We start from the raw sequence: 576716 nt of genomic DNA on the forward strand, positions 1-576716 counted from the left end.
ATGCTGGAGATCAGAGCTGAAAATGTGTTGCTGGAAAAGCACAGCAGATCAGGCAGCATCCAAGGAACAGGAAATTCGACGTTTCGGGCATAAGCCCTTCTTCAGGAATCTGCTGAAGAAGGGCTAAAACTGCTGAGTGAGCTTCTCACCAGGACAATTACTGGCGGCTATTAATATCCTATTAATGAAGACAACTTAGCATCTGAATTCCTGCTGTTGCCAGTGTCAGCAAAGTTGTTGACATAGTGGAAAAAGTGGTGGAATGTGCAGTGAAAATGCCAGTGGTTATAGAAGACACAGGTTAAACCTCAGCTGCAGCAATATGTACAGATCTGAGCATCACACCTCAGGAAAGAGAGATGAATGTCATGGAGAGGGAGTGCAGAAGAGGTTTCCAATAATAGTTCCAAAGATTTGAAACTTCAGCTATGAGGATAGATTGAAGAGGTTGGGTGTATTTTTTCCTCAGAGAGAAGAAGATAAAGAGGAGATTTGATAGCAGTTTTCAAAATCAGTTCACATTCTCCCCCTGTCTGCATGGGTTTCCTTGGGGGCTCCAGTTTCCTTCCACAATCCAAAGATGTGCACGTGAGGTGAATTGGCCATGCTAAATTGCCCATAGCATTCAGGGATGTGTAGGCTAGGGGCGTTAGTCAGGAATAAATGTAGGGGAATGAATCTGGGTGGGTTACTCTTCAAAGGGTCGGTGTGCACTTGTTGGGTTAAATGACCTGTTTCCACACTGTAGGGATTGTAAAAAAGAGATGTCCAGACAGAGAAGATAGGGAGAAACTGTTCTTAGTCATAAATGGATTGAAATTGTTTGCAAAAGAAGCAAATGTTAAATAAGAGAAAACTTTCACACAAGCTACAGTTAGGGTATGGAATGCACTGTATGTGTTTGTTACAGTAGTCTGACAAAAATGGACCTGAAAATCCTGAATGCCAAGAATTATGCAAAATGATGTTACTCATCCCAAGCAAATGGATGCATTAAAATAGACAGTTAATAGAAATACTTCACTGCTCAAAGCTAACAGTTCTGTGTGCAGTTCCAAAGAAGAGTCTGTTTCTCTCTCTACATGATGTGGGAAGTGCCGGTGTTGGACTGGAATAGACAAAGTTAAAAATCACACAACGCCAGGTTATAGTCCAACAGATTTATTTGGGAACACTAGCTTTCAGAGCTAGTGTTTGTGGAGGTGGTTGTGGACACAGAAGTTAAAGCAAAAGTTTGCAGTGTGATGCAACTGAAATGGTATATTGAAAAAGATCTGGACTGCTTGATAAGCCTCTCATCTTTTAGAATGATCATGTTGGCTTCAGTTCTTTCATATGTAAATCACAAAACTTTTTTTAAAGTTACATTCTCAAGTGAACTTTAACTCTCTTTTTCTCTACAAGACTTAAGTTTCATTAACATTGTTCTGTTTTATTTGAGTTGTGTGTGATTAATGCTTAAAGGTAAGTAAGAACTGTATAATGGTCATCAGTGTTAGTTATCACTGAATATTTTTTTCTCTAGGGAAATATCTTCATTATAACAAACATGGAAAATATAACAGATGATCTAACTCATGAGTGAAGTAATTTCTGCTTCAGTTATTGTGGTGTAATATTTCGAAAGAGTGGAAGATTTGTAGGAAACAAACTGCAGCCAAGTTGAGAAGATTACTACAAACAAACCATTCTGTGACCGACAGAGTTCAAATCAAGGACTAGATGGGAAAAATCACGGGTAAAGTCAATGGACCTGAATGTGGATCTTCTGATTCACAGGTAGGAGCAATACCACCACAGCACAAAACCCTGTTGATCATGCATGTTATGCTTTTGAAAAAGGGTAAAACAAGAGGTAAAACAAAAGATCTGGCATAGGTTAGAGGAGAGATGAAATGACAAAGATGTCAGAAAACAAAAGACAAAGTGTGAAATGGTTGCAACAAAGAAACAGAGCATTAGTCTTGAATAGGTGTTAATGGCAGAGTAAAGGACACGCTGTCTGAAAGTAAGCATGTGAAGGCTCAACGCACATTCGAACTTGACAAAGAAAAATAACCAAAATTGAGGAAAGACTTTCCATTGTTGAACTCCATATTGAAAACAAAGGTTGTACTATGGGAAAGAAGGTGCTGTTCTTCCAGGTTGCATTGGACATCAAAGGAACACTGTAATAGACTGAGCACAGAAATATGAGTGCCAGAGCTAGATGGCGAACTAAAATGGGAAGCAACTAGAAGATTAGGGTCTTGTGTGCAGACTGAGTGGAGGTGTTCTACAAAGTGGAGCAAGGTGTTGTGGAGGGACCACAAACTCCAAATTGCTGAGAGGGGAGGAGGAGGGGAGATGCACCCAGTGGGGTGGTGTCATGTTGGTGGTGACTGAAGTTTTCAAGGATTTGAATGTGGAGGGTGTTGGGGTGAAAATTGGACAAGGTGAACCCTATCACAGTTCTGCAAGAGGAGAATGGAATGAGGGAAGAAATGCTGGAAATTGATCTGACATGGTTAATGGTTTTGACTGACAAGAGCTGAAAATGTGTTGCTGGAAAAGCGCAGCAGGTCAGGCAGCATCCAAGGAGCAGAAGAATCGACGTTTCGGGCATGAGCCCTTCTTCAGGAATGAGGAAAGTGTGTCCAGCAGGCTGAGATAAAAGGTAGGGAGGGGGGACTTGGGGGAGGGGCGTTAGAAATGCGATAGGTGGACAAGAGTCAGAATAATTGGGTTCTTTTTTAGGACGGTAAACTGTAGATGATAGAGTCCTCGAGTAATACATGTTGGAGCTTCAGTTATTTAAAATCCATATTCATGACTTAGGATAATAGGACAGAGTGCATTGCAGCCAATTTTCAGACAGCACAAAAGCAGAAAAACACTATGTACGACAACATAGAATCTGCAAAGTGCTTTAGACAAAGTGGGTGAACAGAAGTTGGAATATGTCGTATGATATGGGATAATCTGAGGTTGTCCATTTTGGTAGGAAAAATAGAAAGACAGACTATTGTTTTAATGGAGAGAGACTCCAAAATGCAGTGATACTGAGTAAACTGAATGCCCTTGCACATGAAACAGAAATTGTTAGTAGTCAGGTACAACAAGTAATTGTAGACAAATGGACTGTTGGCCTTTTTGGCAAAGGAGCAAAGGTATATAAACACAGGGATGGCTTCTTACAATTTCTTACAGGCAATGGTGAGGCCACACCTAGAGTTCTATGTGCTGTTTTGATTTTGCTATTTAACGAAGGGTATACATGCCTTAAAGTTAATTCAAAGAGGGTTTATTTGGTTGATTCCTGGGATGAAGTGGTTATATCATATGGAAAGATTGTGCAAGTTGGGCCTGTCAATGGAATTTAAAAGAATGAGAAGTGATTTTAATGAAACATATGAGATTCTGAGGTGGCTTAACAGGGTAGATGGAGGATATTTTCACTCATGGGGAAATCATGTTTTAAATAGAAATTAGGAGAAATTTCTTCACTCAGAGGATCATTAATCAATAAAATTTATCCCAACAGTAGTGGAGGATGGTTGTTAAATATATACTAAGGGCTGTAGTAAGCACACTTTTTGCTTTAGCAGAGAGTCAAGAGTCATGATGGAACAAACTTGAGGAACTAAGTGGGCTACTCTTGTTCCTATTTCTAATGATTTGCAAACGTGTAGCTGTCGTTAGTCGTTCACTGGATGTGGGTGTGGCTGGCTAGCCCATCCTTAACTGTCCTTTTGAACTAAGTGGCTTGCTAGGTCATTTCATAGGGTAATTACAAAATAATCGTATGCCAGCCAGACCAAAAAAGGATGACAAATAACATCCTTAATGGGACATTAGTGAACAGATGGGCATTTATAAAAATTAGCAACAATTACATGGTCACCTTTAGATCAGCTCTTTAATGAATTCAAGTTTCATCATCTGTTCTGGTGGAAATTGAACACAGTTCGGTGGAATATTACTCTAGAATTCTGGATCAGTAAACCAGTGACATTACCACAACTCCATCTGGTAAGTGGAGTAAAATTATCACTTTTTTGGAAATTGAGGATTTCAATGAAGTAGAGCTACCAACATCTTTGAGCAATACAAATTTATATTTATTTCAAAGTAACAATAATAAAAATACGACGTGCTGGAAATACACAGCAGGTCAGGCAGCATCTGGAAAGTGAAAAACATAGGTCATCCTACAGACTGATGAGCTTTTAACAGGTTTGCATTAAAAGTACCAACATAGATTAACACAGCCATAAAAAGGTAAATAAAGGACTGGAGTTCGAGAGGAAAATAGCTAAACAACAGAAAGCTTATTTGAAGCTTTAGAACAAACATGTCTAGAAGTTACAAAGTGGGAAAAATATGCTAAGTGATACCTAAATGAAAGCCTAAGGCAGAAGCAAAGATCATAGAGATTTTCAGAGATTTTCTTTATTACAGAAGAGATTATTAAAAGCAAGTGAATAGAAACGTTGAAACTATGAAAGGAAGAATTGTTCCAACTTTCCCAAGCTCATTGTGAGGTAATATATAGTTACCAATTCTGCAAATTGTAAATAATTGCTACTCTGTTCTAACTGAATTTGCTGGATCCTGTCCTTAAGAGCATTGCTGGGAGCTGATGAAAGTCAGCCAATTTACACATGGGGAATGGCAAGAATAATATACTTCCTGGATCAAAAAGTTCGAAAGATTTTGGTGGGGAGCTAAAACAGCTCCAAAAAAGCTGATAACCCTTCACCAAGTCGACCTTTATTTACATGTGGAATGGCCTTGACATTGATCCAGCTCCCTCAGAGCCTGCTCTCAGAGTGAACAGAACCTCTGACACTCCTAATTATATCTGTCAGTTAGGGCTCCCTGATTGGACCAGATTGACAGGCCCAATCAGGGAACTCATATTCTATGAGGCTCACCTGGCTGACTTGGTCACAATCACTCCAGAAGCTAATTAAGTACTTATTAAGCACTTCAGAAATGGTCACTAAAATATGTATTTTTAATGAACCATTTAACAATCTCTGTCGACTCTCAGATATTAAAGGTATATTAAACATTGCTGTATGCTAGCTAAATCTGTTAGATAAATGGTTGCCAGAACTTGTGCAAGCAAAATTATAAATATGAATATAATAAGCACATATTTTTGCAGATTACCCAATTTCAAACAAGCAAACATATCATCATTTCAGGCTTGTCTATCAATTATCCATCTTCTCGATTATCCAGCGTAATTTTCAAGAGGCAGCTAATCTATATTATGGAACAAACATCTACAGGCAGAAATTGCTTCATAATTTTGTTGGTGAAAGATGGTAATTGAGTTTTTATGCTCACCTTTGATATTGCAATATGTTTGCTCTACAAATTTCTAGGGTCTTGATTAGAATACAGTACAAGGACAGTACAGTAATGTTGAATGTTGTGTCCAATGCTTTATCACTGCAACTATTGAAAGATTAAAGAAACAGAGCCAATGAAAGGTAAGGAAATAAACACTGAATTAGAGTCAATGAAGAAGTAACACATTCAGAGATGAGAACAAATTTATAGAAAAGAAAGTTTTATAAAAACGTTAGAAAGAACAAATAGAAGGCTAATAACAAAGAGCTTGCTGTAGTAATGACAATGAAGGTGATAGTATCTGCTGTAACTCCCAACTGCCACTTCTAGCATCTATAAATCTTCAGTTAAAGGTAGAAATCTCGAAGTTGTTTCAGGAATATTGCTGTCTTAGTGATTCAATCCACTTAGTTATTGGTGATTTGATATTTCACACTATAAATCCATGGTAACATTGTTGGTTTGCAACTGAGGGCTGAGTTTTACCAGAAAGCAGCTAAGTGTCAGGTTAGGCAAGTTTTTCTCTGTGAGATTGATAATGCCATTTTCTGAATATAGCCTAATCACCTCGGCACCATGCCCCTATGATACCCTGCTTGTTGTGCTTTCTCTGTCACCACAGGTGGACAGGCTGCTGGAACATCCTGGATTTCTGGTGCTAATACCATCTTTATAGCCCAACCATGCACCAGGTCAAAGTTGCCAGGAGTTGTCATTCACCCTAATCACAGGACATGTAGGTGTCACAGCTGACACTTCATTGCAAATGCAAGTGCACATTCATAAATCTGTTGCTATTCAAGAACCAGACTACATGGCTTACCCATCTTTGGTGTCAATTCATCTTCCCATCTTGTATAAGGAAGTGCTACTCATTCCCCAAAATATTCTCATTGTTCAGTGCAGGACCATTACATACAGGAAAATCTTCAAATGGTTGAAAACATTCATGTTATTCAGCAACAGCAAAAGTAAACAAAAAATGAACACCATGCAGAAGCTGCTTTTGCCTTTGGGAACAGCCAAGGACTGCTTGCCCTATGAGCTGCAGCAAATTTCATTTCTATCTGTGACCCACAGACAGACCAACTCACTAACTTATCTTACTTAAGTCTGAGGGAAAAAATCTGAGTTTTCCACTTCCTTTAACTATTTTAAGGCTATTAAATACCAGATTCACTGAATGAATCTTTTCCACTGAACTGCTTCAGACTTCTGGCTTCTTCACTGACTCTCTGGAATGCATATCCTAATTTAGTAAACACTATAGCCATTAATTAGCTTACTAGATTAGCTTACTTACAGTGTGGAAACAGGCCCTTCGGCCCAACAAGTCCACACCAACCCGCCGAAGCGCAACCCACCCATACCCCTACATTTACCCCTTACCTAAGACTACGGGCAATTTAGCATGGCCAATTCACCTGACCCGCACATCTTTGGACTGTGGGAGGAAACCGGAGCACCATGAGGAAACCCACGCAGACACGGGGAGAACGTGCAAACTCCACACAGTCAGTCGCCTGAGGCGGGAATTGAACCCGGGTCTCAGGTGCTGTGAAACAGCAGTGTTAACCACTGTGCCACCGTGCCGCCCACTAATCTCACCAGGTAGTTTATTTCATCATTTAGCTTTTTGTACATAATGTTTTGACCCAATGCTAAAAAAAGTCAGCCTCTGACTTTTTAAAAAAAACTTACCTTCACAGATTGTGAACACAGATTATGGTTAGTTAGTTTGCAGATGACACCAAAATTGGAAGTGTAGTTGACGGCAAAGAAAGTTACCTCAGATTACAACAGGACCTTGATCAGATGGGCCAATGGGCTGAGGAGTGGCAGATAGAGTTTAATTTAGATAAATGTGAGATTCTGCATTTCGGAAAGGCAAATCAGGACAGGGCTTATAGACTTAATGGTAAAGCCCTGGGGAGTGTTGCTGAACATAGAGACTTGGAGCACAGGTTGACAGTTCCTTGAAAGTAGAGGCGCAAGTAGATAGGATAGTGAAGAAGGCGTTTAGTATGTTTGCCTTTATTGGTCAGTGCATTGAGTATAGGAGTTGGGAGGTCATATTGCAGGACATTGGTTAGGCCACCTTTGGAATACTGTGTGCAATTCTGGTCTCCCCGCTATAGAAAAAATGTTGTGAAACTTGAAAGTGCTCAGAATAGATATACAAGGCTTTTGCCAGGGTTAGACGGTTTGAGCTAGAGGGAGAGGCTGAATAGACTGGGGCTTTTTCCCTGGAGGCTGAGGGGTGACCTTATAGAGGTGTAGAAAATCATAAGGGGCATGGATAGGGTGAACAGCCAATGTCCTTTCCATGGAGTGGTGAGTCCAGAACTAAAGGACATAGGTTTAAAGTAAGAGGGGAAAAATTTAAAAGGGACCTAAGGGGCAAACTTTTCATGCAGAAGGTGGTCGGTGTATGGAATGATCTACCAGACGAAGTGTGGAAAGGCTGGTTAGTTACAACATTGAAAAGGTTTCTGGATGGATATATGATTAGAGGGTTTAGAGGGATATGGATCAAATGCTGGCAAAAACTAATTAGATTTATTTAGGATATCTGGTCAGCATGGATGGGTTGGACCGAAGGTTCAAATTCCATGCTGTACATCTCTATGACTCTATGGCTCTATAACTAATAACTAAAACCCATTTACCTCCAATTTAGAGCCCAAGTTCCCAAATAATTGTAACATATTAGAGACTTTCATCATAACACTGAAAGCTTCTAAAATTAGTAAAGGCACACCTCCCCAATTCAGACCAGGCCCTGAGTTACTGGAAGAGATGTCTAAATATTATACAAAAGTGGAGCCAAACTACAAACCACCCTATTCCTCCAGACAACCACAGGCCCAGTACTGGACATCATTTGTCTTTCAAAATCATTCAAAATAATTCCCACCATCTCCCTGGGTGCATTGCAATGAATTGATTGCTGAACTCTCTTCCAAGTGGATGAGAAACTTTCTCATGCCTAATCTAACAACTCATCAACCCTCCTTGGTACCTCAACAAAACATTCAAACTGGTCAGAAACAACCTGCCCTGAACAGCTCTGTACTGACTGCCCTCAATTGACCTGTGCTTTTTAAACTAAGATTTATACTATCCCTCAATAACTTTCTCATGACCACCTAAGGCTGACTGGCTAACTTGATCTATCTCTTTTGCTTTTTCCAAAAAAGAAGCTACAACATTAGCAGTCTTTCGGTCTTCCAGCACCAAGCTTGCATGCTGTGAATATTAAAAAATTATATCACAACCTACCTTTTCTTTCCTTGATTGTCTTAATAGTATCAGATAAAATTCTTCCAAGTCTCATAGTGTGTCCATTTTCAAGGATGCTAAATACTTTACTCTTTCCTCGCTACTGTGTTTATCACCTCTGATGATCCTTAAAGGGAGAAGAGATTTTTATGACTGGGATAGGGACCATTGATTTCAGGGTCACAGAAATTGAGCAGGATGGGCTGAGGCCATGAGGGGTTTTGACAGCATTATGAAACGTAATAAACATAGAAATTCAAGATATTGATAAACTCTGTGTTATATAGGCCAACGAGAGCAAAGGTGATCAGAGAACGGGGCCTGATGCAAGTTAGGTAACAGAGTGTGTGGATGGATATCAAATAGAAAGTTAGCCCAGAGAATATTGGAATAGTTGAGACTTGAAATAAGAAAAGCCATGGATGAGGATCTGCGCAGCTGAGCTGAGGCAGAGGTAGAGACCGATGTTAAAATGAAGTATGTGATCTTAGACATTTGGGGTTGTAAGAGGTCTCAGGTTGAAAAAGGGTGCCAAAATTATAAACAGTATGCCTAAGTCTCAGACAGGAACCAGGCAGTAGGATGGGATCAGTAGTTAGGATACAAAGTGACGGGTGGTAGCAATGGCCAGATTTTCTTATGGAGCTCGCGAAGTGTGTTGGGCCATTTCTCAACTTTGGAAACATGAGCTCAAAACCTCTGCCACAGCCGCATATTTTTGTCTCCTGGAGAAGTGAACTGGCAGTGTTTGGGTTTCCCAACTCCTGAGTTGATGTCAGAGGAGTGAGAGTACTGAAGGAGGCTGGTTAGAAGGCCCACGTCAGGTAACTGGGTCATTACCATAGCTGTCCAAAATAGTTCTTAGGAACCCCCAAACCTTACCATTCAACTTTCTCCCATTCCACTCACACCTATGTGTCCAAAGATGTGCAGCGGGTGGATTGGCTATGCTAAATTGTCCATAGTGTCCAGAGATGTACAGGCTAGATGGATCAGTTATGGGAAATGCAGAGTTATGGGGTAGGGTATAGGTTGGCTCTGGTTGGGATGCTGTTCGGAGGGTCAGTGTGGACTCGATGGGCCAAATGGCCTGATTCCTGACTATACGGATTCTATGACCTGTCACCCCTCTTTATTCCCTCACTTTCTTAATGCACCATAACCATTCACCAAGTATCTGCTATGTACAGTCCTCAAGAATCACATGATGACAATAGAAATGCTTTGTCGAAGAGTTTGGTGCTGGAAAAGCACAGCAGGTTAGGCAGCATCTGAGGACCAGGAGAATCGACATGTCAGGAGTAAACCTTTCATCAGCAATGAGACTTGTGGACTGGGCAGAGCTGAGAGATAAATGGGAAAGGGGTGGGGCTGGGGGAAGGCAGCTGGGAATATAAGGTGGCGCAGAAGATGATAGGTCGGAGAGGAGGGTGGAGTGAATAGATGGGAAAGATGATAGACTGGCCAAGAGGGTGGTGCCGAGTTGAACGCTTGGGATTAGGATAAGGTTGGGGTGGGGAAATAAGGAAATTCGTGAAATCCACATTAATCCTTGTGTTTGTAGGTTCCCAAGGTGGAAGATGAGGCATTCTCCCTCCAGGCATCGGGTAGTTTGGCGATGGAGGAAGCTCAGGAGCTGCATGTCCTTGGTGGAGTGGTGGGGGGGTAGTTAAAGTGTTCAGGCACAGGGTGGTGGGGTAGTTTGGTGCAGCTGTCCCAGAGATGTTCTCTGAAATGATTCACAAGTTGGCAACCTGTCTCCCTGATATAGAGGAGACCACACCGGGTGCAACTGATACAGTAGATGACATTAATGGAAGTACAGGTAAATTTCTGTCAGATGTGGAAGGATCCTATGGGGCCTTGGATGGAGGTGAGGGGTTGGGTATGGACATAGGTTTTGCACTTCTGGTGGTGACAGGAGAAGGTGCTAGGAGTGGGGTGTGGGCTGGTTGGGGTTGTGGACCTGACAAGGGAGTCGCAGAAGGAATGGTCTCTCTGAAACACTGATAGGGGTGGGGAGGGAAATAGATTCCTAGTGGTGGGGTCTGTTTGTAGGTGGCAGATGTGGGGGAGGATGATGCGATGTATACAGAGATTGGTGGGGTAGAAGGTGAGGACCGGGGTGGGGGGGGGGGGTTCTATACTTGTTGTGTTGGGAGAGGTGGGGCTCAAGGGAGGAAGTGCAGGAAGTGGAGGAGGTGCACTGGAGGGCATCATTGACCATCAACCACATGAGAAGGAGGTCATCTAGGATGTTCTATGGTGGAATTGGCCATCCTGGGAACAGATGTGGTGAAGGTGGAGGAATTGGGAATAAAAGAATGGCATTTTTACAGGAGGGAGGGTGGGAGGAGGTGTGGTTCAGATAGCTGTGGGAATCGGTGGGTTTTTAGTTATTGCCCATGGTTAGTCTGTCACCAGAGATGGAGATGGAGAGATCCAGGAAGGGGCAGGAGGTGTCTGGGATGGTCCAGGTGAATTTGAGGTTGGGGTGAAAGGTGTTAGTGAAGTTGATGAACTGTTCAACCTCCTCATGGGAGCACGAGGTGGCGCTGATCCAGTCATTGATGTAGCGGAGGAAAAGATGGGGAATGGTGCCGGTGTAGCTGGGAAGATGGACTGTTCTATGTACCTGATGAAGAGGCAGACATAGCTGGGGCCCATACAGGTGCCCATGCCTGCCTCTTCGGTTTGGAGGAAGTGGGATGATTGGAAGGTGAAGTTGTTTAGGGTGAGGACCAGTTCAGCCAGGCGGATGAGGGTGTCAGTGGAAGGGTACTCGTTAGGGCAGCATGAGAGTAAGAAACAAAGTGCTTGGAGGCCTTCATCATGAGGACAGATGTGTATAGGGACCGGATGTCCATGGTGAAGATAAGGCGTAGGGGCCGGAGAAATGCAAGTCTTGGAAGAGGTGAAGGCTGTTGGTGGTGTCCCAAATGTAGGTGGGGAGTTCTTGGATTAAGGCAGAACAGGACGATGTCAATGTATGCAGAGATGAGTTCCGTGGGACAGGAGCAGACTGAGACATTGGGTCGATGGGAGAAGACAGATTTGTGAATCTTTGGTAGAAAGTAGAATAGGGCGGTGCGGGGTTCTCAGACTGTGAGGTTGGAGGCTGTGGGTGGGAGAGCCCCAGAGGTGATGAGGTTCTGGATGGTCTGGGAGATAATGGTTTGGTGATGGTTGGTGAGGTCGTGGTCGACAGGGCAGTAGGAGGACGTGTCTTCAAGTTGGTGCCTGGCTTCAGCAGTGTAATGGTCAGTGCGCCAACCTATCACAGGGCCTTCCTCTGCCTGCTGGTTTGATATTTTGGTGCTGCCGCAGCATCTTCTGCCATCAGTGATATCACTCGCCAGAACTCATTCGGTGGCGTCGCTGATGTCATGGACCAACCTAATAGAAATGCTTTGAAATGGATATAAAAAGCAGACGTCTAACAATCTAATTGAGTTGTCAGTAAGACAAATCCTGACCTAATTAATAAAATGTGAATCCCTTCAAGTGGTTATTCACTTGCAAAAAAAAATGAACTTCTGTTCATGACCCATATCAAATGCAGGTACTTCTTTAATAACCCTTCAAAATTGTCACACTGTCAACACAGCTCCCAGTTGATATATGTGGCCCTGTAGCTTTTTAAACTCTTCTGTAACTTTTTAAACACATTCATAATAGCCCCAGCTGTTAGAGTCATAGAGTCATAGAGATGTACAGCATGGAAACAGACCCTTCGGTCCAACCTGTCCATGCCAACCAGATATCCCAACCCAATCTAGTCCCACCTGCCAGCACGTGGCTCATATCCCTCTAAACCTTTCCTATTCATATGCCCAACCAGATGCCTTTTAAGTGTTGCAATTGTACCAGCCTCTACCACTTCATTTGGCAGCTCATTCCATACACACACCACCCTTTACATGAAAAAGTTGCCCCTTAGGTCCCTTTTAAAATTCTCCCCTCTCACCTAAACCTATGCTTTCTAGTTCTGTACTCCCCCACCCAAGGAAAAGATTTTATCTAATTACTCTATCCATGCCCCTTATGAATTTATAAACCTCTACGAGGCCACCCCTCAGCTTCCAACGCTCCAGGGAAGACAGCCCCAGCCTATTCAGCCTCTCCCTGTAGCTCAAATCCTCCAACCCTGGCAACATCCTTGTAAATCTTTTCTGAACCCTTTCAAGTTTCACAACATCTTTCCAGTAGGAAGGAGACCAGAATTGCATGCAATATTCCAACAGTGGCCTAACCAATGACCTGTACAGCTGCAACATGACCTCCCAACTCCTGTACTCAATACTCTCACCAATAAAGTAAAGCATACTGAACGCCTTCTTCACTATCCTATCTACCTGCAACTCCACTTTCAAGGAACTATGAACCTGCACTCCAAGGTCCCTTTGTTCAGCAGCACTCCCTAGGACCTTACCATTAAGTGGAGAAGTCCTGCCTGATTTGCCTTTGCAAAATGCAGCTCCTCACATTTATTGAAATTAAACTCCATCTGCCACTCCTCAGCCCATTGGTCCATCTGATCAAGATCCCATTGTACTCTGAGGTAACCTTCTTTGCTATGTGCTACACTTCCAATAAAGCAGACCATTAGAAATACAAAAATTGGTGACTTCAAAATAAAGGTGGTTATGTTATTTTTCCCCAAGCTACTCCTGATGTCTATCAATTAGCAGAAGCAGTGCCTGTTTTTTACTCTATGGGAAAACTACAAATCAAATTCTTCCTTCCAAATTTAAATGGGTGTGGCTACAAATCACTTCAGATCAGCATTACAGAGTTTTTAAGCACTGTTCTCTTCTGTGCTGAATGCATTATAGCCTTTTTCAAAAGGGTTAAGCAGTCCAATACATCCCAAAATGTACAATATGCTGTTCAATGTAGTGGTTAACTTATCTTGCAAGGCAGGGCTCGATAACTAATCACTGCAATAAAAATGTTTCTAATATGAAATGCACCCACCTGACAATGCCAGTTTCTTTGTCACCCAAGGTGACCTCGGCCTGTATCACCATTGCACATCTCAGAGTGAATCATGTGAAGCACAGTTGCTCAATGAGGACATTAAGCAGGTCCTCAGGGCACAATAAGGAGTACGTGATAGAGGGTATGAACAGTCTCCTTCCAGCAGCAAACCCATCAAAAGTGATGGCCCAATGGCAGTAAATGAACAAGGTGAGTGCACTGATGGTGGCTAGGTTCTGTGTTTCTGCACTGATATCCACCTCAGCCCTGGCCATTCTCATTGCCCGAGGCTGTAAATCAAATAGCTCACCACAATGTGCACTCGGCTTCATGCTTCAGGAGAGAAGTGGAAAATGAATTTAATAAATTGCTGGGATGACAGTGTTAGTAGGAAACTAGGTACTTAGAATGAGATGAAATGATGTGGAGGTGCCGATGTTGGACTGGGATGGACAAAGTTAGAAATCCCACAACACCAGGTTATTATCTAACAGGTTTATTTGAAATCACTAGTTTTCAGAGCCTAGCCCCTTCATCAGGTGGTCAGAGGGAAGCATACAGAACACAAAATTTATGGGCAGAAAGATCAAGGACAGAGAGGTCAAAAGATCACACAAACAGTGTGAGTGGAGTGTCAAATAACAAGGCTCTGCATGTACCAAGGTTGTTAGACAGTGTGTGTAGTGTCCATACCTGGATAACAACCAAAGCGATGTCCTGTAATCTGATTAAATCAGGCAGAGAGATAATTACAAAAAATTATAAATAAAGGGGATGCTGGAGACAAGCTAAATGGCTAGAATAACATAGAACAAAACAAGAAGCCGCTGGAAAAGCCCAACAGATCCGGCAGCATCCGTGAAATAAAACCAGAGGAAGGGTCACAGATTTTTCTGATTTTTCCTCACAGGTGTCACCAGACCCACTGAGCTCCCCCATCCCTCCCCAGCATCTCCTGCATGTGCAGCTCTTTCAGTTTCCATTTGACTGGAATAATATGTTGGGTAGAAGAGTCGCATGCCAAGGGTCTATTCAAAGTAATAAGTAATCCAAAACTGTACAAACTACTGAAGGTAGAGAGATCAAGGTGATGCTGACAAAACAGTTAAGGAAAAGTTTACAGATACAGAGCAGTGTGGTGGGGTCACATGTAGCGCAACATGACCCCGAGATGACGGTTGAGGCCATTTTCATGGGTATAGAACATGGCTATCAGTTTCTGCTCAGCGATTCCTAGTTGTTGTGAACCTCAAAGGCCACCTTGGAGGACACCTTGGAGGATCAGATGAAATGACAACAGCATCCCCTGATGGCAATGCGGTGAGATAGCGGACCATGTTGATAATTTCTTTACCTACAAATATTGTTCATTGACACTTATCGTGTGCCAATTTCAGAATGTTTGATAGATTAATTAGTATTTCAACAAGTAGTTTTCATTATCTGGCTAAGCTATGTTTTTAACACACAAGCACTGCTGGGTTCAGATTCCACTTCAATCACTGGACTCTTCATCTGAGTCACAAGTTTAAATATTTTGTTTTGTAGGATTAGATAAAAATAATCCTGAGCTGTTTTGATTTGAGCTTTTAGAAATGTAACCACCACCCTATCTCTCTTAAATATTTATGATTCTAAGCATTTTGTTTTTAAGGCAGTGTACATTTGTAAAACCTTTTGAAAATTTCCGTTAATAGAATATGTACACAAGAGACACAGGGTACAATTATCTCACCATGACTGGACGTAATGCTGCAGGATGTCTTTAATCTTGGAAAATACTTACTGGTTAAAGCCAAAGAATCCCTCCCAAAATTGGTCATGAAATCTGCAAAAGCCTGGAATACTGAAGTTACAAGACGATAAGTGTAAACCTCAGGTCTCTGCTATTTCGGAGAAGTCTGTAAGATCAAGAATAAGTCACCAAAATTAAAACATATGGACAATAAGCTGGACTTCCAAAACTTTTAAAGAGGAGAGACAGTTGAACTGAGTCTAAGGGAAATACACAACACAACCAGCAGGCCTGAAAATGGAGATTGCTATCTGGCACTATTGTTCAGCCTTGAATCCCAATTTACACCTCCTCTTTAAAAGAGCAATTGACTGAAACCAACCCGAGTCAAACAGTGCGGTGCTGGAAAAGCACACCTGGTCAGGCAGCAACTGAGGAGCAGGAGAGTTGATGATTCGAGCATAAGCTCTTCATCAGGGGTTGGGGGGGGGGGGGGGGGGGGGCGCGGTGTGGGGTTGTACGGCAGGGCCCCAAGGGGGCCGAGAGATAAACGGGAGGGGAGTCGGGCTTGGGGGAAGGTAGCTGTGAATGCGCTTGGTGGATGAAGGTAGAGGGTGATGATGATAGGTCAGAGTAGAGGGTGGTGCGGGTAGGTGGGAAGGAAGATGGACAGGTAGGAGAGTTCAAGAGGATGATGCTGAGTTGAAAGTTTGGATCTGGGATAAGGTGAGGGGAGGGGTGATGTGGAAACTGGAGAAATCAACATTGATTCCATGTGGTTGGAGGATCGCAAGACGGAAGATGAGGTGTTCTTCCTTCAGTCGTTGGGTGGCTAGGACTTGGTCTAGCCACCAACACTAGCCCAAGACACTTTTAACACCTCAGGCTACACAGTGCAGACAGTATGGGGTCTGCAGAGATAATGGACATTCAACCTCATGAAAACCCGTTCACATTTACGTTACCATCAGAAAGCCAATTAACTTCAGAAGAGAACATTAAGACCACAATGAAAACGACAGATTTGAACAGCAATAACAGGGCCCACAATAACTGCCAGCCCCAATCTCACCCTAATGGGTTGCCTTTTTCAAAAAACCAGCTACTGCACAAATAGCTTGCCGACAGGCTTCCACCCCCAACAAGCAGCTTCTGAACCAAGAACTGTGAAGCGAGAATGGGGAAGCCAAACTAAAGTTCTCACTGGAACAAAAGATATCCGAGAGGACTGAGCAAACCAGTGCCAGCTGAACAAGAGCTTCTGAACATGGGCCATTTTGAACCAAGAGCATGACAGCAAAAACCTCCACTACATACCATGACCATCAGATCTAACTCAGAGCACCAACCAACTCAACCAACACCACAAAGCCTCAGACACAACGTGAGGTAAAGACCAGGCTCACCAAAGCAGCAGAAAGTAAAGAAAACCACACTTATCTGATAGATCCAAAATGCACCTTACCATATCAGTGGACTCAACCTAAACTGAAGAACGTACTCTGTCCAAAGTCTTCATTCAGGCTCCAGGTACAGCAAGCCAGAACGGCCAGGAGCACTTCCAAACCGTGATCTGAGAGGTAAGCATAAACTCGAGACCCCAAAATTCAGACATAGCCAGCAGGGAAGGGAAGGGAAGTAATGCCAGTGCATTGGGACCTCCAAGGTAGCAATTCTGATTAAAGTGTCAGAAATTAAACATTGTTGCTTTCTGTGTGTAAGTAGGATAGTGTTCTAATAGTGTTATTCTAGTTGATAGTGCATTTAAAATACTACTATTTTCCTCTGTATTGATTGTGTTAATTTCCTTGATTTATTGCATTGTCTATTTTCTTGAATTATAAACCGATAATTACTATAAACCGACTGACTCCCACAGCTATCTGGACTACACCTCCTCCCACCCTGCCCCCTGTAAAAACTCCATCCCATATTCCCAATTCCTTCGTCTCCGCCGCATCTGCTCCCAGGAGGACCAGTTCCGATACCGTACAGCCCAGATGGCCTCCTTCTTCAAGGACCGCAGATTCCCACCAGACGTGATCGACGATGCCCTCCACTGCATCTCCTCCACTTCCCACTCCTCCGCCCTTGAGTCCCGCCCCTCCAACCGCCACCAAGACAGAACCCCACTGGTTCTCACCTACCACACCACCAACCTCCGTATACAGCGTATCATCCGCCGTCATTTCCGCCAACTCCAAACGGACCCCACCACCAGGGATATATTTCCCTCCCCTCCCCTATCAGCGTTCCACAAAGACCACTCCCTTCGTGACTCCCTCGTCAGGTCCACCCCCCCCACCAACCCAACCTCCACTCCCGGCACCTTCCCCTGCAACCGCAGGAAATGCAAAACTTGCGCCCATACCTCCTCCCTTACTTCTCTCCAAGGCCCCAAGGGATCCTTCCATATCCGCCACAAATTCACCTGCACCCCCACACACACCATCTATTGCATCCGCTGCACCCGATGTGGCCTCCTCTATATTGGGGAGACAGGCCGCCTACTTGCAGAACGCTTCAGGGAACACCTCTGGGACGCCCGAACCAACCAACCCAACCACCCCGTGGCTCAACACTTTAACTCCCCCTCCCACTCCACCGAGGACATGCAGGTCCTTGGACTCCTCCATCGCCAGAACATAACAACACGACGGTTGGAGGAAGAGCGCCTCATCTTCCGCCTGGGAACCCTCCAGCCACAAGGAATGAACTCGGATTTCTCCAGTTTCCTCATTTCCCCTCCCCCCACCTTGTCTCAGTCGATTCCCTTGAACTCAGCACCGCCCTCCTAACCTGCAATCCTCTTCCTGACCTCTCCGCCCCCCACCCCACTCCGGTCTATCACCCTCACCTTGACCTCCTTCCACCTATCACATCTCCATCGCCCCTCCCCCAAGTCCCTCCTCCCTACCTTTTATCTTAGCTTGCCTGGCACCCTCTCCTCATTCCTGATGAAGGGCTCTGGCCCGAAACGTCGAATTTCCTGTTCCTTGGATGCTGCCTGACCTGCTGTGCTTTAACCAGCAACACATTTTCAGCTCTTTCTTGAATTATAGTTAGCTTTAAGAACCTTAAATAAATGAATCTGATGATGCTTAAAGACAAATGGCTTGGATTTTTGTTGACTAGAAATTGTTGTTGTGTTTATATCTGTATGTGTTTGTTTCTTTTTGTGTGTGCCAGACATAATTTCAGGCACATTATAATTTTTGAAATTATTTTCATAGAAATCATAGAATCCCTACAGTGTGGAAACAGGCTATTTGGCCCAACAAGTTCACATCAACCATCTGAAGAGTAACCCACCCAGACCCATTCCCCTACCTATTACTCTACATTTACATCTGGCCAACGCGCCTAGTCCACACATCCCTGACCGCTGTGGAGAAAGTGAGGACTGCAGATGCTGGAGATCAGAGTCAAAAAGTGTGCTGCTGGAAAAACACAGCAGGTCAGGCAGCATCCAAGGAACAGGAAAATCGACTAGAGGTGTAAAACCCATGCCCAAATCTTCTCCCTCACCTTCATCCAAGACCCCAAAGGATCCTTCTACATCCAGCAGAGATGTTCCTGCACCTCCAAACACTTCATCTGTTGTGTCCGTTGCTCTCGATGTGGTCTCCTCTACATTGTCGAGACAGGATGCCAACTTGCAGAATTGTTCAGAGAACATCTCCAGGACACATGCATTAAACAATCCCACTGCCCTGAGGCTGATCACTTCAACTTCCCCTCCCACATGCAAGTCCTGGGCCTCCTTCATTCCAAATCCAAGCCACCTGATGCCTCATCTTCCGCCTTGGCACCCTCCACCCACATGGCATCAATGTTGATTTCACCAGTTTCCTCATCTCCCCTTCCCCTACCTTATCCCAGATCCGATCCTTCAGCTTGGCAACCCCTTTCTTGAACTATCTTACCTGTCCATCTTCCTTCCCACTGATCCACTCCAACCTATCACCATCACCATCCAACTGCATCTACCTATTGCATTCCTAGCTACCTTCCCCCCAGCCCCACCCACCTCCCATTTATCTCTCAGCCCCCTTGGTCACAACCCTCACTCCCCAATATTCCTGATGAAGGGCTTATGCCTGAAATGTCAACTCTCCTGCTCCTCAGATGCTGCCTGACCAGCTGTGCTTTTCCAGCGCCACCATTTTTGACACTCAACTGATGTGCTAATTGACTGAAGTCCAGTTTCTTGCATGCAGGACATACCTGAGCAAATTTCCATGCATGCATTGAGGTGTGGGTGTAAAGAGTATTTGGGATTGACAAAGGTGTGGACCAGGGTATCACAGAGGGAATGTTCCTGCAGAATGTTGACAGTGAAGGGAGAGGAAAATGTGTTTGGTGGTGCTATCTATTGGAGGTGGCAAAAATGATAGAGGATGATCCTTTGAATGTGGAGACTGGTGGGATGGAAGATAAAGACAAGGGTAATCTTATTGTTCTGGGAGGAAGGGGAAAGGGTAAGTCCAGAAGTCAGGAAATGTATTGGACACAGCTGAGGGCTACATCAACCAGTGGCAGGGAGGGGGTCTTTAGTTGGGCAAAATGGAGAACATGTCAGCAGCACATTGAGGAAGGTGACATCATTAGAACACATACAACAGTGTTGGAGAAAGTAGGAGGAAGACCTTGCTGGAAGCAGGGTATGAGGATTACATCCATGTTCTATTCATTGCGGGAGGGAGTTCCACATTCCTAACACACTCTGAATAAAAGAGGCTCACTTGAAATGTCTGTTCAATTTAATAATGATTGTTTATGCCCCTTAGTTGTGGTTTCACCTTTAAGCAGCATTCTTCTCCATGCCTACTACATTCAAACTCCTTTGCATTTTGGAAAATCTCCATTTAGTCCTTACTTTAGGAAATAAGGCGCTGTTGAGTCTGTCCAGGAAGTTATAGCTTCCCAGTTCGAGAAACATCTTTGTAATTTGTTTTGCACTCTCTGAGGTGCTCTGATATTATTTTGTTAATATGGGGAGCAGGATTCAGAAAAGATTTACCAGGATGTTGCCAGGACTGAAGGATTTGGGTTATAAAGAGAGGCTAGGATTTATTTATGTAGGAAGCTGAGAGGTGACCTTGTAGAAGTTTATAAAATTCTGAGGGGCTTGGATAAGGTGAATAGCACAGGTCTTTTCTCTAGGGTAGAAAATGTAAAACTAGACGGCATATTTTTAAGGTGAGGGGAGAAAGATTTGAAAGGGACCTGAGGGGCAATGTTTTCACACAGAGAGAGGTTTGTATGTGGAATGAACTGTCAGAGGAGGTGATAGATGCAGATACAACATTTAGAAGGCATTTGGACAGGTACATGAATAGGATAGGTTTAGGGGGATATGGGTAAAACACAGGCAAATTGGACTAGTTTAGATTGGAAAACTAGGTTGGCATGGGAGAGTTGGACTGAAAGGTCTGTTTCTGTGCTGTATGACTCGACGACTTCATATGTGCCCAATAAGTTCTACACATTGTTTTCTGAGTTGTAACCAGCTTGTCAACCTGGTCTGCCATTTAGATTAGATTCCCTACAGTGTGGAAACATGACCTTCGGCCCAATTCCTCCGAAGAGTAACCCACCCATACCCATTTACCCCTGACTAATGCACCTAACACTACGGGCAATTTAACAAGGCCAATTCACCTAACCTGCACATCTTTGGATTGTGGAAGGAAACCGGAGCACCCGAAGGAAACTCACGCAGACACGGGGAGAATGTGCAAACTCCACAGACAGTCGCCCGAGGCTGGAATCGAACCCGGGTCCCAGGTGCTGTGAGGCAGCGGTGCTAGCCACTGAGCCACCGTGCTGCCCCTGACTCTATTTGTTTTGACCTTAGTCATGGTTCCACAGTGATATAAAATCTTTTGCAAATCCAAATACTGCAACTCCACTGTATTTATCCTTTTCTAACCTTTCTGTTACTTCTCTGAAGTATCCAACATGATAGTGAAGTATGACCTACACTATTGACGATTATTCCTGATTATAGTTTAAATTTCTAAACTTTCTGTTCCATCTTTGAGGCAGGGTTCTCATATTCAATGCTTCATTAGCCCTACCACAAGCCGATAGCTAATTGGTCTCTAGTTCTTTGGGCAAAAGTGAGGACTGCAGATGCTAGAAAAGCACAGCAGGTCAGACAGCATCCAAGGAGCAGGATAATTGACATTTTGGCCAAAAGCCCTTCATCCTGATGAAGGACTTTTGCCCGAAACATCGATTTGCTACTCTTTGGATGCTGCATGATCTGCTGTGCTTTTCCAGCACCACTCTAGTTCTTTGGGCCTACTCAAGCTCCATCCCTTTTAAAACAAAATCACATCCATTGTCCACCAGTCCTCTGCATCACCTACTTTTATAGATATGGAATAATGCTTCTGCTAACTCTTTCCTACTTTATCCAAAAAAGGATTTAATTCTTTACAAGCTTAACAGCCAGCAGGCTATCCATTTTGCTATATGCCTCCGAATCTGATCTTAATGGAGAAGCATAAAGATTTATACACAAAAGAAAGCAATTTAACCCATCATATCTGTGTTGAAAATTTTGTCATGAGTCAAATGCCATATTTATAAGTAGCTTATTCATTATCCTTCTTTTTCTATTTTACATGTCTATGTTTCATTTTGAATGTCTTTTAATGCCATGACCATCAATGTCCATTAAATGTCCCCTTTAAAATCGAGTCAAAGACATTATTTAACGTTACTGTTATTTATGAAAGAATTTTCAATAATTGTATTCAATATGCTCAGCACACACATAGACAACATGCTTAGGCACAAACATATAAACTGTTTCTCCAAAAGCATAAAAAGCACCTCAGACATTTCAAAATATCAGTTTTTTCAAACAGAAGGTTCTCCTCAGCTGCATTTGAAAGTGTACAAAATTATTCCAGATTACTGACCTGCAGATGCAAGCATATCAGTTGGAGTTCCACCAGTCATCGGGAACAAGTGCAAGTCCTGTGTCTGCGCAGGGTTTGCTGGGGCTGATGGGTGATTTTGCCAATGGTGGTCAACTAAGATGCCTCCTCTGGGACAACTGTCTTATTAAAAATGTGGCTGGCCTCTCCAAGCTGTTGGTTTGATCAAGAGCAATGTCAACAGTAAAATGATCACTGGTGAGGCTGCAAGAAGCATATAGGGTATTTCAAACGAAGTGTCCTTCAGATTTTTTTTCACAAGTAATGGTGCCACTTAGGCAGGCCCTGATAATTGGAGGTGTGAATCATCCAGCAGTTGCTTTGGGTTTGGCTCAGGACAATCTGGAATGGCAGTCAATCTTGGGAAGCTGCTGGGTGGCTGACCTGGTGAAATTCATATATCTGGGAGACTCTACTGGGTTTATAGAATTACAGCAGCCTGGTAAAATAACTACTAACCAGCCAAATAATTAGCTGAATTGGCCACCTTCATCTGGCCCCCTATCCCATTCATGCCATTTTCACATTTGTCTACATTGTACACCATTTGCCTGGTCTTTGTCTCCTGTGAGGTAAGAATAACAGCCCTTGACACCAATGCCACATTTGACTAAGTGTGCCATCAGGGGCCTTAGCAAAGCTAGAATCAATGGATTTTGGGGCAAATGCTCTATTGGTTGGAGTCTACCTGGCATGTAGGAAGATGGTCGTGATTGTTGGAGGCCAGTCGTCACAGACTTCTGTGTTGGAGTCAATAGATGTGAAGCTGAAAGAGCACAGCAGGTCAGACAGCATCTGAGGAGCAGCACAGTCAATGTTTCAGTCCAAAATGTTGACTTTCCTGCTCTTCTGATGCTGTCTGACGTGCTGTGCTCTTCCAGCTTCACATCTATTGACTCTGACTTCCAACATCCGCAGTCCTTACTGTCTCCCACATCCATGTAGGAGTTCCTCAGGGTAGTATTCTAGGCCTAACCACCTTCAGCTGCTTAATCAACGTCCTTCCATGATTAATGATCATAAAATCAGAAATGGGGATGTTCACCAATGGTTGCACAATGTTCAGCATCACTTATGACTCCTCAGATACTGAAGCAGCTTATGTTCAAATGTAACACCATCTGGAAAATATCTCGGCTTGGGCTGGCAAGTGACAAGTAACTTTCATGCCAACACAAATGCCAGGCTATGACCATTTCCAATAACTACTACTCCTTGACATTTAACTGAATGCCCACCATCAACATCCTTGGGGTTACCATTGACCAGAAACTCAGCTGGAGTTTCCATATAAACACAGTGGCTACAAGAGCAGGTCAGAGGCTAGGAATATTGCAGTGAATAATTCAACTCCTTGCTCCCCAAAGTGTGTTCACCATCTCTAGGGCACAAGGCAGACTATGATTGAATACTCCCCACTTGCCTGGATGGGTGCAGATCCAACAACACTCCAGAAGCTTGACACCATCAAGGACAAAACAGCCCGCTTGAATGGCACCACAACCACTCCCTCTACCGCTGACGTTCACTAATGACAGTGTATACTATCTACTAGATGCACTGCAAATATTCATCAAAGTCCCGAGACAATACTTTCCAAATCCAGAACCACTTCATCTAAAAGGTCAAGGGCAGCAGATCGATGGAAATATCGCCACCTGTGAGTTCCCCTCCAAGCCACTTACCACTTGACTTGGAAATATATCAGTGTTCCTTCACAGTCGCTGGGTCAAAATCCTGGAATTCCCTCCCTAACAGCATTGTGGGTCAACCAACAGCAGGTGGACTACAGCAGTTCAAGAAAGCAGTTCACCACCACCTTCTCAAGGGCAACTAGGGGTGGGCAATAAATGTTGGCCAGCCAGTGACGCCCATGTCCCAGGAGTGAATTTTAAAAAAACCTTACTTATCCTATCTGTATCTTTTTGTAACCTGATTATGTTTTTTTCCACACCTTATTTCCCAAACTATTGTTGTACTATCTGCGAAATTGGCAAGCAATCCTTCAACTTGTTCATCTGTGTCATTTACATAAACTGGAAACAGTTGAGGAGCCAACTCTAATCCGTGTTGCACAACATTCTTGACATCATGCCTGAAAAAGATTTAATTGGACTTAACTCTGCTCTCTGATCAACAGCCATGTCAATAACCTTCCCAGCTTTTGTTTGAAGGAGAAAGAACAAAAGCAAATTAGTAAAATAGTGTGAGATTACAGAACTAAAGTACAGCGAGATCTGGGTGTCTGAGCAGTAAAGCAAATAATTAGGAAGGCTAATATAGTGGACTAGAACTTACTTCCTGATGGCATTATGTGTCTACCTACAATACGTAGACTGCAGCAATTCAACCTTCTCAAGGCAACTCAAGTTGTGCAATAAATGCTGGCCCAGTCTGTGATATATACTTTTCTTTTACAAAATGCTCCTCTTTATTTTGAGAGATATTGAGTACAATAGTAGGGATGTTATGCTTCAGCTATATAGAACACTGAGACTTCAACTGGAGTACTGTGTACAGTTTTGGTCACTTTATTTAAGGAAGGGTGTAAGTGCAAATTGAAGCATGTTAGAGTGGGCTGCTACAATCATAATGGAATGAACGGTTTGTCTTATGGGGAAAGGTTGGATGGCTAGGTTTGTGTCCACTCATGATTACAAGTGTAAGAGACAACTTGATTGAAAGATAAACAATCCTGGGGGTTCTTGGCAGGTTGGATGTGAAGAGGACATGTCCTCTTATTGGGGAATCTAGAGCTGGGGGACACAGTTTAAAAATATTCAATCATCCACTTAATCAGAAATGACTCGTCTTTTCTCTCAGTGGGTTGTTAGTCACAGAGTCATAGAATCATTTAACCATACAGCACGGAAATGGATCCTTCGGTTCAACCAGTCCACGCCGACCATGTTCCAACACTAAACTAGTCCCACCTGCCTGAGTCTGGTCCATACCTCTCCAAACCTTTCCTATTCATTCAGTTTAGGACTTAGAATGTGCTGATGGATAGACTGGATTCACACACCATTCCAGTGAAGATGCTACCAGTCTGCTATTGATGCACACACAGGACTTTTAAACATTGTAACTGTATCTCCAACACTTCCCTCGGGCAGTTCATTCCACACACGAACTTCTGTCCATGTATAAAGGTTGCCCCTCATGTCCTTTTTAAAACTTTTTTCTCTCACCTAAAAAATATGTCCTCTAGTTTTGAACTCCCCACCCTAGGGAAAAGATCTTTTAAAGGCCCCTTATATCCCTTTTAAATCTTTCCCCTCTCACCCTTAACCTATGCCTTTGAGTTCCAGACTCGCCCACCCCAGGGAAAAGACCTTGTTTATTTATCCTATCCATGCCCCTCATGATTTTGTAAACCTCTATAAGGTCACCCCGCAGCTTCTGACGCTCCAGGGAAAACAGCCCCAGCCTATCCAGTCTATTTTTGTAACTCAAACCCTTCATTTCCAGCAACATTCTGGTAAATCTTTTCTGAACCCTCTCCAGTTTAATAATATCCTTCCTAAAACAGGGAGATGAGAACTGTACACAGTACTCCAGAAGACTTTGGACATTTCTATGACTCTATGACTCTATAAATCTCTACCTGGGAAGGTGAAAGAAGCAAAATCTTTGAATATTTTTAAAGCAAGTTGATATTTGATATGCAAGGAAATAGGGGTAGGTGGGAATTTGGATTTGATTGTTACTAACAGAATAGTTAAATGGTGGAGCAGGCTTAATGGGCCGAATGTCCTCCTGCTCTTTGTTCATATGTTCGGGTATTCATATGCTGTCCTTAAAGGGTACCCTGACATGTATTCAGTCCTTGCCAGTCAACATCAACACTCTGGGTCTCAAGCTGCATCAAAAGCTGCTGGTCCCTGCCTCCCCCCCTCTTCCACTACTGTCTTGCTATTCAGCATGACTCCGTGAAGACAAATGTGCAGTCAGGTTTCTCTGCAGGTTCTCCTCCAATCCATCTGGGGGAGGAGGGGAAGGGCGCGGAATCTTGTTTCCTAGGAATGGCAGCCTTGCATCAGACCAAGGCAGTTTGGGTGGAGTTGGCAGGACAGCTCAGTGTTAGTGGGGATGCCACAAGAAGGTATAATCCTGCGTATAGTTCTCCTACAATCTGCTGGGCTGCGATCCCCAGGGATTTGTGCCACTGTGAAATAGCTGCAAAGTGACACTCCTCAGGTGATATAAGTATGTGAGTGCAGAAGGATTCAGGCAAGAATAACATGCGCAGGCTTCAGCTGCTGATGGAACATGTGGAATGAACTTGCAGAAGCTACTTTATCCATGAAGGACTAAATTGGGTTGGTGTATCTAGTCGGCATGTTTTCATGCTGTACATCTCTATGATTCTACGAATACACCCATCGCAATGACACTCCATCCCTCTGTCTGCCTATACGGCAACTACAACATGAGAATCCTCATCTTCTTAGAGGAGGAGACCAACAAACATAGTGGGGAGGACGAGGACTTAGAATGTGCTGATGGATAGACTGGATTCACACATCATTCTAGTGAAGATGCTACCAGTCTGCTATTGATGCACACATAGGACTCATGCCTGAAATGCTGCTGAGAAAAGAGATTGTGTAAAACCTTCTAGTACTTTGACAAAGGGTCAGTTAGACTCGAAATGTCAGCTCTTTTCTCTCCTTACAGATGCTGCCAGACCTGCTGAGGTTTTCCAGCATTTTCTCTTTTGGTTTCAGATTCCAGCATCCGCAGTAATTTGCTTTTATCTTCTAATACTTTTGATTGTCTGTAGCAGTTCCTTGCAGCAAGTCCAAAACTATGAAGAGAAAATAAATAATGATCTCTTGAAACAGTCAACATTACAGAAGAGTGATGCTGGGGGTCTTAAAATGCATGAAGGTAGATGCCTGGGTCCTTGTCAAGTGCATCCCAGAACTTTGTGGAAAGCTAGGGAAGAAATTATTGGGCCCCTTGCTGAGATATTTGTATCCTCAACAGCCACAGGCGAAATGCCGGAGAACTGGAGGATGGTTAATATGGTGCCATTATTTAACAAAGGCTATAAAGATATACCAGAGAACTGCAGACCAGTTGGTCTGATGTTAGTGTTTCATAAACTTGATTGAGTTTTTGAAAAAAGTACCAAGAAGATAGATGAGGGCAGGCCAATGGACATTGTCTATATGGGCGTTAGCAAGTCCTTCGACAATGTTCCAGATGATAGGTTGGTTAGCAAGGTTCAATCACATGGGATCCAGGGGGAGCTAGTCAAATCGATACAAAATTGGCTTGGTGGTAGGAGATATATGGTGGTGGAGAAACAGATGTTTTTCAGAATGGAAGCCTATGACTAGTAAAAAATGAGGTCTGCAGATGCTGGAGATCACAGCTGCAAATGTGTTGCTGGTCAAAGCACAGCAGGTTAGGCAGCATCTCAGGAATAGAGAATTCGACGTTTCGAGCATAAGCCCTTCATTGGTACTGGGTCCATTGTTGTTCATCATTTATATAAACGATTTGGATGAGAATATAGGAAGCATGGTTAGTAAGTTGGCAGATGACACCAAAATTGGTAGTGTAGAGGATAATGAATAAGATTGTCTAAGCACAATAGGATCTTGGTCAAGTAGGCCAGTGGGCTTAGGAGTGGCAGAGTGAGTTTAATTTAGCTAAGAGAGCAGGCAATGATGCAGAGACAGACAGGAGATGATCAGGCAGAAATGCTGGATGCCATGCACAAAATATGGTGAGGTGCATCCAAGTGTTGGCAGGACAGCACTTTGCAGTCTTTATGGAAACAATGGCAACTATCATGAAGACCCAGCTCCAGCAGAACACATGGTGGATGTTGAAATTGTGCACAGACCATCACTCCACACCTATGAGTGTTGTGAGTCAATGGTTAGGCAAGAGGTTGCCTCATTACCTCAGGTCAAAACAGTGGATCTGTAGCTATGCCAGTGCCCTCCAGGCCTCAGACCACCAGGGGGTTGCTGCCAGTTCAATGTCAACAGGGCACAGCAGTCAGCAGACGGCCTCTTAGCACCACTGTAGATGTCAGTGCTACTTCTCGATATAGTGGGAGTAAAGTAACAATCAAGAATTTCAAAGATGCAAAAGTGGAAAAGTTTAATTACTCTGTTGAAGAAACACATTTATAAATGTTTAATTCTGTTTTATTGTTGCACTTTCTCTTTGTTACTAGTCATTGAAATGGTTGCTCATATTTAAGAGAGTTAAGCCTCATTTCCAGTCAGCACAAGCTGAAAAATTGGGTAATATTTGCGTAGTCAGGGCTTTTAATATATTTGACAACCCATCATATCATGTTCACCTGAATCTCATCTCTCTGTGGTTGCAGTTCCAATCTGGTTCTCCAGAGAGCATTGCTCTCTGTCAGAGAATGAGCTTGTGATATCTGAGTGGATCAGTGCCAAATTACCAGTGCATGTGGCATCCGATGTAACATGTGATTGGGACTACAGTGGGTCTTCCTTCCAGGTGGTGAAGAATGTGGGAATGTGTTGCATTATCCTGCAGCTATAGTCGTTATGCAGCATGAGTTGGAGTGGTATTACTTCGGATTGATCCATATACAGGATCACAATACTGATAGTGTTAATTTGAAATGTAATATCTAATTTAGCCACCAGAAGAATGCAATGAAACAAAAATGCCTGTGCTCATGAAAGAAACCAGAGCGCCGAGCCAACAGGATAGGACCAGGATAATGGACATAGAGATATTTCAGGGTTAAGCAGACCATAATAATCCTGGACAATTCTTCTGGAGAGTAATGAATTGCTCCAGTTGTACGGTCCAACAATGGAATCTCATCTTTAGTAGCCCAAAAGTCTGCTTCATTATTGTCTTTATTGAGGCATTGATGGCATTGTATCTCTCTTCAGACATGCACTGTGGGTTCTGTACTGGGGTCATTAACCTGGTTAGTATTGCCTGTCACCAGTGAGCCAACTCTGCGTCATTATGGTAGAGCAAACACTTGCGACATTTGTGAATGAATGAGGATGTAGGTATCATGAGATTTCCTATGATGGCTGAAGGATTTGCTTCCTGTAATCACAGAGGATCTGCACATTCAGAGAGTGAAACACCTCTCAGTTTGCGGAGTTCTCAGTGCAATGTGTGCGGTCAACTGCTCCTTGCACTTGTAGGATCCTGCAATGGTAACAAATTCCACATTGATTGTGGGCGTTCAGGTGACAGTCTGGCTCCTTTCTCCTTGCCCCGTTGAGCTGCCCCCACCTGATCATCTATGAATCCCTGCTTAAGCAATGCTCCTCAAAGAGGGCATGGCGGCACAGTGGTTAGCACTGCTGCCTCACAGCGCCAGTGACCTGGGTTCAATTCCCGCCTCAGGCGATTGACTGTGTGGAGTTTGCACGTTCTCCCCGTGTCTGCGTGGGTTTCCTCCGGGTACTCCGGTTTCCTCCCACAGTCCAAAGATGTACGGGTCAGGTGAATTGGCCATGCTAAATTGCCCATAGTGTTAGGTAAGGGGTAAATGTAGGGGTATGTGTGGGTTGCGCTTCGGTGGGTCGGTATGGATTTGTTCGGCCGAAAGGTCTGTTTCCACACTGTAAGTAATCTAATCTAAGCAGTGAATTCTCACACTAAATCCAACCAGGGCAGTACCTCACCTGATGCATGCCTCTTATATCTCATCAGGAATCTGGAGGCATGATTGTTCGCTCATGAATAACTTAATTCGCGAAGGCAAATTAATTTGTTAATGAGCATATGATTAGGGCGGCATGGTGGCTCAGTGGTTAGCATTGCTGCCTCACAGCACCAGGGTCCCAGATCCAATTCCAGCCACAGGCAACTCTCTGTGTGGAGTTTGCAAATTCTCTCTGTGTCTGCGTGGGTTTCCTTTGGGTGCTCCGGTTTCCTCCCACAATCCAAAGATGTGCCGGTTAGGTGAATTGGCCATGCTAAATTGCCCATAGTGTTAGGTGCGTTACCAGAGGGAAATGGTTCTGGGTAGGTTACTCTTCAGAGGGTTGATATGGACTGGTTGGGCCGAAGGGCCTGTTTCCACACTGTAGGGAATCTTATCTAATCTAATCATATGTAACTTAATGCATGCTGAAGGACTTCCTACCTCTTGATGTCAGGACGTTAATCCATCTTTAAAATTCAGGGAAATGAATTCCTCAGTTTCATCCTACCTTCAGGACACTGAATGATGTTCTACTGTAGAATGAAATTATCCAACCCATTGATTCCAGCTCCCAGGAGCATCATAAGATGCCACCTTCTCTGTGTCCAATTCCTCTCCTGGGCTCAGACAATGGTATCTTTTCCTATATTCTTCTGGATATATGGGAAATCATGACAATTTGTATTATTTATCCATTCCTTGTTGACCTGAAAACGTGATGGTGACCTTGTCTGTAGTTCACTGTAGTCTTTGAGATAGTGGCACTCCACAGTATGACAGAAGGAACCTCAGGATCATTAATTGAGTGAAATTTCAATATTGATTTTCATCAAGTTAAGCAATCATTGTGTTATATCTTACTGAGGGACTGCTGTGCTGGTACATAATCATGAAGAGTAGTGTATATTATAATACAAACTAGCAGTTCAGAGGGAATCCCAAGTTTAACAGCTCCTCAGTGGATTCGATATCTCTGATGAGCCTAGGGGGATTAACATTTTCAACTTGAGAGGAGTATTTCCAAACTGTCCATTCAGGATTAATGTAACAACATCCCCTCCTGCAATTAATAAAATTATATCCATTGAATTTCAGCAGTTGGAGCTTAGTCAACATAAGAACACAGTACCCTTTTGTTCTAGTGTAGATTTACTGTATGATATAAGTGGTGCATGTATTATTAATGGACTGGCCCCATACTTCGTGTAATAGTCTCTGATTATTTTACTCTTCATCCATGTGCATGTAACTGAACGGATGAGAGGTTTTGCTTTCCTGGATGTAAATACACTGTATAATAAACCTCACCATTACGTTGCCTCCTTATTTCACACATTTTGCAAGTCAGCAACTTTTTCTAGCACCTCATCTCAGCCACAGCAGATCTTTCAGACTGTCTTCAGTTGTGTCAATGGCCTGTGATGTATAAGCTACTCGGTATATTGAACAACTTTTTCAAATGCCCCCAACTCAGAGATGGTATTCTTTCAGGCCAGTTTTCCTAATCAACCTGTTCAAAGAGGTTATTACACACCTCTGGAGCAGGTGGAACTTAAACTCTGGTCTCTTAGTCCAGGAGGTAGGGACACTACTTCTGTGCCAGAGCACTGTATAGCCAGTGAATATCGAAAGGGCTGTAGACTGGTTCTAATCTTGCTTTGATGATTTCCTTCACTCATAAAAACTCCATACACAATTCCTAAAAACTTTGCAAAGGTAGATTCTGAAACTAAAATAGAGAAAAAATGCTTCCATATTCATAAACTCTCAAAATTGAAATTAGTTATAGTAAATGTAATGGGTAAAGTCGCATAGTGATTCTATCATTGGACTAATAATCTAATGGTCAGGACCAGTTATCCAGAAACATGCAGATAGATTCAGAGCACTTTGAGAATTTTAATTTGGTTTTGATAGTCACCTGATAGAGAGGAGCAACATTACAAAATAAAGTAAGTTATGGTAAGTTCACACTGGTCAGCAAACCAGTTAGCGAGAGGGGACAGAAATAAGATCATTACAACAGTAATTAAAGTTTAACTTGCTAGGTTTTAAAAAAAATAATATCTGCTTTCAATGTGAAATTGTTAGGCATATAACGTAAAGACTATAATATATTTTTCTGAATTTTCAACTGGGGATTGAAATGGGAAAAAAGGACTGTTTCTTACCAAGGATTGTGGAAGGGATTGCTGTATTTTTTTCAAACCAGGTTATTAATAACCAATGTAAATGGTGCTTACTCTGCTGTTTTGTTCTACCAGTAGGAGAGTATAGTTGCAGATGGACTGACCTCAGGTTGTGTACAAAGTGAGATTCAGCCAGTGACAAGTAGCTGATTGGTTTGTGGAGTTTTGACCAGCTGGGAGATAATGAAGGCCATCTGCCTGCCATCAATATTGCGGCTGGCTCCTGGGTAGCTGTACAGCTTATGGGTGGGAGCGTTACTGCCAGAAGCCTTTGGACCTTCATAGGGAAGATGGTGTGTTTTTCTGCAGTACAAGCTACCTGAAACCTTAAGAAAGCCAATTTGCTTCCCCATACCAGTTATTGTAGTTTATCGCTTTTCAGCAATAAGGAATTTGTCAACCAGTAGCTCTATGCCTCTTGCAAGGAAATGAAAAATACCGAGAGAAGAGAGATTAAATAAAAGTCCTGGCAAGCAACAAGATCATCTCTGTGAATCCAATAAGCAGGGGCCATTGAACTGCCTTCCCAGGTTTTCCCTCTAGCCATAATACTAATCTTGTTTATCTATCTATAAGTGGTGTCATGAGAGTTTTACAACAGGGGCGAGATTAATATTTTAACTAACACGCACAAATATTCACATATTACACTTATCTGCTCCTCCCATTCCCTGGATATTTCAAAAAGAACAAGGCATCACAAAGTTCAAACTTGCTAAAAGCTCCATTGTTAATAATGCACAGCCAACGTTCATATTATCATGGGCCATTAAAAAGGAAACAAGTAAATGCCTCATTACCTTATGCTTAAGATCCTATTGCTACATGAGAGATTAACCAGTGATATGTGCAGCGGCATGCTGCCTCAGTGGTTAGCACTGCTGCTTTACAGTGTCAGGGATTCAGGTTTGATTCCACCCTTGGGTAACTGTCTATATGCAAGTTGCACATTCTCCCTGCGTTTGTATGGGTTTCTTCCAGTTGTTTCAATTCCTCCCACAGTCCAAAGATGTGTAGATTAGGTGGAATCAGCATGGGAAATGCAAGGTTGTGGAGATAAGGTTGTGGATGCTCTTTGGAGGATTGGTGTGGACTTGATGGGTTGAATGGCCTACTTCCACTCTGTTGGATTCTATGATTCAACTCTCAATGCCTATACCTTTTCATCCACCACCCAATCACAAATCCTTTCAACATCATCATAAAACACCAGGTAAGCTCCACCAGGGAGTACATTTCCCATTCCTAAGGCATGCCTTCATTGATGAGTGCTACCTCACCCACAGGGCAATTACAACAAGTTCCCACCATGATCAGATCAGGATTCTCACTTTGATTTGATGGATGGCCTGTTCTATCTACCCACTGCCAATCTAAAGTACATGACACATGAAAATCTAAAATAAAAACTAGTGTCTGCGTAACACAGCCGGTAGCACCTTCAAGTCAAACATTCATGGGTTAAAATTTCACATTAATAAGTTGGGCACAAAAATCTAGGCAGATGCTTATGGCTGTATTTGAGGGAGCACCACACTATCAGAGACATTGTCACAGATGAAATATCAAACCGAGGTCCTGTCTACTCTGAAAGGTGGATATAAACAATTTAATGGTACTACTTCAAAGAAAAGTGGGAAATTTATTGCTTCTGCCTGGCCAAAATTCACCCCTCAAATCAACACCAGAAGGCAAATGATCCATTTGGTAATTATCTCATTGCTGCTTGGATGAGCTCACTTTGAGCACATTGGCATTTCCTACTGTGCAAAAATGGCTTCACTTTAAAAGTATTTCATTGACTGTAAACTGCTAATAATATAATGGAAGGTGGTGCTATATAAATACAAGTCAATATTTTGGGACTCCCATCTTTGAAAAGGAGAAAACCAAGGTACTGAGGGGAATATCACGAACAGATGCTAAGGATTCAGTGTCTCTAGTACTAATTGGTCTTGGAAGGAGTTGAAGCAGATATTCTGGGTGGCGGGGTGGGGGGCACCTAGACAACATTGACTTCAGGTGAAATTGGGATTGCTTTCAACAGCCTTGTACAATGTTGCTGATGGTTTAACAATCGAAAATTGAAATCAACAGAACTTAGTCAAGTTGCTCTGCCTGGAATAATATCTGCTTCCAGAGCAAGCAGCTGCAGCAGTGTTATGGCTGAATGAATACAATACTTGGGAAGATATTTAGATGAACCAAAGACGTTTACATGAGTCCAGATGTGGCATCATATGTTTCATTTCACTCCTAAACAGCAAATGTGTCTGAAAAATATGAGGGCGGTAAAAAAAACTTCAGAAACTCTTAATCTTTTGTGATAGATATTGAGTGAGAAGATAAGGACCCATATTTTCTAGGCCTGTGGAATTGGGAGTGATAGGGGGTGATAGGGGGGGTGACCATACTCTTATTAAAGAAAGATACTGATGCTGTCAACTTTTCCAACTTCAATGTTATTTTCAGGGCTACCTCTCTGGTCACTGAAGGTTCTGTTTAAGTGCAATTATTTAAGATTTCAGATGTTAATACCAGTGCAATCTGTTGGTTGAGGGATTGCGAAGCTTGCAATGGCAATAATAAATTCTCAGGTTCATTCTAGCAATGTTGAGCACCCAGAAATGATGGATATCACTGGCATTCACAGTTACAGAGAAAGGAAAAAAGAAAAAGAATTTGAATTACATTGCACTTTTCAGTGTTCCAGAAGCAAGGTAAGAAAGTGTCGAGGCAGATCACGCCCATGACCAATGACATGGCTTTTTTTTCGCTCATGTCTGCCATCAACATTAGTTCTATATTTACACAGAACATAGAACATAGAACAATACAGCGCAGAACAGGCCCTTCGGCCCTCGATGTTGCGCTGACCTGTGAACTATTCTCAGCTCGTCCCCCTACACTATCCCATCATCATCCATGTGCTTATCTAAGGATTGTTTAAATCTTCCTAATGTGGCTGAGTTGACTACATTGGCAGGTAGAGCATTCCACGCCCTTACCACTCTCTGCATAAAGAACCTGCCTCTGACATCTATCTTAAATCTATCACCCCTCAATTTGTAGTTATGCCCCCTCGTACACACTGATGTCATCATCCTAGGATAAAGTCTTTCTCTGTCTACCCTATCTATTCCTCTGATCATCCTGTATGTCTCTATCAAATCCCCCCTCAACCTTCTTCTTTTCAATGAGAAAAGACCCAAGTCTCTCAGCCTTTCCTCATAAGACCTTTCCTCCAGACCAGGCAACATCATGGTAAATCTCCTCTGCACCTTTTCCAATGCTTCCACATCCTTCCTGAAATATGGGGACCTGAACTGTACACAATATTCCAAGTGTGGCTGCACCAGCATTTTGTATAGTTGCAGCATGATATTGCAACTCCAGAACTCAATCCCTCTACGAATGAAACCTAACACACCATATGCCTTCTTAACAGCACTATCGACCTGGGTGGCAACTTTCAGGGATCTATGTACATGGGCTCCAAGATCCCTCTGCACATCCACACTACCAAGAATCTTTCCTGTTATTCTTCCCAAAGTGCATCACCTCACATTTAGCTGCATTGAACTCCATTTACCCCCCACCTCCCTCCCCACACTGTAGCCCCATCTCTGTCCCCATCCTTATCCACCAGAAGTCCTGGAAATCTCCCGATAGGGTAAAGGATACTTGGTGTCGTGAATATCTACTCCCCCCTTTCCCTTTGTTTTGTTCCTGTCATCTCAACACTTTCCAGAAAATCACCCCATGAATGTGAATATGGCCATTGCAATTTATGTCAAAAAAGTAGGTGAACAAACAAGACTAAACTAAAGAAAAATACTTCTGTGCAATGCCTTTATGTTTTTGACTTTGTTTTGACTGTACTGACACATAGCTTCACAGCACACAGCTGGGCAGCTCAGTTAGTTGAGTGATTCAGATTAGGTAATATGCAGGTTCAACCACTCCATTTATCACTGCATGGGTGACCACAGAGGATCAGCATGTTTGTGAGGTTCACCATGTACACTCCTGATCAACTAACCACAATTTTAAATCATTTGGCACAACCTCCAGAAACTGTCCACTTGATTTGGCACCAATCACAGCTTCTTGATGTTCTCCAGCTCTGTTCTTTATCAAGATACAAAAGTTTGAAAATGCATACAAATAGATTCAAGAGCAGCTTTTTCCCCACTGGTATCAAACTTATGAACATACTTCTCATATTAAAATTGATATGTCAATGCATCTTCTCTGTTACTGTAACACTATATTCTGAATTCTGTTCTATCACCCTGATGTACTTATGTAAGGTATCATTTGTCTGATTAGCATGCAAAATCAATATTTTTTACTGTATCTTGATACATGTGACAATACCAAATCAAATGCCCTTTAAATTATTTGGATTGATATTTGTAACTGCTTCAACATTTGTCTGCATACTTCAGATATGCGTTCAATATTCAACATGCTTGAACTACCTTTTCTGTGTGGATGATATTCAAGGATTCTGACAAGTTGTTATCACTTTTCACTTGTTTTCACTTGATAATTGCATCGGTTCAACATCTTTCACATACTCAGGATTCTTTAAAGTGCTTTGCAGGCGTTTAAGTACTTTTAAAATGTTGCAATGCGTGAAATGTAATGCTAGGAAATCTCTCTTCTGCATCAATGACAACTCCTGTAGGCAGACTTGATATTGTTTAAAATTCAGAATATGTCTCTCCATTTATCTGATATCTCGGAGTAAACAGCAAGCAATGGGATTCAACAGAGAGAGAACTGTTTCCATTCAATTTCTCCCACTGGAAGTGGTGCGACATGTTGACCTGTTCATCCTTAGATCAGACACATACTACATTTGAACAAGTCCCAGACTTGAAACCACATCAAACAGGTTTATAAACAAGTAAATGCGTTATTTATATTTTATCAAATGTTAAAACAACAAGCTTCTCCCACACTTCCTGTCAACATAAAGTTGATATGAGACGCAGACATATTTCATACCAGACAGTATGATGCCACTAGAGGCCCCGATCTAATCCAATGTCTTTGTTCAAGGTGACCAATTACCTGAGTTGAGCACAGATCAGAATTGCGAACTCCTGCCCAGATGTCCAGGAATTGAATACATGGAATCTTTGTTGCCGGACCAAGCCACATTGAAAACTCCCCAGGTGTTAATCGTATAAACTATTTGAAATTAAATGATTGCTTTGATTTCTGAGAAAAGTTTGCATAATGCGACCAAATCAAGCTGTCCCGAGTAAAGGGTTTCAAGCTAAATACAACTTGTTTTGCCAGAGATGCAACTATTAACTTGGCTGTGACATAACTTCTAAAGCGGTCAAAAGATTTTATAACTGTAACCATGTATTCAAAAACAATGATAAAAATATTTACTTTTTGCCATGTAGAATTCTTGGGAATGCTGTCCAAGTGTTACTTATCTGTTTAATACATCTATATCTATCTGACAGTGCTTTGGTTAGCTCAGTTGGTTGGAAGGCTGGTTTGCAAAATTTGATAAAGTGTGACACTGGAAAAAAACACAGCAGATCAGGCAGCATCTGAGGAGTAAGAGACATTTTGGGCTTAACCTTTCATCAGAACTGGGGAGGGGGAGTGTGAAAAGGGCAGAGAAATAAATAGGGGGTGAGGCTAGAAGAAAAGTAGGAAATGAGTGGGCAAAGGTAGGAGGTAATTGTGATAGGTTGGTGGGAAGTGTGGAGCAGATAGATGGGAAGGAAGATGGACAGGTAGTTCAGGTCAAGAGGGTGGAGCCCAGTCAGTGGATTGGATCTGGGATAGGGTGAGGGGAGAGGAGTTTTGGAAACTGTTGAATTCAATGTTGAGGCCATGTGTTTGTAGGCTCCCAAGGTGGAAGAAGAGGTGTTCTTCCTCTAGTTTGTGAATGACCTTGTGTAGGTAGTGGAGGAGGCCCAGAATAGATATGTCATGGGGGTAGTGGGAGAGGGAGCTGAAATGGATGGCTACAGGAAGATGGGGTTGGTTGGTGCATATGGACCAGAGGTGTTCCCTGAACTGTTTCATGAATTTGCACTCGAACTCTCCAATGTAGAGGAGATCACATTGAGAGCAACGGATGCAGTAAATGAGGTTCAAGGATGTGCAAATAAATCTCTGCTGGATTTATAATGACCCTTTGGGGCCTTGGATGGAGGTGAAGGGAGTGGTGTGGGCACAGGTTTTGCCAATCTTGCAGCGGCAAGGGAAGATGCAGGGTGTGGAGGGGGGTTGGTGGGGAGTGTGAAGAGTGTGCAGAGTGAGGTAACAGTGTGGGTTTAATTCCTGTACTGGTTAATGTATACATGAAGGACTCTCCATCGCAAACTTGCCCCTCACCTGAGGCATGGTGACCCTTAGATTAAACTGCAACCAGTCATCTATGTCCTTGTAATGAGAGAACAGCCCTATGGCCCTCTGACTATCTTGAATATAAATCAGCTGTACTGTAAGGGAAAGGAAAGAAAGATGTGGAAATCAGTGGTTGAGGAAAGTAGACCGTTGCTGCAATTGCCAGCATATTCCAACATAACTAGGTATTGTGCAGCCTGAATGGTGCATGGCCAGTGCCCCTCAACAGTTTATTTTCCAGAAATCTTCCATCCTTGGCTCATGCCAAAGCATGAATCACCAATTGAATGCACTTAAAAATAACAGATAAGCTTAGAAAAATCTGCACAAAGTAATCATATCAACAATTTGGAACTAATTGATGATTATTGCTGGCTCCAGTGGTGCTCAGTTTCAAACTGAAGCAAACGTCCACTTGATTCTCACCAAGGATTGGATTTCTCCATTTAGGGCAGACACTTGTTTTATCATTTCACTTGCAGGCCAGAAATTCCAGCATGTAATCAAACTGTCAAATTATAGACCAATTACTTGTTGCTAAGGTATGGTTAAGAAATCCACTCAAGTAAAATGAGTATGGCCCAATTAAATTTTGGAAATTTTATTAAAATTTCAGGAGGAAGCCTTGGTTTATGTATTTTTTTTGGCTCTTTTGCCTCCTGGATTTTCTTTTCAGCACCATTAGTGCCTGGGCCTAGGCCACAACGTTCTTTCAAAATATCTCCATCTCACTACATCTTCTTTCTCCTCAAAGTCATTCCCTAAAACCTCTTTTTCCAAGCTTCTGGTCACTTATTCTAATACTGGCTTATAGAAACACGGGAACTAGGAGCATGAGTCAGCCATTCAGCCCTGCAACCTTCTCCACCATTTAATTCTATCGTGGTTAATCCTCTATCTCAATGCCATATTCCCTCTTTCTCTTCATAACCTTTGATGCCTTGAGTATCTAAAAACTGATCAATTTCTGACTTGAAAATGTTTGGTGACGTGGTCACTACAGTCTTCTGTAGCAGCGAATTCCGCAGGTTAAGTATCATTTGAATGAAGAATTCTCTCCTCATCTCAGTCCTAAATGGCCTACTCCCTATCCTGAAACTGTGATCCTTTGTTTTAAACTCTACAACCGTAGGAAATATCTTCCCTGCATCTAGTCTGTCTAGTCTTGATAGAATTTTGTATGTTTCAATCAGATATCCTCAGACTTTTCCAAATTGTCATCATACAGGCCCCATTCAACCAATGTCTCCTCATAGGACAGTTCTGCATTTCCTGGTGTCAGCCTAATGAACCTTCGCTGCATACTCTATTTGGCAAGTATATCCTTTTTTAGATAGTGTAAACAAAATCACACACAATATTCCAAGGCCCTGTTTAATTGCAGTAGAGTATCCCTACTTCTGAACTCAAAACCTTTTGCAATGATGCTGAAAATGTATTGCTGGAAAAGCGCAGCAGGTCAGGCAGCATCCAAGGAACTTTCTCCTCAAAGATTTTAACCTACTGCAAATCCTCTTGCAAGGATGCCTTCCTTGAAGAAGCTCTCTTCCTCCCCACTTTCTCCTTTTGCAATGATGGCCAATATACCATTTGCCTCCCTAATTATTTGTTGCACAAACTCCATTTACTTTCATTGACTGGAATACAAGGACAGGAGTACAGTTCCCCCAGTATACTATTTAAATAGTACACTGCACACTGAAATGTTTAATTTCACATTGATCCACATAATACACCATCTGTTATATGTTTGCCATGCACTCAACTTGTCTAAATAAACCTGAAGCCTCACTGCAGCCCCCTCACAACTCACAATTTCACCTAATTATGTGCCATTAATAAACTTGGAAATATTGCATTTCATTCTCTCGCTTGAGTCATTTCTATATATACATATATATATATAAAAATGAATAGATGATCCCTGCGGTAAACTACTAGTCATTGCTTATCATCTTATTCTCACTTTCTGCTTCCAATCTGTCAACTAATTCTCAATCCATACCGGAATATTACTCCCAATCCAATTTAATTTTGCCTACTAGCTTTTTATGTGGGACCTCATCAATTGCCTTCCAAAAATCCAAATATGTCACAACGTGTCTATTCCATTAGTTACATCCTCACAAAACTTAAGAAGATTAGTTATGCATGATTTCCCTTTCCTACACCAATGCTGACTTTGTCTAATCCTACAAATGCTTGCCAGATATTCTGTGATCACATCCCAGTACTGATGTGAGGCTAACTGGTCTGTAATTCAATTTCTTCTCTTCCTCCTTTTTTAAGTAGTGGGATTTTATGTGCCACTCTCAAATCAGTATGAATTACTCCAGAGCCTATAGAAGTTTGAAAGATGACTGCCAATGCATCCAATATTTTCAGGGTCACTTCCTTTAGTACTCTAGAATGCAGATTATCGGGCCCTGGTGATGTGTTAGCCTTTAACCCCCATTAATTTCTCAGCACCGTTTTCTTAGTAATACGTTTTTTCTTCAATTCCTCCCTCTCACAACAGGTTTGGTTCCCCAGCATTTCTAGGAAATAATTGGTATCCTCTTTTGTGCAGATCAAAATATGTGTTCGCTTCTTCATCCATTTTGTTTTGTTCCCGTTATAAGTTCCCCCATTTCTGGTTGTAAGGGACCTACATTTGACTTCACTGGTCTTTTTTCTCTTCACATTCTTATATCGTACAAATAGAATATTAAGTTATTTGTATAATATATCTTTATATACAATAGCATTGGAGATTCAACAGTGCATTCAACAATGCAACTCACCACTATCTTCCCAGTGATGGGCAATGTCAGCAACATCTATATTCCATGAATGAATTAAAAAATTCACAAGGGATGCATTCCTTTCAGCAAGTATGAGGGACAAGCTGTTCTCGTAACAGGGAATAGAATCGGGTGTGAGGGATATCATGGGAGGGGGTTAAGTATTTAATGAGACATGTTTAAAACGATATGGTGAGAAATCTCATTGGTCCTTGCACAATAATCCCTCCAAAAAGCTCCAACTCTGGGTGCTAGCAGCCAGCTGGGCAGCAAGTGAGACGAAAAGAAACAGGACAATAAAAAGAGTTTCTCTCAGCCTGACTCCTGAATTTCAGGTACTGTCGAAATGAATCAGAACAATAGAATCTTAACCAACCTACAAGACTGAGAATCTTGAAATCGACTCTTCAGCTACCAAGGCCAATGTTGCCAGCAGCCTACACTGAAACAGTCAGAACGTTCTGTACAACTTAGAGACGGATCTGTATTTTTTTTTAAATGGTTCGCCTTTTGGACTTTGCTCTTCTTTCCAAATTTGGTGCATATGTGTTTTGTAAGTAATCTTTCTTGCATTTACTCATTAATAGGAGAAAGTGAGGACTGCAGATGCTGGAGATCAGAGCTGAAAATGTGTTGCTGGAAAAGCGCAGCAGGTCAGGCAGCATCCAAGGAGCAGGAGAATCAACGTTTCGGGCATAAGCCTTCCTGAAGAAGGGCTCATGCCCGAAATGTCGATTCTCCTGCTCCTTAGATGCTGCCTGATCTGCTGTGCTTTTCCAGCAACACATTTTCAGCTTTACTCATTAATAAACTCATTCTTTGTTAAGTTACGAAAGTCTGGTTAAATTAATTTGCTTTAAAATGTAGGTTAATTTAGATCTAGGAGAATAGAGTCCACAGGGGAAGGGATCTCCTTTTAATGTAACCTTATTGCAATCGATTGAGGGGACAGGTGAATAAAGAGAGGGATTCTGTTCATTCCTCCTTACCAGAATTCCCAAATTCTGGAAAGCTGAGAAAAAAAAGTGTTGTTGTGGTTCTGTTCGCCGAGCCGGGAGTTTTTGTTGCAAACGTTTCGTCCCCTTTCTAGGTGACATCTAGAAAGGGGACGAAACGTTTGCAACAAAAACTCCCAGCTCGGCGAACAGAACCACAACAACAAGCACCCGAGCTACAAATCTTCTCACAAACTTTTTAAAAAAAGTGTTTTGTGATTGTGCAGCACAGTTGTTGTAACTCGATATCTTTATGGCTAAAAAAATGCAAACGCATAAGGAGTCTGGGAAAAAGCTGTGTAAATGTTTACTTAACTAAATCAGCAATAAATTCAAACTGTTCAATGAAGTATTTCTCATAATATTGCTGCCAAGCTAGGCTTTAATGAACTCAATGACTTTCCTAGAGTACAAGTATTTTTTTAACGTCCCAAGCCAATTCACCCTGACCCATCTGTCTGTGTATCACATTGTCAGGAGTTGCACCAAATAACTTGTGTATTAATTAAATTAATTTCCTTCAAAACAGACCTCCTTGAGAAACAAAAGCCTGGCATTTGCCTTGGCAATTCATGTCATTTCTAATATAAGTACAAAAAGTGAGGATTGTATGCAAAGTGTTCCTGGATTAATAACTTTGGGAGCAGCAATGACTGTAGTTGCCACACAGCCCTGTTGTCAACAATTGAATGAACCATTATGCGTCTACATTGGTGATTAGGTGACAGGCAAAATAGATGGGTTACTGTTGATAATATAGTTGTTAAGGTGGTGAAAGCAAAGTGTTCCTGGATTAATAACTTTGGGAGCAGCAATGACTGTAGTTGCCACACAGCCCTGTTGTCAACAATTGAATGAACCATTATGCGTCTACATTGGTGATTAGGTGACAGGCAAAATAGATGGGTTACTGTTGATAATATAGTTGTTAAGGTGGTGAAAGCATAGTCTTCAATGCTAATTGGAGACTATATTCCTTGCATCACTGCAATGACTATCCAGAATCATAGGAGGTCATTCAGCCCATCACATCTGCAGCTTTTACTCAATGTTAAAAATCACACAACACCAGGTTATAGCCTAACAGCCTTATTTGGAAGTACAAGCTTTCGGAGCTCTTCTCCTTCATCAGGTAGCTAGTATATCTTATAGTCAAATGAGCGTCATTGTCTATTGCCAATTTCTTGCTTTTCTCCCATACCCTTTCACAATATGTCTATCTAAATAATCTTCCTTCTCCCTCTTTGAGTGCGTCAATTGAACCTGCCTCCACTACATTTCCAGGCAGCACATTCCACACCCAACTACTTGTATGAAAAGGTCTTTCTCACATAACAGTTGCTTCATTTGCAAATCAGTTTAAATTTGCAACCTTTAATTCTTGTTTTTTGTAGGTTAGACCAGCTTCTGCCAACTGTTCCATAAATATCTGCTCATGATTTTGAAAACCTCCCTCAGATCTTATCTTAGCCTACTTCTTTCCCAGGAGAACAATCTCCAATTAACCTCATAACTAAAATTTCTCATTCCTAGAACCATTCTTGCATTTTCTCCTTCCCATGATATGGTATCAAGACTGTTTACAAAATTTAAACTAAGGTCTAACAAGTGCAGAACCTAAGTAAAGAATCTAACTATGTAGATAAGCTGACTAGAGGAGAGGCCATATTGGATTTGGCGTTTGGCAACGAACTAGGTCAGGTGGCAGATATCTCAATGGGATAGCATTTTGGTGATAGTGATCGCAACTCCCTGACCTTTACTATAGTCATAGAGAGGGATAGGAGCAGATGGTGTGGGAAAGTATTTAATTGGGGGAGGGGGAATTAGAAAGCTTTTTAGCAGGAACTGTGGAACATAAATTGGGAACAGATATTCTCAGAGAAATGCACGACAGAAATGTGGAAATTGTTTAGGGAGTACTTGCTGCGAGTGCTGGATAGGTTTGTCCCACTTGAGCTGAGAATGTGTTGCTGGTTAAAGCACAGCAGGTCAGGCAGCATCCAAGGAACAGGAAATTTGACGTTTCGGGCCAGAGCCCTTCATCGGGAATCATTTCTGATGAAGGGCTCTGGCCCGAAACGTCGAATTTCCTGTTCCTTGGATGCTGCCTGACCTGCTGTGCTTTAACCAGCAACACATTCTCAGCTCTGATCTCCAGCATCTGCAGACCTCACTTTTTACTTGTCCCACTTGAGGCAAGGAAGGGATGGTAGGGTGAAAGAACTTTGGATGACAAGAGATGTGGAACATCTAGTCAAGAGGAAGAAGGAAGTTTACTTAAAGTTGAGGAAGCAAGGATCAGACAGGGCTCTAGAGGGTTACAAGGTAGCCAGAAAAGAACCGAAGAAGGGATATGGGAGAGCTAAAAGGAGACATGAAAAAGCCTTGATGGGTAGGATTAAGGAAAACCTCAAGGCTTTCTAACTTATATGAGGAATGAGAGGATGGCCAGAGTGAGGGTAGGGCTGATCAGGGATAGTGGAGGGAACTTGTGCTTGGAGTCAGAGGAGGTAGGGCAGGTTGTTAATGAATACTTTGCTTTGATATTCACTAATGATAAGGACATTGTTGTTTGTGAGGACAGTGTGAAACAGGCTGATACACTCACACATGTTGATGTCAAGTGGGAGGATGTACTGGAAAGTTTGAAAAACATGAGGATAGCTAAGTCCCCTGGGCCAGACGGGATATAACCAAGGTTACTACAAGGAGTGAGGGAAGAGGTTGCTGCGCCTTTGGCAATGATCTTTGTGTCCTCACTGTCCACTGGAGTAGTACCAGATGATTGGAGGTGGCAAATGTATTCCCTTGTTAATGAAATCGAAGAGGGATAAGCTGGGAATTACAAAGCAGTTAGTCTTACATCAGTGGTGGGCAAATTATTGGAGAGGATTCTGAGAGATAGGATTTATGACTATTTGGAAAAGCATAGCTTGATTAGAGATTGTCAGCATGGCTTTGAGAGGGGTAGATCATGCCTCATAAGCCTTATTGAATTCTTTGAGGATGTGACAAAACACATTGGTGAATGTGGTGTGTATGGATTTTAGCAAGGTGTTTGATAAGGTTCCCCATGGTAGGCTCATTCAGAAAATAAGGAGGCATAAGATATGGGAAATTTGGCTGCGTGGATACAGAATTGGCTGCCCATATATGATAGAGCATAGTAATACATGGAAAGTAGTTAGTCTGGAACATGGTGACCAGTGGTGTTCCACAGGGCTCTGTTCTGGGATCTCAGCTCTTTGTGATTTTTATAAATGACTTAGATGAGGAAGTGGAAGAGTGGGTTAGTAAGTTTGCCAATGACACAAAGGTTGGTGGAGTTTGGATATTGTAGAGGGCTGTTGTAGGCTGCAATGGGACATTGACAGGATACACAACAGGGCTGAGAAGTGGCAGATGGAGTTGAACTTGGAAAAGTGTGAAGTGATTTGGAAGGTTGAATTTGAATGCAGATTACAGGGTTAAAGGCTGGATTCTTGGCAGTGTGGAGGAACAGAGGGATCTTGGGGTCCACATATATACGTCCCTCAATGTTGTCATGGCTAAGTTGAAATGGCTGTTAAGAAGGCGTATGGTGTATTGGCTTTCATTAGCAGGGAGATTATGTTGCAGTTCTATAAAGGCCTGATTAGTCCTCATTTGGAATATTCAGTGTTCAGTTCTGGTTGTCTCATTATAGGAAGGATGTGGACGCCTTAGAGAGGAGATTTACAAGGGTGCTGCCTGGACTGGAGAGCATTTTCCTATGAAGAAAGGTTAAGGGAGCTAGGCCTTTCTCATTGAACCTAACAAGGATGAGAGGTGACTTGGTAGTGGCGTAAAAGATGATGAGAAGCATAGATAGAGTGGAAAGCTGGAGACCTTTTCCCAGGGCAGAAATGGCTGTCATGAGGGGGCATAATTTTAAGGTGATTGGAATAAGGTTTAGGAGAGATGTCAGAGGTAGGTTCTTTCCACAGAGTGGTGGGTGTGTGGAATGCACTGCCAGTGTTAATAGTACATTAGGGATACATTAGGGATATCTAAGTGACTCTTGGATAGGCACATGGATGAAAGTAAAATGAAGGGTATGTCGGTTAGTTTGATCTTAGAATAGGATAAGAGGTCAACGCAACATCAAGGATTGAAGGGCCTGTATTGTGCTGTACTGTTTTATATTCTATGTTTAAGTATCTTATACATGTGCAACATCACCTCTTTATCCTTGAATTATATTATACCCATCTGCTTAATTTACTTCATTATAATTAGGCTCCTCTTAGTCTTACTTAAAAAAGTGCCCAACTTGGGAGCCGTCTTCCTTGGGGCATTTACCTTCCTTCACCTTGTATTTGTTACTTTGGCAGTGGCATGGTGGGCTTGGGGCGTTGCTCCTGGTGATGTGGTGGTGGTAGTGGCCCTGAAAGGGGACTCCTGGAATGGACAGAGAGGGGAAAGCAGAGGAGATCAAGCCTTTGTAGGAAGTGTGGTCCCATCATGGTTAAGCTTTTAGAAAGAATACAATGTTTGAACATTTAGCTTTATATTTTTCTACTTAATACTAAGAAGGTGTGTTATGTTTAACTTTTAACTTTATTTCAACAATTTTTAATGCTATACTAAGAATGACAGTAATGTTTAAATTTTAACTTTGTTCTTTATTTCCTTCCACTTTCTTCTTAAGATTATGCCCCTAGGTACTTGTACCTAAGATGCCACACTGTGTGGCGACATTGTACACTTTTCACAGTGCTCCTGTACTTTTGTACCTGAGAATAAAGTCAAAATCTAAATCTAAAATTTGCTAGTGTCCATTCCTGATGAAGGGCTTATGCTTGAAACGTCGAATTCTCTAATCCTGAGATGCTGCCTGGCCTGCTGTGCTTTGACCAGCAACACATTTGCAGCTGTGATCTCCAGCATCTGCAGACCTCATTTTTTACTCAGTATTACATTGCCCATTATTCATATGAAGCTCAGAGCAAGCAAGGTTAGCCGGCCAAGTATAGGTCTGTCAACACGACAGCAAGGTGGGGAATTCAAGTAGCACATCACTGGAAACTTGGAGCCTTCGTGCTGCAGACTGGGTAGAGGCACTTCCATAAGATGGTCACCAAATCTGTGTTTGGTCTCAAAATCAGAAATTGCTGGATAACCTCAGCAAGCCTGGCAGTATCTGTGGACAGAAAGCAGAGTTAACATTTCAGGTCCAGTGACCCTTCTTCAGAACTGGCTTCAGAATCACAGATGCAGCCTGACCAGCTGAGTTTTTCCAGCAGTTTCTAATTTTGTTTATGATTTCTAGCATCTGCAGTTCTTTGATGATTTTTGTTTCTGTGTTTGGTCTTAACAGCGTAGAGGGGCACACATTGTGAGTGGCAAATAGAATCGATCAAATTAAGGAGAATATATGCAAATTGCTGCTTCACCTGGAAGAAGACGGAGGACGGGAAGAAAGTGTAACTGTAAGAGCTGCTCCTTTTTTGAGGTATTTTCAGTGGTGGAGCTGATTTCCTCACATTCTAGGAGTAGTAATTACTATTTTATAAACTGTTACATTATTTTGGAAACTGAAAGAACTGTGGAGGCTCTGAATCAGATACAAAACAGACGTTGCTGGAAAAGGTCAGCAGGCCTGGCAGCATGTGAAGAGAAATCAGAATTAACATTTTAGGACAAGTGACCCTTCCTGATGGTAGCTAGGAAAAAAAAGTCTATATGCAGAAGATGGGGTGGGTGTTTAAAGAGTAAGTGATAGGTGAGGATAGGACCCAGAGAGAAACAGAGTTGGACAGTCAAGGGAGTGGATAATGGTTTGTTTGGGAGGGTGAATAGCTGTTAGCGGAGACTGTTAGTGAAAAATGACAGGTAGTGTAAAAATGTGTGGTGCTGGAAAAGCACAGCAGGTCAAGCAGCATCCGAGGAGCAGGAAAGTCTAATTTTAGACATAAGACCTTCATCAGGAAAAGCCCTTAACAGCAGTTAGTCTGTAATGGCAGAGTATGTGATAACAAGGTTTGATGTGTGGGTTAGGAGGTTAGGACATGGGAGATTTCAGGCCCTAAAATTATTGAACTGGATATTGAGTCTGGAGGTCTGCATGGTCTCCAAGTAGAAAATGTGATCTTGTTCTTCCGGCTTGTGCTGAGCTTCGCTGGAATACTGGAGAAAGCCTGAGACAGTGAGTTTAGCCAGGGTACAGGGTGGTGTGTTGAAACAGCAGGCAAATTAAGCTTCCAGTTGCCTACATGGACTTTAATAAGGCATTCAACAAGGTTCCTCATGTTAGACTGGTTAGCAAGGTTAAATCGCGTGCAGTACAGGGAGAATAGCCATTTGGATACAAGAACTGGCTCAAAAGTAGAAGACAGAGCGTGGTGGTGGAGGCCTGTGACCATAGTGTGCCACCCAAGATTGGTGCTAGGCTCACTGCTTTTCATCAGTTTATATAAGTGATTTAGATGTAAACATAGGAGGTTTAGTAAGTTTGCAGATGACATCAAAATTGAGATGTACTGGACAGCAAAGAAGGTTACATGAGAATACAATGAGATCTTGATTAAATGGGTCAGTGGGCCAAGGGGTGGCAGATGGAGTTTAATTTAGTTAAATGTATGATGTGATCAGGGCAGGACTTATATACTTAATAATAACTTCCTGGGGAATTATGCTGAACAAAGAGACCTTGGAGTGCAGGTTCATAGTTCCTTGAAAGTGGAGTCTCATGTAGATAGTACAGTGAAAAAGGCATTTGGTATGCTTTCCTTTATTGTTCAGAGCATTGAGCATAAGAGTTGGGAGGTCATGTCGCGGCTGTACAGGACATTGTTTAGGTCACTTTTGGAATATTGTGTGCAATTCTGGTCTTCCTCCTATGGGAAGGATATTATGAAATTTGAAAGGATTCAGAAAAGATTTACAAGGATGTTGCCAGGGTTGGATGGTTTGAGCTATAGGGAGAGGCTGAATAGGGTGGGGCTGTTTTCCCTGGAGCATCAGAATCTGAGGGCTTTTGAGGTTTTTTAAAATCATGATGAGCATGGATAGGATAAATAGACAAGGTCTTTTCCCTGGAGTTGGCGAGTTCAGAACTCAAGGGCATAGATATAGGGTGAGAGGGGAAAGATATAAAAGGGACCGAAGGGGCGACATTTTCACACAGAGGGCACTGCGTGTATGGAAGGAGCTGCCAGAGGAAGTGGTGGAGGCTGGTACAATTGCAACATTTAAAAGGCATCTGGAAGAGTATATGAATAGGAAAAGTTTAGAGGGATATGGCCCAAGTGCTGGCAAATGGGACTAGATTAATTTAGGATATCTGGTCAGTGTGGACAATTTGGACCGAGGGGTCTGTTTCCATGCTGTACATCTCTATAAAAGGTATCTGTGAAACAATTTATGAGTGTTTGATGCTGAAGTGAACAAATCATATTTAGACAATGATGTGGTACATCTGTTCCTCATTGCACCTATGTGATTTGGACATCCACTAATACAATGAATACTGTTTAACTCACAAAGCATTTAAAGGAATTAGATTTTATCAATAGTGTTTAAAATCTGATTGAAGATTTGTAGCTCGGGTATCCGTTGTTGTGGTTCTGCTCGCCGAGCTGGAAGTTTTTGCTGCAAACGTTTCGTTCCCTGGCTAGGGAACATCATCAGTGCGGTGGGAGCCTCGTGTGAAGCGCTGCTTTGATGTTTCTTCCGGTATTTATATTGGTTTGTTCTTGCCGCTTCCGGGTGTCAGTTTCAGCTGCAGTGATTTGTATGTGGGGTCCAGGTCGATGTGTCTGTTGATGGATGTTCTTGCCGTTTCCGGGTGTCAGTTTCAGCTGTAGTGGTTTGTATATGGTGTCCAGGTCAATGTGTCTATTGATGGAGTTTGGGGATGAATGCCATGCTTCTAGGAATTCTCTGGCTGTTCTCTGTCTGGCTTGTCCTATGATAGTGGTGTTTTCCCAGTCAAATTCATGTTGCTGGTTGTCTGAGTGTATGGCTACTAGAGATAGCTGGTCATGTCGTTTTGTGGCTAGCTGATGTTAGTGGATGCGGATTGTTAGCTGTCTTCCTGTTTGTCCTATATAGTGTTTTGTGCAGTCCTTGCATGGTATTTTGTAAACTACGTTAGTTTGGCTCATGCTGGGTATTGGGTCCTTTGTTCTAGTGAGTTGTTGTCTGAGCGTGGATGTTGGCTTGTGTGCTGTTATGAGTCCTAAGGGTCGCAGTAGTCTGGCTGTCAGTTCTGAGACACTCCTGACGTATGGTAGAGTGGCTAGTCCTTTTGGTTGTGGCATGTCCTCGTTCCGTGGTCTATCTCTTAGGCATCTGGTGATAAAGTTGCGTGGGTATCCGTTTTTGGCGAATACCTTGTATAGATGTTCCTCTTCCTCTTTTCGCAGTTCTGGTGTACTGCAGTGTGTTGTGGCCCTTTTGAATAGTGTCCTGATGCAGCTTCGTTTGTGTGTGTTGGGGTGGTTACTTTCATAGTTTAAGACTTGGTCTGTGTGTGTTGGTTTCCTGTGTATCCTTGTGGTGAATTCTCCGTTGGGTGTTCTCTCTATTAACACGTCTAGGAATGGGAGTTGGCTATCCTTTTCTTCTTCTCGTGTGAATCGGATTCCTGTGAGTGTGGCGTTGATGATTCGGTGTGTTTTTTCTATATCTGTGTTTTTGATGATTACAAAGGTGTCATCAACATATCTGATCCAGAATTTGGGTTGGATTTGTGGTATGGCTGTATGTTCTAATCTTTGCATAACTGCCTCTGCTATGAGTCCCGAGATTGGTGATCCCATGGGTGTTCCGTTGATTTGTTCGTATATCTGATTGTTGAATGTAAAGTGTGTGGTGAGGCACAGGTCCAGTAGTTTAAGTATGCCGTCCTTGTTGATAGGTTCGGCCTCCTGTGTTCTGTTATGTATGTCCAGTAGGTTGGCTATTGTTTCTCTGGCTAGGGTTTTGTCAATTGAAGTGAACAGTGCCGTCACGTCGAATGATACCATGGTTTCTTCTTTGTCTATGTGTGTCTTCCTGATGACGTCCAAGAATTCCTGTGTTGATTGTATGGAGTGTTTGGATCCGCTGACTAGGTGTTTCAGTTTTTGTTGTAGTTCTTTGGCCAGTTTGTATGCTGGTGTCCCTGGTAGTGATACTATGGGTCTGAGTGGGATGTCTGGTTTGTGTACTTTGGGTAGTCCATAGAATCTGGGGGTGTTGTTGCTTTCAGGTTTCATTCTTTGCTGGTCCGCTTTGGTTATCTGTCCGTTTTTTTGTAGATTCCTTAGTGTGTTGATTATTCTATTGGTGAGTTGTGGTGTGGGGTCGGAATCCTTCATTTGGTAGGTGTTGGTGTCTGCGAGTAGTTGTTGTGCTTTACTGATGTAGTCAGATTTATCTAGGATGACCGTCATTCTGCCTTTATCTGCCGGTAGTATGATTATGTTTTTGTCATTTTTCAGTGCTTTCAGTGCTTCCCTCTCCTTGGTGTTGAGGTTATGTGTTTGTCGTTTTCTTATCATCATGGGTACTACCGTTTGTCTCACTGTTTGTTGTGTCTCTTCTGTCAGTCCATTGTTCCTGAGTGTGCTTTCTAGTGCTGCTAGGAAGTCTGCTGTGTTGGCATCCCTGTGGTTGTATTTGAGTCCCTTGGCCAGTATAATTCTTTCCATGTCTGTGAGCTGTCTGTGGGAGAGGTTTTTAACCCAGTTGTGTGTTGTAGTGTCCTCCTTTTTGTGTGTTAGTTTGTCCATTTTTTCTCTTAGTGCTGTTTTTTTGCGGAGTGTTGTCCTGTTCTGTCCTATAGTGATAGCCTGTTCTATGGTCCGGGTCCATTCCTGATTAGTGGTTTTTGAAATTAACGACTTTTGGCGCGCAATTTCTTGCTTGTATCTGTGCAGTCGGTTGTGAGCGTCTGTGATCATTACCTGGACCATCCTGAATCCGTTCTTCTTGGCTGTTTCCCTGGCTTGTGGGTTATTTACTGGAGGTCTGTACTTGACACATTGTGGAAGGATTTGATTTTTTCGGCATTCGTGGAGGAACCGGAGTTGTTCATATGTTGCGCTGAGGCGGTTAGTGCAGGATTCCCATCTCCTGGCTTGTTTCAGCGTTTCTCGCCCGTAAGTGTTTAAAATCTGATTGAAGATTTGTTCACTTCAATTGACAAAACCCTAGCCAGAGAAACAATAGCCAACCTACTGGACATACATAACAGAACACAGGAGGCCGAACCTATCAACAAGGACGGCATACTTAAACTACTGGACCTGTGCCTCACCACACACTTTACATTCAACAATCAGATATACGAACAAATCAACGGAACACCCATGGGATCACCAATCTCGGGACTCATAGCAGAGGCAGTTATGCAAAGATTAGAACATACAGCCATACCACAAATCCAACCCAAATTCTGGATCAGATATGTTGATGACACCTTTGTAATCATCAAAAACACAGATATAGAAAAAACACACCGAATCATCAACGCCACACTCACAGGAATCCGATTCACACGAGAAGAAGAAAAGGATAGCCAACTCCCATTCCTAGACGTGTTAATAGAGAGAACACCCAACGGAGAATTCACCACAAGGATACACAGGAAACCAACACACACAGACCAAGTCTTAAACTATGAAAGTAACCACCCCAACACACACAAACGAAGCTGCATCAGGACACTATTCAAAAGGGCCACAACACACTGCAGTACACCAGAACTGCGAAAAGAGGAAGAGGAACATCTATACAAGGTATTCGCCAAAAACGGATACCCACGCAACTTTATCACCAGATGCCTAAGAGATAGACCACGGAACGAGGACATGCCACAACCAAAAGGATTAGCCACTCTACCATACGTCAGGAGTGTCTCAGAACTGACAGCCAGACTACTGCGACCCTTAGGACTCATAACAGCACACAAGCCAACATCCACGCTCAGACAACAACTCACTAGAACAAAGGACCCAATACCCAGCATGAGCCAAACTAACGTAGTTTACAAAATACCATGCAAGGACTGCACAAAACACTATATAGGACAAACAGGAAGACAGCTAACAATCCGCATCCACTAACATCAGCTAGCCACAAAACGACACGACCAGCTATCTCTAGTAGCCATACACTCAGACAACCAGCAACATGAATTTGACTGGGAAAACACCACTATCATAGGACAAGCCAGACAGAGAACAGCCAGAGAATTCCTAGAAGCATGGCATTCATCCCCAAACTCCATCAATAGACACATTGACCTGGACACCATATACAAACCACTACAGCTGAAACTGACACCCGGAAACGGCAAGAACATCCATCAACAGACACATCGACCTGGACCCCACATACAAATCACTGCAGCTGAAACTGACACCCGGAAGCGGCAAGAACAAACCAATATAAATACCGGAAGAAACATCAAAGCAGCGCTTCACACGAGGCTCCCACCGCACTGATGATGTTCCCTAGCCAGGGAACGAAACGTTTGCAGCAAAAACTTTTATCAATAGAAATGTTTTCAATTTCTGCAATTCAGTGGCAGCTACAACACTGACATCAAAATTGGAAAGTTGCCCACAGGTATGTTGCATTAAAAAAAAGCAGAAAAAATCCAACCCAAGCAATCACCTCCCCATCAGTGTACTCTTGACCCACACAGTTACTAATGAGAGGTGTTAGCAACAGTGTTGTCAAGGTTAGCAATAACCTGCTCACTGGTGCATATTTTGGGATCCACAAAGGCCATTCAATTCCTGATCTCTTTACAGCCTTTGTGCAAACATGAGCAAAACAGCTGAATTTTGGAGGTGAGGTGATAGTAACTGACCTTGACATCAAGGCCACATTCGACTGAGTGTGACATTGAGGAGCTCTTGCAAACTAGAGTCAATGGAAATCAGGGCAAAATCTCTCTGCTAGTTGGAGTCATACTCAGCACAAAGGAAAACGGTTATGGTTATTGGAAGTCTGTTATCTCATCTCCAAGCCATCTCTGCAGGAGTTTCTCAGAGTAGTGTCCACAGCCCAACCATCTTCAACTGCTTCAACAGCAGTAGCACTTCAGAACAGTAGACACTTTACGGGTGCTCCTGTGGTGTGGTGGTAGTGTCCCTCTTTTGAGTCAAAAGTGTGGTGCTGGAAAAGCACAGCAGGTCAAGCAGCATCCGAGGAGCAGGAAAATCGACGGTTCAGGCAAAAGCCCCTCATCACGAATGAGTCTGGGAGCCTCGGGGCTGGAGAGACAAAAGGATGGGCGGTGCGGCTCAGGAGAAGGTAGCTGAGAATGCCTCTTTTGAATCAGGACACCCAGGTTCAAGTCCCAAATGCTCCAAATCTTTAAGGTAACTTGTGGATCTACTAGAGACAGGCAATAAATGCTGCCCATCCAGCAATATCTATGTTCCATAAGTGATTCTTTTTCTAAAAAATGTAGGTATCAGCCGTGGCTTTCTACTCCTGGCACATTTGCTGGTTGCTTTTAGCTTCCATCATTTCTGAAGAATAGAAAGGGAACAACTAGGGATTTTCAACTGCGACAGTAGTCATAAAACTAGAATTGAACTCAAGCATGAGAACAATCTATAATCCCAGTGAAGATTTTATGGTTGAACCCACAAGAACAAGGTTAATCACACTGAGCATCCCAATGCAATGAAGTCATTTGGAACATTAGGCTCATGCAGCAATCTCATCCTTCATTCACTTAGTCAAATGCTGTTTCTTTTTCCTTCCATTAAGAACAGAAATGAGAGCTCATATTTATCTCATATTTGGCTGCAAAAACTTTTAAATGGGCAAATTTCCTTTGCCCTGCTCCAAAATAGCAGCCAAAAATAACAGTTTAATAATTGGACAAATGTACCCAATTGAATTTACCCAGTTCTATGGCCAAATAACTCTGGACCCAAATTTCTTCTGTGACTTTTCAGAAGTGACAGTATTTGAAAGGGATTTTAAAATTATGAGAAATGATTGTCTCTGCGTACTAATTTCCTCTAACAGTTTCAGCTCAGATCAGGAACCACCTGTCCCTGTAATAATCCTGAGCATATTGTTCCTGATATGGACATATCTCTCCTAAAGGAAAGCTTTGGAAATGAAACAGTGAATTCTAGTTGCATCAAAAACGCACTAATAGCAACTCCATACTGCGATCACTTTCGTTTTTCCAGACAAATATTACAATCTTTTTTTCAGAAACATCTTCAATTCAGGCTTCTTCCTGCATCAGTTCCTGCATCTTCAAACAATTCCTGCATCTATAGCCATCATACTGCAGACATTTAAATCCCATAAATAAAGCCTGCCTTCCAGTTCTACAGACAAGTTTCTTTTCCCACAGCAGAATAACACAATACTCTTTTGCAAATCCAGTTAGTAAAATCTGCGTGAAATGCTTTGTTAAATCACTCATCTATCTTCCTCTTTTGTCTTGATGTTGCCAAAAGATTCTGAGTTTAATCTTTTCATAACTTTCCAGTCAACAAATTCTATTTACATAATAATAGTTATGCTCAAAGCTGTTGGATAAGCAATAAAAGTCATGAACTTAATCAGGAAATATCAAAACAGTTCCTTTCTCGGATGACTATCTGTGTGGAGTTTGCACATTCTCCCCCTGTCTGTGTGGTGCTCTGGGTGCTCTGGTTTCCTTCCACAGTCCAAAGATGTGCAGATTAGGTGGATTGGCCATGCTAAATTGCCCATGTTGTCCAGTGATGAGTAAATTTACTGGATTAGCTGTGGGAAATGCAAGGTTACAGGGACAGGATAGGGGGGAGGGTTTGGGTGGAATACTCTTCAGAAGGTCGGTGTGAACGTCTTGGGCCAAATGGCCTGTTTCCATACTTTAGGGATTGTATTCCATCCTTAAACATTCTGCCAATTCCAACTAGACCCCACCACCAAGGACATCTTCCCCTCCTCACCCCTCTATGCCTTCCGCAAGGTCCATTCCCTTTGACAGTCCTTGGTTTGCGCCACTCTCCCCACCAACCCCCTCAAACAACCAGGTACCTTCCCTTGCAACCGGAAGAGATGCAAAACTTGCTGGCACACCCCCCACCCCCCCATCCCACTCACCTCCATCCAGGGCCCCAAACAGTCCTTCCAGGTGAGACAGATGTTCACCTGCCTCTGTTCCAACCTAGTTTACTGCATCAGGTGCTTTCGATGTGGTCTCTACATAGGGGAGACCAAACATAAATGATGGGAACATTTCACTGAGCATCTCAGCTGGGCTGACAGGAGCTGACTGGACCACCCAGTCACCGCCCATTTTAATCCCCCTTCCCACTCTCTCTCCGACATGAGCATCCTTGGCCTCCTCCATTGCCACAACGATTCAAACCACAAATTGGAGGGACAACATCTCATAGAAGCTAGAATCCCTCCAGTATGGAAACAGGCCATTTGGCCCACAAATCCATACTGCCCCTCCAAAGAGTAACCCACCCAAACTCATTCCCTTCCCCTACTACTCTACGTTTCCCTTGACTAATGCACCTAACTTACAAATCCCTGAACACCAAAGGCAATTAAGAATGGCCAATTCACCTAACCTGCACATCTTTGGATATGAGAGGAAACTGGAGCACCCGGTGGAAACCTGCACAGGCATGGGGAGAATGTGCAAACACAACACAGATAGTTGCCCAGGGTTGGAATCGAACCCTGCTCTCTGGCACTTTAAAGCAGCAGTGCTAACCATTGAGCCACAGTGCTGCCCCATCTGCCGCCTGGTCAGCTTACAGCCCGGAAGACTCAACACTGAGTTCTCCAATTTCAAATAACCTCCCTTCTCATCACCCGACTCCCTTTGCAGCCCTTCCCTTCCATTTCTCTCAGCCACCAACCAGATTCATCCCTCCCATTAACCAATCAGGTCGTACCCTCCACCTGCCTTCACCTATCCCCACCTTACTATCCTGCCCCCCTACTCCCTTTATCAGCAGCTCCCCCTACACCCAGCCCAATACCTGAAGAAGGGTTACACCCAAAATGTCAACTTCTCCACCTCCTGATGCTTCCTAGCTTGCTGTGTTCTTCTAGCCTCCTGCTTGTCAACATTGTATTCCAGCACCTGCAGTTTTTTTTTGTCTCTATCCAAACAAATGTTGGCAGAATAAAGATGTTCCTCTCCAAGTCACTCTGTATCCTGACTTGGAAACATATTGATGTGCCTTCAGTGTCACTGAACTGTTCTGTGCCCAGGAACTCTGAATTCTGATTCTGAATGATGTTATTATCATGGGTATTTTACTGTGAGAATTACAGTAAAATACAGCGAAAAGCTTTCATATTTTACTAAAATACAGTGGCATTTTGATGTAAGAAAAACAGAAAAATAAAAAGAACTAATTTAAAGAGAAGTCCATCTAGCTATTATATATAAATCCCTACAGTGTGGAAGCAGGCCATTCAGCCCAACAAGTCAGTAAGGAGAAGCCAGGGAACTATAGACAGCGAGCCTGACGTCGGTGATGGGCAGGTTGTTGGAGGGAATCCTGAGGGACAGGATGTACATGTATTTGGAAAGGCAAGAACTAACTAGGGATAGTCAACAGGACTTTATGCATGGGAAATCATGTCTCATAAACTTGATTGAATTTTTTGAAGAAGAAACAAAGAGGATTGATGAGGATAGAGTGGTAGACGTGATCTATATGGACTTCAGTAAGGCATTCAACAAGGTTCCCCATGGGATGCTGGTTAGCAAGGTTAGATCTCATGGAATATGGGGAGAACTAGCCATTTGAATACAGAACTGGCACTTAGGTAGAATATAGAACATAGAACTATACAGCGCAGAACAGGCCCTTTGGCCCTTGATGTTGCGTCGACCTGTGAACTATTCTCAACTCGTCAGGAGTTTATGTTGTGGCTGTACAGGACATTGATCAGGTCACTTTTGGAAGATTGCATGCAATTCTGATCCCTTTCCTATCAGAAGGATATTGTGAAACTTGAAAGGGTCCAGAAAAGATTTACAAGGATGTTGCCAGGATTAGAGGATTTGAGCTACAGGGAGAGGCTGAATCGGCTAGGGATGTTTTCCCTGGAGCGTCAGAAGCTGAGTGGTGATCTTAGAGAAGTTTATAAAATCATGAATGGCATAGATAGGATAAATAGACACGGTCTTTTCCCTGGAGTCGGGGAGTCCAGAACTAGAGGGCATAGGGAGGGGAAAGATATAAAAGAAACCGAAGGGGATCTTTTTCACACAGAGGGTGGTTTGTATATGGAATGAGCTGCTAGAGGAAGTGGTGGAGTCTAGTATAACTGCAACATTTTAAAGACATCTGGATGGGTATATGAATAGGGAGGGTTTGGAGGGATATGAGGCGGGTGCTGCACGTGGGACAAGATTGGGTTGAGATATCTGGTCGGCATGGACAAGTTGGACCGAAGGGTCTGTTTCTGCGCTGTACATCTCTGTGACTTTATGACTCTAAGTCCACATCCACCCTCTGAACAGCATCCCACCCACACCCGTAATTCTACAATTCCCCATGGCTAACACACTTAAACACCACATTCCATAACACTATGGGCAATTTAGCTTGTCAAATCTACCTAAATTGCTCATCTTTGGACTGTGGGAGGAAACCAGAGTACCCAGTAGAAACCCAAACTTACACGGCGAGAATGTGTAAACTCCACGCAGTCAACCAAGGCTGGAATCAAACCCAGGTCACTGATTGTGTGAGGCAGCAGTGCTAATGAGTGAGCCACTGTTAACTCTGCCAACAACCTCTTTTCTAGCCTTTTTCAAACAACATTAAACAGATCATACAGACCTTGATGGGGCACAGTAAGGAAAAAAGAAATCAAAAGGTCAACTGAAATGTACAAAGGAAATTCAGAAAACTCAAATTAGCATGTTATTGCCAGAGGTAATGATGCACCCCAATCCTTGGGATGTCCATGGGTCCCTGATGGCCTTAATCTTAGATATATTCTAATTAACCTGTTCATAAAGATAATTACACACGTCTGGAGCAGGCAGGACTTGGACCCAGGTCTCTTGGCTTAGATGAGACACTGCCACTATGCATCACCAACGAGGATGCATAGTGGGAGCTTGGGTGAATTTCTGCAGTACATCATAGTTTTCTTCATTCACTTTATTCTACTCTGTGTGCTATTTGACATCCAAAAACATCAGGGTTTGTGAGTCCCACCATTTACCTGTATGATAACATATTTGTTTTGAACCCTCCTTAGTTTCTTTTGATGTTTCCCATTAGTCTGACACTTGTTTGCATCGAAGAAGCTGTACCAACTTCACTTTGGCCAAATCACATCTTGACTTATTAAAACTGGACTGTCTCCAACTTAAAACGTTTACTCTTGGTCTATCTTTATCTATTTTTATAGCTACTCTAAATGTTACTGAACTGTGATCACTCCAGTATTTGCTTTGTCAGGAAGAAGAGAAGGTTTTGCTGAAAACCTGATGACAAGTAGTGTCAACACCACAGGTGAAGGAGTGCACATTGTCAGTGAGGGAAATGTGTTTGGAAGTCTGGGATTTTTAAGAGTGCCTGAGCTGCAGCTACATGATATGCTGCAGACTGATTCAGACCCATAGTGCAGGCGGGGTTGCCATCATCTGTCAAGGCCTTGGATTAATTGCCTTGAAGGGGAGTTGTGGGAATGGCTGGAGAGTGTGATGGTTCCTGGAGACAGTACATGACATCTGCAGGAAAAGCCAGTCAGCAGTTCATCAAAATCATACGATATGTTGGCAAAGCTGTGAAATTCCTCACCTCTTCTGTAGCTGCAGTGAGAAGGAACCACAGATATTAGGTTTCTTCCAAGTGGCCCCTTTTCAAAATTCCATGGAAACCTGCAGGAAATCATGCTTCACTGCAGAGAAATGTTAAATTTGTAAACAGGAAGGGCTTTGCCTTTGTCATCTGGTAGCTGGTGTACAACTAGCAGAATCAGACTATACATGAGAATGCCAAGGTTGCTGCCAGTACACAGAATGCTTTATTCTTAGCCATTGATAACCCAGTCTTTATTAAATACTCGTCAAGTGAATGGTTTGCTCCTGGAGTATTTGGTGGCAGTGAATGCTCATTATCCCACTGCACTATTCTTAAACTCCCACATAATAGTGTGCATCTCTCTTCTGATTCTACAACAGAGAATACAACAGATATTCAGAAGCAGTGGCTCCAGCGCTTGTTGATTTTCCAATGATCAGCAAAGGTTTCCATGATGTGGAGGTGCTGGTGTTGGACTGGGGTGGACAAAGTCAGAGATCACACGACACCAGGTTATTGTCCAACAGGTTTATTTGAAAACAAAAACTTTCAGAGCGTAGCCCCTCCGTCAGGTGCACACAGAATATCGAGTTTCTGGGCAGAGAGATCAAGGGCAGAGAGATCAAAAGATCATACAAATGGTGTGAGTTGAAGTTGAATAATAAATTTCTGTGGATGACTAAGGGTGTTAGACAGTGTGAGTAAAGTGTCAAAAAGGGTGGCGCTGGAAAAGCACAGCTGGTCAGGCAGTATCTGAGGAGCAGGAGAATCAACGTTTTGAGCATAAGTTCGCATTCCCAATGAAGAGCTTATGCTCAAAACATCGACTCTCCTGCTCCTTGGATCTGCCTGACCTGCTGTGCTTTCCCAGCTCCACACTTTTTGACTCTGACCTCCAGTATCTGCAGTCCTCACTTTCTCCCAGTGTCAGTCAAGTGTCAATACCTGAATAACAACTGAAGGGATGTCCTGGAATCTGAATAAATGAGGCAGAGAGATAATTACAAAAAATCAAAAATCAAGTGCTGCTGGAGACAAGCCAAATGACTGGAACAAAAACAGAAGCCGCTGGAAAAACCCAACAGGGTTGGCAGCATCTGTGAAGAAAAACCAGAGGAAGGGCCACTGGACCCGAAATGTTAACTCTGACTTTGAATCACAGATGCTGCCAGACCCACTGAGCCCCAGCAACCCCCCAAGGCCAAAACATCCAAGATTAACTGCCCCTTTTCCAATCAAATTGAGGTCAAATCCAGGCCAATTACCCAGGGTTATGAAGTGTTGGCAAATTTCACCTATTAGATAAATAGGTAAATAATTGGTCCTGACATTCAGCTGCCAAACAGAACTTTACCAAAAGTGTAATATCTCTGGGCATTGGCTGGCAGATTGGTCACAGAGTTCTGAGTGTATGTACAACATTTCAATAATCTGCACTCAGTGTGATCTTGACCTATGTGCTTGAGACTGCATCGAAAGGAACGTTAGCTGAGGCTACAAGTTCAACAATATCCAATAGAGTAATGAAGACAATACTGGACAGCATGAACATTCAATGAAGAGTGAACAAAATAAAAGCACAAAACTGTATTTAACTCTGACATAACCATTGGTGTGTGTCAACAGTAAGATGTGCCAGTATATTTAGCACTCTGAGCTGGTTACAACAAACAATAGTGATGCACATATTAATAAAATGAAACCAATGAATCCTGAAATATTCATAAATTAAATTAAATTTTGAAAGCCACTGCATACCACTTTTGTGCTGTCAAGTCCTGAGTTAATAACAATGGAGACGAGTAATTTGGCCAAGGTACAGACTTCCCTTTTTGACCACAAAGCTCTTCAGTAGCCCCCTTATATCCACTGTGTTGTCAGCTGACGGTACTTATAACCATTGACGAGCTTTTGTAACTGCGGATTCACATTATCTTCTCTGCATATTGTAGCACTTTAAATTTTAATTACAATCTCCTGGAAAATGGAAAATCGGTGTGAAAGTGGCATACACTTCCAGTTATACCAGCAGGAGCTCACACTCTGCTAACTCCCTTAAGTTGCTATTGTCAGAGTGTGGGAGATGAGTTAAAGATGCTTGAGGGTTAAAAAAACCTGTCAGAAGACTGTGGGAAATATGACTGCTGCTTATGATTCTTCCCTTATTAACTCAAAAGTAATTCTTAGCAAGTGTGTTAATAGAATCAGGAATGAGAGTAGCTAAGAATAGTTTTTTTTTTCGGGTGTGCTGACATTTAATTTCTCACCCGAATTTCTTCACTTTTCTCCCCTGCTTCTGCTATTTCCTGTTTAAAGCAAGGAGGTCACTTGCGCCAAGTTTTGAAAAAAATCATAAGTTGCTGAAGTGCGAGTGAGATGAGGCTATTGACAGACTCCTTCTAATATTATTCTTCACGTGGAGTTACCAATAAAATGGTTTTTAAAAAGTACCTCTCTTTTCTGCAACTACCATCAAGAAGAATGACAGTGGAAAAGTTTTGGGATCATCGTCACCCTTACTTATCCCTCAATGATACATACTATTCTGACTTTGACATAGATCATTCTGACCCTATACAATGAAAGCATAACTTCCAAGGCCATAAAAGGAGAAGGGAACAACAACCACATCTCAAGAGAAACATGAAGAAGCTTTGGTATTATATTTCTATATACACATGAGTCACTCAGTTTCCCACACAATTACTATTAAAACAACAAGATATTGAATACCTTTTGATTTTCAATGTTCAAACCATCTGGTTTAAGTGCTTTTTGGAATTTGTGCTTAATTGTCTGAATAATCTGTTATTATCTATATCTATATTATATATATGTGTTAATATTTGTAAAATTCCTAACATTTAGTAAAGAATTTGATTTAATTAAAATCATCAGTATGTGAACAAGCTTGTTTTACTAGTTTAACTCATTTTGGACAGTTTCTGGCATCTAAAATGACCTAAATTAGCTTTGACTACAATTCTGAGTTCTAACAGAGAGAGACTCACTGAGATCCTTGTAGAGGGAGGAGGAAACTTTCTTCAAGATAGGCATCCTTGGAAGAGGCTTCACAGTAAGTTTACATCAACTAGGAAAAAGTGACAACTGCACATGCTGCATATCAGAGTTTGAAGTGTGTGGTGTTCAGAAAGCAAAGCCGGTCAGGGTTCATTACCCAACCCTCATTGCCCATGAGAAAGCAGTGATGACCCAGCTTCTTCAACAGCTGCAGTTCATGTGCTGTGAGCAGATCCACAACACAATTAGGGAGTTTAGGATTTTGACCCAATGACACTGAAGGAACAGTGATGCATTTCCAAGTCTGGATGGTGAGTAGCTTAGAGGGGAACTTACAGATGGTAGGGTTCCCACGTATCTGCTGCCCTTGTGCTTCTAGATGGTACTAGTCATGGGTTTAGAATGTGCTAAGGAGCCATATCATTAAACAAGTCTAGGTCGCTGATTTCATAAAATATATCAGATTTTATTCAGCATAATCAAGTGAGATGTGCAACTAAAATTAAAAAGAGTACCTATCCAGTTGCAGATGGGTCAATCTTTCCTTAATGGGTCTCCTGGCCCAATCAGAGGGCCTCTCAAAGTGTTACCTACCAGATTCCTCTCACCAGCATCTTCTTCATGGGGTAACTTCCTTTTTCTGTGTAGTAGTCACTCTCCTACTGGGCAGACCCCCCTTCCCATGGGGAACCAGGAGAAGAATGGGACCAGGAGGAGTCATGGTCCCCATTAATTCAGTCCCTCTCTCCACAGGAGCAACCTGATCTGCTAAGCAATTCTAGCACTTCTGACTTAATTTGTAATATAAAGAATCAGCAGAATTTTGGTTCTGTCATATCTTCGCATAATGTGTAGTTAATTGTTTTCATTGTGATTCCTGAGGTGTAGTGAACAGCGAAGAAGGTTACTTCAGATTACAACAGGATCTTGACCAGATTGGCCAATGGGCTGAGGATTGGCAAATAGAGTTTAATTCAGATAAATGTGAGGTTGATAAGCATACTGATATTCAACAAAAAATAGAGAGAAAATGATAAATGTGTTACCATCTCTGTCCTGATCAGCTTATTGAATTTACCGTGTACCTACACTGCGGGGGGTGAAGGTTGGGAGTGGCGTGAGATTTTTTTGAATTCTGCAGAAGGGTCACTGGACCCAAAACATTAACTCTGATTTAGAGTCATAGAGATGTACAACATGGAAACAGACCCTTTGATCCAACTCGTCCATGCCAACCAGATATCCCAACCCAATCCAGTCCCTGCCAGCACCCCATATCCCTCCAAACCCTTCCTATTCATATACCCATTCAGATGTCTCTTAAATGTTGCAATCGTACAAGCCTCCACCACATCCTCTGGCAGCACATTCTACGCATACACCATCCTGTGCGTGAAAAAGTTGTCTCTTAGGTCTCTTTTATATCTTTCCCCTCTCAACCTAAACCTACACCCTCCATTTCTGGACTCACCCACCCAAGGAAAAAGACTTTGTCTATTTATCCTATCCATGCCCCTCATGATTTTATAAACCTCTATAAGGTCACTCCTCTGCCTCCAACATTCCAGGAAAAACATCCCCAGCCTATTCAGCCTCTCCCTGTAGCTCAAATTCTCCAATCCTGGCAACATCCTTGCAAATATTTTCTGAACCCTCTCAAGTTTCACAATATCCTTCCGATAGGAAGGAGACCAGAATTGCATGCAATCTTCCAAAAGTGGCCTAACCAATGTCCTCTACAGCCGCAACATGACCTCCCAACCCATGTATTCAGTACTTGACCAATAAAGGAAAGCATACCAAACGCTTTCTTCACTATCCTATCTACCTGTGACTCCACTTTCAAGGAGCTATGAACCTGCACTCCAAGGTCTCTTTGTTCAACAACACTCCCTAGGACCTTACCATTAAGTGTATAAGTCCTGCTAGGATTTGTTTTCCCAAAATGCAGCACCTCACATTTATCTGAATTAAACTCCATTTGCCAATCCTCAGCCCATTGGTCCATCTGGTCAAGATCCTGTTGTAATCTGAAGTAACCTTCTTCGCTGTTCACTACACCTCAATTTTGGTGTCATCTGCAAACTTACTAACAATACTTCTTAAGCTCACATCCAAATCATTTATGTAAATGTTGAAAAGTAGTGGACCCACCACCAATCCTTATGTCACTCCAGTGGTCACAGGCATCCAATCTGAAAAACAACCCTCCACCCCACCCTCTGTCTTACATCTTTGAGTCACGTCTGTATCCAACTGGCTAGTGCTCCCTATATTCCATGAGATCTAACCTTGCTAACCAGTCTCCCATGGGGATCCTTGTTGAATGCCTTACTGAAGTCTATAGAGATCAAGTCTACCACGCTGCCGTCATCAATCCTCTTTGTTACTTCTTCAAAAATTTCAATTATGTTGGTGAGATGATTTCCCATGGATGATGCCATGTTGACTATCCCCAATCTGTCCTTGCCTTTCCAAATACATGTACAGTTACCGACTCCGCCCCCAACTCCGAGTTCCATACCCACACCAGGTCCCAGCTCCCAGCCCTGCTGAGTTTACACCATGCCTCCAGACCTCCCCCTCACCTTCATCCCCCTCCATCCACGCATCAATGAATTTAATACACGCCGTGACATCGAACACTTCTTCGGCCGCGTCCGCCTCCGAGCTTATTTTCACAATCAGGATTCCTGCCCACCTTCCAAGGACCCCTTCGCCCACCTCCAACACATTGCATCCACCTGGACACCTCGCGCTGGCCTTTTTCCTGCCCTCGACCTCTTCATTTCCAACTGCCACCGGGACATTAACCGCCTCACAATGCGCAGCCCTCCAATCCCTCTGCTCCAATTCCAACCTCATCATCAAGCCAACGGATAAAGGGGGTGCAGTGGTAGTCTGGCGCACTGACCTCTACACAGCTGAAGCCAAACGCCAACTCGAGGACACCTCTTCCTACCACCCCCTTGACCATGACCCCACCCCCTATCACCAACCATCATCTCCCAGACCATATAGAACCTCATCACCTCAGGAGATCTCACACCCACAGCTTCCGACCTCATAGTCTGGGAACCCTGCACTGCCCGGTTCTACCTTCTTCCCAAGATCCACAAGCTTGACCATCCTGGCCGACCCATTGTCTCAGCATGCTCTTGCCCCACTGAACTCATTTCTACCTACATTGACACTGTCCTATCCCTCCCTAGTCCAGGAACTCCCCACATACATTTGAGACACTACCCATGCCCTCCATCACCTCCAAGACTTCCGTTTCCCTGGCCCCCAACGCCTCATCTTCACCATGGATATCCAATCCCTCTACACCTCCATCCACCATGACTAAGGCCTCCAAGCCGTCCTTTTTTTTCCTCTCCCGACATCCCCAAAAGTACCCTATGCCTGTCTCTTTGTTGGCTACGTAGAACAGTTGATCTTCCGTAATTACACCGGCACCACTCCCCATCTCTTCCTCCGCTACATTGATGACTGCATTGGCACCACCTCGTGCTCCCGCGAGGAGGTTGAGCAATTCATCAACTTCACCAACACATTCCACCCTGACCTTAAATTTACCTGGACCATCTCTGACACCTCTCTCCCCTTCCTGGACCTCTCCACCTCCATTAATGACGACCGACTTGACACTGACATTTTTTACAAACCCACTGACACCCATAGCTACCTGGATTACACCTCTTCCCATCCTACCTCTTGCAAAAATGCCATCCCGTATTCCCAATTCCTCCGCCTCCGCCGTATCTGCTCCCAGGAGGACCAGTTCCATACAGAACACACCAGGTGGCCTCTTTCTTTAGAGACGTGGTTAAAGATGCCCTCCAATGCATCTCGTTCACATCCCGCACCTCTGCCCTCAGACCTCACCCCTCCAACTGTAACAAGGACAGAACGCCCCTGGTGCTCACCTTCCACCCTACCAACCTTCGCATAAACCAAATCATCCGCCGACATTTCCGCCACCTCCAAAAAGACCCCACCACCAGGGATATATTTCCCTCCCCACCCCTTTCCGCCTTCCGCAAAGACCGTTCCCTCCGTGACTACCTGGTCAGGTCCACGCATCCCCTACAACCCACCCTCCCATCCTGGCACCTTCCCCTGCCACCGCCTGAATTGCAAAACCTGCGCCCACACCTCCTCTCTTACCTCCATCATAGGCTCTAAAGGAGCCTTCCACATCCACCAATATCATTTATTGTATCCGTTGTACCCGATGTGGTCTCCTCTACATTGGGGAGACTGGACGCCTCCTAGTAGAGCGCTTTAGGGAACATCTCCGGGACACCCGCACCAATCAACCACACCACCCTGTGGCCCAAAATTTCAATTCTCCCTCCCACTCTGCTGAGGACATGGAGGTCCTGGACCTCCTTCACCGCCGCTCCCTCACCGCCAGACGCCTGGAGGAAGAATGCCTCATCTTCCGTCTCAGAACACTTCAACCCCAGGGCACCAATGTGGACTTCAACAGTTTCCTCATTTCCCCTTCCCCAACCTCACCCTAGTTCCAAACTTACAGCTCAGCACTGTCCCCATGACTTGTCCTACCTGCCTATCTTCTTTTCCACCTATCCACTCCACCCTCCTCCCTGACCTATCACCTTCATCCCCTCCCCCACTCACCTGTTGTACTCCATGCTACTTTCTCCCCACCCCAGCCTCCTCTCACTTATCTCTCCACCCTTCAGGCTCTCTGCCTTTATTCCTGATGAAGGGCTTTTGCCTGAAACGTCAATTTTACTGCTCCTCGGATGCTGCCTGAACTGCTGTGCTCTTCTAGCACCACTAATCCAAATACATGTACATCCTGTACCTCATGATTCCCTTTAACTTGCCCACCACCGATGTCAGGCTCACTGGGCTATAGTTCCTTGGCTTGTCCTTACCACCTTTCTCTGCACAGATGCTGCCAGACCTGCTGAGATTTTCTAGCCATTTTGTTTTGATTTGGAGATGCTGGTATTGGACTGGGGTGTACAAAGTTAAAAATCACCAGGTTAAGTCCAAAGGTTTATTTAGAAGCACTAGATTTCAGAGCGCAGCAGTGTTCCAAAAGCTCGTGCTTCCAAATAAACCTGTTGGATTACCACCTGGTGTTGTGTGATTTTTAACTCTGTTTTTGTTTGACATTCTTTAAGATTTCCTTCCAAGAAATCTTAGGAACCCTTCTCTGGTCAAATTCTACGAGATCCACACATTGACGTGGAGATTTTTTTTCTTCCTTCTCGCATTGTGTTTGACTTTTTTTTTGGCTCACGTCTCCAGATTCTCCAGTAAACAACAATGAAAAATATGACAGTCACACTCAAGCCATCTGACAGTTACATGATGGGGAGTTCTGTAAGTAAAACACTTTCTTATTTGTTTGCTGTTCTTCAACTCATTCAAATTTGGCCTTTTTGAATCTAATTTTATCGAATTCTTAAGATTCACTGTTTTATACGGAATTTGCATTAGAGATCTTCCAACGATGAGCAAGTAAGTCAAACCATGCTGTCTGGATTACTGAACTCTGTTAGACATTGGCAGAACTACAAAGATGAAAATCAGGTGCAACAATATGTGTAATATTTCTACACATTGCTAACCACTAGCTAAAGTGAGCAAACTTCCCTCAATTACATAAAATGAAGGGAGGAACTTCAAATTGAGAGGATTAACCGGTTGTTTAAATACAGCAAAGGAGGACTAAGAAACTGATAAGGAATAGAATGTGAATGTTAATTTAGCAAACAGGAGACAAAATGGACTTTAAAAGGTTTTCCATTACATGGAAATAGAGATTGTGGTGCTGGAAAAGCACAGCAGGTCAGGCAGCATCCAAGGAGCAGGAATGAGACTCCGATGAAGGGCTTATGTCTGAAACATCAATTCTCCTGCTCCTCGGATGCTGCCTGACCTGCTGTGTTTTTCCAGCACCACCCTCTCAACTCTGATCTCCAGTCCTCACTTTTTCCAAACAGAATGGTAACCCTTGTCACAAGAGGACTGCAGTATTGGATAATGAAGTCTCAACTCATTTGTGTAGGCATTTGGTGAGAATACATCTGGAGTTTGAGTACTTTTTGGCTCCTTGACTCAGAAAAAAATATTATTGCTTAGACGGTTAGTAACTAAGGTTCATCAGACTTGTTCTTAGGATGGTAAGACTCTCCTGTGAAGAGAGATTAAGCAAACTGAGCTTGTATTCTCTAGAGTTTAAGAACGAGAGGTGACTTCATTGAAACCTTCAAAACACAACAGGATAGAAAGGGTAGATGCAAAATCAACTTTTTCCATGGTTGGGGAGTCTAGAACCATGGGTACAAGTTAAAAATAAAGAGGGATGACATTTAGAGTCATGCAGTATAGAAACAGACTCATCGGCCCACCATGTTTATGCTAAAATGAAACCACACAAATCCCGTTTACCAGTACTTGGTTGATACTATGCTCTGGCATTTTAAGAGAGGGAGATGAGAAGAACTTAGTTTCCTCAGATTGGTGAATGTTTGGAATTCTCTGCCCCACAATGCTGTGGAAGCTGTCTTTGAATATATTTGGAATAGAGATTCATAGATTTCTTGTTACCATAAAGGGTTACGGCAATAGTGTAGACATACGGCTTTGAAATGCTTGATCAGCCAAGATCATAATAAATGTTAGAGCAGACTCAAGAAACTGAATGGCCTATTCCTGTTCAGATGATCTATTTCTGTTTCTACTAATCAAATGTGGTTAATAAATTCTAACAGAAATCCCAGTGTAGATTTCCAGTTTATTATTTGAATTTTATGACAGTTTGCACGTAAGTTTCAGCTGATATTGGCTCTACTGTTGGCAACATTTGGAATATGGGGAAGAGAAAGGAAATAACATCCACCCTCTGGACGTTCACATGCATTTACTAGAAGATGCTGGGCAGTAATGACAGGTATCAGAGTCTATAATCCACCCCCTTCTCAGAAGGATAATGTAAGGAGCAAGACAGCCCAAAAATGGGTAGGAGAAGGAAAATGTATAATAAAATAACATTTATATTTTATTTCAGTTGTGTACATTACAATGCAGCACAATAGAATTATTGCACCAATAAAACAAAATCATTGGCAATTTATTTTCTATCACTGTTTCATATAGTAATAATACATCATGTTATGTAAGGCACAGTTTAAAGTTTGCTTACCAATTGTGAGCATAAGAGATGATATGGATAACAGATCTAGAATAAATGCAACAGTTTTTTTTAAAAAAAATCTCAGTTACGGCTAATGTTTTCTAACACACTTTGGCAAGTAAAAGGGGGAAAAAGTGATTGTTATAAACTTTGAAACTAAAAAAGGAATTTCACAATGCATTAGTCAGTGTCAGTATTACATTCAGAAGTCCAACTGTGTCCTCAATCTGTACAGGCTATAGCAACAAAAAGGGTACTTCTCCTGCACGCAAACAGAAAGTCCAGGTCAAACTGGGGAGGCATCGTGGAAATGTCACCAGGTTAGTAATCTAGACGGCTAGGCTAATGTTTTTAGTAACAAAAGATCAAAATCCCACTACTGCAGGTGCTGCAATTTAAATTTATGATAAAATCTGGAATTAGAAGCTGGTCTCAGTAAAGGTGACCAAGAAACAATCACTGATTGTCGTAAAAATACCAATGAACAAATGTCCTTTACAGAAGGAAATCTGCTTTCCTTCCCTGGTCTGGCCTGTATGTGATGTCAGATCCATAAGCAAACTCTGATCAATGGAAATTCAGGATGGGCTTCAAATGCCAAGGGCATCCACATTCCACAAAATGGTAAGAAAAGTTCTTTCCGTTCAGGAATAAGTTTTGAAAGCTACAAGTTAATGAGATGTAGGTGTTCTAATTAGAGGGATATGTGGACAAAATTTGTTAAATCATGGACTGCTGCATGAAATGAAATGCTATTAAGTGATGAGTCACTGCTTTATTGTTAGAAATTTGATTTTCAGAAAAAGTGCTGGGATGCTTTACAATATCACCACTACAACATAGTTAATTATCATTCTTTTTCAAGTGTCACAGACAGTTTCCCTTTTCCAGGATCTTACAAAGAATGATAGATATACAAATACAATAATAAGGACAATAGCCTCTTGTGTTGCAGTTATTACAACACTATTTACAATATAACCCAAGGCTGTGAGTGCAGCAGCAAGATTTATGTTAGAACATGGAACCTGCAGATTTTCTGATATTCTTCAATATCTGTAGAAATCATATCATGGAATTGCACAATTAAATGATGTTACTCCAGCTATCAACACCCAGAAAAGATAATGAAATAGCAACATGAACACAGCATAAAAAAAAGCTGCTTGCACTTAATTTCCATGGCCAATTTACCATTCTGCAAATAGATCAGAATTTAATACTTCAGTGTTTTCACATTGTGGTCTATACTGTAGAGAGAAGTGATGTTGGTGATGAATGTTGCATAATTTAAATCTGGAAAGCAGACATTTAGTAAGCCTCGTCTTTAATACTTTAACAATCTCAAAGACATTGCAGGGCAAAAAGTCAAGGCATTCCAAAAACAATTCCACCTGCAATTTGGGGAGTACCATAAATTCCAGTAAATGAGTAAAGGATAGGGTAGGTAAGAATGGGGTGGGAGTTGAAAGGATAAGGGGTTTGCTATCCATCCATTCTAAAATGAAGAGTGGCCCTAGGAATTCAACTCCTTATGCTCTCATTTCTTATAAGAGCTTCCACAAACCAATAACATATTGTGAAAAACAGCAGCCTTTTTGTATTTGGCCTAGCAAAACCACATTGGCCCAGGGCAGCTCTACTCCCATTTTCATCCATTCTGGGTATGTACAGGACCCAGTGTCCAGTTATGCAGTCTCTGACATGGGGTTTCAGGCAGACAAATACTCTACTCCATTGCACTGCATTTATGTAACAGAATGGGACCAGAAAATCCATAGACTCGATATAAAAAGCAGCAACTCTCCTAAGTGCTTGCTCATTAAAATGCCTTGAGCGGTGATGAGTGATCAGTCTCAGGCACTAGTCCAAGTTTGCGCCAAAATAGTTGATCAGCCTGTGCTGCAGAGAGAGCGAGAGAGAAACATAGCACCAAATGATGATCAAGTTATCTGCTGAAAAATGTTTGACGGCAGATATCAGGTATTAATGTAAAACCTTCTCTAAATTAACACGATTTTTAAAAAATGGGTAATTCATTTTTCAAATATTGTACAATTAGAAAAATATGGCCCCAGATGAACATAAGATTGGCCTCAACTGTGATTCCTTATGTGATGAAATAACTGTCTGACAGTCACTGTTTGGATTTGTATCCAAAGAACACATCGAGGGAGGGTATTTAGCACTCGTGTGATTAGAGTCCCATCATGACCTGCTCCTTTAAGAAAACAAAAAATAGGGAAAGTCAATTTTAAAAAGATAAGTAGCCTAGATTGGTTTTGCAACTTTTACAAAGATTAAGGGAAACAAAATTAAATTCCCAACAGCAAACAAATATTCTAGGGATTAGAAGTGAGAGATTTAAAAAATACTGTTTTACATTAGCAGATTTCAATAAATCTACTGATGCTTGAAGTAAACTCCCAGTGGTGACCACAGTTTTGGCATTCCCCAGCAGTTAATCATGTACTCAAGTCTCAGATTTGCCTACCACAGTGTAATTAATTTAGTTATTTTTGGCTCAATGAAGAAGCTTTTGGTTGGGAAAGAAACAGGAAATGAAACATTGATCAGGCCATATTTTTCGCATTAGGCAATCACAACTATGCTGTACTTGGAAGATAAGTGTATATAATCAATCAATTATTTATCGAAAATAACTTATTCTTTTTCATCAACTAAGGCTTTTTACAGGAAGCCTATTCCACAATCCTTCGATCAAAAAGCCAAAATGTTGCTATGAGTTCCCCTCTTACTCCTAACTTCCTCGTTTTAATCTTGCGTCCTTGGTTATTTAAGAAATTCTAGATCAGTTAGCCTAACATCTTGTTAAAGAGGGAGCAGCCAATCAAGCAGAGTCATTGTGGCTTTATGAAAACGGAATTTTTTAGGGGTGCAACAAGTAAAATAGGGGACTGATGCAAGTTGTAAATTTGAATATTCAAAAGATACTTTAAGTTGCAATATGAAAGGTGGATACATAAAGTAGGAACTTGTGATTTTGAGGGCAAAAATGTAAGCAATGGACAAAGGAATAGCTAACTAATAGTTAAGAGCCTGAAGAGGATACACAGTCGGTAAAGCACAGATTGGTTAACTGGATGACAGAAAATTTGGCTGAAAAAGTAGAATATGGAAAACTGAGAAGTTTTCAACCTTTGTAGGAAAATAGAAAAGGAAAGTATTATTGAAATGGAGAGAGCTTGCAGAAAGCTGCAATACAGAGGCATCTAGGTGTGCAAGTACATCAATTATAAAGGTTAGAAGGCAGATACATCAAATAATTAGCAAGTTAAATGGAATGTTAGCCTTTACTTTAAAGAGAATGGAATACAAATGCAGGGACATCTTGATAAAAATATATAGTTGAGACCTCATGAAGAGCATTGCATACAGTTTTGGTCTTTTTTATTTAAGGAGAGACGTTCTGGCATTGGAAGCAATTCAGACAATATTCCATGGGCTGATTCTTGGGATGAAAAGATTGGCTCATGAGGTATGAGGCAAGGTAGAGCATTGGAGTTGAGAAGAATGAGAGGTGATCTTATAGAAACATTGTGGTTTGATCAAGTAGATCCCAGGAGATTGCTCCCCCCTTTGAAGAAATCAGAATTAGGGACAACGTTTCAGAATAAGAGATTATTTATGTAAGAATGATTTAATTCATTGAATTTATTCGCAACTGAAATGGACAGATTTTTGAACTGTAGCAGAAGCCAAGAATTACAAGGAACAGGCAGGAAAGTGGCACTAAGGCCAAGATAAATTGTAATTTTATTCAAAAGGAGAGCAGACCTGGGAGATGTACGTGGTCTAATCTTGCTTTTATTGCTAATGCTAGTAATTTCTTGGCTATGTAAAGTGAATGATTTCAATTGATTCCCACAAACATGTCTTCTACTGTCGAACCATCTGTGCTCTAAACCAGTATAAATCAGCTGAAGAAGATTTTCTGAAACTTAAAGGCCTTAGGGAAACTAGAAAAAAATACAAATTTTAGCCAACAAATTTTTGTGCGATTAATTTCTTTGGTATTCCTGAACAGTGATACTCTGCAGAATTTCCACTGATTTTTGTTGCATATTCACAAGTAAATACTGGCTGGCTCATAGCCCTGGCATCATTACCACCTCTTTCCATTAACATTACTGCCAATTGTTTCCCCTAAATGAGAATGCTTAACAATTGGTTAAGGTAATGCTTGTGGAAGGAGTTGGGCAGGACCTTAGTGTAAGATACTGCAGCAACTACCACAAAACAAAGCCAGTAACAAGCATCAAATACTATAGTTTTGTTCTTGTAGCACAACATTCTTTGTTCTTCCCTTTACTTTACTTCATGTTCTCAATGATGATGGCAATTCCTTGCCCACCTCCAATACAGGCTGAACCCACTGCATATTTACCAGCACGGCGTCTGAAAAGTATGAACACAATCAATATCACTTTAAATGAACAGTTCATTGACAAAGGAACAGAAGTAGGGCACTCAGTTTCCTGAGCAAGTTGCAGTTTCACTTAGGCTACAACCGATCGATACTTACACAACTAGGTTGCAAAATCTTCAAATCACATGCCCAACCAAAAAAAAAATCAATCACAGTTTTGAAATTTTTTATTGACTCAAGAGTGTTTTTAATAAGCAAACTCTAAACCTCTAGTAACCTTTACATAAAGGGATGCTTCCTCAATAAAGGAAAGACAACATATACAATTTTTGAAAGCCACATGATATATTTGCTGGCCCAAGCTCCAAAAGTACCAGAAAATTAACTATGGGTTTTAGAAAGAAGAGGCATGACAGAATTTGGATGAAAAGTCATTGGTTTGAAAGGTCAACCAGGACTTCAATTTCTGAAGAAGGGTCACTGTATTTGAAACAGTAACTCTGCTTTCTCTCTATGAGATGTTGCCAGACCTCATGTGTGCCTCCGGCAATTTCTGCTTTTGTTTCAGGTTTCCAGCAACCTGATTTCTCTGTTTTACCTCAATTCCAGTATGTTGTCTTCATTAATTCCTGTAGGAAGGCATTTATATGACAGGACATTGAACTAGGCAGAAGTAGGCTCAGCAATAATTTTCACTAATATGGAAACACTTTGTGATTTTTACTGGTTACTCTGCTAGACGATGAAGCTATTGTTTTCATTTCCCCCCTTGCACTGATCAAGAAATTGTAATAACTCATGGTAACATAATTGGATGGAGATACACTCAAGTTATAATTGGTACCTTCATGATCTCTAACAGCTTTTTACCAAGGAGCATGAAACATTTTCCTCTGAGATAATGAAGGAACCAGGGGAATAAAACAGCCATAAAGATCCACAGCACAGAGAAAGATCCTTTGGCCCATCGAATCTACATTGGATGAATACATGTATCTAACAATTCTAATCCCATTTTCCAGCACTTGCCTCTCACCTTGTCTTAATTTGAAAAGCAAGTATAGAGGCAATCAAGGTTGGAGACATAGGAATATGAATGTGTAAAGGGGAAAGGGACATTAATCTGAGAAAGAAAATAAGTTCAAGCTATGTGGCAAGAAATTCCATAACGGGCACATGATGGACGAAAATTGATTATCAGAATGGCCTGTTCTCATTTTGCATTCTTATTTAACAATAGCACATCTCCTGGATAGTTTTCTTACTGACATTTAAAGTTTCCTGAGCTTTCAGAGGACAGCAAAATGTGATATCTCACCTCAGCAGGAGTTTAGCCTTTGGGTATCATGAGTCAAGATTTTTATTAGACTTTCAAATTAATAGTTATGAGGTGAGTAAAAGGAATGATATTCTTCTTTAGGAGAGTTTTGTGCCAGCAGTGAGGTCAGGATAACACTATCAGCATGTTGAAAATTTTTCAAAGACAACAGTGCTGAGAACACGTGAAATGTGCATGAAGTACATTAAAATACACGCGTGTATTTGTGTTTTGGTGATATCATGGATTAGTAATCCAAGGGCCCCAAACTAATGCTCTGAGTACACTGGCCTAATTCCATCACAACAACTGGTGGAATAAACCTGGAATTAAAAGCTAGTCTCAGTGAATGATGTCAATGATTCCATTGTCAATTGCTTTAAAGACTGAGGTGGTTCACTAATGTTCACTGGAGGGGGAAATCTGCCCCCCTTACCTGGTCTGTCCAGAACCACAGCAATGCAACTGCCCTGTGAATTGGCATGAGCAAGCCGTTCAGTTCAAGGGTAGACAGACAGAGGTAAATTGTTGATGAAACAAAGATACTATAAATAAATTTAAAAAAAGGAAATCAGAGTTCTTGAAGCAGAGGAATCTTGTGCTCAAGAAGCAACTGATCATAATTTACTGCACCAGAAAGGATAAGGTGTGCCTGAAATCGCACAAATAGCAGGATCACAGGCATAATGCAGTAAGTGCATGACAATTCAGATGAGGCAGCTGATGAAGGCAGGACATCCTCAAATTACTGCAATCAAAAACTACTTAGCGTTAGATAAATATAAGAGACAGTGACAGCGACTCAGAAGATGGATGAGACAAGGATTACCTCAAAAGGATGAGAGGTCATTAGATGAAAGAATAGAATGGGATAGCTAGGTGTAGCCCAGACACATTGTATTGTGGGGGCTCTTGGTTGCTTTTTTTTTTGCAGTGTGCAGTCACCTTAATGTCTGCCTGAAATGTATCACTGGTTGAGCACACAAAACCAAAGGAAAGAGAGAGACAGAGGATTGTTAGATCCAATAGTATAGACAGAGGTCACGTTGAAACATTTGCTCAGAGGAAGTCAACATTTCTTTAAAAATTCATTTTTGGGATATGGGCAGGGCTAGAATATACTTTCCGCTGAGAAGTTGGTGATGAATCTTCTTGGACCTCTGTAATTCATATGATCATTAGGGAGGGAGTTATAGAATTTGAACCCAGTGATTATGGTGCAGGCACTAGATTGAAAACCAAGACTAATGAGAACATATGGCTGCAACAGTGAGGGAAGGAGGGAAGAGTACTGCAGAATGCATATAGAGGTGCGGAGGGAAATATATCTCTGGTGGTGGAGTCTGACTGTAGATGACGGAAATGGTGAAGGATGATGCGTTGCAGCGACAGGTTGGTGGGGGTAAGGTGAGGTGGGGTTCTGTCCTTGCTGTGACTGGAGGGGTAGGGTTGAAGGGCAGAGGTGTGGCAAATGGAGGAGATGCGCTGGAGGGCATTGTTGACCACGTTGGAGGGGAAATCGCGGTCCTTGAAATAGGAGACCACCTGGGATGTTCTGGAATGGAATTGGTCCTCCTGGGAGCAGATATGGTAGAGGCGGAGAAATTGGGAGTAAGGAATAGCATTTGTACGGGGCGGGAGGCTGCGGGGGGAGGGCAGTGGGATGTAATCCAGGTAGCAGTGGGAGTCAATGGGTTTGAAGTAGATGTCCGTATTGAGTCGGTCGCCGGAAATGAAGATGGACAGGTCCAGGAAGGGACGGGAGGTGTCCAAGATGGTCTAGGTGAATGTGAGGTCAGGGTGGAAGGTGTTTGTGAAGTTGATGAACTCTGGGGCCATGAGGTGGAGCCGATACAGTCATCGATGTAGCGGAGGAAAAGGTGGGGAATGGTGCTGGTGTAGCTGCAGAAGATGTACTGTTCCACGTACCTGGAGAGGCATGCATAGCTTGGGCCCATGCAGATGTCCATGGCTTCATCCATTAATCCAGAGTCCCAGGTAATCTTCTGGGGCCCAAGTTCAAATTCCGCCATGACAGATGGTGGAATTTGAGTTAATTCAAAAATTGAATTAAGAGACTGAAAAATACCTGGTTCACTAACAGCCTTTAGGATTGTCCTTAACTGTGTAGCCTTCATAGTGACTCCACAGCAATGTGGTTGACTCTTAACTGCCCTCTGGACAAGTAGGGATGGGCAATAAAAGAAAAGGACCATACCAAAAGGATGATGGGATGATTTAAATTCAAGTGGTACGGCATGTCTAGATTTCAGAAAAGAGTGTAATTGATAAAGCTCTCGAGCTAGAAGCAGAAGTATTTTCTAATAGTTTCAACTATCAAACAAAAAAAATTGGAAAAACTGCTTAAGTATGAGAGATTAAAAGTCTAATGGAGTAGTTCAAACAATATCAAAAAGTAAAATGATATTACTTAGCACATGTCAGAATCATTATTGTGTGGGTTTTATGTGACTGCACAAAACATTTCAACAAAACAGGAGTTAACAACAATGGAAGATATGATACAGTTGTGTTAATAATGCATCTTTATTTACATATTATATAGAGAGTCAAGAAATAAGAAAAGGTTTCATTTTTAAATAGGTCACTCATTGCTGATCAGGTGTGAGATAAAAGGTTGTGCAGCCTTTTGAAAGTTGATAAAGGTTTAGAAGATCATCAGGGTAATAATATTGGGAAATATCAGCTATCCTCATCTCCATATTGAAGATAAGCCATGTGTTCAAAGTGGAGAATATTTTAAAGAATGCACTCAGGATTGGTTCCTTTATCAGTAATCTTCTAGTCAAATCAAGGAAAAGAGTCTATTTAGTTTGGGGAAATACGTGATCTAATTGAGGCTATTAAATAAAATAATAAAGGTATCAGATAAGATAATTACTTTGCCATATTATTCAAAGTAGAAAAACCCAGAGTAAGACAACATGACATAACCTTAAAAGTAGAGCTAGGTGTAAAATCATTCCACAAAAGAAATTGTAATCCAAATCTTCCTAACAAATTATGGATGCTCAGACAATTGAAATTTGAGTTCATTATCTATATTGTACCAATGGAACAAATTATTTTTAGGCCTTTTTCAGACTGTAGTTCCTTACATCAGGCAGTATTCGAGAAAATCTGTGCTGTAACAACTCCATATTACCATTATAACTTCTCCTTTGTAAGCCTCTCCTGTCAGTTTCTCTGATAAAGCTACTGATCATCACCTCCTCGTCACATCTCCTGTGACCACATATCTTCATGTCTCTTTGACATGCTTTACAGTCTATACTGTGCTATTAAGTAGAAAAAAAACTCTCAAGTTTTATATTATGTTGTAATAATATAAACACAAAACACGCGAGTGCAGAACATTACGAAGCAGGAAAGCAAATCAGTAATAATAAAATGGGTTCTTCAGTTCATATATAAAGAGTATGAGAGCACCATCTACTGCTGACACACACATCTACAAATAACCCGATCAGAATATAGAGGAAACAGCACGATCAGTACTTGAGAATGTATTAACTTTTTAGAAAGAATTTTTTTTCCATCAAAATTCCTAACATTGAACAATTTCTCTCTGTTAGATTACTGCACAAGTTCAACACTTCCTGCTTTTACTAAGTAATAGAATCAATACACAAATTACGTCTATTTCAAAAGAAATACAAAACAAAATTTTCATTAATCTTGGGTTGTCGGACACATTTTTATATGCAATAAAAACTGCAAATTAAAGTCAACTTAAGGGTCGACATCAGTTTTTTTTTGTAGGCATCTTATTTCAAATTAGTTATTTGGCAGTTTTAATGCAGGCATTGTCTCCTTTGGGTAAAAATTGAAAAGTGTGGCGCAGGAAAAAGCACAGCAAGTCAGGCAGTATCTGAGGAGCAGAAGAGTCGACATTTCGGGCATAAGCCTTTCATCAGAAATATGGAGCAGAAAGGGGCTAAGATATAAATGGGGGGAAGGGATAGGGCTGGGGGGGGTGGTATGTGGAATGACAATAGGTGGGTGCAGGTAGGAGATGATTATGATATATCAATGGGGAAGGTGGAGGAGATAGGTGTAAAGGATGATGGATAGTTAAGTAAGGTCAAGAGGGCGGTGCCGAGTTGGATCTGGGATGAGGTGGGGTGGGGTGGGGAGACTGGAAAACTGGCGAAGTCAATGTTGATGCTGTGTGGTTGCAGGGCTCCAAGGTAGAAGATCAGGTGTTCTTCCTCCAATTGACAGGTGGCTTTGATTTGGTGGTGGAGGCATGTCCTTGGGGGAACGTGAGGGGGAGTTGAAGTGGTTGGTCATTGGACAGTGGGGTTGTTTGGTGTGTGCAGACCAGAGATTTTCCCTGAACCACTCTGCGAGTTGGTACTCAGTCTCTTTGATGTACAGGAGACCACCTCAAGAGCAACAGATGCAGTAAATAAGATGGGTGGGTGCACAGGAAAATTTCTGCCGGATTTGAAATAATCTTTTAGGGTCTTTGACGGAGGTGAAGTGGGAGGTACGGATGCAGGTTTTGCATCCCATGCAGCAGCAGGGGAGATTCCGGGTGTAGAGGGTGGGTTAGTGGGGAGCATGGATCTAACAAGGGAGTTGCGGAGGGAATAGTCCCTGAGGAACACAGATAGGGATGAGGAGGGAAATATAGTTTTGGTGGTGAGGTCTGATTGTAGACGGTGAAAATAGTGGACGGCAATGTGTTGTATCAGGAGATTCGTGGGGTGGAATATGAGAACCACAGGAGTTCTAACGTTGTTGCGGTTGGGGGCAGGGGTTCGTGGGCGGAGGTGTCAGAAGTGGAGGAGATGCGATGGAGGGTATTTCGATCACCCTCAATAATTACACCTTCGAAATCTCCAACTTCCGACAGACAAGAGGGGTAGCCATAGGCACCCGCATGGGTCCCAGCTATGCCTGCCTCTTAGTAGGAGACGTGGAACAGTCCCTCTTCCATAGCTATACTGGCACCATTCACCTTTTACAAAGCCACACTGATGACTGTATTGGCACCACCTCATGCTCCCACCAGGAGGCTGAACAGTTCATCAACATCTTCCACCCTGACCTCAAGTTCACATGGCCCATCTCCAACACCTCCCTACCCTTCCTAGGCCGTTCTGTCTCCAGAGTCCAATTCAACATGGGCATCAATTCAAACCCACCGACTCCCAGAGCTACCTTGACTACACCCCCCTCCCCCCAAATCCACACCATTTAGCCAAGAAACAGACAGATAAATAGTTATTGTACCTCAGCTCATAAACTAGATGAGCTGTTATCCTGGTTCCAGATGCTCCCAGTGGGTGTCCTAAGGCTATAGCCCCTCCATTCACGTTCGTGTTTTTGGGATCCAACTTCAGAGCCTTCTGTACAGCTAAATACTGAGGAGCAAAAGCTTCATTTACCTTTTGAAGAAAGAATACATCATAATCAATAACATTGTAAACATAGTTTGAAAAACAATAATTTCCACCATATATACATAATATATATGTGTATTACTTATCTCAGCCTACACAGCAGCATGATATACTTTGCCTCAGTGTCCCTGGTTTAGGGAGGTGAAGTTTGGCCAATTATCTTATTCCCAACCGACAATTCCTCCTAGACAGTGAACTGTAAGGCCGCTGGAGGAGAATGGTGCAATGCTCCATACTCAAAGAACAAACCTATGCAAAGTACAGAGTTGAAGAGTGTAGTGCTGGAAAAGCACAGCCAGTCAGGCAGCATCCAAGGAGCAGCAGAGTTGACATTTCAAGCATACGGTCTTAATCAGGTGTGGATGCTGATAAAGAGCTTACACTCAAAACGTCGACTCTCTTGTTCCTTGGATGCTGCCTGACTGGCTGTGCTTTTCCAGCACCACACTCTTCAACTCTGATCTCCAGCATCTGCAGTCCTCACTTTCTCTTGTGCAAAGTACAGAAAGTTAACTCCATGAAAGAGGCAACATTGTCGAGACATCATGTGAAAGGGAAAAAAAAGTGGAAGGAAGAGTAAAAGTAAAAGTAAAATTAGAATCAAGAGCAGGTTTATTAGGCCCTTGAACCTGCTTTGCCATTCTATCAAATGTTGGCTGATTTAGATACATCTTAAGCGTATTAAACAAGGGGGAAATAAATAAGCATATGTCGGAGAAAGAAATAAAAGATAGAACCAACAGGGTGAGATGTCTTGCAGTTTAATTGTATTATACTTCTAATGATGGCTACCATAAACCAATTCATTGGTTTTCACAGACCTCTACCAAATCCATGTCCTTCAAGGATAATCCTGCTTTCTTTAGGACTCCACTGATTGCTGGCACTGGGCCTGCCAGAGACAAAAGTAAGAGCTAATTAGAAAGGAAACATGCTTCGAGTTCTTAAAATTTGCCGCTGCATTTGCCAGATTTTAAAACACAAAAATAAGCAGGTAGCAGGTTAGAATAGTAAGGCATTGACATGCTGTATCATCAGCTGTCACCCGGCATCACAGTTCGTAATTTTAACCACTTGGACCATAGAAAGCGATGAACAAAGGCCAGATGACTTTTTGCAGGAGAGGTATGCAAAGACATCCATTTTGAAAGTTGTAATGCTTACTTCATTAGTAAAATTCGTCTTCCTAAATAAATCACTTCTGTTTATTTGCTAACAATTGAGGAAAACTTGTAAGGAGACTGGAAATGACTTTGCTCAGAGAAGCAAACTTTTTTATTAAAAAGCACAGGTACCATTGAACTAACTAATTGCTGCTTTCCTATCCAGCAACTTGATTTTAGCTCCCACCTTTCATCCTAAATATCTAATCAAGGACTGGTGGCACTTGGACTTCTGCCAACTACTCCATAAAATATGTTGATCAGTATCTGAAGGAAAAGAACAATTTAATAGTTTGGATGCGAGCTTTATCTGAAATTGATCTTGCTAAGCAGCAAAACTCCTTTAAAGCTGTTTCCATGTTTTGACAAAAGGTTGGTGTCCTGTATAAAAATGCTGAGACTTCCTGAGTCAGGTGGTGAACAGACCCCTGAAAATGGTGCAAAATTAGCATTGAGCTATACAAGCCAGGCTATTTCTCAGTTCAATCTCTAACTTTTGTGGGGTGGTAATCAGTAAATTTCACACTGGGCATCAGAACCATAATAAAGTGGTAGAAACTGGGGGAGGGTTTGGGCAGGTCAGGATTCATGTCCCTGATTGCCATGTGACAACTCCTGCCAGATGTTACATACATTTACAGGTAATGGAGGGGGACAAAAATGAAGCTCCATTGGCAACGGAGATAGTTACACTTTTTATGTGCCTATGGATAAAAGTAAGTTTTGAAAGACTGCCTGTACCTGGTTAGCTAGTATAACATCTTCAATAACCTCACATTCCACACTACAGCAATGGATCCCACTTTAAATTTAAATTATATCTCAGAACAAACATAGTTTATATCCCTATCCCAAAAATGGAATTAAACAAAAGTTATGATGTTAGAATTATGTTTTACAATCCAGTTTAACAATTCTTCTGGTATTCCACATCACTATTTTATTAAAAGTGTTATCTCAATTAAAATAATAATAGATAGGCTTTTCACATAGAAGAATTAATATTTTGACTAACAATAGCAAACTTAGGTGACCCAATTGATTTGAACACAGTCTTATAGCCTGATCCTGGACTACTTAGAATGTGTTAACCATCGTCATCTAAAAAGAAATTTAGTGGCTGGGTAGTTCCTGGCAAACTTCATGATTGGTTTGCCTTGGTATTTTGTTTCAGTTGAGAGAATGGTGCTGGAAAAACACAGCTGGTAAGGCAGGATCCAAGGAGCAGAAGAACCAACGTTTCAGGCATAAGCCCCTGCCTGACCTGCTGTGCTTTTCCAGCACCACATTCTTGACTCTTATCTCCAGCATCTGCAGTCCTCACTTTCTAACAGTGTTTAGTCTCATCAAAGCATTGATTGATACTGGGCAACTGGTGTCTTGGTAAGATTTTTAATGCGGGTCTCCAGGCCATTAGCCCAGGCCTCTGTACTACTAATTCAGTGACATTACCACTTTGTTACTATCTGCCCTTCACCTTGACTGAATATACAGTAATACTCACCAATTCCCATAATGCTTGGATCACATCCGCACACATGATGGGCCACTATTCTGGCCAGTGGAGTCAGTTTATGTTTCTGGACAGCGTCTTCACTGGCTATAATCACTGCAGCAGCTCCATCACACACTCCCTAAGAAAAGTAAATTATAGCCATCATTTCATCTGTAAACAATCCTCTGTTCTCAAAACAAATCTAGTTATACTTGTTCAATAATCATATGCAATCTAGACTCTGGGGCAGTAACTATCTGTTTACACTTCTGTATTTACATTATGTTATCTGACTAATGAATTCAAAAGGAACAGGCTAGTAAGATTTGACGATTCATTAAATGAACTAAGCCATGGAAGCCAGGATAGTCCCACTTTGGATACCAATCACCTGGCTAGACAATTGTTAGGGTACCCAACTGCTAGTGATCCTGATTTAGAAGGCAGGAAAAAGTAATTAACCTTTTTGGCTCTGATTTCTATCCTGCAGTCCTTGCTGCATAGTACACATGCACGGACACCTGGAAAAAAAATAAGGTCAAGCCTGGTTGTGATGGCCCCGTGGTCAAATAATCTCTGACCACATTATCCAGGTCCACACAAGAATAATAATCACTTCAGCAAGCAATAACTCAAACAACTTGTATTTATATTATACTCTTAATGTGATTTTTAAAAAAAAAAATTCCCAGGATACTTCAAAAGGGACGCAGGAAAATAAAAAAAGCTACTAGAAGGAGATTTCAATACAGATTACCAAAAAGCTTGATCAAAAGAGCTAACTCTAATTGAAGGAGCGTTTTGAAGGAGGAAAAATAAGTATAGGCAGAGAATACCAGAAATGAAGGCATGACTGCCAATGGTAAAGCAATTCAAATTTGCGTTGAGGCTAAAATAAAAAGAGTTCAGTCATTGCGATTCTAAAGGACAAGAGGAGAAGATAGGATGTATCTCCAATAGGTAACAGTCACAGGATGAGATCATGCAGAATTTGAAAAGAAGGATAAATTAGTGTAAATTAGTGAGGACTGGGTAATAGGGAAATAGAATTTAGTGCAAGTTAGGATACAGGCAGCAGGTTTCTTGATGATCTTCAGTTGTGGAAATTGGAAAATGGAACATTGACCATGAGAATATTGGAGGGGTCAAATCTTGAAGTAAAACCTTCAATGACCTTGCTGTCAGCAGTAGGTGATCTGAGATAAAGACATAAAACAGGTTATGAGGTGAAAGTAATTAATCATGATGATGGACATCTATAAAATCATAGAGTCATCTAGCATGGTTCAACTCTTCCCTACCGATCAGACATGTCAATCTGACAGAATCCCATTTCCCTGCATTTGGCCCATATTCCTCTAAACCTTTTCTATTTATATATCCATCCGGATGCCTTTTAAATATTGTAATTGTACCAGCCTCCACCACTTGCTCTGGCAGCTCCTTCCATATATGCATCACTCTTTGTGAGGATAAGTTAACCCTCAGGTCATTTTGAAATCTTTCTCCCCTCACCATAAACTTACATGTCTAGTCTGCGTCTCCTCCACCCTGGGGAAAAGATCTTGGCTATTCATCTTATTCATAAGAACATAGGAACTTAAGAACTAGGAGCAGGAGTAGGTCATCTGGGCCTTTGAGCCCACTCCACCATTCAATAAGATCATGGCTGATCTTTTTGTGGCCGCAGCTCCACTTACCCACCCTCTCAACATAACTCTTTATTCCTTTACTGTTCAAAAACAAATCTTAAGGGTTCTTGTGACAAGCTGATAGTGTCCCTGCCATTGAGCCAGGGAAATCAGGTTTGAGTCTTGCCTGCTCCAGAGGTGTCAAAGGACACGGTGGTTAGCATTGCTGCCCCACAGCGCCAGAGACCCGGGTTCAATTCCCGCCTCAGGCGATTGTCTGTGTGGAGTTTGCACATTCTCCCAGTGTCTGCGTGGGTTTCCTCCGGGTGCTCCGGTTTCCTCCCACAGTCCAAAAATATGCAGGTTAGGTGAATGGGTCATGCTAAATTGCCCGTAGTGTTAGGTAAGGGGTAAATGTAGGGGAATGGGTCTGGGTGGGTTGCGCTTCAGCGGGTCGGTGTGGACTTGTTGGACTGAAGGGCCTGTTTCCACTCTGTAAGTAATCTAATCTAATCTAATCTAATCTCTGCACAGGTTGATTAGAAAATATCACAGACTGAGTAGATATGCAATCTTCTTTTAAAAGTTATTTGAAAATATTTAGGTTGCAGTGGTCAATCAATCGCTTTAAAAAACTCAGTTAATCAGAGAGAACCAACATTGATTCCTGAAGAGTAGGTCATGCCTGACAAATCTCAGATTTTAAAACGATGACAAAGGTAGTGGATATAGCTAAGGCAATTGAATTTTTAAAAATGGATTTCCAGAAGGCTTTTGACGAAGTTCCACACAAGAGACTGTTAACTAAGCTGGAAGCTCATAGAATTGAAGGCAAATTACTGGCACGGATAAAAAATTGGCCAAATAGCAGGAAAACGCGAGTTGGAATAATGGGTAAGCACTTCCATAAGCAGGACATGACTAGTAAGGATCCTGTAGGGATCTGTGTTGGGGTTTCTGTTATTCATTCACTAATTGGATAATTAGTATATTTAGCCAAATATCCAAATTTACTATTATTGAGTACAGGAGTTGGGAGGTCATGTTGCGGCTGTACAGGACACTGCTGGAATATTGTGTGCAATTCTGGTCTACTTCCTATCGGAAAGATGTTGTGAAACTTGAAAGGGTTCAGAAAAGATTTACAAGGATGTTGCCAGGGTTGGAGGATTTGAGCTATAGGGAGAGACTAAACAGGCTGGGACTGTTTTCCCTGGAGCGTCGTAGGCTGAGGGGTGACCTTATAGAGGCTTACAAAATTATGAGGGGCATGGATAGGATAAATAGACAAAGTCTTTTCCCTGGGGCTGGGGAGTCCAGAACTAGAGGGCATAGGTTTAGAGTGAGAGGGAAAAGATATAAAAGAGACCTAAGGGCAACCTTTTCATATAGAGGGTGGTACGGGTATGGAATGAGCTGCCAGAGGGAGTGGTGGAGGCTGATACAATTGAAACATTTAAGAGGCATTTGGATGGGTATATGAATAGGATGGGTTTGGAGGGATATGGGCTGGGTGCTGGCAGGTGGGACTAGATTGGGTTGGGATATCTGGTTGGCATGGACGGGTTGGACTGATGCTGTACATCTCTATGACTCTGTCTTAGCTTTAAAAAACATTCAATGATGAAGCCTCAACTACTTCACTGGGCAGGGAATTCCATAGATTCACAACCCTCTGGTTGAAGAAGTACCTCCTCAATTCAATCCTAAATCTGCTTCCCCTAATTTTGAAGCTATGCCGTCTTGTTCACATTTCGCCCGCCAATGGAAACATCCTCCCTGCTTCTATTCCATGATTTCCAAAGAATACAATCCCAGTCTACTTAGTCTCTCATCATAAGTCAACCCCCTCAACTCTGGAATCAACCTAGAGAACCTCCTCCAAATTACCTCCAGTGCCAGTACATCCTTTTTCAATCAAGTAAGACTCCAAAACTCTAGGCAGTACTCCAGGTGTGGCCTCATCAGCACCCTACACAGGTGGAACATAACCTCCTTGCTTTTAAGCTCAATCCCTCTAACAATAAGGGACAAAATTCCTTTTGCCTTCTTAATTAGCTATTGCACCTGCAAACCAAATTGTGATTCATGCAAAAGGTCCCTCTGCACAGCAGCATGCTGCATTTTTTTTTACCATTCAAATAATAGTCCTTTTTATTGTTATTCCGACCAAAGTGGATGACTTCACATTTATCAACATTGTCCTCCATCTGCCAGACCTTTGCCTACTCAAACTATCTATATCCCTCTGTAAACTTTCAGAGTCCTTTGCACACTTTGCTCTACCACTCATCTTAATGTCATCCTGAAATTTTGACACAGTACACATGGTCCCCAACTCAAAATCATCCATGTAAATTGTAAACAATTACAGTCCCAACACCGATCCCTGAGGGACACCATTAGTCACTGATCGCCAACCAGAAAAGGACTCCCACTGTTAGTTAACCAATTCTTCATCCATACTAATACATTGCCCATGACGGTGTGCACCTTTACCTAATGCAATAGCCCTGTGTGTGGCACCTTGTTGAATCATGCCCCTCATGATTTTATAAACCTCTATAAGGTCACCCCACAGCCTCTCTCACTCCAAGGAAGAAAGCTCCAGCCTAGTTAGCCTCTTCCTATGCATCAAATCCTCTAGTCGTGGCCACATCCTTGTAAATCTTTCTGTACCCTCTTAAATTTAACAACACCGTTCCTATGGAAGGGCAAGAGAATTGTACACAGTATTCTAAAAGTGGCCTAACCAATATCTTGCACAGCTGCAACGTGACATTCCAGTTCCAATACTCAATGTTCTAACCAATGAAGGAACTGTGCCAAATGCCTTCTTTACAACCCTGTCTACCTGCGACTCCACTTTCAAGGAACAATGCACCTGCACCCTTATGCCTCTTTGTTCGGTAAAATTCTCCAGGGCCTACAACTAACTGGACAAGTCCTGTTCATGTTTGCCTTACCAAAATGCAACACCTCAAATTTATTTAAACTCAATCTGCAATGTCAGAATCTCACCTTCAGTTGAATACGTTGTCATGTTAATACAGAGTCTGTTCCTCAAGTAGTTACCTAGGATAGTACCAGTAGCTAGAAAAAGAAGTTTGACCAGCACTGAATCATAAACCAAACATGTTGCAGAATAGGAAGAGCTGAAAAATGTGTTGCTGGAAAAGCGCAGTCGGTCAGTAGGCTTATGCCCGAAATGTCGATTCTCCTGCTCCTTGGATGCTGCCTGACCTGCTGCGCTTTTCCAGCAACACATTTTTCAGCTCTGATCTCCAGCATCTGCAGTCCTCACTTTCTCCTAGCAGAATAGGAAGACTAAAGATAAACTGGAGAAACAAAACTATTTAATGGCAAAAATAGACATTAATTAGACTTGACAACATTCCACAAGGACAGGGACAGAACATACCGAGGCATTTCCTGCAGTGACGGTGCCATTTTTCTTGAACACAGTTGGTAACTTGGACATCTGCTCTGCAGTGGTATTTGGTCTAGGGTGCTCATCATGTGTAATAGACTGTACTCCTTTCTTGATTTTCACCTCAATTGGAGCCAACTCCTCTTTGAAGTAACCAGCTTCATGGGCTGAAAGGTATTATGGATTATGTATCAATGATGCATACATGCATATTATTACTTTGTCTTAATCTTAGGAGAAAGAAATGACCATTTTTCTTTCTCAAAGACAGGCCAAAATACTAACATATAATCACCAAACATATGACCATAAAACATAGCAGCAGAAGGAGGCCATCCAGCCCATCAAGTCTCTGCATTTCAATAAGATCTAATTTGATGCGGTAATCATCAACTCCAATTTCCTGCCTTTTCCTCATAACTCTTGGTTGCTCTACTGCCGTAAAGAATTTCACAGACTTTTATCTCATAATTCCTCCTCATTTCTGTTCTAAGTAGGTGACCCCTTACACAGATTATGCCCTCTGATCCTAAACTCTCCCCACAAGGGAAAACAACCTCTCCATATGCATCCTGTCGAGTCCTCTCAGAACCTTGTGTTTCAATAAGGATACCTCTCATCCTTCTGAACAGAGTAGAGTCTCAACCTACTCACACTCCCTTCATAAATCCCTTCAGAACTGAAATTCCTCCATAGCCGGAATCAACCTGATGAACCTGCCCTAGACTGCCTCCAAAGCCAATAAGTCTTTTCTTATAAAAGGTGACAAAAACTGCTCACAGTAGTCTAGTTGTGCTAGTTCTAGCTTCTTACACCAGTTTAACAAAAGTTCCATGTTTTTATACACCATTCCCTTTGAAATAAAAATGAACTTGTCATTTGCCTTCCCTATTACCTGCTAAACGTGGATGCTGTTTTTTGTGAGTCATTCACACCTTTCTCTACTTAAGTAATGTTCAGCTCCTCTGTTCCTCCTGCCAAAGTGCAAAACCTCACATTTTCCTATATTATATTCCATTTGCCAAGTTTTGCCCACTCACTTAACTTGTCTGCATTGCTCTGTAGATTTGGTCATTCTCACCACTCATTGGAGAATTGGAGTAGACTAATCAGCTAATCAAGCCTCTGCTGCATTTAATACGTTCATGGCTTTTACCCTCATTATACCTAGAATCCTTTAGGCCATTAATTATCAAAGACTTACCAACTTCCACGTTAAACATAAATACATCCACAGCCTTTCAGGCAAAGAATTCCAAAAATCTCCTTACCTTGGCAGCATGGTAGCCCAGTGGTTTCTCTGCTTCCTCACAGCACCAGGGATCCAGATTTGAGTCCATGTCGGGTGACCGTTATGTGTGGAGTTTGCACATTCTCAATGTGTCTGTGTGGGTTTCCTCTGGGTGCTCTAGTGTCCTCCCACAGTCCAAAGACGTGCAATTTAGGTGGTTTGGCAATGCTAAATTGCCCATATTGTCTAGGATGTGCAGGCTAGGTGAATTAGCCATGGGTAATGCAGGGCTACAGGGCTAGTGTAGGAAGGTGGATCTGGGAAGGATGCTCTTCGGAGAGTTGGCATGGACTCGATGGGTTGAATGGCCTACTTCGATACTGTGGAGATTTTATGATTTTATGGTCCTAAATGGCACTTTGAATCCTGCCTACTATTTCAGGATTCTCCAACCAGGGGAAACATATTTCTTGCATGTACCCTATTCATTCCTTTAAATATTTTGTCTCATGTTATTTTGTTAAGTAACCCAATGCGTGATGCTTTATTGAACACTTTTCATAAATCCAGATATATTAAATCAAAAATTCTCCTTTATCTATCCTGCTTGTTACTACCTCAAGTATTTCTAATAAATTTGTCTGGCATGATTTCCTCATTGTAAAGCAATGCCGATTCTGCATGTTATACATTTCCAATTTCTCTGCAATTATACCCTTTTATCATAGACAATAAAAGTTTCTTAATGCCAGATATAAAGGCAACTAGCCTTAAAGTACCTGTTTTTTGGTGCTGTTATTAACATTCGGTTATAGACTTTAACAAATGCAGGCAAGAAATTCATGAATAAACAATTTCATGAATGATTTCACCTCATGATACCAACTACAAAGCTGCTAAAAGATCTTCTTACCACTGACTTGAAGATTTTAAGGTACTTTATTAAAAGAACATTGTCTCAGAATTAAGGGGTGCCAAATTTAAGACTGAGATGAAGAATTTCTTTTCTGAAGGTTGAGAGTCTTATGAACTCCTTCCCACAGAGACCTGTGGAGGCAGAGTCTTTGCATATATTTAAGGGTGAGATAGATAGATTCTTGACCAGTAGGAAAATCAAGGGTTATGGGGAAAGGGCAGGAAGATGAATGTTAGGATGAGTCATGACTGCACGGCAGAGAAGGCGTGAGGGGCTAAACAGCTTACTTCTGTTCCTAGACTTATGATCTTAAGCTAATTGTATTTGCAAACATTCCTGCATTTTCTGTTTTAGTTTTGCAATTTAATTATTTGTGGTTACTTTCATACTTACAGTCATACAGCATGGAAACAGATCATTTAGTCCAACTCATTCATGCCAACCAGACATCCCAATCTGACCTCGTCCCATTTGCCAGCAATTGGCCCATATCCCTATAAACCCTTGCTATTCATACAGCCATTCAGGTGCCCTTTAAATGTACTAATTGTACCCACCTCCACCACTTCCTCTGGCAGCTCGCTCCATACATGCACCATCCTCTGAGTGAAGAAGTTATCTCAGGTCTTTTTTAAATCTTTCCACTCTCACCTTAAACCTATGTCTTCTAGTTTAGGACTTCCACAGGGAAAAGACTGTGGCTATTCATGTTATCCATGCTCCTCATGATTTTATAAGCTAATGAATCACTCAAATTCACTTAAAAAAAATCTTTACATGCAGGCTTTACACGCCAGTACTGGAGTAACTCACCAGTTTTCCACCTCTCCTGAGTCTTCAGTGCATATGCGTCACATTCCTCCCTGCTTATTTCATATTGCTCAGCAAGATTTTCTGCTGTAAGACCCATAGGAGTTTTAATATGGAGGTCAGTCAGTCCTGCCCATAAAGTGTCTTCCATCTGTAGAACAATTTATTTGAAAAGTATTAATAACAATTTAATTTTCTAATTCACACAATTTTCTGTATTTTTGAGGTACAGTAAGTAAATGCTGACATCACTCTCAATCTTATGAGGCAAATTGTCAGTATCCACAGTAAGATGCTCATTCACAACATTTTCTAATTCTGCGCATAATAAGCCATACTATACTTAATGGCAATACTTTAAAATCCTTTTCAATTATTTACAAGTTTTCAGCCAGGAGTATGATTAAATACGCTTTGAACACTTCGATGGGTTTAGCTTTTCAAGAAGCTTAACATCACCATCTTAATATACACCACAGCATAAAGACTTAGCCATTCACTGCAATATAGCAGAGGCAATGCATACTGGTATTGTCACTGCACTAGTAATCCAAAAACACAGATAGTACTTTGGTAGGGACCCAGGTTCGAAACCACCACAGCAGAAGATGGAATTTGAAATGTACTTAAATAATAATTAAAATAATATATTGAAAGAAGAAGCAGAGAGGGCTATTCAGATCTTTGAGCCTTCTCTCCATTCAATATGATCATAATCGTTCATCCACCTTATTCCCACTTTCTCTCCAGACCTTTTCATTCCTTTAGTCCCTATATCCTGAAAATACACAATGCTTTGATCTCAACTGCTTTCTGTGGCAGAGAATTGGCCTGTTGAAATTCTATGGATTTCTAATTTTAATTAAAATGTATAACGATGGAGTTAAATTATTATTTACTGTCATAAAAACCCATCTAATGCCCTTGAGGGAAGGAAATCTGCCTGATCACACCTGGTCTGGTGTATAGGTGACCACAGCATTATTGTTGACTCATAATTGTCCTCTGCTGAAAATGTGTTGCTGGTTAAAGCACAGCAGGTCAGGCAGCATCCAAGGAACAGGAAATTTGACGTTTCGGGCCAGAGCCCTTCATCAGGAATGATTCCTGATGAAGGGCTCTGGCCCGAAACGTCGAATTTCCTGTTCCTTGGATGCTGCCTGACCTGCTGTACTTTAACCAGCAACACATTTTCAGCTCTGATCTCCAGCATCTGCAGACCTCACTTTTTACTCATAATTGTCCTCTGAAATAAACTAGTAAGCCACTCAGTTTCAGCAAAACTGATACAAAGTCTCAAAGAATCAGGAGAACCATCTCACAGACTCATCAAGCAACAGCCTCAAATGGTCACAAACATCAAATCATATATTTCAGACAATGTCCCACATTCCACTGGGTATATTCTGTCCTGCTACCCACACTAAGGAGATTGCGCTGTGGTATACGGTTGGGAGGGAGCTGTCCTGGAAGTCCTCAATATTGACTCCAAACCCATGAAATCGCATAGCATCACATCAAACATGGTCAAGTGAACACCCTGCTGATTACAATGTACCGCCCACACTCAGCTGACGAATCAGTACTTTTCCATGTCGAGCACCAACTAGAGGAAACACTGATGGTGATAAAGGTGAAAATGAGGGGGAGAGCTCTCCACAGGTTAGAGTCACACCTAGCATAAAGGAAGATGGTTGTTGGAAGTCAACATCTTAGCCCCAGAACACTACTGCATGAACTCCTCAGGACTATATTCTCAGCCTAACTATTCTCAGCTACATCATCACAAGGTTAGAAGTAAAGCTGTGTTCATTACTGTGCATTACTCCTCACATTCTGAAGAGTTCGTTCCTACACGTAGCAGTCCCTGAAATCAGGACAAAATTTGGGCTAAGTGGCAAGTAACATTCATAACAGAAATACCAGGGAATAACCATCACTCCAGATATTAATGCCTTTGCATGGATTTCCCCAGTCATCATTGGCCTCATGATAACTTTTGGACAGAAACTTAACAGGACCAGCTGTATAATGCAGTGGTTACAAGAATAGGTCAGAGGCTGGGAATTGTGCAGCAAGAAACTCACTCCTTGGCACCACAAAGACTGTTCACCCTATTTACAAATCACAAGTCAGGAGTTTAGGGTGTAGGTTTGCTCGCTGAGCTGTAGGTTTGATATCCAGACGTTTCATTACCTGGCTAGGTAACATCATCAGTGGCGACCTCCAAGTGAAGCAAAGCTGTTGTCTCCTGCTTTCTATTTATATCTTTGTCCTGGATGGGATTTGTGGTGATGTCATTTCCTGTTCGTTTTCTGAGGGATTGATAGATGGTATCTAGATCTAGACACATCTATCCTGGAACAGGCTAAGCAAAGACATGCCAGAGAATTCCTAGAGGCCTGGCACTCCAACCAAAACGTCATAAACAAACACATAGATCTAGATACCATCTATCAACCCCTCAGAAAACAAACAGGAAATGACATCACCACAACCCCAGGAACCCCATCCAGGACAAAGATATAAATAGAAAGCAGGAGACAACAGCTTCGCTTCACTTGGAGGTCACCACTGATGATGTTACCTAGCCAGGTTATGAAACGTGTGGATATCAAACCTACAGCTCAGCGAGCAAACCTACACCCTAAACCTCAACCTGAGCTACAAACCTTCACAAACCTAGCATAAGTCAGGAATATAATAGAATACACTTCACTGATTAGATAACAACAACACTTAAAAGTGTTCAAAACCATTCAAGGCAAAGCTGCCCAGTTTGTGCCTGTGATGAATAGAAAGAACATTCACAGTGGTAGCTTGGCATACCATCTTCAAGATTTATCCTAGCAAGTTATTAAAGCTCCATCGACAGCACTTTCACCACCTAGAAGGACAAATGCAGCAGATGCATAGAAATGCCACCTCTTCCATATCCTACACAAAATCTCACATACACACTTAGAACTAAAAGTTGATGTTCCTGAACTAACACTGGATCAAAATCTTGGAGCTCCCTTCATTACCGCACCATAAGAGTACCTGCATTACATAAACTGCAATAGTTCAAGCAAGCAGCTTAACACCACATTTTTAAGGTCATTTAGAGACAGGCAATAAATGAAGTTCTAGCTAGTAATGCCCACTAATTAACTGGTTTTAAAAATGTATATTTTACCTTGATGTCAACCCCAAGTTTTGTGCCAAATCGTACATTTCGAACAGCATAAGGAGCCTGGCTCATGCTTTCTGATCCTGCACACAATACAATCTCAGATTCTCGAAGGCAGATCTCCTGCAACAAAGTGAATGTATTATTTTATTAAAGACAGACATGCCATTTAAAATTTGAATGAATTAATTCAATTATACACCAATGCTGGCACATTCCCAAGAACCTAGTATTTATCAGCCTGGAACATACTAAATATTAAATCTGTATATTCTTTAAAAAATGTATTTATTTAAAATAAATAAACTCATACAAAATTGTGACAAATTATGTCTGTTAGAATGTTAATTAGAAACCTCTAAAATATTCAAAATGCAAATATTAAAAAACTTTAAGATACTTAGAGCAGCTCAAATGTAATTATTTCAGTTCATTAATTTGTAAATGTTGTAAAACGTTAATTGTAGTGTTATGACAAAATGTCAGAGAAGTACAGAAAAAGATATATAAATCACTGAGTAGAGAGGATAAAGCAATCAAAACAAAAACAAAACAGAGTTTCATTTTAAGAGATAGATATGAAAAGCAAAAGGATATTTTAAGTGCATAATCTTGGTTAGACCATGGGGATCCTGAAGAAAGGAGCAGAAGAATGTACGGATGAAATTGGATAAAACATGTGAAGCACAGGTGGAGCATTAACGACAATGTGGATCCATTGGGCTGAATGGCCTCAATACAATTGAGTAATATCTGATGTTACACACAGCTATATGTACACAGACAAATTTTATGGACGGGCAGTTAATAACAGTTTGAACTAAAATGCAAAATGCTAAAAATCCTCAGCAAGTCTGGCAGCGTCTGTAGAGAGAAAAACAAAATTAGCATTTCAGGCTGATGTTCTCCAAATCAAAACATCGTGAGCAAAGTGGCATGTAATCAATACCTACAGAGGGATGTAAAAGGGAAGTCTGTGATCAGAGGAGGAGCCACTTTGCTGTGCTTGAGGGCCGAGGCAGGGCTAGGAGCAGCACCTTCTCCCCAATCAGGTCAGAAGTAAGGGTGTTCACTTATCTTTTATGTGTAATATTTTGCACTATTCATGACTCCTCGGATATTAAAGCAGTCCGTGTCTATTTGCAGCAAGGCTTAGGCAACATTCAGGCTTGGGATGATGAGTAATAAGTAATATTTGTGTCACACATGTACCAGGAAAAGGTCATTTCCAAGAAGAAAAACTCGACTTGACATTCAATGATATTACCAAAGCTGAATGTCCCACTTTCAACATCTTGGGGGTTACTGTTGGCCAGAAACTGAATTGCACCATCAGTATAAATAAAATGACGACAAGAGCAGGTCTGAGGCTATGAATTCTATGAAAAGTAACAAACTGTCTGATTTCTGAAAGGTGCAGATTAGATGTATGACAGAATACTCGCTGCTTGCTTGCAAGATGTTGGTGGGGAGGAACAAACATCTCCTGCAGTCACTCCCTCCATCACTGATGCACAGTGACAGTATGTTATACCATCTACAGAATGCACTTCAACAACTTACCATGGCTTCTTCCCAGCTTCGAAACCCATGACAAGGGCAGCAGATGTGTGGGAATACCACCATGTGCAAGTTCACCTCCACTCCACACACCAGCCTGGGACTATATTGTTATCCCTTCCTGGAACTCCCTTCTAGGAGCATTATGAATGTACCTACACCACATGGATTATAGTGGTTCAACAAGGCACCTCACAATCACCTTGTCTAGGGTGGTTAGGGATAGACAATAAATGTATGCCTATCCTGCAAAAGTTTATTACTCATTCTGGGCTTATCATGTGGTGTACAAAATCACACTTTAATTCATGGGGAAGATATCAGTATTTGATTTGGGCATATTGAAAGGTATGGCAGAAGTCCAAAAACAAAAAATTGTGGATTGCCTCCTGGTGTGGCAATATACATTTGCGAAGCTGAAGAAGCATCTTGAGGATATTGTTTTAAAAAAAAAACACTGGGAATGTCTATTGCAATTGATCTGAAGTGGCAGCAAAGTAATAATTCACCTTGTTGACAGATTTCTGCACTTTGCTTTCCTGTAATCTGCTGACAACTGCTTTGCCTATGGCCACTTCAGGAAGGTTATGATTCTGCAGGCTTTGGGCAAACCCTGTCATTCAGGATGTTTCCAATGCAAAACTGGCTTCTGTGATGGTCTGGGATATGCACACCACCTTCTGTAGTTTCTTACTGTCCTGGGCAGAGCAGTTGCCATTCCAGGCCATTATGCTCTCAATAGTGCATTGTTAGAAGTTGGGTTAGGGTCCTTATGGATGTGCCAAATTTCCTAAGTCCCTATACTCACTGGAATTTAGAAGAATGAGACCTTATTGAAACTTACAATATTCTTAATGGACTTGAAAGGGTAGAGGTGAAAGGATTGTTTCCCCCTTTATGTGAGAGTCGAGGACAAGAGGGAAGTTGGACATTTGAAATTGAGATTAGGAGGAATTTCTTTGGAATAATGAATCCGTGGAAATCTTTACTGTAGAGGGCTGTCATTAAGTATATTCAAGGTTGAGATAGACAGATTTCTAATTAGTAAGGAAATCAAGGGATATGGGGAAAGGCAGGAAAGTGGGATTGATGTTTATCAGATCAGCCTCATTCAATGACAGAACAAATTCGACAGGCTGAATGGCCTACTTCAGTTCCCACGTCTCCTGGCTTAATATATCTGGGTCTAAATTGGTTTTCATGACTTGCAATGTTTACACCAGCAATTGGATGGTTTCCTACTATTCATTTCGGTGGTACAATTATGGTCTAGAGATTCTAATTTCCAGATAGTCGTTGGAGCAGCCTATTCTTACAGGAATTGGTCAGGAAACTGAAACCCATCAAGAGTGCTTCATTGAAGTTGGGAGTGTTCAGAGGGTTCACTAGGATGATCTTGGGTATAAAGGATCTTTGTATGAGGTACAGTTGAGCTTGTATTCACTGGAGTTTAGAAGAATGAAAGATGACTTTACTGAAAAATACAAGATTGAGGGAACTTGACAGGGTTGATGCAGAAAAGGTTATTTCCCATTATGGGAGAGTCGAGGACCAGAGTAAGGGATTGCCCATGTAAAACAGATGAAAAGGAATTTTGTTTCTCTGGGGGTTGTGACTTTGCCTTTACCTTGGACAGCTGCAGAGGCTGGGTCATCAAATATATTTAAGGCTGAGGTGGACAGATTTTTGATCAGTAAGGATGAAGGAAAAGGCAGAAAATTGCAGTTTAATATTACCAGCCATGGTGTCATCAAATGGCAGAGCAGACTCAGTGAGCTGAATGGCCTACATCAGCTATGCCTTACGAAGGAATTTGACTCAGTAAAAGTTTAACAGCTTCCCAGAAAAAGTTAGAAAACTGACAACATACTCTAAAGACCAGAAGACCATAAGACATAGGAGCAGACATTAGGCCATTCAGCCCATCAATTTTGGTCATGGCTGATAAGTTTCTCAACCCCATTCTGCGTCTTTCTTCCCATAACATTTGATTCCCCTTGACAATCAAGAACTTTTATCCCTGCCTTAAATATACTCAATGACCTAGCCTCCACAGCCTTCCGTGGCAATGAATTCCATAGATTCATCACTGAAGACGTTTCCCCTTATCTTCGTTCTAAAGAGTCTTCCATTTACACCAAGGCCTTGAGTCCTAGTCTCATCCTAGTCCTACAAATGGAAACATCTTCCCAAGGTCCATTCTATCCAGGCCATTCACTATACTGTAGCTTTCAAGTAGATCTCCCCATATCCTTCTAAACTCCATCAAGTAGAGTACCAGAGTCTTCAAATGTTCCTCATATGTTAAGTCTTTCATTCCTGGGATCGTTCTCGTAACCTCCTCCAGAGCCGTTCCAGGGTCAGTACATCCTTCCTGAGGTATGGGGCCAAAAACTTCTCACAATACTCTAAATGTGGTCTGAACAGAGCCTTATAGAGCCTCAGAAGTACATCCCTGCTTTTATATTCTAGTCCTCTCAAATTAAATGCCAACATTGTATTTGCCTTCTTAACTACAGACTCAACCTGCAAGTTTACCTTAAGAGAATCCTAGATCAGGAATCCCAAGTCCCTTTGCACTTCAGATTTCTGCATTTCATCCCCATTTAGAAAATAGTTATTGTCTCTCTTCTTCCTACCAAAGTGCATAACCTCACACTTTCCCACACTGTATTCCATTTTCCACCCTGCCCACTTTTACAAAGTCGAAAGAGTGTATGTTCATCTTAAGATAGAAAGTGCTTTCAGAATTTTAAAGTAAATTTAAAGTACAGACATAACTGTCCAAACAGAACAGCTAAGAGACTGGCTGATCCAAAATAGGTACATGAGTTTTGGTTGCTGTTTTGACAACAATTCAAATTTAACCCAGTTTACTTAAATTATACGGAGGATGCTAAAACCCAATTGAGTTTGAATTTACTGTATTGACATCATCAGACTAATGAGTGGGAACAATGTTGGTGTATAAAACTAGAGCTTTTTAAAAGTTTGGTCAAAGCAACTGTCACTGAATGGCAAAGCAACTGCTATAGAACTGACTGCTCACCTAACATCTTGCTCTCCAAGAAATAAAAAGGCACTCTTTATCAAAAGGGAGCTTTTCCTGTAAAAAATACTCACAGTAAAAAGAAAGACGACAACCCAGGGAGATCAGTAGACAGAAGACTGAAGACAGAGACTGTGCGGACTTGAGATTTAGTTAATGTAATGTTTAATAATGGTATTATTGGAACAGCATTTTCATAGAGTTAGGGTCACATAGTAAGTAGTTTAAAGTGTTCAGTTTGTTAATAATTTTGTTTAGTGTTTGCTATTAGAGTTAGAAAAACAACTTGTTTTTTTTCTTTAAATAGGAGTACTCTTTCACTCACTCATACTTTTAACAGATTACGAAGCGAGGCAAGCTTTTCTAGGTGTTTGGTTTTAACTGAAAGAGGGGTTCGACCTCTGTGTCGTAAAACTACTCTCCTAACCTGTCTAAATCCTTCTGCAGCCTCCCCAATACTACCTGTCCCATCACCTATATTTGTATCATCTGCAAACTTAGCCAGAATACCCTTTGTTCCTTAACATATAGAACATAGAAAATTACAGCGCAGTACAGGCCCTTTGGCCCTTGATGTTGCACTGTCCTGTCACACTAATCTGAAGCCCATTCCACCTACACTATTCCATGTACGTCCATTTGCCTGTCCAATGACGACTTAAATGCACTTAAACTTGGCGAATCTATTACCAATGCAGGCAAAGTATTCCATACCCTTACTACTCTCTAAGTAAAGAAACTACCTCTGACATCTGTCTTATACCTATCTCCCCTCATGTTTGCCGTCCCCATACTTGGAAAAAGGCTCTTCCTGTCTACCCTATCTAACCCTCTGATTATCTTGTATGTCTCCATTAGGTTACCTCTCAACCTTCTTCTAACGAGAACAGCCTCAAGGCCCTCAGCTTTTCCTCGTAAGACATTCCTTCCATACCAGGCAACATCCTAGTAAATTTCCTTTGCACCCTTTCCAAAGCTTCCACATCCTTCTTATAATGCAGTGACCAGAACTGGACACAATACTCCAAGTGTGGCCGTACCAGAGCTTTGTACAGCTGCAGCATAACCTCCTGGTTCCGGAACTCAATCCCTCTATTAATAAAGGCCAAAACACTGTATGCCTTCTTAACAACCCTGTCAATCTGGGTGGCAGGGATCTGTGTACATGGACACCGAGATCTCTCTGCTTATCTGCACTCCCAAGAATCTTACCATGAGCCCAGTACTTTGCATTCCAATTACTCCGGCCAAAGTGTATCTCCTCACACTTGTCCACATTAAACTCCATTTTCCACCTCTCCACCCAGCTCTGCATCCTATCTATGTCTCTCTGCAACCTATTACATCCTTCGTCACTATCCACAACTCCACCGACCTTAGTGTCGTCCGCAAATTTACTAACCCACACTTCTAAGCCCTCATCCAGGTCATTTATAAAAATTATGAACAGCAGTGGACCCAACAACAACCCTTGCGGTACGCCGCTAATAACTGGACACCAAGGTGAACATGTTCCATCAACTACAACCCTCTGTTTTCTTTCAGAAAGCCAATTACTGATCCAAACTGCTATGTCTCCCACAATCCCATTCCTCCACATTTTTTATAATAGCCTACTGTGGGGAACCTAATTGATTGCCTTGCTGAAATCCATATACACCACATCAACCAGTTTACTCTCATCTACATGTTTGGTCACTTTGTCAAAAAACTCAATAAGATTCGTTAGGCACGACCTACCCTTCACAAAACCGTGCTGACTGTCCCTGATCAGATTATTCTTTTCTAGTTGGTTATAAATCCTATCTCTTATAACCTTTTCCAACACTTTACCAACAACTGAAGTGAGACGCACTGGTCTATAATTACCAGGGTTGTCTCTACTACCCTTTATGAACAAGGGAACCACATTTGCCATCCTCCAGTCCTCAGGCACTATTCCTATTCCAGATCATTAATGTATAAAGTGAAAAGTTGCGGTCCCAACGTTGACAAAGAACAATACAGCCCAGGAATAGATCATTTGCCCTCCAAGCCTGCACCGACACATTTTGCCCTTCCATATTAAAACTGTCTTCATTTACAGGATCCATATCCCTCTATTCCCTTCCTATTCATGTATTTGTCCACGAGCTTCTTGAATGCTGTTGGTGTGCCTGCTTCCCTCACCTCCTCTGGCAGTGCATTCCAGGCATTCATCCATGTCGTTTGTGTAAAAAACATGCCTTGCATATCTCTTTTAAACTCCCCCCCCCCCCGCCCCTTGAACCTATGTCCCCTAGTAATTGACCCCTCCACCCTGGGAAAAACCCTCATACTTCACTCCATCTATGCCAGTCACAATCTTACAAACGTCTATTAGGTTGTCCCCAACCTCCTGCATTCCAGTGAAAACCAGCCCAATCTATCCAACTTTTCTTCGTAGCTAAAATCCCCCATACTAGGCAATATCCCGGTAAACCTTTTCTGTGCCCTCGCTAAAGCATCCACATCTTTATGGTAGTGTGGCGACCAGAACTGGATGTAATACTGATCCTTGTGGAACACCACAGTTTCCGGCTGCCATCCTGAGCAGAACCCTTTTATCCCCCACACTCTAGCTGACTGGCAAACAGCCAATCTTCTGTCCATGCTAGTAACTTGCCTCTAACACCATAGGCTCTAAATTTTACAGAGCACTCTCCTATATAGCACCTTGTCAAAGGCCTTATGGAAATCCAAGTAGACAACATCCGTTAGCTCTCCTTGGTCTAACCTACCCGTTACCTTCTCAAATAATTCCATCATATTTGTCAGGCATGACCTTGATGAAGTCATGCTGACATTGCCCTATTTTACCATGCACTTCCAAGTATTCAGACATCTCATCCTTCGCATCGGACTCCAAAATCTTAACAGTATCCAAGGTCAGGCTAATTGGCCGATAATTTCTTATCTTAAACATTAGCAATTTTCCAGTCATTTGGGATCCTTCGTGACTTCAGTGATTCCCGAAAGATCATCACTATCTCTTCCGCGATCTCCTTCAATAGTCTTGGATAGACAACATCTGGTCCAGGTGTTTTATCCACCTTCAGACTTTTCAGTTTTTTCAGCACCACCTCCTTGGTGATGGCCACTATACTCACCTTTTGGCTCTCTTTTGCCCTAAATATATATTTATCTAAAGAAACTCTTGCAATCTTATTTTATATTACTGGCCAGCTTACCCTTATATTTAATATTCTCTCTCCTTATTTCTTTTTTAGTTGTCCTCTGTGGACTCATTAGGCTTCCCAATCCTCTGGCTTCCCGCTGCCCTTTGCCACATTAGATGCCTTCTCGTTTGCTTTTATGCTGGTCCTGAGTTCCCTTGTCAGCTGTGGTTGCCTCTTCCTTCCTTTTAGTAAGCTTCTTTTTCCCGAGGGATGAATTTTTGCTGTCTCTCCTGAATTACTCCCAGGAACTCCTGCCAATCCAGTACATTTTTTTCTTCAATACAGGGACCAAAACTATACAGTATTCCAGGTACAGTCTCACTCTGTACAGTTGTAACAAGACTTCCCCATTTTTCAATTCCAAACCCCTGGCAATAAAAGCTAAAATTCTATTTTCCTTCTTAATTACTTCTTGCAACCACAAAAATGACTATAGTGAGGTATTTGAACTTTGGTAGTAGATTGCCTACATGTAAGGATAGCTTGTGCACTTCAGCTGAGATAAACAGTGTGACTATTTAGATTTTTTAGTAGTGTAATTTATAAAATCCCTGAGATAACCTAAAGCTTTTGTAAGCAAGTGACAGGTAAGTAAATCATGCCTTTATGATGGGACTAATTTCCATTCATTATTCAATTTGTGCCACTATTTAAGAAAGGTGTAAGGAAAAGATAGGTAACTATAGACAGGTGAGTCTATCTTAGGTGGTAGGCTAGCTGTAGGAGGGAATCCGGAGGGTTAGCATTTACATGTATTTCGGCAAAAGATGCTGGATGCTGGAGATTAGAGTAGTCCTGGAAAAGCATAGCAGGCCAGACAGCATCCGAGGAGCAGGAAAATAATTCCTGATGAAGGGCTTTTGCCCAAAACGTTGATTTGCCTGCTCCTCGGATGCTGCCTGACCTGCTGTGCTTTTCCAGCATTACTCTAATATTTAAAAGTATTTAGAAAGGCAAGGACTGATCAGGGATAGTCAACATGGCTTTCTACATGGGGAATCATGTCTCACGAATTTGATTGAGTTTACTAAAGTAGTAACGAAGAGAATTGATGAGGGCAGAGTGGTGGATGTGATCAATTTGGACTTTAGTAAGGTGTTTGACAAGGTTCCTCATGGTAGACTGGTTAGCAAGGTTAGGTCACATGGAATACAGAGGGAACTACTCGTTTGGATACAGAACTGGTCGTGGAGGGTTGTTTTTCAGGCTGGAGGCCTGTGACCAGCCGTGTGCCAAAAGGATCGGTGCTGGGCCCACTGCTTTTAGCCATTTATATAAATGATTTGGATGTGAACATAGAAGTATAGTTAGTAAGTTTGCAGATGACACCAAAATTGAAAGTGTAGTGGACAACGAAGGAGGTTACCTCTGAATGCATCAAGATCTTGATCAGATGGGCCAATGAGCAGAGGACAGGCCAATGAGCAGAGGACCAGCAAATGCAGTTTAATTTAGATAAATGTGAGGTGCTGCACTTTAGGAAAGGACTTATACACTTAGGGTCTTGTAAGGTGCTGGGGAACGATGCTGAACAAAGAAACCTTGGCGTGCAGGTTCATAGCTCCTTGAAAGTGGAGTCATAGGTAGATAGGATAGTGAAGGCGGTATTTGGTATGCTTTCCTTTATTGGTCAGTGCATTGGGTATAGGAGTGGGGAGGTCATGTTGCAGCTGTACAGGACGATGGTTAGGCCACTTTTGGAATATTGTGTGCAATTCTGATCTCCCTCCTATAGGAAGGATGTTGTGAAACTAGAAAGGATTCAGAAAAGATTTACAAGGACATTGACAGGGTTGAAGAGTTTGAGCTACAGGGAGAGGCTGAATAGGGGGGGAGGAGGCTGAAGGGTGACCTTATAGAGGTTTATAAAATCATGAGGGGTGTGGACAGGGAAAATAGTCAGGGTCTTTTACCTGGGATGGGAAAGTCCAGAACTAGAGGGCATAGGCTTAGGGTGAGAGGTAAAATTTAAAAGCCACCATCACCCCTCCAATGAATCACAAGATGATTCAGGTACAGATTTTAGCTCAATTATCAAATGTATCACAAAATTCTGCAAGATTTATCAGCACATCCCATTTAGTAACTGAATAAAAGGGAGGAACCATCCACTTCCCTTCAATCTCCGAGTTCATAGAGTCACAGAGATGTACAGCATGGAAACAAATCTTTTAGTCCAACTCATCAATGCTGACCAGATATCTGAACCCAATCTAGTCCCACCTGCCAGCACCTGGCCCATATCCCTCCAAACCCTCCTATCCTTATACCCATCCAGATGCCTTTTAAATGTTGCAATTGTACTAGCCTCCACCACTTCCTTTGGCAGCTCATTCCATACACATAATACCCTCTGCATGAAAATGTTGCCCCTTAGGTCCGTTTTATATCTTTCTCCTCTCACCCTAAACCTATGCCCTCTTGTTCTCGATTCCCCACTCCAGGGAAAAGACTTTGTCTATTTATCATATCCATGCCCCTCATGATTTTATAAACCCCTATACGATCATCCCTCAGCCTCCAATGCTCCAGGCTATTCAACTTCTCCCTATAGCTCAAATCCTCTAACCCTGGTAACATCCTTGTAAATCTTTTCTGAACCCTTTCAAGTTTCACAACATCCTTCCAAAGGAAGGAGGTCAGAATTACACACAATATTCCAAAAGTGATCTAACCAATGTCCTGTACAGCCGTAACATGACCTCCCAAATCCGGTACTCGACATTCTGACCAATAAAGGAAAGCATACCATACGCCTTCTTCACTATCCTATCCACCTGCGATTCCACTTTCAAGGATCTATGAACCTAACTTTAAGGTATTTTTGTTCAGTTATACTCCTTAGGACCTTATCCTTAAGCGTGCAAGTCCTGCTAAGATATGCTTTCCAAAAATGCATTTATCAAAATTAAACTCCATCTGCCACACCTCAGCCCATTGGCACATCTGATCAAGATCCCGTTGTAATCTTCTTTGCTGTTCACGACACCTCCAATTTTGGTGTCATCTGCAAATTTACTAACTCTATCTCTTATGCTCACATCCACATCATTTATATAAATGACAAAAAGTAGTGGACCCAGCACCGATCTTTGTGGCACTCCACTGGTCACAGGCCTCCAGTTTGAAAAACAACCCTCCACCACCACCCACTGTCTTCTACCTTCAAGCCAGTTCTGTAACTAGCAATAGGGTACTTCAATACAAGAAACCTTGTAAGAGAGAAACTAGAGGATGCTCAGCCTTCCTCGAGATTTACTGGTCACATTATATACCACTAATAAAAGCCAAGGAATTTTTTTTTTAAATTCCTCATACATAAAAACAGCCATGTAGTACACAGATCTTACAAATACTTTTCATTAAAAATAACATATACAGTAATATAAGTTGAGAGAGAAAAACTGGGCTTAATCTTCTAATCTAGAATGCAATGCTGTTGTTCAGTACCTGTGCTCCAGAGACGATTGACTGGAAACCAGATCCACAGAGTCTGTTTACAGTTAAGGCAGGTACTGGGATTGGAATTCCAACTTGTAGTCCAACATGTCTAGCAATATAAGCAGCATCTGGAGAGCTCTTAATAAAAACAATATTTATTTCACCTTGTGTCAAATCCACTACTTTTAACAAATTAGTGTAAAGTCTAATAGAGGTTATGCATATTTCATTGAAGGAGATTACTTTAAAAGGATGGAAGATCATTTCTACCCACCACTGCTGACTTATAATTCTATAATACCATTAGCAGCTAGTAGAAATTAAAGCAGTTTTTAAAATGTCTGCTTCCAACATGACTAGAGGGAAATTTATAATGAGGACAGATAAGAATAGTCAATATTGAGAAACATCCTTTTAGTTCACTTAGGCTAATTGTCTCTCAGTATTCTCCTTTACAAGTTGAATGTGAGAATTAGGAGTAAGCAATTAGGTCCCTCAAGCTTGCTCTGCCATTCTAATACGATCATTGCTGACCTCATCTCAGCCTCAAGAGTGTGGCGCTGAAATTCCTGAAGGGCTTATGCCTGAAACATCGATCCTCCTGCTCCTTGGATGCTGCCTGACCTACTGTGCTTTTTCAGCACCACACTCTCGACTCTGATCTCCTGTCCTCACTCTCTCCTCATTTCAGCCTCAACTTCGCTTGCTTGCCCACTCTATAAAACCCTTCAACCCATAGACAAATTTTTAATTCAAAATTACCTTCTTAAATTTACTGAATGTCTTGTATACAGCGCTAGTGAATTCCACAGATTCACAATCCTTTGAGAGAAGTAATTTCTCCTCATGTCTGTTGTAAGTCTTCTACCCCTTATCCTAAAACCATGACTCCTTGTTTTCGACAGCCTTGCAATGTTACCTCCTCAGGTAACAGGACCAAATTGTACAGAATACTCCAGGTGTGGACTCACCAATGATGTTTTGAGCCATTAAAGGACAGTGGCACTTATATAACCACCCAACAGTCTAATTTTTATGTTTAGAATCACTAGAAAAGCAAGAGGTAAAACTTCTTAGGTTGACCACTGCACTTTTTAGTCTTTACTGTGAGGATCCAGCAAAATGAGTAATATGTTTGCTCAAGAATACTAGTATGATCAGAAGGGGGCTTTGGAATAAAGCAAACACAAAAGTTTCTTAAAATATATTTATAAGATCAATGATAGACTCTTATCAATGTTGACCTTGAGTGAAATCAGCTGGACAAATAGGGTGACGGCACACATGCCTGTATTTCACCATACTCAGAAATTCTGATAAGACTAATGAACCTCCATTCCTTCTTCTTGCTCCTTATTAGTGAAGTCCTCACCACCATAGTCACCTCTAGAATCAAATCTTCCAATACTCAAGTCTCCTGTCCTAAAGTTCATGTTCTCCACACATCCTGCTCCAAATTCAGAGACCACTCCCCCATCACCCGCATCTTGCTGAACAAGGTCTTCTTCGCCAATGGCCAATACTACCTCTGCAACCTCCTCCAGTCCTTCTGAACATCCAATATATTTTCACCCCATCACAGGCAGGGCCTTTCCCAAATTCTCACTGCAGATGTCTATTCAAAATTTCTCCTCTCAAAAAATATATATTTCCAGCTTGACTCAGTGGCAGCCTCTCACCAGAATTAGAGATTGTATATAACCTCGGTTGCCTAAATAAGAATACCCATTGAGGTAAGGAAGTTAGATTCATATTATTTTAAAAACAATATTTATTGGACCAATGAAATCTAATCATAACCGTCAAATAAAATGCCTTAAATTATTCATAGTAATTTTACCCAGTCAAGTTTTTGTAAACATCTCCTGAGTGCAAGACGCCCAATTACTCACAAAATATTACAAAAGTGTACATTTATAAAATACTTTTCAGTAATACTGAAAGTGTGAAAGCAGTTGAGGTTAGTGTGAGAACATTTTGCAAAAGATAAGGCTCAGCAATATTAGTGAATCTGAGAATTCTTAAGAAAAGGTTTTAAAACAAACTATTGGAGAATATTGGAGAAATTCAGGAGGTCTGGTAGCATCTGTAGTGGCATGACTCTTCCTCAGACAGAGAAGAGGAGGAGACCTCGAAAATGAAGAATCAACCATGAAAAGTTGAAGTTGTGCTTTTTGGGAGAATTATCAAGGCAAGAGAATACATGATGTGTTAGTTAGGTGAACTTGAAACGCTATAGCGTACAAGATAACAGCTAAGTGCTAGAAAACAGGATTACCGTAGATAAGTGCTTTATGACCAGTATGAACATGATGAGCCAAAGGACATCTTTTTGTGATGTAAAGGTTTTTGACCAGAGATCCTCTACAGGCTATGATGGCAATCTGCCATCAATTCTTTAACCTACTGTACTATCAAGTCTATATTTTTAAAAATTCATGTTGAGTTAGTTGAATTTAAATAGACACATTACTATTGCCTCAATGTTCCTAGAATAAACTTAAAAGGATTAAATTAATAATTGAAATGATGCTTGCGCAATTATGCATCTGTTATGTACATACATTAAGAGAGTGAAAAGAGCTTAATTACAAAGTGGCTTCCTGCACATGCATCAATATCACCATAGGTCCTGTCCAGAGATAGAAATGTTTGAAAAAAAAGGCTCAGAACCCAAAGCAGCTGCAGTATTCCAACTCTAAAACTGTGATCCGTCTGATACTGACCTGCATTACGTTTCCAACAATGATGCTGTCCACCAAGTCATGGTCAACCTTTCCAGCAGAGAGTGCAGCCCTTGCAGCATGTGTGGCTAAATCTGTGGCACTGTGATCCTTCAGTACACCACCATATGTACCAAAAGGAGTACGTTTGGCAGCAACAATGAATACACCTTTAAATAAAAGCAAAAACAAAGCAAGTTAAAGTATTTTGATACATACTGAACAATATATTTTACAATCTTGCAGAAATAGCATTATAGCAATGTGAAAAGAACATTCATAAATATGTATATTAACACTTCCCTGATCAATAAGCACTTCCCTGATAAATGTCTCACAATGGAATGCAATGACTTTGTAGGTAGACAGGCCAGTTTTTCAGCTCCAACATAATATCTTTTCATTAATGAAATAGTTCCTTGGTATTGGACTGAATAATCATTTTGGATGAGAGTTTGACCGATTGTTAGTTCATTAGTGCTAATTTCTCACCACTATCAATTACAACAACTGTTCACTGTCCCATATTAACTGCCATTGCAACAGCACCTCAATCTTAAAATCCTCATCTTTCATTACATAACTCTTCTTGTAAACTCGTGCAACCTGACAACACTCCCACAGCTCACCCTCAATTGTGGCCTCACAACTAGATTCCTTCATTCAAGCACTGTATTATAATATCTTTGCTGCTGTTGTGTAGCGTGTTCACAAAAAGAAGAATGCATTTTGAGTTTGATGTTTTGTTAAGATTTTCTCGAGCATATTAGAACTGGAGGCTGAGCTGTTCAAATTCTTTCAATTATTGTTAAGATTTGATTGCCCCCCCATCATATTGCAAATTCAAAGCATACTAATCTCTACCAAAGCTGCCACTGTAACTCCAATTGTTTCATTTGGGAAGTTTCATTTGGAGAACATATTTTAAAACATTCAGCATTTGTTTCCCATGAATATTTGCAACTTAAATCTGAACTGAAACTGCCTCTTCAATTGCTAAAGCACAGGAAACATTTTGTTATTTTCTTGCTGTTCCAGATTTTTGAAATACTTTTCCTGACAGCTTTCACATTAGCCAAGTATTAATTTGTTAAAGAAAAATGATTTGAATAACCTGAATGGGGTCCCCAGAGGATTTGATTGTAGTACCATTGATTGTAGTTTATAATGCATGGAATTGTTTAGGCAGTACAATTTAGAAGTTTATGGATTGTATAAAACTTGATAATGTCACAAATAGTGAACAGAGTAACAGACTTCAAGAATTCAAAGAATGTTGGAATAAGCAGACACAATTCAGTGTAGTTAAATATGTGACTGTCGTCATACTGATAACCACCTTGGCAAGGAAGGAACGAGAGAGGAAATGCAGAGATACTTTCAGCAGTTAACATCGTCTCTAGAGTTTCTCTGTTCACAGGTAAAGCACGCCTTCGGACGGACCATTGCCTGCCTCTCCACAGCCTGATCCAACGGATTTAATCAGCTCCCCAGTAATGAGCAAGAAAAATGAAGAAACTAACAACAGTGAAGAGGAGGTCGATGTGTTTTTTGTCAGTGGCCTTCCTACGGACATTAAACCATGTGAGTTTTACCTTACCTTTCGATCATTTAAGGGATATGAAGGCTCACTGATCAAGCTAACATCACAACGGCCAATTGGCTTTGTTACATTTAACAACAGAACGGGAGCAGAAGCAGCGAAGAATTCTGCATTCACCCAGCCTGCTGCTGCACCGCACGCTCAGATGCGCTGGCATCCTCCATCTGAAGCATCTTTGGAAGGATGGAAGTCTCGTCAGTTTTGTTAAGTATCTAATCGCCCTTATCCAAGAATTCAGATTTCTCCATGGAGCGGTGTGCAAGGACAGACTGAACATTGTTTTCAGGTTGGACTTTAGTGAAGGAGATTTTGGAGAATTGACTCTTTTCCACTTGACTTGGAGGGGACGGAGCGGTCACTAAGGAATATGGATTTAAGAACTTTACTGCTGATTTTTTTTCCACTTGTGAGGATTCTTCAAATTCTATTTACTGTAACAGACTACTAATTTTTGTTGTTATAATCATTGTATCAATAACTTGCTTAAATACTGGCGGTCAGACTCTTATGAAAGCTGGAAATGCCATTGGTTAATATGAAATGATAAAAGAAGGGAATGAGAATGTGTATAGGGTATGAGCAGGTAAGGAAAGAGTTAAGTTTTGAGTTTTGTGAAACAAAGGTTCAGCTAAGCATGACTCAGATCAGATAAGAATTTGCAATAAACAACGAGGTGCTGGAGGCAAGGGTAGTGGTTTAACAAGGTGGAAAAGCATTCATTATGTAAAGCCATTTAACAAGATGAAGAAGCATTCAGTATGTAAAGTCAATTAACAGGGTGAAAAACCTTCATTATTTGAAGCCATTGTATAATGCTAGATGGCTTAATCTTTACTACTGACACTCACTAATTGTAACAGTCACCCAATCAATATGCATGTTGCCTTATCTGGATGCTTCTCCCTGTAAAATGACTACAAAATTCATTAAAAAACTGTTGTTCGAGAGAAGACTAAGAACTCATGTCTCTGTGCACATGGGTGATTGTTCTCTCTCCCTCCAGAGCCTGGAATAAAGATGAAGGAGGTAAAGCCATACTGTGTCTCTGAGTGTTTTGCTTTGACTGAGGCAGGAACGGGATGACAAACCTACCTCAAATATACGCACTTTCATCCCATGTACTTCTTGAATAGGCGACTGGTAGTGCCTTCCGAAGATATACAGTAGTCCCCCCATACTCGCTGGGATACATTCGAAGACCTACCACAGAAGCCTGAAGCCACGGACTGGAGCGAGCCCATTCATTTAAATTGGAAACCTACCTTCTCAGCAGCTCCCTGGTCCCTGGTTCTGGAAACTTCTCTATAATATGTTCAGGCTGCGGTAAACCGCAGGTAACTGAAACCACAGAAAACAATTCCGCGGATACAAGGCTCGCCCTGTACAAAGCCAACACAACTAGACATGCCATCGCATCAGGTAATGAGACCCTGTGAGAGAACTCTGGTTATGTCAAGGGTATCTTGACACCCATTGTGCAGGGTACCCCGAGCTTCTGTCACAGTATTACAGATTTCTTACAGAAACTCAGCACCCATGGACTAGCCAAATCGGGAACAGTCCTCATCACAATAGTCATTTCAGCACTCCACATTAACATTCCCCACAATGATGGCATCGCTGCAACAGCCTCAGTACTCAATACCAACAACTGACAATCACCAAGCACCACCTGACAACTCATCCGCTTCATCCTCGATCATAATGTTTTCATCTTTAACAACCAGTTCTTCATCCAGACACAGAACAGCCATTGGAACCAAATCTGCACCCCAATATGCCAACACTTTCATGCATGAGTTCAAACTTTTCTGCACAGGGCCTCCAACCAGCAAAACGCACCAGATACACTGACATCATTTTATTTCTTTGGACCCATGGTGAGGAGTCATTGAAACAACAAGTTTCATCCCACCATCAGATTTACCATGGACTACTCTTTAGTATCTGTCTCATTCTTGGACACATACAGCTCCATCAATGATGGACATATCAGTACCTTACTCTACTGCAAACCCATGGATAACCTTACGATACTGCACCTCTCAAGCTTCCACCCTAAACATATTAAAACAGTCATCCCCTACGGACAAGCCCTACGCACACACAGATGAGGAGGAATGCAACAGACACCTGCAAGTGCTCAAGGATGCCCTCATAACAGCAGGGTATGATGCTTAACTCATCGATCACTAGTTCCAATGTGCCACAGTGAGAAACAGTAATGACTTCTTCAGGAGACAGATAAGGGACGCAAATGATGGGGTACTTTTCATTATCCAGTACTTACCAGGAACGGAAAAACTACGCCATGTTCTTCTCAGCCTGCAACACATTATCGATGGGGATGAGCACCTCGCCAAGACCTAGCCTACGCCTTCACTTCTCGACTTTAAACAACTGCTTTAAACAGTCCATTGTTCACAGCAAACTGCCCTTCCTTCAGGACAATATGGACCACAACACCGTACAACTTTGTGGCAGCAACCACTGCAAGATGTGTCGGAGTGTTGACATGGATACCACCACTACATATGGGAACATCACCCACCATGTACGCTGCATATCCCGACTTCAGAATGTGCATCAACATAGAGTGGCCGAGCAGAGGCTAATAACCAAGTTCACAACCCATGAGGATGGTCTCAACTTGGGTTCATGTCACATTACAGGTGACTCCACTACACTATACACACTCACACACACACTTACATATTCACACTCACACAGACCCTCTCTCATACACACGCGCACCCATACACATGCCCTCTCACAGGCTGATACTCATCACACACTCTCTCTCACACACACGCACACACACTTTACCAAGCATGCACACACGCAAACACACACAGTCTCACACGTACACACACACTCTTTCATGCACGCACATGCACATATAAGTCTATGGGGTGAATTTACATTTGCAGAATTATATTTGTAGATACATTCTATTTTGCTCAAAAAGCGCACAATCTGCAGGCAGTCAATCCATGTAGTATTTTATAAATGTCTACTTTGGAAATAGAACCAGTCTGACTCAAGATTGGGATACATACAGACTCTAACCTCACACCTTTAATGCATTGTCTGCACTGAGATGCCACCCTTAATTTATCTTGAGAATGTGATTTAAAAGAAGTTCTGGGATTTACACATTAATGAACCAAAACCTGCAACCCATTCTAAAAGATGAAAGACTTAACAGCAATCTAGGTTTGTTCAATATACCATTTCAGTTGCATGATACCAATCGTTTGGTATAAATTCTATGACTTATGATTTTGTTCCACAGCTTGCTGATGAAGGAGCAGCGTTCCAAAAGCTAGTGCTTCCAAATAAACTTGTTGGACTATAACCTGGTGTTGTGTGATTTTTAACGTTATCCACCTCAGTCCAGCACCAGCTCCTCCACATCATAACTATATCCAGGACAATTCCCTGGTTGAAAAACTCCTTTTAAATTTTTTGCCTTTCACCTAATAATCATCACTCCTTATTACTGATCCTTCAACTCAGGTGAAAACAGGTGCTTTCTAGCCATCTTGTCCATGCCCCATAATCTTATACATTTCAATCAGGTTCTCTCTCAGCCTTCTCTGCTCGACTTGCTTCATAGCTAAAATGTTCCTTAAAATCACAAGATACAGGAGCAGAATTAGTCAATTTGGACCATTCAGTCCACTCCACCACTCAATCAAAAACTCAACCCCCTTCTTTTCCCCATAACCTTTGATTCCCTCATGAATCAAGAACACAAAAATTGAATTCACTCAATGTCCTCGCCTACACAGCCTTCTGCAGCAATGAGTTTCGCAAATTCACCACCCTCTGGCTGAAGAAGTGCATCCTACATCAGTTTTCAAGAATCCAAAGAAGAGTTTCACTTTTCATCTCAATTCTCATCTCAGTCTAAAGGGTCATCCTCTCTATGCCCCGGGTTCTACTCTCTCCTACTAGTGGTAGCATCTTAACCACATCCACTCTATCCAGTTTTAGTCAGAGCCCCTCTCATCCTTTTAAACACCATTGAATACACATCTACAGTCCTCAACCACTCCTCAGATGACAAGCTCTTCATCTATAGGACTACCTCCAATGCCAGCACATCATTCCTTAGATACAGGGAACAAAATTGCTCTTAATATTCTGAGTGGTCTGACTACAGCCTTATACTGCTGAGGCTGTATATCGTTGCTCTTGTCTTCCTAATTGCCAATTGCACTTATGTACTAACCTTAAGAGAATCCTGAACTAGCACCCCCAAGTCTTTTTGTGCTTCTTATTTCCAAAGCCTTTCCCCATTTAGAAAATTATCTATGCCTCTATTCTGCCTCCAACAGTGCATAACCCCACACCTTCCCCACCGTATCCTCCATCTGCTCTTCTTTGCAGACTCGTCTAGCCTATCCAAGTCCATCTGCAGCCTCCATTACCTGCCCCTCCATCTAACTTTTGTATCTGCAAACTTATCAACAATGCACTTAATTCCTACATCCAAATTGTTAATGCATAATGTGAATAGTTGTGGATCCAACACTGATTGCTGCGTAACTCCACTAGTCACCAGCTGCTGTCCTGAAAAAGACGCCTTTATCCTCAATTGTCTGTCTTCTTCCAGTTAGCCAATACTCTCTTCATGTCAGTACCTTGCCCCTAACACCATGGGCTCTTATCTTATTTAGCAGACTCCTGTGTGGCACCTTGTCAAAACCCTTCCAGAAATCCAAATAAATCTCATCCATTTACAGGTATTCCCCGTTATCAGAAAGTACAACATTCCCAGAAAACTTTTCATTAGCTACAAATGACGTGAACTGAAGGTGCATGATTTATGGGAAAAATTTCACCATTTTTCGTTAAAGCAAAAATCGTCTTCAGATTTGTGAAAACAGATACTAATGTAGGTCTTTTGTAAAAATGAAGTGGTGTAAAAAGAACATTTAAAATGTGGGGGGTACCTGTAGTCTCCTTGTCTGCCTTGCTTGTTACCTCCTCAAAGAATTCTAACAGTCTTGTGGGGCATGACCTCATCTTGACGAAGTTTGTGCTGACTCAGCCCTATTTTACAATGCACTTCCAAGAAAACAGGCAATCTCATTCTTAATGAAAGGACACTAAAATTCTATCCATGACCAAGATCAGGCTAACTGGCCTATATTTCCTGTCTTCTACCTTTCTCCCTTCTTAAACAGGGGTGATGCATTAGCCATTTTGTAGTTCCCTGGAACTCTCCCTGAATCCAGTGTTTCCTGAAAGATCATCACCAATACTTTTACAATCTCTCTCACCCATCTTCTTTAGAATCTGAGTGTACTCCATGACTTATCCACCTTCAGACCGTTCATGCTTCCCAGCACCTTCTGCTTAGGTTATGGCCACTACACTCACCCCTGCCCTGACTCACTTCAAGTTCTGGTATGCTGCAAACTGATGCAAAGTACCTATGCAGTTCCATCACCATTTCTTTGCTCCCTATGACTACTTTTCCAGCTTTATTTTCCAGCAGTGCAATGTTCACTCTTGCCTCTCTCTAACCTTTTATATGTCCAAAAAAACCTCTTGCAATCTTGTTTTATCTTACTAGCTAGCTTACATTCCATCTTTTCCCCTCTTATTGCTTTTTCATTATCCTCTGCTGGATTTTTGAAGGTTAATCTTCATCACATTGTATGCTTTTTCTTTTGCTTTTATGCTGTCCCTGACTTGCCTTGTCAGCCATGGTTGCCCCATCCTCCCCTTAGCTTGTTTCTCCTTCCTCAGGATGAACTTCTGCTGTGCCTCCTCAGTTATACCCAGAAACTCCTGCCATTGTTGCTCCACCATCTTCCCTGCTAGGCTCTCCTTCCAATCAACTCTGACCTGCTCTCTCCTTATGTCTTTGTAGTTACCTTTCCTCAGTTGTAATACCATTACATCTGATTCAAACTCTTCCCTCTCAAACTGCAGGCTGAATTCCATTAAATTAAGGTCACTGCCATTACAGGTCCTTCACCTTTAGTTCTGTTATCAAGCCTGCTTCATTACACATTATCAAGTCCAGTCTTGCCTGTTTCCTCGTGGCTCTAACACAACTTGCTCCAAAGCAAAATCTCACAAACATTCCTCAAATTCCTTTTCTTGAGACCCTTTACCAAACTAACTTTCTTAGTCCACCAGCAAGTTTGAAAAGGAGAGAGTGAGGACTGCAGATGCTGAAGAGCAGAGTCGAGTGTGTGGTGCTGGAAAAGCACAGCAGGTGAGGCAGCAGCTGAGGAGGAGATTTGACGTTTTGGGCAAAAGCCCTTCATCAGGAAGTGAGGCCTGGGGGGGGGGGGGGGGCGAGCTGGGCAGAGTGGGATATCTCAGTTTTACAGGTAGAATGTAAGTGAATTTACATTCCCATCCCTTGCCATTCGGGACCACTTACATGGCCATCCGCTATTATTCAGAGATTATTTACATTTGCATTATCATCCTATTCAAAATCAATAAGAACATTACAGTTGGAATTTGTATGTCCTGTAATTAAAAAAAAGCCATTTGCAACAGATTTGGCCATTAAGAGATGACTTACAGTATATTGTTTCTGGCAATGATTAGGTCACTGCATTGTGTCTTGAGTGGCATGTGACTGTGAGGGAGTGGCTGGGGATTGTTTTGTGGGCATTACTGCCTGCTATGTAAAGAATTTGTATAAAGGAAGAATTATTTCCTTTGTTCAGGGAGACCTCTCAACACGCTTCACAAGCATGACGAATAGTGTTAAGTGTTTCACCACAGCTTGTACTGTACGTGCTTAATAATATTTTGGTTGTTATTCACAGAAGTTGGCATATTGCAGTTGCATCAAATGTGTAAAGAATCTCAGCTCAAAGAACTTAACACCTTGGTACATTTTATTATATTAGAAGCCACTCATTAAATATACATTGTTGCAAACATGTAGCTCGGAGAAAATATTGGCCTCCAGTTAGCTGTGTAAAGATACTTTAATTGTAAATAAATGTGGTCTAGATAGATCAGTTTCCCCAACGTGTGCCCCATGCCTTTATTCCATTCCAAACTAAACTCTGCTGAAGTTCTTTTAAATAGCGTAGGTTATACGAACATTCAGCAACAGGTGATACACATGTATCAGTTACACAGACAGACAACTGCGTGAACATGCATTGGAACAGGAGTTAGAATTTCAAATAATGTTAAGTTGAAAGCACAGCAAAAGTAATGTCCAGTCTCAATATGTTTTGCATTTGTTTATGAGAAGTGGTCATCAATAGCTGGTCATTTAATGCCCATTCCTAGCTGACCTTGAGAAAATTGACAAACCACCATTTTTTAGATTAGATTGCGTACAGTATGGAAACAGGCCCTTCGGCCCAACAAGTCTACACCGACCCTCCAAAACTTAACACACCCAGGCACATTTCTCTACATTTACCCCTGACTAATGCACCTAACACTATGGGCAATTTAGCATGGTCAATCCACCTGACCTACACATCTTTATATTGTGGGAGGAAACCGGAGCACCCAGAGGAAACCCACGCAAGCACGGGGAGAACGCGCAAACTCCACACAGGCAGTCACCCAAGGTGTGAATCGAACTCGGGTCCCTGGTGTTGCAAGGCAGCAATGCTAACCATTAAGCTACCATGCCACCCTAATTTTGAATTGCTGCAGTCCTTGGTAGTGTAGGTGTACTCAGTGGGTTATGAAATAAGTTCACGATTTTGACCCAATGACAATAAAAGGAGCGGTGACACGGTTCCAAGGATGTCGCGTGATTTGGAGGCGAGATTACAGGTGATAATGCTCTGGTAGGTTTGCTGCCCTTGTGTTTTTAGGTGGTAGAGATCCCAGATTTGTAAAGGTGCTGTCGAAGAAGCCTAATTAGTTACAGCAGTGTATCTTGAAGGCAGTACACACTGTTGCTTGCCACTGTGCTGCATTACCCTGAACAGCGTCAACCATTGAGTGTTGTTGGAGCTGTCCCCATCCAGGCAAGTGGACAGTATTTCATCACGCTCTTTGCTTGTGCCATATAGATGTTGTGTGGTCACAGTGAGCAAGCTATTTGCTGCAAAATTCCGAGACACTAACTTGCTCTTGTAGCACAGCATTTTACAACTGGTTGGTTCAGATTCTGGTCAATTGCAAAGCCAAAATTTTGATATTGGGAGATTCAGCATTGGTAACAGTGTTGAACATCATGGAACGATGGTTATAGTCTCCCATGAGACAGAATGTCATTGCCTACCACTGGTGTAGCACAACTGTTACTCACATAAGCCCAAGGATGTCCACATCTTGCTGCATATGGATACTGACTGCTTCAATATGGGAGTTGCAAACAGCGTTGAACACTTGCAGCTGTATAATGAGTAGGCCTAGGACACTACCCTGAAGAAATCCTGCAGTCATGATTGGGGGGGGGGTTAAGATAATTGACCTCAAACGACCTTAATCACCTTTCTTTGTATCAGGTAGGACTCCAAACATGTGGGGAACTTCCAACCGTCACTATGCCTGCCCCAACCCCAGCAGATTTCTATTGAATCTAGTTTTCCTTGGGTTCCTTGATGCCGCACTCAGTCAAATGGTGCCTTCATATTAAGTACAATCATTGTCTCCTGATCACTAGAATTCAGTTCTTTAGTCCACGTTTGAACCAATGCTTTAGTAAGGTTAGGTGCAGAGTGGCCCTAGTGTCAGTGAGCAGGCTACCCCTTTCCCCATCGAATTATCAAGAACTCTTTCCATCACTGTGCTGATGACACGAGAGGATGAAGTATTGCTCTATGTTTTTGCACTAGATGTGCAGTGCTCCCATATCGTTGATGATGGTGAAATTTGTGGAGCCTCCACCTATAGTGAGTCATTTAACTGTCCAACCTTTTATAATTGGAAATGGCAGGATTACAGAGCTGGTTGTTGATCAATTGTTTGTGAAACTGTTTAGCATACAGGTAATCCAATGTTGCAGCTTCACCAGGTTGACACCTTATTTTTACGTATGCCTCATGCTACTTTTCGCAGGCAATTCTGCACACTTCATTGAGCCATGGTTGATCCGCTGGATTGATTATAATGGTAAAATGGAGGATATGCCATGTTATTTTAAATGGTGAATTAATACAATTTTGCTATTGCTGATGGCCCACATTGCTTCATGGATTTCTGGTCTCTAGATCCTCTCTCCACAAGAATTGTGTGGTGGTCACTCCTATTGAAACTGTCATGAGCAGTGCATATGCATCAAGTAGATTGGCGAGGACACAGTTAAGTAGATTTTCTTTTCCCCCTGAGCACTTGTCACAGACCCATTCTACCAGCTTTGTCCTTTAGGTCTTTAGACAGTAGTGATGGACATTGGAGCTCCTACCCAGAGTAGACTGTGTCCTTGTCATCTTCAGCATTTCTTCAGACTGATGTTCAAGATGGAGTTCTGATTCATCAGTTAAGGGATGGACAGCAGGTGAAAAACATCAGGACACTTTGACACTTTGTTAACATTTACTATTTCAATTCTTAACTTCTTTTTAAACCATTATAATATATTCAATTAACTGTTTCAATTGCTCATTAGTAATGGAAACATTTCTGTTTTTCATTCCTGCCCCGGCCGGACTGTTCACTCAGGCCAAACCAAGCCAAACCAATGGCTTGCAACTTCAATTTGTCCGATATGACCATGAACAAAATTCCCAAAATCCTCTATTTCCAAATCTACAACTATGATAGTCTCCATCTTTAATGTACACTCATTGGAAGAAAGCTTTTTTAAAAATAAAAATCACTCATGGGAGTCACTTACACGTTGTTGAGTAGATACCAGCGTTGCAACAATACTGCAAGAGCTTGGCTAGGGGAGCACAAGTCTTCAGTACTATTGCTTGAATGTTATCAGGGCTCAAAGCAGTGTCCAGAGACTCCAACTGTTTCTTGATATCATGTGAATTGAACTGAATTGGCCAAAGACTGGTATCTACAATACTGGGGACCACTGAGGTGGCGGAGATAGATCATACACTTGTTACTCCTGGCTGAAGATTGCGGTGAATTCTTCAGCCTTTTCTTTTGCATTGATGTGTTGAGTTCTTCCATCATTGAGGATGGGGATAATTGTGGAGCCACCTTCTCCAGTGAGTTGTTTAACTATCCACCACCATTCACGATTGGATGTGGCAAAACTACAGAATTTAGATTTAAGGGTGGCACGGTGGTTAGCACTGCAGCCTCACAACGCCAGGGGTCCCAGGTTCAATTCCAGCCTTGGACGACTGTCTGTGTGGAGTTTGCACGTTCTCCCCATGTCTGCGTGGGTTTCCTCTGGGTGCTCCGGTTTCCTCCCACAGTCCAAAGATGGGCAGGTCGGGTCGATTGGCCATGCTCAATTGCCCATAGTGTTAGGTGCATTAGTCAGAGGGAAATGGGTCTGGGTGGGTTACTCTTCGGAGGGTTGGTGTGGACTTGTTGGGCTAAAGGGCCTGTTTCCACACTGTCAAGAATCTAACCCAATTTGATCCTTTGGTTGTAGAATCGTTTACTTCTGTGTATCACTTATTGCTCATGCTGTTTGGCAGCATCACCAGTCTGACACCTCATTTTTAGGTATGCCTAATGCTGCTCCTGGCATGTCTTCCTGCACTTTCTATTGAACCAGGGTTGACCCCGTGGCTTGATGGTAATGGTGGAGTTGGGGATATGCTGAGCCATGAGGTTGCAGATTGTGCTGGAGTAAATTCTGCTGCTGTTGAGAGCCCACAGCAGCTCATGGATACCTAGTCTTGAGTTGTTAGATCTGTTCAAAGTCTGCCCCATTTAGTCACACAAGATGCTATTCTTAATTTGAAGGCAGGACTGTGTGGTGATCACTTTTACTGATAATATCACAGACAGTTGCATCTGCAGCGAGCAGATTGGTTAGGAAGAGGTTAGATATATTTCTCCCTCTCGTTGTTGCATCCTTTCCAATCTGCAGTCGCATCTGTCCATCACAGTTTTCCTGATTCCAGTTTCATCATCTCCATTGAACATATTCTTGACTAGTTTCAAAGATTTATTGTATACAAGCTATTCCACATTGCATTTTACATGATCTTTTGATATTTCTTTATTTACACTTAAAACAAATTAGAGACAGCAAATATAAATATTAAAACAAGTGAATGGTGAGAACAAGCATTTGTGCTCTGTGCTTAAAAAGATCTTTTAAAAATATATGAAATCTATCACATATTGACCATTGATAGCCCTAACTAGAAAATTCTTCTTACAATCTTAAAGGAAAAAGAACCAACAGTGCTTGAAGATTGGTGCTTGGATCTTTGCTGTTCGTGGTCTACATAAATGATTTGAGGAAAACGTAGCTGGTCTAATTAGTACGTTTGCGGATGATAGATTGGTGGAGTTATGGTTAGTGAAGAGGAGTGTCAGAGGATTTAGCAAGATGTCGATCAGTTGGGGGCATAGGAAGCAAAATGGCAGATAGAGTTTAATGCGGATAAATATGAGGTGATGTGTTTTGGAAGGTGAAGTACAGGTGAAATTGGAAGCATAGTGCACAATGAAGAAGTACCTCAAAGTACAATGGGACCTTGATCAGATGGGCCAATGGGCTGAGCAGTGGCAGATGGAATTTAACTTAGATAAACATGGAGTGCTGCATTTTGGAAAGGCAAATCAGACCAGGACTTATACATTTAATGGTAAGATCCTGAGGGTGCTGCTAAACAAAGAGACCTTGAAGTGCAGATACATAGTTCCTTGAAAGTGGAGTCACAGGTAGATAGGATAATGAAGGCAGCATTTGGTATGCTTTCCTTTATTGGACACAGCATTGAGTATAGGAATTGGGAGATCATGCTGTGGCTGTACAGGACATTAGTTAGGCCACTGTTGGGATATTGTGTGCAGTTCTGGTCTCCCTCCTATAGGAAAGATGTTATAAAACTTGAAAGGGTTCAGGAAAGATTTACAAGGATGTTGCCAGGGTTGGAGGACTTGAGCTACAGAGGGAGAGGCTGAATAGGCTGGCGCTGTTTTCCCTGGAGGAGGCTGAGGGGTGACCTTATAGAGGTTTATAAAATATTGAAGGGCATGGATAGGAATACATAGACAAGCTATTTTTCTCTGGAGTGGGGGAGTCTAGAATTAAACAGCATAGGTTTAGGGTGAGAGGGGAAAAATTAAAAAGGGACCTGAGGGGCAACATTTTCACGCAGAGTGGTGCATGTATGGAATGAGCCACCAGAGGAAGTGGTGGAGGTTAGTACAATTACAACATTTAAAAGGCACCTGGATGGGTATATAAATAAGAAGGGTTTAGAGGGATATGGGCCAAGTGCTGGCAAACGGGATTAGATTAGGTTAGGATATCTGGGTGGCATGCACGAGTTGGACCAAAGGGTCTGTTTATGTGCTGTACATTTTTACGACTCTATGAATGGCAGAACCCCGATGGGTATTGATATACAAAGGAATCTGGGTGTGCAGGTTCACAGATTACTGAAGTTGGCAGCACAGGTACATAAGGTAGTAAAAAAAGCTTATGGTATGCTTATCTTCATTGGAAGAGGCATTAAGTATAACGATAGGCAAGTTGCGCTGCAGTCTTACAGAATATTGCTCGGCAACACTTGGAATATCGTATACAGTTCTAGCCACCACACTATTAGAAGAATGTGGATGCTTTGGAGAGGGTACAGAAAAGGTTTACCAGGATGTTGCCTGGTATGGAGGATTTTAGCTCTGAGGAAAGTTTGGATAGACTGGGTTTGTTTTCACTGGAATGCAGGAGGTTGAGGGGCGACCTAGTAGAAGTGTATAAGATTGTGAATAGCACGGAAAGTATGAGGGTTTTTCTCAGGGTGGAGGGGTCAATTACTAACGGACACAGGTTCAAGGTGCGAGGGGGGAAATTTAAAAGATGTGCGAGACACGTTTTTCACACAAAGCATGGTGAGTGCCTGGAACATGTTGTCAAAGGAGGCAGTGAAAGCAGACACAATAGCAACATTCAAGAATCACTTGAACAAATATATGAATAGGAAGGGAATAGTGGTATATGGATCTTGTAAGTGAAAACAGTTTTAGTATAGAAGAGCAAAATGTGGTGGCACTGGTTTGGAGGACTGAAGGGCCTGTTCCTGTGCTGTATTGCTGTTTGTTCTGTGTCTCCAGAGCATTAGCCTGGACCTCAGCATTATTAGTTCAGTGACATTACCACTATGTCACCACCTCACCTTCTGGATGACTGCCCTAAAGTGGGTTAGCATACCTATATTTTTTTGTGACATTTCACCTGCGATTTTCTTCTTGGAATCTTAGAATTTCAGCTAATATTAACTGCTTTGAATGATGTATTTAAATTTTTAGCACAGTAATAAGAACTTCCCATTTCTGGCATCAGTCATTTCCTCCAGTGCCCTAAAGCTCCAGTGGATGTTCAAGTAAAGTGATCATGTGTTAAAGACAAGAACTAAGTTAAAGGGTGAACTGTCTCCAGTATTTGGAATACTACTTACAACATCATATACTTTTTCTTTCCAGTGTATATTCAATAGCTGATTCTCCCTCAAAGTGTAGGACCAATTCAAATGAATGTTTTTTACCCTATTTCACTCCTGATGACCTCTTCCAACACCGTACATTCGATAGCAACTGTTGTTATTAAAAAGACCTTTGCAATAGCAGCAGTCTCGACCATTCCTTACCCATGGGAACAACAGTCAGCAGCTCCTCCCCTTCTCACGCTGAACATGTTGGCAATTTGTGAAATCCCGCAATACTCTTGGAAAAAAATTGCAAACGTAGACAAATATCTGACCTCAGGACTATGGACCTACATTTGGCAGCAATAATGGATCTAAAGTTGTTGACTGGCTCACTCTTTATCAGTGGGGTGGGTGAGGAAGTAAAACAAACAAACCATTGAACTTTGGTTTATGAAAGAAGGCTTAAAAATGACTTAATCCATTTGATATTTCAAAAAAGACCAAATTTAACTTCAGAGAAGCTACTGCAAAAAAAAATTATTCATATATTCAGTATTTGAAATAACCTGTGAAAGAGATTATCCCTTCTGATAAGCATGTGAAAAATGATAATCACCAATGTAAAGCAAAGTTGCAAACTATGCTAATTTGTGAACAGAACCAGGCAATAAATCACAACACTGAAAATGCCAGTTCTGGGGAAGAGTCGCCGGACTTCTCTTCACAAATGCTCCCAGACCTGCTGAGCTTTTCAGCAAATTCTATTTCTGTTGCTGAAAATGCTATTGTTGTCTCAGCTATTTTACAAGGCTTTGGAGAAACATTTGCCCAATCTAAATGTTTCTACACTAGCTGGAGATTGAAGCAAACCTGGAACTTCCCAAATGATTAACCAATTCTTTTCTGTACATGGTAATTTTTTTCTGTTTCTGATTAAAACACATGAAAGATAATGATTCCCACATTGGGAGACTGGAGAGGCTGAAGGGGAATATGTTTGAGATAAGGAAAGTTATAGGCAGCATAGACAGGATAAATAGGAACGACCTTTTCATCTTTTGGAGGGATTAACAATGACGGGACATAGATTTAAGGTAAGAGGCAAGGAGTTTGAGAGACATTTATTAGTTTTCACGCAGGCAGTGGTGGGACCTGGAAATCACTGCCTGCATGAGTGATAGAGGCAGGAACCGTCAATATTTAGGAAGTATTCACAAGTGTTCTTGCAATGCTGAGGCATGAAAGGTTATCAAGGTTAGTGTAAAGATTTGTAGCTCATGTTGGTGTGGGTATGTTTGCCAAGCAGGGAAGTTGGTTTGCAGACATTTCATGCCTTTCTAGGTGACATCCTCAGTGCAGTGTAGCCTCCTGTGAAGAGCTGCTATACTGAGTTGATTGGAATTTAGTTGGCTTTGTTCCCGCTGCTTCCAGTTGCAGTTTGCAGTTTCCAGTTGCAGTGGTCAAAATCAAATAAATTCCAACTGACATGCTACAGCAGTGCTTCACAGGAGGCCGAGCACTGAGGATGTCACCTAGAAAGGGGACGAAACATTTGCAAGCCAATTTCCAAACTCGACAAACATACCCACAACAACTGCATGCAAGATTATGAAGCAAATGCTGGAAAATGGGATTAGAATATCCAGGCACTCATTTCTAATGGGCGCAGACTTGATAGGCCAAAGGGCCAGGTTTGTTTTTGCGCTGTAGCGCTCTATGATTTTATGACAATGACCACCTTGCCCCAACTCTGGCTACTATTTCTAAATTGTTCGACTGCTTATTACTCATCCAGTAGTCAACATAAGATAATCAACTTTAACTAAATATTGATGTTCCAAATAAAGTTCATTGGACTCAGCATGTCAACTCTATTTCCCTCTCTAAAAATGTTGCCAGAGTTGCTGAATTTCTCTAGCACTGTTTTTATTTTAGATTTCCAATATCTGCAGTATTTTAGTTTTAAATATTAAGAAAGACTGAAACCATTGCAACAAACACCTTTTGTCACTAACTTGAACAGCTATTTGCTGCTGAATCAGATCATTCATAACTTTACTATTGTATCTGATCCCACAATGAGTTTCCAAGCATATATCCCATGCCAAGACAGTGTATTTCCACCTTATAACATTACCTCACCTAAGTTCATCTACTGCTAATACCCTCATCCGTTCCTTACTTCTAGATTTGACTTTTCCACCACACACCTGACCAGCTTTCCATTATCTACCCTCCAAAAACTAAAGTCTATCTACATCCTAATTTGCCATGTTACCATGTCCCATTATCTATTACTCCAGAACTTCACTGATGTCCAAGCTGAGCAAAGCTGTAATTTAAAATTTTTATTCCTCATTTTTATGAGCCTAGTGGCCCTTCCTTACCTATGCAGTTTCCTCTACTTCGACAACACTCCCAGACATCTGCACGTCCCCTTTTTGCTCACTGATTTTAATTGCTCAACTAATGTCAACCATGCCGTCAGTTGTTGAAATCATGATCCCCAATTGTCTCTGCAAATTTCTTGTCTCTACCTTTTGTTTATTCTTCAAGATGCTGTTTAAAACCTTTGGTTTTCTGCCCTAATGTCTCATTTTGTGAATCAGTGTTGAATTTTGTTTAATGGTGCTTACGTACCTGGTGTATCTTTTATACATTTATATAATGTTTTTAATGTTATCTCATTAGCATTTATGAAGTAAAATAACAAACAAAATTAGAGGCCATCAATACAAGATAGTTATCAAAGAAAATGGACAATTCTCGAGAAACTTGTTTAATCAGTGGGCAGTGAGAATTACAGAGTAGTTGGGTTGAAAACATGCAAATAAGAGAAGGTTAGAAAAGAGAATAGAAGGGCATGCTGATAAGAGTCAGATAAGGAAGGATGGGATAAAGCTTGAGTAGGGCACAAATGCCAGCATGCCTGGATGGGTTGAATAGTTAATTTCTGTGCTGTATGTAGTCCTGTAGCGATGAGGTCATACAAGATGCTTTAGAAATACAAATTTATTTTCTTCCAAATATTTTCTTTAAAATCCAGAACTGAGCAATTCAAATTTCAAATGGGGTAAAATTCCTGTTAAATGCTCCCACAAGCCTGCAATAAATATAGGCAGAACATCCCCAGTCGCCCTTAAGAAGGCTGTAGTGAGCCACCTTCTTGAACCACTGCATATATATCGCTGAATTCCAAATTGGAGGAAACAACAACTGGAAGGTTGAACATACTCGTGCAAGAAATCAAAATATGAACATTTTCTGTTACTAATGGATACATCAATCTCAGAGTTCCACTTTTAAAATTGGAACATATTTTGACAATCTCTTCTTAAAACAAAATCATAGTTACAATTATTAGATTTAAAGTTTTGTCTTTCTCACTGCTCAGAATTATAAATCTACACTCTCCAAGTCTGCCAACAATTTGGGAAATATTAACAGCATATAAATCACTAATTAAAAATAATGCCCAGTTCATTGCTTCTGGAGATCTCTACTATAAAGGGGAAACCCAGTTAAAATGAATTTTGAAAAAGAAATTGATTGAAAAACAACTGAAATTGTATAATCTAAATATTATTTCAGACAAATAGACTTATATGATTGGATCACAAGTGTCAATCATCTTTCACAAAAAACTCAGTTGGACGCATCACATAAATGCAGTGGCTACAAGAGCAGGTCAGAAGCTAGGAATACTGTGAGTAGCTCACCTCCTGACTCCTCAAAGTCTGTCCACCATCTCTACAAGTCGCAAATCAGGAGTGTAATGGAATACTCCCCACTTGCTTGGATGCATGCAGCCCCAACAACACATAGGAAGCTTAACACCATCCAGGACAAGGTAGTCTACTTCATTGGCACTACATCCACAAACCTCCACTCCCTCCAACATCAAAGCTCAGTAGTGGCAGTGTGCATTGTCTACAAGATGCATTGCATAAATTCAGCAAAGATTCTCAGGCAGCACCTTCCAAATCCATGACCACTTCCATCTAGAAGGGCATGGGCAACAGATATATGGGAACACCACCACCCTCAAATTCCCTTCCAAGCCACTTATCATCCTGATTTGGAAATATATCACCATTCCTTCACGGTCACTGGGTCAAAATCCAGGAATTCCCTTTCTAATAGTATTGAGAGTCGACCCACAGCAGGTGGACTGCAGCAGTTCAAGAGCTCACCACCTCTTCTCAAGGACAACTACGGATGGGCAAAAAATGCTGGTCAGCCAGTGACACCCACATATGAATAAAAAAAAAGAAACATGGCTGCAATTTGGAAAACATATAAAACTACATTTATTTTAGAACAAGACAAAGTATTTGTAAATGCAAGATTTCCAACAAAAAGTTCCTCAACAAAAATAATAAATCTTCTTTTGATTGATCTGTTGTACCTTCAGCCAATGCATTCTCTCCACAGCTAACGCTGAAAATGTGTTGCTGGTTAAAGCACAGCAGGTCAGGCAGCATCCAAGGAACAGGAAATTCGACGTTTCGGGCCAGAGCCCTTCATCAGGAATGAGGAGAGTGTGCAGGCAGGCTAAGATAAAAGGTAGGGAGGAGGGACTTGGGGAGGGGCGATGGAGATGTGATAGGTGGAAGGAGGTCAAGGTGAGGGTGATAGGCTAGAGTGGGGTGGGGGCGGAGAGGTCAGGAAGAAAATTGCAGGTTAGGAAGGTGATGCTGAGTTCGAGGGAATCGACTGAGACAAGGTGGGGGGAGGGGAAATGAGGAAACTGGAGAAATCTGAGTTCATTCCTTGTGGTTGGAGGGTTCCCAGGTGGAAGATGAGGCGCTCTTCCTCCATTCGTCGTGTTGTTATGTTCTGGTGATGGAGGAGTCCAAGGACCTGCATGTCCTCGGTGGAGTGGGAGGGAGAGTTAAAGTGTTGAGCAACGGGGTGGTTGGTCTGGGCGTCCCAGAGGTGTTTCCCGAAGCGTTCCGCAAGTAGGCGGCCCGTCTCCCCAATATAGAGGAGGCCACATCAGGTGCAGCGGATGCAATAGATGATGTGTGTGGAGGTGCAGGTGAACTTGTGGCGGATATGGAAGGATCCCTTGGGGCCTTGGAGAGAAGTAAGGGAGGAGGTGTGGGCGCAAGTTTTGCATTTCCTGCAGTTGCAGGGGAAGGTGCTGGGAGTGGAGGTTGGGTTGGTGGGGGGTGTGGACCTGACGAGGGAGTCACGAAGGGAGTGGTCTTTGCGGAACGCTGATAGGGGAGGGGAGGGAAATATATCCCTGGTAGTGGGGTCCGTTTGGAGGTGGCGGAAATAACGGCGGATGATACGTTGTATACGGAGGTTGGTGGGGTGGTAGGTGAGAACCAGTGGGGTTCTGTCTTGGTGGCAGTTGGAGGGGCGGGGCTCAAGGGCAGAGGAGCGGGAAGTGGAGGAGATGCGGTGGAGGGCATCGTCGATCACGTCTGGGGGGAATCTGCAGTCCTTGAAGAAGGAGGCCATCTGGGCTGTACGGTATTGGAACTGGTATTGGAATAGTTCTTCCTAGCCATATCAGAAAACAAATCCGAAGCCTCCAGCAACAGACCTCCCTCCGGATCCTCCGCTCCACGCTTGCAGCCATGCATCGCTACCTACATTCCCTGCAATCAGCCCTACCCCAGCTCAGGACAACACTCTCACAAACTTGCAAAGGACCTCTACTGTTCTTCATCTACAGAAGAATCCATACACTAAACAAACAGTTCTTCCTAGCCATATGAGAACCCCCCCAGACCTCTCCACAGCTAACATCTCACTCACTTCCACCAAAACCAATCTTTTTGATTACAACCATCAGTAACCTTTCTTTTCCCACCTTTTTGCCTCTTGAAATCAATTGTTTGTTAAAACAATCACTAATCTAATTCCCTAATCATTTATGGCAGGCTAACACTAAAAGAAGTATTGTGACCTCAATGTCCAATCTGAAATACAAAATTACATTTCAGGATATAACCAAACCAATTCAGTGGCCAGTAGAAAAACATCAAAAAGTCAGTCAGTCAATCGTCAGTCATGTCCTGTACATATTTATTCATGTTAGTTGCTTAGTGAATAAGCTTCTTTTTAAAAAGAAAGCCACTCTTTAAAAATGAACACAATTTCCTGAATAAATGGAACTGCAATATATTTTTTCAATACTGCACACTCACAAAAAAAACAAAGAACTGCGAAAGCTGGAAATCAGAAACAAAAATTTTTAAAAATTGTGAAAACGCAAAACGTCTGGCAGCATCTATGGAGAGAAAGCAGTGTTAACGTGAGGGGTCCATGGACTCTTCTTCAGAACTAAGCGAAAGTGAGGACTGCAGATGCTGGAGAGTCGAGAGTGTGGTGCTGGAAAAACACAGCAGGTCAGGCAGCAGGAAAATCGACGTTTCGGGCAAAAGCCCTTCATCAGGAATGAGGTATCAGGATTCCCATTGTCGCCTTTGCTTCAGTGCCAGTCCACACATTCCCATCTTAAAACTTCAAAAAGCGACTCCTATCATCTCTTCAAACGCTCTCCACAAATGTACGAATGGAAGTTGTTTAAATAGAACAAAGTTCAAGGATGCAACTGGATTACACCGGGGGCGAATTTTATTCCATATTCAAAGTCAACACAATTGCTGCAAAGTGCCAGCATTTTATGATGTTATAAGAATGGTTTGTCACTCTACGATCCAAGCAGTTAGATAAACGTTGTTATACTCAGACTGACTTACCTCTGAGAAGAGCCATGTTGTATGACCTCCTCCTCCACTCAATTCCCTTCACTGTCAAACACTGAGAGCAGCTGTCACTCTACAGCCAGCTCTCCATCCGCAGGACAACATTCGACACACAGAACAAAGATTCCACTTGACCCTTTCACACTTATCAAACTCCTAATCGCAGCAGAAAAAAACAGAGACCTTTCAAAACATAAAATCCTGTTGCATTATTTAATTGAATAAGTTAATTAAATTTCAGCTACGAGATGAAAAGCGAGTGACGAAACCTCAGAACAGAATGGTAAAACACATACTCTGCCACCTTCACAGTCTGACAGGGCCGTCCGTCCATTCAAAACACGCCAGGCTGATGATGTAAATGGACCGATAGCAACCGGAGAGGCCGCTTGGTGGGCGGGACTATGAACAGATGTATGAGGCCGGGTGGCAGCTGGTCTTGCGCATGCGCAGAGGTGGGTGCAGCGGGTTCGTTTGAGGCGCGCGGGAGGAGAAAGGCGGTTTAGAAGTTTGTTTTTTAAAAATAGAAAATGATGGAGGTTTGATTGCGAGGAGGTCCTTTCTGAGCGAGGAGAGCTATAAACGGAGGGAGTTTAAATCTTGGCCTGTTTGATTGACTGAGTGTGAAATCCTTCCCCAGATGAACCTGTCTATTTTCCTTATATGATCGGGCCCTTGTTTGAGGAGCCGGAGATGATTAAACACAATTCTTGTAATGGGACCGTGTGGGTGGCTGTGTGCATCGTTTTTGATTTCATCTAGGTTATAGAGTTTACAGTTGGTTCAGGGGGTTTGTGGGGGTGGGGTGAATAATCTTTAATTCGTTTTCCTTTTGGCTGATTTATTTAGAGGTCATTTTTTGGGAAGGGACTTAATATATATATATATGTATATTATGTATGTGTGTGTGTATAAAGTGGTCGATGATGACTAGCCCACTGCGCAATCTGAGTTCCAGAATGAACTTTAATGATGGAATTAGAGCTGGAAAATGTCTGAGACCCGCATATGCACAATCATATTGAGCTGAATGATGGATTTGCTTAGAGAGGCCATTGGAGTATATTCATGAAGGAAAACTGCAGTTCAGTTAGCAAGATGGGAACATGGTCAACTAGACCATGTTCCCAAACTAAGCACTAGTTACATCTGCCTGGGTCTGGGTTGAGTGATTCTTCCTCAGAACAAAGATTCCACTTGACCCAAAACCCTAATTCTGATTTCTCTCCATAAATACTGCCGGACTGGCTGAGTTTTCCCAGCAATTTTTATTTTTGTCTCAGTGCTGCATATGTTATATGTACGTGTTAAATATGTTCACATTTTTCCTCTATATTTTGGGTGAGGACTGATGTTGTATTTGGTTCTGATAACCTTTCTTAAGTCAAATTGCCCAGTGACAGTGGTAGAAAATGGGAAAATTGGAATTGTCAATGCACTGTGTAAAGTTCACAGACATTTGGAACTGAACACAGTTTAATAGAGTCATAGAGGTGTACAACATGGAAACAGACCCTTCGATCCAACCCATCCATGCCGATCAGATATCCCAACCCAATCTAGTCCCACCTGCCAGCACCCAGCCCATATCCCTCCAAACCCTTCCTATTCATATACCCATCCAAATGCCTCTTAAATGTTGTAATTGTATCAGCCTCCACCACTTCCTCTGCCAGCTCATTCCATATACGTACCACCCTCTGTGAAAAAGTTGCCCTGTAGGTCTCTTTTAAATCTTTCCCTTCTCACCCTAAACATATGCCCTCAAGGTCTGGACTCCCTGACCCCAAGGAAAAGACATTGCCTATTTACCGTATCCATGCCCCTCATAATTTTGTAAACCTCTATAAGGATTTTGTAAACCCCTTAAGTCGATGCCTTTTGCATGGAAGAGACTTCTTTTGGAGCTGGCGATTCATATTCCCCATGTGTTGTCTGTCTTTTACCCTCAACCAGTTATGTCTGAATCTAGGCAGTCACAGCTTGCGATCTGCTTGACTGTAAGGGCCATCTCAATTGAATATCTACCCACTGCACTTTACAGCAGATGATACAGGTTGTCAAGAATCAGCACTGAATCTTTTTTCCATCTCCTGTATGGGATGCAAAGGACAGTTGTAGCACTGTCATATGATAACTGGATAACTGATTGTCTAATGCAGATCAAACCTAGACTTTGGCTGAGTACTATGCTTGATGTATTTTCCAATTGAGATATTAATGGAACTCATTAATTTTACAAATGATAAGTGTGTAATTTCCTTGGAATTGAATGCATATTGGAGTAATCATTGATGATTCAGATGTTTGTATTTATTTTAAAAATGCCTACATGGTATTAAATTACCAACTACTTGGAGTTGAAGTTAATGTAAGAATTGTTCTGTCGCACATTCTTCCCTATCTGAATCAGTGCTTCACATACCATGAAGCCTGAGTTCAGTGAGTAATAGGTAAGGTGACTGGAATGTTGGTCTTTATTTCAAAGAGAATGTTGTATAAAAGTGGAGAGGTTTTGCTAAAACAATACAAGGCACTAGTCAGACCATAGCTGGAATGCTGTGAACAGTTTTAAGCCTCTTATCTAAGGAAGGATGTGCCAGCATTGGAGGCAGTCCACCGAAGGTTCATTAGGCTAACAGGTATGGAGTGACAAGATGAGGGGAGGGGAAATGAGGAAACTAGAGAAATCTGAGTTCATCCCTTGTGAATGGAGGGTTCCTAGGCGGAAGATGAGGCGCTCTTCCTCCAGCTGTCGTGTTGCTATGGTGTGGCGATGGAGGAGTCCAAGGACTGGCATGCCCTTGGCGGAGTGGGAGGGAGAATTGAAGTGTTGAGCCACGGGTTGGTTGGTCTGGGTGTCCCAGAGGTGTTCTCTGAAACGTTCCGCAAGTAGGCGGCCTGTCTCCCCAACATAGAGGAGGCCACATCAGGTGCAGCAGTTGGATGTGGAAGGATCCCTTGGGGCCTTGGAGGGAAGTAAGGGGGGAGGTGTGGGCGCAAGTTTTGCATTTCTTGCAGTTGCAGGGGAAGGTGCCGTGAGTGGAGGTTGGGTTGGTGGAGGATGTGGACCTGACGAGGGAGTCACGGAGGGAGTGGTCTTTTCGGAACGCTTATATGGGAGGGGAGGGAAATATATCCCTGGTGGTGGGGTCCGTTTGGAGGTGGCGGAAATGACGACGGATGATATGTATATGGAGGTATGTGGGATGCTAGGTGAGGACCAGTGGGGTTCTGTCCTGGTGGCGATTGGAGGGGCGGGGCTCAATGGCAGAGGAGCGGGCAGTGGAGGAGATGTGGTGGAGAGCATCATCGATCACGTCTGGGGGGATATTGCAGTCTTCTTTGGAGAAGGAGGCCATCTGGTTTGTTCTGTATTAGAACTGGTCCTCCTGGGAGCAGATGCGGCAGAGACGAAGGAATTGGGAATATGGGATAGTGTTTTTACAGGGGGCAGGGTGGGAGGAGTCTAGGTAGCTGTGGGCGTCGGTCGGTTTATAGTAAATGTCCATGTTGATTCGGTCGCCCGAGATGGAAATGGAGAGAGAGATCTAGGAAGGGGAGGAAGGAGTCTGAGACGGTCCAGGTAAATTTGAGGTCGGGGTGGAAGGTGTTGGTAAAGTGGATGAACTGTTCAACCTCCTCGTGGAAGCACGAGGCAGTGCTGATACAGTCATCGATGTAGTGGAGGAAAAGGTGGGGGATGGTGCCAGTGTAGCTGCGGAAGGTGGACTGTTCCACATATCCTACGAAGAGGCAGGCATAGCTGGGGCCCATGGGGGTGCCCATGGCTACTCCTTTGGTTTGGAGGAAGTGGGAGGATTGGAAAGAGAAGTTGTTCAGAGTGAGGACCAGTTCTGTCAGTCGAAGGAGGGTGTCAGTGGTCCTCACTCTGAACTACCGATGTGGCCTCCTCTATACTGGGGAGACAGGCCGCCTACTTGCGGAACGTTTCGTAGAACACCTCTGGGACACCCTGACCAACCAACCCAACCACCCTGTGGCCCAACACTTCAACTCCCTCTCCCACTCCACCAAGGACATGCAGGTCCTTGGACTCCTCCATCACCAGACCATAGCAACACGATGGCTGGAGGAAGAGCACCTCATCTTCTGCCTAGGAACCCTCCAACCACAAGGGATGAACTCAGATTTCTCCAGTTTCCTCATTTCCCCTCCCCTCACCTTGTCTCAGTCCCAATCCTCGGACTCAGCACCACCTTCCTAACCGGCAATCTTCTTCCTGACCTCTCCGCGCCCACCCCCACTCCGGGCTATCACCGTCACCTGAACCTCCTTCCACCTATCGCCTCTCCCCCAAGTCCCTCCTCCCTACCTTTTATCTTAGCCTGCTTGGCACACTCTCCTCATTCCTGAAGAAGGGCTCATGCCTGAAACGTCGATTCTCCTGCTCCCCAATATCCCTCTAAACCCTTCCTATTTACATTCCCATCCAGATGCCTTTTAAATGTTGTAATTGTACCAGCCTCCACCACTTCCTCTGACAGCTCATTCTAAGTACACACCTCTGTGTGAAAAGGTTGCCTTTCAAGTCCGTTTTAAATCTTTCCCCTCTTGCCCTAAACACAAACACCCTAGTTCTGGACTCCCCCATCACAGGGAAATTACCTTGTTTATTTACCCTATTCACACCTCTCATGATTTTTAAAATCTCAATGTGGTCACCCTTCAGCCTCCAACACTCCAGAGAAAACAGCCCCAGCCTATTCAGCCTCTCCCTATAGCTCAAACCCTTCAACCCTGGCAAAATACTTGTAAATCTTTCTGAACACTTCCAAATTTCACAACATGCTTCCAATAGGATGACAGGATATAATTAAGGGAATCTGGAGTTATGGAGAACCCGGAAACTGGAGTTCAGAATTATCAGATCATCCATGATCTCATTGAATAGCCTACTTCTTTTCTTACGTGTAATGGTCATTACCAATTTGTTCAAGTCATATTATCTGTGAAATTTTAATCTCTGCACTATATATTAACTTGTAAATCATTGATGCATATCATGAAGAATAAATATCTTAAAGCCAACCCTCAGAACTCGACTACAAGCGTTCTTCTAAGCTGAACAACAACTGCACATTACAACTTTGTTTATTGTCCCAATAAATTTCATATCCATGCTGCTCATGCTTTTGTTCTACAGGTATTAACTTTGCTTATAGATCTGTTGTGTGGCATTTTATCAAATGTCTTTTTGAAGTCCATGTACACCACAACAACAGTACCATCTTTATCAAATCTCTGATATTTCAACAAAATGTCAGATTTGTGAGTTAAATGTGAATTGCACTTATCAAATCTGTGACTTTTTTAAACTAAACTGCATTTACCTAAGTGATTATTAAATTTATCCTGAGTTATTGTTTCTTTAATTCTGCAACACCAAGGTTAAGCTGACTGGCATGTAGTTTCTCAGCTTATCTTTATACCTTTTTTGCAAATGTTGCACCATTGTTCAATTCTCCAGCACCAACTAACTGGAAGGAAGATTAAAAAATTATGGCCAATGCCACTGCTTTCTCAACTCACTCCTCAGTAAAATTGGATGCATTTCATCCTTCTGCCTTCAGTTGTGCACCACCTTGTCCTGCAAGAGCGAAAGAGAGAGAGAAAAAACAAGAAGTGTCAATGATTGTCACTCAATCTGCCTGGGTACTGCAGTTGACATAAAGCAAGAAATTGCTGAACAAACTCTGAGACAAAAATACTACAGATGTTGGAATCCAAATAGATAGGCAGGAGGCTGGAAGAACACAGCAAGCCAGGCAGCATCAGGAGGTGAAGTCAACATTTCAGATGTAACCCTTCTCTCCACCTCCTGATGCTACCTGGCTTGCTGTGTTCTTCTAGGCTCCTGCCTGTCTATCCAGGAAATCACAAGACAGGGTAATGAAGTGAAATGTGATACTACAACATGTCTGCCCCTTTTACCTTTGCACAATACCTGACACTGCTGATTTCCGTAGAGACAATGAAAATCTACCCAAGATTAATTTGTCAAGAGAGGACACAAAGCAAATAGAAAAAGGATTAACATGCAGGTTGCAAAAAAAAATTGATTATGGCGAAGATTGTCAAGATATGGAATTTCCTGGCAAAAAACTGTGATTGCTGCAGAGACCAAAAATATTTTTTTAAAAAGAATCTGATTGCGCATAACCTTTAAAAATTTTAAAGCACAATGAGCCAGGTCAAAGGGCTGAATTGGCTACTACTGCTCCTGATTTGTATCTTTGTAATCAGCCTAGAAGGAAGGAATGTGGGTCAAAAATAACTATGCCAAGCTTAAATGAGGGCAATTACATGGGCATTTGCATGGAGTTAGCTGGAATGGACTGAGAAAGGCATTTAGCAAAAAAGACAGTTGATGGACAATAGCAGAGGTTTTTTTAAAAAGTACATGACTCACAACAAAGATACCTTGCAGTGAGGAAGAAGCAGTCTAGGAAGGGAATAAACTGACCATAGTAAGCTTTGAAAGTTAAGGACAGTGTCGAAAAGTGTGGCGCTGAAAAAGCGCAGCAGGTCAGGCAGCATCTGAGGAGCTGTCCTGCTCCTGGGATGCTGCCTGACCTGCTGTGCTTTTCCAGTGCCATACTTCTCGACTCTGATCTCCGGTATCTACGGTCCTCGCTTTCTCTTGGTCATTATAACCTTACTGCAAAGCCTCTTCCAAGGATGCCCACCTTGAAGATGTTCCCCTCCTCCCTCCACAAGGATCTCAGTGAGTCTGTCTTTCACTGCACCCCCCAGGTCATCTCCTCTGCCCTGAAGCTCTTCAGCCACGTCCTGAAGTAGACCCGCTACTACAGCCACTTCTCCTTCCTCAGCACCTGCCGACACAACTGACATCCTGCATGGACTCAAGATTACGTTCAGACCATCACATTTTGGACCTGATCAGGACAACATTACCTGCAACAAGTCCTAAAGGAAGGGCTTATGCCTGAAACATTGACTCTCCTGCTCCTGTGATGTTGCCTGATCTGATGTGCTTTTCCAGAATCACGCTTTTCGACTCTGACCTCCAGTATCTGCAGTTCTCACTTTCCCCCAGAAGTTAAGGACAGTGTCAAACTGAATAAGAAGTTATTATTAATCCCAGTTTTGTGTGTGCAATATAGCCAGTACAAAAGAAGTGAAGATTTTGAAAGTTTTTCTTTAACAAAAAGGAAAAAGAACCTGTGTCAGGAAAAAGTCACAGCCTAGTAATTAAGTAAGGGTTATCTACAGTTTCAGCCGATGAGTTCAAAGTTAGTTACTTCAAGCCCATCAAAATATTAAAAAATACTCTCTCTTGCTCTGGGAATTGAGTTGGACCAAGTCTTTTAGAGATACAGCACTAGATGTTCTTAGAATTATAATAATGCTTGTAAGCTGTACCAGGTTGCACTGATTCCAATACAAGGCTATTATTTCTGCTCAACTTATAAGATGTGCTTGGGATATTAAAAATCGTTGAATCTCTTATAAGAGAACAGAGTTTTTTTTTCTTTGTTTATCTTCATTTTAGTCATCAAACATTTTGTTTTATGTTGCAAAAACAAAGACTACAACATTGCATTTTTATATTTTAGTAACAGGTAAATTGGCTAGTAGGGTTAGATCATATGGGATCTGGGGGAGCTAGCCAATTGGGTACAAAATTGACTTGTAGATGGAAAACAGAGGGTGGCGATAGAGGGTTGCTTTTTAGACCAGAGGACTGTGACCAGTGGTGTACCACAAGGATTGGTGCTGGGTCCATAAACTTTTCATCATTTATATAAATGGCTTGGATGTGAATATAGGAGGTATGTTGAGTAAGTTTGCAGATGACACCAAACTTGTTGATGGTAGTAGATAGTGAAGGTTATCTCAGAGTACAATAGTACTGTAATCAGATGGGCCAAGAAGTGGCAGATGGAGATTAAGTAAATGTGAGGTGTTGCATTTTGGTAAGGCAAACCAGGGCAGGACTTGTACAGTTAATAGAATATCCTTTATTGTCACATGTATTCTAATACAGGATTACAGAGAAAAGTTTTGCAATGGATGCCTCCAGAACTGCTAAAAAGAGAGGGAAAAAAAACCCAAAAAGAACTAGTGGAGCAGAGGAGCTCTCGGTGGAGTGTCCTACTCTGCTGCCATCTTGCCACAAAGGTAAGTTAATGGCAGGACCCTGGGGAGTGTTGTCGAACAAAGGGATCTGGAGGTGCACATGCATAGTTTCTTAAAGGTGGGGTCACAGATAGACAGGGTGGTGAAGAAGGGATCAGGTATGTTTGCCTTCATTGGTCAGAACATTGAGTATAGGAGCTGGAATGTTATGTTGCAGCTGTACAGGACATCGGTGAGGCCGCTTTTAGAATACTGTGTTCATTTCTGGTTTCCCTTCTCTGGGAAGGATGTTGTTAAACGTGAGAGGGCACACAAAAGATATACAATGATGTTGCCAGGACTAGAGGGTTTGAGCTGAGTGACTGAATAGGCTGGGACTTTTCTCCCTGGAGTGTTGGAGGCTGAGGGAGTGACCTTACAGAAGTTTATAAAATGATGAGGGCCATAGACAGGATGAATAGCCAAGGTGTTTTTCTTAGAGTGGGGGAGTCCAAAACTAGAGGATGTAGATTTGTGAGAGGGGATGGATATAAAAGGGACCTTAGGGGTAACTTTTTCAACAGATGATGGTGTGTGTTGGAACGAACTGCCAGAGCAAGTGATGGAGGCTGGTACAATTAGAACATTTAAAAGGCATCTGGATGGGTATATGAATAGGAATGGTTTAGAGGGATATGGGTCAAATGGTGGCAAATGGGACTAGGTTAGATTGAGATGTTTATGATGCGGATAAGTTAGACTAAAGGATGTTTCGTGCTTTATAACTCCATAACTTTATTTAAAAATTATAATTCATCCATCCAAGGTCCTGTCAGGGAACTGACTTGTCTCGTGCTACCATCAATTGTGCATTACCTCATAACAATTTTGCCATTATATGTTAATGGTATGTATTGCCTGACAAATAGGAGACAGAATAGTGGCAGATCTGTTTTTCTGACTAGATTGAAGTATTAGGTATGAGACAAATCTTTGATGTTGGGAAGATTTCCAACCTTGACATCTCAGAAATCTGCTAGTTTGATGTATGTTTCAACCTGAACGTTTCAACGTTTTCACACAAAATGAAAAAGAACTACAATCTTGCTGATTATCAATGGGGAACAGGCAGCAGAGTTGTGATTGGAGGAGCAGCGAACACCACAGCAACAAAGCTGCCACTTGCAGCTCCTCTAATCGAAGATTCTGTTTCTTCCACACATGGTGTTCCCCCTCTTCCAATCACAAGTTTCCAGCCACTAACTCTGCTCCTCCTCCTGAGACTGAACCTATTATTGGACAAACAGCAAGGGCATTAGGCTGGACCCAGCACACTGGGTTCTTGGTTGATCTTTCATCTTTTTGTTGGAACAAAAGTTGGATATTTCTGTAAGATGATTTTTCGAAGGTAGCGAAAAATTAATGAAAAGACTTTGCAGAAGTCTCAATAATGGGAGGATTGAATTTCTGGATTTAGTTCTGGTATCCACAAAGTAGCCACTGATTAATTGGAAATGGTTGAGTTTCCAAAAATGATTCTGATAAACAACTTCAAATAGAGTCAGTCTTGAGGATGGTGTAGGAGCTGAAAAAGCTCCATAACTTCCTTGTTGTCTGCATTCATGCAGCTAGTAGTTTGACAATTGTTATTTGCAATTCAGGCATTCAATGATAAAATAATTTTATATTTCCAAATCTATTCCGACAGTTGAATACCATTAATGCTTTGGTTGTGAGGAATGATCATACACCTGGAACATAAGATCTATCAGTTTCTTTTGACCTTATGTATAATTTTGGTGTTTTCTGTTCTAAACATTGTACCAAATAATAAGATTTTGATGAGAACCAAACTGTCCTGCACATTGGACAATGCTTACTATTTGACTTTTGTCGCTTCAGATCAGTAGCATAATTCTCAGAATGTATCACGTTGAATATTAACCAGCTCTTACTATCAGCTGTGAAATATTGCTAGTTGTTGACAGTACGATATCATCTTTTTCTATCTATCCTGATTTTTTTGTAATCCAGTTTCCTACAAAAATTGTCATTTCGTAATCTTGAATCATCTCTGAAAATGACAGGACTACATCAAAACCATGCTGTCTTCAACCTTATCACAATTCATCTGTGTGTGTATTTTGGTGCTTTCAGGACATTTCAATTGCCAATTTGTCCTGCTGTTAAAACGCATAAAATAAAGCAATAAAACAAGACATTTTTTATTTTTCTTCTGACATTTCTTTCCAGCTTTCCAGGTAATCAAGTGTGAATCAAACAAGTAAACTCAATGCATCAACAATGACCATCTACCCAGCTATTTATTGCGTATAGTACTTGATAATTTGTGCCTATATTTGGCAATTTCTGTCCATATTGTATATCAAAGAGGTCAACTGATATATCAACAAAGACTTTGAGCATAGATGTTGATGATATATTTAAATTCTGTGATTGCGGTTTTTTGATACTGAAATTATCTACATTATCAGGAAGTTTCACAATATTTTAAAGCTCTAAATTGTGTCATCTCTCAATATTTCTGTAATTAGATTAGATTACTGGAAAAGTACAGCAGAAATTTAAGTGAAGTAGGTTGATTGAGGTGTTACCCTGAGGAATGAACCAGAGATAGGACAATAATGTGGCCAAAAAAAAAACTAACGAATGAATTGACTTTGCCCTTTTACTACTCTTATTTACAAAGGCATATAAAACCAAGGAAGTCAAGATAAACCATCACTGGTTAGTCCTCAGCTGAGGTGTGCTATCTAGGCATCACACTTTACAAAGGATGTCAAATTTTAGACAATCTCCGGGATGGTAGTAGGGGAGAAGGTCTTCAGTTATTTGGAAAGATTAGAAAACCTGGTATTATTCTACTTAGAGACAAAATGTGGTGCTGGAAACGCACAGCAGGTCAGGCAGCATCTGAGGAGCAGGAGAGTCGACGTTTTGGGCATAAGCCCTTCATCAGGAATGTGGGTGAGGGAACAAGAGGGCTGAGAGATAAATAGGAGGGGGTTGGGCTGGCGGGTAGGTAGCTTGGAAGGCGATAGGTAGATGAAGGTGTGGGGTGATGGTGATAGGTTGGAGTGGATAGGTGGGAAGGAAGATGGATAGGTCGGACTGTTCAAGAGGGCGGTGCCGAGTTGGAGGGTTGTTTCTGGGATAAGGTGTGGGAAGGGGAGATGAGGAAACTGGTGAAATCAACATTGATGCCATGTGGTTGGAAGGTCCCAAGTCGAAAGATGAGGTGTTCATCCTCCAGGCATTGGTGGCTAGGATTTGGTGGTGAAGGAGGCCTAGATCTTACATCCTTGTCCTTTTCCAGTGCCACACTTTTTCATTCTGATCTCCAGCATCTGTAGTCCTCACTTTCTCCTACTTAAAGTAAGTTAAGAAGAATATAATAGAAATACGAAAAATTGAAATAACTTGATAATATGTAACAAGATGTAAAGTGACATTCTATAGATTCAATATGTATGGAGAAGAAATTAGGAGAATTATATTCATATGTACAGTTGGTAAGATCTAAGTGCTGTAATTAAAGATGTAGGAAGCAAATTCCATACATACTTTCAAAAAGTCTTGAAACTACTTGAAGAGGACTAATTTGTAGGCTTATTTGAGAAAAAAGAGAGGCATAGGACTAAATTGGGGTATCCCTTTCAAACAACCAGAATAGAAATGTAAGATTCCAGTCATCCCTTAGTCTTATACATTCAATGAAATACAAATCAATTCTATGGACCCCAACATCATAATTTCATAGTTTAGATCCAGTATCATCCTGTTGAATCTGCACTGCACTCCCTCCAAGCCTAATATGTTCTTCATGAAATAAAAGCAAATGCAAGTGGTCTGAAATAAAACAGAAAGTGCTGGAGAAACTCAGCAGATGTGACAATATCAGTAAAGATACGAACAGAGTTAGTACTATGAGTCTAATAATGACTTTCTTGGAACCTTCCTCGGATGCTGTCCATGAGTTGTGATGCCCGTATTTGGAGATAGTACTCCAGTCAGAGTCTAACTAGATCTATGTATAACTGTAACATAACTTTCAATTCTTCATATTCCAGCTCTCTAAAGGCTAATAGTCCATTAGTCTTTAAAGTGGCTATTTGCACCTGACCCCTTTCCTTTGGTGATTTATATACCCAACACATTTCCGATTTCCCTCCCTTTCAAGAAAACAATACTTTGATCTATTTTTCTTAGATCAAAAGTGGAGGACTTCTTACTTGCATACACTAAATTCAGCTTGACAGAAAGCTAAAATGTGTTTTTTTACGCAATTTATGTTATAGAACAGTACAGCACAGTACAGGCTCTTGATGTTGTGTCAACCTTCTGTCCTACTTGAGATCAGACTAACCTATGTGCCCTTCATTGTACTCTCTTCCATATGCCTATTCAACAATCACTTAAATAGCCCTAATTTATCTGACTCTACTACCACTGCTGACAATGCATTCCACACACCCACCACTCTGTGTACAAAACCTAATTCTGACATCTCCTCTAAACATTCCTCCAATCACCTTAAAATTATGCCCCCTCATGATAGCCATTTCCGCCCTGGGAAAAGTCTCTGACTATCCATTCTATTTATGCCCCTCAACATCTTGTACATGTCTATCAAGTCACCTCTCATCCTTTGTTCCAATGAAAAAAAGCCCTAGCTCCCTCAACCTTTCTTCATAAGACATCCCCTCTCTGCACCCTTGCTAAAGTGTCCGCATCTTTCCTATAATGAGGTGACCAGAACTGAACACAATGTTCCAAGTGTTCCTAATCAGGGCAGTATAGAGCTGCAGCATAACCTCGCAGCTCTTAAACGCAATCCCCCTGCTAATGAAAGCCAACACACTATCCGCCTATCAATGTGAATGGCAACTTTGAGAGATCTATAAACATGGACCCCAAGGTCCCTCTGTTCCTCCACACTGCCAAGAATCCTGCCTTTAACCCTGTATTCTGCATTCAAATTCAACCTTCCAAAGTGAATCACTTCACACTTTTCCAGGTTGAACTCCATCTGTCACTTACCAGCCCAGTTCTGCATCCTTGAGGAGAAAGTGAGGACTGGAGATCAGAGCTGAAAATGTGTTGCTGGAAAAGCACAGCAGGTCAGGCAGCATCCAAGGAACAGGAGATTTGACGTTTCGGGCATAAGCCCTTTTTCAGCCTGAAACGTCGATTCTCCTGCTCCTTGGGTGCTGCCTGACATGCTGCGCATTTCCAGCAACACATTTTCAGCTCAGTTTTGCATCCTGTCAATGTCCCGTTGCAACCTACTATAGCCCTCAACGCTATCCACAACTCCATCAACCTTAGATTAGATTACTTACAGTGTGGAAACAGGCCCTTCGGCCCAACAAGTCCACACCGACCCGCCGAAGTGCAACCCACCCATACCCCTACATTTACCCCTTACCTAACACTACGGGCAATTTAGCATGGCCAATTCACCTGACCCGCACATCTTTGGACTGTGGGAGGAAACTGGAGCACCCGGAGGAAACCCACGGAGACACGGGGAGAACGTGCAAACTCCACACAGTCACCTGAGTCGGGGATTGAACCCAGGTCTCAGGCACTGTGAGGCAGCAGTGCTAACCACTGTGCCACCGTCCCTTCATGTCACTGGCAAATTTATTAACCCACCCTTCCACTTACTCATTCAAATCATTCAGAAAAATCACAAAGAGCCACAATTCCAGAATCGATCCCTGCCGAGCATCACCAATCATCGAGCTCTAGGCTGAATACTTTACATCTACCACCACCCTCTGCCTTCTATGTGCCAATTCTGCATGCAGACAACCAGATTTCCCTGTATCCCCATGCCTCCTTCCTTTCTGAATGAGCTACCATGGGAAACCTTATCAAATGCCTTGCTAAAATCCATGGACACCACATCCAATGCTCTACCTTCAACATGTTTTGACACATCCTCAAAGAATTCATTAAGGTTTGTGAGGCATGACCTGCCCCTCACAAAACCATGATGGCTATCTCTGATCAAACTATGTTTTTCCAAGTAATCATAAATCCCATCTCTCAGAATCCTCTCCAATACTTTGCCCACCATTGACATAGGACTGACTGGTTTATAATTCCCAAGATTATCCCTATTCCCTTTCTTGAACAAGGGAATAACATTTGCCACCCTCCAATCATCTGGCACTACTCCAGGGTATAGTGAGAATGCAAAGATCATCACCAAAGGCACAGTAATCTCTTCCTTTGTTTCCTGTAGTAACCTAGGGTATATCCTGTCTGGCCCAGGAGAATTATCTATCCTTATGCTTTTCAAAGTTTTCAGCACATCCTTCTTCCTGACATTAACCTATTCTAGTATAATAGTCTGTTTCATGCTGTCCTCAGAAACTTCAAGGTCCCTCTTAGTCATCAATACTGAAGCAAAGTATTCATTAAGGATCACCGCCACTTCCTCCGACTCCCTCCAGGTGGCTTCACAGGAGGCTCCCAAGCATTGAGAATGTCACCTAGATAGGGGACAAAACGTCTGCAACACAAATTCCCAGCTCGGCAAACAGAACCACAACAACGAGCACCCGAGCTACAAATCTTCTCCCAAATTTTGAACACCAATTATATCAACTGGGTAAACCAGTTACGGAAAAGCAGAATTAGGTTAGCTATTAGGCATTGGACCCTTTTTGAGAGAATGTTGGACACATCAAACATATTGGCTGTTTATGCAGTGAACAAGAAATCCTCAGAAGTCAGACGATACCAAGTTATAGTCCAAAGGTTTTTGAAATCACAGACTTTCAGAGTGCTGCGGCTATTCCTTTGTCAGGTGATGAAGGGGCTACACTCTGAAGGCCTGTGATTTCAAATGAACCTGTTGGACTATAACCTGGTGTCGTGTGACTGCTGACTTTGTCCACCCCAATCCAACACCAGCAACTTCACATCATGGTTTCCTCATGAGAACGGACATGTTTCTGACTGGAATTCTGTTTCTTCATTTCTCCCAGGAGATAGATGGTCTTATTTGGATGGAGAATATTTGTTTTAATGGATACAGAATCACCACTGTATGGAATGTATAGATGGGCAGGTTAGTTTATTTGCTGTAATTATCATTATAAGCTTAGTAGTGATATTCTTTAATAGTATAAGTAATTGGAGCTATCAAAATAGTGTTAATTCAGTGTGTTCTAAGATCATTCTGGAGAGATTTTAGAAAGCAATTCTAAATGCAAAGAACAATGCAGATTGGAGATCTGGAACTCTTCCTCAAACGGCAGTCAGTGCTAGTTCACTTGTTAAATTTAAATCTGAGATGGACACTTTTTTTATTAAGCAAAGATGCCAATAGGTATGGGCCCAAGGCAGGCAAAAGGAATTAGGTCACAGATCAGCCATGATGTTAGAGAATGGTAGAACAGGTTCGGGGCTGAATGCCTGTTCCTACATTCCTAGTTTGCAGTTGTGTAACTTATGGAGTGGGACATAGTTGCAAAGATTGCAGTATTAAAATTGTAATGGTTAGGAGTTGGAGTAATGGTAATGAGGCAGGAATAATTGTAACGAGGATTTCTGGGTTTGCAAACAGGTTGTCAAGGATCTGGAAGCAGTGGAAGACCATTGCTAGTATTGTACTTGGGAGCAGCAAATTGACTCTTACATTGAAAGCTTTTGAGAATTAACTTAGGACTACAGGAAACTTGAGAGAAAGACGTGGGAGCAAAGTGTGGTTGCTCAGTGTGAAAGTACAGTGTGAAAGAACAAAAATCTGACTGAAGAGACTGGAAAGTGTTAAAGAAAACATTACTTTGACACTCAGATGATTTTTAATATTTAGGTACTCAGTGGTTTGCATCTTTTCAGCAGCACCTGCTCCTGAATCTCAGAACAATAACAAAATTCATGTAATTTGAGATGCAGAATGTTTTCCCATTTTCTTGATGTAATTTGGATGGGTCCTAGGAGAAATAGCCAGTTTAAACTGTTTCCCCAGTGCTTCAATGATCACCTCTCTGTTTTTTGGAGGGACAATGGAAGAATGCTACTAGATTGTTTTTGCTGCTGTTCCTTGACTAAGCAGGAGTGTCACTGTAAGTAGCAATTGTTGAAAGTAAGTAACAAAACCTTTACAGTCACCAAAAATACTCAGTATTAAGGAGTTCAGATGTTAGAGTGTGAACAACAACAGATAAAGTGCCAGAAGTAATATACAGTTTACTATGTTACATTAAAGCACATGAGATTGCCCACTGGGATCCTGGTCAATGTTTATAGTGAATCATCAGCTTGTTTCAGTGTATGGTTCCGTTAAGATTGACACATACCCAATCATATGCATACCTTAAAAGATTTTATTGTTTGTCTGCAGACTGTTTTATTGCATATGGCACTTCTCAAATAATACATAGATTTCAGTATAATGTTGGTCCTCATCTGACAAGCAGTCTAAATCTGAAATAAAATCAGTGTTTTGTTTTCAGATGTTTCAATTTGTCTCCTCGTTCATAAGCTGAAAGGAGTGATGGTCAAGTCCAAGGATGCAAGTTCCAATCACCCATCATGGACAGTGGCAAGGTAGGCTCAGATCAAAAATTACTCTCAAGCCCCCAACCTCCTGCAAATGAGGTACCCTTGTAAAATCCTTTAAGTGACATTGTTGCCACAATGTCTAGAACATTTGCAATGGGCCTTTCAGGGCAAAATGTCACTGGGCTGTTCACACAAGATGGCCACTGCAGCCATATCCAGTCTTGATCTAATACTCACAGAGAATGCTCTGCTCTGCTCTAGATTTTTTTTTACTGCTGACCAGGATTAGGAACACACTGAACAGATTATTTTTGGGCTCTGAATGGGGAGTCATCAAGACAGAAAGGCTCAGACTCTGTTCAAGGACTGACTGCTGTTGCCTTCCATTATGCTTTATATGACAATGGAATACACAATGGAGATGAAATTGTCTAATAACTATGCCCAGACTGAGCAGGGTAAGTTCTTCATTCCATGAGGAAGTGGGCTTCAGGTTCTAGTGATGTGAGTCCCTTCATAGATACTTGAACACTGAAGCTGAGAGATAGCTATGAGCATCATGGCTTGTGAACGTTAGGCGTTACTCGATATATTCAGCCCAAATCCTTTCCAAGCCACCCTGACCATATCATAAAAATGATAAATGAATCCTACTAATGCCTGTGATGCAGTAGCAATGTTTGCAGGAGCCTAGCAGTGACCTGTGACTTATCCATTGCCTGTGCATGGTGCAGGAGATGATCACTTCAACAGTGGAATATTGTGTATTGCTAAGATCTTAAATCTTTCTCTCCCTCTACGTATCAGTGTGGTCTTGGGCTCCGTAAGGGGGCTGGAGGGCACCTATCCTATAGTGGAACCATTGACTTTGGAAGTTTGATTGGTTGATCCTAAGGGTATTTTTATCTAGAGAATGTCCTCCCCAGTGGCAGCTGTACTCTCTTCAGACCTCCCAGAAGGTTGAGGCTGGCAGGTAGGCAGGGTGGAGATGGAGACAGCCAGCCCAAAGCAGCAGGGTCACAACTGCCTTACTGTAATCCTGCAGCTTACCCAGTGCCCCTGACAAACAGCCTGCTGTCTCTTCTTTTCCCACCCAATCTATCTGGACATTCAGTAATCTGGCTGCAAAGGAGGATACCAATTTCTGCCTTTCCAGTAGGGCTGCTGGGAATGACTGCATCCATATAGGACTGCTCCAGGCTGTTTTCAAATATGCCACAGGCAACAGGGCTGCTGATATATCCCAGGATATTTAGGCAGGGGTGAGTACTTCCAGCTATGGTGAGTGGGAAACTCGGGCTAGCATCAGACAAGATGGCCATGAATAAGGATGTAGAAAGTATTTAATAAGGTGAGTTTGTGGCAATCACACCAGAAAACTCACTCGGCCTCAGGGAAAGAAAACCTCCATGAAACTTGATGAAAATGACACTTCGCCAAAGTGTGGGAAGATTCAACCAACGATGTTTGTTTCACTTTCAAGACGAGGGTAATTGCGAGTCGATGCTGATCCATATAACTTGATTGTAAACCATTACATAAAACCAGACTCCTGCTGTAATAATTTATTTGTGAGTGATTGTATGTATGGGAGGATTCCTCCAATATCCTTCTGCATCATTTTCACCTTCAGCAGAGCTTACTTCTTTTGTAAAGGTCCAGAAGCATGCAATTAACTTTAATTTTCCTGAAAGCAACTTGGCAGTTCAATTTGCTTCACCTACTATATAATTAGAGTGCTCCATAAATAACAGGTTAACTTCCAAAGCTTTCTTTTGCAAACTAGCATTCAATCTTCTCTCTTTGAATTTTCAAATGGACTTCTTTGGATTGTTACTAATTTAAAGGGTTAATCTCCTGGATATATTGACAGTTTTTGACCTGCAGAGCTCGACCAGATTAACTGTATACTCTCAAGTGACTGTGTTGTTGAGCATTTAGAAATTAAATTGAATGACATGTGACTCGTCAGTTGTACCACATATTGTGTAGCCAATTGCAGTTAATAAGTCATTTTGTTTTATTTTCTGTGCTGGTGAAAATAAATCCCTTTAAGAATTTTGAAATTATTAATTGAAAAGGTGTTCCAAGACCCAGACAGACATGATTCTACCCTAATAAATTATTTTCTTCTTTTTTGATGTTGTAAAAACAATGGGCTGAATTTTTTTTTTGGCTGTGTCAATTTTGTCACATTTCACAGAGGGTTTCTCTTTGCGAGGCCGAGTTGTGTTTTCTCTTATCAGTGTGTGAGACTGAATGAAATGACCTTCTACATTCTGCCATTGTAAGTGCCATCACCTTCCCTCTGATACCTCACATGCAATCTGTTTCAGCTACTGCATCCCTATCCCACCAAGGTTTGCGCACTACTAAATCAAAATTGAAAGCACTACGGATGTTGTAAACAAAAACAGAACTTGATGAAAAAGCTCAGCAGATCTGGCAGCATCTGTGAAGAGAAATCAGAGTTAACATTTTAGGTCTGATTACCCTTTCACAGATTCAACAGCTCTGAGGGTCACCACACCTGAAATTTTAACTCTGATTTCTCTTCACAGATGTTGTCAGACCTGCTGAGCTTTTCCAGCAACTTCTGTTTTTGTTCATGCTCTACTACTTCATTATTGCCTGTAATATTGCCTCACTCATCAATACCCACTCCAACCTTAGACAGTCCCCATTCCTTCTGCTCTGAAAGAGTCAAGATGGCTGGTGTGCTGCCTGGCATTTGGATCCTCTAATGAGAAGAGGATCTTGACTCTGACCATCCCAAGTGGTTGACTGATTGGTTTTAGAGGCTGCCCTTGACTTACAGTGCCAGGACACTCTGACTGAAGGCTCGCCCAATGATCTGCCTGAGGACAGCTGACAATGTGACAAACTTCTTAGCAGTGTATCTGTGCAAATGGCCTGTCAATACTGCAGTACTGAGAGCCGAGTAAGTCTGGCTGAGAAGCAAGGCGCAAGAAAACAAAGCAAAACAAGGATTTTGCGAACATCGCGGAAAGCTCAAATTCAGTGAGTACTAAGACAACAAGAAAACACACCAGAGTTGCAGCTTAGTTCTACCCATGAAATGCATAAAACTGTGTCTTTACACTGCAGCATTACAATAATAGTTAACATTGCACCTTGAGATGTAGCATGAAGAACAAACGCATACTGCAAGTGGTCCAGAGATATGTCATGAGGGTTCTTGGAGGCTGGCATGTCAGATGCCAATGCCCATGGATGTAGGGTGCAGATGCCTTGAGATATGGGGCTTGGTGTCTAACATGGATGTCCTTTGGAGAAAACAGGAGTTGAAGTTACCAGGTATCTGTTCTGACTTCCATGTTGAGAATTCTCAGCATGCAGTTTGCTTAAGACAGGCAGTGCAAGACAAAGTTGCAAGTAAATGAGGCAAGATCTAGAGTTAATTAGGTTGTTAAAGAGCAATATCCCCTTAAGAGGTAACTCGCTGCTACCTACCAAGAATCTCAACTTGTTGCCTGGTACTTAGTGAAAAAGTGCAGCAAGTTGTAGAGTCATAGAGATGTACAGCATGAAACAGACCCTTCGGTCCTAAATTAATTTAGTCCCATTTTCCAACACTTGGTCCCTATCCCTCTAAACACTTGCTATTCATATATCCATCCAGATGCCTTTTAAATGTAGTATTTGTACCAGCCTCCACACTTCCTCTGGCAGCTCATTCCAGTTGTTCCCAAAATAGATGTTGCTGGAATTTTCATGAAATTCTGCACATTTGACACCATAGCCCACACTGTTCAGGCCCCTATAGGATTCTGCCCAACAGAAAGAATTCCCCCACTAAGCCCAGAAATGGGTGGGTTTGGGTCAGATGTAAACATTTTAGAAATTGCAAACTCAAATCTACCCTGTGTTGAATCTGCCTACTCCCCAGTTTAATTGATGCAGTACAAAAGCTGGGCAACCAAACTACTCCCAGATAGCAGATTGTCAGTTGAATGTTTTAGTGAGACTGCATATCTACATTTATCTCCATTTTATATTTCACCTGCACGTAAAGGGAGCTAGGGTTTACTGCACAGAGAAAGTAAGATTTTTCCATCACTGTCCAATGTCCAGAAACACTCTCCCTTCCCAGCATTCCTACAGTAAGCCTGTTTCTTCCCTCACCAACAACAGACCCACCAGCCTATGGTTTGGAGCCAAGTCTCATGATTACTGACAAGAGCAAAGAAAATTTACAGCCCAGGAACAGGCCCTTTGGCTCTCCAAATCTGAGCCGATCCGAATCCATTATCTAAACCTATTGCCCAATTCCTAAGCAACTGTATCCCTCTGCTCCCCACCTACTCATACATCTGTCCAGACACACCTTAAATGAATCTACTGTGCCTGCCTCTACTACCTCTGTTGGCAATGCGTTCCAGGCACCTACCACCCTCTGTGTAAAGTACTTGCCGCATTAAACTTTTCACCTCTCACCTTGACCGAGTGACCTCTCATTATTAAATCCCTCACCTGGGGAAAAAAACTTATCTCTATCTACCCTGTCTATGCCTTTCATGATTTTGTAGACTTCAATCAGGTTCCCTCTCAATCTCCTTTTTTCTAATTAAAACAATCCCAACCTCTCTTTATAGCAAGCACCTTCCATACCAGGCAATATCCTCGTAAAACTTCTCTGCACTCTCTCCAAAGTGTCCACATCCTATTGGTAATGTGGCGACCAGAACTGTACACAGTATTCTAAATGCAGCCGAACCAAAGTCTTGTACAATTTTAACATGCCCTGCCAGCTCTTATACTTCGTACCCCATCTCATGAAGGCAAGTATACCATATATCTTCTTGACCACGCTATCCACCTGTGCAGCCACCTTCAGGGTACAATGGACCTGAACTCCCAGACCTCTTTGCTCATCAACTTTTCCCAAGGCTCTTCCGTTTAAGTACAGTTTACTCTAGAATTAGACTTCCCAAAATGCATCACCCCACATCTGCCAGGATTGAACTCCAACTGCCACTTCTCCACCCAACCCTCCAGTTTACCTATATTCTCCTGTATTCTTTGGCAGTCCCCTATGCTTTCTGCTACTCCACCAATCTTCAGGTCATCTGCAAACTTACTGATCAGACCAACAATGCCCTCTTCTAGATCATTTATGTATATTACAAACAACAGTGGCCCCAGCACTGATCCCTGTGGAACACCTCTGGTCACCTTTCTCCATTTAAAAAAAAATCCCTTCAACCACTACTTTCTGTCTCCTGTTGTTCAACCAGTTCTTTATCCACCTAGCTAGAACACCCTGCACACCATGTGACTTCATTGTCAATTAGTTCACCTTGGGGAATCTTATCAAATGCCTTACTAAAGTCCACGTATATGACATCTACAGCCCTTCCTTCATCTATCAACTTGGTCACTTCCTCAAAGAACTCTATTAAGTTGGTAAGGGACAATCTACCCTGCACAAAACCATGTTGCCTATCACTGATAAGCCCATTCTCTTCCAAATATAAATAGATTTTATCTCTCAGTACCTTCTCCAGCAACTTTCCCACCACTGATGTCAGGCTCATTGATCTGTAGTTACCTGGAATATCCCTTCTTGTACAGGGGGACATCATGAGCAACCCTCCAGTCTTCTGGCACCTCACCTGTATTTAAGGATACTACAAAGATATGTCAGGGCCCCAGCTATTTCCTCTCTCGCCTCCCTCAGCAATCTGGGATAGATCCCATCCAGTCCTGGGGATTTGTCCACCTTAATATCCTTTAGCCTACCCAACACAGCTTCCCTCCTTATGTCAACATAATCCAGAGTAAACAAACTTCTATCTCTAATCTCAGCGTTCATCACCTCCCATTCCTCAGTGAACACTGATGCAAAGTAATCATTGAGAATCTTACCCATTTTCTCAGGTTCGACACACAACCTTCCTTCTTTACCCTTTAGTGGACCAATCTTTTCTCTGGTTACCCTCTTCTTATATAAAAATAAAAGGCTTTGAGATTCTTTTTAGTTCTGCTCGTTAAAGCTATTTCATGACTGCTTTTAGCCTGCTTGATTCCTCATTTAAGATTGGTCCTACTCTTCTGATATTCCTCCAATGCCCGTTCTGTCCTTAGCTGCCTGGACCTTATGTATGCTTCCCTTTTCCTCTTGGCTGTCGCATGATTTCTCCTGTTGTCCATGGTTCAAGAATCTTGCCTTTGCTATCCCTTGTTTCCAAAGGGACATACCTATCCTGCACTATTTTCAACCCATCTTCGAAAGCGTTCCACATCTCAAATGTGGACTTTCCTTCAAATAGCTGTGTCCAATCCACATTTCCCAGCTCCTGCCTAATTTTGATATAATTGGCCTTGCCCCAGTTTAATACTCTTCCTTTAGGACCACTCTCATCTTTGTCAATGACTATTCTAAAACTTACAGAATTGTTGTCACTATTTTCAAAGAAATCCCCCACTGCAACTTCTACCACCTGGCCTGGCTCACTCCCCAACACCTGGTCCAATATGGCCCTTTCCCTTGTCGTACTATTGACATACTACTCTAGAAACCTTTCCTGGACGCTTCTTACAATGTTGGGAAAATTAAAATCTACCATCATCACCACCCTATTTGTTCTTCTACCTCATGCTCACTGTTTGGAGGTCTGTAATACAGCCCCAACAATGTAACTGCACCCTTCTTATTTCTCAGCTCCACCCATAATGCCTCACTGCTCAAGCTCTCCTTAGTGTCCTCCTTTAGCACAGTCGTGGCATCATCCCTGACCAGCAATGCAACTCCGTTTACTTACTTCCCTGTCCTCTCTGAAGTGTCTATATCCTGGAACATTTAGTTGCCAATCATGCCCTTCCTTCAAACAGGTCTCTGTGATCGCAATAACGTCATACCCCCAGGCACCAATCCAAGCTCTAAGCTCATCTGCCTTTACCACTATATTCCTTGCATTAAAGTATATGCACTTCAGGCTGCCAGTTCTTTTGCATTCATCTGCTCTGTGCCTACTCTTCCCCTTAGTAATGCTAACTTCGTGATCCTTGCAGTCTCCAGTTTCCACCTCACTGTCCAGTAGTCTTCTCTTCTGGTTCCCAGCCTCCTGCCATATTAGTTTAAAACCTCCCCAACAGTAGTAGCAAAAACTTCGCCAAGGGAGTTCCAGTCTGCTTCAGGTGTAGACTATCCAATTTGTAATAGTCCCACTTTCCCCAGACCGGTCCCAATGTCCCACAGATCTGAACCCCTCCCTCCAACACCATTTCTCAAGCCACATGTTCATCCTGCCTATTCTTTCATTTCTACCCTGGCTAGCACGTGGCACTGGTAGCAATCCTGAGATCACTACCTTTGAGGTCCTCCTCTTTAACTTCTCTTGTAGCTCCCTGAATTCTGCTTTCAGGACCTCATTTCATTTTTTTACTTATATTGTTGGTGCTTATATGCACCAAGACAACTGGCTGTTCATCCTCCTGACATCCCTGACCCAAGCACCTGAGAGGCAACATACCATCCATGAGTCTCGTTTTCAGCCACAGAACCGCTTATCTACTCCCCTTACAATAGAATCCCCTATGACTATGGCTCTATGAGTCTTTTTCTTTTGAACAGCAGTGCCATGATCTTGACAACTGCTGCCCTCCCCTGGTGAGCCATCTCCCCCCAGTAGTATCCAAAATGGTATACCTATTTTGGAGGGAGATGCCTGCAGGGTCACCTGCACTGCCTTCCTCCTCTTTCTCTGCCTTTTGGTCACCCATTCACTGTCTCCCTCAGCAATTTTAATCTGTGGTGTAACCAATTCGCTAAACGTATTATTCATGACCTCTTCAGCATCACAGATACTCAACAGTGAGTCCATCCACAGCTCCAGAGCCGTCATGCGATCAAACAAGAGCTGCAGCTGGACACACTTCTTGCATGTGTAAGAGTCAGGGACATCATCCACTTCCCTGAGCTCCCACATCAGGCAAGAGGCACATGTCACGGGTCTGAGTTCCCCTGCAGTTGTAAACCTTAACTTTACACCAACTAACTAAAACCAAACAATGCACTTAAATATATGAAAGAAAAGAAGGAAAAAAAAAGCTTACCTTAGAGTCCCTTTCTTCTGGTTAGAGGAGGGTGGACAGGAGGGAGATACTACACGTGTAGTATCTCGGGTTTAGCCGCTGCCCGAATTTATACTAAGCCCTTACCTCCCCGGCAACTTCCTTGCCTCCAACATCACCTCTGTTCTGTCTCCCGCTGCTCCTGGACAGGATAAAGGCCATGGGCTTCGAAGGTAAAAATTTATACTGTTCTCTTACCTTCCCAACAAGCTCCTTGTCTCAAAGTCACCTCTGCTGTCTCACGCTGGTCCCGGACAGGTAAAAAGACAATTAACAACTCATTGGAGGAGGCGACTCTACAAATATCGCTACTGTCAATGATGGAAGGACACAACAAATAAGTGCAAAACATAAGGCCGAAGCCCACGCAGCAATCTTCAGTCAGAAGTGTGGTTAGATGATCTATCTCAGCCTTTTCCAGTGATCTCCAGTATTTCATAAACCAATCTTCAGACAATTGGATTCACTCTACATGATATTGAGAAACTGGATACTGCAAAGGCAATAGGCCCTGACAACATTCTGGCAAAAGTGCTGAAAACTTGTGTTCCACAACTTGCTGCTCCCCTAGCCAAGTTCTTCCAATCCACGTGACAAGGTGGATAACTGCCCAGGTATGTCCTGTACAATTAAAAAAAAGCAAGACAAATCTAAACTAGCTAATCAGTCTACTCTTGATCATCAGTGAAATGATGGAAGGTGTTATCAACAGTACTATCAAGCAGCACCTACTCAGCAATAACTGACTCAGTGACACCCAGAGCCACTCAGCTCCTGACCTCATAACAGCCTTGGTTCAAACATGGACACAAGAGCTGAATTGTGAAGCTGATGTAGGAGTGACCGCTTGACAACAAAGCTTCATTTGACCAAGTGTGAAATTAAGGAGCTCCAGCAAAACTGGAATCAATGAGGATCAGGAGGCAAACTCTCTACTGGATGGAGTCACTTGCCTGAGTGGGGACAGTTCCAACAATACTTGAGAAGCTTGACATTATTCAGGACAAAGCATCCCATTTGATTGGCACCACATTCACAAGAATCCACTCCTTTCACTATCAATACTTAATAGCAGCAGTGTGTTCTATCTAGATGCACTGCAGAAATTCACCAAAAATCCTTAGAGGCACCTGTCAAAACTATGACCACTTCCATTTAGAAAGACAAGGACAGCAGATACATGGGAACAACACCTCCTGCAAGTTCCCTCCCAGCCAGTCACCATCCTGACTTGGAAATATATCTCTGTTCCTTCACTGTCACTTGGTCAAATTTCTTGGAATTCCTTTTCTAATGGCATTATGGATCTACCTACAACACATGGACTGTAGTGGTTCAAGAAGGTAGCTCACCACCACCTTCTCAAGGGCATCTTAGGGATGCTTGCCAGCCAACGACACCCATGTCTCACAAGTGAATAAAACAAAAGAATAAAAGGTTGTTTCTTAGTGAGTCTCAGAGACAACTCTCGCAGTTTTGGCACTAGCCCCCACATGATAGTATGAAGAACTTTATAGGGTTGCCTAGGTCGATGCCATGTGGTCTGCCTTGTTTTTTTTCTCTTCTAAGACTTTGTAGTGATTTTTGCAACTGATCTAGGCCATTTCAGGGGACAGTTGAGAGACAACCACATTGTTCTGGGTCTGAAGTCACATGTAGGCCCGACCAGGTGACAATGGCAGATTTCCTTCTCTGAAAGACATTATTGAGCCAAATGGATTTTCAAACAATCAACAATGGTTTCATGATCATCGGTAGATTCTTTATTCCAGAAATTTATTATTGAATTCAAATTCCACTATCTGCTGTGGCAGGATTTGAACTCGGGTTCCCAGAATGTTAGCTGAAAATGTGTTGCTGGTTAAAGCACAGCAGGTTAGGCAGCATCCAAGGAACAGGAAATTCGACGTTTTGGGCCAGAGCCCTTCATCAGGAAATTCCCAGAATGTTATCAGAGTTTCTGGATTTAATAGTCTAGCAATAATACTGCTGGGCTTCCCCATTCTTCATTTGGTATTCTTGGGGTACCATGGAAACCTGTTTTTAATTCGGGTTTGATCATCTCTGCCCACATTTATCAACATAATCTTTGGTGCTCGTACAGTTTTTTCTTCTGGTGTTAGAACTGGGCAAAATCTCAATCATTTTGAGAAGATTCCCTACCATCTAGAATTACTGGACTTCTATCAAAATCTTTTTATTATAGAGTCATACAGCGTGGAAACAGACCCTTCGGTCCAACTTAGTCCATGCCAACCATAGTCCCAAACTAAACTAGTCTCATCTGCCTGCACTTGGCCATATTCCTTCAAATATTTCTTATTTATGTACTTATCCACATGTCTTTTAAACATTGTAACCGTACATAACAAAGAAAACCCCAGCAGCTGAGCTATGCTGGAATATGCAGACCCAGGGATAGGTTGACTGGAAGCTGGGGAAATCTATTCATACCTCAGCCCCACAAGAACAATGAATAAACTGCGTTCAGACAACATGGAGAGCCTGCACAATTTCCAAGACCTCCAACTTTAGTGGATATTCAATCACAAAAACACAGGATATTTGCACTTACTCTAATAATCAGGAAGACCAATTCATCTCGAAAGAAACAACAAAGAGTCTATTGTATGAAACCAGATTTGCCAGGAAGAAAAGAGGCTTACAATTTGGAGTAATTGGAGACCCCGATCCCAGGCAAAAAATGTCAGAAGGGTTTGAAACAGAAGAGGGAAGGATCCCCTGCAACTACTGCCAGGAGAAGGACCACTGCATCAAGAACGAACCTCACAGCTATCCCTAACCTCCATCGACCGGCCACCAACAACAGACCCAACAATTGAAGACACCCGAGAGCACCAACACCAACCCGATCAACACCCTCAACCTCAGGCACCTTCTAAAGACAAAGACCCATTTGCAAGAACCACCAGAAATAAGGAAAATCAAGGTACTCACCTGACAGATCCAAACATATCTTACTACAGCAGCGGATACAGCCCAGACTGAAACCTACAGTGTCCAAAGTCCTCAACAGAGCACTAGCTACAGCGAGCGAGAACAGCAACCCATACTTCAAAATCATGTTGGTCCAGTGGTGAACTCAATTTCATAGAAATCCTAAACTCCAACTAATTAGCAGGAAGATGAGTGTGGGGGTGTGGGCGTGTAGAAGGGGTGGCAACGGCATTCCTGATGAAGAGCTTATGCTTGAAACATCAACTGTCCTTCTCCTCAGATGCTCCCTGACTGGCTGTGCTTTTCTAGCACCACACTCTTCGACTCTGATCTCCAGCATCTACGGTGCAAACTTTCTCCCTTTCTCCAAGGTCAGAAAGGTCTCTTTACTCATGTACTTGAGATCATATTACTATTCTGTGTATAACAGTAAATACCTTGTTTAACTAATAGATTCAGAAATTAACATTCAAAATGTAAGGAGGCATGGAATAGTTGGAATCTGGCTGTCTGGATGCAGAATTGGCTAGTCCATGGAAGACAGAGGATAGTAGTAGATGGAAAGTATTCAGCACGGAGCTTGGTGACCAGTGGTGTTCCTTGGGGATCTGTTCTGGGATCTCTGTTTTTTGTGATTTTTCTAACTGACTTGGACAAGGAAGTGGAAGGGTGGGTTAGTAAGTTTGCCTATGATACAAAGGTTGGTGGAGTGGTGGATAGTGTGGAGGGCTGTTGTAAGGGGACAGTGACAGGGTACAGAGTTGGGCTGAGAACTGGCAGATGGAGTTCAAACTGGAAAAGTGTGAAGTCATTCATTTTGGAAGGTCCAATTTGAAAGCAGAATACAGGGTTCAAGGCAGGATTCTTGGCAGTGTGGAGGAACAGAAGGATCTTGGGATCCATGTCCACAGATCCCTCAAAGTTGTCACCCAAGTTGGTAGGGTTGTTAGGAAGGTCTGTGGTGTGTTGACTTTCATTAGCAGGGGATTGAGTTTAAGAGCTGCAAGGTTATGCTGCAGCTCCATGGACCCCTGATTAGACCACATTTAGAACACTGTTTAGTTCTGGTCATCTCATTATAGGAAGGAAGTGGAAGCTTTAGAGAGGTTTACCGGGATGCTGCCTGGACTGACGGGGATGTCTTATGGAGTAAGTTTGAGGGAGCTAGGGCTTTTCTCACTGCAGCGAAGGATGAGAGATGACTTGATGGAGGTGTATATGATGATGAGAGGCATAGAGAAGAGTAGATAGCCAGTGATCTTTTCCCAGGGCGGAAATGGCTATCACAAGAGGGCATAATTTTAAGGTGTGATTGGAGGAAGATTTACAGATGTCAGAGGTTGGTTCTTTACACAGGAGAGTGGTGGGTGCATGGAATTCACTGCCAGCAGCGGTAGTAGAGTCAGATACATTCGGGCCATTTAAGTCACTCTTGGATATGCACATGGATGAGAGTACAATGAAGGGTATATAAGTTAGTTTGATCTTAGAATAGGATAAAAGGTCAGCACAACATAAAGGCTGAAGGGCCTGTACTGTGCTGTAATATTTTATGTTCTATATAATAGTGTAGTTTAGTCCTAGCCTCTGTAGTTGAAAGTGTCAATTCCACTGCTTGTAATTTGCCTTTTTCTTTTGTTTTCTGGTGATATATTCAATTTTCTATTTTAATAAATGCAGAGATTCTTTTGCCCTGAAACACCTGTTTACTGCCTTCTTCATTTCACATTCCCTAAATAGGTCCAGTGTCAGAACCAGGGATCGGGGTTGGGGTGGGGCAGTGGTGGTGATTCAAACCACCTAAAAATTATCAAATTACTGATCGTGAACCAGAAATCCTACAGAACAAAAGTTGAACTGCATTCTTGCTCTAGTCCTATCCAATCTTGCAATTAAGCTTGCTGCTTTTGTGTATCTCAGTTAGAAAGTTATAATTTCAAGTTCCGTTCATAATCGAGGCTAATACTTCCACGTAACTGAGGAAAGACTGCATGAGGGATTCCAACTTTTGGATAAAACGGTAAATTGAGACAGCTAGATGTAAAACAAAAGATTTCAATACAGGTTGCTATGTTGCTGTAGACGCTGGCTTGTACATTATGACCAGAAAGTAAGCGGAATAAGTTTAGGACATCATTAGCCATTCTATTTGTGGATCTGAATTCATTTTGAGGAGTTCCAGATTATAAATGGGTTGCCAATTTATCAGTTGTTTACTAAGAAATTCTTGCAACATGGAATCAACTGTTCAAATACTGCAACAACTGTATCCACGTCATGATAATACATCCTCGGGAGATGATCAATCGGTGAAAACTTGTGGGAGGTGAGAGTGGGTGGCATTCTTCATACAATAGTAGGGGAGTTAACTTGCTGTCAGAGTATTATGACACTACTATTGATAGGACAACATATCCTGTGACTCATGTACTGTCGTTGTGAATTCTTACATTACATCAACACTGAAATGTGTTAATCTAAAACTGTAATCATCAATCTTTGAGTAAAAAAACTTTGTTAATATTATAATGTTATGGGCACTTTGAATATGCCTTTATTTAAATAGTTACTCTGAACTTATAGAGCGTTACAGCAGCTGGATTTCCAATTTAGTGATACAAGTACTGATAGCACATCTAAAGAAATCACCATTTGATTACATTTCAACCACTTTTAAGTTTTAACCACTCTGACAGCAAAATTTATTTCCCAATTTGTACTATTTTTATCTAAGATGATTACAGAATTATAGATTGGTATAGCACAGGTGGTGTCTATTGGCTTGCTCTTTTCAGGGAAATACAATTAGTCCCATCGTCTTTCTCCATTTTCCACCCCGAACTATAAAGCATTCTAAACCCAGCCACTCATTCAATTAAAAAAAACTCCTTTGCCAATCAACTTAAATTTGTGTCCTCAGATTATCAACCGATCAATCAGCTACTGGAAATGCTTTATTTAAAACTTTAAATGATTTAGACCCTCCCCTTAAATCTTTTTATCTTTGGCTGCTTTAAGCAGAATAATACCATCTTCTCTTCTCTACTCTTTTCATTCATTCCTCATCTGTGGAACTATGCTAGCAATGTTCTTCTATACCATTTTTGAAAGGAACATGCAAGTAGAAATGTATTCAAGATTGGAGGTCGACGTAAATAAAATAGATTTTTAAAATTATATTCAAAATTCTTTATTTGACATTACTGTTTCTCCATTTAAAAGTATCTGTTATAATAAAGCATGTAGTTTACAGTTTTTCAAAATGTAAAAATTACTTTGATCAGAATATTCATCATTGATCTTTTACATTTTACTATTTATTGGTTGCACATTACTTTATTACAGTCTTAATCATGATAAGAATTTAATAATTCACTTAACAGCAGTACATTATTATTGACCAATAATCAGCTAACTTTGTACCAAATGTTACCAATACTGGTGATAGAAATCTTGGAAGGAGGGATGACTATGTTTTTTGATTAACAATTTTTAAAAAAAATCAATGTTGTGCAAAAATGACAAAAAATATCATGAACGGCAATAAAGTTGACCCTATAAATGTTCCCATGGATACATTTTTTTTCCTTTGCATTTGGAGTCATCAAAGGAAGGGAGAAGTGATTCTTCCTCTTCAATCCTTATTATATAAACATCCTAATCATCCAACAACCCAAAAATAAATGCATATTGACCAGTAAACTTAATATACTTGAAAACTGATCAATATAAAAAGCTGATAAATTACTGTACAGTTATATTAAGTCCTCTACCTGTTTTATATATGCAAGGCTAAGAAATGAATAGGCCTTGTGTTGTTTACAGTGCATCACCAATTGCAAATTTTAAATCTATTAATGCAATATGTAAATTCTCAATTTTACATTAAGATAAATGGAGCAATCTGAAAATATTCACTTAATTCTGAAATTCCACTACATCTGATGAATCCAAGAACTCCAGAGTCTAATGCCTAAACCTCAGACTTAGTTACTGATGCCAAACTTTGTGCACATTGTGAATTACATAAAAACTTTGAAAAGTGTATTTTAGAGACTCTCTCTTTAGGAATTTCTCGTTGCAGATACAGTGTAACGATATAAATACTGATTAAATAGGTCATCATAACTATGATGCCACCTGGTTCTTCCTCTTCAAGTACAAAAGTGTGACATTTTAACAAAGATATTGAGTCTTTACAAGAATATCTTCTGGGAAGTGTCAGCAGCCTAAAGTTGTAAAAATCTGATCCACCACTGTTAAAACATTCCAAGTGCATGAGAACAAATATAATAGTTAATTCATTTCATCATGTTCATTTTCAAATATTGAGCTAGATGGGTCCTTGTGGTTAATTTATTGGCCAGGATTTTTAGGATGGTGAGGTTTCCCTTCCCACCACTTGAAGAGTCAGCGTTGCCAACACTACTCCAAGGAATAGTAATTAGTCGAAGATTAGACTTCCACCCCTCATACGGGAGAAAGTGTCAGCAGCAGCAAAAGCTGCAGCGGACAGGAACGGGACTACAAACAGTCTCCGGATTTTAAGTTCCAAGAATCCAGCACCAAGTGTAAGGTTTTTGGGGTAGATAGCAGAAATAATGCTCAGCGTGGGGTCAGCAGAAAGGGATCAAGGATGGTGAGGGGTGTGTTTGGTTGTGTGTGTGTGTGTGTGTGTGTGTGTGTGTGTGTGTGAAGATGTAAATTTCTGCCCCTGTAATTGTTTAGATCTTTTCCAGCTTCAAGTTGTTAAGGAAACAAATATATATGGAATAAAATTAAATAAACTTGAAATGATTATCTCACAATTTCCACATCATTATATCTCCAAATATTACTTCAGTAGAATGTCCTGGTCATGTGTCTCATTATATCCAACATTCAAACAACTTCAAAAATCATTCAGAAGTAATTCTGAAGCACATTATATAAATCGATGGTTGTACTTGGAGGGAAGACTTTACAATGAAAGTACTCAATCTCCATGTTGGATCATCTTGTGAAAGAGCACTGAAAGCTCCCTGAGGTCTTTAATAGCCAGTGATACATCATCACGATCAGTCTAACATGTGGCAGGGGGAGGGGGGTGCCCTGTGTGTTTGTGACTATCACATTTTATGATTACAGTTAAATATGCAGGGCTTTAATATCACTATTTGTAGCATGCCTCAATTGGTATTATTATTACTTGAAATACATTCTTAGAAATAGAAGGACTTAAATTTAAGGTGAGATGATTAAATGAGAGTGAAGTATATCAAAAGCAATGGAACAGCTAAGCTGCTTTGTCTTTTTTGTCCAAAGAAATGTCTATATAATCTGATATCTTCTAGTAATTAAGCCATTCAGCCTAGCTCTGCTTGTTTTTCAGAAACAACTAACCCAAATAATCCTACTTTCTTCCTCTAACAATTGGTCTTACTTTTTTTCTTTTTAAGTTTATTTCCAATTCCTTTTTGAGAGCTGCTATTGAATCTTCTCTCACCACCTTTTTTGGTATCCCAGTTCAGATCATAATTCATTGAATTATTCTCAGAAAGGATCAGGGCCAATGCTTCACTCCCATGGCCTTTCACCATGTGTTAGCCCAGATTGTGAAGGGATAAAACTAATTGACAGTGAAGGGTATCTCTTCCACTCAGTTTATGACTGAGCTCACTGACTATTACCAAGACAAAATCAAGCTGACTGTTCACTCTTCTAGTACCTCCACTGTCTTTGGTTGAGTCTGTCTAACTCAGTAACTCAGAGATTGAACATGATCTCGATCAGTGTGGCAGATGGTGCAGTTACCCAACTAGTCATCATGAGAACTCCAATTTATTCTACAATAATCCCATTGTAATAAGTGAGTCATGTTGCTGGCAAGCCATGGCGCAGCAGTCAGATTTTGAACAATATAATTACTGTCCTTGGCAGAACTGTCTTTAATTGCTACTTTTGTACTTAATTCTTCTCTTTTGACCATATCAGAGCATAATGTTGAAACTGCATCAGTTTCTCATGCATCTTAATCAAGTATTTGTTGTAGTTATATAGGTTATATGCCTCAATCCTATTTTAATTCCAGGAATCTAAATCAAAAATGAATGACTTTTTTCAACCATCTGACCATCTGGATTAAAAATTTATTAAAGAAAAATTACACCAATCTATCAGAGATATGTAACACTCTATTAATGTACATTGTCTGTCATAACCATAGTTGTTTTAAATACAGTGCTTGCTAACAGGGTGGTTTAAAACTTTCCCACTTCACTGTTTCCATTTCATTTCTCTAGGATGAAGATAAGACAATGTGAGAAAAAACAGGAAGAGAAGATGATGCATTTGAGGATCTGATGTCTTGCTTGTATTTATGTATTGCGTGGACACACTGGAATTTCTATTGGAACAGCACACTTAGATTCACATGATGCAGATCAGTGAAAAGGGAGAAAGTTAGTTAATTTGGTTCTAAATAATGAAAATTAACAATGTTGCTCATACTGATGTGTAAAAATAAAATTAACATATGGCAATTGTATTTGTCATAATATAAGAATAACAAATAATCTTGTTAAGTTATTACTCTGACTGCTAAATAGAAATTTGTGATTGAAAGTATCTATACATCAAATCAATGATAGATTAATTCCAACATTCACTTTTGAAGCCTTGAAATTCAAATTTCGGCCAACAGAAGCTTACAGGCACATGCAGTCTACATATTCAAGGGAGACAGAGGAAGGTGTAAATCCAAAAGGTAATTTACCATGAACAACAAGTAATCTAAATCAAAATGTTTGCTGGATTTAGATATTCAGTGAGATTCTGTTGTATCAGCATTGGAAGACTAATTGTGTACTTCTGTGATGCATCAGAGTGTTCACATTTTATAATTAATGAACATTATCTTCAATGAGTTCAAGTTCCTGCAAATTATAATCCCCCAATAAGTATAAAACTAGTTTATTTTTTATCCAGAAGTAGTAAGAACACCAGGAATATTGTGCTGTTGTAATCTTATAGAATAGAACCCCTACAGTGTGGAAACAGGCCCTTCGGTCCAACAAGTCCACACCAATCATCTAAAGGGTATCCAACCCAGACCCATTCCCATACCCTGTTATTCTACACTTACCCCTGACTAATGCAGCTAAACTACACATCCCTGAACAGAATGGGCAGTCTAGCATGGCCAATTCACCTAACCTGCACATCTTTGGATTGTGGGAGAAAACCCATGCAGACACTGGGGTAATGTGCAAACTCCACAACGTCACCTGAAGCTGGAATTGATCCTGGGTCCCTGGTGCTCTGAGGCAATGGTGCTAACCACCGGGCCACTGTGCTGCCCATCTTAATGATTAAACCATTTAGATATCAATTGGACACAGTACAATTTTGGCTGTGGTTAAATGCCATTGTTTCAAAGGGTTATGCACAGCATTACCAAATATATATTTTAAGAGGCAAATAGATAAAGGTAAAGTTTCCAAAGTCCCAGAGGTCCACAGGGCTTGTTTATCACAAGAGAGAGAAATGACTGGTGGATGAGTTTAATCTGAGAGTAACCATGCCTCAGGTGAGGGGCAAGGTCGAGAAGTTTGGACCTTAGTGGTGACCTCAGCTATTATAGGAATTGAACCCACGGTGTCGACATCACTGAGCTGACCAACTCCTAATGAGTCAAATACAGTACAAAGCTAAGCTGTTCTTACATTGTGGACTTGACTCCCAAATGAAGTGCGCACCAACCGGCTCAAAATCTCTCTCGGTCCAAGAATCAAAGAAGCAGGGATAGGAGCAGTGTAATTAACTGAAATAATAAATTACACAACTCTTAAAATAAGCCCTCAGCTATGGTTACAGCAAGGATAAGGAATTATTTATGCGTCTAGCAGAAAGGTGATACCAGCTCCAAGCTAGGTGCACACATTGAACAGAATCAAAGCCCCTTCTTGTTTGTATTTTCCAGTCATTTTCTTTTATCTGTATTGTTCATTATTTATCTATAGAATGTTCCCACTCTGACTATAAATGCAAAAGAAAGATTCCACTTCATGCTTCAACTTTGCAAAGAAGCATGGTGAAAACAGATTTGAGCTGTTCCATATTCAGAAAGCACGTGAATCCCAGTGCTTTCTTTTTGTTACAAATACAATATTCATGAAAACATCACCTTTGATTTTTTTTCTTGAAACATCTGACACAATAAATAGTCATTGGTTAGCTATTCCTGCTGACTGCATCTCAAATGGCCTCTTGGGGACATATTTTTTGTAGTGGTGTTAGATCATTTTTGTTTCTTTTTGAACAGGTCTTGTGCAATTATTTCTCTCCATAATAATTTTTGATTGAAAGATATCAATTATCCAAGATCCTGCAATCTTCTTCTCCATTCCTCCTTTCACATTTACAACTTTGTTCTACACTCTATTGAGGAAAGTTAAGGTCAAATTTGCTGGGATGTGAATGGTATCCAGGTTGAGTGCAGAAGGGTTGTATGGAAAGATTACAGGAAACATGTGTTTGAAGTCCATTAAAAGTTGAGGCGGTTCACTGCGGTCTTGTAAACAGGACTAAGTGAAGAAAAAAAAGAAATACAAAAGTTAAAACGTATTCATATATATAATACATAAATAGATGAAATAGATAAATGATGCTGACCCAGTTACCAAATTTCTCAGTGGCAATTTGGGACTTTGAAATCATTTTTTGAAAAGCTGACATCAGTAAAAAGTAACCAAGATCTGAATTTACACTGTGTCAATGTCCCTGCCTTCTCCCAGCAGATCCATCTTCCGCTTGTGGCTTATTCTGAGGTTATTTATAGAGTCAGTACAGCAGACCCTTCAATCCAACTAGTCCACACCAACCATATTCCCAAACCAATTTAATCCCACTTGCCTGCATTTGGCCCATATCCCGCCAAACCATTCACTTATCCAAATATCTTTTAAATGTTGAAACTGTGCCTGTATCTATTCTGAAGTTGAAGGCTTGTACTGTACCCTTAAGAGTGTATGAATACTGTTCTGAACTGAAAGCTTACAAGCACCTGTGATATGGACGGGAAAAATTGAAAATATGTAACATTTGACTGTAAAATTTATACCCAAGTTGGTTGGTGTTTTGTCAACAATTTCAATGCAACTGGTTTAAAATTATGCCCCAAGATCCTAAAACCTAATCAAGTTTGAATTTATGCATGCATTTTAAAAATCAGAGAGAGAGAGAGAGAGAGAGAGAGAGAGACAGAGAGAGGACTCAGAGATCTTCAGCCGGAAGAAGAAAGACACCAAAGATGATAGCCACTATGTGGCTTTGAAATTATGTTGATGTAATTTTAATAAGTGTCGTACTGGAACAGCATGTTGTTATAGAATTGGAGGCAGGTAATAAGCAGTTAAGAAAAAGGGGCCTGAGAGTTGTGAATAGTTGTTGTTTAATGTCCACTTTTAGAGTTGAAGAATACATTTTCTTTAAATAGTGGAATTTTGAAGTTCTCTGTCACTCATTTTAACAGATTATGAGGAGAGGTGAGATTTTCTGGGCGTTTGGTTTAATTAACAAGGATTCATCACCACATCGTTACACATCCACCACTTCCTTTGGCAGTTTATTCCACATATGAACCACTCTGTGCAAAAAGAAAAATTGTCCCTTATGTCTTTTTCAAAACCTTTCTGCCTCTCCTTAAAAATATGCCCCCTAGTTCTGAACTCCCCTCCCTTAGGGAAAATACCCTTGCTATTCACCTTATCTATGCCCATCATGATTTTATCTAACTCAATAAGATCACCCCTCAATCTCTTATGTTCCAGTGAGAAAAGTCCCTGCCAATCTTTATAACTCAAACCCTCCATCCTTGGCAACATGCTGAGAAATCTTTTCTGAACCTCTCCAGTTTAATAATTCCTAGTGGAATACATGTGGCCAATATGTGGAGGAACCAACTAGAGAGCAGGCCATCTTAGACTGAGTACTGTGTAATGAGAAAGGAATCATTTCCAATCTAGCTGTGCGAGACCTCTTGGGGATGAGCGACCATAACACGATAGAATTTTTAAAAAATCAAATTAGAGTGTGAGGTAGTTGATTCTGAGACTCGGGTGCTGAATCTCCATAGTTTCCTTTATTAAGATATGAGGTATGAGTTGGCCTTGATAGATTGTGGAGAGTTACTTAAAAGGGATGACAGTGGATAGGCAATGACAAACGTTCAAGGAACGCATGGGTGAACTACAACAACTGTTTTCCTGATGAAGGGCTTTTGCCCGAAACGTCGATTTCGCTGCTCGTTGGATGCTGCCTGAACTGCTATGCTCTTCCAGCACCACTGATCCAGAATCTGGTTTCCAGCATCTGCAGTCATTGTTTTTACCTAACTGTACATCCTTGTCTGGCATAAAAGTAAAATGGATATGAGGGCCAATCCATGGCTTACAAAGACATTTAGATCCAAGGAAGGAGGATACAGATTGGCCAAGAAAAATATTAGGTCTGAGGATTGGGAGTAGTTTAGAATTCAGCAAAGGAGGACAAGGGATTGGTTAAGAAGGAGAAAAATACAGTCTAAAAGTAAGCTTGCAAGGAACAAAGATTGACACTGAGAATTGCTATAAGTATGTGAAAAAGATTGAAGACAAATGTAGGTCCCATACAGACTGAAATGGGAGAATGCACAATAGGGGACAAAGAAATATCTGAGCAACTGAATATACACTTTGGTTCTGTCTTCACAAAAAAGGACATCAGAAATGCTGAAGAATGCAAGATTTAGTGAGAGGGAAGAACGAAGGAAGACCAATATTAGTAGAGAAATGGTGCTGGAAAAAATGAGGGGATTCAAGGTGGATAAATTCTCAGGGCCTGATAATCTATGTCCCAAATTACTTAAGAAAGTAGCTCTAGAAATGGTGGATGTATTAGTGGTCATCATCCAGGATTCTATAGACTCTGGTACAGTCTCTGAAGATTGGCGGGTAGCTAGTATTACTTCAATATTCAAAAAGGGAGGTAGAGAGAAACCAGGGAATTATAGACCAGTAGTCCTAACATTGGTAGTGGGGAAAATTTTCAAATCCATTATCAAGAACATTATAGTGGAACATTTAGAAAGCAGTGGCAGGATCAGACAGAGTCAGCATGGATTTATGAAGGGGAAACCATGCTTAACAAATCTGTTGGAATTCTATGAAGTTGACAAGTAATGAAGTTGATAAGGGGGAGCCAGTCAATGTGTTATATTTGGACTTTCAGAAAGCATTTGACAAAGTCCTGCATAAGAGGTTATTGTGCAAGATAAAGCACATGGAACACATGAAGTGTATTGAGATAGATAGAAAACTGGTTGCCACAGAGGAAACAAAGAGTAGGGATTAATGGGTCCTTTTCAAATTGGCAGACAGTAACTAGTGGGGTGCCACAGGAATTGGTGCTAAGACCCTAGCTACTCAATATATACTAATGATTTAGATGAAGGAACAAAATATAAAATCTCAAAGTTTGCAGATAATACCAAGTTAGGTGGGAGAATGAACTATAACGAGGATGCAGAGATCCTTCAGCATGATCTCAACAGGTTCGATGAGTGGGCAAACCAAGGGCATATGCAGTATAATTTGGATAAATGTGAAATTATTCATATGGAAGCAAAAACAAGGTGGCAGATTACTACCCGAATGGCTGTAAGTTGGGAGGGGGGAGTTTGCAGCAGGACCTGGGTGTCCTTGTGCACCAGTCGCTGAAGGTAGATATGCAGGTGCAGCAGCCAGTAAAGGCAGCAAATGGTATGTTGGCTTTTATTGTGAGAGGTTGAATACAGAAGCAGGGATGCATTGTTGCAGTTATACAGAGCCTTGGTGAGGCCACACTGAGAATACGGTGTGCAGTTTTGGTCTCCTTTTCTGAAGGAGGAAGCTCTTGCTCTTGAGGAAGCTCCGCAAAGGTTTACCAGGTTGATTCCGGGGATGGCAGCACTGATGTATAAAGGAGAGAGTGACTAGGTTAGGATAATTTTTGGTGGAGTTCAAATGAATGACGGGGGATCTCAGATAGACTTATAAAATTCTAACAGGACGAGACAGGGTAGATGCAGGGAGGATGCTCCCAATGGTGGATGCATCTAGAACCAGGGTCATAGTCTGAGGATTTGGGCTAGACCATTTAGGATGGAGACGAGGAGGCATTTCTTCACCCAGAGTGGTGAGCCTGTGGAATTCATTACCACATGAAGTGGTCGATGCCAAAAGGTGGCTACATCTAGCACTTGGGGTGAATGGGTTCAAAGTTATGAGCATAAAACAGGATTAGGCTATTGAGTTGGATGGTCAGCCATGACTGTGATGAATGGCGGAGCAGGCTTGAGGTGCCGAACGGATTCCTCCTGCTCGTTTGTTCTCATAGTACTGTATGTAGTACTCCAGAAGAGGTCTCACCAACATCCTGTACAACCTCAACATGATGTTCCAATTCCTAAATTCATCGGTTTCAGCAATGTAGGCAAGCGTGCTAAATGCCTTCTTAACCAGCCTGTCTACATGTGACACAAATTTCAAAGAATTATATACCTGAATCCCTAGAACACTCCCCAAGGTAGTATAAGACTTGCCCGGTTTGTTTTACCAAAATGCAATACCTCGTATTTATCCAAATTGAACTCCATTTGCCATAGCTCAGGCCACTGATGCAATTGATCAAGATCTCTTTGTCATCTTAGATAACCTTCTTCACTGTCTATTATACAACCAATTTTGGTGTCATCCACAAACTTAGTAACCATGCCTCCTAAATTTCCATCCAAATCATTCATATAAAAGACAAACAAAAGTGGACCCATCTAATGGTTAGCAGACTATTATTTGTTCCGAAGCAAAATACTTGCTCCCATCTGGACAATAAGTCCATTAAGTAGGCCATTCCTGCAGCACCTCTGCCCTGCTGTCACTCACCAAAATGCACAGTGCCACATGCTGGGCTGGATCTTCAGTTTGAGTACCTTTGGCTCATGATTAAATCTAGCAGCAGCAAGATGAGGCTGTAAGTGGCATATAGCAAGTGGCCTTTCCAGTCCCTCCCCTGTCGATAGTATAATTGTGGCAGGGCAGGTAGGTAAATGACAGACATAGCACTCATGGAACTTTATAGGAATCCCCGTCAACCAATCCTCCCCAGAGCGCTATAAAAATCTAGTCCCATGAAACTGATGGATTGTTGTAAAATTTCAACATGTCTTTTAAAGAAGGCATCCTTTATTGTTCAGTCTTATATAATTCTAGTCCATACTGATATGTTGACTTTTAAAATTTCTAGGAGAAAGTGAGGACTGCAGATACTGGAGATCAGAGCTGAAAATGTGTTGCTGGAAAAACGCAGCAGGTCAGGCAGCATCCAAGGAGGAGAAGCGACATTTCGGGCATGAGCCCTTCTTCAGGAACCATTCCTGAAGAAGGACTCATGCCCGAAACATCGATTCTCCTGCGCCTTGGATGCTGCCTGACCTGCTGCGCTTTTCCAGCAACACATTTTCAGCTCTTAAAATTTCTAATAACCAATACATAAGACATAGGAACAGGAATTAGATGATTCATTCCAACAAGTCTGCTCTGCAATTCAGTCATTGTTGATAAGTTTGTCTACCTCATTCTACCACTTTCTCCCCATAACCCTTGATCCCTCTTTTGTTTTGAACGATGTGCTAGCATTCTCTGATTAGATGGTCTTCCTCCTGCTCATCACTGTGGATGATCTTCACCACACCCTTCATGTCAATGCTGACTGCAAAGTCCACTCTCAGAATGTAAATGAGCGGTGTCTTTGCATGACATGATTGCACGCTCTTCCTCCTACTTATCACCGTGGATCTTCTCCCACAATACACTTCACACCCTTGCTGACTGCATAGTTAAGTTATTAAGTTTATGAAGACCAACTGAGGAATTTACAAGGCAAGGATATCGGTAGAATTTTGAGATATAGGTGCAGACTGGATTTTTTTGACTGGACTCTGTGTATTTAAGTACGCTTACCTTAATAGAAGGTACACTGAAAGCAAGTTTCCCTGAAGCATATTATTAAGGAAGTAAAAGCAGAACATTTGGAAAAGTCATAGTCTAATGAAACAGGCTTGTGAAATGGAAATCATAGCTGACTTTATTTGAGTCTCAGCTAGAGTGAACAGAGGGAGATATATTGGATTTGGACTTCCAGAAGGCATTCAACTAGGTTCCTCGCAAAAGTTCAGTCATAACATAAGATTCCATAATGGTGGGGGATAGTATATTGACATGGATAGAGAATCAGCTAATTGTTAAGAAAAAGTCAGTGGGGTTAAGCAGCTCTTTTTCAGGTTGGCGACCTGTGACCAGCGGGTTTTCACAGGGATTAGTGCTGGGTCTGCAATTGTTTCCAATATACATCTTAATGAATTGAAGAAAGGAAGTGAATGTACTGTAGCCACATTTTCAGATGACACAAAAATAGGTGGAAGCCAGATGCAAGAGGAACACAAACAGTTTGCAAAGAGATATTGATAGGTTAAGTAAATGGACAAAATGCTGGCAAAAGTTGGCAGTATAATGCAGGAAAACATGAATTTGTTCATTTGGAAAGGAGAACAAAAGAATGGTATGTTATTTTAAATTCAAAAAACTGCAGAAAGCTGCAACACAAAGGGCCTTGGAGGTATTTGTACATGAAACACAAAGCTGGCACAGAAGTGCAGCAGGGAATCAGAAAGGCTAAAGGATGTATTTCAAGGGGATTGGAGTACATGAGTAGAGAAGTTTTCCTATAATTGTAAAAGGTGGTTAAGACCAATATATGACATTGCAAACAGTTTTGTCCCCTTACTTAAGACAAGATTATCATTTCATTGAAAGCTGTCCAAAGAAAGTTCACAAGGATGATCAGAATCTAATGAATAAATAGGTTGGGGTTCTACTCACTGGAGTTTAGAAAGGTGATCTCATCGAAACAGAGTGGATTCTTAAGGAGCTTGACAGGTTAACTGCTGAAAGGGTGTTTCCCCTCTTGGGGAGAGTCTAGAACCAGAGGGTATAGTTTCAGACTAAAGGGGCACCAATTTAAGGCTGAAATAGGGAGGAATTTCTTCTCTCAGAGGGTTCTCTCTCTTTGGAACTCCTTTCCGCAGAGAGCTGAGAGGCAGAATCTTTAAGTCTGAGATAGATAGATTCTTGTTCAATCGGGGAAATCAAGGGTTATTTAGAATACGAAGGAAAGTCGATGTAGGGTGTCGGATTAGCCACGATCCTATTGAAAAGGGCAGAATTGCCTACTCTTGTTCCTATTTCTTATGGTCTTATTCCTTTACCTATTGAACTGTAGGATCAACAGGCGTGAAAGTAAAAATTAGTGCATTTTTTAGGAATGGAATGTGGAAAATGAACAAAATGTGCATAAATGTGACTGGTTTCATTTAAACAAAGTAGCACTCATTTTTATGGGCTGAGGAACTTACCTGAATGTTTCTAATGAACGCTACTGTTACACGTTCTTCAAATTCATTCACTGGTGTGTAGAGGTTTAAAATCTTGACAATCTATTGTTGAAAAAAACAGAATAGATGCAGAATTTGATATGCAATTGAGAAAAACCTGACAAAGGTCACATTTACTAAGTTATCTAGCAATGGTCAGAGCTGCTGCAATCGGAGCCTCAAAGGGCCAAGACAAACTATCAGGCAGAGTTCCTGATTCTGATTGCAATCCAATCATTCCTTTTAGAAAATACACTTATATGAAGGCACCACAGTTGAATAGCATGCTGAGACTCTGTCGAGGCACTGGAGGTTATCTGTATTCGTGTCCAGCAGATCTCAGAAGACAGGATGATTACAAATGTTGTTTAGCAGCAAAACCTTGGACACAAACTTGTTTGTGTAAGGTGCAAAGGGCAGTTTCACTCCAGATTATAAACTATTCCAAACCCCAAAAGTTAGCACAACTGCAAGTGCATGACATAACTGCAGTGTGACATATCTGTCAGATTGCTTTAAACATGAGGTAATATATAAATTAAAACAGATTGCACGAAGAAATTACAATTTGTCACAATTAGAGCATAAAAACTTAATTAAAATATTGAATTGATTGTGATGCATTCAGGTACCTTCTTTTTCTCTGAACCAATTGGCTACAAAAGGAAGGAATCATTGGATGTATCTGGCAGGTTGATTTTTCTCCGGTCTTAATTGGAGGCATGAGAATATTGAAACAAAATGGTGGAAACTCTCAACAGGTTTGGCAATATCTTTTGAGAGCAAGATTCTGACTGTTGGGAGAAATCTTCTGACCTTTCTATTTTGAAGCTGATTAACTCAGTTTCTCCACTGATGCTCCAGACCTGCTGAATATTTACAGCACTTTCCATTCCATTTTTAGTACAGATTTACAGCATCTGCAGTATTTTGCTTTTGTGTATATGTCATTTGGACACAGGTTGAATTTTGATTGATCTTACATTGAAAATTGACTTGAATGTATTTATTAGTTTGTAATCCGCCTCACACATTGACTAACATCTTACTGCCATCGACATTCTGACATGTTTGTTAGCAGATATCAGCAACTTTGCATAATCGGAATAAGGCTATGGCTCTAAGACATTACTAACTACTGAAAAATCTTAAGTAGAATTTGCTCAAAGGTTGATTTCTCTGTCATCACTATAAAATAGGTAAAGGTCACTTACCTGCTGTGGGGTAAGATCTGTACACATTGAACAGATGGCTGCAGCATCATCACTTGTTTTCTTCTTCACTTGAAGTAGCTGAGCTGCCTGGATTAGAGGCTCCATTGTTTTCATGGTCCCACTCTGATGTAAATTTTTTCCTCTGAGCCACTCTTCTAACTGACTAATGTTGTACCTACACAAACATCAAAACACGATATTAGAAAGTAGACAACTTCTACACCAAAGGCAAGCCTTAAGGAAACAAACATTAATGGACTTGTGGACTAAGGAAATACATTGGAATATTTGATGATGATTTTCTGCTCAGCAGAACCATAACTGCTTAGCAGCAAATGTGGGAATTCAGGAGTTCTTAAATGATATCCTGATAAGGTATAAGTGGAAAGACATCCAAATAGATTCTTTTGTAGAGATTGCTGAGCTACTTCAACCTAACATTAACTGTGATGCAGCAGACTATTTGACCTAGCAATATATCCTTCACAATCTTGTCAACGGCGCCAGGTCAACTTACATTTTGCTTGCTAATGGACAATGTGATAGATGAAAAAGATCTTTAGTATTTTCTCAGAACTCTGGAGAGTCTATCTAAAAATCATTTTGTTTATATGGACTAAGTCCCTTTGAAATTTGAATGCATGTGTAAGACCAAAAGAAAATTAAACAAGGCTAAGTGTATGAGCCATCTGAAATACTATCAAAAACAAGGCTATACCAGGTCTCTTCACCATCCCTGGTCATTGTTGCAAGTGTCAACGCTGCTAGCAAGTTTTGAGAACATTTGTAGTACAGGTTCAGGTTCTGGATGTAAGCTTGCTCGCTGAGCAAGAAGGTTCGTTTTCAGATGTTTCATCATCATACTAGGTAACATCTTCACTGGAGCCTTTGGATGAAGTACTGGTAGTGTTGCCTGCTTTCTATTTATGTGTTTGGGTTTCCTTGGGTTGGTAATGTCATTTCCTGTTCTTTTTTCTCAGGGTGTGGTAAATGGGGTCCACGTCAGTGTGTTTGTTGATAAGAGTTCCAGTTGGAATGCCATCCTTCTAGGAACTCTCGTGCATGTCTCTGTTTGGCTTGTCCTAGGATGGATGTGTTGTCCCAGTCAAAGTGGTGTCCTTCTTTATCTGTATGTAGCCCACAAACCCACCAACACACTAAAACAGCAGCTAATGAACTTGAAAGACCCTATACAGAAAACAAACAAAACTAATGTCACTTACAAAATACCGTGCAAGAACTGTAACAAACACTACATTGGACAAACAGGCAGAAACCTAGCCACCAGGATACATGAACAACAACTAGCCACAAAACGACATGACCCTCTCTCACTAGTATCCTTACATACAGATGAGGAAGGACACCACTTCAACTGGGACAACACATCCATCCTAGGACAAGCCAAACAGAGAGACAGGCGAGAATTCCTAGAAGCATGGCATTCCAATTGGAACTCAATCAACAAACACATTGAGTTAGAACCTATCTACCACCCCCTGAGAAAAAAGCGCAAGAAGTGATATCACCATAGGAAATGGCATCACCACATGAAATGATATCACCAACTCAAGGAAACCAAAACATATAAATAGAAAGTAGGAAACATCAGCAGTGCTTTGTCCGGAGGCTCACCTAATATGGTGACGAAACATCTGAAAATGCCCCTTTGTATATTTTGTTGCGATTGTCAGAGAATTTCTACATTTTGATCAAAAGTCAAGCAATATGCATCTGATCAGAGAAATCTTAAATCTTTGGGAACCAAGAACAAAACACTTCTTTCACAATCGCTCAATTAATTCTGATATTTGGCAATTGCAGTTTGGTTTACGAATTCAAAGATAAAATAACCTCTTGGGGAGGAGACAGTTAGTCATTCTCCAGCACTCATACCTGAGCTGCATTCCAGTACTCCACGAGCACACATCCTTCCGCAGGAGAAGATTGTTAAGTGTAACAGCATTGATGATGTAGAAAAGTTGCCGAAAGACCTGCTGGATAATCTCGGGATCTAATCCATGCTCACACATGGTGTTATTCAACAGGTTAAGCTGGCGTATCATAGCCTCTAGAGTGTAGCTACTGTCTCCATCCACCCGGCTGGAAGAACGTTTCCTGTAGCCCATCGGTTTTACACTGGACAGACCCTGAATGCTCTCATTTTCCAACATTGCCGATACTTGTTAAAACAAAAACAGAATTAATGCAAGCTAAAACAGCCAAACTCAGATAAGTATCATGAAGACTACAAAAGTTACTGGACTGAATTCCATAAGCAAATACAAATGAATTGTACTTAAATTTAAATGATCACTTTTATTCTTTTTGTACAAGTGTAAGTACAGCACAGGAACAGGCCCTCAGCTCTCCGAGCCTGTGCCGATCATCATGTCCTAACTAAACTGAAAAAACAAACCTTCTGCCCTTATTCAGTCCATATCCCTCTATTCCCTCCCTATTCATGTAACCATTCAGATGCCTCTTAAATGTTGCCAACGTACCTGCTTCCACCACCTCTTTTGGCAGGGTGTTCCAGGCTCCTAACACACTGTGAAAATCTTCCCTCACACATCTCCCTCAAACTTTCCCCATCTCATCTTGAACCCGAAATTTCAACCAGAGGAAAAAGCCTATGCCTCTCAATTTTGTAGACCTCTCTCAGGTCTCCCCTCAGCCAATGTCTTTCCAGTGAAAACAATCAAATCAGTCTTTTTAAACTTTCCTTATAGCCAACGTCCTTGACGCCAGGCAACATCCTGTTGAACCTACTCTGCACTCTCTCCAAAGCTTCCACATCCTGCTGGTCATGTGGCGACCAGAACTGCACACAATAGTCCAAATGCGGCCTAACCAGGGTTTGATATAGCTACATGAACTTTATATAATTAAGAAATGATAACAAATAATGATTTTAAAAATTCTCGATGTACTTTCCTCAATATTCAACAATGACTGCAGCACAACTTTCTCAGTGGAAGTTGGAAATGACAGTAAATGCAACTTTGTCACATTTGAAGAGTAAACAAAAACAAATTAGAGTAGCTTTAGTCAGATGTCTGATTGAACTTCACCACTTTTGGGAATTTTTTTCTGGATGAAGTCTTATGCTCATTTAGGGTAAGGATGTCACTAGAATGAACAATGGAGCATTTTTCTATTTCATTTCTATTGCACGATGAATACTGATTACTCCCAGAAGAGGAAGAGAACAGCATGGACAAATTGTGTCAGTGTCACATGACCTGCACGCTGAGGGCAGCTTTGGTGAATCTATCGGTGCTTTTTATGTTTGACTATAAGCAGAACATAATCAATGTTGTACAAAAGCTTTACCTTTAAAAGTTTAACAGAAATATTGAAATAAATCCACTACAAAATCTTCACTCAGATAGGTCTATCAGCAAACTAGCATTAGCTAAGTGCAGCTAAATGACTTGATCCAGCCACATTTACTGGAGGGGTCAATAAATGTATAACATAAACATTATCTGTGGAATTGTCAATCTTTGTGCATTTTTGCACAAATGGAAGAGTTTGTGCTGTGAATCTGCACTTGTTAGTAGCAGAGTGAAACTGCCTGGCCAAGACCTTGCCTTTCATCAATGTTTGAGCTTCATTCACATCAAAACATCAGCAAGAACAAAATGCAGATCAATTACAGAAACTGACTCCCATCCATTAGAAGTTGAGGAAGCTTTAAGAGAAATGCTGAAGTCAACAGTTCAAAGGGATTGAAAAGCAGAAAAAAAAATCATTATTCCATGATTCTCAAAGATCTAAAGGAAAACAAATTCAGTTCCCTTTGCCTTTAGCAATTTATATAAAAAAAAATTCCCAAGGGTGTCATTTGTACTTGCTCATCATTTTTGTCAATAAAAATCAAAGCTAGAAAAACAGTAAAGGAATATCAAATCATAATGGTCTGAATGTTTTCAGCTACATTGTTCACTGAAGAACACTGGAATATAAAATGCCTTTCATATAAGTATTCATACAATACTTTTCATGGTTCTGAGGGGGTTAACCTACTGCATTCCTGTGTGACACAAGCCTTGCTGAGGGTGGGAATGAAAGCAAAAGAATTCTGTAATTACCAGCATGTCGTTTTCTCAATCCTATTCTCTTCTATCTCCAGGAGGGATACCTAGCTCAGGAACATGTAACTAATTAGGTTCATGAGGTGCCTTGTTAGGCCCACTTAACTAGAAATGTTTCCGAGAGGCCTTTCATACCTACTTGGGTGCTGCTGCAGGAGAAGAGCTTCTCTGCATCCAGCAGTTGCCTGGCTGCTGTACCTATTTTTAATTCAAAACTTTAAAAGGATTGGTGAGCAAACATTTCCATATTGAGGTGCCTTCTCAGCTCCCAAATGGTGCTGTCCAGCTCATAAGATGATGGTTTATGACATGACGGTCAACTGGAGTTAAGGATCTACCACCTGTCATTACTTAGAAGCCACATTCTAGCATGGCAGCTCTGCCCCACCTGCTGCAGAGGAAGACAGTGGATTGAAAAGGTGCTCAATTCACTGGGCTTTCTTCTCAGCCAATTAAGATTTTTGCTTCTTCGATTGCCCTTCCAAACAGTCAGCTTCCAGAAGTCATGGGCATCAGTGACCATCTCCAAATCAGTATTAATGCCTACCATTTTCACATCCTTATTGCAGGGTCAGTTACAAGCAAGGCATAGATGACAAGGACGTGTAACTGAGTTTCCCTGTACAGAAGGATATTGTTGTCATGGCAATGAATGTATGCTGGTGGGATTCGTGTCAAGTTTATATTGTCCAGGTCACTTGACCATATTGAGATCGCATGCTTAGGAGACTTCTAGTTTGATGTTCTTAGATTTTTATTATTCCACAGTTTGAGTATAATAGCTGTAGCGTTTGCAAGGTGTGTGGTTTTTGCAAGCTTTCAGCAAAACGAGAGATGGTGGTAATTATGGAGCCTAATTATTTGAATCTATCAACAAACTTCAGTGTCATATTGCCAATGCTGATACATAGTGTTGTGGCAACCATGGCACTTACCTTCCTGACGTGATTGTCAAACCTCTCTCTTTACAGACATGACACTGTCTGTTCATCTGCTACTAAAAAGTGTTCCTTGTTTGGATTATTAGTACAGTAACTCAGAAATTATTGTACCTGTCTTGGACCTCTGGCAAATCAAACTTAACAGCTTTCCATCAGTTCTGGTTTGTAAATAGACACACACTGTACAGGTCATTCTGCCATAATGCACATTTCGTTAATACAAATTCGTTCTAACCCGATTGATGAACTGAGGACACTGTTTTTAAAGCACAAAGTCTTAAAGTGTGAAGTGTATGGATTACAATGCTATTCTGGCTCCACTAGTTTATACAGTGCTGCTATTACACAATACTCTTATAGCAAGGGATTGCACGACAATGTAATTACTGCGTTATTTCAAAACTGATTGTAGTTGACCTGAAGGTATATGACAGCGTAACAAGATGCCAGAACACAACCTTGTTTCACCCCACTGTGGATATCAAAGGTTACTGTGTCACATTTGACCTTATCCATTATATTGCTGGTGCTTTGCATTAATTACTATCCAGTGCAGGCTGCTGATACTGTTAAGCTGAAAGGCCCCAATTCACCCGCCAGCTTTGAAAGCCTGCCCAACGTTTTTAATTGGACAGAAAACCTGTCTCTACACCAATTACATGGATCTAGCCATTAAAATCTCAATGAGAGTTTTGAAGAAGTAACAAAGAGGATTGATGAGGCCAGAGCAGTAGATGTGATCTACATGTACTTCAGTAAGGTGTTTGACAAGGTTCCTCATGGTAGACTGTTTAGCAAGGTTAGATCACATGGAACACAGGAAGAACTAGCCATTTGGATACAGAACTAGCTCAAAGGTAGAAGACAGAAGATGGTGTTGGGAGGATGGCTTTTCAGACTGGAGGCCTGTGACCAGTGGTATGTCACAAGGATCATTGCTGGGTCCATGTTTTCCATCATTTATCATGGAATCCTTACAGTGTGGAAGCAGACCATTCAGCTCGAGTCCACTCCAACCCTCCAAAATGCTCCTCCCCCCCGACACTTTTGAAGTTGGAAATGAGCCCGGGTATCTAATGCTGTGAAGCTGCAGCGTTAACCACTGAGCCAATTAGCAAGATTGCAGATGACACCAAAATTGGAGGTGCAGTAGGCAGCAAAGAAGATTACCTCAGATTACAATGGGATCTTGATCAGATGGGCCAATGGGCTGAGGAGTTTCAGATGGAGTTTAATTTAGATAAATGTGAGGGGCTGCATTTTGGAAAAGCAAATCTTAACAGAACTTATACACTTAATGGTAAGGTCCAGGGAGTGTTGCTGAACAAAGAGACCTTGGTGTGCAGGTTCATATTTCCTTGAAAGTGGAGTCCCAGGTAGACAGGATAGTGAAGGGAGCATTTGGCATGCTTTCCTTTATTAGTTAGAGCATCGAGTATAAGAGTTGGGAGGTCATGTTGCAGGTGGACACGACATTATTAGGCCACTTTTGGAATTGTGTCTTCAATTCTGGTCTCCCTGCTTTAGGAAGGATTTTGTGAAACTTTAAAAGGTTCAGAAAAGATTTACAAGGATGTTGCCAGGGTTGTAGGATTTGAGCTACAGGTGAAGAAATTTGAGAACCCCAAAAGTAAAAAAAAATCTAGTTTACTGGCTTATCATAGTGTTTGGGAGTATTGGGAATTCAAGGGTTAAAGAGCCCCTATTAGTGACTCACTATATGTTTGATTGTGTACCTCTCCTTTGACAGGCTGAGACTGGAAATCACAGTGGGTATCTGGTAATCGTCATGCCCAATCAAAGTATAAAACATACTGTTTGTATGTAATGTTACAAGAATCATTGAGGAGTGCCACCACAAGATGGCTACAAGACTTCTTTTGGTGTCACCCAGAATCTTTCGCTGGCTGTTCATAAAAATGTCTACCTTTGAACTGAAACTTGTGTCGTCCAGAGTTAAGAGTCAACATAGGGAGAAGCTGAATAGGCTGGGATTATTTTCCCTGGAGCATTGGAGGCTAAGGGGTGACCTTATAAAGGCTCATCAAATCATGAGGGGTATAGATAGGGTGACAAGACAAGGACTTTTCCCCAGGGTGGGAGAGTCCAAAACTAGAGGGCATACGTTTAAGGTGAGAGATGAAAGATTTAAAAAAGGGAGCTAAGGGACAACTTTTTCACGCAGAGGGTAGTGCATGTTTGAAATGAGCTGCCCGAGGAAGTGGTGGACACTGGTACAATTACAACATTATAACATGGGTATATGAATAGGAAGAGTTTAGAGGGATATGGCCCAAATGCTGGCAAATGGGACCAAATTAATTTAGGATATGTGGTCGGCATGAACAAGTTGGACTGAAGGGTCCGTTTCTATGCTATACAGCTCTTATAACTCTGAGTAACACTGTTCCATAAGGGAAGTTTCAGAAATTAGAAACATGTCTGTCCCATGCTTCCTGCTCCCGATTTAAAAATCCAGATTACGTTTATTTGGAATTAGCTGATCTCATGTGGGTTGTCAGTTGAAATGTTGTGAATTGTCTGCCTAGGCAAGAGGTGGAATAGGGAAATCAATGACAGCATAGTTGATTACCATTCAAAAATCCCTGGCAAGCTCAGCCTTAACACTATTCAATGTTCAACACTCTAAATAACCCATCAACACAACAGTAGTTGTTTAGCTATCAGAACTGTGATGGTTGTGAAAGTGTACTTGAAAATAATGACTCATTTTGAGTGTCAAGGGTTTGTTCCCCCCCCCCCAAAAAATGCATATTTGTATAAACACCTTACCTATCATGCTTTGAAGAAGGTTTTCTGCAACCTTAATCAGCTGTTGATAGATCTGAATAGAAAGATCACTCAGAAGCTGACGATACTCCGTGAGGTCAAAGTTCTTGAGACTGTGCTCATTCTGACGTGCATTATTCTGCTTCATAAAATCCTGAAAGAATTGAGAAATAACATGAGAAAACAAGGTTTTATCCTCTCATTTGCTTTACTTTCACATATTCTCTTTTTCAGAAGTGACCAACTCAATAATGAATAAACACACACATTCCTAAAGAAAGAACCTATGCAAATATGCACACCCTCATCCATTAACCACAAGAAAGAAGCATATAACTTAATTTAAATGCCTTCAGTGTTTCCCAAAATGGGAAACATCATTCTCAATTTCATCAGGTACTGGCAAGGATGCTGCTGTGGCATCATTCTAATTTCCCAAATAAACAAATTCAACACGGCAGATATTACATAGCAGTGTCATAGAAAAAATAACTATAATGTATTTGATAATGGAAAAAAAGATTGAGTCTGACCAACTTGATTGAATTTTTGATGCAGTTATGGAGATTATTAATGAGTGCAATGCGATTTCAAAGATCCATTTCATGAAATGCCACATAATATATTTTTAAACAATATTAAAGCACGAGATTAATTGGAGAAAATTGGGCAAAGGACAGAAAGTAGATAGCACAGAACTTTTATTTTTGCAGATTGTAGGGAAATGTACAGCAGAGCTGCCCAGATGAGTTTTTCTCTTTTCAATATATTTGGATGACCTGAACTTGATTATACAGGTGAGAATTTCAATGCATGCAGACAATACAAAATTCAGAAATGCTGCATACATTATGAGGATAATATAGCTTTCAGGAGCACATGGATGGAGCATTGAATGGGCAGAAATATTACTGATGAATGTAATAAAGAGTGAAGCAGTACATTTTGGTAGGAAGGATGAGGACAGCTAAATTAATTGCTGAGATTTTAAACAAGCTTGATTGGCTTTTGTTTTATTCATTTGTGGCATGGGTATCATTGGCTAGTCCATTGCTCATTCCTAGCTGCCGTTGAGAATGTGGCAGTCAGTTGCATTCTTGACCTCTGCAGTACACATGCTGTTCAGAGACCCACAATGCCATTAGGGATGGAATTCCGGGATTTTGATCCAGCAACAGTGCAAAAAAGGTGACATATTTCCAAGACAAGATGGTGAGCGACTTGGAGGATTTTCCAGTGGGTGGTGTTTTCATGTAAGCTGAGGAGTGCCAGATAAAGTTTAACTTAGATAAATGTGAAGTGTTGCATTTTGGTAAAACAAACCAGGTCAGGACTTATACACTCAACGGTGGGGCCCTGGGGAGTGTTTCCAAACAAAGAGACCTATGTGTGCAGGTAGACAGTTCCTTGAAAGTGGAGTTGCAGGTAGACAGGGTAGTGAAGGTGGCATTTGGCGTGCTTATCTTCATTGGTCAGTGCATTGAGTATAGGAGTTGGGATGTCATGTTGCAGCTGTACAGGACATTGGTAAGGCCATTTTTAGAATATGGCATTCAATTCTTGTGTCCCTGCAATAGTAAAGATGTTTTAAACTTGAAAGGGTTCAGACAAGATTTACAAGGATGTTGCCAGGATTGCAGAGTTTGAGCATAGGGAGAGTCTGAACAGACTAGTGCTGTTTTCCATGAAGTGTTGGAGCCTGAGGGGTGACCATTGAGTGGTTTATAAAATCATGATAGTGTAAATAGTCGAGGTCTTTTTCCCAGGACAGGAGTCCTAAACTAAACAGCATAGGTTTAAGGAGAGAGGGGAAAGATTTAAAAAGGACCTGAGGGGTAACCTTTGCACACAGATGTTGGTGAATGCATGGAAAGAGCTGCCTGAGAATGTGGTGGACATGTGTACAATTACAAAATTAAAAAGGCATATGAATGGGTACATGAATAGGAAGGGTTTAGAGGGATATGGACCAAATGCAGGCAAATGGATCTACCTCAGTTTAGGATATCTGGTTGGCGTAGAGAAGTTGGACCGAAGGGTCTGTTTCCATGCTATACATCTCTATGACTCTATCTGCTGCCTTGTCCTTTTAGATGGAAGTGGTCACGAGATTTGAAGGTGCTCAAAGTTTGGGAGAAGATTTGTAGCTCGGGTGCTCGTTGTTATGATTCTGTTCGCCGAGCTGGGAGTTTTTGTTGCAAACGTTTCGTCCCCTTTCTAGGTGACATCCGCAGTGATTGGGAGCCTCCCGTGAAGCGCTTCTGTCTTGTTTCCTTCGGCATTTATAGTGGCTTGTCTCTGCCACTTCCGGTTGTCAGTTGCTGTCCGCTGCAGTGGTCAGTATATTGGGTCCAGGTCGATGTGTTTGTTGATAGAATCAGTGGATGAGTGCCATGCCTCTAGGAATTCCCTGGCTGTTCTCTGTTTGGCTTGCCCTATAATAGTAGTGTTGTCCCAGTCGAATTCATGTTGTTTGTCGTCTGTGTGTGTGGCTACTAAGGATAGCTGGTCGTGTTGTTTCGTGGCTAGTTGGTGTTCGTGGATGCGGGTTGTTAGCCGTCTTCCTGTTTGTCCTATGTAGTATTTTGTGCAGTCCTTGCATGGGATTTTGTACACTATGTTGGTTTTGCTCATGCTGGGTATCGGGTCCTTTGTCCTGGTGAGTTGTTGTCTGAGAGTGGCTGTTGGTTTGTGGGCTGTTAGGAGTCTTAGTGGTTCCAGCACCTATCAGCCTAAGCCTAGGTATTGTCCAGATCTTGTTGCATTTGAACATGGACTGCTTTACTGTCTGAGGAGTCACAAATGATGTTGTCTGTTGTGCAATCATCGGCAAACATCCTCACCTCTGACGTTATGGTGGAGGGAAGGTCTGATTTATTTGTGGTCAGTGTCCTTGATAGGGTTATTGATTAAGCAGCTGAAGATGATTGAACCTAGGACACTACCCTGAGGAACTCCTGCAGAGATATCCTGGAGTTGAGATGACTGACCTCGAACAACAACAATGTAGTCCTACATGTAGGTATGACTCCAACCAAGTGGACAGTTTGCTCCTGATAATGCGTTGATTCCAGTTTTGTTGGGGCCCTTTGATGCCATTCTTGATGTCAAGGCTGTCACTCTCACCCTGCCTCTGGAATTCAGCTCTTTTGCCTATGTTTGAACCAAGGCTGTAATGTGGTCAGGAGCGGAGTGGCTCTCGCAGAACCCAAACTGGGTGTCACTGAACAGGTTATTGCTGAGCAGGTGCTGTTAATGGCATCTTTCATCACTTTACTGATGATCAAAATAATAAACCAAAGGGCTGGAAGTGGAGGGTTAGAAATGTCCTGCTTTTTAAGTCCATGAGGAAGGGGACTGTGGTAAGTAGTGCAAATCCAACAGCCCCAATTCCAACACCGTTCTCCTAATCCCTGCAGTCCCTATCCAGCCCCCTCTCTCATTTGAATACTGTGGGCCTCCATTAAGTATATTGATAGCACTTGCCACCACTCCTATGATGATTGTGGGGAGGTGATGCCACAGTTGTACTGTCAATATGGTTAACTCTTTAATGCCCTCTGGGAAATCATGGATTTGCAATAAATGTTGGCATGGCCAGTGAAGCCCACATCCCATGGATTAATTAAAATATAATTAGATTGTCTCGAATTGACTGAAAACTCGAGGGGTGAGGAATTCTGTGCCTAAGGTCCTTAATACTGGGAAATGCCTGACATCCAGTTAAATAGAGCCTGGTAGAATAGTAGACCTTCCCCAGTCCCGACAACAAGGGGCTCTTGCTGGTTCTCTAGTTGGCAGGCAAGCCCAATGTCGCAAAGATTTATTTTCATCCACTGCGTAGAACTCCTATGTGTCAAATCTCAATTTGCATCAACTAGAGTTTTTGGTAGAATAACACAGCACAGGGGAGATTAATCAGCCCATCATAGCCATGCTGGTTCTTTGAATGAGCTATCCAGGTGTTCCCAATCCAAGCCCTATCCCTATACCTTGCATTTTTCCCCTTTCAGTTGGAAGTTCTATTGTATTTAAAGTTTACCAATAAATTTGCTAACAGAACTGCTTGAGTAACATTTCCAAATGACAAGATGTCAGCGCATAAATTCTCATGTTACCTCCAGTTCTTTTTGCCTAGTACCCCAAATCTGTACATACTGACCTTTACTCTATCAAAACCACACTACACCCTCTATCCTCTTGGGAGAACATGCCCAACTTAGGAGAACATAAGAAGTAGGAACAGGAGTAGACATTCAAGGGGGGTACTGGATGTTATTTGGATAGAAATAAGACAAGGGTTTGGGAAATGAGCAGAACTTGGTATTAGATAAGGACGTCTATTTGAAGACTAGTGTAAATATGATGAGCCAAATGGCCTCCATCTGTACCATAACATTTCTGAGATTCACCTACTTGCTATGACTGATCTGTATTTTCCTTAAAATATTGCCATATCTCTTGACTCCATCTGTATCCAATATTTATCAGTCTCAGTTTTGCATATGCTTGATGACTGAGCATTCAGAGATGTCTGTGGAGAATTGCAAGGATTTACGGCCTCGGAGGGAAAGAATTTCTCCCCATCTAAGCTGAACTGGCTGAGATTATATTACCTAATTACAGACTCTAGAGTCAAGGGAAAACACTTCTGCATCTATCCTTTCAACCCTTTCATGAGCAAAACCAATGTAGTGTACAAAATCCCATGCAAGGACTGCACAAAACACTACATAGGACAAACAGGAAGACAGCTAACGATCCGCATCCATGAACACCAACTAGCCACGAAACGACACGACCAGCTAGCTTTAGTAGCCACACACACAGATGACAAGCAACATGAATTCGATTGGGACACTATTATTTATGGGCAAGCAAAACAGAGAACAGCCAGGGAATTCCTAGAGGCAAGGCACTCATCCACAGATTCTATCAACAAACACATTGACCTGGACCCAATATACCGGCCACTGCAGCAGACAGCTGGAACTGACAACCGGAAGTGGCAGAGACAAACCACTATAAATGCCAGAGGAAACATCACAGAAGCGCTTCACAGGAGGTTCCCAAGCACTGAGGATGTCACCTAGACAGGGGACGAAACGTTTGCAACACAAATTCCCAATTCGGCGAACAGAACCACAACATCCTTTCAACCCCTCCAAGGATTTTATATATTTCTGTAGTGAGGTCACCTTTTTCTGATCTGATGTGTATGGAACGAGCTGCCAGAAGAAGTGGTGGAGGCTAGTACAATTGCAACATTTAAAAGGCATTTGGATGGGCATAGGAATAGGAAGGGTTTGGAGGGAATGGGCCAGGTGCTGGCAGGTGGGACTAGATTGGGTTGGAATATCTGGTCGGCATGGCCGGGTTGGACCAAAGGGTCTGTTTCCGTGTTGTACACCTCTATGACTCTATATATACTGATGTACAGTGAAAAGTATTGGTTTGCATGCCAACCAGACGTATCATACCTTACATAAGTACGTCATCAGGGTAATAGAACAGAATATAGAATGTAGTGTTACAATGATAGAGATGGTGCTTTTAGTTTAACTAAGGCTTCAAGAGTGTAGAAGTGAAACAAACACATGACAATTTTTTTTTAAAAATGACTGAAGTAGAATTAAGCTAAGAAAGTATCAGAAATCTCATGTCTAGAAATACATTGCACCTAATAACTATTTGGATAGGCTTAAAAGCTGGCCAAATAATCTCCTCTAGCATTCTGTGAAGCAAGATTTTAACAAGTCACCAACAATGTGGAAAAATCTCTCACCTTTTCAGAAGCTGTGGTAATTTCCATCAGTTCAACCCACGAATATTTCCAATTAGTGTTCATAATATTGTACTATGGGTTCATCAATCTTTGCCTATAAAATACATTCCAAACCCTTGTGGATATTCTTTCAGAACACAAAATTGCCTTAATGACATCCCATAATTGGCAATCTCAGTCAGAGGTTGCTGATATGGGAATTGAAAGAAAGCAATTACACTGGGAAATGGAAGGTGCTATTCAAAGACTGGGCTCAGGCACATCATTAGCGATGATCAGAAGGGGTCTATGCTTCACTATAACCATTAATCAATCCTTTTGTCTGTGGCACGTTTGACCTCTAATCTCCCTTACCTTTCTCTTCTGTTCCACTTCCACCTCCTCACCTTTCTCTACAGTATAAAATCTATTATTTTTCCCACCTCACTCTTCAGTTCCAAAGAAAAGTCACAGCGGACTCAATGTCAATTGTTTCTCTCTCTCTCAGATGCTACCAGACCTTGTGAGTTTCTCCAGCACTTCTTGCATTTACTTATGATCAGAGGGGACCTTTGCTCCAGTTGGTTTTAATCTGAAGGTGCTTGATGGGCAACAAAAAGTCTCACTTTTTCCAGCAATGGTTTCCTACACTTTGGTGATGCCATTCCACTTAACTCTTCAGGAAAACACACAAAGCACTGTTTATTGTGAAACAGAAATGATAAACCAGACTTACTTCATCTCCACTGTATTGTTTTAAACAGTGTAAGAGGCGACAACTGTTGGACAACCAAAATGACGTTATTTCAAAGTCATCGTTATGTTTCTGAAAAACACAATAAGTACTTTTAACAAGAGCACAGCTGTAATAGAAGAATAAACTTCAGCCTACTAGATTTACTAATGAAATACTGTGGTCTCCTACATGGCCAATTGTGAAACTAAATGACTGAGTCAGGAAGGCAACATTATAACTGTGCGCATTGGATAAGCAGTTTATGATTCAGGTATGAAATTTTAAAATAACTAAACAAGGTCCTTGCCAGGATATCTCTTCAAAGATTCCTACTATAAATAAATAATCTGGGAACATAGTCCCACATCAATTATAATATTCCTCAACTGTCTCATACCTTGCCGATACTCAGTGTACAAAAAGGAAGCTAAATGGATGAGCAGCCAGCTTCCACTAGCCTGTAATTCAGCATGTGTCAGTGCATCATGGAGCTTAAGGCTGAATGTTATTATTTTATGAGAATGTGCAAGGGGCATTACATTTCAACAAACAGTTAAAATACCATAAATATAACTTAGCTCTGACCACACTCTGGAAAGGTTTATTAGCTGCACTGAACAAATAAATTACTTACCTTTAACACTTTCTTGATGCCATTGATGGTACTAGAGAGGAGTGAGTGGACCTTCTGATCATCATTGATGTAATCTGCATGTCTAAGGCACATGAAGAGGATGTATGCAGGCAGACCTGGTACTGTGGCAGACACTGCTTGAGGTTTCAGGTCTAGAAATGGGTGGGAAAGTGAAAACACCATACTGTTTAATCGCCAATTATACTGACAATGTTCACACATGGCCTATATGTAAGTTGACATGGAAATTAATCAGTTGGGTCCAGCTTCTGATGACACCTCTTCTCCTTTAAAAATGTTGTTGCCTTTACCTTTGGTAAATTCTTGGTATTAATTTCAAAATATAATGCAATTTGTTTATAAAATTATGTGCATTGCATTATGTTGATGTCACTATAAAGCTGATAGTTTAGCGAAGTGGAAAGGTGTAAGTCAAATACAGAGAAACATGAAGCAATAAAATGTTGGGAACATTAACGGTGACGGATGCACAGATCTTCAAGGGTAAAAATACAGATAGAAACAATGGGTGGACTCTTATAGTGCTCTGAGTGAGGTGCGCTATGACAAGATTTGCAGCAAGATGAGGGGTTTGGCAAGACATCTTGTGACATCAGGAGCATCTCACTGCATTTTTTATGCTTTTGACAAGTGGCATGCTGAGTTACTCACAAGGGGTCAGTGAGTTGTCAGTTAAGGGGCATATAGCTTGATAAACACATTATTAATACTGCAACTGACCTTATTAATGTTCAGTTTCCCACCTTACCAAAGGAGCCAAGCAAGTTAGAAGTCAAGAATTCTCAACATGGAAGTCAGAGCATTCAGGTTAGACTCTTGGCACTAACACTTGAAGGCACACTCTAAGGATACTGGCTACACACATACTTCACATCAAGAGACATTGGGATTTGACATGTGCCAATCCTCATGGCACATATCCAATCCACTCATAGAAGTCTTTGGAACTTCAATGCTGCACCTGCAACTCTCATTGTAATACTGCTGCAGGGACGTGGACTGGACCAGGCTGCATCTTTAGCCTGTCCACTTGTTGACACAACTCTAATTCATTCTGTGTCTGGATGTCTGCCTTGTGTTGCCTTGCCTTTTTGCATTTTGCCAAAGACAATTGGTTGACAGTACTGTTGATCTGTGGTGTTTATTGCATACAAATCCAGGACACTTGGTTGTTAGCTGGCCTTAGTCAGGTCAAGGCTGATAGCCTTTGCTCAGGGGGCTCCCAGTACAATAATTCAAGCCTCTCATATCAGTCCAGTGGCTCAGACATAGTTAGTCAGCCAGTTGGGGTGGTCAGGGTAAAGCTTACTCCACATTAAGGAGCAGAATACTGGGCAGTCCGCCATCCATTTTGACACTTGCTGCCCTACAATGGGCTGCTTTCCTCTTGGAATAAAAGGGAGGCAGGTATTGCCTGGAGAGGCTGCAGAAGTAATAAGAAGGAGCAAAGAAATGGTGGAGTGACTGAAAAGGTATTTTATACCAATCTTCATGGTGGAAGATACCAGTAGCATACCAGAACTTCAAAAGAGTCAGGTGGCAAAGGTGAGTGTAGTGGCTATCACTAAGAAGGTGCAGCTGCAAATGAGTAAGTGACCTAGACTAAGATTCTACATAGCAACATCCCTTTCGCTGTGAAATGGTGAGTACCTGTGATGAGGTTGCGAATAAGCAGGGATTCATCATCCTTGTAGTATTCCAGCATCCCCTGGAACTCCTTCTCTTTCCGTTGCACAGTGACCTGTCTGGTTAGCTCAGGCCTTGACTCCTTCTGCACTAAGTTCCTTGCTGGAAACATAGCAAACATCCCATTAACTTAATATGTAAAGTTGTAACATGCCATAACTCAAAATGAATAATGCTGAAATGAGTTTTAAAATATCAAAATAAAATTTACTTTCAATTTTGTGGCATTAGTTCTACTTCCCACCAATGATAAAGTGCATTCATGTGGTTTATATTGCAATTTTACATTTATCCTCCTACTAATTTTTCCTCCCCTATTTCTCCAAACCTCTTCTATATTCACATTGGATACAATTTCACGAAGAGTCAACCTGTGAATTCTTGTACTGGCCTCACTTCATGAGCGCGCTGAGATGTCAAGTTCAACCGCGAACTTGCCCAAGTCGTCGTCTTACCAGGACTTTGTCAACAAACACTTGGCTGGGTTTTTCTGGTTTGGCTGAAAACATTAAGGCTCTCATTCTCACTGTTGGTTCGGTTGAGGTAAGGGAACAAATCAGGAATGAAATCTGGAATCTTCATGATTTCATGGCTCAAAACAGATGCTTGTTTTTCCCCCACTGACAATTCAGGAGATGCTTAGGTCTCCTCAGCAGTTCTTTTTGAAACCTTCTTATTGAAAAATGCAATTCATATTTTCCCAGAACTAGTAGCTCATGGCTATTAAATTTGGAGAAAGGTGCACATTGCCTAGACTGGATCATTTTCAAAAGATATAGATATTGTGTTTATTCTCAATGAAACATTTAATGTATCAGAATACAATATCCATAGATACATCTTTATTGTTTTACATACACACAAGCTTACATTTTTCTTTGCTTCTGGTATTCACCGTTCACTGGCCAGGGCTTGAGAAATAGTAATGTAAAATGTTCAATTCTGGGCTTTCAGTTAGAGCCAATGATCTCCCCAGTGATTGAGCTGGTGTCCACAGGCTGAACTATATTAAGGGAAGGGAAACAATCCAGCTGTTCCTGCAGCATTTAACACCTAATCCTGGTGACAGTGTATCACATGAAAATTAGCTGCACAATCAAAGACTTCAAATTACCCTCTTGTGGGCATACCATTCGATGCCACCTCCACAAATGAGAAAATTGTAGTGGAGATCAGGGCTGGGCAGGGAGGCTGCCTGCTGGATATAACATGCTTCCTCACCTTCAAACTTGCCAGGGGTGGAGCATTAAATCCCATGTAACAGAATAGAATCACATGGAACAGAAACCCTGCCCCCCCTCCCCTCCTCATCCCCCAAGATCTGATCTCACTGAGGTTCTAAACTTAGTTATACCTTCAAGGTCTTGAACTTTCTTCATGTGGATCTTGAGTTGCTTCTTCAGTTTCTTCTCATTCTTTTCCTGTTTCTCTACCAGTTCTTTAAGATCCTAGAACACATGATAATGGATAAATATCAATAGATTCGATATGTTGGTGAATAACTAAAAATTGTATCCAAAATAATGGTTCCTCACATGATGAAACTATCACTACGGAACCCATCAGGTCGTTATGTTTTATGTTACAAGACTAAAAGGTTAGAGAATTGAATTGAATCAAATCACTTTATTGTCATGTGTATTCAATATGAAATACAGTACAAAGAGTGTACTGCTGCCAGAGTCCCACTCCGGGCCACACAGCCCACCCCATAGCACTGCCAGAGTCCCATTCCGGGCCACACCAGCCCACACCATGCCACTGCCAGAGTGCCATTCCGGGCCACACCAGCAGAGAGAGATTCTAGCATTGGTTTAAGGTAATGTCCAACACTACTTGGAAACGATTTATCATGTTGCTCAATGATTTTCCAAGAGGAAATTTTTCTGATAGTCATAAAATGTAATTTTCATAGTTTGAACCCAACTTATCTACAATTCAATCTGAGCTAATACTTTTTCATACTCCCTGGACAGTCATGTATTTCTGAAAGAACATTTCTCATACAGCTTTTCATACTGAAACGATTTCTTTTAGACTTTTCTCAGAACTCAGTCCTCTGGATCAATCTTCTCTGCATTGGCTGCAGTGCGCCAGTCTCTCCCATCATCTGATAATTAAAACTATACGATAGATGCAAACTGCAGTGTGCATTGTAAACCTATCTCCTGTAACTCTCATTCTACAGTTTCAGCTTTAATGAATACCATTCTGCATTGATTGGACAAGTTAGAAGAATGTAGACACATTTATTGACTAATATAAAACAAAGAACTGAGGATGTTGGAGATCTGAAACAAGCAAAAACGAATTGCTGGAGAAACTCCTGATGAAGGGCTCTGGCCCGAAACGTTGAATTTCCTGTTCCTTGGATGCTGCCTAACCTGCTGTGCTTTAACCTGCAACACGTTTTCAGAGGAGAAACTCAGTAGGTCTAGCAGCATCAATGGAGAGGGAAACAGAAGTCATGGGTGGTGTATATAGCACAGATACAGATCCTTTGGTCCATTTTGTTCATCCCAGTTATGTTTCCCACACTAAACAATTCCTATTTGTCTGTATTAGGCCCATATCCCTCTGAATCGTTCCTGTTTATGTACCTGTCTAAATATCCTTTAAATGTTGTAACTATATTTGCATCTACCACTTCCTCTGATGGGTCATTCTACATAGGTACCAACCTCTGTGGAAAAAGTTGCCCCTTAGTTCCCTTTTAAATCTCTCTCCTCTCATCTTAAAAATATGCCCCTAGTTTTGAATTCTCTACCATGGGGAAACAACCTTTGCTATTCACCTTATCAATGCCTTCATGATTTAGTAAAGGCCAACGTCACCACTCAGACTTCTATGCTCCAGTGAAAAAAAACTTCTCGTTATAACCCAAACTCTCCAATGCTGGTAACATCGGTCACTCAGTGTCATAGATTTAATTTCATTCTTAACTAACAAGGCAACTTTGCCCCCTCTGCCCACCTCCCTGTCTTTTCAATAAGTTGTAATTCCTTGGATGTTTAACTGCCAGTCCTGAATCCCCTGCAACCACGTCTGTGATGCCTACCGGTGTGAGTCAGTTAAGATTTTATTCACTGGAGTTGAGAATGAGTGTTATTTCATAGAAGCCTATAAAATTCTAACAGGAATAGGCAGGTTAGATGCAGGAAGGATGTTTCTGATGGTGGGCAAGTCCAGATCCAGGGGTCACAGTTTAAGCATAAGAGGTAAATCTTGTAGGACTGAGAAATTTCTTCACCCAGAGAGTGATGAGCCTGTGGTATTCACTACCACTGAAAATGGCGGAGGCCTAAACAGTGTGTTTTAATGAAGGAGGTAGAGAAAGCTCTTTTGGCTAAACGGGATCAAGGGATATGGTGGGAGAGCAAGATTAGGGTGTTGGGCTTGATGATCAGCCATGGTCATATTGAGCAGGCTCAGGGGATCAAATGGCCTACTCCTGCTGCTATCTTCTATGTTTCTATGTCTACACAAGCCATTCTGTAATTCCTAAACTACCAATCATGATATTGATAAAGCTGTCACTGACTCAAGCTATATAGGTGCAGAGAGTAATCTTTAATTATTTCCAAAGCTAACTACAGACATATTCTGAGAAGACAGAAATGTTAAGTTATTGGTTTCTTTGGATTTTATTATAAAACTTATTATAGGACTCGCTGATCCACTCCATTGTGATACACTCTATTTATGGCCTGCTTCACAGTGAGGTATTAACAAAATTGAGATTCTCTCTCTTTTACTTATTTCCAGCAATTGAAAGCACAGGAGGAGGAGGAGCTAACAGTTTTAATCCATCAATAATAAAAAGTAACCTTTTCAGTGCCCTTTATTATAAAAATGATTTCTCAGTTTATTTTATTTTGTGATAATTTAAAAAAAATCACTCTGTTGACCTTCATCTTAGGGAATGCTAAGGGTATTGCCCACTGCAGAATTGAAATAGAAGCTATTTGGTGTAATAATATATCAATGTACACTATGGTCGATTCAAATATAAGCATACACCTGAAGCTCATCCTGTCTTAATTGTCAGCACTGACCATCTTACCAGATTCTCATTGGTGAGGCGTGTGATCTCCTGTTGCACATTATACTCAATGCGTGCTTCTGGAGACATCTGTAGTGTCTGTGTGAGGACCTGCTGTTGCTTTTCCAAATCCTCCTTCAGAACCTCAATCTGATTCCGCATTCTTCCCACTTCTTCCTCATGTTGTCTGATCTGAGACTGAAACTGTGCCTCCAGCAGTCTGTAATGCAACAGCACAAAATTAGATAACAGCCAGCTAAGAAGTTTGTTTTGTAAAACGCTACTTCATCAAAAAGGAAAAGATTTTTGTTTCACTATACTATAGTGTGTTTGTGTTCTCTAGCTTTGAGGACCACCCATTCTTATTTTACATGTAGAAGTAAAGTAATAATTTACCATTATAATACTAATATATGTGTTAACTATCATATATAAGGTATATAGGAAAAGTATTGTGGATGTTGGTGATATAAATTATAAACAGAAAATGTCAGAGAAACTCAGTATATCTGACAGTTTCTATGGGGAGAGAAACAGACATTGAGTTCAATGCAACTACACTTTGGGACTGTTCTGAACCTGAAAATTTGACATTGCTGTCTTATCAACGTTATGGCACTTTGCCGAACTAATTAGTTTTCATGCATGACCTTAGAAAATTTAAATGAACAGTTTTCGGGAGAAGGTGACAGCCTGGTAGTATTATCACCGGACTGTGAATCCAGAGACCCTAGTAACATCTGGGGACCTAGGTTCGAATCCAGCTACTGCTGACAGTGGAATATAAATTCAATAAAAATCAGGAATTAAGAGTCTAATATCCTTTAAGGAAGAAAACTGTGGTCTGGCCTACATGTGACTCCAGACCCACAACAATGTGGTTGACTCTTAACAGTCCTCTGGGCAATTAGGGACAGGTAATAAATACTGGCCGAGCCAATGATGCCCTCATCCCATGAATGTATAAAAGAAAAGGTACAATAAATGAAGTCAATTCTCCTCTTAGCCTATACTGCCAATGCTCAATATTCAGGAACATTCTCAGGATAATCGTGTACTCATTATTGAATAGGCCAGATAGCTCAGTTCCACAGTAATAAATGCCAACACTAAGTAATCTAATCTTTAAAAACATTTCAATATATTTTCAAATCCTGTGGGGATTAGGACCACCCAAAAAGAATGAACTGTTAACAATATGAACCTTAACCCTCGTGTTTGCTGAATGGTCTTTAACAGCTGAATAATAAGATTGAGGCGTAAAGTTTTCAAATCATCCCAGATTCATTCCGGCACCAGGTGAAAATCAAACTCTTTCCAACACACTTTAATCTTGTATTCATTTTAAACGAAAAACAAATAAACATTTGACCTGGCAACTTCTTTTAGGCCTTGATATGCTAGGCCTAGTTCGCCATCTTCATTGAGGTATCGCCAGTCCTCAGCCTGGCTGGAAGTGAATGACAGAAGAAAGGAAGCAGGAGCAAAAGGGAGAGAAAGAAGTCAGAGTCATTCAGAAAGAACAAAGACAGAGTGAACATAGAAAGTAAGGGTACGTATCAGCATGCTAGATCGTTCCTCTCTCCCTCTTCTTCAATTACTTGATTGTTATCAAATGTACTACTCTATTAAGGTGTCTACCCCTCCCATCCCCTTTCCTTTGTCAAAAATGCTTGCCCACAAAATTCCCTTTAATTCCCATTGTGCACGCTGCGGGTTTTCTCAAATGTCAATTTTATTGATGCCCTGCATGGTGATTTCCACATTGCTGCCCAGTGTGTGAATTAACAAAAACCTTGCTTGACAATACAATAAGATTAAAGTATCAATATATCAGCCTTAATATTCTGCATTGCTCTGCCCCCATACCTTGGCACAAAGGATAACAGTTGAGAGTTTGATTCCATCAAAAACTGAGAAACAACTATAATGTTTACTAAATAAGTTGAATTTCTTGTCAAGAGGAAGGAGAAGCCTTATGTTAGTATGAGACATGAAGGCTCAGTTAGGATACTTGAGTTACAAGTTAGCCAGGAAAGACCTAAAGAGGGAGCTAAGAAGAGTGAGGAGGGGACATGCGAAGTCATCAGCAGGTAGTATCAAGGAAAACTCTAAACTTTCTATAGATATGTCAGGAATACGAGACCAACTAGGGTAAGATTATGGCCAATCAAGGACAGTTGTGGGAAGTTGTGCGTGGAGTCCAAGGAGATAGGGGAAATGCTAAATGAATATTTTTCATCAGTATTCACACAGGAAAAAGACAATGTTGTCAAGGAGAATATGGAGATACAGGCTACTAGACCAGACGGGATTGAGGTTCACAAGGAGGAGGCGTTATCTATTTTCACACTTTCCAGAATTGCTAAGTACCCTGGGCTGAATGCAATTTATCTTAGGATTCTCCGGGCAGCCAGCGAGGAGATTTCAGAGCCTTTGGCTTTAATCTTTAAGTCATCATTGTCTACAGGAATAGTGCCAGAAGACTGGAGGATAACAAATGTTGTCCCCTTGTTCAAGGAAGGGAGTATAGACCACCATGGTAACTTTAGACCAGTGAGTCTTACTTTGATTGTGGATAAAGTGTTTGAAAAGATTATAAGAGAAAGGATGCATAATCACCTGGAGAGGAATAAGTTGATGAGGGAGAGTCAACAGTTTTGTGAAGGGAAGGTCATGCCTCACAAACCTTAGAGTTCTTTGGAGTTCATGACCAAACAGGTAGATGAGGGTAAACTGGTTGATATGGTGTATATAGATTTCAGTAAAGCACTTGATAAAGTTCCACAGGTAGACTATTGCACAAAATATGGAGGCATGGGATTGAGGGTGATTTAATGGTTTGGATCAGAAGTTGGCTAGTTGAAAGAGGCTAGACGGTGGTGGTTGATGGGAAATATTCATCCTGGAGTACAGTTACGTGGTGTGCCGCAAGGATCTGTTTTGGGGCCACTGCTGTGTGCCATTTTTATAAATGACCTAGATGAGGGCATAGAAGGATGGGTTAGTAAACTTGCGGATGATACTAAGGTCAATAGAGTTGTGGATAGTGCTGAAGAATGTTGCAGGTTACAGAGAGACATAGATAAGCTGCAGACATGGGCTCAGGGGTCACAGTTTAAATGGAGTTTAACGTGAAAAAGTGCGAGGTGAATCACTTTGGAAGGAGCAACAAGAATACAGAGTACTGGGCTAATGGCAAAATTCTTGGTAGTGTAGATGAGCAGCGAGATCTTGGTGCCATGTACATAGATCCCTGAAAGTTTGTTAAGAAGACAAGGAGCGTTGTTGGAATACTCCCACTTGCCTGGAAGACTGCAGTTCAAACAACAATCAAGAAGCTTGGCACCATCTGGGACAAAGCAGCCTGTTTATTTTGGCACAACATTCATCATCGTTAAAATTCACTCCCTCTAATGCCAATTCACTGCAGCAAGTCAACATAATTTCAGTAGCACCTTCTAAACCTGGGACTACTACAACCTGGAAGGACAGATAGATACAAACTACACCATCTGCAAGTACCCCACAAAGTCACATATTATCCGGATTTAGAACTACATTAGATGTTCCTTTGTTGTCGCTGAGTCAAACTCTTATCACCCAAAGTCAGCACTGTTGGTGTACCTACCCACCACATACTGTAGCAGTTCAAGGCAATGACTCCTGATCACCTTCTAAAAAGCAGCCACTTTCACCCAAACCAAGATGAAAACCTGGTCCCTGACCACCCTTTCCAGTAACATTCAATCTTTTTTAAAATTCCATCATGGGCAATTAGGGATGGACCTGGTCAGCAACATCTATATTCCATGAATGAAAACAAAAAAGTTTTTAAAAAATTGCTTTGATCATTTGAAATTTGGCACTCTTGTTTTTGGCCTGATGTGTACAAAGTGAAAAGCTTTGGCAATCTGGGATGAATTTCCATGAAGTTGGGAGATTGCTTGGAGGGGTGAAAATGAAATTCTCAAACCCTCTTCCTGGGCTTCCAATTTCCTGCAGTGTCTTTTCAGCTTGTGTGTTGATTGGGACAGCTGACATGCAATCCCAACCTGGCTGGGGGCTCCAAACAGCCCGTCAGAGGGATCACGAGCCACAGTCAAGATGAGAGAACCTTTTTGAAAAGTATGATCAAAAGATTCTATCCATTCCCACTATGGCCTTCCACCCATTCCTCATAGCTTCCTCCCCTATGGTTTGGAGTGTGATGGGAAATGGCAAGAGGTCCATACTGCTTTAATAATAATAACTGGGCACTGGAGCAGGCCTTTGTTTTAACAACAATTTACATAAACTGTCTTGGAACCCATCAGCCTTTATAGCTGCAACCATTCTGTTGTTGGCTGGCTCCACTGCAGCCAGCACCCTGCTAATGAAAATGTCACTTTTGCAGCCACTTTCACCCAACTCAAAATGAAAACCTAGTCCCAGATAACAACATATTCCCAAGTCAGGAAAACTATCAGTTGAATAAACAATTTGAATGGCAGCATCTCTGGATAGGGCCCCTCTCTGAAAGATCAAGGGCTTTTTGATCACCATTTGAAAATCACCTCTTCCTCCATCCATGCAGCAGTAGCACCAACAAGGTTTGACTCAGTTTATAGAGTTAGTTATCTCCATTAAAGTAGCAGTAAGAGCTATGAGAGTACTACAGTTTGTCATTGATTTGATGGGAAAGACAAACCAACAAGGATTTATAGCCCAGATTGCTACCTGTAATTCGGAGTGACTCCATACTTTTAGTACAGTACATGTTATGAGGAGCTTTGCACTGCAGGCTAGGAATTGCTTCCAAGTTCTGAAATCCAATTCACTTAAGAGAACTAACATCAAAGAGAACTAACATCATTCCAGGGGCCTCTGTTCTATTCACACTGGAGTAAAAAGTAACACTGTAGGGACACCAATATGTTATGGCAGTCACACTTCTGTGGAGAGCAAACCCATAACAAATTATTCTAGTTTGTCCCTGCTGGAATAAGCAAATGTTTCTGGAGAGTTGATATAAAATAGGTAAACCTCTGGACCTTAAAGAAAAACCAGAGTGGAGACAGGAAGAGACAATACAGATTGAACCAACACCAACCTACCTGTTAGTCTCACAAATACCATTGTAAGCCTCAATGACATCATCTTTCTCTGTGTTTTCATCACTTCGTTTCCATTCATATTTCTCAGTCACATTATCCTGCAATCCAAAAATGAAATCACATGTTTGACATGACCAAGTTTGCTGGAATATTCTCACTGAAATGTGCACTTCATTTGGAAAGGATCGACAGAGATGACCAGATCCACGAAGGCTACAATTGCCAAAACACTGTGGGGGCAGGACTTTCCTGCCAGCATTAAAACCCCCAGTTAGGCTCAAATGAGGATTAGAACGTTGTTTTCCCACCTGGTGCAATTACTTACGCAATTTTCTCCGAAGCAGCCAATTAGCCGCCACAGCAGAATAGTGTCATCCAATTAAAAATGACATTCTTCTATTCAAAGTTGCAAGGGCGACAGGATTCTCTCTAGCTTAAAGCAGCAAATTCTGGAGAGACAGTGGTATTATGGCACTAATAATGAGATGTGATGACGTACAGTTTCACTATTGGTGGTGGTGGTGGAGGAGCAGGGGTGAAGGCAGCATTACTGAGAAATTCGCAGGATCTACTTTCTCTGTATTTCCTATTTGATGTGCTCTGTCAAGTGTTCAACCTCAACTTGTCTGTTACCCAGATTTATCTGAAGCTAATTCTAGTTATTAAAATGTAGCTTTCATATATATTGGCGACTGCATTATTGTTTAACTTTGTGCAGTCAAGCTTACTGCTGTTTGCTCAAATCATGGAATCTAATGGTTTCACTTAAGTGTATGGATTTCACATTTTGTCCACTTGAAGATAAGTTACTTGTCCCCAGTCAGACTTTGATAGGATCACAAATAGGATCACAACAAAAAGAGAAGAATTCCTTGGTTGAATCCTGATTTACTGAATTGGTACAAGGGACTTCAATAATGTGAAGAAACTTGAGAAGCAGGTTTTTAGACAAGTTAAAAAGAAATTTTGCAGAAGTTTTATAATGGAAAGCTATTCATAATTGCAGAAGTTTAGATAACTAGAAGTGATTGGTTAAAAGTTAGATGTGGCAGAAGGACTTTATTTTGTTATGTAGTGAATTGTTGCAGTCTAGAATGCACACAACTCGTGGTGCTGTAATATGCTGTGATTTTGTAAATAATGTGTGAAATTCATAAATGGGGAAGACAAATCAAATGAACGAAGAAGAGAGAAGTTGTATTAATAGCAAGTACATTACCATGTTTCCCACCAGTTCCTTCTGATGAGCAGCATCAACAATTTGAGTTCTCAACAAGAGAACCTCCTCCTTGCGCACTTCTAGCTCCTCATTGGCAGCCCTCAGCTGATTTAGCAGTACACTGTATGCATTTTTCTCATCATTAGTTGGATTGTCCCCGATTGCCTTCTCTGCTATGGCTTTTCTTAGCTCATTGAGTTCATTCTTCAGCTTCTTGTTTTCAGATTCTAGCTCTTGTCGCTGTGTAAGGAATTAGAAAATGTCACAAGACAATAAATTAATTCAACTAGAGAATCTACATGTGGTGTGCAGAAACTACGGAAATTGAAGACTTCACAACTGAGAATGATAGGCTTCATTTAGGTTATTAAGAGGTTTGGAAGCCATGTAGGTAGATAAAGTTAAAAGATTTGGACTTTTTTCAAAAGTTTACTCCCGTTATTTCTCATAATCTTTCATCCATAGTTTTTTTGCACTGTCTTTTAGACTTGAAGGGGGTGAAAATCACAATCAATCAATCACTCTTATTCCTGCTAGAAATGGCTTGATGATGGTTTAGACTACTAATGATACCTTCCATGATACAAAGTCAGCCCTCAATGACTGGGCTCTTTCGTGAAGCTTTGATTCTTGAGCAAGAAACCGAAGTCTGTCAGTACCCATGAGCCATACCCAAAAATAACACTCTCCCTAGTGGAGGGAGTGTTCACGAAGACTATACCATCTGAAAAAAAAAAGTGCTTGCAAGGATTTTGTCCAACTTACAGACACAATGTATAGACTCAAATCTATAAATTCCTACAAAAATTCTAATATACTTCCCCCATTTATCTTCAAGAGACTATAGACTCCTTCAGTTCTGGCCATTTGTCCATCTCCTACTCTCTATAGTTGTCATTATTGTCTCTAATGTGCTTGGGAATTTACTCTCCATTTACAGCCTTTGTGCAAACCAGTCCTCTGAACAAGTTTTCATGTCTGAAGAAGGGTGAGTGGGCTGGAAACAATAAATCTGTGTTCTCTTCACAGATGCTGCCAGATCTGAAGTTCACCAGTGATTTCTGACTTTGTTTCTGATCTCCAGCATCTGAATTTTATTTTGGTTTGGTTAATGCAGTGGCTATCTCCTCCTTTGTCTGTGACAACTTCTGGCAGAACAATGACTGTAGCACATCTCAGAATTTCCTGCTGTATTAAACAAGCTGTACTATTCAAGTTATCGACTGTAGATCAACATTGATAGTTTTGATGCTGCCAAACTGGAGAATGAGGGTATTCTATCAAAAATAAATGCTCAATGCTTTCAGGATGCCATGGAAAGCTTGCTGTAAATCAATTAAAAACTTGAGAGAATAACAACAAACCTTCTCCCAAAAGGAGAAAATTATGTTAATGGCAGAATAAGAAAAGCTAAGAGGAAGCTGAAACAATTAAAATCCTGGGATTCTATGGTGGACGTGAGTAAATTGCGGTGATCCCTGGAATTATGGGTGAAATTTTCCTGTGACTTCTGGCACTGGTCAAGGGTGTGGCAGCCAAATATGGTCATGCATCTAACAAAGTGGCATAGAGTGCCAGCACTGATGCCAGTTTTGAAGTCAACCAGACCAGCATTCTTTACAAAAGCACAGTTATACTAACTGTTCCAATGGGTGAAAGGAGAGCTGGGCACCTAAACATAAAACACATAAAACATGGTGTGAGTAACCATAACAAAGAAATCATCCAGGATATATGTCAACCATATCAATTGTTTAATGTAGAAGATATTTCACAGAGTAGTCCTGGATTATCCCACACTGTAGCATGTTCGTGTGTTGCTGGAAAAGCGCAGCAGGTCAGGCAGCATCCAAGGAGCAGGAGAATCGATGTTTTGGGCATGAGCCCTTCTTCAGGAATGAGGAAAGTGTGCCAAGCAGGCTAAGATAAAAGGTAGGGAGGAGGGACTTGGGAAATGCAATAGGTGGAAGGAGGTTAAGGTGAGGGTGATAGGCCGGAGTGGGGGTGGGGGCGGAGAGGTCAGGAAGAAGATTGCAGGTTAGGAAGGTGGTGCGGAGTTCGAGGGTTGGAACTGAGACAGGGTGGGGGGAGAAGAAATGAGGAAACTGGAGAAATCTGAGTTCATCCCTTGTGGTTGTAGGGTTCCTAGGCAGAAGATGAGGCGCTCTTCCTCCAGTCGCCGTGTTGCTATGGTGTGGCGATGGAGGAGTCCAAGGACCTGCATGTCCTTGGTGGAGTGGGAGGAGGTGTTGAAGTGTTGAGCCACGGGGTGGTTGGGTTGGTTGGTCCGGGTGTCCCAGAGGTGTTCTCTGAAATGTTCCGCAAGTAGGCGGCCTGTCTCCCCAATATAGAGGAGGCCACATCGGGTGCAGCGGATGCAGTAAATGGTGTGTGTGGAGGTGCAGGTGAATTTGTGATGGATATGGAAGGATCCCTTGGGGCCTTCGAGGGAAATTAGGGAGGAGGTGTGGGCGCAAGTTTTGCATTTCTTGCGGTTGCAGGGGAAGGTACCGGGAGTGGAGGTTGGGTTGGTGGGGGATGTGGACCTGACGAGGGAGACACAGAGGGAGTGGTCTTTCCGGAATGCTGATAGGGGAGGGGAGAGAAATATATCCCTGGTGCTGGGGTCCGTTTGGAGGTGGCGGAAATGGCGACGAATGATACGATGTACGTGGAGGTTGGTGGGGTGGTAGGTGAGGACCAGTGGGGTTCTGTCCTGGTAGCGGTTGGAGGGGTGGGGCTCAAGGGCAGAGGAGCGGGAAGAGGACGAGATGCAGTGGAGAGCATCGTCGATCACGTCTGGGGGGAAGTTGCGGTCTTTGAAGAAGGAGGCCATCTGGGTTGTTCAGTATTGGAACTGGTCCTCCTGGGAGCAGATGTGGCAGGGACGAAGGAATTGGGAATATGGGATGGCGTTTTTACAGGGGGCAGGGTGGGAGGAGGTGTAGTCTAGGAAGCTGTGGGAGACAGACGGTTTATAGTAAATGTCCGTGTTGATTCGGTCGCCCGAGATAGAAATGGAGAGGTCTAGGAAGGGGAGGGAGGAGTCTGAGACGGTCCAGGTAAATTTGAGGTCGGGGTGGAAGGTGTTGGTAAAGTGGATGAACTGTTCAACCTCCTTGTGGGAGCACGAGGCAGCGCCGATACAGTCATCGATGTAGCAGTGGAAAAGGTAGGGGGTGGTGCCAGTGTAGCTGCGGAAGATGGACTGTTCCACATATCCTACAAAGAGGCAGGCATTGCTGGGGCCCATGCGGGTGCCCATGGCTACTCCTTTGGTTTGGAGGAAGTGGGAAGATTGGAAAGAGAAGTTGTTCAGAGTGAGGACCAGTGCAATCAGTCGAAGGAGGGTGTCAGTGGAAGGGTACTGGTTGGTACGGCTGGAAAGGAAGAAGCAGAGGGCTTTGAGTCCTTCGTGATGGGGGATGGAGGTGTACAGGGACTGGATGTCCATGTGAAGATAAAGCGTTGAGAACCGGGAAAGCAAAATTCATGGAGGAGGTGGAGGGCGTGGGTGGTGTCCCAAACGTAGGATATGTGGAACAGTCTATCTTCCGCAGCTACACTGGCACCACCCCCCACATTTTCCTCCGCTACTTCGATGACTGTATCGGCACTGCCTCGTGCTCCCACGAGGAGGTTGAACAGTTCATCCACTTTACCAACACCTTCCACCCCGACCTCAAATTTGCCTGGACCGTCTCAGACTCCTCCCTCCCCTTCCTAGACCTTTCCATTTCTATCTTGGGCGACCGAATTAACATGGACATTTACTATAAACCGACCGACTCCCACAGCTACCTAGACTACACCTCCTCCCACCTGCCCCCTGTAAAAATGCCATCCCATATTCCCAATTCCTTCGTCTCAGCCACATCTGCTCCCAGGAGGACCAGTTCCAATACCGAGAAACCCAGATGGCCTCCTTCTTCAAAGACCACAATTTCCCCCCAGACGTGATCAACGATGCTCTCCACCGCATCTCCTCCACTTCCCGCTCCTCTGCCCTTGAGCCCCGCCCCTCCAATCGCCACCATGACAGAATACCACTGGTCCTCACCTACCACCCCACCAACCTCCATATACATCATATCATCCGTCGTCATTTCCGCCACCTCCAAACGGACCCCACCACCAGGGATATATTTCCCTCCCCTCCCCTATCAGCATTCCGAAAAGATCACTCCCTCCGTGACTCCCTTGTCAGGTCCACATTCCCCACCAACCCAACCTCCACTCCCGGCACCTTCCCCTGCAACTGCAAGAAACTTACTTCCCTCCAAGGCCCCAAGGGATCCTTCCATATCTGCCACAAATTCACCTGCACCTCCACACACATCATTTATTGCATCCACTGCACCTGATGTGGCCTCCTCTATATTGGGGAGACAGGCCGCCTATTTGCGGAACGTTTCAGAGAACACCTCTGGGACACCCGGACCAACCAACCCAACCGCCCCGTGGCTTAACACTTCAACATCCCCTCCTACTCCACCAAGGAATATAGGTCCTTAGAGTCCTCCATCACCAGACCATAGCAATACGATGGCTGGAGGAAGAGCACTTCATCTTCCACCAAGGAACCCTCCAACCACAAGGGATGAACACAGATTTCTCCAGTTTCCTCATTTCACCTCCCCCCACCTTGTCTCAGTCCCAACCCTCGAACTCAGCACCGCCTTCCTAACCTGCAATCTTCTTCCTGAACTCTCCACCCCCATCCCCACTCCAGCCTATCACCCTCACCTTGACCTCCTTCCACCTATCACATTTCCAACGCCCCTCCCCCAAGTCCCTCCTCCCTACCTTTTATCTTAGCCTGCTTGGCACACTTTCCTCATTCCTGAAGAAGGCTAATGCCCGAAACGTCGATTCTCCTGCTCCTTGGATGCTGCCTGACCTGCTGCGATTTTCCAGCAACACATTTTCAACTCTGATCTCCAGCATCTGCAGTCCTCACTTTCTCCCTGTAGTATGTTCATGTTGACATTCCCAAATTGATAGGAATATCACATGTATCTCTTCTCTATGTAAATGTTTAGGATGAATCAATGATCTCCACTGGAAGATGGACAGAGAGGGAGGTGACCATTCTGACATCTTTGGATCTTCTCTGCATTCATTGATTAGAAATGTTCAAACGGATGATTGCAAAATATCACACTATAGAACTGAAGTACATTAACAAGTCTCTACATTCTGGCTAGACAGCCAGACTCTGACTTCACAAGCTGTTGAGATCAACAATACTCTGTGTCAACCACAGTCTGGTGTATGCAAAGCACCTTCAATTGTCACACTTGCAATTCCCTGTCTACTTAGCTGGTTTCGCATTTTAACTGCTGCTTCTTAATAAACAAACAATCTCAATAATGTCGTACAAATGGTCGAGTGCCTGTAATTGTAGCCCTGAATCCAAACCCTTTATAACCATCGTCCCTACATGGTAGGTTCTTGCTCACATTGCCCATGCAGGCGTGCACCATCACAGGAATGCCAGTCTTGGTCATCAAATGACAATTTGCTGCTATCTTTCAGGAAATATCTGAGAGTAGGTAGGTAAAGTGTAGTGGATGCAGTGTTTATGGACCATAGGAAGATGTTTAACAACACATCTCATGTAAGATTACAAAATAAAGTTGAGAGGTAAGGAACTAGTGGAAGCATAGCTAACTATACTACCAATCATTTAGAATTAGAAAATGGACGATAAGAATTTGAGAGAATGCGATGGTACATAAATTTAGTAAGTGGACCAATAATCCAGCAGCTCAGACTAATGGCCCGAGGATACTGCTTAAATCCCATGAAGACAGCAGGGAACTGACTCTTAACTGCCCTCTGAGCAATTTTGGATGGGCAATAAATGCTGACCCAGCCAGCAACACCCACATCCCCGAACAAATATAAACAAAAAGCTCCATGATTACTGAAAAATGTGTTGCTAGAAAAGCGCAGGTCAGGCAGCATCCAAGGAGCAGGAGAATAGATGTTTAGGGCATTCCTGAAGAGCTTATGTCCGAAACGTCGATTCTCCTGCTCCTTGGATGCTGCCTGACCTGCTGCACTTTCCAGCAACACATTTTCAGCTCTGATCTCCAGCATCTGCAGTCCTCACTTTCTCCTAGCTCCATGAATACCTCCACCCTCCATTTGAAGGAAGCCCATTACATCAATACAAAAGACAAAGCTGAGTGTTTGCAGAGATCTTCAACCAGAAATGCCAAGTAGACGATCGTTCTTGGCATCCTCCTGTGGTCTCCAGCACCATAGATATTTATCTTCAGCCATTTTGATTCACTCCAAATGGTATCACAAAATTGCTCAAGGTACTCAATATTGCTAAGGTTATGGACCCAGACAAAATCCTTGTCATAATGGTGAAGATTTGAACTATAGAATTAGCTGCCCCTCAAACCAAGCTGGTCCAGAATGGACAATTCTGGCAAACAGAAATGTGGAAAGTTGCATAGATATGTCCTGTGCGCAAAAAGCAGGACAAACAGAATGAGACCAATTATTATCCTATCAACCTATTCTTAAGCATCAGCAAAGTGATGGAAAGCATAATCAACAGTGGCAAACAGTACTTGTTCAGCGATTACCTGCTGACTAACAGAGTTTGGTTTTCACCAAGGCCATGCAACTCCTGATCTCATTACAGCCTCTATCCAAAGATGAATAAATGAGCTCAACTCCAGAGGTGAGGTGAGAATTACTGCAACAAAAACAGAAATTTCTGGAAAAACTCAACAGTCTGGCAGCATATGCAGAGAGAAAGCAAAGTTGGGTTTTGGGTCCAGTGGTCCTTCAAAATTGATTTAGCGAAGAAAAGATTGGTATGTGCGCTGAAGAAGGACAGGGGAAAAAAAAGAGAGTAAATGATAGGTGGAGCTGGAGACCAAAGAAAAGATAAACAGGCAAACAAAGAGATGGGTAAAGGTCAGCCTGGAAATGAATAGCTGCTAATGGAGACTGTTAGTAGCTGACAACGGGTTATTTGTGAGGGCAGCCCATGTGATGACAAGGCATGGCATTTGGGGGTTGGATTGGGGACATGGAGAAAGTGGTCAGGCCTTAAAATTCTCGTGACATGGAGGTACCAGTCTTGGACTGGGGGAAACAAAGTCAGAAGTCACATGACACCAGATCATTAGCTGAACTGACCTAACAAAGGAGCAGCACTCTGAAAGCTTGTCATTTTACATAAACCTGTTGGACTATAACCTGGTGTCGTGTGACTGCTGACTAAAACTGTTGAACCCAACATTGAGTTCCAAAGGCTGCACGGTTACCAAAGTAAAAATTGGGGTGTTATTCTTCCAGAGTATGTGGAGACCATGTTGTGCTCAAACACAGTAGACTAGATGGAGTAAAATGCCAGTAAATTGCTGCTTCACCTGGAAGATGTGTCTGGGCTTTGGGTAGTGAGGAGGGAGGAAATAAATGGTCAGGTGTTAAATCTCTGCAATTGCATGGGAAGGTGCTGTGGGATGTTAGGTGGCGTTGAGATTGGAGGAGGAGGAGGAGGAGTGGACCAAGGCATCCCAGAGGGAATGGTCCCATCCAGATGCCTTTTGAGTATTGTAACTATATTCGCCTTCACCACTTCCTCTGGCAGCTCGTTCCATACTTGCACCACTCCCTGTGCGGAAAACATTACTCTGAAGTCCTTATTAAATCTTTCCCCTCTTACTTTTAACCTATGCCCTCTAACTTTGGGCTTCCCACTCTAGGAAAATGACCTCGACTATTCAATCTATGCGTGCCTCTCATGACTTTATAAACCTCATTAAGGTCACCATTCAGCCTCTGACACTGCAGGAAGAAAATCCCAACCTAACCAGCCTCCTGCTATAACTCAAAACCTGCAGACCCGGCAACACCCTTGTCATTCTTTTCTGTACCCTCTTAACTTTAATAACATCTTTCCTATATTAGGGCAACTGGAAATTTGTGATGGCACCCTGCTACAGGTGGCAGAAATGGCAGCCAATGATCCTTTGATTGTGCATGCTGGTGGGATATAGGTGAGGATGAAGGGGTCCTATCACTGTTGTGGGAGGGAAGAGATGGGTTGAGGGCCAAAGTGCAGTCGATGGGAAATCCTTAGTTGAGGAAGAAGGTGGACATTTCGGAGGGCCCCTTGTCGACACTGGCATCATCAGAACAGTCACAATTAATAACCTTTTCCAATTCTGGATGACAGATGGAAGCAGCATCTATGATGTAATCGATGTACTGGAGGAAGTGTCATGGGCGGGTTGGGGCCAGACCATGACTGAAGCAAGGAATATTCTTCATACCCCACAAAGAGACAGGCAGAACTGACCCATATGGGTAGCCCATGGACACCCTTTTCACCTGAAGAAAGTGGGAGGACTTAAAGGAGAAATTGTTCAAAGTGAAGATGAGCTTAGCCAGGATGGGGAGGATGCATTAGATGGGTTTTTTTCTCTCCACAGATGCTACTAGACCTGCTAAGTTTTTTCAGCGATATCTATTTTTATTTCTGATTTCCAGCATCTGTGGTTTTTTGCTTTTTTTTTTAAAAAATGACTTTCGCCACAAGAGCAGGCCTTGAGGTTGGGAAGTCAGTGCTAACTCACTGCAAGAGTCTCCAAAGCCTGTCCACCATTTGCAAGGCACAAGTTAGGAATGTGGAGGAATATTCTGCACTTGCCTGCATGGATGCATCTCCAACAACATTCAAGAAACCCAACACCATCCCAGAGACTTGATTGACACCCCATGCACCCTCAAACTCCCTCCACCACCAATGCTGAATGGCAACAGTTTGTACCATCTGCAAGATGCACTGCAGTAACTCACCAAGACTCGATCGACAGCATCTTCCACACCCGCAAACTCTAAGACCTAGAAGGATAAGGGCAGCGGATGCATAAGAACACCACCATCTACAAATTCTTCTCCACACTGTCCAGACTTGGATCTGCACATCCCTGTCACTGGGATAAAATCCAGGATCATGCAACCTAACAGCATCGTGGGATGTCCCCACTGCCACAGACTGCAGCTGTTCAACTTAACAGCTCGTCACCACATTCTTGAAAGCAATTAGGAGATGGACAACAAATAACTGCCTTCCAGTGACACACCCTTCCCATAGTATCAATGATACCCTTTTTGTTTTACATTCAATCGCAGGATATGGGTAACTGGTAGAACTTAAATTCAATGAATTAATAAACATGGAAATCAAAGTTTGTCTCAGTGACTTTGAATTTAACATCATCTTTCATAAAAGGAGATATCTAGCCACTAATGTCTATTAGTGAAGGAAATCTGTCATTCCTGCACACACTCTAGACCCACAGAGTATGCATTTGACACTTAACTGTCCCCAGAAATGCAGGGATTCAAGGCAGTTGCTCACCACTACATTCCAAGTTCAATCAGGGATGGGAAGTACAAGCTGACCTTCCAGCAATGCCCACATCCCACTGTAGAATAACAGTGAAGTTGTTCGGAGAGGTTGAAGTTAGTTCTCAAAAGGTTTTAGTTCTAGCTACTGTGTACCAATAATTTGTATACAGATAAAGAAGTGTTGTTCATATCTGCAGATGAAGACTATCAATTAAATGGGCAAAATGGAGTACTGAAATTTTCAAATTTCCACAAAGTGAGAAAGATCATGTGCATATTAAATCAGTCTCAAACTGGAAATTACCTTTTCCATTAATTTTATTGCATTAAAAGACAATCTACCTTTTTTTTTTAAGAAAATGAATCATTGGATTAGGTCAATCCAAAGAAAGATTGTTGGATCTATCACTTGTGGATTTTTTGGTTTTTACATTGAGTGGGAAACATTTTTTTTTCAACAGCTTACTCTGATCAATATCTTAATTGGTTCATCGCGTACCTTTAAACTGTCATAAGCCAAATCTGCTGCTTGTTCATTCTCCGGGATGCTATTGTATTCATTTCCCTGCACACAAAGAGCATAGTGTTATTGTCATACACCAACAGGATGGAAAGTAAAGTGTGAAAAAAACATCTTAATACTTAGCATTTTTTTCTTAAATTTCTCCTGAAAATATTGACTTATTTTAGGATCTATTTCATAATAGACAGAAGCACTTTTCATTACATCCAGGTGGCATTTTTTTTAAAAACATACGACCTTAAGCCAGAGCATTGGCAAGTTATTTGATGACGAGGACACAACATAATTAACATGATCTTGGCAACATCAGTTATCCACCCACATTAATGAACAATGACTGACACTGAGTACTCCACATAGCTCAAGGAAATCAACGTTAGTGTTTTTACTGCTGTTCAACTGACATTACGTACTTAAGTAGACTAGGGATTAAATATAAGATTTTCTTCCACAATAGCATTGTAATTACCTGGACAGCCAAATAAATATCGTAACCACTTCATGGCAGAAATACCAAACGATTATTTAAAAATTAATAAGTGCATAATTTTTGAAAAATTGCATGTTCAAGAGGGATCACGCACAAACGGTTTTACGGAATTAATTTATTATTGCACCACCTTTTTAGTTTCTGCTGCTTCTTTTCGTTCAATCTCTGCACGCAGTGACTTTCTTTCCTGCTCCAGTTCCCGCACACGTTTCTGTAGTTTCAAGAATATAGTCATGTCCATGGCAGCATTCTCCAAGCCAGCTTCCTGTAAACAAAGAAACATCTAAAATGCCAGCAATTCAGACAACTTTTCATGAAATACCATGAGGCTCATGAGGACCAAGGGGCAACCTCTTCATGCAAAGCGTGGTGCATTTTTGGAACAAGCTGCCAGAGGAAGTGGAGGAGGCTGATACAATTACAACATTTAAAAAGCATCTGAATGGGGATATGAATAGGAAGGGTTTAGAGGGGTATGGGTCAAATGTAGGCACATGGTGGGAACAGATCAGTTTCAGCTATCTGGTCAGCGCAGGCGAGTTGGACCTAAGGGTCTGTTTCCATGCTGCATAGCTTGATGACTTGTTATTAATATCAATATATTAGAGGAATAGCACACATTACATTAAGGTAATTATGCAATAAGCAATTATACATTTGAGCCCATGGTGTCACATTCACACATACAATTGTTGTAAAGACCAGATCGCTTTACTTTCCTGTATTTTTAATTGTTGACTGACATGAAAAAATAACTGTTTTAAGAACCAAGGATTTATGAAGGATTGCTGCACTTTTTAAAATCAAGCAACCTGACACTCATTGTAAGCACTGTTTACACAGCTGCTCATTCAATCAGTAGCAGAAGCCCAATTTGCTGATGGCTTAGAGCCAAGGGGTGTACGAATGAAATGTTGGCTGACAAGTAAGTGATTGGTTTGTGGACTAGTGACCACTTACTAATGACAGTCTGCCTGCCAACAACTATGTGATGGACTTTGAGGTAGCTGCCCTGTTTGGAGCTGAGAGTGTTTTCTCTGGAGCAATTATATCTCTGTAAAATTCTGATCAGCACAACAATCATGTCAGCAAACCCAGAGGACAACAACCACCGAACTGCCATCCCATTCTGTCTGTCCATGTCTGTATGTGTTGTTGGGCAAGTTGGGGGGGTCATAATTATAAGGGGGCTACAGTTTTAACTAGTAGAGTTATATGTCCATGGTTCAGAATTGTTTATCAAAAGTCTGACTTTATTTATTTAAAATAATGAGTAATTCCTATTCAGTACAGAAACCTGGTTCAGGTTTTTTTGTCCACCACGTGTGCAGTTCTGGTCTCCATCCTATTGAAAGGATGCTGCGAAACTTGAAAGGGTTCAGGAAACCTTTACAAGGTCGTTGCCAGAGCTGGAGGGTTTGAGCTATAGGGAGAGACTGAATAAGTTAAGGCTGTTTTCCCTGGAGCATTGGACGGTGAGGGGTGACTTTATAGAGATTTATAAAATCATGAAGTGCATGGATAGGATAAATAGGCAAGACCTTTTCCCTGGGATGGGGGAGTCCAGTTCTAGGTTTAGGGTGAGAGGGGAATGATTTTAAAAAGGGACCTAAATGATAATTTTTTCATGCAAATGTTGGTGCATGTCTGGAACGATCTGCCAGAGGAAGCGGTGGAGGCTGGTACAATTACAACATTTAAAAAGGCATCCGGATGAAGATATGAATAGGAAGTATTTAGAAGGATATGGGCCAAATGCTGGCAAATGGGACTAGATCAGTTTAGGATAGCTGGTCAGCATGGACAAGTTGGACCAATGGGTCTGTTTCCGTGCTGAATATCTCTATGACTTTACGTCTGGAAGACTTGCAGATTATGGAACTCTGTCTAATTTTAAAAATTTCCTTAACTGTTGTGATGAACCTGGGAAAGGTAGGGTTTCATTCCCCAATGAGGCATAATACTGTTCATTGTTATTAGCCAGAGTCAGTTTGAGTGGTATCTTGTTTATCAATTTCTTTCATTAAACAGTCCTCTGAAGCAATAGGAAATACTTTCCATAAATTGAATTCTGAATCAATTGACATTCCAGAAACAATTGTTCCAATCACAATTCACAAATAATTTGATGCATGATCAGATCCAGACATATGCAATACAAACTCTGCTAGTGTTGAGAAGCAAAGGGAAGGCTGAAGACAGTCCACTATGGACTTCTGGTGTTTTTATATTATCATGCTCACTAGAATCTCAGTGGCTAGCTGGCATGCTATGATCTGGAGTGAACTGTTTGAAAGGGTGGTGGAAGCGGAGTAACTTCCATAAAGAAGTTGATTATGTATTTTAAAAGGAATGATTTGTCAAACTATGGGAAAAGAGCAGGGAATATCACTAGCTAGGCATGTTTTTCAAAGAACTGCTGCATGAATGGTGGACTAAACGGCCTCTTCTTTTTCTATATGATTCTACAATTAGAACATTGTTACATGCCTGATGATATTTAAATAGAATGTTAATGCTTTCTTATTGTTTCCTGCTAGATTACAACTATTTGGCTGTGAAGTTATGAAATCATAGAATTGTAAATCTATCATATGTTCTCTCACCTCCACCAGCTGCACTGCATCCTCTGTATCCCCAACCTCAGACGTAGAGACAGAAGGGTAGTTAGAATCTGATCCAAGACTACTTTGATTGGAGGGATTTCTCCTGTGGCCCGGAGTATGCTGCAATAATTTTGAAATTAAGTAGTGATTGGTAGAAAGTGCGTTTGAATTTCACAATCTTATAGTCCCACATGTCATACAATTCTGTCATTACAACCTGAATTGATCATGCCGTACGGATGTGCATTTGTACGGATGAACTCTTGAAATGACAACAGATAAAGTCACCTCTCAATTTGAAACTGAGCCATATAAACCAGAGGATTGTATATTAAACCTTAGCCTGCATACTTAGTTAATTTCAAATAGAACTGGTCTGAGTGTCTTTGGTCAAGGGAGGAAGATATTGATTATAACAATTTTCCCTCTCCCAGAGCTGAAAGAATATAAAATGAGGCCAGAAATAAAGCTGGCTGCGATATCTTCTACTAATAGCCTCCCCACACTTACTGTTTAGCATCACAGCAGAAAAATGATCATTGGAAAGAATGACTGGTGCCCAATATATTAATAATCGGTTCATTAGCAGGTTCAGGTGAGAAACTGAGCGGCGGGTAATTACAGGTCATTTTTTTCTTCCTATTCACATAGGCTCAACTCTTATTTTATCTCCAACCGGGAAGGTATGACTTGCTGAATTTGTGAGCCTTGGAAACACCTCTAACAGTGCTCTGTTGTTGAAACAACAACTGAAGTGGTGATGAACATTGTAAGCAGTGCTTCTGGAAGCATGAAATCTAGATATTTGCACTGGATTAGCAAGACTCACTTTGTATTCCACAGTGGTCCATATCTTGTATCCACTCCAAGTGTTAGATTACAGAACCATATTGGAATCCAGGAATATAGGGGCAGTAAAAGGTCATTTGGCTCTTTGACCTTGCTTCATCATTCAATAAGATCTTGGCAAGTGTGGTTGTAATTTCAGCTCCACTTCTTCCCCTCTATCCCGAGGAAGAAAATTCCACTCTAAACTGACCCTCAAAAGGAAATGAATCTCCATATTTTGGCCTTACAAGGCCACCTCTAATTCCTAAACCATATGTTCTGTCTTTCACACAAGTGGAGACATCTGCCTAGTATCCACCCTACCCTGGCCCTACAAGATTTTATATGCTTCAAGATTAAAGCTCACTTTTCTAAACTCCAATGGGTATAGACGCGTCCTGTTCTACTTCTAAGGTATTCCTGGAATGACAAAAAGCTCTAAAACACTTTTACAGGATTACAGTTGGTCACAATTTGCTCTCATAATGTCTCTACTCAGCATGAGGCAATTCAATGTCCTGGGCTCCCAGTGGGAAGTCATAAGCACACAATTATTTTGACTTACTGTTGTAGTTCTATCTCGGACTTGTACACCACATAAGCATGACATCCTGCCAGAAGCAAAGAACTACCTCTCTTTCTTCCAGAGACATGATGGGGTTATTTTTATTCATTCATAGGATGTGGACATTACTGGCTGGACCAACATTTATTGTCCATCCCTAACTGCCCAGACAGCAGTTAAGAGTCAACCACATTGCTGTGGGTTAAGAGTCAACCACATTGCTGTGGGCCAAGAGTCACATGTAGACCAAATCAGATAAGGATGAAGGTTCTTAGTGAACCAGATGGACTGACAGCTAAAATCATCAAGGATTCACAAGCTTTTGGATTTCCAGAAGCTACCATGTTGCAATTTTACTTTCCCTATGAGCAATTGACAAGAATACCTTATCAAAGCTAGTAGTCTCTCTCTTTCACCGTGTGCATGCTGGATCTGCATGACGTTACTAAATGTCCTGAGCCAGAAATGGAAGTTTTCTTGTTTTGCTGACAGTATTTCCATTGCTTTTCTAGATGGGAAATGATATGAATGACTTCTGAGAGCTTCTACTATTCACCAAAGACCTGATGACCACTTTTAAAGTGCAACAGAGATAGCAATTGCGCTCATTTCTGGGCATTTTCTGGTCTGAACTAAGTAATATCAGAAAGATATGTAAGCCATGCTCAGTGTGCTATATTGCACATTTACATAATATGTGTTATAGTTGTAAAAGAATCTTTAGCTTTTTAAATCACCTTAATTAAATTTATCTCCTCCTGCAGATTGTCATAGCGCTGCTCCAGACGGGAATACTCTTTCAGGAGGTTTTGATAACGAGAACGTTCTTCCTCCAACTCCTTCTTTGCCAGCTCACTTTCCTTTGCTGTCTTCTGAGAGAGTTTTTCTGTAGATACAGTGCAATCCTGTTACAGGCAATGGGTTGAGGCAGAAAGAAAATGTTGCTAATCAGATTCACATGCTCCTTGTATACTGGGTTTGCTGCGTTTATTGACACTCAACAGGAAAACTCCAATGGGCATTATTTGGACCGCTGGAACAACAGCAGGCCATTTGGAACAGATTTGAGAAGCTGCCATTCAGTGGGAGTTTCAGCATGTATGTGTTGTGGGTAGGTTATGCATTACCTAGACACTAAGTAAATGGGGAACAAAAATCCTACAGTTTGATAAAACAAGGAGCTTATCACTGCCTGAAGACTCAGGTAGATTTACTTAATGCACACCAAGGTGTGAATGCAAGCAGTAATCTGGCTACGTTCAACAGCAAATTATACAGAAATTCACGTGTTTCATAAGGTAGAGATACCCAAAACATTTGAATTGATAGTTTTAGCATATTCATGGAACCAGACCTATCTATTACATCATCATAATCATATCTCATCCTGAAGTCTTTAAACCACCAGTACTTCAAAGGAGCCAAGCAAAACCATAGGAACTTGCTGTCATTACCATAAGTTCTTACCTGCTACATCCTTTGACTCATTCTTGATGCTCTGGTTCAGCTTATCTTTCTCATCCTTCAGCAATGTGTTCTCCTTCTCCAAATCTAGTACACGCTAGCAAGAGATAAAGAATAGTACAGAACTTGGGTACGTTAAAAAAAATGTTCATCATAGAAGTTCATCTTGCATTCTTCAAGCCATTCCACAAGAATACCAAGGTAATAGGGAATAACATGCAATTCTGCATGAGAAGAGAATTTAAGGAGACCATTAGGATGTGTAAGAGCATTCTGACAAACAATTGTGATTCAGTGATTGAGCAACACTTGCTAAACAATCCCAAGTGTTCTGAGAATTACACAGACCAATTTAAACTTGACAGTCGGGCTTGCAGAGTGGCACACTTGTGTAAATTAATAATAAAAATACACTAATCTATTAATACCCACTACCTTCCACTGGTCAAAAGAATATGAACTCAAATTGTGCAAATTTTAACTTAACAAAATAGTATTCTCTGGTTCATTTCTCAGGGCAAAGGTTTGGCCAGTCCACCTGCCTGATTTAAACATAAAGCGTGGCTGTTAACTGTCAGTCATCATCCAGCTCTTGTAACCTCCATAGTAATGCCTCTACAAATCAGGTCTATTTGCCAATCAATGCATTCTCTTATAAAATGTTGCTCCTTGTTATAGTGGTATTCGTGTGGATGTCCTGATGAGTGCAAGACAAAAAGCTTGGATGAAAACATATCTTTTCTCAGCAATACATAGTTTTTGATTTAAAAGCCACTTGTTTCTCTTCTCTAAAGGAACATTAAATATTATATCTTCCAAAGTGGGTCACAGATCTCTCTTCTGGCCCATTGTTTTCGCAAATCATTTGAAAGTGCTGCGATATATATCCACAGTGAGTTGCCTTCCTCTTGTGATTCATATGTCATTCTTGGCAATCAGTATCAGTAAATTATTAAACTCTGAACAGCACTGCAATTCAACATGTACACTCCAGAAATGTTCAGAATGCCAAGCTATGCTTACAAAGAATTTGAAGCAGAGAATGGTCATTTGCATAACTAGTCTATCTTTGCTCCATCTTAGTCCCCTTCCCACTAACTGATTGTACTCTATGAACGTATCTGTCTACTCCAGTCTCACTTGGGCGCTTTCCCATTTTATTGTTCAGAGTTTTTCATTCTGAAATAAAAGCTGGAGAAAATTGCCACCTTTACTTCATCAAGTATTCAGCAGTAAAACAGTGCATTAGTTTCTGAAGACAGCTGTCGCCTTAGCTTCAGCAACTCCATGTGGCAACAAGCTCCATATTCCCAACTCAAGAATTCATTGCCCTGAATTCATTGTTAGGTTTTTTTTGCTGACTATAAATTTTTGTTTTTAACTTTACCACTAACAGAAATGCCTGTATAGATCATAATATTAGTGGGGGGGGGGGGGGGGGGGGGGGGGGGGGGGAGGGGGAGTTAATGTTACTGGTTGCACTGTTGACATTTTCTCTGAAAACTACTGAAACAGGCAGTTGAAGCAAGCTCACACAAAAGATGATTTTGGAATTAAAAAGGGGCGAGGGAAGATCATTAGTTGAAGTTGAGATTTATCAGAACAGATATTTACCAATAGTATTTTTGTGTTTTTAAAGATTGTCAACTTTAAGTAAAAGGTGAGTTTATTTTCTACAGAAAATGTCTTTTTTTCTAGTATATCAAAAAGGATTCAGAGTCCCAACTCCTAAATACACTTACTTTTAATGTAGATTTTTTCACTGGAACATACATTTAGAAAAAAGCTGCAAAAATTTGAGAAAATTGTTTCTCTTCGTTTTATTACGCACTCAGCAGTAAAACGTTGCAGTAGTCGCTGAAGCAACTGAAGTAATTGCCTTTGGCTTGATGATGAGCACTGGTGCAAACTGTTCGCAAACTATTGCAACATCAGCATCAACATAATTGACTGCAGACTGAGGAGTCACAGAGTTCATTCTTCTGAGTGTGCAAAATTAATGCATGAAATTGTATGTGAAGTTATGGAACATGGCAGAACTAACTGAATGGCATTAACCAGGTTTGGTCTCAGTTTCTTTTCTGCATCAAGAAGACTGCCCCCTATAAGTGAGATGAAGTACATAATTTCAGGTCAGTAACTCAGTAGCCTCAAGATATGGCTGGAAATAACTTGGAATAAATTACATTTATTACCTTGTTTAAATTACATAGAAAATAGGAGCAGGGTATGCCATTCAGCCCTTTGAGTCTGCTCCACTACTCAATATGACCAAGGCTGATCAGCTAACAATAGGCTGGTCCTGCTTTTTCTTCATATCCTTTGATCTCTTTAGTCCGAAGTACTATAACCAATTGCTTCTTGAAATTACGCCATGTTTTGGCTAGACCACTCCCTGATAGTGAATTCCACCAGCTCACCATTCTCTTGAAGATATTTCTCCTCATCTCAGTCATTTCTACTTAGACGGTGGCCCCTGGGTCACTCCCCACTATTGAGAACACACTCCCTATATCTATCATGTCTACCCTTGGTTGAATTTCTTGTCAGAATAGATTTCTATGAGATTCTCAATCTTCTGAACTGCAGTGAATATAATCACTCCTCATATCTCAACCCAACCATACCAGAAAATGCACTCCCTTTATGGCAAGAATATCCCTTCTCAGTTAAGGAGACCAGGACAGTACATATTATTTTAGGAGTGGTTTCACCAATCTATTGTACATTTGCTGCAACACATCCCTGCTCCTATACTCAAAACATTTCGCTTTGAAGCTCAAAGTGCAATTTGCTTTCTTTCCCACCTGCTGCACCAATGCTTACCTTCAGCGACTGATGTACAAGGATATCCATATCTCAGTGCACATTCCTCTCACTCAATTTATAAATCAGATAATAATCTACCTCCCCATTTTTGCTATCTAAGTGGATAACTCCACATTTATCTGCCATGCATTTGCTCACCCACATAGCTTGCCCGAACTACACTGAAGTATCTCTGCATCCTCCTGACAGCATACCTTCCCATCCAACTTTGTGTCATCTGCAAATTTGGAGATATTACATTTAGTTCCCTCATCTAAATCATTAATACAAATTGCAAATAACTGGGGGTCCTTGCATTGATCCTTGTAGTATCCCACTGATCATTTGGAAAAAAGACACGTTTACTGTTACTCTGTTTTTGTCTGCCAACCAGTTCTCAATTCATCTCAATATACCACACCCGGTCCTATGTACTTTAATTTTACATGCTACTGCTTTATGTGGGACTTTGTTGAAAACCTTCTGAAAATCCAAATAAACCACATTCTCTGGTTCCCCTTCATCAACTGAGTTATATCCTTGAAAAATTCCTGTAGATCTGTTAAGCATAATTTCCCTTTTCCTAAATCCATGCTGACTATCCAATCCTGCTACTATTTTCCAAGCGCTCTGCTATTAAATCTTTTATAATAGACTTGAGCATTTTCCCTATCACCAACTGTAAGCTTTAACATTAGCGACACGCAAAGAATAACTTAACCAGACCCATTTCCCTCTGATTAATGCACCCAACACAATGAGCAATTTAGCATTGCCAATTCACATAACTTGCACATCTTTAGATGAGAAATCTAAAGATTTTAGATTGAGGGGGGAAACTGGATCCCCAGAGGAAACCCATGCAGACACAGGGAGAACGTGCAAACTCGACACAGACAGTCACCCGAGGCTGGCATCGAACCTGTGTCTCTGGTGCTGTGAGGCAGGAGTGTTAACCACTGAGCCACCATGCTGCCCCAAGTACTCTGGAATACAGATTGTCAGGCCCTGTGGACTTCAGTCTCCAATCCAACAATTTCCCAAACTTCATTTCTCCATGAATACAGATTTTCTTTTGTTCCTTGTAATTATTAAACCCTCTTTTCCCCTGCATTTTTGCTATGTTATTTGCATTCTCCTTTGCATTTACAGGTCAGCCTTTCTTTTTGCTCATTATAAATTCCCCTGTTCCTGGCTACATTTGTCTTCACCAATCTTTTTGTACTATAAAAACATTTACAGTTAGTTTTTATGTTCCCCACATCTTACTCTTATGCTCTAATTTCACTTTCTTAATCAATCCCTTTGTCTTCCTTTGGTGAATTCTAAACTGCTACCACTCCTCAGTTTTGTTGTTTTATCCAGACAATTTTCATGTCTCTTCCCTGATTTAATACTCTCTCTAGTTTCCCTGGTCAGCCATGGTTTGGTCATCTTTTCTGTTTAATTTTGCATCAGGCATGAAAGAACAATTGCTGCAGTTGACTTATGTGATCTTTGAATGCTTGTCATTGTCTTCCTTCTGCATCGCTGAGTAACATCCTATAATGTATCATATACAGCTCAAACCTTTTACTATTGTAGCTTTCATTACTTAGATTCAAGATCCTGGTCTCAGAATCAACGATGTCACTCTCCATCTTGACCATGATGGTAGAATTTTTAATCATTTCTCCCCAAGAAGCCTCACACAAATAGATTGCCAATTATTCCTATCTCATTACACAATACCCAGATTCTTTATTGCATGCATCTCTAAATTTACAATCAATGCCATTTCCAACACCACCCCTATAGTTTGGGTGGGTCTATATAGAACTCACACTAATGTTTTTTGCCCCTTGTGGGTTTTTAAACCCTACCCATCCAGATTCAACAACACTTGAGTTAACATACTTCTCACTATTATGTTAACCTCCTCTTTAACCAGTAACACAATTCCACTGTCTTTTCTTTTTTTGCTTGTCCTTGCTAAATACTGAATACATCTGGATGTTCAGTTTCCATCCTGGTTATTCTGCAGCCATGTCTCTGCAATTCTCACTATGACATATCTGTTCTCATCTAGTTACGGGATTAATTTATTCAGTCTATTGCAAATGCTCCATGCGTTGAGGGACAAAGCCTTAATGTTCATCTTTTGAACATTACTTGTCCTGCAGCCATTATTTTTCACTCCGGCTCTATTTGAGCCTGGCCCTTGATTTCTTTACCGATCAGTTTTCTTATTCTCCTTTCTGTCTCTTGCTCATCCTTGATTCCCCTTTCTCCAATCCTTTCCTACATTTATCTAATACTTTCCATAAAATGCTGTTTTATGGTATCAAGTCCCCTACAAATGTGAAAGGTCCCAACTGATATTGTAATGGTTATGAGCAAAGTTTGTAAAACTGAATCTAATGAAATTTGCACAAAAAAAATGTAAGTAGTGTGAAATGCAAATGTAGACTGATTGCCATTAAAACTCAGTTGGTTTACCATGTTCTGCCAAAGGAATCCTCTAGCTCTACCCATTCTTATGCGCTTCGTCTACGTGTGACTCTACAGTCCGTTTTGCTATAATGTGGGTTTCTTCAATGTGAATTGGCTATAACACGATTGAATAATTTAGACCATCATTTGTAAAATGTGAACTTGTATTGGTTATAACGTGATTCTGGCCCCATTATTTTAAATGGTGCTGTTATTATGCAATTTTCTTATAGCATAGGGTTGCACAGGATCAGAACTCCCGTGTTAATTCAGAACCGACTGCAATTTATTCTATGTGATTGAATCATAATACCTTTTGAAGTAGCGCTGTAAACCAGTCAGCTGTTCAATTGCTACTCAACAGGAACGATCATTACCATTTTCCGAGTGCAACTGATAAATGTGACCATCTGCTCAATTTTACATTTCTCCCTGCCACAAATTCCCAACACTCAAACCACCAACAAGGAGGGCAAAAAAAACTAGTCATCTGACTCAGTTGACATATTTTATAGATACGTTAAACTCAAACACATACTTCAATTGCCTGGAACTTCTCTTCAGTTCATAGAAATATCGTATTTAACTCTATGATTGATTTCTTTCCCTGAGATAATATGTATGCAAAGCAAACACATGCCCTTTTGGTCCTGGTTACACACACATCATTAATTGAGATGCTCTGAATTAATGACTGAAGAAAGGAGCACCACACTGTGTACGGCTTATACTGAAAACTTGTGGGAAAGTTTACTGCCCCGGACACCTCTCACCTCTGACATCGTTATTCTTCACTCATGTGCAGAGGCTAGAGAAGGGAAATGTTTCTCCTTTTGGCAACATACCAGCATCAACCACTTCCAGGTCGAGAACTGTGCTAATTAGATAGAGCTTTCAGTTTATCCTCTACACATCCCTCACCATCTGTCAATTTTAACTTTGGTCTTAATTTTAAAAATGCATCCTCATGCAGAAACCAGCAAAAAAAACATTACAAATGCTGACACAGTTCTATGCTTATCACTTTTATGATAATGAAAGAAATGAAGTGCACAGAACTGCAGCCTGTTGTACTGGTCAATTTAGAAGTTACTGAAGTGAAATTAAATGCTGAAGTCTTAAGGGAAAATTACTTTGTATGTCATTTGACACATTTTACAGCCTACAATAATTTTAGCTTCCAAGTGAGAAATATTTTTTTCTGGTAGAGTAAGAGATATTTTAAATAAGAACATAAAATGGGATTCCAATACAACATTATAACAGCTAGGATTTTTATTAGGAATTTCAACTTTGTTGACCCTAAAATATGGAAAGACTGTTAAATGACAAACACGGAGGTGATGATTTTTATACATGAGATATTTTATGCAATGAAAGGATATTGGTTTATATCTCAATGTTAGCGTAGTTAACAGCATCCCTTTTCGGAGGGAAATTAGAGTCACACAGTGGAGGCTCATTACAAAAACACACTGATGTAGTCATGGCAAAAGGCTGGACTTTTTTTTTTCCCTCTCCAAATAAACTGGAGAAGAGAAGGAAAGTTTCAAGGTACAATGAAAAGATTAGAGAAAGTAAATTAGCAAAGACCAATTCTAGCAGTTGTAGAATTAATAGAAAGGGAGCATAAATTGAAAAATATATCATTACTGAAATAAACTGAAAGATTATAAAAGCTCTAGTAAGTTCTGAAGAGATTACCAAAACAGAATATGTCAAGTGGTTATGGAGGCAGAAATTAGAAATACATGTTTGAAGGAATTTTCTGAACACTTTTAATGAAAAATTATAAATAGCAATATAGAAAGAAAGCAGCAAAGTGAAACGTAGACACCTCTGGAGGAGAAATGTGGCTAGCTGCATAACCTCTTCCCTGTGTTGTAATTCTGATTATTAATTTAATAAATTGTCCTAATGGGTGCACATGCAAAAATCTATGCAAACATTTTTCAAAATGACTAACCTAGAACTGACTTATAAATTAATTTTCAGTTATCAACTGGTTTAAAATACTTCCAGTTTTGGTTACCTGCTGAAGTTCTGCTTTTTCCCTGGTGTAAGTGTCTTCCAGGATTTTGCGTTCAGTCTGGGATTTCCCAAGCTCCTTGCGGAGTTTCTCAATTTCCTCCTGTAAGCTAGTTTCTCGGTTCTTGTCACCCTGTTGTTCACGGCATCGGTCCAACTCCTTGTTAAGTTTATCGATTTCAGTAGCTTGTGCTGTATTCACTGCCATCAACTGCTCAGTCATTGCCTTGTGTTCCTTGTTCTATGGAAAGAATCATCAGGTGGGATCAATCAATAGATAACGCAATTTTCATAGCGCTGTATTTCACAAACAAAAGACATTCTGCTTGTTTGCTCTAGATTATTTAATATAGAAGTGGTTCCCAAGTAGGTTTGAAAACATTTCAAAATATTATTACAACACTCTTGAGTTTTCTATCACTACTTAATCTAGAACAAGGTTTTCGTTTAGGTTCAGACTCAAGGCTACGGTAGTAAATGGCATACTGCTATAGGCCATTTCAGGCACTCTCTAATATGGTGCTATTGGGTCTCTTCAGCTCTTTCTACGACACTGGTTCACTCACCAGAGTGTTTTATTATCACGGCTCATCAAGGATGAACGACGAATACTGGATTCGCCAGCAAGGTTCATAAACAGAGAACTGAAACACTCACAAGGAAAGCTTAAAGTAGACAACAAATGGCAACCAAGTATAGCCACCATCAGGAGAGAGTAATAAATGTTCTACTCTAAATCCTTTCATTTGAGTGGGGCATTGGAAGATGAGAAAAATACTAAGAACTACATTGTGGCCACTTGTTGATTAACGTAACTTGTGCACAGGTGAAGTCTGAAGTTATCACATACATTGGACACTAACTCTTCAGACCACAGTCATTATGTGAAGGTGTACAGAGATTGGTGCCTTAAAGAATAGCTATGAAAGGGAGAAAGAAGTGTGAAAATTTTACTTTCATTATTAAAATGAATGATTTGGAATTTTCACTGACTGCAGAAGACAATCCAATTTCACGTGTAGAATTTGACAAAGGTTTTTTAAATCAATAATGCTAATTATTATTCACTTGCATATATAACAGCATTCATTTGTCCTAAAATGTGCTGTCTTGCAAAAGTTAAGTTTAAAACAAACTTGAAATTGGATGGAAGTCTTTCTTACCTGAACGTCGACCTTTCTTTGAAGCTGGACCACTTTATTTTCCATCCCACTGGTGAGTTTCTTGTAGTGTTCTACTGACCTGGCTTCAATCTTCAGTGTCTTTAACTCACGGCGTGCCTTCATGCGCCTATAGCAGCACTGGAGGTAGATGACCGCATTGCGTATCCTGGAGAACCTCTTCCGGGCTATCCAGCCCCTTACATATTTCTGAATAATACTGGCTTTGTGTTGCCGTAGCAACTGTGGAGATCAGAAAATAACAGTAAAGTCAGAAAACATGGAACAACTTGGTAACCACACAGTAGAGTGCAGCAAGGTACAGTTCCAATGCCATAAGAGAGCTTTAGATTCATGCCTACACTTCTCAAAGCTGCAAGGTCCTGTTCTATAATTCCCAATAAAAACACAGGGTACAAAAGATGTGACAATATCTTATTAGCTCTTAATCAGGGTTCAAATCCTACCTACATTTAGGATGTTAGCTTTTTCTTATTGATTGCATATCCCTGCTGAAGGCTTCTTACTTTTCAAAATGCACCACAGCTCTTCACATTCAATGAACTGCTTTTCAAATATAACAGGAAAAACACGTTCACGTGAAATTAGTTGGATATTCCCAATAGAATTCATAATGAATGAGTATATTTTATTTATTGCTAACAAGCTAGTACTTAAGAGACTCTGCTGCAGAAAAACAAAAGAATTTTTTTAAATTTAGAGAATCAAGCGAAACATGCAAAATCAATTTTAAAAGATTGCTAGGGAAACAATGTCATCATTCAGCAGCATGCCAACCTGATGATGGAGCAATACTCCAAAAGCTTGTACTTCCAAACAAACTCGTTGGATTATAACCTGGTGTTATTGATTTTTAACTTTGTCCACCCCAGTCCAACACCAGCACCTCCACATCATAGCTACCAATAATTCAACATGGCAGTAAAAATTTAGCTTCACTGGTCAAAATCACAGAATGATATGGCAGTAATGATTTGAGAGATGCAATTCAAGGTCACCCAAGTTTTGATTCCTTGTTCTTGTGCTATATCTAATTTAGCCACTCTTAGTTCTATTCAATGAGAGACAGCATATCCACCTAATTGTTGTCCAGTGGCCTTGATAAACACTGAACATTGATTGTTGGAAACAAAAACACTGTTTGGAATCACACTTTTGTTAGTGGATTCGGCTCATCACTTTCCAGGGGGCTGACTCATAGCAACTTCACCACTTTCAACGAAAAGGCGTCAAGACCACAAGCGGAGAGAAGAGCAATGAGGAAAATGTTTTGGCTTCTAAGAAAAAAAGCCAGCTTAAGCAGGGGGCCAACTTTATTCAGCACATTTAAAATTATCATAAGTAAAAATAGAAAATAAAATGGAGTCAATCCTGCATAATTGTAAAAAAAAAGAACTCCTTAGAGATGGCATCACACAAGCTTAATGTATAGCATTCACTTACAGCAAAAGCAAAGGAGTACCATCAGAGATAATGCAGTTCCAACATAAGGTTCAGAACCGTCAGTCCAAATGACAGTAAAAACAATCTCGGTGATTTTCCTCACTATCCCATTCTCATGGGATCAATTATGGACTGAGTTTGTGATACCAGAGATCACATGTATTGCTGCAACTTGCTTCCAATTAAAATTTAACCACCCCACTAACATTTTGCACTGCAATAGGATGCATCATTTTGGCATATTCACTAACAATGATTCACCTCCTCTGACTATATGTGCCAAGAAATAATATTCAATACATGCTAGCTGTTACTCAAAAAACCATGAATACAAATCTTCCAAGTGACTTAAAAAATGTTTTAATCAAAAATGGAATTTCAAAAAAAATAGGCCTGAGGCAGTAAAGCCAAATTGAGTTTTCCATAAAAAATAGACAGAACAGTTAAATATAAATGTTACAAGAACACATTTTCTATTATTTATTAAAGAATGTAGAATCTATATGTCTGATGGTCTTGATTTTTTTTGACAAAAATCAGAGAAAGTTGAAATCCACATTGCATATAATTTGTAAATATTAGCCAGTTTTGAGAAGATTTGTAGCTTAGATTGAGGTTCTGGATGTAAGTTTGCTCACTGAACTGGAAGGTTAATTTTTCAGCTTCAAAATGAACCTTCCAGCTCAGCAAGCCAACTTACATCCAGAATTTGTTAATATCTCACACTGCTGATACAAACTAACCCTGAACTTTGACAAGGATGCATCCACAAATAGGGTAATAGCCCTAAACACAGCCCTTTTTAACTTCCATATCAACAAAACTCAACTAGGATACTTAAAGTCATAATTATACATTTGAAATGGGTGACATTGTGTCAAAAACAAAATGGTTTATATTTTACTCTTGGGGAATCTGTGACCGAGGAGTGACACTTGGCAAGTGCAGCAAGAAAAAGGTCCACTCTTGGCTGATCTGTTTATTCCACATTATTCCCAGAAAATGGAACTAGTGAGGCGTGCGCACACAGGACTGGAGATCATTGTGGTGGTTCAGCATCTACTACCCTCCGCACTACTTATCCTGATTCAAAGCTTCGAGTAGCACCAGCAGCACTAACATGTTCTTTGCACCAATTTCCAAAGTAGTAATATTTTAGCCAGTCATTTGATAATAACCAAATGTTTTCCCACCAAAACTGAGACATATTTACTTCACTGTAATAAAACCTACTAGAAGGCTAAATTTGAATGTTTGCAAAATTCAATAGAAGTTCGAACAAGGAGTGTTCTTCCCTGCTCCACAGTATTACTGGTAGTTGCTACAGGCTACAATCAACACTCTTCCACTCCCCATTGTGTGTTAATTCTGGTCAAGAATTTCAGCTTTTGCAATGCTAAGTTGCCTGCAGAGGATGTGATACCTTCCTTAATAAATAAGGCTCAAGGTCCCAAGCTTGGACTTGTCTTATGCCTCCGAGGTGGGACCAGGGATCCTGGTGAACATTGATTCTGGGCCCAATGATAACCTCAGACAAAATCTGCCTCAGTGTGTGAAGTAAGGGGTTTAAATAAAATGACAAGCTCAGGGGTCACCCTTTCTCTCATTTTCAAGAATGATGATTAGAAGCTAATTTTACATGCAAACTTAAACCCAGAAACGTGAAACACTTACCTCATGGTACACCCGCCTGACAAACCTTCCACGAGTGTAAGCCTGAATTGTGACAGCCGCATTGCAAATATGTAGGTACTTTCGTCGCACAACATGCATCCTATACTGCTTCTGAAAAATGATCGCAGCTCTGGTTTTTCGCAGCAAATCCACCCACCTTAGAATAACCAAAATAAACCGAGAGTATTAACAAGAATGCATGAAGGCAGGTTGGCTGATAAAAATGGATGCAAGTGATCCAATACACCTTAAAATGCAACTTTAAAATAAAAAACTGTCAAAATCTGAAATCAAGAGCCCACTGAAATCACGGTCGGCTCAAATGTTTCGGGAAGAAAAAAAGCAAGGAGATATTTTTGCTAGGATATAGTGGATACTGGAAAAAGAAAGGGATGTGGAGGAAAGAGACCATTGGGCCAGATGGTTGGTCCTTGGTGGTGTAGGAGGGGAGCTGGTACAGGAGGCTGGCATCTGCTATTGTCAGGCTTCATGTGATAGAGTAGGCAGTAATATTTACTATTTAGGAAGACAAAGTGAGAAACATTCTAGAAGGTTCTAAGAGGCCTGGAATTCTTCTTCTAACATAGGGCATATCTTCAGGACAGCAGTCAGAGAATTTTTTTTTAAAAAAGGTAAAATCTGCTTGTACACGTATGACACATGCCCAGGGTAGCTGGGACTTGAACCTGGATCTTCTGGCCCTAAAGTAGGGACATTATCACTCACCATAACATCCCCTTTCAAAGTGATTAGGATGCAAGTTGTTTAGTAAAACTGTGATATTACAACAAATCAGACAACATACAAACCATTACTGCCTCGACCCAAGGACAGCAAATAACCATGTGAAGTAGTGACAGGGGGCCACTGAGCAGCGTAGCAATAGATAAAGAAGAGGTGCTTAAAAGGCAAAACAAAATATCCAAAGAACTGCAAATGCTGGAAATCAGAAAGAAAAGCAGATATTTCTGGAAAAGCTCAGCACGTCTGGCACCATCTGTGGAGAGAAAGCAGAGTTAATGTTTTGGGTCCAGTGAACCTTCTTCAGAACGGCTGAAAAGGCTGGCAGCACTCCAGGTACAGAAGTAGCCAGGCCTGGATCGGAGGCAACCTAGGCTGACATTTGTCAATCTACACCTTGTTGTGCAGCCTCTTCTGGTGAGGAGGAGAATATTGCAGGAAAATATGCTTCCATTTATTGAGCTTTTGGAAAGTAAATCTTATGCTTAAGGATAGCAATACCAAGTCAGTCTAAAGCCCACCAAATGAAACAGCCGGCCATTGAGTTTGGCTCAGGGGGAGATGTTTGTCTTTGCCTGGGGAAGGTGTTGTTTTCGACAGCTGCCACCCAATAGCCAACAGCTCTACAGTCCCAGGAACGGCAAATTCAAGCAGTTGCCATTGCTAGGACTCCAGGAGCAGCAGGACCTCAGGGTTCATATGCACAATTCCCTGAATGTGCCCATGCAAGTTGAAACAGTTGTGCAGAAAGCTTATAGAATCATTGTGTTTATTAAGAGATAGAGTTTAAAACCAAGTAACACTACATCTCTATAAATCATTGTTCAGACAACATTTGGAGTATTGTGCTCAGTTTTGGGCTCTTCATTAAAGGAAGCTGTTAAAAGCAATGCTGGCCTATCCAGAGATGTCACATCCTGTGAGTGAATTTTAAAAAACACTTGAGTGTGCACAAAATATATTTACCAGAATGCTACCAAGAAAGAGGGATTTTAGATATAAGGAAAGATTCGAGAAATCTGGTTTATTCTCCTTGGAGTAGAGAAGTTTAAGAGGCGTGTTCAAAATTATGAATAATTTTGACAGGATAAAGAGGATATTCTATTTCCAGTAATTGGTATGTAAGTAACTAGGGGTCACAATTTGAAGATCATCAGCAAGACAGCTAGGAGTGAAATGAGGAGAAAATTCTTTACTCAGCTGTTCGGATTTAGAATGCGCTGCCTGGGAGATTACTGGAGGCAAATTCCATAGGAACGTTCAGGAGAACGCTGGACATACATGTGAAAGTGATGAAGTTAGAGGGCTATGGAGAGAAGGCTAGAGAACAGTTCAAACTGGGTAGCCTTTTTGGAAGCTAGTAGTGTCACGATGGGTTGAATGGCCTCCTTCTGTACTGTAAAATTCCATGATTATATGATTCTAACCAGACCCCAGAAATGCACCAATTTTGTTTCGGAGACATCCTCCTTCAGCCAATATAAGCAAAAGAATTTTGGACGTAACTCCTACTTAAGCTACAAAATCTTAAGCTGACAAATTGCTTTTAAGTCATAGCTGTTCAATGAGGAACCTTTCTCTGATTGGGGGGGGGGTTGTTGGTGAGATTTTCAGAACATAAGAAATCAGAATCAGAGGAACCAAAAGCCCATCGAACCTGCTCTGTCATTCATAAAGACTGTGGCTGAATTAAATCCTGATCTCTTCCCCTAATTTGAAGCAATCTGTCAATCTTTGTCTTGAACAGATTTTGAATATTCACAGCCCTCTAAGATAGATAATTTCAAAGATTCATAACCTTGCAAGTGAAGACATTTCTTCTCAGCTCAGCCCCGAATGACCCATAGTACTTAATTCTCTGGCAAAGCCCGTTCAAGTCCTCTCAATTTTATATCTTTCAATAAGACCTAATCCTTCTAAAGCTGAGCCCTGTTCTACCCAACACATCCTATCTGACAGCCCTTGCACGTCATTAATCAAGCCTGCATGCCCACCTTAGGCAAGCATGACTATTCTTGTTGATGTTAATTGAAATTTCTTGTGTTGATCCAGGAAATACATAATGCATGAAACACTCAAATAATTGGGAAGTTCTTTCCTCAGACCAATGTTGTTTCTGTATGTTGTGTAAGCAGATTGCAGAGATGTTAAATCTCACCCACTTCATAGTAAGCTCAATAGTAGAATGGCAAAGGAGGTGTATCCCTTCAGTCCCTCATAATGCATGAAAGTCCTGGCAATAAAACCTACCTGCGAGCTTGGTAGCCCCGAATATGTTTCTGAATAGTGATGGCAGCCTTCCTCATCCGCCTGTACTTAGTCCTCTGTAACCAACCACGAACAGTCTTTTGTATCATCATACATGCAGCTCGGAACTTATCTGCTCGCAGTTTTTCCAGATATGCCACCTGACCAGCACGGAAGAAGATTTTGGATCGGCCAAACTGGAATTTATCAGGATCCTGAAGAAAATAAAAATCACAAGAAAATTGTTTACTGAGTGACTGAATTGTACAATTTGCAGAATCAGACAGCTGTTCATCCATTGAGACAGTGTCAAAGAGGTGTACATGAATCCCACTTTCCAGCATTTGAATGTTATGACATTCAAGTGTTTACCTATGTATTTTTTTTAAAGGTTGCAAGGTTTTGGGTCTCCGCTATTAACACAGATAGAAGAATGTTTTTCCCTCACATCTCTCCTAAAGCTTCTGTCTTTCACCTTAAGATTATGCCCCCTTGTTATTGTCACTTCAACTTAAGGGAACAGCTGCTTCCCATCTAGCCTGTTCATAATCCTGATAATCTTATACAGCTCAATCATGTCCCCATTCTGCCTGCTCTCTCTAAAGAAGTGACCTGAGTTTATTCAGCCTTTCTTCATAACTAAACTCTTCCACACCAGGCAACATCCTGATGAATCTCCTCGGCATCCCCTCCAATGCAATCACATTCTTCCTGTAGTGTGGAGACCAGAATTGCACACAGTACAGCTGCAGCCTAACCAAAATCCTGTACAGCTTCAACATAACCTCCATGTTCTTGTAATCTATGCCACAACTAATAAAGGCAAGTATTCCGTATGCCTTCTTAATTATCCTATTAAACTATCCTGCCACCTTGAGGGATCTGTGGGAACGCACACCAAGATCCCTCCACTCCTCTGAGCCTCCTATTGCCCTGCCAATCATTTAGTACTCCTTTATAAGGTTACTTCTCTCAAAGTGCATCAGTATTTACTATCAGTACAAGAGCAGCACACACATATATTGGAACATGTCTGTGATGTTTTTGCAAGCCTTACCACCATGGCAAAATTGGCAAGACTTTTTTTTTGACAGACGATCTTCACTAATAAGGAGGTAACACTGGACTGGCACCAAAGGTTTTTTTTTAAATCTTAAAAGTGTGGGTGCCACTGGTTATCTCCGTATTTATTGCCCATCCCTAATTGCCCAGAGGGCAGTTGAGAGTCAACCACATTGCTGTGGCTCACATGTAGGCCAGACCAGGTAAGGATGGCAAAATTTCCTTCCCTAAAAAGGACATTAATGAACCAGATGGGTTTTTAAAAAACATTTAACTAGCTCTTAACTCCTTTTTTATTGAATTCAAATTTCACAATATTGTATGGCAGGTTATGAACACACGACCCTGGACGTGAACATATGCTATTGGCTTGAGCCTCCAGCTTAATAGTCCAGTGACATTACAACTATGCCATGGCCTCCACAAAATCCTTGGTGTGATAGGTGGAAGGAGGTCAAGGTGAGGGTGATAGGCCGGAGTGGGGTGGGGGCGGAGAGGTCAGGAAGAAGATTGCAGGTTAGGAGGGCGGTGCTGAGTTGAGGGAACCGACTGAGACAAGGTGGGGGGAGGGGAAATGAGGAGACTGGAGAAATCTGAGTTCATTCCTTGTGGTTGGAGGGTTCCCAGGCGGAAGATGAGGTGCTCCTCCTCCAGCCGTCGTGTTGTTATGTTCTGCCGGTGGAGGAGTCCAAGGACCTGCATGTCCTCGGTGGAGTGGGAGGGAGAGTTAAAGTGTTGAGCCACGGGGTGGTTGGGTTGGTTGGTCTGGGCATCCCAGAGGTGTTCTCTGAAGCGTTCCGCAAGTAAGCGGCCCATCTCCCCAATATAGTGGAGGCCACATCGGGTGCAGCGGATGCAATAGATGATGTGTGTGGAGGTACAGGTGAACTTGTGGCGGATATGGAAGGATCCAACCACAAGGAATGAACTCAGATTTCTCCAGTTTCCTCATTTCCCCTCCCCCCACCTTGTCTCAGTCGGTTCCCTCAACTCAGCACCGCCCTCCTAACCTGCAATCTTCTTCCTGACCTCTCCGCCCCCACCCCACTCCGGCCTATCACCCTCACCTTGACCTCCTTCCACCTATCACATCTCCATCGTCCCTCCCCCAAGTCCCTCCTCCCTACCTTTTATCTTAGCCTGCTTGGCACACTCTCCTCATTCCTGATGAAGGGCTTATGCCCGAAACGTCGAATTTCCTATTCCTTGGATGCTGCCTGACCTGCTGTGCTTTAACCAGCAACACATTTTCAGCTGTGATCTCCAGCATCTGCAGACCTCATTTTTTTCCACAAAATCCTTACCTTGATAACAATTTCAAGAAGTCTCTTACAAGTCTCTTTCTTATCATTTAATATTATGTTCTTCTTGGTCATTAGGACTCTGTATCGGTTGAAGAACTCATGGTACGTCCACCTGTCAAAAAAATATGTTTTGTATTGTGACAATTCAGCTGTCTAATTTTTAAGTGGCTCTTAAGGTGACTTCCAGCAAATTACAGAGGAACTGCATTAGATGCAGACAGTCAGAAGAACACCAAGTAGATATTTTTATGAAACAAAATCAATTTTATTTTATATGAGCCACATTTATAGACCATAATATTGATCCAAGCAAATTATGGATTATAGGGATACATTCAATTAACAGCGTAAAGAGAAAAACTGAATTAGAATAAAAAAGACAAGTCAGTTGAGACCTTTTCACTCAAGAGTAATAGAATTTATGAGTCAAGTTTCAACAAAGCAGTCAATATAAACAGATTTAAAACATTATATGGTTTAATTTTTAATGGACAAATCAGTGGATTCAATTCTGGAAATAAATAATTACAAGGAAGGTAGAGGTCGCAGTGGCCTCAGAGTCAGAAGCTACACATTCAAGTTCTACTCCAGGACATGATGGCCATAAGAAAGGGAATTCATAATGTAGCCAAATGCATTGTAAAACCCTCCTGTCTATGGCAGGAGTGTGAGAGACCCCATGCCAACAATGCATGATATATCACTTGTACTCCCAGTGACAGGTTGGTGGCCTGATCCAGGCAAATCTAGCAATGGAAACAGCCATAATCATGGCTTTGTACGCCTTATCTCTCACTAGGCATGAAAAGCAGATGAGAAGGAAAGAACAAATTTATATAACATCACTGGCTTTTTTAAGTTGGCATTCAACTTAGTTTCTGAGTTCAATCTGTTTTATAGGCATGTAGCATTACTGCTGCAGACATTGCATCTACTCTAGCTTGTATTTTTTCAGGAAACTCACTCGTGGTTAGCTTTACTAACATCTTGGCAAGGTTCACTTCCGTTGAATTCATAGTTACTCTGGAAGATGTTAAATTAAAAATGAAGTCCAACTCTTGGGTAATACTAAGCTGACCCCTCCAACGTACCACTCCTCAACCTCTGGCAATCCCTCCCCAATCTCACCTCACTAGTCTTTATGAACATTCCCCCATGCCCCCTCCAAATTCCAAACACCAGCCCTAACAACTGCTACCAGCCACAACATTCTCAGCCCATGACCTACCCTAAGCACTCGATCACATTCTTAACCCCACAATATAATCTCACAGTTACCTTTTCACAGCAGCTGTCAAAATATCTGGCCGTGCTGCCAGACACGAAAATGTCAGAACACATACACTGGTTGCTGCAAAAAGGTCAAAAAGATTTGATGTTCCCCAACTATCCTGCACAATGAGAGTCGTGTTAATTTCACATATGGTCTGCACACCTGAAGGAGCCAGGAATGGAACTCCAAGATCGAAAATTGTCACTGAGGACAAACAATAAAATATCGGAGCAAAACTTAGTTAGAAGGATCTGTTTAGCTACAATGATAGACTAAAGAAGCTGGGATTGTTCTCCTTAGAGAGAAGGCGGCTGAAAGGAGATTTGATATAGGTTTTCAAACCATAAGCAGCTGGACAGAGTAAATAGTGAGAAGCATTCCCACTCAAAAAATAAAATTATCAAGGTGGCGCAGAATTAAAGTGATGTGGAAAAGAAGCAAAGATGATGTAAGAAAAGTCTTTATTATTCAGCATGTAATTAAGGGTATTAGATTAGATTAGATTAGATTATTTACAGTGTGGAAACAGGCCCTTCGGCCCAACAAGTCCACACCGACCCACCGAAGCGCAACCCACCCAAACCCCTACATTTACCCCCTACCTAAAACTATGGGCAATTTAGCATGGCCAATTCACCTGACCCGCACATCTTTGGACTGTGGGAGGAAACCGGAGCACCCGGAGGAAACCCACGCAGACACGGGGAGAACGTGCAAACTCCACACAGTCAGTCGCCTGAGGCGGGAATTGAACCCAGGTCTCTGGCGCTGGTATTGAACCCAGGTCTCTGGCGCTGGTATTGAATGCACTGCCTGGAAATGTGGTACAAATAGCTTCAACTGAGGCATTCAAGGGGGCATGAACCATTAGACCACAAGAGACAGGGGAAGATTTAGGCCATTCAGCCCACTGAGTCTGAGCTGCCATTCAGTTGAACCTATCCATCTCTGTCTTCAATTAGATGATTAACTGAATAAAAATAAAGTGCAAGGATATGGGGGGAAATGCGAGATTGGCACTTGGCATTGATGCCCCTTTGAAGAGCTGGTGCAGATAGAATGGAACCAAACTGTCACCTTCTATAGGTGATTCTGATTGTGATTCCTTGGAATGTTCAGGCCATAGTAACTTGTTTGTGAAATACTTCTGTTTATATCCAACATGTGTACGCTATAGCAATGATAAACCTTCAATTCAATGCCAAGAGGGTTTTGGATGAACCCTGTAAAAGCGTATGAACCATACAGCTACCTTGATGGGTAACCTGCAGCACTGATACGAATAGTCTCCAAAACCCCACAGGCCCGGAGCTGCTGTACAGCACGCTTGGCGTCAAACCTGGAAGAAAGAAAAATGAGTATTTAGAACAGATCCAATTCAAATTTTGTTATCCAGTCTTTTAAATCTATTTATTCTCTTTTTTTTAAAAAACACAATGTAGGACAGTACCAATCTGGTGCTAATTTATCAACCAGATTGCTTTACAGATTTGTGCACAGTGGAAACTGAGGCAAGACCAAACCTGTCCACCTCATTCCAGTACCGAATCAGATTTGCCGTTGTAAACAGATTAGAGGTCGAGGAGGTGATGTAGTGGCAATGTCTTTGGACTTGTAATCAAAAGGACTGGACCAAAGCTCTGGAATTGTGGGTTCATATCCCAACACAGCAGCTGATGGAATTTAGATTAAATAAGAGAAATCAGAAAATGGAAGCTAGCCTAGGTCATAAGGTGTAAAAGAAGAGGTGTCAAATATTGATCAAAGAGTCAATAACAGCAGGAAGGAGAGATGACATCTTAGAAGGCTCCTCAAATGTGTCAATTAAAATTTAAAAAAAAAAGCAACCACACAGTTTGAGAGAAATAGAGGAGCAGATGTCAGACAATGTGGCCACGACAGGTGGTGGTGTCAGACAATGTGGTCATGGCAGTAGGAGATTTCAGGTTCTCAAACATTAACTAAGGTCTTATAATATTAAAAGTTTAGAATCATCGAACTCCTACAAAACAGAAAGAGGCAATTCAGCCTTTCTACCCTCTGAAGGGCATCCTCCATCCCAGTATCCCTGCATTTAGAGGGAGCAAAGTTGTTAAAATGTATCCAAGAGAACACTTGAAGACAGAACATAGAAAGACCTACAAAAGAGGGGCTGTCTTGGGCTTAATATTATGCAGAGCCAGGCAAGTTGTTAAATTATCAGTGGGGGAGAATTTTGCACATAGCCATCATAATTCTGTTAGATTCAAGATTGTTTTGTAAAAGGAGGATAGGCCTAAAATCACATTTCTAAACTGGCCAGGGTGGGGGAAGTGTTGTTGGTGCACCAGGGCCAGTGGTAGTGAAAGGGACATCAGGGGCCAGGGCAGCAGGGTTCCAAAGCAATGGTGTTAGAATCGGAGGCAAACTGGTAGTGTTCAGGCTGACTGAAAAGTTGGGTGTGGGTAAAAACAATGACTGCAGATGCCGGAAACCAGATTCTGGATCAGTGGTGCTGGAAGAGCACAGCAGTTCAGGCAGCATCCAACGAGCAGCGAAATCGACGTTTCGGACAAAAGCCCTTCATCAGGAATAAAGGCAGTGAGCTGGAAGCATGGAGAGATAAGCTAGAGGGAGGTGGGGGTGGGGAGAGAGTAGCATAGAGTACAATGGGTGAGTGGGGGAGGAGATGAAGGTGATAGGTCAGGGAGGAGAGGGTGGAGTGGATAGGTGGAAAAGGAGCTAGACAGGTCGGACAAGTCATGGGGACAGTGCTGAACTGGAAGTTTGAAACTAGGATGAGGTGGGGGAAGGGGAAATGAGGAAACTGGTGAAGTCCACATTGATACCCGGGGTTGAAGTGTTCCGAGGTGGAAGATGAGGCGTTCTTCCTCCAGGCGTCTGGTGGTGAGGGAGCAGCGGTGAAGGTGGCCCAGGACCTCCATGTCCTGGGCAGAGTGGGAGGGGGAGTTGAAATGTTGGGCCACGGGGCGGTGTGATTGATTGGTGCGGGTGTCCCGGAGATGTTCCCTAAAGCGCTCTGCTAGGAGGTGCCCAGTTTCCCCAATGTAGAGGAGACCACATCAGGAGCAGCGGATACAATAAATGATATTAGTGGATATGCAGGTAAAACTTTGATGGATGTGGAAGGCTCCTTTAGGGCCTTGGATAGAGGTCAGGGAGGAAGTGTGGGCATTGGTTTTACAGTTCCTACGGTGGCAGGGGAAAGTGCCAGGACGGGAGGGTGGGTCATGGGGTGGGGGGCGGGGGGGGAGGCGTGGACCTGACCATGTTGTCACGGAAGGAACGGTCTTTGCAAAAGGTAGAAAGGGGTGGGGAGGGAAATATATCCCTGGTGGTGGGGTCTTTTTGGAGGTGGCGGAAATGTCACCTCCAAAAGTTGGGGTGAGGATGTTGAGCCTAATAGTAACTCATGAGTTGGATGGATTTATTGTCTAACTTTTCCCAGTTAACTATTATCTTAACTGAGGCAGCACTATCTCAATTCACCAGCTTTAATGGATACTTTCAGAGAGCTCCAGATAGGACAGAATTACCAATCATAATCTTCAATCTTCAAAGCACTTCCTACCAGTGGTTATAACCCAGAAACAGATCCAGTATTCATGCTGAAGATTTGTATTTCAGAACTCTACTCTTGATCATCAGTAAAGTTATGGAAGGCATTATCAACTGTGCTCTCAAGCTCAGCAGCAATCTGCTCACAGTTTGGGTTCCTCCATGACTACTGAGCTCCTGATCTCATTACAACCTTGGCCAAAACATGGACAGATGAGCTGAATCCCAGAGAGATGAGAGTGACAGCACTTGACATTAATGCTTTTAGTCCTTTCTCCCTTATATCCCTGTTTGGCATTCCCTGAAATACATCAATGCTATCCACCTTTGAGATAGTTGGTTTCAAATTCTAAGATCTCCAGGTAAAGAAATTTCTCCTAAAATTTCCAATAGATTTATTGATGCCCATCATGTTACTTTCAGGTGTTGCAGATTGTGATAGGGACCTTGAACTGTAAGTGAATGGCAACATGTGTCACTATTCCTGCACTCATTAAGGTGAGATACTAACCTTAATGGGGAATGGATATGATTAGGTGCAAAGCATCCACCTTTGAGATGAACAGAGAGCCCACACTAATGAATGAATGATCTGGTAGCTATTACAGAGACAAAGCTCCAGGCTGACATACATTAAGACTGGACTATTTAAAAAAAAAGTTAGGAAAAAAAAGTGTAGCATTGGCTCTGTTAGGTAATTGCCCTCATGAAATAAGAATGTAGACAAGATTTAGATAGAGACAAGAAAAGATAATGTTAAGAAGTCACTTGTTGGTTGGTGGAATGTGGATTTGAGGTTACAATCAGATCGGCCACAACTTTATTAAATACCAGTGGAGGCTTGAGGAGCTGAATGGACTATTCCTTGTTTGTATGTTCCTCCAGAATTGTACAGGACGGGGCAATATTGTCAAAGCAGTGTTTCACCTTTGGCTCAGAAGCAACTTCCTTTGCTGTTCACGGGGGAGTGATGAGTGTTACAAATTGCAAACCATCAAGAAAGTAAGAGATCATAATATTCAAAAGAAATTTATCCATATGTACTTTGTTCCTTGAATTTTAGATCTGTGCTGCAAGGAGCATTTATTCAGAGAATGATTAAAATAACAAGTGACTTTCAGCACAAGAGCTAGGGATATCATCTAATTTTTCTTTAAAAAATTGAGCTTAGATGGATTTTCATTGTGTTACAATGTTCACAGGACCTAATGCTAATTTCTCAACCTTAAGCTGTTCTCTACTCTCCTGTTTCATTGCACCAAATCATATGAAAACTAAATACCTGCAGGAACCATCAGCAATCCTCTAAAAGTTGCAAATGGGGGGGGGGGGGGGGGGGGGGGGGGGGGGGGATTGTTGGTTTCCCTAACTGTTTAACTTTGAATATTATTGCTTAAAAGTAGAATTTTTACATTCCTGATATTTCAGAAATAATGGCACTGTGAGACATGGGACCTTTTTATCACTTTTTCTTCAACCAACATCAGTCTATCTGGATGTTGACCATTCATTACTGTCCTTAAATTGAGCCAGTACCACTGTAGAAAGCAGTTAAGAGTTGATCTTCAAGTTGGGTCTGAAATGATATTTATAGACCAAACTGGGTGAAACTTGCATATTTCTTTCCCTAAAGAACATTAGTGAACCAGAGGAGGTTATACTGCAATCAACCACTAATTTATTAATTGAATTTAAATTTCTCCAGCTGCCACATTGGATTTTGAATCCACATTACTAGAAAATTAGTCCAGAGCTCTGGATTATTAGACTGGAGACTTGTCACTATGGCATTGCCTTCCCATATCAAATATGATGATGCCAAGATCAATATCTGGGCTAAAATATCATTGCACAGTAGTGTAGGACAAGCAATTTAGAAACTACAAATGGCTTCAGCTTCCTTACATTCATAAAAAAAAAGTTGCACTATAAGCAATTAGTGTTGTCAACATTCTTAATGCTGGTATTATGGTGTCAGATGGTGCAAAGGCAACAACTAACTATTGCTGTATGGCTTTCACGGAGCATTGGCCATATGACTTCAGTGCAGGCCAAAGTCATTGGCCCTTCAAGCCTAACCAGCTATTCAATAAGATCATGGCGGAACTGGTTGTGGATTTCAGGTCCAATTTCCTGTCAGCTTCCCATAACCTTCAACTCCCCTGTTTAGCAAAAAATCTACCCAACTCTGCCTTGAATAAATTCCCAGTCTCCACTGCTTTCCACAGGAAAGAATGTCAGACTAAACCTCAGTGATAACATTTCTTCTCATCTCAGTCTAAGACGGGAGATGTTTTGTTCTTAAACTGTGTTAACCTGTTATATTTTCTGCCCCAAGTTTGAATACCTTCCAATATCTACTCTATCAAGTCCCCTCAGGATCTCGTATGTTCCAATCAAGATCACCTTTAATTCTTCTTAGCGCAAAAGAGACTAACCTTTCTTCCTAAGTTTCCCTCATCCTCTAAACTACTTCTAAAACAATTCTTTCATTTTTCAAGTAAGGATAGCCAAATGTACATGAGATTCAAGGCCCTGTACTGCTGCAGTAAAACAATTTTATAAATCTGCAATTTCAACTCCATTTCATAAAAAATTCATTCATTCATTGGGCATGGGTGTCACTGGCTGGCCAATATTTATCACCTGCCCCTCGTTGCCCTTGTAAATAGTGCATAGTCTTTAGGCATCAGAAAGGAAGGGTTACTCACTGCAGGATTCCTAGCCTCTAACCTGCTCTTGTAGCCACTGAATTTTATACAGCTAGTTCAGTTCAATTTCTAGTCAGTGTTAACTCCCCAGGATGCTGACAGTGGGGGATTCAGTGATGGTAAAACCATTGAATGTGAAGGGACAATTCTCACTTGTTGGAGGTTATTTCCTGGCACTTATGTGATGTCAATGTTACTTGCTCCTGGTCAGCTCAAACCTGGCAATTCTCCAATTCTGCATTTGTTTATGGACTACGTCAGTATCTGAGGAATCACGAGTGGTGCTGAACGCTGTAAGATCGTCAGCAAACATAGATACTTCAGATATTATAATGGAGGGAAGGTCACTGAAGAAGCGGCTGAAGATGGTTGGGACCTAGGACATTACAATAAGGAACTCCTGCAGAGATGTCCCACAACTGTGAAAACTAACTCCAACAAGGAGAAAGTGAGGACTGCAGATGCTGGAGATCAGAGTTGAAAGTGTGGTGCTAGAAAAGCACAGCTGGTCAAGCAGCATTTGAGGAATTGGATGATTATTTAAATGGAAACTACGTGCAGAATTGCATTAAAAGGCAGGAGAATGGCCCTGAAACATATTGCCCATTTGGAAAAAGGACACAATGGGTCAAATGGCTTCCTTTGTACCACAACATTTCTGTGACTGTGTGCTTGCAAGTTTTCTGTCAAGATCCAGGTTGAAGCAAAACATGGGGCTGTATTTTACCAGGCTGGTGGGGTCATAATATTATGGTGATGTTAACAGCATATTGGGACTTCCACTCCCTTGACACCAGACACCTGGCTGCTCTTGTAGACCAACCAACACTCGACTTCACAAGCGGCCACTGCTACGATTTCAAGTTTAAAATTTAAAATGAAACACGACTGCCCATTCTCACGTGCCTATCTTTGCCAACAGTAGAATGGCTTGATGAGTATCACATTTAAAATCTAAAGTGACTCAAGTTATTTATTCAATTATGGCGGGCAGACTGGCCATTACGGCGCCCCCCTCCCCCACCCTATTATGGGGTTAGTATGGGAATAGGTGTGAAGGTGGTGGGCTAGCCAACCGATATTTTTAATGTCTCCTCTGGCTTAGAAAGGTCTGGTGGGACATGTAAAACCCAGCCCACTAAAACAGAATCAAAACTTTCCAGCCTTTGAATGAGACTGGTTGTTGTCATCATAAAACTGCTCAAATGGAAAGCTGATACTTGCATAAACTACTTGATCCAAATTTCAACTTGTAATCACTATAAATTAGTGAACTAAGTTTTCATTTGAGACTCTTGAACATCTTGGGAAACCAACAAGTATAAAGGATAATGGTTGAGTATGAATTAGCATGAATGTAGTAAATAATGTAACTGAGTTTTGAACGTGTTAGAAAAGGACAGTAAGGAAAGTGTTTGAGTGCATTGAGAGAGAGATGAGTTTAGAAGAACTGGGCTAAATGGAATATATCACATCATGTTAGTATTTTTCGTTTAAGTTTACCAACTTATTAAGAGATAAGATGAAATTCAATACATTGTGAATCATTTACACTCTGCTGTTTTCTGGAATCATTTTTAGTGGACAGGCTGCTGACACCATTGTCAGAGAAGAGTATACCTTGCAGATTATTTCTTGTCTCTCAATATTTTCAAATTAATTATGCACCTTGATCCAAGTTGTGCACTTTACAGAGATCCTGGATGCTGATAGATCATCAATAAAAATATATTTTATGAAGATATAACACCTTACAGTGTGCGCTTCCAGATAAAATAAATTGGATGCTTAACGCTATCACTAACTGCTAAAAGTGGACTGATCTGGCAGGACAGAGAAGAATCACTACCACAAGCTCAATTGCAGATAAGCAGCAGGTCGCAACTTCACCTTTTGTTGTGAGTGATTTCTGCAAATTTTCTGCAATCCAATCATTGGAATGTTTCATATCCATTATTACTCAAGCAGTCACTTCTCAGCATGAAATAAATGTTTTGAATTGGTTTATGAATTGGAAATGATTTTGGGCTTTGACTGTAATGATTGCTGAAATGTCAAGTTGTGTTACTTGAGCAATTGAACTTGAATTTAGGTTAATCAGCTGCACCTGGGAAGTATACCAATGTACTAATTCAGGCCAAATGTTGGTGTGCAAGCAAATGTCAATAAACTAACATGGAATCCAGCCAGTTTTTTCCTATTCTATGATTTTGCTAACATTTCTGTCCTCTGCTTGATGCAATGTACTGCAAATCCCAATGCAAGCTAGAAGGAGGAACCTTTTTCCTGCCTTTATAGAATCACAGAATTCCAACATTACGGAAAGAGGTCATTCAGCCCATCGAGTATATACCGACCCTCTGAAGAGCATCGCATCCAAACCAACCCCCACCCTATCTATCCTGTATTCCTGCATGTACAATGGCTAATTCACCTAGCCTGCGGATCCCTCGACACTACAGATAATTTAGCATGGCCAATCCAGCTAATCTGCACACAGACACGGGGCGAATATACAAACTCCACACAGAGAGTCGTCCAACATTGAAATCAAAAAGAGTTCCCTCGTGCTGTAAGGCAGCAATCCTGAGCCTCTGTGCCACCTCTCATCATTGATTTCAACAACTTCAGAGCAAATACACCACCCTCCATTTTGATGGCACCCACTTCCCCTCCAGTGTCCTACTGTTCACACCTGTCATCAACATCTATTTTGTATCTCTTTCAGGAACATTAACACAAATTGTACTTGTGTACAATGTCATTTATCAGAAACTCCTCTGACTCCTACTTTGGTGGAGTTGTTAATCACTTCAAGTATAATACCAGTGAGAGAATCATTGTACAGAACATTTGTTTTATTCACTAACAGGATGGGAGCATCATGTACTGCCCATCCTCAAAATGTCCTCACGAGACAGTGGTGAGCCACCTTCTTTAATTCCTGCAGTCTGTTATAAGGATAAGCTTAATGCTGTTAAGTGAGTGTGTTCCAGGATTTTTAGCTAGAAAAGATAATAGAATCAGTAGCATAGATCCAAGTTAGGTCAGTGTGCACAGAGGCGAACTTGTAAATGGTGGTTTACTCATGTTTCTACTGCCCTTGCCCTTCTAAAATGAAGAGTTGGTGGATTTGGAAGATGCTGTTGAAGAAGCCTTGGTATGTTGCTCGGATGCATCTTTTAGATGGTATACATAGCAGCCATGATGTATGGAAAAGCAATAAGGCAAGCTGTATATGTCTATTAATGTGCATAGAAAAGTCAAACTCTCAAAGAATATCTCAAGAAATTTGAAGAGGGAAGTTTCGCTTTGGGAACCTCAACTGCATCCATTTACTCAATATAATGCAGCAAGAAGTACAGTCAGAGTCCCAACCAAGATCAAATCAAATAGAACCAATTACATTTTTATTGCTCATAATCGCACTGACAGTTATAGATTGGCTATCTGCTTCAAGTAAAATAAAACTTGTATAAGTCTGCAGTGCAGAAGAAATATTGGCTCTCTTTCATTTCACTACTTCATCTGGCCGCCACACAATAGGATGGATGTGAGACCTTGGAGAGGATGTTAAAAAAGAGGTTTATTCGGATGTTGCCTCGACTGGAGTGTATTAGGTATAAAGGAGGTTGGGGAAATGTAGACTTTTTTTTATTGGCGCTTTGGAGGCTGAGGGGGTCACCTGATAGAAATATATAAAATTATGAAAGGCATGGATAAGATGGATCAACAGAGTTGTTTTCTCAATGCAAACATGTCAAATATTAGGGAGCATAGGTTTAAAGGGAGAGGGTGGAAGGTTAAAATGAAATGTACAAGGTATGTGTTTTTTTTTAAAAACTGAGGGTGGTAGATGCCTGGAATATGCTACCATGGGAGGTAGTAGGAGATATGATAATAAACTTTGAAGGCATTTAGACTGACACATGAACAGACAGGAAAGAGAAATATAGACAGATGGGATTAGTTTATAACACCTTCATATTCATCCGAAGGGCCTGTTGTGCTGCACTGTTCTACATTCTTAAAATGAAATCAACTTCCAAAAGTCAAACAATAAGAAAGGTAAATTGCATCGATCACAGCTCCTAAAGCTTTGTACTATTATTAATAATTTATGGGATTTTTTAATATAAAAATAACTACTATAGTATTTCATTTGAAGCAGGTTCCATTGATTTTCCAGGTGATGAGATTTTGTTGGCAATCATATCTCTGCATGCACTAGGGAGCATTCAGGATTATGACAGGTATACATACACACACACACACACACAATTGCAGTCAACGCTGGACTCTCTTTAAGTTATAGCATGGAGTGAATCCATGTAGGTTTTATTGTAACATTATTTCAGAATGAATTACTTTGCCATCGCAAAGTTTCAGAACATAAAAGGCAGAAATAAAGATTGCAGAAGTCCATCATTCAAGTTGATTGGTGCAATGAAAGTAGGAATTCACAGTGTAACAAGTACGGTCTAAAAGTGCTTCGTAACCAACAAAGTTCCTGAAGTGTTTTAATAGCTCTTGACAGGAAACTACTGCAGCCAATTTGCATTCAGCGTGGCCCCACAAAAAAAGTAAATACTCTATTACTAATCAGCTTGTTGCAGCACAGTTGATCATAGCCTCTATACAGTATAGCAAAATTTGGATTCAGTTCCTTCAGCTAGTAAATGCCACACATGACATATTGCAATATGTCTTCTCAATTACAAGTGCAGATACTAACTGTTCCCTTCAATTACAGTTAATAGGTCAGTAGGGTCCAACAATTAGAAATGCACATTGTTCAAGATTTTCTCAGTTACATGAGCATGCATTTAAACAGTCTCATCAATCATAATTACATGCACTAATGGACTCATTAATCACAACAGCATGTGACAGAGCTTGTCTATTATAATGTCCAAAAGATAAACTCATCATTTAACAACATTTTACACATGCTAATATCAATTAGAACTGCGCAGTAATGCAATGAGTCTCATTTTTTCCAATCAGTAGACTAGAATATCACACTTAAAAAAAGAAGGTTCTACTGGACAATGGTTTGGTGTTCATGTATTGTCCTATTATTGAATAGGGATCAGTACTCTCTTAAAAATATCCACCCTCATAAGGAAAATAACAAACAGCACTCATGCAACTGTCTATATGCCTATCTAATGATGCTGCCTCAGAGCTGAAGAATTCTATATCCAGAGTAAAAACTGCAATAACAATGTTAACTGTAGCATTTTGTGTAAATTTGATGTCAATTTTCAAAAATATTTTAATAAACACTTCTGGCACTTTTTCTGTACAGTAGTTTTCCTGCTCCTCGGATGCTGCCTAAACTGCTGTGCTTTTCCAGCACCACTCTAATCTAGAATCTGGTTTCCAGCATCTGCAGCCCTTGCTTTTACCTTTCTGTACAGTAAGCCAGCAGCCTAAAGGCTCATTTAGGGCATTCATGCAGGCAAGTGCCATAGGTTACAGGCATTGAAGGGACACATTAACTATAGACAGGCCACGATTTGAAGAATTGGTGAGGTCATGGAGGCATGCCCTGCTTCTGGAGGGTGGAAAGAGGAGGCCAGCAACACAGTCAAGCAGGCCTTGGCTAGAAATCATGCTGCCAGGATCTGGTCAAAAGAATCTGCTGCAATGTCCTTTTGGATTCTGGTAACATGCATGCCTGGCCATACTCAGATGACAGGACTGAATTATTCAGATCCTGAGAGTGAACAGAGAAATAAGAACATATAAAATAGGAAGAGCAGACCCTTTAACACACCAATCCTACTCTGCCGTTCATTAAGCTCATAATTGATCTGATCATGACCACAATTCTACTTTCCCACTTGCACCCAATAAACCTAGATAATCAAAAATCTATCTAACTTAGCCATGAAAATATTTCAAATGACACAGCCTCCATTGATCTCAGAGGTATGAAATTCCAAAGATTAATGGCGGTCAGAAAAAACATTCTTCTTCATTAGTAAAGAGCCTCCTACATCAGGGAGAGGTGGGCAGCAGCAATGGCTTGGTGGTATTATTGCTGGACTGTTATTGTCATGTTCTGGGGAACCGGGTTCAAACCCTGTCATGGCAGATGGTGGAATTTGAATTCAATAAATATAAACTAATTTTGGAATTAAGAGTCTGGTGATCACCATGAAGCCATTGTTAATTATCAGAAAACAACATCTGGTTCACTAATGTCCTTTAGGGAAGGAAACCACCATCCTTACCTCGACAGGCCTGTGAGAGTCCAGATCCACAGCAATGTGGGGGACTCTTAACTGCCTTCTGGGATGGGCAGGAAATGTTGGCTTAGCCAGAAACACAGTCATCCCATGAATGAATTTTGTAAAAAATTATTTTGCCCTCTATACCTATATCCCCCATGAGGGAAAGCATCCCCTCAGTCTGTCTACTCTGTCAAGCCTCTTCAGAATTTTGACCTTGCATGTTTCAACAAGAAATTGCCTTATTTATCATTCCTTTAAACTCAAATGCACACAAGTGCAACCTGCTCAACCTCTTCATTCCTGGAGTAAGATGACTATAATGGAAGCAATTGTGTGTCCAGGTCCCCTTCTCAATCATCAGAAGCATTCACATTACTTGGATTCATAGCTAAACTGATTAACAGTTACTTTCCACCAGAAGGACAATCAAAAATACCTGTGCCTGTTAAGTTATGTGTCACAGTTTTAATCTTTAATGAGGAGAGTGTGCACAATATCAGAGAGAGAAGTCACACTGGAGGTGGATTGCCCTTAGTGGTGAATCAAACAGCAATGGAGGAGAGCCATTGCAGGGTGGCAGCAATCCACCCTGGCACAGCTACAGGCAATAGGTAATCACTCGCTCCTTAGGATCACATGGAGTGATAGCCATGATGTTCCAAGGCGTTGCTCCTCCAATAGGTTCAAGCTTGGCCTGTATATCCTGTGTGAATAACCAAATGTTTTGCAAACCCCTAAGCATCAATCTGTCATGTACACATGTAATCTGCTGCTCCTCCCCAGAAGGAAGCTGTTGTGGCGCACACACACACCTCTCCTTCTGTGAGCTCATCTGTAGAGTGGGTCATGTGTCACCACGAGCCTTTAAAGCACACATCACTCAGCCCCTGTTCTATAAAGGGTTCCAGTAATTATCCATCTTTAATAGTTTTAGTTGCACCAGTTTCACTGAGCTGCTTCACTTCTCTGACCTCAGCCGTGCCAGTTTCAGCCTTTACAGCCCTGAAATTCTGGTGGGTTTCCTGCTGCATTCTCAACTCTTCAGAGATGATTGTCAATTGGTTCCTAAACATTCAATTTTTGAGGATTACCAGGATACCAACAATCAATTAGGTTCCTGCCACTGCACATTTCCAAAATGGCACTCAGCAGCTGGGAGAAAGAAAGAGAGGATTGCAGATCCTGAAGATCAGAGTCAAGCGGTATGGTGCTGGAAAAGCACAGCCAGTCCTGCTCCTCAGATACTGACTCACCAGCTGTGTTTTCCAGCATCATACTTTGACTCTGGCACTACAGCAGCCCCCAACTCCGGCCACAGAAACAGAGAGCCAAGGGTGGAATCACATCGGCAAATCAGCCTGAACTGTACCTTTACACTCCCTCGACATAAAATCCACTTCTAAAGGCCTAAGAATTTCCTGCCAAAGTTACGATTTGTAGAATGTTGTTGCGCAGGGGCTTCAGATCACAGAGCTCACATCACTTTGCATAAATAGCACAATGTGGGCAGTATTAAAACTCTCTGGAAGACTTGTGGGCAAAAGGAGCGTGCATACGAACAAGACAGTTATATTTGGTCAGGGTCAAGAGTGTGGTGCTGAAAAAGCACAGCAGGTCAGTCAGCATCTGAGTAACAGGAAAATTGACGTTTCGGGCAAAAGCCCGACATCAGGAATTTCCGATTTTCCTGCTCCTCGGATGCTGCCTGACCTGCTGTGCTTTTCCAGCACCACACTCATGACTCTAGTCACCAGCGTCTGCAGTACTCACTTTCACCTATAATCGGTCAGGGCCAATCCCTAAATCAAAGCCTGCCATACCTAGGATTATTATGTATAACTGCATTCAGAATGAAAGCACAATAAATAGAGTTACTTTGAAAACCAAGCCTGATGACAACTTGAGTCTTTGCCTCCTTCTTGACCATTTCATCTTGAATCCAAATTCATAGTGTGGCATCAAACCACAAGAGAAATAGTATCACCTTGGTCAACGTATATATTACTTACGAGAATGCAGATTTCTCATCATTTGGCTTGATGCAGCGGACATAGTGTGGTGTTGTAGCATTCAGGGTTTCCATGAGTAGTTGCAAAGAGTTCCGAAACTAAACAGACAAACAGATTTTTTTTACTTAAGTATAAACACACACATACACGTGAGAGACTGAAGGCTCCTCAACATTATATTAGCTGTTATTTGCTATGACAATGAGAAGTAAAGGGATCTTTTTCAGCTTTATCATTTAAATGGTAAACTGGTTGAGCAAAAGTCCGACCTGCTAGAAAATCATCACCCTTTTCATTTTCATTGGAGTAAAGAAAACAAATGAGCCCTAAGCCCAGTGAATGCACACAGTTCAAATGGAGGGTCTCAATGGCAATCTCTTTGGAAAGAGTAGTGCTTCCTATTTGATATGGAAAGCAGACTCTATAGTTAAGATCTGAAGTTATTCAAGTTGATGAGAAGTCCAGACCACTGCTGAGCTCCTAAAGCTTGCCACCTGTCAATAATCATCTGAAGAACAAGCAGTAGTTATGATAAAGGATTGTAGTGAATGAAGTCAGAGTAGTAAGAAAAGATGGGGCCAGGAGAGATTCTATGAAGGTCATGAGAGTTCTAAGAGGTGAGCACAGAGGCATAAACAACACAATGGGAGTGAGTAAGAATTTTGCCACTACACTGGAATGTATTTGGTGTCTAAATAAAGTAGAAACAATCTGGTAAAGAACTTAGCACCATTGATGTAGAAGATTTTTGATGAAGGTGAAGACCCTGGAAGTAAAGAATGGAAGCATATCCAAATGGCTGTGCAAGTCCACCAATTTCAATAATCTCCCAGGTTTTAGCTATTTAGACACAACGGTTTGGATTTTACATTGAAACTGGGCTTCCCACACTCTGGCTTAAATGAGATAATTTACCTGCTGCGTCCTGATTTACCGATCGGTTTACCTGAATTCCCACCCATTGGTTTCCTGTAAAATCTAGGCCAATGTCATGAAAGCAATGACATCTAATCTCTGATTACGTCACTTCAAGCTCAAACCATTTCCTGTTTTCTATATAAACCGTTTACGTGGCATTCTCGTGTATGTGTATGCGCGCTATGCATGTGTGCCTGCTGCTGTGATGGAGCTCACACTGTGGGTATGACTTTTCATTTTGAGTTTACATGTAATATTTTCCAGCAGCTAACTTCAGGCTCAAGCACCTCTCATTAGCTAGATAATACACATCAATCATCACAATACTGTGATGACCTAGACTTTAGAACTTGCTTTGTAGTCATTTACCATTCTCGACTCGGAATTGAATCCTTATTTATTACCAACTGTTGAACTCAAATCTTCATGTGAAGGACTGGCCTAACTTCCACATCAAAGTACTCAGAGGCAGAGTTGGGTGTGCCCTCCCTTTAACTACTTTCTTTACAATGCTACAAGTATAACTAACAATGAGAGTCCTGGTTTGCAGAGAAAGCCTTTCCACAGTATTCAAAACTCCAAGGTAGACAAAAGCTATAGGTTTTACATGCTACAGGTAAAAGTTGCAGTGGAGAAAACCAAGAGAAAATCGTATCAGAAGAAAGAAAATCAACTCTTTAGAATAGCAAACATTGGCAAGAAAATGTGTCAGAACAAGTTGAGATTCCCTAAATTTTACAATACATTGTTGAATTAGTAGATTCAGTAGGGAGGGGAAATTAGCCAAAATAATGTATGTACCTGAAGTCCAACTGTTTTTTTGTGCTCTTTATTGGGTGCTTTCATGGCAGGTTTGAGTGGTCGAATGCTTATTTTAGAAGTTTTCGTCTTTATGTTGGAAGTCGCAGGTTCCTTCTCTTCCTGGAAGAGGTCAGCTACCAGCTGATACTGAAACAAAAGGGGTGCAGTTGAAAACAAATCACTTTATACAGAACAAAGAGATTCTTCCCATCTCCCCCTCTTGCCCCCAGCAAGAACAAGTGGCAAAAGGTACGATCAAATTATTGAAGATGCTGGAATCTATACTGAAAACAACCAATGCTGGAGATCACAGTGGCTCAGCTGGCAACCATGGAAAGAGAGCAAGCTAACATTGACTCTAGATGGCTGAGGAAGGCATTGGGATATAAGAATTGGAGAAAAATAGTTGTTGGAGAATAGGAGAGGAGTTTAATCTGATTTCTCTTCAAAAGAGCTGATGCACTCAAATATTCTCCTTCTGTGTATAGTATTCCGTGATTCTATGCACTGGAGCCTTGATGCATTGTGTTTCCCCACCTTAAGGGCTATCAAATGTAATTTCACTCCCATTCGAAACAGGTCATGAGATGAAACTGAGCAAAATTTTAATAAGCTCCACAACATGCAGTGAATTTACTCTCAGCCTTTTAAGAAAGAATAAGAGTGAAACACTGCAGATACTGGAACTCTGAAACAAGCACTGAGTGCTGGGGTAAACAGATCTGGCAGCCCCTGTAGGAACAGAAATAGAGTTAACATTTTGAGTTCAGTCTGACTACTCTTCAAAGCCCTGAAGAGTCATACTGGGCTTGAAACAGCAACTGTTTCTTTCTCCGCAGTCAATGCCAGATCGAAGTTTCTCCAGCATTCTGCGTGCATACTGAAGAATGCTTCTTCCTCACTTCACTGAAATCCAAATAATAGAGCACAATTGTTGCATTTACAGAGCTATATTAGAGGAAGCATGGATCTAGCACAGCTTTACAGGATTACAGGCTCACTAGAAATTAGCTCAGAAATGGACTGAGGAGAGCCAGGAGGGGGCATGAAAAAGACTTAGCAGGAAAGATTAGGAAGAACCCAAAGGCATTTTACTCATACGTGAGGAATAAGAGAATGATCAGGGAGAAGGTAGGGCCGATCAGGGATAGCGTAGGGAACCTGTGCATGGAGTCTGAGCAGATAGGGGAAGTCGTAAATGAGTTTTTTTGCTTCGGTTTTCACTAAGGAAAGGAACCTTGTTGCAAATGAGAACTTTGAGGAGCTGGGATGCAGGCCTGACCAGATCAAGATTGAAGAAGTTAATGTTCTGAAAATTTTGGCAAACTTCAAGAATGATAAGTCCTCAGGGCCAGACCAGATTTATCCCAGGCTGCTCCGGGAAGCGAGAAAGGAGGTTGTTGAGCCGCTGGCAAAGATGTTTGCCTCCTCACTCACCACAGTTGTTGTACCGGAGGATTGGAAGGAGGCGAATGTTGTTCCTCTTTTCAAGAAGGGGAATAGGGAAATCCCTGGTAATTACAGACCAGTCAGTCTTACATCTGTGGTCAGCAAAGTTTTGGAAAGAATTCTGAGGGATAGGATTTATGACTATTTGGAAAAACAGTGATTAAAGGTAGTCAGCATGGCTTTGAGAGGGGCAGGTCATGCCTCATAAATCTTATTGAGTTCTTTGAGGAGGTGACGAGACAGATCGCCAAAGGTCAAGCAATGAATGTGGTGTACATGGACTTCAGCAAGGCATTTGATAAGGTTCTCCACGGTCGGCTCATTCATAAAGTCAGAAAGTATGGGATACAGGGGGATTTAGCTATCTGGATTCAGAATTGGTTGGCCAACAGAAGGCAGAGAGTGGTTGCAGATGGAATGTATTCTGTCTGGAGGACAGTGTTAAGTGGGGTCCTGCAAGGCTCTGTTCTTGGGCCTCTGCTCTTTGTAGTTTTCATAAATGACTTGGATGAGGTGGTTGAGGGGTGGGTTAGTAAATTTGCAGATGACAAAGGTTGAAGGTGCCGCCAATAGTATCGAGGGCTATTGCCGGCTGCAGCGTGACATAGACAGGATGCAGAGCTGGGCTGAGAAATGGCAGTTGGAGTTCAACCTGGATAAATGCGAAGTGATGCATTTTGGAAAGTCGAATATGGAATGCTAAGTATAGGATAAAAGACAGGATTCTAGGCAGTGTGGAGGAACATAGGGATCTTGGCATTCAAGTGCATAGATCCCTCAAAGTTGCCACCCAATTGGATAGGGTTGTTAAGAAAGCATATGGTGTTTTTTGGCCTTCATTAACAGGGGAAATTGAGTTTAAGAGCCACGAGGTTTTGCTGCAGCTCTATAAAACCCTGGTAAGACCACACTTGGAGTATGGTGTCTAGTTCTGGTCACCCTATTATAGGGAAGATACGGAGGCTTTGGAGATGGTGCAAAGAAGGTTTACTGGGATGCTGCCTGGACTGTCGGGCTTGTCTTACGAAGAGAGGTTGACTAAGCTCGGACGTTTCTCTCTGGAGAGAAGGAGGAAGAGAGGTGACCTGATCGAGGTATACAAGATAATGAGAGGAATAAATACAGTCAATAGCCAGAGACTTTTCCCCCGTCCAGGACAGACTGGCACGATGTGGGTCATCGTTTTAAGACATTAGGAGGAAGATATCGTGGAAATGTCAGAGATACCTTCTTTCAGCAGAGTTGTAAGTGCATGGAATGCATTGGCAGCAGTGGTGGTGGAAGCAGAGTCATTAGGGACATTTAAGTGATTACTGGACATGCACATGGACAGCAGTGAATTGAGGGATGCATAGGTTAGGTTATTTTATTTTAGATTAGGAATATTTCTCGGCTCAACATCATGGGCCGAAGGGCCTGTTCTGTGCTGTACTTTTCTATGTTCTGTATTTCTACAACAGGAGTTTGAAAAATCTTCAGTTTACTTCATCTCTTGGCATTTAATATGCAGCAGTCTGTCCATGAACAATGTGCTGAAAGAACAATGATCTCTCTCTTCTGAAGTGAAAGGGTGAAAACGTTGTGCTACCTTTCCATTGAGGCCTCAAGGTATAAACATGCTTCCCATCTAAATGCCAATTCTTCAGTTTTGATTTCTTTTAAAAGGAGCCATTATTTGTGACCGCTGTCTACTGACGCAGAAAGGGAAAACTTGACAAATGGCTCATGGGAAATCAACTCACTGATGTAGAGTGGTCATTGACAGAAAGGGTTATTAAACCAGCTGCCAGCTGCTGATAAGAAACCTTCAGGTAAAATATGATAGAGGAGTTTAACTTGATTGACAAACTAATCAAACTTCAGGAGATTTTTTTCTTCCGATAAGTAGCAAAATGGTTTTCCAACAACAGAGTCAAAAAGCAATGCATTGAAAAACAATTTTCTTTGCAAAAGGGAGAACTTTAACAGTTATATGATGAAAGTATCATGCATTGATTACCAGTTTTCATTTTTTCACAGTTATCTGAAGTTATTTAAGGCTGGCCCACCACGACCTGAAGCAATTTACACTTGCAATTTGACTCAAAATAAGACAAAAAGTCCACAAGTTAAAGAGAAAGTCTAGAATCCAGGAGTTAAATGTAGTTGGTGAGGTCATAAGTCTTATGGATTTGGAACATCCAAAATTCAATTCAGAGTCTGTATCAAGATTGGTAACAGATGAGTCAACAATCTCATGCACCATCCCTGAATTAGGAAAAAGGTGGTAGGGAGACAGTGGCACAAAAATCGCTCAGGTCCCTCACTCCTAACTGTAACCTCAATGGCCTTACTCGAGGTATTGTCATTCCTCCTTCTACCCTCTTCATAACCTGACCCATGATCAAATAGTCTACCAGCACTTGCTCAACAGACACATGCCAAATTCAGTCAGGAAAGGTGTGCGCATGCAGGTTTGTGTGTCAGTGTGGGGTTGAGTGGCGTTGCAAGCATGTGCACGCATGTGTGTGGGGGGCTGCACACCTGCAAGGGTTGGGGGCATATACATGGGGTATGAGCACATGAGTTGGGAAATGGGGAGGGCTGGTGTGATGGTGGTGATATGATTGTGCTGACCAAATTCTACCCAAATGATTCATTGCTCACAGAGATTCAATGATGAAGAAATCTCAGCACCCAAAGAGGCTTAATTTGTACCATATAGCTACCAATATAGGAACAGCCAAACCTGAAAAGAACAAATTTGCATTTTATTTACAAAGTCATGGAGTGAGAGGGCAAATATTGCTATTTTACAATAAATTGGATGATTGAACTTCAAACCGGTTATAGAGTCAGAGTCTATAACAGCATAGAAAAAGTCTCTAGACCAATAGTCCACACAAAATAGTTCCTAAACTAAATTAGTCCAACATGCCTGCATTTGGCCCATATCCCTCCAATTGTTCCCTATTCATGTACTTATCCAATGCATTTTAAACATTGTAACTGTGTTTGTCTCCAATACTTCCTCTGTATAAAAAAGTTGCATCTCATGTCCTTTTTAAATATTTCCCCTCTCACCTTAAAATATGCCCCCTAGTTTTGAAATCCCCAACCTAGGGAAAAGGTCTTTGCTAGTCATTCTATCTATCCCCATCATGATTTTATACACCTCAGGGAGGTCATCTCCAACCTCCTACACTCCAGTGAAACAAAAGTCCCAGCCTTTCCAGCAGATTCTTATAACGCCAACCCTCTATTTCCAGCATCCTGGTAAAACTTTACTGAACCGGCTCCAATTTAACACTATCCCTCCTATAACAGGACAATGAGAATTGCACACCTCCAGAAGAGGTCTCAGAACTTCAACATGATGTCCCAACTCCTGTGCTCAATGGTCCGAGCAATGAAGGCAAGCACGCTAAATACAGTCTTAAAATCACCCTGTCGAACTGTGGTGCAAATTTCAAAGAATTATTAGCATGAACCCCTAGGTGTCTCTGTTCTACAATGCTACTCGGGGCCCCACCATTAACTGTCAAAGCCCTGCACTTGTTTATTTTACCAAAATGCAATACCTCACACTTATCCAAATTAAACTCCATCTGACACACCTCTGTCCATTGACTCAAGTGATCAGATCTCTTTGTAATCTTAGAAAACCTTCTTCACTGTCCACTATACCATCAAGTTTGGTGTCATTTGCAAACTTACCAACTATGCCTCATACATTCTCATCCAAACCATTTATATAAATGACAGTTAAATTCCTCTGCTCAATTCATCTTCCACCTTTTTGAATGACAAAGACCATTATCACTACACAGCATCACTACAGGATCACAGAAATACTAGGGTGCATAGGAGGCCACTTAGCCCATCATGCTGGCACCAGCTCTTCAAACGAGCATCATTACCTCGTATTAACCTCATGCTTTTTCACTCTAGACCCGTGCACATTATTTCTATCCAAATAATCATTCAATACCCTTGATTGCTTCACTTCTCACTTCAACTTTGCTTCTTTTATACATCATTTTAAATCCATGTCCTCTCATTGTAATCCTTCCCTGAATGCAGGAACATCTTATTTACGCTCTCCACCTCACTCATGATTTTGAAACCTCCATCAAATCCTCACTCAACCTCTTCTCTCCAGGGAGATCAGACCCAATTTCTTCAATCTGTCTTCATAAATGAAGTTTCTCATTCCTGGAACCATTTGTGTAAATTGCTTATATGCTGTCTCCAATGCAAGAGTGTTTCTTGGAAATGAAGGAATAGTATGCCCTAGGATTGATTCCATGTAGTTGCTACATAAGAAACTCTACATTTTATTCTGTATAACTCTTAACTTTATAGCTAGCATTAAACTATAAGCTACTGTTTAAATTCCATGACTGTCAACCTTAAACAGGGTTTTAACATGCTTCCAATGAAAGAACTTAATTTAAAAAAAGCTGAAACTGAATCCTCATTGAGTCAGCTGAGCCTTTGTTTAGGAGCATATAAAAATAGCCAACGTAGTATAACTAAGCATTTGAGTATGACTCACAGTAGTGTTCCAAAGTTAAGTGATTAAGGAAGTGACAGGAAGGGAACAAGTTTCTCATTTTTGTTATTGGCTTTGACTTTAATTTTGTCAGCACCCATGAATTGATATTATGTTGCTACAGGAGAAGAAGCTACCCGACAAAGTCTATTTGATCCCAAAGGTTTAATGTAACAAAGCAACAAGTGGTAAGGTTAATATGTAGAAACAACGAAGCAGTAAATAATTCTTTGGAATATGTAACAATGACAAGACAATCGATGTGTCTCAGTTACATCACATGGAGCTCCTGCATGTCAGTTTGGTGCATATCAAACATGTCTGTGGCACAGCATTCAAGTTTGAGCAGCTTTGGTGTAGATATTATGAGCAGGACGCTGAACTACAGAGACTGTGCCATATCAGGGAGGGGAAATCTTTTCTGGATTATTTGTGGCAGGAAGAGCGATCTCCCTTCTTAAGGCTGAGTCATCAGATTTGCTCAGCGTTTGGGACAGGAGCATGAAATTGGAGGAAGGTGACAGGACCCAGAGGGGAGAAACCTCAGCCGTCGCAATTTCCTAACAAAGGCTTGAGGTTCATTCAGCCTGTCTGGGAGGAGGGGGGGGTGAACTGAAAAGGAACATGGCACTGTGTGCAGGCAGCCATCAAAAGGCGACAGTAAGAAGAACACAGTGGTAGTACAGGACAGTATAGTGAGGGAGATGGACACTAGTCTCTGCAGTAATGATTGCAGATAATCATGTTGCCTGACCATTGTCAGGGTTTGGGACTAAGGAGCTGGAAAAGAACTTGCAGCAAGAGGGTCTGTACCAAGGCATTGGTAGAACAAAGGACATGGTCCTGCATCATCAACATGAGCAGCTAGCATTAGAGTTAAGGAGCTGAACCTCAAAAGTAATTAACTTTGCATTATTAGCAAAGTCACAGCCAAACTGGCATACAGTCAAATCAGGTTAGAGACACAATTTTATAACTCAGACTGGTGAGTGTGAAGTGGGTTCCAGTTCATGGGACAAGGACACCAGTGAAACTGGGATCTGTACCGAAGGGGTAATCCCTCCTTGCCCCGTGCTGGAGACAGTGCTCTTGCATGCCACCAACTAGGGAAGTAGAGAGGATTTTAAAATAAACAGGTGACAAGGTGCAGTAAATCAAAGAAGTCTTGTAAATGCCAAGAAGGGGTGTGAAACTTTACACACCAGACTACGTAACGCTTTTAGTGCTGTGTAACGTACAAATATGGAGTGAAGCATTCGTCACAATAAAAGGTTAATGGGGATACATTTTCTTTAGTCTACTTAGTAGGCAATAAATACATGATTGTTTAGCCAGTGTTGATTTACAGCTAACAAAAAAAATCCAAAAGTTTGTCATTCATAATGATGAATTTGGAAACTTCAGAATGGGGAATTCAGCCCTGATGTTGCAAAATATTCGGAGTTTGCCCATTCATAAAACACACTTTTATACATATCAGTACAATTTCATCTACATTTGTGTATAACTTCATTCAGCATTAGAGAAACTCTGAAAAGGAGTCATATCAGACCCAAAAGTTGTGAATTGTTTCTCTCTCTACAAAGATGCTTCTAGATCTACTGAGTTTCTCCAGTATTCTGTTTGCTACAGCTTTCTACCAATTACTGCATTTTGCCTTTATTCTAAGCTATGTTGTTTGCAAGGAGTATTCCACAATAAATTTCAAATGAAGTCTATTAAAATGAGTGCAAGCAATGGCTTCAAAAAGTGTGGTGCTGGAAAAGCACAGCCGGTCAGGCAGTATCTGAAGAGGAGAGTCAACTTTTCAAGCATAAGGGCTTCATCAGGAACATTGGTGGGGGGGGGGGGGGGGGGGGGGCGAGTTGAGGAAACTGGTGAAAACTGACATCAGCATCAATGTTGACTTCAACAGCTTCCTCATCTCCTCTCTCCCAACCTCATGTCAGATTCAACACTCCAACTCAGCACCGCCCTTTTGACCTGTCCATCTTCCTTTCCACCTACCCGCTTCACCCTCCTCTCCGACTTATCACCATCACTCCCCACCTTCATCTACCCATAGCATTCCTAGCTACCTTCCCCATACCCCCACCCATTTATCTATCTGCCCCTTTGGGGCCCCCACCCACCCACATTCCTGACGTAGAACTTATGCTTGAAACGTCATCTCTCCTTATCCTCGGATGCTGCCTGGCTTGCTCTGCTTTTTGAGCACCACACTTTTTGACTCTGATCTCCAGCATCTGCAGTCCTCACTTTCTCCTAGCAAGTAATGGTTTGTACAGTCAAACGAGTTAGAAAACATCTCCGAGGAGAAAGTGAGGACTGCAGATGCTGGCTCTCTCAACCAATGATGGCAATAAGTAACTTCCATAGGACCCCAGAATTATGAAAATGATCAACATAGTTTTTCAGCAAGGCTTATTTTGCTCCAGCCACATACTGATAAGAGTTGATCCTTAATTTGTCCTTAGTGAATAATTCTGGAACCAACATCTACTCCTTGTTTAGTTAATTATTTTCTACTTTCATTATTCACCTTTATTGACGGCTTTCACATGCTTCAAGCAATTCAATAATTCACCATTTGGATAGATCATTGACTATGGAAAATGTGCATCCACATTTGAAGATACAGCAAATAAATAATTTAAATTACAGGGACAACAAAAGTATTTGGATCTGTCCTCTTAAAAAATGTACTTCAAATTCCTTCAATAAAACGTCTCAAGATCATTATTGAAACTTACAAAATTGATCCATACTAATTGTTCATTAATTATGAAAGAAAGTAGCAAAGAATAGTTAACAATAAGCAAAGATAAGCACCAGAGAGGGGGGAGAGAGAGAGACACAGAGAGAGAGAGACACACACACACACACACACACACACACACACACACACACACACACACACACACACACAGAGAATCAGGTAGACATATTTTATCCATCCAGTATTATGGAGATTCTCCCCACCCTTGCCACCAATTTGGATACAATGTGTTTATTTTAATCTGAAAGGCAGCTAGTAAATGATCATACCGGATCCAATCATTACTCAGTTTTACATTCTTCTAAAAACAGTAAGACATCACCCAAATACATGTCCTAAACACCACACCATCATTTCAATAAGTGTATTTTAACATGCACTCAAGTGAAATGCCTTCCACCTGCATATAGGTAAACAATTGATAAATAAATTTATAATCTACGCAGTCTACGGAATGCATTTTAGATTCACAGTTAAAGATCATACTGCATCAAAACATATCCCAGAAGTACATCAAACTGAAGAATTATTAGGAGAAAGTGAGCACTACAGATGCTGGCGATCAGAGTCGAGAGTTTGGTGCTGGAAAAGCAGTCAGTAAGGAGCATCTGAGGAGCAGGAGAATAGACGTTTTGGGCATAAGCTCATCAGGAATGAGGCTTGTGGGCTGGGGCTGAGAGATAAATGACAGGGGGTGCGGCTGGGGGGCGGGGAAGGCAGTTGAGAATGAGATAGGTAGGTGAAGTTGGTGAAGGTGATAGGAGAGTGAAGCAGATAGATGGGAAGGACGATGGACAGGTCAAGAGGACTGCACCGAGTTGGAGGCTTGAGACTGGGATAAAGGTGGGGATAGGGGAAATGGGGAAACTGGTGAAATCCACATTAATCCCACATGGTTGTAGTGTCATAAGGCAGAAGATGAGGCATTCTTCCTCCAGGCATGGTTATCCACTGACGGTGGACTTGCATGCCCTTGGTGGAGTGAGAGGGAGAGTTTAAGTGTTCAGCCATGGGGTGATGGGGTTGGTTGGAGCAGGTGTCCCAGAGATGTTCTCTCCGGCGACCAACTAACCACAGACATCTACTACAAACCCACCAACTCCCACAGCTACCTAGACTACACCTCCTCCCAGCCTACCTCCTGTAAAACCACCTTCCCTCAATCCCAATTCTTCCATCTCTGCCACATCTGTTCCCAGGTTGACCAATTCCACCACAGAACCTCCCAAATGGCCTCCTTCTTCGAAGACCGCAATTTCCCCACCCATGTGGTTGATAAAGCCCTCCAGCACATCTCCTCCACTTCCTGCACCTCCGTCCTTAAATGCCACCATTCCCAACTGCAACAAGGACAGAATCCCGCCGGTCCTCACCTTTCACCCCACCAACCTCCAGATACATCGCATCATCCTCTGCCACTTCTGCCAGCTACAAACAGAGCCCACCACTAGGGATATATTTCCCTCCCCAGCATTCCGGAGAGACCATTCCCTCCGCAACTCCCTTGTCAGATACACACCCATTCACCAGCCCACACTCCATTCCTGGCACATTCCCCTGCCACCGCAAGAAATGCAGAATCTGTGCTCACATTTCCCCCCTCACCTCCATCCAAAGGATCCTTCCACATCAGACAGACATTTGCCTGTACTTCCACAAGTCATCTACTGTATCCATTGCACCCGATGTGGTCTCCTCTACACCAAGGAGACAGGATGCCTACTTGCAGATCATTTCAGAGAATACCTCTGGGACACCCGCACCAACTAACCCCACCGCCCCATGGCTGAACACTTCAAATCCCCCCTCCCAACCCACCAAGGACATGCAGGTCCTGGACCTCCTCCATCACCAAACCCTAACCACCCAACGTCTGGAGGAAGAACGCCTCATCTTCTGCCTTGGTACACTGCAACCAAACAGCATTAATTCAATTTCACCAATTTCCCCATTTTACCCCCACCCAGACTCTCAACTTTCCAACTCGGCACTGCCCTCTTGACCTGTCAATCTATCTGCTCCACCCTCCTCTCCGACCTATCACCTTCTCTCCCACCTTCATCTACCTATCACATTCTCAGCTATCTTCCCCCAGCCTTACCCTCCTCCCATTTATCTCTCAGCCCCTCAGCCCATAAGCCCCATTCCCGATGAAAAGCTTATGCCCAAAATGTCGGTTCTGCTGCTCCTTGGATGTTTCCAGCACCAACTGAAGAATTATTGGAATGCTCAACATGACAAAAATACTGTTGACTATTGTTGAAGCTTGACCACTGTGAATCATTTCAGCTCACTTCAGCTCTACTGAAGATAGGGCCTTTTGAAAGCACACAACCAGTAAACTTTGCATGGTCAGGAAAGAGAAATCAAATCAACATCCTGGAATGCCCTCCCTTTTATCATTGAAAATCCACCTCAACCAGCAATTTAGGAAACAGCACTTCATGAAACATAGAAATTATGAGCAGGTGTAGGCCATTTGACCCTTAAAAATTATCATGGCTGATCCTCCATCTCAATGCCATAGCCCTGCTTTCTCCTTATGTCCCTTGATTCCTTGAAAATCTAGGAAGTTAACTATCTCTTTCTTGATTATATTCAGTGATTTGGCTTCAACAGCCTTCTTTGGTACCCAATTCCACAGGTTCACTACCTTTTGAGTCATGAAATCTTTCCTCATCAGTCTATGCTGTATCCGGAGACAGTGTACTCTGGTTCTAGACTCTCAAACAGAAAAACATCCTCCCTGCATCTAATCTATCCAGCCCCATTAGAATATTTTACAGGCTTCATCAGATCCCCTCTCAGCATTCTAAACTTGAGTGAATACCAGGAGAAAGTGAGGACTGCAGATGCTGGAGATCAGAGTTGAAAATGTGTTGCTGGAAAAGTGCAGGTCAGGCAGCATCCAAGGAGCAGGAGAGTCGACATTTCGGGCATGACCCCTTCTTCAGGAATCAGTGACAGGTCAAGAGGGCGGTGCCGAGTTGGAAAGTTGAGACTTGGGGTGGGGGTGAAATGGGGAAATTGGTGAAATTTAATTAATGCTGTATGGTTGCAGTGTACCAGCTTTTGAGTGAATACCAGCCTAGTTAAACTAGTGCCTCCTAATAGGCCAGCCATGCCATCCTCAGTATCAGAGCTGAAAATGTATGATTGAAAAAGCGCAGCAGGTCAGGCAGCATCCAAGGAGTTGGACAATCGACGTTTCGTGCATGAGCCCTTCAGGAATGAAGAAGGGCTCATGCCCGAAACGTCAATTCTCCTGCTCCTTGGATGCTGCCTGACCTGCTGCGCTTTTCCAGCAACACATTTTCAGCTCTGATCTCCAGCATCTGCAGTCTTCATTTTCATCCTCAGTATCAGCCTACTGAACTTCTGCTGCACTCCCACTATGGCATGTATATCCTTTTCAGAGGGAAGGAGACCAAACCTGCACACAGTACTCCAGTATGGTCTCAGCAAGTCTCTGTACAGCTGTAACAAGACATCCTGACATGTGAACTCAAATCCTCTTGCAATGAAGTCAATGTGCCACTTGCCTTCTTAACTGCCTGCTGCATCTCCTGACTCTCTACTTTCATTGACTGATGTATAAGGATACCCAGATCACTTTGTACACCCACTCCAATATATCACAATTTAGATAATATTCTTTTCCATTTTGCACACCGGTTTATAACATTATATTTAGCTACACTGCACAGCATCTACATTATGTTTACCCTCAAACTTGTCCATATTACCTTGAAGCTTCCTTAAATCTTCCTTCTTGCAACTCACAAAGTGGCAGCTCACCACCATCCTCTCAAGGACAACTCGAGCTGCTAGCCCTGCCAGTAATGTCAACATCCTTTGGATAAATTTTTTAAAAGATAGAATCCAGGAAATTCCTAGAAGCATGGCACTCATCCACAGATTCTAACAAACACATCGACCTGGACCCAATATACCGGCCACTGCAGCGGACAGCTGGAACTGACAACCGGAAGCGGCAGATACAAATCACTATAAATGCCGGAGGAAAGATCACAGAAGCACTTCACAGGCGGCTCCCAAGCACTGAGGATGTCACCTAGACAGGGGACAAAATGTCTGCAATACAAATTCCCAGCTCGGCGAACAGAACCACAACAAAAGATAGAGGTCATCAGGGCTGTCTTCCAGAGAGAAAGGAAACCTTTGCTTCACACAGCAAATGGTTAACTTCCGGAATGCTCCACAGTCTGGTGGAGGCAGGTTCAATTGAAGTTTTCAGAAGGAACTTAGGCAGCTATATGAACAAAAACAAACAATATACAGAGATACAAGGAGAAGGTGAGGGCATGATGTTAGGGGAGTTAGTCATTTGGAAAATTACACACCAGTTGGGCCAAATGGTCATCTCCTGCGTTGTAACAACGATGCTCTGTGAAATTTTATGCAAAGAATCATGATCTACGAGTTATCCCTTTTTAACAGACTACTTTCAAATTTCATTTTTGATCATCATACAAAAAACATAATTCTCTACACCTCAAATAAAAACTGGCCCCAAATACATTGTTATGAAGTCATTATCTTCAAGATATAGATCACAATCCTTCAATATGCACTAAAAATGTCTAACAAAATAAAATAAAATGTTAAATTAATGAACTTTTCATTACTTCTGAACAAACCATTCCAGACAATTTTTGCATAAACTGTATTACACATTTTCTGATCAGGCACTTTACAGCCTTCTGGACTCAACATTGAGTTCATCAACCACAATCACAGACTCTGTCTGCTCCTCTAATATCTCTTCATAAGTATGTATGTCTTGGTTCCCTCTTTCATTTTCTGTTATACTTGATGTTGATCCTATTATGAACATAAATGATTTTTTACTTTTTAAATCTCCCTTACTGCATCTTTAGCCTTTTGTTCCATAACCCTTCTGATTTCTAATCTCTCTTGCCCTTTCCCCAGCAGTATGTGGAACAATTGCCAACCACCACCATCTTTTGCAAATATTGAGCCCATCGGAACCATTACTGAAATAACTCCGTGAAGGCTGATAGCCCATCAGCCATGTGACTGAGGTGTCAGTGGGGGAGCACTTTGGGGCCAGCGACCATAATTCTATTCGATTTCAAATAGTGATGAAAAAGGATAGAACAGATCAAAAAGTTGAAGTTCTAAATTGGAGAAAGGCAAATTTTGACAGTAGAAGGCAAGAACTTTCAAAAGCTGATTGGGGCAATTGTGTGCAGGTAAAGGGACAGCTGGAAAATGGGAAGCCTTCACAAATGAGATAACGAGAATCCAGAGAAAGCATATTCCTGTCAGGGTGAAAGGAAAGGCTGGTAGGTATAGAGAATGCTGGATGACTAAAGAAATTGAGCGTTTGGTTAAGAAAAAGAAGGAAACATATGTCAGGTATAGACAGGATAGATCGAGTGAATCCTAAGAAGAGTATAAAGACAGTAAGAGTATACTTAAGAGGGAAATCAGGCGGGCAAAAAGGGGACATGAGGCAGCTTTGGTAAATAGAATTAAGAAGAATCCATGAGTTTTTACAAATACATAAAGGACGAAAGGGTAACTAGGGAGAGAATGGGGCCCCTCAAAGATCAGCGAGGCGGCCTTTGTGTGGAGCCGCAGAAAATGGGGGAGATACTAAATGAGTGTTTTGCACCAGTATTTACTGTGGAAAAGGATATGGTAGAAATAGACTGTAAGGGAAATAGATGGTGACACCTTGCAAAACTTCCATATTAGAGAGGAGGAAGTGTTGGATGTCTTGAAATGGGTAAAGGTGGATAAATCCCCAGGGCCTGATCAGGTGTACCTGAGGACTCTGAGAAGCTAGAGAAGTGATTGCTGGGCCTCTTGCTGAGATATTTGTATCATCGATAGTCACAGGTGAGGTGCCGGAACACTGGAGGTTAGATAACGTGGTGCCACTGTTTAAGAAGGGCGGTAAAGACAAGCCAGGGAACTACAGACTAGTGAGCCTGACCTCGGTGGTGGTAAGTTGTTGGAGAGAATCCTGAGGGACAGGATGTGTGTGTGTTTGGAAAGGCAAGAACTGATTAAGGATAGTCAACATGGCTTTGCGCGGGGGAAATCATGTCTCACAAACTTGATTGAGGTTTTTGAAGTAGTAACAAAGAGGATTGATGAGGGCAGAGCAGTAGATGTGATCTATATGGATTTCAGTAAGGCGTTCGACAAGGTTCCCCATGGGAGACTGATTAGCAAGGTTAGATCTCATGGAATACAGGGGGAACTAGCCATTTGGATACAGAACTGGCTCAAAGGTAGAAGACAGAGGGTGGTGGTGGAGGGTTGTTTTTCATACTGGAGGCCTGTGACCAGTGGAGTGCCATCAGGATCGGTGCTGGGTCCTCTACTTTTTGTCATTTACATAAATGATTTGGATGCGAGCATAAGAGGTACAGTTAGTAAGTTTGCAGATGACACCAAAATTGGAGGTGTAGTGGACAGCAAAGAGGAATACCTCAGATTACAACAGGATCTTGACCAGATGGGCCAATGGGTTGAGAAGTGGCAGATGGAATTTAATTCAGATAAATGCAAGGTGCTGCATTTCGGGAAAGCAAATCTTAGCAGGACTTGTACACTTAATGGTAAGGTCCTAGGGACTGTTGCTGAACAAAGAGACGTTGGAGTGCAGGTTCGTAGCTCCTTGAAAATGTAGTTGAAGGTAGATAGGATAGTGAAGGCAGCATTTAGTATGCTTTCCTTTATTGGTCAAAATATTGAGTACAGGAGTTGGGAGGTCATGTTGCAGCTGTACAGGACATTCGTTAGGCCACTGTTGGAATATTGTGTGCAATTCTGGTCTCCTGCCTATCAGAAAGATGTTGTGAAATTTGAAAGGGTTCAGAAAAGATTTACAAGGATGTTGCCAGGGTTGGAGGATCTGAGCTATAGGAAGAGGCTGAACAGGCTGGGGCTGTTTTCCCTGAAGCATCGGAGGCTGAGGGGTGACCTTATAGAGGTTTACAAAATTATGAGGAGCATGGATAGGGTAAATAGACGAAGTCTTTTCCCTGGGGTGGGAGAGTCCAGAACTAGAGGGCATAGGTTTAGGGTGAGAGGGGAAAGATATGAGAGACCTAAGGGGCAATTCTTTCACACAGAGGGTGGTATTTGTATGGAATGAGCTGGCAGAGGAAGTGGTGGAAGCTGGTACAATTGCAACATTTAAGAGGCATTTGGATGGGTATATGAATAGGAAGGGTTTGGAGGGATATGGGCCAGGTGCTGGCAGGTGGGACTAGATTGGGTTGGGATATCTGGTCGGCATGGACGGGTTGGACCGAAGGGTCCGTTTCCATGCTGTACATCTCTATGACTCTAATTCACCCTTTACTTACACATGTACAGTCCAAGACACTGACCTGGCTAGCTCAGAGATTACTCCTAGAGTGAGCAGACCCCCTAACACTCCTGTTTATATGTCAGCCAGGACTCCCTGGTTGGGGACTTTTAACCTGATCCAATCAGGGAACTAATATCACATGAGATCCACCTCACTGACATTGCTCCAATCACTACAATTACTTTATACAAGTAGCTCCTAACCTTCTCAGTATCAAGGAAACAAACAATTCCATAACACGTCACATTTTTTCATATGCAGGATTGAAGCTGGAAGCTTGCACATGCTCCGGTGAACAGGGTTGCCCATTGTCAGCAGATACTGCCTTCAGTATTAAACACCGAGGCACCAGAGGAGATCGGAATGATGGATACAGCCTCACAGTGTTGCTTCCTGGAATTTTCATGGCACTCTTCTCACCATGCCACAGTAACCCACTGCCTTAAACAACACACTTTTCTTTGTTCCAGGTGACCATTGCTCAAAAAGTACAAAATCCATCCGAATTCCATCTCCTTTCAGTTCCAAAAGTTACGTTGGACTCCAAACTTTGATTGTTTTTCTCAATGCAGATGCTGCCATACACATTGAATTTGTCCAGCACTTCTTATTTAAGGACACAGGACTGCGGAGTAGGCGATTTAGCCCATTGAGCCTGCCCCATCGATTATCATCATCATGGCTGAACTGGCTGTTGTCTCAATTCCTTTTTCTGCCTGCCACTAAATTGCCAGATTCCTTGGTTTATATGAACATAGGCATTAGGAGCAGGACGAGACTACTGATCCCTGCAAGCCTGCTTTGTCATTCAGCACTTTGATAGTTGATTAGCGGCAAGGTGAGGAGTACTTTTTCACCCAGAGGATGGAAGGGCTTGGAACCGACTGCCTGAAAGGGTGCTAGAGGTAGAGAACCTCATTACATTTAAACAACATTTGGATATGCATTTGAAATGCTGCAACAAACAGGGCTATGAACTGAGAGCAGAAGAGCAGCATTAGACCAGATTTTCAGTCAGCACAGACCTGAACTGAACAGCTTCTGTGCTGAAAATCTACATTTCTTTCTATGTTCTAAAATGTTGTGTTTACCAACAGACTTTACACATTTGCCAAGTTCAATACATAGTACAGCAATCATGAAAGGAAAAAGCACCATGTAAACTGCTCTGTACAATTCTCAGTGATTCAATGCAACTGGGAGTCCAGGCTCCCCTTTCTCTATGATGCTTCTAGTTTCACCCAACTATAAAAGGTGCTCAAAATATCATGATGACAGGAGTCATTAGCAAAACATTAAAGGTGCTTACCCAATCTAAATTGCCAGATGCAAACTCTACCACCACCCCACCAATATAACGAGCTGCTCCCAATGGAGAGCTCACAGATGTAACAAACAAACAAACAAACAAACAAACAAACAAGAACAGAATCCAGCTCTTCTATCATGTTGGAAAGGTAAGAAACTGAGGGGAAACAAATGCCCAGGATGACACCAACACAATATCACTCGAGTGAGATTTGGGAACGGCATCCAAGGAATGATTCAATGTTTACAGGTTAGGAAAGAAGAAAAGAGGACTTACTTTTTTTGAAATGAAGTAATCATTTTAAGAAAACAAATTTTCACTTTGCCTTGAAGTAAGCATGAGTAGTTAGTTTACCTTACTGAGCTCTTAAAAAAGGTGAAGCATTCACAAAATAAATGTTTTATTCAGACTACTGGTTTTCTTGGGTTGCAAATTTCCAAATGGCATTCATGTGGTCGAACACTGCAATGGAACTGGTTGGGAACATGCCTAACCTGTGGAAGCCTACACCAGCCTTGGGTTGCAGGGTAGATGTAATAGAAGTGGAAGTGGATTTTGACCTGGGCCATCATACCTTGCTGGCCTTCAGTATGTTGATCTGTTCTTCATGTACTGTGTCACGGTTTTTCTCCAGGAACCCATCACACTGATACTCCACCTGTGGAAGAGAACAACCACTGCATTATGTAGGAGGCCATACCCAATAGATACCAACTTACAGAGATACAATTACATAAAGCTACTTTTACAAGTGTAACTAAAAGTTAATAGGTTTCAAAAATGTGGAAGGTGTCAACGAACAGAACTTTTAAAGAAGGTACAATGGAGCGATTAGTAAATGCTCTGTTAATTGTATCACACACTGTCAAAAGTTCCACATTCCTGATTCCTACTAGAAATGCAAGGGTAGAACTGAAGTCAGGCATAATGCTTTTCATCGTCCATCACTTTCACTGTAAAGGTTCACACAAAGACATCTATCAAAGCCCAGTACTAGCACCCAGAATGAGCTGCTGTCATCTGCGAAACAAAAGCGATAAAGATAGATGGAAGACTCTCTGGGAAAAGGCACTGATGTGTGTTCGTACATGTAGCATACACTCAGGCATGAATGAAGATGATGACATAGAGGTAATGTCACTGAAGCAGTAATCGAGGTCCAGGCTAACCTTTGGGAATATGGGTACAAATTCCACAATAGCTGGTGGAATTTAAAAATCTAATTCACCAATCTAGAATTTTTTTAAAAAGTTAGTTTTAGTGAGGCTATCAACTGTTGTAAAAATTCATCTGGTTCACTCATGCCATCTGTACCTGGGCTGGCCTACATGTGACTCCTAATCCACCAAGTTATGCCATTCAGATGAAGGGTAGTAGGAATGGGTAACAAATGCTGGCCTTCCCAGCGGTGTCCATATTCCTTAAGAGAATAAATTAATTAATCATTGAATATAGGAAGTAAGTCACTAATCGGCTGTTATACGGACATGTAAATTGAGCTTTGCAGACAGAAAGCTGAATTTCTTACCTCATTTCAGAGAAAGGTGCATAAGTAGGCCAATCAGCTCATCAAGATTGTTCCACTATTGAATGAGATAGTGGCTGATCTCAAACTTCAACTCCACTTTCCTGCCTTTTCCCATAACCCTCTGTTCTCTTACTGATGAAAAAGCTGTCTCAGTCTTGAACATATTGAATGAAATATATTCTACAGGCTTCTGTGGTAAAGAATTCCACAGATTTGTTGTACTTAAGAAGTTTCTCTACATCTCCATCTTAAATAATCCCAGACTCTGTCACAATGAGAAATATCCTCTCAGCCTCTATCCTGTCAGGCCCTATCATGAATCTTGTATGCTTCATTGAAGTCACCTCTCATTCTTCTAAATTCCAATTAGTACAGGTCCAATCCACTTAATCTCTCCTCATAAGACAGTGCCTTCATGGCCAGGATCAACCAGTGAATGTTCCCTGAATTACCTCTAGTGCCAGTATACCTTCACATAGATAAGGGGACCCAAACTGTTCACAATACTACAGGTGTGATCTAACTAGTGCCTTGTATAGTTTTAGTAAAACTTTTACATTTGCCTTTCCTATTACCTGCTGAACATTGCTCGATTATTTTCCCATCACCTACCAAAACCACAGAGCCACACGAGAATATGTTTCCACAATCACTTCACATCCAATGATGCTGTTTTTCCTAAGAAGTAAGGCAGCTAATGAAACACATTTGCATAAACCCTAATAAAGGTAGCTGAGACTGAACCTAGACACTTCCGTGTAGACATCTATACATGACCTTCATTATGTATAACATAATAGGAAGTGATCTGGGAACTCAATGCCTTCTTCATCAATAAAGCTCAGTTCTATATAAGCAGCAGTGCATTTATCATCTAAGTCCCTCGGGAAGTAACAGCAAGCACTTTTCAAAGCAATAGTTATTCTGTGATCTCAATATTGACTCATCAACCCTCACTTAGACTTTGAGGCTATAGTTAGAAACCTGTGGAAAATCAAAATCATGTGTTAACTTCTCCACAGGAAAATGTTGAAATTCAGAAACCTTTAACCAATGTGAACCGGTTTAATTGGTGGAAGATCTGAAATTGAAGGTATCCATTTCTTTTGAAGAAAACATTTTGGGAAAAGGAAAAATATTCCTCATCACAAGGATATTCACAGTTCCCTCCCAGTCAGGGAACACTTCAGCGGTCAGAACCATTCGGCCTTAGAACTTGGGTTGACAATCCTCCAAGGCGGATTTCTGGATAGGCAACAACACAGAGTGGCTGAGCAGAGCTGATAGCCAAGTTTGGTACCCATGAGAATGGCCCCAACAGGGACCTTGGGTTCATGTCACACTGCAGCTGACCCTATTATACACACTCTCACACATACACGCACACTCATACAGACCCTCTCTCATACTTGTGCTGTCTCTCAGACACACATACATACACCCCCCAAGAAGCACATGCGTTCATACTCACATTCCCCCCTCACATGCATGCACACACACAAGTCTATGGGATGATTTTGATTTACAGAATTGTAGTTGTCAATACATTCTATTTTGCTCAAAAACACACACAACCTGCAGGCAGTCAATCCATGTGACATTTTATAAATTCCTACTTTGGAAATAGTAGGAATATCCTCAAGATTGGGATACAGACACACTCTAACCTCACCTTTAATGCATTGTCTGAGCTGAAATTTTACCTTTTTTTAATAAAACTTGAAGTTATCTTGAGAGTATGATTTGAAAGTAGTTTTGGGATTTACATATTAATGAAAACCAGCAACCCATTCTAAAAGATGGAAGACTTAACAGCAATCTAAGTTTATTCAATATATCCTATCAGTTGCATGCGTGACACTAATCTTTTGCGATAAATTCTGTGTTTTATGATCCTGCTCCACAACCACCTGAAGGAACAGCACTCCTAAAGCCAGTGCTTCCAAAATAAACCTATTGAACTATAACCTGGTGTTGTGTGATTTTTAACTTGGATCACAGGGATAGACATAGTCTTAAATGGCTGGACCTACAGTGACAAAAATTAAGTTCTCCAGCTAACTTTATGTGGCCTTCTTAGCATCCAATATCTGTAGACATGAGGTGTGTATAAAAGTATACATTATAGGCATAGTTACATACATAATGTACTCACACATCATAAACAAATTTGTAATTTAAAATAGACAATAGGTGCAGGAGTAGGCCATTTGGCCCTTCGAGCCTGCACCATTATGATCATGGCTGATCATCCTCACTCAGTATCCTGTTCCTGCCTTATCCCCATAACCCTTGCTTCCACTGTCCTTAAGAGCTCTATCCAACTCTTTCTTGAAAGTATCCAGAAACGTGGCCTCCACTGCCTTCTGGGGCGGAGAATTATAAACTCGGCTTTCTGACAAGAACTTCAGATTTAGACTTCTGTTTTTTTTAAACTCTTCCTCCATAATCATGTGTCCAAAGTGTTTCCATCAGCAATTGAAAGGTGACAGTCTCATGACAAAGCAAACTGCGTTGTGGTGCTCAATCAATTTTGCAGCTTGACAACTATAGGCAAGCCTTTAGGCTCTAACAGCTTGAAAGCTGTGAATTGTCAGTCTTATATGTGCTAACTGTCAGCATTTTGGAACCACAGTCCCCGTCAGCATTTTCTGACAAAATTCAACTTGGGCCAGGCCAGTCTTTGTTTACTCATGCATATCCAAGACTCATCATTATTGGCAATTATCCCAGTAGTTTCATACAATAGACAAATGTGCTTGCTAAGGCAGTAATGCTTGTCTCTGATAATACAAAAGTACAGGTGTGGAGATGCCGAAAATATAAAACAAAAACAGAATCGCAGCAGGTCTGACAGCACCTGTAGAGAGAAAGCAGAATGATCATTTCGAGTTTAGAACTGAAGTTAGCGAGGGAAGGGTGCACATATACTGAAGTCGAAGATGAAGGAGACAGCAAGCGAGAGAGTGCATGCACAAGAGAGAGTGCATGCAAGAGAGAGAAAGAGCGCGCAAGAGAGAGAGGGCGTATGAAGCACTGACAAAGGAATGGATGTAGCATGTCTTTGAGAAAGAAAAGCTGCTACTTCACTTATTCATGGTCCTCCATTATCAGCTTTTTTTTTGTATCCCTAACATAATATCATCCTTTGGCTGCCTGTTATTCTCTGCCTCTGGGCCCCAACTCCACTATCCAATCACTCCTTCACGTCCTCAGCACATGCACCAGTTGTTCCTAGCTATTGTCAGTTTTGAAGTAGGGCAACTGGACTTGAAATGTTGACTGATTTCTCTCCATAGATGCTGCCAGACCTGCCAAGTTTCTTCAGCAATTCTTGTCTATAGCTTGCAGCCATCACAAGAACTTACTTCAAGAACTCATGCTGGACCAACATTGCAGCAAAAGAATAGACTGCAGTGGAGGAGAGGAAAATAGGGGACTGCATCACAATGAATGAGAGGAGGTTGCAAGAAATGAAGTGGTGAGGGAAATGTAGAGAGATGAAACAAGGATGAAAATTAAGAAATGAAAACAGTTTAGATGGTTGGACACAGTATTTTGGTGTTGGAGAAAGGCATGTTGACTGCAGCAAGCAAGTTTCCCACCGCTCCTGCCCCCAAACAGTACAACCAAGAGCTAGCAAAGGTGGAAAATGAAGTTCACAAACTGGGTGAAAAATGCCACTTGAGGTGTGGAAGGGGAAGATTTCTGCCCACTTGAAAGCACAGGATACAGGATTGCTGGCTTGAATTAGCTTAGAAATAACAAAGAAATGATATTCAGTTTGACAAAGTGGATAAGTCAAGGAAGCGATGCAAGGTAGTATATGCGTGTTTGCACATTGGAGAACAGGGGAGTATAGAGAGTGGGAGCAGGGAATGAAAAGAACTTGGTGAGAACCTGATGCAGTTGCAGAGAAGGTTGGTTGAAGGGAATGCAGTCATTGCCATTAGATCTATTGGACTTTAAGAAAATGTTTGATAAGATACCACATTAATGACTGATTTAAAAAAAAGATTTAAGGAGGAGAGTCATTGTTAAATTTGGATTTTAAAAATTAATGGAGAGATAGAAAACAGCAGATTTGTACACGGTTGTTTCCCAGACTGGAGGATTGTAGCTTGCGATGTTTCCTAAGAGTCAGTGCTAGAACCATTCCATCTTTTGCTGTAAAAATTACATTACTAGTCTATATATTAGATTTGCAAAATCTCCAATATTTTGCTGCTTTTCAATCTGGAATGTGGCCTCAGAAGCAAAAGCTACGAACTCAAATTTAATGAACCTTAAGAAAATAAACTCCCTCTCCACCAATCCTATCAAAATCAATACTACATTGATTAATCCATTTTGGGAAAAAAAACTTCGCTGAGCAAAAATTTGTAAAAGAACAACCTATAATCTATTTAACAGAATTGCTCATATATTGCCAAGTGATATTTAACTGGCCAATTGTAAATATTGATTAATATTCTGAGAATTCTCTGTGGGGTTTAGGAGTGAAAGTGTTCAGAACATTCATATTTAGAAGGCTTTATCTGGAATTGTTCAATTCTCAGATCTTAAATGAACTGGATAAAGTCCCTTACAAAGTAAATTAACTCCATTCTTCCATAAACAGTTTAAGCACCAAAACTAATTTTATACTGAGGTTCCAACTTTAATGTATCTTCTGAAGATGCTGCTTTCAAAGTAAACACTGACTCTGAACCAAAGATAATATTAAGATGGGTGACGAAAAACTTAGAGTGACAATTTTTAAGGAGGTGCCTTGGGAAGAGATAGAATGTGACCAAGCAGGTTGACTCAGAATTCCAGAACTCTACCCTCACAGGGTAGCTGCCAATGGTGAGATGATGGAAAAAGTTGCATGAGGTCTAGCAGTTGGGGTGGATGAATTCCAGAGATAGAAGGGGAGGTTGAGGAAGGGTTTGAAGAGAAGATTATCATTTTAAAATTGAGACATTGGTTTCCAGTTTGCCAATATACATCAACAAGCATGTGATAGATGAACTGAGCTCTGGCCAAGTTAAGATGTTGACAGCAGAGTTTAATATTATCTGAAATCTATAGCAGAGAAGAAAACATAAAAGGTGAACATTTGAACAATTGACTTTGGAAGTGAAGAAAAGCTTACTAAAATCTAATTCCATTGTACTTTCCAATTGTAATTGAATGTAGATTTCAGTTCCTCCGTTTCATTTTAGGTTTCTCATTTGAACCTTTAAAATGACTGTGTAAACAGTGAAAATGTTTGTTGGCTGTATGGGGATATAAACTCCAAAGTGTGAAATAATCACCATGTAGTTATTACCTTATCAGCAAAATGTATAACAACAAAGGCCATGTTGGACATCCGGGGCTTCTGAAAGTGCAGACTGTTTGAATGGCGGTCATAGAGCTTCTGGGCCCAGCTCTGGTCTGTCCCTTTCGGCATCTGAACGGTGGCACAAAATCAATTTGACTTAGAAGCTAATTAGATTTCACAGGAAACAGAGTGCTTGGTAGCAGCACTATTTGTAAAACAGACATACAAAACATTCTTAGTATACTTGTAGGACTGATAATTATAACAATGATGGAGTGCTAGTCCACTCCTTTCCTAATTGAGCCTAGAATTAACACTCTAGATCCAACACTAGTAACAGGATTTGAAGGTGGAAGGGCACATTAACTCCAGTGGCAGACAATCAGCTGCTGAAACCAATATCAGCACTGTGCCAATGCTGCAGCCATTTAATTGGAGGAAGACAGGACCCATGTCAAGCAACCATGTCAAACTGGTGGTGGGCTGGGAAGGGGAAGGGATGGTGAAGGGGTGCAAATCATTGACCCAAGTCCCTCCCCCAAACACTCAATTACTTTCGATTCATTACTGTACTTTCTCCTAGCCTGAAATGGAGGAGAGATGTTGACTTCTGTACAAAAGGGGCAGGAAATCCTGCCTCCAGTCTGATAAGCAGTAACTGGGCATTAAATATTTGCAAATCAGCCATTCTTCCCGAAGAAAACATTCCCTCCATCGGCACCTCCACTAATGGTCTTAGTTGGGGAGCAGGTTTTGCAGGAACTATAACACCCCATATAATTTAAATCAATTATTTTTCCACAGCATCACCAGATCCTGTCTTTTGCTCTTCCTTGGTTCACGTGAAGACAACATCTTTTTATCTCCTTATGTTTGGACTGAAAAGAGGAAATTACTGCTTTAAACAAAAAGGAGACTGTGCAAAGAACTGGTTAAAAACAATTTGGACGGATGTCTTTTTAGCATGACAGCAAAATCCTGTCAGCAGTGAACACCAATTGTGTGGCTATTGCAAATTAGTAGAATGAAACATCTTCACCTATTGGTCAAGTTTTTAAGATACTTTACTCTGTCATGTAGTTTGGGTACTTTCAGACAAAGAATAACCACCCTAGGGATATCCTTAAGTTTGTATGAAATGCAGCACTCAGGATAGTCATTATCCAGCAGAATGGCTTTGATACACCCTATTTCAGCAATGGATTTGCAAAGTGAACAAATAGCCTGGGTTGCATTAGTGAAGTTGCCAATAAGGCCAATATTGTTGTGGTTCTGTTCACCGAGCTGGGAATTTGTGTTGCAGACGTTTCATCCCCTGTCTAGGTGACATCCTCAGTGCTTGGGAGCCTCCTGTGAAGCGCTTCTGTGATCTTTCCTCCGGCATTTGTAGTGGTTTGAGAATCTGCTGCTTCCGGTTGTCAGTTCCAGCTGTCCGTTGCAGTGGTCGGTATATTGGGTCCAGGTGAGTGGCACGGTGGCACAGTGGTTAGCATTACTGCTTCACAGCGCCAGAGAGCCGGGTTCAATTCCCACCTCAGGCAACTCTGTATGGAGTTTGCACATTCTTCTAGTGTCTGCGTGGGTTTCCTCCGGGTGCTCTGGTTTCCTTCCACAATCCAAAAATGTGCAGGTTAAGTGAATTGCCCGTAGTGTTAGGTGAAGGAGTAAATGTAGGAGAATGGGTCTGGGTGCATTACGCTTCGGCGGGTCAGTGTGGACTTGTTGGACCAAAGAGCCTGTTTCCACACTGTAAGTAATCTAATCTAATCTAATTAGGTAGATGTGCTTATTGATGAGTGCCATGCCACAGATTCAATCAATAAGCACATCAACCTGGACTCAATATACCGGCCACTGCAGCAGACAGCTGGAACTGACAACCGGAAGCAGCAGATTCAAACCACTACAAATGCTGGAGGAAAGATCACAGAAGCGCTTCACAGGAGGCTCCCAAGCACTGAGGATGTCACCTAGACAGGGGAACGAAACGCCTGCAACACAAATTCCCAGCTCGGCGAACAGAACCACAACAACAAGCACCCGAGCTACAAATCTTCTCACAAACTTTGAAGGCCAATATTACCATACCTGGAACTGTAGGAATATACTGACTAGTAGAGACAGGTTTGCATAAGCTACTAGAAAACCCATTGGCCCATTGTTTTCAACTAGGAAAGAAATGGGACTTCATTTGACTGTGAATTTGAGCCCATTAAAATGCAAAAGGAAACATTTATACGCAGCTGAAGATTCAAACATAGCAAACACATCAACAACATATTGGAAATGTGCAAGAGGCAGGAGGTTAGGTGCCATTTCAAAGAAACATTTCTCATGGAATTCAAAGATGTTTGAAAGTGCTGGGCCAAACCAGGGTCTCATGGTAACACCAGCAATTTGGGCATACGCAGTATTGTTAAAACTGACCTCAACAGAGTGAGTCGCTGAGTTTGTGTATAATGAATTCACCTTATTGTTTTTTCCTGAACTAAAAGAAAATTATGTTCAGCAACAGTAAAATCTACCACAATGTCTTTACCTTACATTCCTCATCCAACAGATCTAAAATGCCCAATTTTGCCTCAATAAGATCAATGCATGGTTGGTTGTCAGAGAAGTCAATTAGAGTCCATGGTATCTGCTCCTTCATGTATTCCTCCTGTTCCAGTTTGAAGACATGCTGAAAAACATTGAAAACAACCAACAGAAAGTGGTTACATTAACAGTTATCTATTACTGGCAATTTCCATTTAAAGAGAATGTTTGTTCAGTAACAGTTTAAAGAGAAACGTTAGAGTCAAGGCAAATACAAAATAAACTTGATGCAGTTAGAATTGAATATCACTACTGAAAGAAAGGGTTTGAGCATATGCAAGTAAAATGTAGTTCAGCAATCTCACCAGGTTAAATTGCTGCTGTAATTTTTCATTGGCATAATTGATGCAAAACTGTTCAAAACTATTAATTTCAAATGTTTCAAACCTGTAATACATGGGGAGGAAGAAAAGACATTATTTTCTTACATAAATAATCAAACAAGATTTAGAGGGAATATAAATAGAACCAGACAGTAAATAGAACAACATTTGCTGGAGAAAGGCATTCAGCAAATTGGATTTGTTCCTGCACTCCCCAACTTTAAAATATTTGCTCACAAAGTTTCTGGAAGGGACAGTAAGTAGTAGTAGTAGTAGTACAAAGGCAAGAAGACACCTGAGACTTTTGAAAACAATGAGAACACTATATTATCCCTGTAACCAATGAGAAACAAAACAGAAGGAGCGAGAAGGAAGATGAATAAAATGGGTGAATTCAACATCAAAAAGTTACCACAAGTGAGGAGAAGGAAAGAAAGATCTGATGGGGGAAAGAGAAAAACAAAAATGAAAAAGCATGCTTTTCTTAATTAAAACATTTTGAAAATTGACATTCTAAATAACAATTCATCAAATATTAGGAATTAAGATTTTAATTGCTCACATTCTGTCCCAGAGAGCTTTATTGGTATTCATCACCAACTATTACTTCGTTAAAAGCATTTTTGTGCTATTTATTAATAGATTTAACTTTCTGTTGCAAATTCAATTGTATTTAGTCTGCAATTGCACTAACTTCAGATGTACGTTATGCAGGTTTAATGGTGAGAGAAGCCATTTTTACATGATAGAATGATGTAAAAAAGTTCTATAATTTGAGCTAATCCATAATACACAGGAGATCTCTTTTATGCACTAGGCTGCTAAGTAATGTAAACATTAGTAATGACCTATGTCATTTGCATTTCATTTTTAAAGCACATTTTAGCACATAATAGCCTCTAGCATGTTGAAAGCAGGCACCTTGATAAACAGTCTTCATCCAAAATTGCAATTTGGAGTTCAAACATGGTGTGCTAAAAACAAACCCACCGAAATTAGTGTTGAGGGTTTAATTGCCCAAAAGGTCAATACCAAATCTCAGAAGTGTTATCACAGGAAGATACGGAGACATACCAGGTCTTGCCCTTCTGCCATCAAGCATACTTCAGCTATAACAAACATTAAATGTTTTGGGCAGACAATGCTCCAATTCACTATCATTAAGCCTGTACAGTGGGAATGCCCACAGTTTCACACGTCACATACACTCACACCAGTCAGATCTCTAAATACAGCTCAGTGTTTGTCAGTCTGGTCTAGGTGCCTCAGCATATTGCAATAAACATGGAAGAAAACAAATTTATGAAAGTCCTCGATGCTGTTTGCTATAAATGAGCACTTTGTCAAGTATATCAACACCAGAGTCACTTAAATAGTCAATAAGGAGGAAGAGAACTATAGTGCCACAAAGTCATAGTTAGGTAGTCCTTCGAGTCACTGGAATTTGGGGCTGTTAATGGTTACAACTGATGGGATGGAAGGTTCTCTGTTTAAATAATCTATATGAAGTGGGTTTTTAACAGTCTCAATCTGATTTTAATGGTCAAATGGCTCGAAGCAGAAAACTGACATCAAATTAAAAGTGTTACACCATGCGTCTGTTTTGAGAAAAGATAATTGTGGCCAGGTGCAGCAGGTGCTGTTCTCTGAAGCGGAGTCTCAGCACACTGTTGGAGCAAAGAAACTTCTGCAACTAACCATTCTGTACCCTTACCTTGGGGTGTTTGAATGAATACCCTAAATGGGGATATATTCCATTCCTAGTCTAGTGTCCCTCACTTTATTATGTATTGATAATGTACTCAATCAACAGTTTCTTTTTACTGAAAATCAAGTGTCTTGTCTCATTGATCGCTTACTAGATCAATCATTCAAAACAGTACTAAAGTCACAGTTTGAAAAGGTAGCTACGGCTATACTTTGTTCAATGTTGTGTTAACCACACTCCATTTTGTACCCGTAAATATCCAGTACTCCAATGAATGAGTGCTGTTTGCTGGTCGTGTACAGTGCTTTATTGATGTGATCCACAATCCAGTTGAAAAGTTGGGCGTAGATGTGCTTGGCTAGGGCATTTCTGGCATTGATGGCATGCTGCTTGGACATAGTTTTGACGTAAGTCTCAGACGTTGTGACAAGCTTGCGGTGGCACAGCCAGTGCTCCATCTGATCGTGCTCTACTCCCAGTAAATCACAGAAATAGTTCAAGTGCTCATCGTTTCTCTGAAAGCAGATAAATGAACAAGTAACGCATTGGAAACAACACAATTGCTTTCCATCCATCCAATTTCTTCAAACCCCTCTACTCACTAAAACAGCGGTTACATAGTATTCTCCTGATAAGTAAAGCTAGTTCTTTATTTGGCGAGAGGGTGATACTGAATGATATCACTGGCATGGGTTCATTCACTGTACTGGCTCTGGTACTTTAAGGAGGCCTGCCTCACCTTGCCCCATGAGGAATAGTGCTCCTTGAGCCAATTACTGTACAAACAATTGTCTCTCTAATGGACAGAGATGCCAGTGATCCTGTGTGACCTTTAGATAATTTTATATATACCTAAAATAAAATGGAACGATAATTTAAAGTTCAATGTTTCGACCAGTGCATAGAATGGATTGTAGTGGATCGCTTGGATATTTTGCATCCTGCCTGATTTCCTTCTTGCTGTGTGAGGCACAGAACGGACATGAAACCCACTGCTTTACTTACATACAGTCAAGAGTCACATGACACATTTGAAATCATAAGCTTTTGGAGCACCACTCCTTCGTCAGGTGGAGTGTCAGACTCCACCTGAACAAACAGTGCTCCGAAGCTTGCAATTTCAAATAAACCTGTTGGACTGTAACCTGGTGTCATGTGACTTCAACTTTGTCCACCCTAGCACAGGTATCCCCCAAATTACTCACTATCAATGCTATAATTTTATTTGGACAAAGTACCCCAACCCCAAGAGATTCCTATCTTTAAAAAAAAAAGGCACAAAAGCTTCATAAGAAGCTGCGAGGAAAATTAAAAAGAAAATAAAGTTTGTAATTATAGATTGGAAAGTGGAACTGAACAAACAGTAGTTGTACACCTCTGGAACTAGCTTTTATTTTGTCCAAGTAGTTAACAATAATATAAAAGTCTTGACAGCGAGGTCTTCAAATATAGTGGAGTATAACATAAGCTGAATCTTATCCAGGTTTCCTCTTTACATACTTGTGCGCACCAAGCAGGGTCACAGAACGGTGATCAAAAGCGGAAATCATGACCTATTTTATACAACAAAAATAACTTGAAAAGTTATGACTTCCATTCGCAGGAAACAAGCTATAGCAGCTTCAACTAAACTCCTGGTGCCTCAATTTGAACTAGATTTACAAGTTAAACTCAATTGAATTTTGTCAGGGCTCTGAAATTGACCTCAGACAATAACCAGATGTTGGTAGTGCACCCACCATTGTCATCTTCAGGAGATTGCAAGCCCAATCAAATGGTCAATGTATTGGACCAGCATTCATCACATTAAGAGCCACAACAGTAAAACTAGTACAATGGTACAGGGAAGCTAGAGTTCTTGGGGTGTCAAGTGGAGAAATGTCATACTGGTACATAAATAGGGTACAGCAGGAAGAATTTTATTTTGAATTTAACTGTAGCACCACAGCAAATCTGTGATGACAAAATCATTTTAAAAATGAAAAGTTCTCTCGACTCTTGATAAATAGAAAAGTCGCAGCCATTTGAAGATAATTGTGTAAAAACTCTAGATAAATGCTGAATACAGAATATCAATACAGCGACAATTTATTTCTGATCACAATGAGAGCAAGAAAATAGTTGTTATTAAATTCTCTTGTAAAGTACTTGGCAATCAAGTTTTCCCTGCACAATGCGACAATCCACAGCCAGATATAACACAGCTACAGCTAAATTCTATGCAACATTTATTAAATGCTTGATGCTGCTTATACAAATTGGATTGCTCTGTGAATGAGGCTAAGCACAGATTCACCAATAAATTATATTTTCTGTGGAATTGATTAAAATCCTAAGTAGAATATTTTCAAATAAAATTACTGAATAGAACATAACTGTACTGAAAAGAACTTGGTACAATCTGTTAGCAGTATTGAATAGGTCAGGGTAAGATTTCAGCACAGATTTTGTTAACATCTATAAAGGCTTAATCTCTGGTGGTTGTGGCTTCACTAGGTTGGGGGTGGGGATGGGAAGCTGTTGCAGGAAAAATGCTTATTTACTTTTGTTCCTTTTCTCCTCAATAAACCAAACAGACTTCAGTCTTTCAAGAAGTCACCATCACTGTATAAGGGCAACGAGGGATGAGTAATTAATGCTGGCCCAGTCAGCAATCTACTCATCCAGTGGATGATTTTAAAAAATCTTCGCCCTCACTGAAGGAATACCACATTAGTCATAAGTTAAGGTATGGTCTAATGACCGTTGGTAGGTCTCTGCTATCCCACAGCAAGTCTTCATCATTCTCATGCAAGCTTGATTAATGCATGAAGCTGACCATCTGACAATTAGGGGCTCATAATTTGCTGATGTTTAGCTTAAATTAATGATTTTAGATGTTAAAACAAATTCAAAATAATTTAGCTGGTTAATATAACCATTGAAAATTGAACTCACAATGTGCAAAGTTCATTTATAAGAAACCAGCAGCAGCATTACTACAATCCAGTACAAGGGCTTAGCGAGCTACTGGGTATCAGGAGCATAGTTGTTAGATTACTGGACTGGTCTGAAATTAGTCTAGACTAAATCTACATATTCAATCTACTAACATACAAATCCCACCATGGCAAATAAGAAATTTAAAGTTTAGCTAATTAAATAAGGTTTAAAATAAAACGCCCTTAGCAATAATGGGTGATCACAAACCTATTGGTTCATTACTTCTTTTAGGAAAGGAAATGTGCTATCCTTATCCTGTCTCAGCTTTGTGTGAGGAATATATCGAGAGATGATTGTGGAGTGGTAATGTTGCTGGAATAGTAATCCAAAGGCCCAGGGTATTGCTCAGAGAACATGGGTTTAAATCCCACTGCAAAGCTTATGGAATTTGAATTAAACTAATAAAATCTGAAATTGAAAAGGTAGTTTCATAGTTTTGTCATCCTGCCAATCATTAAATGGTGTCACTTTTCTTTATCATTATTGCCTTCTGGGAAGGCAATCTACCATCCTACAACTGGCTGCACAGGAATCCAGACCCACAGCAATGTAACGGAATCTTAACTGCCCTCTGAAATGGATGTCAAAGTCACTCAGTTCAAGGTCAACAAGGGAAGGGTAACAAATACTGTCCTTGTCAGTGGTGCCTGCGTTCCACGAAAGCCTAAAGAAAACAGTGGTTGACTGAAAAAGTAGCTGATTCATAACTGCCTTCTGAGAAAGGTCTAGGAAGCTATTTGGTTGTGTTCAGGATAACTGCTTCTCACCTCCTTCGAGGGAATTAGAATAAATAAATCAAGTGTTGACCTTACAATCAATGCCCATACCCTCCGAATAAATAAGAAAGGAAAGCAAAGAAAAGAAAAGCAGTATTTTTTTGGAGGGAATATGCACACTGAATTTCAGATTCTGAGGAATATTTGACATAGTACTTAACAGTCACTAGATCACTGCACAAAGTGACATATTGCTGCCAGCACCCTACATCTATTATTTGCCCCCTCTAGACACATACCAGAAATGAACTGGTTGACAGAGGTTATTCTGCTATGCTTATGCATCAACTGTGCCTTTAAAACACTGTCTACTGATTATATTAGCAACTGTAAATTATTGACTCAGTCTCAGTAAGCACCAACAGTCTCCAGCGAATCAATGGAAAACCACAAGGTGTTTTTGTACTGCATAAAAGCACACCAATTTTCTGCAAGTTGTTATTTTCTCTCCTCAGTTCTTAAAGGGTCTATGATTCTTATTATCTACCTTGCAGTACTTTTCAAAGCTTTCCCATTTGATTAAGCTCATCGAGGATACTGAACTATCTTAGCATGGGTATACCAAAGCTAAGTATACTTTATCCATTGCCTGTACATACAAGTTTCCTTTCTTTAATTCACTCATGGACAAGGGCATTGCTGGCATTTATTGCCCATCCCTAGCTGCCCTTGAACTGACTGACATTTCAGTGAGCAGTTGAGAGGTACATGTAGGACCCAACCAGTTGAGAATGGCAAATGTCTTTTCCTGAAAGACATCAGTGAGCCAGATGTGTTTTTCTGACATTTGGCAATGATTTCATGGTCATCAGTAGATTTTTTCATTCCAGATTTTCTTTTACTGAATTCTAATTCCACCATCTGCCGTGGCAGCATTCGAATTCAGCTCCCCCAGGACATTAGCTGAGCTCTGGATAAATAGTCAAGCGATATTGTCACAATGCCATTGAGTATAGAAGCAAAGAGGTCCTTCTGCAGCTGTACAGTGCCCTGGTGAAACCACACCTGGAGTAATGTGCACAGTTTTGGTCTCAATTTGGGGAAAGACATTCTGGCTATTGAGGGAGTGCAGCATAGGTTCACGAGGTCAATTCCCGGAATGGCGGGACTACCTTATGCTGAAAGATTGGAGCGACTGGGCTTGTATACCCTTGGGTTTAGAAGGCTGAGAGGGGATCAGATTGAGATGTATAAGATTATTGAAGGATTGGACACTCTGGAGGCAGGAAGCATGTTTCTGCTGATGGGTGAGTCCCGAACCAGAGAACACGGTTTAAAAATAAGGGGTAGGCCACTTAGAACAGAGTTCAGGAGAAACTTCTTCACCCAGAGTGTGGTGGGTGTATTGAATGCTCTACCCAAGAAGGCTGTGGAAGCCAAGTCTCTGGATACCTTCAAGAGTTGGATAGAGCTCTTAAGGATGGTGGAATCAAGGGTTATGGGGATAAGGCAGGAACAGGATACTGATGGAGGATGATCAGCCATGATCATAATGAATGGTGGTGCTGGCTCAAAGGGCAGAATGGCCTACTCCTGCACCTATTGTCTATTGCCATTGTCTTCCCCTGGCAAGAGGAGCTAAACCACAATCCAAAGTACAGAATACAATTAAGACCAAGGCAACTGTAGAGGGAAACTGCATTGATATTTGAAATAGAACCAGATACTGAACTATATAAGGACAAAGTAGAGCAATGAGTTTACTTTTGAATGTCTCCAGTTCAGAGAAGAGCGTTATATATAAAAAGGCCTGTTTTGTGAATTTTTATATTGCATGGCTCACTCATACATTCGAGGAATTATCTGAATCCATAATTCACTCTGCTCATGCATTCTGTCCTGCATTTTTCTATTGGGTATTAACTTCCTTTTGAAAAAGGAAGAATGCGCAAGATTCAAGAAAGAAATCAGGAAGATGACACTGAGTTAGATGCTCAGGTGAAAAGCCAGTTCAGATGGAATGGGCTGAACGGGCACCTTCTATACAGGAACAATTCTGTGATTCTTCCCCTTACTCCCAAATACATTTAATTACAAAATTATCTTACATATCAAACATCTTCAATTTTGTTTCACGCTTTACAAACACATTGCTAAATTTACAACAAATATTCTTTTCTATATTATTTTACAACTATGATTAGACAATTTTCCAGAAATATTCACTATAAATAGCCAAGGAGTGCGACATATTGGAACAAAGGTAAACAGTTATTATCAAATGTAAAAATTTTAAAAATTAAGATGTGGCATTATTCCAAGATTAAATTTTTGATCATAAATTTTCTCAAGTGATTTTGAACTAAAAATCAAATGGAACTTCAGCATCATTTGCCTTCAAGCCAGTTAGACAGTTCAGAGATGTACATGTTAATTTATTCTTATTCAAAAAGACACAGCCTGTTTGACACTCCAACCTCACCTCAAAGTGCAATTTTAATCTACAAATGAGTGGACTGGAAGGACAAAAAGACTTTGAAAAAATACTGTTGATTGAATGACTTACATCAATCGCAAAAAAATCCACATCAACAGTGCTGCACAAATAAAGCCTATTTGAGGGGTTAAATGAAAAAAAAAGTATTCACCTAAGCTGAATTGCATTGGTTCATTTCTAAATGGCTTTTGTTGCTCAGGCCAAGCAAAGGTGCAAGGACAAGCACCATGGTGTGGAGGTCACCACGGTGTGGAGGTCACTATTTGTGTAGTAAAGGTCCTTGGCAGAATTGCTGTCTCAACTGCAAATATGCAAATCGCTAAATCATTGACATTTCAAAAGCTCATTTTCCTTCCCTAGGTGATGTACTTTGAGAGATAAAACGTTCAAGACAAGGTTCATTCAAGGGTAGACACTTGACAGGAATCCATGGGGAAGCTGGAAAGATCAATTAATTTCAAATCAACTTTACTTTTCTTCATGCTGTGACCAACGACACGATATTTCTAAGAGATGCTGCTGGCTATTTGGAAAGTTAACTTGGTCTGTGATAACTTGTATCGAATCCAAGACAGGGAGTATCAACAACCAGCTTGATAGGGAAGCCAAGTGAGGAGTATTTCATTACATTCCAAGCCCTCAGACAAACTTAAGATTCTTTCAGAGTGTCTCATACATACCCATACAGTTAAGAGTCAACTTACAATTTAACAATGCGTTATATTTGTAACTTGCAAAGGACTTCACACATCAAACTATTCGAACATCAAACATGATCACATTTGGTGAGGAGTTTCAGGTTAAGAGAACTAATTAGCCACATTGTTGGATATTTCTCAATCACTGGCTGCATTTAAATATCACAGAACACCAGGTTATAGTCCAACTGGTTCATTCGAAGTACAAACTTTCGCAGTGCTGCTCCTTCGCCAGCTAGCTAGGGAAATCGGATCATAGGACACTGAATTTATCGCAACAGTTTTGCAATTTACATGTTAATGAATCAAAACCTCGAGGCCATTCTAAAAAGAAGAACGACTTAATAGCAGTCCAGGTTTGGTCAATAAATTACATCAGTTTAGAGTCATACAGCATGGGAACAGGCCCTTTGGTCCAACTCATCCATGCTGACCAGATATCCTAACCTAATCCAATCCCATTTGCCAGCACTTGGCCCATATCAGTCTAAACTTCCTATTCGTATACCCATCCAGATGCCTTTTAAATGCTGTAATTGTACCAGCCTCCACTACTTCCTCTGGCAGCTCATTCTGTACATGCACTACCCTGTGTGAAAAGGTTGCCCCTTGGGTCCCTTTTCAAACTGTCCCCTCTAGTTCTGGACTCCCTCACTCCAAACAAAATACCTTGTCCATTTATCCTATCTATGCCCCTCCTGATTTTATAAACCTCCATAAAAGGTCACCCCTCAGCCTCTGACACTCCAGGGAAAAAAGCCCCAGGCTATTCAGCTTCTCCCTGTAGCTCAAATCCTCCAACCCTGGCAAATCCCTGTAGATCTTTTCTGAACACTTTCAAATTTCACAACATCATCCAATAGGAAGGAGATCAGAATTGCACACGGTATTCCAAAAGTGGCCTAACCAATGAACTGAACAGCTGCAACATGACCTCCGAAATCCTATACTCAATGCTCTGACCAATAAAGGAAAGCATACCAAACACCTTCTTCACTATGCTATCTACCTGCGAGTCCATTTTCAAGGAACCATGAACCTGCACTCCAAGGTCTTTTTGTTCAGCAACACTCCCTAGGACCTTAACATTGAAGTGTATAAGTCCTGCTAAGAGCTGCTTTTTCAAAATCCAGCAGCTCACATTTATCTAAATTAAACTCCATTTGCCACTCCTTAGCTCATTGGCACAGCTGATCAAGATCTGAGGTAACTTTCTTCGTTGTCCACTATGCTTCCAATTTTGGTGTCATCTGCAAACTTACCAACTATACCTATGCTCCCATCCAAATCATTTATATAAAATGACGAATAGCAACAGACCCAGCAATGATCCTTGTGGCATTCCACTGGTCACGGGCCTCCAGTCTGAAAAACAACCCGCCACCACCATCCTCTGTCTTCTACCTTTGAGCCATTTCTGTATCCAAATGGCTAGCTCTCCCTGTATTCCGTGAGATCTAACCTTGCTAATCAATCTCCCATGGGGAACCTTGTCAAACACCTTACTGAAATTCACATAGATCACATCTCCCGCTCTGCCCTCATCAATCCTCTTTGCTACTTCTTCAAAACCTTGATCAAGTTTGAGAGACATTATTTCCCATGCACAAAGCCATGGTTATGATCCCTAATCAGTCCTTGACTTTCTAAATACATGTAAATTCTGTCCCTCAGGATTCCCTCCAACAACTTGCCCACCAGTCCATAGTTCCCTGGCTTTTCTTACCACCTTTCTTAAACAGTAGTACATTAGCCAACCTCCAGATTTCAGCACCTCACCTGTGACTATTGACATGTCTCAGCAAGAGGTCCAGCAATCACTTCCCTAGATTCCCAGAGTTCTGGGTACACCTGAGCAGGTCCTGAGGATTTATCCACCTTTATGCATATCAAGACATCCAGGACTTCCTCCTCTGTAATATGGACATTTTTCAAGATGCCACTATCTATTTCTATATCTTCAATGTTCTTCGTCACAGTAAACACTCCGCCATCTCCTGTGGCTTCACATATATCTTTGAGGGGTCCTATGCTCAATTATCTTAGTTACTGTGTTGTCCTTAATGGATTTGTAAAATCACTTTGGATTTTCCTTAACCCTATTTGCCAAAGCTATCTCATGTTCCCTTTTTGCCCTCCTGATTTCCCTCAAGTATACTCCTACTTCTTTTACACTCTAAGGATTCACTCAATCTATCCTATCTGAACCTTACATACGCTTCCTTCTTTTTCTTAACCAAACCCTCAAATTCTTTAGTCATCCAACTTTCCCTATACCTACCAGCCTTTCCTTTCACCCTAGCAGGAATATACTGTCTCTGGACCCTTGTTATCTCATTTCTGAAGGCTTCCCATTTTCCAGCCATCCCTTTAACTGCGAACATCTGCCCCCAATCAGCTTTTGAAAGCTCTTGCCTAATGCCATCAAAATTAGCCTTTCTCCAATTTAGAAATTCAACTTTTACATCTGGTGTACCCTTTTCCATCGCTATTTTAAAACTACTAGAATTATGGTCACTGGCCCTCACTGTCACCTCAGTCACCCACCCTGCCTTACTTCCCAAGAGTAGGTCAAGTTTTGCACCTTGTCTAGTAGGCACATCCACATACTGAATCAGAAAATTTTCTTCTACACACTTAAATTCCTCTCCATCTAAACCCATGACACTATGGTGGTGCCAGCCTAAGTTTGGAAAGTTCAAAATCCCCTACCATAACCATCAATTGTATGACACAATGATCTTTCACTATAAATTCTATGTCCTATGATCCGAATACACTTGCTACCTGACAAAGGAGCAGCGTTCAAAAGTTTGTACTTCTAAATAAACTTGTTGGACTATAACCTGGCATTGTGTGATTTTTAAACTTTGTCCACCCCAGAACCTCCACATCATGCATTTAAATAAGCCAAGGCAACCACTGCATATCTTCACTGTAGAAGAAAATGGCACACATCAAGGAGACAGTTTAAAGCTATAACTTAATGAAGGGCTTCCCAAGGCTTGTGTTTTAAGTCGAGATTTTGAGATGCATACACCAAGGTATCAACGGCTACCGTGGAGTTTAGAATGAGTGTTAAAACCCATACAACCCCTTTCTCTCCTTGCATACTTTTGGTCATGATTACAATCTTTGGGGCTTGATTCCTGTTACGCAAAGAACAAAACAGCACAGTAACAAGCACTTTGGCCCTCTAAGCCTGGGTCACCACATTTTGCTCTTCCATATTAAAACTGTCTTAACTTACAGGATCCATATCCCTCCATTCCCTTCAAGTACACGTATTCATCCAGATGCCTCTTGAATGCTGTTAGTGTGTCTGCTTCCACCACCTCCTCTGGCAGCATATTCCAGCCACTCACCATCCTTTGTGTGAAAAATGTGTCTTGCACATTGCTTTTAAATTGACCCCCTCGCACCTTGGACTTGTATCCCCTAGCAATTGACCCCTCCACCCTGAGAAAAAGCCTTGTACTTTCCATGCTATCTATGCCATTCACAATCTTTTAGACTTCTATGAGTTCGCCCCTCAACCTCCTGCATTCCAGTGAAAACAAACCCAGTCTATCCAACCTTTCTTCAGAGCTAAAATCTCCCATAGTAGGCAACATCCTGGTAAACCCTTTCTGTACCCTCTCCAAAGCAACCACATCCTTCTGGTAGAGTGGTGACCAGAACTGCATGCAATATTCCAAGTGTGGCCTCACTGAAACTTCTTTAAAATTTCAGCACAACTTGCCTGTCCTTATACTCAATGCACCTTCTAAGAGAGGCAAACATGTCATAGACCTTTTTTCCTACCTTATCTACCCACACTGCAATAAATCAGTTGACCTGCACACCCAAATCCCTCTGCATATCAACACTCCTATCAGTCACTGTATACTTTCCACCTGTACTTGACCTTCCAAAATTAATCATCTCACATTTGTCAGGATTAAACTCCATCTGCCATTTTTCTGCCCATGCCTCCAACTGATTTATATCCTGCTGCATCCTCTGACAATCCTCCTCACTATCTGCACTTCACTAATCTTTGTATCATCCACAAACTTACTAATTAGACCAGCCACGTTTTGCTCCAAATCACTTATGTTGATCACGAACAGCGAAGGTCCGAGCACGGACCCCTGTAGAAGAACACCACCAGTCACACCCTTCATTCCCAAAAGCATCCTTCCACTGCTACCCACTGTCCCCTATGACTAAGCCTGTTCTGTATTCATCTTGCCAGCTCACCCTTGATATCATATGTTACCTTTTGTACGAATCTGCCATGAGGATACAGCATAGAGTCATACAGCATGGAAGAGACCCTTCAGTCCATGCCAACCAGGCTTCCCAAAATAAACTAGTCCCACTTGTCTGCATTTGGCCCATTTCCTCTCAATATTCCCTGTTTATGTACCTGCTCAAATATTTTTTAAATGTTGTAACTATCAGCATTTACCACCTCCTCACGTGGGTCATTCCACATGCGAAGTGTGAAGGAAGGTACTCATTACTTTAAAACCTAGAAAAGTAAACAGAACCTATTGTTGTACTCCACACATTCTCTCCTTCTTCCCCTTTGCACCCATCTTCAAAACAAAGTGACAATGGGAAAAAGGTTTCACAAGCACTGAACTAAATGGTAAAGTTCAGGCCTTGGAAATAAATGAGTGAAGTTTGGTCTCTTAGCACAGTAATTACTCATGAAAGTAGATCACAACTGTGCCAGAAAGCCTTACTGCTCAACATCTTAAATACACACAAGAAATATTAATGTCAGCAGCATGTCTATGGAGGAAGTTTCATTTGGAGTAAATGCTCTGCATGAGACTTACAGCAACACCACAAGTGTCTACATCTCTTTCCGACACTATTTCCACATTTCCCAGGTGGAGAATTGAAGCGATTACTCTGTAAATGTTCATCTGGTGTGCATCCTTTACACCTGAAGAAAATAAATGCATCATTACCAACTCCAGTCCCAAGAGTATAGAGATTAGCAACAGTGTTATTTTAGTTCCATTGCTGCAACTAAAGTCAAAACAATATTCAAAAGTGGTAGCAACTTTGTCCATAACTGATATTTCCATATTAAACTGCAAACGCAGATGTTTAAACCCAACTACTTAAGAAACAAGTTTACAACTTGTAAAAAAAATTAATAAAAGGCGAAAGGGAATAAATTAAGTTACTAGGTTTGTGCGAAGATTTGTAGCTTGGGTGCTTGTTGTAGTGGTTCTGTTCGCCGAGCTGGAAGTTTTTGTTGCAAACGTTTTGTCCCCTGGCTAGGAGACATCATCAGTGCTGTGGAGCCTCCTGCGAAGCGCTTCTTTGATGTTTCTTCCGGCATTTATAGAGGCCAGAGACCCGGGTCAATTTCCACCTCAGGCGACTGACTGTGTGGAGTTTGCACATTCTCCCAGTGTCTGCGTGGGTTTCCTCCAGGTGCTCCGGTTTCCTCCCACAGCTCAAAAACATACAGGTTAGGTGAATTGGCCATGCTAAATTGCCTGTAGTGTTAGGTGAAGGGGTAAAATGTAGGGGAATGGTTCTGGGTGGGTTGCGCTTTGGCAGGTCGGTGTGGACTTGTTGCGCCACAGGGCCTGTTTCCACACTGTAGGTAATCTAAAAAAAACCTTAGTGCCTGAGCTCTTCTGTGTCCTTACCCCGGCCAGGCCTTGTTATCATATACTGTAGTCTGCTATTACACACAACCCATTGATAGCCATTAACAGTCCCCATTAACAGTTATTCACCCTCCTAGCTGGATTGTTCTTTGTCTGTTCAACTGTTCTTCTCTCTCTTTAGGCTTTATCGCCACCTTTGTTTCCTCCTTAGCCCCTTCCCCCACCTTCTGCATATAAACTGACATTTTCCCAGCAACCATCAATTCTGAAGAAGGGTCATTCAACTGGAACGTTAACTGACTTCTCCCCACAGATGCTGCCCAACCTACTGAGCCTTTCCAGCAATTTCTACTTTTGTCCCGAATTGGAGTTGGCAGCGGTGAGCTGCCCGAGTCCTGAAGCAGGTATGCCTACAGTGCTGTTAGGAAGGGAATTTCAAGATTTTGAAGCAACAATAAACAGCGATTCAGTTCAAAGTCAAGATAATGTGTGGCTTGGAAGAGAAGTTGCAGATAGTGGTGTCCCTATGCATCTGCTGTGTTTGCCATGGATTTGGAAGGTGCAGTCAGTTATCACAGGGAGCTGCATCTTGTAAATGGGGCCACTGTGGAGCAGCTCTGAAGCTGGTGGATGGTGTGCCAGAGTGCTTGGTCCTGGATGGTTCAAACTTCTAGTGTTGTTGGAGCTGCATCAAACCAGGGAACTGAAGAATATTCAATCACACTCCTGTCTTACTTCAGTACACCTGACTAAGGAGCAGGAGTTGGCCATTCAGCCCTTCAATCTCAACATGTGGCTCGAAGATTGTGAACAGGCTTTGGTATAGGAGAGGAGTTCCTCACCACAGAATTCTCAGGCTCTGACTAGCTCTTGTAACCATTGTATTTACATGACTGATTTGGTTCCGTTTTTGGTCAATGGTAGTACCAGCATGTTCAAAGTGGGACATTTCCCAAGAGAGCATAATTAAATGTTAAGGGGAGATGGTCCTTGTTGGTTTGACTCCTGGATACCAGAAATCCTCACTCAACTAGCCATTCCTCAAGTCAGTGCAAGCCCTGTCTGATATGGCTAGGACTCCATGACAGCAACTGAGTTTAGAAATTCTACCAGATACTTTCTGGTCAACCTAAAAATTCCAGGATCAGCTGTTATGTAACAACCTTCAACAAACATACTTGCATGAAAATGACACTACTTTAACATTACAGTGAATGCAAGACTCAAATACAAAATGGATTTGGATTTATCTTTTGAAATTAGAGACCTTTGACCTTACCAAGTAGTGTGAAAGCATTCCACGTCCTCTCAAAATCCTCAGCATCATTAACTCCATCTATTTCTGTGTTACCACCCTGTGTGGCATAAAAATAGTCTTCCGCACTGCCTGAAAAATTAGCAAAATTCCAGTTATTTATAATTACAGATGAATGGGTTAGCAGTGTACATTGCTGTCCCATTCTGGAAGGTAAAGTTGTTGTGCTGCCGTCATTATAACTTCATCAAGGTAAGAATTTACAGCTAGAAAATAAAGTCATATTAATTAGTCTACACGTTTAAAATGGAATTAAAAGTCTTGAGGGATGGAATTTTTTAATACCATTTTACAAATGATCCTATGTGAAAATTAGCATTCCGGCTATATAAAAGTTAGTGTCACCCATCTCAGTTAATTTGTTCAAGATAATTACAATCTACCCATAGAATATATGGTTTTATTGCAATTAAAATTATACATTCCATTCTTAGTTGGATTCTCTTTCCTTGATGAATTTTGATTAATTACTGAAGATTAGAATTTGTAATTAAAACACTAATCATGCATGTTGAAAATCTAAATAAAAATAGAAAGATCTGGGAACGGGCAGTGAATCATCCTACAGCCAAAAGAAGCGCCAACATTAACCGTTTGACTTTCCGCACAAAAATCAATCACACTGCACCCCTCCCACCGTTCTCCATATTATACTCATTGCTAGATCACAGTACTGTTCATTTTTGTACAGAAACATGGATTCTTCACTGACATGGATCCACACTGCCCAATTAAAACCATTAATCTTAAATCAACACAAATTAATTGTTACTAAACCAGTTTAGTGCCAACCATATCCATCTCTTCCCTGCAATCACAGAACACTAAAACACAAAACAGAATGGTACAAAGTATTCTGCCAGCCTTCAAAGAGCTATTTTAGTTCAATTAGCTCAATTAATTCTATTCTAGTCCTACCCAAAGCCCTGCAAATTGTTTCCCTTCAAGTATTCACTCCCATTTCTTTTTGCAATGTACTATTGTATTTATTCACGATGCACTTGTGACAGTGCTTTGCAGATCATAACAATCAAGTTGTACATAACATGTTTGCTAAAATGGGGAAATGGTGATGCAGCAATAATGTTGTTGGACTGGTCATCCAGAGCCCCAGTCTAATGTTCTGGAGATATGTGTACAAATCCCACTACGACAGATTGCAAAACTTCAAATGTAATAAAAATCTGTGATCGAAAGCAAGTCTAATGGTAACCATTGTCATGTTGTAAATTTCTATCAGGGAAGAAATCTGCCCGGTCATCATTACCTGGTCTGGCTTACATGTGACTCCAGAGCCAATACTACTTCTTCTGGTTTCTCAATGGAACATGTTCCATTATTTATTCTATCAAACTCCTTTGTGGTTTTGAATATTACCTTCCCTGCTCCAGCGAGAACAAACCCAACCAAAGGATTCCACTCCATAGTAGAATTTCTATCTGGCAGTAAGTTATTTATATGTGGACTGAAGGGGATGGGACAGAGCTGTTGTGCAGACAGGAAATGGGTTCCCCAAATGTTCTGCAGAATTTAATTATGGAGCTGCAGAATTTCTAATCCCTCTGCAGTCTCGACACAAAGACGATCTAATCTGCTGGCTAGAGCCTTTCAAGCAGGAAGCTTGGCCCCAAGACCAAAGCATTTGATTATATTTGTCATTAGGATGAGAGGGTCAATGGCAATACTAGAATTTATTGCCTGATCCTCGATTGCCCTTGAGAAGATGATGGTGAGCCCAACAGCAGATATTTATATTCAGCTCATGAGGCTTACTTTAGGAGCAGTGGGACCTGGAAAATTGGGAAGGATGGAGGATTCAATGATGGGAAGGGGTGTAATGTTGATGCTTAAGAGAATAAACATATTAAACCACAAAGCACAGACTTTTGGGAGTGGAGACTCCGCCCAAGGTTCCTGTTTATAAAGTCACAGATTCTACTTGTTTTTTTTAAAAAAAAATGAAGAAAAGTCATCACTTTGCCCTCACTGCCTACCAAGGCTTGTATGCGTTTTCACCTACCCTGTGTATACCCAGAGGTCTGTCACTGAATCCTCTTCAAAATTATAGAATTTTTTAAAAAATTACTGCTTCTCATCAAATTGTATCACTTCACATCTCACTGCATTAGGTTGCATCTGTCAAGTGTCTGTTTAATCAGCCTGTGCTACTCCTGCTGTTACATGCCTCAGCATTTACTGCATTTCAAAATGTTGGTGTTATTTTTGAATATATACTCTGTTTACTCATTCATGTCATTAACTGTCTGTGATGCTAATTTGGAGAACACCGCAGTACATTTCCCTTACAGCGTATAAAATAGTGCAGCAAATAGGAATTGAGGACTACAACAGAACCCAAGATTATAAGCGGATCTTGTGAAGTTCAACCATGACTTGAAATACATGTCAAATATTAATTTTATTTGATGAATCAACTAAAGAAAGAACAATTAGTAATTGCACTTGTACTAAACTAACTCCTAACTAGAGGATTAACAAATCTGACATAAGAGAAAGCAAACTCCTCTTGGACCCAACCATCTGGATATCACTAATGCTCCCTGAACTGACAACCAACCCCCAACCCTCGACCACACAATTACCTGTGATACGTTTTCAACTTGATCTCTCTTCTCCAATCACCTGACTGCCTCCCCATCCCCTGCAATTCTCCCAAACCTGACCCACTGGACTAACTCCTGCCACTGCCTACTTTACTGACCAAATACAACTATTCCCTGAGCATCTGACTACTCCTTGGCCCAAATGCACCCCTTGAGACTCGAGCATATACTTTTCCACCCTCCTTGAAGACCATATTATTCTCCACTGATGTAACCAGACTGCAACTCCAACTACAGCAAATTACCTTACCTAACAATGACCTCATTTCGCTGGCTTAACTACAGCCCCCACCCGATCCAAGGAACCGCGCCACCACCTGATTGCCCACCCAAATAAAGCAGGCTGCCCCACAGCCAACCTATCTACTTAGCTCACCATCTGTCCATTCATTCATCCACTTACTATTCATTAACATTCAAAGACTAGACATTTATACTTACCACATGCAGCAAGTGCCACATGGAGGGTGGGTGGGGAGGGGAAGAGTGGGTGGGTGAGAAGAAATCATTTTGGTGGGGGCTGTGGAGAGGGTGTATGCGTTTCCCCTGACTCAGCTCCCCCTCAGTGTTCCCCGATAGGCAAAGCACTCTACATTTCTGGAACAGCCAGACCTAAAAGGCTCCAGAAGAACTGTGGAACAGCATCAAGTCAGCAGAACTTCCTAATAGAGTGGCAACCCGACAACAACTGCCCTCTTCCAAAGATCCTAGCCAGAACTTTTGGAAAGTCGTTGAGTTGGATGTGATAGACGAGACAGAGTGGGACAAATCTGTTCATGGATCTAAACAAGAGAGGGAGAATCTTAAAATGGAGGTGCGAGTGAGTTGAATATTGGATCTGACCCCATGCCAAAAGTGGGGAACCCCAATACTTTACTTTGGATTTGATAATTGCTAACACTGTGGAATAAACAACAGTCTGCATCAGGCAGTTAATTGGCAGTGACAAAGATCACATTCCATCTGTCAACTATTATGACTCAAAACTATTCAAATTTCCAGTTACAGACATCAAATAAAATCCTTTATTTCTTGTTTCTTTGTAACTCAAAGGAAGACTTGCATTTCTAAGTTAAATTTATGACCATAAAATGTCCCAGATATTTTGGCTTTATAGGTCACGAAGTAAATAGAACACGGAACAGTAGAACATAGGAACAGGCCCTTTGGCCCACCATGTCAATGTTAACCAAGATGCCATTCTAAACTAATCCCACCTGCCTGCACATGGTCTATATCCCTCTATTGCCTATGTCTAAATGCCTCTAACAAGTTGCTAACGTGGTTGCTTCTACCACCTCCCATGGTGGCATATTCTAGGCATCTACCAACTGGTGTGTAAAAACATGCCTCACACATCTCCTTTAAACTTTCCCCCCTCACTTTAAACCCATGGCCCTAGTTTTTGACATTCCCACCCTGAGGAAAAAAAAAGGCTTTGACTATCCACCCTTGCCATGTCTCTCATAATTCTATATACTTGTTTCAGGTTGTCCCTCAACCTCTGAGGCTCTAGCAAAAATTATCAAAGTTTGTCTAAACTCTTTATAGGTAATACAATCAATCCAGGCAACATCCTGGTAAACTTCTTTTGCACCCTCTCCAAAGCATCCACATCCTTCCTATAGGTATGGTGACCAGAATTATATGCAATACTCTACAAAGTGGCCGACAAAGTTTTATACAGCTGTAACACAACTTACCAACTTTTATACTCGGTGCCGTGACCAATGAAGACAAGCATGCCATATGACTTCATCACCACTGTATCCACTTTCAGAGAGCTATAGGACTTGCACTCCAAGATCTTTATGTACATTAATGTTCCTAAGGGTCCTGCTAATTACTGTACACTCACTTCTTGCATTTTCACCTCCCAAAGTGCACCAGCTCACACTTGCCTGGATTAATCTTGATCTGCCAACTCCCTGCCTAACTTTCCAAATGATCTGTAGTCTGCTGTAACCTTTGATAAACTTCCTCATTATTCAAGCAACTTTCATTTCATCTGCAAAATTACTTATCAGACCCCCTATATTTTCATCCAAAAAGCAAATGACAAAGGTCCAAACACTGATCCCTGCAGAACACCACTGCTAACAGATATTCACTCAGAAAAACAACTCCCCACAATTGCCTTCTATGGCCAAGATAATTTTGTATCAAACTTACCAACTCATTGTGAATCAAGTAACTTGATTAAATTAGATTACTTACAATGTGGAAACAGGCCATTTGGCCCAACAAGTCCACACCGACCCTCTGAAGAGTAATCCACCCAAACCCATTCCCCTTCTGACTAATGCATCTAACACTATGGACAATTTAGCATAGCCAATCCACCTGACCTGTACATTTTTGGACTGTGGGAGGAAACCAGAACACCCAGAGAAAATCCACACAGACACGAGGAGAATGTGCAAACTCCACACAGACAGTCGTCCAAGGCTGGAATCGAACCTGGGGCCCTGGCGCTGTGAGGCAGCAGTGCTAACCATTGAGCCACCGTGCCGCCCCCTTAATCTTCTGGATCAACCTATCACGAGGAGCCTTGTCAAATAGAGTCAGAGATCACCAAAGGAAACAGACCCTTTCATTCAACTTGTTCATGCCGACCAGATATTCCAATATAAGCCAGTCTCATTTGCCAGCACTTGGTCCATATCTCTTCCTATTCATATACCCACCCAGATGCCTTTTAAGTATTGTAATTGTACCAGCTTCTACCACTTCCTCTGGCACCACCCTTTGCATGATAATAGTGCCCCTTGGGTCTCATTTATATCTTTTCCCTGTCACCTCTAAACCTATGCCGTCTAGTTCTGGACTCCCCCACCCCAGGGAAAAGACGTTGCCTACGTATCCTATTGAGTGCCCCAATTGTTTTTATAAACCTCTATAAAGGTCACCACTAAGCCTCTGACACTCCAGGGAAAACAGCCCCAGTCTATTCAACCTCTTCCCATAGCTCAAACCCTCAACCCTGGCAACATCCTTGTAAGTCTTTTCTGAACCCTTTCAAGTTTTCAAGGAGACCAGAATTGCATGCAATATTCAAAAGTGACCTAATCAATGTCCTGTACAGCCGCAACATGACCTCCCAACTCCTAAAGTCCTTGTAGACAACATCCTTTGCCCTACACTCAATCACCATCTTCACTTCCTCAAAAAACCCAATCAAGTTTGAGAGACAAGACATCATCCCACCCCTCCCCAATAAAGCCATGCTGACAATACCTAATAAGTGCATTATTTTACGAATGCAAGTATTTTACAGTGCGTTCACTGTTACAGTGTAGGAGAGGTGGCAGCTGATTTACACACAGCAAGTTCCAACAAATAATGCCATAATAACCAGATTATTGCTGTCAGCGATATTGATTGAGGAAAAGACATTGGTGATGGCACCAGATTAACTCCCCTGCTCTTCACTAAAGGAATGCCATGAAATAGTAGTCAGGGACTCAGCTCAAACTTTCACTCAAAAGATGGTGCTTCTAGCATTGCACATCTCCCTCAGTAGTGTTCTGGAGCATCAGCCTAAACTTTCTGTTCCAACAGAACAAATAATAATAATATAAATTGGAAAGCTTCCTCCTTCATGCCAAGCATTTACAATGAGGCTCTTGGTCAGCCTTCTCAAGTGCAACTAGGACTGTGTAATAAATACTGGCCAGCCAGCAACATCCACAACCCAGAAGTGTATGTAAAAAAAAAATTAGCATGTTCTAGTCTGCAATTACACCACAATTTATGCTAGTAATTTAGTAGAATGGATGTTATAAAGTATTAAGCTATTAAGTTTCTGTAATGGACTGGGAACACAGTGACAAAGAATTTCATTAAAATTTAAAAAGAATAAAATCTATTGATCATTTTGAATTAGCTGTGTTTACTGGAAATAAGAACAGGTGGCCAGTATGTGTCTCCAGACCCACAGCAGCATGATTGACTCTAACTGACTCCAATCTCCACCTCCACCACCCCCTCCCCAACCCCCCCACCCTACTCCTGTCCCCACTCCACCCAGTTAAAAACCAGGCTTCCAACTTGCTAAACTGAGGAACATTCATTTCTATCCATTATAAAAGTGAATTGAAGTAGCTGACTCGATGACCGGATTGGAGTCTCCTTACCCAAGTTTTCTTATTCTATTGATTCAGATTTTTGTCAATTACATTTATTCAACAAGACTCCTGAACTTTCTTGAAAATGCTGTGAGAAATCAGCAAATTCGTTGGAGAGAGAGGCTGGAAATTAACATTCCAAGTGAGTAAATGAACCACTGGAAGTGTACTGAGCGTTTTTGAGGCTTACAATGCTCAGCACAAAGGATTAAAACTGAATATGATTAAATTAATTATTAAACATGCTGTGATAATTAGAATATCTTCAATGTAGTTTTCATTTACAATCAGAATACAGACATCTGTCCACTATTTATTTGGAAAATGTCTCAGATGACACAATCTCTTGAGCCACATATCATTTGGCTGAAATCCATAAGTGTCATAAATTAGCACAAATTAAAGAGACAGGGTGACTTACAATATTGGTTGCAACTAATTTGGAATAAAGAAAGAATGATTGATTCACTGACTAATTTTGGCCAAGCTGCAAACCACAGTCACACTGTTGAGAAAAGTACAGAAAGAGTCCCAGTAGAAGATGGACAGAAAGAATCATGGAAAATTAAAGGGAAAACCACTATGGCCCATTTCCATATACCTCAACAGACTCCAATAAAATTGTCCACTAGTTTGTATTGCTCACCGAGAATTGGTACATGGAATGGGAAATCAACAGGAATGGGAAGTCAACTGGAATAGCAGCATGATTGACTCTTAACTGACTCCAATCTCCACATTCACCAGCCCTAACCCTGCCCCATCTCATTCCCATTATCTACCCCATTTTTGCATTTTACAAAACAAATCTGGACATTTTCTTAAGACTATTTTCCAATGAGAATAAGTTATCCTCCTTTAGTTTCTCCTTGTCATTCAGTTATCAAATATCCACAATCTTTTGCTACCTCTTTTCAAAATATATTTTTGCATCCAACAATGACCACCAAGTTTAAAATAATTCATCACCATTCCACATCAATTTTTTTTTGAGAGCGATTCATAATGTGATATCACATGGACTTTCTTCCACTTCTCTTTTTGAGCAGCCCTTTAAAAGTTTTCACTCCTCATTTCAAAGCTTCCATTTCTTCCACACAATTTGGCAAGAAAAATAAACAGACAGACATTCACCCAAACATTGTTGCTCACTTCTTCACATCTCAAGGTCAAAGACAAAACATTCAAAGGCAATTAGCAATTTAATATCAGAGGAATGGATCTTGAATTCCTTTGAAAAAAAACAGGAAATTGATAAAAAAAAATTGACTTTTCTACATTACAAGATATTTGACAAAGATTTCCCAAAGAAATTATTTTCTACTGGGACAAATTTCAATTAGAGATAATGAAAAGAATTTTTTAAAAATGCATAGGAACCCGCATGATTCATATAAATGAAATAATTAAAATGATTTGTAATCAAATTCGAGGTGGCATTCTCATCACATCAGTGTTTAAGCAGGCAATCACTAGACATCACAGCTTGCAGTTGGTTAAAGTACAGATTATACCAATTGGAAATAAATTTGTACATTCAGTCACTATGTACAGCATGCTACCATTATACTGACACTTAAGGTAATTTACTGACTTACAGAGAAATGGTATCAATTTCCATTGACTTGGCTTTGTAAAAATGCTCAACTAGCTTATGACAATATTTTTGATTCTTATCTAGCATTTCTGTTCTAGCATGCATTGCAAACTTCTAGATTTTTCTAGAATCATATTCACAGCAGCTTACTTGATCCATCCAGTCCATGCTACACAATTCAAATCAGTCCCATTACCCCCTTCCATTCCAAATGCTTATTTCACTTAAATGGTCATCCAATTTCCTTTTGAAATCATAAATCATTCGCCTTCCATCACCCTCATAGGACAAGCTTACAAATATTATCATCCAGAGTGTGTAGAAAAATCTTCCTCATATCTCCACATATCTTCCCCAAAACATTGAACCTGTGTTAGCAATAGTGGTATTCAATGCCAGAGATATGGGAGCAAGTTCTGACTGAAAGGAAGAACGAGAAATTGATGAGGAAAGAAAAAAAAAGAGAATATAAATTCAGGAGGAGAAGCATTGAAGTTGACAAAAACAAGACTTCTATTGGCATGCAAAAGGATAAAGATTCACAAGGATAAATGTACGCCCATTACAGATGGGGAAGGAGAATTTTTAATGGAGCAAAGAAAAATGGTGGAGAAATTCCTTTTCATATATCTTCATGGCGATGATTCAGAAAATCTCAGAAAAAGAGGCAACCAAGGGACTTCTAAAACTGAACTGGTGAAATAAGGCCACTGTTGGACTATTGCGTGCAATTCTGATCTCCTTCCTATCGGAAAGATGTTGTGTACCTTGAAAGGATTCAGAAAAGATTTACAAGGATGTTGCCGGGGTTGGAGGATCTGAGTTACAGGGAGAGGCTGAACAGGTTGGGGCTGTTTTCCCTGGAGCGTTGGAGGCTGAGGGGTGGCCTTATCAGGTTTACAAAATTATGAGGGGCATGGATAGGATAAACAGACAAAGGCTTTTCCCTGGGGTCAGGGAGTCTAGAACTAGAGGGCATAGGTTTAGGGTGAGAGGGGAAAGATATAAAAAGGGACCTAAGAGGCAACTTTTTCACGCAGAGGGTGGTACATGTATGGACTGAGCTGCCAGAGGATGTGGTGAAGGCAGGTACAATTTCAACATGTAAGAGGCACTTGGATGGGTACATAAATAGGAAGGGTTTGGAAGGATATGGACCGGGTACTGGCAGGTGGGACTAGATTGGGTTGGGATATCTGGTCGGCATGGATGGGTTGGACTGAAGGGTCTGTTTCCATGCTGTACATCTCTATGACTCTGTAATAACATTTGCTGAGATTTGATAAATCTCCTGGACCAAATAAGCCTCATCCCAGAGTGTTAAAAGTAGCAGCAACAGAAATAATGGATGAGTTGGCAGGTATTTATCATAATTCTAAAAGGAAAGCAAAGAACTGTGGACAATGTGAATATAAAATAAAAACAAAAAAGGTGTTGGAGAAACTCAGCAGGTCTGACAACAAACATTTATGGAGAGAGAAACAGTTGTTTTTTTTGAGGGCACAGAAAAGATTTACAAGGATGTTGCTGGGATTGGCGGGCTATGAGCTAAGGGTAGAGGCTGAATATAATGTGGAACTTTTCTCCCTGGAGTGTTAGAGACTGAAGAGTGACCAGAGGGCTATAAAATCACGGGGGGCATAGATAGCATAAATGGCCTCAGGTTTTTTTCTAGGGTGGGGTAATCCAAAACCTAAACATAGGTTTAGGGCGACAGGGGTAAGTTCTTTTTTAAAAAAAGGACCTGAGGGGTAACCATTTTACGCAGAAAATGGTGTGCACATGGAATGAGCTGAGAGGGGAAGTGGCAGAGGTGGATAAAATAACAATATTTAAAAGCCACCCGGATGGGTATATGAAGAGGAGGGGTTTGCAGGGATATGGACCAAATGCTGTAGAATAGAACTAGGTCAGATTGGAATGTCTAGTCAGTGTAGATGAGTTGGTCCAAATGGTCTGATTTCATGCTGTATGATTCTTTCATTCTTCTTCAAATTGTTAACTGTTTCTCTCCCAAAGATGCTGCCAGACCTATGAAGTTTCTCCAACACTTCATTTTTATCTTGCATAGTTGTATAAATTCGGGAAAGGTTCCTATTGGAAGGCTTCCGACTCGAAGTTGCCAGATGTTACTCCACTATTTAAAAGGAGGTTGGTGCGGCATGTTGGTTCAATGGTTAGCACTGCTGTCTCACAGCACCAGGGATCTGGGTTTGATTCCACCCTCTGGCAACAGTCTGTGTGGAGTTTGCACATTCTCCCTGTGTCTACATGGGTTTCCTCCAGGTGCTCTGGTTTCTTCACACAGTCCAAAGATGTGCAGGTTAGGTGCATTAGCTAAGTTGTCCTATAGTGCTCAGGAATGTGCGTGTTCGATGAATTATCAATGGGAAATGCAGGATTATGGGGATTGGGTGGGATGCTCTTCAGAGCATCAGTGTGAACTTGATGGGCTGATCCTATGAAGGCGTGTGTAAAACTTCAGGCCTGATGTCTAAGGGAAGTAGAAAGGAAAATATTGGAATCAGTTATAAAGAAGGAAGAAATAAACTATTAGAAAAAGATGTGCAAAATCAGGCAGAGTCAGTATGGACTTGTGAAAGGGAAATCATATTTGACAAACTCGGGAGATTTTTGGAGATGCTACTTGCAGCATAAACAATGAAGAACAAGAGGATATGGTATATTTAGATTTTCAGAAGGTTTCTGAATAAGGTCCCAGGGGAAGTAAGTAAATAAAATTAGAGTACATGGGAAACTCCTTCAAATTTTCCTACATCATACTCATCGGCCTGATTTTTGCCTCCTCACTCAGCCTAACTATATCTGTCCCCAAACTCTTGTATTCTTCACGGCATACTTTCATAACTGCTTATGCACTGTAAATTTAGCTAACATGCCTTCACATCCTCAGCTACATCATTGATACCAATTGTAAAAGGTTTAAAGTTCCACAGAGACCCCTTTGGGTCTTTGTTCGTCACACCCTACCAGACAATGATCTATTTATGGATTCATTTTTGTTTTGTGCTAATGAGCCAATCTTGCACCCATGCTAATTTATCGCATCCATCACAGAGAGCTTTTATTTTTGACAATATCCCTTTATTTGCTCCTTTTTTGTATGCCTTCATGGTATAAGACCATAAGACGTAGGAGTGGAAGTAAGGCCATTCGGCCCATCGAGTCCACTCCGCCATTCAATCATGGCTGATGGGCATTTCAACTCCGCTTACCAGCATTCTCCCCGTAGCCCTTAATTTCTCGATACAACAAGAATTTATCAATCTCTGCCTTGAAGTCATTTAGCGTCCCGGCCTCCACTGCACTCTGTGGCAATGAATTCCACAGGCCCACCGCCCTCTGGCTGAAGAAATGTCTCCGCATTTCTGTTCTGAATTGACCCCCTCTAATTCTAAGGCTGTGTCCACAGGTCCTAGTCTCCTCGCCTAATGGAAACAATTTCCTAACGTCCACCCTTTCCAAACCATGTATTATCTTGTACGTCTCTATTAAGTCTCCCCTTAATCTTCTAAACTCCAATGAATACAATCCCAGGATCCTCAGCCGTTCCTCATATGTTAGACCTACCATTCCAGGGATAAAAAATGAGGTCTGCAGATGCTGGAGATCACAGCTGCAAATGTGTTGCTGGTCAAAGCACAGCAGGCCAGGCAGCATCTCAGGAATAGAGAATTTGACGTTTCGAGCATAAGCCCTTCATCAGGACTTATGCTCGAAACGTCGAATTCTCTATTCCTGAGATGCTGCCTGGCCTGCTGTGCTTTGACCAGCAACACATTTGCAGCTACCATTCCAGGGATCATCCGTGTGAATCTCCGTTGGACACGTTCCAGTGCCAGTACGTCCTTCCTGAAGTGTGGGGACCAAAACTGGATACAGTACTCCAAATGAGGCCTAACCAGAGCTTTATAAAGTCTCAATAGCACATCTCTGCTTTTATATTCCAACCCTCTTGAAATAAGAGACAACATTGCATTCGCTTTCTTAATCACGGACTCAACCTGCATGTTTACCTTTAGAGAATCCTCGAATAGCGTTCCCAGATCCCTTTGTACTTTGGCTCTACTAACTTTCTCACCATTTAGAAAATAGTCTATGCTTTTATTCTTTTTGCCAAAGTGCAAGACCTCGCACTTGCTCACATTAAATTCCATCAGCCATTTCCTGGACCACTCTCCCAAACTGTCTAGATCCTTCTGTAGCCTCCCCACTTCCTCAGTACTACCTGCCTGTCCACCTAACTTTGTATCATCTGCAAACTTCGCTAGAATGCCCCCAGTCCCCTCAGCCAAGGGTTTCTTTGGCTTAGCCAGTATTTATGGCTCATTCTCATTACTCAAGAAGTTGGTAAATTGCTTATCAGAGTTTTCCCTATCACTAATATTGGTGAGTTTTGTAGACGTTCACCACCTTTCACAACTGGTTCTGGCAGAATAGCAGCACATGATCAGATCTAATGGTTACTTAATCACTTAGCCCTGTTCATTGATGTAGTATCTGTAGCTTAGCGTGTACTCCTGTGTTGTAGTTTTAGGTTGGTATCTCATTTTTAGGGTTTTTTTAAGATATCCATTCGCCCATCTGCGTGTCACCAGCAAGGACAACGTGTTGCCCACACGTAATTGCCCTTGACATGAATGGCTTGCTCTTTCATTTCAAAGAGCAGTTAATTGCAGTAGATTTGGAATCATGTAGGTTGGACAAAGTAAGCAAAGTAGATTAAAACTCCTGTGGCACAGTGGCGGTGTCCCTACCACTGGACCAAGGGATCCATGTTAATGTCCCATTTGCTCCAAAGATGTATAATACAGTCTCTAAACAGGTTGATTAGAAAATGAAAAAAATATGGCAGACTTTCTTCCCTTAAAAAAAGGGCATTATCGAATCAGTTGTTTAAAACAACAAATCGATGATGGGTTTACGGTCATTGTTAAAACTAGACTTTTATTGAACTGATCTTAACTGCCTTCAGGCCACTGGATTATTAGTCCAGTAGCTTGACTATGATGCCACCATTTCCTAATGAATGTCACATTGTATCAGCAGCCAGTTACCCTTCAAGGAGTTTAATCCATATCAAAATCCTGAAAAATGTTACACTCCAATATAGAACAAGTATTAGACCATCCCTGTAACTATCCTGCCATCTTCTACAAAGTAACCTACATTACAAAGCACTAAAAGGGCACAAAGCTAAAGAAAGAGTGCTAATTTGTGGTGAGACTACGCCATATTCATTATAGCGACAGCTCCTAATTGTGTTGTGGAGATCAAATCGTTGAAATAATCCTTCATCTTGTTGGCAAACCTTTAATTTACAAATGTTTCACTACTTCATGAAAGCCCCTCCAAGTATTTTCTGCATTTATCAGACACCAAATGCATAAATTATATTAACCAATCATTGTAGAAATTGATTCCAAACATTCTTCACTCCCACTCCAGTTTGCAAATTGATAAGCACTACTTAAGTAGCAACATGTTGAGTTCAAGTTTATAATCTGCTTGTCCAACTGTTTTAACAGCTTGAATGTCACCAGTGTTATTTATACACTGAAGAATGATGCAGACTGCATTATTATTATCAGCCACAAGAATACACAGGGCTAGAAAAGAATATTTCAGTCTGGCTGACTGGCTTCCGAGTTCAAAACAGAGAGTACAGTTTGCTCCCTATATCCCTAAATTGATTTCCCTCCAAAAACTACAGAGTCTATAACTTTCTCCCATTATTTAATATTTCACCAGGAGGATAATTCAAACACTAACCTCATATTATTTTTAAAACTGTGAAGCACAGAATTAAGAATTAATTCAGATTTTTAAAAAAAATAACACATTATTTAACAATACTAAAATGTATTCATTCATTTAAGAAACTCTAGTCCTCACCATTCATGGTCAAATTCAGGAGCTCATTGTATGCGTAAAGTTTATCAAATAAATGAAACAAAATAATCTTTGATACATTATGATGATAATTATGGTCAAGCTAGTTAATCCAGGATTTTCATAATTTCTTGCCTTTTATCCACTATATCTTTTTCATTAGCTCTGGACTCCACATTTTATTAATTTCCTTCTTGACCTACTTTGCCATCTTTAAAGTTTATACTTAACTATCTCTGGGTCACTGTTTTAAACAAAGCTGGTCCAGTGTCTGTAAAGTTAACATACAAAAGATTTTGCTGCATTACCTGAGAAAGTGCAGAGAAACTTGTGGATGCACTGTTGATGTTACCCCCTCAGCCAAAAACACCAAAAAGTCCAAACTGCTTCTTTTGGGACCTTGCTGCATAACAACAACGACAGCTCTTCAAATGGAATTAATTAAAGTAGTTACAAAGCACTTGGGTAATTCCTAGCGCATGCTGGCATTCTATTTAAAACTCTTGTATTTTATTCAGAATAAACACAAGAGGTAAAATTAAGCTAGTAATGCATATGAATCATCAGCAAGCAATGTATATCGCCTCTATTAACATTTTGACTTTTCTAACACCAATATGACTGTGGAAACATATCCAAAACAGTGCTCTTCTGGCAGTGAATTCATACACAAGGTGAAAGATGAGAGTACATCTTTTTATTTCAGTATTGGAACAATTGGATGAACTAACTTACTTAATTTCAGTTCTTTGAAATCGGGTCGATTGGCTGAGGCACACAACTGGTAGAAGATATGGTAGTTACGTTCATCTTCTGCCTAAACAACAAAGACAAAAGGCAAAAATGTTTTTCTCTTGGCAAGATTTTCTTTAACACCTTCTCTCCTTCCTATGCTCGATTCCTGCTTTACTTACTTTTCTAATCAACCTGTTAAGAGATATTGTTACACATCTCTGGAGCAGATGGCATTGGGCCTCTCAGTCCAAGGTAGGGAGACCGCCACTGCACCATGGCCTCTTTATAGAGGACACTGTGACTTGTTTCCAGGATGTCAACATGTAACACACAAACTAGTTTAGAAATATCCAGTTGATGCTCAAGGTAAGTTGTCCCTCCAAAGTTTGTTTGTTCTTAGTAAAAAGAGGCTTTTTAACATCACTCCAAGGTATTGAAGCACCAATAAGTAGCTTGCAGTATGTTCACCTTGCTTTTCATTTATGCATGAGTTTTTTTTTAAACAAGTAGCCTGGTTGAATTTGAGGTTTGTTTGAACTTGAATCATTTTACAGCATTTGCCAGATTACTACCTTCTTGAAAGCAATTTTTTAAAAATAGAATATGGCTGCAGTAGATTCTATCAATTGTTTGTGATGCCAAATGTAAATAAAACTGCAAAGAGGTTGAAAGTAACTAAATATCAAGTATTGAATGTTCAGAATTTAAACTAGAAATGCTATTTAATTATATTAATCAAGGATACACAGTTGATAGCTATTTTTCCCTGTTTTAAATCCAAGTCCAAATTGCCCACCAGCGAACTAATGATGAGACGTTTTTAAAACCACTCAAGGGATCTGGGCTTCACTGCCCACTCCTAGTTACCTTGTGGTGGAGTTAATGTGGCGAGTGAGTTCCAGGATTGTGCTCCAGCTACAGCAAAGGTGATATATTTCCAAAATGAGGAAGATCACTGGAGCAGAACTGCAGGTGCCCATTCATTCAACGTGGGCAACACTGGGTGGCTAACATTTATTACCGGTCCTAGTTGCCCTGGAGAAGGTCGTAGTGATCTGCTTTCTTGAACCTCTGCAGTCCATGTGCTGTAGGTAGACCAACAATGCCCTTAGGGAGGGAACTGTGATATTTTTACCCAGAGAAACTGAAGGATTGGCAATATATTTCCAAATTTCACGTATCTGCTGCGTCTAGATGGTGGTGATCATTGGTTTAAAAATGCTGCCTAAGAAGCTTTTGTGAATTCCTACAGTACCTATTGTACATCAGTAGTGGAAAATATTTGTGGTTGTGGTGCCAATAAAGCAGGTCATTTTATTTTGTTTGAGGTCACTCTCAAGTGTTGTTGGAGGTGCACTTATTTAGGTGGGTTGGGAGTACGTCGTCACATTCTGATTTGTGTCTTTAAGACTGACTGTGTTGGAATACAATTCTGCTGCTGCTGATGGCCCATGAGGCCTTATGGATGACCAATCTAGATATGATCAGAGTCTATCCCATTTAGCAACTCTAGCAGTGAAGTCCCAGAACTGGTCATCAACAACTGCAATCAACTTCCTGTGTGTCAGGTATGACTCCAACCAGAAGAGAATTTTCCCCCAAATATAACAGAATCTAATTTTGCTAGGCAAGAGGAGCCATAGAAAACCAATTTGAGGTTTAGGTAACTCAGCATCCACTTCTTTTTCTGGTATTGGGTCTTTCTACTTTTGTCTACATAACAACTGAGAGAGGACCACTCAGCCTTACCAGCCTATTCTATCATTCAATACAATTAGGGCTAATCTTTTATCTCAACTCTACTTTTCTGCCTGCTCTTCATATGTTGATTGCCCATGATACCAAAATTCCATCTACCACAGCAATAAATATAGTCAGCGATGGACCATCAATTGCTCACTGATGTACAGAATTCCAAAGAATCACAATATTTTAAGTGAATTAATTCCTCATCTCAATCTCAAATGATCGTGCCGTCTCCCTCTGCCAAGATTTTATCTGCATGTTTCCAATTCCCTAATCAGAGGAAAACAACTTCTCAGTGTCTACTATGCAAAAACTCTTCAGAACCTTGCATGTTTCAAGGAATTCACATCTTACAGTTATAGGCTTTTGAGTTGGATGATCAACCATGTTCACAACAAAAAGGCAGCGCAGGTTTAAAGGGCAGAATTGCCTACTCCTGTTCATACTTCTAATGTTTTTATGTTTTACGTAATTCCAGAGAGCAAGGTCTAATTTATTCACCTCATAGGACAACTCTTTGAACCTAGAAAACAATCTAGTGAATCTTCACTGTACTGCTTCCAAAGCAAGCATATCCATCCTCCAATAAACAGGCCAAAGGTGTGGCCTCCAAATTCCAACAAATGATACAGCTGCACTTGAAAATTCCCTAATACAGTTTTGGACATGCACCAATGCTTTTCCACTTTGTGGCGCCACATCATCCCACCATGGTTAGACAACTTGAAAAGAAAGATAATTTTCTAAAATCAATAGAAAGTCAATTATTCCCAATAATTCTCAATCACAAAATCACCCATTAGTCAGTAACCTTATAAATAGTACCACAGTCATTTCAGACCAATAATTAGGCTCGTTAAATTTAAATACATCAGGCAGATGACGGATACTTTACCAAAACTGTTGCTATACAGAGTAAAAATCATTTCAAATGACCTAACACATGATTGGAAGTGTAATATTCTTCTTTTTCATAAGGTGGAAAAGTCAGTTTCATAATTATGGTAATCACTTCCAGTTTTCAGCAAGAGGGAAATCTTATTATCTCTATTTTGTTGGGCCGTGCACACACTCTGAGCAGTACGGCTCTAATGTTACCTTCTTCCTCAAGACATTGATGGAACAGAAAGCAGACAAATATGCTGAATAATAAAAAAAACAAAAGTAGTGCGGAGAGTGTAACTGGTAAAACTCAATGCTTAGGATAACAAATGAGTAAATGCAGATAATTTATTCATTAAGTTAGGATAAATGCTCTTTTTGGAAATATTGATTACAAGTCAACATTTGATATGTAAAAATGTGCAAATCAAATTGACGTCATCAGACTGATACTTGTTATGATGTATTGACGAATCTAATTGTAAGGGCAAAGTAACAAGTTAAAACATCTTCAACCATGCAAGTGAACGCCAACACCAAAAGGGGGCAGCCAATTGGCGTTCAATTACTGACCACACAAGGTTAGGTGAAAGTCAGCATTTATTTTTGTATCTTTCTGTCTGCTTAGAATCTTTGGTGAGAAAGTTACATTTAACATATGTTTCACTCCATTTAATTTTACAGAGAATAACTTAAAGTTGATTTATTATGTGCATGATCTAATATATTTTACTGCAGAAGTCATGGATACAAACCTGGAAAACCACTCTGGACTTTTCCAGCAGATAGGTTCGCATATTGGCACCAATTATATAATATTGTCGGTCAAAACCAATTTGGATGTATTTCCCAAAGCGGCTGCTGTTATCATTCCTTGTCGTTTTCGCATTACCAATGGCCTATTTGAGAAGAAGAAACTTTGAAATTATTAAAACCTGATAATAACATATGAATCTGGATAGGATAAGAAGCTCAACATTTTAGAGAATCAATAGTGTTCCTACAAGTGCAGTGGAGTTGCAAGTTAATTTTTCAACAGGCAAATACACTTGATTATCCAAATCACAATCAGGGGAACAACAATCAACACGATCACCATTTATATAATGCCTTTAAAAGTAAGAGAGCATTAAAAAGATTCTTCAGCGTAGTGCTATAAGTTTTAAAACCACATCAGGGGTAATAAGCCAAATGACTAAAATCTTGAAATGAAGTAGGTTTTAAGTTGTATTTTAATGCAGAAAAGTGAGGTATAGGAAGGGAATTCCAGAGCTTGGGCTGTAGCAACTGAAGGCATGGGCACCAGTGGTGAATAATGATTAGGAATGCAAGAGACCTGAATTAGAAAAGTGCTGATGTCTCCGAAGATGAGAGGAGATTACAGGGATAGGCAGAGGCAAGACAGAATTAGAATTAAGGATAAGAATTTTATGAATCCATGAAAATGCTTTAATATGACTGTTGCTTAGATAACTTGATGACATCACCAATATAAAAAACAGAAATTGCTGGAGAAACACAGCAGGTATGTCAAAATTCCAGGAGAGAGAAACAGAGTTGGCATTTAGAGTCCAAAAGGACTTGTCTTTGGAACCAAAGTTCCGAAGAAGTGTCATTTTGGACTCAAAATGTTTAACTGCTTCTCTCCGCACAGTTGTGGCCAGATCTGCAGAGTTTGTTCAACACTTGTTTTATTTTGGATTTCTAGCATCCACAGATAGTCAATTTTCAGATATACGTGGAGCCCTACTTCTCCACCATCTCTCCCAACCTTGCACTGCCAAAATGTCATTAGACTGGTTGCCCAATAGGAACTGTGTCCAACATGAACTGTTGGTTCAGTTGTACTTTTATCCAACTAAACGCTAAAAAACACTGAAGCTATCATCTTGAGTCCTCACAATGAACCCAACTAACCCTCCACCGATTGCAGGTTGACGCTGAGAGTTTCCTATCTCCGATATACACTAGCCAAAAGCCCACAAACTCCCCAATACAAGCAGCATCTAACTCCACCACCATAACGTCAACTTTTCTCTTAAGCCAGTCACAAACAACCCATTCCCAACTCTTTTCACCAATTCCTGCCTTCAGCCACTGAAATACTGAATTCTCTAACTGATTCTGGACTCAGCTAATCCAATGTTCTTCTCACTTGCATGCCAACCTCATTTTCTTTCCTGTACCAAGCCACACTCACCTATTCCCACATGTCTTCCTGAACTGTATGAAGGTTGGGACCACAAAAGCCTCCAATTTAAAATTTTCACTCTTGTTGTGTTTCAATTCTTTTATTATTTAGTCTTCCCTGTCCCTAGCCTTCAACTCCTGTGCATTCACCACTACTCTTACTGCTGAACTCTCCATTTAAGTATAACTGGCATTTTGTGCATTTGACCATCCTACCACCAGCCATTTTCTGAAATTATACTGTTCTTCTTCACCTCCCTCACTTTTGTTTTAAATCGCTGAAATAAAAATCAATGTAAAGGTCAAAAGCTTTAAATTAAAATAACTGTTTTTGGTAGCATCCTTTGTGCAATTTCCACCTTTTACAAATAATTCACGTCATTTGTTAAACTAGCAATTAGAAAAGCAGAATTAAGATGTGTAGATTTTTATTGCACCAATTTATTATTCAGTCTGGTTTAGCATTATTCAATCATCTTCTGTAAAGGGGAACAACTTTGAAACAGAATCGCGAGTGGTATCTTGCAAAATGGAATTGCTGCCATCTAAGTGGGAATGCATGATTAACAAAATATAAACATACAATTCCTAAGCGAAGTCACTAACAGAATGAGGGCAGCTCATCAAAAATAAAACATAACCAATCAAGCTGCCAAATAACCATGGTTTCATTTGGCAAATGCGTGTCAAAGTCTTTTTGAAAGTACAGTCTGCAGCTAGCATTTGGCTCATCATTTCTGGCAAAAAATTAAAATAAGGTAACAAAGTAAAGCAAGTTAAGCTGCCCCAGAGAACATCTGATCAGCTAAATTAGGTGAATTAGTTCAGTGCAGTTCTTGCACTGTAGCTCTAAAGATTTGAAATGTAAGTGGAGTGCAGAATTCAAGCAGAGAGTGTTTGGTGAACGGAGGTGGTGGTGGTTTTTTACCCCCTTTTTTTGAAACAGATTAATATTTGGCAGCCACCTTGGAGCTGTAGAAAAAGCAATTGGTGAGTAACTGGTAATTTATTCTACTTTAAATACAGTTAAAATTTTGGCAGGCCAATTCAAGAGAGTCACTTCCAAGCCTTAAAAACTTTCAATCTCACAATCTTTTAAACTAAAAAATCAATCCTCAATTATCCAATCTTAAAACAAGCCAATGGCTTTCCATATCTACGTGACCTATTATAAACTCTACAGTATAAACAGTTTATTCCAGTAATACTCCAAGAGTTCACAATAACCTTCCCTCTGACACCATTTGGTTAGTTCACTGTTCCAGAAGAATATTCTGATGTTTTCTTTTTTAAAAGTGCCTTCACCGAAGTAACCAACATTTATATGTCACTATTTTGAAATCCAGCTCTAAAAATTGCTGAAAGGATATGAATCTCAATTTTAATCACAATACATTTGCTATACATGAAGCACAGCAGTGGCCCATCACAATAATTACTGAGATGGTAGGATTGTCTGAGGGGGAAAACTGGGTCTGCATTCTCAAGAAGTCTGAATATCGAAAGTTACAAACTTCTTACTGGAGTTGGAAGAGTGGGTATTGATAGGGGATATCCCCTGCTTGGTGGCTCTACAAATTGAAGACAGGTCAGGCAGCATCAAAGGAGCAGGAGAATCGACATTTCGGGCATAAGCCCTTCCTGAAGAAGGGCTCATGCCCGAAACGTTGATTCTCCTGTTCCTTTGATGCTGCCTGACCTGCTGTGCTTTTCCAGCAACACATTTTTAAGCTCTGATTTCCAGCATCTGCAGTTCTCACTTTCTCCTACAATCAGAAGACACAACTTCAGGAAAAGGGCATGCCAGTTAAGACTTCAATAGGGTGGAATTTATCCACTAAACCTTTTATGTGGAAAATTGAGGAGGTTCAAGACAGAAACTGATAGTTTTCTGGAGATTACTGACACTAATGGTTAAGATGATCATGCAGGAAAATGGCATGAAGCATATTCAACAATTATCCAGAATGAAGAGGTAGTTTCAAGGGGATGAATGATCTCCTCTTGTTCCAATCTTGCCTCCTACTCCCTTATTTCTATTTTCGAGAGGAACTTGGAGAGGCCCAATAGAAAGCTGCCTACCTATTTTTGAGAATTTGGATGTTTCAAAGTGGCTTGAATGGAAGGGAGGGAAGGAAATGAATCACCTGTCATTAAATATCTCACAGTAACTAGGTTAAGGAGGATTTATTTTTCCTAACATCAATACAGAAAATAGCTCATTTACCTCCATTATTGGACTTGAGGCCAGTACTTTTTCTTCAACATTTGCTTCACTGGCTGATCCACCAACAGTGGCAAAATAGCGCATGGCGTACTTGGCAGAGACTGTTTTTCCAGCTCCAGACTCCCCACTTACAATAATAGATTGATTTTTCTCATCTCTGAAGAGTAGAAACAAAAAATCACAGACAGCTTAGGTTTGTCTCACTCCATAATCTTCTTTATTTCTATTTTATCACAATTTCAGTGCTTTAATCCTTTCCAAACTTCACTTTTATTCCCCTTAAGCTCCTGCTCCACCACACAATATACTCTTTCCCACTGTTGCATGTAGAGAACCAGAAATATTCATGTTACTTATCCACCATTGACTTGTACACACATCATCAATATAATTCAGAAATATGAATGTTTATGATTCTGTCTGAAGAGACCTTAATTTTTGCAGACCTTGTTTGGTGCAATAGAACAACAAGCTCATGTTGGAGTCTGTTAATTGTGAATTCCATAGATTACATTCTGGCGTGGGTACACCCCAATCCTACATCTGCCACATGTTTTGAGCATTAGCAAGGGTTGAACTCTATGTAGAGTTTGAACCAAGCTGGACAATAGCGATATACAGGTCAGTTGGGTCTCTTCACTTAACATCACAATTACGAGATGTCTTTCCTGATCTCCGGTTGTAATTTCAGAGAGAATCAGCAAGAACACAGTGGAAATGGTGGTCCGGGATGTCTACTAAACTTCAGACAAAGTTACAGTCAGAGGTTAGAAGCAGCCCAGAGAAATTTCAGCTGAAAACCAAATCAACCAATAATTGCATCCAAGGATTAACCAAATACTCATTCTCACTTTGATGAGCTGGTTATTAATACAGAGGCATCATTCAGACAAGATTCTCAGGAACTACAAGGTAGCAAAACATTTTGTTTCAAAACAAATGCACAGATTTGAGGTGAAATACATTGTAATTTATGCCTGTTTACAAGCACAAACGTTCAATCCCTCTGGACTATACATGTAGGCAAACAAACAATCTTGAAGATATGAGAACTCAACACAAAATATTTCCTGTAAAATAGATAATTGGAGTTAATTAATATCACCCAGTTGCTACTATCGGATTAACCAAGTTGTCCTTCTCACATTACACCATTTTGGCACTCTAAGGCATTGGTCTTTGAACTAAAAGTAAAATTAACTTCTTACTAAATTACCGCATAATCTGAAAACATGCAGTACAAATTTTCTTCATTCTCACTTTATTTTTTAAATAAAAAAGGGTTTATCTGCATCAGAGTTTTTCTCATAACTGTTTAACTAAATTATACACATATACGCAAATGTCATTTAGCTCAATGATTGTACTTTTGAGTTAAAAGATTGTAGGCTTAGCCCAGGGTAACATTTAATTATAAAATTGTGTGCACAAGACCGCACAGCACTATTAAACGGGTAGAACAGTTCTCTCTTTTCTCCCAATCTCAGACAAACATTCATCTCTTCAGCAACACCACTAAATGTAATGGTCATTTACATCATTGCTGTGAACAAACTGGTCTATGTTGTTATTACCTGGAGGAACTAACAACAACAGGGAATACACCTCAAGTAATTCATTGGATGCCGAGTGCTTTGGGTTATGGTAAAAGGCTCTGTACTCTTTTCTTAGGAGTACATGCGGACTGAACACTCCCTGTGGGAGGAATATATCACAACACAGCAGACCGTTTGCTCTCGGAACAATGCAGCCCAAGGCAACTTGTTTAGAGCTGAATTCTGATATGTTAGTATCAGGCAAAGTGACAAACAATGCTAAACTGGGTGATCCTTTGGTAATAGTTAGTGTTCCTTGTGGCTGGTACATGCATTAGAGTAAGTCTCTAATGTTGGTCCCAAAACAACTGGTAAACTTTTCAGATTCTATGCAAAGACCAACATTACTCGCTGCAATTGGCAAATATTGTACATCCATTTGTCACAACTGGGGTCTGAATCTGCCATAGTGAAGGCTAAGTCATATTGTGGTTGAAGAGAGCAAGGGTGTTCTCACAGACATCCTGGGTTGTACTTCTTTTTCTGTCAGCACCTCCAGAACAGTTTTATTGGTCACTTCTTCTATTGCTATTTATTGTATATTGGTAAGTGCAATCTGCATTACTAGATTTCCTGTATAACTAAAATATTTCATGCTTCCATTGCACTCAGTCATATGCTTCTGTCTGACTTGTTTTGTGTTGCTTTACTGTCACTGTCACTTAACTAATTGGCTCAGTCACAAAAGAAAGTAGCATGCATGGAATAAGCTGCCAGAGAAAGTGGTGGAGGCTGGTACAATTACAACATTGACAAGGCATCTGAATGGGTGTATGAATAGGAAGGGTTTAAGAGGGATATGGGCCAAATTCTAGAAAATAGGACCAGATTTATAGAGGAAATGGATGAGTTGAACCGAAGGGTCTGTTTCTGTGCTGTACATCATTGAGAGGTTATGTAGGAGAAGTAAAAGGAATTGGCATGATAATCACTTAACTTCTACATTTACACATGTTTAGAAAAATCACAGTAAACTGCGCAGAACCCAAAAGATTCATCATTACCTCTTTTGACAGGATTGGTTAGCTGAATTTAAGTAAACTGCACTACAGGAGCTATCGTTTACAGTAATATTCTCAAGTTCGCTTAGATGATTACAAAACACAGGGTCAATTGTAGGGATTTTTCACAACATTTATGACATTCACTTGGATAAGGAGTATAAATGTTTCCCATTCTGATTGTAACAGACCTGCTGCATATTTCTAGCATTTTCTTGTATTACATATTGAACACTTTGAAAATATGAAAGAGTTTTCCGAAAACACTGCAAAGAGCTTATCAATGTGCTGAATATTCAATTCCTTTATTACAACTCAAACCTACTCAGTACATTTTCAAAGGGAAGCAGATATTGGCACAATCGGCTCCGCAGAAATACACTCACCCCCTACCCAACCATGTGCTAAAATAGCAAGGTTAAAAAGATTCAGAATCACAAGGCGCTTACAGCACTGCAGGAGGTCATTCACTCCCGAGTCTGCAAATATCACTCAAGAGCAACACGCTTAGTCCCACATCCCCACCTTCTCCCTGAAGGCCTGCAAATTATATTGCTTCACATAATGATCTCTTTTCAAAGCCACATTTGAAATCTGCCTCCACCGCACTGACAGTACCCACTGGTACTCAAGGTGGCAGTGGGCAGCATGGCAGCACGGTGGCACAGTGGTTAGCACTGCTGCCTCACAGCGCCTGTAGACCCGGGTTCAATTCCCAACTCAGGCGACTGACTGTGTGGAGTTTGCACGTTCTCCCCGTGTCTGCGTGGGTTTCCTCCAGGTGCTCCGGTTTCCTCCGACAGTCACAAAGATGTGCGGGTCAGGTGAATTGGCCAAGCTAAATTGCCCGTAGTGTTAGGTAAGGGGTAAATGTAGGGGTATGGGTGGGTTGCGCTTCGGCGGGTCGGTGTGGACTTGTGGGCCGAAGGGCCTGTTTCCACACTAAGTCTAATCTAATGGGCAGCACGGTGGCACAGTGGTTAGCACTGCTGCCTCACAGCGCCAGGGACCTGGGTTCGATTCCCACCTCAGGCGACTGACTGTGTGGAGTTTGCACGTTCTCCCCGTGTCTGCGTGGGTTTCCTCCGGGTGCTCCAGTTTCCTCCCACAGTCCAAAGATGTGTGGGTCAGGTGAATTGGCCATGCTAAATTGCCCGTAGTGTTAGGTAAGGGGTATATGTAGGGGTATGGGTGGGTTTCGCTTCGGCGGGTCGGTGTGGACTTGTGGGCCGAAGGGCCTGTTTCCACACGGTAGTAATCTAATCTAATATCACCATTCTTTGCCAAATATACTTCTTATTATCAATCTTTCCATCATCTCCACTTAAATGCCTCATGATTTTGAGCACCTTGATCAAATCTCCTCTCAACTTCTCATATCCAAGGTGAATGTGCCCAGTGCCTGGACCTATCCTGTGGATCTTTTCTGCATCATCTATAATGTCTCCCCAAAGCGTGCTGTCAGAACTGGATCCAGTTTAGGCCAAACAAGAACTTTATAAAAAGGTTAATCATAACTTCTTGGCTTTCTACTTATCCAGGACCCATAATGCTTTCTTAACTGACCCCTCAGCTCGTCCTACCAACTCCAATGTTTGCATATCCCCAGGTCCCTCTGCTCCATGTTTAGCCTGCTGCTACAGGGCTTACATTGACACACTATTTTAAACAGGGTTATAATGTCTGCAATTGTCCAGACTTTGGAACCATCTTTATGTCCAAGGTTGGAAAATTGCAGCTAGTACCTTCAATACTTCCCACAGTATCCAGAAAAGCATATGAGTGCCTGATGATTCAGGAGCATGAGACTAAAGAGTCAGAATAGACCATTTGACACTTTGAAGCTGCCCTACCGTTCAATAAGATCATGATTGATCTGGTGGTGATCTCACCTCCAGATACATTTCTGCACATCATAATCATGGATTCCCTTGTCCATCAGAAATCTATTAACTTTTATTCAAGGCAGAGTTTAAAGTCAGCCTTCGCAACCTTGTAGGAAAATAATTTCAAACTGTTCATGATCTGCTGAGAGAAAACTAAATCTTATCAGTTTAAGGATAAAAATAACTCCTTTTTAAGAGAAAGTGTCCCTAAATTTCATTTCTCCTACGCCTTATACCTCACTCAAGCAGAAACATTCTCCAGGTATCCATCCTATCTATTCCCTTCAAGACCCAATATATTTCAGTAAGATTACCTCTCATTATTCTAAACTCCAATGGAAAAGGCACAATGTAGAACATGGAACAGTATTGCACAGGAACAGGCCCTTTGGCCCATGATGTTGTGCCATACATGATGCTAAATTAAACTAATCTCTTCTGTTTGCCATTGTCCATATTCCTCCATTCCTTGTATCTTGTGCTTATCTAAAAAGAAGTGTCTTAAACGCTCCTATCATATTTGCCTGCACTACCACCCATGGCAACCTGTTCCAGACTCCGACTGCTGTTTAAAAACAAATCCTGCCCCTCCTTTGAACTTTCCCGCTGCCACCTTAAATGCATGCCCCTAGTACTACGCATTTAAACTCGGGAAAAAGATTCTGACTATCAACTCTATCTGTGCATTTCATAACTTCAAGTCTCCCCTCAGTTCCAAAGAAAACAACCCAAGTTTTTCAAGCCTCTCCTCATTACTCATACGCTCTAATCCGAGCAGCATCCTGGTAATCCTCTTCTGCACTCCCTCCAAAGCCTCCTCAGAATACTGTGCTCAAATCTGGTCGCTACATTACAAGTATGGTCTAACCAAAGTCTTATAAAGCTGCAGCATGACATCCTAACTCTTGCACTCAATTCCACACCCAATAAAGGTAAGCATGCCATATGCCTTCTTTACCATCCTATCTTCATGCAAGGTCACTTTAAGGGAGCTGTGGACTTAAACCCCAAGATACATTTGTACATTAATGCTTTTCAGGGTCCTGCCACTAACTGTATACTTTTCTTTAAATTTGATCTCCCAAAGTGCAGCACCTCATATTTAGATTCATACAATCATAGAGAGGTACAGCACAGAAACAGACCCTTAGGTCCAACCTGTCCATGCCAACCAGATATCCCAACCTAATCTAGTCCCACCTGCCAGCACCTGGCCCATATCCCTCCAAACCCTTCCTATTCATATACCCATCCAGATGCCTTTTAAATGCTGAAATTGTACCAGCCTCCACCACTTCCTCTGGCAGCTTATTCCATACACACAACACCCTCTACATGAAAAGGCTGCCCCTTAGGCCTCTTTTTTTAAAATCTTTCCCCTCTCACCCTATGCCCCCTAGTCCTATCCCTCTCTCAACCAAGTCTCTGAAATAGCTGTATCATCATAGTTCCATGTACTGATCCAGGCTCTAAGCTCATCTGCCTTGCCTATTGTACTCTTTGCATTGAAATAAACACACTTTAATCCATGGAACCATCATGTTCATTTACCTGTCTCTGCCTGTCCTTCCTTTCTGACTTCTGGTCCGAACATCTACCTTCCCCTCAACCCCTTCATTTGCTGACCTGCTCTCTGGTTCCCACCTCCTGCCACTCTATTTTAAACCCTCCTGGGCAGCAAACCCTGCAGTTTCAATTGTACACGTCCCTATTGTACAAATCACCCCTGCCTCAGAAAAGGTCCTAATGTTCCAAGTCGCTGAACTGAGAGGAGGAGCAATTTCTTCAGCCAGAGGGTGGTTAATCTGTGGGACTCTGTCTCAGAAGGCTGTGGAGGTTAAATCATTGAGTGTATTTAAGACAGAGACAATAGGCTCTTGATTGGTAATGGAATCATGGGCTATAGAAAGTGGCAAGAGAATGGGTTTGAGAACTATATCAGCTATGATCAAAGGGTGGAACAGATTGGATAGGTTGAATGAGCTCTTGTATCTTATGGGTTCAGAATAACAAGTGCAAGTTTATTTCCCATTTGAGTTAAGATAGATTTGGAACCTGCCTCCTTACCTTATCCTTGAGATTGGAAGGAAATGGCAAGACACTGTCGACAAATACACTTCAGGATGTAGCATCAACAGACACTGAGCCAATGGCCTGGCAGGACACCCATGAACAGTGACGTGGATTAACTTCAATAGCACCAGGACATTCAGTGGGTGCAACAGCAATGGGATGAAAGAGTAATCAAACAGATTAGCTACTCCTGATCTTTATCAATTACTCTCTCTAGTAATAAAATGATAGAGAAAAAGTAATAATGCATGCTTGAGCTTCTGACCTAGAGGCAAAAGCACTGCAACTAAGCAAAAGCTGCTACCTTGGTATGCTTGAACAATGCAGATTTTTAATAAACCAAGGAGCACAGAAACTAGAGGCGTTGTCAGCCAGAGATTATAAAACAAATTAAGGCTCAAAGGTTCATTCAGTTTCAAAGGTAATATCAGCAATTTAATGAATTCAACAATAAAATGCTATTATTACAATTCGCTTAAATTGAAACCACTTGCAGTGCTGCTGCACATGTTCCCAAACCAACTAGAACCAAAAGAAAAAAAATCACCAATTAAAAAGAAACTTTGATTGGATAAAATCCCACAGATATTTTCACATGGTCCTACTACCTCCAAATACAGCCACATCGTTGTCATCAATTGCAGCACAGATATATTGTCACAGAACCTCTTATGCCAACTGAAGAAAATGAATAATTGACTGACTATCAAGATTCATACAACCTTATTCCCCTCTCCCTAGAATTGTATAATTAACAAATGGGTGTTTCAAACAATTAAGAGAAATATCTTTTAATTAACAGACTCATAGTGACTACAGCAACATGAATGCAAAGTTCTTAGTGATAGGAAAGACAGCAATGGTTAACGAACACTCTTCAGACGAGATGAAGCAACATAGTGAAGTTTCTCCATGGTGCAACATAGGGACTCAGGGGAGACAGTGGATTAGTAATCCAAAACCCCAGGCTAATATTCAAGGGGACACACAAGATGCAAATCACACCATGCAGACTGAAAATTGATTTGATTAAAAAAAGCCTACAACAATAAAATTGTTATAAAACATGTCTGGGTCACTAATACTCTTAAGGAAGGAAATGTATCATCCTTGTCTGGTCTGCGTAGAATTCCAGACCCACAGCAATGTGGTTGACTGTTAATTGTCCTCTAGGGAATTAGGAATGGCAATAAATGGTGGCTTGGTGAGCAACATTGACATCCCATGAACTTTTTTAAAAAAAATCAAGGAAAAAGGAACTGCAAAGTTTGCCCATGATTTAAAACTTGAAAGCATTGTAAAGTATGAGGAGGACAGCGTCAATCTTCAAAAGGACATGTTGGGGGAATGGATGGATAGACAGATATCAGATGAAGTTCATTGCAGAGGAGTGTAAGGTGGTGATACATTTGTACTAAGGAAATGAGGGGACCATACAAAGTGAAGGATACCATTCTAAAACATGTGCAGGAGCAATGTTTCTATGCAGTCATTAAAGGCAGAACATGTAGAGAGAGCTGCTCATAAAGCAAACAGTATTCTAGGATTCCTCAATAGGGGCGAAGAATACAAAGAGAGGGAGGTTATGAAGGACTTAAGGCACTAGTTAGACCTGGAGTATTGTGTTCAGTCCTGAACTTCTGACACTTGAAGGATGTGATGGATTGGAGAGAGTACATAAGTTTATGACAATGGCTGCAGGGCTGAGAAACTTCAGCTATGAAGACAGATTAGACAAGTTGGAAATGTTTTAATTGGAGGAAAAGGCTAAGTGATAGGATTTGATGAAATTACGAGGGGTCTAGTCAGAGTAGGTAGGGAGAAACAATTCCCACTCAAATGGATCGAGAACCAGAAGGCATAGATTTGAAGCGTTTGGCAAAAGCAAGGTGAGATAAAATAACTTTTACACATAACAAGTAGTCAGGGTATGGATTGCATCACCTAGAAGTGTGGTGGAGGCAGGTTCAATTGAGGCATTCAAGAGGGTGTTGAATGATTATTTGGATAGAAGCAATTTGCAGGGCTATAGAGAAAATGCAGGAGATTTACACAAAGTCCAAAATGTTGGAGGGCCACACAACTATAACACTTAGGAGCAGAATTAGGCCATTCAGCCTATCACGTTTCAATCCTATTCTCCCATAATCTTGGATCCCCTCACAAATCAAGAACCTCTCACTGTCTCAAATGCACTTAATGACTTGGCCCCTCTCACTGCCTTCTGCCACAATGAGTTCCACAAATGAACCACAGGCTGAAGAAATTCCTCCTCAGCGACAGCCGAAGTACAATATGCTCTATGAATTCCACTGGACCCACAACAATTCAGAGATCTTTAAAGCCCAAGGAATTTTTTCTCCAAAAATGTTAGAAACTGTTCCCCAGAGATTAAACTTGAACTTGTGGAGAAACCGAGGCAATCCTCCAGTAGATGCTGAAATTAAGCATTTGTGTGCAGCAGGCAGTAAAGAAGGCAGACTGTTTGTTGGCCTTCATACTAAGAGAGTATTCAAGGACAGGAACAAGGATGTCTTGCTACAATTACACAGTGCTTTGGTGAGACAGCACCTGGAATATTGTGAGTGGTTTTGTCTCCTTATCTGAGAAAGGATCTTCTTGCTGTAAAGGGAATGTAGCAAAAGTTTACCAAATCAATTCCCGGGATGGTGGGATTGACGTACGAGAGAGATTGAGTTGGTTGGGATTGTATTCATTGGAATTTAAAAGAATTGGCGGTGGGGGATGTGGGGGGAATCTCAGTAACCTATAAAATTCTAACAGGACTAGACAGGTTAGATGCAGGAAGAACGTTCCTGGTGGTGGAAGAGTCTGGAACCTGGGCTCATAATTTAAGGAAGAGGGGTAAACCTCATAAGAGTGAAATGAGGAGAAATGTTTTCACCCAGAGTATGGTGAGTGCAGAATCCCTAACACAAAAAGTAGTTGAAGCCAAAACATTGTGTGTTTACAAGAAGGTAGCTTCTTATAGCTCTAGTGGCTTGAGGGATCAAATGGCCTACTCCTGCTCCTATGTTCTATGTTTTTATGATGCAATGGATGATGGTTTTGGATGTCAGAAGCCAGTCATTTCCAACCAAAGTATCTTCCATTCTACTTATTTCACAAGTTGTCAATAGGTTTTGGGAGAGCACATGACTCATATTTTCCCTTCTAAGTCCTTATTACATAATCCTCTGTAATGTAACAGCAGTGATAATGCTTGTGGAAAGAGTTAAACACACAGATAAAATAATCAATGCAGAAGGTATAGTGAAGCTGTCCAAGTTTTATCCAATTAGAGTATTGGCCCCTTCAACAAAATAGGAATTATGCTGAGTACTGACAACAGTTTACCCTTGCTTTATAAGTGGCCTACTTTTGATGGGGAACTTTGAACTGGCTTCTGAGCAAAGTTCTTACAGCTCAATAGCGACACATTAGAATAAAAAGCCTTTTGTTCTGTCTTCAGGAAGTTTAAAGCTCCTGAAACTAAATAAGCTATCAATTAGGGGTTTCAATTTTCACAGAAAACCAAACTGAATTGTGAAATGCGATTAGAAAATAATGACAAAAATCCCAAATAATAAAAAAAAGGTTAACAATCTTATTTCGCTATCATGTAGCAATGATCACGGTTTAAAGCCTTTATTAAGGCCCATCTTTAAGTTGCATAATGGTTTGACAGCTCCTGGTTTTCTTTGGATTGCAATGTTTTAGAAACGGTTAGTCAATGTTACCAATGTTGTGTAAGTTGCTTTGTATGCACATCATTATTCACTCTGTGGCTAAGGTGAGGCACCTAAGGTGTGCTTTAAAGAACAGGGTATCCGATGGGAATGACTACACCCAGTGTCAGTTAGAAGTTACAGGGCTTGTCATGATTCTTTGAGAAAATTCTCAGGGTGTATGCACAACAGTGAACAGGCATATTTATTGACCACAGTTCTGAACAGTGTGCCAGACATGAAAACAAAAAAAAAAAGGAAAATCATGTCTCATGAAGTTGAAGTTTTTTTTAAAATGGTGGCAAGGTGGCTCAATGGTTAGCACTGCAGCCTCACAGTCCTGAGTTCGATTGGGTCCTGGGTTCAATTCCCGCTGGCGTGTGTGGAGTTTGCATATTCTTCCCTTGTCTGCGCGGGTTTCCTCCAGGTGCTCTGGTTTCCTCCCACATTCCAAAGCTGTGCAGGTCAGGTGAATTGGCCATGCTAAATTGCCCATGGTGTTAGACGCGTTAGTCAGGAGTAAACATAGGATAGGGGAATGGGTTTGGGTGGGTTTCTCTTCGGAGTACTTGTTGGGCCAAAGGGCCTGTTTCCACACTATAGAGAATCTAGTCTAATCAAAAAAAAAGTGATGAGGGCGGTACATTAGACATTCCTTACTTTAGAAACTTTGACAAGGTTCCGCATGGCAGAATGCTTAGTAAAGTTAGATCACATGGGATTAAGGGAGAACTTGCCAACTGAATATAAAATTGGTTTTATATTAGGAAACAGAGCGTAGTTGTGGAGGGTTGTTTTACAAACTGAAGACCTGTGACCAGCTGCTTTCCACATGGATCAACACTGGGTCCACTTTTGTTTGTCATGTATATAAATGATTTGGATGAGAAGACAGGAGGCATGGTTCATAAATGTGCAGAGGACACCAAAATTGGTGACATAGTGGACAATGAAGATGTTTATCGGAGATCACAAAGATCCTGATCAATTGGGTCAATGGGCTGAAGAGTGGCAGATGGAGTTAAATTTGGATAAATGCGAGGTATTGCATTTTAGCAATACAAACAACGACAAGGCATATACAATAATGGTAGGGCCCTGGGCAGTGTTGTAGAACAGAGGAACCAGGTGTTCAGATACAGAATTCATTGAAATTTGCATCACAGGTGGTTAAGAGGGCATTTAGTACACTTGCCTTCATTGCTCAGCCTTTGAGTATAGGAGTTGTGGCATCATATTGAGGTTGTATAGGACATTGGTGAGGCCTTTCTTGGAATACTGTGTGAAGTTCTAGTCACCCTGTTATAGGAAGAATATTATTAAGTTGAAGAGGGTTCAGAAATAATTTACCAGGATGTTACTGGGATATGAAAATATAGGAGAAAGTGAGGACTGCAGATGCTGGAGATCAGAGCTGAAAATGTGTTGCTGGAAAAGTGCAGCAGGTCAGGCAGCATCCAAGGAGCAGGAGAATTGACGTTTCGGGCATGAACCCTTCTTCAGGAAGCCCTCCTTCTTCAAAGCAACCCAGATGGCCTCCTTCTTCAAAGGCCACAATTTCCCCCGAGATGTGATCGACGATGCTCTCCACCGCATCTCCTCCACTTCCCGCTCCTCCGCCCTTGAGCCCCGCCCTCCAATCGTCACCAGGACAGAACCCCACTAGTCCTCACCTACCACCCCACCAACCTCCATTTACATCATATCATCCATCGTCATATGAAAATATAAACTGGAAAGACTGAGTTTTTTCAATGGAGCATAGGAGGGAGGTTGAGGGGTAACCTTACTGAGGTTTATAAAATCACGAGGGGCACAGACTAAATATGTTTTTTCCCTCAGGTGGGGAGTTCAAAAGTCAAGATTAGAGTGGTGTTGGAAAAGCACAACAAGTCAGGCAGCATCCGAGGAGTAGGAAAATTGACGTTTTGGGCAAAAGCTCTTCATCAGGAAATGGGGAGTTGAAAACTCCGGATATATTTTTAAGATGAGAGGACAAAGGCCCAGAAGGGGCAACTTTTTAATTAAAAACCAGAGTGGTTCAAAAATGGAACAAACTGCTAGAGAAAGTTATGGATGCAGTTAGTTACAATATTTAAAAGACTCTTGGATATGTTCATAGTTAGGAAAGGTTTAGAGGTATAGGGGCCAAGTGCAGGCAGGTGAGATTAGTTTAGTTTGGAAACATGGTTGTCACAGACTGATTGGACTGAAGGATCTGTTTCCATGGGACATGACCTCATAATTATGGATGATAGAAATCGGAAACAAAAACAGAAGTTGCTGGAAAAAGCTCACATCTGGCAGCATCTGTGGACAGAAAGCAGAGTAAACCAAGTTTTGACCCCTCTTCAGAATTTTGTTGGAGCTTTCTCATGCATTTTTCTTATGCTGCTGTTTGTTCACAATGCAATGGTAACCAACTGCTGTGATTTGAAAAATGAGTCATACAAGTTCTTAACAACATAAAGAGGACTCAGTGGGATGTTTAAATGGGTATAGCATCCGCAGAAGTCTGAGGTATGCTTCGACACCAAAAGTGTTAAAAATGAAAGTGAACGTTGCCACAGGTCCAAAGGACTGTTCTGTCATTAGAGAGACACAACTGGTAGTGAGTATAACCAGAGGGACACCACTCTTCAGTTGAGGGGCAAGATTGAGAAAGTAAAATCTTCACAATGACATCACGGTATGAGATTTGAGCCCACGTTGCTGGCTTCACCCTGCACCACAAATCAGATATCTAGTCAGCCAGCCACTTTCACTTTTAAAGGGTTAACCATTGACATTTAACTCTTAATAATGCATCCTGACAGAAAGAGAAAAGGGGAGAAGTAACAGCCAGTTCTTGTTTACAAGCAGTGACCTTTCTTGCTCCTTGCTGGAATAAAAACTCTTGTAGAGCAAGGGGGAGACTTAGAACGAGCAATTAGCCACGTAGCCACACCACAGCAATGGCAATGCTTTCAGCTGAAGAAACAAAGAGGAGGATTAAAAAAATTCTGCTGTGTAAAATCATTTCAAGTCTCCTCCAGCTTTCCAACAATTGATGTTCCCAGGCATAAATCATATGTTCATTGGCGCAGTTAAAAAAAATCAAGTCAGGGCCAATTATAGCATCTAGAACTTAATTGAATCTGATATTATTTTCTTAGTTTGTATTCTTCCCAAAACGCACGTGCATTTTCCAAGTCAATTTGGGCATTCCTATCCTGCCTGCAATGAAATTGGAGATCTATGTGAAAATTACCACAAAATGAAGGTTCTGAAATAAATTGATGTGGCAGCTCATTATAGTTGATCTGTTTAAAGCTAGTAACTCCAAATGAATTCATTATATAGCTCTATTAAACAGGCTATACTGAAGACCCAAACCTTCTGAGCTTTCCCTCGAAATCTAATAATTCTAATATAAAAAGAACAGAACTGAACTGTTACTTTGTGACACCTATATTTGATGAGTTGCAGCAAAAAGGGGGAAAATAACTTGGAACTTTAATAACCAAGGACAACTTTTAAATTGGTTTATAATTGAGGCAGAAAATTGACAAAACAGAACGGCAAGGATAGAATTTTTAAAAAAACAGATTTTCACTTCTAAGGGTGATTTCATGGAAATTTGCCAAATTCTGAGGGGCATGGATATAATGGATAGCTAGAGTCCTTTTCCCAGGGTAGAAATGTGAATTGCTTAAGGGAGGTTTTTTGTTTAGAAAGGTGTCACATATCAGCACATATCAGATGCTGAAGAGTCTGTTCCTGTCCAGTACCATTCTTTGTGCTTTTCGATGTGGGCATCATTGGCTGTGCCAGCATTTAGTACCTATCCCAAGGTGCCCTTGAGAAGGTGGTGGTGGTGGTGGTGGTGGTGAAGTGCCTTCTTGAACCAATGCAGTCTTTTTGATTTTGGTCTCTCACAATGCTGTCGAGGAAGAAGCTGCAGGATTTCAACCCAGCAATAGTGAAGGAATAGAGATATATTCCCGTCAGGTTTGTGAATAGTTTGGTGAGAAACCTGGGAGTGGTGGCATTCCCATTTATCTGATCGCCCTTCTAGCCAGTAGGGATGATACATTTGAATTAATGCTAAGTCACCTTGACACACTTTTACAGTGCAACTTGTAGATGGTACGCACTGCTGCTACTGAGTATCTGTGGTAAGGGGAATGACTGTGTGCCGATCAAGAGGACTGCTTTGTTCTGAGACAGGCAACATCAGGGGCAATTAATTGCCTGCCCTAAGAGCAGAAGAGCTCACTAGATCAAGCAAACTTCTGATCCAATCAGAGGCTTTGCCAACAAGGTTCTGCAACATCCAAGGATGCTGGCCAATCTCCAGAGTCAACCCTCCCAAAGATTTCCTGCAATAAAGGCTAAAATTCCATTTGCTCCCATGACTGCATTGATATGCTAATCATTTGCAATTCATGCACTCTGATCACTCGATACTGTATTTTTTTTTGGTCTCTCTCTCTCTCTCTCTCACACACACACTCTCTCTCATAATTTGAATAATTGTCTGCTTTTTGATGCTTCCTATCAAAGGATATGACCTCAGACATCACTAACATCATGTAAAACACCATCTGCCAAGATTTTGCCACCAACTCAATTTATATATCCCCTTGCATATTCTTTTATCCTCATCACAATATACCTCCCATTTATTTTTGTATCAGCAGCATATTTGGATGCATTATAACTGCTCCCTCCTCCAAGCCATTAAAATAGATAGTGACTAATTGAGGCCATAGGACTGATCCCTTTGGCACATAGTTATGTCTTTCCAGCCTGAAAATGATCCATTAATTCTGATTGACTCCTGTGTATTAATCAATCATCAATGCATTCTGATCATTATACCCAATGACTAAAGCTCCTATTTTGGGTAATAATGTTTTATATTACACCCTAGTGAATGCCATCTATAAATCCAGACACATGACATCTACTGGTGCCTTTTATCAACTTCGCTTGGACATCCCCAAAGAACTCCAGTATTTTTGGTAAACATGAATTCCATTTCACAAAACCATGCTGACTCCGATTGGTGCTAAGCATTTCTGAGTGGTCTACTTCTTCCTTAAAAACAAACTCTAGCATTTTCCCCAACTGCCAGTCGAGTAACTGGTCTATGGTTTCTGGTTTTCTGCTTTCTTCCTTTTTAAAACAGGGGTGTCACATTAGTGGTTTTCCAATCTGCTAGAATCCTCCTATAATCCAAAAAGGGTTCTGGAATATTGCAACCATTGCCTCCACTATCTCAATAGCTACTTCCTTTAAATCCCTTGAATGTGACTTGGCTTTTTAATTCAGTCTTAAGCTGCTCATAATCCCTCAGCAGAAACTCTTTCCTCATCTTACCTTTGTCATTATAACCTACATGAGCCACACACTGGATCCTTCCCCTCCCATTCAAAAGTTCCTCTTCAGCCCAAACAAGAGGTATTTAGCCAAGGCTTGAGGTAGACAACTTAAAACTTTCAGGAATACCTGTCTTGGCTAAACAGAAAAATGTTTATTATCCTAACTATACTATTCCCCTATTTCTAGTACATGTCACTTTTCTCCCTCAGCACTTGAATGACATCTGTACCGTACTGCTGTGGTCAGTTTGCTTGTACCCCTGCAGTCTGTGCCCCCGCCTCCATGTGGAGCAACAATCATGTGCCTATCAGATAAAGGTTTGTCTGACACTCCCCAAAGCTACATTCAGGATTCCTTTACTTACCTCCCTCAGGCCATCCTTCTATCCTGACCACTGAGATTAGTTACATCAAAGGAGTGTGACTGCCTCCTGAAAAAGTGTGTCCCTGAACTCTTTACCTCTCCAATGCATGACATTGTCTGCAGTTCACACTCCAGCTCATGAACTCTGAGCTGGAGGTCCTCGAGCAGTCAACACTTGCTGCAGATGTGGTCACTGTGGATCACACCAAGTGTCTCCCAGCTTTTACATACTAAAGCTGCAAAACATCACCTATTCAACCATCTGAATTCCATTTAATTAACTTTTTCTTAAGATTAGATTAGATTACCTACAGTATGGAAACAGGCCCTTCAACCCAACAAGTCCACACCTACCCACCGAAGCACAACCCACCCAGACCCATTCCTCTACATTTACCCCTTCACCTAACACTACAGTCAATTTAGCATGGCCAATTCACCTAACCTGCACATTTTTGGACTGTGGGAGGAAACCAGAGCAAACCCACGCAGACACAGGGAGCATGTGCAAACTCCACACAGTCAGTCGCCTGAGGTGGGAATTGAACTCGGGTCTCTGGTGCTGTGAGGGAGCAGTGCTAACCACTGTGTCACCGTGCCGCCCACTTGCAAAGAGGCCCCAGTGAGATATCGTAGCCAATGAGGTTTAACCGAGGTGCGATTATTGCTTATTGAAAACTTTTCCCAAAAAACTTGGATGTTAAATATTTTTAAAATGAATTGCTAAATTTTACTCGTCAGTAATAATAAAGTCTCCTGATTAAAACCATTCAACACATTGAGAGAGACGAGGAAGAAATACGCAAATCACCTTTATTCCTGTTAAGTGGTACTTATTCGATTAGATTCCCTACAGTATGAAAATAGGCCGTTTGGCCCAACTAATCCACACTGACCCTCCGAAGAGTAACCCACCCAGACTCGCTTCCGTCTAACTAATGCACCTAACATGATGGGCAATTTAGCATGGCCAATTCACCAGACCTGCACATCTTTGGACTGTGGGAGGAAACTGGAGCACCCGGGGGAAACCCACAGACAGTCACCCAAGGTTGAAATCGAACCTGGGACCCTGGTGTTGTGAGGTAGCAGTGCTAACCACTGAGCCACTGTGTCACCCAGATACAGGTAGAAACAGGTTAAAGGGGCTCTCTGCCACTTGTTTGTATTTCCCACCCACTGCCCTTCTCACGTAGGTTCACTCCCCACATGCTGGCCTCTTCTCTCTACTGCTGGCTTTTATCTTCTCACACAGATATAATAAAAATAATAAAAACTACAATAGGAAGCACACTTATTCCTGCTTTATCCATCAACCATCACAATGAAACTCCACCTGTTACCAGAGTAAAGGGCTGTTACTGCACGCAACTGAGTGACAACTAGTTCAATTTTTTTTCATCTACTACAACAAATAGTAATATCTGGGAAAATGTGGCCCATCATCTATATCTTGAGAGGAGCCTTCTCTCAACAAATACGTAGTCAACTAAATTTGGCCAACTAATTAAAGTGTATTTGAGGTCCAGGGTGTCAAACCCATGACTAAGATTATGGATTACTAGGCAGCTGTGAACACCATTCTCAAATATACTTCTGAGACTTTGGCAACGGCAACAGACACCTCAGAAGCACTGGTAAAGTACTAATCAGCAGTGTATTCTCAAGATCTTCCAAAGTTAAGGGCAAGAAAGGTAGTCCAACAACAGTGTCCTCTCTCAAGCCATCATGCCCAGCATTGAGCTGCTAATTCAGGCTAAACCAGCTCCAAAGGCCACGATCAGTTGTTTTTATGCTTGCTTAATTAACAGCTTTACATCAAACTCAGCTGCAGCAAGGGGAGTGAGTCAGAAAGACAGCAGGAATACTCAATGGACATCTTTAAAGCAATCCTGAAGATGTCACATATGTCCCCTAACTCATGGGAGATATGGGCTTGTGACTAACTAAAATGGAGAACTTCAATCATTTGGCAGGAAAAACTGACAGCATTTCTTGGAAAAATGCACAGGCAAAGTTGAGGCATCAGAAAAAGTGACAAACCTCCAAACAACTTATGTACTTGACCTTTCAAGCACTGCCATGTTGCTGAGGTTATAGATCATACTTCAGATTTATCATCAACCTTTATCCCAACGGACTACCTAAAACATAGCTGGGTGATCATTTTAATGAGTCCCTTTGTGGAATGGAAACTGCCCCAGTATTCTAACATTTCAGACAGAGAGATAAGTCTCATTTTTTCTTTCCATTTTTTTTCTCTTCATTTCCAACAATGCACTCACTTTTTAGATTGCAGATCACCAGCATCACACGTGCAGAAGAGCAGTTTGATAACATAGCTCATGTATCCAAAACAGCAGCTCGTGTTATGTGCTATTTACGTGCGTATTTAAAAAATGGAATCAAACTAAATTCTCTTCCTTATAATACGCGGTAAGAAAGGTCAACTTGTACAAACACACTCACCTTGCCATCTGCTTGTATGCTTCTTCAGCAACTGCGAAGATATGAGGATCCATGTCCCCCATGTTCTGTCCACTATATGCATGAATGACATCATCTCCATAAATTGGCAACTGTTCATAAGGATTAATAGCAACCAGGACAATACCTGGAAATACAAAGGTCACTATAACACATCCAAAGATCAAATGTATTGTATTTCCAACTCTATGTTCAAATTGAGGTTTGAATGCAGACTAATATGCAAACTCAAACATCTCTGGCTGTGGCTAGAAGGTTTTAAAGAGACAAAGGTTGGAGGCAGTAGACATAATAGCTTTACTTCCAGTGATGGCATCCATTTCCTAAATGATTTAAATTAATCTCTCTCTCTCTCCGAATAGAAAAATAGCATTGATTATAAATTTCATAAATTACTTCTAAAACAGAGACTCCCAGGTTTGTTGTTAAAGATTATTGCACAGCAATGACAAGATCCATCCAATGTCATTTGCTCAGATACATTTTAATTTTGTTCACACACCTGATTCAAAAGGCACAATAACATCAAGCTAGTTCACCCAAATGAGGGCATCTGTTTTAAAATGAGCAGTCAACTGACTTCTACACAAATGAGAGAAAAAAAGTAAATCTCTGACTGAACACCAAGAGCTGCCAAGTACATTCGGGTTAGTCATTGATTAATGATGACGAATGTGAGAAGTGATAGTGTCTCTTGTTACATTGAGCTGTTTTGTTCGCACCCATTGAGCTTTCTGAGCAGGAGTTCTCCAACACTCAGAAAACAAGGTTTCATATTCCTTTTGCTCAGATGCAACACCGAGAGAGGCAGGAATTTGGCTTCTCACAACATACTTTCTGGTATCAAAACAACATTCAAAAACAGAGGACTGGAGGATTGCAAACGTGCCCTTGTTCAAGATGGCCAGTAGAGCTGACCCAGGTAATTATAGACAAGTGAACCTTACTTCTGCTGTAGGAAAGGATTATGAGAGAGGAGATTTGTAATCATCTAGCAAGCAACAATTTGATTTCAGATAGTCAACATGGTTTCATCAAGGGCAGGTTATGTCTCACAAACCTCACTGAGCTTTTTGAGAAGGTGATTAAGCATGTAGAAGAGGGTGGGGCAGTTGACATGCTATACATGGACTTCAGTAAAGCCTTTGATAAGGTTCCACATGGTAGGCTATTGAAGAAAATACAGAGGCGTGGGATTGAGGGTGATTTAGCAGTTTGGATTAGAAACTGGCTTTCTGAAAGAAGACAGCGAGTGGTGGTTGATGGAAAATATTCAGCCTGGAATCCGGTTACTAGTGATGTGCCACAAGGATCTGTTTTGGTACCACTGCTGTTTGTCATTTTTATAAATGACTTAAACATTGAGGCATAGGTGGATGGATTAGTAAATTTGCAGAGGACACTAAAGTCGGTGGAGTAGTGGACAGTGTGGAAGAATGTTACACATTGTGGGGGACTTGGATAAACTGCAGAATTGGGCTGAGAGGTGGCAAATGGAGTTCAACGCAGCTAAGTGTGAGGTAATGGACATTGGGAAGAATAACAGGAAGGCAGAGTACTGGGTCAATGGAAAGATTCTTGGTAGTGTGTATGTGCAAAGGGATCTTGGAGTCCATGTACATAGATCCCTGAAAGTTGCCACCCAGGTTGGTAGTGCTGTTAAGAGGGCATACGGTGTGTTAGGTTTCATTCGTAGAGGGGTTGAGTTCCGGAGCCGCAATATCATGCTGCAACTATACAAACCCTAGTGCAGCCGCACTTGGAATATTGTGTACAGTTCTGGTCACCATATTTCAGGAAGGATGTGGAAGCATTGGAAAAGGTGCAGAGGAGATTTACCAGGATGTTGCCTGGTATGGATGGGAGGTCTTATGAGAAAAGGCTGAGACACCTGGGTCTATTCTCATTGGAAAGAAGGCTAAGAGGGGATTTCATAGGGACATACAAGATGATCAGAGGATTAGATAGGGTAGACAGTGAAAGTCTTTTTCCTAGGATGATAACGTCAGCTTGTATGAGGGGGCATAACTACAAACTGAGGGGTGATAGATTTAAGACAGATGTCAGAGGCAGGTTCTTTACGCAGAAAGTGGTAAGGGCGTGGAATGCTCTACCTGCCAATGTAGTTAACTCAGCCACATTAGGGAGAGTTAAACAATCCTTGGATAAGGACATGGGTGGTGACGGTGATAGCGTAGGGAGATGAGCTGAGAATAATTCACAGGTCGGCGCAACATTGAGTATTGAAGGGCCTGTTGTGTGCTGTATTCTATCTTCCTAACATTCAGCAGCAAGGATGGCATGCTTTGTTCCTGTAAAAGAACATTAGGGAAACATTTGGGCGTCCACAACAAATGAAAGTTTCATGATCAATTTTACTGTTGATAGCCTTTTTAAAAAAAATCTCGACTTATTCACAAAAACTGAATTTGTGTTCTTAAAACTGTCATTGTGGAATTTAATAATCTGGAAAAAGATGATATCAATTCAAGTGTATGTATTACTAGCCCAGGAAAATAACCATAATGAGTAGCGGCAGTGAATAGAAATGAGGTAGTGGAAGGGACAAAGCTGGTGTGCTCTAACCTACAATCAATACCAGCCTACTTAAAATCATTTGATTGCAGTTTCAAGTCGAAATACAACTCATGTTTCCCATTTCAGATCAATGATCAATAGCAAAGCTCTGATACCACACTTGCAGAGGTAAGCTGATTCAGCAGACAGCAGATAAAAATTTGAGACTTTGATAAGCAATGGCTCATAATTAGTGGATTAATTAATCCACTAATTATGAAGCCATTATAGAGTCATTGTGGATGTGAAAATCAACTTACTTGTTCACAACTCCTCTGCCTATCCTCAGACAATAACAAATAAATTCACCTGTCAACGTGACAGCTTGAACAAACATTACACTTCTCTTTCCCAAAGCAGTGGCCCATAGCCCCTCCCTCCTCACCAAACATGCATGTCCAAACAGGAGAGAATAAGAAGCAGGTTGACTATCACTGCTCTTCTACTTACCACAATACGTGTATATGGCATTGGACTCCAGGAATCGGACCTTTAGGTTATGGAGTACTGCAGGTTCATGAAGGTAACTGAGAGCAGTCAGGTCATTCTCGCCTACCAGTATATCCGGATTGCGCAGGAAAGGTAACTGCTCTGCATTGGAATTGATGGAATACTCAAGTGGCTGCAGAAGAAGTAAAACAGAAAATCAAAAAGACCATAAGACATAGGAGTGGAAGTAAGGCCATTCGGCCCATCGAGTCCATTCCGCCATTCAATCATGGCTGATGGGCATTTCAACTCCACTTACCCACATTCTCCCCGTAGCCCTTAATACCTTGTGACATCAAGAATCTTATCAATCTCTGCCTTGAAGACATTTAGCGTCCCGGCCTCCGCTGCACTCTGTGGCAATGAATTCCACAGGCCCACCACTCTCTGGCTGAAGAAATGTCTCCGCATTTCTGTTCTGAATTGACCCCCTCTAATTCTAAGGCTGTGTCCATGGGTCCTAGTCTCCTCGCCTAACGGAAACAATTTCCTAGCATCAACCCTTTCCAAGCCATGTATTATCTTGTAAGTTTCTATTAGATCTCCCCTTAATCTTCTAAACTCCAATGAATGCAATCCCAGGATCCTCAGCTGTTCCTCATATGATAGACCTACCATTCCAGGGATCATCCGTGTGAATCTCTGCTGGACACGCTCCAGTGCCAGTATGTCCTTCCTGAGATGTGGGGACCAAAACTGGACACAGTACTCCAAATGGGGCTTAACCAGAGCTTTATAAAGTCTCAGTAGCTCACGGTGCTTTTATATTCCAACCCTCTTGAGATAAATGACAACATTGCATTCGCTTTCTTAATCACGGACTCGACCTGCACGTTTACCTTGAGAGAATCCTCGACTAGCACTCCCAGATCACTTTGTACTTTGGCTTTATGAATTTTCTCACTGTTTAGAAAGTAGTCCATGTTTGTATTCTTTTACCAAAGTGCAAGACCTCGCATTTGCTCACATTGAATTCCATCAGCCATTTCCTGGACCACTCTCCCAAACTGTCCAGATCCTTCTGCAGCCTCCCCACTTCCTCAGTACTACCTGCCTGTCCACCTAACTTCGTATATCTGCAAACTTCGCTAGAATGCCCCCAGTCCCTTCATCCCAGATCATTAATATCATTAAAAAGGAATAAAATGCACATTCAATAAAAAGACTTCACAGCCAGCAGAATAGTACACATTGAATGCAATGGCATTAGAAGGGAGACATTGGCTTAGTGAGGTCATTACTAGACTATCAACCCAGGGACTCAGTTAATGTTCTAGGAAACTGGACTTGAATACAATGTTTAAAAAACTGGTTTTAGATTCTTAATTTCTTCGCCAATAGTCAGATGAAATCCATCAGCCTCACTAGGATGGGCAATAAATGCTGGACAGACAGGGACTCCCAGATTCCACAAGTAGATTTTTTTTAAAAATCAACATTTCTGTACTCCTGCAGCACATCACCACAACATTTCAGTTGACCTAGGGCCTGCAGGAAACCCACCGTCAGGGAATGACAACAGGATAGGTGATCATGTGTGTTGTGGTAGTTTAAAAGTGGATACAATGCGTGTGACATGTGGGCATTTTCTGGGCATTCTTGAGGTATCCTCTCCCTGAAAATGTTGATTTTTGATGCCTCATTTGACAACTGTTTTCTCCCCAGAAAAAAAAACATTTTCTGATACATGCTGCTTTTCAGGAAAGAAAAAATATAGTAACCAACAGTCTTGGTAAATTGTTCATTGCGGAAAGCTATTAAGTGAAATTGATATTCTGGTCTCTCGACTTTTAAATCTACTCCTCAACTACCATTCTTAAAATCTCACACAACGTAATGCTGAATGACGGTTTCTACAAAATCAAGTTGGAGATACAAACTGGAAGCTTGTGTAGTTTAGGCAAGATGAAAGTCATCCTTTTCAGCTTCTGACAAAATCTTCAACTCCTAGATTCTATCTATTCCCTTCCTTGGCTGTTCACTCAAAAGATGGACTATTGCTGCACCCTCTTGATTCACAGACCTTCAAATCCCAAATTTAATACTCTATTACCTATTCCTAACATGACAATATTACCCTCACCCAGCTTTGCTTCACCAACACCACTGTCAATAGTCTCACCCAGATTTTCTGTCAGTAAATTCAATGTTTTTGAGGGTACCAACCACCACCCAGATTAAACATCAGCAGCCAGGATCATCACTGAAACAGTGGAGAAACGTGGAGAAGCAGCTGCACTTTCAAAGTGAATTCAGAGAGCCAATACTCAGCATACACAGCTGAGGGAGAAACAAGGATTTCACAAGACATAAATACACTTAAAGCATTTCCTTTTGTCCATCTTTTTGTCCACCCTTGCATTTCACACTCTTGCTGTTTGAGTAAAAATATTCATCATTTGCATTCACGCGGTGCCTCTCATCATCTCAAAAATTCATCTTGAACAATAATTCAGACATGAGGAGTGAAAATTGGGCTACTAATTTGCATGCAAGGCCCTGCAATCATCAGTCGGGTAAATTACCAGCTTATTGAATTTTTGGCAGAATTGAAAGGGGAGATGCGTGGGAAAATAGCAGAATACTGGGAAGTCTATCTTCCTAACTCACTTTTGACAATGACATCAATTACACCTGCCAGAGCAGACAGATGGACTTTTGACTTAGATGTCACATGAAACAAGAAACTTCTTGCAATGCAGAAGTGGAACAGGACATGAACACTTATGAATTAAAGATAACACTACCAAATGAGCCAAAAAGCTGAAAGCAAGATAGCAGTTGTCCAAACCAGCACATTGTGATGAGCAATGTCAGAGTTCTGGGATTTGTATTTATCAGAAAGCAGCGTACATCATTTCAGATGTCGCTCTTCCCCTACCCTGCCTGATCCATGAAGACCACTTCACTAGAAGACTTGCTACCTTGTACCAGCCAAATTCTGAGTTGATAGTAAAGCAAAAGACTATGTTCATCTCACACCACTTTTCAAGTCATCAGACACATTTTGCTAAGGCTAAAGTGGACAAGATACATCTGCACAATGGGATATACTATCAAACCAAATACTACAAACTGCTCTCTGTTCCTCATCATGTAAATATGGAATGTCTTGTAAACTGTGCTGGGCCTCAGTCCATGACTCCTGTCACTTACAGATGGCATTGACTCATTGAAGAAATTGCTCATCTTGCATTCTTCTTGAAAGACAGGGTGGCTCTTTGAGTTACCTTCTAAGTGTAATACACGTTCAAACCCCAAAAGGACTGTACTAACAATAGATGTGCCTTCTCCACATGTTACTTTCCACCAAAGCCAAACACAAACTGACCATTTCATCTTCCAGTTTAAGATGTAGGATCTGATCACCATCTTTGTAATCCTTGGTGATTTCTGCTGATTTCCAAACATCCTCTGGATCAGGGATCCAAACCTTTGTATACTGCAAATAAAATACAAGATGATTAGTGGATAGAAAGTATTAAGATACAGGGTGTGTTTTTAGGACCACACTGCAGGAAGCAGTCTGGTCTTACTTTAACATACAAGAATCGTAGTAACTGCTGCATTGTTAAAGAAGACCCACCCTCAGAGCAACCAGAGAAAAACATCCCTAAGGGCAGCAGTCAGTCAGCCACTTGATTTTATGCTTATCAATAGATCTTTAAAATTTATTCTTAGAAGAACATACTGTTGACAACAGTTCACATTAAGCCAGTACCTTTATAACATGGGCTGTCTGTGGGATCAGTGCACCATTGGCTAAAACCATTTTCCTTTCATCAAAGGATTCATCAGGCCAACGAGTTTCAGGCAAGGGTGTCTCCAGGGGCAAGACAGCTAGTAGAATGTGCAAGCCATGTCCCTGATGGTCCAGAATGTGTTAATTTGGTCATTTCTGTTCTTGGGAATTCAAATGATTTGAAAAGTTTGAGGGCAACATTACTAAGTAATATATTTATTAGAGGTGAAGGGGAGGCAGCAAACTCACTTTGCCAAGTCCAGGTTGTTATTGTTAGCTTTGATTTATTGGGAGTACGTATGGAATGTGAGAATTAAAACCAGGCTGTGATGTGACTGAGGAATTGTACAGCAGCAATCAGTAAGAAAATGCTGAGTTAGAACAGAGAATGAGAACTTCATAACTCATTGACCCAAACAGATTCTTTTCCATTTTTAATCTAGATGCTTTGTCAATAATTTAATTTAGTTTTTAAAGTCGAAATGTGCTAAATCTATTAGGTGTTCCACAATCATTTATTTAATTCCTTAAAAAAAGTTTCAAAAAGCTGTTATGATGAATACTGAAAATGTCAACACTTTTTTCGAACTGATGTTAAGGTTTATACAGACACACTTAAATAATTCCTTCAGAAGGGTCCCTGGATTCGAAGCGTTAAGTCAACTTCCTCACCACAGCTGCTGCCTGACCTGCTAAGTTTCTCTCGCAAATTTTGCTTGTGCAGTTCATAAATCCTTGATCCCTTAATCACGCCTTTTAGGAGTATGAAGCTAATTCAGGTCACTTTCTAGTCCTCAAATGACACACTGAAAGGATTATTTTGGATTCTGGGGTCTAGTTCAGATGATCTGTGAAATATTAAAGTTTTGTGCATTATCTGAAGCACACATTTAATTGCCTTAGGAAAGTTATGCTTTCTTAGGTACTGTAACTGTAGAATAAAAATTTATGATGGAGTTAAGAGGATATATTGTAAAGCAAGATGAGCACTTGGCTCATCAAGCTGGCTCTGCCCAGAGCTTGTATATGATTAGTACTGTATAATAAAATAACTGCAGATACAACCTACAAATGCTGCCCGTCAATTCCCAAGGTATATCCAGTTTCTCCTCATAAATAACATGAAAAGAAATTAAACTGTGTCATTATCACTGCTAAGCCTAATCACTCCAGTAATAAAAAAAATTTGATAAAAGCCCAAAGAAAATGTTGATTAATTTAATCAATTACTTTTTCCAAAAAATGTCTGGTCCACTATCCTCCAGGGGTAAAAAAAACATTTCTCTAATGTTGCTAATGTACTTGAACTGTTCTGATGATGTTACAAGCCTCAAAAGCAATATATTAAGAAAATGTCCTGAAATTCCTAAGGATGGTTTTCCAATGAAATGGTGGTGATCTGTAAAGTAGCTGATTTTAAGACAGAAAAATTTCCCTTCACGATCCAATCAAACATCCTGTGAGCCTGTTAGACACCCCCTCTCTTAGATGGAGGAGAAATGTATTATGATGTCACATAACACAACTTTCAGTTATACACTAAAGCAATATTGGACAATAAGTGACATGCAAAATTCAATGGAACTCAATCCTACTAGTGAACTAGAGTGAGCACAAATCTTCAAATTCTAAAGTCATACAAAGGTCACTACCAAACTTGATAAAAGTAGGCACGAGATCATTTTTAGGATGTACAAATGCTTGCTGAGTTCAACGGGTCAACCAATATGACAGGAATATAATACGCAGAAATTCCTTTCCCCTGTATGGGTTGGCATTTGTATTGTGTCAGAAGTGATACAATTATCTGCTAAAATATTTACTGAACATATCCTTCTTAAGGATTTCAGATGAGTGGGTGAAAGTTCTCTCTGCGAGGTCATGTTACAAATTTCAATGCTAAATGAATTACACAGAGATCCAATTGCCTATTAAGCATTTCATTTACAGTACACTGAATGTAACTTATTTGGCCTCATCATAGAACTGATATTTTAAAAATTAGTCAATATCTATGTAAATTAGTACAGATATTAGTTTGATCATAATAGTAGAATAAAAGGCCTGCACCACCAAGGGCCTGTACTGTACTGTGCTGTACTTTTCTATGTTCCAGACATCACGTGGGGTGGAGGGTGCAGGGGCAGAGAGTGCAGGAATATGGTTGGAAAAGAAAAATCACACCTTTTACTTAAATTTAGCAGATTACATGCATTAATAACACTCCATTACGTTGCCAAGAGACCATGTAAACCTCCAGGCAGAGAGTATTGGACAGCAAGTTATTCACAACAGACAGGGACATGAACTGAATGCACAGCCAGGCCCCGCCCAAACAGCAGAACAGAACACTCCCACCAACACCCTGCAGCAGAATTTGTAAAAATCTGAAGTTTCGGTTCTGAGGTTGACTTTCACCTGAGCCAGAAGATGCATTGGTCCCAAGTCACCTGCTATTACCAGTCAAATCAGCAGAGAATGAAAATAACGTGTGATCAATTTCAAATACAATACCTTAATAAAAATCAAGCTGGCGTTCCAAAACTAAACTGTAAACAAGATCTTTCTCAATGTTCACCTAAGATAGAATATAATTCACCCCTTCCATAATCAGAAAAGTTGATTATTTTTACACAGGGGGAAAGAGAACTGTAGTACACCGTCTGTGAAATGTAACATTACACTGGAACAGGTTACAACTTTGAACTTTGGAGTTGGTACCTGACATGTTTCATAAAGGCAAAGGTCAGTATAAATTCCATTCTGGGGACATAAAAGTCATCACTGCTATGAATTGGACAAAAATAAAATCCATAAAAGGAAAAAGTAGCAGCAAAATCATACCACGGCACAAAACTTTTTATTGCTTGAATATTTATTTCTTGGAAATATAAATCTTCTGTTCATGGTTTAGTGACTACAATGGAGTAAATACTTTGTCTTCTGCCCCACCCAATTATGCAGATTCTTTGTATTATTGATCCAAGCTACAACAATAATTGGTTTGGCTCTCAAATACTGGATTGTAAAGCAAATAACTTGCATAATCTATATTTTGTGCATACCTAGTACATAGTTTTCTATACAAGAGAAACTGAGTGTAATTAGGACCAAGAGGAAAGTCACTCGGCCCATCCAACCATTTAATTAGATCACGGATAATCTGTATCTCAATTTAGTTAGTAATTCACTTAAGACCAGCTGTTATGAGGCTTATTTAGGTGTGCAAAAACCAAACTTGGTAAACTGAAAGACAGATCATTGGACGGTTACCTTAGAGTACCTTAACAAATGACCAATGACCAATGTATGGGTCACATATTGCATGGTGCGTAGACACACCATTAATAATTTCCACACCCAAATTTGCATATTATTGCTGCAATTTCTTCCACTTGTTCCTGGAATTGATGAATTGAAAGCCAATGCCATGATTCTTCAATCATCCAACAAAGACCAATATTCACAGCAGATTAGATTAGACTTACAGTGTGGAAACAGGCCCTTCGGCCCAACAAGTCCACACCGACCCGCCAAAGCGAAACCCACCCATGCCCCTACATTACCCCTTACCTAACACTACGGGCAATTTAGCATGGCCAATTCACCTGACCCGCACATCTTTGGACTGTGGGAGGAAACCGGAGCACCCGGAGGAAACCCACGCAGACATGGGGAGAACGTGCAAACTCCACACAGTCAGTCGCCTGAGTCGGGAATTGAACCCGGGTCTTCAGGCGCTGTGAGGCAGCAGTGCTAACCACTGTGCCACCGTGCCGCCCACAAAGAGATGAAATAGAATGCTGACAAGCAGTTTTCTCACAGTTATCACGAAAAGAGACTATTGCTAATTTCAGCAAATGGCCATTTAGTTAACAAGAACCAAAGTTAATAAGCACAGAAACTGCTATTTACTATTCATGTCTTACAACCAAGAAAGGAGGAGGATGTGTTCTCTCTCTAGTCTGGCTACTACACAAGTTAGAATAGATAGTGTTGTATCGAATATCTATTGATGATATGGACAGCTTTCTCTATAATACAATTGGAATGAATCAAATAACCAAATTTTTTTTTTGAAATAACTTCAAAATAATTCATTTTTTATTGCACAAAACTAATTCTGCATCTTCATTGAATAAATTTACACAGTTTGTAATACAAAAATATTAAATGTTTAGCTTTGCGCGCGCGCGCGCACACACACACACACACAAAATGGGAGAAATAAAACCAGATTTCTCCCAGCAGAGCTTTACTTTGGGGAAACAATTTTAGTTAAAATTGTTAGTTCTCAAAAGGTAAAAAGATCAAAGTGGGCAATGTTCAGTTGGCCTTTGATCTGGGAGTCTGGCACCACACCCACGGTCATCTCCATGGTCTTGACAGTTGCAATGTCTTTAGGAAGTGTTCCTGACACTCTTCAGGAACACAATCATGTTTCCTACTGGATTCAGAATAAGGGTTATTCAGAGAGAGGTAGGCAGACAGATGAGCAGCCTGTCCCTCAATAGCTTTCTCCCCCACCTGCATCAAAACAACTTCCACCTTCAGCACAGTATTGTTCAGACAAACTGCTAGCTCCTTTGCAGACAGGAAACACCAGGCTCCAGTCAGCATTAAGGACATCCAAACCTGTTGACCCAACAGGGAAGTTTTTAATCTGAACAAGCCCGTGAGCACTGGCTGCACATTCAGTCATGTGACTAGTCCCTTAAAAGGGGACTGTCACAACATAACATACACCAACTAGAATAGGAGCAAGAGCAGACTGTAAACGCTGGACATCAGATGCTTAAAAGTGTGGTGTTGGAAAAGCACAGCAGGTCATGAAGAATGTTGCTGATGAAGGGCTTACACCCGAAACGTTGATTCTGCAGCTGCTCTGATGCTGCCTGACCTGCCATTCTTTTCCAACACCACACTTTTAGACCAACTATAATATACAACAGGAACAGCCAAACAAGTAAAATTAAACTGAAATATTGTAGTTTCCAAGAAATGCCTTGTTAAAAGAAAGTGTTTAAATGTGTCCTTCCATTAATCTTAAAAAATAAAGCCAGATACAGAAGTTGAAATAAATCAATTTTTCTGCAGTTCTTCAGAATTCAAGCTCTCAAAGTAAATACAAAGCCTTTATTAGACAAATCATTGCTTGCTGGTCAAACAGAAGAACTAGGAGCAGGAGAAGGCAATTCAGCCCCTCAAGCTTGCTCTGCCATTTAATATGATCATTGCTGATCGTATCTTGGCCTCAACTTCATTTCTCTGCCAGCTCTCCGTAACCCTTCATATCCATTAAAAACCCATCTCTTCCTCAAGATTACTATATCCCAGCATCCACCATGCTTACGAGTAGTGAATTCCACAGACACTTCACTCTTTAAGTGAAGTAATTTCTCATCGGTTTTAAATCCATTACCTATATTCCTCAAACTATGATGTCTCATAGTAGACTATCCCTTGAAGAAATGCTTGCTTCCCTTCTACATCTACTTTGTCAATCCCATTTAGCATTTTACAATATATAACAATTAGATCTCCTCTAATTCTTCTAAACTTGAGACAGGATAGGCCTGAACAGTTCACTTTCTCGATAAGACAAACCCCTCATCTCTGGAATCAATCTAGTGAACCTTCTCTGAACGGACTTCAATATTACTACATCCCTCCTCAAGCAAGGGGACCAAAACTACATGCAGTATTCCAGGTACAGTTTTACTAGTGCTTTGTGCAGTTGAAACAAGACTACTTTTATAATTATTCCTTTAGAAATTAATGTCAAAGTTCCATTTACCTTCCTTATTACCCATATACTAGTTTTGTGATTTATGCACAAAAACACTCAGGTCCTTCTGCATTGAAGTTTCTCTCCATTTCAACAATAAGTTGCCTTTCTGTTCATCCAAGCAACATGAATACCTCTAATCTATCCACATTAAACACCATCTGCCAAATTATTGCAACTTACTTATTTTAGCATCACTTATGAATTTGTCTACAGTACTTTTTAATCCCTGCTTCAAAGTCATTGATACAAATTGTAAATAGTTAGTCAGAGGACCAAGCCCTACAGCGTCTCACTAGCTACATTTGCCAATCAAAAAAAACCCATTCATCCCAACATTCTGCTTTGTTAGTCGGCCATCTTTGTTAGAACATCGGAATATTTCTCCTTCTTTGCCAACAGTCCCAGTCAAGATCAAACTCAACACAAGGATCAGTCTGAGATTGCTGATTAAGCATGACACAGTACTGCACTTAGGAGTGCCCTTCTCAAATTCACAAGACACTCCCAAATTAGAGTCATAGGACGTAATACTTCAGCCTATGGTTGGCAATCCTGGAAGTGGGAAGGCAACTTAGTTCATTGCTGCTTAGCTTCCGAAGCTCTAGTGAAAACAATCCAAGTTTGTTCAGCCTCTCCTTACAGCTAATAGGCTCTTCTGCATCCTTGAGGAGAAAGCGAGGTCTACAGATGCTGGAGATCAGGAAGAAGGGCTTATGCCCGAAACATCGAATTTCCTCTTCCTTGGATGCTGCCTGACCTGCTGCGCTTTTCCAGCAACACATTTTCAGCTCTTCTGCATCCTTACCAAAGCCTCCACATCCTTGCGATAGTGTGGCAATCGGAACTGCACACAATACTCCAAACTAAAAGCTTATACAGCTGCATATGACTTGCCAACTTTTATCCTCAATGCCCTGACCAATGAAGGTAAGAATGCCACATGCCTTCTTTACCACTTTATCCACTTGTGTTACCAATTTCAGGGAACTATGGACCAGTACCCCAAGATTCCTCTGCATATCTGTCTGCTCCTATAGGTCCTGCCATTTACTGCACACTTTCTTCTTGCACTTGACCTCCCAAAATGCATCAGCTCACTCTTGCCCAGATTAAACTCCATCTGCTACTTCTCCACTCAACTTTCCAACTGATATACATCCTGCTGTATCTTTTGACAGCTCTCCTCACTATCCACAAATCCAATTTTTGTGTCATCTGTAAATTTACTAATCAGCCCACCTACATTTTCATCCAAATCATTTATATCATATCCTCAACCATCTTAGTCACTTCCTCGAAAAACTCAATCAAATTTGAGACAAAACATCTCCGCACAAAGCCATTTTGACCATCCATAACAAGTCCATTCTTTTCCAAATGAGTAAATCCTATCCCTGTGTGCGTGTTTCAATAAATTTCCCTACCACTGACCTCAGGGTCACCAGCCTATGAAATACTATATTGTCCCTATTGAGAGTGTGGTGCTGGAGAAGCACAGGTCAGGCAGCATCTGAGGAGCAGGAGAATCGACATTTCGGACATAAGCTCTTGTCAGGAATCCTGATCCTGATGAAGGGTTTATGCCCGAAATGTCAATTCCCCTGCTCTTCAAATGCTGCCTGACCTGCTGTGCTCTTCCAGCACCACATTCTCAACTCTGATCTCCAGCACCTGCAGTCCTCCATCTCTCCTCCTGGATTGTCCCTGTTGTCTTTTCTAAAAGAAGAAACAACATTGGTAATTTTCCATGCTTCTGGGACCTTGCTTGTGGCTAAAGACAACTCAAAAATCTGTGTCAAGGCCCCACTGATCTCCTCCCTTGCCTCCCTCAATCTTGGGATCAATCCGTTGGGGTCCTGGGGACTTATCTACAAATCAACAGATTAATGCATGAGCACCCCAAGGTCCTTTTCTTCCTGTAATCTCTTTTGAATTATTCCAATAAATCTACATTGCTTTTCTCTATGCCTTCAGCCAAGGTGCACACATTTCAATATTAAATTCTACCCACCATTTAGTTGCTTATTGTTTGTCTATTTTCATCTTGTTGCAAACAATTCATGTACTAATTACCTCTCCAAGTTTGGTCAGACAAATTTTGGAATATTACCCCATATTTCAAGATCCAAGTCATTTATACAGCAGAAAATGCAATGGTTTTAAAACTAACCTTGGGACACACAACCGTCCACCATCCTCCAGTTCAAAATATATCCATCTACACTTTAGCCTTTAAGCCAACTGCACACCACCACCGCTGTCCCATAAGAAATATTTTTATTTCATTGCTTGACTCTAAATTGCTCAATCTGGTGCTTAACAAAAACACTACGCAGAAAGTGAAAGTCTTGTATTTAAAAACTGAAGAAGGTGTGTCTAAGCTGTGAGTAACCTGAAGTAGTCTCATGCAGCTTTGTTGCCTCCTACATAGGAACAATGAGTCAGCTGTCTGCTTTTTCCAATGCCTAATTTATAACGTCATTATACTGTAGGCAACTTCTATCACCTGATCTAGGTGCTGCCCCAATTCAATCATCAGCCTGCAGCATTCAGCCAATAATTGTTCAGATCATCACAACACAATTCTGGGTAAAAGGGTGGGTGCTCACAGCCCAAATCCAAAACACTCCAATCTGTGTCACTTCTGGGGAATGATTCCGACATTTATGCAAATGTTACTAGACTTTACTTTTATTTCCATGTCTGTTTTCATCCAGTTTGGTTAGTTTAGTGGGACAGGAAGGAATAGCTCTTTCTTTTCTTAACTCAATGCCACATGAAACAACAATCTAGGTCTAAATCTGTCGGTTAGTTGATGCAGCTGGGTTTGATCGTTTATATGTTGAGAGTTAGCTCACTGATGCCATCCAATATTAAAAAAGGTGAATGACAAAAGATAATTAAGTCTGGGGAATTTTATGGGTGTGGAAGTAACCAGAGAGAAAGTCACTCAATTAGTTTAATAATTAGTTATGATTAACAAATACCTGGCTTTATGCACTCAACCAACTCAGACAATATGGATACCTATGCAAGAAAAAACAAGCTGTAACATGAAGGGTTTTGACATTTCCAAACTGCTGCAACTGTGGCAAAATGTAAGCTCAATTCCATAAAATTATAAAAAGGGCTTCCGAAAATTCAAATAATACTTTGCAGCTTCTGATCAGGTTGAAGTTTGTCCCTGTGTTTTCAATGAGCCTGTGAGGTATTTTGTACGATTTGGACTGGAAGTTAGAGGACTTCCTTTTTGTGCAGACATCCCTTAAAAAGAGAAAGGGCATAAGGAGACTATGTTTTCCATTTCTGGAGACCAATGCCTTGTTTGAAGGAAGTTTGGCAACTTTGATTATCCAAGAATTAACCCGTTTCACAACATAAATTTAACTTAAAGTCCCCATGCAAATATCAATTAATGTGTACCATGGCACTTAAAGGACCACTGCTCAGTGCACATCTCCACAAAATCTCAAATACTCTATTAATTTCCAAAGCTGCCTTTGAAGTTTATTATTGTAGCAAAGAGGTTTGCAGTTAGGTGGGGAGCAAAAGCTGTCAAACCAATATTGGGAAAGGTGTACTAAACAGGAACACGTTTAACAAGTGAATAAATTCATTCAAAATTATGCTTCTTACTTTCCATCTTATAATTTTCTAAGATACAAATAAAAGTTGAAAATTGCAACACCCCCACAAAAAGTGATAAATATTTCTGCAGACTCCAGCTACAAAATGATATAAACTTCAACAATGTCAAATGCACTGATACTTTAAGTAGTATGCAATTGTCAGTGCATAACTCTCAGCTATTTTGAGGAAAATAATAACAAGTATCAATGTCTTAAGCAGTGCTGCTGACTCAACCAATTCAGGTAACTCCAATACAATTGAGGCAGCTAAAGACTGACTGACAATACTTTCAGAAATATGGGTGAAAATTTAAAATTACTATTGATTGAAATTCTGAAGAATAATAAACAGGAACAAACAAACTGAAATCACTAGGTTGACTAACAAGATATGAGTCCAAACATTTGGTGCTGGAAAACCACAAGGTCAGGCAGCATCCAAAGATCAGAAGAATCGATATTTCGGGCATTAGCCCTTCAATCAGGAACAAGATATGACCCTTGCACAATTCAATCAAATCAAGAAAGGTTGGCCAACACTCTGTGAAATAGAACAGAATGTCAACTAAATTTTGGGAGTATTTGTTGATGCAAAACTGGTATTGAGTAACTCACTAGGCAATGAAAAGATATGCTGGAAAAGCGCAGCAGATCAGGCAGCATCCAAGGAGCAGGAGAGTCAAAGTTTCAGCTCATGCCCGAAATGTCGATTCTCCTGCTACTTGGATGCTGCCTGACCTGCTGCACTTTAACCAGCAACACATTTTCAGCTCTGATCTCCAGCATCTGCAGTCCTCACTTTCTCCTATGAAAAATATCACACACACAGTTGCAATAACAGCAGTTACAAAAAGAACTAGCATTCTTCCAGTACTTGAAACCTTGTAAAAATATATTTCTGTCATTTAAAGCATAGTAAAAGAAAAAGACACCAAGTCAAAAGATAAACAAGGAGGACAGACAAAATGATTGCTCAAAGAACTAAGTTTAAAGGAAGATCTTGAACGAGTGGAATGGTGTAGAAATTCACCAATGTAGCATCTTTCAAAAGGTTTGTGTGTGGAATGAACTGCCAGAGGAAATGATGGATGTGGGTACAGTTACAAAGTTTAAGATGTTTGGATAAGTACATTAATTAAGACATGTTTGGAGGGATATGGGCCAAGCACAGGCAGGTGAAAGTAGTTTGGTTTGGGATTATGATCAGCTTGCACTGGTCAGACTGAAGGGTCCATTTCCATGCTCTATGACTCTATAATTACTATCATCTAGAAGGTGGTAATTATAGAGCAGTGTATACCTGGAAACACTACCAACCTGCAAATTCCCTTCCAAGCCACTCTCCGTCGTGACCTGAAAATATATCACTGCTCCTTCATTCTCACTGGATCAAAATCCTGTACCTACACCAAATGGACTGTAACAGTTCAACAAGGCAACTCACCACCACCTTCTCAAGGGATAAGTGATAAGTGTTGGCCCAACCAGGGATGTCCACATTCCGTACACTTAAAAATAACTTCAATCCGGCTTCAAAATATTACATCTCTTATTTACAAAATATTTGTTCATTTGGTAGTCACAGATAGATAACCCTTTAGTAGTCTTTTTTAGGGTCTCAAACTCTGTATTCAGAAGCTCCTGAGATAATTACCTTTTAAAACTCCAGCTTAAATAGTATAACAACCATTTGCATAAAGTCAACAAACTGATGCCAAAGCTCAGTCTTTGAATGTATTCAAAGTTAAGATTGATCTGATTACAAGTGAGAGACACATGGGTGCAGCATGGAGAAAATTTTTTTTAAAAAGTGTTTGATCATCTAGTTCTCTTAAATGGTGGAAAAGGCTCAATAGTAATTTATTCCTAGGTTCATACCTATAACTGGTGCTTTGTTAACCAACGTAGTCCCGAAGACTCCATTTTAAAGTTTACTGACAGCTTTATTTGCTGCCCTGTGACGAAAGATTTAAAAACCACAGACAAAGACACTAAGCAGACCGCATTGGACCTTTAAGGAGTATTTTCATCTCCTCCATTGATTTATGACTCCAATATAGTGGGTTCAAATTCCTTGCAAGAGCCCAAATACATCTGCTTGAATTCAATACAATGTTCAAATGGGACTTCTAAGTTCAGGCTTCCTGCAGTTTCCTGAATCATACCCATTCCTTTCCCCTGCTCACAAAAAAATAGATCGATCAATGTGGAGGCAGAACCTGCACATTCTGGTCCAAACCACCATTTCTCAAGATCTACACCTGAGAAACAGGACATTTTGCAAGAATGTAAATTCAAGGGGGAAACCATCATTTATACTTCATGAGAGGATAGTGCTGATCAATTGGCAAGTGAACGTTAATTGGTAGACACGCTGCAAATGAGAATGCACCCATAATTCTAAATTTGTTACCAGCAAATTAGTGACTGTAGAATTACATCTAATTAAAGACATTGTTTTACAAGTGCCAGCTGATTGGGTAAGGTCAATACCTTGCATGTTGTAAACAGCTGAAGGGATATGCTGTATGATTATAATCTCCCAGTTTGGCCTGCACATCTGGAACCACACCAATACTGAAATTCAGACATCACATTACTCATTTAAGTGACAGACAGCTGTCACAATAGTGTCTAACATCAGACATAACTTTGCATTTGGACAACATTCAACAGATATAGCCCTGGTTGTGTAAGGAATTATCCAGAGAACTAATTTAGGATTGTCAGCCAGGTTTGCAGTGTAGTGTATTTGCATGAACGGCATATATGTTGGGCTCTGTCCTTCCTAGGACAGAAAGAAAATGTTCACACATTTCACCTGTTTTAACTTGGCACAATATATGATGGCCCTTCACTGGTCCCTTTCACTGACCAGGGCTAACCTGCCTGATTTAAAGTTAAACAAGGCCTGACTGTAAACAGTCAATTAGAATCAAAGAGTGCAATTTCCATGGCAACTCCAATAATCAGCACTCTGCTTTCAATTAGGAGAAAGTGAGGACTGCAGATGCTGGAGATCAGAGCTGAAAAACGCAGCAGATCAGGCAGCATCCAAGGAGCAGGAGAATCGACGTTTCGGTGCCTGAAGGGCTTATGCCCAAAAACGTCAATTCTCCTGCTCCTTGGATGCTGCCTGACCAGCTGTGCTTTTCCAGCAACACATTTTTCAGCTCTGCTTTTAATCCAAGTGTTGGTTTTCCCCTTGAATTGGTATTCTTGTGAAATGTCTTGATGAGTGCAAGAGGAAAAACTTTGACAATTTGTCCTTTTCACCAATACTTTTGAATGTGGCCTGTTAAAATTATTTGCAACAAACCTAGAAATCAATGTACATAAATCAGGACATTAAATGTGGATCTAACAAAATCTCTGTGAAACCTCAACCCAATGGAAGTATAGTCACAATAGATCTAAATATCTGTCCATGGAAACCCCAACATCTCTCTTTGCTGATCACAGCAAAAAGTTTGAAAATAACACTCAACAACTGATATCTTATTTAAAACAGAGGAAGTTGGCAGTAGGATTGGTTGAATTAAGTAAATGGGCATATTGTGTTTGTATGTGTGAAATCTACATGATCATTCTTCCAATTCTGACATTTTTTACATTAGGGGAATTTTTGCTGATTTTAGGAATTGCAATAATTTGCACTGATCCTAGAACAGTGTACATTGGGGAAACCCTAATGACAGACCCAGATTCTGCTCTAACAATGAAGTTTTCCACAAATCTTCAACATATACTCACTATAGGAATGATATTTTTCTATTCTCAAATTAAGTAATATAACAGCCTCTCAGATTAGCAGGTTATTCCTAGACTATGGAAGGTTGTGTTATGTCCTTTACCTGTGCAGCTCATTTTATTATACTGTCAGTGGAGTGCACTATGATTTCATCTGCCTAGGCACATATTCCAACACAAACCAAGCATTCTCACCCTTCTTCCACATTATCCCTGCCACACTATACCCCCAGCCCTCCACCAACACTTGCTGCTGATGCCGCCTCCCCCCCTCCGAACTGCAAATTGCTCAATGCTGACCTACAGTTTTCTCTGCAATCCACAACTACTCCTAAGTGACTCATACTTTCATCAAAATCATATTCCAACAGTAAGACCAATAAATGGACACCTCATCCATCTGCATAAACAAGAATGTAGAACTGAATGGATTTTATATTTGGTATCTCTTGTGGGTTCCAATTATCTGCCAGTTACTTTGCAAAATCATTAGTACTATAGCACACCCTTAGCATTACTCAATTATTGACATCAGCCAACACTAATTAAGTCAGGGCCTAATACACAGATACAAAGCCTGAAGTTGTTGTTCATGGACTACAGTATCAACAGATTGCTAATCAAGTATGAAGCAATATTAATGATGCAGTGTGATTAGTTTCCTGTCAGCTTAAGCTCTCCAACAGAAAGTCAACTGCTTCATTGAAAACTATCAATTGTTTCAAGAAACTGGTGGTCTTCAGTGGTATCCCACAGAAATATAAGTTACAAGAACAGAGACAATTTTTTCTGTTTTTCTTCAATTCTTTCTGAAGACAAAACCGTGTTGAGTAGAACAATGCAAACAAGCAGGACGCTGGATGAACACAGCAAGCCAGGCAGCATCAGGAAGTGGAGAAGTCAATGTTTTGAGTGTAACCCTTCTCCAGGATTGGGGGTGGGTGTAGGGGGAGCTGCAGATAAAGGGAGTTGGGGGGGGGGGCAGGGTGATGAAGTGGGGATAGGTGAAGACAGGTAGAGGGTACGACCTGGTTGGTCAATGGGAGGAAGGAATCAGTTTGGTGGCTACAAGAAAGGGTTGAGGGAGGCAGGTGATAGGGAAGGAGGGGCCTGGAAGGGAGTCGAGGAATGGGAAGGGGGGTTATTTGATTCAATGTCGAGTCCTCCAAGCTGTAAGCTGCCCTTGCGGAAGCGGAGGTGCTGTTCCTCCAATTTGCCATCTGATTTGCTGCGGCAATGGAGGAAGCCAAGGATGATCATGTCGGAAAGGGAGTGGGAAGGGGAATTAAAGAAGTGAGTAATGACTGGGAGGTCCGGTCAACCCCTGCGGGCCCAGCTGAGATGCTCGGCGAAATGTTCCCTTAGTTTACATTTGGTGCAATGTGCCAGTCTTAGCAAAGTTGCAAAGACAGGATGCAGAGTCACTGGGAACAGAGATACTATCATGAAAAAGGGTCATAACTGCATTACTTGGGCTTCAATCAGAGGAGGGAGCAGGGGTTAACTTGGTATACAGGGGGTTAATATAATAAGAATATCAAAGGATATCAATTCCAAATCCCAGGGCAAATGATCGGTGGTCATGGGTTCAAATTCAAACAGGGCATACCAGCAGGGGGGGGGGGGAAGCACAGTGATGTACAACACTTAGTAGGGAGATGCCCTAGGAATCTTCAGCATTGAGTCCAAACTCCATGAAATCTCAATGTTCAGACCAAATAAAGGCAAGGAAATCTCCTGATTAACAAATGTCGTGATTCCCTCCTCTCCTATGCTCCCACGATGGTGAATCAGTACTCCATGATGAATACCACTTGGTGGAAGCCCTGAGGATCACAAGGGTACAGAATGTACTTTGAGGGATTTCAATGTCTATCCTTAGAGCAGCTCAGCAGTACTGTATTGATCAAGCTAGTGATGTAGCTGCTAGACTAGGTCTGCAGCAGGTGGTAAGGGAAACAAGAGGGGGAAGAAAAATACACAATGTAATTTTCACCAGTCTGCCTGCTGCAGATGCATCTGTCCATGACAGTATCAGTAAGGGTGACCACTGCATAGTGCCTGTGGTGACAAAGTCCTGTTTTCACATCATGAATATCCTCCATTGCATTGAGTGACACCATAACCATGCTAAATGGCATAGTTCGGAGGTGCTGCGAGTCATCAGTATTAACAGAATGGTACTCTAACACAATCTGTAACCTCAAGTCAGCATAGCTCCCACTCAACTATGACCATCAAACCAAGGGATGTCTGGTTGAAAGAAGAGTGGAACAGGGACAGCACCAAAAATGCCTTAAAAAAATTAGGCGTCTATCTAAAGTTACAAAAGACTACTTCACATCAAAACAGCATAATCACCAAGTGCTAGACAGAGCTAAATAATTCAACAACCAATGGACCAAATCAAGACTCTGTAATCCTGCCACATTCAGTTGTGAAAAGTAACAGACAATTAAACTGGAGGTGGCAGATCCATAAATATCTGTATCCTCAATGATGTAGAAGCCCAACAGTGTAAAAGATAAGGCATTCGCAGCAAGCTTCAGTCAGAAATGCTTTGAGTGATCCACTCCAGCTTCCTCCAAAAAGGTCTGCAGCATCACAGCCAATTCAATTCACTTCACATGGTATTAAGAAATGGTTAGTGGCACTGGTTATTGCAAAGGGAGTAGTACAGAAGACATGGTGGTCCAGAACATACCAAACTCTAGCCATATTGTTCTAGTACAGCTATAACACTGATATCTATCTAACAATGTGGAAAATTTAACTGATTCAACAATGACCATAAGGTCTTAAGCGTGGATATTTGCTCATGATTGTACAATTTTCAGCACCATTTACGACTCTACATATCCTGAAACATGTCTAAATTCAGCAAGACCTGGCAAGTAACATTCACGCTGCACAAGTGCCAGGCAATAACTATCTCCAGAAGAAGAAAATCTATCAAACGTCAAAGGACGATTGTTAGAGTGTCACTGAATCCCCCACCGTCAACATCCTGGTGATTACTGTAGCGATCGTAACAAGGTCAGCTAGGTAGACTTCACAGAAAACAAGTTCTCTGATTGGACAGGATTACAGCCCAATTGGGGAGCCCAGGCTGACAGATCTAAACACGAGTGTCAGAGGTTGTGTTCAGTCAGACAGCTGGGGTCTGAGAAAGCTGCATCAGGCTCAAGGACTTTCCACATGCAAATAAAGAACGACTTAGTGACAGGATAGTGGCCTCTAAAGTTATTTTAGTGGTGACAAGAGAAAAGCACAGTCCTTGAGAAATTCACTTGCAACAGTTGTCTTTGAGTTGGGGTAAGCACCATGTTTGGGAAGCTTGACTCATTCGATCCTGAAGATTGGGCCCAATTTGAGAAAAGAATGTGTTTTTTTCTTCTGGGTAAATGACATTGGGGCAGATGAAAAGAAATGTGCAATTCTCCTGACAGCTTGTAGATCCGCAGGTTTTTCACTTATTAGGAGCCTAACTTACTCTGAAGCACCACAATCTAAAAGCTTTCAAGAAGTGACAGATTTAGTTCAGGAATATTACGACTCCAAGATTCCTCCAATCCTGAGGCACTATTGGATTTACTCAGCAATTCGTGAACCAGGGGAATCCATATCGGGATTTTTGACAAGGCTAAGACAACTGGCAAAGGCAAGTGCCTTTACATTAACCCTTAAATGAGATATTGAGAGACTATTTGGTATTTGGGATTAAGGATGTAACTATGCAGAAGCACCTACTAGCTGAAGTTCAGCTGGACTTCAAACAGACACTGCAACTGGCTTTATCATTGGCAAATGAGTTTCAGGGTATTCTAATGGAAGTTGAAACCCTTGCCAGTCTCTCGGAGCTGGAAAACACCACTCGAGTGAAGGCATTTGCATAGTCTCAGTCAGGAAATATCCTAAACACGGGGACTCCAGGCAGCCCACAGCAAAACTCAACAAAGCCAAGCCTCTGCCAAACAGTTAAAATTTACTTCAGCATCTAGGCTGGCAAGTCATTTTACTTCCTTCCAGTAAGCAGGAGTTGAGATAGCAAGAAAGTCCCACTAGACCTGAATGGAACCATCTATTTCTAATGGTGACTAATACAGGTGTGGCTGTTTGTGACTGCAGAACCAGAATTTAACAAAATTTGCTCTGGACCCCAAACCCTTGGCTAGACAGAGAACCTATCTGGTCTCTCATGAGAAGAAGCTGGTTCATTTACCAATGATTGTAGTACAAGACTCGGGTTCAAGCTTGATGGGGCAAAATTAGTTGGGAAAGATTGACCTAGATTGGATAAACATGTTTTGATTAGAAAATGGCTGCCTGAGTGAAGTCCTAATTAAATACCTCTAAGTTTTTCAGGACGGTCTATCATCAAAGCCAAGGCCACTTTGCATGTTGACCAGGAAGCAATTCCACGATTCTGCAATGCCCCACCCAGAAAAGGGAAAGGCAGAAATTAGCAAAGAAACCAGTCCAGTTCACAGAATGGGCAGCATCGGTCATACCAACTATGAAGGCCGCTGGGTGGTTCACTTTTGTGGAGATTTTGAACAAATGGTATATCGCATTTTTGCAGTTCCAAAAATACCCAATCTCTTGCAGAGAGGATTCATACATAAATGCTGCCCTCCACAAAGCTGGACATAAGCCATGGGTAGTTGCAATTTCAGTTTGGTGAAGATTCTAAAATATATGCCACAATTAAAACCCACAAGGGTTTGTGCCAATATACAAGACTGCCATTTGGGGTTTGTCAGCCTGTGTAATTTTTCAACGGATGGTGGAACGGTCACTGGAAGAGTCTGCAATGGTTTTAAATTTTCTGGACACACTTCCAGTCACAGCTGATAATATCAGACTTTGGACGTAGAAAGATCTGATCCTGGTAAAAGTGAAATAGCTAGTGGTGATAGGGGAAACCAAAAGGACCATCATAACCAGAATTGAAACATTTTTGTAACTGGACAGAGCAGATCACACTAGAAGACACATTATGGGGAGCAAGAACGATTGCTCTAGGCAAAAGTCACTGCCAGAAACTGGCTGAACTCCACCAGGGGTTTCCAAAATGAAGATGCTGTTGAGAAATTATGTCTGGCGGCCAGGATTGGGTGCGGACACAGCCTTGTTGGTGGGGCAGTGCCTAGAGTGTCAACAAGGTCAAAAATTACCACCAGCAGTTCCCCCACAAGTTGACTATGTTGGTCATTTCATGGACCAGTTTTCTTAGTCATCGTGGACGCCCACTCAAAGTGGCTGGACAAGCAGAGTTAATTCATCAAACACAGGGACAACAATAGCAAAACCGTGCAGAACTTTTGCAATATACAGACATCTGGGAGTGTTGGTCACAGATAACAGGCCACCATTTACTAGCAGGGAATCAAAGGATTTCCTAAATTCAAATGATATGCGACAAAGGACAGCACCATATCATCCATCGTTCAATGCTCTGGCAGAAATAGCAGTCCAAACTTTTAAGGTAAGCTTAAAGAAATTGCCTTTAGATTTACTCCAAACCAAACTGTAACCAGTTTCTATTTGATTACTCCTGATGCAATGACAGGGTTAGCTCCAGAGTTGCTAATGGGGAGAAGGTGCTGTATCAGGTTAAATTTGATCTGCCCAGGTGGGGCAGGAGGGTTGGCAGTAGTGGCTTGGCGTCAGAAATGTCAAGACTCCACTAAGCAAGAGAGACAGTTTACTAAAGGGGACAAGGTCTAGTGTAGGAACTACAGGAATACCCCTGCCTGGGTAAGAGACATGGTTGACGTGAGGTCAGGTCCAGTGATGTATAAAAAGTTAGAGTATGTGCGAAGTCCTGAACAAGCACCTGGTCCATATGAAAGCTGCAAGCTCAAAAAAAAAGTACGGAGCAAAACATGCTCAGCTCAACTGTTCCAGAACTCATCTCCATGGGCTCTCACTCTCCATCGAAACCTGAGATGGACGCAGTGGATGTCAACGTCTTGACACCTTTGTCATCTGCGGAAGAGAATGAACTTCTTCCAAGATGCTCAGTGCACATGAGGCGGGCCACTGTGGGTACATGGAGTCGGTCTCGGAGGCAAAGCTAAAATGTCCCAGGAGCAGTTACAAAATAAAGTACAGCCCTATGTCCTCAGACTCAGAGCGAGCAGGATCTAGTGAAAGTAACAAGGTCAGCCAAGTGGACTTCATAGAATATAAATACCCTGATCGGGGCTGCTAGTCCAGCCCAATCAGGGAGCCTTGGCTGACAGATATAAATAGGAGTGCCAGAGGTTCAGTTCACTCAGAGCTGGAGGAGTGGCAAGGACTTTCCACGTGTAATTAAAATGTGACTTGGTGACAGGACACAGGCCTCTGGAGTTACATAAATTACCACTGATCAGAAACTGAACCAGACTCACCTGAATCAAAGTCAATGGCTACAAAAGTAGGTCAGAGGCTAGGAATACTGCAGCAAATTCATAGGAATGCAACTTACAAGTCTCGTCCAAGCCACACACAATCCTGACAAACAAAGTACAGTTCCTTCAGTGACATTGGATCAAAACCTGTAACATCCTGCCTAATAGCATTATGGGTGTACTTATACCAAGTGGATCGTTGTGGTTTAACAAATGGTAGTTCACCTCCATTGTCTCAAGGGCATCAAGGAATGCCCAAAGAATGCTGGTCCGGCCTGTGATATCCAAATGATCTGAACAGATCAAGCAAAAAAAAGTGTGCAAGTCAGAGTGTGGGGGAGAAAAAAAACCAGCTGGAGCATGTGAGGGATTGATCAAACCAAGAAAGCAGGCCCAGGATTACATAACAGATTCATGAGTAAAGTTAAAAAAAAATGAAAGATGACCAGCATCAGAATTACGTGAACAGAATGGGGACATATTAAAATCTGCTGAGGTTATATTAAGGTAATGACATCACTTACTGCTCAATACAATGGATATAATATTTTAAAAAAACAAAAACACAAAGCTTTAGGTAATAATTCATTGCCCTTGAACTTTTTTTCCCTGTTGTACAATGTGATAAAGTTCTTCATCTGAACAAAATCTTCTAAAGAGACATGATGCAGTTATTCAGAATTCAAACAAGTTCAGCCTCTAGCAAATTTGTGTTCAAAAGTGCTTTTTTTGGTCAAGATAAATTTATCCTGCAGAAGAGCTTTCATGCTTTGAATTAGAGCATGTTTGTGCCCTGAAGGTTTTGAATGTAAATGCATTGCCCAGTCAGGTACTCATGTGGATTCAGTGGATTTCTGCTAGAATAGCCTCACCACTCTACATTCATGAACAAATACAAATTAGCCAGGCTCTGTGTGCTCCAGACTGATCTACTTATTAACAGCATCCTCAGAGTCTCATGGTAGTTCTGATGCACTGGCCAAAGGTAATAGCAGTAACTACGTTCAAACAACAATAGCTTAATCTTTATCACTAAGGAGCACCTCCTGCCAAAAGGTGCAAGGTGAGAGGAGAAAGAAATGTTTGGTCCCAGTTGTGGTGTCCATATTTCAAAAACATGCCAACACTCAATATCTAGTTCAAAAGAATGATAAACTGAGTACAGCATTAATAGGAAATGAGACCAGGTTTGGAGGAAGGAGAAAGAAGGCAGCAAAATATTTGTAAATAAATTTAAAATGACAGTGGTCAATATGCTTCATGTGATTTGTAAAGTGATACAATTTTATGACTATGTAGTGGACAGCGAAGAAGGTTACCTCAGATGACAACGGTATCTTGATCAGATGGGCCAATGGTTTGAGCAGTGGCAGATGGAATTTAATTCAGATAAATGCAAGGTGTTGCATTTTGGGAACGCAAATCTTAGCAGGATTTATACACTTAATGGTAAGGTCCTAGGGAGAGTTGCTGAACAAAGAGACCTTGGAGTGCAGGTTCATAGCTCCTTGAAAGTGGAGTCGCAGGTAGATAGGATAGTGAAGAAGGCGTTTGGTATGCTTTCCTTTATTGGACAGAGCATTGAGTACAGGAGTTGGGAGGTCATGTTACAGCTGTACAGGACTTTGGTTGGGCCACTTATGGAATAGTGTCTGCAATTCTGGTCTCCTTCCTATCAGATGGATGTTGTGAAACTTGAAAGGGTTCAGAAAAGATTTACAAGGATGTTGCCAGAGTTGAGCTACAGCAAAAGGCCAATATGCTGCGCCTGTTTTCCCTGGAGCGTCAGAGACTGAGTGGTGACCTCAGAGGTTTAGAAAATCATGAGGGGCATGGATAGGGTAAATAGACAAAGTCTTTTCCCTGGGGTGGGGGGAGTCCAGAACTAGAGGGCATAGGTTTAGGGTAAGAGGGGGGAAAATATAAAAGGGGCAACTTTTTCGCACAGGTTGGTGCATGTATGGAATGAGCTGCCAGAGAAAAGTGGTGGAGGCTGGTAGAATTACAGCATTTAAAAGGCATCTGGATAGGTATATGAATAGAAACGCTTTTGAAGGATATAGACCAAGCGGTGGCAAATGAGACTAGATTAGGGTCGGATATCTGGTTGCATGGACAAGTTGGACTAAAGGGTCTGTTTTCATGCTGTACATCTCTACGACAGTATGATTCTGTGACTAGTTATTTAATATTCTTTGAAAAACTATGCAAGACATTTTCCTGATCTCAGCGTAACTTTAATCCAGTTTTCCAATGCACTGGGAATGTAACAATTCTGCTGTGGTTATCAGGTGTTTTTAATTTAATGGAGGATGTGCCATTATTCAGTTTATCAACCACCTAGTAGAATATCATTGAATGGTTTCACAGGGAAGTCACTGTGAATGGAACAGTGGTTAACTTTGTTAAAATGGAATAATGTAATGCAAATCCTCTTATACACAACCCTCTATATAATACCATAATTGCTATTTTATAAAGTAGCACTGCTTTCAGAGGTCAAGTTTCATTCTTTCACCTAAACCCAGCCTATGGATGAAAATCAAATAATTGATTTCGATAAAAATGAAACTAGAAAATTGCATTATAAACTGTGAAGCAGAACGTCAGCCTGAAATTATCACGAGGTCACTGCCTTCCCCAAGTAGATATCATGAGATCTTGCCAGTCATGGAAGGGTGTTTTTACATATTTACTTTCAATCCACACATCCCACCATTATACAAAATAAAAATTTGCATGTTTCATGTATATTGAGTTACACAATAGACATGACTATTCCAATGCATTAGCCAGTTTGGTACACTCACTTGTCTTGGCATTTGCATTATGCACACACAGTCAGACAGATAGACAGACAGGGTCTACACATCTTGCTGGTCTTTTCGGGCATACGTTGTCGTTTGCTAAACATTCAAAGTAACATTACTTCCTCTTAGAGCGTCACTCCGATGTTATTGGTTGCCACTGATAGATTTCTGTGGACATCTGGGCCTGATGATTTATCTGTGGACAGGGCTGATTGTTAGTTTGCATCTTCGTGATCAGCTACCTGTGGTCGGAGGACCAGTTTCTCCAGCCATGCGAATGAGCCTGGTATGATGGCATGTCTGGTCACTCACTTCTTCTGATTGAGGTGAAAACTTTTCTATGCAAGTCTAAGTTGCCACTTGGGCTGACTCTTATTGAAAGCATTGAAGGTTTGTACTCTGACTTTCCAATGTTCTCAGACAATGGATTAGCAGCCTTGTAAAAATGCAATTTGGCTATGTTTTTTCACTTTCACTTTGCCTCACACACTCGTTACTACTTCTGACTTTAGTATTTACTATTGGAATAGTAGCACATTGTGCTGTGTGCCATTAGTCTTTGTACCGGATTAATCTTCATGCCTCCCTTTGATGTTTTTCTCCACTCGGAGAGTACATTGCATACATCTACGTGGGAGTTGCTAAATTTCTTTCTGAATCCTTTGACAATTTTCATTACTACTTTAGCTTTTCTGTTTGAGTGGAATTAGTGTGGAGATGTAGGATGTTAAATTTCTCAATCGCCTTCACTCAGTCATCGTGGCTGAGGACCATTGTTGTTCATCACAATGTCAAGAATACCATATTGGCTGCATGGTGTTTTAGGCATCTGATAATTCCACCTCATCTACCTCCCAATAGTCTGAATAGTCACACAGTGATAAGGTAATCATCTCCCGCACATGTAAAGAGGTCTACTCTGTGGTTCATCCATGTGTCATAGACAACTCTCTAGCTCACTACTCTTGAGGCTTATTACAAGCTCTTCACTGGTTGGTGTCCTTGGTTTTGTTGTTCATGTTGGGACAGCAGAGTGGTTTTCCTGCTTTCTTTAAGCTTGACTTGACCTTGCCTCCATCACAAAGTTAGAAGTTCAATGATACCCAAATAATGTTTAGCACCATTCATGACTCTTTAGATACTAAAGTAGTCATATCCAAATGCAGCGAGGCAAGGCAAGACAATACAATATATAGGCTAAGGAGGAAAAGTGGCACGGTGGCTCAGTGGTTAGCACTGCTATCTCACAGCGTCAGGGACCCAGGTTCGATTCCAGCCTCAGGTGACTGTCTGTGTGGAGTTTGCACATTCTCTCAGTGTCTGCGTGGGTTTCCTCGGGGTGCTCCAGTTTCCTCCCACAGCCCAAAGATGTGCAGGTTAAGTGAATTGGCCATGCTAAATTGCCACATATAGTGTTCGGTGCATTAGTCAGAGGAAAATGAGTCTGGGTGGGTTACTCTTTGGAGGGTCGGTGTGGACTGGTTGGGCCAAAGGGCCTGATTCCACACTGTAGGGTACCTAATCTAATATTTGTACCACACAAAGTATCAAGCAAGTACTATCTTCAGTAAGAAAGAATCTATGTCCTATACCCCATCAATATCCTGGGGTTACCAGTGACCAGAAACTCAACTGGATTCACAGAGCAGGTGAAGGACAAGGAATCCTGCCATGACTAACCCATCTCCTGATTCCCCACAGCTTTCTAACATCTACAAGGCATAAGTCAAAAGTATGATAGATTACATCATACTTGCTTGCAGCTCCAATTCCACGACAAACTTTACACCATCCAGAACAAAGCAGCTCGTTTGTGGATGTAGTGCTATTCAGTCATTCCACCACCAATACGTGGTAATAGCAGTATGTACTATCTTCAAGATGCGTAATAGACAGGCAGAAGGCTGCCAGAACACAGCAAGTCAAGTAGCATCAGGAGGTGGCAAAGTCAACATTTTGGGTGTAACCTTCTTGACCTCCTGTTGCTGCCTGGCTTGCTGTGTTCTTCCAGCCTCCTGCCTGTCTATTTTAGATTCCAGCACCTGCAGTTTTTTGTCATCATCTACAAGATACATGGAAGATATTCACCCAGGCTCCTTAGACAGCATCAGCCAAACCCAAGACCATCTAGAAGGCCAAGGGCAGCAGATATATGGGAACACTACCAGTTCCCCTCCAAATCACTCATCATCCTGACTTGGAAATAGATCACCATTTCTTCAGTGCTGTGGGGTCCAAATCCTGGAACTCCCCCTCTAATGGGACTGGGGATCGATCTACAGCATATGGACCTCAGCGGTTCAACACAGCAGCTCACCAAACTTATTGCTCTCAAGGGCAATAAATGTTGGCCTACATCCACTGAAATCAATAATAAAAAAGAAATTCATGGATTGACTAGTCACCAAGGCAGGGTGACATGACAGTGGCAACATTGCTGATTGGACAAAAAAAATTACCAGTTAATAATTTAAATACCTAATTGATGTTTGATCAGCGTTAAATCTCAGTCATTGATTCAAACGAATGGGAAGCACTGTCCCTTTATAGGTTAGTAAAGAGCTCAGCGGTGATAACTGAATTAGGAATTCTTCCACAAAGTGGGAGGTGAACATTATTTCACTTTACATTTCTTTTTTTGCTGAGATGCAAAAACACAAGTAGGTAAATGGAAATTCTGTCACATCTCAGTGTGTACTAAAGAGCTTGATATTGGTAGAATTTATTTGGGTACCAGCAGAGAACAGCATTGTTTGCTTTAGGTTGTTATGGTGACACAGGGTGGGGTAGAAGTGCTTGAATAGCTAGACTAATTGAACTAGTTATTCAACCTCATTATGTCAGAGCATATTAGGAAAGAGGCCGTTCACTGCAATTGTTGTGTCTTTTGACTTCACCAGAATGATCCCTTTTAGTCAATAATTACCAATAAGTCCTCCTTCCATAATGTCCACATTGTATAATGTCACAAATACCAAGACAGGCCCAAAATGTATCCAATATTATATAAATTACTATTATTTCATTCTGCAGTGTACTTCATAAATTCATGCTTCTCAAAGATAGATTCTCTTCTCAGTGGGTAAAAAATGGGGTCTGCAGACGCAGTAGGTTAAAATCTTCGAGTAAAAATAAGGGCTTATGCTCGAAACGTCGAATTCTCTATTCCTGAGATGCTGCCTAACCTGCTGTGCTTTGACCAGCAACACATTTGCAGCTCTCTTCTCAGTGGACCATGATTTGGACCCAAGGCATCACTCGGCCCTAATATTGCTGTGACCCACAATGCCAGTCCTCTTGTACCACCCCCAATTAATTGATGTTTGATCAGCGTTAAATCTCAGTCATTGATTCAAACGAATGGGAAGCACTGTCCCTTTATAGGTTAGTAAAGAGCTCATATGAACAACAGCCATGAGTAATTTATTTCAACGTGTGTGCAATTAATACAGAGCCTGACCCAGTCAGAAGAGACTGAAAGTTACAAGAGCACGATCTGCAAACTGGATTGGAAATATTTGCTTCCTTGAAGGGTAAATGACAACACAGAACGGTTGCAATAGTTGTTATTTCAAACTTATTGACAAGTAAGAACATCACTGGCTCGCCAGCATATATTGCCCATCCCTAAATGCCCAGAGGGTCGTTAAGAGTCAGCCACATTGCTGTAGGTCTGGAGTCACATGCAGACCATACCAGATAAGGAAAATAGTTTCTTGCTGTAAAAAGAACATTAGTAAATCAGATAGGTTTTTCAACTATTAACAATGGTTTCATTATTATCATTAGACTCTTAATTCCATATTTTTATAAACTGAATTCAAGCTTCGTTATCTGACATGGTGAGATTTGAACCCAGGTCCCCAGAATATTACCTGGTTCCCTGAATTATTAGTTTAGTGATAATACCATTAGGCCACTGCCTGCCCCAAAATGGCCTAATTCTCATAGTACAACTTCTATTTAATAACCGCCAATTCTCCCTTATCCAGGCATCAAATCCAACATGGCAGTTTCAGCATTGACAATAGATGGGATGAATCAATTTGGCACAGTTCAGGAATGTGACAAAGAACTTTCTTTCTTCATGTGAAGGACCCACCCAATATTATACAAACCAACTAAACCAAAGTACATATTATTCTCCTCCAGAATTTTAAAATAGACAACAGAAGCATGTGCTAGAATGACAACGTCCCATAAACTAATGGAAACCCCAAGCAGATGTACAAGTAGAAGTCGGCCATTCAATCCACTGAGTCTGCTCCACTATTCAATAAGGTGACGGCTGATGTGTTAATCCTCAACTCCATTTTCCTGCCTTTTCACAATAACCTTTAATTCCCATATCAATTAAAGTACTTTCAAGGCTGAAACAGATTTTTAATGAGATAGCCTCTACAGCCCTCTGAAATAAAGAATTCCACAGGTTCACTTTCCTCAGAGAGACAAAATTCCTCACCACAAAATGGGTTACTCCTCACTCAATTATGTCCTCCAGTCCCAGAATCTCCCACAAGGGAAAACAATCTGTCCACATCTACCCTCCTAAGCCAAGAAAGATTTGTCAGTTTTCATAGAATCTCTTCTCATTCTCCTAAAACACCAACGAATACAAGTTTGACTTCCTTAATCTCTCTGCATATCCAGAATCAATCTAGGTGAACCTCCTGTGGACTGTCTCCAATTAGTGATGTAGAAACGTGTCCAGAGGCAGACATTTTTTTTAAATTAACTCATGAGATGTGTGTATTTCTGGCTGAGCCAGCATTAAATGCTCATTCCGAACTGACCAAAAGGGTAGTTAAGAGTCAACCAATTACTGTAGGCCCGCAGTCACATGTAGGTCAGACCAGGTAAGGAGGACAGTTTCCTTCCATAAAGGACATTAGTGAAGCAGATGGGATTTTTCCTGATGATTGATAATTGTTTCATGGTAATCATTAAACCCTTAATTCCAAACTCCTTATTGAATTCAAATTCAACCACCTGCCATGGTGGGATTTGAACCCAGGGTCCCAGAACATTCGCGGTAATACTACTAGGCCATTGCCTCTTCATTAACAAAGTTCTGACTAGTGTTTCTTTATTTGGTGCAAGGCCACATCTTGAAGTGAAAAACCAGCCTGAACTTTTAAAATTGGCATTCTGGGTGAAATATCAATGCCTTTAAGCAGAATAGTGAAGATTGAAATGAGTAATAGAGAAAGGGAGTTTGCTAAGGATCCAGAACATATAGAATGTTAATTATGGGTTTTTTAAAAAAGTTTTCAGATAGTAGAAAGAATAAACAACTGAAGGAACTATTAGAAAATAAATAATTTATCTATTTGCAGTGATTGTTTAATTTGTAGTACACAAGAGGTTAAGTCATAAATGACTGGTGGTGATAGAGATGACAAGTAGACAAGCAGGTTAAACAAAACCTCTTTTATAATATTAACAGCACACCACGATCCACTCATGTCCATCCTTTATCCCTTCCTGCTTCATGTCAAAAACATTCTAATTTGTTATTTTGCGAGCATAAGCAGTATTACCATCTGCACAATTAAAAAATGTGTCCTTCTAGGGTCTCCATATTAGAATGTTGAACTCAAGGATGTTATAGCTCAGAACATGGGCATAATTACCTTCAGTTCATTGCCAAACATTGTTCCAGCGAGCATTTCAGTGTGAGATGCCAGCTGGTATTCCTAATTAATCTATTTTTTTTTGTTACAGCCATATTCACAGCACTACAAAGTTGTGTGCTGTTTGCACTATGTTAGTCATACATGGAAGAATGCCCTGTTCACAATGGCAACCAGAGGTCAATGCCTCCACCCAACCATCCTCAATTTCATTAATAAAGACACATTCCAAAATCCAGTATCTACTTTACCACAAGTAAGGTGAAACCAGCAAACGACACATACCTGACCCACCACGGAAGTGCCTTGTTATAAACTGGAGTCTCAACTGATTGACATCTCTCTTGCACACAATCAAATCAATCTTCTAGAAATCTTTTCCCTCAAAATCAACTCCATTCCTACCGAAAAATTGGATACTGTTATGATCCCACACGGCATTAATACAGGACAAGTCAAATGCCAGACTAAAGTCTTTTTTAAAATTTTAATGTGATGGTCTTTCATTGAAAGAAAAAATGCAATGCTGCATATATTAAAATGTAAATAAATCACAAATCATTGGTTAAAATACTTACATTATATTTTCTGCCAAAATACAGGTGGTATTTAAAGCAATGGAGGGTAGATGACATTTAAAGAAAAATGTAAACTTTTGAGAAAGTTGGCTTCAAGTCCAGTTCAGATTATAGGGTAAGAAATCTATTTATTGTTGCAAGAACCTTAAGAAATTTTAGCAATAAAACAATAGGATAAATGCAGTCTCTATTCTCCAAACGCTAAACTCACTTTCTCCTCACACCCTTAATCTCCTCTCTCCAGACAACTTACAGACTGAGACAGAAGGGTCACCTACAATTGCTTATCAAACAGCACTTGCAAACAGATTAACTTGCTCACTGATACTCAGTTTGGGTTCTGCCAGGGACAAACAACTATTGACCTTGTTCGGACTAAGGATGTAACAAGGACAGAGAGGTTGAACTCCAGAGAAGAGATGAGACACATTGCCATTGAGATCAAGAGCTGAAAATGTGTTGCTGGAAAAGTGCAGCAGGTCAGGCAACATCCAAGGAGCAGGAGAATCGAGGTTTCATGCATGAGCCCTTCAGGAATGAAGAAGGGCTCATGTCCGAAACGTTGATTCTCCTGCTCCTTGGATGCTGCCTGACCTGCTGCGCTTTTCCAGCAACACATTTTCAGCTCTGATCTCCAGCATCTGCAGTCCTCACTTTCTCCTATTGATATCAAGAGGCTCAACAAAACAAAAGACAACGGAATCATGGAGGAATAATCTCCAGTGTCTGGACTCATTTCTAACCGAAAGATTGTTGTAGTTATTGGGGTTTATTCATCTTAGTTTAAGAACACGATTGCAGACTTTCTTCAAGGTAGTACCCTAGGCCTAACCACGTTGAGCTACTTCAATGACTTTTCCTCCATCATAAAAGGTCAAAAGGGGAGTATTCTTTAATGACTGCACATAATTCGGCCACGATTTGTGACTTCATAACGCAGACAGTGCCTATACGCAGCAAGACCTGGAAAATATCCAGGCTTGAGGCAATATGTGACAAGTCAAGAAAAGTACACACAGTAAGAGAGAACCTAACCATCATCCCTTGACGTCCTTGAATTGCACTTTTTTGGAGTCTTTCTCCATTTAATTTAATTCTTCTGAGCAAAATGCATGACCTCATACACGTTACCACATTAAATTCCATCAGTCATTTTTTTGCAAACTGCAACAGGTAATCAAGGACAAGTCAAATGCCTAGAATGTTGGCCATTATTTCAAAAGCTAAAAATGTGTTGCTGGTTAAAGCACAGCAGGTTAGGCAGCATCCAAGGAATAGGAAATTCGACATTTCGGGCATAAGCCCTTCATCAGGAAGGTTGAACAGTTCATCAGCTTTACTAACACCTTCCATCCCGACCTCAAATTCACCTGGACTGTCTCAGACTCCTCCCTCCCCTTCCTAGACCTTTCCATTTCTATCTCGGGCGACTGACTCAACACAGACATTTCCTTGGATGCTGCCTAACCTGCTGTACTTTAACCAGCAACACATTTTCAGCTCTGATCTCCAGCATCTGCAGACCTCACTTTTTACCCCATTATTTCAAAAGGGCTGGAGTAGGGAAGATTTACTGAAGCTGTACAAGGTGCTGATGAGACCACATCTGGGAATACAGCAAGCAGTTTTGGTCCCCTTATTTAAGGGAAGATATTTCATTGGAGGCAGTTCAAAGAAGGTTCACCAGGATGATCCCGGTTATGGAGGAACTGTATTATGAGCAAAGGGTTAAAAAAGGTTGGGATTCCACTCACTGGTATTCATCAAAATGAGGAGTGATCTCACTGAAACACACAGGATTCATAAGCAGCTTTACCGAGTAAATGCTGAGGAGGAGATTTCCTCTTATGGGAAAGACTGGGACCAAAGGCACAGTGGCAGAATAAAAGGGCTGCCAATTTAAGACAGACACGAGGAGGAATTTCTTTGATAATTGACAGTCCTTGGAACTCTTCCACAGAAATCTGTGGGGAACAGTGCCTTGGAATCATAGAATGCCTACAAAGTGGAACCAGACCATTTGGCCCATCGAGTTTACACTGCCCCTCCAAAGAGTATCCCATCCCGACCTACCTATTCACCTGCTCTGTCCCTGTCACTCCACATTTCCCATGGCTAATCCACATAGCCTGCACATCCCTAGACACTACAGACAATTTAGCATGACCAATCCACCTAGCCCACACACTGTGGGAGGAAACCAGAGCATCCGGAGGAAATTCATGCAGACATGGGGAGAATGTGCAAACTACACAGACAGTTGCCTGAGGCTGAAATGGAACCTGGGTCCCTGGTGCTGAGGCAGCAGTGCTAACCACTGAGCTACCGTATCACCTTATATATTTCAGGCTGAGACAGATGCTGCCCTGACTGATTAAGAATCCCCAGTGTTATGGGGACATTGCAGGAAAGTTGACATAAAGGTACGTCAGATCAACCATGATCCAATCAAATGGAGAAATGGGCATGAAAGGCCGAACAGCCTATACGTCTACCTATGTCTAATGGCCTTATTATTTGTACATCAGCATTTCATGACAAAATTCAGCCCACTCATTAATAGTAGTTTTTTTAAAAAATGTGCAATAATTGCACACACCTAAAATAAAGTGACGAGAGGACACGAGTTCTCAACATCAGCACACAGTAATTCCATTCCCTTTCCTAAGAGACTCAAGAGGAGTGGCACTGCAGGGAAGAGGGAGGTGATGAATAGCAATAAAGGAGAAAGGTATGGAAGGAAGCAGGATTGGGGAGGAATATTTGGGAAGGATAATTTGAAAAGACGGAGAAAAAAGAGAGAGAGGGCGGGCGGGCCAAGAGAGGGGGCAGGCGGGCAAAGAGAGGGGGAGGGCAGGCGAAAAGAGGGAGCGCAAAGAGTGAGAGAGAGCGCGCGAGTGAGAGAGAGAGCAAGAGCGAGAGAGCAAGAGCGAGAGAGCAAGAGCAGAAAAAATAACTAACTGAGGCAACATGAGGATAATGACTGCCAATGTGAAGTTGTGGTAGGGAAGGAGAGGATGGATGACAAAAGTTTACCAGCTTGAATGAAAGGTGGGGATAAAATAGCGCCACTTGGAATTGCGACGGGCATGGGATGGTGGTTTGAGTGTTGGAAAGCAATTGATGGGCAAAATAAAAGGTGGAATTTAGCATGTGCGCCTGGGAATGTGTAGTTAACCAAATGGCTGAAGTAGCAGCAGGCCTCATCAATTCTGATGAACATTGAAGAGGATCAATAAGGTAAGTAAGTGCTTGCACAGGCATTCCCTGCAATTAAGGACAGAAATCCCATTGGTCAGCAACATCTAGATTGGTAGCCGCATCCACCAGTCATCCAGAATCAAGGAACAGAGCATTATTTGGTGGGCTGGGTGCAGCTGGTGAAGGAAGCCAGCTTGCAAACGTAGCTAGTGCCAAGTACATTTGAACAAAAGGTTTATTGATATAGAATCAGTGAATCCTGAGTGCAAAAGCAGGCCATTCATCCCATAATGTCCACACCAATCCTCCAAAAAGAGCATCCCACCCTATTCCAATAATCCTGTATTTCAATTGGCTAATCTACTGAGTCTGCGCAACCCTGGGCCCGACAGGCAATCTACCTAATCTGCAAGTAACTTCCACCTAATCTTTGGACTGTGGGAGGAAACTGAAGCACCTGGAGGAAACCCACGCAGACATAGGGAAAATATGCAAACTCCACACAGGCCCAAGTCTTCAATCAAACCCCAGATCTTGGTGAGGCACCAGTGTTAAAACACTGAGCCATTGTATGCCCCTCGGTCTGACACAGTTGATTTGAGAACTTAAGTAGGAGAATATTTAGAGGATACAACAAAAACGTTTGCTGATAACCCAGGATATTCCAGGAGTTGTGAATCAAAGCAGTCAAAGGATCTGGGAAAAATCAAATCAGTTTAATTATGGAGATGTACAAGGTAGATAAGCAGGAGGCTGGAAGGACACAGCAAGCCAGACAGCATCAGGTGATGGAAAAGTCAACATTTCAGGTATAACCCTTCTTCAGAAACAGACCCTTTGGTCCAACTCATTCTTGCTGATCAGTTATCCCAAATTAATCTAGTCCCATTTGCGAACACTTGGCAATATCCCTCAAAATCCTTCCTATTCATATACCCATCCAGATACCTTTTAAATGTTGTAATTGTACTAGCTTGCACCATTTCCTCCAGCAGCTCATTCCACATACATACCATGATCAGGGTGAAAAGGTTGCCCCTTAAGTCTCTTTTAAAGCTTTTCTTTTCACCTTAAACCTATGCTCTCTAGTTCTGGACTTCCCTATCCCAGGAAAAAGATCTTGTCTAATTACCCTATTCATGATTTATAAACCTCTATAAGATCACCCCTCAGCCTCCAATGCTCCAGGGAAACAATCCTAGCCTATTCAGCCTCTTCAGATAGCTCAAATCCTCAACTCTGGCAACATCCTTGTAAATCTTTTCTGAACCCTCTCAAGTTTCACAACATCCTTCTGATAGGAGGCAGCATTGCACGCAAATTTCCAAACATGTCCTAACCAATGCCCTCTACAGCCATAACATGACCTCCCAACTCTGATAGTCAATGCTCTGACCAAATAAAGGAAAGTGCCTTATTCACTATCCTATCTACCTGTAACTATTTTCAATAGAGAAGCTGCACTCGAAGGAGTCTTTGTTCAGCAACCTTCCCCAGCACAGTATCATTAAGTGATTAAGCTCTGCCCTGTTTTGCCTTTCCAAAATGCAGCACCTCACATTAAGCTAAATGAAACTCCATCTGCCACTCCTCAACCCATTGGCCCACCTGATCAAGATCCCATGATAATCAGAGGTAACCTTCTTCGCTGTCCACTACACTTCCAATTTTGGTGTCATCTGCAACCTTACTAACTATTCATATCCAAAACATTTAATAAATTTTAGCCATTTATAAAATGACTGCACTGATCCTTGTGACACACAACTAGTCACAGGCCTCCAGTCTGAAAAGCAACCCTCCACCACCACCATTTGTCTTCTACCTTCGAGCTAGTTCTTTTTCTAAATGGCTAGTTCTCCCTGTATTCCATGTGATCTAACCGGTCTCCCATGGGGAACCTTGTCAAATGCCTTACTGAAGTCCATATAGATCACGTTCACCACTCTGCCCTCATCAATCCTCTTTGTTACTTCTTCAAAAATGCTATCAAGTTTGTGAGATGTGATTTCCCACACATAAAGCATGTTGACTATCCCCAATCAGTCCTTGCCCTTCCAAATACATGTAAATCCTGTCTCTCAGATTCCCTCCAACAACTTGCCTACCATTGATGTCACACTCATCCGTCTCCAGTTCCCTGGCTTTTCCTTACCACCTTTCTTAAATAGTGGCACCATGTTAAACATCCAGTCTTCTTGTACCTCACCTGTGACTACCAATGATACAAATATCTCAGCAAGGGGCCCAGCAATCACTTCTCCAGCTTCCCACAGAATTCTGGGTACACCTGATCAGGTCCTGGAGGTTTATCCACCTTTTTGCATTTTAAGGCATCCAGCACCACCTCCTCTGTAATATGGACATTTTTCAGTATGTCACCAACTATTTCCCACATTCTACATCTTCCATGTCCTTCTCCACAGTAAACACTGATGCAAAATACTTGTTTATTATCTCCTGTGGTTCCACACATTGGCTGCCTTCCTGATGTCTGAGGGGTCTTATTCTCTCCCTAGTTACCCTTTTATCCTTAAAATGTATTTATAAAACTCCTTTAGTTAGAAAGTAATACACTCTAGTACAGGAAACCACAAGATTGGCTGCCAAGACACAAAATAGGAGATAGTCATTAATTTTATTGATGTTGTATTTTCAATAAATTAAATCTCACAATGAATCTCATAAGTCAAGACAATCCAGAGGAAAATACAGCAAATGTATTTGTGACATAAAAGTAATGAAGATGAGGTTTTAAAAGTAACTTTATTCTAAACACAGGAAACGCAATTGATAGGGAGTATGACCCATGACCTTTAAAATCATCAGTACTTGAAAAGTGAAATGCAATAGATTAAATGACTAAATGGGAAGTTCAGGTTGGATCCCAGGAGATGCGGAAACCAGCTCCCTAAACTTACAGGGATATATCTGGCTTCCTTAATCTATGTGTAGATTCACAGTTTTGGTTTTTCATGAATTGGTCATTTCAATACCAGAACTGGTTCGCAGAACCAAATTTCCAATAGCCCCAAGTAACATCAACTTTTAAGTTATTCAATAGTCTAAGTGCATACAATTTAAAAACTTATGAAGCCATATTTTTTTCCTTCTCCACACAACGTTTTCATTGAACAATCACACAGCAAAGGCAAATCTGTCATATCAGTTTGTTTCTGTAAAATAGAAGAGACAGCTATCCAACCAAGAAATCAGATTGAAATAAGCTTGCCCCATAACTGATAATTGTTTTAATGACTAGCTGATCCATACAGACAAGGATTACTCGGAATTGTATCTTCAAACCATTTGTTCTTAAGCCAAGTCAGTGATAATCATTTCAGGAATAGAGAATTCGACGTTTCGAGCATAAGCCCTTCATCAGGAATGGTCAACTGATTTCAACTCCCTGCTTAGGGAGATATCAAATCCAAAGACATGTCAGCATGTCTTGCAAAACAGTACTCTATCATACTCTGGGCTGACACTAGATTATGTGCTTAAGTCTTAGAGAGGTACAGCACAGAAACAGATCCTTCGGTCCAACTCATCCATGACAACCAGACATTCTAATGTAATCTCGTCCCATTTGCCAGCACTGGGCCATATCCCTTTAAGTCCTTCTTGTTCATATACCCACCTAGATGCCTTTTAAAAACTGTAATTGTACTAGCCTCCACCACTTCCTTTGGCAGCTCATTCCATACATGTACCATCCTCTGTGAAAAAGTTGCCCCTCAAGTCCCTTTTGTATCTTTCCCCTCTCAACCTAAACCTATGCCCTCTAGTTCTGGACTCCCCCACCCCAGGGAAAAGACTTTGTCTATTTAGCATGTCCATGCCCCTCATGATTTTATAAACCTCAAAAGGTTACTCCAGGGAAAACAGCCCCAGCTTATTCAGCCTCCCCCTATAGCTCAAATCCTCCAACCTTGGCAACATCCTTGTCAATCTTTTCTGAACCCTTTCAAGTTTCACAACATTTTTCCAACAGGAAAGAGACCAGAGTTGTACACAATATTCCAAAAGTGGCCCAACCAATGTCCTGTACAGCCGCAACATGACCTCCCAACTCCTATACTCAATGTTCTGACCAATAAAGGAAGGCATACCAAACGCCTTCTTCACTATCCTATCTACTTGTGACTCCACTTTCAAGGAGCTATGATCCTGCACTCCAAGGTCTTTGTTCAGTAACACTCCCAAGGACCTTTCCATTAAGGTGTGTAAGTCTTGCTGAGATTTGCTTTCTCAAAATGCAGCACCTCACATTTAGCTAAATTAAACTCCATCTGCCACTTCTCAGCCCATTGGCCCATCCGATCAAGATCCCATTGTAATCCGAGGTAACCTTCTTTGCTGTCCAGTACACCGCCGATTTTAGGGTCATCTGCAAACTTACTAACTGTACCTCTTAAATTCACGCGAGTGCGGTGCAGAGTTGGAAGATTAGATCTGGGAATAAAGTGCAGAGTGGGGGAAGAATGAGGGAACTGGTGAAAGGTTTAGATATTCATCAGCCTGGCTCCATTGACCTGACAGTCTTCTCCAGCTTTAGGCCACCAGATTAGATTCCAGATTTAGGAGTTATCTGTTCTTAACAAGAAGAACGGGGTGGTGAGTTACTGATAATTTAATTAGTCTCAATACACTTGAGACAGTTTTTGGCAGTTGCTCACTCTGTGCTGATACCTGCTAGAAACTCTGTCTTTATAAACATCAGCACTGGTTGTGATGCTCTCACACAAAAGCGCTGTTAGTATGAACCTTAATGATTCCCATGAAATAATGAGCATTTAGTTGAGATGCTATAGGGCAGCAGGTGCTCTGGAACCACCCAGGTGGTCAATGATTAAAAATTCACCTTCTCAGACTTCAAATAAATATTCAGAGAGTGTGAGAAATAGAAGCTGGACTGGTTCAATATTCATTCCAGAGGGAAATGTTCACACAAAAACAAAATGGATTTTAAATCCACTGAAGGTTTTGTGTTCCTACAAATTTAGTTTTATTTTTGCTTTACAGCACCTTAGTACAAAATTAATTAAATTGCTATGACTTAACTTTGATCACATGTTCTCAAACTGAGGCAGCTAGCTGGTGTTCTCTTTGAAGTTATTTACTAATGAGTAAGGCCATTCAGTCCATCCAGAATAATTATTTCTTAAATGATCAAGGTTTCTGCTTTCACCAATCTGCCTTGATATTCATTCAAATTATTGATCTTCCTGAGATAGCTTCCTGATCTCAGTCCTAAAGTTATCTTTTATTATATTGAACATGTAGTCATCATCCTAGTCCCACAGCTTAATTGATAACAATACAGCAGTTTATCCTCATATTATACACTACTTACCTTACATACATTTTAAACATCATGCATCAGCAATTTCATCTCAAAGATTAGCAACAAAACACTCTCCAATCTTATAAATCTTAAAGTGCTTCTGACTAGATTGGGTTGGAATATCCGGTCGACACGGACAAGTTAGACTGAAGAGTTAGTGTCTGTGCTGTACATTTCTATGATTGTCAGAATTGCGCTACTCTACCCTGTTGCCAGTGCCTGAACGTCACTTTAGGTTTTCAATGACAGAAATGGATGCAACATTCAAGGTGCTGTTGGACGAGAATGCTGTAAAGTTTGATTAGAACATCCCCATGACTTGTACAACTTCGACACTAACAAACTTGATTGCCTTTATTGTGCCCAAGCGGACTGTAGACACTGGGCTGTATCCCGAAGCCTTCTGTTTGCCACACCAACACCTCGCAGGATTAATGTGAATTAATGTTATATGACGGGACACCAATAAGGTAACGTCTACCGCCAAGTTGGAGACTTTTTGTCTCACATAAGACTCCCTATTCAGTCAGTTCATTTTTAGTTTCCTTCAGCCACACAAGTGCTGAAGAGCAATCTCGCAGTTATATGTAGTAACAGTAACATAAAATCTTGCTCATGGAACTCCATTGTTGCTGCTCATGCTTATAATAACTTGGGCCAAGCTGCTGGAACCAGTTTAGTTGTACCACGACACACAAAATGGTTGGGGTGAGGATGAGGCCCATTCACTCTCATATCCTGTGTCTTGGAGTTATATGTCTGCAACTTGCATTTTGGATAAGCTTGCAGACTTCCTGACAGTCTTTCTGCTTTTCTTTTCCCCCCTGTTCTCCTTTTAATTTTTGCTTCTTTTTCCGAGTTTTCTTTTCTTTATAGCCTGGAGAGTGGCGGGTGAAGGTGGTGGTCTCCAGCAGCAGTGGCAGCAACACCAGGATGAGCTAGACACTGCTCCACCCCAGTCTGGGGTCTCCCAGTGAGCGAGAAGCAGGTAATGTTCGAGCTGAGTTCGTCTGCTCCAGACTGGCCGCATTTTTTTTCTCTCTGCTTTCCTTTCCTTCATCTTCCTGATATCATGGAGACTGGAACAGTGCCAACTGAGACTCCTGAATTTGTAATCTCAATGCATGAACTCCTGGAATGACAGTGGGGCATTGGCTGCAGCGATGGTGGAGCAGGGACTCCTGGCAGCGATAGGCCTGGAGCATGAGCTACCTCGATCTTGGAAATAAATGGTCATTTAAAGCAGTATTGTTTACAAATACATTCTCAACATGTTTCTGGGACTCTGGAGACCCAGTTCCTCCCACTGTAAACATGTAAATGCTGCCATTCTCTCCAAGTACAAACAACCTTACACCTTCTTTTCAACAAAGCAAACTGGGCCTCCTTCAATCTCGAACTTAAACTCACTCAGGCTTACGGTCAAGTCACATGACATGCTCATTTTATCTCATTTTTTAAAAAGGCACATGCTCAAAATAAATGTTGCAATTTTGAAGTGTTTAGTTCAGTCTTTTATATTGCAAGTTTAGAAATGTCAGAGGTAAGTGAGATAACCAAGCTGACCATAAGTACAGGAATCACTGGACAGGCAGATCAAGGAAAATGATGCAGTCGGCTTTGCTTAATTACATGGTGGGGCAGGCCTTTTGGCTGCTCTGTCTCTCCAGTAATGTGCTGTCTTTGCTCCTTTTCCAACTCCTTCAATGCTCATACATCCAACAATACTTGGATGCGAGATCCCCGTGGGTTTGATATCAGCTGTGTCTGTAATTGCTGTCCCTAGATTTAAAACGTCCTCTAGAGAGGCACCTCCCCTACTCCATTCTATGCACCACAGCCTAGAACTATGCCAACTTCTGCTGTCCTCACGTGGAAGGCAGCTGCAAAATTGCTACCTTCCCTAATCAGAGGACATCTTTTTTTAACACCTCTATTGATCAGGATCTGATCATTTGCGATCCTCACTCACTTACAAAGCCATGCAGTAGCATGCAAATACCTCTAAAATGCCTTAATTTTAAGTTTGATTCCCATGGCATTAATACAGGTTTACTGCTCCTTGCCTTCTGTTAGATATTTAATTTTACTTTTCATTTGTGTCATCAGAATGCAAAGGTGCTTGCTTCCAACTCAAACCTCACTTTGGGTTGGCTAATTTAAATTAACATCACATGGACTTCATTATTGCTCACTCATGACATTTTCTGGAAAGTAGTTTGAGCAGATTATTCATGACGATCTTTTTCCATCTGACTTCCCACAGCAACAGTGGCAATGTGACCCCTTAAATCTTGGACAGCAGTTAGCAAAAGGGCTAAATCAGACCTGCGGAGGTCATGCACAAATATTATTAGTTGCGTGAGTATTGGAGGAGGTACCTGCAGATGGCCAGTACCTGTGTAATTGCATCTAAGGGTGGAGTTGAGGCTTCCAGAATAGGAGGGGAAGTTCAAACAAAAAGATTGTAGATGGCTGTACTGTAAATTTAGTAGTATTGTGATGATAAGGTTTTGAATTTCACCATTTGGCAAATCAGGAGAGTCAGAATATTTTAAGTACATTAATGGTCACTGCCATTGCAGTCAACATACTTTAATATACTGACAAAGTGCCAATTTGACAATGCATGAATTCTGCAAGCTAATAGGAAATTTATTTAACATTGGTGAAAGCTAGTTTTTACAAAAGGTTTGCAGTGTACAAAGTAATAATTTAAGGTGAAAGTGTACAGTATTTAAAGTTAACCAGTTGATTCAGCTACTACATGGGCTTCCCCACCATCTTCATGATGAACTGTTTTTGTTTGATGAAAGGGGACAGATGGGTTTCCACCAGCATTAGATATTTGTTCTGCGTCATTGGGAACAAAGGCCTAGAAACAGCAGAGAAACAAGGTCACTTTTCATGAGTCCAGATATTCCTTCCCTTTAAATTGGATTTCAAAATAATGCCTGTAGGGAAAAAAAGTCAAATGTGATTTATGTAACCAGGAATTCTAACATAAGAGCCATTGTGCATTGAAGTGACAAATATACAACTTCATTGTGAAGAAAATCAAACCAATATATTTCACAGTTAACCTACTTCCACAGAGAGATTTGTATCCAGGGTTAAATTCCACCATGTTTTCCAAGCAAATATAGTTGTCAAAGGGAGTCAGTATGTCGTAAGCTGTTCCAATGAGTGGAAGCTACAGAAGGAAAAGGGCGGTGCCTGACAAGAACATCACTAAGCAAGGAGTCAAAAATACCTTTTAATCCTAAAGCAATTTTAACAAGTATGATTTTGTGTCAATATACAAAAATGTACTTATTGCAGCCCTGGCAATGTCCAGCATGTAACATCATACCTGAAGCTGATTGACATCACAAGGACTGTACATTTTCATCATATTTTATATCCATTCTAGAGCCTGCAAATTGCAAACATCCTACAATTACGTATATGTGCAAATAGTTGCTAAATATGCACGTTGCAAAAATAGTTTGCATGCAAACATCAGATGGTTTAGTTCATCTGGTGTGTTTGAATTACTACTGATTATTACAGATAATGCAACGTTTGTCTGTTCCTCCACCATATGCAATGAAGAGCAGTCAACGCTGGACAAATCCTAGAGGTGAGATTTCAATTGAGTGATATATCCAGGGTGTCTACTTGAGTGTAGACATCAAATACATCAAAAAGGAAGAGGTGCATCTGCAGTCTTTAATGTGTTCTTCTCCCATCTTACCAGAACAACAGCAAAACTATGGACAAGCAATTTTTACTTTCTAACATTTGATTTGACTACCCAAGAGCTTCATAGTTTTTTGGAAAGGTAAAAGCATGGATGGTTGCAATCACTTGACCACAGCTCGAAGCAAGTTCAGGAAATCAAAGTGGAACAAATAGAACTGTGTGAACTCCTGAAGTTGTTATATAAAGACATGGACACCAGTCAACTCATATCTAGTAAATCACATTTGCAGATTTAATTTACACTAGTATGAGATGTTGCATGTCACTCAGGAGTTCTCCCCACCCCGATTGCTTGGCAACTGTCAATAACAGAACCTAGGTTGTTGTTACAAACTCTATCAATGAACCTGTATCTAGCATCTTTCTTTCTCCAGTAATAACAAGTCAGGAAGGATAGAGTCACAGAGATGTACAGCAAGGAAACAGACACTTCGACCTATCTAGTCCATGCTGACCAGATATCCTAAATTAATATAGTCCCATTAGTCAGCACTTGGCACATATCCCTCTAAACCCTTTCTATTCACAGACCCATCCAGATGCCTTGTAAATGTTGTCAACGTATCAGCTTCCACCATTTTCTCTGGCAGCTCATTCCATCCTCTGCATGAAAACCTTGTCCCTTAGATCCCTTTTATATCTTTCCCCTCTCACTCTCAACCTATGCCCTCACCCCAGGGAAAAGACCTTGTCTACTTACCCAATCCATGTCCCTCATGATTTTATAAATCTCTAAGGTCATCCCTTAGTCTCCGACACTCCAGGGAAAACAACACTCTAATAATTATCCCTTGTGCTTTGGTCAATGATAATAAATTATGATTTCTTAGAAACCCTTTCTGGCTTTCTTAAAAAAAAGTTAAATTTTCACAGAACTGTAAGCTAAAATCCAATTATCCTCCACTGTAAAACTCAAGTTCTCAAATAATTATACGACAAGGATCAGCACAGGGTCCACTGCTTTTTGTCATTTTCATAAATTATCTGAATGTGAAGAGGGAAGTATGGTTACTAAGTTTGCAGATGACACCAAAATATCTCAGAACAACAGGACCTTGGATCAGATAGGTAAACACAATGACTGCAGATGCTGGAAACCAGAGTCTAGATTAGAATGGTGCTGGAAAAAGCACAGCAGTTCAGGCAGCATCCGAGGAGCAGTAAAATCCACGTTTCGGGCAAAAGCTCTTCATCAGGAATACAGGCAGAGAGCCTGAAGGGTGGAGAGATAAGCTAGAAGAGGGTGGGGGTGGGGAGACAGTAGCGTAGAGTACAATAGGTGAGTGGGGGAGGGGATGAACGTGATAGGTCAAAAAGATGATAGGCAAGGAGGACAAGTCATGAGGACAGTGCTGAGCTGGAAGTTTAGAACTAGGGTGAGGTGGGGGAAGGGGAAATGAGGAAACTGTTGAAGTCCACATTGATGCCCTGGGGTTGAAGTGTTCCGAGGCAGAAGATGAGGCGTCTGGTGGTGAGGGAGCGGTGGTGAAGGAGGCCCAGGACCTCCATGTCCTTGGTAGAGTGGGAGGGGGAGTTGAAATGTTGGGCCACAGGGCGGTGTGGTTGATTGGTGCGAGTATCCCAGAGATGTTCCCTAAAGCGCTCTGCTAGGAGGCGTCCAGTCTCTCCAATGTAGAGGAGACTGCATCGGGAGCAATGGATACAATAAGTGATATTAGTGGATGTGCAGGTAAAACTTTGATGGATGTGGAAGGCTCCTTTAGGGCCTTGGATGGAGGTGAGGGAGGTGCTGTGGGCGAAGGTTTTTCAATTCCTGCGGTGGCAGAGGAAGGTGCCAGGATGGGAGGGTGGGTTGTAGGGGGGCATGGACCTGACCAGATAGTCACAGAGGGAACAGTCTTTGCGGAAGGCAGAAAAGGTGTGGGGAGGGAAATATATCCCTGATGGTGGGGTCCGTTTGGAGGTGGCGGAAATGTCGGCGGATGATTTGGTTTATATCTTGAATCAGATAGGCCAGGGGGTGTTTATATAAATGTGAGGTGTTGCATTTTGGTGGGGCATCCTGGGCAACACCTAGATATATAATGGTAATGGCAAGGGCCCTGGGAAATGTTGCCAAACAAAAAGACCTAGGAGTACAGGTGCATAGTTCCTTGAAAGTGGAGTCACAGCCAGAGAGGGTGGTGAAGAAGCCATTTGGCACAGTTGCCTTGATTAGTCAGAACATTGAGTAAAAGGAACTGGAAATCATGTTGCAGCTGTTCAGCACATTGCAGTATTCTAAAAATGGTCTCACCATTCAATTCTGGTCTCCCTGCTATGGGAAAGATGATGTGAAACTTGAAAGGGTTCCGAAAAGATTTAAGGATTTTGCTGGGACTGGAGGATTTGAGCTATAGGGAGAGAATGAATTTGCTGTGGCTATTTTGTCTGGAGCATCAGAGACTGAAAGGCTTATAAAATCATGAGGGGCATGGATTGGGTGAAAAGCCTAGTCTTTTTCCTGAGGTAGGGGAGTCCAAAACTAGAAGCCATAGTTTTACAATAAGAGGAGAAAGATATAAAAGGGACTGGGCGTGGCAACATCTTCACATGAGGGAGGGGTACGCATATGGAATGAACTGCCAGAGGAAGTGGTGGAGGCTGGTACAACTACAACGTTTAAAAAAGGATTCTGGACAGGTGTATGAATAGAAAAAGGTTTTGAGGGATATGGACCAATTGCTGGCAAATGGGATTTGGTCAGATTGGGATGACTGGTCGGCATGGATGAGTTGGACTGAAGGGTCTGTTTCCATGCTGTGCATCTTTGTGACTCTTATGAACATTCACAACATTTGTTTTTTTCTGTATTCTTTCTCCAATACTAAACTTGGAGATTTAAAATTATGTTTTGATGCCTCGTTTAGTCAATGAAAATTTTTTTGACTCTTCACTTAAAAAAAATCAAATACTTGACACTTTCAAAATTCTCTCTCCACTTATTCTGAAGATTTTCATTCTTGCAGTCAATTATACACACTTCAAATATTAAAAAAATCCTCGTGTTTATCGGTCCAGATACTCCGGCAATGTTCTGGTATTGTTTTTGTCAAACAAACAATCAATGGAACAAACCACAGGTGGAAAGTGTCTAATGTTAACAATGGGAGGAACTGCAGCATGTGGGAGTGGAGGAAATGCCCCTTTGCATAGTGAAATGTTGATTGTTGGTGTTCAGGTACAGGGAGTGGGATGGTTAAAGTAGGACCTGGAGCCAGAGAAAAACAGAGGCCTAAGATTAATTTTAGGAACTAGCAGCACTGTGGCACAGTGGTTAGCACTGCTGCCTCACAGCGCCAGAGGCCTGGGTTCAATTCCCGTCTCAGACGACTGACTGTGTGGAGTTTGCACATTCTCTAAGTGTCTGCGTGGGTTTCCTCTGGGTGCTCTGGTTTCCTCCCACAGTCCAAAAAACCATGCTAAATTGCCCATAGTGTTAGGTGAAGGGGTAAATGTAGGGGAATGGGTCTGGGTGGGTTGCGCTTTGGCAGGCCAGTGTGGACTTGTTGGGCAGAAGGGCCTGTTTCCACACTAAGTAATCTAATTAAAAAAATTATTAGATTCTTCTGGATTCACTCCTGCTCAACTCCAGCCTCCTGTACTTGATAACCACAAAGTGAAACTACTTGCACATAGAACTATGTAAAGAGTTATCACTGGTTGCATTCCTACACACACCCTTGCATCGTAACTAAACCAAAAGATACTTTCAAGTATTTACAATGAAAAGGTCAAATTACTCCATACAACTGAATCATGCTGTTTCTCAACTTTTCCCATCCCTCTTTAATTTCCACATCCAAATATGTACTTTATTATTACCAGAGGTATAAGGGCAAAGACTTTAGGATCTACAGAAAGAATGGTTTTCCACAGAACAATCAAGAATTACCACATCTTTAAGGTTGGGGTGAGGTTATTAGTTTTTAAAAGTGCTGACAAAGGAGGCATAGTAAATTGCTGCAATGCCTTTTAAACAGTAGCAGCAATGTCTACCACATATATCATGGTGATGGAGTAAAACGTTTAAGGTGATAATTGCAATACCAAAATGCAGCAGGCTACACTGCTTTGGATGGCATTCTTGAGCATTGTTGAAGCCACCTTGTCCAGCTGTGCCAGATATAGTCCATCACAGTTGGCTTGTGCCTTGCAGGTGATGAGCAGACTTTAAAAAGGAGACCTCAATTACCAATTATCAGACAGAACTGGAACAACAATATGGACACTGTTGTTACTTCAGGAGGTCAAAGGCTGGGAATTCTGCTGCAAGCAACTCACCTGCTGATTCCCCAAGGTTTGTCCATCATTGAAATGCAAAAGTTATGGTGACATGGAATATAGCATAAAACTAAGAAATATAATCTTCACATTTAAGCAGCAATCACATTGAGGGTCTGGAGTCACATGCAAGGCAGACCAGGTAGGGATGGCAGATTTCTTTCGCTCGAGGACATTCGTGAATCAGATGCATTTTTACAACAATGACAGTTATCATAGTCACTACTACTAATAGAGGTTTTATATTCCAGATCTATTAACGGATTTCAAATTCCATCAGTTACCATGGTGGGATTTTCACCCATGTCCCTGAAACATATCACTATACTAATCTAGAGACCCAGGGGAATTCTCATGTCACCACCATCTATACAGCTAAGGAAACAAGACAAATGGCTTTTTATTCCCCCCAGAAGGGTCTCTGTGGCACAGAGGCGGCGGCCTGGTTTCATATCGTACCGGCTCCAAAAGTGTGTAGTAACATCTCTAATCGGGTCAGTGAAAACATTTTATAAAAGAGGGAAGGAGATAAGTCTTAAGGCAGTGGTTGTGTCCATACCTCTGGACCAGAGTCAAGTTCCAAGCTCTTGTGTGGGAAGTGTGTTATAACACACCCAAACAGGTTGATTTTTAAAAATTACAAGATTAAGCGGAATCAAGATTCAGAAGATAGTATTTGTAATCTACATGCCTGAAGGCGGCAGGCGAAGTGTGTAAAGCGTAAGTGCCAATTCCATCCTTCATCTCCGAGCTTTCTACAATAGAATGCAGTTCTGTTCAGATTACAGTCATTTTATCAAGAAAGGGGTCCTGTGGTGCAGTTGGAATGTCCACGAATCTCGATCAGAAGGTCTTAATTCAAGTACTATTTGCTACAAAGTTGTGTCAAAGAAAAACAGCGCAGTATGTTTATAAAAATCACGTCCTTTTTTTTAAAAACTAGAACATTGGCAAGAGCTGGGACTGGGAGAAAGAGCGAGTAAACTGGTTTTATAAGCAAACTGCATGAAGTCAATATCTTTTCATTTCTTTTTGTGAGAATCTATGAAAATCTGAGACTTTTATTTCCCTGAAACATCGTAAACTGACGGGTGACTTTAAGAGGTTTTAAAAAATCACGAGGGGCATAAAGGTGAATGGCCTAGGTCATTAGGGGAGTCCAAACTTAGATGGCAGAGATGCAAGGTTAGAAGGCAAAGATTTACAAAAGGGACTGGAGGAGGAACTTTGTCACACAGAAGGTGGTATGTATATGGATAGAGCTGCCAGAGGAAATGGTATAACAGGGTACAATTCCAACATTTAAAAAGGCATCTCAATGGGCACATGGATAGGAAAGGAAATGTGGGTAGCACGATGGCACAGTGGTTAGCACTGCTGCCTCACAGCGCCAGAGACCTGGGTTCATTTCCCGGCTCAGGCGACTGACTGTGGGGAGTTTGCATGTTCTCCCCGTGTCTGCGTGGGTTTCCTCCGGGTGCTCCGGTTTCCTCCCACAGTCCAAAGATGTGCGGGTCAGGTGAATTGGCCATGCTAAATTGCCCGTAGTGTTAGATAATGGGTAAATGAAGGGGTATGGGTGGGTTGCGCTTCAGTGGGTCTGTGTGGACTTGTTGGGCCGAAGGGCCTGTTTCCACACTGTAAGTAATCTAATCTAATGGTTTAGAGATATGGGTCAGATGCATAAAAAGCTGAGCTGGCTTGGATGAGTTGGGCTGAAGGCTGTGTTGTATGACTGTATCGTACTACTTGGTGTAGAAGAAAAATAAATAATTCATTGATGATGAACAAGGCAATGATCTTTACCTCAGGTCCAATTACATAACACTGTCACAGAAAATTACAAAGACGAATTGTTCTGCAGCTGAAGTCTCTTGCATCATTGTGTGTTGTCCATGTCATTTTCTCCAACAACTGTACAATTGAAAGTGTCTGCATTCAGAGCACATTATTCAGAAGAAAGATTTTAAAAAGTTAACGGGGAAATCCTTTATGTTCATGCTCCAGGTTTCCACCCTCAGTATCGCTCAGTTTTCTTCAGAAACACATTAAATCTACCTAAATGATCCATTTCACCTACCATGCTGGTAAAAGGAAAATGATTTAAAGTCACATAGAATGAGCATAATCCTCAAGTTTATAATGAATTTTAGATACAATTACTTTAAAATTACAAGGTAGATGACATTTCAAACAAATTAAACAGTGCTACAAATTAAACAAATAGCTACAAACGGAACAATTGAAGGACACCTGAAAAATTCCCTGCTCCTACTTAAAATTGCCATGGGATGTTGTAACTAAGACCCTGTTGCGATGTAAATATCTATCCCAAAAGGATAGGCCACCTTACAGTTCTACACTGAAGTATTATCCAAAGTGTGTTCATGCTTTCAAACTTAGTTTTTAGCTTAAAGGATTTTGGCTTAAAGCCAAAAAAGTGGTTTCATTGAGCCAAGTAGGTATGGTGTTTTCTCAAGATATTTCCACATGATTTCTTGTCTTTCTACAAAATTACTCATTTTGAGTTTGTGCTCTTGGTATTAGCATCATTCAGCATACTGAACAAAATCAATGGCACCAACTTTGCAAAATCAAAGGAGTCATAATAAGGCTTGGCTCAAATTAGTTTTAACCAGTGCATGACAGATTGGAAAAACCGGCGTGTCAAAGGGCTTGGTTTCGCAACATCAATGGGTTGCATTCATGAAACCAGTAGCAGCTACTCTTCCAAAGCCAAGCTTTGTATGCATTAACCCACCCATATTCAAAATCAGCTCCAAAGTCTGATCTATTCGATCACCAAGGAATGCAAATATTGCTGCTCATTCCTGGGATAAAGGGTTGTAAAAGTTCAGAAGTCAAAGTCAACTCTGAGTGCTAATGCATAAATCTGTTATTACCACATTGCTTCTAAATATGGCAGCATGAAAGCTCCTAAGTCCAAAGCTTGTCCGCTTTTACATTTTCTTTTCTGACGTCGTGGGGAAGCTGGAGCAGTGTCAGCAGTGGAGATGTCCAGAGCAAAGATTCCGGACTGCAGTAGGCCCAAAGCCTGGACCCGGGGACACTGAGTCATCAGCTGTTGCAATACTTGGTGCCTGGAGTGGGCCTGCACGAGACCCAGAGCCTAGACTTGGGAACTCAGTGGATTGTCAGCTATGGCAGTGCTCAGTGCCCAGAAGGGGATTCGTGGCTGGGGTTGACCCGCAACACAGACTCTGGTCTGAGGCTGGTGGTGGTGATGCCAGAAACATGGACTCAGCTGCGGCAGAGGCAGTGCCTAGAGCAAGGACTTCTGGCTGCAGAACCTTGCAAAAGCCCCGTTTGTTGACCCTTGTTCAGAAGATCAAACTATTTTTGTAATTTCTTCTTTTATTCGTTTTGTAATCTGGAGGCTAGGGACTGGCATATACTGGGGAGGAAATACTGTAATTCTGAACATTTCATTCCTTTGTACCCGAGATAACACAGTGACGATTTATAAACTTTTCACCATACTGACAGGAGTACGTGACATTAAGCTAATCCTAATTCTTATCTTGATCTGGCAGTCACTGTTCTTTTGAAGTTAAAAATATACAACTAGAGAAATCACTGTTACTCGGTTGTATCATATATCACAGATTAATTAATTGTGATGACATTGGAAACAAACTCAGGAACTGACCAAGCCTCCTTAGACAGCATCTTCAAACATACAATCACAAGGAGAGAAGCAAATTAATGGGAACTCTTTCACCTACAAGTTAGTCTCCAAGCTACTCACCATCCTTGAAAATATGTCACCAATTCCTCACTTTCTCCTGAATCAGCACTGGGGACCTACTGACACCAAAGAGACTTCAGAAGCTCAACAAGACAGCACACCACCACCTTCTCAAGAGTAACTCTGTATAGGCAATGAATGCTGCCCTAGCCAGTAAAGCTACAACCCACGAATGAAAAAAAATGATTCCTCAACATTTTTCAACCTACTATTCGGATCGGAGTTTAAATTATGGGTGCCAAACTCTCAGAATTATTTCTGTCGGCCTCTCTACTTCCTTCCACCTTTAAAGATCCATCTATAAAATCAAACACTTTGAACCAACATTTAGTCACCACTCCACTTTGGCACAATACACCAAAACTACAAATACCTGTACAGATTCTTTCCTTTAAAACCAAAATACATTCCAGGTTTTCAATTTTAACTCCCTTTCTCCAAATGGTATTGTCAACATTCCTCAATGTTCCCTGCTCTTTCAAAAAAAAATTCTGATCTTTTTGGTTCGAGATATATATCAAAGTCAATGAACTTGAAAAAACTAACAAACAACTTCCAAAATAAAATTCTGACATAGATCAAAAACATGTGGCTGGAGAACAGCCCTGAATAAAAATTACTGATAGAGACCATACACAGCTTCATGCATTTAAACCTATAGGATTACATTTGGGAAGCTTTTACCAGATTCAAATTTCTGTATCTTCCATGGGGGACTCTCACCTATAGCTGCACAACTATGTGCCCGGGGTTCTAGCATTTCAATTGCATTTTTCCCATTTTTAAACTTCACTTCCGAAAATGCCGACAAAAATTATACATGAAAAGCAACACATCTCAATTGCATTTACTTCAGGGGAACACAGATGGGTGACAAGGTATAGGAATCTGTACATTATTTCTTCACTTTTACTGAATCAAAATCCTGGCTCTCCCTCCCTAATAGCTCTAGGGGTCTATCTACATCAAATGTGGTATATGGTGTGAAATAATTGCCAAGTCTCTTAAATTTCCCAGCAACTCCCACATTTGGACAATTATTTAAACAGAAACAGTGCCCTCTTCAATGCCTCACCAGAGGACAGAAAAGTTGTCGGGGACTGCCTCAGTGGCGGCTCTCATACTGGTAGTTCAAATCTGTTCTGGAATACATATTAATTCTAGAACTGTACTTCGAACTCCACTTTATAACACTAAGCAAACATTTACAGGCATACATAGATTCAATAACAACACATCAGGTAGTTTTCTCAGGCAAAAGAATGAAAAAAAAAGACTTCCATTTGCAGAATGTCTTGATGTTTTTGAAGAGTACCCTTCAATTGATTTTGGAGTCACTGTTCAGAAGTCTGAAGAGCTACTGGAAGCATTAATCATTGTGTGTGAAGATTGTTCCCAACCCTATGTTAAAGTTTATTAGTCAGTACTTACCAGTAGTTATGATTTAACTTACAAAATTGCTAGGATATATTTTCTCTACTTAGCACAAAGTACACTTGCATTTATCTTCTTTGAAGAAAGATTGCTATAGCTTAGTCTTTTGACAGCTGGCATCACACTTTCTGAAGTTCAGGAACAGTTATGCCATGTGAAAAGACACCAAATAAAATCTAAAATGTTTTAGCCCTAATCGTGTAAACCAAATACATTTCCAATTCAAAGACTTTCCCTGGTAACTTATTTCTTGGCTCTTAATTTTGACTTAAATAAAATTGTATCCATTCTCTGCTGCGTTACAAATCACTATTATTGTTCCAAACCAGTTAATTGGATGGGCTATGTTCAGTTGAAAATAGTCAATGTGAACTAATCACTTATTACTGCAAAAATATATAAATCAAAAAGGTTCATCAATAGTCCATAAACTAGTTCTGGTCAAAGTACAGATGATTAATACAAACATAAATCTTTTATGCATCACTGACTCAATACATTCCCAAAGAACTGTGAATGCTTGAAATCAGACAAAAACAGAAGTTGCCGGACAAACTCAGCAGATCTGGCAGCATTTGTCGAAGCAAAAGTAGAATTAACATTTCATGTTCCATGACCCTTCTTCAGAAATGTTCTTTTCTTCAGACAGGAGTGTTTCCACAATTTGTTTTTATTTCAATAAGTTCCCCTTTCTGACAATTAATCTCCCTGACCAATTTTCTGGCACAAAGTTCAATGATTGCACACCCCCTGCTCAATTAGGTTGAGATCTAAGACTGTACTCAAATCTTCATTCTACCATTTTGACTTTAACTTTACAATAGTTACAGCTTGATCAAGTACTAATTCTCTTTACAGTGGTGAAGCAAGGTATGCTTCCTTTTTCTCACTGTTTCTAAATATCTCCACATATAGCCACATGACTAGAAAATGGAGCTTCCACAATTTTGTCATCGCATCCCGAGAATAAGCAGATAACCATTTCCATGTTTGCATAAAATGACCATGGATTTAGTTGTAGCTTTGTGTGTTTCATGTGGGAAATGTAGGAACATTAATGGATTCTTTCATATTCAAGTTTCAGAAGTCTTCATCCTTAAGCTTTAAGTCCTCCCTGTGCAATTCAGGTGTCCTTCCTATCGGAAGGATGTTGTGAAACTTGAAAAGGTTCAGAAAAGATTTACAAAGATGTTGTCAGGGTTGGAGGATTTGAGCTATAGGGAGAGGTTGGTTAGGCTAGGGCTAGTTTCCCTGGAGTATCAGAGGGTGAGAGATATAACCTTATAGAGGTTTATAAAATCATGAGGGGCAATGGATAGGATAAATAGATTTTTTTTTGGGGGGGGGGGGGGGGGGGGGGGGGGGGAGGAAAGAGGAGTCCAGAACTAGAGGGCATATGTTTAGGGGGAAGAGGGGAAAAGATATTAAAAAGGGACAACTTTTTTTTAAATGCAGAGGGTGGTGAGTGTATGGAATGAGCTGCCAGAGGAAGTGGAGGAGGCTGGTACAATTGCAACATTTAAAAGACATCTGGATGGGTATATGAATAGCAAGGGTTTGGAGAGATATGGGCCAAGTCCTGGCAAATGGGGCTAGATTAGTTTGGGATATTTGGTTGGCATGGAAGAGTTGGACCGAAGGGTCTCTTTCTGTGCTGCACATCTCTATGACTCTATGCTTTATCTAGGAACATTTTTCCCTTCTTGACCACCTGCTAAAAAAAGGTGTTGACTTGATATTGAGGCATAATTTCATATTAGATGTCCTCTAACTTCATAAAGAGACATTATACAGGTCAGCTAAGCCTGTGTATGCCTGAACCAACTGAGTCAGCAAGAGCAGATTATTGGCTAGACAATACAGAGCTGAGACACAGTTCACAGAAGAACACAAAGAAAATTAGGCAATGAACACTATGCAGAGGCATGTTAAATCTTTTCTAAGCAGGTCTTACATTTTCAGCTGAGAGATCAATTGGAGATGTCCACTGCCTATTGAAAACAAGTATAAATGCTGCAGCTATAAATATGCACCTATTATTTTCTTAGGAGGAGAACTTAAACTTTCCTTGAACCAAAAAACAAAAATTTCACTTACAGCAGCTGGAACACCCACCTAAAAATATCAGATCATCATCTTTCCCATGTATCTTTTCTTCAACCCAGATGCACCACATACTTTTTCCACTTCAAATGGCTTCCTTTTATGCAATTAGATAATCTCCAAGATTAGTGGAGATGTTAAAATTTGACATTCCTTTCAGAAGCCTTATCATTTGTGTCAAACACATACACTGATGCAGATACACAGTGGTATGTTGCTGGACTGGTCCCTTAAAAGTCAGGACAAAGTGCTGCAATCAGGCACACCTTGAAGTCACATGGAAGGTATTGTGCCATAATTAGTAATATTTAAAAGAACCACATTCAGCCAAGTATCAATTTAACATCTGAAGGATTTCTAGAATATATGAGTTACGTCATTTGCAAAAAAAAATACATTGGTAAATTGTTTGAGAAGGTTTTACTTTAGCTACTAAAAACAGAATAGCCATTCAGAGAACAATGCAATTTACGTGCCTACTGCACACTGCTTTGTCATAGTTAGGCCTTCACAAACTCAATGATCACTTCCTTGATCACTATTTTCGGCACTTCTGTCCAGTGTAGCTTTATTTCCCTCTCTCCCCACCCACAACATAGCCCATTCCAAAACAACTTCCTCAAATTCACACCAGGCCATTTAGCAACTCACGTTACTCCCTCATTATGCCTCCATGCATTCTCTGGGTGTGGAGATTATGATTCATTGCATAATTGCTCATTTCTAATTTACTAATTTCCTAGAATATCAAAAGACCACAAAAGCTTTTTAACTTAGGATTTTCAAGCTACAAAGCAATAATCAAGCAAATTTCAATATCATGAAGCAGACAATGTCCATTTCTATTGCTATTGCTCATGGCAATAATTATAATATACATTGCTGCAACATTTTATATTCATGCAGCATTCATGGAGAACAATCACAAGGTGCTGCAAGGTAGTGGGGGAAGGAATACTGCCTTGGGAATAATCAACAAATGGAATATATTCCAAAAATGTACTGGAGAGATATTTAAGAAGATGGACTGAAAGTTTGGCTGACTATTCAAAAAAATTCTTCTGGGAAACTAAGAGTGAGAGAAAAGGAGGGCACTGGCAGATGGAGATTACCTACAGTGTGGAAACAGGCCCTTTAGGCCAACAAGTCCACACCGACCCGCCGAAGCGCAACCCACCCAGACCCCCTACATTTACCCCTTCACTTAACACTATGGGCATTTTAGCATGGCCAATTCACCTGACCTGCACATCTTTGGACTGTGGGAGGAAACCGGAACACCCGGAGGAAACCCACGCAGACACAGCGAGAATGTGCAAACTCCACACACAGTCGCCTGAGGCGGGAATTGAACCCAGGTCTCTAGTGCTGTGAGGCAGCAGTGCTAACCACTGTGCCACCATGCTGCTCACTGCCACCTTGAGTACCAGTGGTGGTGGCGGCAGTGGGTTTAGGGAGGGTACTTTGAGCTGAGGGTTCTACTGAACGTCGGGAGGGCATGAATGCGAAACATTGTAGGAAACATACATTCAAAACCAGAATCAGAAGGCCACATAGCAAGGAAGGGAACGAGAGCTGGAAGAGATAGCAGACAGAGGAAAGGGTTGAAGGTAAGCACGAAAACTTTTTAAAACGCTGATACAATCAAGGTATTGCAAATTAATTTCAACTATTCAAAAGCCAACTAGCTTTCAAGGAGGCAAGTTTTTTTTTTAGAAAGAGTAAATCGTTGTACAGAATAAGCAACAACTAGTAGTTCCAGATGAACAGGTCCTTTGGGATGTCAATTGGAGTCTTATTTTTGGTTGCATTTGCTGACACAGGCACATGTGCTATACGATGGTTTAAGTTACACATGGGCACAGTGGGGAGGATGTGGCTGGGTGCGGGCAGGGGTCACTGGACTCAAAACGTCAACTCTGCTTTCACAGAAACTGACAGACCCATTAACTTCTTCAGAAATTTCTGGAAAAATTAATTTAATAGTTAACATCAGTTCTGGCTGTTAAAATGGCTGATGTTACGCAACATACTTCGACTAGGTTCTTGTAAGAGAGCTATGAAAAACACGAATCTTTCCAAGAAAGCTTTCCTTAAATCTTTTTTGAATTTTCCAAGAGGCTGAACTTAATTCATTGTGTGTCTGGTGATGATCTCCATGTGAAGACAACGCTTTCCTTCAAACGACTGTGTCTTACTTCATAGTTTCTTCCATTCCCACAGGAATGGAAACACATGACAACCATAAAATACAAACTTATTACAATAATCTGCTAATCAGCAAAGTAGAACAGCTCCACCTGGTTGGGACTAACAACTCATTAATCTGCAGTATTCTTACACATTTATGTTTTTTATATTGATCACCTGAGAGTGCCAAATTCCATCTCAAGGGGAAGACATAATTTTCCATTTCTGTTTCACATGTTCTAAAAAAAAGGTGACACTTTTAAAGGGCAAGCAAGATGCTAGTTCTTATACTAGCTTTCCTAGCATGCCATACATATTTGAAGAGCTATAATTCAGGCATACTTTTCTGAAAAGTGCACGATTTCTCATGGATATGGAGGCACCAGTCGTGCGGTGGGTGCACTCTCCAGGGATGTTTTTATTGTTGCATGGGACTGATAGTTGGGAGCAGTTGTTAATTTGCTAAATGATTAAATTTAAATTATTTTGCAACAGTCGTGGTCAGAGATCGAAAGATTGTATTGCCTTTGTGTTAGAGAAATTCCCTTAAATGAGTTCATCCCATTTCTCGTGCCTCTGACCTTGTTCCTCTCAAAACTCTTGCACGATTCCGTTCAGTTGACACTCATTTCTTTCTGCCACAACCCCGAACCCAAATCAGGTCTCTGCATTTGAAAGATCACCTACCATCAATAGATCATTTCCAGTACAATTCTACCAAAATTACTTTCCCCTTCCTTTACAAGTCAGCACTTTTCACAAGATGGGCGGCATAGTGGCTCAGTGGTTAGCACTGCAGCCTCACAGCACCAGGATCCCAGGTTCAATTCCATCCTTGGGAGACTGTGTGGAGTTTGCACATTCTCCCACTGACTGCGTGGGTTTCCTCTAGGTGCTCCAGTTTCCTCTCAGTCTAAAAATGTGCAGGCCAGGTGAATTGACCATGCTAAATTGCCCATTGTGTTAGGTGTATTAGTTAGAGGAAAATGGGTCTGGGTAGGTTACTCTTCGGAGGGTCGGTGTGGACTGGTTGGGCCTGATTCCACACTGTAGGGAATCTAATACAATCATGCTTCCACCACATTGACAAGCTCCTCTACTTCTGATGCAAATAGTCGAGGTATAATATTCATCCACATCCTCTCACCACGTCCCAGTTTCTGTGCCCTATCTGCTCGATATTGTGGAAAGCAAATGTAGATTGAATGATTGTTTTACTAACCACCTCAATTTAGTTGGCACAATGATGGAAGAGCTCAGCACACCAGTGCAAAAGATAAGGCTTAAGCATTTGCAACAAACTTTGGTCAGAAATGTCCAGAGAATGATCCAACTCTGTCTTCTCCTGTAGTCCTCAGCATCACAGATACCAGTCTTCAGTCAGTTTGATTGACTGCACATGATATCAAGAAATGGTTGAGGCAACAAATGCTTCAAGGCTATGAGTCCTGACAACAGTCCACATAGTACTGAAGACTTGTGCTCCAGAACTAGTCACACCTCTAGTCAAGCTCTAACAGTACAGTTACAACACTGACATCGACCCCACTATGTGGAAAATTGCCCAGCTATGTCCTGTACACAAAAAGCAGGACAAATGCAAGTATGTAAAATACTGTCCCATAATTCTGCTTTCAATCAAGAATAAAGTGATGGAAGACGTCAAAGTTTCTGTCACATAGAACCTTCTCAGTGACGCCAGTTTGGATTTTCTGCAATGGCCACATGGCTTCTGAGCTTATTACAGCCTTAGTTCAAACATGGACAAAACAGCTGAATTCCAGGGGTGAGTATGACCACCCTTAATATCAATGCTGCATTTAACCAAGTGTGGTATGAAAGATCCCGAGCAAAACGGGAATAAAGTGTGTGTATCAAGGGCAAACTCTACACCTTGAGCTGCTTCAAATACCTTCCCTCCATGTAATGTCAGAAGTGGGGATGTTCGTTGTTGATTACTCATTCGCGATCAGAGACTAGAGCAATCCATGGTCAAATGTAACAAGATCTGGACAATATCCAGGCTTGGGCTGAAAAGTGGCAAGTGACATTTATGCCACACAACTGCAGACAATAACCATCTCCAGTTAGAGAATCTAAACACTGTCCCTTGACTTTGTGGTATTACCCTCACTGAATCCTCAACTACCAAATCCTTGGCATTGCCACTGACAAGACACTCAACTGGACTTACCACATGAACAAAGTGGTTACAAAAATAGGTTAGAAGCTAGGAATACTGTGCAAATAATTCATCTTCTGACACCCCAGAGCCTGATCACTATCTACAAGGCACAAATCAAGATTGTGATGGAATACTTCCCAATTGCCTGGATGGTACAGCACCAATAAAATTCAAGACAGACTGGCACCAGGGTCTGTACAAAATGTGATATTCAGCCAGCAATAAGCAACTAATCAGTTTGTAGAGTTGTGACCAGCAGTGGATGACAAAAGCTATCTGCCTGCCAACAATTTTATGATTGGCTCCTTAGTAGCTGGTGTTTCTGAACATCACCAGAAACCTTCAGATCTCCAGAAAGGGAGGTGGTCTCTCTCTCTCTCTCTCTCTTTCACAGTAGAAAATACCTGAAGTTATTCAGTTTATTTTCCCTCAGGATCATAGGACCTAAGAGCAGAAACTGGCTATTCAATTTTGCTCTACCATTCCAACCTGAGCAGGCTGATCTGATAATCAACTCCAATTTCCTACCCATTCCCAATAGCTCTCAATTTTGTCACTGGTTAAAAGGCTGTGTCACACATCCTTCAAATACTTCATTATCCAACCTCAACAGCCTCTTGTGAAGAACAATTCCACAGATGGACAACCCTCAAAAAAAATCTGCTTGATCTGTGTCTATGTGGCACCTTCTTCTGAGTTGATGGCTTCTGGTCCAAGATTCCCTCACAGAGGGAAACAACCAACCTTCCCACATCAATCCTCTCCGGTCATCTAAGAATCTTGTATGTTTCAAAACGGTCACCTCTCATTCTTCTAAACTCCAATGAGTACTAAATCTGCTGCGTTTTTCCAGCAATTTCTGTTTTTGATTTGGTTTTCTAGCATTTGCAGTTCTTTGGATGTTTTCCCCTCATATTTTTATATTCCAATCCCTTTTAAATAAAGGTCAGTACTTTATTTGCCTTCCCCATTATTCTATGGCACTTGCATGGTAGCTTGTGATTTATACATTAGGGCACTCAAATTCCTCTGGGTTGTAGCTTTCTGCAGTCTTTGTGTATCTATTTAAATAATAATCAGTTATTCTAGGCTTCTTGCTAAAACACACAACCTCACATTTTTTCACAATATATTCTATCTGCCACATTTTTGCCCACTTGCTTTACCTGTCCACATCTCTCTGTAAACATTTTGTATCATCCTCAGTTCTTGCCTTCTCATCAGTTGCTGGAAGTGGTGGTTTTTAAACCAATAATCAATAGACCTTATAATTTGTGAATCAGTCTGTGCCTCCTGGAAGGGTGTGAAGAGTGTATGTGGAGAAGAGATATTGAAGAACCAGTCCTGCCAAACAAAAAAGGATCATCTCAGCAAACCTTCGAGATACAGACTAGTTTTTCCAGTTTTCCCTCCACCCATAACACCAGTTTCTTGTTTGTCTGTGTGAAAGCAAAGTTTTACCTCTTTGTTTTCCTAATCAACCTGTTCAGAGAAGTTATTACACGTCTCTGGAACAGGTGAGACTTGAACTTGGGCCTCCTGGCCTTGGGGTAGAAACATTACCACTGCACCATAACAGGGCCTTAACGGTGTTAGAGTTTTAACTAATCAAGTTGTGTGTCAATAATCCAGATTCTAGCTATAGGTGGACAATCATCTATTTGTAATAAATAATAATTCTTGTCAGGTATAAAAATCTGCGTCATGCTTTCTGCTTGCCTGGGTCTAAACAGACAAGTAAATTGGGAAACTTTGACAAACATTGATAAAACCTTTATCTTGTGTGTCAACTCCAGAATGGCAGGCTTGAATTCCAGGGACATATTGTAGAGAGACATGAGAGTCTGCTTGAGTTGAGATGACAACTATCATTAATATAAATTTATCCTGACAACCTTATTAAGCTTGGGCACTCATGCAACGTGCCAGAGTACAGTAGTACAAAAGGAACAATACTCGAACATGAGATAGCACCTTCAGGAAAGGAACAAAGGAGTAGAGTAAGGAGAGGGTAGCCTGGGGGAAATGGTATGCAACAATATGCAGTTTAATCTTGATAAAGTCATTCTTTTTTCCAGATTTCAGGGAGCTGAGATACACTAAAACCACAGATAGGAGCACACGACGTACAATTTTTTCTTCTAGATTTGTTTAGCAGTTAATGAGAACAGAAAACATTGAACCCAGAAAATCACTGCTGCCAATATTAAATGGTAAATGCTTAACAATTAAATTTCATTTCTTTCTAACTCTTTTGCAGTGGCCTTAATACACAAATAAAAGCTGTCATCTAGATATGTTGAGCGCTTGTCCATTATTATTTGAAATTTCTAAGCTGTTACATCAACATACGTCAATTATAAAGATTTTTATATTACTATTGTCACAATATTGTATAATATAAAAATATAATAATTATTATGTTTGACAAGAGCAAAGCATGATACTACAGATGCTGAAAATGAGAAATAAAAAGCAAAAGAAATGGAAATTCTCAGTGGATCAGGCAGCATCTGTGCACGGAAGCAAAGTAAATGTTTCAGATCTGTGACTTTTCATCAGAACAGAAGGAAGACAGAGGTATTAGATATTTCGGAAAAGTTTGGTTTGAAAAGTGAGATTGAGAGGAGATTTAAGAGGCAATCAAACTCATGAGGGCTGGCAGGACAGAGTAACTAGGAAGAAGCTGCTCCCAATAGCAGATAGATCTAAAAATGGGCCAACACAGATTCAGTGTCAAAAGCAACAGCAAAAATGCAAGAAGGTTTTTTTTTTAAAATGCACCAAGTGGTTAGGATCTGGAATGCCTGACAGATGGCAAAAGGTAGATTCAATCAAAGCATTTAAGGGAGAATTGGATTGTTATCCGAGAACAAGACTGGCTCTGAGGACCAGGTGGGAAAACAGCTCTTCATTTATCATAATACTGCTCAGTTGCTCAGCGCCCATATTTTCAACTAGGCTATTGTCAACACCTTCTAGTTTGGTCAGAAAAAAGTAAAGTATTCATTTCATACTTCTGCCATTCCTTTTGCTTCAGTAATCTTTAATAATACGCTTGGAGAACATTTTACTATGTGTTTTTGAGCAGCCTGCCATGCTTTCCTCTTGCCCCCTCTCAGCTTTCTTTATTCCAGCTTTAGGTTCTCTCTTCATTCGAGATACTCTTCTTGATATCTATTATTATTCTAGTACAGATTATATACCTCCTTTTTCTTCCTCAAGAAGGATGGCTCCTCTAGTTCAGTGCATGGTCAATAGTAAGTTCCAGGATGATGGTGGGAGTATTCAGCAATGAGATACCATTGAATCCCAGAAGGAAAATTAGATTTGCCTTCTGGAGATGGTCACTGTCTGGCACTTGTGCGCAAATATAGAGGCAGTCCTCTGGCTGTGAACAAGTTCTGCCCTAGAGTCACAATGCAGGACAATAATGATGATTGAAATGTCGGTGTACAAAGTTAAAAATCACATCACCAGGTTATAGTCCAACAGCTTTAATTGGAAGCACACCAGCTTTCGGAGCGATGCTCCTTCATCACCTGATGAAGGAGCGTTGCTCCGAAAGCTAGCGTGCTTCCAATTTAACCTGTTGGACTATAACCTGGTGTTGTGTGATTTTTTAACTTTGGACAATAATGAAGTAGCCATTTGTAATAAGTACAGAAAACACACTAATTTCAGATCTTTGAAATTACATTTATATGGAATCACATTCATAAGTACAAACACTTCTGAGTCGGACGTTCATAAACTGGGGACATCATTTGCATGCAGTAAAAAGGCAAAATTAGAATGTTAATAGGTCCTGATGCTGTTTTTCTATGCATTCAAATGATATGCTTGAACTTTTAAATAATAAAGCAAAATATCTTAATATGGGCCATGTGCTGGCAGGTGGGACTAGATTGGGTTGGGATATTTGGTCGGCATGGACGGGTTGGACCGAAGGGTCTGTTTCCATGCTGTACACCTCTACGACTATAACTCTAATTGCAAATGAAAATTTTGCTATTGCATAATATTGGCTATAGTAAAGAGTCACCCACCTAAACTGCTACAAAATACAGTTTGATCAAAAGTCTCCCCTAAATAAAGCCGATTCAGATAATTTTTGCTTTCAGATTTGTTGCTGTTGTAGTTCAAGTCTAAATATTTGTCCCTTCCTCGAAAGGTTGTTTTATCTGCTTTATAGCAATGATTCTAATTGATCACTGTATCACAAGGGCAAGATGATCACATCTGTATGCTGAGCAAATCCTTAATTAAAATGTCTTTCTTTATGACATAGTACTTCAAATCTCTCAGCAGAAATTCAATCAGGCAATTGCTTGCCAAATTGAAATGTCCTGCAAAGAAACAGAGCGCAAATGCTGGAGTCAGGTACTGCAGAATTATTTATCATCTGCTGTGCACACTCAATGGTGCAGCATTACTCCTAATGTGCTAAATCCCTGCAATTTACATTGCAGGGCAAAACCAGAAATCAGTGGTAACTCCAACATGTTCACAAGATATGCATACTACACTAGTGTTAAATATGGGAGGAAGATTAATAAAGCTAACAAGTCTCATCACTTAGCTTTACATATCCTTTGCCTGTCACTAGAAATTTGCCCATCAGCATGATCAAAATAAAATCTCAGATCTAAATAGTTTCATTACTTGTACCTTTCTTGCTGCCAGTGTAATTTCCAGTGCATCTGGAGACTTTTCTTAAAAATATAAAAGCAACATAAAAACTCTATAAATAAACTGCAAGGTCATCATTCACACAAGCAGAAATTGCTGGAGAAACTCAGCAGGTCTGGCAGCATCTGTATTGAGAAAGCAGAGTTAACATTTCACATGCAGTGCTCTTCAGAACGCAGAACAGTAACTTGGAGATGCTACTTAAGATGCAATGCAGACGAATCTTCTTTAAATTCAAATAGAAACCACTGGAGAACTCAATAGGTCTGGCAACACATATCAGAATGAAACATTAACTCTGTTTCTCCCTCCATAGATGCTGCCTGATTTAGGTTCTCCCAGCATTTTTGCTTCTTTTCTTTTAAAAATACTTTCTTTGGAATTCCAGAACTTTCAGTTTTTATTTGGGATTTCCAGTTTCTCCTATTATTTCAATGTTGCTGCCTCTGAAGACACTCCTGTCCATTTCAAGTAAGCATCTAAAACTAATCAATAGGCATACTGCGCTGGGGTTGATGCTACCTCAACTAAGCTCCTTTAACAGAAGCTACAAGATAAACACTGCATAAACAAGATGGCAGGACAAGAAGAAATGGAAATACTATCAACCAAATGGTCTTAGTATGCGGTGATACCAATTGTGACGGATATGACCATTTAAAAAAAAGACTTTCATGTCAATCAGTGTAGAAACATAATAATCAAAACAAGCATAAAAACCCAAACAGATAAATAGCAGAATTATTGAATTTTTTTTTAAAAACCGATCATGGGATGAGGGCTTCACTGGCTAGGCCAACAGTTATTGCCCATCCCCGAGGACATTTAAGCATGAACCACATTACTGTGGGTCTGGAGTCACACATAGGCCAGACCAGATAAGGGACAGTTTCCTTCCTGGAAGGACATTAGCAAACGTGACAGATTTTTTCCAACAATTGACAATGGTTTCATGGTCATCACTGCATCCATATTTTCAGTCTTTTTTTTAAATTGAACTCAATGCTGTGGCATGATTTGAACCCAGATCCCCAAACATTATCTGGATCACTGGATTAACATGCCAGCACTTCCGCATTGCAACAAGTAGACTAGCTTTCCCTCAGCTTCGGGGGAAGCTATGCATAAATTATGATGGTGAGCCCTCAGTGATGAATATTCAGTTAGAATGTGTGAAAAGTCATCTTACTACCAGGTTCGAAGACCTGCATGAACTTGAAATGGCAGCATAGTTTCACATTCACAACAGAATTTCTTACTCAAAGAATCTCTCGCGGATCGTGTCTGCAGGAGGGCGCAAAGCAATCTGAAAGCAGCGAGAGCATGACTGCATGAAGTCAAATGCAAGAGAACGGCACCTAGCACAGGTGGAGTCTCACAAGTTGGGGAGTGAGCACAAACTCCATCATTCCCCCTACAGCAATCAGTGTTGTCAGAAACTTAAAGATTTGGCCAGAGAAGGTATGGTAGGAGCATTCAACATCATATCCCTGCCATATACTGCATTAAGGAAGTCTCAAACATACAATGCCTTCATCTCATTTGACAGACAAGTGTTTGAACTATTCACAACAATCACTTCATTTCTCTTGCCAGGAGGTGGAGGTGGAAAAGGTCACTCACTATTTTGCAACACCACCACTAATAGTCTAGAGGAATCTCCATTCTTTTGTGCATGCACTGATTATCCAGAGTAGTGATAATTGGGTTTAAACCGCAATGCTTAGTAAATGAAGACTCATTTATTGCACCCTGTGTAACACAGCAATCCAGAATCTCTATACAAGCAGGAAAAGAACACAGGTGACACACTCCTAAACCTCTACCTTCCCGACTCTTCAAAAAGAGGGAGCTTCACAGATCCCAGTCTAGGAGTTGGCAAATTAGGAGTTTATAATATTCTTTTGGTCTTCCTTATCATCCTTTTGCACCTGCATTTTCTATGATCTAATCATATGGGAACAGGTGTTGGCCATTCAGCCCCTCAAACCTTTCCCACCATTCAATGAGATCTGTGACTCTGTATACCTGCCTTCGGGCCATATCCATTAATACCTTTGCTTAATTAAAATTTCTAAGGTTTAAAATTAAGAATCGATCCAATATTCACTGCTGTTTGTGGGTGGTGAGGAGTCCGGATTCTCAGCCATCCTTTGTATGTGCAAGCATTGCCTAACACGTTTCTTGTTTCTAAAGTGCCCAACCAGTGGAAGTAGTTTAGTTTATCTTTATCTAGCCTGTCTTTTCTTGTTAATACCTTGAAGACTTCAATCAGATCAAAGACCTTCATGACGCACATATTACTGAATTATCACCATCACTTTGAACCTCAACTGCCATTCTCCTTTTCTTTTTGTTCATGAAAAACAGAAGAAAAGGAAAAACCATAGCTACGACATCAGCACTGCCAGGATTTTATAATGTATTAAGCGATGACATAAATGTCAAGGATGAGCACTACCAGAAGGAAATGGGTAATGAATTAGACTGGAGTTAATTTTACACAGAGCAAATCTAACCTACAGACGGAGAAAAAAAAGCAACTCAAACAGAAATGTGGAATTGCTCAATCGGATGGCCAGCACATGCTGCCTCTGTCCTAAGATCCAAATCTCATGATGTCCTTGTTTAATAAAATAAAAGAGGGTTGCATAGGAATTACATATCAATTAGAATAACATGGTGATTATGTTGGTCAACTTATGAGTTCAAATCACACCATGGCAACTGGGAAATTAAGTTTGATTTAATTAAAAACTTGAAATAAAAGTAAATGGTTACTATGAAACTACTGAATTGTTGTTTGGATCAGTAATTGGCTTGCTGAAAGAAGTCAGAGGGTGATGGTTGATGGGAAATGTTCATCCTGGAGTCCAGTTACCAGTGGTGTACCGCAAGGGTCGGTGCTGGGTCCACTGCTGTTCGTCATTTTTATAAAGGACCTGGATGAGGGCTTAGAAGGGTGGTTAGTAAATTTGCAGACGACACTAAGGTTGATGGAGTTGTGGATATTGACAAAGGATGTAGTAGGTTACAGAGAGACATAAATAAGCTGCAGAGCTGAGCTGAGAGGTGGTAAATGGGAGTTTAATGTGGACAAGTGAGAGGTGATTCACCAATATGCGAGTCCACATGCACAGCAATGTGGTTACCTCTAACAGCACTCTGAAATGGTAGGCCATTTCTTTACAGTGAAGGAGGTGTTTCAATATCGACTAATGAAGGACAATCAAGGAAATGCTGACCTTAGCAGCAATGCCCACATCCCTAAATAAATACAAAACAGTCACACGTACGTAATGAAAGGCACAGTGAAGAAGCTGGTTGGAGAGAGGAGTGTACACGCATAATTGACAGAAGCCAAATTAATAAACTACAGTAATATTACATTGGTTAATAGGTTTGAACAGTACTTGCAAACATGCCAACTAGTCATTTTAAATTTAGCTACTGTTTTCACACTGGGTACCGGCTTGATATTGGTTTATATCAGAATGAGCTTGAAATGAGATCATACTAGGAGAAAGTGAAATTGCATCTGCCACCTCATTTGAATTTCTCTCTCCAGTGGTGTACAGATTTTATACAATTCCACCCACTTATAAAGGCACAATGACATAGAAAGATATCCAGGGCACTCAATGAAGGATGTAATCAGAAAGAAATGAGCACTAAAGTAAAAATTAAATAATAGTATTTAATTGAAGAGGTGGGTCTTTAGAGGTGGTGTTAAAATGGAGGAGAGAAATGTGTTTAAGTTAGGGGAAGAATTCCAGTGCACATGACCTGTGCGGTTGAGACAAGATATCCAGCAACACATTTTTCAGCTCTGATCTCCAGCATCTGCAGTCCTCACTTTCTCCTAGAATTTACAGGGCACAATATAGTCCCTAGATCAGCTCTTTTTATAAAAGACAATGTTTATGGAATTGGCCAGAGGTGGTGGTGGGGGGTGGGGGGAGCGGGAATGGTTAGAGAACTTGCTGGGTCAGCATTTATTGTCCATCCATATTTACCACTTGAATTGAATGGCTTGTAAACATTTCTTATCTGCCGGGTTTCACTAATAGCGCTTGCCCTTGCGATATAGCAAAGAAAGGGGAATAGACAAAGTCCTGCAGATGCTGGAAACCTGAAGAAATATGTATTTTAAAAAGTGCTGGGAAAACTCAGCAAGTCTGACTGCATCTGCAGAGTGAGAAACAAAGTTAATGCTTCAAGTCCAGTGTGACTCCTCATTGTAAGAGAGAAGCTTGGATGAGATAATGTGGGAGTGAAAAATGTTCTGAAGGCTAACACAGGAAAATCTCTTCATACAAAAAGGTAGTGACACAAAATCATATTTGAATATCAAATTTCAAAAGACAGCAGCACACAAAAACAAAGCTGCATGAAACAAATTCAATGCAAAATAAATTAGAAAAAAAATCTACTTTCTCCTACAAGAGAATCCAATTTCCCCTCAAAGCTGTATTCTGTTTGAAACTTAACTCCTGACTCCCAAACTTACAGTTCCCTTTTCAGTTCTAGTTTGGTGCCATGCATCCCCCAGCTCTAACAGACTGCACCAAATTGTGGAATGCAGGTTAAAACCATTCCTCTCTACAATCGTACCGCTCAATTCCTGATCTTACATTTGATGCCAAAAGGCACTAGACACCACTCTTACAGAAAAAGCAAACATTTCACAGCCGGTCTGTCCCTCAGAAACCAATTTGCACCAACTTGCAAAGGACGTGTCACAATAGGTGTAATTAAGAGTTTCAATATTTTAAAAAGATCAAACTGGGGTTGTTCATTCAAAATGCAAATGAACACCTTACAAGACAGCATAAGCTCGAGAGGAACACAAATATCTTACCAAAGTTAACTGGACATAATACAAGCAGTTCCCTTGTATTAAGCTTGACAAACCTGTCACCTTATATAAAAATAGATATAATCATAGGCAGCACGGTGGTTAGCACTGCTGCCTCACAGCACCAGAGACCCTGGTTCAATTCCCGCCTCAGGCGACTGACTGTGTGGAGTTTGCACATTCTCCCTGTGTCTGCGTGGGTATCCTCCGGTTTCCTCCCACAGTCCAAAAAAGTGCAGGTTAGGTGAATTCGCCATGCTAAATTGCCCGTAGTGTTAGGTGAAGGGGTAAATGTAAGGGAATGGGTATGGGTGGGTTCCAAAATACATCAAGAACTATGTTAATACATAGAGTTGGGTAACAGTTCCAAAGCAAGTCTGTTAGGCTATTGGATATAAAAAGATTTATTACACGTTATGAGAATCTATATAAAGATAAAAAGATATCTATTGCACCTCTATATTTCAAGGAAAATCCATTTTATAGCACTCTCCAATTAGTTGAATGAACTCCAAGTTATCAATCCAGAGTGACATTTCCAACGGGGATACCAATATTGATTAGAACACAAGAAAAAGCACAAAGTTAAAAATCTCAATACAAGTTTATAGTCCAACAGGTTTATTTGGAAACTTTAGCTTTCAGAGCACTGTTCCTTCATCAAGTGGTTGTGGAGTAACTCTACAACTACCTGATGAAGCAGCAGCACTCTGAAAGCTGGTGCTTCCAAATAAATCTGTTGGACTAGAAACCGGTGTTGCGAGATTTTTAAACTTTGTACACCCCAGTCCAACACCGGCACCTTCACATCAAGAGCGAGTATGCTCAACCCTTCAATTAAGGTCATGTTCAAGTTTGACCTTAATCTCATTTTCCCACTGATTACCATTTCCCTTGACCCCAAGAACCCAAACATCTATCTCAGTCATGAACAGATGAAAGGAATAGGCCATTTGGCCCCTCAAACCTGCTCCACCATTCAACAAAGATCACCGCTGTTTTGACAGTGGTCACAATTCAATATTTGATCTGCCTTCAATGATCAAGTCCTTGTTAGTCAAGAATTTAATCTACCACTGCTTAAAAATATTCAATGACAATGCCGCAACTACTCTCTGGGGAAGAGTATTCCAGAGACACAACACATCTTAAATTAGAAAATCCCTATTTTTAAACTGTGTTCCTGAGTATGGCCTCTCCCACAAGGTGAGTCATCCAATCAAATCCCCTTAGGATCTTCTGTTTCAATAAGATGACACCTCATACCTCTAAACCTCAATGATTACATTCAAGATTCTCTCAAGATAAACACATACCGGAAATCAGTCAATTATTATCCAAAATTATTTAAGAAACGATTGTGTTGAAACAAAGAGACCAAAATTGTACATAGCACACCAGATTTGGTCCCATCAATGCCTAGTAAAACAAAAAAAAATTCACCATTTTCATATTCCATTTTCTTTGCAATAAATGACAACATTCAACTTGCCATCTTAATTGCTTGCTGAACTCCCTTGTTATTTCCATACTTGAAATACTGAGCAACTGATGGAGTTACTGAACGTCCAGAGTTCTCTGCATTACAGAACTTGCAAAATTACCACTAATTTCAGACACAGTTGATCAACCCCTGCCTCAATCCCAATGATATCTCCTCATTCAGCAGCCAGGGAAACAAGCTCTCAGGATCTGCACCAAGAAATCTTCTCCCTATCCAATGTTCCAAATAAAATACCTGTTGTTCGAAAAATTGAGGGAATACTGGCCCATTCTACATAACCTCTCTTCAGAGGACAATGGTCTCACACCAGGAATCAATCCAGTAAACGAGATATTGGAATTTATCATGTGATCTTCACCTTGTAATCATTCCATCACGATAAAAACCTATTCTTCCTTGTCACTCCCTCCAAGATTCACTTTTAAATGTAAGAGGGAATTAAAGTAAAATGGGGGATAAAGAACACTGTTTATTATCCCATGTTCCTCACAGCAAGATCAACAAGATGGAGTTCTAATTTTCAAATATTCCAAAACTGCAACAGATATTAGTTTTCTCCGAATACTAATTATTGATACTGCCAAGATCAAAACTACAGCTCACCAGTTTTTTTTAAAAAGTGATTTAATGTTGCAGGCACTTTGGAGTCTCACCAGAACAAAATTTCCATACTTAATCTGCTTTCGCAGCAAGATTATTCTGTTAGCTCTATTCTGAAAAGCTGGTTGTGTACTTTACTTTGTTTCATTGACAATATCATACATTTATTATATGCACAAATCTCTTGCATTCCTGTTTACATGGTGATGACATTTATTGCTTCACAGGAAGAAGTCCTTGTTTTATTACATTTTAAAAAGGTGCCATTTAAATACAAATTACAGAAAATAACATTTAGCTTTAAAAAGTGTCGTGAGTATAATTACATGATTTTATCCTTGAAATTGTAAAAGTCTTCAAAAATTCTGAAATTGTTTGAATTTATGAACATGGGTTTTCCATTGCTATATTCCACACCACATGACAGTATTTTCCAATCTAACAGAGCAAAAGGGAGGACTGGAGCCAAAGCCATTTTTTTTAACATTTATATCACAGGATATGAGCACAACTGGCTAGGCCACTGTCCATCCCATAATTACCCTCAATAAAAAGGTTATGGTAGCCAGGTGCCTTCTTGAACTGCTGCAGTCCTTGGCGTTTGGTACAACCACAATACTATAAGAGCAGGAGGTCCACCAGTGAAAGATTAAATGATATAATTCTAGTTCAGGGTAGTGTTGCACTTAAGAGAGAAACCTGCAGCTAATCATATTCCCATGCACCTGCTTCCTTGTCCATCTACATTGTGAAACGGTTTGGAAGATGCTGTTGAAGGTGGTGAAGAGAGCAAATGATGAAAGTGGTGGATGGGGTGCCAATCAAACAGGTTGCTTGTCCTAGAGGTTGAGCTTCTTGAACATTGTTGGAACTGCATTCATCCAGCAAACAGAGAATATTCCGTCATGCTCCTATCTTGCACCTTATGAATACGCTCTGAAGATTCAGAAGGCAAGTTACCTGCCATAGAATTCTCAGCCCCTGGCCTGCTCTTGTAACCAATGTATGTGTGTGTCCAGTTCAGTCTCTATCAACAGGAACCCCCAAGGATGCTCATAGTGGAGGTCCAGAGATAGTAGTGTCATTGAATAGCAAGAGGCATTGGCTGGTTCTCTCTTGTTGGACAGCACTGCCTAGCGCTTAACACGTGGCAAGTAATACATGCATCACACATCAGCCCAAGCCAATATGTTGTCCAGGTCTTGCTCCACATGGGCACGGACCGCTTCAGTAGCTAAGAATGATTGAGACAAACAGTCCCACTTCCATACATATCCTAATTTACTCAGCTTTGTCATCATAGTTCAACATTCTTTTTGTCTAAAGCTATGCTAGTGAATATAATATGTTCAGTATTCTATTTTCATACCATTATAATGTCTGTTATTGGGAAAATGTTAGAGTCAATTATTAGAGTCATAGAGATGTATAGCATAGAAACAGACCCTTCAGTCCAACTCAACCATGCCAACCAAATTATCCTACATATTTTAGTCCCATTTGCCAGCACTTGGCCCATATCCCTCTAAACGCTTCCTTTTCATATACCCATCCAGATGCCTTTTGAATGCTGTTTTTGTACTAGCCTCCATCACTTCCTCTGGTGGCTCATTCCATACATGCACCACTCTGAAAAATTTGCCCCTTAGGTCCCTTTTATATCTTTTCTCTCTCACCTTAAACCGATGCCCTCTACCAAAAGATGTAACTAAGAATTCAAAATACATAATATGATCAGGCAGAGTCAGCATGGCTTCATTAAGGGGAAACCATACCTGACAAATTTATTAGAATTCTTTGAGGGAGTAACAAGCAAACCTCAATAAAAAGGAACAATGGAGGTAATACATTTGGATTTTCAACAGGCACTTGACAATGTGCCACATGCTGGTCTACTTAAAGAGCACTGAGTTCTGATAAAGAATCACTAGATACAAAATGCTAACTCTGCTCTATCCCTGAGATATTAAAGAGTTATTTGCTCTACTGACCTGCAAGAAATTGAATGCCCCGGGGCTAAGGTGGTGCAAGTTTGTCTTATAGGTGGAATGTGAATGTGGGAGGTTTACGTGGCCATTTCCTTGCCAGTGATGATTTACATTTTCATCCAGAAATCAATAAGAACATTACAGTTGGAATCTGACTACTCCCCTATTGGGGGGGGGGGGGGGTGCGGAAGCATGGTGGCTCAGTCGTTAGCCAAATCTACTGGTGGCAATCTCACAGAGCCTGCACACGGACAAAGGTTAAGCGAATGGGCAAAAACTTGGCAGACAGAATATCATGTGTGAAAATGTGAGGTAATGCACTTTTGCAGGAAGAATGGAGGGGCTGAATATTATTCAAATGGAGAAAGATCACAGAAAGCTCCAGCACAAAAGGATTTGAGTGTCCGTGTGCATAAGTCTCAAAAAGCTAACATGCAAACATCAGCAGGAAAGAGGGGAGGCAAATGGAATATTGTCCTTTAATTCAAAGGGAACCCAGTATATTTAAAAAGGGATATCTTGCTAAAACTACTGTATTATGAGGAGAGGTAGAGTCAAACTCTTTGGAGTTAAGAATGAGAAGTGATTTATTGAAACATACAAAAGATTCTACAGCGATTTGACAAAAGGTAATCTCTCCTTGAGAGAGAGTCTGGAATCAGAGGGCATAATCTCAGAGTAAGGGTCACCCTTTAAAAATGAGATGATGAGAAATGTCTTCTCTCAGAAGGTAGTGAATCTATGCAATTCTTTATCATAGAAAAGTGGCTTATAGATCTTAAAGACAGAGATAGATTTTTTAACCTGTAGGACAAATCAAGGGTTATGTAAAAAGGGCAGGAAAGTGGAATTGAGGATTATTCGAGGACAGAGCAGACCCAATGAACTAAATGGCCAACTTGAACTCTTAGCACATGGTCTTAATAATCAGCTTTTTAAAAATATCATCCTACATTTGCATACCTTTACCCAGATTGTCAATACTTAAAATCAATGGCATATCAGCCCTTTGCCACACTGACCCTCAATTCTCTAGGCCTTAAAAACTGTCAAATTTGTTACCTCCTTCTTCCTATATACATTTAAATCCTAATTTTGTTCATGTATCTCACTTTAACGTGCCTGCTCACCCAAACTTTTTCCAAACTTACTGGTGCTCTACACTAAAATAAAACAAAGGACTGCCAGTGCTGGAGATCGTAAACAAACAAAAACAGAAACAGAAATTGCTGGAGAAACTTGGGAAGTCTGCACACATCTGTGGACAGAAAACGTGTTAACATTAAGTCCAATGATCCTTCTCCCTTCACAGACACTGCCAAATGAAGAGTTTCTCCAGCAATTTCTGTTTTTGTGGTGTTCTACAATGTTGGCCTTTATCCCTTTCCTAAATGAACTTAACAGCTCACAGGAGGGGAAAACTCATGAAATATTTACAAAGGAGAGTCAGCTCCACTGATTAAGTCTGTTTTCTCAGTGTATAACGTAAACAGGCCAATCACATGAGGAGCTGAAAAATGTGTTGCTGGAAAAGGGCAGCAGATCAGGCAGCATCCAAGGAGCAGGAGAATCGACATTTCGGGCATAAGCCCTTCTTCAGGGCTGAAGGGCTTATGCCCGAAACGTCGATTCTCCTGCTCCATGGATGTTGCCTGACCTGCTGCGCTTTTCCAGCAACACATTTTTCAGCTCTGATCTCCAGCATCTGCAGTCCTCCCCTTCTCCTAGTATCACCTGAGGATACAAGAGCACATTCATTACTCTGGGTCCTCAAAAGTCTCTTTACACACTATCCCAATAACTTGCCTTAGTTCTAAGAAAATACAGCCATTGAGTGAAATTGTCAATGTTTTTGGTGACATCAACTTGGAGCCAACTTGATACATTGATTAGTTTGGGGATCAAGGAGTAAGTGAAGGTGCAAGGGAATAAGATTAGGAAACATATCACCAATGATTGAATAACAGAGAAGAATAGATGGGTCAAGTGGTCGAATTCTAATCCTATATCGTATGGTCTTATTGAATAAAAAGATCAGTCCATTGATTCAAGGATGATGCTTCCTCAGTCACAAGTTTCTGCTTGGTTCTTCATGTGACACCCAAAGGTGGCCAATTCTCACCTACAGATCTTTGGGACATGGAACAGGATGTCCCACCGGGTAGTGGGGTCCAGAGTATAGGATTGGTTTCCTTTTCTGTCCTTCTCTGCAATTATATTCCCTGATCAATAAAATATGTGGAGTCTAAGCATGGTGCAACTTGACAGACATATTATTGCCATTTTGAATGATTGACAAGACCTTCCCAATCATTAAAGTTAATGCTTCTACATTTCAAGGAGAACTTCAATGAGTCTCTTTAGCATATTTGTTCCACATGCTGGTTATTTCCAGTGTCAAGAATAGAGCATGGTTGTGAAGAAGATACTCATTCAGCATGCAGACACAGCATTCAGTCCATCGTAGTTAATTTTACAGGAGTTTAGCCTAAAATGGAAGTCTTCCCATTAAATCCAGAAAAAGCAGTGGAGACATTGCTGGTGGAATTTTGCTAACACACTTATATATCATGGGTAGAGTCCAGATATCACCTCATTACAGGAGTGTGGTGACAACACTGAATTGTACATTAGGCCTTTTGTTGACTTCCATAGATCCCTGTTGTCAAACACTCATCACCATTTGTGAAAGGTGGAGCTCACACAGAGGATCCAGTGTTGGATTTCCTCAAGTATTCTGAACTACCCCATTTAGAATTGCAGGCTATTCTCAGTGTGAAGATTGAACCGTTGCTCCAGAAGAACTGGAAAAGGTCACTTCGACAAATACTTTGATGGAAAATTGCATCTGTTGATTCTCTCGACATTGGTCTCCAGTGGGTCCAGTCTGGCAGATATGCCCTTCAGGATGCTGTTAGCTCAGTCTGTGGTGGTCCTCATGGTTGATATGGACAACCTCTACAAACAGTACATTGTGCCTTTTCAAAGCAGGGTTCAATATAGAGGAGAACTGATTCATTAGTTGAAATAAGGCAGGAGATGACGATCAGAGGTTTCCTTTCACATTGCTGACTTGAATCACAAGGCATGAGTTTCGCAGTCAATATGGAGGTCATCCAGAGCCACTTCATATCATTGTATGGTCCTGTGGGGCAATGATGACTTTACTTTTACTTTATATCATTGTGCTAGCCAGCTGGTTTGCGATGCAGCATGGTTTAATTTAGGTTACCATGAAGACTCTCCTTCTCAACCTTCCCCCTCACCTGAGTAGTAATCCTCATGTTAAACCACCACAGTTGTCTCTCTCTCTCTCCCCCCCCCCTCTCTCTAGTGAGAACAATAAGGCAGAACACAAAGGGAATAGAAGGCTTGGTGACATGGTTCAATGAGAACAACCTCTCTCTCAATGTCAGCAAAACTAAAGAACCGATCATTGCCTTCGGAAAGGTAGGAGGAGAACATACCCCCCCCATCTACATCAATGGAGCGGACGTTGAGGGGTTTGACAGCGTCAAGTTCCTAGGAGTGATGATAGCCAACAACTTGTTCTGGACTTCCCACATGGATGTGATGATCAAGGTGGCACAATAACACCTCTTTTTCCTCAGGTGCCTCAGGAAATCTGGCATGTCCATAATAACCCTCACCAACTTGTACAGATACACCATATAAAGCTACTATCCCGGGTGCATAACAGCCTAGTACGGCAACTGCTCTGCACACAACCATAAAGAAACAACAGAACGTTGTGTGCACAGCCAAGACCATTACAAAAGCCAACCTACCATCCACGACTCAAGTTATACCTCTTGTTTCCACAGAAAGGCTGCCAACATCAACAAAGGCCCCACCACAGTAATGTTCTCCTCCAACCTCTTCTGTCAGACAGAAGATACAGATGCTTGAACACACATCTGATGAAGGACTTTTGCCCGAAACGTAGATTTTCCTGCTCCTCAGATGCTGCCTGACCTGCTGTACTTTTCCGGCACCACTCTGATCTAAACACACACAGATAGGCTCAAGAACAGCTTCCTCCCTGCTGTTTAGACTGATGAATGGACTCTCTAACTTCAAATCATGCTGTTCCTGTTCATGTTGATCTTGCCTAGTGCACATCCTGTGTGATGTAGCCTGTATGTTATACTCTGTCCAAGTTTTTCTTTCACAATATAACCTGTATGTCCACTACAATCTGCCTGTGCATGTGACAATAAACCAAATCAAATCATAACAGCTCTGTGGTCCAGTAGGACTATGGCAATTTTATACCATTGACCAGAGGTGACAGCATATTCTGTTCTGTTATTAGCATAGGACTTAACCAGCATTGGTAATAGAGACTTCTGGGAAACTGACTGGGTGGCACAGCCCCTGCATTGGCACAAGTCTGCAGATAGTTACGGAGAATGTATTTTCAGGCTTGACTAAGCAGGCTGTGTCTTTGTTTTATCCAAGGTTTGAGCTGGATAGCATGGAGGCTGCCCCATTTTATTTGTATTTGACTTTCCTGCAGCAGTTTGATGCATCTAATTGCTAGCTAGATCACTTTTGAGGACAATTCAGAGATAACTACAAAGCTGTAAATCACATTTGATCAGACTTGGTAAAGTCACCAGATTTTCAGACACTTCGACATTACTGATTTTTTTTCCTCTCTAAAATGTGATTGTATCAGACTCACCACTACCAAGTCTAATTTTTCATAAAATTCAAGATTTTTTTTGAAAAGTGAAATTAATCTAAATTCCTCCTGCTGCCTTTGTGAACTTCGATTGCAAGTTTCCAAAATCTTACATGTACAATAATATTTAGGACGACGCTACCAATTCCCGCAGATGACACCAACATTGGAGGTGTAGTGAACAGCAAAAGGGGTTACCTCAGATTACAACAGGATCTTGACAGGATGGGTCAATGGGCTGAGAAGTGACAGATGGAGTTTAATTCAGATAAATGCGAGGTGCTGCATTTTGGGAAAGCAAATCTTAGCAGGACTTGTACACTTAATGGTAAGGTCCTAGGGAGTGTTGCTGAACAAAGAGACCTTGGAGTGCAGGTTTATAGCTCCTTGAAAGTGGAGTCACAGGTAGATAGATAGTGAAGGCGGCATTTGGTATGCTTTCCTTTACTGGTCAGAGTATTGAGTACAGGAGTTGGGAGGTCATGTTGCAGCTGTGCAGGACGTTCGTTAGGCCACTGTTGGACTATTGTGTGCAATTCTGGTCTCCTTCCTATCGGAAAGATATTGTGAAACTTGAAAGGGTTCAGGAAAGATTTACAAGGATGTTGCCAGGGTTGGAGGATTTCAGCTATAGGGAGAGGCTGAACAGGCTGGGGCTGTTTTCCCGGAGCGTCAGAGGCTGAGAGGTGACCTTATAGAGGTTTACAAAACTATGAGGGGCATGGATAGGGCAAATAGACAAAGGCTTTTACCAGGGGTCAGCGAGTCCAGAACTAGAGGGCGTAGGTTTAGGGTGAGAGGGGGAAAGATATAAAAGAGACCTACGGGGCAACTTTTTTCCACACAGAGGGCAGTACATGTATGGAATGAGTTGCCAGAGGATGTGGTGGAGGCTGGTACAATATTTAAGAGGCACTTGGATGGGTACATGAATAGAAAGGATTTGGAGGGATATGGGCCGGGTGCTGGCAAGTTGGACTAGATTGCGTCGGGTTGGACTGAAGAGTCTGTTTCCGTGCTGTACATCTCTATGACTAACTGTGCAGTCAGAGTGGTATTCTACCAGCAAGCAAAAGGCTTTGCTTTAAGTATCTAGGCACAGTTTGATCTTTACTATCACCGATTCAAAGATTAAGGAATCGAAACAGTCCCCGGATCGAGTACAAGGGAGAGACATTCTCACTGTGTGCAGATTTATGATGCATTCACTCCAATGAAATCAAACTTTCACTAAAAGGGGCCGACAACATTTTCATAAATCCGTCGTTTTTTAGAAGAAAAATCAGAAAACTGTAAATACCAGAGAGCTGAAACAAACAAAAACAGAAATTGCTGGAGAAACTCAGGTCTGACATGATCTGTGGAGAGAAACGTTCCGAAAGAGGGTCCCCACACTTTGTCCTTTAAATCGGTTCTCCCCACAGATGCTGCTAAATCTGAGTTTTTAAGAGCAATGTGTTTTTTTTTAATTGAATTCCTTTCGCCTTTCAGGATCAAGAGACAACAGCAAAACCTCAAAGTGCAGGAGGTAGAACTGCATTTTTAAAAATAAAAAAGTATTCAAAACTGTGTAGATATTTTTCATGCCCTGTTACCGAGATTGCTAAACTACAAACGATCCCAATCTCCCCTGCACCATTAAACACCTGTTCCGCACCACCAGTTTCGGGGAGACATTAAACGTTTATTTTCCAAAATAAAAGAAACAAAAAGGAGAAAGAAAATCTGCCACAATGAAAATTACCACAACTTTACCCATCGCGCAGCCTTGACTTTAATCTCAATGGCAACGGAAACTTACAGGTTTACTGGAGCTTCCGAATAAACCCGGGCGGACGGAAGGAAGGTGGAGAAAATGATTTTTTAAAATGAAACATTTTTTGTGAAAGATGAGGATAGGATTCGGATTGTATTGTTTCCCCCCCAAATTAGTATTACTATCATGGACTCAGTGCTGCAGTGGGCTGTAGATTTTAACACTAGGGGTTTGTTATTTTTAATAAAGTAGTATCCAGGAGGCGGACACATTTAGAATGGTTACAATCTCCCCAGCACTCACCTTGCTGTAAAGTTCCGAGGCTGACATGTCGCTCTGTACTTTGTCCGCCTTCTCCGTCCTGCTGCTGAGGCAATGGGCAGATGGACGTGTAGCCGTCCCCCAGCTGCTTTAGTTATTATCCAGACTGGACATTATTGAAGCAATGTCTCCATTAGTCGCCATTTTCCCCGAGATTCCTGCCTTTCCCCAGCGACCTTTCACTCAGGTGTAAAATTGGTGACAAGATCTCCGCCCCGCAGGTTTTAAGCCGCTCCCCGACCTAATGGGGCTTTTCTTCTCTTTAATTCGGAGGAAAGGGCAATTGTGCAAAAAGTTGCAGCAGCGTAAGAATCATAAATGGCACCCGAGACGTGCACTGTGGGGGTTTTTCCAAGAAAATAAATACGTGTGTGTTTGTGAAACGCTTCGCAAGGTGCTCTCATCTCCCGTGTCACTGAACCCAGCCTTTTCCCCAACAGGCTCTGGGAGCGAGCCGAAGGTGAGCCATCTGCTGGTGACTTCCGCGTTCTGAGTCTCCGCGCCAGGGACGGGTTCAGCACTGCGACACCATGTCTCTTCTGCTGGCGTTCTCCCCCAGTTACTGCTGTTCGGGAACGCTGCTTCCCCTGTCCCTGCTCTCTGTCAAGCCCACTGTGGACTCTTGGGCTCCCCCTCATCTTTGTCCCCCAGTTTCCAGAATTAAAGATCCTGCAAGTAATTTAACCACTTTTTTAAAGGGCTTTAAAACAACGCTTTTTTTTTCCTCTACTTCGCACACTTTTATTTGTTTGATGTAAAATTTAGTAAGGGATTGGGGAGGAAAAAAGTTGTGTTCCCACTGTCAATGTGAAGTCTTTTTCCCAACAAGAAAGGCGCTCAATCCAAAGGATGTGACTCAGTGATAAATGGCCTGAGTGTCTGAGCTGCTGCTTTACCATGTGAGTTCTTATGGATTTACATGGTCTAGCCATCTTCTGGTTTATTGAATCTGAAGAGCAAGTAAGATGCAGATTACTGTATTTCTGCAACTATTTGCAAGTGATATCAAGAAGATCTCAGGCCAAAAACTGTTGAGAGGATTTATCCTTAGGTTTGGCTCTCACCAGATCGGACTGCCCAGAGTTAACATTTTCAAGTCCAGTGTCTGGTCAGCATGGATTTTTAAAGGGGAAATTGTGTTTAACTGGCTTGCTGGAGTTTTTGGAAGAAGTAATGGAAAGGGCTGATGAGGGCAAGGTTCATGGATTTTCAGAAGATATTTGATACAGTGGCTCACAACAGACTAGTAAGTCATGTGTTATGGGCCAGACCAAACTCCCTCAAAACATGTGAAGGAGTTCATCTAGACCCTAACTTCTTCTTATTTTAAAGTGCCAGGCAATACATTCAGAAAACAATTGGATTGGTCAAACTACCAGACTTGAAACAAAACACACTTTAATCAAACACTACAGTTAACATACAGTCAAAATAGAAAGAAATTAATTGGCTTAACTGTAACTTGATCGAAATACTTAACAAAATAATATACTACTCATTAATTGTTCCATCCCTCAAGCACACTTCAGGAAGAGGCAAAGTCAGTAAAACAGATTGTCTCAAATGCAATTCCAAAAACAGGAAGAGAACCCCAACATTTAGCTGTAACAGAGAAAGGAAAAAACCAGCTTCCAGGCCCCAGCAACTGTAACTGAAAGCTAAAACTAAAATTTGGTTCTGTGGGAGCTCGACCCCACCCATTCAGGTTGCTTCTATTGTTCCACATTTTAAAAAAAACAAGGCTTCTCAAGCTGTTTATTGGCTTTGAGTGCACCACTTGCAAAATTGGGAACAAAATTGGATAAATGATAGAAAACGGAGAGTAATGGTCAATGAATATTTTTTCGGGGGAAGAAAATTTGTCGTAGAGTTCATTAGAAGTTGTATTGAGACCCTTGATTTTTCTGTTATGTTTTGATGATCTGGATCTTGGTGCACAATGGACAATTTCCATGTTTGCAGATGATATTAAACTTAGAAGAATTGTAAACTGTGAGGACGACAGTATGGAACTCCAAAGGACATTGACAAGTTAGTGGAGTGGGTGGCTGGTTGGGAGGTGTGGTTCAATACAGGGAAGTGTGAAGTGGTACACTTCAGTTTGAAGAACAATATAAAAAAAGATACAATTCTAAAGGGAGTGCCGAAGCAGAAGGGCCTAAATGTATAGAGAGTCATAGAGATGTACAGCACAGAAACAGACCCTTCAGTCCAACTGGTCCATGCCACCCAGGTATCCCAACCTAATCCCTAGTCTCACTTGCCAGCACCCAACCCTTGCCCTACCAAACCTTCCTATTCATATACCCATCCAGATGCCTTTTAAATGTTGTAATTGTACCGGACTCCACCATTCGGTCTGACAGCTCATTCCATACACGTACCATCATCTGTGTGAAGAAATTGCCCCTTAGGTGCCTTTTATATCTTTCCCCTCTCACCCTAAACGCAGATCATTGAAGGACAGGCAGAGAGAGTAGTATCTAAAATACACAGTGTTCTTGACTTTATTAATAGGGGCATAGAGTACAAGAGCAGGGAGGATATGTTGAAGTTGCATAAGACACTTTTTAGACCTCAGTATTGCGTGCAGTTGTGGGTGCCACATTATAGGAAATATATAAATGGAGTGGAGAGTGTGCAGAAGCAATTTACTAGAATGGTTCCAGGTATAAGAAAGCTCTGAAACCTTCAGCTATAAGGATAGAATGAAGTTGGGATAATTCTCCCGGGAGAGAAGGCTGAGAGGCAACCTGATTGAGATTTTCAAAACCTTGAGAGGTGATAGAGTGAAGCTATTTCCACTTGTATATGGAACAAGAATGAGAGAGCATAAATGTAAGTGATATGCAAATGAAGCAAGGGTGATGGGAGAACAAAACATTTTCACATAGTGATGAATTAAGATTTTTTTCTACTGCAAAAAATACGGAGGTATGGCATTGAGGGGGAGTTGGAGGTTTGGATTAGGAATTGGCTGGCAGGAAGAAGACAGAGGGTAGTAGTTGATGGTAAAGGTTCATCTTGGAGTGCAGTTACCAGCGGTGTTCCGCAAGGATCTGTTTTGGGACCATTGCTGTTTGTCATTTTTATCAATGACCTGGAGGAGGGGCTAGAAGGTTGGGTGAGCAAGTTTGCGGATGATACGAAAATCGGTGGAGTTGTTGACAGTGAGGAAGGATGTAGCAGGTTACAGCGGGATATAGATAAGCTGCAGAGCTGGGCAGAAAGGTGGCAAATGGAGTTCAATGTAGGTAAGTGTGAAGTGATTCACTTTGGTAAGAGTAACAAGAAGATGGAGTACTGGGCTAATGGTCAGATACTTGGTAGTGTGGATGAGCAGAGGGATCTTGGTGTCCATGTACACAGATCTCTGAAAGTTGCCACCCAGGTAAATAGTGCTGTGAAGAAGGCATATGACGTACTGGCTTTTATTGGTAGAGGAATTGAGTTACGGAGTCCTGAGGTCATGTTGCAGTTGTATAAGACTCTGGTACGGCCGCATCTGGAGTATTGTGTGCAGTTTTGGTCACCATACTATAGGAAGGATGTGGAGGCACTGGAACGGGTGCAAAGGAGGTTTACCAGGATGTTGTCTGGTATGGTAGGAAGATCATATGAGGAAAGGCTGAGGCACTTGGGGCTGTTTTCATTGGAGAAAAGAAGGTTTAGGGGTGACTTGATAGAGGTGTACAAGATGATTAGGGGTTTAGATAGGGTTGACCATGAGAGCCTTTTTCCATGTATGGAGTCAGCTATTACAAGGGGGCATAGCTTTAAATTAAGGGGAGGTAGGTATAGGACAGATGTTAGGGGTAGATTCTTTACTCAGCGAGTCGTGAGTTCATGGAATGCCCTGCCAGTGACAGTGGTGGACTCTACTTCTTTATGGGCATTTAAACGGGCATTGGATAGGCATATGGAGGATAGTGGGCTAGTGTAGGTTAGGTAGGCTTGGTTCGGTACAACATCGAGGGCCGAAGGGCCTATACTGCGCTGTATTTTTCTATGTTCTATGTGGGGTGCACTGCCTGGAAATGTGATGCAGACAGGTTCACTTGATGTATTCAAGATGACATTGACAGTTTCTTTTTAGATAGTAATGATGTGCAGAGATATGAGGAAAAGGCAGGAGAATAGCATTAGATAATCGAAGTGGTGCAGGCATGATGGGCTACACTGATAATTCTGCAGTTGGAAACTCTGGAAAAATTGTGATAGGCCAGGATTGCTCACTTCTTAAAACTGCTAAATGCTGAAATGATTATGTTCACAACTTCCGTGGCTCCAAGATTGTGCAAATTTCTCTCTTGGCTCTGCTAATCGCACTTTGTTTTTTTTTGTTGTGTCTCATGTTATTCACATTCAAAGGCAGTGATGCCCAAACTGAGCAGCAACTTATTTTTTCAATTCTTGCCTTTCAGCTTGAATCACTGTGCTGTTTAAAGTTTTCTCCTTTTATGAATTATTTTTGTCTTGACTCATGCAATCTCCAATGCCTGTTCACAAACTACCTGAGTGTAAACTCAGGAACCACTTTCACAGACCACTGCCTTATGATGCAGCCTGTAACTCTGAAGTACTATTCAACAAGATGATCTTTTTGGGGGATCAGCGTTCGCTTGTCCTCAGCAATAAGCAGTGTCACTTTGGCACGGTGGCACAGTGGTTAGCACGGCTGCCTCACAGCGCCTGAGACCCGGGTTCAATTCCCGACTCAGGCGACTGACTGTGTGGAGTTTGCACGTTCTCCCCGTGTCTGCGTGGGTTTCCTTCGGGTGCTCCAGTTTCCTCCCACAGTCCAAAGATGTGCGGGTCAAGTGAATTGGCTATGCTAAATTGCCCGTAGTGTTAGGTAGGGGTAAATGTAGGGGTATGGGTGGGTTGTGCTTCGGCGGGTCGGTGTGGACTTGTTGGGCCGAAGGGTCTGTTTCCACACTGTAAATCTAATCTAATCTAATAAGAGTTACCAGCATGTGGATTCTTTTGTGGCTTATGCAATCTTGTCTGTATGATCATGGAGTAAGGCAAAAGGTGGGATATTACAAGCCGATTAGCCTGCACAGAAGGCTGCTGAGTAAGATAAGGGCCTATGGTGTTTGAGACAAGGTACAAGCATGGATTGAAGATTGGCTGTCTGGCAAAAAGCAGAGATTGGGGATAAAAGGGTCCTTCTCAGGATGGAAGCCGGTGACTAGTGGTGTTCTACAAAACTCAATGTTGAGACCACACCTTTTTATACATTAATGGTCTAGATAAAGGAACTGAGGGCATTCTGGCTATGTTTGCAGATGATACAAAGATAGGTGGAGGGCCAGGTAGTATTGAGGCAGGAGGCTGCAGAAGGATTTAAATAGGAGAGTGGGCAAAGAAGTGTCAGATGGAGTACAATGTGGGAAAGTGTGAGGTCATGCACTTTGATAGGAAGAATAGGGGTATGGACTGTATTCTAAATGGGAAGAAAATTCAGAAATTTGAAGTGCAAAGAGACTTGGGATCCCAGTCCAGGATTCTCTTAAAGGTAAACTTGTAGGTTGAGTCGGTAGTTAGGAAGGCAAATAATGTATTGGCATTTATTTTGAGAGAAATAGAACATAAAAGCAAGGATTCTGAGGCTTTCTAAGGCTCTGGTCAGACCACATTTAGAGTATTATGAGCAATTTTGGACACCATACTTTAGGCAAGTTATACTAGTCCTGGAGGGAACCCAGAGCAGGTTCACGAGAATGATCCCAGGAATGAAAAGGTTAATAAATAAGGAACAATGGAGTTTAGAAAGATATGGGGGGATCTAATTGAAACTTACAGAATACTGAAATGGCCTGGACAAAGTGGACGTTGGGAAGATGTTTCCATTGACAGGGGAGGCCAGGACCCAAGGGCACAGCCTTAGAGTAAAGGGAAGACCCGTTAAAGCAGAGATAAGAGAAATATCTTCAGCCAGACAGTGGTGAATCTACGGAATTCATTGCCACAGAAGGCTGTGGAGGCCTGGTCATTGAGTATATTTAAGACAGAGATAGAAAGGTTCTTGATTGTCAAGAGGATCAAAGGTTATGGGGAGAAAGTGGGAGAATGGGGTTGAGACACTTAGCTGTGATTGAATGGCAGAGCAGACTCAATGGGCTGAACGACTAATTCCTGCTGATATGTCTTATGGTCTTATCATTCCAATATTGTGGTATAATGAGAAAAGTCTTGTCGAGTAAATTAAGTATCGCTTATTACATTTCTGAAATTATTCACTGGTTATAAGAATAGATTGCACATTTCCACAAAGAATTGGTGAAAATCTAAGTTTAGGTATATCTCATATGTGGTCCTTTCCTATCCTCTCACAATAAATCATTGTTTTCTCCTCCTGACGTCATAACAGCAACTAGTGCTTATTTCACTTAATCAAAAATGAAGCTATTCAGATCCTTTCAGACTTGTATGCAACAAATGGGTTTGCTGTTGGCATGAGGTTATGTGATGTGACCTCCAGGGATACAGGCAACCAGAGTTGGCAATCCTCCTCACAGTATAATCACTGAAGAAGTATGAACAGAAAGTTCTGGAGGAATTCTGCAGTCCTAGGAGGATCAGTAGAGGCAGAAACAGAATTACTGGTCTGAGTTTTCTGAAAATCCACCTTACTGTCAATTTCAGAGACATTCAAGGAAGGTTTCTCTCAGTGTTCTCTAATGAGTTAGTTATCCCATGCAATGTCAAGATTAGAGTGGTGCTGGAAAAGCAATGCAGCTCAGGCAGCATCCAAGGAGCAGGAAAAGCGACATTTCGGGCAAAAGCCCTTCATCAGGAATGAGCGGGTTTTTGCCCGAAATGTCGATGTGCCTGCTCCTTGGATGCTGCCTGACCTACTGTGCTTTTCCAGCACTACTTTAATCTTGACACTGATCTCCAACATTTGCAGTCCTCACTTTCGCCTATTCCATTCAGTGCTCCACTGCTCACCTCTATGTATGCATCATGCTTCCATGGTGCCACACATACATGATCATGCCCCCACCACTGATGGAAATGCCTCGCTATTGCAGGGACTGTCTGGGGATTTAAACCGTAGCTATACATCAGGTCAAACACTGCCAGCCAGAAATGATCCTTCACAGGAGACATAAAAAGAGGAAAGTGAAAAAGAAAAGCTTCAACTGGCACATAGGTAGCACAGGTAGAATATCACAGTCATGAATATACTGGGCTTAAAACCATCACCTATCTGATTGACTGACTGTCATCACAGTTGCAGTACAAGAATAAAGCTACGGATGCTATTCCTCCCTAGCTCCACTGATCCCACCCTCACACAGTTTAATGTCTGTTCTTTACTGAAAATGAAACCATCATACGTTGTAATACTCTCACACAGTCGTGAAAGTTGACTTTTATTAAACAGCAGAATAAGTGAAGAAAGAGCAAACAAAAATATTACATTTGCTTCTGGGGCAAACATTAGCTGCTTGCCTTTCGAGCAACAACAGATCAAGCTCAATGAAAGATAACTTCGCCAAATTCAGCTCTAAAGGAAGTTGGTTTCAATTAACTCCTATCTGACTTATTGAACCTGATGATGAATTACTTAGTAATAGTGAAGGAGATGTTCCTTCCATTCATTATCCTCATCTTCCTCCTTGGAACCCTGAAGCCAGTCCTCCAACATCCATCACAAACTCCTCATGGCTACTCCAGCAAAGATTATTCAGCACACTTTATCTGGAGTGTACTGCAAACACACCTCCTTCCCTCCTCCCAGCCTGATCGAAGTATCAGAATCTCATTTTCAGAAGGCGTAGTAACGCTCCAAACATCATCTCTCATCTGACTGACTGCCTGTCATTGTAGTTGCTGCTACAAGAATGAAGCACCTCCAATGCTGGTGGAAGAATGGGCTACATTGTACCTACACGAAGCCTCAGTCACAGATTTGTGTAATTGTGCCATCAGCATTGGTTGCAGAGAGAGAGTAGCCCTATCTCCAAGCAACCTTTCTTGTAAAGCATCCAGCCCTTGAACTGAAGCAGGAAGCCGAGACTTCTTAAGGAGATAGGCATCAGAATACTTGGTGCAAATCTCCAAGGTGTGAGACTAATGACCCCAAATGACCATTTCTGTTGATGAAATCAATTCGGTTTGAAATGGAATTTGACATGAGTGCAATCCATAGTATCCTGCACCTAGGGAAAGCCAAATATATTTGCAATGCCTTGCTACACCACTGACATCATCATGGGGAAATGAGATTCAGGGGGTTCAACTTGCACAAGTTGCTATGACAGTCTTGCTACACCTGTGGGTCAAGGCCTATGAGGTCCCACACAGGTCCCCAGTAGATGGGTGGAAGCTATCAGCTGCAGGTAAAAAATGAGGTCTGCAGATGCTGGAGATCACAGCTGAAAATGTGTTGCTGGTTAAAGCACAGCAGGTTAGGCAGCATCCAAGGAACAGGAAATTCGACATTTCGGGCATAAGCCCTTCATCAGGAATGAGGAGAGTGTGCCAGGCAGGCTAAGATAAAAGGTAGGGAGGAGGGACTTGGGGGAGGGGGGAGGAAGGAGGTCAAGGTGAGGGTGATAGGCCGGAGTGGGGTGGGGGCGGAGAGGTCAGGAAGAAGATTGCAGGTTAGGAGGGCGGTGCTGAGTTGAGGGAACCGACTGAGACAAGGTGGGGGGAGGGGAAATGAGGAAACTGGAGAAATCTGAGTTCATTCCTTGTGCTTGGCACACTTTCCTCATTCCTGATGAAGGGCTTATGCCCGAAATGTCGAATTTCCTGTTCCTTGGATGCTGCCTAACCTGCTGTGCTTTAACCAGCAACACATTTTCAGCTATCAGCTGCATCAAAGTTTAGCACAAGTGACACTTTAAATGTCTTCTGTCATTACTTTTGCTTCACAAAGATGACCAACAACATGATTAAGATTGCTTGTGGTCAGGATTTATATCAGGACATATAGTAATTAATCACTGCATGTGGTTCATATGCAGAATTCTGTGATTGGAGATATCCTTAACCTGTATTATTTAAAGGCCTGATTAATGCAATTGTCCCTTGAAGGGCCTCACGTCCTTCACAAATACCTGGTCGCTCAGGTAGATAAAAATAACTTGGTCCGACCACTCCAGGTGTGATGGCAGTCAGTTTTCATTTTCATTGCAGCTTTGCAATTCGATGAATATGGAAGGTAATACAGATGGTGTTTCACAGAGTGAGTAACAGCTTCAGCCTGGTAATCAAGTTCCTTCCCCCAACTCTGAAAACTTCCTTCTCTGTCAATCCCATCAGGTTTGAACTTCCACATTTTCCCACAAAACTCATTTATTTTACTGTCATCGCCCACTTTACCCCTGTGCCTCTGACCTACAGCTTAGTTATGGCAGCTATCATGATGACCATCTTCATGACTTCTTCACCCACAGTAATCTGTGCCCTCCAATATTCAATCATCTCCCATCCTCATATTTGATCTTGCCCCTTCACAATTAATATCCCCTTTGCATCTCAACATGATGCCTCTAAACCCTGTCACAGATTTCTCCAATAGCTCCATCAGTGATTTGGCTCCTGATAAATACCCTTCACCTTCTGGGAACAGACACCTGGGACTGACTGTGACTACCACCCTGACCAATTTAGACAGACAGCTCCAACAGATAACTGAACATACCTCTTACTGTACAGCTGCCAGATTACTGAAAACTGATTACTTCAACCAATGACTGATTGTGCTGGATCTGATGATGAAGGGCTCCAGCCTGAAACATCGATTTTCCTGCTCCTCGGATGCTGTCTGACCCTGCTGTGCCGTTCCAACAACACACACTCAACTCTGTTCTCCAGCATCTGCAGACCTCACTATCTTCTACTTTAAAGTAAAGTTTTGGCTCAGTGAAATACCTCTTTTATTCTGAAACCGACAGTATTTTTATTTTGGCAAACGTGAGGACTGCAGATGCTAGAGATCAGAGTCGAGATTAGAATGGTGCTGGAAAAGCACAGCAGGTCAGGCAGCATCTGAGGAGCAGCAAAATCGACGTTTTGGGCAAAAGCCCATCAGGGATGGAATCAGTATTTGTATTTTGAACAATCAGCTTTATTTGTGTCTATTGAACATCTGAAGTCCTGGTGAGAGTTGTTTGGGCTGAGGTCTGGTCGAGATACAAAACCATCCGATCCTGTACAACGTGACACCAGGAATCTTTACCTCCTAGGCTTTACCACTATGGGCCCTTACAGTCAATTGCCAGAATGTGTTGAAAATCATTAACTGACCAGTGGGCAAGAGTGAGATCTTGGGCAGCAGGTCACCACTACCAGAGAAACAAAGGAATGGATTTTGGCTGTCAGGTATGTGATGTGAGTGGGAATGTATTAGTTAAGAGGCTATCACAGTTGGAGGGTGAAAAATATCTGGGATAAGGTTATGCTGAAGTTAACTATGTGATCTGAAGGGATACACCTTCTCAACTTGCATGCCCCCCCCCCAAAAAAAAGATCAAACGTAACTTATTTTCTTGGATTCTTCTGGCCCCAGTTTGGTTTGAGAAGGGAGCCACATCAGCCTCCTCATACAAATCTTCAGTGATAGTTACTATAAAGTAATAAAGTGTCTGACCTTCTTATTTGAGAAGAAGTGTAGCATCATATTTGTCTGACCAACAGAGATAGCAAAAGTTACAAGCCACAGTATGACAGCAGAATTGGAGGGTGAGGTCACGTAGCCATTTGAACTGTTTGCTTGCCTAGTCTGCCAAATAGATTAAAGTCACTGTGCCAAGGCTGATTTCTAAAGTAACTTGCTTGTTTTGGCGAGCAGTGGAGGCACATTAAAATAATTAATTTTGATCATAATTATATCATTCATATAATTAATATCTAATCACTTTTCAACAAAGTTAAGTTTCAAAGCTCAAACTCAAAGTTACACATATTACGGTGATTCCTTTGCTCTGTTAATTCACATCGGGACTTAGCAAAAGCTAGCAGTCATAAGCTGCTTTTAGATTTCAATCAATTTAAAAAGGCTGATTATCTATCTGGCTGACTGACTGCACTCTTAGGTTAATGAAGAGCATTTTATGGAGTTTTTTATGTCTTCAAGACATTGTCCTCCACATGAATCTACAGTGATGCCAGCATGGCTCCTTGTCTTATCTGAATACTCAGAAATAGTTGGCACTGCACCATCAACTGCAGTGTGCGCACAGTATTGATTAACCAGATCTGAGGCCATATTAAGAAATAGCTCTCCCTACATAATGTAAGAGTCAGACCTGAATGACGTTGTTGTGTTGTGTAAGAAGAGGTTCACTTCAATACAGTTATTTAGTTTGATTTCACGATTTTGAGTTCCCTCTGCATTATTTGTGTGTGTGTTTTTTTGTTTAGAAAATTGGTTACTCCATTTTTGTTAAATTATTGTCTATATAATTATTTGCTTGTTAAGAAAAATGAGCATTGGAAATCCTTAGAGTATAGGACAATTATTTTTGTTACATTAACAAAGAGGTTTCAGTAGAAAGGCTGCAGAGTGCCAACTAATTAAAAAAACACAGATCTAGGACCTTATTTAATTTACTCTTATAAGGAAAGTGGATGTCAATGACAGGCCCAGCATTTACTGCACATCCCTAATTGTACAGGAATAAAATGGATTACTAGTAAATTTTAAAGAATAGTCAAAAGATTGTTGTGAGTCTGAAGTCACATATAGGCTAGACTAGGCAAAGAAGGCAGATTTCAATCCTTATAGGGCAATCATAAATCAGATAAGTTTTTAAGGCAGTTGTTGATAGTTTTGATGAGCCTCATTCCTGATGAAGGGCTTATGCCTGGAACGTCGATTCTCCTGCTCCTCGGATGCTGCCTGACCTGCTGTGCTTTTCCAGCACCACCCTTTCGACAGTTGTCATGGTCACCATTACTAATAGTTTTCAATTCAGATTTTATTAATTGAATTTAAATTCCATCAGCTGCCCGAGTTGGAGTCGAAGCTTGTCCTCTGAGTATAATGTAAAAACCATATCTTGTTTCCTATACATTGTGCCTCAGAGTCTGACTTTAATTCATTCCAGGAGGCTGTTTGGATTGCAAAAAGTTCGGAATCCGAAACTATTTTCCCCATAAGAAATAATGGAAAGTGAATTAATCCGTTTCTGGACCCAAAACAATTTTCAAGACACTTTTAACTGCAAACACACATGGTTAAATAAGATGAGTAAATGACCTAAATATCAAGTAATAATAATAAAGGCAGGAAATAAATGTACTAACATGAAAATAACTTCATTTACCTAAGTGAAGAGTGCTAATGGTGAATGCACTTATTTGTTTCACTGCTCTTCTTGGGTGCCATGGTGAATCCACAAGGGTGATAATTAAAAAAACCCAGCACAAATCAAGGTGAAAACACGAGGTAAACTAGTGATGGACACATGAGAGATACTTTCATGACTACTTCCCGGGACGAACTGAATAAACAACGTGCGACCTGAACGGTACATGGCATTCGGATTCTGAAAATGTGATGGGATTTTAGGGCAAAATTTTCTCAAAATAATTGTTCAGATTACAAGTTGTTCGAACAAAAGGGCGTTCGGATTCCGGGGTCAGCACTGTATTTTTAAAAGTGGTGTGAAATCAGAAAAGACCAAGGATTGCAAGGATTTCTGCTTGGCTTCAAAGCAAGCAACTAGATACTCATTGTGAACGCTGCACAGCTGTGGGTTACAGCAGTTGTTCCAGATAAATTGGAGTACAAAAGGTGTCTCCATTGAAAGTGGGGGTGGCCTGTTTCATCATTCAATATGACTATGACTGATTCTCTACCTCAATACCAAATTCCCGCTTCCCCCGTACTCCTCGATGTCCTTAAGATCTAGAAATTTATCTATTTTTTTCTTGAATATGTTCAGTGACTTGGCCTCCAGAGCTTTGTGTGGTAGAGAATTCCGCAGGTTCACTATACATTGAGTAAAAACAGTTTTCTTCATCTCAGTCCTAAATGGTCGACCCTATATACTGAGTCAAAAGTTATGGTGCTGGAAAAGCACAGTAGGTCAAGCAGCATCCGAGGAGCAGGAGAGTTGACGTTTTGCACATAAGCCATTCATCAGGAATGTTACGTTAAAAATCACACAACACCAGGTTATAGTCCAATCTGGTGTTATGTGATTTTTAACTTTGTACACCTCAGTCCAACACCGGCATCTCCAAATCATGATCAGGAATGTTGGGGGGGAAGGGGGCTGAGAGATAAATAAGAGGATAGGGGTGGGGGTGGGGGAAAGGTAACTGGGAAGACGATAGGTGGAGGTGATTGTGGTACGTCAGAGGGGAGGGTGAAGCGGGTAGATGGGAAGGAAGATGGACGGGTGGGACAAGTCAAGAGAGCAGTGCCGAGTTGGAGGGTTGGACCTGGGATGAGGTGGGGGGGGAGGGGAAATTTTGAAACTAGTGAAGTCAACATTGATTCTGTGTGGTTTAAGGCTGCCAAGGTGGAAGATGAGACATTCTTCCTCTAGACGTCGGGTGGCTTGGATTTGGCAGTTGGAGGAGGCCCACAACTTCCATGGCCTTGACGGGGTGGGAGGGAGTGTCGACCACAGGGTAGTGGGGTTGTTCAGTGTGTGAGTGTGTGAGTGTGTCCCAGAGATGTTCCCTCTGTGAGTTGGCGTCCTGTCTCCTCAGTGTAGAGGAGACCACATTGAGAGCAACAGACACAGTAGATGAGGTGAATGTGCGTGCAGGAAAATCTCTGCCTGATGTGAAAAGATCCTTTAGGGCCTTGAATGGAGGTGGGTGGGGAGGTCCAGGAGCAAGTTTTACACCTCTTGCAGCAGCCAGGGAAGGTGCCAGGAGTGGAGGATTGACGGAGGATGTGGACCTAACAAGGGAGTCACAGAGGTAGTGGTCTCTGCAAAACGCAGATAGGGGTGGGGTCTCTGGTGGTGGGATCTGATTATAGGTGGCAGAAATGGCAGAGGATATTGCACTGTCCCCTCATATCTTCCTCGTCATATTTTTAGACACTGACTCTCCAGCATCTGCAGTCTAGACTCTACAACAGAAAAAACTCTTGCTTTCACCTAATCTAGCCAGCCTTTTAGAATTTTATACATTCCGACTAGATTCCCTCTCGTTCTTCTAAACTCTATTTAAATCAGACCCAGTGGAACCAATCTCCCTTCATAGGTCAGTCCTGCCATTCCAGCCTAGAGAACGGGCGGCACTCGCCTAGGGCAAGTGGGATATTGGCCTTCATTGAAAGAGAATTTGAGTTCAGAAATAGGAATGTTTTAATGCAGTTATTCAGGACCTTGGTGAGATCACACATGGAGTATTGCATGGTTTTGGTCGGATTTGAGGGCGGCACGGTGGCACAGTGGTTAGCACTGCTGCCTCACAGCGCCTGAGACCCGGGTTCAATTCCCGACTCAGGCGACTGACTGTGTGGAGTTTGCACGTTCTCCCCGTGTCTGCGTGGGTTTCCTCCGGGTGCTCCGGTTTCCTCCCACAGTCCAAAGATGTGCGGGTCAGGCGAATTGGCCATGCTAAATTGCCCGTAGTGTTAGGTAAGGGGTAAATGTAGGGGTATGGGTGGGTTGCGCTTTGGCGGGTCGGTGTGGACTTGTTGGGCCAAAGGGCCTGTTTCCACACTGTAAGTAATCTAAAAACCTTCACTGCACTCCCTCTATGGAAAGTATATCCTTTCTTCGGGAGAGAGACCAAAACCATGCAATACTCCATGTGTGATCTCACCAAGGTCCTGAATAACTGCATTAAAACATTCCTATTTCTGAACTCAAATTCTCTTTCAATGAAGGCCAATATCCCACTTGCCCTCCTAATTGCTTGCTCACCTATCTGTCTACTTCCATTAGCTTTGGTTGGCAATGAGTTGTGGATTAATTTGAGGCCTAATGGCCAGTTATCAAGGTAAAAGTCTTCGGCCTGCCAACAATCATGTGATTGGTTCTCAGGTAGCTGAATAGCTTGGGTTTGTGAACAAGACACAGAGAAGCCTTTGTACAATAACCAACTCAGGAGCTCTCTATGTTCTCTGAAGTAAACCACTTAAAGTCTGATGAAAACGAGTTCATCGATAACTGCAAGCAATGACTTTTGATTGATAAGTCAGAAACCTTTCATTAGTGATCCAACCATTCCATGTCTCTTGCTAATCAGTGGAAATATCCAGAAAAGGATGACTGAGAAGAAGCATTCTGACCAACATAAGAATCATTTTAACAACCCTTGTGAACAAGAACCACTGAATAGCTTTCATAGACTTTCCATCCATCATCACTTTTTTTACTGTCTGGGTATGTGCGTAAGGGTGAGTTTATAAGGGTTGAGGTTTTTAATCGGCAGAGTTGTATACAGACAGTTCATAACTATTTCCCCGTAGCTAGTATATTTATGATATGTATATTTATGTATATTATGATATGTATATTTATGATAAATAGTCATTTTTGTTATGTATGGAAACTTAGTCTATGAATTCTGTCAACCTGGATCTGTAAGATAGATAAATGGGGGAATTTTGTGTACTTTTTAAAATCTGTAACTTTTGTGACAACTCAAGGAGAGCGAGGCTTTATTTCCATCATGTTATCTCAGTCAGTCATGGCAATTAGCCTTGGCCTTCGGATTGCTAGTCTAGTGACAAGATACATCAAGCAATCCATTTCCACACAGAGTGGTCAATGCATTAAATAAACTACTGGATAGAATAGCCAATGAAAACTACCAAAAATTCTGAAGAAACAAATGATTGAATTTGCAGACTAGATGCTGTGGCAATAATTTCATATGTTGTTGATGTGAAAGTCAGACCAGTTACCTCATGACTCCAATTCATGGCTTGTTTCACCAGGCCTCCATCCTGAACACACAGCACACTCCATGATTAGCAACCTCGATTATGCCTCTCATTCCCAAAGGGTGGCATCAGACACACACGACCCTCAGTATATCATCATGGCACATCTTGAACCCACTTGCAAACAGTTCTTCACTCCAGTGCTGTAATTTGGAGTGAACCAACACTTTTCAATTCAACGCTGCTATAATACAGCTTCATAAACATGCTGGAAAAGCGCAGCAGGTCAGGCAGCATCCAAGCGCAGGAGAATCGACGTTTCGGGCATGAGGCCTTCTTCAGGAATGCATAAACGTGCAACCACCTCATCTATCAGACCTAGATACACCTCACTGCTGTTCACTCACTTGCTTAGCACTCGCTTACTTTGCGAGTGGATACACAGAGCCTTGTTTTTCATTTTTAAACTTTGTCACCTCATTCAGAACTTAAAGGCTCACATTACTTCTCCTTTGTCTTGTCATTTGGCACAAACACAAAGCCAACCAACTTGTTGTGGTTGCTAGCACTGAACAGTCAAAAGATTGGGCATATCATTACATAGCACGATGTTATGTCAATGTTGCACCTACAGTGTGCTACAACAACTTCTGTGTCAAAAATACTGTATATGTTTCAGCCAAATGACCACATCGCAAAGTCTAAGGGGGTGATCCTCAGTCCAGTGAAGGAGACTGTCATCAGTCAAGGGGTGTCACCACAGTCAGTCGGGGAAACATCCAATTTCAATCCAGGGGCCTGATTGCTTGGGGGCACTCAATATCAGGAGTTCTATATTACAACAGTCCAGGAAATGGGTTGTGGTCAGTCTTGCAAGTCTAGTGCAACCAGTCCAGGAATTAGCAATAAGTCAGTCAGAGACCATACAGAGATAAGTCAGAAGTCTGGTCACTCATCTGTCAGGGCTGATCCTCCAAGGCAGTCCATGTGGGGGGTGAGGGAAAAGGGTTTGGGATGCAGTCAGTCCTGAGGGTCTGTTCTCTTAAAGTCAAGCCACCCTTAAGGTAGAGAAGTTGGAAAAGTCAATTATTCAGATTAGAGGCAGCGTGCTGAGATGAAGAGGGCAGAATAATTGTGAAGAGAACTCAATGTACAATGGTGGCAGATGATGCCACATGATACTGCATTGGAGAACATGGTTCTCCAGGGTGGCCAGATGGCTCAGTGGTTAGCACTGCTACCTCAGTGCCAGGGACACACGTTCGATTCCAATTTTGGGCAACTGTCTGTGTGGAGTTTGCACATTTTCCTCCTGTTTGCATGGGTTTCCTCCCACAGTGACTCTAATAATGTGAGTTTTAAGATACTCATGGACAGGGATAACAGCAATCCTCAGGTGAAGGTGTTAAATTGGGAGAAGGCGAACTATAACAATTCTGGATCAGTGGTATTGGAAGAGCACAGCACTTCAGGCAGCATCCAACGAGCAGCGAAATCGACGTTTCGGGCAAAAGCCTTTCATCAGGAATAAAGGCAGAGAGACTGAAGCATGGAGAGATAAGCTAGAGGAGGGTGGGGGTGGGGAGAAAGTAGCATAGAGTACAATGGGTGAGTGGGGGAGGGGATGAAGGCGATAGGTCAGGGAGGAAAGGGTGGAGTGGATAGGTGGAAAAGGAGCTAGGCAGGTCGGACAAGTCCGGACAAGTCATGGTGACATTGCTGAGCTGGAAGTGTGAAACTAGGATGAGGTGGGGGAAGGGGAAATGAGGAAACAGTTGAAGTCCACATTGATGCCCTGGGGTTGAAGTGTTCCAAGGCGGAAGGTGAAGCGTTCTTCCTCCAGGCGTCTGGTGGCGAGGGAGTGACGGTGAAGGAAGCCCAGGACCTCCATGTCCTCGGCAGAGTGGGAGGGGGAGTTGAAATGTTGAGCCACAGGGCGGTGTGGTTGATTGGTGCGGGTGTCTCGGAGACGTTCCCTAAAGCGCTCTATTAGGAGGCTCCCAGTCTCCCCAATGTAGAGGAGACCACATCTGGAGCAAAGGATACAATAAATGATATTAGTGGATGTGCAAGTAAAACTTTGATGGATGTGGAAGGCTCCTTTAGGGCCTTGGATAGAGGTGAGGGAGGAGGTGTGGGCACAGGTTCTCCAGTTCCTGCGGTGGCAGGGGAAAGTGCCAGGATGGGAGGGTGGGTCATGGGGGGGGGCGTGGACCTGACCAGGTAGTCACGGAGGGAACGGTCTTTGCGGAAGGCGGAATGGGGTGGGGAGGGAAATATATCCCTGGCGGTGGGGTCTTTTTGGAGGTGGCGGAAATGTCGGCGGATGATTTAGTTTATGCAAAGGTTTGTAGGGTGGAAGGTGAGCACCATGGGCGTTCTGTCCTTGTTACGGTTGGAGGGGTGGGGTCTGGGGGCGGAGGTGCGGGATGTGGACGAGATGCGTTGGAGGACATCTTTAACCACGTGGGAAGGGAAATTGCGGTCTCTAAAGAAGGAGGCCATCTGGTGTGTTCTATGGTGGAACTAGTCCTCCTGGGAGCAGATACGGCAGAGGCGGAGGAATTGGGAATACGGGATGGCATTTTTGCATTTTGTCATTAATGGAGATGGAGAGGTCCAGGAAGGGGAGGGATGTGTCACAGATGGTCCACGTAAATTTAAAGTCAGGGTGGAATGTGTTGGTGAAGTTGATGAATTGCTCAACCTCCTCGCGGGAGCACGAGGTGGTGCCAATGCAATCATCAATGTAGAGCAGGAAGAGGTGGAGAGTGGTGCCGGTGTAATTACGGAAGATCAACTGTTCTACGTAGCCAACAAAGAGACAGGCATAGCTGGGGCCCATACGTGTGCCCATGGCTACCCCTTTGGTCTGGAGGAAGTGGGAGGATTCAAAGGAGAAATTGTTAAGGGTGAGGCCCAGTTCGGCCAAACGAATGAGAGTGTCGGTGGAAGGGTACTGTTGGGGACGTCTGGAGAGGAAAAAACGGAGGGCTTGGAGGTCCTGGTCATGGCGGATGGAGGTGTAGAGGGATTGGATATCCATGGTGAAGATGAGGCGTTGGGGGCCGGGGAAACGGAAGTCTTGGAGGAGGTGGAGGGCATGGGTGGTGTCTCGAACGTAGGTGGGGAGTTCCTGGACTGGGGGGATAGGGCAGTGTCGAGGTAGGTAGAGATAAGTTCAGTGGGGCAGGAGCATGCTGAGACAATGGGTCAGCCAGGGTGGTCAGGCTTGTGGATCTTGGGTATACTGGGCAGGAACTGGAGAATGTTGATTGGCGGCAACAGTTTGAAGGCAAATCCACATCGGACATGTGGGAATATTTCAAATGGCAGTTGATGAGTTCAGGAGTGTACATTCCTGTGAGAATGAAGAACAAAGAACAAAGAAAATTTACAGCCCAGGAACAGGCCCTTCGGCCCTCCAAGCCTGAGCCGATCCAAATCAACTGCCTAAACCTGTCGGTCAATTCCTAAACATCTGTATCCCTCTGCTCCCCACCATCTCATGCATCTGTCCAGACGCATCTTAAATGAATCTACCGTGCCTGCCTCTACCACCTCTGCTGGTAATGCATTCCAGATGCCCACCACCCTCTGTGTAAAGTACTTGTCGCATGTATCTTCTTTCCTTAAACTTTCCACCTCTCACCTTGAAAGAGTGACCTCTCGTTATTGAATTCCTCACCCTGGGAAAAAGCTTGTCTCTATCCACCCTGTCTATACCCTTCATGATTTTGTAAACCTCAATCAGGTCCCCCCTCAATCTCCTTTTTTCTAATGAAAATAAACCTAACCTACTCAACCTCTCTTCACAGCTAGCACCTTCCATACCAGGCAACATCCTCGTAAACCTTCTCTGCATCGTCTCCAAAGTGTCCGCATCCTTTTGGTAATGTGGCGACCAGGACTGTACACAGTATTCTAAGTGCAGCCGAACTAATGTCTTGTACAATTTTAACATGACTTTCCAGCTCTTATACTCAATACCCATCCAATGAAGACAAGCATACTATATGCCTTCTTGACCACATTATCCACCTGTGCAGCAACCTTCAGGGTACAATGGACCTCACTCCCAGATCTCTCTGCCCATCAACTTTACCCAAGGCACTTCCGTTCATTGTATAATTTGCTCTAGAATTAGTCTTACCTAAATTCATCACCTCACATTTGTCTGGATTGAAAGCCATCTGCCACTTTTCTGCCCAACTCTCCAGTCTATCTATATCCTCCTGTAATCTCTGACAGTCCCCTATGTTTTCTGCTACTCCACCAATCTTCGTGTCAACTGAAAACTTGCTGATCAGACCAACAGTGCCCTCTTCCAGATCATTTATGTATATTACAAAAAACAGTGGCTCCAGCACTGATCCCTGTGGAACACCACTGGTCACCTTTCTCCATTTCAAGAAACTCCCTTCAACTGCTACTCTCTGTCTCCTGTTGCTCAACCAGGTCTTTATCCACCGAGCTAGAACACCTTGCACACCATGTGACTTCATTTTCTCCATTAGTCTACCATGGGAGACCTTATCAAATGCCTTACAAAAGTCCATGTATATGACATCAACAACCCTTCCTTCATCTATTAATTTGGTCACTTCCTCAAAGAACTCTATTAAGTTGGTATGGCACGATCTCCCCCACACAAAACCATGTTGCCTATCACTGATAAGACCATTCTTTTCTAAATTTAAATAGATCCTATCCCTCAGCACCTTCTCCAGCAACTTTCCCACCAGTTACGTCAGGCTCACTGGTCTGTAGTTACCCGAAATATCCCTACTACCCTTCTTGTATAGGGGGACAACATGAGCAATCCTCCAGTCCTCCAGCACCTCATCTGTATTTAAGGATTCCACAAATATATCTGTCAGGACCCCAGCTATTTTCTCTCTCACTTTGCTCAGCAACCTGGGATGGATCCCACCTGTTCCTGGGTATTTGTCCACCTTAATAACCTCTAGCCTACCCAACACATCTTCCCTACTTATGTCAACATGATCCAGACTAATCAAACTTTTATCTCTAATCTCAACATTCCTCATATCCCTCTCCTCAGTGAACACTGATGCAAAGTAATCATTGAGAATCTCACTCATTTTCTCAGGTTTGACACCCAGCCTTCCTTCGTTACACTTTCGTGGACCAATCCTTTCTCTAGTTACCCACTTGCTTCTTATATAAGAATCCACTCTGTTCACTAAAGCTATTTCATGACCCCTTTTAGCCCACTTGATTTCTCGTTTAAGACTTGTCCTACTCTTCTGATATTCCTCCAGGGCCCGTTCTATTCTTAGCTGCCTAGACCTTATGTACGCTTCTCTTTTCCTCTTGGCTAGTCATACAATTTCTCCTGTCATCCACAGTTCATGAATCGTACCCTTCCTATCCTTTGCCTTCAATAGGACATGTCTATCCTGCACTATCTTTAACCGATCTTTGAAAGCCTCCCACATCTCAAAGGACTTCCCTTCAAATAGCTATGTCCAATCCACATTTCCGAGCTCCTGCCTAATTTTGAGATAATTGGCCTTGGCCCAGTTTAGTACTCTTCCCTTAGGACCACTCTCTTCTTTATCTAGGATAGGTATGGCAAGTTGTGTGAACTTTGGATGACCAAGGGTATTATGACCTTGGTCAAAAAGAAAAAGGAAGCATAGCGTAAGGTCTAGGAGAATGGAAGTGACAATGCCTTTGAAGTATAAAAGGTTGTAGGATAAAACTTAGAAGGCCTAAAAGGGGTCATGAAAAGTTGTTAGCAAACAGAATTAAGGAAAATCCCAAGGCAAAAGGGCAGCAAGGGAAAGGTTGGCCCACTCAAGGACAAAGGAGGGAATCTGTGTCTGGAGCCAGAAGAGGTAGCTGAGGTCCTAAGCAAATACTTCGTGTCAGTATTCAGTAAAGAGAAGGAATTGGTGGAGGATGACCTCAGTGAAATGAGTAAAACATTTCTAAGCCAAGTTGCTATTAAAAAAGAAGAGATGTTGTGTGTCTTAAAATATACTATGGTAGGTAAGTCCCCGGGTGCTGATGGGATCTATCCCAGAATATTGGGGGAAGCAAGAGAACAAATTGCTGTAGCATTGACGGACATTTTTGTATCCTGTTTGGCCTCAAGTGAGGTCTCAGAGGACTGGAGAATAGCCAATGTTGTCCCATTGTTTATGAAGGGTAGCAGGGATAATCCTGGAATTTACAGACCTGTGAGTCTCACATAATTGGTAGGAAATCATTGGAAAAAAAGTCTCAGGGACAAGATCTATACACATTTAGAAGCAAATGGGCTTATTAGTGATAGACAGAATAGTTTTTTGGGGGGAAGGTGGTGCCTCACTCAGTTGCTTGAATTTTTTGAGGTGGTGACAAAGTCAATTGATGAGGGAAGAACGGTTGATGCCACATGGACTTCAGTAAAGCCTTTGACAAGGTCCCTCACGGTAGGCTAGTACAAAAGGTGAAGTCACATGGTATTGGGGTGAGCTGACAAGATAGATACAGAACTGGCTTAGTCTTAGGAAACAGAAGGAAGCAGGAGGATGCTTTTTGGAATGGAGGGTTGTTACTAGAGGTATGCCACAGAGATTGTGTCAGTGCAAGCCTGGAGGGCTGCTGGACTTGTGATGTGTTGCTCTTTGCTTTTTGTTTTCTTTGTTCTCGTCCAAAGATGTGCAGGTTAGGTGGATTGGCTATGCTGAATTCCACTTAGTGTCCAAGCATGTCATGCTAGGTTGGTGAGCCATGGCAGATGTGGGGTTACAGGAATAGGGTATGGGATTAGGTCTGGGTGGAATGTTCTTCAGAGGGTCAGTGTGGACTCAATGGGCTGAATGGCTTGCTTCCACAGTGTAGGGCTTCTATGGTCACTGTAGCACTCTCACACATTCAGAAAGGTTGAAGCCCCATTTCAAAGACTTAAGCACATACCAAGTTTAACATTTCATTAATTTGGTTTATTACTGTGTACCAGGGTATAGTGAAAAGTGTTGTCTTAAATACTTTTCAGAAAGATCATACTATACAAGTGCAACAGGGTAACAGAACAGAGTGCGGGTTAGTGTTAAAGCTGCTGAGAAGATGCAGAAACAGAGCAAGATTAACATTTAAGATGTCCAATTGAAATTCCAATAACAATGGGGAAGAAGCTGTTCTTGAATCTGTTCGAACATGTTTTCAAACTTTTAGATCTTCTACTCAACAGAAGAAAGTAGAAGAGACTATCATCAGGGTGGGTGGGGTCAAAGGAGTGCAGAATCCTTGCACTGTCAAAGATGTTTTTGATTAAATGACATGTTTGGACAAGAACCATTTGACCTCCAAGGTTGATATAAAAGATCCCAAAGTATGATCTGATCAGCCATGATTTTATTAAATGGTGGAGCAGGATCAATGGGCTGAATGACTTTCCCCTGTTCCCGATTTGTATGTTGTATATATTAACTGAAGAAATGTAAGGGTGCTCCCTTAACCAGTTTCTATCCTTAACCAATACCACTGGAAAAAACCCATCGTGTGCCTCATTATTTGCTGCTTGTCAGATTTAGCTATGTAGAAATTGGCTACAACAGTGACTCCATTTCTTTTTTAACTACAAGTTGTGTGAATGTTACCTCCCACTTATCAGGTCAGCCCTGCATGTTATTCAGGCTGATGGAAGCTGCTGTTGCTCTACTTCATTATTATTTCAGCATGTTTAAACTTTCCATTCTGCATCAATGATATTTGGTTCATTGTCACGACTCAGGCAATAAAGTTTAATTGTAATGGATGCTTATTCATATGTTGATTTTTCACATTTAAATTTATGAAGTGAGTAAGATGAATTTTATTTTATAGAAACTACATGAGGCTGATGGAAGGCACTTGGGCACATTACTCATTTTAATTCCAACCATAACTTTAAGCTAGTCACGTGTTCACATAGAATAAAGTATCATTATCTTCATTATTCGGAAGACATAGAAAATCACTGTGGGTAAAAAGACTCTGTTGGGAGAGATCACAGGGAAGAAACCATGGGTAGAAACGTATTGTGGGCAAAGAACTCATGGAGTAGAGATCTGGTGGAGAAGAGATTGCTGTGAAGGGGGGAAGATAGTGTCAGATTAGATTAACAGGCTCAGAGGAAGTATTTCTGCTCTTCTTGTCCCAAAAGCAGAGCATTTAAGTGCTGGAATCTCAAAGTTCTCACCTTGATTTAGCCATTGGTTTGGACTCACCTCTCAAGAACAAGTGACTGAATTACTCTGCTCCCTTTCCACTCATCCATGTAATTTAGATGTGAACATTTTTTAGATGAGCTGGTGCCATTTTTCAATTTTGTTTTAAATTAAGGCACTCCCCTTCAGTTCAATGAATTTTACATTCCCAGCTTGACAACATGTCAAACTCAGATTCGACTAGCGTTTAGCATTCACATGCTTCCACATTCCACCAGAAATCCCTGTATGGTGATCACTAGAGCTTTGGTTGATTTACTCCTTTCTCTTCCAAAGATACTGAAACAATTATATAGACTCAAGCCTCCTCCCAGCCAAGATCAATCAACTCAGTATAGACTGAGGATCAAACTTTGGACTTCACAGCTTTGTAAAGGCAGAATAACATTTTACTTCCTATGTTATTGTTTTGCTTAGTTTGAAGTAGTTCAATAACTTCCAAAGACCGCTAGCTATAAAATGCAATTATTTGGAATGGAAATGTATTAATGCGCCGCCTGACTTGCCGTAGTCATGTGAACCGTACTGTGATGCATGTTTACAATAAAGATACGACACATGCCAAAATGTTGGGTGTCAACTTTGTAATGCGGTTTCTGAGTGGAGCTGAGATTGAATGTTGAAGAGCTGCATCAAGGTGCAGCTACTAACAGAAGTACACAGGAATGTTCAGAGCTTCTAAAAGCCACAGAAAAGAAACAGACCAGAGCTGATTAATTGGGTGAGACACAAAGGCTGCAAACCTTCATCTCCCACTACCTGTTGAAATGAAAGGCAATGTGAAACAGACCCTTTCCTATTTTTGTTTCAGATTTCCAGCATCCACAGTTCTTTCAGTTTTTTTGCCTGCAATTTCTATTTCTGTTTGATGAAACAGACCCAGTAATTTTCCCATTCACTCTGGTAAAACTTTGCAGTTGTCCTTCAGAGAAGGAAATCTGCCATCCTCACCTGGTCTGGCATATACCTGACTAGACTGACAGCAATGTGGCTGACTTTTAACTATCCTGTAATGACAGAGCAAGCCATTCAGTTGTATCAATCACTACAAAGTCTCAACAAAGAAATAATACCAGGCAAACCACCTGGCATTGACCTGGGCACCAGAAAAGACAATGGCAGAAACTGCCCTATCAACTCAGCATAGCCCACACATTTAATATGGAGATGAGGAGGATTTATTTTCGCTGAGAGTCATTAGTGTGTGGAATTTTCTACTCAAGATCGCAGAAGTAGCAGAATCATTGGATATTTTTAAAGGCCATGCTAAGTATTGACAAGGGATATGATCCCTTGATTGACAAGGAAGTGACTGGGCATCAAAAAGTAAAGAGCTGAAACCACAGTCAGGTCAGCAATGATCTGATCAAATAGTGTAGTAGGCATGAAGGGCTAAATGGCCTACTGTACTCCTGCTCCTAAGTCCAATGTTTGTGGGTTTTTGTGATTTGCTTTTGTGGGATTCTGTCAAATTTACTTCCACCACTCTTCCAGAGAATACATTCCAGGTATTCGGAACATGCTGAGTAAAAGATTGCCACATCGTCTCTCTGGCTTTGTTTAGCCAATATTGCGAAACCTTTGTCTTTTGATTCCTAAATCTCTTAACAGTGGAAATTTTCTCTCATTTATCTGTCAAAATCCTTCATAATTTTGAACATGTCTATTATATCTCTCTTTATGTTTGCTCTCAGATGAACAATCCTAGCTTCTTCAGCCTCTCTTCATAATTAAAATCCCTCCATACCTTGAAATCTCCAAGACCTTAATGTCTTTCCTATGCAGGGCTCTATCTGAGATTTAAACAATCTGAGTTTTTAACAAATGCATACAAATACAGCATTCTATTTTAACTGGAGATAAGCTTTGAACCTTTGTTCCATTTGATTATCAGCTGTGCCACATAACCATTCTCTGTCACTGTCCCAGCTCATGAAACTATCAGCTGTGTCTTTGTTACTGCTAGCTGTATCTATCCAAAGCACTCCTGGATGGTGTTCCAACTTGTACCTTCAACAAATTTGAGTTCATCCAAAACTCTGCTGCTCATGCTCTGACTCATACCAAGATTCATTCACATGATACTGGTCACTGCTTATTTATATTGGTTCTAGGTTTAATGCTTCAGTTTAATATTCCTATCCTTGTTTTCAAAGCTTTCCCATGGTTTTGTTCCTCCCCATCAATGTAAACTAATCAAAACTTGCAACTCTCCAAGATCTTCACATGACTGTAATTCTCACTTCTTCTGCATCCTTGATTTTCTCATTCCTCTCCTGAGAGCGTTGTGTTCATCTGCCTCAGGCCTAATCTCTGGAAATCCCTCCTAAAATTTTTAACTTTCTTTTTCTTTCCAACTTGAGTTGAAACAGGTAATGTCTCCTAAATTCACTTCATCTAAGTGACTTACAGTCAATAGGAACATTAGTATTATAAATTTGGATTCATGCAGCCAAAAGCAGATGAATTGACAATACACATACAAAGGGAATCATTTCTAGAAACCTGAAAGAACAGTTGCTTCCAATAATCCCACACCTTTTGATAGAGATCTTAGTTTCATATGTCTATATTCTCACCTTACTCTGCGAATCATTTATTCCAGTTCCAGCAATCAGTTCTCTCTAATAAGTTGTAAAGATTCAGATTTTCTGACGACCAGATAGTTATTATTCCAACATGGATAGGAGTTGTGTCTGGAGACCATATGGAATCCCAATTGTCGCAGACTCTGAGGGAATTGCCTGACAAATGGAAGATTCTGCTCAGGAATTCTTCCATGCCTTGAACCTTTGAAAATTTGCATTTAAATTTAAATTTCCATTTAAATTCGGAGATTTACAGTGAAATTATGTAAATAGTTACACAGGAAATGTTAGTCTATTAAATACCTGGTCTAACTCCTTCAACAGACTTCATATTTACATCACACATCTTCAAATGGACCTCCCCTAAACCCTTACAACCTCCAGATTCTGACTGGACCCCACCCTGGAATCTGACTCCACTTTTTCCTACTCCACTCCCAAACTCCCTCTCCCCATTTTCCACCCCAGATCTGACTTAACACCACAGTCTGACAAGCTTTCCCCTTATCCCACTCTGTACACGCACCATTCCTCCTCCACCACCACAAACAGGCCAGAGGCTCCTGCTACTGAACCAGACTGGATTTGACCATTCAAACCCATCAAATTCCTGCCACTGGTGCCAACCCAACGTCCCCCACCACTGCCGCTGCCAGACCTGAACATTCCAGGCTCGCCCTCCACTGCACCCAATTTCTTGCACCCATTCCTACTGCAACGATGCTGCCCCTTTAACAAGGTTATGTTGTCCTTGGTTTTTTTTCAAGCTGGATTGTAAAGGCAGAGGTTCCAATATGTTTGGAAATATCTGCTTGGAAACAATGGCAGGGGAGTGGCCAGTTCTTCCAGTTCAGATTTTCTTCTAATTTGGTTTAGTTTTAGATGGGGACCTAGAGACGCAGCTACAGTGAAAAGAGGTTCCATATTTCAACAGAGGCCTTGCCTGAACTTTCTTTCTCAAACCTCTCCTGCCTGTAAGAACCTGTGTTTGAATTCACCTTTTGCCAAGGGGTGTGTTTATGGGATGCTGCAGGGATTGGAACAGCTTGTTAAATTGCAATATCGTGTCGGTTGGGTTACCAAATAAGTTAAGTTCTTTTAAATTCTGTTTTCTTTTGTTCATGTTTCATCCGTAGTTTTTATATAAATTCTGTTTTGCTTAAAGCTGAGTGGTTTGACCAGCTGCATCAGTCCTGGAATATCCACTTTAAACTGGCTAAAACATAGTAAAATATTAGGGCCTGAGGTACCTTCTTAAAACATTTTGAGGGGATGTGGCCTCGTCCACACCACCACCTATTGCATCTCCTACCTGATCTTCTTGCACACTGGCACTCTATACACTTTGCACATAATGCCATTACCTCATGCAGTCCAAAACCAACTGATATAATTTGCCCTCACAGCTGCATCCTACTTACCTCTTTAATCTTTGGGCATCCTACACCACCTTCCCCACCCCCCTCCCCAGCCCAGCTGGCACTCTAATTCCTTAGCATCCTACCTTCTCCTCATCTGGTAACCTACCCAGCACCCTAACGTCATACTGACCGTATGGCGACAGCTGTCCACATGGTGTCAGAACCTATCAATGTCAGAATTTAGAATCCCTACAGTGCTGAAAGAGGCAATTTGGCCCATCAAATCTGTATCAATCCTTTGAAGAGCATCTCAACCAGAACCAGCCCCACTCTATCCCTGAAATCCCACGTTTTACCAATGCTAATCCACCTCGCCTTCACATCTTTGGACTATGGGAAGAAACTGAAGCACCTGGAAGAAACACATGCAGACACAGGAAGAATGTGCAAACTCCACAGTTGCCAGAGGCTGGAATCAAACCTAGGTCCCTGGTGCTGTGAGGCAGCAGAGCTAACCACTGCACTAATGTGCAGGAACTCCTGAGGAATAGTGAAATACACGGCTCCATGTTTGTTCTCCCCAAGACCCACGATTGAACCAGGGACCATTAGATCTTCAGTTCACTGCTCTTCCAGCAGAGCTATTTCAGCTGATACAGCAGCTGCCTGCTGTGAAGACAAGGTGCAGTTTGCTTTGTTCTGTGTGACAGAAGAACTGCCAGAATGGAAGGATGGCTCTGTATTTCTGCAGGAGCTCTGAGTGAATGTCCCCAGTATTGCAGAGCTCCCTTCTTTCAGAGAAAAAGGACCAAATGGCAAGCTGCAAAAGAATGCTATTCTTGGGAAAATCTAGCCCATTGTTTTTCCCATATTACGCAGTGTATACAAATCATGTGCTAAACTTTTCTTGAACTCACAACCTCCTATTTTAACTGTGTCCCTTTGTTTTCACTTGTGTATCACTCGTGTTTAAATCCTGCCAATCTTCAGAATCTTTCTGAATGCTTCCTCTTTTCTTTCCAACTTTGGTTTATGATTTCCAGAAACACCTTGATTGCTTGATTTAGTGGTTTCAAGGACAATGAATAATATCCTGCTTTAAGTAGGTTCTTTATCTGCCATTTTTTTTAAACTGCAGCCAATCATCTGGAAAGATATACTTCTATACTTTCATTATAATGTTAATATATGTGGAATGCGTCCTTGGTAGAATAAGTGTCAGGAGGAAAGTGAATTAATGTGAGATTGCAATGTATTTTATGCAGCTTGCTGTTGATGCAGCTCCTTTACAATGACAGGTCTTGAACCAACCCCTGCAGTGGGTGGCATTTAGTAATGAAACACAAAGTTTTCACTAAATATCATTATCTCAAAAAATGTTACCACTTGACAATTGTATTGACTAATTCTGCCAATGAATAATTGGTTTTATCCAATGAATAATTAATCCATACATAGCAGGAATGCCCCAGGTTCAATCTCCAAGCTGTGATGAATCTAATTATCTCAGCTCTAGTTGTGGGTTGATAACAGAGATACAGACTATCTGTGCTGGACGGTATGTCAGAAAATAGAAAGCTTGGTTCAAGGGCTATCACAGGAGAAATATATATTAGAGTGAAGAGAATTTTAACACGAGGGGTTATGTATATATACTATATATAACATAGATTATGCCTTTCCAGAATGGTGATAGAAACTGAATCTATAATAGCTATAAAAAAGGAAAATAATAGAAAATCTGGAGGAAAGGATAAAAAGAATGAAACCGTGAATAATGATATTTTAGCATAGTCGTTATGAGGCTAGGAAATATATTTCCATTTTTTGGAATGGAATTTCTTCCATTCAATATGATTGTCTTCTTAACAAAATTAGTCACTTCTTAATGACTTACCCAAGAGAAAAGTCACACAACACCAGGTTATAGTCCATTCGGTTAATTTGGAAGAACAAGCTTTTGGAACGCTGCCCCTTTGACAGGTAGCTCGTGGGCAGGATCATAGAACACAGATTTTATGGTAAAAGATCAAAGTGTCATACAACTGATGTTTTAAACAGACCTAGATTGCTGTTAAGTCTTAAGTCACTTGGAATGGATGGCAGGTTTTGATTCACCCCAGTCCGACACTGGCACCTCCACATCATGGATATCCAAGAGATTCAAAGTGCACATCTGCTCATGTAGACAGAGCAGATTACCTTGATTAGATTCCCTACAGTGTGGAAACAGGCCCTTCGGCCCAACAAGCCCACACTAACCCTCCAAAGAGTAACACGCCCAGACCCATTTCCCTCGGATTAATGCACCTAACATTATGGGCAATTTGGCATGGCCAATCTGCCTGACCTGCACATCTTTTGACTGTGTGAGGAAACCGGAGCACCCAGGGGAAACCCACGCAGACACGGGGAGAATGTGCAAACTCCACACAGACAGTCACCAAGGCTGGAATCAAACCTGGGACCCTGGTGGTGTGAGGCAGCAGTGCTAACCACTGAGCCACCATGCCACCCAGTACAATATCAATTTCCTGAAAGATCTCAATCCACTTGCCCCCAAAGATTTTCTTGTTTATATTGGCAAAAAGGTCAGTACTGTCAAACATGCAGTAAAGATTATCAAGAATTGTACCAGAGCCATGAGGCTATCACTGTCAGGAAAGATTGAACAGACCAGGGCTCTTCTTAATAGCAAAGAGAAGATTGAGAGGTGAACTGTATGCACCTTAAAATTAGGGTTTCAATCAAGTACATGTGCAGAAAATGTATTTTTATATGGTTCTGTAGCAAACAACGTGGTTTGTGTCGGAACAGTCTCTGATAGTATTTTATTTTGTTTTTCTTTGTGTGCCAGCATTAATTGCCCATCCCTAACTGGCGTTGAGAAAGTATCAATGAGCTGTTTTCTTGAACTGCTGCAGTCTATTTGCTATTGCTACACACATAGACACACACATTAGAGGGGAACTTGCAATTGGTTCTATTCCCTTGTATCTGTTGTCCTTGTCCTTCTAGAGGGGCATGGATAGGATAAATTGACAAAGTCTTTTCCTTCGGGTGGTGGAGTCCAGAGCTAGAGGGCATAGATTTAGGGTGAAAGGTGAAAGTTACAAAAAGGACCTAAGGGGCAGCTTTTTCATGCAGACAGTGGTGCATGTTTGGAATGAGCTGCCAGAGGAAGTGGTGGAGGCTGGTACAATTACAACATTTAAAAGGCATCTGGATGGGTATATGAATAGGAAGGGTTTAAAGAGATATGGGCCAAGTGCTGGCAAATGGGACTAGTTTAGGTTAGGATATCTGGTCAGCACGGATGAGTAGGACCGTACTGTATATCTCTATGACTCTATTTGGAAGGTGCTGTCTGAGGAACCTTTGTTACTTTCTGCAGTGCATCTTGTGGATAGTACTCACTGCTACTACTGAGCCTCAATGATTGAGGATTTATGGATGCTGTGCCAACCAAGTGGGCTGCTTTGTTCAGGATAGCATCAAGCTTCTTGTGCTTTTTAAAATTCATTCAGTGGATGTGGGCATCATTGTCTAGGTCAGCATTTATTGTCCATCCCTAATTGCTCAGAGTGCAGATAAGATTCAACTACATTGTTGTTGGTCTGGAGTCACACATTGGCCAGATCAAGTTAAGTTTGCAGGTAGCCCTCCCTAAAAGACATAAGTGAATGAGATTTTTTTAAATGCTAATGATATAGAGTCATAGAGATGTACAGCATGGAAACAGACCCTACGGTCCAACCCGTCCATGCCGACCATATATCCCATATATTCGTCATAAAGTAATGCAGTCATAAAGTCAAAGAGCAAGGAAACGGACTCTTCGGCCAAACCAGTCCATACCAAATGTAATCGAAAAATAAACAAGTCCACCTGCCTGCTCCTGGCCCATATCCCTCCAAACCTTGCTTATTCATTTACTTAGGAGAAAGTGAGGATTGCAGATGCTGGAGATCAGAGCTGAAAATGTGTTGCTGGAAAAGCGCAGCAGGTCAGGCAGCATCCGAGGAGCAGGAGAGTCGATGTTTCGGGCATGAGCCCTTCTTCAGGTTCCTCAAGAAGGACTCTTGCCCGAAACGTCGACTCTCCTGCTCCTTGGATGCTGCCTGACCTGCTGCGCTTTTCCAGCAACACATTTTCAGCTATTCATTTACTTATCCAAATGTCTTTTAAACATTGTAATTGTACCCACGTCCATCACTTCCTCAGGAAGTTTATTTCACACGTGAACCAGCCTCTGTGTAAAAGATTTGCCCCCATGTCTTTTTCAAATCTATTTCCTCTCACCTTAAAAATGTGTGCCCTAGTCTTGAAATCCCCATCACGGGAAAAGATACCTACCATTAACCGGATTTATACCCCTCATTATTTTATAAACTTCTTTAAGATCGCCTATCAACCTATGTTCGAGGGAAAAATGTCCCAGCCTATCTTTGTAATTAAAACCTTCCATACCCAGCAACAGCCTGCTAAAGCTTTTCATCTTTGACTTCGTACAATGAATACAAATCTCACCTTCTGATATGGTGAGGTTTGAACTACATCCCTGGAATATGGGCATAGCATTCTGATTACAAGTTCAGTGACACTACCACAATACCATGACCATTTTGAAATGTGGGAAATATGGTAGCTAATTCCCAACAAAGCCCCCATAAACGGTAACATATATGTGACCAGACTTTATTTTATGTGTGATGTTCATTGAGGGATAATTATTTACCAGGGCTACCATTCCTTTTTTTAATACACAAACACAGGATTGAGCAGCAGAAATAAGCCTCCTGAGCCTGAGATCTGAATACTCTACATGTCCACCTGTGCCTGATAACCTTTCAGTCCTTTGCTTCTCAAGAATCTATCTAAATCTGCCTTAAAAATATTCAAAGACTTTGCTTCTACCATCTTGGCAGTTCCAAAGACTCAATCACCCCTGTGAAAAACAAATTCCTGTCTTAAACCGATGGAAACTGGCTTTATCACATGATTGGGAAGGTGACAGAAAATAATTTCAGGCCCTTGATTTGGGCTTTAACAGCTAATCAAATTAATTAAAAACTAGATATCAAATCAAGAGCAATTATAACAAAATAGGACTTTTCAGGAATTGGATTACAAACTAACATCATTTGTAGAAAATAACACATATCACAAACCAATATTGTATGTTTGAATTTCATAGAATCAAAGATACATAGGATGCTATTTTTAGATTACTTAGATTAGATTAGATTACATACAGTGTGGAAACAGGCCCTTCGGCCCAACAAGTCCACACCGACCCGCCGAAGCGCAACCCACCCATACCCCTACATTTACCCCTTACTTAACACTACGGGCAATTTAGCATGGCCAATTCACCTGGACTGTGAGAGGAAACCGGAGCACTCGGAGGAAACCCACGCCGACATGAGAACGTGCAAACGCTACACAGTCAGTCGCCCATGATGTCTGTGCTGTGGCTCCACAGAGCAATGCAATTAGATTTAACACCCTGTTTTTTTCCTCATAACAATTTAAGTATTTTCTCTTCAAATAATTATCCAATTCCTTTTTGTAGTGATTGTAACACGGTCAGCCTAGTAGACATCACAGAATATGAGTTCCCTGATTGGGGCTGTTAGTCTGTTTCAATCAGAGAGCCTAGGCTGACAGATAAAAAGAACAATGTCAGAAATTCTGACTCTGAGAGCTGGGTATGAGGGAGCTAGACCAGTGTCAAAGACTTTCCAAGCATAAATAAAGGGTGTCTTGGTGTTGGGATTTCAGCCTCTGTGGAGTGATTTCAGTGGTGATGAGAAATAAGCATGTCCTTGAAGAAACTGACTCACAACAATCAGCTTTGAGTTGGGGGAAGCCTTTCTGGCATCATGCAGTTATTTGACTCGTTGAATCCTGCTGTCAAAGACTGGGCCCACTATATGGAAATAAAACTTTATTTTTTCTGGAGAAATTACATTGGGCAGATGAAAAGCAAAGAGTAATTCTCACAGCAGCTTCTGGGCCAGGTTATTAGGAGTCTAACTTTCCATGAGGCACCAGATACTAAATCCTTTCAAGAATTAGTTAAGGACTATTACAACTCCAAGCCTCCTCTGATTCTGAGAGGCTTTTGGTTTTACTCAGCAATTAGAGAATCATGGGAACCTGTATTGAGATGTTTGACTAGGTTAAGATGACTGGCAGAAGCATGTGACTTTGGTTTAACCCTTAATGAGATGCTGCGAGACTATTTGGGATGTGGGATTAATGACGTAACCATGCAAAAGCACCACTAGCTGAAATCGAACTGGACTTCAAACAGCTTTATCATTGGAATATGTGGCAAGTGGAGCATAGGAGTTGCAGGATATTCCAATGGAAGCGGACACTCTCATCAATCTGACTGACCTTGGGGAACATCACTTGAGTGAAGGCAGTTGCATAGCCACACTCAGGACATATTCTGAAAAGACAGATCCGAGTCAGGCTAAAGTAAAACCCCACAACAAAGCCAGGCCTCAGCCAAATGGTTAAAGTTTACTTCAGGATCTGGTCCAGTAACTCTTGCAGTTGGTATGCACACTCAAGACAGTACTACTAGACCTTAATTGAGTAAGAGAACTCATAGGCCAGTATCCAGGAGAGTGCACACCCTGGAAAATTCACCTATATCTGGTGTGGAACAGTTTAATTGCTTAGCAAAATCCAAATCAGAATCCAAACTGAGTCCTAAGGATGCTCCTGCCTGAAACGTTGACTTTCTTGCTCCTCAGATGCTGCCTGACCTGCTGTGCTTTTTCCAGTGCCACACTTTATCAACCCAAGATCCAAATCAGACTCAGGCAAAATAAACATCTGGTTAAATGGTCACCAGGGTTCATTGGAGGTCAATGCTGTCACGGCTGTTTTTAGTGATTGCAGAGGACAGAAAAACTGCAGCTGCTGGAATCCAAAATAGACAGGCAAGAGGCTGAAAGAACACAGCAAGCCAGCCAGCAGAACTGGATTGTAGAACTAGTCTTTACCAAAATCTACCCAGGATTAATGTGCGCAACACCTCAGCTAGACTGAAAACCAATTTTGGGGAAACTTTAAAGACTAAAGGTATGACTTCAGTTCCAGTCTCTAACGAAAAGCAACTGGTTCAGTTACTGCTGATTGCAGTAAAAGCTTGGGCCGATGTATGATGGAGTGAAATTGGTTGAGACAGATTTACCTTGATTGGCTCAACATTTTTCAGTTAGAAAATAGCTGCCTGAGTGAAGTCCTAATTAAATGCCCAGATGTTTTTCAGGAAGGTCTAGGAACTATCAAAGGAGTCAAGGCCACCTTGCATGTTGACCAGGAAGCAATTCCATGATGCTGCAAGGCCTGTCCAGTGTCATTTCCCTTATGAGTAAAAGTAGAGACAGAAACGAGAAGGCTGGAATGTGAAGGAATAATCAAACCAGAACAATTTGTGAAATGGGCAGCACTGGTCATAAGCTTGTGAAGCCCAATATGTCAGTTCTCCTTGGTGGGGATTTTAACTAATTGGTAAACCACTTTTCATCGGTGGATCAATATCCTATTTCTCGCATAGAGGATTTATACACAAAGCTTGTAGGGGGCTGTCCTTCACGAGCCACGTGTACTTTCAATTGCAGTTAGTTAAGGATTCCAAGAAATATACTACAATTAATACTCATATGCTACAATTAATATGAGACTGCCATCTGGGGTATCATCAGCCTGTGTAATTTTTTAATAGACAATGGAGAATTTTTTACAAGGTCTACTCCAGGTTGTCATTTATCTAGATGACAAACAGGGAAGACAAATAAGGAGCACTTAGAGAACTTGGGCACAGTCAGGTAGACGCTTTAGAAGGGCAAATGTTCCCAATTGACTTACTCAGAGTCAACAAGACCGGGTTATACCTGTTGGAAGATAAAATGAGGGCGATCAAAGGTGCTCTAGCTTCCATGCCTGTACCAGAGCTTAGATCTTTCCTTGGATTCATGAATTATTATGGAAAATTTCTGGCAGCTTTGCATCAACCCTTAAAAATGGATCAGCCTTGGAAATGGTCATATAGCTATGCCATAGCTTTCAGGAAAGTGAAGCAACAGCTATCATGCGGTAAAGTGTTGGCACACTATGATCCCAAGTGAAATCTGTGATTGCCATGTGATGCCTCCTCGTACATAGTATTAGCTCATGTGTGGTCCAAATGTGGAGAAACACCCAGGACTTTGGCTAATGCAGAGCATAAGTACCCCCAAATAGAGAAGGTGAGTTTGGCAGTCATATTTAGAGTCAGGGAGCTCTACCAATATCTTTACGGATATAAATTTGTAATAATAACAGACCACAAATCCCTGCCAGGTCTTCTTAAGACAAGGCAGTGCCACCCATAGCTTCAGACCAAATTTAGCAGTGGGTTCAAATCCTAAATGTGTTTAATTACATGTTGGAACACTGTCTAGGCCAAGTAACAAACGCGGATGCACTGAGCCACCTCTCTACTACGGCCACTGGAAGAGACTGTAACAGTTTTAAATCTTGCAGTCACAGTCACAGCTAACAATATCAGACCTAGGATACAGAAAGATCCAGTCCTGGCAAAACAGAAACAATGGTGGAGATGGGGGAAACTGAAGGGGCATCATAACTGGAAATGAAACCTTTTTTTAAACCTGGACAGACCAGACCACAGTGAAGGATGGCATATTATTATAGGGAGCAAGAGTGATTGTCCCAAGCAAAAGTCACCACCAGATACTGGCTGAACTCCACCAAGGCCACCCAGGGATCTCCAAAACGAAGATGGTGGTGACCAGGATCGGATGAGGACTTAGCCACGTTAGTGGGGCAATGCCCAGAGTGCCAACAAGGACAGGAATTACCGCCATCAGCTTCCCCAGATTCGTGGGAATTTCCAAGTAAACCCTGGACTCGATTACACATCAACTATGTAGGTCATTTCATGGGCTCAATGTTCTTAGTCATTGTAGACACCCATTCAAAGTGTTCTCTGGTTTATGACTGTGTAAGACTGCAAGACTGAGATAGATATGTTCTTGAGTATCAAGGGGATCAGGGGTTACAGGGAGAAAACAGTAGAATGGTGTTGAGAAACTTATCAGCAATGACGAATGGCAGAGCAGACGTTTGCTAAGGTGTTGTGGTGCACTTTTTTAGTATAGAAGGTATCAATCTAAACACAAAAGCAAATTTTTCTAGTTCAACATTTTAATTAACTAAAATTACAATAATAATTTGAGTAATATACAATACACTTAAGTGCTTCATCATAAAGCACAATTCAAATTGTCATTACAAATCAAACAAAACTACAGTATATGTTCACAGATAGCAACAATAATTCTAACATGTTTCATTGAGCTTAGGGTTTAGACAATTTTCCCTCCTCCAAGGATGAATCTTATCACTGCTGGTATAAGGTTGAGAAAGAGCATCCTGAAGCTTTTTCTGGTAAGCTTCTTCTTCCAGCTTTCCTGCTTCCACCTCACGCTGTTCTTCTGCCTTCTTTTTCTCAGCCTGATGCTTTTGGTACTTTATTTGTGCCAGTATGTCCTGCTGATGCTTCTTCTTTGCTTGCTTATCTCTATGAGCAGGAAAAGTATTCATGTATGTCACCATTACAGAGCCATTCATTAATTGTTTGTTTCTAATAGATAGTAAAGAGTAATAAAAATCTGCACCATTTGAAATAGCTGGTGAAATGAGAAGTAAAGCCAACTGAGGAGCAAATGTGTGGTTCACCTGGGGATAGGTTCAAAACAGATTTGTATCCTGGATGACTGAAGGCCTGGCCACAAAAATCTGAGTTTTATGTATTAAATCAGTCCTTTTATGAATACTGTTTAATAGATCCTTCTAGGGGAGAATGGTTCACAGAACTATGAAGGTGGTGGATATGGGTACAGTCACAACTTTTGAAGACATTTGGATAAGTTCATGAACATGAAAGGTTTTGGAGGGATATAGGCCAAGCACAGGCGGTGGGACTAGTTTAGTTTGGAGTTATGGTTGACAGGGACTGTTTGAACTAATGGGTCTGTTTCCATGATGTATAATTGGAGGGGTAGCCCTTTCTTAGGTCTCACTAAAAAGGAGGGAGAAAGTAAAGCATACAAGCAAACCAGCAAGATTATATGCAAAAAAGGAAAGCAAAGTCAGGAGAACTCATAACAGGGATGAAAGAAAATTATATAAATATATATTGTGTTCCTTTTGGAGAGAAGAAAACTAACAGGAGATCTAATAGCGATTTTCAAAATTGTGAGTGTACTGGATAGAGTGGATAAGGAAATTATTCCTGCTCATAAATGGAACAAGAACAAGAAGGCATAGATTTAAAGTATTTTGCAAAAGGGACAGATGTGATATGAGCATTTTCTTTTTCACACAGCCAGTAGTTAGGACGTGGAATGCAATGCTTGGAACTGAGCTGGAAGCAGGCTCAACTGAGATATTCGCTCATGGATATAAGGAATATGCAAGTATACAAGGAATCAGCGGGAGATTGGCACTCAGTAATGATGCTCATTTGAAGAGTGGTGCAGACACAACTGGCTACACTATAACAATTCTGTGAAGAATGAAAGTGAGTCCAAGTCATTTGGAGCCTGATATAATTAATTAGGCCAATGGGCTGAGGAGTGGCAGATGAAGATTAATTAGGATAAATGCGAGGTGGTGCGTTTCGGTAAAACAAAGGTAGGACTTGTATAGTTAATGGTAGGGCCCTGGGTAGTGTTGTCAAACAGAGAGACCTAGGATTTCAGGTACATAATTCTTTGAAAGTTACATCATTAGTAAACAGGGTGGTTACAAGGTGTTTAGAATATTTGCCATCATTGCTCAGACCAATGACTACAGGAGTTGAGTAGTCATGTTGAAGTTATATCGGAAGTTGGTGAAGCCACTTTTGGAGTACTTTGTACAGTTCTGGTCACCCTGCTATACAGAGGCCTAGGCCTCACTCTCTCAGCGGAGTAGGTAAGGGCTGTTTGGCAGTGGCTGCATGAAGGCTCGGTGACGTTTGTTTAACAGTTTAAATTCGAAAGTTTTTTTTAAAAAAAGCCCTGAGAGGACCCAGAAGCTGGTGTAGCGCAAGCTTACCTGGGTAAGTTTTTTTCCTATAAAGGTGCACAGGAGAGGATTGTGTGAGGGAGCCATGGTTTGATAAGGAATTGGAATCCCTTGCTAAAGGGAAGAGGGCGGCCTATGTAAAGATGAGGCGTGAAGGTTCAATTGGGGGGATTGGGAGTTATAAGGTAGCCAGGAAGTATCTAAAGAGAGAGCTAAGAGCAGCAAGGAGGGGACATGAAAAGTCCTTAGTTGGTAGGATTAGGAAAAACCAAAAGGCTTTCTATAGGTATGTCAGGAATAAAAGAATGACTCGGGTAGGAATAGGTCCAGTCAAGGATAGTAGTGGGAAGTTGCGTGTGGAGGCTGAAGAAATTGGGAGACACTGAATGAATTCTTTTCGTCAGTATTCACTCAGGAATAGGACATTGTTGCCGATGTGAATATTGAGTCACAATTAATTAGAATGGATGGCTTTGAGATATGTAGGGAAGAGGTGTTGGAAATTCTGGAAAGGGTGAAAATAGATAAGTCCCCTGGGCCTGATGGCATTTATCCTAGGATTCTCTGGGAAGCAAGGGAGGAGATTGCAGAGCCATTGGCCTTGATTTTTATGTCCTCGTTGTCTACAGGAATAGTGCCAGAAGACTGGAGGATAGCAAATGTGGCTTCCTTGTTCAAGAAGGGGAGTAGGGTTAACCCTAGTAACTATAGGCCAGTGAGTCTCACTTCTGTTGTGGGCAAAGTCTTAGAGAGAATTGTAAGGGATAGGATTTATGAACATCTGGATAGGAATAATGTGATCAAGGATAGTCAGCATGGTTTTGTGAAGGGCAGGTCATGCCTCACAAACCTTATTGAATTCTTTGAGAAGGTGACTAAGGAGGTGGGCGAGGGTAAAGCGGTGGATGTGGTGTATATGGATTTTAGTAAGGCGTTTGATAAGGTTCCCCATGGTAGGCTACTGCAAAAAATATGGAGGCATGGCATTGAGGGTGAGTTGGAGGTTTGGATTAGGAATTGGCTGGCTGGAAGAAGACAGAGGGTAGTGGTTAATGGTATAGGTTTATCTTGGAGTGCAGTTACCAGCGGTGTTCCGCAAGGATCTGTTTTGGGACCATTGCTGTTTGTCATTTTTATAAGTGACCTGGAGGAGGGGCTAGAAAGTTGGGTGAGCAAGTTTGCGGATGACACAAAAGTCGGTGGAGTTGTTGACAGTGAGGAAGGATGTGGCAGGTGACAGCGGGATATAGATAAGCTGCAGAGCTGGTCAGAAAGGTGGCAAATGGAGTTCAATGTAGGTAAGTGTGAAGTGATTCACTTTGGTAAGAGTAACAAGAAGATGGGGTACTGGGCTAATGGACAGATACTTGGTAGTGTGGATGAGCAGAGGGATCTTGGTGTCCATGTACACAGATCTCTGAAAGTTGCCACTCAGGTAAATAGTGCTGTGAAGAAGGCATTATGGCGTACTGGCTTTTATTGGTAGAGGAATTGAGTTCCGGAGTCCTGAGGTCATATTGCAGTTGTATAAGACTCTGGTGCGGCCGCATCTGGAGTAATGTGTGCAGTTTTGGTTGCCATACTATAGGAAGGATGTGGAGGCACTGGAACGGATGCAGAGGAGGTTTACCAGGATGTTGCCTGGTATGGTAGGAAGATCGTATGAGGAAAGGCTGAGGCACTTGGGGCTGTTCTCATTGGAGAGAAGAAGGTTAAGAGGTGACTTGATAGAGGTGTACAAGATGATTAGGGGTTTAGATAGGGTTGACAATGAGAACCTTTTTCCACATATGGAGTCAGCTATTACAAGGGGGCATAGCTTTAAATTAAGGGGTGGTAGGTATAGGACAGATGTTAGGGGTAGATTCTTTACTCAGCGAGTCGTGAGTTCATGGAATGCCCTGCCAGTAGCAGTGGTGGACTCTCCCTCCTTATAGGCATTTAAACGGGCATTGGATAGACATATGGAGGATAGTGGGCTAGTGTAGGTTAGGTGGGCTTGGATCGGCGCAGCATCAAGGGCCAAAGGGCCTGTACTGCGCTGTATTTTTCTATGTTCTATGTTCTATTATTAAATTGGAGGGTTCAGAAAAGATTTACCAGGAAGTTGCCAGGATTGAAATGTTTGAGTTATAAGGAGAGGCTGGATAAGCTGGGACTTTGTTCATTGGAGCAGAGGAGGTTGAGGGATGACCTTTTGAGATTTATAAAATCTTGATGGGCATAGATATCCTGAATAACAAAGATCTTTTCCCTAGGATGGGGCGGGGGGGCGGGGGGGGGGGGTCAAAAGGAGGAGGCGTATTTTTAAGGTGAGAGGAGAAAGATTTAAAAGGAACCTGAGGGGCAACATTTTCACACACAGATCAGTACATATGCGGAATAAACTGCCAGAGGAAGTGATACAGTTACAACATTTAAAAGACATTTGAAAAGGTACATGAATAGGAAAACTTTAGAGGGATATGGACCAAAAGCACGGAAATGGGTCTCGTATGGACTGAGAAGTATGGTCGGCATAGACGAGTTGGACAAAGGGTCTCTTTCCATGTTTATGACTCTACGATCAATCTTCATGTACCACACTCTAAGAAAATATGCTCAGAAGATCCAGTGGTTACAGTAGGATTGCTTGAGCATATTCATGGCCCACTGCAGTGGGACCCGAACCATCACAAATAGCTTCCTGAGTTGGCAGGATCAGTGAGTAGGCATTTCATTTGCATTTACAGAAAAATCTGTGCTCCTTGCCTTAAAGATGTGAGGTTGCGATGGTGGGGGTGATGGCAAGGATGGGAGTGATCTTCAGTGTGTCCTCAATGAAGCCATTTGTACTCATTTGGAAACTGAGTGAGTCAATTGAGATAGATGAACCAGGGAAGTTATTACTTCTCTATTCCTGAGATGCTGCCTAACCTGCTGTGCTTTGACCAGCAACACATTTGCAGCTGTGATCTCCAGCATCTGCAGACCTCATTTTTTACTCGAAGTTATTACTTCTAACCAAGCAATTGCTCTCTACAGTGGAATGCTCTGTCAACATCATTTTTAAAGCAGGTAGAAGTTCTAACCCTTTATCATGCCATTTGTAATAACTAGAATTAACAGGGTTTAGATTAGATTAGATTCCCTACAGTGTGGAAACAGGTCCTTCAGCCCAACAAGTTCACATTGACCCTCCATAACCCACCCAGACCCATTTCCCTCTGACTAATGCACCTAACACTATGGGCAATTTAGCATGGCCAATTGCCATGCTAACCTGCACATCCTTGGATTGTATGAGGAAACCGGAGCACCTGGAGGAAACCCATGCAGACAGTCGCCCAAGGCTGGAATCGAACCTGGGTCCCTGGTGCTGTGAGGCAGCAGTGCTAACCACTGAGCCACCGTGTCACCCCTCTTGTACAGTCTGGTGAGTTCTTTCATAGTACTGCAGGAGTCCGGTAGATCCTCAAGCAAACATGGACACATCTTGTCAACTGAAACACTTCCTCGGTAAGTGAGATTTCATCCTATTAGAGGGAACTTAGCACCATCTGCTGATCATTCAGTTGCATTGCTCTTATTTTTAATTGTTACAGGAAATTATTATTAATCTAGTTAAAAAACTTGTTGAACTTTCCATTCTCTCCATTTAGCAGTTTATCTAACCTTTAGTGCACCTTTATTGGTTTGGATTATGTCTCACAGTTATGCATGCATTTAATTGACCCTGACCTGTTACAAACTCTCCAACATAGCTTCCAATTCACTCTGAGTAATCAGTCATAATGGCATCCAGTGACATGTTGTGACTATCTCTTATCATTCTCGTTAAACTCCCTAACCTATAGCAACATCCCAGGATTGAATGCATGAACTGTAGGACAGGTCATCTGTTTGACCTTGTTACAATGTCTGTTGCAGTATATAATGCTTGTTAGTGGATAGTGGGCTCAGAAAAAGTCAAAGTTCACAAAGATTCTAATGAAATCTCAAAGCTCATAAAACATAGGTTTCAACAGTCAGTTGAAGCTATTATAATGTAGAAAATAACTTTTTCTTGACAGAAGCCATCTCAATGGTGTATCAATTATACAAAGCTGGTTGGATTCACTCAGCAGTCAGATTGAATTTAACAAATGTTTAATCCTGAGTTGAGCTTCAAACCTCCCATCTATTCTGTTCAGAACTCTGTTCATTCCATCTCAATACATTTCTCATGTACACTGTGAAGACATGGATTCCGGGACAATTGTCTGACTGACCATGGCCCACCCCCTGGACTGGAAGTACCTGGGTTAAAAGTGGTGGTAGCCCCTGGCTGAGTGGAGTACCTCCTGACCCGTGGCTGTTTGATTGAAGCAAATGCAGTGTGTTTGTTACATTTTGTAGATGTGACTTTGGCATTGCACAGTACAGCGACATGCCCAAAATTTTGACTGTTTAATGCTCCAAGCCATGACAAGCTGCTTGTCTCTCCCTCTGCACTAAGAAAAATGCCATCTCCAGATGAAAGCTGCCTCCTTGTAAGTACAAATGAATACCACAAAAAATAGAGTGTTAAGATCCATCATGGGCATATGAATGAGATGCATGTAAAGCGACCTGGCAGAAACATGTGAGTTGAAGGTGTCCATGATCTCCAAAGTGAGAGTATTGACGACTGAAATGGTGTGTGTGTTGGACCACACCAGTAGAGATGATGATGTAGTCAGGCTGGTGGTTAGTCGATACCGATTTGTGTGGATGAAGGGTGGAGGAGGACAATGTCTATAGAGCAAGTAGGGACATTGTGATGAAAACTGAGTTGGATGAAGACTTGGAGGAGCAAGCAATGAGCTTTTCCTTCCAGGTGACTTTCAGGCTGGAACTGGAGCTATCTAGTTTCTTGGGGAAGGATAGAAGAATTGGAAACTGCATCAAAATTAGGGGAGTTGGGCTATTATAGAGATGGAATTGTATGGAACTAAGGTAGGAGCTGATCATTAGTGAGATTTGGGAGTCATTGTTTAAATATTAACTGGAAAATTTGAATTTTTTTCTCAACCTTAACATTATGATTTTTTTCATTTTCACTGTATTTTCCCACCTTTCTCACAAATCCTTATGCTGCACAAGATAAAGATCATTTCCACCATCTTTGTTTTTTCATAACCACTGGGTGGGAACCCACGGACAAAATGCAATCAGGATTCTAGGGAGGATCTCTCATTCAAAATGCCTGATCAAGTAACCCATCATTGTGAATGGAGAGTCCTCAGGAGCCAACCCTTTATCTTTTCTTTTGAATCCCTCTGCTCACTAGTAAGTGAATCTCTCTGTGATCCCCATTCCACCCTCACTCATCTCTGGCTCAAACCCCTCAACCGTTACTGGGTGCAATACTGGCAGTAGCCACTAATCCCAGTGGATCAGCAGCCAAATGGAAACTTCTGACCATGAACAGTAGCTCTAAATGGGTTGGATTTCCATCACCTTGAATCCAAAATTCAGGAAAGAAAATTCTGGTAATCTCCTGCCTGATCTTCAGTCAATGGTTGAGACCTTCATCGCCAACATTAAATTCTGTCATCTGAGACAGCTTTGGAGGAGTTGGGAGGAGCACTGCATCATATAATAATATCCAGAGATTCTTTACAGGACATCAGATGACACCAAACCCTGAGGCAGAGATTTTACAAGAGTTTATGTTATGGTGAAACCTAATGAGTAAACATTTAGTGGTGGGAAGAGATGTGACATATCAGTGGAATTTAGATAAAGGTACCAGAATGGAGGGCTTCAGTATTTGGAGGGAAGTGGGGAGGGAACAGGGGAGCTCACTGCTGGCAAAGATTGATAGTCACTTGCCAGGAGGGAAATTCAGCAGTAAAACGTCATGACCAGAGATTCTTGGGGATGGTTAAGAGCAAAAGGAGGTCCTAGGAACATTCATTTTGTGATGCAAAAATTTGAATTTAATAAAAATCTGAAATTAAAGAACGGGCTTTATGCTAACCATGTAAAAATCCACTAAAGGAAGAAAATCTGCTGTCCTTACCTGGTCTGGCAGATATGCGACTCTGGAATCAAGGTCATGTGGTTGACTCTTAACTGTCTTCTGGGCAATTAGGGTTAGCCAGTGGAATATATATTCCATGAATGAATAAGAAAAAAGTTCTAGTGTGATTATGCTGAAGGGATTTCCGTAGCGATTTTGAGGTAGAGATGTAGGTGAGAAATGTATTGAGATGGAATGAACAGAATTCTTAACAGAGCAGACGGGAGGTTTGAAGCTCAACTCAGGATCAAACTTGTGTTAGATTCAATCTGACTGCTGAGTGAATCCAAACAGCTTTGTACAATTGATACACCATTGAGATGGCTTCTACCAAGAGACAATTTTCTACATTACAATAACTTCAACTGACTGTTGAAACCTATGTTTTATGAGCTTTAAATTGAGATTTCATTAGAATCTTTGTGAACATTGACTTTTTCTGAGCCCACTATCCACTGACAAGCATTATATACTGCAACTCACATTGCAACAAGATTACTTTGATATTCTCTTATAATCCACACCATCTATATCCTGTAACTGTGTACCTGGCCAGTTTTTCATCTTCCACCTTCTTCTGCTCTTCAATGGTTTGAATAATTTTGGCTCTTTCCTCTGCCATCTGTTGTGGGCTCTTTGTATTTTTCTCCACTGAAAATAGAAATCAAACATTTGTAACCGTACATTTTCCATCATTTTGAAATCATGAGGCAGTGATGGTTTTGCTGAGAGAAATCGGAAAGACGTTAGGAAAATGAAATATTGCTATTATACAAGGTTCTGGTGACACCCCCTCTGACGTGTTGTGAGCAGTTAAGCAAAGATATTATTTTAATGGAGGCAGTTCAGAGGAGGTTTACTAGGATGATCCCCAGTATAGAAGGATTATCTAATGAGCGAACATTTATCTAGTTTGGACTCTACTTATTGGAATTTAGAAGAATGACAGGTTATCCCATGAAACATATTGGATTCTTAAATTGCCAGACAGGGTAATGTTGAGAGGATGTTTCCCTTCATGGAGAGTCTAGGACCAAAAGGTATAGCCTCAGAATTAGAGGCACCAATGTACGATTGAGATGAGGAGGAATTTCTCCTCTCAGAAGTTGGAGAATATTTGGAACTCCTTGCGACAGAGAGCTATGGGGTCTGATTCCTTGTGTATATTTAAGGCTGAGATAGATAGGTTCTTGATCCACAAGGGAACCATGGGTTACAGGGAAAGGGTAGGAAAGGGGACATGAGGAACATCAGATCAGCAATGATCCTATATAATGGCGGAGCAGGCTCGAGAGGCCGAATGGCCTACTCCTGTTCCTATTTCACATGGTCGTATGAACTTGTACTTTCCAGAAAACACATTGTCAGGATGATCAGTGACAGAGGTGAATGAGTCAAATACTTTACTAGGATCCTTTGAAAAAGAGAGAGGAATGGAATCTCAGAACTACAGAATTGTTACAGCACAAAAGGAGACAATTCAGTCCATCGTGGTCTGCCAGATCTCCAAAACAGGCTGATATCATTCCCCAACCTCTCTGTGTAATCTTGCATATTCTTCCTCTTCAGATAAACATCCAATTCTTTCTTGAATATCTCACTTGAAGCACAAACACAAGCAATGCATCCAGACCTTAATCACTCGCTGTTTCCGCATGTCTTCTTGCTATTTCTTTGGCAATTTCTTGAATCTGTGACTTTCTTTTCTCAATCCTTCCACCAGTGGGAACATGTTCTTCCTTTCTATTTTGTACAGATACTTCTTGATTTTGAAAAGTTCTATTAAACCTCCCAAGGAAAATCATCCAACTTCTCCAAAAATAATCTAATTACTTTAATTTCCTCATCCCTGGAACCACTCACAAGAACCTTTTCTATTCTCACATTCTTCTGAAGTGTACAGTCATACATGGAAAAGACCCTTCAATCCAATCAGTCTATCCTGACCACATTCCCAAACTAACAATCTAGCTAGGCGGGTGAATAGCTGTTCATGGAGACTGTTAGTGACCAACAATTAGGTAGTGTGTAATGGCAGACTGTGTGACAACAAGGCCTGGTTTATGGGGTAGGGGGCTAGGACATGGGAAAGTTGTTATCACATAGTGACTAACAATAGATAGTGGGTACTGACAGACTAACAGTCTCCATTAACAGCTATGCACCCTCTTTATCCACGCCTTTGTCTTTCCAACTGTTATTTTCTCTCTTTGGGCTCTATCCCCACCTATCATTTACTCGTTACCCTCTCCCCTGACCCTATATTCTGAATATAAACTGATATTTTCCTAGCTACCATTATTCTGAGGAAGGGTCAATGGACCTGAAATATTAACTCTGATTTATCTTCGCAGATGCTGCCAGATGTACTAAGCTCTTCCAGCAGCCTGTTTTTGTTTCTGTTTTTAGATGTCCATTAGAGGGCCATTCACCACATTATATAAAGATCTCTTTCCCAAAAATGTCACATCATGGTTATTGGCCATACTATTATGCCTCATGAAAGGTAAGAGCAGGCTGGGAACAGCTTAAAAATTAAAAGATGGTCAGTACTATCCTAATCAATACTACCATAAGTGACCCAATCTGGAAAGATGGAACATATCATTCACACAGGTAAATTGGACATCCACAGTGGAAATATCAGTCTAATTCATAATTAAGGCAGAAAGTATGGTGCTGGAAAAGCACGGCCGGTCAGGCAGCATCTAAGAGCAGGAAAGTCAATGTTTCAAGCATAAGGTCTTCATCAGGAATGTCGAAACATTGACTGTCCTGCTCCTCAGATGCTGCCTGACCAGCTGTGCTTTTCCAGCACCACAATTTTGACTCTGAATTCCAGCATCTGCAGTCCTTGCTTTCTCCTGATTCATATTTAACACTGCCTATAATGTGTTCTCAGTGCAGAGAAGGTAAGAGGAGTCAATTCTACAAGGTCAGTGCAGATTACAGCAAACTACCCTGCCCTCTCTGTCCTTATCATGTCACAATTGATAATCAACATGCTCACCAGACCAAGCACAGATATTCATTCTTCACATAAGATTTCAGTAATCATTTGACTAGGAAGAAGGCATCAAGAAATGAAGAGAAACTTCATTTTTTTTAAGATTGCCCAGCTTGTTTTCCTGACAGAAAAGAAAATTATACCTGTAATTTAATAAATGAATTTCAAAAACAAAATCACTGGGGGAAGACTAAACAAATTACTTACAATGCTCCTGAATCTGAAGCTTGCGTGTTTCCATTACTTCCTTCTTGAGGCGATCTAGAGCCTCTTTCTTCAGACGCACCTGCTCATTGCGTTTGGCCCAAGTTTTCTCTACATCCTTCTCAATTAGCCGGTTTGTTTCCTCTTCTTGACGTTTTTCATCATCTGCTTTCTGAGCCAAATATTTTCGATAAATTTGCACTTCTCTCTGGAGATCCAGCTAAGGAAAGAAATGATCCTTTTAAATTAACAGGATTGTGAATAAATTTAAATCTTTCCCCTTGTTCACCGATGCTTCACAAACAAGAGGACATTAGCACTTGTGCAATATCATTAGATGTAGATGAATTTTACTAAGTCACGGTGAGATATCTTTCTCATATAAAGCTTGACACTGGATAGCACCTAAATGATGAGAACATCATGTTGCACTGCAGCTGGAGTGACAGACAGCATTTCAAATCAGCCAGTATAAGGGCTTTTATGACACAGTGGTAGAGTCCCTACCTCTACCCAGGAGGTACAAGTTCAAATCCCATCTGCTCCAGAGGTGTAGAATGACATCTCTGAATAGGTGGATTAGGAAACATAGGAAGCGTTGGATGAAAGGTAATTAGTGGTAGAAGGGAATGTGCAGTAATCAGATCAGCGATGAGCTATGAATAGTGGACAGGCTCAGGAAGTCAAGTGGCCTACTTCTACTCTTAATCTGAATGTTCATTCATTCATATTTAAGTCAAACATGTAAAGGAATGAAATAAACTAGAAAGAGATATTAATTTTGAATGGAACCAAAATTATATCAAAGTAATACAAGGTATCTAGTGTTCAGAATTGTTTAATAAGTAAATAATAAACAGGAGAAAATAAAGAAGAATAAAGGTTTGGCATGGTGGCTCAGTGGTCAGCACTGCTGCCTCACAGCGCCAAGAACCTTGGACCTTTGTGGAGTTTGCACATTCTCCCTATGTCTGCATAGGTTTCCTCCTATTTCTTCCCACAGTCCAAACATGTGCAGGTAGGTGGACTGGCCATGTTAAAATGTCCATAGTGTCCAGGGATGTGCAGGTTAGGTGAATCAGCCAAGGAACATGTGGGGTTACACGGATAGGGTGTGATTCTGGGTGGGATGCTGTTCGGAGGGTTGGTGTAGACTGAATTGCCTGCTTCCACACTGTAGGGATTCTACGATTCTACCAAGATAACTTCAAACATGATAAAAATGATATACATGAAAACATTTTCTTTCTCTATATTGTGATACAAGATGGATCAGCTCTTACCTTTTTCTGCAATTGCTCCTGGGCATCATCAGCACTTTCCTTCAGGGCCTGTTCTTTTATCTTTGTATCAAGCGCATGCTCCTCTTCCTTCTCCTTTGCTAAACGTTTTTTCTTCAGTGCCATCGATCTGTTCAAACTATCACAGAATTCTTTCTGCTTTTGAGCCTTCTCCTGTGCCAGTCGCTCATCTTCTAACTTTGAAAGACGTTGTCTTTCTTTCTGTGACAAGTACAAAGCTCTACTAAGAGTTTTTTTTGCTTATGGACATTTTTAAGGTCCTCAAAACCTTAGGAAGACCTTAAATGCAAACTCCCTCATCTGCTCCAGTGGATATCCAGTAAGAAAACACTGATCAGAATGATTAGTGGATATTGATCTGAAATGTCAAACTTGCTTTCCTCTACATGTGCTGCCTGAACTGCTAAAATATTTTAATACTTTCTGACCAGGGTATTTTGTCAGCCTTGCAACCTTTGTCATCCTATTATTAGGTCAGCCATGTCAAAGTGGATGGGGTTACAGCAAGGTTTTCCTACTGTTATTAAGTTGAAAGAGTGTATGTTCAGTTTAAGATAGAAAGTGTTTTCTGAATTTTAGAGTAAATTTAAAGTACAGCCAAAGCTGTCAAAATAAAACAGCTATGAGACGGGCTGTTCCAAAACAGAAACATGTAACAATCGTCTATCTGAGTTTTGGCTGCTGTTTTGACAACCATTATATTTAATCAATTGATTTAAATTATGCCCAGGTTACTAAAAGGTAAAAACAACGACTGCAGATGCTGGAAACCAGATTCTAGATTAGAGTGGTGCTGGAGAAGCACAGCAGTTCAGGCAGCATCCGAGGAGCAGGAAAATCGACGTTTTGGGCAAAAGCCCTTCACTAAAACCCATTTGAATTTAAATTTATCGTATTGACAACATCAGAGAAATGAGAGGGAACAACAGTGGGGGTATAAAAAACGTAGGCATTTTGAGAATTGGTCAGAGCAACTGCCATAGAGTCGGAGAGCTAACTGCCCACCTAACATCTTCTCTCAAAAGGTACCTTTTCCTGTAAAAGCAGTACAAAGAAAGGTGAGGAGAAGGTGAGGTCTGCAGATGCTGGAGATCAGAGCTGAAAATGTGTTGCTGGAAAAGTGCAGCAGGTCAGGCAGCATTCAAGGAACAGGAAATTTGACGTTTCGGGCATAGGCCCTTCATCAGGAATCCTGATCTCCAGCATCTGCAGACCCCACTTTCTACTCGAAGATTTTAACCTACTGTGAATCCTCTTGCAAGGATGCCTTCCTTGAAGAAGCTCTCTTCCTCCCTCTACAAGGATTTCAGTGAGTCCCTCTCTGGAGCAGCATGTTTATAGAGTTGGGAGTCAGATAGTAATTAGTTAAGAAAAGGGGGATTGGATTTGTTAATAGTTTTTAGTGTTCACAAATAGAGTTAGAAAAATGCATTGTTATTTTTCTTTAAATAGTTGAAATTGGGAGTTCTCTTTCACTCAAACACACTTTTAACAGATTATGAAGCGAGGCAAGCTTTTCTGGGTGTTTGGTTTCAAATACCAGAGGGGTTCGAGCTCGTAACAGTACATTAAGAGTTCCCATTTGCCTCGTTCATAAGTGACCCAACAGAAGCTTGGAGGTCATTATGCCAAGAGTGGAAGTGGTCATCACAGGCTAGGGGAGCACCTTTTAAGTGGTAAAAGTGTCTTTTAAGATATGTTTTACATTTGTCGAGGTGATGGGATGACTTCATGGGACTTTGGAGTGGTATATTTGTGCAATAACCTCACAAATACCAGCTGGTATGCACCAGCAATCAAAATATATGCTGAAACTATAGCCTCCTGGTATCAGTGCCAGAAGAAGATTATCTTTTATTTTCATTCTTCTGTTAAAAGAAGTTTTTATGCCACAATATCTGGAGAGACAAATAAAATAACCTCAGTTTCACTCTGTGAAAATCGTCTGATTGGACTACCAAAAATCGATGAACCTCGACTTAGCTGCTTATTCAACCAGAGTAAATCAAACAGCCTAGAGCAAAGATCAGCAGGGGACTATTTTGCTGAAACTATTAATTGTTTTACAGTGTAACTCATTTCCAGTGGTGTAGATTAGAAAAACTAGCAGAATTTGCATATTCTCCCTGTGACTGCGTGGGTTTCCTCCAGGTGTCTTGGTTTCCTCCCAGATTAGGTGGACTGAACATGATGAATTGCTCATAATGTCCAGGGATATGTAGGTTAAGTGGAAATGTGAGTTTATGGAGGTAGGATAGGGGTTGGGCCTGGGTGTGATGTTCTTTAGAGGGTCAGTGTGGACTGCCAAGGGCTGAATGGCCTGCTTCCACACAGTAGGGGTTCAATGATGCATAAGTGACCCTTACAAATTAATTTGGGAGTAAGACACTTGGTAGCCATCCCTTACTGCTCTGACATGTAAGATATCAAATATACATTGCAACCTTGTGAACTGCACATTCATCATTGATAAGTATCCAGAAAGTTTTGAAAAGGGCACATTATTAAACATTTTAACTATTTTTTATATTCTTCCACTGTGCTTTAAATCCTTATGCCAATTGCTATCCCTAACTGTTCACATTTTCCCCCACCTATGACTATTACTATTGTTAATGGGAGTTTTCCTATGTTTAGAAGAAGTTTACAGTAATGGGAATTGAACCCACCCTGTTGCATCACACTGGTCTGTAAAACAACAATCCAGCCCCCACCCTCCCCACCTTTACGTATACACATAGATAGACAGGGAGTAAACAAGGGCGTACTGGGTGAAGGGCAAGACTGGGAAAGCAGTTCAATGGTCCCTGTTCACAGGTTCTGCAAAGATAACTCTTGTGCTGATCAGAATGCTGCTTCTTGATCTTCTTTCTGCAGCTGCTTTCACTTGTTTGCAGGAGGCACAGTGACCAGTTCACATTTTCAAAAATGATCTGAAGTATTAACTCAAGGTCACAGCTTACAGCAACTGAAGGAAAACTAAACTAGACTTAAACTGCTTTTGAGGACAGAGAAAGGTCCTGAGCTTGTGATGATCTGATGCCATTTCCTTATCTTGTTCACAGCTCTAAAGCTGTTCAGCCATCTGAGAACCAACCATAGAAGCGTTTGCAGGCAGATGACCTTTGTCATCAATAACTGGTCACTAGTCCACAGGCCAATAAGCTGTTGTTACCAGCTAAATCTCCATGTATTATACCCCTTGGCTACAGCTCTCCTGTAAACCACTGACTACAGCTTGAACCAGCAACTGTGTAAAAAGAATCTACAATGAGTGTCATAGAATCATAAAGTTGTACAGCAAAGAAACAGATCCATCAGTCCAACTCATGCATGCTGATCAGATAGCCTAAACTAATCTAGTCCCATTTGCCATCATTAGGCGAATATCCCTCCAAGCCCTTCCTGTTCACGTACCAATCCAGACGTCTTTTAAATGTTGTAATTGTACCAGTTTACACCAGTTCCTCTGGCAGCTCATTGCATTCCATGTGAAAAAGTTGTCCCTTAGGTCCCTTTTAAATCTTTCTCCTTTCACCTTGAACCTATGCCCTCTAGTTTTGGATTCCTCTACACAGGGAAAAAGACCATGGCTATTCACTCAATCCGCAGCCCTCATGATTTTATAAACCTCAGTAAAGTCACCTCTAGGCTCCATCACTCCAGGGAAAATAGCCCCAGCCTATTCAGCCTCTGCCTATAACTCAAACCCTCCAACCTGGCAACATCTTTATAAGTCTTTTCCAAACCTTTTCAAGTTTAACAACATTTTTCCTAGAGTAGAGAGACCAGAATTGAACGCAGTATTCCAAAAGTGGCCTAAATAACGTTTTGTACAGCTGAAACGTGACATCCCACTTCCTATACTCAAAGCACTGACAATAAAGGGAAGTGTACTTAAATGTCTTCTTCACTACCCTGTCTACCTGCGACTCCACTTTTAAGGAACTATGAACCTGTACCCCAAGATCTCTTTGTTCAACAATATTTCCCAGGACCTTGCCACTGTGTACAAGTCCTGCCTTGATTTGCCCTATCAAAATGCAAAACCTCACATTTACCTAAATTAACTCCATCCGCCACTCCTCGGACCTTCAGCCCATCTGATCAAGGTCCTATTGTACTCTGAGGTAGTCTTCTTGACTTTCCACATCACCACCAATTTTGGTGTCATCTGCATACTGACTAACCATAACCTCCTATACTCATATCCATATTATTTATCTAAATGACAAAAAGCAGTGGATCTAGCATTGATCCTTGCAGCACACCACTGGTCACAGGCCCTCAGTCTGAAAAGCATTCTCCACCACTACCTTCCGTTTCCTGTATTCAAGCCAATTTTATATCCAAAGGCTAGCTCTCCCTTGATTCCTGGTGATCTAACCTTGCTAATAGGTCTACCCTGTGGAACCTTGTCGATTGTTTTGTTGAAGTCCACATAGACAACATCCACTGCTCTGCCTTCAATCTTCTGTCACTTCTTCAAAAAACTCATTCAAGTTAGTGAGACACGATTTTCCATACATAAAGCCATGTTGACTATCCTTAATCAGTCCATGCCTTAATTGCTTGCTATCACATGCATGCAGTTATACTTCAGAAATCATTGGTTTTCAAGACACTTCTTTTCTCATTTCAATCTACAATAAAAAAAAGTTAAATAAGAAGCCATGGTTTTAACAGTCACAACACACAGGCTCCGCTTGAGTGATACAAATGCATCCTTCAAGGGCAATTCCATTGTCATGCACTTGCAGTGTAGGTTGCAGTTATTTGCAAAGATATCATCATGCTTATGAAATGCATACAGTGTCCAAATGTGAAGGATGCAAATGCTGGTCATAAGCAATCTTAACTATGTATTTAACTATGGAATTCAATGTGAGCAAATGCGAGGTCTTGCACTTTGGGAAAAAAGAATAAAAGCATAGACTACTTTCTAAACGGTGAGAAAATTCATAAAGCCAAAGTACAAAGGGATCTGGGAGTGCTGGTTGAGGATTCTCTAAAGGTAAACATGCAGGTTGAGTCCGTGATTAAGAAAGCGAATGCAATGTTGTCATTTATCTCAAGAGGGTTGGAATATAAAAGTAGCGTTGTGCTACTGAGACTTTATAAAGCTCTGGTTAGGCCCCATTTGGAGTACTGTGTCCAGTTTTGGTCCCCACACCTCAGGAAGGACATACTGGCACTGGAACGTGTCCAGCGGAGATTTACACGGATGATCCCTGGAATGGTTGGTCTAACATACGAGGAACGGCTGAGGATCCTGGGATTGTAATTCATAGGAGTTTAGAAGATTAAGGGGAGACTTAATAGAAACGTACAAGATAATACATGGCTTGGAAAGGGTGAACGCTAGGGAATTGTTTCCGTTAGGCGAGGAGACTAGGACCCGTGGACACAGCCTTAGAATTAGAGGGGGTCAATTCAGAACAGAAATGCGGAGACATTTCTTCAGCCAGAGAGTGGTGGGCCTGTGGAATTCATTGCCACAGAGTGCAGCGGAGGCCGGGACGCGAAATGTCTTCAAGGCAGAGATTGATAAATTCTTGATGTCACAAGGAATTAAGGGCTACGGGGAGAATGCTGGTAAGTGGAGTTGAAATGCCCATCAGCCACAATTGAATGGTGGAGTGGACTCGATGGGCTGAATGGCCTGACTTCCACTCATATGTCTTATGGTCTTATGGTTTGTCATTGCAGATTGAAGATCTTCATCGTTGTGACACAGAAATAATACCAGTGTTCTTAGAAGAGACACTTGGGGTCACACAGCACAAAGCTCATGCAAGACCCCAAAAGCTACATAGGGGCATGGAACAGATTACCTCTAAACTTGAATTATGAGTATAATTACAAGACACTCGAGACCTTCCTGAGAGATGTGGGACTGACTGCAAAGGGTTCATTACTCACGCAGCTCTTACAGTCACCTATGCTTCTTTATGACACAATGGGTGCTGCACGGATCAGAATAAGATCCAACAGAAATATATCATGCACAGACACTCTCGGACCCTCCAATTCAAACTGTTCCATGTCCCACTATTTGGATCAGTGGGCTATGCCATCATTTGTGAGTGATGCAAATGCTGACTGTTATATTACAAAGATCCTGTGCTGTTTCTCATGTTCCCCACCAGGTCTGTTGGAAGTGTTAAGATTCTGAAGGACAGTCCTTTTGGAGTTGAAATGTTAACTGTTTCTCGTTCCATGGATGCTGCCAGACTTGCTGAGTATTTCCAGCATTTTCTATATTTAGTACAGATTTTCAGCATCTGCAGTATTTTGCTTTTATTTCATTGGAAGTGAGACACAGTGGTTCAGCCGCATTTAGGGGTTATAATTGCCGTTACTGTGATGTAACAAAGGCCCAGCGTAATGGAGAAGCAACAGATACGACATTAAATCCAGGACCGGCAGCAAATAGATACCAAACAGCCTCCATAAGAAGAGGCCACAGCTTAAGCTCCGATTAGGATGCACAGGACGCACAGGAGAGCGAGAGTCTAATGAGCTAGATTCCATTTCCTCCAAATGAGCAAGGCACAGTGTTTCATGAGATGACAATATCTTTAGACACTATCAAAATAATGTCAGGTGCTGGAGCAGAACCTGCAAATTGAAACTGTGGGTGGCAATTTTATCCCAATGGCCACTGAGGTGACAGCTTCATTGAACTTTATGCAATGCTCATACATTGCTGTGTGGGATCTTTCAATCATGCATTCACAAACATCTTGAAGGCAAAATACTGCGGATGCTGGAAATCTGAAACAAACACAGAATGCTGGAGATACTCAGTAAATGCTCTTTGTGCCAGGTCACATCACTTCATCTTGCCTGTCAGAGGTAAGGTCTGAGGATGCTGCAGGATGGGCAGCAGAATCCATCAACATAGCAGGCATTTCCAATGAAGGGAACATTAGGTTGACAGGCCCGTTTCATAATGTAGCTGAGTTCATCAATAGGAAACGGTTTCATTCCATCAAGTGATCTGTAATTAACAATATTGCAAATTTGATTGAATTTTGAGGAGGTGACATAAGTGTGTAGTTGAGATTAGTGCAGTTGATGTAGTTTATATGGATTTCAGCAAAGCCTTCAACAAGGTCTCACATGGGAGACGGATGAATAATATAAAAATACATGGGATTCAGGGTAACGTGGCAAGTTGGATTCAAATTATCTTTGTAATAGGAGACAGGGTGATGGTAGAAGGTTGTTTGTATGACTGGAGACTGGTGTCCAATATAATACACAGGGTTCAGTACTAGTGTCCCTTATGGTTTGTAATTGGTATAAAAGAAAATTTGTGGGGATGATAAGTAAGTTTGTCAATAATTTGAAGATTGGTCTTGTGAGTGAGGAAGAAAGTGAGGAAGATATAGATGGATTGGTCAGATGGGCAGATCTGTGACAGATGGAGTTTAACCCTGATAAGGTGATACACTTTGAAAGAAGTAACAAGTCAAGAGACTACTTCATGAATGACTGATGTGGAAGCTCAGAGGAAAATAGGGATGGTGGGATGCTTGTCCACAGATCCTCAAAAGCAGGAGGTCATGTTAATAAGGATAGTGAAGAAAGCATACGGGACACTTGCCTTTACCAGTCTTTGAACAAATTATAAGAGCAGGCAGGTTATGTTGGAGATGTACAGGATTTTGGTTAGACCACAGCTGGAGTAATGTGTGCAGTTCTGATCAATGTTTTATAGGAAGGATGTGATTGCATTGGACGGGGTGCAAAGGAGATGCACGAATATGTTGCCTAGGATGAAGGTGTTTAGCCATGAAGAGAGGCTGGATAAGTTTGAATGGTTTTCTTTGGAACAGAGAAGACTGTGAGGGGGCCTGATAGAGGTGTATAAAATTATGAAGGGCATAGACAGGGTGGATGGAAAGTAGCTGGTCCCCTTAGCTGAGGGCCAGTAACAAGGGGACAGAATTTTAAAGTGAAAGGCTGGACATTTAGAATGGATTTCAGGAAAGAGTTTTTCACTGAAAGGGCGGTGGATTCTGGAATGCACTGCCTGGGAGGATAGTAGAGATGGGAAACTTCACAACCTTTAAAAAAAAATTCAATGAACACTTGAAACATCAAAACATTCATGGCTATGGGCCAAGTGCTGGATGTACTGTAGATTTAAAGACTCAATGGACTGAACAGCCACTTCTGTACTGTATAATTCTATCATTCTATACTTTCTTAGAGTGTGCCAGATCCTGGGTCTACCATGATGACTATATCCTTGACAGCTTTAATGTTCCTGCTGTGTTCAATGGGTCAAATGCCTTATAAGGATGGTTGCTGAGGCTGTGCCCATGGCTGATGATTCTGTTACATAACTTAATGACTGAACAAAGTGGAGCATGACAATCATGCTCATTCTTCCATCAGGGCCATAGCAGAGCAGATGATAGGCTTATTTCATTCCTGATTCGTCATTCCCGATGAAAGGCTTTTGCCCGAAATGTCGATTCTCCTGCTCCTCGGATGCTGCCTGACCTGCTGTGCTTTTCCAGCACCACACTCTTGACGCTAATCTCAAACGTCTCCAGTCCTCACTTTCGCCTAGAACAGATGATAGGCCTATTGAAGTTGAGATTCCACTGGATTGTCTGCTAGTAGTAGGATTTTGGGGAAGGTGGAAAGATGGAGAGGAGGTTGGTTTACAGTTCAATTCAGACAAAGTGTGCGATATAATCCTGTGCTCTGCACAACAGAGTAAGCAAAGAAAAGATTTGATGGAAGCTGATGAGCTTGGAGAATGGGAGTAGTTTTCTGAGAAGGAGGAAGAGGAAGGCACTAAGCAGGAGGAACACCTTCTCCAAGATAGAGTGCAGAAATGTCAGGTACTACAAGCCAGACACATGGTTCCAGCAAAGGACAGCTGGTGCAGTGATCATTCAATAACTGTAAAATTGTTGGTGCTTGAAAGCTTCTATTTAGTTGATTTCTGTTCACTTTTAGGGTTGGTGAAGAAAAGCAAATGGTTTGTAGTATTGAAGGCTCTCCTGTTTGTGATGGTTCGACATTCTGGGCTACAGTGAAATTGGGGCAGCAGTACTTTAGAGAGGATTGTAAGATGAGATGAGACAAAGAACTGGTAAGCCTTTGGTGAATGGGAGAATTGGATGAATGTGGTGCCATACCGATGTGGTACCCAGTTAATGCAGCAAGTTTGGGATGATTGCACAGGAAAGCTTGCTAGGATCTTGCAAGAATTGATAAAAATGATAGTCAGTCAGTTTTTGTTAAGATTCAGCCGAGGAACTCATTTTCATTTTCAAGTGACACTTGCATTCAGACTTCCCTAGCTGTCAGAATGTAGCTGTCCTGTAGTTTGAAGAAGACAAAAACTTTCTACGAAGTCTCTTTTTCAGTACTGAAATATACCTCATTCTCATAATAGTTGTGTGAAATTTACAATGGTTTAACAAGCATCAACGAATGAGGATGTTTATGGACAGCAATATTCACTTTTAAAGTTGACTGGTCTGTTTCTGTGCTGTAAATTGTGCACAATTCTTCAGATTTACAGTGAGTGGAAATGTTTCTTATTGGTGAATTTCCTATACTTAGCAGAATCATTTTCCTTTATTAATGGATGAAAGCTCAGAAAGAAAAATATAAAGCAAATCTAACAAAAATTCTTCCTTTTAGGCTCAAGATATTAAAAATATTTTAAAATGCCTTTTACAGGATACACAAGACTACCCTGAATACAAATGTCAGATAGATCCAGAAGATCCAAGGTTCAACTCCTGTTCTGTACTGAATTAGCTACAGGAGCAAGGCCGTAGTAGAATAATATTCACTGAATCTGGATTAGGTAAGGAAAGGCACGGCCATGGATCCCACTTCTGCATGTTATCAAGCCAGAAATCCATGCACGTGGAATGGATATTTCAAATAGTCAAATTGTCTTGAATGAAAATTATTAAGGTGAGGTAACAAAGTTCACCCAGTATTGGTGATTTTATTCAGCAAACAGCAACTGGCCTCGGAATTTGGCAGCAAAGACCTTCAAGATAAGGGCTTCATAATTCAATGTAAGGACTGTAACCCACAATCCTAATGTGCCAAAACCAAATTCCTAAGCCACCACCTTCAGGACAAGAAGAGAAAGAAATTGACATGAAGAACAAAAGAATTTGAGAATGAGAAAATAAATTAGAGAATTAGCATCTCAGATAATTGAGCTAAGAACAAGACAAAGAAGGAAGATAAACTACTCGGTCATTTTATATTCTTTCCTTACCATCAACTTTGCCTCTTCTTTAATCAGCTGCTTCTGATCCATGCGTTTAGCATTAGCTTCTGCCATTTGTTCCAATACTGTAGCCAGGACTTCTTGCTGTTTCTCATGTTGCTCTTTCATTTCTTTCTCTGCCCTCTCCTCTTTGGCAAGTCGGTCCTTCTCCCACAACTCCTCAAAGATCTGTTCCTCTTCCTTTTGCTGATCCTGCAGTTTCTTGTTGAACTCTATTTGCGCCTTTCTATCCTTGACCAACTCTAGCACTCGCTGATGAGACAGCTTTGTCTGCAGCTCTTCACACTGTTCCCTAAAATACAGACAGAAATCAGTCATGGGTGAAATAGCAGAGTACTATAATGACACAATCTAAACTTTCTGAGAAAAATGGTTTGAATATGATATTGCAGTGGTTATCTTACTGAATCTATTGAAGGATTTCAGACTTCCCAATGAAAAGGTTATGCATATATATATTTTGAAAGACTGTTATAAGAATGGAATGGACTCGGAAGCTCCAATTACTTGGTGTGGCCAACTTCAGAAAAAACAGAAGTTTGCAAAACGAGCTAATTTCTTTTGTATTTATCCACAAGATGAGGGCATTTCTGGCTAAGCCAGCATTTATTACCTATCGCTAATTGCCCAGAAGGCAGTTAAGAGTCAGCCACATTGTTGTGGGTCTGGAGTCACATGTAGGCCAGATTAGGTAAGGATGGCAGTTTCCTTCCCTAAAGGACATTAGTGAACCAGATGGGTTTTTCCGACAATCAACACTGGATTCACAGTCATCATTAGACTCCTAACTCCAGATCCTTCCTATCGGAAAGATGTTGTGAAACTTGAAAGGGTTCAGAAAAGATTTACAAGGATGTTGTCAGGATTGGAGGATTTGAGCTATAGGGAGAGGCTGAACAGGCTGGGGCTGTTTTCCCTGGAGCGTCGGAGACTTTTGTATAGAGATTTACAAAATTATGAGGGGCATGGATGGGGTAAATAGACAAAGTCTTTTCCCTGGTGGGGGAGTCCAGAACTAGAGGGCATAGGTTTAAGGTGAGAGGGGAAAGATATAAAAGAGATCCAAGGGGCAACATTTTCATTCAGAGGGTGGTATGTGTATGGAATCAGTTGCCAGAGGAAGTGGTGGAGGCTGATACAATTGCAACATTTAAAAGGCAACTGGATGGGTATATGAATAGGAAGGGTTTGGAGGGATATGGGCTGGGTACTGGCAGGTGGGACTAAATTGGGTTGGAATATCTGGTTGGCATGGAGGAGTTGGACTGAAGGGTCTGTTTCCGTGCTATACATCTCTATGACTCTACGTTTATTGAATTCAAATTCCATTATATGCTATGGCAGGATTTTTCCTGACGGTGGATTCCTGGTCAGCATTAGACTCTTAATTCCAGATTATTTTTATTGAGTTCAAATGCCACTATCTGCCGTTGCAGGATTTGAATATGGACCATCAGAGTATTACCTGGGTCTCCAAATGAACAGTCCAATGATAATACTATTAGGCTTTGATTCTTACAGAGGATCATGCATTTGTTTACAACAAGTTTTGCTAAATCAAAAGATGGGATGTGTCAGCAAAACCAACTCAAGTAAGAAATAACACTGTTAATGGCTGCAGAGAAAAAGCAAGAACTGCAGATCTCATCAGTTTTTGGTGTTCAGAGTTCCAAAACAATCCTATTTCATGTGATGATGACACTGTGAATTGTGCAGAAGAAAATATAAAGAACAGCACATTCCATGAGAGCATTCAGGAGAACCATAAGCAAACACAAGAGAAGACAGCATAGAAGCTGAACTTTCTTGTTCTCACAAGAACAACCAATCTTATCATTTATTTGTCTTAAGCTACACTTGCTAGGAAGCTAGTATTTTAGTTTTAATTAATACCTTTGTACTTCTATCACAAATAAATATATATTCTTTATATTTAATAAAAAAAACTATAGCATTCTAGTTGGTTTGTGTACTTTTGCATTCTGAACAAGAGGAAAATAGTTCATATTCTCTAGTTCAGATGTGTGGAGTAATAATCCAGGGCCTATGGGCAGAATTGTATGGGCATACAAGTCAGGGGACATGTAATCTTCCCTTCCTGCTGCCTACCTACTGGCCCCAGGAATGTCTTAATTTTTCTGTGGAGGAGGGTGTAGGCCAGCTGCCTTCACTCTTGCTGCAACTGGCAAAAAAACGGGATCTTCCTGCCTGGCCATAATTTTGCCGCCAGTGCCGAGACATCATGGATTGGGTCTGGGAGAAGATCAGGAATGAAAGGGACCTCATGAGCCCACTTTCTGATTAAGATCCCCTCCCAAATCTTCCCACCCTCCTTCAGATGTTCTCCCCATCCCTGCCCTTTTCAACCTGACCCCATTACTTTTACCACCCATGTACTGTCCAAGGGTGATCCCTCTGGTTCCTGCTGCAAGACCCTTGCTGTTACCTGGTTTTGTCTGGGGACTACCTCTGGTCCTGCAGTGGTCACTATTCCTGCTGTGTTTGCTAGAACAACACAGCTATCAACCAATTAGATTGGCTGCCAGCCATCTTATGCAGAAGCCCTGTCTCCAGCCATGAATGCTTCACAAAGTGTTCACATTAGTGTGCTGTGTTCCCAGTCAACGTCTGTGATGGCAGGGTAAAGTAATGTCTGAAAAATCTGCTATATGAGTTCAAGTTCCTCTATGTCAATCTAAGAATTCAATTTTGTTTTAAAAATCTAGACATGCATCAATAAGAGTGACAATGAAGTTGCTGGTTTGTCATAAAAAAATCTTACAAAGTAGAATTTTTATTTGGGTGGTAACGTAAATTTGTCGTTATCCAACTGACCTGATATATAGTTCCACTCAAAGTAAAAAGTGCAATCATTTTGTACTACTACTAAACTAGAAAGATTGAGGTTCACAGGAGGAGGTGTTAGCAAGTCTGGAAAGTGTGAAAATAGATAAATTCCCATGGACCTTATTGAATTTATCCTAGGATTTTCTGGGAAGCCAGGGAGGAGATTGCAGAGCCTTTGGCTTTGATCTTTATGTCGTCATTGTCAACAGGAATCGTGCCAGAAGGCTGGAGGATAGCAAATGTTGTTTCCTTGTTCATGAAGGGGAGTAGAGACCCTGGTAATTCTAGACCAGTGAGCCTTACTATGGTTGTGGGTAAGGTTGGAAAAGATTCTAAGAAATAGGATTTATAATCATCTGGAAAGGAATAAGTTGATTTGGGATAGTCAACACGGTTTTGTGAAGGGTAGTTAGTGCCTTACAAATCTTATGGAGTTCTTTGAGAAGGTAATGAGGGTAAAGCGGTTGATGTGGTGTGTATGGATTTTAGTAGGCTATTTGTTAAGGTTCCCCATAGCAGGCTATTGCACAAGGGCTCCTGCCTAAAATGTTGATTTTCCTGCTTCTCCGATACTGCCGGACCTGTTGTGCTTTTCCAGCACCACTCTAATCTTGACTCTATTGCATAAAATGCCGAGGCATGGGATTGAGGGTGATTTAGTGTTTTGTATCAGAAATTGGCTAGCTGAAAGAAGACAGAGGGTGGTAGTTGATGGGAAATGTTCATCCTGGAGTTCAGTTTCTAGTGGTATACTGCAAGGATCTGTTTTGGGGCCACTGCTGTTTGTCATTTTCATAAATGACCTACATGAGAACATACAGCGGCACGGTGGCACAGTGGTTAGCACTGCCGCCTCACAGCGCCAGAGACCCAGGTTCAATTCCCGACTCAGGCAACTGACTGTGAGTTTGCACTTTCTCCCCGTGTCTGAGTGGGTGTGCTCCGGTTTCCTCCCACAGTCCAAAGATGTGTGGGTCAGGTGAATTGGCCATGCTAAATTGCCCGTAGTGTTAGGTTAGGGGTATGGGTGGGTTGCGCTTCGGCGGGTTGGTGTGGACTTGTTGGGCCGAAGGGCCTGTTTCCACATTGTAAGTAATCTAATCTATAGAAGGATGGGTTAGTAAATTTGTGGATGACACTAAGGTTGGTAGAGTTGTGGAAAGTGCTGAAGAATGTTGTAGGTTACAGAAGGACATAGATAAGTGCAGAGCTGCACTGAGAGGTGGCAAATGGAGTTTAATGCAGAAAAGTGTGAGGTGATTCATTTTGGAAGGAGTAACAGGAATGCAAAGTGCTAAGGTAAGATGGTAAGATTCTTGGTAGCGTAGATGAGCAGAGAGATCTCAGTGTCTATGTACATTGATCCCTGAAAGTTACCACCCAGGTGGATAGGGTTGTTAAGGAGGCATATGGCGTGTTAGCTTTTATGAGTAGAGAAATTCAGTTTAGGAGCCATGAGGCCACACTTGGAGTATTGTGTAAAGTTCTGGTTGCTGCATTATAGGAACCATGAGGTCATGCTGCAGCTGTACAAAACTCTGATGCGCTTGGAGTATTGCGTATAGTTCTCGTCACCGCATTATACGAAGGATAGAGTCAATGTTACCTGGTATGGAGGGAAGATTTTATGAGGAAAGGCTGAGGGACTTGAGGCTTTTTCGTTAGACAGAAGATTGAGAGGTGACTTAATTAAGACATAGAAGATAATCAGAGGGTTAGATAGGTGGACAGTGAGAGCCTTTTTCCTCGGATGGTGACAGCTGGCATGAGGGTATAGATTTAAATTTAGGGATGATAGATATTGGACAGGTGACAGAGGTAGTTTCTTTACTCAGAGAGTAGTAGGGGCGTGGAACACACTGCCTGCAACAGTAGTAGTCTAGTAAGGTGGGGGCGCGGAGATCTAGGGAGATAGTGAGGGAAGAGATCATTCTGAGACTGGTACAATTGGGGAAAAGGTGAAAGACAAGCAGTCAGGACAGGCAGGAACAAAGCAAAGAACAAGGTAGGACTGATAAATTAAACTGCATTTATTTCAATGCAAGAGGCCTAACAGGGAAGGCAGATGAACTCAGGGCATGGTTAGGAACATGGGACTGGGATATCATAGCTATTACAGAACTTGGCTCAGGGATGGACAGGACTGGCAGCTTAATGATCCAGGATACAAATGCTATCGAAAGAAAGGGGGGCACAAGAGGAGGGGGAGAGGCGTTTTTTAAAAGGGATAACATTTTGGCTATATGTAGGGAGGATATTCCTGAGAATACATCCAGGGAAATTATTTGGGTGGAACTGAGAAATAAGAAAGGGATGATCACCTTATTGGGATTATACTACAGACACCTCAGTAGTCAGCAGGAAATTGAGAAACAAATTTGTGGGGAGGTCCTAAGAATAATTAGGTGGTTATGGTAGGAGATTTCAACTTTCTAAACATAGACTGGGACTGTCATAGTATTAAGGGTTTAGATGGAGAGGAATTTGTTAGGTGTGTACAAGAAAATTTTCTGATTCAGTATGTACAAAGGGTGCAAGACTTGACCTACTCTTGGGAAATAAGGCAGGGCAAGTGACTGAAGTGTCAGTGGAAGAGCACTTTCGGGCCAGCGTCCATATTGTGTTAGTGATGGAAAAGGATAGACAGGATCTAAGAGTTAAAGTTCTAAATTGGAGGAAGGCCAATTTTGACAATATTAGGCAAGAACTTTCAAAAGTTGATTGGGGGTTGATGTTGGCAGGTAAAGGGACGGCTGAAAAATGGGAAGCCTTCAAAAGCAAGATAACGAGAGTTCAGAAACAATATGTTACTGTTAGAATAAAAGGCAAGGCTGGTGGTTTAGGGAATGATGGATGACTGGAGAAATTAAGGTTTTGGTCAAGAAAAAGAAGGAAGCACATGTTATGGTCGACTGCTTAGCAAAGTTAGATCACATGGAATACAGGGAGAAATAGCCATTTTGATACAGAACTGGCTCAAATGTAGAAGGCAGAGAGTTGGGGTGGAGGGTTGCTTTTCAGACTGGAGGCCTGTGACCAGTGGAGTGCCACAAGTCTCGGTGCTGGGTCAACTGGTTTTTGTCATTTACATAAATGACTTGGATGTGAACATAGATAGTAAGTATGCAGATGACACCAAAATTGGAGGTATAGTGGACAGTGAAGAAGCTTACCTCAGAGTACATTGGGATCTTGATCAGACGGTCCAATAGGGTGAGGAGAAGCAGATGGAGCTTAATGTACATAAATGTGAGGTGCTGCATTTTGGTAGGGCAAATCAGGGCAGAACTTATACACTTAATGGTAAGATCCTGGGGAGTGCTGCTGGACAAAGAGACCTTGGAGTGCAGGTTCATAGTTCCTTGAAAATAGAGTCGCAGGTAGATAGAATAGTGAAGAAGGCATTTAGTATAAGAGTTCGGAGGTCACTGTGCGGCCATACAGGACATTGGTTAAGCTACTTTTAGAATAGTGTGCACAATTCTGCTCTTCCTCCTACAGGAAGGATGTTGCCAAGGTTGGAGGGTTTGAGCTATAGGGAGAGGCTAAATAGGCTGGGGCTATTTTCCATGGAGTCTCAGAAGCTGAGGGGTGACCTTATAGGTTTATAAAATCATGACAGGCATGAATAGGGTAAATAGACAAGGTATTTTCCCTGAGTTGGGGGAGTCTGGAACAAGAAGATACAGGTTTAGGGTGAGAGGGGGAAGATTTAAAAGAGACTTCAGGTGCAACTTTTTCACGCAAAGGGTGGTGTGTGTGTATGGAATAAGCTGCTAGAGGAGGTGGTGGAGGCTGGTACAATTACAACATTTAAAAGGCATCTGGATGGGTACATGAATAGGTAGGGTTTAGAGGCATATTGGTGAACTGCTGGCAAAAGGGACGACATTAGTTCGGATATCTGGTCAGCATGCATGAGTTGGACTGAAAGGTCTGTTTCTGTGCTGTTCATTTTTATGCCTCCCTGACTCTACCTCTTCAAAGAACTCCAATAAATTAATGTATTATTGATAAAGGGGAACCAATGGATGTATTTACATTTCCAGAAAAAATGTAATGAAGTGCCATATCAAAGATTACTGCGGAAAATACAAGCTCATGGTCTGGGGAGCATCCTTGGTTAAAGGAACAGAAGCTATGGTTGCTGATGACACAAAGACAGAGAAATTGTGAAGAGGACATAACAAAGGGACAAAAAGACACAGATATGTTAAGTGAGTGATAAAAATCTGGAAAAAGGAATATATTGTGGGAAAGTGTAAAAATGCCCATTTTGGCAAGAATACTAAAAAAGAAACACATTATTCTAAATGGTGAGAGATTACAGAGTTCTGAAATGCAGAGGATTCTTGGTGTACAAACATTAGTACATAGATACAGCATGTAATAAGGAAAGTCTGTAGAATGCTTTCATTTATAGTGAGATAAAGTGAATACTAAAGTAGGGAGGTTTTCCTTGATTTATACAGGGCATTGGTGAAATACCTGGAGTACTGTGCACAGAATTGGTTACCTTATTGTGGCATAGAAGTGGGTGCGGGTGAGAGATGGTATGAAGGGTGAGGGATGGGAACTAATTTAACAAAAATGTAGCAAAATACCTGGAATGAAGTGCCAAAGAACTGATGTGCACCTTATAAACAGACCACAAAAGACACTTGGCAGCCCCTATGCTTGTTTCTGATGTCTTGGGGCAGCAGGCCCAACTCTATTCAACACCCTTATCTGCTCGCACACCAGTTAGCAGAGTTTCTCTCAATGCAACACAACAAGCAGGGAAATTTCCAATTTCTGCTACGCGACTGAGAAGTGAAAATCCTGGCCTTTGCATCTCTTCCTTTGGCCAGTAAAGTATCCAGCATACACTCAAGTACTGACAGGAATGTTGGTGCTCTAGACACAAGTGACATGCCACATATTAAAATTAAGTATGTAAATCTTTAGGTAAATGGCTTAAAATAGTGAATCTAAAAGCAGAGAATCATAGACCTACATGGAAACAGACCCTTCAGTCCAACTCTTCCATGCTGACCGGATATCCTAAATTAATTTGGTTTCATTTTCCAGCACTTGTTCCTTATCCCTCTAAACCCTTCCTATTCATGTGCCCATCTAGATGCCTTTTAAGTGTTGTAATTGTATCAGCCTCCAACCACTTCCTCTGGCAGCTCATTCCATACCTGCACCACCCTCTGCATGAAAAAGTTGCACCTTTGGTCCCTATTAAACCTTCCACCTTTCACCCTAAACCTATGCCCTCTAGTTTTGGACACCCCTATCTTCAGTAAAAGAACTGAGCTATTTACCCTGTTTATGCCCCTCATAATTTTATTAACCTCTATAGGGTCACCCCTCAGCCTCCTATGCTCTGGAAAATCGCCACAGCCCATTCAGCCTCTCCCTACAGCTCAAACCCTCCAACCATGGCAACATCCTTCTAAATCTTTTCTGAACCCTTTCAAGTTTCACAACATTCGTCCTGTAGCAGGGAGACCAGAATTGAATGCAGTATTTCCGAAGGACTTATACACTTAATGGCATGGTCCTGGGGAGTATTGGCCAGAGCACTGACTATAGGAGTTGAGAAGTCATGTTGCAGCTGTGCAGAACATTGGTGAGGCCACCTTTGGAATATTGTGTGCAATTCTGGTCTCCCTCCTATCAGAAGGATGTTGTGAAACTTGAGAGGGTTCATAAAACATTTACAAGGATGTTGCCAAGGGTTGGAGGATTTGAGTTATAGGGTCAGGCCGAATAGGCTGAATCGTCGGAGGCTGTGGGGTGACCTTATAGAGGTTCATAAAAATGTAAGGGGCATGGATAGGTGAAATAGACTTGTCCTTTTCCCTGGGAAGAGGGAGCCCAAAACTAGAGGGGATAGATTTAGGATGAGAGGGTAGTTTTTTAAAAGAGACCTGAGGGACATTATTTTCACACAGAGATTGGTGTGTGTACGGAATGCACTGCCAGAGGCATTTGAAAGGCATCTGGGTGGGTATATGAATAGGAAGGGTTTAGAGGGATATGGGCCAAGTGCTGGCAAATAGGACTAGATTAGTTTAGAACATCTGGTCAGTCTGGACGAGTTGGACTGAAAGGTCTGTTTTCGTGTGATATATCTCTAATGACGCTGTGACTTTAAATAGCCTAACCAATGTCCCGTGCAGCTGCAACATGATCTGCCAACTCCTATACACAACACACTGACCAATAAAGGAAAGCATACCAAATGCCTTCTTCACTATCCTGTTTACCTGTGACTCCAAGAAACCTGTACTCCAAGGTCTCTTTGTTCAGCAAACCTCCCCAGGACCTTGCCAGTAAGTGTATAAATCCTGCCTTAATTTGTCTTTCCAAAATGAAGCATTTCACATTTATCGAAATTAAACTCCATCTGTCACTCCTTGGCCCATTGACCCATCTGATCAAGGTTCTGTTGTACTCTGAGGTCACCCTCTTCGCTGTCCAGTACACCTCCAATTTTGGTGTCATCTGCTGACTGCCTAATCATACCTTCTATGTTCTAAAGGAGAGATTAGATGTGTCACTGCAGTATCCCATCATTAGAAACTCTCAGTTGCATTATTAATACCAATGAACTCCATGATTTATTCTGAATTTTAGCATTCTCATTTATCCCATTCTCTTCATTTCATTGTGTTTTAATTGGATTTTCAAGTTTGCACAAAAGCTGGATTTCCTAATAAAAATCATGGATAAATTGCTCAATTCCAGAGTTTAGACCAGTATAAAAAGTTACCTGAATTGTTGATCAAGTTTTTCTGCAACCAACTTTTGTCGTTCTTGCTCCCGTTTTATCTTCAAGTCTTTTACGTGCTGTCTCATTTTTGCCTGTCGCTCCAAAGGTGTTTCTCCCAAAAGTGACAGTTGGTTCATGTAATCCTTTTCTTCGGCTTCCAGAAGATCTCGTAGCCTAAATGATCAAAAAACTTACACTTAAAGGACTTTAAAGGGCTGATTGGCCTTTCGAAATGCTATCGAAAACAGGTTTCATGAATAGAAATTTGTATCCATTGTAGAAGAGCTTTACACCACATACAGTATGCCAATGATAATTTAAAGCAGTTATGCATAAACAAGTGCAAGTTGATCTACGTAACTTAACCTTAAACAATTTTGACTAAATCAAAGAAAATGATTCAAAACTCGTCAAAATCATGGGTCAAATTGAGAATTTTCAAGGTGATGAGCTGATGGAGATTAGGAAGACAATTCCAATGCCCCTGAATTACAAGCAGTTGGAGCTCATAGAGAAAAAGATAAATGCGAGGTGCTGCATTTTGGGAAAGCAAATTTTTGCAGGACTCACACACTTAATGGTAAGGTCCTGGAGAGTGTTGCTGAACAAAGAGACCGTGGAGTGCAGCTTCAGAGCTCCTTGAAAGTGGAGTCACAGGTCGATAGGATAGTGAAGAAGGCGTTTGGTATGCTTTCCTTTATTGGCCAGACTACTGCGTATAGGAGTTGGGAGATCATATTGCGGCTGTACAGGACATTGGCTAGGCCACTGTTAGAATACTGCGTGCAATTCTAGTCTCCTTCCTGTCGGAAAGATGTTATCATAGAGTCATAGAGCTGTCCAGCATGGAAACAGATCCTTCGGTCCAACCCGTCCATGCCGACCAGATATCCCAACCCAATCTAGTCCCACCTGCCAGCACCCGGCCCATATCCCTCCAAACCCTTCCTATTCATATACCCAACCAAATGCCTCTTAAATGTTGCAATTGTACCAGCCTCCACCACATCTTCTGGCAGCTCATTCCATACACTCACCACCCTATGCTTGAAAAAGTTGCCCCTGAGGTCTCTTTTATATCTTTCCCCTCTCACTCTAAGCCTATGCCCTCTAGTTCTGGACTCGTCGACCACAGAGAAAAGACTTTGTCTATTTATCCTATCCATGCCCCTCATAATTTGTAAACCTCTATAAGGTCACACCTCAGCTTCCGATGCGCCAGGGAAAACAGCCCCAGCCTGTTCAGCCTCTCCCCATAGCTCAGATCGTCTAACCCTGGCAACATCCTTCTAAATCGTTTCTGAACCCTTTCAAGTTTCACAACATCTTTCCGATAGCAAGGAGACCAGAATTACATGGGATATTCCAACAGTGGCCTAACAAATGTCCTGTACAGCCGCAACATGACCTCCCAACTCCTGTACTCAATGCTCTGACCAATAAAGGAAAGCACACCAAATGCCTTCTTCACTATGCTATCTATCTGCAACTCCACTTTCAAGGAGCTATGAACCTGCACTCCAGCGTCTCTTTGTTCAGCAACACTCCCTAGGATCTTACCATTAAGTGTATAAGTCCTGCTAAGATTTGCTTTCCCAAAATGCAGCACCTCACATTTATCTGAATTAAACTCCATCTGCCACTTCTCAGCCCATTGGCCCATCTGGTCCAGATCCTGTTGTAATCTGAGGTAACCCTCTTCGCTGTCCACTACACCTCCAATTTTGGTGTCATCTACAATCTTACTAACTGTACCTCTTATGCTTGCATCCAAATCATTTATGAAAATGACAAAGAGTAGAGGGCCCAGCATCGATCCTTGTGGCACTCCACTGGTCACAGGCCTCCAGTCTGAAAAACAACTCTCCATCACCACCCTCTGTCTTCTACCTTTGAGCCAGTTCTGTATCCAAATGGCTCCATGAGGTCTAACCTTGCTAATCGGTCTCCCATGGGAACCTTGTCGAATGCCTTACTGAAGTCCATATAGATCACATCTACTACTCTGCCCTCATCAATCTTCTTTGTTACTTCTTCAAAAAACGCAATCAAGTTGGTGGATTTAAGCTATCTGAAAAGGCTGAACAGGCTGGGGCTGTTTTCCCTGGAGCATCGGAGGCTGAGGGGTGACCTTATATAGAGTTTACAAAATCATGAGGGGCATGGACAGGCTAAATAGATAAAGTCTTTTCCCTGGAGTCCAGAACTAGAAGGCAAAGGCTTAGGGTGAGAGGGAAAAGATATAAAAGAGACTTAGGGGCAACTTTTTCACGCAGAGGGTGGTACTTGTATAGAATGAGCTGCCAGAGGAAGTGGTGGAGGCTTGTACAATTGCAACATTTAAAAGGCGTTTGGATGGGTATATGAATAGCATGGATGAATTGGACCGAAGGGTCTGTTTCTGTGCTGTACATCTCTATGACTTTATGACACTAAGACTGGAAGAGGAGGAATGGAAAGACAGGGAAGCTGGTAGGGACAGTCATCGAAATATTACAAAGTTAGAGGTGAACAGGGCCTTAGTTAAATCAGGGATGTAAATTTTATTTTGGAAGCATTTGGAACAAGGAATCACATTAAGTCAGCAAGGACAGGGGTGATAAGTATGGAAGAGGAGAATAGGCTATGAGCAGTAGAGTTTTGGATGGGCCACAGTTTACAGACAATGAAATATTGATGATTGGTCAGACAGCATGGGAGTCTCGGGTTGACAAAGACATGGATGCTGCCTGAACTGCTGTGCTCTTCCAGCACCACTAATCCAGAATCTGGTTTCCAGCATCTGCAGTCATTGTTTTTATCTTAAAGACATGTATAAGTCTTTCTGCAGAAAATGAGCTGAGGCAAAGTACAAGCTTTCACAGTGCTGCTCCTTCATCAGGTAGCTAGTCTGAAGATGAAGAATGCACCAAAAGCTTATACTTCTAGATAAACCTGTGGACTATAACCTGGTGTTGTGTGATTTTTAACTGTGAGGTGAAGTGGGTGAGCTTTAGATGAAGAGGATATGATCGGATGCTTAGCTTTAGAGTGAACAGGATTTCAAGACTGTAATAAATTCAGCTCAATATGAAACAATGGCACAGTGGAAGGATGGAACCAGTGTGAATTTTGATGTTCAGTTAAAGAAAATTATAGCTCATTTATGACTGGCTGTTAAGCAAGCAATCTGAAAACACAGAGGAAGTGGAAGTGAGAAGAGAAATAACAGGTAGAAGTGGGTGTTTTTGGCATACATGTGGAATCTAATCTCATGTTTGTATCTGATTCAATTTAAAAAAGGGAGTCTAAGATAGACCCTTGTACGAATAGTGATAGAGGTAATAGTAAAGGAAAACATTGTTGGAATGCTTTGGTTAAGGATGGATGGATAAGGTAGATTCTGGATCAGTGGTGCTGGAAGAGCACAGCAGTTCAGGCAGCATCCAAAATGCAGCGAAATCAATGTTTCGGGCAAAAGCCCTGATGAAGGGCTTTTGCCCGAAACGTTGATTTCGCTGCACTTTGGATGCTGCCTGAACTGCTGTGCTCTTCCAGCACCACTGATCCAGAATCTGGTTTCCAGCATCTGCAGTCATTGTTTTTACCTCCTGGATAAGGTAGAACCAAGTGATGATTGTTCTATTGAGTTGAACAACAGCTCCTGTATTTTTGACAGTAGCTGTTGGTAATAGGTTCATAGACCTTTGTTACACAGAAGGAGACCATTTGGCCGATCATGTCTGCTCTGGCCAACAAAGAACTGACCACACTGATTCCATTTTCCAGTTCATAGCTCATCCCTGGAAACCTTGGCAACATAACTGAACAATCTCCTCACTCTCCTCTTACTTTCCACCTCTTACCTTAAATCTATGCCTCCTGATTATTGACCACCCTACTATTAGAAGTACCTTCTTATCTGAAAAAAATCCACGAAGGACAGTATCCTATCACCAAGACACTCTTTATTTATGCATGCATAGAACATGACTGGCCCAGCTGGCACAGAGCCAGCTCCAAGAGTGAGCATAGCCCAACATGCTTGGTTATATCTGACAGCTAGGATTCCCTGATTAACAAGGTTAACAGTTCCAATCAAGGAACTAAGAGATCTACCTGGCTGACATAATTCCAATCATTACATTATCCACCCTATCTATCCCTTCATAATCTTCACACCTCTATCAGGTCCCCTCTCAACTGCTCCATGGAAAACAAGCCCAACCCAGCCAATCTTTCCTCATAGCTCAGACCCTCCAGGCAACGTTCTAGTAAATCTCCTCTGCACCAAACATTATGCAATTATAAGCTTCCTATAATGTGGTGACTAGAATTGCACACAATATTCCCAGTTGTGGCCCAACCAGCATTTTATATAATTTTAGCATAACTTCCTCGCTCTTGTATTCTGTGCCTCAGCTACCCAAGTATCCTATGATAACTGCAGGGATCTATGGCAATGAACACCAAATTTGCTTTGATTCGCAGTTTCCAGAGTTTTACTCTACCTCTCACAGAGTAATTTCTTTCCCTGTTATTCCTTGCAAAGTGCATTCCCTCATACTTTTTCCAGGTTGAATTCCATTTGTCAGTACACTGCCCAGCAGACCATTTCAGTGGTATATTCCTATAGATTGCCGCTCTCCCCCTCACTATGTACCAACCTATCAATTTTAATGTCTTCTGTGAATATCTTGATCAAACTCCCTACATTGCAGTGCAAATCATTAAATGTATAAATGGCATAACCAGCAAGGGCCCCAGCACCAAGCCCTGCAGATGCCTTTGTAAAACAGACCTCCAGTCACAGAAACATTCTCTAACAACACCCTCTGTTTCCTGCCTCTCAACCACTTTTGGATCCAATATACCATTTTGCTTTGGACCACATGGGCTCTTACGTTTTTGATCAGTCTGCAATGAAGATCTAATCAATGTTGTCCATGTTGATCACATCAAATGCATATTCTCACAAACACTCCTGATTACCAAAACTTTGATCATATTTGTAAATTAACTTCCCTTAACAAATCCTGGTTTATTATTCCTTAATCCATGTCTCTCCAAGTACAGTATTCAAATGACAATTAATTCACCCTATTTCATTCTCCATTGTTCCGTTTCTTTCTTAGTCTCATGAAGTGTTGGTCCCCACATTCATCGAGATTCATTTGCCCCACAGACCTTGCAATCAGCTTGCATAGCCAGAAATCTGTGGCTCAAATATTTTTCAAACTGATGGGGAATGAAAATTGCAATTCATAAGACAAATGACAAAGTACTCTGCCCCACAATTCTGGCCTAAAAGTGTCCATATCATACAAGGGATTAGATTTACCAACCAAATGCACTGCATTAGAATACGGAAAAGCTATGTTCATAGAATCTATTGTTCATAGAATAGGAAGCTATTAGCCACCAAACTGCTAACTCTTCAACTAATTGCAATTTCTATCATTATGTGAAAAAGATCAACTTTATTTTTATTCATTCATTAATAAGTGTGTGTCTAGCTACACTAGCATCTGTTGGCTAACCCTGAATTCGCTGGAAAAGATGGTAGTGAGCTGTTTTGTTGAACTGCTGTAGTTCTTAGATTTCAGGAGCAGCTCAACTGCAATTAGGAAGGGCATTCCAGATATAAATGTCCTCTTAGTGCATTTCTTCATCACTCACTTCATGCTGTGAAATATGGGTATGTACTTCTCTACTAAAATTAAAATGGTTGAGAAGAGAATTTTGTAAATGATCACTATTTTTCCAATATGGTCCAAACTCTCATATAATAAAGTCCTACTTTAAAATGTTTTGGCTACAGATTCATATTTTAAGGAGATTATTTTTATAAAATGATGTAAATTCCTGTAAAGAACCAAAATACTGTACATGTTGGAAATCTGAAGTAAAATAAAAAATGCTAGAAATACATGGGTAGGTAGGCAGGAGGTTGGAAGAACATAGCAAGCTAGGCAGTATTAGGAGGTGGAGAAGTCAACATTTTGGGTGTAACCCTTCTTCAGGGCTGCAAAAATACATGGGTAACATGGTGGCTCAGCGGTTGCACTGCTGCCTCATTGTGCCTGGGTTTGATTCCAGCCTTCAGCAGCTGTCTGTATGCAGTTTGCACATTCTCCTTGTGTCTGTGTGGGTTTCCCCAAGGATGCTCTGTTTTTCTTCCATAGTGCAAAGATGTGTAGCTTAGGTGTCTTGGCCAAGCTAAATTGCCCTAAAGTGTCTTCTCAAGGATGTGCAGGCTAGCTGAATTAGCAATGGGAAATGCACAGTAATGGGGTAGAGGGATGGGTCTGGGTGGGATACCTTTGGAGGATTGATGGGCCAAATTGTCTGCTCCTAAGCTGTACGGATTCTAAACTCAGCAGTTCTGATATCATTTTGGTCAGGTGATCCATGACCTCCTGGATTATTACAGATAGTGACATTGTCTCCCATGAGCATGGATAAAAGCTCAAAATGTGGAAGCCAAGTTTAAACCTAGCCAAGCTTTGCAATTTGCAAACTGTAGAGCTGGAACAGACATTATTCACGCAGCCAAACCTTGAATATGTAACTTCCCATCAAAACCTGACAGGCCTCGAACTGCCTGGCCTGGTGCTAATGGCCGCATTGTTTCAGAATGAAATGTGATTTACACATTCAGTGAACCTGCTTTGTGAGAAGAATATATGGATTTGATGCCACCAAGCTCAGTAGGAGGACACAGGCAGAGCATGACAAGGAAATATTTGACAATTGAAGGTTCAAAACCATTTTCTGAAAACTCCAAATATGGAAATTAGTCACTTCATTGGATCTTCATGCCCCCACCTGATACTAGTATTGGAAACAGGTCACAGAATCTTCAAGAACGGTGTGAAGAGGAGAATAAAAAGGGGCAACCTTGATTCCCAGCTGGCTTTTCTTTTGCATCTTCTTCAATGGCATCTCCAGATAGAACCTTCCACTGGCACAGCATTTCCAGTTCCTCATACCATGTGGTGAACATCAGACTGACCAGACCGAGAAGACCGCTTGGGTGAGAAGCAGCCCTAAACGAGAGATCCTGAAACATCAGCCAACCCTCAAAGACCAAGGAACAGCCTGTCTCATCCTTACTGAATGGGTATGACCGGTCTTTTCAAACAAACAGATCAAATACAGGGATAGGCACCTGTGGATAGGATGTAATGAATATTCATAACTGCAGTATATAGCTAGTGTAGATTTGAGACTATTCAATTTGACATTTAAGATTGTTTACTGAAGAGTCCTCTGAAGAGAATGATTGATTTTGATAGACATTATTTTTCCTTGATAAAATATTCAATAAGGTTGTGTTGAACAATCCCTTGACTCTTATCCCCTTTGCCTCTCTTACTGCGTAAAACGGGTTACTGCAAACTGATCAAGGTTAGTCAGTTAAAAATCACACAACACCAGGTTATAGTCCAACAGGTTTAATTGGAAGCACACTAGCTTTCGGAGCAACGCTCCTTCATCAGGTGACAGTGGAGAGATCAATCCTAAGACAGAATTTATCGCAAAAATTTAGTGTGATGTAACTGAATTTATACATTGAAAAATTAATTGTCTGTTAAGCCTTTCATCTGTTCAAATACAGTGATAATTTCACTTCTTTCATGTGTAAATCACAAAACCTTTTTTTAAAAAAGTTGCATTCTCAGGTTAGCTGTTAACAATGGTGATAGCTAGACAATATGTTAAAGATATTGGCCCCTTGTGTTCTCTGTCTATGCCCTGATGTTTAGATTGATTCTAATCTAAAAAGTGAGATAACGGAGTTTACATAAATTCATGCAGCTTTTGAGCTCAGAGTTCTACATGAATGCATGCAGTTTTTGAGCAAAGTACAATGTAACCCTGCAAGTACAAATTCACCCCACAAAATATGTGTGTGTGTGTGTGTGTGTGTGTGTGTGTGTGTAGGAATATCGGTGTGCGTGTATAGTGCAATGGTGGTCACCTGTAATGTGACATGAACCCAAGGTCCCGGTTGAGGCCCTCCCTATGGGTACCGAACTTAGCTATCAGCCTCTGCTCAGCCACTTTTCGCTGCTGCCTGTCCCAAAGTCCATCTTGGAGGGTGGTCACCCGAAGGTCTGAGGCTGAATGTCCTGGACCACTGAAGTGTTCCCCAACTGGGAGGGAACCCTCCCGTCTGTTGATTGTTGTGCGGTGCCCATTCATCCGTTGTCGTAGCCTTTGCTCGGTTTCCCCAACTCTGAGCTCAAAAACTGCATGAATTTATGTAAAACTCCGTTATCTCACGTTAGAATCAATCTAAACATCAGGGCATAGACAGAGAACACAGGGGGCCAATATCTTTAACATATTGTCTAGCTATCACCATTGTTAACAGCTAACCTGAAAATGCAACTTTTTTAAAAAAAGATTTTGTGATTTACACATGAAAGAAGTGAAATTCGAGCAGACGAAAGGCTTAACAGACAATCAATTTTTCAATGTATAATTTCAGTTACATCACACTGTAAATTTTTGCTATAAATTCTGTGTTAGAATTGAACCCTCCACTATCACCTGATGAAGGAGCGTCGCTCCAAAAGCTAGTGTGCTTCCAATTAAGTGTTGGACTATAACCTGGTGTTGTATGATTTTTAGCTGAAAATGTGTTGCTGGTCAAAGCACAGCAGGCCAGGCAGCATCTCAGGAATAGGGAATTCGACGTTGAGCATAAGCCCTTCATCAGGAATGCTCGAAACGTCAAATTCCCTATTCCTGAGATGCTGCCTGGCCTGCTGTGCTTTGACCAGCAACACATTTTCAGCTGTGATCTCCAGCATCTGCAGACCTCATTTTTTACTTGTATGATTTTTAACTTTGTACACCCCAGTCCAACACCAGCATCTCCAAATCAAGGTTAGTCAGGGTATATTTACCCACCTTTCACTCTGCAACACCATTTTTCAGGTTCATGACAGTTCATAATTTATCCATGTCTGCCTTTCTTGTGTATATAAATAAAAATTGTACTGTAACTCCATAGTTTAATTTTAACTTCAAAAACCATTCAGCACTGCCATAAACTTACTTACTTTATTCTCCTTTGTTCTATGCCATTTTCGTAAAACTCCATGGCCCTTTGAACCCTATACCTGATGTTGCCCTTCAATTGCATTTGTTCTTGTTCTAGTATAACACGATTCTGGGTTTCGTACTCTTTGTGGACTTTAACATAATTTGCATAAGTTTCAGCACGTAAATCCTGTTCAAGCTCCTTCACCAGATCTGCATTTGCGAAGTTACCTGCAGATTTTGCTAGCTGCAAAAAAAAATTGTAAGGGCATTTAAAAACATATCACAGGGTTACTTTTCATTATTTCAAACATCAAAAGAAAACAAAATTATAACTAAGGCATGCTTTTGAATTTACTCTATCTGCTTATTTCTGCATATTGCTGGTATATTATTAGATATACTACCACAATTTAAATTATATATTGTTTGCTATCCCAGATGAAAGCCGCCTTTACTACGTGTAATACAAGGATGACAACTAGTATGACTGCACAATGATTTTGGCACCAACAATCTAAAGGCCTAGACAGATGATCTTGAGTCAAAATCAAATTCCGTGAAGGAACTGGGGAGTTTTAATTTACTTGTTGAAATAAAGAGCTAGTCTCAGTAACCACTGCCCATGAAACTGTCAAACTACCCATTTGGTTCACTAACTTTAAAGAAGGAAATCTATCATCTTTGCCATGTCCAGCTGACATGAGATTAAATACTTTGAACAGTATTGCTGACTCTTCACTGCCCTCTGAAATAGCAAACCATTCAGTTATATCAATCTTCTAGACAAGGCTAAAGTAAGAACAGCATGCCTGACATTAACCCAGGCATCAGACATGACAAAGACACACAGGAGACAGACAGGACTGTAAATGCTGGAGATCAGAGTCAAAACGTGTGGCTCTGGAAAAGCACAGCAGGTCAGGAAGCATCCAAGGAGCAGGAGAGTTAACATTTTGGGCAAAGCCCTTCATCAGGAATGTGGTGGTGGTGGGAGAAGGGGGCTGAAAGATAAATAGGAGGGGGGGGGTGTGGGGAAGGTAGCTTGGAAGGCGATAGGTAGATGCAGGTCGGGGCTCGAAGAAGATGGACAGGTTGAACTGTCCTCCCTGTCCATCTTCTTTCCCACCTCTCCACCTTTCTCACCCTTTTCTCCAACCTATCACTATCACCTCCCCGATCCCCCCCCCCACCCCACCTGCAGCTACCTATCACCTTCCCAGCTACCTTTCCCGCTCTCCCCCCACAACAATCATGATGAAGGGCTTATGCGTGAAGCGTTGACTCTCCATTTGCCTGTCCTGCTGTGCTTTTGCAGTGCCACACTTTTCGACAAAGACCATAGGGTATGGTATAGCATGTAAAGTTCTTAGACAGGAGTTTGAAAACCACAACAGCAAGGAACTGAAGAGATTAGAGCTGCCAGCCTATCAGTTTCCAGCTCCATCCTTCACTTAGGCTATTAAAGATGATGCAAGGATACCCACCTGCACTAGACAAGTAGCTATCACAACTTGGTAAAAATCTATAGATGACAATTAAGGGAGTCCATCTGGGATTTACCAGTCAAGCTACGAGATTAGTTTAGATGTCTGAAGGTGGCAGAATATGGCAGGGGTGGGGTCACAGCTATTAGCAGTTCTGGTGATCTTCCCATCTTTCCTGGATGCGGGAAGAACCACTGTTCCACCCCTCACACAGCAAATTGGCAGGCTGGCTGAACACTTATTTTAAAAAATATGTTTTGCAGGTGAACCAGGCGGTGAAGAAGGCAAATGGTGTGTTGGTCTTCATAGCGAGAATATTCGAGTGCAGGAACAGGGATGTCTTACTGAAATTGTACAAAACCTTAGTGAAACTATACCAGAATATTGTATGAGAAAGGATGTTTTACTTATGGAGAGGGCCCAACAAAAGTTTACTTGACTAACTCTTGGGATGATGGCAGGACTGATGAATGAAGAGGAATTGGATCAGTTAGGACTATACTCACTAGAGTTCAGAAGAATGACGTGTGGTAAGAGAATCTCATTCTATAACATTCTAACAGGACCAGCCTGTAAATGCAGGAAGGTTGTTCCGAATGACTGGAATGTCCTGAACCAGAGATCACAGTCTAAGGATATATAGTAGGCCATTAGCACTGAGATGAGGAAAAATATTTTCACTCAGAGAATGATAAGCTTGTGGAATTTACTGCCACAGAAAATGATTGAGGACAAAACATTTTATGCTTTCAAGTATGAGGTAGACAGAGTTCATAGGACTAAAGGCTTGGGATGACTGGGGAGGAAGGTACTGCATAAGGTGATCACCCATGATCATACTGAATAGCAGAGTAGGCTCAAAAGCCATACTCCTCTTCCTACCTTTTTTGTTTCAATGTTTCTGATTTCTAAGGCCTCTGATTGGTTCACAAACTTCAAAAGCCTACTCACTTTGCTTAATTGAATGGCAATCCTGTGTTTGGGTCAATTAATGAGGAACCAATAAAAAGTAGAACCGGGCACAGGGGTGGTCCTCTCGGCCTACGCCAACAACGTGCTCCTCACTTTCACCGACCCGGCTGACCTGGGGAGGATGCGCGAGTGCCAGGCCGTGTACTCGGCAGTGTCTTCCACCAGGATCAACTGGGCCAAATGTTCCGGGCTAGGTGGGTCCGTGGCGGGTGGACTCCCTGCCGGAGGAGTTTCGGGGGTTCAGCTGGAGTACCACCCATCTCCTCTACCTGGGAGTCTACCTCAGCCCGACCAAGGAATCTTGGCCGGCCAACTGGCAGGAGCTGGAGGCCAAAGTCTCGGCTCGCCTAGGCCGCTGGACAGGACTGCTCCGAGCGCTATCTTACAGGAGCCGAGTGCTGGTCATAAACCAGCTGGTGGCCGCCATGCTGTTGTAACCGGCTGGTCACTTTGGTCCCTCCTCCTGGCTTTGTCGCTGACATCCAAAGAATGTTGGTCGACTTCTTCTGGAACAAAAAAATGCACTGGGTCGCTGCGCAGGTTCTGAGTCTCCCTATTGAGGAGGGCGGTCAGTCGCTGGTGTGCGTCCGCACCCAGGTCGCGACCTTCCGCCTTCAGATCTTGCAGCGATACCTTTACGTCGAGCCTCCTCCTAGGTGGTGCGCCCTGGCGACGTATTTTTTCCGCCAGGTGCGTAACCTCAACTACGACACGCAGCTCCTGTTCGTCGACCGTGACGGTTTGGAGGTCGCCCTCAAGGTGCTACCTGTCTTTAACCAGGACCTGTTCACTGTCTGGAACATGGTCGAATCGCGTCGCGCCTACCCTCCGGCAGGAGTAGCGGCTGTCGTCAGGGAGCCGTTGCTCAGGAATCCGCACCTCCGTGCTCGCGGGTTCGAGTGGCTGTCGGAGGGGAGGGCCGTGGCGGCGAGGGTGACCAGGGTCGGGGACGTGCTAGGTGCCAGGGGCCTGGGCTGGACGTTGCCGCAAGACATAGCGAGCAGGGCAGCGGTAGATGTCTGGTACATGGCCACTGCCATCTGACGCCTTAAAACGGCGGTGCTCGGACCAGACGTAGTGCACCAGTTGGAGGACGCTCACGTGTGCACTGGGATCCCGTCCGCGCTCACCCCAGCCCGGACGGAATTTCACGTTGGCCCCAAGGTCCCGTACTTCCCGCGGGAGCCTGTGCCCCACAACCTGAGCCGCCTCCGAAATTTTAATTTTGTCCCCTTCAAGGACGTAAAAAGGCGTGCCCTGTATCGACTGCTGCTGCACACCGTCAACCTCTTCTCCCTCATCCACTGCCCAGACACTCCCTGGCGTGCCCATTTGCCACCGGGCGGTGGGGATCCCCAGTGGAGGGCCCTCTACGCAGGAGTCCTCCCCCTTTCTCTCGGGGATCTGGGGTGGAGGATGCTGCATGCAGCAGTCCCCTGCAACCGCAGATTGCAGTGGTTCACGGACTCCCAGCCCAACTGCTTGTTCTGTGGTGCTGTGGAGTCCGTGGACCATGTGTATATTGGGTGTGGGCGTTTGCACTCCCTCTTTGATTTCCTCAAAAACCTCCTCCTCTGCATTTGGTTGCACTTCAGTCCCACGCTCCTGATCTTTGGGCACCCGGTATGGAGGAGGGAGGGCAGGTCTGAAGACCTCCTCGTGGGTCTGCTCCTGGGCCTGGCCAAATTGGCCATAAACAGGTCCAGGCAGCGGGCTGTGGAGGGGGTCGTTAGGGCCGACTGCCTGCCCCTCTTCTGCGGTTACGTTAGGGCCCGGGTGTCCTTGGAGAAGGAGCACGCGGTGTCCACCAACACCCTGGAGTTGTTCAGGGAGAGGTGGGCGCCGCAGGGAGTGGAGTGCATCATTTCCCCCTCCAACTCTATTTTGATTTAGTCCCTGCCCTCCCCTTCACTGTTTGATCACACAGCATTGCCCTTTTTGATGTGAAGGGCACTGCTTGTTACTGGCCACTCGGGTGTTTTCCTATCTTCCTGGTGGTGGAAATTGAATAAAGATTCGTGCACTTTGTGTCTCTCACTGTGTCTCACACCTGCACAGACACACCATGGGTGCAGGGGAAAAAATAAGCACTACCGCAGTTAGGTGGTAGTGAGGGGTTAATTAAAAAAAAAGAAAAAAAAATATACAATGGCTTTTGATAAAAAAAGGAAAAAAAAATAAAAAGTAGAACCAGTGATTGGTCCCCATGGAGTGGTTTTGTGAACCACTAAAGGCCCTGACTTCTATTTCTCATCCCCAGATGAAATTCCTTCCCCAACTTACATTTGGGGACCTATGCAAAACTTAAGAAAGTTGGTCCACAGAATATTCATAGGCAAAGAATCAGCTAAACCTTCACGCTCATCCAAGACTGGCAGGACAGATTGGTGACACAGGGGCGGCACGGTGGCACAGTGGTTAGCACTGCTGCCTCACAGCGCCTGTAGACCCGGGTTCAATTCCCGACTCAGGCGACTGACTGTGTGGAGTTTGCACGTTCTCCCCGTGTCTGCGTGGGTTTCCTCCGGGTGCTCCGGTTTCCTCCCACAGTCCAAAGATGTGCGGGTCAGGTGAATTGGCCAAGCTAAATTGCCCGTAGTGTTAGGTAAGGGGTAAATGTAGGGGTATGGGTGGGTTGCGCTTCGGCGGGTCGGTGTGGACTTGTTGGGCCGAAGGGCCTGTTTCCACACTGTAAGTCTAATCTAATCTAGATGTAGTGTACAGTCAGAAAGGAGTTGTGCAGAGAGTCCTTAATACTTACTTTATAACCTATGAAGTCTCATGGCATTAGAGCAACATGGGCAAGAAAACTTCCTTCTGATTACTCTCTACCATCTCCCTTTGACAATAAATCAAGATTGATTGATGTTTGAAGAAACAGAGGGTAACATAGGAACAGAAGGAACCCTGGATGGAGGATCTCAATGTCAATCATTAAAACAGAATCATCAATACTCCCCGTGTCTGCGTGGGTTTCCTCCGGATGCTCCGGTTTCCTCCCACAATCCAAAAATGTGCAGGTTAGGTGAATTGGCCATGCTAAATTGCCCGTAGTGTTAGGTGAAGGGATAAATGTAGGAGTATGGGTCTGGGTGGACTTGTTGGGCCGAAGGGCCTGTTTCCACACTGTAAGTAATCTAATCTAAAAATATTAACCGATTTGCTGTTCTGGGTCTATAGTAGATGATAATTGAAAAAATCTACTTAACATCATCCTCATCAACCCAGATGCATTTGTATTGGTAACAGTTACAATTTGTGCTCCAAATATTGTTTCACAGTGAAGACACCTTCCAGTTTATTACATCACTTCACCACCATCATGCTAAATTGGACTGATACTGTACACACCTTGCAGCTCAACACTGGGCATCCTTCAGGCCAAGTGGAACATCATCAAAACTCAAGCATAACTTGTAATTTCACAGCCTAGATATCCCTCACTCTATCATTAATATCCAAACAGGGTATCACCCTTAGATAAATGTAGAATGTGAAAGAGAGTACACCAGAACGAAAAAATGTTTCTAAAACTTACGTGCTAACCTAACAAAGTTATAAAAGGTTATGTACTTGCTAAACACCATCCAGAGAAGGCATATACTGCTGGGGATGAAAGTGGGTGGCACAGCTGTCGCTGTTGGTGCAGCTGGGAAAGAGACATGAGTAGGCAGTGCAGAGGACAAAGACATTTTGTGCTTTTCAGCACAAGAAGAGTGCGAAGATGTTGCAATACTGAGAGTGGTAAAGTATGAACTTTGATGGGAAGGGCACAGTAGCAAATAGTGTAATTGTGGGGTGTCAGAGAGAAGATAATGGGATATACAAAATATACATAAAGTCCTGGAATTCCCTCCCTACTGGCATTGTTGGTCAATCCACCTCAAGTGAACTGCAGCAATTCAAGAAGACAGCTCACCACCTCCTTCTCAAGGGCAAATAAGGATGGGCTATCACTGCTTGACAGCCAGTGACGGCCACGTTCCACAAATGAATAAAAAAGATAGATTGATGGAGTAGAGAAGGACTTTCTTCTTACACTACCGAGCAATCTTCAAAGTATCTGAGACTGCTCTGACCCAAGAGGCAATCTCAGACAAGGTGCAGTACGGTCTGGTGTTGAACCTCCACTGCCGATCCTGTGGGAAGAAAAAGTCCTGCGTCAACAACACCCCATCCATCAACAGAACCATCCGATCAAGCAGGACCTCCAGGTCCCTGCCCTCACAGTTGGGCACAATTTCCCTATGTAGTAGTACTGAAAATGTGTTGCTGGTTAAAGCACAGCAGGTTAGGCAGCATCCAAGGAACAGGAAATTCGACGTTTTGGGCAATTTCCCAATTTCTGCCATATCCAGGGCAAGTATCTGGAACCATACCAAGCAACTGTGGATTTAAAGTGCATGTCCTTTAAAAGATGGCATTAGACACTCAGTGAATAGTGAGTTGTGGAAAATTACCCAGGTATGACCAGTCTTCAAAAGGCAGGAAAAATCCATGCCAACCAATTACCATTCCAACAGTTTTCTATTGATCAACAACAAACAAATGCAAGGTGTCATTGACAGTCAATAAGGTGGTACTTATCCAGCAATAAACTGCTCACCAAAGCCAAAAGTAGGTTATACATGGCCAGTCAGCAACAGACCTCCTTCTAGCATTTGTCCAAAAAACTGAATTCAAAATATATTGTGAAAGTGTCTCTCGTTACAGCATTTTATCATGAAGGATCTCTAACCATATTGACATCTTTGGGAATCCAATGCACAAGAGAATATGGTTGCGATTCTCGGAGATCAAATGACTTAGCCCCACAGCAATCACCGCAGTAAATAGTTCTTATTAATGATCTTCTCTCCATCATAAGGTTAGAAAGGCAAAATGTTCACAAATTAATACATACTAAACTCCTCAGAGATTGAAGCAGTCAGCGGCCATATGCTGCAAAACCCATTCAGCATTCAGGTCTGGACTGAAATGTGACAACTAACATTGAGGCACATAAGTGTCTGGCAACGACCACCTCAAATAAGAGAGGATCTAACCATTCCCTCTTGATGAAAACAAAAAACGCTGGAAATCACAGTGGCTCAGGCAGCATCCATAGAGAGAGAACAAGCTAATAATCCGAGCTTAGCTGACTCTTCATCAGAGCTGACGTGAAGAGTGGAGGGGGCAACATTTATGCACTGTGGGGGTGTGGAGTACAGGTGAGAAAGGGTGTTAACAGTGTAGAATAAGTGATGGGAATGTGAAAATGGCAGAACAATGGTGTGTCTAAATGCCAGATTGGAAAGAACAGACAGTCCCACTGGAGTGGAGGGAAGAGAGAACATAGTGACAGAGAAAGTAACAAATAAAGATAAAAGCAAAGAAGGAATGTGAGTGGGTTCACAATCTAAAGAATATTAAATCCAGAAGGTTGTAAAGTGCCTTGTCTGAAAATGAGATGTTGTTCCTCTGGTTTGCACTGAGATTCGCTAGAGCATTGCAGCATGCCAAGAACAAACAAATGGGCATGCGAGCAGGTCACTGTATGAAAATGACGAGCTACAGGAAGGTCAGAGTCATGCTTGCACATGCAATGTGGTCAATCAATCGGTTTGGTTTCTCTATTGTAGAGTAGGCCACATTGGATCTAGCAAAAGCAATACACAAGATTGGAGGAGGTACAGGTGAAATGCTGCTTCACTTGGAAAGACTGTTAAGGCCCTTGGATGGTGAGCAAGGAGATGGTGAAGAGACAGGGGTTGCACCTTTTGTAGTTACATGGGCAGGTGCCATGGAAGGGGGGGGTGCTGGTGTTGTGGTCACCAGGGTATCTTGAAGGGAATGGTCCTTGCAAAATGCAGATGGAGGAGTTAGAGTAAGATGTGATTGGTGGTGGTGTTCTGCTGGAGTTGTCTGAAATGTCTGAGAATAAACTTCGAGTACAAAGGGCTGGTGGGATGAAGTGTGAGGGCAAAGGGGGAACCAATCACACTGTTATGAGTGATGGGACATGCCAAAGGCAGAAGCATGCTTGATAGGTCAGTTGCAGCTGAGGGCCCCGTCAACAACAGTGGGTGGGAAACCACGATTATGGAAGAAGGAAATCATGTCAGCAGCACTGGTTTAGAAGAAGGCATCATCCAAATTTTACGATGTTGCTGAAAGAACTGGGAGGATGGGATGGAATCCTTACAAGGTGTGGGGTGTGACAAGCTGTAGTGAAAGTACAATGGGAGTCAATGGCTTTGTTGTGGATTACAGAGGACAGTTTATTCCCCGAAATGGAGGCAGGGAGGTCAAGAAAGAGGAGGGGAGGTATCAGAGATGGACCAAGTGAAAGTGAAAAGAGAGATGGAAATTGGACATAAAATGAACAAATCTTTCAAGGTGGGAGCATGCAGCAACACCAAAACATTCATCAATGTACCAGAAAAGAGTTGTGGAAGGGGGCCAATGTTGGACTGGAATAAGGACTGTTCCACATACCCCATAAACAAGCAAGCATAACTGGGGCCTAGGCAAATGCCCATAACCAATCCTCTTGGCAGAAGTGAGATATTCAATAGCATTATCATTATTGAATCCCCCATTTTCAACATCAACAAAATAAGACTGTAGGATCTGTTTTCATTTACAGAAAATTAACAAAAGGCACTCGATTCACGATTTATTCAGGACATCCTCTGGCCACTTTATAAATACAAGGTTTCAACAGCTCCTCTCAATTTTAGGCCTGAAATGAGTAACATGGTATCCCATACAGCTAAAATCTATTTCAGCAGACTGTCAAAAAAACTCCTGACATCGCATGCCACTCCTGATGCATTTTGCACCCTTATCAGTTGGTGGTCAACATGAAGGAGCACTGTTTCTTCAGCAGAGGTTGGGTATGGTGGGGTGCACAGAGTGGTAGGTAGTAATCAATAGGAGGTTTTATTGTATATATTGTTGCCACAGGACTTAAGGGGATCCAGAATCAACACTGAGGATTCCAAGGCAATACCCTCCCAACCGTATACTAATGTGCCACCATCTCTGGTGGGCAAGTCCCAAGGATGTTGTTGTGAGCAACAATGTTATGAGGTATGATTCCATGTCTGAAAATGTGTTGCTGGAAAAGCGCAGCAGGTGAGGCAGCATCCAAGGAGCAGGAGAATCGACGTTTTGGGCATGAGCCCTTCTTCAGGAGGGCATCATGCCCTGAAGAAGGGCTCATGCCCGAAACTTCGATTCTCCTGCTACTTGGATGCCGCCTGACCTGCTGCGCTTTTCCAGCAACACATTTTCAGCTCTGATCTCCAGCATCTGCAGTCCTTACTTTCTCCTAGTATGATTCCATGTCAAAGAGTGGAGTGATAGAAAAGCACAGCCGGTCAGGCAACATCCGAGGTGCGGAAGAATCAACATTTCAAGCATCAGCTCTTCATCAGAAATGAGGCGTGTGGTCCAATGGGGCTGAGGGATAAATGGGAGGGAGTGGGGCTGAGGGGGGGAGGGGGGATGGTAGCTGGGAATGTGATAGGTAGATGAAGGTGGGGGTGAAGGTGGTAGGTCGGAGAGGAGGGTGAGGCAACATACGTGGGAAGGAAGATGCGACAGGTCGGGCACCCTGTGACTGGACAACACATCCAGTCTAGGACAAGCCAAACAGAGACATGCTTGAGAATTCCTAGAAGCATGGCATTCCAACTGGAACTTTATCAACAAATACTTCGATTTAGATCCCATCTACTTCCCTGTGGGAAAAAGAACCGGAAATTACATCACCACAGGAAATGACATCACCAACCCAAGGAAATCTAAGCACATAAATTGCAAGCAGATCATAACACCAGCAATTCACTGGAGAACCACTGATGACATTATCTAGTATGGTAACAAAATGTCTGAAAATGAACTTTCCAGCTCTGCAAGCAAATGTACATCCAAAACCTCAACCTGAGCTACAAATCTTCTCAAAAATCACTAATAGGTAGGACAGTTCAACAGGGTGGTGCTGGGATAAAGTGGGGGAGGGGAAATTTGGAAACTGGTGAAATCCACATTGATCCCGTGTGGTTGGAGGGTCCCAAGATGGAAGATGAGGCGTTCTTCCTCCAGGCATTGGGCGGTTAGCGTTTGGTGGTTGGCGGAGGCCCAGTCCTTGGCAGAGTAGGAGGGGGAGCTAAAGTGTTTGGCCACAGGACGGTAGGGTTGTTTAGTGTGTGTGTGTGTGTGTGTGTCTGTGTGTGTGTGTGTGTGTGTGTGTGTCTGTGTGTGTGTGCGTGTCCCAGAAGTGTTCTCTGAAATGTTCTGCAAGTTGGTGTCCTGTCTCCCCAATGTAGAAGAGACTACATAAAGAGCAATATATACAGTCGATGATGTATATGGAAGTATAGGTAAATCTGTGTTGGATGTGGAGGCCTTTAGGCCCTCCACTGTGCCCACTGCTCTCAATGTGGTCTCCTCTACATTGGGAAGACAGGATGTCAATCTGCAGTACATTTTAGAGAACACCTCTGGGACACATGCACCAAACCACCCTATGGCCAAAAGCTTTAACTCCCACTCTCACTCCACCAAGGACATGCAAGTCCTGTGCCTCCTCCATCGCCAAACTCCAACTACATGACACCTGGAAGAAGAATGCCTCATCTTCTGCTTTGGGACCCTCCAACCACACGGCATCAATGTGGATTTCACCAGTTTTCTCATTTCCCCTCCCCCCCCCTCACCTTATCCCAGATCCAACCTTCCAACTTGGCACTGGCCTCTTGAACTATCCTACTATCTAACTCTCTTCCCACCTATCCACTCTGCCCTCCTCGCTGACCTATCACCTTCACCCCCACCTTCATCTCCCTATTACAGTCCCAGCTACCTTCCCCCAGCCCCACACCCCCTCCCATTTATCTCTCAGCTCCTTAGGCTACAAGTCTCATTCCTGATAATGAGCTTATGCTTGAAACATCGATTCTCCTGCTCCTTGGATGTTGCCTGACATTCTGTGGGATAGCTCTTCCAATTTCTGAATTTTGCAGGAGTGACCGGTTTGGGTTTGCAATAGAGATAGCAACAAATGACCACTTGGCTGATGGCAAACATCCCATGAATGAATAGAAAACATACAAATGGCATCAAACACACTTACAGAGATTGACCAGCAGGTTCCATTTTCATGGAACATACAACAGAGAAACATACTCAACAAGCTTACACCACAATCCTCCTTCCATCCTCCTGCATCAAACCCCAAAACACGTATTTATTTATTATTTAATTAACTCTGACAGTATGGAATAGTCCTTCTTTCTCTCTTATGAGTTACCTGAAAGTGCCATTTACCACAAGTTCAGAAATTACTGGAAAAACTCAGCAGGTCTGGCAACATCTGTAGAGAGACAGCAACTTTGGGGATCCTCGTTTAGAATTGAACTTACCAAACCCACAGAGCAGGGAGTTGGGCCTTTCACCTCCCTGCCGCAAGGCTTTTCTCGACATTTAGCCGCCATGGTCTGTTTCTCCCACTCGAATCTCCTCTGCGCTATCAGATAGAGTAAGGTGAAGGATTCTCAGACCCTTTCAGCATCGACTTCCGCAGGGACCGTCACCATAGCGACCACCAAACACCGGTCCGGGCCATGCGCATTACCAAATCGATGACGTATCTTCGCCATAGCAACGGACAAATTGTATTTAAATTACAGTTTTTAAAATAAGAAAAACAGCAATTTTCTGATATTTTGTGATTAATTCGAGCATGAACTACGGAAACATACTTTTAAGACAATTTCTTTATCGACGCGGATATCATTAGCGTACGGCTGCGACGGGCGCCCGGATGGGCGGGAATTTCAAAAAGGAGGAGCCGTTAACGGATGTGCCTTTAAAGCAATTGTTTACGAAATACTTATTTTCTCTTTGAAGGCAAGAATCACCGGCGAACTATAAATACGCGAACAGGTAATGTTGATGCTATTTTGCTTGTTTATTATTTATTTTCTAAGTTAATTGTCAGGTTCGACTGAGAAGGTTATCGCTGACTAACTGGCCGCCTGGTTGGAGAAGATGGGATGCGCTCTGAGGAGGTAAGGCCTGGGGGTGTGAATCTGTTTAGGGTCTCCATGCTTGGACGAAGCTGGTGATCTGTCGGGATTTTTTTTTCGACAGTCTGACGGAACAGTTTTTAGTTGCGTAAGATACTACACTTCTCTTTTTTTAATTCTAACACTGCTGGGAGCTGTTCAGAATGTCTGTCATTTATACCACATACTGCCTGACCTGCTGTGCTTTTCCAGCACCATTCTGATCTAAACTCTGGTTTCCAGCATCTGCAGTCCTCACTTTCGCCTATTTATATCACAATGCCAGGTTATAGTCCAACAGGTTTATTTGGCAGCACTAGCTTTTAGAGCGCCGCTCCTTCTTCAGGTAGTTGTGAAGCTATGGTTTCCACTGGTGTGAGGATTATGCTGGAGGTGTTGTCTCCTATTCTTACTGATTTGCAGTCTGTGGACCAGGAAGTCGAGGATCCAGTAAGAAAGGGGAAGCTGAGACCTAGGTCTTGGAGTTTGATTTTGTTAGAATTATGGTGTTGAATGTACAGCTGTAGTTAATAAGTGGGAACCTAATGTTACCCACATTTTTCAGGAATAGTGTAGGGTCAGGGAGTTGGAATCTGCCGTGGACCTCTTGTGACAGAGCAATTGCAAAGGATCGAGACAACTTTGTAGACTGGAGGTAATGTGAGCCATGATAGATCTCCTTTCATCTGTGACTTATCAGCCATTCTGCTATTTTCTCTATGTCCTGTGATAGTTACTTCATGTCATTCTCACTGTTTGCCTCTCTTGTCCACAATATAGAATATCCTTTTATTGTCATATGTACTCCAGTACAGAAGTACAGTGAAACGTTTTTACAATGGCTACCTTTAATGGTGCTATCTTAGGTACAAGTACCTAGGTACAAATCTTGCAGATTAAAGAAAAATATAGTATTGTTACAGGAAAAAAAAGCATTAGCATGAAATAGTGAAAAAGTCCAAAATAATAATAAGTGACTTTAAGATCTTAAGATCCCAGGGAGGTAGAAAGGGGGAAAAAAAGGACTGGTAACAAAGGAGCTCCGACCAGAGCATCCTACGCTGCTGCCACCTTTGAAGCTGCATGTTTCATTGGAAAATTTTGAAATTTTTCTCTGTACTTTTTTAAGATTATGATTTTTATGCATAAAAAAAAAAGCAATTTAGCACTGATCCTTGAGGAACAGTGTCTCCTACCCTCCAGTGTGAAGAACAGCCAACTACCAGAATTAGCTTTCATAGATGCTGCTTTCCTCCTTCCCGAATTGGAAAGGTTTTTTCAGTTTTGTTTCTGATTTCTATCCCACCCTGTCCTTCACCTGGTCTATTGCCAACTCTTTCCTTCCCTTTCTAGACATCACTGTTTCCATTTTTGGGAATAGGATGGCCACTCATTTCCACTACAAATGCACTGGCTCCCACAGTTACCTTGACTATACATCCCCTCAGTAAAAAGTGAGGTCTGCAGATGCTGGAGATCAGAGCTGAAAATGTGTTGCTGGTTAAAGCACAGCAGGCCAGGCAGCATCCTAGGAACAGGAAATTCGACGTTTCGGGCCAGAGCCCTTCATCAGGAATGAGGAGAGAATGACTCTCCTCATTCCTGATGAAGGGCTCTGGCCCGAAACGTCGAATTTCCTGTTCCTAGGATGCTGCCTGGCCTGCTGTGCTTTAACCAGCAACACATTTTCAGCTATACATCCCCTCGCCCGGTTTCCTGTAAAAAACTCTATTCTGTTCTCGGTTTCCCACCTCCTTTATCTGTATTCACAATGGCAGTTTCTACAAAGGCCTCCAAAATGTCCACCACCTCCCTTAACCAAGGATTTCCCAGTACCATAGTTAAAATGACTCTTGGCAGTGTCCAAGAACTATGATCTCCCTCCTACTTTCTCTTCCCTCCTGCAACAGCATTAGGGTCCTCCTGGTCCTCACTTACTACCCTACAACATCCATGTCCAAAGGATCATTAGCAACTATTTCTGCCACCTTCAGCAAATTGCCACCACTGGACAAATTTCCCTTCCCTCCCTTATCTGTCTTCTGCAGAGACCCCATTCCCTCCAGGACACCTTGGTCACTCCTCTTCCACTCCCAATACCTTCCACCTCCCATGATACCTTTTTGTTTACTTTCTCCTTCCTCACTATTGAAGGCCCAAGTACATTTTCCAGATGTAGCAGTGATTTACCTGCACTTCACTCAATCTAATTTATCATATTTGCTGTCTACACTGGGGAGATGAAATGCAAACTGGATGACTACTGTGCAGTGCAACTATGTTTCTTCTGCAAAAATAACCATGAATTTCCTGATGTCAGCAGTTCAACACACCACCATGTCCCCTGACCAACATCTCTGCCTTGGCTTTTCCAGCTCTCCAGTAAAACTCAGCACAAGTTGGAAGAACAGCATCTAATTTTTCTGCTTAGACTCTGCAGCCTTTGGGATTCCATAATGAGGTAATTGATTTTTGGGCCTGAACACTACTTCCCATGTCCTTACCGAATCCCCACACGCCAGACCTTATCATCACGTAGGTTACCACAACCATTCTAAGTTTTTAACAGCAATGAGACAGTCCCTTTGGCCCATTATATCAATGTCAGTCAATAAACATCACACTTCTAAAACCAGTTTTCAGCAGTTGACCTTCTGTACCACAACCATTCCATTGTCAGCTACCAATGGTCCCAATTAGCAGCTGTTGATTTCCCCCAGCCTGAGCTTTACCCATCAAACTGTTGTTTTCTGTATCTCAGCTTCATCTCCACCTATTGTTTACTCCTACCCACCCCCAAGAATAACTGAACCTGATAATCCCTACCCTTCCCTTCACTTTTGGTCACGTAGTATTGCCCTTTGTTGAGAAAGGCACTGTTTGTCAATGGCCACTTGGGTATTTCCTTTCTTCCTGGTGGTAGGATATAAATACAAATGTATACACTTGTTGTTCTTCACAGTATCTGACACTTGCACGCACATGACACAAGTGCTGGGGAAAAATAAGCACTACTGCAATTAGGTGGTTGTGTGGTAGAAAATCTTTGTTTTTAAAACCAAGAAAAGACAAAAGAACAGGAGAGTTAAACATCCTGTTCACTCTGAGGGAGCTGGATCAATGTTTGAAGGACTATGGAGAGAAAAAAAGAATCCAAAAAAGTTAACTGCTTCGTCTTCACAGATGCTGCCAGATTTGCTGAATTTTCCCAGCAATTTGTTTGTTTCTGATTTTCAGCATCCATGGTTTTTTGACCAGAAGTTGCTGTCATCTGTTATTAAGCTTTTTTTAAATAAAATTCCAATTGCACACTATCCCTCCAATTCAATAGGCCTTAAACTTATTGAACCAGCTGTTTGTTTGATAAATTTGTCTAGCACTTTCTTCAAATCTGTAGACACCATATCAACTGAATTGCCTTCACCCGTTCTGTTACTTCATATAAGAAAAATCAGTTCTAATTAGGCAAATATAACCTGTCTTCACAATCCACCATTGTCTCCTTAACATGCACTTGGAGAGTTTTAATTTGAATTTTTTCCCAGTCATGCTTTGATTTCCTCATTTAAGGATTCCAAACCCTTACTTGCCGTTTGGGGTGGCAGTCTTTGGAGGTGAATACTGTATAAGTAAACCTCCCAAAGGCAGCATCCAAATGATAATGGACAAGTGGAAGGTGGTATAGTATTTTCTGAAAAGTAGGAATGTGTAAGCACCTTCAGCTGTTATATGCTTGGAAGTTATAGGCCACTGTTGGAATATTGCGTGTAATTCTGGTCTCCTTCCTATTGGAAAGATGTTGTGAAACTTGAAAGAGTTCAGAAAAGATTTACAAGGATGTTGCCAGGGTTGGACTATCTGAGCTACAGGGAGAGGCTGAACACGCTGGGGCTGTTTTCCCTGGAGCATCGGAGGCTGAGGGGTGACCTTAGAGGTTTACAAAATTATGAGGGGCGTGGATAAGATAAATAGACAAAGTTTTTTTCCCTGGGGTCTGGGAGTCAAGAATTAGAGGGCATAGGTTTAGGGTGAGAGGGGAAAGATATAAAAGAGACCCAAGGGGCAACGGTTTCATGCAGAGGGTGGTACGTGTATGGAATGAGCTGCCAGAGGATCTGGTGGAGGCTGGTACAATTGCAACCTTTTAAGAAGCATTTGGATGGGTCGATGAATAGGAGGGGTTTGGAGGGATGTGGGCTGGGTGCTGGCAGGTGGGACTAGATTGGGTTGGGATATCTGATCGGCATGGACGGGTTGGACCGAAGAGTCTGTTTCCATGCTGTACGTCTCTATGACTCTGTGAAATGATCCTGATCCCAAAATAGTTTAAAAATTTTTTTAGATGTTGAATATCAAGTGCTGCGTAATGGCGAGAATGAATACTTGTGTGGTAATGGTAATGTTGTTACTTGGACTGTAGATGATGATGATGATGAAAATCCAAATGATGTAAATCAGGCTATTGGGACAAGTTATATGGTTCAAATGATCAGAATGATTTCTGAAGAATTTAATGTAAAATGACATCATTTGTTATGGCATGCATTTTGTCCAAGGTAATGGATTTGTAATGTTAGACCTATTAGTAATGCATTCAGGTAACTATAACTCCTGCTAGATGCTTTTGCCCACCTATTTCAGGTAGTGGTATTGGACTTCCTGTGTAAAGCCATTTTTTTTTAACTTTAAATGCATAAAAGTTTAGGCCACTTCAGAGTAATATGCACATTGTTTTTAATTATGATACTTAAAATTTTGCAATGTGCATCTCAAATACTTTTCATTATTTAGGTCCCAACCCTGGTAAGTTACTCTGCAACCATGCTTCTGTTATGGCTATCAGGTCATACATTTTTTTTCTACCTGTACCAACAATTCATCATTTTTTTTTGAATGAACGCTTCATGTGAGAATTTGTATAGGGTGTAACCAGGCAGGGCATGAGTTAAGTTCTGAGTTTTGTGAAACAAGAGGTTCAGCTGAGCATAACTCTCTTATCTGATAAGAACTTGCACTAAACAATGGCGTACAGGAGGCAAGGGTAATGGTTTAACAAGGTGGAAAAGCATTCATTATGTAGAGCCATTTAAACCATTGGAAGCATAAGGTCAGTTAACAAGGGGAACAGTACCCATTATGTGAAAGCAGTTAACAAGGTTAAAAGCTTTCATTGTGTAACAGCAGAAGGCTTAATCTTTACTATTGACACTTGCTGATTGTAACTGTCACCCAATTTAATATGTATGTTGCTTTATCTGGATGCTCCTTTTAAAATGACTAGATGATTTATTAAGAAACTAGTGTTCAAGAGAAGGCAGAAAACTCATGTCTCTGTGCACATGGGTGATCATTCTCTCCCCCTCCAAAGCCTGGAACAAAGATTAAGGAGGTAAAGCCATACTGTGTCCCTGAGTGTCTTGCTTTGACTGAGGTGGGAACAGGACGATATTGGATGAAGGGTTATTTCATTGGTTGGTTAGCTCTGATGGTTAGAGCGTGGTGCTAATAACGCCAAGGTCATGGGTTCAATCCCGACACTGACCAAGTGTAGTGCTGAGCTGGACGAGCCAATGATGTTTGCAGTGCCGTATCAGGGTTGGTGATTGCTTTAAGGGTGGCACGGTGGCTCAGTGGTTAGCACTGCTGCCTCAGTGCCAAAGACCCGGATTCAATTCCTTTGGGCAACTCAGTGTGGAGTTTGCACATTCTCCCCATGTCTGCATGGGTTTCCTCCAAGTGCTCCGGTTTCCTCCCACAGTCCAAAAATGTGCAGGTTAGGTGAATTGGTCATGCTAAATTGCCTGTAGTGTTAGGTGAAGGGGAAATGGGTCTGGGTGGGTTGCTGTTCGGAGGGTCGGTGTGGACTTGTTGGGCCGAAGGGCCTGTTTTCACACTAAGCAATCTAATCTAATCTTCTGCTGTTTCTATGGCCTTTATGCTCTGCTTATACTCTGATAATTTCAGTTTGGTTAACATTATCCAAACTTAACCTGTACTATGACCTTGTTTCCTATCTTTGTTGTTGGTATACATGTGTATCATGACAATTTAATCGTCCTCTTCCTACTGCAAGTTTCCCCTCCAGTCAAGAATAGATGCGCTGAGCCTGGTACCAATAGCCTCTGGACACATTTTTACAGAGCTGTCTATCTCCATGATTTACTGTAACCTGCTACCACTGAATTCCTATTTACTACCTCGGCTTCCAGTACCAAGATGCTATGGTCAGTTTGCTCATTCACATTGCACTACCTACTCTTACTGATACAAATTGCAAGAAGCTTTCACCTGTTGGGCAAATCAAAGTGTTGAGTCCCTTCCACTTCTACATTTGGGTTATGGGCTATGGGGGAACACAAGAAAATGCAATTAAGATCACAACCAGATAAGTTTTGCTCTTATTGCTGTGTCCTATCTTCTTGGTTCCCTTTCCTGCTTTACTTCCAGTTAACTCTTCTCCTGTACCTGACTATGGACCAGATCAGAAGGTGTGTGACTACCAAATGGAACGAAATGTCCATGTGGATTTCCCCCTCCTTGATGCATAATAGTATTGCCTATGGTTTGGCCTCCATGCCAAGTTTCTCAAGTTACATTTGTGTCCATCAGCTTCCAAATGCTTCAGCTGCAACATATCACCTGCATAAACAGTTTTAGTTACTGTTTAGGAATAATGCTATATAATAGTCTGTAGTTGTCTCAAGTAGTTTAACTGGCTAAGACACAGGCTTAAATTTCAATTTTTTTTATTGTTGAGAAAGCAGCCTAAAATTCACTAACTCATTGCCTGTTTCTGATCTCTGAATTTATACTCCCCATCACCCACTTCCACATTCTCCCTCCCTCCAGCCTCCACCAATTCCAACTACCATGCTTTCTTCTCTCTCTTTTCCCCCACCCTCGCTCATTTTGTGTGTTGAGCAAGGTCATATACTAACTGAAGTTCTACAGACCTGATTCAACACCATTAGCTAGAGGAGCCAGCTACTTAGCAACTGTACTTGCCTCACTAACTGGTTGCTAGTTTATCCCTGACTACAATTAAATGGAATTTAGCATGCATTCTTGAAACTAAATTATTCTTGTTCAAACTATATTTTAGTGATTTTAATCCTTGAAGCCTCCCCTGCCACCACCACCACCCCCTGCCTCCCAAGTTTGCACCTTCTGTCTAGCTACACGTTGGGACAAGCTGCGCTCTTAGTGCTTCATTAGATAACATCAAATTTCATTTTGACTTTGTAGAAATGGCATCTGTTGACTTGCAAGATGTATCGACTCAACTGAACAACAAGATATCGTCTATCAAAAGATCTATGCAGCTGAAGAACATGTGTATGTTGAGTATGACTTTCAGTTATCTACTATTCATTTTGACAAAACTTTAATGAAAGAACTTGTTGTAAAATTTCAACAAGTTCTCCAAATGTGAATTCGTTTGGGGAAAGTGCTAGTATTGTCCGTCCATATGATTACATGTGTGAAATTCAATAAACGTATCTTTATAGATATATTGAAGGAAGCCATTTGATCTATCAAGTCTATGTTGGCTCTCTATAGCAATCAATTCCATTCCATTCAATCCTCTTCCCTACAAGTACACTTTCCTGAAATGCCCATTCAGTTCCTTTTTTAAAATCATTGATCGTCTCTACTTCCAGCACTCCTTTGGCAGCAAATTTCAGGTCACTGCCATTCACCTTTTTTAAAAATTAGTATTTTGTTGCGTTCTCCCTACAACTCCTACCCTAAGCTAAGTTCCCTAATCCTTGCGATAAGTGTGAATAGTTATTCCACTGTTTCCACTGTCTAAATGTGTCATAATCTTACTCACAACAACGGCATTTGATAGAAGTGTTTATGTTTGCCGAGCTGGGAATTTGGTTTGCAGATGTTTTACTAGGTTACATCCTCAGTGCTGTGAAGCCTCCTGTGAAGTACTGCCGTACTATTGGTTGGAATTTATTTCATTTCATTCGCACTGCTTCAGTTGCTGGTTCCGGTTATTCATTGCCGTGGTCACTATATTGAGTTTAGTTCAATGTGTTGATTGAAGAAGTCCATGGTGAGTCCCAAACTTCAAGGAATTCTCTGGCTGTCCTCTGTTTGGCTTGTCCTATTATTATTGTGTTGTCCATATCTGTATGTACAGGTCCTAAGGATAATTGGTTGTGATGTTCAATGGCTAGTTGATAATGAACTCAAATGGCCTGTTGTCTGCCTGTTTGTCCTTTATAGTATTTTGTGCAGTCCCTGCATGGAATCTTGTCCACCACGTTTGTCCTACACGTGATGGGAATTAGTCATTTTGTTCTAGTGAATTGTCAGAGTGTGGCTATTGGTTTATGTGTTGTCATTAAATCTGAGTGGTTTGAGGAGCTTGGCTTTCAGTTCTGTGTTTTTTTTTTATACATAAGGTAAAGTTGTTAATGTTTTTGTCCTCGTCTGACAGACAAACAATGTGACATCTGTGGATGAAGTCATGGGAATATCTGAAGTTGAGGGGATATCCACTCTTGGCAAAGATTTGTAGAGGTGATGTACTTCTCTTAGCAGGATGGAAGTGTTACAGTATGTTGTAGCCCTTTTGAACAGGGTCCTAATGCAGCTTCGCTTGTGTGAATTTCAGTGGTTGCTGTTATCATTCAGGATCCGGTCCACCATGTGTGGTTTTTCTGGATAATTTTGTTGTGCTTTCCCCATTGTGTTCTTTCTATGATCCCATCCAGGAGTAGGAGTTGGTTGTTGATCGCCTCCTCATGTAAATTTGATCCCTGTGAGCATGGAGTTGATGATATGGTGTGTGCTCTCAATCCCTGTTCTTTTAATTATTACAAAAGTGTCAGTGAATCTGATCCAAATTTTTTGAGTCTGATTTGTGGGAGGGCTATTTGTTCCAGTCTTTGCTTTACTGTTTCTGCTATGAACCCAGAGATGAGTGAGCCCATTGGTGCCCCATTGATTTTATTCACATAACTCCAGTGTTAAAAGTGAAATGCGTTGTCAAGCACAGATCCAGTAGTTTAAGTATGCTGTCCTTGTTGGTTGATTTGGTTCCCCTGTTATGTCATCTGTTTGTCCAGGAGGTTGGCTATTGTCTGTTTACTCAACTGACAAAGTCTTAGCCAAACAGATGTTTCATCAACTAAGACCGTCACTTGGTCCTTGTCTATGTTTAAGTTCTCTGTACTGTCTGGGAATTCCGTGATGATTTGTATGGCGTGTTTGAATCTGCTGGTTAGATGTTTGAGTTTTTGTTGAAGTTCTTTTGCCTATTTGTGATCAAGTTCCTGGAAGAGGTATGTCTGGTTTGTGCACCTTTTTTTTTAGATAATCTGTAAAATTGTGGGGTGTTGGTTCCTTCTCCCTTTTTTTCGTCTTTTATAGGTCTGTCTTGGTTATCAGTCCATTTTCTGTAGAGTTGGTTATTGCTTGACTGTGGTGTGGGGTCACACTCCCTCTGTGTAGGTAAGTGTCGGTATCTGCAAGTAGTTCCTCTGCTTTTTGTATGTAGTCTGTTTTGTTCATGATTACGGTTATTCTGCCTTTATCTGCTGCTACTAATGAATGTTTGGGTTTTTTGCCCTTTTGAGTGTTTTTATGGCTTCTCTCTCCTTTTTTTTTTCTCTCTATTTTGTTTAAGGTTGTTCATTTTGTTTTCTTTGTTAGTGGGGGTACAGTGGTTTGTCTGATCATTTTGCTGAGTTTATTCAGCTAGTCCGCTGGTTCTGAGCATACTTTATAATGCAGCTAGGAAGTCTGTTTTTCTTTTCTGCATCCCAGTGGCTGTGGTGGAGTCCCTTACCTAGTACTGATTTGTCTATGCCTGTGAGCTGTCTGTTAGAAAAATTACTTATCCAGGTGTCTGTCATGTTGTTTTCGCTGCTGTTTTTGGTTAGTTTAGTCATTTTGTCTGGTCGTGGCATTCTCTTTTTTTTGTTTGTGGTTCTGTACAGTCCAGTTGTTATGGTCCACTTCTGATTGGTCGCTTTTGAAATTTATGGTGTGATTTCTTATCCATACCTGTGTAGGCTATGTGCCACCATAATCTTAATCTGGATCATTTTGAGGCTCACTTTCTCTGGTGGTCTGTACCTGACACAAGGTGGTAGTATTTGATTGCTTCAGCATTCATGTAGGCATTGGAGTTGTTCATAGGTAGCGCTTAGGTGGTTGGCACAGGATTCTTATTTCCCTGTCTTTGAACACCTATGGACAATTGATTCAATGTTTGTGTAAAGATTTGCAGCTGTTGTGGGTATATTACCGAGCTGGGAATTTGGTTTGCAGGTGTTTTCAACAGCATGCTCTGACAACTCACGAGAACGATACTCATAATGTGCAAGACTAACATAATTTACAAGATTCCATGCAAAGACAGCACAAAATACTATGGGGCAGACAACTAGCAATCTGCATCCATGAGCACCACCTAGCCACTAAATGTCACAACCAGCTGTCCCTAATAGCCAAACACACAGATAACAAGGACCACAAGTTTGACTGGGACAACAATCATAGGATAAACTAAACCGAAGGCAGCCGGAGAATTTCTAGAAGGATGGCACTCATCCATGGACTCATCAACAAACACATTGACCTAGACCCAATATACTGACCACTACAACCAACTACTGGAAGCAGCAGGAACGGAATCAAATAATTTCTAGAAGAGACAGTACGCAGTGCTTCATAGGAGGCTCCAAAGCACTGAAGATGTCACTGTAGACTGGATGAAATGCCCTCAGCTACAGCAACTGGCACCCAAGCTACAAATCTTTACGCAAACCTTGTATAGCTGTGGCATTTTGTGGCTACTTGATGTTCATTAATGCTGATGGCTAGTTGACTGTTTGTCCTATATGGTGTTCTGTGCAGTCTCTGCATGAAATCTTGTACACAATGTTTGTCATACATATTATGGTTATTAGGTCTGAGCGTGACTCTGTTTATATGCTGTCATAAATCCAAGTTGTTGGAGGAGTCTGGCTGTCAGTTCTGAAATCTATCTTGTATAAAGTAGAGTAGTTAGTATGTTAAGTCGTAGCATGTGTTTGTCTACCAGGCATCTGTGGATGAAGTTGCTGGATGTCTGGTCTTGGCAAAGATTTTGTAGAGTCGTCCTTGGTTGGACAGCAGGCCATTCCCACTCATGGTCATCAGCTAGCCACTAAATACCGCGACCAGCTATCCTTAGTATCTGTACACATAAACGACAAGGACAATAAAGTTTACTGGGACAATGCAACCATAATAATAGGACAAGCCAAATAGAGGACACCCAGAGAATTCCTAGACTCCATCAATAAACACATTGACCTCGACCCAATTTTCCAACCATTGCAAAGAATAACTGGAACCAGCAGACAAAGCATTGGGAATGAAACCAAATAAATTCCAATCAACACCGTACAAAAGGCTTCACAGCACTGGGCTGTCACCTAGTAAGGGGGCGAAACTTCTGGAAACTAACTTCCCAGCTCAGCAAACATTTGCGCAACAACTGCAACTCTGTCGCAAGCTTATCTTTGTCGTGCGCGCGGTCTCTCACTCACTCTCACTCTCACTCTCACTCTCACTCTCACTCTCACTCTCACTCTCACTCTCTCTCACCTAAGTTTGTAGTTAGCATTCTCCGCCTGGAATCATTTTGGTTTCTGTATCCTCCAAGTGTGGTGTTCAGACTGGAAGTAACACTAATTGTGACCTAACCAAAGGTCTGTAAATATTAGCTCTGTTTTTATACTCGCAGCTCTATTTATGGGAAAGAATAGTGACCTGCCTGAAGGATTTGAGGGAACCCTCAAGTTGCCCTAATCGGGGGCAATCAGGACATGGGGAGGACTGAGGTGGCCCCTGAAAACCATCTCTATCTCCTAAAATCGTTTGAGGGTGGATAGTGCATACTGTCTAAATAAGCTTTACTAAAGCGTTTCATAAGAACCTCCTGTTAAGCTGGTCCAGAAGATTAAGTCGCATGGGATCTATGATGAATTTATAAATTGGATGCAAAATTGGCTTGGTCATAGCAGACAGAGGTTGTTGTAGAAATGTTTTTCTTACTATGGGTCTGTGACCAATTGTGTTTGCAAGGATGAGTACTAGGACCTTCTATTGGTTGTAAAATATATAGTAGATTTGGACGAAAATATTGCATTTTGGTAAAACCAAACAAGAGCAGGACTTGTGCAATTAATGGTATTTATCTCAAGAGGGTTGGAATATAAAAGCAGCGATGTGCTACTGAGACTTTATAAAGCTCTGGTTAGGCCCCATTTGGAGTACTGTGTCCAGTTTTGGTCCCCACACCTCAGGAAGGACATACTGGCACTGGAGCGTGTCCAGCAGATATTCACACGGACGATCCCTGGAATGGTAGGTCTAACATATGAGGAACGGCTGAGGATCCTGGGATTGTAATTCATTGGAGTTTAGAAGATTAAGGGGAGATCTAATAGAAACGTACAAGATAATACATGGCTTGGAAAGGGTGGACGCTAGGAAATTGTTTCCCTTAGGTAAGGAGACTAGGACCCGTGGACACAGCCTTAGAATTAGAGGGGGTACATTCAGAACAAAAATGCGGAGACACTTCTTCAGCCAGAGAGTGGTGTGCCTGTGGAATTCATTGCCACAGAATGCATTTGAGGCCGGGACGCTAAATGTCTTCAAGGCAGAGATTGATAATTCCTTGTGACATCAAGAATTTAAGGGCTATGGGGAGAATGTGGGTAAGTGGATTTGAAATGTCCATCAGCCATGATTGAATGGCGGAGTGGACTCGATGGGCCGAATGGCCTTACTTCCACTCCTATGTCTTATGGTCTTATGGTAGGGCCCTGGACAGTATTGTAAATAGAGTCCTAGGGGTCCAGGTACATAGTTCTTTTGAAATTTGCATCACAGTGTAGTTAAGGAGTTGAGCAAGCTTGCCTTTTTAAGTGTAGGCATTGGGATGTCTTGTTGACATTGGTGAGGCTTATTCTGGAGTACTCGATACTGTTCTGGTCATCCTGCTATAGGAAGGATATCATTAAATTGGAGAGGGTTCAGGAAAGATTTACCAGGATGTTGTCGGGAATGGAAGGTACAAGCTATAAAAATAAGCTAGCAGTTTTTTCACTGGAGTGTAGGATATTGAGAGGTGAACATAGAGAATTTTAAAATCATGATAGGCATTAGTAAAGTGAATAGCAAGGGACTTTTCCCTAAGGTGGAGGAGTTCAAAACAAAGGGGGCATATTTTTAAGGAGAGGCTTTTTAAAAAAAAATACATGAGGGGCAATATTTTTAGTGGTATGTTTGTTGAATGAACTGCCAGTGGAAATGGTAGATGCAGGTATAGTTACAATATTTAAAAGATATTTGGATAAGTACATGAATAGGAAAGGCTTGGCAGGATTTGGACCAAATGTAGGCAATTGGGGCTAGTTTAGTTTGGGACCATGGTCACATGCACTAATTGGACCAAAGGTTCTCTTCTCGTGCCATATAACTAAATTTAATTCAGACAGCTGTGATGTAATGGACTTTGGGAGGTTAAATGTGAGAGGAAAGTATATAGTAAATGACAGGACCCTTTAAAAGCATTGATATACAGAGGGATCTTGGGGTGAAAGTCCATAACTACTTGAAACTGGCAACAAAAGTGAATAAGATCATAGAGGGGCATGGACCATGCACAGGATATGGAACTCATTTAAAATGGCCTCATGGTAGACCAAATGCTGTCAGATTCCTGATGAAGGGCTTATGCTCGAAACGTTGAATTCTCTATTCCTGAGATGCTGCCTGGCCTGCTGTGCTTTGACCAGCAACACATTTGCAAATGCTGTGTTACTGTGCTATACTCTGTTTTCATGCCAAGGTGATTTTTAGGAAAAGCCTCTCCACTAAACCCCAAAAGGATTAGGTCTTGAGCATCCAGAAGCTGGCAGACTCTACTACACCAATAGCTTCTGGCAGTTTGGGATGCTTCTGTCAAGCTTGTGGTATGTTCAGGAGCTCTCCAGCTCTTATGCTTATTGATTGATGGCCTTTTAGAGAAAGGAATTGTCATTGGTCTTACCTGGTCTGGCCTACATCTAACTTTGGAACTACTAAAATGTGGTTGACTTTTGGCTGATCTCTGGGCAATTAGAGATGGGCAATAAAATGCTGGCCTAGTCAGTAATGTCTACATCACCTGCATGAATTTTTAAAAAAGACATGCTGCTCTCTTTTTTTTTTCATTTTTTGGTATTGAATCACTTGCACACTGCTATGACCTCCTTTCAGCATTTGCAATGTTTATGTATCAGATTTTGTCTCTTATCTGGTAGCTTCTGGATTTTAGCCTTTTTTTGATACCTGTGTTTCTTATTTATTGCAGCAGTGACTTGTTTATAAACTATTTGCAAGCAGATGGCATTGGTTTAGAATGGTACTTCTATTTTTTTTGCCTCTCTCTCTTTTTAATAGATATGATTTTCATTTGTTCGATCTTCAATTTTTCTGTTTTTTTTGCTATTTTGTTTATTGCTCCCATTTTTCCTTCTCAAGCCTGTTCTAATGCAAGTTTGAAATGTTTCTTTATTAGGTAATGACCCTTCACTTACAAACATTCTGCAGAAGATTGGCCTAGAGTTGTCTAACATTCGGGGTATATTGGATATATTTCAAATGCAGATACAGCAACAGCAAACTGAACTGAGATCACTCCAGGTAAAGCCATTTTGTTCCATTTGCAAAAGGATTAGGTTCTATTGTTAGATTCTTCTACTCTTGAGGTTCTTACACACTTGATGCAACTGCACAACACCAACATCTGTGAACGAACAACTAAATTTATTAAGTACAGTACAAGCTAGGTGACTCCTTTTGACCCTATTCACAGGCGTGCAAAGTCTGGTCAAAGTGAGGCACTTAACAAGGAAAACATATCTCCTTTATACAAGTCAGATGCAATGCCTACAGATGCTCTGGTCAACCTCTCATAATTACATTCTGCTCAAGACAACCCCGTAAGCCCTGAGCTGTGTTAAAGGTTCCTCCAAAAAGCTTGTACTCTACTGTGCTTAATAAATTTGGTTGCTTGTTCACAGAAGTTGGTGTGTTGCAGTTGCAGCAAGAGTAAAAGAACCTAACATTATTGCAAATTAGGAATAAAGTAGTCCCCCATCTGTTGGGATAACTTTCAAGACTAAAGTGGATGCCCAAAACTGCAGCTAGTAGCAAACCCATTCATTTAAATTTACCTCCCTGGCAGCCCCCAGCTCCTGGATCTGGAATGTTCCATGTAATATTTTCAGACCGCGGATAACTGAAACCACAGAAACAGATTCCGTGGATATGTTGGTCGACCTATATAATTATATATACTTGTATTTACCATTTCTTAGGAGTTGAGTGATTTTTTTTAGTAAGTAATTTATCTCATGAAACTAAGCATTGCAAACAATTCTGAATCAACATTTTTTAAATGAAATTCCATGGGCTATACAAATATGGGTTCGCAACTGTAAAACTACATGTTTTGCGTTCCTGATCTACAGGCATAATTGGAACTCCTTTTGAGGGTGCACAGGTGAGAATTATCGTGGTGGCATGTAATTCTTGTGTTTTCTTTGTAAATCAGTTTTATGGCAAGGTTTAGACCTGCTAAATAATAAAACATATCCCTTCTGTGTATGCTTCAAACTCAAATTCAAAATTCTCCCAAGAGGATTGTTTCCATGCAGAAAGCCAATTCATGAAATGGCATACATTTATGATCCCTCACGACTTAGTAATTGTCTTTTTAAGTAAAAATTTGTGCATTTTCTGTACATTGTTTGAACAAAATGATTTGTACTTGTATAAAAATTTTAAGATCATAAACTCCCAAAGCAATTGATAGGAGTGTTTAAAAAATAAAATTGGCCCTTAGCTTGATAAGGTGGAAAAAACAGATGAATATAAGCTTAGGAAAGGAATTCCAGAGCTTGGGATCGAGGTGGTGGAAATCATGGCCACCGACAGGACAATAATTAAAATTTAGGGATGCACATGAAGCCAGAATTGGAGAATTGCAAATGCCTTTGATTGTAGAATAGGGAGCAGAGGTGGCAAGCAGAGAGGCTGATTATCCTGGCCTGTCGTAGCTGGGCCAGATAGCTGTCACTCTATCTGATGACACTACAGTTGGTCTTTACTCTCTTGCTGGTCTTCAGTTTGTTCAGATCACCATCTACAGAGTCTCTGCTCAGCAGACACCCATGGTTCAGTTTGTTCATGTGATCGAAGTAGATGTGAGTGATCATGGTGGAAAGTAACTAGAAATCAGTAAAGCCTACAGTGTAGCTATTCAGGGCAACTGCTCAAGCCTGGTTTCCGTTACCAGGCCTCACTCCATGCCTTGCAGTCGCCAGATGTCTGGCTACCGAACTTGAAAAATGCTCCATGACTCGTCATGGACTGTTGCCGAAACAACACTCATTCCTTTTAAGCTTTCCTGCCAAATGAAGATGATTTCTGGCAGCTTCCTGTTCTATTGTCAGTTCACGTATCACACTTTCTTTTTTGTTTGCAGTAGCGCAATACACTAGGTATAGCATGTGATGAGCAGCAAAGAAGGTAGTTGGCAGCATCCTTTCAAGGATAGGAATTTTTACATGGTTTCCGAATCCAAACTTTTCATGAACACGAGGCGTATGAGAAGGAGCATTTTGTACATTCTTTTCCTTGACCTCCCTTTCCCCTGCTTCCAGCAATGTATTCAATGTACCTATCTAAGCTGAATAGCAATATTAATTACTTGATACATTAAAGGAAATAATCTAAGTCTCTATTCATTTAGATTGTTCCTCCATTCTGCTGGGGCTGTCACAACATTCCACGAGATCCTATTCAACTTTGCTGCCAAATTTTCTTTCTTCCTTTTCTTCAAGTTTGTACTTCTGACAGAATATAATCAGTTGCTCATGATAAACTGCACTGATTAACATTTGTTTTTGTGTTAGCAGTGAGTGTTTTGTTGCGGAAAATATCAACAAAGCCATTTATTGTAGTTTTTGAGAAGATAATTGACTAACAATGAAGAACTTTTGATTTTAACCTTTTTTCTTCTTTGCTTGCAATTCTTCTGGATTTAAAAGAAAGCTTTCTGCCCTTACTACCATGTAGATAGTAATTAACTAACTCTGTACGAGTCAGGGGTAGATGTAAAGGCTCAATCTATGACACACCGAAGGATCAGCAAAATTCCTGTATTCCATTGCAAAGGAATTTAATATTAATTTATGGGCAGCATGGTGGCACAGTGGTTAGTACTTCTGCCTCACAGCACCAGAGACCCGGGTTCAATTCCCGCCTCAGGCGACTGTGCAAACTCCACACTGACATTCTCCCATGTCTGCGTGGGTTTCCTCCAGGTGCTCCGGTTTCCTCCCACAGTCCAAAAATGTGCAGGTTAGGTAAATTGGCCATGCTAAACTGCCTGTAGTGTTAGGTGAAGGGTAAATGTAGGGGAATAGGTCTGGGTGGGTTGCACTTTGGCGAGTCTGTGTGGACTAGTTGGACTGAAGGGCCTGTTTCCACACTGTAGGTAATCTAATCTAATTAATGATAGGTAAAAATAGCAAATGTTTCTGAATGCTATTGAGACAGTAGATCACACTTGAGATCTTAATCTTTGTCAAATTTGAAAGAGCTTGAATTCACCTAAAAGAATTACCAACCAGCCTTAAATTAAATTTTGATTTACCAAATTAGCTGTTTTAAATCTCACCAGTATTACAATGATTTTCATCTGCTCAGTTGTTATGATTTTATCTTTGAACTTTTTTTTGTTAAATTTTTCATTATTGCATTGCTTTTGAAAGTTTGGACGTGCTTAATACCAAGGAACAAGTACAATTGGCAAATGCTTTAAGTCTGGCTTTGACTTTTGATTATTTGTATAGGAACTGAAAAATGCAGTCCAAAGAAATTCTGAAAAAGCACATCATTTGCTAGAAAATATCCCAACTCATCTACCCAAGAAAGCTGCTGAAACTAGGTAGGTGAAGCCGACCTTAACCAAAGGGTTGTTTTTTTTTTTGCCCCTTCTGATTTCATGTTATGGCTCCTAAGAATTGAATACACACACTGGACTGGACAGCAGTTCAAGACATTGTTAACTCGCTTCTCAAGAGCAATTGGGGATAAGCAACTTGCCATTAATACTTTTATTAGTGAACAAGAAAAAAAGCTTGTTGTTCACATTTCATTATTGACAAAGGAAATATAAGTGGGGGAAAAAATAAAATTTCCAAATTTGTTATTGAATTACACTGCCTTTTTTTATATGTAATTCTGCTGCAGCTGAAGACTGCACATGATCTTGACTCTCCATGTACAATTTAGGCGATAGTGAGGACTGCGGATGCTGGAGAGTCTGTTAATAAAGTGTGGTATTGGAAAAACACAGCAGGTCAGGCAGCATCCGAGGACAGGAAAGTGGGTGTTTAGGGCAGGATCCTAATGAAGGGTCCTGCCTGAAACATCCACTCTCCTGTTCCTCATGCTGCCTGACCTGCTGTGCTTTCTCCAATGCCACACTTTATCGACTCACTATGTACAATATCATAGGAAGTCGCGCATTTTTTTTCATGAGTTTGAAGATAAATGTTGTGTCCATTTGTTCTAAGAGCTGGTTGAAATTGTGAAGTCCCTATTGCAAGCTTATGACCATGCTGGAAATATTTAGATCACAGAGAATCTGTTAGAGAGGAATAAAACCAGCACTTCAGGTCAAATTATTTGTCAGAACTGGGTGAAATTCAGAGGTGTTAGGAATCCATTAGCAAATACAAAGCCAGGAGAAGTAGTATCGTAAGAGGGGATAAAACTGACTTAACGAATGGTTGTTGATTTGAAGGTAATGAAATATTAAAGTCCCATGTTGGCCTATAGTGGCTCTCTAAGCAATTCATTCAGTCTCATACTCCACTATGTCCCCTTAATCCTGTAAGCTTATTCCCTTTTAAAGTTTATCTAGAGCTTAGTGGAGCAATTTAGTGAAACAATGTTTCTTGAACGGTAAATGGTTTTGACAGCATCATTATTGGTGTCTGCTGGCTGGAAAAAAACATGGGCCTAGTTTTTATTACTTGAGACTTGAAGTCAACAAGTTGTAGAAAGTTATAAAATCTTTAATTTTGCCCCAGCACAAATGTCAGTGATACAGTGAAGGAAGCCACAGTAATAGGAGCTCTGCTGAGGCTAGGCAGTTCATATTGTAACCTTGTGATGGAAGCTGAAAACCATATCAGACATCCAATCTATTTGCAAATGTCTGAAATGCAAAGGAGTAGCTGACATTGGCTGGAGTTATTTGTAGACCACCAAATAGTAATGTAGTGCAGATTGTAGTATTAGTCAGGAGATGAGAAAACATGTAGCATGAGTGAATCAGGCTGGGTACACCAATGGAGCACTGAAGATGAGGAATTTCTGGTAAGCGTCAGGCATGGGTCATTAAAGCAGTAGACAACTTTGACATCAGGCTATTTTAGGTCTAGTATTATGTTTATGGAATGAGCTGCCAAAAGAAGTAATGGAGGCTGATACAATGGTATTTTTTAAAAGGCGAGGAGAAAGTGAGGTCTGCAGATGCTGGAGATCAGAGCTGAAAATGTGTTGCTGGAAAAGCACAGCAGGTCAGGCAGCATCCAAGGAACAGGAGATTCGACGTTTCGGGCATAAGCCCTTCTTCAGGAATCATTGTTTAAAAGGCACCTAGATGGGTCTATGAACAGGAAGGGTTTTGAGGGCCAAGTGCTGGCAAATAGGACTAGATTATTTAGGATATCTGGTTGGCATGGACGAGTTGGGCTGAAGGCTCTGTTTCCATGCTGTACTTCCTGTAACTCTGTCATGAAAATTATCTAATTACTAATGAATTTTTTTTTTTTAAGTGATGAGTGACCACAGTATATGATCTTACATTCTGTTGAAAGTGAGTAAGTCCTCTCTGAAGCGAGGGTGTTACATTTAGATAAGGGAAATTATGATGGCATGAGGCACAAATTGATTTTTTTTTGGACTGAGAAAATGTATGAAAGTGCATGATTGTGCAAAGGTGAAACGCAATATTTTAATATTTTAATAAACACAATACGACAACTTTACATTGTTTCAAAAAAAACTTCCAAAAAATCAGTGAGCTGTGAATAACAAAGGTGGTCCAGGATTCTATAAGATTAAAAGAAAACAACTTAAATAATTTCCAGAATTATCAGTAATTCTGAGAATTGGGAAGTTATTGGAATACAACACAGGAGTTTAATTTAGATAAATATGAGGTGCTGCATTTTTGGAAAGGCAGAGCAGGGCAGGACTTGTACACTTAATGGTAAGATCCTGGGAGTGTTGCTGAACAAAGACCTTGGATGCAGCTTCATAGTTCCTTGAAAGTGGAGTCCAAGGCAGACAAAAGTAAAGAAGGCATTTGGTGTGCTTGTCTTTATTGGTCAGCACATTGAGTATAGGAGTTGGGAGTCATGTTGTGACTGTACAGGATATTGGTTGGCCACTTCTGGAATATTGCATACAATTCTGGTCTCCCTCCTATGGGAATGGTGTTGTGAAACTTGAAAGGGTTCTGAAAAGATTTACAAGGGTGTTGCCAAGGTTGGAGAATTTGAGCTATAGGGAGAGGCTGAATCGGCTGGAGCTGTTTTCCCTGGAGCATCAGAGACTGAGGAGTGACCTTGCAGTGGTCTATAACAACATGAAGAGCATGGATAGGGTGAATAGACAAGGTATTTTCCCTGGGGTGGGGGAGTCCAGAACTAGAGGACATAGGTTTAGGGTGAGGGGGAAAGATTTAAAAGGAACTAAAGGTGCAACTGTTTTACTCAGGGTGGTGTGTGTGTGTATGGAATGATCTGTCAGAAGAAGTGATGGAGACTGGTACAATTACAACATTTAAAAGGCGTCCAGATGTGTGTATGAAAAGGAGGGATTTGGGCCAATTGCTGGCAAATTGGACTAGATTAATTTAGGATATCTAGTCGGTATGGACAAGTTAGACTGAAGGGCCTGTTTCCATGCTGTACAAATTTGACCATATAAAGGAGGATGAGAAAACTGATAAAGAAATAGGAAAGAGAATAAGAATGCAATCTAGCAAAACTCATAAAATCAGACTCCTAAAATTCACAAATTTCTGTACATAAAAGGAAATGTTTGGCTAAAATAAATGTGGGTCCATTTCAGGCAGTCAGATTTTCTAATGGAGAATTAGAGATATGGCAGATAAGCAAAATGATTACTTTGTTTGTGTTTTTTTTTACTGAGGAAGATGCAAGAGATCTCCCAGAATTAGAAATTCAAGTGGTTAGGGAGAATGCAGAGTTAAAGGGAATTAGCATCAATAAGGATGGGACTAAAAGTTGATAACTTCTCAGGAGTACATGAAGTGGTTGAAAGCACAGGGTGTGGAAGAGGATTTAAAGCTCCTTCAGGAGGATTTGGAAATGTAAAATTATTTACTTTGGGAGGAGAAACAGATGTATAGTGTTTCTTGAATGGTAGGAGATAGATGTGTGAAGGGTTTTGGCTGTCCTTGTTAACAAGTCACTGAAGGCTAACATGTAGGTGTAGCAAGCTATTAGGAAGGTTAATGGAATGTAGTAGCCTTTATTGCAAGAGGGCTGGAGTACAGGAATAGTGAAGTCTTGCTTCAATTGTTCCAGAGGTTCATTGGATCATACTGGAATATTGTATGCAGATTTGGTCTCTTTGTCTTAGGAAAAAGATTATTGCTGCAGAGGAGTGCAATGATGCTTCAACAAATTTATTCATGGGATGGTGGGACTTTGCTTTTGAAGAGAGATTAAGCAATGCAAGAATAAGAAGTGACTTAACTGAAACTTGCAAAGCACTTGAAGGGGTAGATATACCAGATGCAAATAAGACTTTTCTTGTTGGGGAGTCTAGAACCAGAGATCGTTCAGATTTTTAAAATCTGTTTGGGTATCAGTTGGGTCTGCGTTGAAGAGAATTTTTTGTTTACTGGGACAACTATGAATTGTTTGAATTCTCAACCCCAGAGGGCTATGGAAGTTCCATTTTTGGGTATATTTTTAAGGTAGGGATTGATGGATTTGATAGATTTCTGATTACTGTGGCATATAAGGTGGTTGAGGTGGATAAAAAGCATTGAAACATTTTATCAGCCATGGTCATATTGAATAACCTACTCCTCTTCTGTGCTCCTCAATGCTGGAAGCCAATGCCAGCCTCAACAGCAAGACTGGAATAACATTTAGTCTTTGACTGATAAGTTGCAGGTAACAATCTAGTCATGTAAGCAATAATATAAGCAAATAGAAGCTTTGGTCATAACACTAACTCCGCTTTCTAGCATTTATACCTTTATAAGATCACTGACCAGAAGCCTAACTACAACAGTAATATCAACATATTTTCAGAACTAGGTCGAAGGATGAATATTGAGAGATCACTTTGATTCCTCAAATCCATTTGATTGAAATGACATACATGAAGAGATAACACAACACCAGCCCAAAGAGACTACAAACAATAGTTTGCTTTGCTGAGTCTTTGTAATTGACTTGTTTCCATTATGAATACATCTGGCTATCCTCAGTATGAACTAGAGGATGCAATATAACTTAACAAGCTTACTTTAAGCCGCATCGTTACCCCACACATAATCTCTATTAACAAAAAGAACAGGTGCAACAACATTGTGGGAATACTGACAGCTTCCTAACTGCAAGCATGTTCCTCTGTCACCAAGCAATATCCTTACAGGACTGCAGAGGCCGGAGGAGAAATGACAACACATCTGAGCAGCTAAAGATAGGACAAGTGACACCACCTAGTGTAATGGTAGCTCAAATGTAGCACTCTTGTCTTTGAGTCATAAAGCATGGGAATTCAAATCCCATCTGTCAGGACATATTCCAGCCTGACACTTCGGTATTGCCTTATTAGAAATGTAGTCCTCTGGATGAACTTTTAAGTAGAGTTGGTCTGCTGTCTGACAGACCCCTCAATCATTATTTGAGGAAGAGTTGTTGAGTTCTACTCTGCAAATAGCATATATCCCTCCCTCAATATTGATCAAACAGGTTATTTTGTCACTGCTGTTCATGTTATCTTGCTGTACATATTTAAGATTCTTTAATCTGTCATTCATTCAGTTACAACTACATTTTCAGGGCTCCTTTGTTGCATATGAAGAGTTTTGCAGTGTCCTCCAGTTGTCATAGCCTCAATTATAAATGGATTCTTTCCTATTTGCTACACGTGTTGCCTTTGCATTGGATTCATTCTATACTGTTTTCTGAAAACTTTCTTTCCATCTTTCTGGATCTTGGATTTATGCTGTAATTATCTGGGGAAGAATAAGTACGACCTTATCTCGTAAATAAGACCAATAGAATGACCTAAATTATTTAATCATCAAAGTAGTCTCATCATTCCATTTAAGTATTTGCACTGGCCAGTAAAACTTACAGGTTTTCTGAATGCAACTCTTGTAGAGGAATGTAAATGCACACAGCATGTACTTTTTTGCTTTGAATGAAGAAAAGTTTGTATAAAGAATGCCCAAGGAAAATGCATGGAAAAATGAGTAACATTTGTAAATATTGTTTGGTCTCAAGAAATTATTATATAGATTCACCTTCCTGTATCTTTACTACCTGCAATGAACTGCCTTTTGCAACTTCCCAATGCTGCTTACCTCATTCACCTGTAAAATCTTAGAATCTGCGCATGACATCAAGCTCTTTGTCGCAGATCCTTTTATTTTGGCTTCAATGGTCTCTCGCATTCTCTTTCGCTTTGTACTTGCATTAGGAAGCCAGCTTATGGAAGCACTTGTTCATTCAATTCAACTAAATAATTGTTGTATTGAGTAATTTAATTTATCTATGATTTGATGCTTTGCACATCCTAATTTATTTAAAGCTCTTCAAGACACCAATTAATCCTAAATTGTGTTTGAAAGGTCCTTGAAAATTTGTATCTTTTATATAAACCTTAGCACTAATGTTTATTCTGGTGTGATTTATAACTTAACACTGAGAATTTTTGTTTAATTTTCAGCACAGTACCTGCAAAAGATCTAAAAGTCCAAGAAGTAACTGCTCATCCTGAACCTGAAAAGAATTCTGCGAAGAACAAACATTTTGTTCGTGAAATTGAATACCTGTTAATGGAGGAATTTAATCAGGTACCTGGGTAAGTTTCAGAACAACAGTTTCATTTTAAAAGAGAACAAAGAACTGTAGATGTTGGAAATCTGGAACAGATCTAAATTGCTGGAGGAACTCAGCAGGTCTGGAAACATCTGTGGGGAGAAAGCAGAGCTGATATTTCAAATCCAATGACCCTTCTTCAGAACAGTTCTCACTGTTCCCACTCCTCCAGCAATTTCTGTTTTTGTTTGAAATACATTTTTTGTAGATCTTTCTTAAGATTACTTTTAACTTAAACTGTATATTGGGAGTAAGAGGGTAGCTAGAGAAGGGGTAACTCCATCCAAGGACAAGAGAATAAATTTATGCATGGAGCCAGAGGAACTGCACGAGATCCTTAATGAGCACTTCACATTAGTATTCACTAAGAAGGACATAGATGGTCATAAAATTTGGGAAGGCTATGTTGATTTCTAGGGCATATTACTATTGAAGAGGTGGTGGTGTTGGGTGTCTTAAAACATTGAGTTAAGTACTCAGGGCATGATGGGATTGGTCCCTTTCATCCAAATCTCAAGTGACTTCATCTTCTGGGTCAGTCTACCAATAGGGAATTGTTGAATGCAGAATGGCTTCTTCTGGAACCCGTTATTCTATGATTGCATTCTAAAATAATTGCATCTACCCACACACGATCTGTACCCCTCTATTTTCTTGCCTGTTCATGTCAGTCCAAATGCCTCTTTAAATTTAAAGTCCATATGGACCACATAAATTGCATTACCCTCCTCCATCATCTTCGTCACTTCCTCAAAAAACTCAAATCAAATTTATGAAACCAGATCCCCGTACAAAACCATGCTGACTGTTCCTAATAAGTTAATTCTTTGCCAAATGTGAGTAAGTCTTGTCCCCAAGAATCTTCTCCTCTAATTTCCCAACCTGATGTAAGGCTCACTGGCCTATAATTTCCTCTAATTTCCTGGATCATCCCTGTTGTCCCTAAACAAAGGAGCAACATTTGGCTATTTTCCAGTCTTCTATGACCTGGTCTATCGCTAAAACAGATAAATGTATTTTTTAAACAGTATTTCCTTTTAGATACAAGCAACGATTATGGGTATTAGACTTCTTAACTTTTGTTGCTCCAAGGAGAATAACTAACCTTTTGAGATATTTTAAAATTATGAACAATTTTGACAGGGTAAAGAAGGATATTTTGTTTCAGTATGTCAGTACCTAAGGGTCACCAATTCAAAATTGTCTATGAGAGAGCTAGAATTGAGATGATTTGCGTAGTTAGGATTTGGAATGTGCCTGGGTAAGTGGTGGAGGTGGATTCCATAGGAGGTTTGAAAAGTGAACTCAATAAATATATGTTTGAAAGTGATGAAGTTAGAGGACTTTGGAAATATGGCTGGAGAGTGGGACAAGGAGAAAGTGAGGACTGCAGATGCTGGAGATCAGAGTCAAAAAGTGTGGTGCTGGAAAAGCACAGCTAGTTAAGCAGCATTGGAGGAGCAGAAGATTTGATGTTTTGAGCATGGGCTCTTCAGGAAAGTGATAAAGAGCTCATGCAGGAAATGTTAATTCTCCTGCTCCTCAGATGCTGCCTGATGTGCTGTGCTTTTCCAGCACCACACATTTTGGAGAGTGGGGCTAACTGGGAAATCTCTTTTCGAGAGCAAATACAGACACATGGGTTGAGTGGCCTCCTCCTTCTCTACTGTAAAATTATACAATTCTATAAAGATCTCTTCCAACATCCCAGCAATCTCTCTTCCTTTTGCTTCCTTCAGTATCCAGGGACCAATCCCATCATGCCCTGAGTACTTAATGTTTTAAGACACCCAACACCACCACCTCTTCAATAGCAACATGCCCTAGAAATCAACATAGCCTTCCCAAATTTTATGACCATCTATGTCCTTCTTAGTGAATACTAATGTGAAGTGCTCATTAAGGATCTCGTGCAGTTCCTCTGGCTCCATGCATAAAGTTGTTCTCTTGTCCTTGGATAGAGTTACCCTTTCTCTAGCTACCCTCTTACTCCCAATATACACACACGATGCCTTGGGAACCTCCCTTAATCTTACTTGCCAAGGACATTCCATGTCCCAATGTAGCCCTCCTAATTCAGGACTGTCTATCTGATTTCCATTTCCTAAACTTTAAATTTGCCTCTTTTTTTTTCCCCATTTTTGGTTAACCTTGCAAATATCTTTTGTCATCCTGGGTTCCTGAATCTTGCTATCTTGAATCTTTCATCCTGGCAGGAACATGCTGGTCCTGAATCCTGATCAAGATTTATAATTATGATGTTTTTAGTAGCATTGGAAGCCTATATTTTTAAGCTTTCATTAAAAGATCTCAAAATATTATCATTCTAGGCACATTCTGAGCAGCATTGATTAGAGGCTAAGATCAATGTACTGATTTGTTCTCCCTTGGATCTTGGAGAAAAATTTAGATCTCTTTGGAACATCATTCACAGTAGCATGTTTTGTATGTTTCTGTTTTTGTTCTTGCAATTCCTAAAGAATGTCTTGTTATCTTTTACATCTTGTTATCTTTGGAAATTTCTATTTTATTCGTCATTTAATCATTTTGGAACATGCATGTATTTTAACACCTCAGTTCCCATTTGACAGTGACTTTATTGGCATTCTAGATATATGAAAGGGCGAATGACCTATGATCAGATCAATGCTGTGATTAAGGAGATTAATGCTACTGTGAAAGCCAAGTACAAGATCCTAAACCAGCCAATGAAATCAATGTCGAATACTACTCGTAACCAATATCATGCTTTTAAAGAACAAGAAACCAAGGAAACCAAAGGTACAAATAAGAATAAGACACAGAATCAAGATGAATGAATATGTTCTTTAAACTTTTTTTAATTTGTATCGTGTCTTAAATCACTACCGTTCATTTTTTAAAAAAGTGGAAGAGAACTTCAACGAAGGTTATAATGTAAATGAGCATTAGTCTCAGCTGAGCTTCCAGAGATATTCATTTCAGGCAATCGAAATATAAACTGTTTCCATCTTAACGTGAGCATTTGAACTGAACTGAACTGCATTCTTGTTCCTAATCCATTCATGATGATGATTCTTCGCAATGAACAATAGTTGGGAGTATTTAAGTAACTTTATTTGGCTAGTAGAAAGTGCACAGTGTACCCATGTTCATTCATCCATCCTGGCCTTGTTTATTTTTATTCATTCATAAGATATGGACATCACTACCAAGACCAGATTTTATTGCCCATCTCTAATTGTGTTTAGACCATGTAACTTGCTAGGCCATTTTAGAGGGCAGTTGAAAGTCAACCACATTGTTGAGGACCTGGAGCCACATGTAGGCTAGATCAAGTAAGCTGGCAGATTTCCTTCCTTCGAAGATGTTAGTGAAATAATATAGCAAGTTTGGCAGCATATGTGGAAAGAGAATGGAATCTTGAGTCTGATCTGACATGTCTTCGAAACTTTGTTTCCACAAATTTGCTGTGTTGATTTTTTTTCATCACTTTACGGCTTTATACTACAGGTTGTTCTCCTATAACACACGTTTCTTCAATGCAAATTCACTAATATGATTGATGAATTGGGGACGCTATTTGTAAAGTGCAAAATTTTAAAACCTGTTGGCTGGAATGCAATTACAAGAATGCAACCATTACCGTATAGAAGAACTGGTTGTATGAGCAATGAGGGCTGTTTAAGATGTCACCTGCTCAGTGACATTGCACAAGTTTCTTTTTTTTTAAAAAAATCAGAATAGAAAGACAAGCCTGAAGACAAGTCATTTCAGACTTTCCACAGATGTTGCCAGATGTGTTGGATTATTTCTCATTTCCAACACCCATTATTTCTCTCGTGTAGTAACTTTGAATATTGTGAGAACCAGATACCCTTCTGCTCTAAGAACTCTTAACTGTAGCAATTACTCACTGAAGGTTTGGAGTAGTTACGGAATGGGCCAAGAATAAACTGGGGAAAGACTAATTGTACTAAAATAAGTTACGATTTGGCCCAAGTGGACTGGGAGCAGTGATTTGCAGATACAACTGTCAGAGCAATGGGAGTCCTTCAAGGAGGAAGTAATAAGAGTGCAGGGCAAATGGGTTTACTAATGTATGGATGAAGTTTGGGACAAGACCAGAGAAGCCTAGGATCAAGGAACACAAAAATTAGAATAAAGAAAAGATCAGTAAGTAGTAGGTACCAAAGGGCTCAATATGGAGATGAGTATTTTAAAAGAGCAGGGTGTGTTTTTACAAGAAAATTAGGAAGGCAGAGTGTGTGCATGAGAGTATTTGCAGATAGAATAAAGGAAAAGCCAAAGGTCCTTTTTTTTTCAATATAGAAGTACAAGAGAATAACTAGGGAAAGAGTAGGACCCATTAGGAGCTATAGAGAGAATCTATGTGTGGACCTAGAAAATATGAAAACAGGGGTGAATTAATACTTTGAGTATTATAATGGAAAAGGATGTACCAAATATAGTTGTCAGTGTGGAAAACTCAGATGTTGGGGGGAGAAAAGATATAATTTTGTGGTTAGTAACTTTAAAAGCAGATAAATCTGCAGGTCCAAATAGCAAGTATTGCAGGTTGTAGAAGGAGGCAAGAAGGAGATTATTCTGGCATAGTCAGCATAGATTTGTTAAATGACTGTCAAGTTTGTCAAATTTCATTTGAGTTCTTTGAGAAGATAACAGAAGAACTTTGATGTGATCCCTCTTGGCAGACTGTTCAAGAAGGTAAGAACCCATGGAATTTAAAGCAGAGTGGCATGTTAGATCCCATTTTGGTTAAGAGGCATCCAGCAGAGGGTGATTGTAGAGGGATATTTCTTTTTACTGAAGATCTGTTTCCAGTAGGGTTCTGCAGGGCTTGATGCTTGGGCCTCTGCTTTTGAGGCATATGCATAATACTTTGGACTCAAATGTAGGGGCTATGATGAATGGAAAGAAGGATGATGCAAGGATCGGTAAGATGATAAACCGTGTCAATGACTGCCATAAGCTTCAGGTGAATGTCAAAGGGCTGATCAGGTGTGCAGAGTAGCTGCAAATGGAATTCAGTGTGGAAACACATGAAGTACACCAGATTATGCTGAAGTCTTGAACTGAGGCTTGAACTTAATCCTCTCAGCCAAACAGTTAAGCTAAGCAGACACATGCAAAGGTTTGTTTTTTTATTCAAAAACTGAAATTAAGTTTGAAATCTCTTTAGGCTATCCTGAGCTAAACTTTTAAACTGGCTATACAAACGCAAGCAAGGTATCTAATTTCCGAGTTGTTCTAGGAAAAGATAGTTATCGTTGAGGCTACGTTTTCAAGTGCCTGGTTATGATTGATTAGTTATCTATGTCAATTATAGCTTTCTGTACACTCTCCGGAGCCAGAGCAATTATCTATAAATATATCATTTCTCTCTATTTATCTTCTGCAGGTCAATATTTCTTTGTAGAAGCTGATATAAAGGATTTCTCACACCTTAAGGTTGACAAGAAATTTCACGTAATCTTAAATATTCTGCGACATTGCCACCGATTGCGGGAAGTCCGTGGGAGTCATCATGTGCGCTACTTGTTACTTTAAGGCGATTGTAAATTGTTTCGGTATTCTTAAGCCACATAAATCCTAATGTCTCAAAGATAACTGTGCTAGTTACTTTACAAAAGGGAATTATATGCCTTATTTACTCCCTCTCCTATTATCATATGGTCTTCATCTGAGGATTGGTAACCTTTTGAGATTAATACTATAATATTTACATTTTTTTTAAAGTATATTTTTCTGCTACTACATGCCTGTGACATCCCAAATTCACACCTTATTCTTTGCAGTTAGTTCCTAGACTCTGTCCCAGTATGTATCAATGTTGAAATCATGTTATCTCAGCACTTTTTAAATTTAATTCTGCTCATTTTAAATACATGAGCACATCAATCTGCAAATGATGTGAATCCGCAACCTTCTTTTGGGCTGTGTGAGCACAAGGGAAGGAACAAGAAAATGTCCGACTGAAGCACGCATGAATCATCTCCTGATATCACTGCAGAGTTTTGAATATATATCACCTTGTTTAAAATGACGACTTTTGAATGAATTCGTACTCTAAGGGTAGTCAGATGTTTGATCCTTTGCATTTTGACCCAAGTCTAGCATACAGCTCAATTGTGGAAGTCTATTGAATTATTTTGTGTACTTTTGGTGGATTTGTGCTGTTTCATGTTATTCCAAGATTTCAGCAAAATCAATAGTATTTGACATTATTTTCTAAAATGTGTCCTGTCTAAAATGTCTTTAGGTCTACTGTGCTTAATTTGTGTTCAGTAATGTACTTTTTTTTAAACTCTTTAAAATTTTGTAACTTGTTTTTTCAGCTGTTATGCTGTCCAATCTACTAGTTTACTAAATTCTTGATGTATTTTGACTAGCCGATCTCTGAAAATAATCTATCAGCAGCAACTTCTAAAAATCCTAATGCAGGACAATGCAGTTGTTTTCATATGACTTTCAACATAGAAAATATCATAAAGTGCATATCTCAAGTGCTTCAGACTAGATGGGGAAAAAAAAACAAAATCAAGTAGCATTGCTTCTGCCACAAGGGAAAGATTGGGTGGGTGACCAAAAGCCAGTTTTGGGACATGAATGGTGATTAGCTCACAGCTGATGTAAATGCTCAGGGTCATGCAAAAAAATAAGTTTCAGGCAAGCCTAACCAAATGAGGCTGATGCAAAGTAACAGTGCTCTCCCAGCTGGGTTCTTTACTTTAGTAAAGGATAGTGATGTGTAATAATTTGCCATCATTAATGGGAAGATTTTCCTAATAATTGCCATTGGATGCACCGATTACCTAATTGTTGAGGGAGAATTTCATGCCTATAAAATACCTGCTGGTTTTTTTTGTCTGACATCATCATCATCATCATCTCCAATCAATTAGCAACTTTATTACTGCTATCGAATCCTCCCTGTCAATTGGCTTTTATGCAAAGCATTCAAGTAATCCAATGTGTTATTTTAATCACTGTAATGGGATGAGTAAAATAGCTTTCAACTTGGCTGTTGTAAAAATTATGATTTTGAAATTGACAGCTCATGCAAATTAAACTTTCAAATTTTAATAATGCTCTTTATTTGAAATTTTCCTATCTACAAATATTAATGCAATTAGGTTTCTAACCTAATTTAGCTATTAAAATTTTAGTAATTCGTTGCAATAATTGATGATCTATTGGTGGCTCAGTGGTTAGCACTTCTGCCTCTCAGCACCAGGGATCTGAGTTTGATTCCATACTCTGTGCAAGTTCCACACAGTCACCATTCTCAGTGTGTCTACATGAGTTTCCTCCCTCTGTCCAAAGATGTGTATTGCCTATAATATCCAGGGATGTGCAGGCTGAGCGGGTTAGCCATGGTAAATGTGGGGTTAGAGATAGGGTAGAGGGGTTGGGTCTGGGTAGGATGCTCTTTGGATGGTTGGTGTAGACTCGGTGGAAGCAGGCCATTCAGCCCACACTTTAGGGTTTCTATTCTATGAATATATTTTATAAATCAACCCTACTGATTTTCATGTCATTGTTTTTTTTTCTCATTACTGCTATTATCAGCCTATTTATTTTCTCATTTTGAGCATTGAGATCAACCTCCATTTTATAAAAATTTGACAAAAGTTGCAATGCACTGTGCTGGTAGACCATGGTGTAGTAAGGTGGACAAGGTATTGAGGTTCTGGCTAATACACTAGATGTCAAGTAAATGTTTACGTTTTCCTTTGCTTCTTGCTAGATAACTTACATCACTGAAGCTAGAGTTGTCAAAATATTTTCCACACCTATTCCAGTGAATTAACAATCTGTGGTCTGTGAAGCTTTTTGAAAGAAAAAGCAAATAAAATTGCAGTGTGCATTATTTAACATTACTACCTGGTGTTTTCAAACCTCTGTTTGCGGCTTCAAGGCGTAACAGTGTGCCAATGCTATATTCATTCTTAAGTCTTACTTTCTGCTATTTTAGTGGATGTGCCATTCTGAAGTAATTATTCTGTTACTTCTGTTTTTATGTCTGAGGGCCCAAGCAGATGCTTGGTCCTACCAAGTATAGAGGGTTTGAAACAAAATAGTTGGGGCGAGGGATCAAATTTGGGAAGATGTGGTAAATTGAAGTTTAGTGATTTAGGCAATAAAAGGAAATGTTAGTGTAGAAAATGTTAAACCGACCAGAACAAGAAGGAGCAGAAAGTACAGATCTAAGTAAATCAGCATTTCAGACTGAAATAACTCCATAGAGGCTGTTATCTCATCACCAAGTCACTCTCTTTATTTACGCATGCACTGCTCTTGACTTTCGTACAGCCTTCTCACAGTCAGCTCTGAGTGTCAGATCAACAGGTCCATCAGTGATATTGTCAGCCGGGGACGATGTCCAGCTGGCTGACTTTGTTACAATTACTATACAGACTAGACCATGAGCTTCTGGAGCTACTGCTGCTGCTCCTCTCTCTGAATGAAGATTGAGCTTCACCCCAGACCGCAACTTCCTTCCTCTGTCCAACTTCTCAATCCGCTGGCCCAGCGTTTTTTTTTCTGGTGTTCTTGGCGGCAATATTTCTTCAGAGGTTTTTGATCTAGTGATGTGGTGTCCCAGTGTTTCGGTTTTTGTCCCTTCATGTCGTTCTCATCATGGATCTGCTTTGTTCAAGACCAGGAGCCTTTAAATGGACTTTGTGTTTTTTTGTTGACAAAAGTTCAACACAAATTACAAAATTAAGTAAAAATTATCATGACTTCTGTCTTTGTAATGGGAAATTTAAAAAATTTAACATTTATTGTGAAATCTGAAAGAGAATGCTTTGCTAAATTTAATACTTTGCTGAGCTTTGCAAACCGTTTTGCTGGGTTCTGCAGTCAAGGAGACAGCTTAGAACATAGAACAGTACAGCACAGAACAGGCCCTTCAGCCCACGATGTTGTGCCGACCATTGATCCTCACGTAAGGTAAACCTAATGTACGAACCCTCCAATTTGTGACCATATGCCTGTCCAGCAGTCTCTTAAATATCCTCAATGACGTCGCTTCCACAACTGCTGCTGGCAACGCATTCCATGTTCTCTCAACTCTCTGCATAAAGAGCCTGCCTCTGACATCCCCTCTATATATATTTTTTTGACATTCCTGTTCTTTTCTTTTTTTCTCTATTCCCCCACACTACCGCCTAACTGCGGTAGTGCTTATTTTTTTCCCCAGCACCCATGGCGTGTGTGTGCAGGTGTGAGACACAGTGAGAGACACAAAGTGCACGAATCTTTATTCAATTTCCACCACCAGGAAAAATAGGAAAACACCCGAGTGGCCTGTGACAAGCAGTGCCCTTCACAACAAAGAGAGCAATGCTGTGTGATCAAACAGTGAAGGGGAGGGCAGGGACTAAATCAAAATAGTGTTGGGGGAGGAAATGATGCACTCCACTCCCTGTGGCGCCCACCTCTCCCTGAACAACTCCAGGGTGTTGGTGGACACCGCGTGATCCTTCTCCAAGGCCACCCGGGCCCTAACATAACCGTGGAAGAGGGGGACATCCCCTCTATACTTTCTGCCAAACAGCTTAAAATTATGACCCCTTGTTAACAATTTCTGCCCTGTGGAAAAAGTCTATGGCTATCAACTCTATCTATGCCTCTCATTATCTTGTACACCTCAATTAGGTCCCCTCTCTTCCTCCTTTTTTCCAATAAGAAACATCTGAGCTCAGTCGACCTCTCTTCGAAAGATAAGCCCTCCATTTCAGGCAGCACCCTGGTAAACCTCCTCTGAACCCTCTCCAAAGCATCCACATCTTTCCTATAATAGGGCGACCAGAACTGGACACAGTATTCCAAGTACGGTCTAACCAAAGTTTTATAGAGCTGCAACAAGATCTCACTACTCTTAAAACTCAATCCCCCTGTTAATGAAAGTCAAAACATCATATGCTTTCTTAACAACCCTGTCCACTTGGGTGGCAATTTTAAGGGATCTATGTACCTGCATACCAAGATCCCTCTGTTCCTCCACACTGCCAAGAATCCTGTCTTTAATCTGTACTCCACTTTCAAGTTCGATCTTCCAAAATGCATCACTCGCATTTATCCAGGTTGAACTCCATCTATTACCTCTCAGCCCATCTCTGCATCCTGTCAATGTCCCGCTGCAGCCTACAACAGCCTTCTATACTGTCAAATACACCTCCAACCCTTGTATCATCTGCAAACTTGCTGACCCATCCTTCAATCTCCTCATCCAAGTCATTAATAAAAATTACTAACAGTAGAGGCCCAAGGACAGAGCCCTGTGGAACACCACTCGCAATTGACTTCCAGGCAGCATACTTTCCTTCCACTACCACTTGCTGTCTTCTGTCGACCGGCCAATTCTGTATCCAGACAGCTAAATTTCCCTGTATCCCATTCCTCCTGACCTTCTGAATGAGCCTACCATGGGGAACCTTATCAAATACCTTGCTGAAGTCCATATACACCACATGCACCACTCGACCCTCACCATCTTGTCTAGTAACGTCCTCAAAGAACTCTATAAAATTGTGATACACCACCTGCCCCTCACAAAGCTGTACTGACTGCATTTAATCAAGCCATGTTCTTCCAGATGGTCATAAATCCTACCCCTCAGAATTCTTTCTAACATCTTGCAGATGACAGATGTGAGATTGACTGGTCTGTAATTGCTGGTGGTTTCCTTTTCTTGAAGAGAGGAATTACATTTGCCATCCTCCAGTCCTCAGGTACAACTCCGGTGGGGAACGAAGATGCAAAGATCTTCGCAAGCGGCAAAGCAATCACATTCCTCGCTTCCCAAAGCAGCCGAGGACAAATTTGGTCTGGCCCTGGCAACTTGTCAATCTTAATGTTTGTCAAAATTTTCAGCACATCCACTTCCTCAATCTCTATCATTCCATCATACTTACCTGCTCCTCAATGGTTTCATTCACTACAAGGTCCTATTCTTTAGTAAAGACAGAAGCAAAAAACTCATTTAGGGCTTCCCCTACCTCCTCAGACGCTATACACTAGTTCCCAATGCTATCCCTGATTGGCCCTATTCTTTCTTTGATCATTCTCTTATTCCTCCCTATACGTGTAAAATACCTTTGGATTCTCCGTAATCCTTCCTGCCAAGCCTTTTTCATGCCCCCCTCCTGGCTCTCCTTAGACCATTATTGAGCTCCTTCCTCACCTGCCTATAATCCTCTACAGCTGAGCAAGACCCTTCCTTCCTCCACCTTACATAAGCTGCCTTCTTTCTTTTGATGAGAAGCTCCTTTGCTCTCGTCATCCAAGGTTCCTTTTATCTTACCCCTTCTTGCCTGTCTCAGAGGAACACATGCATCACTCTCAACAACTGTTCCTTAAATAGACTCCACATTCCTTTTGTGTCCTTTCCATGGAACAATTGCTCCCAGTCCATGCTTCCCAACTCACATCTGATAGTGTCATAGATTCCTTTCCCCAATTAAATATCCTCCCATTGTGCCTGCTTCTCTCCTTCTCCATAGCTATGTAGAATGTGAGGCAGTTGTGGTCACTATCACCGAAATGCTCTCCCACCGCAAGATCTGACACCTGCCCCAGCTCATGGCCGAGCAAGAAATCCAAAATGGCCTCTCCCCTCATCGGCCTGTCAACGTACTGAGTTAGGAAATCCTCCTGAACATACCTTACAAAAACAGCTCCTTCCAAACTGTCTGCTTGAAGGAGGTTCCAATCAATATTGGGAAAGTTAAAGTCACCCATTACAACAACCCTATTACATTCACACTTTTTTCCAAAATCTGCCAACCTATGCTTTCTTCAATCTCCCTGCAGCTATTGGGGGGCCTGTAATAAACCTCTAAAGAGGTGACTTCTCCCTTACTGTTCCTAATTTCCACCTATACTGACTCAGTAGGCAGACCCTCCCCGACAATGGTAACTTCTGTAACTGTGATACCCTCCCTGATTAGCAGTGCTACACCCCCTCCTCTTTTCTCTCCACCCCCCCCCCCCCCCCCCCCATTCTTTTTAAATGTCGTAAACCCTGGAACATTCAGCAACCATTCCTGCTGCTGAGAAACCCATGTCTTTGTTATGGCCACAACATCATAGCACCAGGTACTGATCCATGCTTTAAGCTCATCACTTTTATTCCTGATATTCCTTGCGTTAAAGCAAACGCACTTTAACCGATCCCTTGGAAATCCTTCCCACTGGCTGCGCTACCTCTTGCTATTGCCTCATCTCCATCAACTCTCACCACCGGTATATAGCTCAGGTTCCCACCCCCCCTGCCATACTAGTTTAAATCCTCCTGAACCACTCGAGCAAACCTTCCACTCAGGACATTGGTCCCCTTCCAGTTCAGGTGCAACCCGTCCTTCATATACAGGTTTCACATTCCCCAAAAGGCATCCAAATTATCTACATATCTGAAGCCCTCCCTCCTACACTAGCTGCGCAGCCAAGTGTTAAGCTTGTCTTTGTTGAATTTTGTAAACATTCAATCTGACCTTGCAAGCAATCGAATTCAGCGAAAAGCTAAGGGAAAACATAAGGCCAGTTATGTCCACGGCAAGGGAATGAGAAAATAACAACTCGTATCTTCCCAGTCCTTGCCCTTGAGAGTGTGATAAGAATGGTATAAGAAGAATATGTGAATTATGCTCATTCCCTTACACGAGGTATTTTTGCAAAGTGAACTGGCACTGCATGCAGTTTTTAAACCCAAGCTTTTTCTTTGCTCTTGCTAGCAGTTGAGTCGAGTCAATTTAATTTCCACAACAGTAAAGTTGGGGGCTCGTCAGGGATCCCGCGACTGTGTGAGATTCTGAAGATTCCCCAGTGCCTTGACGGTCTTTCACGTCATCTCGAGTGCTGAATTGGCCCCTTTTTGTGTGAGAGGACTGGGAATCTGTGGATCGCCCCAGCACTGGGGTTTGAATTGAATAGGGTCAGGGTAAGAGTCGTGACTTAAGTAATCCTATGTAGAGACTCATTATAAGAGAATAAATACAGCAGGAAAAGGGATCAGTATTTGAGAAAGGAAATCTCAAGTAAAAGGTAGATCAAATATGCATACAAACACTAGCGCACATGCAGACGCGTGCAGCAAACAACCTAATGAAGCTGTACAGTGTCTTAAATGTGTTCCAGATCCTGACCTAGATGACTGCCCTCTGAGACCTACAGCCCACCCCCCCCCCCCCCCCCCCCCGCCCACGAGATCTGCCCGGTGGAGTCAGTGACTGCTGCCTTGGAGTCTGCTGAATCACTGACAGTAAATCGTACCCACAATCAATTGAAGCAATAACCCCAAAATGACGACGGCCATTCCAAGACGGATGATGAGTCAGATGGTGAGAGTATTGGCATACGATCATCTAACCAGGTAGTTCTGCAAGCACCAATGGTTGAAGTTGCAGGCCCAGAAGGGTGCCCAGTGCAGGTCCACCGACCGTGGACCATGAAGGATTTGGAAAGTGCCTCTGGGCTGCCGCCTGACCCACGTGAGGTTGGAGGTAATAAGTTTGCTGAAGAAGTGACAAAGTTCTGTACCAAGTTCTGTGATGAGATGAGACTTCTCCTGGGATGAAAACTGGGTGCTGATGTCGCCAAAATCAAGTATAACTGGCCAGCCGTAAACATCCATGCCAGATCAACCAACCCGCAAGCGGAAGGGATCGGAGACTTTTAATGCTTTTGTCAGCAGGCATTTCCAGTGTGAAAGGATATGACCAAAATTGCAATGTGTAAACAATGAGAAGGTGAGACAGTATCCCAAAAATCTTACGCGCCTCATTGAAGTCCATAACGCCCATAGTGGACTGAGACCACCCGATGACATAACAGCGGCAGAAATCACCAGCGTATGAAGCACAGCTGAGGAACAGCCCCATCGATGGAATGAAGGACGAAATAGCGAAAAATGAAAAGACACATGTATAACCTGGGACGTGGGAAAGCTGAATTTGATAGAACAGCATGAAAAATTGCTTACCCAGGAGAAGGGTAAGTAGAAACTAAAGATGGGACAGCAAGTACGTAAAGCTCAGCTTACCGTGATGCAAATGGTCACCCAGCTGTTGGAGGGAGGTGCTGCAGGAAAAGAGAGAGGCAGAGGCAGAGATCACTGAAGAGGAAGGGGGTCGCGGAAGTGGCATTAGCAGAGGTAGATTTGGCTGGTGCTTTGTTTGCAGAGCAATGGACCACTGGTCGAGACTGTGCCCGCACAGACAGCCACAATCGGACCTGGAGGCTGAACAGCAGGGTGACTGACAGGGGAAGGCTGAGGTGGAAGTGGGCAGCCCACAAGGTACAGGTAAGCCTCTTTCCTTTATGCTTGGAAACGAAGGCTCGTTTTTGCTAGTCTTTTCTACTAACCTTACGGGCACTGAGACATGTCCCATCTCTATACTGAATGCTGAGATTGCGAAGTGTGGACAATATGTTCAATGTAACAATGATGTGTCTAAATCGATGTCTACCTCTGTTCTATGTGGAAGGTACACCAGTTACCTTTTTGTAAATACAGAGGCAGCATATCAGTCCTTAAATTAAGCCAGTTTAGACAATCGATGCCAATAAAGATGAGTAGAAGGTTCCTGAACACAGTGGGTGCACCAGGAGTCATGGTGCGAGAGAGATTTTCCGCACCCCTATTGTGCAAAACTAGTAATGGGGAAACATTCCAATTCCCATTCTTGTTATCAGAATTCTGTCCTTTAAAACTGATGGGTCTGGATCTCATAGGGAGACTGGTGTTGGATTTGCTCAGTACTCCAGGCTTGCAGGTAGTTCAAAGGGAAGATTTACCAGTACAGGCTGTAAAATACGACCCACAACCCCTGATGTATGTCTGTGAATGGTGATTAAGCCAGAGAGCGATAAGTTCAGTGAGCAATTCACTCACCCAGGAAGCAAGCAACCATGTTAATCCTATTAACACTGATTTTCTTGCTGGGGACATGCTGCACTGCACAGCACACATACACTGCGATGGCCCTGACTAACCATAGGAGAAGGAGTGGTTCAGGAGATTGGTCAAACCAGATCTATTGTTGTTGTGTGAATTTTATTGGAGTGATCACAGATATGCAGTCAGTGTGAACTTACCTATAACCGCAAGTAGACCCTATCTCCACTCCTCACGTGTCACTGGTGAAGATGTCCGGTGGCAGGATTTGGAACCATGGGTGCTAAAGGCACAAAGAACAAAAGATTGGATCTTCAAGGACGATGTAGGTATCTGGTTCAATGCAGATATGCGGACGTAAAGGAAGACACTAAATTGGCTAACTCGGGCAGGTAGGATTGTCCAGGTAAACCCTGCTAGCTCTGAAAAGCCTAGGAGGGTAGCCTGGCGTTTCCCTAAGATAGAAGTCTCTGACCCAAGGTTAAAAATGGTCCCTACAGAGTTGTGGGCAAAGGGCAGACATGATGTGGGGCTCATACAGGGCTGTGAACCCATAAGAATAACCCTGAAGTCTGAGAGTCGTCCTTGCAGAGCGCAATACCCGTTAAAATCAGAGGCCATCGAAGGAATTACTCCAGTCTTTGAACCCCTCCTAAAGGCTGGAGTGATCATTCCCTGTGAAAACTCACCGGTGAGAACCCCCATTTTTCCGGTCAAAAAGGCAAACATTCTCGGTGAACCGGAGGAATGGAGGTTTGTTCAAGACCTGCAGGCAGTCAATGATGCCATTGTCCCACGGGCCCCAAATGTTCCCAACCCCTATACTACATTGGCTCAAATTCCACCGGACAGTAAATGGTTCTCTGTTGTGGATTTAGCAAATGCCTTCTTTTGTGGACTGGTGCACCCAGATAGTCAATTCTGGTTCGCTTTTTCATTCAAAAGGAAATTGTATATCTTCACACACCTTTGTCACAGTTACTGTGAGTCCCCCACCATAAAAAACGAGGCTCTACGCAGGAGTCTAGAGACTCTTGTCCTAACCCCAGGGTCAGCACTTCTGCAGTATGTAGACGACTGCTTGATAGCAGCACCAACAGAGGAACAATGTGAGAAAGATACCCTTGTGTTGCTCTGCCATCTAGTGAGAGAAGGGCACAAAGCCAGTCTCTCAAAGCTACAATTTGTGCAACAGGTGAAGTTCTAAGTTCACGTAATATCTGCACAAGGGAAGGCATTGGTCAAGACAGAGTTCAAGCAATCCAGCAAATTCCAAAGCCTCACAATTGCTATCCTTTTTGGGCATGTACTCCTGCGTAGAATGTTTATCCCACATTGCGGAACCCTTGAGGTGCTCCTAAGTGACAAAGTCCATGGGAAAGGGTTGCAGAACCAGAGTCCATTGCAGTGGACCCCAGAGGCCGAGAGTGTCTTTGTTGAATTGAAAAAGGCGCTCCAAATTACACCTACACCTACACCTACACTGGGGATTCCGAACCCAAACAAGCCTTTTGTACATGAGAAGCATGGCTGCATGACATCTGTGCTGTTACAAGATCATGGGGGAAAATTGAGGCCAGTAGCATATTTTTCAGCTAAACTAGACCCCGTAGCGGCAGGATTGCAGCTGAAAAGGCTGTTGTAGCATCTAGGGATATAGTCAGTTATGGTGAATTAACCCTACTGGTCCCACACGCAGTATCCTTATTGCTTTCCGAGAAAAAGACTGCACACGTGTCGGCAGCACGTTGGCTCAGATATAATACTGTGTTATTGGAGATGCCTAACATTACAATAAAGCGATGTAATGTCCTTAACCCTGCTAGCCTTCTCCCCATAGAAGGAGATGGAGATTCACATGATTGTGTTGCTGGAACTAATGAAATTTGCAGCCCTAGACCAGATTTGCAGGATTCACCACTTCAGAATCCAGATATGGAGTTTTTTGTGGATGGGTCAGCATTCAGGAGCAAGAAGACAGGCCAGAATTGTTTTGAGCATGCTGTAGTGACTACCCACGAGATAGTCAAAGTGGGATCACTCCCTTCTCATCTGTCAGTGCAAGCAGAGGAGCTGATTGCCTTGACTGAGGCATGTAAATTGGTTAAGGGAAGGACAGTGAATATTTACACCGATAGCAGATATGTATTCGAGGTTGTACATTATTTTGGAACCCTGTGGAAACACAGGGGCTTCTTGACCTCCACTGGAAACCCATCACACACTGTGGCCTGATTTCTGACTTCCTGGAAGTGGTCCTATTGCCCAAATTAATTGCTGTGTGTAAATGTAAAGCCCACATGAAAAATAACAATTCTATTTCTCAAGGCAATGCAAGGGCAGACTCAACTGCAAGAACAGCAGCCCAGCAGTTGCCAAGTGGTCAGATTGACACGTGTATGACAAACATTTGTACCCCAACAGCAGACGTGTGGGAGGTACAGTCCCAGGCCACGCCAGAAGAAAAGTGTGAGTGGACAAAAGCAGGATGCAGTGTGAGGGATGGAGCATGGTGTGGCCCCAATGGTAAACCCTGTTTACCACTTTTCATTATTTCCATTCTAAGCCAAACTGACTCACGGTAAGCATCATATGTCAAAAGGGATGTATGATAGTATTTCAGCACAATGGTACACTAAGGGATTTACTCACTGTTCCCAGAAATATTGTGAATGTTGTGTTATCTGTGCCACTAATAATGTGGAGAGGGGAATACAGATGAGTTAGGCAGCACATCCCCAACCCCAAAAACCCTTTGAACATTTACAGATGGATTTTATTGAACTAACGCCCAGCAAAGGGAAAAGGTATTGGCTGGTAATAGTTGACATGTTTTCCAAATGGGTGGAAGCGTTCCCCACATCTAAACAGGATGCCAGTGCAGTAGCCAACGCTTTGCTAACTGAAATAATTCCGAGAATGGGACGCCATTTGTCAATAATGTCTTACAACAGATCAGTGATTATTTGGGAATAAACATGAGACAAAACTGCCTACCACCCAGCGAGCGGGGAGGGGGTGGGGGGAAGCAGTGGAAAGAGAAAATGCTACCCTAAAAAAATTGACAAAATGTTGTGAGGAACTAGGGATGACATGGACAAAGGCACTTCTGATTGTGCTAACTAATGTATATGAGATCCAGGAGGAGAGGAAGAGCTAATCTTAGCCCGTTTGAGATTTTGTTTGGTAGGCCGCCCATCACAGGAATTGACCCAAGACCTAAGGTAAGATAGATAACAGGCCAATGTGAGGATGAGATGTTATGTTACTGTATAAAACTCTCTGCACTTTTGTCTCAAATACAAAATCAAGTGAAAGCAGCACTACCCCAACCAGCAGAAGGGAAGCTGCACGATCTAGAAACTGGAGACTGGATAGTGGTGAAAGACTTCAGGAGGATAAACTGGAAAGCGATGAGGTGGCTGGTACCGTTTGGTTGGCATGGCAACCAACCAAACCCGTGGACCTAACCCCAAGCAATGCAGAGGGCATTAATGTTATGCCCGAACCGGAAGAGAGTTGGCCAGAGCTCGAGAGTGAGTCTAACTCAGTAGTGGAATTGGCCCTGCAGGAGATAAATGGCGTAAATGTGATGCCAGTAGGTTGGGTGGTGCAAAGGGCCATTGCTGGATGTGAAGGGAACAGAACATGTGCTTTGGCCCTAATACAACTCCGGAGATTAGACATTGGCTACCTTTGTTGCATATGTTTGCACACAGCCCAACGGTGGACTTTCGAACCAATCATAGAGAACCTGGCAAGAAATGCTAGCTGTCTGCTTCTGCGGACGGCAACTACCTGATAGGGGGAGCAATTAAGGCAAATCTCGCACCACCCCCCTCAACATCAGGCTAACTGAAGTCCCAAGGCTGACACTCTCCTGACCACAGCCTTCCACATAGCGAATGGCAGGGGAGAAATATGTATTTGCACCAATCGGGGCAGATTCCACTTGGGGATCTCCCAGTGTACTACGACGCTGTACTTGGACAATGACTCTTGCTCAGCAACCTATTGCAAATGGTACAATCATAAACATTGCTTGTTCCTTCATCAATAATCAGACTATGATGGCAGGTATACAGGGGAACCTCGATTATCTGAATACCAATTTTCCGAAAATCAGATTATCCAAAGGAGATCTCTAGGTCCCGATAGAAACATTACATCAACGACGTGTTTCCAACACTGGTCACGTCTTTTGTTCACAATGTTTAAACAGATACTGTCTCTAAATGACTGACCTCCCGCCCTCTTTCTCTCCACCCACACACTTTCCCTTGAGTTCTACAGAGGGGTGTACCTTTACCCAACCACCACCACCAGCACTGGTTCTGAGGAATAATCTCTCCAACATTGTCCTGTGCAGGGCAAATGTGGAACCTGTCAAAAATTTGTAGTTAAAGGTTGTGTGGTGGCTGTGTGTGTGTGTGTGTGTGTGTGTGTGTGTGTGTGCGCGCTATTGTAGACTTACCCCACAAAGGCAGCTGCAGCAGTAGTGTTGTTGATGTGTAGTCCAGCTGCCCCAGAGAGAGGGCAGAGGTGGACGGTGGCGGGGGGAGGGGGCTGTGTTGGGGGCAGGGACTCACGCAATTTGTGCTGGGGGGGCGGGGTTGGATGGGGGTGTGTAGCGGGGGTGTTGTTGGACAGGGGTAGGTGGGCGGGGGCGCAGTGTTGGGGGCGGAGCTCGCTCTTTGTGTACTGCTGCAGTCTCCTGAACGGAGAGCAAACTTTAAAACTCCAAGTTCCAGAGAAAAGGCATTTAGTCAATTTTCCAAATAATCGATTTTCCGAGCGAAATAGTGCCCACCTATCTCATTCAGATAATCGAGTTTCCACTGTAATATAAGCCTGTGGAGAGAAAGGGTACCACCCTGGGATGGAAGGGGTGCTGCTACCCTGCAATACTGTACACTGGCACAACAGTGTTCGTCCCAAGGGAAGGTAACGGACGCACCCGAAGGGACACCCCACGGCATTGGAATGGGCACACACTCACTGACACCTGGACTACACCAGGAGCGAACATTGGGTGGTCCATTCTCGGAGCAGGACAACGGTGGCGATAAACAAGATTAATGGCCTTGCATATAATGTATTACTGTTAGTAAATGAGACTGAGGAAGGCCTAGCACTCATTAACAATGAGTTAACGGAGGTTAGGGAAGCAGTGATGCAAAATCGACTAGTACTAGACATACTGATGGCTGAGAGAGGGGCGTCTGTAAAATGTTAGGTACCTCATGCTGTTTTAATATTCCTGATGAGTCCCAAAAAATCACTAGTGTAATAAATCATATGAAGGCAGCGATACAACCACCTCCCCCAGCAGATGACTCCTGGTTCAGATGGCTCACCTCCCTTGGGGAGGATGGGGGTATTGGATCCTACCCGTTCTACTAGTTGTAGGACTGGTCTTACTCATAGTGCTTTGTATAGGACCCTGTTTGTGAACCTGCCTACGCTGCTATGAGTGCAGTAGGATACCAAATGGTAAAACTATCAGTGACCCCAATGCAGGATGATCCAATTGCTTGGACCCCACCCTACTGTGACGTTGATGAGTGTGACGTATGAACATAGTCTGTGTACAGGGCACACCAGAGCAAGTGATGATACCACCACATAGCTGTGTTACAGGTGAGTGGTGTCTGAAGAAAGGCCTGGTGTTCCTTAAGCATTTTGATGTATAGCTATTCTGGCTCTGTATTTTGTTTTTGGTGGTTGTCATAAAATTACCAAAAGGGGGAAAATGTAATGGAAAATTGACAAATTTAACATTTACTGTGAAATCTGAAAGAGAATGCTTTGCAAAATTTAATACTTTGCTGAACTTTGCAAACACTTTGCTGAGTTCTGTAGTCGAGGAGACAGCTTGTCTTTGTTGAACTTTGTAACATTCCACCTGACCTTGCGAACAGTGGAATTCAGCGAAAAGCTAAGGGAAAACATAAGGACATTTATGTCCATGGCAAATGAATGAGAAAATAACAACTCAAGTCTTCCCAGTCCTTGCCCTTGAGAGCATTATAAGAATGGTATAAGAAGAGTATGTGAATTATGCTCATTGCCCTTACACGTGGTATTTTTCAGAAGTGTACCGGCACTGCCTGCAGTTTTTAAAATAAAGCTTTTTCTTTGCTCTTGCTAGCAGTTGAGTCGAGTCGATTTAATTTCCATTATAGATGCCATGATAGGGCGACTTAGAACACTTTTCATTGTATTTTTATTGTTAAAATACATGACAATTAATTGTAATTCCAGACATTACAAAAAAAGAGACAACATCTGAAAGCACACTGCAATCAATACAAAACTGCGAACTAATGAGAACTGATGTAAACCTGTATGATTTAAGAGCCATTACAGAGACATTACTGCAGAATGATATAGATTGGGACTTGAATATTAAAGGGTATGTGACATAATGGAAGGACAATAAGCTTTTTTTGACGTAAGTCCAGAAAATCAGAATGTGAAGTGATAAAGGCAAGAAGTCACTGATGCAAGTGGTAGACAAACCAACTAACAGTAGGTAATAGGCAGGGTTACCAAAAGCTGAGAAATGTGTTGCTTGAAAAGCGCAGCAGGTCAGGCATCATCCAAGGAACAGAAGAATCGACATTTCGGGCATAAGCCCTTCAGGGTTACCAAAAGACAGGTAATTACAAAGATAGAGGGCGTACTGGTAGTGATAGTCCATGAGTGGTACTTGATGGAAAATATTCAGCCTGGAGTCTGGTTACTAGTGGTGTGCCACAAGGATCTGTTTTTGGACTGCTGCTGTTTGTCATTTTTATAAATGGATTGGATGCAGACATAGGTGGATGGGTTAGTAAGTTTGCAGATGGTACTAAAGTCGGCGGAGTGGTGGGTGTGGAAGAATGTTATAGGTTGCAGGAGGACTTGGATAAATTGCAGAATTGGGCTGAGAGGTGGCAAATGGAGTTCAATGCAGCTAAATATGAGATGATTTGCTTTGGGAAGAATAACAGGAAGGCAAAGTATTGGGTCAATGGAAAGATTTTTGGTAGTGTGGATGTGCAGAGGGATCTTGGAGTCCATGTACATAGATCTCTGAAAGTTGCCAGCCAGGTTGATAGTGCTGTTTAGACGGCAAACGGTGTGTTAGGTCTTATTGGTAAAGGGATTGAGTTCCAGAGCAATAATGTCATGCTGCAACTATGCAAACGGCCACACTTGGAATATTGTGTACAGTTCTAGTCCCCATATTTCGGGAAGGATGTGGAAGCATTAGAAAAGATGCAAAGGAGACTTACTAGGATGTTGCCTGGTATGGAGGGAAGGTCTTATGAGGAAAGGCTTAGAGACTTGGGTCTGTTCTCTTTGGAAAGAAGAAGGCTAAGGGGGGATTTGATAGAGACATACAAGATGATCAGAGGATTAGATAGGGTAGACAGTGAAAGTCTTCTTTTTCCTAGAATAATAATGTCAGTTTGCATGAGGGGGCATAGCTACAAATTGAGGGGTGATAGATTTAAGACAGATATCAGCGGCAGGTTCTTTACTCAGAGATGGTAAGGCCGTGAAATGCCAATGTAACTAACTCAGCCACATTAGGGGCATTTAAACAATCCTTGGATAGCATATGGATGATGATGGGATAGTGTAGTGGGATAGGCTTAGATTTGTTCACAGGTCAGCTCAACATCAAGGGCCTGTTCTGCGCTGTTTTGTTCTATGTTCTTCATCTCTGATTTAAATCTATTACCACGTCCTAAAACAATGACTTCTCATTCTAGATAGCCCCATAAAAAGAAATATCCTCCCTTGTGTCTACTTTGCCAATTCCATTTAGCATCTTAAAGCTAAAAGATGATATATGAAGACACCACTCTGAAGTGAATTGTTTGCTCATTATTTGTAGATGGGAAGATGCAGATGACAACTGTGGGGTAAGGAATTTCAAGAGAATGAATTAGTGCATTAATTCAATTATTGAGAGCTTAATTTGAGGGAAACGGATTCTCACAGGACTATAGTAATTTGAGTTTCGATATCTTCTCAGGATTGTTTTTATGTTAGAAATTGCTGGAAATTGTCAACCGGTCTGCCAGCATCTGTGGAAGAAGAGAAGTAGAGTTTTGAGTCATTTGAGCAGAGATATTTGTACCATCTATAACCACGCGTAAGGGGACGGAGGACTGGAGGGTGGCTAATGTGCCTTTATTTAAGAAAGGATGTAAGGAGAAGCCTGAGAACGGCACACCTGTGAATCTGATATTGTTGGTGGGTAGGTTGTTGGAGGAGATTCTGAAAGGTAGGATTCACATGCACTTGGAGAGGCAGGGACTGATTAAGGATAGTCAGCATGACTTTGTGTGAGGGAAATCATGTCTCTCAAACTTGATTGAGTTTTTTTTTAAAAAGAGTCATAGCGGTTTACAGCATGGAAACAGGCCTTTGGCCCAAATTGCTTATGTTGCCCAGTTCTCACAATTAAACTAGTCCCATTTGCCTGCGTTTGATCTAAGTCCCTGCATATCAATCCCATCCATGTACCTGTTCAAATGTTTCTCAAATAATTAAATTGTACTCGCTTCCACCACTATCTCTGGCAGCCTGTGTCAAACAAAATGTCCCTCTGGACTCTTTTCTATCTCTCCCCGCTCAACTTAAACTTATGTTGTCTAGTTTTAGACTCCCCTACCATGGGAATAAGCTGTTGGCTATCTACCTTATCTATACCTTTCATGATTTTATAGACCTCTGCAAGGACACCCTTCAGTCTCCTATGCTCCAGGGAAAAAGGTCCCAGCCTATCCAACCTCTCCTTGCAGCCTGCTCCATCATTCCTCACAATCCCATTCACTCCAAGTGAATTGAATTTATTGTCACGTGTACCGAGGCACAGTGAAAAGGTTTATCTTGCAAGCAGATCACAGAGTTAAGTAGCATAGAATAAGTAAGTAATAGGTAAATAGAGGCAAAAACAAAAACACAGGTACAGGTGAATGTTAAGGGTTTGTGAGTCCATTCCATATTCTAACGACAGTAGGATATAAACTGTTTTGAAACCAGCTGGTGTGTGTGTGTGTGTGTGTGTGTGTGTGTGTGTGTGTGTGTGTGTGTGTGTGTGTGTGTGTGTGTTCAGGCTTCTGTACCTTCTCTCTGATGGTAGAATTGTAGAAAAACATTGCCAGGGTGGGATGGATCTTTAAGAATGCTAGCGGCCTTTTCTTGACAACGGGCCTGGAAGATGGGTTCTATACTTGGGAGGTTTGCCTTTGTTATTGTCCGGGCTGAGTTCAACACTCTCTGCAACCATCTTCAATCTTGAATGGTGCAGTTGCCATACCAGGTAGTGATACATCCAGACAGAATGCTCTCGATGGCGCACCTATAAACGTTGGCAAGGGTATTCGCCGTCATGCCAAATTTCCTCAGCTGCCTGAGGAATAAGAGACATTGTTGGGCCTTTGTAACCAGTGCATCTACATGAAGAGTCCAAGAAAGCTTGTTGTGGATGACCACTCCCAGGAGCTTGACACTCTCCACTTGTTCCATCTCTGTGCTGTGTTAAAGTGTAGGGAGAGCATGAGTCACTTTCCACCAAAAGTCAATAATAAGTTCCTTGATTTTACTGGCATTGAGAGCTAGGTTGTTCTCAGCGCACCCTTTTTCTAGGTCTTTCACCTCCCGTCTCTAGTCTGTTTCGTCGCTAGCTGAGATTCAACTGTCTGTGGTGGTGTCATTAGCAAACTTGTAAATGGCATTATTCTGCTATTTGACGACGCAGTCATGGGGATACAGTGAGTATGGTAGGGGGCTGAGTGTACACATCAGGGAGGGCTCCAGTATTGAGTGTTAGTGACGATGAAATATTGTCCCCAATCTTTACTGACTGTGGCCTGTGCGTCAGGAAACTGAGGATCCAGTTGCAGAGAGTGGGGCTTAGTCTGAAATCACTAAGTTTAGCAATCTGTCTGGAGGGGATAATAGTGTTGAACGCTGAACTATAGTCAACGTGTAGGATTCTTACATAGCTGTTCTTGGTGTCAAGATGTTCTAGGGAGGAGTAAAGGGCAAGTAATATGGCATCTGATGTGGATCTGTTGGTCCGATTGGCAAATTGGAGTGGGTCAAGAGTAGTGGGGAGGTTGGAGTTGATTAATGCCATGACCAGCCTTTCAAAGCACTTCATGACCACCAAAGTTAGACCCACTGGGCGTAATCATTGAGACATGCTGCATGGGCCTTCTTAGGCACAGAGATGATGTTGGTCCTCTTGAAACTGGCAGGGACAGTGGCCTGCTGCAGGGAGAGGTTGAAGATGTCCAAGAAGACCTCTGTCAGTTGATCTGCACGTGCTCTGAGTGCATGGCCTGGTACACAATCTGGTCCCATCGCTTTATTTGGATTCACACGGAGGAAAACTGATCTGACCTCAGATGCTCTGACTGTTGGGATAGGTTCGTCAGGACCTATCAGAGTAGGCACTACCTCTCCACTCAAAGCGAGCATAGAAGACATTGAGACGATCTGGGAGGGATGTGTCATTGTCTGCTATCTTGCACTGTCTCTTTTTAGAACCTGTGATGTCATTCAGTCCTTGCCATAGTCGCCGGGTATCTGTCTGGGTCTCTAGTTTGGATCGGTATTGGTCTTTGGCTGTCTTAATGGCTCTGTAAGTATCATCCTTGGATTCCTTATATCTGAGTGGGTCTCCTGATCTGAAGGCTTCTGGTTTTAGTAGGTTCTATATGTCCTGATATATCCAGGGTTTCCTGTTGGGGAACATCCAGATTGACCTCCTCGGTATGCAGTCCTCCACACACTTGCTGATGAAGTCTGTGACAGTGGTGGCGTACTCGTCCAAGGTACCTGTGGACTGTTTGAACATGGCCCAATCAGCCAGTTCCAGACAGCACCGGAGTTGATCCCCTGCCTCCTCCGACTATATATCTGCATCTAGCTGCCTCTTGAATACATTCAATGTTTTAGCATCAAACACATTCGGCAGTAATGAATTCCACAGGCTCACCACTCTTTGGGTGAAGCAATGTTTACTCATCTCTGTCCTAAAATGCTCCACCCTGAATCCTGAGACTGTGATCCCTCGCTCTGGATTCTCCCACCATCGGGAACATCTTCCCTGCATCTACCCTGTCTGGTCCTGTTAGAATTTTATAAGTATCTATGAAATGCCCCCCTCACTTGTCTGAACTCTGGTGAAAACAATCTTAACCTAGTCATGTCTCCTCATACGTCAGTCCTGCCATCCCTAGAATCAGCCTAGTAAACCTTCGTTGCATTCCCTTGAGAGCAAGCACAGCCTTCTTCAGAAGAGGAGTCCAAAACTGCATACAGTATTCTAAGTGTGGTCTCACCAAGGCCCTGTATAACTGCAACAACACATCACTGCTCCTGTACTTGAAACCTCTCATAATGAAGGTCTACAGACCATTTGCCTTCTGTACCGGCTGCTGCACCTGCAGGTTCACCTTCAGTGACTAGTGCACAAGGACATAAAGGTCCCACTGCACACTCCCCCCTCCCAATTTTCAGCCATTCACGTAGTAATCTGCCTTCTTGCTTTTACTTCCAAAGTAAATAAACTCACATTTATCCAAATTATACGCATCTGCCATTGATCTGCCCACTCACCCAACTTGTCCAGAGCATGCTGCAGGATCTCTGTGTCTTCATCACAGTTCACCCTCCCACCTTAGTATCATCTGCAACCTTTGAGATGTTACATTTTGGTCCCTCATCCAAACCATTAATATATCTTGTGAGTAGCTGGGGTCTTTGCACCAATCCCTGTGGCACCCCACTAGTTATTGTCTGTCAATTTGAAAAGGATCCATTAATTCCCACTCTTTGTTTCCTCTCTGCCAAGCAGTTTTCTATCCATCTTAATACACTTACCCCAGTTCCATGCTCTTTAATCTTGCACAATAATCTCTTATGCAGGACTTTGTCAAACGTTTTCTGAAAGTCCAAGTGTATCACATCGACTGGCTCCCCCACATCAACTTCATTACTTGTCATCTTCATAGAATTCCAACAGATTTGTTAAGCATGGTTTCCCCTTCATAAATCCATGCTGACTCTGTCTGATCCGCCACTGCTTTCTAAATGCTCCGCTATAATGTTCTTGATAATGGATTAGAGAATTGTCCCCACCACTGATGTTAGGCCTACTGGTCTATAATTCCATGTTTTCTCTTCACCTCCCTTTTTGCATATTGGAGTAATACTAACTATCCGCCAATATGCAGGGACTGTCAGAGTCTGTAGAATCCTGAAAGATTACCACCAATGCATCCACTACTTATAGAGCCACTTCCTTAAGTACTCTGGGATGTAGATTATCAGGCCCTGGGGATTTATCCACCTTCAATCCCCTCAATCTTCCTAGCATCATTTCTCAACTAATATCGGTCTCCCTCAGTTCTTCCCTCATACTAAATCTTGCATTCTCCAACATTTCTAGTATCGGATTTGTGTCCTGTTTTGTGAAGACAGAACCAAAGTATGTATTCAGTTGCTCAGCCATTTCTTTGTCCATTATTATACATTCTCCCATTTCTGTCTGTAGGGGATTTGTCTTCACTAATCTCTTTTTTCTTCACATACATATAGAAGTCTTAGTGTTAGTCTTTATATTCCCTGCAAGTTTACTTTCATACCATATTTCCCCTTCTTAATCAATCCCTTTGTCCTTCGATGAATTGTAAACTGCTCCCAACACTCAGACCAATTATTTTTCTTGGCCAATCTGTATGCTTCTTCCTTAGATTGGATACTATCTCTAATTTCCTTTGTAATCTATGGATTGGCTCTCTTACCCATTTTGCTTTTGTACTGGACTAGAATAAACAGTTGTTGTAGTTCACCTATGTGTTCCTCGAATGTTTTTCATTGCCTATCTACTGTCATCCCTTTAAGTAACTCTCCACAATCTATCAAGGCCAACTCATGCCTCATATCTTCATAGTTTCCATTATTAAGATTCAGCACCCTAGTCTCAGAATCAACAACCTGACTCTGCATCTTGATACAAAAATCAATCATGTTATGGTCACTCATCCTCAAGGGATTTCGCACAGTTAGATTGGCAATGATTCCCTTCTCATTATATAGTACCCGGTCTAAGATGGCCTGCTCTGTCATTGGTTTCTCACACATTGGTCAAGAAAACCATCCCATTAACACTCCAAGAACTTCTCCTCTACAATATTGTGGCTGATTTGATTTGCCAAATCTATGTGCAGATTAAATTCACCCATGATCATCGATATTCACATGCATCTCTAATTCCTAGTTCAATGCCATTCCCAACATCACAACTGCAATTTGGGGGTCTATGTAGAACACCCACTAATTTTTTTTTGCCCCTTGGTATTTTTCAACTTAACCCATACAGACTCTACATTATCAGAACTAATATCATTTCTCACTATTGTGCTAATTTCCTTTTTAACCAGCAATGCCACTCCATCACTTTTTCTTTTTGTCTGTCCTTCCTAAATACACCATACTGAATACCCTGAGACATTCAGTTCCCATCCCTGGTCACCCTGTAGCCATGTCTTGATAATTCCACTTATATTGTACCCATTTACATCTATCTGCACAATTAGTTCATCCACTTTATTTCTAATGCTTCATGCATTTAGATACAATACTTTTAAATATGTTCCACTGGTAAATTTCCCTACTTTTTTATAATTTTGTGATGCATAAAGATATTCACCTATTCTGTCCCTCACCTTTATTGTCCAGTAACCATCCTCCACATCGCGAACCTGTATTCTTACACCTCCTTTAATTTGGGTTTTCTAATTTCCCTTGTAATTGATACTTCCCCATCCACACACACACGGACACACACACACACACACACACACACACACACACACCACTCATTTAGTTTAAAGCCCCGTCTATAGCCCTAGATATGCGATTTGCTAGGACTCTGATCTCAGCATCATTCAGATGAAGACCATCCCATTGGAACAGGTCTCTTCTACCTTCTATCCCAATACTGTTGCCAATGACCCATGAATCTTTGAGCCATGTGTTTGCCTACTTAATCTTATTGACCCTGTGCCAATTAGCTTGTGGCTCAGGCAGTAATCCAGAGACTATTACCATTTTGATTCTGCTTTTTAATTTAGCTCTGAGCTGTTCATACTCCCTTAACAGAACCTCTGCCCTAGTTTTATCTATGTCGTTGGTACCTACGTGGATCACGACCATTAGATCTTTACCCTCCCACTCCAAGTTCCTCTGCAGCCCAGATGAGATATCCCGAACCCGAGCACCAGGTAGGCAGCATAACCCTCGGGATTCTCGAACCTGGTCACAGAGAAGTGTGTCTGTGCCTCTAACTATACTATCCATAATTACAATGGCATTTCTCTTCTCTCCCCCCATTTGAATGGTTCCCTGCACTACAGTGCTATGGTCAGTTGGCTCATCCTCCCTGCAGTCCCCATTCCTGTCCACACAGGGAGCAAAACTCTTGAATCTGTTTGACAAGGACAGGGGCTGAGGCTCTGGCAAATCCATCTCCTGGATCCCTCTACTGCCTCACTCAAAACTATACCCTCCTGTCCCTAACCACAAGCTGAATTCGAGTTAGTTAGTCTAAGGGTGTGACTGTCTCCTGAAATACAGCTTCCAAGTAACTCTTTCCCCAACCTGATGTGTCACATTGTTTGAAGCTCAGACTCCAACTCATCGACTCTGTGCCAAGTTCCTTGAGCAACTATCATTTACTACAGGCATGGTCACTGGGAACCACAATGGGGTCCACCAACTTCCACATCATGCAGAAACAATGCATCACTTGACCCTCCATCTCATTTAATAATATCATTTGTATATTAAGGCCAACAGAACTGCATGCAATACTCCAAATGTGGCCTCACCAACAGCTTGTACAACTGCAACAAGATTCAATGCTCTAACTGATGGAAGCAAAAATGCCAAAAACCTTCTTCACCACCCTGTCTACATGTGACTCCACGTCCAAGCAGCAATCAACCTGTACCCCTCAATCTGTTTGTTCTATAACCAAGGCCCTCGCTTTGACTGTGTAAGTCCTGCCTTGGGCTGACATTCCAAAATACAACACTTTTCATTTATCTAAATTAGACTCCATCTGCCATTGCTCAACTCACTGCCAGTTGATCAAGATCTCACGGCATTCCTAGATAACCTTCTTCACTGACCACTATACCACCAATCTTTGTGTCATCCACAAACTTACCAACCATATTTCCTAAATTTTCATCCAAATCATAGATAAATGATGAATAACAATGGATCCAGCACTGATCACTGTGGCACACTGCTGGTTGAAGACCTCCAGTCTGAAAAACAACTCTTTACCACACCCTCTGTCTTCTACGGTCAAGACAATTTTGTATCTAATTAGCTAGCTCTCCCTTGATCCTGTGAGATTTAACCTTACCTTGTCAAAGGCCTTCCTAAAGTCCATGTAGACACGTTGACTGGACTGCCCTCATCTAATTTCTTCGTCACCCCTTCAAAAAATTCAAACAAATTCGTGAGACACGATTTCCCATACACAAAGTCATTCTGACTAACCCAAATGACTCCTTGCCTCTAACAAACTTACCCATCACAGACATTAGGTTCACTGGTCTGTAGTTCCTAAGCATTTCCCTGCAGCCTTTCTTAAATAACTTAAATTCTTAAATTAGCCACCTTCCAATCTTCGGGCACTTAACAATGTTGATGATACAATCATATCCGCCAAGGGTCCTACAATTTCCTCCCTAGCCTCCCACAAAGTCCCGCGATACACTTCATCAGGTCCCAGGGATTTATCTACTTTAATGCATTTTGAGACTTCCACCACTTCCTCTTCTGTAATGTAGACTTTCTTCAAGATATTCCTATTTGTTTCCTCAAGTTTCCTGGCATCCCTGCCTTTATCAATAGTCAAATCTCTATAATTGCTATTGCCCTTTTTTGAGGGAGTAACCAAAAAGATTAATGAAGGCAGAGTGGTAGACGTATCTACATGGAATTTAATAAAGCTTTTGACAAGGTTCCACATGGTAGACCAATTAATAAAGTTAGATCACATGAGATTTAGGGAGAAATGTTCATTTAGAATCTCACCCATCTCTTGAGGCTCTGCACGTAGATTACCTTGTTGATCTTTAAGAGATCCTATTCTCTCCCTAGTTATCCTTTTGTCCTTCATGTATTTATATAGAACCTCTTTGGATTCACCTTTACCTTATTTATGAAAGCCATCTCGTGTTCCTTTTAATCCTTCTGACATCTCTTTAAAGTATACTCATAAACCCACTATACAAAAAATTCACTTGATCCCAGGTGCCTATACATGTCATATGCCTACTTCTTTTTTTCTGGTCAAAGCCTCAATAACTCTAGTCATCCAGTGTTCCCTACTGCTGACAGCCTTATCCATTATCCCACAGGAACCCCCTGTATCCTCATTAATTCACTTTTGAAAGCTTCCCAATTACCAGACGTCCCTTTGCTTGCCCAATCAACTTTTGACAGTTACTACCATCAAAATTGGTCTTGCCCCAATTCAGAACTTTTAAATTATGGACCAGACCTATCCTTTTCTACAGCTATTTTTAAAAAAATAGAATTATGGTCACTGCTCCCAAAATGCTTCCCCATTAACACTTCAGTCACTTACTCTGCTTTATTGCCCAAGAGGAGGTCAAGTTCTGCTTCTTCTCTCATAGGGCTATCTACGTACTACATGAGAAATTCTTCCTGAACACACTTAACAAATTTCTCTCCATCTAGCCCTTAACATGATGTTAGGAAAGTTAAAATCTCTATAATTGCTATTGCCCTTTTTTGAGGGAGTAACCAAAAAGATTAATGAAGGCAGAGTGGTAGACGTATCTACATGGAATTTAATAAAGCTTTTGACAAGGTTCCACATGGTAGACCAATTAATAAAGTTAGATCACATGAGATTTAGGGAGAACTTGCCAACTGGATACAAAATAGGCTTAATGGTAGGAGACAGAAGATGGTGGTGGAAGGTTGCTTTTTGGACTAGAGGCCTGTGACCAATGGTGTTCCACAGGGTTTGGTGCTGAGTCCACTTTTGTTTGTTATTTGTGTAAACAATTTGGTTATGAACATAGTATGGATAGTAATTAGTGGATGACACCAAAACTGGTGGTACATTGGACAGTGAAGGTTATCTTAGACTACAAAGAGATATTGATCAATTAGATCAACAGGCTGAGGAGTGGCAGATGGAGTTTAATTTTGGAAAATGTATTTTGGTAAGGCAAAAAAGGGCAGGACTGATACAGTTAATAGTACCGCCCTGGGTAACGTTTTGGTTAAGAAGACATTTAGCATACTTTCCTTCATTGCTCAGATTTTTGAGCATAGGAGTTTGGTTGTAACGTTGAAGTTGTACAGAACATTGATGAGGTCTCTTCTAGAGTACTGTATATAGCTCTGGTCACCCTGCTGTAGGAAGGATATTATTACATTGCAGAGAGTTCAGAAAATATTTACCAAGATGTTGCCGGGGAATGGAAGGTTTGAGTTGTAAGGAGAGGCAGGAATATTTTTCACTGGAATGCAGGAGGTTGAGGGCTGACCTTATTGAAGTTTATAAAATCGTGAGGGGCATAGATAAGGTGTAGAGCAAGGACCTTTTCCCTAGGGTGAGGGGGGAGGGGAGTTCAAAACTGGGGCATACTTTTAACGTGAGAGGAGAAATATTTAGAAAGCACATAAAGGACAACATCTTTACACAGAGAGTGTTAACATGTGGAATGAACTGCTCAAAAAGTGATGGATGCTGGTACAGTTACAACATTTAAGAGACATTTGGATAGGTACATGAATAGGAAAGTTTTGGAGGGATACAGGACTAGTTTGGTTTGGGAACATGGTTGGTGTGGACTAGTTGAACTGAAGGATCTGTGCAGTATGACTCTATGAGTCATATATGAGCCTTCAGAATTAAAGGATGTTGAAATGGACCGTGTATTCATTTATTTTTCAAAATGACTACACTATTTCAAATAAGAATCTGGGACCTTGCTGTGCTCAAATGAATTGCTACGTTGTAAACTTGACTACACTTCAGACATTTTCTGGAAAGTGCTTTGAGATGTCCTGAGACTGCACTGTGCTCACCTGTCATCATTTCTTTCTTTTGTGTATTAGATGCTATTCAACAGAAATCCACAAAAGTGAGTCATTCAAAACTTGTTGCAAGTCTTGTTGACCAATGGAGCAATGTCATGATTTCAAACTTCTGACACCTGTATTCAAATATCTGCATGGCTTCACTCCTCCCTGTCTCTCCAACCGGCTCCTAATCCCATCCCTCAAAAATATCTGTATTCATCAAATTCTGGCCTCTTAAGCATCCCTGATTTTAACTGAGGCTGCTTTGCACCTGAGCTCTCCTGTCATCTCTCTGCCTCTCCTCTTCGGCTTCTCAATTAAGACACTCATTAAAGTCTGCACCTTTGTCCAAGTTTTTGCTCATCTGCTTTAATATCTGCTTATATGACTCAGAGTTATATTTTGATCTTTATCTCTCCCATGCAGCATCTCAGGATTTTTAAAATATAAATGCACGTTATTCAGTATTCTGCTAGAATTACATTCGTTTCAAGTCACAAAATAAAATGTATGAAGGCAACGTCCCTTTTTTACATAATTATTTCATAGAAAGAATATATTGACATTTTCTTTTGATGCAAGGTAAGAAATAAAATACAGAAATAACATAATCAGATATACTTTTCAAGATGATTAAATAAGAGCACATAATTGTACTATCCCACTGGGCAAGAGGTATGTGAGCTTAACATTCAATTCCATTGTTCCCTTTTCCTTCCTTGCAGAGTGGGCAATTATATTAACGGATGCACTTAATCCTTAGTCAATATTAGAATTTTACATTTATAATGCAACAAAAAAATTCAATGTGTATCTTGTGCCAGAAAATCCTTTCAATAAATCTCACTCCTCGGCTGCAAAGATGCAGTATTGTAAAACATTACAGTGCATTCTGAAAGTTGGATTCTCAAAATGCCTGCACACTGAAATAAAATAAAGACCTCAAATAAAATGTGCAGAAATTTTAAAGCCCCATTCTCTCTGTCATTCAAGACTTTGTAGTTTTAAAGCTCCTTTCAAGACCTGTCCAAACCTGTTCTCGCAACCTAATTCTCACTAAACTTTTACCAGATAAGCTCCTCAGCGAGCCCTTTTCTAGGTGAGAATGTAAGTGGTTGCCTCTGCTTAGACACTGACTTCCTCTGTGATAGAAAATACCTATAATCCCTCAGGTCTTGCAATCTCATGCTTTCCGTTTGGAGGTTTGTGAATTTAGAGGATGGAAACAGTATAGTAATAGTGATGTTACTGGACTAATAATCCAGAAGCCCAGAGTAATGGGACTAAGAATTTAAATTAAACTAATCAATTATGTTTATGAAGTTACCAAGTACAGGGCAACCCTTGTATATGCAGAATTATTTTCCGCATTTTCAGTTACCCACAGTTTATCGCGGCCCAAACATATTATAGGGAACCTTCCGGAACCAGGGACCAGGAGGCTACTGGGAAGGTAAATTTCCCATTTAAATGAATGGGTTCACTCCTATCCACAGTTTCAGGCTTCTGTGGTAGGGCTTGGAACATATCCTCCGCGGGTACAGGGGGACTACAGTACTGTAAAAATCTGTTCAGTTGCCGAATCTCCTTTAAGTGAAGGAAATCCTGGTCTGTTCTACATTTGGTTTGAATTTATTTATTGTCACGTGTACCTAAGTTTGCAAGCAGTACAGGTAGATCATAGTAAGCAAGAACATACAGATCATAGGGTGAAAAGGACTTAGACAAAGTAAGGCACAGAGATTGCACCAGATGTGAGCGTGGCAAGATCAATATTAATAAGATCAACATTATTTGAAGTTACACAGTCCATTTAGCAGACTAATAATGGCAGAAAAGAAGCTGTTCTTGAACCTGTTGGGGGTGTGTGTGTGTGTGTGTGTGTGTGTTTAAGCTTCTGTATCTTCTACTTGATGGAAGATGTTGCAGAATGTTCTGAAGGGGGAGAGGACCCAGCAGGAGATCATTGGACAAACTGGAACCAGCGACATAGGAAGGGAAAAGGACGAGATTCTGAAGGAAAATTACAGAGATTTAGGCAGGAATTTTAAAAGGAGGTCCTCGAGAGTAGTAATATCTGGATTACTCCCGGTGCTATGAGCTAGTGAGGGCAGGAATAGGAAGATAGAGCAGATGAATGCATGGCTGAGGAGCTGGTGCATGGGAGAAGGATTCACATTTTTGGATTATTGGAATCTCTTCTGGGGCAGAAGTGGCCTGTACAAGAAGGACGGATTACACCTAAGTTGGAAGGGGACTAATATACTGGCAGGGAGATTTGCTAGAGCTGCTCGGGAGGATTTAAACTAATAAGGTAGGGGTGTGGGACCCAGGGAGGTAACGGAGAAAGAGAACAATCTGAGAATGGTACAGTTGAGAACAGAAGCGAGTCAAACAGTCAGGACAAGTAGGGACAAGGTAGGACTAATAAATTAAACTGCATTTATTTCAATGCAAGAAGTCTAACAGGGAAGGCAGGTGAATTCAGGGCATGGTTAGGAACATGGGACTGGGATATCATAGCAATTACAGAAACATGGCTCAGGGATGGGCAGGACTGGCAGCTTAATGTTCCAAGGTTTAAATGCTACAGCAAGGACAGAAGGGGAGACAAGAGAGGAGGAGGAGTGGTGCTTTTGATAAGGGATAGCATTACAGTTGTACTGAGGGAGGATATTCCCAGAAATACATCCAGGGAAGTTATTTGAGTGGAACTGAGAAATAAGAAAGGAATGATCACCTTATTGGGATTGTAGTAAAGACCCCTAATAGTCAGCAGGAAATCAAGAAACAAATTTGTGAGGAGATCTCAGTTATCTGTTAGAATAATTGGATGGTTATGGTAGGGGCTTTAAACTTTCTGAACATAGATTGGGACTGGGATAATGTTAAGGGTTTAGATGGAAAGGAATTTGTTAAGAGCATACAAGAATTTTTTCTGATCCAGTTTGTGGATGTACCTACTAGAGAAGGTGCAAAACTTGACCTACTCTTGGGAAATAAGTCAGGGCAGGTGATCGAAATGTCATTCTGGAGCACTTAGAAGCCAGTGATCATAATTCTATTAGTTTTAAAATAGTGATGAAAAGGATAGACTACATCTAAAAGTTGAAGTTTGAAATTGGAGAAGGGCCAATTTTGATCATATTAGGCAAGAACCTTCAAAAGTTGATTGGGGGCAGATGTTCACAGGTAAAGGGACGGATGGAAAATGGGAAGTCTTCAAAAATGAGGTAACGAGAGACCAGAGACAGCATATTCCTGTTAGGGTGAAAGGAAAAGCTGGTCAGTGTAGGGAATGCTGGATAACTAAAGAATTAAGGGTTTGGTCATGAAAAAGAAGGAAGCATATGTCAGATATAGACAAGATAGATGAGTAAATCCTTAGAAGAGTATAAAGGAATTAGGAGTATACTTTAGAGAGAAATCAGGAGGGCAAAAAGGGGACATGAGGCAGCTTTGGTAAATAGAATTGAGGAAAATCCAAAGGGTTTTTACAAATACATTAAGGACAAAAGGCGAACTAGGGAGAGAATAGGGTCCCTCAAAAATCAGCAAGGTGGCCTTTGTGGGAGCTGCAGGTGATGGGGAAGATACAAGATGAGTATTTTGCATTGGTGTCTACTGTGGAAAAGGACATGGAAGATATAGAATGGTGGAAAATAGATGGTGACATCTTGAAAAATATCCATATTACACAGGAGGAAGTGCTGGATGCCTTGAAATGCAAAAAAGTGGATAAATCCCCAGGACCTGATCAGGTGTACCCTAGAATTCTGTGGGAAGCTAGAGAAGTGATTGCTGGGCCTCTTGCCGAGATATTTGTATCATCGATAGTCGCAGGTGAAGTGCCTGAGGACTGGAGGTTGGCAAACGTGGTGCCACTACTTAAGAAAGGTAGTAAGGACAACCAGGGAACTATAGACTAGTGAGCCTGACATCGGTGGTGGGTAAGTTGTTGGAGGGAATCCTGAGGGACAGGATGTATTTGGAAAGGCAAGTACTGATTAGGGATAGTCAACATGGCTTTGTGCGTGGGAAATCATTTCTCACAAACTTGATTGAGTTTTTTGAACAAGTAACAAATAAGATTGATGAGGGCAGAGCAGTAGATGTGATCTATATGGACTTCAGTAAGGCATTTGACAAGGTTCCCAGGAGACTGGTTAGCAAGGATGGATCTCATGGAATACAGGGAGAACTAGCCATTTGGATACAGGACAGGCTCAAAGGTAGAAGACAGAGGGTGGTGGTGGAGGGTTGTTTTTCAAACTGGAGGCCTTTGATCGGTACTGGGTCCACTACTTTTCGTCATTTATATAAATGTTTTGGATGTGAGCATAAGAGATATAGTTAGTAAGTTTGCAGATGAAGCTAATATTGGAGGTGTAGTAGACAGTGAAAAAGGTTACCTCGAATAACAATGGGATATTGATCGGATGAGAAGTGGCAGATGAAGTTTAATTTAGATAAATCCAAGGTGCTGCATTTTGGGAAAGCAATCTTAGCAGGATTTACACACTTAATGGTAAGGTCTTAGGGAGGGTTGCTAAACAAAGAGACCTTGGAATGCAAGTTCATAGCTCCTTGAAAGTAGAGTCACAGGTAGATAGGATTGTGAATAAGGCATTTGAAATGCTTTCCTTTATTGGTCAGAACATTGAGTACAGGAGTTGGAAGGTCATGTTGTGGCTGTACAGGACATTGGTTAGGCCACTGTTGGAATATTGCGGGCAATTCTGGTCTCCTTCCTATTGGAAAGATGTTGTGAAACTTGAAAGGGTTCAGAAAAGATTTACAAGAATGTTGCCAGGGTTGGAGGATTTGAGTACAGGGAGAGGTTGAATAAGCTGGGGCTGTTTTCCCTGGAACGTTGGAGGCTGAGGGGTGACCTTATAGAGGTTTATAAAATCATGAGGGACATGGATAGGGTAAACAGACAAGGTCTTTTCCCTAGGGTGGATGAGTTCAGAACTAGAGGGCATAGGTTTAGGGTGAGAGGGGAAAGATATAAAAGGGACCTGAAGGGCAACTTTTTCATGAAAAGGGTGGTGCGTGTTTGGAATGGGCTGCCAGAGGAAGTGGTGGAGGCTGGTACAATTGCAACATTTAAAAGGCATCTGGATGGGTACATGAATAGGAAAGGTTTGGAGGGATATGGGCCGGGTGCTGGTAGGTCAGACTAGGTTGGGATATTTGATTGGCATGGTCGAGTTGGACTGAAGGGTCTGTTTCCGTGCTGTACATCTCTATGATTAAATGAGATAACATTTTCTAAAGATTACAGTTAAGTGTCAGGTGTAAATTGATACATCGGGAAGGTGTCGAGGTGCATGGAAAGTGAAACATAGGTGCTGCAAAACTTAGGTAGGTGTGCAAAGTGATGTGATGAAATACGCTTGGCAAATCAGATTGAGGGAGAGGGTTAAATTGAATTGAATTGACTGGAATTTATTGTCACGTGTACCGAGGCACAGTGAAAAGCTTTGTCTTGCGAGCAATGCAGGCAGATCACAGAGTTAAATAGCATAGGTAAGTAAATAATAGGTAAACAGTAGCAAAAACCAAAACACAAGTAATTTTTAAAAGTATGCTATTAAGTTGAAAGAGTGTAAAACGATTGTAGGAAATAGGAAACTTAGATCTGCACGCAGGAGCTCACAAGGAGTCGACTATATCTGGCGCCATCTTGCATTGTATTAGAGGATGGAGGTGAATCAGGAACACTGCTCACTCTCCAGACCTAGCTAAGTCATTCAAGCACTAAATTCTCTTGCATTGTATTCAAGACTAGGCCACAAGTCATAAAAAAGGGTCACTGGACCAGAGACATTAAATCTGTTTCTGTTTCCTTAGTTGCTGCCAGACCTGCTGGGTTTCCCCAGCAATTTCTGCTTTTGTTTCAGATTTCCAGTATCTGCAGTTCTTTGTTTTTTGAACTCTATTTTGTGTTCTTGCAGGATAATAGCTCAGCTGATTCGTAGCCATAAAATTCTGCCCTAGAATTTAGTTTGATTAGAAGTTCTTTACATTAAAGCTGTAATGACAATGTTTATTTATGGTGTATTTTTATTGGAATAAAACATCTCAAGCTCTTTACAAGAGCATTCTAAACCAAAATTTAACATGAGCCACATAAGGCAATATTGGTTTAGTTGATCAAAGACTTGGTCAAAGAGGTAGATTTTAAGAAGTATCTTAAAGAAGGAAAGAGAGGTGAAGGAAGTGTATTTTGGGGCTTGGGACTCAAACAACTGAAGGTATAACCAGCAAAGATTGAATGATTAAAATCAGTGGCTGGAATTAGAGATATTGCCAAGTTTGGAAGATTTGAGCTTTAGGGAGAGGCTGAACACGCTGGGGCTGTTTTCCCTGGAGCATTGGAGGCTGAGGGGTTTATGGAGGGGCATAGATAGGATAAATAGACAAAGTCTTTTCCCTCGGGTGGGGGAGTCCAGAACTAGAGGGCATAAGTTTAGGATAAGAGGGAAAAAATATAAAAGAGACCTAAGGGGCTACGTTTTCACAAAGTGGGTGGCACGTGTGTGGAATGAGCTGCCAGAGGAAGTGGTGGAGGCTGGTGCAATTGCAACATTCAAAAAGCATCTGGATGGTATATGAATAAGAAGGCTTGGAGGGATATGGTCTGGGTGCTGGCAAATGGGACTAGATTAGGTTAGGATATCTGGTCAGCATGGACGAGATGGACCGAAGGATCTCTTTCTGTGCTGTACATCTCTATGACTCTAAGTCATTAATATAGATTGAAAATAGATGGAGACTGAGGACTGAATCCTATGACACTCCATTAGTAACAACTTGTGAACCAGAAAAAGACTCATTTATATTGTCTCTCTGCTTTCTGTTGCTTAGCCAATCCTCTTTTCAACCTAACCCTGTATATTACTTTACCTTGTGTATTAACCTTTGGTGTGGCACCTTATCAAATGTCTTCTGGAAGTCCAGATACACCACATCAACAGGACACTCAGTATCCATATTGTTTATTACATCTTCAAAGAACTCTAGCAAATTGGTCAAACACAATTTATCTTACAATGTAACTCAGTTATGTAGCATTCATTTGGAATATGACCTTCAGCATCATCTTGGGGGCAGCTGGAGAAATAATGTAAAGATGGGCAACATCCCAGAAAATATTGAAACTTTGCATTAGACTGAAAGATAGACTTAGTATTTAAATTACAAAATATCTTTTACTGCTACTTGAGCAAAGCTCATCTTTCTAAAGTCTATCAGTAGGGTAGTGAGTTTTTCCAAAGAAATGCACTGTTCTATATGTACCATTATCTGTTAAAAATTGCTGTTAATTAAACGTAATAACTCAGTAACTCAGTTTGAAAGGAATGAGTGTGAACTCAATTGCGAGAGTCCAAAAGGAATTAGCTGAGCTGGTAGAAACTGGATAGGTTGGAGGTTTTGAAACATGGGATGTAGTGAATCATGTGAAAAACAGAACAGCATATTAAGCTACCTTGAAGATTCCAATACAACATGAATGTCTATTGTGTTCATTAGTAATTCCCCCTGCCCATATGAACCTCCAAGAATAGATGCTGTGACAACTGGTAATCACTGTATGCAGTCATTTCCTGTTTCTGAGGAAAATGGTCCTTTATTCAATTTACCTTCTGCCTTTGAGTCCAAGGAGTTACTAATGCTGCACCAGTCATGAATAATTTCCCTTTTATTCTCTTTTCCCTATTCAGCATACTAAACACGTGAGTGGCATGGTGGCTCAGTGGTGATCACTATTACCGAGGACCCAGGTTTGATTTCAGTCTCAGGTGACTGTCTGTCTAGAGTTTGCATTTTCCCCTGTGTCTGTGTAGGTTTCCTCCGGGTGTTCCTGTTTCCTCCCAAAGTCCAAAGATGTGCAGGTTAGGTGAACAGGCCATGCTAAATTATCCATAGTGTTCAGGGATATGTAGGTTAGGTGTATTAGTAAGGGGTAAATGTAGAGGAATGGGTGGGCTACTCTTTGGAGAGTCAGTGTGGACTTGTTGGGCCAAATGGCCTGTTTCTGCACTGAAGGGATTCTATGATAAACAGTCAAAGTCCATCAGCCATCGTTTGCCCAGAAAAAATAGATTTTGACCTGCTTGATTAAATGGTCTGTGCATCAATGGTTAATTTTTAAGTAATTTGTTGAAATCCTGACGCAA

The 576716-nt window shown here is 41.5% G+C and overlaps 4 protein-coding genes, 1 long non-coding RNA gene and 2 other non-coding genes across 11 annotated transcripts; 4 read left to right on the forward strand and 3 right to left on the reverse strand.

The window, feature by feature from the left end:
- Nucleotides 1–70184: 70184 nt before the first annotated feature.
- Nucleotides 70185–131133, reverse strand: acaa2 (acetyl-CoA acyltransferase 2). Its single transcript, XM_060849913.1, has 10 exons — nt 131059–131133; nt 109262–109428; nt 106545–106673; nt 95295–95411; nt 92120–92267; nt 89151–89326; nt 84108–84237; nt 82262–82332; nt 81271–81425; nt 70185–74719 (listed from the first exon to the last, which is right to left on the reverse strand). Exons 1-10 carry the CDS (start codon nt 131072–131074, stop codon nt 74635–74637), a joined length of 1194 nt encoding a protein of 397 aa, XP_060705896.1. The 5' UTR covers nt 131075–131133; the 3' UTR covers nt 70185–74634.
- Nucleotides 131134–131466: 333 nt separating this feature from the next.
- LOC132832311 (uncharacterized) lies at nt 131467–165302 on the forward strand. The gene is made up of 3 exons (XR_009646929.1): nt 131467–131519; nt 147663–147756; nt 165048–165302. It is a non-coding gene; the product is annotated as an uncharacterized LOC132832311 (long non-coding RNA).
- LOC132821111 (small Cajal body-specific RNA 18) lies at nt 131982–132068 on the forward strand. The gene has a single exon (XR_009645296.1). It is a non-coding gene; the product is annotated as a small Cajal body-specific RNA 18 (non-coding RNA).
- Nucleotides 162096–420585, reverse strand: myo5b (myosin VB). Of its 2 annotated transcripts, XM_060850044.1 has the most exons (40): nt 420149–420585; nt 342504–342614; nt 339134–339305; nt 336089–336233; nt 317607–317763; nt 313945–314088; nt 310562–310643; nt 295530–295637; nt 293459–293568; nt 281986–282251; nt 280011–280092; nt 279650–279790; nt 277117–277239; nt 270849–270932; nt 252829–252975; nt 251110–251207; nt 237842–237928; nt 235317–235428; nt 232954–233165; nt 229963–230119; nt 226828–227067; nt 225669–225905; nt 218360–218453; nt 217630–217778; nt 215500–215619; nt 213024–213158; nt 212380–212445; nt 211326–211370; nt 202494–202733; nt 201275–201372; nt 196200–196398; nt 193491–193584; nt 192101–192238; nt 190430–190581; nt 189796–189885; nt 183299–183449; nt 177361–177646; nt 175465–175639; nt 174233–174313; nt 162096–167330 (listed from the first exon to the last, which is right to left on the reverse strand). In XM_060850044.1, exons 1-40 carry the CDS (start codon nt 420173–420175, stop codon nt 167178–167180), a joined length of 5508 nt encoding a protein of 1835 aa, XP_060706027.1. In that variant the 5' UTR covers nt 420176–420585; the 3' UTR covers nt 162096–167177. The 2 variants fall into 2 exon arrangements, with proteins under 2 accessions (XP_060706027.1, XP_060706110.1); XM_060850127.1 differs by lacking the exon at nt 211326–211370.
- Nucleotides 334236–334363, forward strand: LOC132821031 (U4 spliceosomal RNA). Its single transcript, XR_009645279.1, has one exon. It is a non-coding gene; the product is annotated as a U4 spliceosomal RNA (small nuclear RNA).
- Nucleotides 420586–457512: 36927 nt separating the features above from the next.
- Nucleotides 457513–498862, reverse strand: cfap53 (cilia and flagella associated protein 53). Its single transcript, XM_060828970.1, has 7 exons — nt 498743–498862; nt 489690–489863; nt 480068–480371; nt 469777–469995; nt 468497–468713; nt 465831–465933; nt 457513–457767 (listed from the first exon to the last, which is right to left on the reverse strand). The coding sequence occupies exons 1-7, from the start codon at nt 498823–498825 to the stop codon at nt 457527–457529; spliced, it is 1341 nt and encodes a 446-aa protein (XP_060684953.1). The 5' UTR covers nt 498826–498862; the 3' UTR covers nt 457513–457526.
- A 12125-nt stretch (nt 498863–510987) lies between these two features.
- Nucleotides 510988–543355, forward strand: ska1 (spindle and kinetochore associated complex subunit 1). 4 transcript variants are annotated; one of them, XM_060828988.1, is made up of 8 exons: nt 510988–511114; nt 513612–513697; nt 518482–518571; nt 525815–525939; nt 529158–529252; nt 535321–535455; nt 538084–538253; nt 540874–543355. In XM_060828988.1, exons 3-8 carry the CDS (start codon nt 518484–518486, stop codon nt 541020–541022), a joined length of 762 nt encoding a protein of 253 aa, XP_060684971.1. In that variant the 5' UTR covers nt 510988–511114; nt 513612–513697; nt 518482–518483; the 3' UTR covers nt 541023–543355. The 4 variants fall into 4 exon arrangements, with proteins under 4 accessions (XP_060684971.1, XP_060684963.1, XP_060684978.1 ...); XM_060828980.1 differs by lacking the exon at nt 513612–513697; XM_060828995.1 differs by lacking the exons at nt 510988–511114; nt 513612–513697 and adding an exon at nt 511177–511239.
- Nucleotides 543356–576716: the final 33361 nt, after the last annotated feature.

Source organism: Hemiscyllium ocellatum, chromosome 1, assembly GCF_020745735.1.
Source record: "Hemiscyllium ocellatum isolate sHemOce1 chromosome 1, sHemOce1.pat.X.cur, whole genome shotgun sequence".
Classification (NCBI taxonomy): domain Eukaryota; kingdom Metazoa; phylum Chordata; class Chondrichthyes; order Orectolobiformes; family Hemiscylliidae; genus Hemiscyllium; species Hemiscyllium ocellatum.

What these genes read in the sequence shown, in the direction of transcription:
- acaa2 (XM_060849913.1), bottom strand. An exon ending in AACTTGGGGTTGACATCAAG is followed by an intron (nt 92,268 to 95,294) that starts GTAAAATATACA and finishes ATTGTTCTACAG; the next exon opens with ATGGAAGACACTTTATGGGC. An exon ending in TCAGGAGAGGTGGAAAACTG is followed by an intron (nt 89,327 to 92,119) that starts GTGAGTTACTCC and finishes AATACCTTTCAG; the next exon opens with CCCATGAAGCTGGTTACTTC.
- cfap53 (XM_060828970.1), bottom strand. Translation starts at nt 498,825, where the DNA reads ATGCAATTGAAGGGCAACATCAGGTATAGGGTTCAAAGGGCCATGGAG. An exon ending in AAACTTGATCAACAATTCAG is followed by an intron (nt 480,372 to 489,689) that starts GTAACTTTTTAT and finishes TCTGTATTTTAG; the next exon opens with GGAACAGTGTGAAGAGCTGC. An exon ending in GCTTCAGATTCAGGAGCATT is followed by an intron (nt 465,934 to 468,496) that starts GTAAGTAATTTG and finishes TTCTATTTTCAG; the next exon opens with TGGAGAAAAATACAAAGAGC.
- myo5b (XM_060850044.1), bottom strand. Translation starts at nt 420,175, where the DNA reads ATGTCAGCCTCGGAACTTTACAGCAAG. An exon ending in TTCTTGAAATTGTTATCAAG is followed by an intron (nt 233,166 to 235,316) that starts GTAAGGATTTTG and finishes TATTTTCTTCAG; the next exon opens with GATCCTGATAAATTCCAGTT. An exon ending in CGGGGCTACCAAGCTCGCAG is followed by an intron (nt 230,120 to 232,953) that starts GTAGGTTTTATT and finishes GGTTATTCTAAG; the next exon opens with GTGGGTGGATTTGCTGCGAA.
- ska1 (XM_060828988.1), top strand. Translation starts at nt 518,484, where the DNA reads ATGGCATCTGTTGACTTGCAAGATGTATCGACTCAACTGAACAACAAG. An exon ending in TATGCAGCTGAAGAACATGT is followed by an intron (nt 518,572 to 525,814) that starts GTATGTTGAGTA and finishes TTTCTTTATTAG; the next exon opens with GTAATGACCCTTCACTTACA. An exon ending in AAGAAAGCTGCTGAAACTAG is followed by an intron (nt 529,253 to 535,320) that starts GTAGGTGAAGCC and finishes TTTAATTTTCAG; the next exon opens with CACAGTACCTGCAAAAGATC.